This window comes from Akanthomyces muscarius, chromosome 2, assembly GCF_028009165.1.
Source record: "Akanthomyces muscarius strain Ve6 chromosome 2, whole genome shotgun sequence".
In the NCBI taxonomy this organism is placed as follows: domain Eukaryota; kingdom Fungi; phylum Ascomycota; class Sordariomycetes; order Hypocreales; family Cordycipitaceae; genus Akanthomyces; species Akanthomyces muscarius.
The window spans coordinates 490,414-1,021,632 of NC_079242.1; the positions used below are offsets into that span (position 1 = coordinate 490,414).

Below are 531,219 nucleotides of genomic sequence, written 5' to 3' on the forward strand. Positions count from 1 at the left end.
AAAAGATGGACAAGGCACGATAGCGGTGGAGTTGATGGAGATGGACAGGCGACAGACGACAGACAGGGCGACAGGTCCGGAGTGTCTCAAGGCGAGGACCGAGGCGAACAAGAGGAAGAGGAAGAGGAACAGCCCAAAACGGCGGTCCCGCCGGGGGTCCACTCTGGCTAGGTGAGTACTGGGGTCGGCATCTTTGGGGGGGACTCTTTTTACAGGTACCTAGTTACTCGATGCTACCAGGCTCTCTCCTTTTGGGGAAAAATAAATAAAATAAAAGGGTCTCTTATCTTTACCAAGTGTAATGAGGAGAGACATGCCAGCGGAGAATGCCAGTGGCCACACGCCGTCTCAGCGCATGTCCCGTCGGCTCAGGCTCTCTCTCGCTCGAGGGGCATTTACAGTGGCCTACGCTACCACTAAGTTAAATCAAGGACCTGCCCAAAGGAAGGATTCCGCGCCGCGCCCGGCCGCACTACTCCAGGACCTTCCGCAAACGCACCACGCGACCAGAGCGCACCGGCTTGGCCGTCCAACTAGGTAGACAGACATTCCAGTCATCATCATCATACTCTGGTCCACGAATAGTTGCCTGCTTGCACCAGAACGAAACCATCAATCTTTTTTCCCTTTTTCCGTTTTGCTTCCGAACAGCCCCCAAAGCCATCGGTACAGTGGCGTTAGCCACCAAAGCCCTCCCCCCCCCGAACCTCAGACGAGGCGCTTCCCAGTCCCAACGCCATCGCCCCTCTGCTAGCGCAACGCCACCCGGAGAAAATTTTCTGACCTTGCGCTTTCGAGCAGTCGCCGTCGGTTCAACGGCCGTGTTGCAAAGCCAAGGCGATCCCGCCAAGGTTACGATCGCGGGAAATGCCAATGCCAATGCTAATGCTAAAACGCTCGGCGATGGAAAAAGGAGCAGGCGGTTCAAACAAACGACGTTCTGAGCAACGCACAGCCATCACCAAAAATCAACAAGAGCGAATAGAGTCAATGTAACCATGCCGAGTCGCCCCTCCCCGTGTTTTCCCCATAATGGAAACCGGCCTGGTGGGCAGAGCAAAAACTCGGTCACATCACGGGCTGTCACCACACCACCACACCATCCATACCAGTAATCTCGCATCCTGATAAAATGGAGCCCCCGTCCGTGTTGCGACGGTGCCGTGAGATGGGCAAAAGTTCCTTTTGTCGAGGAACCCCTCCCACCCTGGACTAAAATAAGGCTACTTACTATTTTCTGCAACAAAGAGAGGAAAATGAAACAAAAAATGACCGGCCCCATGCAAGTTGGAGAGCCAATGGCGATGCAGCCCCTCAACATCAACTGCTTTCCGGGCCCCGACTATGCCGTATTCTCTCTCATTTTCACGTCGATTGGCGTTGGCTTGTCATTAGCGTTGTGATGATCCCTCCTTCCAGAAGCAAGGGATTGGGGGGGCAAAGGGGGCAGCCGGGCCTACTCAAGCATCATCTCAGCTCTTTATCCACTTGCCTTGCAACAATGCTTGTCATCTTGGCCCAGCCTTTATTAATGGAAACAAGGGTTCTGTGTCGCTACTGGCGCTGCATTATCCAATTCTATGACATGAGACGTCCGTCCACGCGCTCTCTCCCCATGGGGCTCCCGCATCGAGCTCAACGCATTTGTCGCTGCTTTCGCGGCTCAAGAGTGGAAACGTCTCTGGTGCTGTTCCGGCGGTTCACGATGCTGTACAGCATGCCACTTTGCCAGACCGTTTGTTGTTGCCAATTTGACCGCATCAATACAGCCTCGCATCCGCTTGCTTTGAAAGCAGCCACAAAGCAGCCTCGGCAGTGAATTGCATTGCAATTCCCGTACTGGTTATTGGTAGCCTCATCCACGCACTCATTCATCTACGGAAATGGAATGGAATCTACCACCATGCAGCAAGGCCGCCGGCGAGGCGCCATGGTGACGTGGATGGCGGCCACTACCGGCATATGAGCTGCCACAACCCGCCCCAAACCGCACCTGAAGCAGCAGCCAGCCTCTGATCAATAAGCCAGCACGGAGTCTTGATACTCCGTCGCCAAAAGTGCATGCGCATCGGCAAGCGTACTTTTTCATTTGATTAATCCCTCGACGCAAATTGCCGCTGCTCGCCCGCCTCACCGGGCAGCTGCTTGCCCGCTAAAAAACTAACTACTGGGTAGTGTTCTTGCATGACAGACCGAGACATGGGGTCATGCCCCCGGGTTTCCCAGACCCGTCTCTGGCCAAATTGGGCCATTGCGCCGTTGCCTTTGAAGAATGCTGCCCGAAGCGTTTCTCATTCTTTCATCAGGAATGCTTTTCAGCTGTCGGCTCACTTGTCCCCCATTGTCTGCAGACAGTCTGATTATCAACAAACATCACTCGCGCCAAAGGTGACAAAGGCTCTCTGGCCCGTCGTGTTTCCGCGGAATGGACTTGTAAGCTTTTTTTTTAGACTTTGCCCTCTCGGCCGGCAGCCACGGACCCGCCGACATTGGCCGACACGGCAGCGGCGAACCAGCAAGCCCCTGCCGCCCAGACAAGGAACGGCTGGCTCAATGACAAGGAACGGACAGCCTTCTCTCTGCTACAGCCGTCAGCGGTTCCGTCAGCGGAAAGCCAATGACGAGTTTGCAGGGCATCGGTTAGACTGCCTATTTGCGCACTAGGACGCCTGCCTCGGCAAGCCTAGCTACTTACCCTTTATTACCTTTGCTATCCGTTTAGATTTTCTTATCAAAGGTCCGACTCTGCGAATGGGGTGACATGTAATCTGTACAGGGTCCCAATCTGGAAACACCTCCCGCCGTTAGGACCGATGGTGAAAATTTTCTCTCGACAGTTTACTTATTTACTGAGTGACTTGAGTACAAAGTTGGGCCACCCTTATCTACAGTGGGGGAGAGCGCTTCCAGCTCGCTCCCAGTTGAGGCGAACGTGTCAAGGGCCTCCCTTTCCCCGAAAGCATGTCTCCAATCCCTGCGCTAGAATGAATCGCATAACTATGTTTGCGCCTTTGCGCCTCCTCGATGGATGGCACTTTCAGCTTTCGTATCCACCATTCGGGGCCAACTATTCCCAGTGCCACATGCCCGGCGCCGACACTGCCGGCGCCACCAGTCTTGGTGGCAGTCTGTGGCTTTTTTTTCTTGGTTGGTTGCGAAGCCAGCGCGCCACGAGAAGACCCGCCTACACCGTCGCCAGACGTCCCGCGTAACTACTGGGCTACCTGTTGTTGGTGGAGGCGGCGACATTTCAAAGGAGATAATAAAGAGTCCACCGATGCTGTGATGTGAAATTGTATCTGGGGCGCGCCGGCGCAATGCGTCAATTAAATCCGGAGTACTCCAGCGGAGAAAGGATTCGAGTGGCGTCCCGCCGCAAACCAGCCTTCTGGACAATGTAATTGCATGGAAGGTGGGGGTCAGTACTCACTGTTTTATGGTAATGGATAAAGCCTTTTCTTTGGAATTGTGCAGTCCTTGTATCAGTAAAGAGTAAAGCTGCACGCTCTGTATTGGCCGCCTTTTGACAGCGAGATTTGTGTCGGATTACGCCCACCCTGTACTCGAAATTGCCGATTGACAACCATCTTCTGTAATATTCTGAGGACTTGTTGAACCCCGACATATGAGGTAGAAGATCTACGGCTGCGCATAAAAACACAATAGAAATAAAGAGTTTTTAGTCTTGTAATTGATTCACTATGCCCCGTACCAAATGTTGGCTGCTTGTGCGAAATGATCAACCACCCTACGGGGGCTAAGTGGCCGTCTGGTTAGGTCCTGTTGTAAAAGAAGAAACAGATTGCGCGTATGTACATTGAAAAGGCAATTTCAAACTAAACCGAGTGCTATAAACTAGTGACGATCAAGCTATGAGAGAAAATGAGGCTCGGATCCATGCAATGTCCAATCAGTGATAAATCCGGCGGGTATTCACAAGCTTGTCCATCACGCAGATGGGCCTACGCACACACTACCGACTCCTCAATCCTACGCACCGATTAGTCTTGGGCGAGCTTCTTCATGCCTCGGACTTTATGCTCAAATAGCTCCTTGGTGGCCGAATGCTCCGCCGCCAGCCCATTGAAGCCATGCGGCAGCCCCGGGACCAGATGCAGCTCGACCTCGACGCCCGCCTCAAGAAACAGCGACACGTAGCGCACATTCTCCTTGGCGAACAGATCGAGCTGCCCGACATAGATGTATAGCGGCGGCAGGCCAGCCGCATCCGTCAGCCGTCCAGGCGCGGCGTAGACGGGCACCCTGTCCCCGCCCGCTTCAGCGCCCAGGTACGCCGTCCAGCCCGTCACATTGTCCTCTTCGTTCCACAGCGTCAGCGTCCCGAGCGCCACTGCCTCATCGTTCCTGTCGTCGAGCATGGGGTACGCTAGGATCTGGCGCGCGAGCGGCGGCGCGAGGCGGCGGTCCCGCGCCAGCAGCGCGACGCCCGCGGCGAGATTGCCCCCCGCGCTGTCGCCCATGACGCCGATGCGGGCGGCGTCCACGCCCAGCGCGCCGGCGTTGTCGTGTATGTGCCGCAGAGCGGCCCAGCAGTCGTCGAGCGGGGTCGGGTACGGGTGCTCCGGCGCGAGCCGGTAGTCCACGGCGTAGATGGCGACGCCGGAGGCGAGCGCGAGCGCGCGCAGCTCCTCCGCGAAAGGCGCCACGCTCAACGCGATGAAGCCGCCCCCGTGCATGAACAGGACTGCGGGACCAGGCGTGTTTTGCGTTGGCACGGTGTCGGGCTTGCGAGCGATGCGCCAGAGGGGGATGACATGTCCGTCCTGGGCCGTCACGGACAGTATCTTCTGCTCAACGCCGTCAGGGATAGGAGGAGGAGGAGACGTGGCATGATTGGTAAAGACAGCTAGATTCTGCCTCCGAGTTTGAATGTCGTGGACTGCCGGCTTGGGCATATTGGACAGAGTCGACAGAAACGACGCAACAGCCGCAGCAAGTTCGGTATCAAGAGAAAGTACCATTGTGCAGTTGGTTCAGAAAATAAGGTGCGTCTCCTTTGCTAAACGATAAAGATTCACTTGTCAACTACAACGTGATCTTTAATATGCCTTTGCGCCGATCCGCCGGCCAAGGCCCGACGCCGGCATGCGAAGCTTCCATCCTGTGGCTTCGCTTCACGAGAACGGCAGCCCCTTTCTGAAGTTTCGGCAGTCATCTCAACTTACTCAGAGCTCGGCGGAGCGGAAGCTCCCGAGAACGCCACAGCAAAAACGGACTATGCGAGCACATCATATATGCCGGCGCCGTGGGCAAAAACGCGGGGACAGAATGGGCTGGTCCCGTGCATCCCGCGGCAAGCGCCATTGCATCAGAGGCATTGCACCCGGAATGGAGCATTGCTACACCTCGAATTAGGGTTTCCGCGAAACGTCTGAAGATTAGCTCAAGGCGGAGAAAGGCCGTTGCTTGCCTGAAATTGCAATATTATGTCCACATTCACAACCTGGCTATGGGCATGCTATCCTCAGCCGCACCGCGTTGCTCCGAAGATGCTCCAGCATGCTATTGTTGCGCGGGAGCCACGCTCCCAGGTATTGGCGATTGTCCCGTAGGCCCGATCACAGTTTTAGTCCGTTCGTGTACAGAGAAAAACATGGTCTCATAGGCCAGTAGAGCTCGACGTCCGTCGACTTTTGGCAAAGTATATGAAGACCGTCCGGCATTCTTTCAAACCTGAGCCTACCAACTCATCCCACCTTTCCAAGTTGAGCCGAAACTTTATCTGAATATAATCATGGCCATCTCTAGCACGACTTCCCTGCCGGAGCAGGACGTCATCATCGTCGGGGCAGGCTTTGGTGGTTGCTATGCGTTGCACTCCTTGCGCGAACAAGGCTACTCGGCCAAGATTCTGGATGCATGCGCCGACTTTGGTGGTGTCTGGCACATCAACAGGTATCCCGGCGCGCGCGTGGACTCGGAGACGCCCACCTACCAGTTTTCCACTCCCGCCGTTCGTGACGAGTTTGACTTTTCCGAAAAGTATCCGTCGAGCACGGAGATGCGCCGGTACTTCTTGCACATGGCGGACAAGCTCGACTTGCGCAAGGACACCCTCTTCAACCAGCAGGTGATTGACACCAGATATGACGACGAGAAGAAGAAGTGGGTGTTTAAGACGGAGCAGGGCCTGGCGGTGCAGTCGCGCTTCGCCGTCTTCGCGACGGGCTCCAGCAACAAGGCCTTCATACCCGAGTTCAAGAACAAGGCGGCCTTCAAGGGCCAAATCATCCACCCCAAGGCATGGCCCGACAACGCCGACTTTACCGGCAAAAGGGTCGGCATCATCGGGCAAGGCGCCTCCGGCATCCAGATCGTGCAGGAGCTGGCCAAGACGGACTGCGAGCTGACCGTCTTTGTGCGCACGCCGCCGCACTGCCTGCCCATGGGCCAGCGCCGCATCCCTGTCGAGGACTCGGAGCGTGAAAAGAGCTACCTCGACAGCGTCTTCCAGTACGCCAAGTACAGCAGCGCGACCGGCTACCATTGCAACGCCGGGCCTGGCCCGCTCTACAAGGACCACACTCCCGAGCAGAGGCGCGCGCTGTGGGAGACGCTCTGGCAGCGCAAGGGCTTCCTTTTCCTGTCCGGCCTCAACTACGCCGACATGCCTAGCAACGAAGAGGCCAACAGGGCCGCTTTCCGCTTCCTGGCCGAGAAGAACCGCGCGCGCATGACAGACCAGGCCAAAATGGACATCATCGCCCCGCTGGACCTCGACGTCTTCCTCTACACGCTGCGCCCGACCCTCGAGCAGGACTACTACGAGATGATGGACCGCCCAAACGTGCGGCTCGTCAGCCTCAAGTCCTCGCCCATCGCCAAGTTTGCCGAGACTGGCATCGTCACCGACGATGGCAACCAGCAGACGCTGCACGAGCTCGACGTCATCGTCTCCGCGACCGGCTACGACGCCGTGACGGGCGCGCTGCACGACATGAACATCCGCGACCGGCACGGCATGCTGCTGCAGGACAAGTGGCGCGACGGCATCTTCTCCTACCTGGGCATGCTGGTGCCCGGCATGCCCAACGCCTTTGTCCTGTACGGCCCGCAGGCGCCGACGTCGCTGGCCAACGGCCCGCCGTTTCTCGAGCTGCAGGCCGAGTTCCTGGTGCGGCTGCTCGCGCGCGCCGCGGCGGACGGCAGGGCGGAGATTGAGACGACGGACGCGGCGGCACAGGACTGGCGCGTGCGCACGCGCGAGGTCTGGGAGAGGCTGCTCGCGCGGCACTGCCAGAGCTGGTGGGTGGGCGCCAACGTCCCCGGCAAGACGCGCGAGCCGCAGATATGGTTCGGCGGCCTGGAGGCGTGGCGGCGCGCCTGCGACGATGCGCTGAAGGACTGGGCAAACTTTGTGTAGTGCTGCAAGGCCGCCGGCCGTCTGATGTCTGTGGAAGCAGTCCTTGGAGAGCTGAGAATGGGGCCGATACAATCAATGATGTGCTGGAGCTTGAGTGGAAAGACAAACTCATGCCGCACGGTATTGCTAGAACGTGAGATCAGCTAACCATCTATGAAAAATGCTTGATGACGAAGATGCTTGATAAAGAAGAAAAATGCTTTCAGTCCAATTTGAGTATCAAAAACGTGTCAAAAACATGTTGATTCCTTCCCACTCGATCAACGCCCCTGGATCTTGCTACCGCGGATTGCAACAGCCACTGCAGCTTCTGTCAAAATTGAGTCAGAAAAGTTAGAAAGTCGCTCGTCTGAATAGTAGATCTAAGGACAAAAAAAGAATGTACAGCACCCGGTGTTCGCTGGTCGTCACCGACCCAACTACTAATCTGGCGCTCAAGTGGTTGTCGATCGGAGATCAAACGGGATCCAGAATTTTCACTCGGCTATGGCCGTACATGTCGAGATGCTGACGTTATTTTGCTTATGGAGCGCAGGAGATCATGCTGCCCCATGCTGCCCCATGCTGCAACCAATCGCGCCCTGCCCAGATCATGCTCAAGTCGCCGTGGTGATGCATTCTTCAGGCTGCTAACCATGATTCAAAGACATGGGAACAGTCAAACGCTGTGTATGCAGTGTAAAATACAATTAGAAGGAGAGAGTATATAAAATCCTAGTCCATCCCCGTGTTTCTGTTATTCTGTACAAGGAACGCTTCATATGCTGTTTTCCGTTCCCTCGCGCCTTGTCCATGCGTGTATATGTCTGAACAAAAGCAAAAGCAAGCAACAGGCACCGCCAATATGCATACGCGCTTCACTGCACATAGTGAGCTTCCGCTACCAAATTCATGTATGAAAACGCCATTTTCGCCAGTAATTGTCCTTTTTTCATTCCCTTTTCATCCTCTTTCATTATTACATCGCTCTTTTCAGTGTGGTAGCGTGAGAGTCAGGCTGCCACTGCGCTTGCGTCCAGCCATCGTGCTGGCTGTCCTGTCGTGCATGCAGTGCATCCATTCCAAGACCGTCTCGTAGCACAGCACATACTGCCGCAGACTCTGCACTGTGCTGAGACGCTGCTGTCGAAAGTCTTGGACAGTCTTTTGGATCAAGTCCACAGTGTCATCATTCAGCCACTTGGTATCAAGTGGCGCCGACTTTTGCTGCTGATGGGGCAGGTTGGAGACTTGGTTGGCCGCAGAGACCAAATTCATCTGGAAATAGGACTCGGATGTTGACGTGGGCGAAACACCTCCCGCAGAGGCGAGCATGTCCACGTCGCCATCGCTATCCTTGACGGCGACGCCGGTGATATCTGCCTGGCGCTTCCTCTTCAGCATGTCAATGACACTGTCGACGGTGCAGAAAGCGCCCGTGCGACCGCAGCCCGCTGAGCAGTGAACAAGCATGGGCCGGCTGTTCTCATTGGCCTCTGGTTCGTCGTGCCACGCGATGGGCAGTGCGCCACCCATTGCCTTGTGCGATTCAACAATAACGCTGGTCTCGACGGGCATAGCAGCCCGCTGCATCACATTAGCTAACTCCACAAGCGCAAGCAAGTGCGATGGTTTGGCAGGAGTTCCAAAGTCGGGCCAGCCAGGGAAGTGGAGGTGCGTAATCTCGCGCATTGGTGCGAATGGATGAGAAGAGTGCGAGAGCGCAAACTTGCGAATAATGACGTAAGGAGTCTCTTCTGTAGGTGAGAAGCTCGGTGCCGCTTCAAATGCTGTCGTGGTGTTGGCTCGGCGTCGGCCACGTTCCGAGGAGGCCGAAGACGGCGTGCTGTGGGAATCAGATCTATATTTGTCCATATCAAGCGAGGCCTTCTTCTCGGATAGGGGCCGCAGCCTGATGGGTCCAAACTCGCGATCTTCCCAGTACGGGTGACATTTCAATTGCCCGCCCTCCGTTGTTGCCGTCAACATGACAATGACACGAACATCCTGGTCCCAGACAACAGACCAAAAGTCTTCAAAGGTAGCCGGCAAAGGACCCTGCGTGGCAATATATTTCTTATTGCTACGCGCAGCGGAGAGGCGGCTGGCGTTGATGTAGTCGCAGCTACCAGGAGCCTTGTTCTGCAGACGGACTCTGCTGTGCTCAAATGGAAGAATGTCCTTGTATCTGTTCTTGACTCCCTTTTCCACACCACATAGCTGGATATTGTTTGCAGACTGTGCGTTGTTGGGGTTGAACGCAGCATACGCACCCTTCATACGAGACTGTTCCTCTTGCTCAATGTGAAGGAATTTGTCGGACACCTTTTTGCCGTGGTCTTCGGTCGCTGCGGCGTCACGCAGCCATTTTGGCAGCCATGAAGAATCGAGGCCATCGGGCAATCGGACATCAAATTGGCCTACACCATCTGCGAGGTCCATATTCTGGCGAATATTGGAAAAGAATGGGTTAGGTTCCTGCATGCTGGATGGTAGCATGACGCCTCCGATGACAGGTGCAATAGCGTTTCTATCCGAAGTTGCATTCTCCGACCTTGTGGCTGGCTGTTGGGCGGGCTCATTGTCAACGTAGTTGGGAAATGATTGACGGAAAAGACTAAAGCCTCCGCGAAGGATGGCAGTCTTTCCAGAGTAATTCGCAGTGGTGAACTTTTTGATCATGCTTTGGGCTGTAAGAGCATCGCGGTTGTCTGAAGCGTTCGTGTCATAGACAATGATCCACTGCATGTCCCTCCAGCGGTTAAACTTTGTCGAGTTGATGCTGTCCTGGAAGGTCTGTTGAAGCTTTTCGATGCCGAAGGTGGCGCGCTTCAGCAGCGTCGTAGGAATGCAAATGTTGAGGGCATGCTTGATACGGCTGTGTGAGAAATTTTGAACCGAACGAACATCAAGAAGCAGAATACCATCGATATCATTCGTCTCCATAATGTTGACGAGCTGGTCGCCAGACATGAGGGGGCTCTGGAAAGTGTCGAGCTTCATTGGCAGCGTGGAGGCACGTGCCATGTTGCCGAGACTTGGCGATGGCCGGCGTGGTTTAAGTTCGTTAAGTGAGCGTCGGTCGTCGCGGTGATGCTCGGCCGACGATAGGTGATCAAATGGCTGCTGCGGCTGCTGCGGCGTTTCGACCATAGGTAGCGGGGAGGCAACTTGTGCAGGAGCTGCATTCTGGGTTGGCTTCAAAGACGCATCGGAGTTACTCTTCGAGTCCAAGGATACATATGCAGAGTCGTAGAGACTACTTTGGTCGGCGTCGGGCTTCTTCGTCGGACCCATATCAGCACGGATTCTGTTCAAGGCCAGCCGAAACGACGACGGCTCGGCGGCAGGCTCGTGGTTATGGGAATGCCAGCGAGCCGGCCGAGGGCGGGCCATGTGTGTTGACGCAGAAGGTACATGGCTGGTCGTGGGAAGGGCAAAGGAGGGGCCGCGATTGCGGTCTGCCTGCCTTTTGAAAGCTTCAAACTCAGAATTAGGCTCGAGGGGTACCGTCTTGGGCAGAGCAGCGGCGAAGGACTTTATCGACGAGCCGGCAGGACTCCAGTTGTCTTTTCCGGGGCCTGAAGAGTCGGCTCCCTCGGTATTGGAGTCGATGACCAGGCCAAAATAGTTGGGACTGGGGGCGCGTGCCTGTGGTCTGCGGTTTGGAGAACCCCTGGGCGGGTGATTTTGGCCGACGGAATGGGCAGCGCGTGGTGAAGTCATCGGCGTAGTTGATTTCGTCGCGGTCCGTGAGGGTCGTCTCGCTGCATGATGGGGACTGGATGCCCCGGGGGTTCGTGTCGTGTGAGATGTCATGGCGTAATGTACAGACATTGGGACAAGGTTCGGCGGCTGAGGCGAATATTATGATTGAGGGTAGTCAATCAGCTTAGAAATCGGCCGAGCGGGTGGCTTCAAAAGTCCATGGTGCAATCTTGATAAACGAGGGATGAGTGTGGGATTGTCGCAATTGTCGCGTGCGTCGTGCAAAGTCACAATGTAGGTTGTCGGTTTGCAGGGTTCAGCCTGTGACGTAACCGCTCGAGGAGGGAGGCGGTGGCGAGAACTGAAAACGACCAAGGCGGAGCCGCAAGGCAACAGACAACGAGCGACCAACGGCGGATGGCTGCTTTGATTGCGAATAGAAGCAGGTTTAAAAACTTATAGTGACTTTCTTTTCGATGTCAAGTTCGAGACGAGGCGAGACGAGGTCGAAAGGGGTGGAAAACGGGTTCGCTGCGAGGCCCTGTCAAGTGGCGTTTTTTTCTGTGCGGGAGAAGGTGACCAGGGGTTCGCGCCAGGGCCGTTGATCTGGACAGCAACAGATTCCACGGCAGACTGAAGAGCAAGATTTTCTTGAGCAGCACGAGACGTATTATACAATGAAGTAGCGAGCGGCTGGCCGGGAGCTGCAGATGCACGCCGTAGATGCAGGCTAATGCAATGGCTGGCAGATGGCGCGAGGGGAGGGAGAAGAGACGACAAAGGGGAGCGGCGAGAGAAAGAGAAAGATACAATCGATAAGGCGAAACAAAATAAGAAAAGACAAAAATTAGAGTACGCTGCAGTCAAAAGGTAGGACAATACAGCTGGGAGGATGGGAGGTCTAGGTTGTACGCAGCACAAATATCTGTGCGCGTTGTGTGTGCGTGTGGGTGGGCAGACAGGCTGTCGTTAACAAGTGGTAGGTCGCCGCCAGCAACAGTCTGGCCGTTAAGCAAGTAGAGTGGGAACGTAACTAATTGTCTGCCGCCAATGCCACCACCACTAATAAACCAGGTGGATGAGAAGTCTTATCTGGTGGATGATGGCCGGCGCCAGATGACGATGGCCTGGAGACTACAAGGGCCTCGACTGCGACGATGCAGGGTCCTACAATCACTCCACTTCTTTTTATTTTATTTTCATTTTTTTCTATGTTTTCTGAGGGCAGAAAAAACTAAAAGAAATGGTTCGGTGGCTTATTCTAAACTATTAGTCTTGCTTGGAATTGTCCACGAGACGAAAGACGTTTTGGAGGGCCGGAACAGTTGCGGCGTTGGCGGCCGGTGAAGGATCCAGCGTAGTATCAGTCCACTAGCCTGGGCCAAAGTAGCGAACATGTATCTACCTAGTAACAGCTTGACGGGGTCATGGGGACAGGGGGTAGCGGGAAGGGGCAGTCGAAAAGGGCGTCGCAAAGGTGTGGGAGACTGGGGAGGGGGCTGGGGGGCCAACTAAAACAGGGCAGTAAACCCGGCTTCGATCTTGGACAGCCCGGGTCCAGATTCTAGAGGTAAGAAGAAAGAAAGAAAAATCTTGGCTTTTGTGGATAAAGAAACAACAGGCAAGATTTTGGCGCAAGAGAATAACTGGGCCGTTGGCAGAATGGAATGAAGGCGCGGGAGACAGAAACTGTATAACAAAGTATTGACTTTATGCAATGAAACCAGGCGCATTCGGAGTTGAACAAAGCAAAGTATGAACAGTGATTATCAAGTCGTTCTCGAAGACTGCAGTTTCTGCTCTTGGGTATGCTGCCAACTGCACCAAGAGGTTCAGAGCATTGGCAACGTTGTTCGCAGCATTACAACAAGCAACAATGGACGGGTACTCTATCAGTAACCCAGCATCCACAGCTAGGGTGTACTTTGGCGCTACCTACTGCGAGCACCCGGATTCCCATCGAAGCCCGCTCATTAGGTCATTGTAGCGGTGGAGAGGCTGAATGGGGAAACTGATTGACGTGCCGCAGAGCAGATCGAGCCCAGCCAAGGGAGACGGGCTTGAAATAGAAGGGCCCAGAACGAACGGTCGACATGCGCGAGTTGACCGGTGAATAGCAGCATCTTGATATTAGTTCATCTCTTGTATTCATTTATTTTGCCTCCCTTTCTTGATGCTGCCCGGACTCGAGTTTCAGTGTTGCTGCGTTGCAACCTCGCTTCTGCACACATCCACTCAACTGCCCTCGCAACTCGCACACAACGGCATCTAGCCCGTAACTAATACGGATAGTTGACAGGCCATTGCGGCTCTGTCCCTCCTGTGACGTAGCTTCTCTAGCGCACGTACCACGCTTGTGCCTCCAAATCGTATCCCCCCATGTTTGGGCCACGCGCCATCACGTCATAGTGTCCTAGCCGGCCAGGTCCAGAACGTTTGGACCTGACTCGGCCGGATGGCTTTTCTGGCAGCCATACTGAGTAAATTCCTCCAGTCTCATTCTTGCTACTCTCTAGTTAGTTGTCAGCTTGGTCCCGAACTGGTTTTGACTTGACTGCCACTGCATTATGACAACCCTCGATTTCCGAAACGGAATTAGTGGTGAATCTTGCTGCTAGTTAGTACTGGCCTGCCTTGCCGACCGAGCCCTGTCCACTCAGTTCCGTGTAAGAGCTGTCTATCCAATGAATAGCCTCCAAGCAAGTAAACCTCAGCCCAACCTGGCAGGCATCGCACAAGAACCAGTTTTCATCATGCAGACACATAATAATGTCACCATTTGCCACCACACTCCAGAAAAGAACGAAGAAAGAAATTGTTCCTTGCGACAGACGGAGCTCCCCTCCGTGATCCTGCAACAATCCAGAGCTCGCACTCGAGCCGTTCCCCGCGGTCTGGGCCCTTGCCGATGACATGCCACTACGTGTTCCCACCACCCGGTTCACGGACGAAAGCTTCCCGTGGCGGCACGTCTTGATCCTTCGCCTCCGTTGCTATCCTGTTTTTCTTCCCATGAAATGCGTATAGATGCCTGACAATACCAGCCCGATTATGCATGATGGCTCGCATGTCACACATCCCCCAGCAGGGATCACGGCGCAATGCAAAGCAGCCGCAACGCCACGCAGAGCGCCTTTGGACATGGCGTCTCGTCTGCGATAGATGATGGCATCGCGGTGTCTGACAGACCCTTCTCCTGCAGTTCACATTTAAGCGTTTTTGTTTTCCACGAGCAGCTCTGATTTCCGCGTGGCTCTTGCACTCGTACAGCACTCGACATGGCCAATGCAGGCGGCCCGAGTTGCACAGCCTAGATTACTGCGCTATTACGGGCGTTTGGGCGTCGTACCGTCTCTACTTCTGACTTCACGGTCCCGTGGAATATGGCAGGGTGGGGCCATAAGTTCGACGCAACCCAAATGTGTACCTTGAAGCAGTTACTATCGTCTGGCTGTGAAGGCTCCTCGAGGGTTCGCCGTAATGCACAGTGATGATGGAGCGCATGGAAAGGAGCTTCCTAGAACAAGGACCTAGAACGACACATGGCCATGCTTTTCTCATCTCGAATTAAGCCGCATCGCCGCGTTATGTTTCGTTAGCCAATAACACCTCTCTAGTCTGATTTCTGTAAGCTTGTCCGTCGCGAGAAATCAGGTACCTCCATCGCGTGCCCACCCGACATGCTTGGGCACCTTTGGCATGTATACTTGAGATGGCAGTTTAATGCCGTGCTGTATGAGCACATGCTGTATAAGCAGTCAATTATTCAGCATTCCACGTAATTTCGCAGGGGCGCTGAATAGCAGCGTGACCTTGAAGCATGCCGCACTCGAAGCAGAGTATCGGCCTGTCCCTTTTGTCCTCTTCTACCGTATCTGCGGCATCGGCGTAGATCTCTCAAGTCGTGTCACAGACTGGAAACGACTAGCTTTTGTTTCCCAAAGAAAATACTTCAAGGCTATGCTAGCTTCTTGAAGAGTGCCTGTTTTGCCCTAATGTTTAGCCAAGAGATGGCATCGTTGGCATGTCTGTATTTTCTCCACGCAGGGAAGCTCATGAGAGGGCATGGATCTCGGCTCCTTCTCATGGCATGAGCTTCCCTTTTTTATAAAATTTCAACGCTGCTTCTCTTACGTCGAAGCCGCTCTCACAGTGGTGCTCAATGGTCAACGATCGGCTACTTGCTATTGTGCCGTCACGGAAGGGAATGGCAGTGACATAGCCGAGGAACGCCGCGGCGCTCGGGACTCAAATTCCCCGATCTTCAGGCTTTCAGTCTATAAAAGTGCTTATAGCATACACCAATCCGTTTTTCTAGTTTTCTGCTACTGTTACCACTCGTGCCACTCATCAACCATGTCGCTTATGCTCCAGATTGCGTCGTCAACACCAGCCAAGGCGCTCATACATCTCAACGGGCTTTTGCTATCACCCGCATTCTCAGGCTCACTATTGTGTGCATTCATCTTTGCGACAGAGGCAAAGAAGTTGCAGCTACTCAAGGCGCTACGCGTGCCGCCCACGATCGATCTCGAGCTAGTCAAGAGGGGACTGCAGATTCTACTAGGTCTCAGTGTCGTTCGCTATGTCAACTCGACACTGAGCAGCATTGCGCTCAACTCGTGGCGACTGACCAAGCCTGGAAACTGGCAGTGGAACAATGAAATTGCAGTCATCACCGGGGGGTGCAGTGGCATCGGCAAATGCACGGTGGACAGGCTGGTCAAGCGCGGGGTCCGGGTGGCCATTTTCGACATCCAAGAGGCGCCAAAGTCATTCCACAACAATGACCTAATCCGCATATACCAGTGCGACATTACGGATCGCGACTCGGTGGCCCAAGCCGCGGATCGTGTGCGAGAGGACTTTGGACAGCCGTCCATCCTCATCAACAATGCTGGCATCACTAAGCCATTTGCCATCATGGACATGCCAATGGAGGTCATTCGCAAGATTTTCGAGGTCAACTGCTTTGCGCACTGGACCACGGTGCAGGAGTTCCTGCCGCACATGATGCGGCTCAACAAGGGCCATGTCGTGACGGTCGCGAGCCTGGCGGGCCATGCGTCGATTGCCAAGGCGGCCGACTACTGCGCGAGCAAGTCGGCCGCCATTGCGTTCCACGAGGTCCTGGGCGCGGAGCTCCGCAGCTTCTACGGCGCCGACGGCGTCATGACGAGCGTGGTCAACCCCAACTTTGTCCGCACGCCGTTCCTGGACAACGTAGAGGGGCTCAAGGAGATGCAGGATCAGATTCCCATGCTCACGCCGGAGCAGGTCGCGGATCGTATCGCGGGGCAGATTTTCAGCAGGACCGCCGGAGAGGTGAATGTGCCGTCCCATATGGACTATATCACTGGCTTTCGCGGCTGGCCGCACTGGATTCAAATCTTTGCCCGTGATTCGATGGGCAAAGCAGCAGCTAGTATCAAATAGATAACGTTTTGAGCAATTTGAGGCTTCCTGATTCCTATCTTACTTCTGCGGCCGCATTGGCCGTCTAGGCCAGAATGTCAGTGAATGGAGTAAAGCTGAGCCAACTGTAGCGGCGAGCCGGCGGATAGCTAGCTCTTAGTCTACTAATCTAATCCACACCTAGCTTTACAGCAGGCCGCAATGCCGCATAATGGCCAAGTACTCGGCTATCTCGCCTCCTCAGTCAGGAGTATAAGTCTGTGGGTAACCAATTTGGGGGAAGCCTTGCCCCCGCTCCTTCGCCCGGGATCTGCGCCCTATCGCGCGCGGGGTAATTAGTTTTACCCCAGATGTACCCCGAGGCCCGAGGGTCTCAGATTTCTACGTTGGCGATTTGAGCTTGGAGTCGGCCGGACTGTTGGGCCATCATGACTAGGCCGGCCTGCCGCAACTTTAAAAATGTGCCGTTCCCGCGCGGCGGTCCTTTCCCAAGGTAACTTGCAGGGCTTGTTAGCGCTAGTTTTCCGGGGCGGATTCCTCACAAGCCGTGTCAAGATGGTCAACATTTTACTACCGGGCGACTTACACCAAAAGAAAAAGTACAGAGAAAATCGCGACTCAATCATAGTGATACCTTTGGGAATTGTTCTATCATAATGACTAAAAGAATTCGAAACTATTGACATACAGACATTTATTGATTGCATGAACTTGCTGGCGTCTTCATAGCCACTCATTTTATGACCAGATCTGTTTTGACATCACCATATTTTGCTTGCAAAAGCCCTGTCATGTAGTTGTCTCTTGGTGCCCAGACGCCTGTTCCACCTTTTGGCATCTTCTCGTACGCACCCTTGAGATAGCTCGCCTGGAGCGTAAAATGGGGTTGAAGAGTCATCGTTTCGGCGCGCTCCCTCGTCATGTAAGGATAGGCAAATGTGCCGTTGGCTTCCTCGATCTGTTTGATGACACGAATCATGACATACACGGCGCAGTCGCATCCTAGTGTCCAGGATGCGTTCTCAAATCCGACGGTGAAGAAGAGGTTTGGTGTGTCTTGAAGCATGCCAGCTCTCCACAGGAAACGATTTGGCACTGTGATATCCTCTCCATCGTTTGTGAACCTGATGCCGCCTCCAAAAAGAAGGCGCAGCCCGGTTGCCGTAACGATAACGTCTGGGTGCAAGTCCTGGCCGGATTTGAGCTTGATGCTGCGCTCGGTCACGGTGTCGATGGTGTCCGTCACAACGCTGGCTTTTCCGCTTCGCAGGGCCGCGAACAGATCGCCATCCATGGAAGCGCACATGCGTTGCTCCCAGGGGTTGTAGCGAGGGTTGAAATGAGGATTCCAGCTGACGCAGGGCGGTAGGTGCTTCTCGTTTTCGTACCGCACATATCTTCTGACTAGCCTTGGTGCAACACCGCACAGCTGAATCAGCGCATACACTTGGATGATCCAAACCCAGCGATTGATCCAATGAGCCATGCGGCGAGGGAAAAGCTTGAAAAGAAAAACAACCATAAGACCACGATTGGGCAATGGCATGACGTATGTCGGACTGCGTTGCAGCATCGTGACATGCTTAACTTTCTCAGCGACCGAGGGAACAATGGTTATGGCCGTGGCGCCTGACCCAATCACAACCATCTCTTTCCGCTTGTAGTCGTAATCGCTGGGCCAGAATTGAGGATGGATGATTTTCCCCTGAAACTTCTCGATACCAGGTATCATACTTTGTAGTGGTTCTTCGTAATCGTAGTAACCAGTACCAAGGTAAATAAATCGTGTCGTGTAAAAGATGGGATGTTCAGTGTCACCATTAGCGTACACCGTCAACTCCCAGCATTTCTTCTTGGGACTCCAGTTGGCAGCTGTCACTCGGTGCCGGAACCGAATATGTTTGTCGATGCCGTTGTCAGCGGCGGAGCGCTCCATGTATTCCTTGATCTCTGGGCCCATAGCGAGCGTCTCTTGCTTTTCCCAGGGGTTCCATTCGAAGCCAAAAGTAAAAATGTCTGAGTCCGACCGGATACCAGGATATTTGAACAAGTCCCATGTGCCGCCGATGGCATCGCGGCCTTCCAACACGGCGTAGGTCATACCTTTGGGTCCTTCAGACTGGAAGCGGTAGGCCGCATTGATCCCAGCAACACCAGCGCCGATGATGGCCACATCAAAATCTATTTTCTTCATGGTTCCGTCTCTGGCGGAAAGAACGTGGGATTATGTTACAAAACTGGTCGGGGCAGATTTGGAAGAACAGATTATAGGTCTCTGAAGTCGCATGAAAACTTTGGAGTAGCTTGAGCTTGATGCTGAGGCCAAGACGTACTTTTAAAGCGAGGAAATGGAGAGCCGAGGCATGCCAAAAAGTCGAGGTCAACAAGTGGGTGACAAAAAAAGCGGCACTCCAAGTAATGAAAAGAGAGACTTATTAGCTGTAAGTAAGGACTAGTACTATGTTTCCATTTTATTCCCATCCTATAAAACTAAAATTTTCGGACTCCCTGTCTTATATTTTCTTTCCATCTTTCTCTTTCTTCCCGCTGCTCTCTGATAACTAATGGCCACCAGCCTTCCTCAAGCCCCCAACTGTTTGACATCTAGGTAGCACTTATTAACGGAACATCTAAGATTTCTCAAAATGACATTTTACCTCGGCTGGGGAAATCTATTCCCCTCCGGCTATTGTCAAACAAGTCGGCTAGCTGCTCTGTAGAAAGTCGGCTGTTTACTTTTCCAGCTGCAAGGATTCCGGCTCCGTGTCTCTCATGGATCGTTTTGAGCTAGTTGCGTGCACATAGGGCGCGATCGGTAACTACAGATGATCTCAGCCACGCTGCCGTACCAGTCAGCCGTGACAGCGTGTGCAAATCAGCCGATAGCTATGATTTACATCAAGCTACCGTTGTTGATTTAATAAAGAACATGACACATTGTAGGTAGCTCGCGCTGTTTGTGTATATTTTATGGCTGGCCAGCTCAATTAAGCGAGTCATGCGGGCCTGTCTGATATGATCCTCAACCCGATTCAAGAGATGTCTCTTCCAAGGCCTGTTGAAAAACAAGACAAGAATAATGCCCTGCATGCCAAAAAAAAATTTGGCCGGCGAGAGTCCACCCCGCGCTTCGGCCTATTTCACATGTGCGTAGCATTCAGGTGAGACGGAGATGGAGGACAAACCATGTGGTCTAACACCGGCGGAGATCGGCCGCGCGCAAGTGCCCCCGGATCTAAGCCTGTTTTGTGCCGCCGTAGAAGTTGGGCGACACGGAGATGGCTCAAAGATCATGGCTTTCGGAGCCCACTAGAGCTCAATAGCACTGTACCCGGGTATAGCTGAAGCGTAGAAGAATTTCGCAGCCCCGTCAGGCGGCTGTACGGCCAACTATATATGTTGTACTGCTGATCTTTTAAAATGGTGGACTGGGCTGAGAACGCTTCTAAGAAGTTTTGTCAACTTCATCTGTCCTTGTAGCACTGTATCCAGATACAAAGACCATCATTTACAGCATGGCGAGTCTACGCAAGATTCCGCTGCGGTTCATTTTTCTCAACGCCTTGCTCGATTGTGCGTTGATCAAGATTTTCCATTTACGACCGAATATAGGCAGCCTTTCACCATTCTTGGTTTACGTGGGTATCTTCCAGCTGCTTTGGATCACACAGCTCGTTCTTTTTTGTCTCTATGCAATCTGTATTTACCCTTTCTACGTCTCGCCGCTTCGTCATCTGTACTCTCCCAAAGGAGGCAAGCCTCTAATTGGATTTGGGCGAGAGCTACGAAAGAATGGTCCAGGTCCCATGGCCAGAGAATGGTTAGTAATGCTTAACTACCCCATCTACAGTCAAGCAGCTAATGTCTCCTCTTCTGACAAAAACAGGTTTTCAGAGACAGACTCCGATGCATTGATGCGTGTCCTTCTCCCGGGCAATCAGGAGGCCATCATTATTCGCTCGCCTCAAGCCATTTCCGATGTCCTTGTCAAAAACAGCATGAAGTACGAAAAGCCAGAATTTGTGCGTCAATTTCTATCGCATGTCATAGGATGGGCACTGCTCACCACGGAGGGAGACGTCCATAAGAAGCAAAGGCGAAATATGAACCCTGCGTTCTCTTTTCGCCATATTAAGGATCTGTATCCTCTCTTTTGGAGAAAATCCCAGGAAGTCGTCAATGTCATGACAGAAGAATGTCGACAAAACTTTTATGGCAAGGACTACGTGTGCATGGACATATCCGCTTGGGCGGTCCGCAGCGGCTTGGATATCATTGGCCTCGCGGCCAGCGGTATCGACTTTGGTGCAATCCAAAATGCTGGAAGCCCGCTGGCAAATACATACTACAAGCTGAACCCTTCCTCAGAAGACCTCTTACTGATTCTTCTCTGGGCTTTGGTCCCCGATTCCATCATGATGAAGCTTCCTCTATCGCGCATCACATCGGTCTCTGAAGCGTCAAAGCATCTCAAGGAGGTGGCTACCGATCTCATTCGCGCCAAGAAAATAAAGATGGCGAATAAAGAGGATATAGGAGTCGACATCCTCAGTGTCGCATTGCGGGCAGGCTTGTTCTCCGACGACGAACTTGTCGATCAGGCATTGACGTTTCTCTCCGCTGGCCATGAGACTACTGCCTCGGCGCTGACTTGGGCAGTGTACATGCTCTGCAGGTTCCCCAGTACGCAAAGCAGATTAAGAGAAGAGATTCGTGCTGCCATTCCATCGCCAGAAAATGTGGACTCAAGTATATCTAGCGCTGACATTGACAACCTGCCGTATCTCAACGCTGTATGCGACGAGGTTCTTCGCCTGTATGGTCCTGTGCCTGCGACTGTCCGAGTCAACAATTGCGACACGACAATCCAAGGCGAGTTTATACCACGCGACACGATGGTCATTGTTCCTATTTGGGCGATCAATACCGATCCACTACTCTGGGGTCCAGATGCTCATGACTTCAAACCGGAGCGATGGCTAAAACCTCAAGGCGACGGGGCCGTGCCAGCTCAATCAACGAGCAACTATGCTTTTATGACATTCCTTCAGGGACCGCATAAATGCATTGGTAATACGTTTGCAAGATCAGAGATGGCGTGCCTACTGGCTGCCTGGGTTGGGCGGTTTGCCTTTGAGCTTGACGACCCGACGCTGATGGATGAAAGAAACATTGTCATTCCACCGAGCGTTATTGCAAAGCCCGATGGCGGTTTGCAGATGAAGGTTCGAGTGGTCGATGGCTGGTAAAGCTCCAGCCGATGGGAATGGGAAGGGTAATAGGAACAGTTTAGTACACTTCGCAATCAAACCTACAGCATACTTACTTGATATCTCACTGTCCTTTATACTACTCTAATTCTTGTTCATCGCCCAGGCGGAGGTGGCGAGATAAAAAGCCAGCCGTCTTATACAGCTAGGACGATGCGCAGGTCTCCGCCCCGCGCAATCCCAATCACGAGAGGACAAAAGCAGTCGGAAATAAAATCATACATTTTAAAATGCGATAGATATCATTACAATATCCAGAATCATCTAAACCATGTTACTTTCTCGGATGACACCGCCTGTTCGTTTTGAGTATTGTCCCGGCTGCAGACCGGGGGTTGGATTGCCGAAGCCGAGGCATCTCGCCGGCGGACAAAGTTAAAACGGCAGCGCCAGCCAGTCCAACGATTCCTCCCAAAACATTATATTCAAAATAATTAAACATCGTCACACTGTACCTTGTTAGTTTTTTGACAATGGAGGCGCTTGACTTATCTCCTGGCAACGCCACCTTCTTCGCAGCCGTCGTCGTGTGCGGCATCCTCTCGATCCGCATCATCGTCCCACCGAACAACACGCCCCAGGCGAGTGCCTGGAAGAGCGACAGCATTTCCTTTTATGCGGGCAACAATGTCTTCATCTACAGCGCCATCGCCGCCATGTCGGCCCTCAACCTCTACTACGCCGCCCTGGTCTTGAGCCCGCCCGAGACGGTCGCGCGTATCTGCCCCGTCGGCACCACCTCGCGCCTGAACCCGGAGCTCTTTGCATGGAGCCCAACCACCATCATCTCTTTCCTGGCGATTCTCGTCGGCGCGCCGCTTCGTCTGGGTGCCTTCAGCGGTCTGGGTCGCAACTTTACGTTTGGCCTAGCCAAGCCGAGCGGGCTGGTGACAGACGGCATCTACAAGTACATCCAGCACCCCAGCTACACGGGCATCTTTCTGGTGGCCGTCGCCGCCGCGGCCACCTTTTTCCGCCCTGATGGCGCCGCTGCGTGCTTGATACCGACACAGTATGGGCCTCTCATTGATGCGTGGCTGCCGACAGCCTGTGCTGGGCTTACGCTGCTGACGGCCTTGCAAATCTACACACGGGTCTCCCAGGAGGAGGCCATGCTGAAGGAACTCTTTGGCAAGGAGTGGATACAGTGGAACAAGCGTACCGCCAGATTCATCCCGGGCCTTTTATAAGCAAAGATTGTTCGTTGTGCCGCTGTGGGCATTTTTTTCTCGATCGAGTTTAATGTTGGAACTGTTCAGGGCCGGGGTGCTACCAAAATCGGGAGAAAAAGAGACACACGGCTATCCATATACAACTACCATGCTATGGCATCAGAACAGTTCGGTAGGGCGATATAGAACATTGGTAATCTGTTACTCTTCGCGAAACGTCAGTCCGGACAAAACAGGCTCGGCTCAAGTCTCGAAGGCCAGCCGCTATGAGTCATGCCCATGTCCGGTTGAAAGCTGTGTTCTGCCACGAAATGGAAAGCCTTCCTAACTTCCAGATTTGACGGTTGTTCATCCATCCTGTGATTATTTCTTACGGTCCGTCATCAGCACTGTATTGTTCGAGAGGGCGCATCTCTCTGTCCAGACAGGGAGCGCACTCCCCGCCGTGTCTGACGGTCGAGCACATTACGAATCTCAATTCTCAAGGTTCAACATGTTGATATTCGATTTGCTGCAACTTTACCAGGGATGAAGTAATTAATTTATAGAAAATGATATCAAGTTCGCCTTCAACACGTCGTCAACAACATCCCCCGCAAACCCAATGTTGGGTGGAACCCAAGATGCCCGACCTCGGTGTTGCAACGCCGCTCTACGGCCCGCCACCTCAGGGCCTGAAAAGTTCTTAAAGGCTCTTCCGAATGTACTTCTCTCTACCCAAACACAGTGTAAATCAAAACATCAATTTAGTATTCCCTTCAGTCACGAAGGAAAAAGTCGTCGACATGTCTCAGCCCGGCCCCGAAGCAACCGCCGGAGAGCGCCGACAGGCCCGGAAGCCCATCCCCAAGCCCGTCCCGGCCTACCTGCCCACGGCCGGGTCGCCGCTGAAGGTCGACAAGACGGCCTACGAATCCATTCAAAGCGCGGACCGTGAGCTCATTGAAGAGTTTACCATTCCCATCCGCTCCGGCAAAGCATGGGAGGTGCCCGCAGGATGCGTCGTGCGCATCACTACGCCAGAAGGTCCGCAAGTTGGTACGTTGATCCCCCCGGTTGACATCATTTTCTCGCTCCATGTTTGCAGCCTCTACACCCTTTTGTCATACAAGCCTCCAGCTCACGCGACTCACACTGTGCATCAGGCGACCTCAATATCTGGAACCGGCACAACCCGCGCGAGCGCTTCTGGGCCTCGCGCACGCGACAGCTTCACGCCACGCACGTCTCGACGCACGACCGTCTGTGGTCGTGCCTGCCGTACATGCGACCCCTAGCCACCATCATCCACGACAGCCTGGCGTGGTACGGCGAGGACGAGCACGGCGCGCGGGTGCACGACCTGCTGGGCACGCGCTGCGACCCGTACATCAACACGGTGCTGGCCGGCGCGCAGTACGACTTCCACTGCCACTCCAACCTCGTGCGCGCCGTTGCGCCGTTTGGCCTCGCCGAGGCGGACGTGCACGACGTGATTAACATTTTTCAGGTCACGGGGCTGGATGCTCAGGGAAGGTACTTTATGAATCCGTCGCCGGCGCAAAAGGGCGATGCGCTCGAGTTTTTGGCCGAGCAGGATCTCCTCATGGCATTGAGTACGTTGCACCATTTTGTTTTGTTCCTGGTCTTTATTGTATAAAGGCTCTCGTTGACTGCAGTAAGGCTGATTTCAGATAGGTACCTGCCCTGGTGGTGATTTGTCGGCTTGGGGGTTCGGCAGCGATAGTGAACAGGAAATGATCAAATGCTGTCGTCCGCTTCATGTACAGGTCTACAGACTCAAGGATGAAGGGGTTCTTCGCAGAGTCGGCTGGAAACCATCCATCGTCTCAGCATACAAGGGCATGCACGGCGTCTTTTCGCCCACGGGGGAGCCCGGGCAACGCGGATAAATGGTTAGCTTTTAAATCAAATCAGTCACTCAACGCAGTATCAAGGTTTCAATGGATCGCCATGTCGAATATTGGTACAATAAGCTATCCTTACATCATCAAAGCTTTTGCAATCGTGAAGCCCATGACCGCAGTGTCTTGTTTTCCTCGCACGCCGAGACAAAAAAACAGTCGCGCCCATTTATTTCCAAAGCTTGCCGAGTGATACCTCCTTATCATCGTGTTTGTTGAGAATCTTGGCCGTGGCCAGCTCAAAGTCCTCTTGCGTGACGTGTACTCTGCGCTCGCGGAGAGCGTACATGCCGGCCTCGGTACACACACCCTTGAGCTCAGCACCGGAGCAACCGTTCATCTTCTCGGCAATCTTGTTCAGGTTGATACCGCGCGTCAGATTCATCTTACGGCTGTGAATGCGCAAAATATCGGCTCGGGCCTCCACGCTAGGGGGCGGGAACTCGATCTTGCGGTCGATACGGCCGGGTCTTAGTAGAGCAGGGTCGAGAATGTCGAGACGGTTAGTGGCCATGATAATTTTGATGTTCTTTGTCGGCTCGAAACCGTCGAGCTGGTTGAGAAGCTCCAACATTGTTCTTTGGACTTCAGAGTCACCACCAGATGATCCTTCCACACGCGAGGAACCGATGGAATCGATTTCATCCATAAAGATGATGGAAGGCGCATGCTCGCGCGCCATGATGAAGAGCTCACGAACCATGCGGCTACCTTCACCAATGTATTTTTGCACAAGCTCGGAACCGGAGACACGAATAAACTTGCACGCCGTGTGGTGAGCGACAGCTCGCGCCAGTAGTGTCTTGCCGGTACCAGGAGGACCGTAGAGCAGGACACCCTTGGGCTGTGCGATGCCGAGCGACTCAAACAGCTCGGGGTGCTTAAGACCCAGCTCGATAACTTCCTTGATTTCTTTGATTTGTTGGTCGAGACCACCAATCATGTCGTATGTGCTGTCGGGGACCTTTTCGACCATCATGAGGGAGACGAGGGGATCGACTGAAGAAGGCAGCATCTTTTCGAGCTTGTAGCTGTCGGAGAGGAGTGTGACGCGCTTGCCGGCGGTGAGCTTGGATACGTCGACATTGTCAGAAATGTCAACGACTGGGGTGGTTGTGTTAGCAAGTTTGTTTTCATGCGCATATACGGAGAGGTTTAGGGTCTCCCATACCGTATTTGCCTTCAGGGTGAACCTTGACAAGGACCTTCTTAGTGCCCATGACTTTGACAACCTCGCCGACATATGATCCAGGTTGTTGCAGCAGGCCGAGCTCTTCTCTGAGTAAGCGCACGCGCGAGTTGTAGTCATTGCGCTGAGCTTCGAGACGTCGAAGGGCGGCCTGGCCCTTGAGTATCTCGAGCTTCATCGCCTCGATCTTGTTGTGATAGTATTCGTCGAGCGCCATGGTGACGGTGGGCCGTTAGGCTGGCGATGACGAGCGGAAAGCAGCTGCAAGGGTGCCAGTTCAATTCGCGTGTCAGGGCGTTGACGCAGCTGGTGCGAGTAGGCAGAATGGGGCGATCGCGGGTGGCCGACGCTGGAGGTTGGGATGATGAATGTGATGGCGGATGGCTAACGAAGCTTGGTGGCAAGGCTGCAGCTCTCTCGTAAGCCGCACGCCAGAGTTGGCGCAGTGCGTGGCAGCGAGTTGCCTGTCTGCAGGGAAAGCGCTACGGAAAATGAGTTTTGCCGGATCCCGGTAGGTACCTAGGTACCTAGATACCTAAGGTAGGTACTGGTAGGAAGCTGGACCGTGCCTGGCAACTGGGCTTGCTGGAGTGGCGGGCGGCTTCCACAGTGGGATGTTTAGCGGGCGGAGGCGCTGAAGGGCGCTATCAAGGGGAGCTTGGCGGGAGCAACAAAGCGCTGTGGACAGCTGCACAAGTACCTACACTGTTGCCATCGGTATAGGTAGGATGATAATTTTAGGGACAAGTGAGTTGCAGGCGAATCAGCCCAAAAATAATGGCTACCTGAGTGGAATACCGCCAATAAAAAACTGCTATTATTATGAAGGCGAGAGACAATGAACCCGCGCCGCAGCATCATCAGCGCCGTGCCGCTGCTCCCTTGAGCAAGCATCATCGCAGATAGCATCCGGCCGAAAATGAGAGCCTTTGAATCTATGTAACAGGTCGGTTTTTATTTGATTTTTCGATTTGCTCGATTCCTACCCACATTTTTGTCATATTTTGTGCCACAGTAACTCGCAGAAGCACCAGATGACGCCCCGCGCAGGTCGTATTGCGTCTCCGCCAAGCGGCACGAGGCCGTGGCCGACATCACAAGCACTCACCCTGGAGTGACCTACCTATCATGCCTGGCCATAGATAGGCTGAAAATTAATAGCACCAAGACAGATATTGGTTTTGCCCTTGGGCTTTTTTTTTCTCCTCGATATGGCTTTTCTATCTAAAGCAGTCGTCTTTCCTCCGTGTCCTTAGGTAACTTCAGTCACTGCTCCAAGGGGCAACTGCCGCCCTTTTTATAAGGTTCAAAGACACTGACCGCTGCAGCCGAAGCTATCTGCTGCGCTTGAAGCATGTAAACCGCCCTCTAACGTAAACCAAAAGCCTATCATCCATCCTTGCTCCTCCATTGCTCTCGGACACGTTTATTCAGCTTCGTCCGGTTTCTGCATCATCTTTTTTTTTACTTGGCATCTCCTGGCCGCACTGAACGTTACTAAGTAGTGCCGCAGATACTTGCACCGCCTGGTTCGCGTCAATCACCCCTTCGCTGCGTTTTACATGTCAACAATCAGACCCTGTCATCACCAGGCCTCCCCGGTCGACATCACTCCACCTGGCCACTAGTTAGCTCCGTTTGGCGCGCCCGGTGCCCAGCTGCCAGCTTCTCGAGCTCTTACTTTTCTTCTTCAGCCTCGTAATCTTTGGAATCCCCTCCTCATCCACTCAGCTTAAGGCCTTACGAATCCCTACTGTTTGCCCTTCGACGCGGCCTGTTGCCTCGACAAGGCTTTACAGCGTCTGCCGTCATGGAAGACGATCGCGATGCCCGACGCAGGTCCAGCGCGACCTCGCCAACCAGTCGTCGTACCACTGCCACCGCCGAGTCTTCGACTGCCCGCGATGGCGACGGTCTTTCCGAGAGCTTCCAGTCCACCGATACCGTCAGGAGGCGACCCGAGGGTTATTATGGTAAGATTGATACTATACATTCTCCTGCTGTTGCTTCCTGCTAATACCTCTCAGGCACCATAACCAATGCCCCGGAGGCCCGCGCCTCCCTTCAAGACCCCCCGCAGACTCCCCGTCAGTCACAGCCGAGTCGGCCGGCCACGATCGACCGTACCAAGTCGTTTCCGCGTCCGCGAAAGCCGCCCCTGTCGAGACGCCCGTCCTCAACCACTCCCTATCGCGGTGGGGTATTCTCTGCCCACGACGACCCACGCGAGGTGGAAGCCGATGCTGCTGAGCGAGGATACACTGCTAGACGACGACAGCCACCCCCGACCACACTCTCTCGCGTGCAGTCGCAACGCAAGGAGTCCATCATTGACACGGAGCCTCGAGCCTCGGGCACCCGCCCAAGCTCTACCAAGTCCGATGATGAAGACGACGTTGAGGAGACCGACGAGCACGAACACGAAGACCTTCCGCTCGAGGAACATGTGGACTGTGACTCTGAAAGCGACCTCAGCGAAGCCGAGAGCTTTACTCTCAAAGATCGACAGCAGGCCATCAACCAGACCCATCCGTTTGGTATAAGGGTCTGGAAACCCGCTCTTTATAAAAAAGATCGCTCTATTCAGAAGTCCGCCGAAGGTGATATTCACTCTTCCCCAGGAGGCAATGTCAACAAGTGGCTCGTCCTGTTCAACCTCGTCTGGACCATCTGCTTTGGCTGGTGGATGGCCCTCCTTGCCGCACTTGGTGCCATTATGTGCCTTCTCTTTGCTGCGGCTCCCAGTGGTAGAGAATACGGCCGCGTGCTTTGGGGTCTTGCTGGCTACCTCTTTTACCCGTTCGGCAAGTATGTCCGTCTTGAGAAAGACGAACAATATATGCATGAAGATGGAGACGAAGGACGAAGCATTTCTGAGTACGAGCAATGGCAAAATGGCGACTTGGAATATGGTAGACTCTTTTTCGGGCCGGACCGCACTCGTTCCATTATTGGACGTTCTCGAAGCAGCATTGACTCTGGACATGACGAAACTGAAAGCCTGCTCGGCCGCGGAAGACGCCCCGACAATCCTAACCAACCACCAATGAAGCGACGACTGTTTGGCCGAGGCGAGTGGAATATTGGCCGCGTCATATTCTTCCTCTTCTTTTACTTCCTCATCTCGCCATCTCTCATTGTTGTGTCTCTGATTTGCTGGTTCCTCGTCTTTTGGATTCCCATGGGCAAGGTTACCATGCTGCTCTTTGATCACTTGCGCCGTCATCCGCTTGCTCTCTCATTTGAGTCTCACCTGGATTATGCCAGATCCAGTGATGGTCCTGATTCATCTATCCTTCTCTGCACTTACCGCGCCGTAGGTATCAAGTACTGGAAGTACACCATCGATGGAACCAACATCTTCCTCATCAATCTCATGGCCGTCGTCTTTTTCGTCATCTTGGACTGGGCTGTATTGGATCGAATGCTGCACCTGAAATTGTTCATCACTGGGCCGGCTTTCCTATTCATTGCAGGCTTGGTGTCCATTATTCCTCTTGCGTACTTTATCGGTCAGGCCGTCGCCTCCATCTCAGCGCAATCATCCATGGGACTCGGCGCTGCCATCAATGCCTTCTTCGCGACGGTGGTGGAAGTGTTCCTGTACTGCGTCGCCTTGGGTCAAGGCAAAGCTCAACTTGTGGAGGGAAGTATTGTGGGCAGCATTTTCGCTGGTATTCTGTTCCTGCCTGGACTTTCCATGTGTTTTGGCGCTTTGAAGCGCAAAACGCAGCGATTCAACGCCAAGTCGGCTGGTGTCACATCAACCATGTTGCTCTTTGCCGTTGTTGGCGCTTTTGGGCCAACTCTATTCTACCAAATCTACGGCACACATGAACTGCAGTGCCTGGGCTGTGAAGATTTTGATGATGGTGGTCGTTCCGGAGGTCGTTCTGAAGGTCGTGACTGTCGCCGCTGCTATTTTTCGCAGGCGCCAGCTCTTGATGACCGATTTTATCTCGAAGCTGTGCGACCATATTGCTACATGGCCGCCTTTATGCTCTTCTTCTCCTATCTCATCGGCCTCTGGTTTACTCTTCGCACGCACGCCGCCGTCATCTGGAATTATGAAGTGGAGGAAAAGCGTCAGGAGGACCACATGCATGCTTCCTCGGTCTTGAGACCCTCGCAGCCCTCTGCGGCTGAGACAAGCAGTGCAGATATCCGAGACACACATCTGTACAAGCGCATCCTAGGCCAGTCCTTGAAGCAAGTAGGTCTGCCGACGCAAGAATCTGGCCGCCAGCCATCCGTCAATAGTGCCGACGCTGCAGCGAACGGGGCACCCAGCACTCTGCATTTTGTACCTCCAAAGGGCGCGGGCGCCGACGGTCGATCATTAGGCAAGGCCACTGCTGGCCTTGGTCAAGGAGATAACTCGGCTCTCGTTCGTGAAGTTGCAGAGATTGCCGCGACAGCTGCTACTATCGCTTCGCGGGATCGCCATCACAGCCGAAAGACGTCTTTTGTACCATCCTCGACAAAACACACCGCATCTCGCGCCGGTGTCTTTGAAGAAGACGGTGCCGGGCATAGTGCGGCTGGTCATGGAGGCCACGACGCGCCAAACTGGGGTCGTGGAAAGAGTTCGTTCATCCTTTTGTCCGCCACCATTCTCTATGCCATTATTGCTGAGATCCTCGTCGACACTGTCGATGTCGTTTTGGAGAACTTTGCGATTGATCAAAAGTTTCTGGGAGTTACCCTCTTTGCGCTTGTTCCAAACACCACTGAATTTCTGGTAAGCTTCAGGCTCCGCTGACATATTAATGCAAGCCGCTAACATGAACGCAGAATGCCATTTCGTTCGCCATGAACGGCAACATTGCGTTGTCAATGGAGATTGGTTCTGCCTATGCACTTCAAGTTTGCTTACTTCAGATCCCAGCGCTCGTGCTGTACTCTGCACTATATCCCTACAGTGGTCCCGCCGGTGACAACACTGAAGCTTCCATGTACACCTTTTCGCTGTTGTTTCCACAGTGGGACATGGTGACTGTTATCCTCTGCGTCTTCTTGCTCAGCTACGTCTATGGCGAAGGCAAGAGCAACTACTTCAAGGGTAGCATCCTGATCCTCACGTACCTGGTTGTGGTGATTGGATACTACTTTAGCGGATACACGTCGGACGCTATGGGCGCGGAACGATTTGACGTGATGGGTGCGAACGGACAGTATAGTTCGTTCAAGACTATTGGTCGCACAACCAGAGGACGCGCATATTAGAATTTGGGGATGTTACTTTCTTTAGCAGTGTTGTATGTTCCTATTTCCTAGCGCGAGGCGCACTTCTAGCATGTTTAGGTTCCGCAGAGAAATATCGGGCGTAAGTAACGTTTTATTGCAAAATGGATTTACATGACTTTTGCGTTGCGAGTTGTGATAGATATGGCGCACTGTCTCCAGGCATGGCTCGCGTGTGGCTCCGCGATGGTTGCACGCGCACAATTTGCCTGGGTAGGGGCCGTTCGCTTGACTGTCCATCCGTTACTTAATGGAGCAATTGAGAATTGGACACAGAGACATCCGGGAGGAGAGAGAGACGATTGGCCCCATAGAAAATGTAGATTGCGTGCCCAAGCAAGCCCTTCGCCCATTAGCATTCTACTAACTCCGAACATCGCCGCCGACGCTAGGGCGAGAGATCCATCGTCAAAGGGCGCAGAAAGCCCCAACATCGACAAGTATCTCCGTAGACCGCTCCACATCGTGCGACCCCGAACCAGGAAGGGTCTCTCTTTAAAGAATGGCCGCCTTGCTCCTATCTTCATATTCATCACGATACAGTGCTCTCGTTAATTGTTCCAGCCAAGAAGAAAGAATCTTTGCCAGCGGCCAATCACGGTGTGCAGAGTGTGCCTAACAAACACCGTCATTCTACAAGAAGCAGTGCCGACTATCGGAGGAAAGAGCCGACACAACACTACACCAAAAAAGAAGATGAGCCGCTCGTCGATTGAGCTGCGGCCCACGACGCCGTTTGGCGGGGAGACGAGCCGCGGCACATTTCGCACGTCCGCGATGGCACTGGCACGCGCGGGCAAGCCGCCTGGGCAGAGCCAGCAGCAGGAGATGGATGATAGTCGGGCGACGACCCGGCCGCCGTCGCCGACGGAGGAGGAGGAAGGCAGCGGCGCCGAGGAAGACGGCGCGCAGGGACGACACGAGTTTTCGCTGCCGCCGACAGACTCGGGGAAGGATGCGTGGATGTTTTTGCTGTCGAGCTTCATGATGGAGGCGTTTGTATGGGGTGCGTGCTCGCCGATAAACATACGAGGCGGCCAGTTATACTTACAATCGGTGTAATCTAGGATTTCCTTTTGCGTTTGGTGTCTTCCAGAACTACTACTCCACGCATGAGCCATTCGCCGGCTCCTCGCAGATTGCCGTCATCGGCACCTGCGCCATGGTACGTACGCCCGCGCGCCGCGACAAAAACATGCATCCCGTAAAATTCTAACCCTTTTTTTTTTCTCTCCCTCCGCTAGGGCATCATGTATCTGGACCTCCCGCTCATCATTGCGCTGCTGCGGCTGTACCCACGGCAGGCGCGGTACTCGCCCGCGATCGGCATCACGCTCATGTGCGCGGCGCTGGGGCTGAGCTCGCTGTCGCAGACGACGACGCACCTCATCGTGACGCAGGGCATCCTGTACGCCGTGGGCGGCTCCATCGCATACTGCCCGTGCATCCTGTACATGGACGAGTGGTTCGTGCAGCGCAAAGGGCTCGCGTACGGCATCATGTGGTCCGGCACGGGGCTCGGCGGCATCACCATGCCGCTGCTGCTCGAGTTCCTGCTCGGGCGGTACGGCTTCCGCACCACGCTGCGCATCTGGGCCGCCGCCCTCTTCGTCGCCACCCTCCCGCTCGTCTACTTTATGAAGCCGCGCCTGCCGCCTGCCGCCGCCCGCGTCAGCCCGCTCAAGCTCGGCTTCGTCTTCAGCCGGACCTTTGCGCTCTACCAGGTCACCAACATTGTCGAGGCGCTGGGCTATTTCCTGCCCGGCATCTACCTGCCCTCGTACGCGCGCGTGACGCTCGGCGCGGGGCCGTTCCCGTCGGCGCTGACGCTGCTCGTGCTCAATGTCGCGACCGTCGTGGGCTGCGTGGCCATGGGCTGGCTTACGGACCGGCTGCACGTCACGACGTGCATCCTGGTGTCGACGGCGGGCACGGCCGTGGGCACGTTTCTGCTCTGGGGCCTCGGGCAGAACCTGGCTACGCTGTATGCGTTTTGCGCGCTGTACGGCATGTTTGCCGGGGCGTACACGTCGACTTGGCCGGGCATCATGCGCCAGGTGACGACGGCGCCGCCGGAACGAGGCGACGACGGGAGCAGCAGCAGCGGCAGCAGCAGCAGCGGTGGCGGTGGACGGGTGTTTGATCCCATTATGGTGTGCGGGTTCTTGGCCCTGGGACGAGGGATTGGGAATGTGGTGTCGGGTCCGTTGAGCGAAGCTTTGATTGCGAACATGCCGTGGAAGGGCGATGCGGCGGCTGGGTACGGAAGTGGTTACGGAACATTGATTGCGTTTACAGGGACGACGGCTGTTGTGGGAGGAGGTAGCTATTTGTTTAGAAGGGTTGGATGGATGCCAGCGTAGATGCAATGACATTATGCGTTCCCCAGGCATCGAAAAATTCGGAGACCTGCAGGTATTTTGCAGTCCGTCGCAGGGAAAAGAGTATCAACCACAGACATTAGTTATTCCACAAAAACAAAATAAGGGTCAATCTTCTTCACGTCCGAGGCAAGCCTTGGACCGCAATGAAAAAAGTAGAAAAGAAAACGCCTGTCAGACGTCCATCAACACCCACCCTGCCAGCGCGCCCGAAGGCAGACCGCCGACAGGGTCGAGATCATCAAGAAACGAGGCAAGTCGACATGAACCGGCCAAAGCCAGCCAATCACTAACTTGCGCATCTCTCTATACAGCAGAGACTCCGAAAGGAATCAAGCCGCCATCCTTGCGGACAGTTCGAGAGGACCAGAAGAACAAGTATTCACTCTAGGGTGTCGAGGATATGCATTCATCAACCAGGGTGGATTCTGTGGCTCTTTTGGGGAACCAAGAGATGGGTCGATTACTATAGAAATGATTCTCCTTGAATGGAGGTTAGCAAAGAGGAGATTCGAATAAGGCAGCTCGGGAAAGGAAGCCTGTTGGGGGAGGAGGAGGCTGTTGATCCCAAGGTAGGGGTGCACATACTGAAGTATTGTCGACGTGAAGAAGAAAGAAGAAAAGGATAAAACGAAGGCGAGGCGGCAGAGCTTTATACTCGGTGGCAGTGGGGCGGTGATTGTGCTGCCCACCGCCTAAAAGTTTTTTGAAGGCGGCAGAATGATTTTTTTCAGCGGAGCCTCTGCGGCTTGCCGGCGGGTGCTTGCAGGGGCCCTGAGGCTCGAGCGCCCGTGAATTTCACCTTTTTCGCTGGTTGGCTGGGTCCATGACTCTGTGGATCACGAAAATTTGAAGAAACTTCACGAGAATGATATCAGAGGCACTTTTTACATGGATGTGGCTTGGAAATCGAGGAGGCTGGCTCGTCACCGCCCAGTTCTAGATTGCGGTTGCTAGGTGGGATGTGGATGAGCGAGGCTTGACCGACTGCAAAACGCAGGGTCTGCGGAAATTGAAGCAGTGTTTGCAAGCACAAATTCGATTGTTTTTCGATGGAAAAGAGTACAGCGGTCAATAGGCAGCAATTAACAAGATTAGACTGAAACAGAAAATCGCGTGTTAAGCCTTGGCAGTGTCTGATAGGGCAAACACTCGCGTTCTTCACAAACACTGAGTAATGCAGCTGCGCTTCAATGCACAGGACACGATGCATCGTCTTTGCACAAAGACAAAGCTAATGAAATCGCAATATACAGAATCGTCAATACAACAAATACGCAATACGCAATACACACGGACATTAACTCGTGTTTAACATTTCGAAATCTCCGGCCCCGGTGCCGGCCTCGCTCCACTCCCGCTCAGTCAATCACATAAGCGTCGTCGTCGTCGTCGCCGAAAAAGTCTTCCTTTCGCCAGGCACCGAGCGTCTTGATCTCGACCAGGCCGCCGTCGTCGTAGAACGTGCCCGGCGGCGGCGGCGGCCGGCGGTACAGCGAGCGCTTCTTGAGCCAGTCCATCACGAGGGGGTACACGAGGCCCTCGGCCGCCTTGGACCCGCGCTCGCGCACGCCCTGCCGCACCATGGAGCTGCTCACGCCCGCGGCCATGTCGCTCTCCTCCTCGGAGAGGATGTGCACCTTGCCCATCCACGCGACGTCGCCGCCCACCTCGTTGAGGCTGGACACGCCCGGCGCGCCCTCGGCCTCGCCTGCCAGCGCCGCGATGTAGCGCCGCTGCTCCTCGGACGGGCCGTTGTCGTCGCCAGGCCGCAGCATCACGCGCAGCGATGCGTGCGCGAAGAAAGGGTCCAGAGCCCTCCTCATAGGCGTCATCCCGCGCTGCGGTCTGGATGCCAATAGTGCGGCGAGAGTACCCGGCGGCGGTGCCGCAGGTGCCTCTTCGGTGGCCATCTTTTTGTCTCCCTTACCTTCCTGGCTGGCCTCCCCCGTGGCGTCCGTCATGTCTACGTCGTTCTGGTCCGCCGCCCCAGTAGTATCCTTGGCATCGTCTTTTTTATTCTCCTCCTCATCTTTGTAGTACTTGGGGTCTAGAATCCGCACGAGAGTATCGAACCCCGTGATAAACTCCATCGGCGGCATGTTCCACTTGCCGGGCAGCTTGCGGCCACGCTGGTCACATTTTCTAAACGTCATGTGCGGCCGCATGTTGGGGTACCAGCTGGCCGTGCGCAGCGCCTCCGCCTTGCCGTTGAAGAAGGGCTCCGAGGTGAGCGCGATCTCAATGGGGACGCTGTCGTCCTGGTAGCGCAGCTCGCGCTGGAGGTGGTGGGCAAAGGCGTAGATCATGGCCAGGCGGTCCTCGAGCGGCGCCGGCTGCGGCTCCTTGTCGGCGTTGTTGACGGCGAGCAGCAGCACCAGGCGCGTCTCGGGCCGCACAACGGGCGGCGGCCTCATGCCGCCAACGACGCCGGCGATGGCGGCGTAGTGCTCGGCCTCGGCCACGGCCGCGCGCTGCTCCTCGAGCACGTCGTGCACGGCCACCCTAGCCATGTGCGCGTGCGCCCGCGTCGGCGGGTTGAAGCTCGCATCCAGCACCAGCAGCCGCGACTTCATCGCCGGCGGGGCGCCGGCAAAGGTGCCCTCGGGCGGCAGCGGCGGCTTCTCGAGGTGGTTTCCGGACACCATCTTGGGTGCCGGTATGCCCATTGCGGCGTTGCGAGCGGCGATTACAGCAGCTCGTCGCCGAAAAAAAGGCCTATTCATCTGCACGGCGCGAACGTGATCCTTCTCATGTTGCGCGGCCCAGTGGCTCGGCAACGGCGTGCTGGAGTTGATTAGCCGCAGCTGGTCGGACGAGGCCTGAAAGTCCTTGAGCTTCGATTTCAGTCGGCCAAAGGTGTAATCCGTGGGCACCGTTTCGAACGTGAAACCAAAGTGCTCGCGAAATAGACGACGTCTTCTGGTAAGCCTAGGCATGACGTGACAATTGGCTGCGCTCGGTTGGTTGTGTAGAGTCCAAAGTGTAGCGACCCCTCTTTCGAAGCGCCCAGCGGCTCCTGTAACCGACATGACCACGCACTTTTGTCCGCGGCAGAACCTTCTGTCAGCAGAGCAACCTACCCATCCCAATCTTTGCAAAGTCCGCCAGCTGGAAGTTTAGCAGCACAAACAAAGCGGACCAATTGTACTCTGTTAAAAATGCATTAATCCATCAATTTGACTTCTTTATTGCAAGCTACATCACTGTTCAAACTGCACCATTTGGTCGATGATGTTTTGTTGATGACTTCAGGGTAGGTGGGCGCGGTCCAATGACTTACAGCACACACGAGTCAACTATTCTCATTGATTTACCCCTCTTTTTGGTACATTGTGCTATTTTACCAGTCCAAAAACAGGATTATTTCCTCTCTAGTTACAAACAGTTCGAATTTTGGCCCTCGACATTGCCCCCAAAATTGCTGGGGAATCGCTCTGGAAACTGTTCTGCCCACACTACGACGTAGTCCATTTACACTTGTCTGCTACCAGTGATGGGCATATCCCAAGCCAGTCCAACAGCGTGCATCACAGCAAAACAAGTGACGCCCACCTTTACTTTGCCTTGCGACGCACATTTCTTGTGTGCTTCTTCTTTTTCTTTTGGGCTTTGCTCGGGGCTCGCACTGAGCACCCTCCTGTATCTTTCCATGCTTTCAATAGATCCTCTATTTCCTCCTCTGATGCCCTCTCCGATGTCTTCTCTGATACGTCCTCTGATGCATCATTTGACGCAGCCTCGGATCGGCACTCCGGCGTCGATTGTGGCATTGTGCGCCCATATTTAGCGTCCAACTTACGCAGCAACGTGACGAGATCGGGACCTGGCACGACCGATGGCATTAGCATGTCGGCGAGGAGATCAGAGCGGTAGTAACCCGTGATATAACCACCGCAGGACAGAATATGCTTGTTGCGGTCGGGAAGGTAACCAGACAACTTGTTGATGTCGATCAGTATCCACAATAAGACAAAAAAGTATGCGGACTTGGAGATGGGATATCCCTTGCCACTCTCTCTGTCAAAGATAATATACCCTGTGACAGCAGCAACGAAGCCCATTATGTGGTTCACGGGTGCGAGACCCTTCATGTCCAGGCCAGTAGCGATGGCTTGCGCAGCCAAGAATACGAGCTCAAGAGCCGCGATTCGAATGGAGAGCATCTGCCGCACACGGAAAAAAAAGTCAGGCTCGAGAGTTCAAAGAGGAGAGTAGAGGGTGTGTGGGAGCATACCATCTTCTGAGGGTCAATTGGGCCCTTGCTTCTCTGCGGTGTGACGCGCGCGAAATAGTACATTGTGTATATGATGAAAATAACATTCGCTAAGATAGGCAAAACATAAAGGAAGACGTATTCGAGTGCGTCGTAGCCATGGTCAACCAACAGTTCTCGCCAGGCCACGGCTGTAGGCTCTGAGTCCCGACCAGCCAATACGACGGTGTTATTTGACCAGTCCATGATGAGAAAGACGGGGCAGTGGAATAAGTGAGGGACAAAAAATTCAAAATGTTGCTCTCTCGTTGGTATCGACTTGGTGCTGAGGGCAAGAAGGGAAGCAGAGCAGAGCTGAGGGGACTCTGGTCTTTATTTGGGGAGCGGGCGCTTGGCAAGCGAAGGAGGAGAGGAGGACTTTGCAGAAGACAGGGACGAGGGGGCCGAGGGGTACCTGAAAATGCACTCGCAAAGAGAGACTCGGAGACCAGACTCTGGCCAGGCGAGCAAGCGAGACCAGGCGCGGGTTATGGCGGGTGTGATTGACGACTTGCTAACCAGCGTGTGTGGCTCCAGCTGGCTCGCTACTGGCCCGGCGGATGACAACCCCCGCCGCCAACCAAATGCAGGCGCTATCACCATGCACAAAGGATGCTGGGAGGGGGGAGAAGACGAGAAAAGGCCTCACCAGTATCCACGCCTCGGGAATGACAAATATAGTAATTTCCTGAATATTTCTGTGATGGCTGCGATGTACTTCTCCTCCAGCCAGTCCAGCAGCTCAGTCTCTTGCCTTGGATAGAACGCTGATTTTGCCCGTTGTTCATGGTGGACCGATCGTAGCCGGGGAGGGGGCGCGACTGGGGCTCCAAGTAGCACCAAGTGTGCCCACTGACAAACCCTGTGAAAGCCGGACAGCCTCCGAGCTGCCGCCGCCCTCTCATGAAAGTGGACGGATGCCAAAGGCAAGCTTCGGAGCAAGAACACTCCGAGAAGGTTGCATTGTGGCTGGCAGCAGAAGGCGCCGCACTCTTCTATTAGTCTGCTAAGAGAGGGGCCGGTTGCGAGGGGATGCGGGCAAACTGTCCTAAACAACTGCACGTCTACTAGGTGATTAGCCCTGCTTCACCCGCTTGAGTACCACTGCCTATCCAAATCATTCTGAAACACCAAATAATTTCAGCATATGTCCCGGCGACGCGCTTGACTGGCCACTCATCGTAGCGCTATTTGCACAGCCCAAGTTTAGCTGCTCGGGGGCAGGTCGATATAACAAAAAGAAGAATGGCTATTGTATTATCGTATGCAATCTAGGAAACGCTAGTCAATTCTTCACAACAGTTGCTTTCCCGTGCACCAACTCCACAAACATGTCGGCGTCTCGTACCGTCTCCAGCCTGTGCGCAATCATCAAGATTGTGCATCCAGCGAATGATTCCCGCACAACCCGCTGTATTTTGGCATCCGTTTCCAAATCAACGTTGCTGGTCGCTTCATCCATCAAAACGACCTTGCTTCCTGTTTCCTTGCCACGCAACATTGCACGCGCGATTGACAGCAACTGTAGTTGGCCGTGCGAGAGCCCAACTTTGCATAGTTGAGCATCCAGACCGCCTTGCCGGTCGACGAGGGCCCGCAATCCGACCTTGTCCAAAGCATCCGTTATTTCCTCATCCGTAATGGTGCTATTCTTGCCGGAGATGTTCATGCAGAAGGGAAGCAGATTGTTACGAACAGTACCGCCAAGATCTAAATGATCTTGTGATATAGTTATGATACGCGACCGTAATGTATCGCGTGGGATCCTCGATATGTCAATTCCATCAATTTCAATCTTTCCAGAGTATTCCAGGAAGCCCAGGACACTCATGAACAGAGAGCTCTTGCCACTGCCCGACGGGCCTGTGATGCCAACTTTGTTGCCAGGCACCACGCGAAGCGACACGTTTTCTAGCCTGGCAGGTGTGTTGCTTCTATATTTGGCTGTGACATGCTTCAATTCGATTTGACCTCGATGTGGCCAATGTGCCGGAAGATCAATGGGAGGCAACTCAGGTTCGGTTGGCGTATTTTTCATGAACTCTTGCAATCGTGATAAGGCCTTGATTGAGCTGTCCAAATCAGCCCAACTGTCAAAGAAACCTCCAAGAGACCTGCCGAAGGTAATCAGAATCAAATAGGCAAGGCCAATTGCCGGAACAGGAGTGGCAGTTCGGTGTTCGAGACTGAGAGACGTCAAAACATGGCAAACGCCACAGGCCAGCAGATCAACTGCTAGACCCAACCAGCCCTTTAGACAGCTGGCAGTATACACAGTCTTCTGTGAAATATCCAGAAGAGCAAGGCCGACCTTGAAATTCTTCAACTGCAAGCCCATAGCCTTGATATGGCGCAGGCCGCTGGCTGTTTCTGTGAAGTGGTTATAAAGCGGCGTCTCGGCCTCTTTGTGCATAAAAAACACCTGGCGAGAGGTTTGCACAAAGCAGTAGAGAAGAACACCAGCTATGACGCCGATAACAGGAAGGACAGTGAGCATGTAAGTAGTCCCGGATCCTATGATCGCGGTCTGAAGAATAATGTGAAACATCAGATAAAGGAATCGGTATGCCTGCAGAGGAAGGCACTGGATGATTGAGTTCATATCTCCGCTGTATCGGTTCAAAATGAAGCCTGTGTCGGCGGACGAAAAGAATGCCAAAGTCGAATGCATGACCACGTGCGTTAACCCGTTGTGCAGGCTTGTTGAGGAGCGAGGCGTAAGGACGTAAAAGAGTATGCTGAGTGCGGCTACGCAGGTGAGCGTAGCAAAGGCCGAGGCACCCATATATCCTGCAAAATACGCCATGCTTTCTGGAGCAGCGGAAACCCATACACGAATGAAAATATCCGGAATGCTTTCGCTGAACGACACCAGGAAAACGGAGAAAGCCCAAGCTGCGAACGCACTTCTGCCAGTGGAATTGATGAAAAAAGCGTACATCGACAGGTTTAGACCGCGAGTTGGCAAAGGTGTCCCGACGGCAGACAAGCTGGCGGAGTCTCGAAATTCGCGGGACCTTTGGATGGCAGCCCTTTCTTTCTCTTCGGTCTCCAACACCGTTGTTGTCGTTTGATGGCTGAGAGCCTCCACGAGATGGGCCTGGAACCACTCCTCGCGGAAGTCCCTTTCCATAGTGATGCCTCCCTTGCCGTCCAGTAGAAGTAGTTGGTCAACCACCTCCAGACTCTCTGGCAGATATGTTGCGATGACTACTGTGCATCCTGCTTTGCGCAATAGCCCCTTTTCGCCACATAATTGGAAGAGGATAGACACGGCAGACTTTCGATCCAAGGCACTGAAAATATCGTCCAGTACCAAGGTTTTAGCACGACAGTAGAGCGCCCTAGCGAGACTGATTCGGTGGCGTTGCCCTCCGCTCAGGTTCATTCCGTTCGTGCCGGCGACGTAGTTATCTCCTTCTGGAAGCTGCCCCAGGTCATCCAGTAGTAGACAGACACGCAGGATAGTCGAGTACCAGACAGCGTCAAAGGCGAGCTCTCCGACAATGTTTGCCCGAATGGATACATTCCGTATCCAAGGAGACTGATCGGCATATCCAATTACGTTGTCATCAACATAAATAAAGCCATCAGCGACATTAGCGTCTCCAACGAGGCTGTGTAAAAGTGCTGATTTCCCTGAGCCACTTGGGCCGAGTGCCGCGGTGATGCTGCCACGCTCGAGTGCGAAATTGGCTTGCTGGAGTATCTCTGATTCTGAATCACGAGATAGAAGTGTAACATCGATGAACTCGATTGCGGTAGACGAGATCGGCTCGTGTTCGTCACTATCCTTTTCCTCGTCCGAATTCAATAAGGGCCCGACCAGGATACGCTGATCCATATCTTCCTCCAGTTCGAGATAGTTCTGGATACGACCCAGGCATGCAAACATTGCTGTGACTCTAGAAGAGGAAGCCACAAGTGTATAAAGAGGTTTTTGAACAATAGCCACAGCAGCTAAAGTTGGAAAAACTTCAGCTGCGGACAGCTTACCCATAAATGTCCAATAAAAAGCAGTGCCGACAACCAGAACAGGTGTGATGGTGCCAACAAACATCTGCAATGCAAATGTAATCAGTCTGTATGCTTCGTGCTTTCGTGCCGTCGCAATTTCTTCTTCACGTAGTCGCTGGAGGTAGACCGAGATGGTTGGGCCAAGCCCGAGCATCTTGATGACTCTCATCTGTGCCAGAACCTTTGAAGTCTTTGACACTCGATACTCAATTTTCTCGTTCCACAGCACCATGGCAGCAGCTGCGTACCTGCCCATGAGGGTACCGAAGACAATTGAAAAAGAGAGCGGCAGCAAGACCATAAGACAAGCCTTGCCTACGAAAAAGGCGAGACAAGACATCCCCAAAGCAGCTTCAAAAATATTGAAAGGCACTTCAAAAAGACGCATCACTCCAGATGCAACTCCTTCCACATCTTTGCTCATGAGAGTCAAAGCCGCTGCATTGCTAGATTCTGGCTGTGACAGAGAGTGACTCTTATCAAGCACTTCTGCAATCAAGATACCACGAAATTGTGTCATCAAGCGGCTACTCGTATGACGATACGACGCCTGAGAGACAGCAATACAAAAATAAATCAGGAAGAAAGCTTGGAGAATCGAGTCGCGTGTGTAAGCGGCCAATTCGTCCGCCTGCACAGCGAGAAGAAGTCGCTGCAGCACGAACGGTTGCATGAGCGAGAACAGTGCAAGCACGAATCGCGGGAATGCCACCGCGAGGAGTGGCCGCATCAGAACTTTGGAGCATACAACGGCAAGGTTGCGATCCGGGTCATTTTCTGCGCCGAGCCAATGGCCCTTGAACTTGCGAGAAAGTATGTCTGGTGAAAACTCAGGGCCGAGCTCGTCCAGGTCATCCAACCGTATTTGAGTTCGAAAACCAAGCAGGAGTGTGGAATTCAGCCACAGCAAGAGCGCTCTGCCCCAGAATCCACTAGATGATTCTCTGCTGGCTGACTTTCGTATGTGACCGTCAACTAGTGCCGCACCCCTGGGTATTTCGTTGAGGATCAATAGTACAAGTCGGATTGTAAAAGATGTGGCACTCAGAGACCCAACAACATGAGTATCGGAATTTCGATAATAGGCGCGGCTCTTAGTGATGTCTATGACGAGGCCGGCAGCGAGATGTAGGCCAAGAAACACGGATGCTTGGATAGCACGACGATACTCTTGATATAATGCGCCGGCGACGGAGGCAGCAATGATTAAGTCTATTGTGAAAATTGGGAACTCTCGTTTTGCGTTGAAGTCGATAGAGGTGCCTCGGGGCACTATCGACGCGACTTCTAGGAAGATGAGGCTGGTAGCGCAGAGCTTGGCACTGTTGTTAGCATCGATCCCATCAATAGGTCACCGCGCACGTACAAGCTTAAGCCGGAGCAGCCAGCCTCGGAGGAGCCGAACAGGCTGGCTCGGACCAGGTATGAAGAGGGCTGGAGTGAGAAGAAAGACCAAGCATGACGGCAAAAACGTCAGGATAGCTTCTTCACGCTGGAAAATGGCATCAAAGGCTGTCGCCAATGGGCGCCAGAGGAAGCCGCCCGGCAGATTGGCCATCATTGTTGGGCCGTACGCGGAGGGAAGAGCAAAATGGCGGACGGGCAATCGGTAAAGCGCTCAGTCGTTACAAGAATGTCTGGCTCTTGATGCCTATGGCCTACTGCCTGATTTGCATGCCTGGGCTGTATGCCATGGGCTATTGTGCGGCGTCGATGGTCGGTGGTCGGTAACCGCTGTTGCGATGGATGGCCTCAACAGGAAGAGAAGACTGCGGTGGCAGATGGAGATACGGGGGCGGGCTATGTTGTAACTCCATTCTGGAGCCTAGTTATAGAGGCGGGGGGCGTAGCGGAAGCCGCCCATGCCCTTCTGGGAGGTTGCAACTAAATACCTAGGCAGACACTTGGTAAGCTACCCTACCACACCTACCAGTGTAGCAACCTATTGAGTAGTTTGCCTAATGTATCCTGGTTCCACCGCACCATCCTGCCCAGTATTTAGGTAGATCCCACATCTTACTAACACTTGCCTAATAATGGCGAGAATTGGGTAGGTGCAATGCTACCGGCATGTATCTCTGTTTCAGCGCCTGTACGGGGCAGGGGCAGGCCTGTTGGCGTGAAGGATTAAAGGCGGCTGCGAAGTTCTCGACACGATCCCAATACTTTTGTTGGCAACTCCCGATTCACGGGCGCGACCCAGAGGCGCTGAATATGGCAGAGCTATTTCTGGCCAATAATGATTCAAAGTTCGGACACTTATCGAGCGCCTTGACACGCATATATCAGTAGCCTGGCACAAATTGTAGAGTACACAGCCCGCGAGAGCACCAGCAAGAAGCACAGCGAGTACGCTGGATGCCTGGCTGTCTCCATGTATGTGCTCGAGAAGTTTATCCAATCGGCAATCGCAGCTGTAAGTTAGCAAAATGACATACTTTAGCAGGTTCAAGGTCAAGCGTGTTGCTTGTTCAGATTGTTTCAATTGGCACATAGCCAGTAGCTTGGCCTTTGAGCCTTTGTCCACTGACTACGTTACGGAGTAATTTCGCTCGTGTTACTCAAAGTTATTAGCGGGCTTTGACCCGAAACTCGGGGGCCGGCGGTAGCTGGGCCAGAGCCAGGGTGCCTGATTGCCAAAATATTAATGGTTAATGGCTACCCCGTAATCTGTAGTTCGCCTGGATACAGCGCTGTAACAGCATTGGAACGCCATCTCACGCCTAGCGAATCCAGTAAGACAGCCAGCCTCATGAAGGGCGAGCCAGTGTCGTCGAAAATTGCAGCTCGCACCACGAAGGTTGACCTTTGTTTCGCGAGCGAACACTGATGGTAAATATGACAGGGCAGCCTCGGTTCTGTCGCTATCTATTGAGGTACTATGTTGACTCCAGTTATTCTTATATGGTCATTTAAACTTATTCAATTCCCAGTTCGTTTACATCGCTGAGATGTTACTGGTAATTCATCACTCAGTGGGGCGGCAGCAGCCTGTGCGGCTGAGCCTGTACTGCTGCGATTTTACCCCTTGCAGGAGCAGGCCATATTTACCAAACACACTCTGCGCTCTGGCGAAATGTATTGCTTTGTCCGACGAAGCCGTCAACGTCATGTAAATTCCCGAGCAGCCACTGCCACTGATTATGTACAGATACTACGGAGGGCTTTGCAGAACAAGGGATGGAAAGCAGTTAATGATCAACCAATCGTGAGAATCAAGGAGGACACCCGAAACGGATCCCTAAAGGAAGCAGGGTGGCAGGGTGGCAAGCCTGTAATCTATCCCTTCCTGGCACACCTGGGACTTGGCTCACTCGCTTGTCAGGCATCTGGGTGGCAAGACGGCTGCCATTGGTGCCACGTTGCCTCTGCGGGAGGACCCTTCACTAAAATAAAGCAATAAATCATCCTCTGCACCACTACGAACGCCACTAACTCGAGTCAGCTGCCAGTGTATCCGCTCGCACTAACTTGGCAATACTGGTAAGCAGCCCCACGCAACGTAATTGAGCATAAAGTCGGTAAGTATGTATGCTGCCGCTCTTACCAGTAGAACGGACACAGCGTGTCGTTCCACGGCGACGGCAGCAATCAAGCCTGCGCGGTGCGGTTCACGCTGGATTGTCGTCCAGATAAGTTAGCACATTTTGATTCTATCACCGTATGCAGCAAAGAACTGCAGACAAGTCACACGTGTAGCGAGTCTTCACGCGGTATTTAGACATTACATACAGAAAAAGATGACATTATCTATGGTGACGAGAATGAAGAATCACAAATGCTGAGCGCCCACAACGGTTGATGGTAGGGCATGGCCGGCCGCGTCTAGCCAATCTCGTCCTTTCCGCTGTTCCAGTGTGTCGGTATCCGATGTGTATGAATGCGCTCATGACTGTGATGAAGAGTATTTGGCGGCACTGCCATCTTGATTACAGCATCGCTCCTCGTTGATAACTGTAACGAGTTAGTAACGTCGCAATTGGCGTTTAGGTTTCCACGGGCTGCGAACATACCAGGTGCGGCCATGACGTTGACATTGAGCAAAGTGACTGCGCACGCGACAAGAATCGAGAAGGGCGACATGTGTGCGGTCCCAATATGAAGTTCCTTTGTTGATGTTTTGAGACGAAGACCTAATCTTTCCAATGAGGCCGAAAGAAAGAACAGGCACTCGGGCCTCGCCATCACCGAATGGTCGGTGGTACGGGCTTTGGGGCCCAAACTCGATAGTCTGTCACGTGGCTCTACTCGCTCCTGATTATTACTCCATCCCGCTGCACTGGGACCTTTGTGAACGCATGCTTGGCATTGGCATGTAACTAAACCGCGGAGTGCCGTGTCATGTTTTCTCGCCGCTGGCCTATCATTTAGCACCCGTTGCTAAAAAAAAAAAAAAAAAAAAAAAAAAAAAACCTGCTTCGCCTCCTTTCTTCGAGACATGCGGTGAGATGTTGCTCGAGTCTGTTTCGTCGCCGGTCAGGCGCGAGAACATTGATTGACTGCTTGCTTGACAGCTGACTTTGTATTGTCTCCTTTGCTGTATTTTTCCGGGAGTACCTCGGCATGCTTTATTATAGCAGGCTTGGCTTGGACGCCAGAGGTCATGACGCCCGCCACCAGCTGGCCAGTTTTCAGCTCTCGTGGCTCGACCCAATTAGCAAAAAAACCCCGTAAAAATATGCATTGCGCGCCCAATGTTTAGGCGCCTGTCGAGTCCTGTGATATCGGTTCAGGCATTAAACGAACCCGGCTTCTGTAGGAAATGCCGTGCCCCATACCAGCATGGGGACACAGGCGCTACCTTATTCCCGTACTGATCAGGACAGCCCGGCGCGAACGTGTCTCTGCCCATCTTCCATTGAGAGCCTGGAAGCGGATCGGCAGCAGGGAAGTGGTGTCCGACCGTGCATGAGCTTCGAACCTAGGTAGGTGCAGTAGCAGGCCTCAAGGACGCCCGCCACCTCGCAACGGATTTGGAGTCCATTCGACGACTAAGAAAAACAGGGGCGCCAGTCCTGTGCGATAATTCTCCATCCTGTCTACATCAACGAGTGGCTCGTAAATAGAGAAGTGCACTGGCAAGAGCGCAACGCGGCGCAGTATCCATCCGTACCTACATCTACATTCTAGGTATGTACAAAGCAAGTCGGCCAACTGACGCCACATGGTAACATAGCGCTACAAGTGCCGGCACTTTAGTGAGACAGGGGCGGGAACCCGGAACAGAAACTCGGAGTTGAAGTACACTACCAACCGAGTGCAGTGGGTGCATGACGGCACCCTGAATAGCTTCATTTTGTCCTATTCCTCAATATATAAGGATTCGCTTCAAAACATTGCGACGCTTAATGGGCACAATGTAAGCTGTCCATATTACATGTACCGCACTTTTCAGCAAACTTTCCTCCTGCTGCTTCGATCTATCTTTGTTAGTAAATGTCGCTTGTAGCTCTCAGGTCTGCTTGCAACGCAAGTTGAAGAATCTATTGTTACCTGAAATCGTTCAAGCATCGCTATCCTGAGGGTGGCGGTGGGTGGCGTGGTGGGTCGGCGATGAATCAGAATGACAGGCACCTAACCGCAACTCTCAAAACTTACACGGGGCTTCTACCAGTGAGAGCAAGCGAGCCGCGGCGGTTGGTCTGTGTCGTACCTGAGTCGGCGAAGGACTATTCTGAATAGCAACGACTGGAAATTGAGTGGAGATTTTCTCTGACGCCTGGACGCCCACTGGGCTCCGGTCTGGTCTGGTCATACATACAGTGCCTCGAGGTAATTCCGAGCGCTAATGTATGGCGATTTGTTGGCAGTTCGCTCGGAATTACCTTCAACCCACTGTAGGAGCAGTCTCCTAGCTTATTAACTGCCAAACCGTTGGGCAGCCTGGGATCATAATCTTCAGTGCATTGGCGAACCGGGCTGTCGCAGCACAACATTTTAACGTGAGACCTGTAAATAACCTGTGGCCCCTGCACCTGTAGGTCGCTGGCGGCCAGGCTTGGAGTTAGTTCTAGCAGTTAGCAGGTCCCAGGATCGACGTGATCACTCCCGACACACGGCGTCTGTCCCACCGCAGACAAATGTACCATTTCCCGTCCAGCAGCGAAGGTTTTTAACGGTCGGTATTAGCTTCTCAGCAATTATCTACCAATGCACTCGGTATCTCATGATGTTGAGGAAAGCGAGCCTCTTATCCCTCCCGGCCGCATCCAGCGCCAAGGTGATGGGGCCAAGCCGATCGCCGACGTAACAGAGACCATCTTCAGGCGTGTGGTGTAATCAGCTACGTGCTGCTGGTACTTGGCCAATTTCACGCCGGCATCTTCAATACGGCCTTGAAACAGATTGTTGAGGGCAGCATCTGTCGAAATTACAACGACAACGTCGTGGATCCAACAAGAGACCCCCGCTGCAAGACAGAGCGGCCACAAGCAGAGCTCTCGCTGGTCTTCAGCATGGAAACGACGTTTGAGCGGTTCCCGGTCTTTTGCTTAGCATTCCTTACGGCATTGCGGCAGATGTCTACGGTTGGCGACTCGTTGCGTTTCTCTCTATCTTGGGGGTGCACTCTGTACCCGATAGCCGACGTCCTCATTTGTGAGTTGCCGACTGCGGCACTGGCCATGCCACATCTACTGTGCTCAGGCATCTGACATCTTCTAATCAGGCCTGAACTCTGATATCCTATCGCCTCGCTGGATATGGACTGTGCCCATCACCACCATAGTTGGAGGCGGCGCGGCCGATTTCCCCACGATGCTGTATACCATTGTCAGCGACGCCGCTCCCCGATCTAAACGGTAGGTCGCACCCTGATCACTTGGAAAGAAGAACGCATCCGAAGCTATGAAGAATACTAAGGGTCGATTCCATCATTAGAGCCGGGGCCTTTGTGGTATTAACCACTGCACCAGTCCTGGGGCGATTTGCCAGCGCGCCGGCTCTGTACTGGCTCATGAACTATGGAGAGTGGCATTGCGTGCTCTTTGCGATTGCGGCGTGGTTTCCGGCCCTTCTGATTATCATGATGGTCCCTGAGACGCTGCATATCAAGGAAAGTCTGGAGGAGAGCCGGCTCAATGCCCCTGCATCTAGTGCATTCTCTCAGTCGTTTGCCGCTGCTCTGCGTTCAAAACTACAGTCCATGTCGAAAACCGCCGCCGCTTCATTACGGCAGATGTTTTGGGAGGACTCGAAACTTTGTCTTCTGCTCCTCAGCACTCTATCTTTAGAAGTTGGTCGATTCCTCGTCGTCGGAATTCTGCCACAGTACATGACTAAGCGCTACGAGCTGGCGTGGAAGGAGGTATGTTGCCCATCAAAGCGTATTTCCCGCGTGGTGTTCTATCTAACTACAAATTCAGGCAAGTCTATGGCTTGCTATCAAGTCAGTTTTACAGGTGGTAGTGGGTTTGCTGTTCTTGCCCATCGCATCTCAGCACTTGACGAAGGCAGGCATGCCCGCTGTCACGAAAGACGCTTGGGTTGCCCGTATCGGCTTGCTACTCGCCATGGCAGGATATATCATTGCTGGCCTTGCCGACCGATTACTTCTTTTCCTCGTTGGAACTGTCATATCATCCTTTTCTATCGGTGTTGAGCCTGCCATGCGAAGCCTCTTGATTGCCACTGCCCCCAATTCTGGCTCTGGGGCACTCTTCTCGACGCTGCAAGTCATGCTATCACTGGGTATTATCACCGCAGGTCCTATTATTGCGGCATCATTCAGACTAGGGCTTCACATGGATCAAGAATGGCTGGGGATCCCTTTGCTTCTTTCGAGCATCGTTATGCCGCCAACCGCAACTCTTCTATTTGCCCTCAAGTTTAAAGACTCTTCAGGCAGAATAGCCCTAGACAGAGATCCAGACAGCGGGGATAATGAATAGACCTTAACTACGGATAAGAACTGGCATTCCGCGCAATATCTGCAATGACTGTTCCTCGAAATACATGCTCGAATCTACAGTATTTTGCAATTACCAATTGGCGAGCATCGTCCTCAAAATCTCCGGTGAGGTCATTCAATCAATCAATGATGGAGCCCGGATTTGCAGCCACCTCCCCGGAGCAAGTTCAATCTCAAGCGGGGAACCAATTTCCGACACGGCCAGAAAGGGGGCTTGTTCCGTACTGGAGGGCGTGTGAAGGATCATATGTAGCCCCAACTTTGACAGCCCATTCTTGCAGTGAGGGTTGCATTGTACCAGTAGAGTCATGCGCCCCAGTAGTGACAGCCCATATTCCCTGCTAGCCCAGAGGTTGACGCCAATGTGTAATGGTGGCAGTGGCTTTAGCAACTCAGCGCTACTGGTAGTGCCAGACCAGCCAGCCTCGTTTGGGCGGAGACTGTTCGGCTCACGCTGATTGCTTTGTTGGCTGGCCTGACAATTTAGGCGTCGAGATGAAGAGGACGCCTCTTTTTCGGGCAACCTTCTCGACTTGGGGAGCCTCCGCAAGAGTTGGTTTGTTGGGTCATCCCGCGGTTTTCACGCCTCTGCGCCGCAATCCGATGCTATCACGCCACTGCCCAACTGCTTTGAGAACGAGTGCATGTACGAAAGAGTACATACACATATACAGTGGCATGCAGGCCCTTGCGCGGCTTCTCTCGACAGAGAGGCCGCTGCATGAAACCGGGGCGGCTGGGTGTTCTCCTCCTTTAGAGTTCGCGGATGCGAGCCTACCGCCAAAAAGACCGAATGTTACCCGCTTGTGTTCTTGACTTTCCGCTTCTCGGCCACCATCAGCCCGCTAATAACGGTGGGAGAAGACCCCGCAGCTGTTCTCACGCACCCCCTCCCTGCCGTTGAAGAATCCCTGCGAGAGACTGGAGGGCCCCGAGATGTACTTAATTGAGGCGCTCGCACTGTTTACACTGTGTAATGGAGTGGAGATATGTTGCAGGGACTAGGCTTTTAGTGTCGATGCAGCTCGCAAGCTCACTTTGCATGCTGCGCCACGTTGGTCGAGCAAGCAACAAGTTCATTTCGCACTTCCCAAGCACATGTTTTTGGAACGCAGCATGGCTGAGACAGGGCCATGCACACTCTGACGGCCTTTTCGTTCATCCTCTACAAAGGTGATTCATCCCAAGAACGGCATGGGGAAGAGGGACCGATGGCTGCCTTGCTCACCGGGGCTAAGCAAGCCACTTACTCTCCTGAGTTATCTGCGCTGGCCTTCTGGATTACACACCCCCTCCTCTTCCTCGATATTGTGTGCTACTTGGCTGCATGCTTCCCCATAAGATTGGGCAGCGACTCTCTTGGACACTGACCTTCCGACTGAGGACATCTCATGTTCCGAGTTGCTTCATCGGACCCTGCCGACTAGTCTCCGTTGAGTTTTCGGATAGTCAGCCATTCCCCAGCCTTGTCCCTTTCATCTGCCTCTGAGCCTTCCTCCATCCGTTAAAAGGTCTCTTCTTTGTCACGTGTTGCGTCAGGTGTTGATGCAAAACATCTTGATGCTACCTGGCAGTCAAGGCCGACGACATATAGGACATATGCATTAGGGAACAGACGTATAAAAACAGCAAAATTGTACATTATCTAACAGGATCGTCCTACCGTCAAAAGGCATGAGGCAATGCTAAAATCCTCTCGCCCGACTTCCCGATCTTCTCCGCCATAAATAAAAGCAGTCTCTTTTCGCCTTCCTCATCTCGTAAAACAAATTTCTGCGTGACAAGAGGGGGAATCTTTATGCAGCACAACAAAAATAAAATGTTGAACAAATACAATAAGCCAGAGCATTGACGGAGTAGAAGCCAGTAAGCAATACATACATGTTCTCGTTGAGTTTAAAGAGAACGACGCCGGGGAAGCTTGCAAAAAAAAAAAACCCCCCCGACTGCCTCATCTGCGCACTCCTTACTCATAGTGTCGTTGGCCTTCAAACGAGTTGAGAATCTGTTCCGAAGTGCGAACAATCCAGTCAAGCTTGCCTCCTTCGAGGTTCATCAGGAACGGATCTGTTGGAAAGCCATCCTGGATACTTGTAATCAGCGGGTGAAGGCGGTTTACCAGTAGCTGCATCGTCTGAGAGGCGCTTCTGGTAACGTCACGGTGGCCCTGCTTTTCCCAGTCCTATTAAGCAGAATCAGTACACAGTTCCTCGGTCGCTTTGTTCTTTTCTTTGGAGGTGGCTTACATGATTGGGGATGGCCTCGGCGAAAGCATTGACTGCCATTTCGATCCATTCAACTTCTTCCTTCAGTCGTGGATTTGGCTTGAGATCTTTCGAAATCGTTGCAATCACAACCAGTAACATCAGTGGTGGCAAGTTGGCAAATTTCGCCGGCGGGTATCTGCTAAGACTTCGTTTAAAGATGTCGCCTTCTTTACCGCTCTGCACCCACTGAATGATGGCATCCTGGAGGCGCCCTTCACCAATAGCTTGCTCCACGAGCTGAATACGCTGAGCAAGATCATTGTCGGCTTCGATTTCGCTTTTGCTCATCTGATGAGCATACGCACCTGCTAAAGCGTTGACGGGATTAGCCGGACCAATATGATCAGATGGGCCGCTTGAGCCATGCGGGCTTCTGATATGTTGCTGCCCTCGCATATACTGAGGACTACCCATGTATGGCTGCGTGTTGCTCGCAGCCTGGCTGGTTGCAAAGCTCGCTGGGTGGCTACCTGTGCTGATATTGTTGGCGTTGCCGTATCCGTGCGGTGCAACTGTGCTGGGGACATGGTGATTTTGATTGCCTGATATGCCAGGCAACTCATGGACGGGTTGCTGCTTGAGTTTATACAGCTCGGACTGCATTAAAGACTGTGTTGACACCAAGTTTGAGACCATTTCCGTGAGCTGGCTGACCTGAGATCTGAGCTGATCAATCTTGCTCGAATCCGCCATATGCTGGGCCTTCAGCTGCTCGAATTGCTCGTGATGCTGTTGCTGAAGATCGCCACCGACACGTTGAGCTGACTGCGTGGCGACAGAATTCAAAGTCGGGGCAAGGCGCTGTGTCAGAGTGGCAGCCATGTCGCGCTGCACAGCCGTTGATACGGCTGGGCCAACTCGTTCGGCGATAGAATTCGCGAAATCCCCCGATCGCAGAACCTGGTTGAGTGCCTGTGGAATGGCAGATTGCACTTCCTTCTGCACGGCCGAGACAACATTCGGTTGAAGCCTGTTGTTGAGGAGGTCTGTAACGCTCTTGCTTGTCTTTTCACCGATAGCAGGTATGACCAGCTCAGTGAATTGCCTGTGAATCAGAGATTCGAGCACCTTCTGGGTGTTCTCGTTCAGCACCTCGGAGACCATATCAAGGAGCTTCAGCTGATGATGGTTGAAGCTCTCGTCCCTGACGCGAGCGCCTTCGTCAATCTTGCCCTGCAGGTTTCTCAATGAAGATTTCAATGTATCCGATAATTGAGTGGACAGACGAGCCTCCATGCTGGCAATAGCATTCTCCATGGCATCAGGTGAGATGCCATTGACGCTTTTACTGCTGTCAGTCTTGTCAGACTGCCCATCACGGAAAGCTGCAGAAGACCCATACGATGACGATTCGGCTTCCTTAGAGGCGGCGGACTTCTTCTTTCTAGATTTTTTCTCGGGCTTCTCGGGGTGATTCTCTTTGGGAGATTGGGTGATGACATCATTATCTTTGCCTTCATTGCGAGCTTTGGAGGCAGTGTTCGAGTCCAGTGGCCGCTGATTGGTTTCAGTGTGGCTGGGTGGCAACGAGGCGTTTCCATCTTTGGCGGAGCTTCGATTGCCGGACCGCACCTCAGGGGTATGAATATCCGCTGCCTGTGGCGTCTTTAATTTGGAGATCGTGACAACACCCTCAGTAACGGCGTCAATAGCTTGCAGAACCTTATTGTCCTTGGACCATCCCAGCTCATGCTGCTTGATCAGCATGCAGGCCACGCCCTTCGAGTGCATGGCATAGAGTTCAAAGAGGGTAGGCTCTTCGGCATCTTGCACCATAGCAGGGTTGCAGAGGATATCCAGACTTCTCAAAACACCACGATTCGCGAAGGAGTATTCCCGGACTCCAGAGATCACAGCGGTACTATCCGGTTGCGAGATTGAGGAATCCTGGCTGACCAGTCGCTGGATATAGTCAGCCTGAGAAACGCTCTTGAGGTTGTACTTCGGTGCCGACAGATGCGCAAAATAGATTGAATTTCTCGTTGGGTGACCAATAACAATCATACCGCTGGCGGGATGGTACATGACACTGCAAACGGCATCTGATTCCTTGCTGTGGGGTAGATTGAATTCCTGGACGGGTTTTCCAAGGGCTAGATCCCAAAGCTGCAGAGTGTGGTTTTGTTTCATACCAACAATCATGTAGCGAAGGGCACACCTCTTCTGATAGGGACGAAGCTTGTCCAGCAACAGGACTGATGTGGGCCAGGCTTTTTCACCTTCCGGCGTGCTGGCGAGAGTCATCAGTGGCTCTTTGACCTCCATGGAAGTGTGAGCAGGCAGTGCAGAGCGACCGATAGTCCCTTCTTTGGCAGCGGTGAGGTCACGAACATCCCAGAACTTGACCCGACCAGACTTGTCCAAAGATACGACAACACTGTCATCTTGACTAAAGGTGAAATCTTTGCCCGCCTTGCCAGTGTTGATTCTCAAAGAGCATTCGTTGAAGAGCTTCTCGGTGTCAGCCACACGGTCATGCCCAGGCTTAAAGAGATTGTTTTGGAAAATATGCGAGGGCCAAATAAAGTTGATGCATTTGCCACGGCCGACGGCGAAGAATTCGGGGTGGCTCGTCGATGCTCGAGCACGAGTTTTGAGGGCCCCACCGGGAGCATCACCTTCCTGCGTGGAAACAGGAGGAAGAGCAAATCCGTACTGCTCCAGGTGAGCATCATCAATGTGGTCCTTCTCACCCTCTTTGATCTGGACCCAGTACACAGTGCCACTGATGCCTGTACCGAGGATGGCCTCCTTGTGAGGCCCTTCGTAATCGGGAGGTGTGACAGACATAGCAACGTTGAAGATGCGATCCTTGGTGTCCGTAAACACCTTGGCATCCTTTCCGTCGTCCTGTCGGATAACACGAAGACCACCTTGCTTCGACATACCGTAAGTCATGTAGGTTTGCGAAGCAGTGTAAAGATTGCGATCGATCTGATCAAACTCTTTCTTCAGTCGAGCAATGTCCATGATGGATTCATCACGAAATTGCGGTCGGGGATCGGTCGCATCTTCTTGAAGACTGATTGATATCCAGGGCTTCATTGGAAAATTGTAGACTTTGACAGGAGGAATTTCAGGCTCTTCGATGACCACAATTGTGTCTTGGTCGGCACTCTCCCAGCTATCGGCAACAGCTTGGTCCTCCTCAGTCAAAACGCGAACAGGCTGAGCAGTGGTCTCTGACACTTGGATTTCGCGAAGATCATGTTTCAGATCCTTGCTTGCTTCACCATTAGCATGTGCCAACTGCGAGCCAGAAGACTCATCGGGTTTCTCATGGGAAAGCATCTCGATTGCTTGACTGGCGAGGGTTGTGGCGTTGTCGACGCGTGTTTGTTGCTGGTGCTCTGCGCGTGCAAGAGCTTCACGAGCATCCAAATCAGCCTTGCTGGCCAATTCGTTGACTGCTGAAGACACAGGCTCCTTGGCAGTTTGGTGGCTATGCTGCCCCGAGGCTAGATCTGCTGAAGGGGAAACGCGTGCGGGAGGCTGAGAAGACTGTTGAGATTGGTAGGATGCAGCACGGTCAACACGTTGACGCGCTTGGTCTCGGGGACTAGCATGAGGACTTTGTTCGTGGCTACGCGTCGCCGATTGCTCGTGCGGGTGACGGCCAGCTGGCGAGCCCTGGTCCCTTTTGAGAATGTGCAGCGGACCGGCGTTTGCAGCTCCGACCCCTGGCTGGCTGTGTGGAGACGTTTTCGAGAGACTGCCGAGAAGCTGCTGGTATAAAGCTGCAGACATGCCCGTTTGGGCATCCTGTGAAGCATTGAACGAATACGAAGAACCGGCGTTTGAAGTGGGCTGCCTGGCAGCCGTGGAGGAGTCGGGCTGCTGTTGAGCGGGCACGTAGGCGTTGTGTGCCTGCATCTGGGTCGCTTGCTGCTCGTGGTACACATCTTGCAGCTTTTCATTGCCTTTGTGCGATTGTGTCTGACCTGGCCCAGGCTCCATGAGCATAGGCTGATCTGTCTGACTAGGCTTGGGCCGATTGAGCAAATTCAGGAGGTATGATCTCGTATCCGCCGGAGGGGAGCCATTGCCGAACGGATTCAATGGCTGCGCTGCGTCTGGCGGCGGCTGGTCCTGGGATGCTTCGTCATTCTCAGAATTGCCTCTGATTAAGGCGGCGAGCAAACCACTAGGATCGGCGCCTGCTGGTGCAGGCTGATGAAGACGAGCAGGCGCAGAGTTCTGGGGCAAGCTAGGCTGTTTCGGAGGCTGCTGCTGTTTTTCAAACTGCTGCTGAGAGGTTGCACCAGAAGAGCTGCCGCTGAACTTGAGAAGATTGAGCAAGTTGGCGGTGCGGTCAGACGCATTGTTTCCGCCAGAGGGCGGTGTCGGTGCGGCCGGGAGATCCATGGCCGCAGGTGAGGAGGGGAAAATACAAAGGCTACAAGGCAATGCAGCGCAAACAAGTTGCGGAGCTGCGCTCAGCGTAGCGGAAAGAGTTGGGATTCAAGTCGTGCGGGATTCGTGATGTTGAGCAGAGAGGAGGGAGAAAAAGACAGCAGAGGGATAAACTTAGGTAGTTAAACTCTGAAAATTAGAGAGCTGGCCGTTGCGGTGGCGGGTCACTGGAGCTTCTCGTACACCGGCAGTGGCCTAATGGCCGCCACCAGCCTTAGTCATCCGTTGTTACGGCCCAACGCTGCTCTTTTTGCTTCTTTCCAGCAGTGGGAGAACACGGCGAGCTGGCTAGTGCAGCGCTGGCCGCTGTTGCATTGGGCTTGAAACGAATGGTTTGGGCATCTGGTGGCCTGGTTTGAATGCATCATCTAGGTAAGTAGACGTGCTTCAATCTCATCAGTTACGCTCACTCTAGGTCGCATGCTGCAGCAAACAAGCCAGTAGGTACCTCAGGGCACCATTGTTGCCCGACAAGTTCCTAGGTACATGGCAGCACTCGGCATGTCAGGTTCATGTTTTTGGGCACAATCTCTGCTCTGTACACAACTCTACAATTCAAGAAGGGGTCCAATATATTGTTTTTCAGCAATTTATTCCACAACTTCTTTCCGCGCACAGTTGTCTGCAGGGCCAAAGGTGTCGCGATGTGAACACCTCACCTACCTACCTACCTAGGTACCTAGGCACCAAGGTACCTAGGTGCCTGCTAGTACAGTGGCCGACCCGCTGTAACAGCACCACTGTTTTCGCTACAGCGCGCTGAATGCGCTGGCTGGGAGCCCTTTTAGCACCTGTAAGATGACTGTTAGCAGGGACGGGAGAGACCTAAGTTACCCGTAAGCTAGGTAGATGCCTACCTAGGTAGGTACCTAGTTGTAAGCCATCTCGTCGAGCTTGCCACTGTATTCGCCGCCCCACATAAAACCTGTGCAGCTATTCGCACATCTTCTCGCGCGGACTTCAGACAACAGTCTCTCTGACCTCATTATTTCCGACTCCCGTCGCCTTTTGCGAACTCCTACCATAGCGGCTCGAGTCTCCATTCTATATACGTGCTGTTGTCTATTGCAATAGATCCCGAGTCGACCTTCCAGCAGGAAGGCTTTGCGGTTCCGATCGAGCCCTGAAGCACAGCAAGCGACGACTACAGCGACCGCTGCCGAAGCATTGCATCACGACACTAGGCCCTTCGCTGTTTACAGTCGGTCGAAGAACCTACAGTGCGTATACGAAACCGCGTCCATAATTGGTCACGATTCCGTGAGACACTGGCTCGAGCGCAGCCTACCCCTTTGAATCGCCACTCAACCTACCATCTCTGAACAAGCAACAACGTCCCAATGTTCTGTTTGCGCAGGTACGGAATAAATCAGCGAGTGCTACCATATTATGTTGCCCAATTCCCTAATCGGTTCTCGATAGCTGGCTTCCTCTCCTCTTCATCCCGACCAACGCCTCGCCGGCCTTCATCTTTCTATTCTTCATTTGCACATACTTTCTGCACCGCCCTTGTGTGTACTGCAGCATCTTGCTCATTATTCTGTTTCTCACGAGCTGCAACTGGTCCGACCGATGTTTTTTCGACTACAATAGCAACTGGTTTCTACCACGGCCGAGCAACCCGCTCGAGGAGGCCTCTGCATGTACGGGTCTGAACTGCTCTACCGTACGAAACAGTGGCGCGACCATGTACAATGCGACTGTTTTTCGTATTCTCAATTCCACGGCAACTACGCTCGCGAGTGCTACGGTAGCCAAGCCGGAGTGGACGGGTTTGGGCCTGGGGTGGCTCAGGAACCTCCTCGGACAGAGAGAGTGGCAAATTGAGTGCATGGATATATATCTTCGCCTATAATACATATACAACGAGCAACTCTAAAACAATGAAAAAATCTTGAAATTCAGTCCTGATCTATCATAGCTGGCTACGCTATACATCTGCTGGCGAAGGCACACCAGCTAGATTGTGTCAATACTTTTTCAAAAGGAACATTCATTGGTATTGGCATCATGGCTATATCATGGCTATTTACATTATGTCATTCCTGATTCATTTCAAACTGAACGCAAAGGGCTCTCTTCCCCGCTCTATCTCCAAATACTGCATTATAATTCCGTCTTTCCATCAGCGTCAGACAACGGATACACATCCGCAACCTTTAGTTGCACATCCTCCACTTCCCAATCCACCACTTCCCAATCCACCACTTCCACATCCTCTGCTTCTACTCCCACGTTAGCCGCTTTCCCAACGGGCACCTCTGTCTGAGGAAACGTTGCTTCCGTGTGGGCACCTTCAGCTTCTGATGCCAACTGCTTGTCCAGCTGGGACTGTACATCTGCGGTACGCGTCTCTACCACGGTCATAGAGACAGTTTCCGTCACCGTTACGGTTGACGTTGGCATGCCCAGAGCCAACAACGCTTGTGCAGCTTCAAGGGCGGAAGCGCAGGCCGCGTAAGACACCTGCACGGAGTTCAGCAATGGAACAGCGGCGCGCCCAGAGCCAGAATCTCCGACACGCTTCTCAGTGCCAGAGGTTTCTTGTGACACCGCAGTAGATATCGGCAACAACTCTTCACTTTTTCCAGATTCGGCCTTTCCTGTTCTTTCGAACCCGATTCCCATATACTGGAGAAGAAGTACACAGAGAATGAACACAATCAGTTGAACAACGTCGCGAAATCCATATCTGAATAGGTCAGACCAGGGACCGCTCCACGCACTCGTTGTCGGGGGACTTGACTCCGGCTGCGAAGAGACTTTGGGATCGACCGGAATCTCTGTCTCCATTTCTGCTGGGGTAGTGTCGTGACTTTCAGGTTGACCATATATCTCGCGCATCCTCTCCTCGTACAGCTCTCGTTCATCGTCATGGTTGGGAGATGCGTCGAAAGAGTTGTCGGGTTCAGCTCCACCGATGTGAGTTGATGCTGCGATTTCAGCTTCTATAGCCTCACGCTCCTGGGTAGCTGCGATACGCTCGAGCTCATCCACAACTGATGGATCAAGAATTGGTTCTAACTCAACATCGACTCTCTCCATTTCCTTCCAGCAAGCATCCCAGGCGCCGGCCTTCATAAGGCCGTTGCTGGCGTATACCTTTGTCCGAAAAACTTTGCCTTCTCCTAGAGAATCATATCGAATATCAGACTGGCAGGTCGAACACCAATGGCGCTTGTCTGTTGTGGTGGGGTATTCTTCAACATCTTCCTCGTCGCTGACAATTTCATCATCTGTCATTTCCATTTCATTGGCCGGCCCCAAATAGTGTCCGCATTCGAGGATGCGGGCACGACGTCGAAGCGGAAGCTCCATAGCCTCGAGGAGCCGCTCCTCCAAGACTTCAAAGTCGTTTTGGGGATGTGGCAGCAAAACGCCACGGTCAGAAACTGTGTCTCCGACTCGAGCCTGTAGCTGTTTCCATGCATCACGTAGACTCTTGCCAGCGTCGCTGAGCTCGCTTGGCCGGGTATTATCCATCAAGTCACCCCATGGCCACCGCAAGGGCAGTAAGGTAGCATGCAGCAGGACAAGTGGTGGGGTGTTCCTCTTGAATCGTGGTGGTGTCTTTTTGGGGGAGAACTGTGTGGAGACGGCGGGGGATCCCATTCGTGAAACACTTGATCGAGTAGCTCTGCGGTTTGAGCGGCTCGAGCCCGTGACTGACGGTGGCGGGGAGTTCATCTGCATGGCCTTGACGGAAGAGGGTGATCGAAATGGCGGACGGGGTGTCTCTCTGACTGTCGGTACAAATTCTTCATCTGGGTCGTATGGCTGCATATCAGAAATTCTTGATCCACCAGTCGTTCTTCGAGAATCGGGTTGGGGTTGCTTCAGATGGTCTGCCTCGGCATTTGAACCTGTCGAACTCCTCGGGCTGTGGTCGCTAAACACGTCATCATCTTGCCCATGCTGAGAACTGCTTTCGCCGATAGAGACTCGGCCGCCAGTCTGTTCAGAGCCTCCTACCGAATGCCTGTCTTCGGAGGCGCTGGCGTAGGAGTTGCGCGCCGACTTGCTAAAGCCAGACGCCGGCTGAATTGCCGGACGTCTGTCGCTCTCATACGACACATTTGATAGAGTCGACGCTCGTCTGCTCGAAAATTCAATATTCTCCACCTCGACGCCGTTCAGGATCGTGGCATTCGAGCCCTCGGATTCGGCATTGAAGTCGTTTGAACTCGGGACGGCCATGGTGCTGTTTCGTGGCTCTGTGATATCAGATTGGTTATGCTCTTCATGAGTTGCCTCGGGCAAGCAAGAAGCGTCAACGTGTATGTCGAAATTGAGTTCGTCGTCTTTGTGTCGTCGTCTCGACATTGGCCCAGGGGAAGGTTACGGAGGGGGGAACAGTCGGAGTGGTAGGTTTAAGGACTGGATTGACAAGCTGGCGGAGGATCAGGAAAGATTGAACCCTGATGACAGATTAAATGAGCCAGGGAAATGAGACTGGACTCGCCGGCGTAGCGTTGACTCGGTTGTCCTGGCGGTCTTGATGGTGGTGACAGGGTGCCTTTGTTTATCTCTTGTGTTGCCCCGCCAATACAGCGGTGATGAGCCTTGCTCACGAAACGGATGTGCAGCCGGCGAGCCGCCGGCGAGCCGCCAGCGCAGCGGGTCGGGTCGAAAATAATTCTCCTTGTCCTTTTGCGGCCTTTCCGGGCATTTACTTCTCGTGTAGGTTAAACTCTTAAGCGCTGGCTTGCGAATGCGAAGGCCTGTCTTGGTGTTGTCTGAAGATGGTTGGAATGCCGGGGCACCCTTCCAGCAGTGTACCAGCGGAGCCCTCCATCCCGTACCGTTTAGCTGAAGTACTTCCGGATTCTACACAAAAGGCTAGCTACAGCATCAGAGCATGCACTGGTATGACTCTCAAGTCTTTGCATCAGCTACTATGCCCGTACATCGATACACGGATGTTTTCAGTAGACCAGGAGTGCGAGGTAGTCCAGCGTTACTCAGTTAACCTATTTGAAGCAAATGCTCTAGGGTAAGCATCCTAGGATTAGTAAGCGTTCTGAGTATATGCTGTGAATTGTCACCGCCATGTGCGATTGATGCCAATTGGCAAATGGTACGGGTTACCTATACAGTAATCCCATGAGGACGAAACCGTTCGAGAACTACCAGTACATATGTCTTCCTATAAACTGCAGTTCTTGTCCTACTCCACGTAAGTTCGACGCCGCCGTAAAAGCAGACCGTGATGACGATCTTAGCGAAACTTTATTTTCCAGTGGCTTTTTACCCGAAAGCTTGCCCTGACACGCTGGTTGTTAAGAGCCGACCACGTTGATGTCCTAAAATGGCCGAGGCAGAAAAGTATTGGGTATATTCAGACACGGTGATCCCCCGCGAGTATCTGGCAATCTATCACTCCCCGAGGCTTGTGTGATAGTCCGGTAGAAATCATAGTTCTATCCTTAGCTCTGAGTACGCTTCGAGGGCTGGTGATTAGCGCTCGAGGCATTGTGGTTAATTGTCAGTCACGACTCACTACATCGTACGGAGTACCCCGCAACCAGTCACCACGGAACTTCTACTATCTTCGTCTCTGCAATGGGAAGTGGGAACCGCCAGGAGCCTTGATCAGTGTCTCACATTTTCCCACTCTGGAAAGTGTTGGCTGGCGATCGACGCTGTCAATTCAATATTGCCGATCCGGCTCGATAAAATGGCCTGCTACCTTGCTTATCCAATGCAAATGCCAAATCAGAGTACATGGCCCATTGAGAGAGCGAAACACATATATGAATTGGATTTGATCATTAGTCCTTATATAATTTATTTACACGACTAAGCGAATTCAGCAATATCGACTGGTTTCGCTGATGTGTTCCTTGCTTTGTGCTGTTCGTATCCCGTGATTGTATGGCGTTCGTTGTAACATGCATCGCCCGTGTACAGTCCTCGAACTATCTTAGTTGATGGGCACGAGGACCTTCCCATTGCGCAGCCTCGAGGACCCCACGAATTGACATTTGCTATTGTTTACTATAGCTTACAGATCCTCGCAGTAGTCGCTGGTGACGGTAACAGTGACAGTCTTGGTGGGCTGCTTAGCGGTGGTAGCAGTAGCAGTAATGCCCCAGCAAGAGCAAGCAGAGGAGTAGCGGGAGGCGCTGTCGCAGCCAGAGGCGTAGGCGGGAACGGCAGTAGGGACCTCGGTGGCGGCACGGACCTCGTGGTTCTCGCGCTTGAACTTGGCGGGCTCATCGGGGTCAACAGTGACGGTGACCGTGGTGGTGCTGGAGACGACATCAGTACAGACGATATTGACGGCGTTTGCGGCGAACGAGGAGATACTTACGTAGCATCAGGGACAATGGTGGTCTGCATGAAGCTGGAGCAATCAGCCTGGCGGGAAGTGACAGCAAGGAGGCCGTCGCGGGTACCGGTGACCTGACGGGCGCAGTTGTCACCACCGCAGCGGCCGGCAGCAGCAGCGGCGGCGACGAGAGCGGAGAGGACAGCGAAGGACTTCATTTTCAGGACGGTGATGAGACAGGAGTCGGAGGATGAAGCCTGACGGTGATTGGAGATGAAGCTGGATAGGGATGAGAGAAAGCGAGCGAGTTACAATGCAGCCCGAAGAACAGCGGCCGGCTGGCTATATACCAGTACCACTTGCAGTGATGGCCATGCGAACAAACTACTACTAGCATGGTAGGTGCATGAATGGCCTGGCCCGAGTTGCTGGACTGCGTTAATACCAGTAGCTCGGTGGACAGCCGAGCGGGTCGGCCTAGGATCCTCTTGTTGCCCCTGTCCGCTTTATTTCTCGTGGAGTCGTGGCCAAGCTGCCTACGTAGTATTATTCGTGCAGCCCCAGGCGAATCAATGCGTTCGCGTAAACGTTGCCCACCTATCAGAAGTCCAACTTCCCACATGAGGCAGGTGGATGTGCCATTGAGTAAAAGTCTCCAGCTCTCACGGCGCCGGCTTGGTCTGGGGCCTGAATGGGCGGGTCAGTTGCAGAAAGTACCATACTTTTCGAGCCTAGTTGCGCAAGGGTTCATGCCTTGGCTGAGAGTCGGCGCTGCAGGTTTCTTAGGCGGCGTCGGCGAGGTTCTTCTTAGCGTGGGCCGGAGGCTTGGCTAAAGGCTAGGAGACCATATGGCTAGCAGCTTTGGCCAAAAGTTGTACAGGCCAGGGTGCGAGCAATTTGACAGTCCTCGAGGCGAAGAGTATGCCAGTACTTTCAATTGCCCGGAGCCTTCGGCCTCTTGATTATGTACGCAGTAGAGACGACAATGATGGAGTACACAAGGGTTCAGGCAATGTGGGCGAAGGGCTGTGGCTCATGTGCGGGCGGCCGGCCTGGACGCCATGCGCCTCTCCAGGCAAATGCAGAAGCTCCTCCAAAGATACCGTGCATCGCTATTTGCTCGCTATCTGCACGACGTAATGCAAAATCAATTGTTCCACCCGGCCACAACACGGGGCGTCTTCACCGTTCCCATTTTACCCCAGTCACAACCTCCGAGCAAGGCACTTCCAGGTCCCAAAAAGCTGCGCACCGGTTTGGGGTCTCAAAGCTTTCTTCCGTCGGCTCGTTGTCTGGAGAGAGACAATTTTGGGACAGCTAGTTTACACCGTCGTCAAGAAGAGCCATCGATGCTGTGAGATGTGGCGGGGAAATAAACGACGTTACAATGGAAAACTAGGCTTCATCTTCCAACCCCGAGCCACTGCAACTGATCGCTTCAGTGCTACCTTGGGTCCCGAACAGGGCAACCAAAGCAGCGATAGTGAGGGGAAGTCACTAAAGAGGTCTGGGGAGGGGGGATGCTTGTGGAGATGACCCCAGCTCCGGCTTGCCACACTTGCATAGCTTGCTTCTGCATGTCCGACATGATTAATTGGCCATTCGGGTGCCGGAGGTTGTACGAGCCGGCAGATTTTAGTTGTCGAGGAAACAGCTAGCCCTGGCTCAACAAGCGGCCGAAAGAGGAGACCGAACCTGCGCTGAAATCGTGCACTGGCCTCATGAGTCGAGGCTGACTGGTTGACTGGCTGACTATTATAAATGGCTGTGGGACAATCTGCCCTAGCTTTGGGACGAGAGGCGATATAGGCCTGCGCTACCCCGGAGGACCGTAGTGTGGTGCAACAAAGTTCGGAGCTTTCAGTGCCTGCAATCAGCAGGCGGCACATGAATAGTCGGTCGAGGGGAATCGTCGAACACTAATCCTTACGCATGCCGGTTTGTTTTTGTGGTGCGTCCTGTATTTAGGCTGTATAGATACTATTGAACGGACCATCCCGCCCTTGAATTGCTTAATAAAGGACTTGCCCAAGCCGCACATGTGTAGTGCTAATCCCAATAGCGAAGTAAAGCTGTACCCCTGCCGTAACCCATGCACACCGATGGCCAGACTCTGCGGAACGGTTGGGAAAAAAAGTCGCGCGGCATGGATTCTGAAGGCCGCGAAGGCAAAACCTCTACCGTGAGCGGCGCACATTGCCCACAAGGCTTCCCGCTTTATCCCACCTTAGCAAGCAGGCTTACAGCCACACCCGCTCAGCGTCACAGAGAAGCGAGTTAGAACACGTGCCCTCACTGGGAAGAATACACTGTAATCTGTACCTGGCAGCAATTCGCGCCAGTATTGGCGTAGCCCCATCAGTAACTTGCAAACCATGCTGTGGGTGCATCATCGCCACCTGGTGCAAGATAAGGTGAGCACATATTTCCACGTGTGAATTCAGACCGGCTCCAGGCCATTTGGTATTGATAGCACGTGGGAGCAAAAATAACATGTCCCGCCGCGCCCATGTATTTGGGTCTAAGCTTGTGCCCATGCCTTATTACCGAGCCTCTTTCTCCAATATTGAGGCTTGAACGCTTCGGATTCGCCGTCTTTCCGTGCCCAAGACAGCAACTAACAAACGTTGCCGCCGTAATTTGTCGGCCTCGATCTTATCCTAATGCGAATCTACACCGCAACTGTCCCCTCTACCTGATTTTACGTATCACCTCACTGTCAATAGTAGCAGTGCCGCCAAGAAAGAGATTTGTGGCGGTGATTATTGCTTGCGAAGTTTCGCGGAACTGCCCGCCTACTTGTCAGACGAGCCTGCAGGCTGGCGTTACTTTGGTTTTTGAGTAGGTACGGCAACTGAACCAGAAAAAAGTGAAAGAAAGACCCGAATCGCCATGTAAAGCTTCGCCCTCTTGGATTCCTTTCACCCTGAATAACATGGAGATTCGTAGAAGTAGCGCCACGGGTAATAACATTACAGGCGTTTGCTGTCGCCCGCTTCCTTTCCCAGTCAAAGCCAGTAAGTCGCGCTTGAAATGAAAAGCCGCTCGTCTTTATTGCCAAGACGCTCCGGCGCGTCATGCTTAAAAAGGCAATTGTAACCAATGAGCAGTTGGACTTTGGAGCATACCAAAGTGTTTGCACGTGGTACGGAGCGGACGACTGTTCGTTCTAGGGCTTATTTCTGTTGAGCGGAAAGTTTGTATACTTGTCAGAAGCAAAATATGGCATTATAGCACATGATTTAGACAGTATTTGAATTGAAACTGCTCCAGCTGTTGGAACCAACTACGGTATACCGCCAACATGTTGCTGTCTGAACGCAAAAGCATGCCGCACCTGAAGAATTTATAATACAGCGTTGAACTCAGGCGATTCAATTGAATTCTGAAATCTAATGTACCTTGTGAAGAAGGAATTACTGTGTTCCACTTCAGGGATTGTATGAGTTCAAGTGAGCGTAGCTCGACTTGAGACCTTGCCATGTCACGGTATCTCGACATCTTCGAGAGGAATGTGTGAGGGTAACGTGGCAACTAATAGTGCAAATGGCCCAAGAATCTTAGAAAAAGAAGAAGCCGAAAGAAGAATATTCTTAATAGCTAGTTTTGGACGAATCACCAAGTATAAGAGTCCTGCAGGAACATGCACATGACTGGGCTTCGCATCTCCTTCTCTTGAGGGGCATGGTACGAGACAATGTCGGTGTAAAGGATGGGATATGCCGCAGTTTCTTGGAAAACACTGAATTTAAAAAAAAATGGATTACTGCAAAATGCAAAATTGAGAAATGTTAGTGTGTGCGGCGATCCTGGCTCGTAGAGACAACTGGAGATGCAACGGACAGCAGAGTAGCGATCCATGCCACAGCGCTTCCATGTGATTAACAAGTGAAATGAGATAGATACCATTGTATAGCCTTAAAGCTTGCCTATAAGCCTATTGTGCTGCTTTGGAATTACTTGTTTGCCACCGTTGTTCATTTGGGTGTGCCAAGTTTGTAATCATGTCGGCCGAATCTCCACGGCGATGATATGCCAACATGCACAAAGGCGAAAACCAAGCACAATGCTCTATAACTTAACAACTCCATAGACAAAGTCAATTTACTAGCTGTATGTTCGACTGCTCTCTTGCCGGAAAAAAAAAAGCATAGCAGCCGCTGCTACGGAGGAGTTCCGCAGGCGTTTGCATAATTGAAGCAAAAAGGACTGACGGCTGCGGGCGGCGCAAGAGTCCTGCGGCAATGCCGATAGCGTTGATACACAAATTGTATCTACTCATGAAACAAAGTCATACTCACAAGCATGATATATGGCACTTGTCGGCTGACTAGAGCGGCCGCGGGGGGGCGTTCTGACACATACTGCGTCCAACGACGAAATCTGCACATCGAACTGCCCAGAGGGTTTAAAATGATTACTGCAAGATATATCTAATTCCCCGTTAACTTTCAAGATGATCGAGTCTTTGCACGATATCGACTACAATTTCTTTCCATTCACGCATCGCGCCCTGCCCGACATCACCACAAGCGAGGGCCTTCGGCTGTGGTAGCAGAACGACAAACCATGGCCACGACCGCAGAATATCCAAATGCTGCTCCGTTAACGGATGCTCCCACATCAATGTATTCATGGAAGGAGCTACAACAATGGCAGCGCGGCGAGTATCCCATGCACGGATGACGCTGGAGAGCAAGTCGTCACACATGCCACCAGCAATGCGGGCCAGCAGGTTGGCCGAGAGTGGAACGACAAAGAGCACGTCTGCCCAGCGACGCAGCTCAATATGCAGTATACTGGCTCCTCTGGTCCAGCCAGGGCTAGTCCACTCGTCGTCATCTACGTACAAGCCATCGACATTTGGTAAATTGGACAAGGCCGCCAGGCTGGGCTGCTCAGCGGCTTGACCAGCAAGGAAGTGAGTAGCCGACTTTGTGAGCACGAGTCGGATGGACAACCTCTTTCTGGAGGCAAGGGCAAATATGATTTCTGGGAGTTTGATCGTAGCCACAGAACCGCTTGCAGCGAGCAGCAGATGTTGCTTGCCGTCGTCTTGGCTCGCGGCAACGGAGGCGGCGGAAGACGGAGACTGCTGGTGAAGTGCGCTCGCCATGAGGGGTGTGACTGGCCGAATCCCTGTCCGCAATGGTGCTTCTCCGGCGGTTGTACGTGTGTAGTGATTGGTGGCTGAGGTTGTGTGTGTGGATTGCAGTGTGACCAGATGCTTTCTGCATGTGCGTGCACCGAGGCTTGACGCTAATCCGAGCTGCAAGATGATGGTGTGTTGTTAGAACGAGGCAAGAGGAAGAGAATGAGGAGAAAGCAATTAAATCCAGTTGTGTGGGTGGGTGGATTGTAGCCATGTACACAGTGCTTGAGTGGTGAGCAACTTGGACAGGTTGTGGCGGTGGGGCAGAGAGCAAGTCCGCCAGTAGCCAGGCCGCGCGGGTGGAGGAGAATCGTTCGGCCGGCCGTCCGCCGCCAGATCCACGCAAAACGGAATCGAGCGGTCATAAGACCTCGGACCTGGGCGTTACAGAGTCCAAGGCTGACTGGCGATCGATTCCAAGATGAAAGTTGGGACATGACCAGACTCAGCCTACGATGGACATGATACGGAGTCGAATAAATTATCACAGTTGGCGGCCGCACAAACGCCGCAGCGTCATCGCCCAGCGCCTCACCGTACGGACACCAATCCCACCTCCCAACCACTGCTAGCGCTCATCTGCCTTGCAAACGAGACACCACACCACGCACACACACCATTGACAAGCATCCTCCTCACTGGTGGGGGTCGCGGGCTCGGCCTTGATTAGCCCGGCCCAGTCTTTGAGGTCGCAGAGTCCCAGCCCCGTCAGATGTTGTATGTGACGACTAGGGCGGCATGGCGGTATCCAGCGAGCTGCAGAAACCAAATAAACGACTCTTACGGGCACCCGTCTAACATTCCCTGCGAGCCGACCAACGACGCCAGTGTTTCCCGAGCCGTTGCGGAGCTGGAGCCTGGAGGCTAGTTGGCTAGCACTAGGTCGGAGTGGACAGGGGCTTAATATCCTTGTTAAAACAATGTTTGCGCACTTTGCTACCTTGTTGTCATCCGGCCATTGTGCCGGAAAGGGAAGACTGTTGGACGAGGGGGCGTGTGGCGAGGTTCTCCCCACCACCCAACTTGCCGACCATCGCGCTATTGCTTAGAGGGTGGCATCGTGGAAAATGTGATCAAATGAGTATCGAATGACGGGCTAAGATTTGTGGCGCTTATCCCAGGGTTCGAATGGCTCGAGACGGTGTCCAGTCCTTGACGGAGTCGGGCCTGGTCAAGACAGGTTGGCACCGCTCAACGTACAGAGTTATTGACCTCGGGGGAACTTCCGGCGTTGCGCTGTAGCCGAAGACAAATATGGCCGCGATGCACAAAGCAAGCCCTACCGATTCGCCTGGACCTGCTGGATTCAACATCTAACAAATGCGTGTAGCTCAGCCTACCTTGGTTCCTTCTCTATAGAAGGAGGTTTTTCTTTGCCGCGTGTGCATACATACAAAGTACAGAAGCTGCCACTGACATGCTGATGGATGCAGGCTGCTGTACTTACGGCTCGAAAAGGATGGCTTCACTGAGGTAGGTTCATTTGGAGGTGGGGTTGCAATCTGGGAAAAGCTCGCAGCCAAAGGCGGGGAACGCGACAGAGAATCCGTCAGGAGAGCGCTCAGAACGCCGAGCGCTTGGCAACGCAACTGTGGCTGATCACACTGCATCGCCCACAACTAACATGACTGAGCTAACATGACTGCTCTTAGTACTCTGTACTCCGTACTCGATGGGCTAACCTTCCCTGCTTGGCAGTAACTTCGGACATAAATGGATCCCCAAGATGCTGCTGTGAATGGTTTGATAGGGTCGAAGGAGTACTGTACAATGCGTCAATCTGAATTTCAACCATCTGGATCTTGACCAGTCTCGCAGCATTCTAGTACCAGGTTGCGAGACTGCAACCGGCCTAAAATATACCATGGTGGTGATATACCTTCGAGAGAAACCGCTACCTGCGCCAAGTTATTTTTGGAGGGTTGCATCGGTTGGCTGAACTCTTTTTCTCGGGTCCCCTGGTTGGGAGGGGATTACGGAAGGAGGTGGTTCCTCAAAGACAGAAGGCCTTCAAAAGTACCGCACAGTGCGCAGCCTTGTTGAACGCTCGATGGAGACGGGGAGCCAGAAAGGTCAGCAGCCTCAAATTTAACTTTTCGTGGGCTCTAAGTACATCAAGGGCGCCTGCAGCCTTCATGTAGTGGCGGCCATTTGCAGAAAGAATTTTGGAGCGGGGACTGAAGCAGCAAAACCAGGCAAGAGAACATTTCACCAGGATTCGCTTTGCTGTTGTGTCTGATAAATACTTGTAGGCGGAGCCAGACACAGGCGAGACAAGGCCGAACGGAATACTTTGCCCACTTGGCAACAACGCTACGGACTCTGTCACATCATCCGTCTATGGACACTCCCTCCCGCTGCGGAGTCGTCAAGAACCGGGGAGCTCCTTTTGTGGCTAGGGTCAACGCTGTAACCCAGCCGTTGTGGGCCTGCGATGCTCTCCTTCACCATACAGACGCGAGGCACGCCGTGGGCGGTTGGTGGTGGCGCCAGGCTACATAGTACTGCTAGGCTTGCCCGCGACTGGGTACACAGTGCGTGTGCTGGGGTCAAGGTTGTAAGTAATAGCGGTTTTATGGTGCCTTATTACATGCTGCCACCAAAAGCCGTCGAGCGGGTTTTTCGTATTGCGTTGGGACCTGAACAGTGTCCAGAGCTAATCACTTAACATTACCAAACTCCCTCGCTCTTTTTCGACCTGGGCTTCTCGACACCATACAAAAGTGCGTGTGGAGGCCAGCGGTCGTATACGTGATTCGGTGTCAGAGCATCAGCATTCCGGTTGCGAGGCCTCTCGCTAAGCTTTTGTCTCCCAAGTTTTTTCAACGCTGTTGTCATTCAACTTGTTACACGGCCAACCAACCAACCGGTTTTCAGCCAGTATCGTCAGCTGGCCGGGAAATCAAAACCTCATTCAAATCGCAAGCATACACTATCGCAGAGAAGATAAATGAACGCGGCTGTGAAGCCTTGATCGAGGCGTTTCTTTCCGTCGCCCGCGCTGCTGCACTCAAGACGTACGCAGGCAGTCGTTACTAGCTCTCTCCCTCACCTTGGAAAGCCATCTCCGCAATTTTCCGCATACGAACTTTCCGCATACGAACACTTTGGCTGCGATACTACAGCGTTGTGCAGCCAATATGTCGTCGCTTATCCAAGAACATTTGGACCAAATTCAGCTCCTGGAGCAACAAAGGCGTCGGCAAATAAATGAAGAGGCCGAACTTGCACGTCGCTCAATCGAAATTTCGATACAGCGATGCCAGGCGGAACTTGGAATTACAGATCCCTTGATAGCCTCGGCTATTGCCCGGGAAGTCCTCGAAGCTGAGGAAGCGGAGCGGCAGCAGATGGCTTCCGTACGCGTATTGTGGCGCGAGCATCGGCGATTGTTACTGACGGAGGGACAACCTATTCCCGGCCGGCCTGTAGACGCCGCACGGAGGATACAAGACAAAGCACGTGAGCTCTCACACGCACAAGTCACACTCGATCAGGGTCAACAGGAAAGAAGACATAAACTGCGCCGATATATCAACCTCTGCAGAGTTGAATTTACAAGAGTGGATGGAAGACAACGCGCAGACATACTTGCGGCTGGTCTTAAAAGGGAACGTGCTACCAACCCTCGTTTTAATGGAGTCGGCTACCCTGTTCCGTGGGGGGAGAGCTTTATCCGGGTTGGTGAAGCCGATGACTATCTCACCATACACAACCCGGCTTATCCGCGCGGTCCAGTCGCTCGAGACCTTGCTTCAAAGTTTCGAAACATCAAGGCGAAGGGAAGAAATATCGCGATACGTGCTCTCAAACACGCTCATGGCCAGGCATATGCAGGGATGATGGGAGACCGAAAGGAGCTCTCGTGTAGCAGACTTGAGCCTGGCCTCTTCAGACCTGACCCAGCCGTGAAGAGGCAGCCTGTCACGGCGAGAATCATAGAACTTGCCAGTGATTCAGGCCACGGCAGAGGCTACGCACTTGCTGTGCAAGGCCATGGAGACGATGGTCCGTTCTATGGCATCGCGTCTTACAACCATATCTCGGATGTGTCTCCAAACGACTTTTTTGGCGCAGATAATCTTGGAGACAAACCATGTCGTATGGTTGACTTCAATTTTCAGCTCATGTCCGGGAAGCTACCAATGGAAAGCGAAGTTGAAATTGGAACACTCCTCATTGAAATTGCGCGTTTTTCTTTTGGTGCCCGATTATTTCGCTCCGAATGCAGCCCCCTGAATGCGCGGTACATTGATACTATGACAGCCCTGGGACTGAGCAGGTTCCAAGCCATAGAGCCGGCAAGCTACAACTCGAATCTGGCGGCGTCGACGTGGAAGTTCGACCTCTGCGCCTGGAAATCTATGGAGGAACAACTGCGATTTCAAGGCCGATGGTTCGTCTTAAAGAACACCATGCAGGAAGACACGGAGGCCGCAAAGCAGATGCACGATGATCCTGAAGAGCCACTCCCAGACCTGGCAAATGTGCAAGTTGAGCCAACCATCTTTGAAGACCCAGCTGCGTTTGAACCTATGGAACAGCCAGCCCAATCCGCATCTCAACCTCATGTCGGGCCAGTACAATGGCCCCAGGACAGTGAGAGCATGGAATGGTCTTCTGGATCATATCTTACCGGAACCACACCTACCAATGACAGTGGTACCTCATCGGGTCTTGGCTACTCAGATTCGGCTCAGTCTCGCTCGAACCCGTCTACATTTCACGATAATAGTCACACCGGCAGCTCCTCTGGCAGCTCCGTGCCCCGTCCGCTTGAAGCAAGTGGACCTTTCAAAGTAGGAGATGGGCAGGCGTCACCCAGTACTCAGGAAGAGAAGACGCTCGTCTGGCAAGGAGCTGCTGCTATGAAAGCCCTCAGAGACGAAGAAGCCGCACGGGCGATGCCACCACCAGAGTTACCTAGAAGATTGACTCTGCCATTACAGCAGAGTTCCCCATCAAACTCTTCTTCAACTACAGATTACCCAGTCAATGCAAGTGGGAGCATGGAGATTTACTCACAGGCTTCTACTTCATATGACCCAAAAGGCAAACGACCAGCTTCTTCATCTTGGATTGGCCAGCCAGGTCCTAGTACAGAAGCAGCACGGCCAGCACAAATGCCATACGACTATGATGAAGAGCAGTCCGTCTCTGACTCTTGGCCAACTTCTGAAACATGGCCAGACTCTGACCCATGGCCAAATGCTGACCCATGGCTGACTTCTGAACCATGGCCGAACTCGACTGATCCTGGCATGGAAGAGGCATCGGCATCACAGGCCGTAGTGCCATACGACCGCAAGGGCAAACGCCGGGCTTTTGAGCCGTGGCCGAACCCGACTGATGCTGGCATGGACGAGGCATTGCAGGCTGTAGTGCCATACGACCGCAAGGGTAAACGCCGGGCTTTTGAACCGTGGTCCAACCCGACTGATACTGGCATGGAGGAGGCATCGCAGGCTGTAGTGCCATACGACCGCAAGGGAAAACGTCCAGCTTCTGTGTCATGGGATACGCAGCCCAAGCGGCCGTCACCGCTGCATCAAAGCTTGACTTCAGAGGGAACGGTCACCGCCAATATGCAACTTTCAAGCGACTCTGTGGATCATCAAATACTACCACAGTCTTTGAACGCTGCACCGGATGCTGCCTCGCCACAGACATCTAGATTGGACTGGTCTGACCTGAACCAACGGTCCCCCAGCCTACGCTGTGCTGCAAATCAGTCAACAAATACTGAACCTGCGCACTTCTCGCCTGGCCTCAATCACTCTCAGCCGACTCCATATAGTCCTCAGTCACCTGTGACATGGCAAGAAAACCAATCGTCATCCGGAAATGGGGACTCAGCCGTACCCAGCCCCTCTCTCCCACAGAGTCTTTCACCGTCATATTCCGTGGAGGTTGGCACACCAAACGTGTCTCCGTCCTGGGCTCTAAGCGCCGATCAAAGGCGGCTATCAGGGACCAGTACTGGGCCGGCAATTCACAATCTACTGTCAACCCCTCTCGCCGAGGTAGCACAGCCGAATACAGTGCTGACTTCTTCTGATGCTTACAACGGTTGCTATGAAGATGGTGCACGATCCCAAACAGAGACACTTAGTATAGCGTCTGAAGCGTTCGCTGCGATTCCGCAACTGCCAGGCTCCAGAAGAAGGCCTTTGCAGGCGTGGAGCTCGCATGTCAATCATGAAGTGTCACCATCACAGGCTGTTGCCACGTACTCTTCAACTGGTGGAGAGCATGTCTCGGAGATGGCCACAAGTAAACCGCGATCCACAAATTCCTCGGAGCCTCAGCAGCAAATGAGATCAGTACAGGCATCTTTGCCCGTAACTGGATTTGAGTATTCGCAACAGCGTCAACCTACAAATACAAGGCAAACGAGTCTATACGCCCAACCCAATACTGTTTCTCAGCATGCCGTGCGTCAGCAAGTTCCAGAGCACTATAATCTGGCACTCTATAATTACGTGGAATTTGTTGAAGAAAAGCTCTCCGAACAAGTGCGTTCCTCTCAGACCCAGGCCGCGTCGCCAGCTGAACCGGAGAAATCATCATCAATGGGGCAGCAGCCAAGGCAGACCGGAACTCAAGGCGCACCCGTTGACAAGCAAGTTGGCCGGCGCAATACAGCAACTAGGGGTCCTGCTCGAGGGGTTTCCAAGCCGCAGCAGAAAGGCTCGAACGGTGCTCGACAGGCTGCTCTCGGCAGCTACCCGGCAAATGGGACAAAGAGCGCGACGAACACCAAAAAAGCTCCGAAATCTCAGCAGAAGACCACGCGTGTTGAGTCATATTACCTTGGACAGCCAGGGCCAAGCAGCTCAGCGAGGCCACCACCCTCCCAGGATAAAGGTCATGGCCGAAAAAGATCGCCGGCTTCCAAGCCAACGTCAATTTCGCGGGCGAATCCAACTCAGCGAACCACTAGTCTGGACACTCTCTTGAGCAATATTGCTCTGACACCCGAGTCGCACGCCACATCTATCAGGGCTTCTCGCTCAAGTGCTTCATCATCCACACATCCTACGGTCGATGGCCAAACGTCACCCTTTCGAAATGCCCACGAAAGCAGTAATTCCTGGGGAACGACACCGCAGCAGGCCGCTTCCCAGCAGGTTACTCCCCAGCAGGTCACTCCCCAGCAGGTTGCTCCTCAGCAGGTTGCTCCTCAGCAGGTTGCTCCTCAGCAGGTTGCTCCTCAGCAGGTTGCTCCTCAGCCAGCTACCCTCCCACAAACTACATGCCGGCAAGAAAAAGAGATGCAAGACAAATCAAAACAACGTCCATGGCAACTATAAATCTAGCCGAAAAAAAAACGACAAAAAGGGAAAGAAGGTAGCAGGTTCTATCGTGAAAAAAAAATTGCTCATCTCTTTGTATTGCGAGTTCTTACGCTTTTATTTTTGACTGCTTCGTCCATCTCGCGGCCTTTTCATTCATATTTGATACATCGTTAGAGATGTTCCCTAAATCTACTTTTATTTATCGGCACAGTCTTAGCCAGAGCTTATTAGCCACGCTTTCGTAGTATACTTTTCAACCATTGCTTTCTCATTCCGACTTAAGAGGTGCCGTTTGATTGCAAGATGCCAATGCCCTACCGGAGAAGCCAATCAGGCTTGAGCGACTGGATTTGTGACTGTAATAACTATTAGACTCCGGTATTTCCATTTTTTAGGCTGCCTACACTTGCACTCTTTGCGTTTTCTCTTAGCCTGCTCGGCTACAACGTGCAGCAGTTCGGAAGGAGTGACGGCAAACTGCCCGACCTGCCTCCCTGGAAGGCAGAGTGGCCACCCCGGCTCTCCGTAGCGCCAGCAGTACTCCCTAGAGGGTCTACACTATCAGTGCTCAATGTTGCCAGATAAGTCTGGTGACATGATGGCGTCCTCCCCGCAACTCGCCAAGAGCCTTCTGCGAGTAATATCGGCCTGCCTGCGACAACGCCCTTGCTCAATCCTTTTCTTGGCTACCGGTAACCGCAGCCTGTTGGTAGCTTCCATTCCGTCAGACCGGGCGCCAGCACACCGTGCATTTCAGCGGCGGGAGGGGCTCGGTCACCTACAGCGGGCGCACTCCGGAGCGCGCGACAGGGGACAAGAAGGCATGGGCCGCATGGCTGGAGAGGGGGTGGGCGATGCTAGTCCCTCTTGGGCAGGAGAATGGCGGGGAGAAGCTAGAAAACGCCATTATGCATCCATCGTACAAAAGATCCTGAACTAGCGCACTAAATTAGATGCACTGCGACGCTGTGTTGGCCCTAGCACTTTCGCAAGCGGTCTCGTCTCCGGAGGGGGTGCGCTCCTGCTGGTAGCACAAGCAAATTAAATCAGGCTGTGCTTACGAGCAAATCGTCAGCGGATACGCGGAGTAGACGGCAAGACCTCTGCACTGTGAGAGACACAAGACAAGGCAAAGGACCGTTTCTGGCTGCATCTATCTTATCCATTCTACCAGGCCGGATCCCGGTAATAGAGCTTGTCAGGTAGTGCAGGACTGCACTGCGTCCAATAGTCCCGATAGGTGGCTGCTTGCTAATTTGATCATTTGGCCTGGCGCGCGCGGACCATCGACAGCATGGGGTCAATGATAAAAAAGTGATCTTCGCGGGTGTTTGTGGATCCCTTTCTTCTCTCTGTCTTGCCTGACTCCTGCCCCAACAAGAGAATGCATGCTCTTTCCTTGCTGCAAGAGTTGCATTTCAGGCCTCAGACTTCTCGTCGCCCGTTGCTAGTGACGGAGAGAGCGAAGTAAAGCTGAGGCGGCATCAGTTTGGCTCAAATTGCTTGTTCTTATCTCTTCCAATTTCCGCCCATCTCGGCGCGCCCGCCACGGAAGCCACCATGGCGTCTGAAGCCAGGGACCAGGCCTTTTGGCCCCCGATCGCAAGCATATTCGATTTTACTCTGAAGTTCGAGGAGTCTATATTCACAATTGCGCCCTCCGGGATAGCAATCGTTTCCATTGCATGCATGCTCTTTTACTATCTGCGCAAGCACACGCTCGTTCGCAATGGCCTACTCTTATGGCTCAAGCTCGTTAGTGACCCTTGCTCACACCTCCGGTTGTGCCCTCTGCGAATCATGACACGTGCTGACCAAAAGCACCTTTATTACGTAGACATCCGCCTGTGTTTTGATTGCGATTGACATATCAAGCCTGGTGATACGCAGCTCAAGATCCGAATTTCGCACCCCTACATCCGTTCCGGCCGCATCGCTCGATCTCGTCGCATCTCTTGCTCTTGCACTGCTCCTACTAGTTGAGCACCGCCGAGCTCTGCGTGAATCAGCGTTTCTCGGCCTCTACCTAAGCATCACATTCCTCCTCGAATTTGCTAAATGCCGGTCACACTTTCGCCGTCCCGGCCTGGAAACCCTTGGCGGCCTCGCTGCTGCCGCCGCGATTATTAGATTCGTTCTTATCATTCTGGAAGAGATTCCAAAGACGAGCCTCATAATTGAGGATACGCTGCGCCGGGTTACTGGCAAAGAAGCTTCAGCCGGGTTCTGGACGCGATCGCTATTCCTGTGGCTGAATCCTCTCGTTTGGAAAGGCTATCGCGGGACTATTTCGATCGATGATATTAGTGAGCTCGGCGCGGAATTCTCATCCCGGTCCCTGTTCGAAAAGTTCCATCCCCGATGGCTGGCTCGAGACAAACTCGCTACTTTATGTCTCGCGAAAGCCCTGTTGAGCCACTTGTGGATCTACCTGCTCTGGTGTTTCCTCGCACGCTTGGTCTTCACCGGGTGCTCTTTTGCTTTGCCCTTCATTCTGCTGCGTCTGACCGATGTTATCACTGCGGACAGCAGACACTCGACAAATGTCGAAGATTCCCTTATCGGCGCGACAGTCCTTGCCCTGGTTGGCATCGGTCTTAGCCGAGGCGCATTTCAGCAATTGAACAATCGACTGACAACGCGAGTACGGGGTGCTCTTGTCGCTGAGATGTTGGACAAGTGCCACCGTATCTCGCAGTCTGAAGCTAAAAAGTCGGCCGCCATGACCCTGATGAGTACTGATATGGAGAATATTGCCATGGACATAGGTGCACTTTACCGCATCCCAATTTCTATCCTTGAAGTTGGCCTGTCCACATATTTTCTATCGTTCTTCGTTGGCCAGGCTTGCTTTGTTGTTCTCTTCCCTCTGGCTTTTTCGACGCTCTTTGGCTTGTACCTCGGCTCCAAGTCCGGCCCCGCGCTGGCAACATGGAATGGCAAAGTCCAGTCTCGAGTAGCTGAGACTTCCAAAATTCTTTCTCAATTGCGCGTTATAAAGATGCTGGGCCTGGGGCCGACCGCTACCGCTTATTTGCAGCGGCTTCGCGGGATCGATATCGAGTACTCAAAAAAGTACCGAATCTTCACTGCTGTTCTTATGGGCTCAGCCATTCTCACAGCGTTGCTCCCACAACTGTTGATTGTGGCGGTCGGCCTCTTTTGGACGTCATTCGACGGAAGTGCCCCTTCTCATACTTTGCCGGTGGACAGAATTTTCCCGTGCCTGTCCATCGTTGCACTGAGCCAGAATCCATTATCCGATCTGCTGAAGGCCTACGCCAGCTATTCACAACTGTTCGCATGCCTCGGCCGTATTCAAGCTTATCTCTGTCTCCCTGAGAGTAGTGATCCCCGAGCTATTCACCAAGTAGCCGACGAAAGTGATGAAGTCCAATCATCAAGCGAGAAGCTGATTGATCCCCGAGACTATGCCATTCGCTTCTCCAATGCTTCCATTGCACCGGAAGGTGTTGAAGAGCCTGTTCTACGCAAAGCCGATTTCAGCATCCCCAAGTCGACCATTACTGCAACTGTTGGAGCCAGTGGCTCTGGAAAGTCCACCTTACTGCATAGTATTCTGGGGGATGCTAAGCTTTTTGATGGATCCATTTCGGTTGCGGAAAAGGTCATTGGCTTCGCCGATCAAACACCCTGGATCCAGAATATGTCTATTCGCGACAACATCATCGGCAACTTACCGCTAGACCGCGAGCGTTACAGACAGGTCATTCAGGCGTGTATGCTTGAAGAAGATCTCGAGCATCTCCCGGATGGCGATGATTATATGGCAGGCACGAATGGCATGAGCCTGAGCGGCGGTCAAAGGCACCGAATTGTAAGTTGTGTACCAAGGCCAGATGCGCCTTTGGAGCCTCTGCAAGGACAAGAATCTGACCAATGTACGACAATAGGCGGCAGCACGGGCAGCATATTGTGATGCTAGACTTGTTGTTCTAGACGACATTTTCAGCGCTCTAGACAGGAAAACTGCTGTGGCGGTGCTTTCCCGCCTTTGTGGAAATAATGGTTTATTTCGCCAAGCTGGCACAACTGTCGTGGTTTCAACATATCTGCGTACGTCTCACCCTTCAAAATACCTAAAGACCTTGTGCTGATTGTCCTGGTGTTGCAGCGGAATGCCTGGACATTGCTGATCAAGTTCTCGTTGTTGATGGTGAAGGTGGGGTCACTCTGGAATCAAATTCCCACAGCGCCTCTCTTCGCTCGCGGCTTGAAGAACTAGACCCTCAGCTGACGGGCGTGGCTGAAAAGGCCGAATCGGATTCCCAACCTGTGAAGATGAAGAAAGAAATGTCTGATTCCGAGCTTGAGCTGCTCAATTCACGCCGACGACAAGACATGAGTCTTTACAAGCTATTTATCAACTCAATCGGGAAGCGCTTGTTCTGGCCATGGATTCTCGTTGTGATCTGTGTACCTTTGGGTGAAAGCATGACAGGTGAGTAAATGACGCGGCTTCGCTTTTGGCCACATTGTACGTTTACTGATGATACGATACAGGCATATATGTGCGCGTCTGGGTAACAAACGCCCCGAGTGTCGCGCTTTACTACATCGGCTACGTTGGAATTGTAATGGCCGGCACTTTCGCTTCCGTTTGCACATTCATGTATGTTATCCTAAATTGCGACTGCTGTGGTCTTCCTAGCCGAAAATTGACGTCGTAATAGACTACTGTATCGCACTCTTGCTCCACGTTCAGCAGCAGGCTTGCACGAAAAGCTTGCAGACACAGTCATGCGGTCAGTCTCTGTGACGCTGGTAACAAACGGAACTATACTGATACTTGCTCAGCTCTAAAATCTCGTACTTTGCCTCTGCCGACTCCGGCTTCATTCTAAATCGGTAAGATCCTATTTTCCGAAACCTGTCTCTTGGGAGAAAATCGCTAACTTTGGCCGCAGCTTCAGTCAAGACATGAATCTGATCAGCTCAGTTCTACCTTCGTCCTTTTTCTCTTTCGTATACAGTAAGTGATCCATGCTATAATATTTTGAGATCTTTGCATTTGGTAGGTGCTGACTCTTGGCCTCAGTGTTGTTCCACATTTTGATCCAGTTTGGTATCATCCTCGCGGGTGCGACGTACTCGGCAGCGATCTTACCATTTATGTTCATTTTCATCTGGTTCTTGCAGTACTTCTATCTTCGTACTTCCAGGCAGATGCGTCATCTCGATCTCGAGTATAAAACGCCGCTGTATACACACTTCGCCGAAACAGCAAGCGGACTCCGGCACATCCGTGCTTTCGGAAGAGAAGCCGACAATTTCGAGAAAAGCCTTGGGGCTCTCAATATCTCACAGAAGCCTTACTATGCTATGAGCGCTATTCAACGCTGGCTTAGCTTTTACTTGGATATGTTCGCCTGCACCATTGGCACTACTGTCACGGCATTCGCGCTGAAGTTTAGTCAAACTACATCGGCTCCTGCTCTTGGTCTCTCGTTTCTGAACCTGGTTTGGTTCGGCCTGGCTCTCGGGTTCTTCATTTCTGCTTGGGTTGGTCTCGAGACCTCAGTTGGAGCGCTTTCTCGCCTACGCGAGTTTCTGGACCATACACCTGTGGAATCCCAAGTGCCACACAAAGACTTGCCCCCAAACTGGCCAGAGCATGGCGGTTTACAATTCAGAAACGTGACAGCCAGGTATAGGTACGAGTTGTGTCGCCTTCTCCGAATTGTATATCACTAATACCTCGTAGCAACGACGCGCCCCAGGCGCTCAAAGGCGTTTCCTTGGTAGTTACCCCGGGCACTAAAGTTGGTATTACTGGACGAACAGGAAGGTCAGTCAACCAACTACCGGCATAAGGTAGATAAAGCGACTAATTGTTCAACAGTGGCAAAAGTTCCATGCTCTTGACTCTGCTCGGATTCCTCGAGTACAGCGGCACAATTGAGATTGACGGTGTGGACATCTCCACCATCCCGGTGGATGACCTTCGCGCCCACGTCACTACTGTGTCTCAAGAGAATCTGGACTTCGGTGGTTCAGTCCGCAACAGCCTGCTTCCTTTCGAGCTAGACAAAGCAGAGGCAGACCGGGACACCAAGGAAGAAGACGCCGAGATCCAAATAGTGCTGGAGCGACTCAATATTTGGGACGCAATTGTAAGGCAGGGCGGCCTAGAGACGAAAATGGACACAGTTGGGTTGTCGCATGGTCAATTGCAACTATTTTCCATTGCACGGGCAATCCTTCGACAAAGAAAGATCAAAGGAAAGCTGGTGCTCATGGATGAGGCGACGAGCCACGTTGACATGAAGTCAGATGCCGATGCGCAAAAATTTTTCAAAGAGGCGTTCGCGGGGTGTACCATCCTGATGATAGCGCATAGACTTGAGACCATCGAGGACGCGGATCTTTTTATTGACTTGTCTCACGGTGTTGCGGAGATAGTGGAGAAGTAGACTTTTGTGGGCTTTGCATTTTCCTCATAGCATATTTGACGAATTTCCTTGTTACAATATCATAAGCGCGGTGCAAAGCATTGAAGTACCAACTTGAGATGATCACAGTTGGAGGGTGCTTGCTACTTGGTACATCTAGTCGTTGGTACCGAAAGCCAAATCCTTATGCGATTGACTATTTCTCACCCATTTTGCAAATAAGTGATTGTTAGAACTACAGTACTGTTCGGTGGGCTGTCCTCTTTCGCTTGTCGATCACGGTCGCCGTGATGACGACGCTCAGTGGAGCCACGCGTCCCAGCGCGACAAAGCCAGCCAGATGGGAAAGCTAAAAAGGGACTCATGACACGTGAGCATGTTCTAATCTCCAATCCAACTACCTGAGCCATTTCTGCAAGATTTCCCGCAGCTCGATATCGAATTCCGTGACGCAACTGATGACGCAGTGTCTAGCGGTCATAATTTGACCCTGTACATCTGCGCACGACTTGTTAGTCAAATGTATGCAAACCCTGGGCTAACTGGCTTTTGATGCCCTTCGCTCTTGCATATCATCTCAACAGCTCGCCTTTGTTTTACCCAGAATAAACCTTTGTCGTACACTGTTCCTGAGGTCTGAGAGCTGGCGAAGACTTGGCCCCCAGGTGCTACTGCCGCGCCTAAGAACGCATGCACTGTCTACACGATGGCTATCATTACTCGACTAGTTTCTACAGCAGTAGTCCTTCTCGCGGCACTCACTGCTTCTGTTTTGTCGCACCCAGAGCCGCGAGCACCATCCGGCGCCTCTTCCAAATACTTCAGAGAGCCAGGGGGCTCTCTGGCGCGAATGCATTACGACCTCCGTTACTTTAAGGAAGAAGTCGCCTACAATGAACGGTCAACAATACTGCGCAGCCTCATCCGCAGCTATCTCGAAACTATGCAGGCCAAAGGTGTCGAGACGTGGCTTGCACATGGTACGTTGCTCGGCTGGTGGTGGAATGCGCAAGTCATGCCCTGGGATTACGATCTCGATGTGCAAGTCTCCATCGAGACAATGGAATGGCTAGCAGCGAATCTCAACGGCACCGAGTACACACATGCGCCAAACCAAGAAATGGAAATGCCGCCCATCGACGCCTCGCACAATCGCACTTACCTACTCGACATCAACCCGCACTACATAGACTTGACCTCTGGTGGTGGCCACAATATAATCGACGGTCGCTGGATCGATATGGACAGTGGAATGTTTGTGGACATCACTGTTCTTCGAGAGCACCCTTTTCAACAGGGACCTGGCGTGTGGTCGTGCAAGAACGGCCACCAATATACAGCGCAGGATCTATGGCCCTTGCGCGTGACGGAATTTGTAGGAACGCATGCGCGGATCCCGCATAATGTTGAGCAAATCCTGAGTAAAGAATACTCGCTGAGCTCACTCGAAAAGGAAACACACGAGTAGTAAGTGCATATAATTGAGCTCGTGTCTCTTCAGGGTCGCTACTAACGGACAGCGCGGTAGTCATCACTGGAACCACGATTTGAAACAATGGGTAATGGATGACCCTGAGCAGCGCGGTCGCGCAAAGTATGCGGGCGCATTGCACAAAAAGCAACAGCTTGAGAACCAAGGACGCCTCTGAAGCCTACCTTGGACAACGATCCAATGCCAGGCCCCAAAACTGTGTACCAGTGTGGCGAGACACTTTTGTTGCCGTGCTGAACTGAGAATGGCTGTCAGAAATTTCAGAGTTTTTTCTGAATGGCTTTCGTACGGGTAGCATCACTTTAGCATCTATGAGGGATTATTGAATTTGTTTTAGGATGACAACGCGTGTATTAATACTGAGTGCTCATGGCACGCATATGCCGGACTGAGTGCTCATGGCACGCATATGCCGGACTGAGTGCTCATGGCACGCATATGCCGGATGACGCCCGCCGATGCTGTGGTCCCTCGATACCATCCTGTGGATCGCACGAATCCGTGTTCGTATCAGCTCATCCATGCTCTCCATGCATTTAAATTGGGCATAACAGGTACAGCATCGCTGTCTTGGAAGCCGCGACCTGGTAGCGTACGAATTACACTGTGTGCTTTACTGCCCAAGTCCACGAGAGGCGCCATGCTTGGTCGGCCGTGTGCGCATTGGAAAGGCAGCGAGCACTGAGCGAGTCTTCGAATGAGCGAAGTGCATTCTGCTAATGTTAGCTCATCATTGAACATTATTGCGCCTGTATAACCCTGGTCAGCAAGCTTTATTCGAACACTGTGGAAGGAAGTCCTCTCACTTCGGCAAGCTCTTGAATGAAGCAATTCTAATAGGCCAGGCGGGCAACCATAAAAGTTTGACTTTGGTTCTGGTTTTGCAGATTCTAAGCGAGCATTGTCCTCCACACTCCACATGTCTCTGCGCAATAAGTCGAGTAACAGCCGCGGCTCTCCCCTGCAGCGCTCAAAAATGCTTGGCGGCAACGCTGTTACCATAATTCTGGCTAGGGGCTCCTCCTCCTGCCTTCCGGGTTCAACATTCGGCAGTTGATACCTGATGCCCCAGCTTCCCCAAAACGATTGCCGCCTAGCAAACATGTGGACTTCCTTTGGAGATATGTCGAGAAGTAGAGATACATCCAGAGGCTCAGCCACAGGACTTGGATTCCCCTCAATCGGCTCAAAATAACATGCCATTAGCTCCTCAAGTCTGCATCGTTCATCCGCTGCGTGTTGATCGACTGCAAATAAAGCATATTGGATTTGGTTGAAACGCGATCTGATATTGCCGGCAGCGGTCGCAAGAGGCAATTTGATCAAAATAAACTTGCTATCCACCTGGGCAATAATCTCTGCCTTTGTCAAGCATCGTTTCGATATCTGACCGCTGATGGTGGCCGTCGAAGCAGACTGTCGGCTGTTGTCCTTGCAATATTCGAACTCTGTATTGGTCGGCAATCGATGCACGGCAGGTTCCACCGTCTCAAACACAGGGTTCTTCCAAAATTGAATCAGCTTATCGAGCCATTGATCCGTGCCTTCTTCGCGATGCGTCCCTAATATTTCAGATGTTTTCATGGGATCAGTTTGTACAAGATGATCGTCATTGTCTCCGTACTGCTCGTCGCTGTTTTCGACAAAGGGAATCCGTAGAAGTTGGCCACCGGAGCCAATGAGGCGTCGTCCATTGTAATATCGTGGTAGGATGACATTCGCACGATGGCCGACCTTGGCTCGACGCACATCATCGAGCAAACTCGGGGTATTTCCTGAAGCACTCTGCGCCGAAGCGCCGGCTTGATCAGCTTGGATGAAAGATGGCCAGCCATTTGCTTCAAGTGGTGAGGGTCTTTGGCGATTACGCGCCTGTTTTTGTGGGCGCATGTTGTGTTTTTTCAGAAAGGCGTAGCAGACAGCACGTAAAAGGCTGGTAAGAGTTGCCAACGTTGGACTATGTCGCCGGAAGATATCTTCTGCTTCCACCCCGTTGCACTCAAACTTCAAGTAAAACATGGGCCACTTTTCTAAGCCCTTCTTGGGCTTCCATTGTGCAGGAACCTGACCGTTGGCAGGAGCTTCACCCCGTGCGGTGCTCTCGATAAGACCGAAGCTCGAAGATGCGAATATGTCATTCACCTCTTCAAAGAGAATGTTACTCCCTAAAGAGTGTTCCATAGGGTGTACTCCGAGACTGATGAATTGTGACTTTCGAGTTGCGACGGGAATCGTGCTGATACATCCTTCGACAGAAATGTTGCAGTCAGATGCGGCGACCGGTATCCATGAAGCTGCTTCGTTCGAGCCCGACAACCCTGCCTGCATGAAAAGACGAAAAGTTCGTCGATCTAAGGCTACCCCGCCAAAGCTTCTCAACCGCAGCTGGTAGTCCGGTCTTGCTTCGCGCAAAGTTACAGAAACACTTGTCGGCCAGGCCAAAAGTAAAGCAGTCAACTCGTACGTCAGGGCCTGGAATTCCTTTTCGAGGCATGAAGCTGTGGAAAACATAGATACACGATGCTTTACCCGTACAGGCATCGAGCCAAACAGGTCAAAGACAGCAACTCGCGTGCCAGTGCTAAACTCGCAACGCGGAGCAGGAGTAGTGGTCTCTCGAGATATTACGTCCCCATGGCGAATGGCTACCGAGCTATGCCGGCTTTCTTCTCCAGTATTAGATGAGATTATAAGAAGCGATAACGCTGCAAGAGAAGCGAGGAAGTTCCCATGCCGGCCATGATAGCTTGACGAATGAGGAAATCGTGACGTGCCTATTCGCACTAGTGAGCATGACGTCAGGGCTGGTTGTTCGCAAGACATACTGTTCGGTTTTGCTAGGTTTCTGTGTGTTCCAAACTCCTCTGCCGAGATGCCCTCGCCGTCATCTTCCACAATGCAATTTCCGCGAGCATAGTCGAGGGTAATGTTGACTCTGCGGGCGTCAGCGTCCAGAGAATTCCTCACGAGTCCGCTCACAGCCCCATTCAAGGAAACTATAGTTGATGATGATGCGATCTTCTCAATTACATCGCAAGGGAGCCGACGGATAGACATTGCATAAAGAGCAACATGATGGGGGCATTTGATGATGATGCAACAAGAATATGGCAGCACAGAACAGTGACGGAGAGCACCAGCAGTTGCCTTCTTATTGCGGCTCCACTAAATCAATCTAGCACCACTTTCTACTGGGGTAGCTCGAAACATGGCAGGATTCCGATAGCACATATCGGTTTGGCGGGGTTCGCAATATACATTTGCGCTGTAGGTACTATTCGAAGCTTCCATTGAGCCTCTGTGCAGTTTGATTATCTCGGCGAGAGCCAGTCAGAGATACTGTGTTGACGACTGAGCCATACCAGAGTCACGTGATAGATTTCTTCCCTCTTCTTCTCTCCCACACCATCACCGCGCACCGTGGCCCATGACAGCCTAACTACCTACATATCGAGGAGGCCAAAGAAAATCGCATTATCATCAAGGGAGACCAAGAGAATCCACGCGGGGCTCCATCTCGCTCACGGTATTTGCTCGAACTGCGCGCACACAGCCAGGAGAGACAGCTTCACAATGACTACCGAAGATACGATTCAGGGAAATCAGGGTATGTCAACAATTCGTCCTTATCGCAGTAAATATAACTTGCTCACAACTGGCAGAGCGTCAACCGCAGCGACGACGCCCATTTACAACCTGGGTAAAGAAGCTCACCAACTTTAAGCATTCGTCGGACTCCGAAAGAAACAAGCGACACGCCAAACCTCGCAGAGGCGGCAAGCTGAATAACCCATATCCCGAATCCGGAACTGTCAGTCAAAATCATGGCAACCGGCATCGATACAGCGAGAATTCGTTTACGACACACCAAACCGGCGATACTTCGATCGGTGGCCACTCGGGCCGATACTCGGTAGATTTGGCACCACCAACGGCCGGCGGGAGAAGCATGGTTGGGACAGTCTCGACCGACAATGATACCGCGCGGTCGCTTACTGCTCCTAGCCATGGTGCCAGCTCTTTGACAGGCACCAGCCGGACCCTAGGGGGAGGTGTTGAGTCGCGGCGAGGTGGTGACAGCACCTTTTCGAGTCCGGCTCCCTCGGTTCGCTCCTTGACCACGACTTTGACTACAATGCAGTCCATCGGACCCAATAACAACACGCAAGCATCTCAGAATAACGCTAGCGGGTCAAATGGCCAGTCAATACAGTTTAGTCAGCCCTTCGCGACGCAACCTCCAGCATCTGCGATACCAGCACACTTGGCACCACCAAACAACCCAACCACATATACGACGGCGACCGCAAATAATTTACTGACTGACAACGCATCTATCCTGACTCTCGCTTCATCCAGCAAGCGACGCAGGCGTAGATCGATGGACACCGACGCTTCGGTGAGAGCGCTAGCACCATCTTCACTTTGGGGAGGCAGCCGCGAGAGTCTCCCACTTAGCGTCCTTAGCTCAAACGTTGATGGCGGGATTCCAGGAGTGCACCCCAGCGGTGCAAGACTTGGAGCGGAACGCAATAGTATATACTCGACCACAGGGGCCGCTACTACTATGCCGAGCGACCGAAATAGCATATATACAAAACAGGGGGATGGTGCTAGTGTGAGAAGCGGCCGCCTCGGGCATGGTCGACCAGACAGCATTGGCGGAGGAATCGGTATCCCAGGCACTCCTCTGGCCAGTCCTATGGAGGTACCCAATGACGGGTGTGCAAGCTCCAAGGCTGAGTAGCATGTCCACAATAGGCGGCATGGCATGATCGCACCCTCTAGAGATTGATGAACACATGATCGCACACGTGGGAATTGTTGGCGAATTAGTAGAAAGACGGCCATAATATTGAGAAGAAAGACGGAACTTTGGCAAGATACCCGCTACTTTAAGCACCACTGATTAAGTTAACTTGGGAAACATAATTACATGTGTTCTTTTCATATCGCAAGAACCGACTCCTTATTCTCCAATATCAATTAAACTACAACGTAGAGTTTTATACATGTACGGCTTAGACTGTTGTACTACAGGCTTGTTGTATCGAATGTGCACCAGCCACTGCGCCAGAGTTAGCGCCACAGCTAGAGCTACCGCAGCTGTCAGTGTCCCGCCATCGTCATGGCGCGTTTGCAAGCTTTCTTTCCCAAAACTTCAGCAACCAAATCCCATTCGTGCGACAAAATGGCCATCTCGGTAAGCTACCTCGAAATATGCGACGCCCTTCAGCGCAACATGGGGCCCACTGTCTATTCTTGTCCCGCTGGCTGACGCTGCGCAGTGGAAGTCGTTTGACTTCTTCGACGTCTCTCTGGTGGCGCCTCCTGAAGCCGAGGCAACCCAACTATTCGAGGGCAACGATGTTTCGAGCGTTTGCGCCGGCTCGGACAGCCTCTTCATAGGATCCGGTGATGGCTCCGTCAGCATCCTCGGCAAGAACTGGAAGGTGGTGAACAAATTCCAGGCGCATGACGCAGGACAGGTCACGCAGATGCGCCAAGTTGAAGGAACCAGTGTACTCGTCACGGTCGCAGTAAGCCAATCGCTGTACAACGGGAACAACTGTGTGATACTAATGCTTTTTTGAAGGAAGACTTGAGCAACGAGCCGGTTCTCAAAGCTTGGGCTCTTGATAAGCTCGTCAAGAAGACGAACATGCCTACTTGCCTGAGTACGATCACCATCAGCAATGGCAGGCGACAGTTTCCAGTTTGTCCCACGTCCTGCAGCAACCTCCATGCTACCATTACTCATGCCCCAGTATAGATATCTGCCTTTGCTGCGCTCGACGACCTCTCCCAAATTGCGGTCGGCTTCGCAAATGGAGCCGTCACCGTAATTCGCGGCGATCTGATTCACGACCTCGGAACGAAACAGCGAATAGTATATGAATCGGAAGAGCCAGTTACCGGGGTGCAACTTATGGAAGACGAAAAACTTACAACCCTCTTTGTATCAACGACGTCTAGGATACTCAAGCTGGGCTTGTCAAAGAGAGGCCAAGGACTTCCACCGAAGACCGTCGAAGATAGTGGCTGTGCAGTTGGCTGCATGACTCTGGATCCTGTCACTGGCGATATTGTGGTTGCGAGAGATGACGCCATCTACACGTACAATATGGATGGACGAGGCCCTCCAAAGGTGTATGAATCACCAAAGAAGATGATTGCTGTGCATCAGGACTATATGGCACTGGCTTGCCCGCCGGCTTCGAGCTATGAGCCAGATTCTATACGACGCCGATTTACGAATGGAGCAGATGGGTTATTTGACTCTTCCACGTTTGTGCTTCTCGAACCTGATTTGCGCATTATTGCCCATACAGAGACTCTTATTTCGCCAGTCAAGTTCATTTTTGAGGTCTGGGGAGATATTTTTACAGTGACAGAGCAAGGAAAGGTAAGTTACCGTTTCTAACGACTGAGAAGGACATTTTGTTAACGTTTTTTGCTAGGCCTACCGGTACCATGAGAAGCCACTCCAGCAACGACTGGATATGATTTACCAGCGGAACATGTTCCCTCTAGCTTTAGAACTCGCACGCAATTCTGGAATGGACAACAAGGAGCAAAGTGCTATTTACCGTAAATTCGGTGACCATCTTTACCAAAAAGCCGACTACGACGGCTCAATGAACCAATACATTCGAGCAATTGACACGACAGAGCCCTCGCAAGTCATAAGAAAGGTGAGCACTCAACTAGTGCTCCACGGCCGTCACTGACCACCACAGTTTCTCGATACACAACGAATACATAACCTGATCAAGTATCTCGAGGAGCTTCATGACCATAGAAAGGCAACGGCAGATCATACTACGTTGTTGCTGAATTGCTATGCCAAGCTCAAAGATAAAGAGAAGCTGGAGAAGTTTATAGAATCTCCTGGTGACCTCAAATTTGACCTTGACACGGCAATTTCGATGTGCAGACAGGGAGGCTACTACGAACAGGCAGCTTATTTGGCCAAAAAGCACGGTGAAACAGAACTGGTGGTCGATATTTTGATCGAGGATTCCAAGAATTACGCCGGTGCGCTCGAGTACATTTGGCACCAGGATCCAGCCATTGTAAGTTGAGTGCCAATTCCCTTCGGTCGATATGCTCATCATTCAATCAAAGGCGTACCCTTGTTTGCGGAAGTATGCTCGAGTCCTCATTGAGCATTGCCCGCAACAAGCGACCAAACTATTTAGCGACTATTATACTGGCCGATACAGGCCGAAGCGAACGCCCATAGCAGTCGTTGAAAGCGCCGCCCACTCCTCGAACACGTTTACATCTGGCGCTGCCAGTGCCGTGCAAAACCTCTCAAACCTTTTTGCGCTGCCGTATATTAGCCCGGCCTCAGTGACGGGCACACCTGGCAGTGCCATGCCGACTGTGGAGGGCCTTCCACTCGATGAAGACGATTATCCACCTCCTAAATACACGCCACCGGAGCCACGGACTGCCTTCTCGTCATTTATCGACCATGCAGACGAATTCATCGTTTTTCTGGAAGCGTGCCTAGAAGAAAGCAATATTCGGACGTCAGACCAAACAGACTTGTATACAACCTTGTTCGAGATGTACCTGTACAAGGCTGGCGAGAAAAAGGGCCTGCGCCGAGAGGAGTGGGAGGCAAAAGCAAAGAAGCTAATTGAAGGCGAGCATGTGCCCATGGAAAGCTCTAATGTCTTGCTACTATCGCACCTGTCGAATTTCAAGGACGGCACCGTGCTGGTCAAAGAGCAAGCCGGGCTCTTGTCAGATATATTCCGATCATATACATCGGCGCGAGACACCCAAGGAGCGATGAAAGCGCTGCGAAAGTATGGGCCCGACGAGCCACAGCTGTACCCTGCGGCTCTGGCGTACCTGACTTCTGATCCCAAGATTCTGGAAGAAGCGGGACAAGATGAACTTGCAGGCATCTTGGCCAAGATTGACAAGGACGGCTTGATGGCTCCGTTGCAAGTCATTCAAACATTAGTTGGCCAGTCTGCTGGTGGCGGCTTTGCGACAATGGGCATGGTTAAGCCATATCTGCAAGAAACAATTACTCGCGAGCGCAGGCAGATTTCGAGCAACCGCCACAGAATAAAAACGTTGCGTACTGATACCGAAAAGCGACGAGTTGAGATTGAAGAACTCAACTCGAAGCCGGCTATATTCCAGGCGACTCGCTGCACGGAATGTGGCCAAGGCTTGGACTTGCCGACCGTGCACTTTCTATGCAAGCATAGCTTCCACGAACGATGTCTCCGGAGTGGTACGGAGGAGGACGCTGAATGTCCCAAGTGCGCGACTAATAATGATATGATCCGCAAGATTCGACGAGGCCAACAAGAGGAAGTGGATAAACACGAACTCTTCAAATCTGCTTTGGACCGAAGCGAGGACAAGTTTGGGACTATTGCGGAGTGGTACTCGCATGGGGTGATGGATGCGTCTCAAAACGCCGAGCATGTCCCTTAGCAAAGCCACTGGACGACAAGAGTGTCGCAGACATTTTTGTATTCAATTAGCGCGCCGCTGGCAATTAGGCGTATGCTTTCAGGCACGGGCACCATTGCGCGTGCTATTGCTCGTTGCGCGCTCACCAGTCCTTGCTGTGGCACATTACTACCAATGAACAATTATCAGCCTGTCCCGGTTGGGAGCAATGGTACATTATTTTATGCAGTAATCTAATACTATAAAAGATGAACGAACTTTGTCCATACTGCGTCGTAGTAAAAACGCCACCATGTCCAAAAGCCTGGTCTGAGAAAAATGGGACGAGGCGCCAGAATTGCACTACGATTTTATAAATGCAGGTCTTCCGCACACCAAAAAAAAATCGCAAAAACACTTGCTGGGTGTCCCCCGATGTCTTCTAGTTACTAGCATCGCTCCTCGCTAGCTCCAGTACAATGGCGACTGCTAGAGCTGCTCTCGCTGCATTTTGGGTTAAATGCTTGCGGACTCGGGAGTATTTGACAGGTATACTTCTAGATGGAGGCATTGGCATAGCCTGAACACTCGACGTGCGTATCGAGGCGCTCTGTGGGTGTAAACCCCATCATCACCGCCGCTGCCAGCAACACGATCGCGGGCCGCGGCGCTGGCTCTGCTAGCGGCATCCAAGCTGAAAACGGGGCTAATAACTAATTCTTGCCACAGCGCTGCTGATATTCGCAAGCATTGTCACGATATACTGAATGTGTACTATTTAGAGGTACTGTATTGGTAGCGAGCGCCTGGAGCATTTCTTCAGGCAAGTCAACCCAAATTTATGTGTCTGTACAAACCTTACTAGTGCTTGTTCGATAGATCGTAATTGGTCGAAAACTTGGCCCTTTGTATCGTAGCTGCAAGGCGACGGAGACGTTAGCAGCGGGCAAGTATGTAAATCTCGCAGACCAGTAAGTTACTATCCAGGGCCCCGTCTTGGCTCTGCACATCTTTGGGGGGGGAAAGTCTGTTGACCACATAAAAGTGTGAGCACATTTAGATTATTTACTAATGGTGGGCAGCAGTGGCATTTCTTAGATGAACCAGTCCTCCGGTGGCGATGGGCCTAAAAAAGCATCGGGCGCTGGTATCCAGTTCGGCAGCCTGGCCATCACGCAGCTACATCGGCTGCGGCATCTAGAAACCCCCTGCCAAACCCCTCAGCCCCCAAACAGCCCACCCAGCCGCCCAGCATCTCTGCTTCATCACACTCCTCTTTCTAATAACGCCCCCCGAAGCTCCAGATTGCCTCCTCTCTTCGCGGCTAGCCTGCGTGTGCTCAGACAGTCAACAAGCCGTTTCACCCTTTTCCGACAAAGGGATCTGCCCATTGCTGCTTTTGAGTGTGTGACGTCGCCCTGTGCACGTGAATAATGGCAGCCCAACACTTCTATCACGGGGACATTTGGCAAGATGTCCGACTCTATCTCGCCGAAGCACCAACTTCGCACGACAAATCTATCAAGATTACGGCTTCTCTACTAATCATATGTCTGCTTTCTCATCTTCCAACTACCCTCGGCGCTGTCGCAGCGCAAAACAACCGCCAATCCCCGACTCTGTGCCGGTTGAAGCTAGTCAGTGCTCAACCTGTCCGCGCCGAAACCAGTACACTGACTTGCTCGGCGATGTTTGTTTAGTTCTTCGTTGTCATCTTGATGTTCTTCGAAACTCTCAACTTGTTCGCGCGCTATACTCTCCCTTCATTGAGTACCACTTTCTCACCTGCTGTTGCCGCGCTCAACTTCTTTCTCGCTTGCGCTACTTTCTCCGTGATTGACATAAGCGCCAAGCGACCATTTTCACGACTACCAGCCTGCCTCTTCTTACTCTTCGGTACCGTCTCGTCTTTTAGCCAATGCCAAAGCTATTATCAGACCCATTTGCGGTATTTCGCCAGCGCCAGCATGCTCGCAGGCTGTTGCTGCAGGGTGATGCTACTTGTTTTGCAGATGCTGCCTGGACAGCTGGTTCCCAAACTTACGCCTAGGTGGATCTCGCCGTACATCTCCTGGTATGAGGAACTGACGACTCTGCTCCAATCCGCCTTTTTTGCAATGTTCCGAGCTTTTCCAAGCCCCGACTCTGTACAAGAGCTGGAGCTGGAACTCGATCCCCATCCTCTCTCAGAGGTCTTCTCCAAGATATGGCGCGAGACTGACGAGAGGTCCAAAAACCGTTTATTCACCGTCTGCGTGCGGACAGTTTCCTGGCTACTTTTCCTTGGAATACTCCCTCATCTTCTTACTACTGCTGTACTGCTTTCGCAGCCGCTACTGCTCAAACGAATCATTGTCTTTGTGGGAGTGGCGGCTCCAGATTCGGAGACTCGATGGACACTAGTCATGTCCGTTTTTATTATTTGCTTCGGGTCTGCTGTCTCGCGAGCATGCTATCACCATTTGAGCCATCGCATGCATGTCGCACTCCGAGGCGCACTCTTATTACAGATCTTTCAGAAAATACATCGCCTCGGCCAAAACCAAGCCAAATTATCGGCAGCACGCAGCCTCATTGGCGACGATGTCTCAGTCATATGTGCGCATTTACAGTTGGTATACCAGTTTCTCAATGACACGATATATATCGTGTTGGGTTTTATCCTCATGTGGATTCTCGCTGGACGGGCATGTCTAGTCAGTACGTCGATTATGGCCATGTCTGTAATTTTCCGCGTCTTGCTTCAGAGTAGTTTCTTGAAAGCGCAGTCCGATCTTGCAGAGTGTTCTCGCAAGCGTTTGGATGATACTCGAAGCGCACTATCACAGCTACCTCTGATCAAGATGCTTGGTCTCAGATCTGTCGTTGTTGCGGGGCTCTATGCCCTGCGGCGGACCGAAGTACAACGCATCCAGGCTTTCTTCGACAAGCGCAGTCTTTCGCAGCTTGCTGACGTTGCAGTTGACGTTGTGACCCCGACCATTCTCAGCTTGGGATTCTATCTCACAACTGACAGAGTTGCACCAGAGAAGTTATTCCCGTCATTGGCGCTCTCTGTGCATCTTCAGATTGCGCTACACACAAGCTTACGTAAGTATGCGAATGTGAATAAATTGTTTGAAGCTTTGGAAAGGGTCGAGGGATTTCTGCTTCAAGAAGAATTTAGAGATTCTCGCACAATCGCAGATGTAGGAGGCAGCGCCGTCAGCTGTGTCGAGTTGGCCATTTCGCCAGAAGGTCGTGAAGAGCCTGTTCTTCAAAACATTCACTTTCATGTTGAAAAGGGAGCCGTTACGGTTTGTATTGGACCTGGAAGCTCTGGCAAATCAACATTCCTACAAGCCCTGGCTGGTCAAGCCAATATCCTCGAAGGCTCTTTATTCGTCAACAAAGCTGAAGTAGCATACTGCGACCAAGATCCGTATCTGGCGAATGTCTCTATCCGAGATAATATCACTGCTGGACTCGATTTTGACTCGGAGCGATATGATTTAGTACTCAGACTGTGCCTTCTCCACCACGACATAGAGAAACTTGATGAAGGCGACGCATATGCTACAGGGGATAATGGGGTTAATCTAAGTCGCGGACAGCGCCACCGCGTTGTGAGTATTGATCACCTCTCGGACTTGAGATTTTGAATGCTAAAATTTAATATTAGGCCTTAGCACGTGCACTGTATTCGCAAGTAGAGACGGTTGTCATAGATGACTTATTTGGCTCCCTCGACCGAAAAAGTGCTACATCCATCCTTTACCTTCTCTGCGGAAAGGATGATGGATTTCTTCGACGAGAAAAACGTACTGTGTTTTTTTCCACTTATCTGGGTATCCTAGCCATTGCTCCGTCCAGTGGTCGTTGCTAATCTAAGGCTAGTGGACTGTTTCGACATCACTGACCAAGTGCTCATTTTTGATGGTCTTGGCAATGCGATGCTGAGGAACAACACCGAAGTGGACCCGGAATTTCGCAACATGTTGGAAGGCCTGAGCTCACCTCGTGAACTAAACCCTGAGGAGGAAGACCATAAACAGCTTGCTGGCATACTAAGATCTCGACGGATTCGGAAATCGTTCAACGCTACCGTACCTCAGCCGATGATCCGGAGGTACGATCCACTTTCAGGCATACCTGTGTTTGATGGAGAATTTACAAATAGATGGCCAACCAAACTTGTCATCATGAGTATGTTCTTCATAACCATCGGGGAAAACGTTACTGGTAAGGGATCAGTCATATCAGGGCAGGCGAGACACTGAACGAGAACGTTAGAGTACCTTACTCCAATCTGGGTGGACTTTTACCCAAACGACATCAAGTTTCCCCTCGGTTTTGTTCTAGTCAGTCTTATAACTGCTGGCTTTGCTGTCCTGAACTCAAAGTTTGTCATACCGCCGCTGACCACATACAATCCGCTCACCAGCAACAGAATGAAAAGTCGAATTATGATACCAAACAATGCAAAATATCTTGATGAGACTATCAGTCGAAAAATATTTAGGTGCGAATGACTTGAATACCCGTTCCACCTATTACTAATTATTGTTCCGGCGTCCAGTTCGACTCTAGCATATCTCGGGGCCGTTGATCAAGACAATCTCTTACAGCAGTATGTTTGGGCTATTTGCTGTCTCTGCCGGAATAACTCATGCTTCCAAATGCTAAACTTATCTAGAGTGAGTTCATTTGTTAACATGGCTGGAGATCTACCAGCACAGCACTCGTTCCTTTCGTACAGTAAGGCCCTAAGCAAGTGTTTCGTGTCTTGAGATTTGCGAACTAATCGGATGAAGTGATATTTCACGTCCTTTTTCGATCTTTTAGCATTATATCGGGGGTTAGAAGTGGCATCGCTCTGCTGCCCTTACTGGGAATATCCGCCTATTCAATAGTTCATTTCAACCGTCGTTCGAGTCGACAATTACAGCACTTCAGCACCCAGGCCGAAAAGAAGCTTGGGCAAAGATTCCTGGAGACTGTCAATGGAGTCAAGCATACCAGAGCATTTGGTCGTTTGGATCGAGACTTGGCCTCGGCTTTTGAAGTTGTTGATACATCACAAAGATGGTACCATGCAAATCTATGCCGTCAAGGCAGTATGCTATTTATTTGCGATCTACACAACGTAATAAGCCTTACAGCATTGGTATTTCTGGCCACTGAGAAGTCACTGAAGAGTACACGATCTGGTATTGGTCTTTCATTTTGGAGCTCACTCTGCTTCAGCCACGCACTGGAGTGCTTGGCACTCGCATTCTCCCGTGGAGAAATGGCATTGGCAGATGCGCATGATCTGCGAGATGCAATTCAGAATATCCCGATGGAAGATCACCAGTCTGGTATCGATGTGCCTGCTTCGTGGCCAGAGCATGGAGAAGTGATATTCGAGAATGTTACCGCAAGCTATAGGCAGGTTTATATTGCAACGCTTGCAGTTTGGAAATGCGATATTAACATAGCCACAGCACGAAACAGGCGTCAAATCCCGCCCTGCGCGGAGTTTCACTCGCTGTTGGACCAGGTGAGAAATTAGCCATTGCTGGTAGAACTGGCAGGCAAGTACGCTGGAACCTCTGTGAGAAGATTTGTAATACTAATCCAGTTATAGTGGTAAATCGTCTCTTCTATTGGCACTCCTCGGTTTCCTGCACTACGAAGGCACAATCAAGATCGACGGCATTGACATCTCTACCATCAATCGCGATGCGCTACGCTCGAGAGTGATAACTTTAACCTATGACCCGCTACAATTGCCAACCACTGTGCGCAAAAACCTTTTGCCATTTGATTTTCAGTACTCGGCCAGCGGAGATGCAGGTCTCGAGGACGAGACCCTTTGCCGTGTTCTCTCTGACTTGGGCATATGGAAGCCCATCTCGCGGCAAGGGGGGCTTAATGCTTATTTGCCCACTGTCCAGCTCTCTCGGTCTGAAATGCAGCTTTTTGGCATAGCTCGAGCAATTATGCAACGCATGGGCAGAGGAGGGAAGCTGATACTGATGGATGAAGCAACAAGCGCACTGGATGCGGCCACCGATAAGCGTATCCAAGGCGCACTGGCGGCCGCATTTCCGGGATGTACGTTTATGATTATTACCCACCGGCAAATTACCATCAGGGATGCAGAAAAATTCCTCGAGCTACAGGATGGAGCTGTCGCATCATTCATAGATACGCGCCAAGTGCGGGAAGAAGACGTGGACGAAGCGAGGGTCTCGTACAATCAGCTTGCCGAGTCGGCGGGCGGCGGGACACTAGAGTACAAACCGCCTGGGTAATTCTGGTTCGGGGAGTTGAAGGTATAATTACTTACGCACTGAATGCGTTCTAATCACAATAGCTTTCGGTGGTCATATTAGTGCTGATAATTCAAAAATGGTCATGGTTCGAATACCCCAGTTCAACAAGGAATTGACTTTGAAAGGCATTTCCATGATCGATGGCATGTTGCACTGCAACTTCCACGCGTCGTTCTATTGGATTGGCAGAATATAGGCAGCGCTGCGCAGCCCACCCCCCGTGGGCCGGATTTGTGCAGAGTGCAACTCGTGGCTTTCGCAGATGGAGGAGATTGTTTGTTAATGCATTTTGGTTGGTGCGCCCGGGCCGTCAAGAACATTCCTGGCCCGCTGGCCGCACCTCTTTAGGCGGTCATTACGCAATCGTGGGGAGGTGTATTTTATCTCTTTCTCTTGCAACTCCGCAGTGTCGAGCGCCAAAGCTTTGGAAGCAATCGAAGCTCACAAAGGCGATGCATAGCGCACTTTGCCCACCCGGATTGAAGCCTGAGCTTTTGTGCTTCCGCTTCGCCAGCGGACCGTAACCCGCCACCTCTGTTACCGCGATTTTAGCGCCGGCGAAGACTTCTAGCTTCTACATGCTCATCGCGTTAGGGCTTGGCACCAGCACTCCCTGGCTGAGCATAAGAACACCCGAGTAAAATCATTCATCAATTCCATACATTTACTGCGGCGAGAGATTGCCTGACAAACCCTCGAATCCCAGCTCAGCTCTCCAGCCTCCAACTAACTTGGTTATTGGTAAATTCCAGGCTGGGTTGGACCCGCTAACTAGTGTAGGCCCCCCGCAGATGACCATTCAGGCTCTCGACGAGCGACCTGCATCTGCCAACTCACAACTCGCATTGCTCGGGCTACATGACTACGTTTCCCTTCGCGGAGCAGTCTTTCGGCCTCACTGTCAACTTGTCGCGTTGGTGCGATTCTGAACCTGCACACAATCCGGGGTAGGCGCGGACCACTCTACTGTCCGATCAAATGGATACACAGCACGCCTTTGGCGACCTCGGCGCCAAGATCAGCTTCTCACTCGGCCAGGTGCTCACATCGGAGGAGAAGCTGACGAGGTTTTACATTGCCGTGCTGACGGCGGGCGTCGCGTCTACTTTACCGATCGCTTTCTTGAATGAACCTTTGGCAGCGAGTAATCGGTCATCGGCGAGACTCTCTCGACTGAAGCTCGTTAGTACCTTTTGACGCCCAAACTCCGCAACATCGCGGCACCTGCCAGGCTCTCCAATTGCTAACCATTTCGCATCAGTATGGATATGTCCTTCTCATGGTTGTTGAGGCGACCCTGCTTGCCTCATGGTATCTTCTTCCCACATTTTATGCCGCAAAGTCGCCCGCAGCTGCTCTGGTCAAATTTGCGGTGGCTTGCGTCACTGGCCCAGCCATTGACATGGAAGCGAAACGTCCACATTCCTGGCTCCTCTCCTCTATATTCCTCGTACTTGCAGGTTTAGGCGATATAATTGGTCTTAGATTATATCTCCACAGCTCTTCAGCTCACTTTGCCGCTGGTGTCATGTTGTCAGCTGCCTGCTGCAGAGCCTCTCTTCTCTTCATCCAACTAGCCCTACCGCGTCAGATACCGGCTATCATTGCGGAAATGACAAAGCCGTATCACGCATGGCACTGGGAAATGCTTGAATTACTGCAATCCACAATTCTGTATGGATTTCGCAAGATTTCTGATGTCGAGTCCCTCGGGACTCTAACTCCCGAACTTGACCCAGAGCGGCTTGCAAAATTATTCGACGAGCACTGGCAAGCAGCCGATAAAACATCGGAGCAATGTCTCCTTGGCGTTTGCAAAAGAGTTTTCCAGAGCGCAACCTACCCTGGTATCGTCGCGAGAGTTTTTGGATCTTTATTTGTCTACACCCAGCCGTTTCTGCTGGAGCACATCATTCTATTTTTCGAAAAGCCACTTTCTGAGTCCAGAACAAGTCTGGTTCTATCGACAGCTATTGCCTTCGCGGGTAGCTCGATTTCAATTGCGCTATATAATCGTATTAGTGATCGGACACACACAGCGCTGAACGGCATGCTTTCACTCATCGTATTCCAAAAACTTGACCGCCTTGGTCAAAATCAGGCACTGACGTCCGCAACGCCAAGCCTCATCGACGGAGATGTCGCCTCGATATGCGATGGATTCCAAGCGATGTATCGCGCTAACAACGACGCTCTACATATCGTTTTAGGCATAGCCGTGCTATTCAAGTTTGCTGGCTCAGGGTGCTTGGTTGTTGTCATTGGAGTCATGATATCGACTGCTATGGAGGCTCTTGTCCGCAACCGAGTAGCTTCGACATATTCAACATGGACAATGAACAACCAGGAAAAGTCCACGGAGACTTCTGAGATCCTGTCACAGCTGCAGATCATCAAAACACTTGGACTCCAATCCGTGGTGGCGGACAAGCTCCGAAAATTGCAGGCGACAGAATTCGAATTGTGGCTGAAAGCGAGGTACGCAGGCTTTCCACACAGGATAGCCCACTGTTTCGTGGATAACGGGATGCGTGCATTCCTCGTTCTCTATCTTTATCTACTCAACCACGGTGAAGTTAGCGCAAGGCTGATATTCCCGTCGTTAGCCGTTTCATTCGAAGTGAAAAAGGCTTTAGAACACTACGTCAGAGTTCATGGGAATAGGCCGGGCTATTTCGAATCCTTGAAACGGGTACAAGAGTATCTTCTGCAACCTGAAGTAGTCGAGCACCGCATTCTCAGGCCGTCTACGCACAATGCAGTCGAATGCATTGATCTGGCCATTGCTCCGGAAGGGGTTGACGAATCTCTGCTTCAGTCTATCAATTGTTCATTTCCCAAAGGAACTGTCACACTTGCACTTGGACCAAGTTGCTGCGGCAAATCGACATTTTTGCAGGCTCTCGCGGGCAGCGCCAAGATATTACAGGGCTCTATCTGTCTTGATTCCACCACCTTGGCGTACTGTGATCAGGTACCATGGCTACAAAATGCTTCAATTAAGGAAAACATTATTATAGGCTCTCAACTTGACGAAGACCGATACGAAACAGTACTGCGCCTTTGTCTACTTAACCACGATCTCGACAAGCTTGAGCAAGGCGACGAGTATGTAGTAGGCCACAATGGAATGAATCTCAGCGGTGGCCAACGTCACCGAATAGTAAGTATCGCCTTGCTTGGTGTCAGATGTTCACAAGATAATGGTGCTCACTAAGCATCCTTAGGCCTTGGCCCGCGGTGTATATTCGCGAATGGGCACCATTGTACTCGACGACAGCTTCGGGTCTCTTGACCTCAGAAGCGCAATTTCGATTCTCTACAATCTTTGTGGCAGCAACGGTTTCCTGCGGCAGGAGAGACGCACAGTCCTGATCTCCACGTATATGGGTAAGGATGAATGCCGGTCTAATCATACTTAAACTGATGCTTTTTTTTAGAGGAGTGTTTCGATATAGCGGATAATCTGTTGGTATTTGATGGCCACGGTCATGTCACACTCCGACGCAACTCTAGCAACGAAGCCAACCTTCGTCGGTCTTTATCCACCTTTTCCTCGCCCATTGAGCTAAATCTCGAAGAGGAGGATCACAAGCAGCTTGCTGCCATATTGAGATCCAGGCGAATTCGCGATTCCCTCGTTGCAGAATCTAGCAGATCAGAGGCCAGCAACGTTGACCAAGGTTGGAAAACCTTGGCATTTGTGTCCAGTCATGCAGCATCGCTCGCGGCTATTGCATGCGACCCTTGCTGGAACTTGGTTATAGGCGCTACGGAAAATCTTCCAGGTATGCCCGCAGCTTAACGTCAATACTCTCAAATTATTAATTCGGACTGAAGAATACTTGATGGGAGTTTGGCTCCAGCGCGGCCCAGGCCAGATTGTTTTCCCTGTTATATTTTTAGCCTTGACTGTCGCCAGCACATTTGCATTTTTTATGCGATCCACGTACGTGGCTGCACATTCGATCGGTTCTGCTGATTGACTGACGAGCAACAGGCATCTCAGTAACAAAGTGGAGCGCCACGTTGACAGGGCACTGAGTGACTTACTCATCAAAACTGTTCTCAGGTATTTCAGAGCCTAGAAGCCAAGAGGCAATTTCTTCGTACTTAAATTTTCTTCTCTTAGTTCCACCCCGGCTTACATCGGAGCGACTGACACAACACACCTTCTGAACCAGTGCGTCTTGAACTATAGCATCTACTTTACCCGTCTAACTAGGGTAGATTTGATAAAACTGTCAAAGCAGCTGCACGCCATTTGCCGCCCTGCCTGTCTAGTTCTGATTACGGTGGGTTCAGCCAATTGGTATTGACAGTTTGTGGCACTAATGAAATGACAGTTTTCTGCACCCTTTGTATTCGAATAGGTGTCATCGTATCTGGAGTTAGTGGCGGTGCCTGGCTCATTCCAGTCATCGGCACTTTCGCTTTTTTTTCGTTTCGTCAGTATCGAGCTAAAGCCCAACAGATCCACAAGCTGCAAACGAAATCTCAGCGATCTCTAAAGCAGCAGTTCCGTGAGAGCACTGAGGGCTTAAAACATATACGCGCGTTTGGTCTCGTACCTGACAACTATGCGAGAACATTAGCACTACTCAGAGATTCTCAATTGTGCCTTTGCTCTGGCTTGCAGCTTGACAACTGGCTTTCATTGATACTTGAATTGAACAGTACCGTGCTTGTTACGGTGCTGTTGGCATGGGCAACCTCCCAGCAGTCGGCCTCTTCGCTATACGGTATTGCGGTGTCTTTTTGGAGCTTATTATGCCTGAGTCACGCGCTAAGCGCCTTGAGGAGATTTTTCACAAATACGGAAAAGAATTTAAACTCAGCTTCGGAACTGCTGAGAATGCTAGAGAATGTGCCGCGTGAGCATGAGATTGAAGGCACGGGATTGCCTGCGTATTGGCCGGAGCGCGGTGATGTGCAACTCTTTGACGTAACAGCACGCTACGGGTAAGATTATCATATTCAATCCAGCATACCGTTGCTTACTGTCAATGTTAGGTCATCGAATGCGTCGTCACCAGCTCTGAGCAATGTCTCGCTATCTATAAATTCCGGCCAGAAAGTGGCCATTGCTGGTAGGACAGGAAGGCATGTGCAGCGAGTCATAGTCAAAGAACGTATACTGACTGTTGAGTAGCGGCAAGACCTCTCTTTTTCTATCCCTTCTAGGATTGCTGCAATATGACGGCAGAATTACTATTGATGATGTGGATATATCTACCATCAATCGTGATGTTCTAAGGTCACGTATCATCACCTTAACATTCGACCCTTTACAGCTACGTGATACTGTTAGACATAATCTCATGCCTTTCAGATCTCAATATGATGTTCAGGGGACTCCACTCATTGGCGATGACCACGTTCGCAATATACTCGATGGCCTAGGACTCTGGACTAAAATTTCAGACCGCGGCGGTCTTAATGCTATGTTGCACACCGTCAGGCTTTCGAGAGCTGAAATGCAACTATTTGGTATCGCGCGAGCAGGGCTCCAGCACATGTTGACGAGGGGAAGGCTTGTTCTGATGGACGAGGCAACGAGCGCGCTCGACACTGTCACCGACAAGCTTGTTCAGGGAGTAATAAGTCAAGCATTCCCTGGCTGCACCATCTTGATGATTGCCCATCGTCAGGTAACAGTACGAGATGCGGGCAAATTTGTCGAACTCTCCGATGGAGTCGTGACATCAGTCAGGGATGTTTCTCAGAATACTTCGAATCATGGCGACGAGGCGAGGATCTCAAAGGATCAACTAGCCGAATCAGCTGGTGGTGGCACCATTAGACAGACCACGCCAGAGTGAGGTTAGACATTGCCTAACTGGCGTTACTTCTGGAAGGTGTTTGAAATATATGATTCAATTATTATGCAGATTTCTTGAAGTATGCAGATGGCATGTTTTGCACAGGTCCGCTTTGAAGGGTATTTTTCTTTCCTTTTTTTGCTGCTGTTGCTTCCAATGTGTGCAGCACAGGCGCTGGAACCAGGTCTACTGAAGACGATATCAAAAGCAACATGGATGTTCAATAGCGACGCAATTTTATTCCAGCGGAGCTCCTCTCCTGGACCAGTGTTTAAATAGCATTCTTGTCGTGCAATATCAACAAAGCTTTCTCGTTCATCTAAACTTGGAACAGGCGAATCACTGCAGCCTCAACACGATGTCGCACATTGCCATATCGCCTGCCATTCTCTACTGGAAACGAAGACGGCTCCTCCAACATTAGCGCAATCTCCTCTGCTTTTTGGCTTGTGGATCGCTGCATCCTTGGATCCGCCGCTGGAAGCCAAACGCCACAAAACATCCTTCGCAGCGGCCACTGCACTGTCAACCTCCCTGAAGACGACTTGGTAGCGTCGGTGAATGCGCTGGCCACCACTACTGGTACGCCGGAGCCATCGGCCAGCAAGATTGCACGGGGCTATCGCCATGTCAAGGACAAATGGACCGTCGCGGGCCTAACACCACAGGTGTCGGACTTGGTGCCCGCGCTGCGCATTCGAGAATGCCCGGTGCAGATGGAATGCGAGCTTGTCGACAGCCACGGTCTTATGCAGGACGCGCCGACGATGGCAGGCGCACTTATTATTCTTGAGCTCAAGGTGCTACGTGTACATGTGCTGGAGCGCCTCCGCATGCCCGGCCATGTGAATCGAGTCGATCCGGATAGGTGGCGTCCGATGATAATGTCCTTCCAGCAGCTATATGGACTTCGGGACACGAAGATAGCGCCCAGTCAGCTTGCCGAGATTGACGAAGAGCTGTACCGACTGCCTGCTCAGACTCGCTCTACTGCGCCTTAGAGAACAGAAGAGTTCAACGCGGAAGTTTTGCGGTGGAAGGAGACATAAGGTTTTTAGTCAATTGTTCATCGACCATCCGCCACAATGCTACCAGTCGGAACGCCAGCCGTTGTGCCCACCTCCAGAAGAGCAGCATAGTGGTGCAAAAGTTCCTCTTTAAAAATAAGTGAATAATAGTCATTACAATATACTTGTTTGAGATTTAAGGCTTTTTTATTTTAAACGCTGCATGAGAGGGCCTCGGCGTATCTAGCTTTTGTCGTTTACTTCGGTCAACAATGGTCCGAGATCATGGACTAGTAAAACAGGGCATGTTAGCTCCTCTGTCAGCAAGGCTCGATTTGACCTAGCCATAGTTCAGTCAGTGTGAAAGAACGCCTTACTGCCCTGTAAATGTAATCCCACATAGCGCTAGAGTGCTAGAACGCCTAGTTGTGGTCAGCAAATACACCGAAATAAACGAGGCACAACATGTACATAAATCAAGCACTTGGCCAGCATTTGAGCTCACCAACAATCGCGACGGGGAACAATAAAACCTCACATGAACTTCATAAACTACCAAAACCTTTAAACTCACTACAACTATGGGCCTTCCACTAATCTCGATAGCTCTACTCGCGGCGGCAATAGCAAGCGGACTGCCGCAGCGCGATGCACCGCAGCCAAGCTGGCACCAGTATGTGCGGTCGCCATCATCTAACACTGTCAAGCCGGTTCGCATTCTAGGCGACAAGACAAGCGGGAGTGTACAAAACCCGAACGGCTTGATCAACGGCAATGGAGCAACCGTCCTCAGCCGCCCAAATACAAATGACCCAGCCCCGGCTGTGGTTGTTGACTTTGGTCAGAATGTCGTGGGCTTGCTGTCCGTCCACTTTGCAAAGTCTGTGAACGGTTCAGGTGGACTACCAGGTGTTCGGCTTGCATTTTCGGAAACACTTCAGTTTCTCGGCGACAGAAGTGACTTCACACGGTCGGACAACGCTGGCGGGGTACGTACCAACTTACCAACATGGCATTGCTCTGTACGCTTCTGACCGAAATCTGGTGCTGCAGTCTGATAAAATCACCCAAGGCACAGATCAAATCGCAGTGCAAAACAACGCGTACACCTGGCAGGATAAACACGGCTGCCAGAGCGATGGCAAGGTGTGCTCCGACGGACTACACGGATTCCGCTATGTCAAGATTTGGCTGGATGCGCTCGCGTCTGATGCCCCCCACACGTCCTCTTCGGGATCTGTTTCCATTTCCTCCATCGATCTCGAATGGTCCGCCTATCTCGGTACACCTAACACTTTTACTGGCTGGTTCGAATGTTCCGATAAGGATCTGACACAATGGTGGTATGATGGCGTATACACTGTCGACATGGGCACCGACCTGTTCTTGGCCAACGAGACAGAGCCACGCGGGGCGGCGAGCCAAACGCTCGTGGGCAAGCAAGTACTCTTTGACGGAGCCAAGAGAGATCGCGACCCATACGTTGGAGACATGGCGGTTGCTTCCTTGACGTCATATCTCTCGCACAATTTTGCTGAACCCAGCCTTAATGTTCTCGAAGACCTCGCCAAGCACCAGCGAAGTGATGGGTGGATTCCGCCCGCGAGCATGTTAGTATTGTTCTCATGAATGATACCGTAATATTCTTGGGTCTCGCTAATGATTCTCCTTTTACAGAAACGGATATACTCTGCCACTCTTCGACTATCCGCTATGGTGGGCCATTTGCAGCGTGGACCTGGTCATGTATACTGGAAACACTGCCTTTGCGAAAACGTACTGGAATACGCTAAAGAAAGTCCTCGACAATTATTACGCCCAGTACATTGATAAGAGCTCTGGTCTGTTGGTGAAGTCGGCAGGAATGGGCTACGGTGACTACGCCTTTCTGCCACGCTCTGGCCCTATCACCTACTACAATGCTCTCTACGTACGTGCCCTTCGTTATGCGGCGCAGCTTGCGCGTGGTTTCGGTGGAGATTACGCCTCCTCTGCGTCTAGCTGGGAATCCCGCGCGGCGTCGATATCCGCTGCTGTGGCCAAGCACAATTTTGACACCGCCACCGGCGCCTTCTTTGACGGCGGCCCTTGCCCTGGCCAGCCAGCCGGGACCTACTGCAAAGTTCATTCGCAAGACGGAAACTCGCTCGCGATCATGGCGGGTGTAGTCAACACAACCACCTCCCAGCAGGTGCTAGACTACTGGGCCAAGACCACGGCGCACCCGTATGGCAATGCCTTCTACGATAGCAGCGTGCTCAGCCCCGGGGATCACTTCGACGAGCGCGTGTATGCCTTTATCTCTTACTTTGAGCTCGAAGCGCGATTCCTCACGACGGACAGAGCGGATTCCGCGATCGAGGAAATCCGTCGCCTGTACGGCTGGATGTCCGCACACGATCCGCAAATCACGATGTGGGAGGGCATCGGCCCGGGCGGCAGCCCCTACGAGGGCGGGTTCACCTCCATGGCCCACGGTTGGTCGACTGGCATTGTTCCCCTGATGAGCAACCATGTTCTGGGAGTGAAGCCGATGTCGCCAGGTTTTGCCTCCTGGCAGATATGCCCCGCCGTCGGCGCTGGAGGGCTAAAATGGGCCAAGGGCGTCGTGCCTACGCCGCTCGGTGGTATCGAAGTGTCGTGGGCAACGGGTAGCGAGGCAGGCAGTGGGAAGAAGCTGACCATGTACATCAGCGCGCCGAAGAACACCAGTGGTGCGGTCTGCGTCCCTCTGGTAGCCGGCGCTTCTCGTGTCGAAGTCGACGGCAAGGCTGTCCCTGTGAAGAAGGGCGCCAAGTCTGTAGTAGTCAATGTCAAGGGCGGCTTGTCCCATTCAGTCACCGCGGAATAGGGTTGGAGTAGTTATTGAAAAGCGCGGGCAGACATGGAAAGACCCTTGCACAGCCGCGGGGAAAAAGCGACAACACATGCTTAATTCCTTTTTTAATACGAGAGTGCCAAATTCTGTATATTTATACTTCAGTGTCCAACGCGAATTTCCTGTTTCATTGCGTTCGTACTACGCGAACCGCCAGGCTACAAGCAACAGGGTAGCCTAACTACTGTCCGTTACTAACACGAAGGATGATGGCGCGAATATTGTAGGCACTGGCTTACCGCCCGAAAGCGGGGGGAATCCAAGCGAGCTCACAAGTCCTCCGGGCGGAGAACGAGCTAACGAATGAGAAAGCAATGTACGGGGTACAGATCATTCATTGGCATTTTCTGTCACACTACTCAGCCATGCCATGTTGGCCTTTCCCCGTTGGCTGGAGGAAATTCATTACGGGACATGCAACCCACACAGCGATGTTCTATTGTGGACTGAGCGGTCCAATATTTTTTTTGTTGGCTGCACACCTCTTGCCCGCGGCAACCAGTAGACAACAGTCAGGCGGGCCGTACACTGGGTGCATGGCATTGGTGAATGCAGTTGGTTCAGTTGGGTGAGCCCACAAGGTGCATGGAACAGGGAGGTGGTGGTTGGTACGTTGGCAAACACAGATCACGCCCGCTGGAGTTTCATGAAGACTCTTCCGCCCATGTTCCCCGTTGCGGTGCGGTGGAGAAGGGAGTAGAACTAGCCTCACAACCGAAGCTGGTTCGGTCGAGTTGACAAGACCAGGCTGAGCTCGTACATACTCAGTACATACGAGACACCAGAGGGGAGGGGTGCAACAGGCTGGAGCCCCGCTCACCCTCTGCCAGAAGAGTACCATTCAATGCATTCATCGGTTACCTGCAGCCTTCTGGGCACTCAAAGATAAAGTGGGCTCGGGAGGGCGGCTTTGAAATTGGAGTCCGGCCGAGATACCACACTACTGTCTGAGAGGCTTGGCAGGTTTGCTACCAACAGACCTGCAGCTGCACTAATAAAGTGATTGTGGGACGGACGCTTTTCCGCCTATCTGCTCGCCCTGCTGCCGCCACAGCTGGAGGGGGACACATCCGTTAGTTGGCTGGTCAGGCTGTGAAGACTGTCATTTCTCGTCCAACACAGCACGACGCCTTGCTTACCTCTGCACGGTGCGCCGCCGATACTTGAGAAGAGCCGCAATCAGAGAGAATATACCCCGAGCAACTTGAGCTGCCTCTGTATTAGCTCCCATGTTCGACTGCGGCCATGGCTTCGCTCGCGGACGAGGCCGTGTGGGCGCCTCTGGGCTCCCTCTTTGGCTCCGCGATCAGCTTGGAGGACATTGTCGTGAACATGTTGCCCTCTATAGTCGCCCTGTTTTTATCACCCCTCGTGATTTCCGACTACTTCAGGCAGCCGGTTTATGTACGCAATAGCCCCCTGCTGTGGCTCAAACTTGTAAGACTCGACTCCTCTTTCTCCTGCGCCGACCAACCGCAGCTAACACGACTCGCAGGTTGGCGCTGCCTTTCTCATTGCAGTCGAAATGGCCTGTCTCGTTTTTCGTTGCACCTTGATTGGTGCACGTACAGACTCGACATTTGCTGCTGCCTCCCTTGATCTCATGGCCGCCTCTACCGTGGGCGCCGTCTTCTACATTGAGCACCGGCGTGCCATGAGAACATCCACTTTTCTGGGCTTGCATCTGGCCGTAGGCATTTTGATTGATGCCACCAGAAGCCGATCTTACTTTTCGCGACCTGGTTTGGAGATGATTGGCGCACTCGCGGCAGCCGCAGCGAGTATCCGCTTCAGCTTGCTGATCCTGGAGGAGCTGCCCAAGGAAATAGCTGTACCCGATGACAAGGTCGACGAGATAGGAAAAGAGGCTAGAAGCGGTTTTTGGGGCCGAACTTTTTTTATGTGGTTGCATTCGACGATTCTTCTCGGTTTCCGCAACATTCTCACAATCAGCGACTTAGGCAGCATTGGCTCCGAGTTCTCAAGCAGGCTGCTGTACACGCGCTTCAGCGCTCTTTGGAGGAGCCCAAGCAACGTATCGCATTCTTCTCTACCGGTCGCGTGCTTCAAAATGCTACGTTGGCCATTCTTGGCCGTCCTTCTGCCGCGACTCGCTGTGACGGCATGCAACTTTATGCAGCCTCATCTGCTGGAGAGATCCATTGCTATTATTGGAAACCCAAACACTACGGAAGCAGAAGTAAACGAGATGATTGGTGCAGTGGCTGCCGTGTTCATGGGAGTTGCATTGTCGCACGCAATGACAGACCACATGGCCTACCGCTGCGTCACTCGGCTGCGAGGCGCTCTTGTCTCTCATATTCTTGCAAAAACTCACCGACTGCCCGTCTCCGATGCCAAAAAGTCTTCTGCTGTCACGTTGATGAGCACTGAGATCGAGAGCATTGCGATAGGGCTCCCCAAGTGCCTCGATCTGCTCATTGGTCTCGTTGAAGTAGGCTTGGGAGTATACTGCCTTTCTCGCTTTACCGGCCATTCCTCCATTCTGGTTGTGATCATGACTATTCTGTCCTCCATTGTATCATACATCCTCGGCCGCCGGGTCACCCTGGCTTACAAGGATTGGAGTAAGAGCATCGAAACTCGGGTTGCGGAAACCTCGGCCGTATTGTCGCAGCTACAAACGATCAAGACCTTGGGCCTGGGTCCAACTATCGCCAAACACGTCCAGCGTCTCCGAGCTGAGGAAATCAGAGATTCGCGACCGTATCGACTACTAGGAGCCTGTCTTTATACTTGGATCGAGTTTGCGGATTCTATGACACCCGTTCTAGTCATTGCTCTCGGCCTGTTCTGGAATGGTTCGCCTAGACACCTTACTGCCTCGACTGTTTATCCTGTTCTTTCCATTTTGGCGTTGACTACACGACCGTTGATGACTATATTGCATTCTTATTCCATGGTACAGCCTATGATTGCCAGTCTGGCTCGCATCGATGAATTTTTGAGGCTTGAAGAGCACAAAGACCAACGTCGCCGCTTGCGTAGCTCCCCTGTGACGGTAAAGAGCCCTGGCAAGCAATTCAGTGATTCAAAGACCAGTGTGGATGAAGCGACGCCGAATGCAGTGGAGTTTCGCAATGTCTCCATGGGACCACGGGATCTAGAAGATCCGATCTTTAAAGATCTGAGCTTTTGTATTGCACGGGGCTCTACTTCTGTCGTGCTAGGCCCAATGGGCTCTGGAAAATCGTACCTTTTGCGATCCGTCCTCGGTGAGTCCCACATCTCTACCGGCTCTCTCTATGTCGACGACTGCAATATTGCATACTGCGGCCAGGATGTGTGGCTTGAGAATGGCTCTCTCAAAGACAACGTCATTGGGCCTCGGCCTTTTAATTCGCGTCTGTATAGCACAACTCTCCGTGCATGCATGCTCGAGGAGGACGTTGCGCTGCTGCCCGGCGGCGACAACTACAAAGTGGGTAGCCGAGGTGTCCGACTGAGCGGTGGACAGCGCGCCCGAGTGTCCATTGCTAGAGCTGTCTATTCAGAACTTTCTGTTGTAATTTTGGACGATATTTTTAGTTCTCTGGACCGGAAGACTGCGGTCGCGATTCTCGGGCGGCTCCTCGGCGAAAACGGCATTTTCCGGACGCGCGAGACCACAGTGCTGCTCGCTACGTATATGCGTAAGTGTGTTGACTGATCTGAATGAACTGACAATGCTAATTCGGATATTTGTTTTCGCATGCACCAGCCGAGTCATTGGATGTTGCAGATTCCATTATTTTGCTGGATGGCAAAGGCAAGGCGACGTGGGAAAAGAACTCCGAGTGCGGCACCCACCGCGAGGAAATACTCCAGGCTTTGAGCTCCCGCAATAGTCCTACCCCCAGCGTCGCCGGAGACCAGCAAAACGAGACTCTCAGCACACCCGGTAAAGATGAGCAGAGCGGAGTCGCAGAACCCGGGGATGTGCTCTTTTCCCGGCAAAAAGGCGATTGGGGCCTCTATACGCTCATTTGCAACGCTTTTGGCAAGCGTCAATTTGTCGGCTGGTTACTTCTTGTATCTGGTTTGTCCTTTGGCGAGATTGCCCCATGTGAGTAGTGTCCAATCAGCTGTGTGGACAACAGCAGCTGACCTGACGCTTCTCAGCCATCTACTTGCGTTTCTGGATATCACATGCTCCATCAGATATGTTTTACTTTATCGGCTTCGCCATGCTTGGTCTTTTCGCCGTGGTCATGGTGATCTTTTGTTATTGGCAAGTAGCTGGCCCTCTCACTTTTCTGGCCTTGCTAACGACAGCAGTGTTCTCTTCCTCAAACTTAGCCCTCGTGCTTCCTATGTTTTACACAAAAAACTACTAAACACCACTCTGCGGTATGTAACGTGAGCTTCAAGCAATTTCACCTGCTAACAACGAATAATCAGGTCGACCCTTGCCTTTTTCAGCACAACAGATGCCGGATCCATCCTGAATATATACAGCCAAGACATGACGTCTATTAGCCATACCCTGCCCAAAGCAATGTACAGCTTCCTCTATGGTGCGTTGTGACTTCACTTTCTTATATAAGATGGTCCTAACTCGTCCAAAACTAGCCTTCATATATCAAGTATTCCAAATTGGAGCCATTGTTTCTGGATCGACATACATGGTGGCGATCCTAGCACCCACCATAGCAATTGCCTATGCGATCCAGTACGGCTATCTTCGCACCTCGCGCCAGCTGCGGTATCTCGACCTCGAATCCAAAACGCCTCTTTACACGCTCTTCACCGAGAGTGCGGAAGGACTCCTGTACATCCGCGCCTACGGTTGGCAAGAGCACAAGCTCCAGTGCGGCTTTGAACGACTAGATGTGTCGCAAAAGCCCTACTACATGCTCTCTTCCCTCCAGCGCTGGCTCGGTTTGATGTTGGATTTGCTGGCTGCGGTCATTGCCGTCGTCTTGGCAACTCTGGCACTGAAGCTACGCAACACAACCTCCGAGGCGGCGTTTGGCCTGTCTTTTTTCCATGCCATCGAGTTTAGCCGGATTCTTTCGGCCGTTATACACTCTTGGACGCACCTGGAAACCACAGTTGGCGCCATCTCGCGGCTGCGTTCGTTCTTGCGCGAAACGCCGGTTGAGTCTGAAAAGGGCGTGATCCCACCAAAGAACTGGCCGCGCAGCGGCAAGATCCAAATTCAGCGTGTGACAGCCCGACACGGGTAAGAAAAGACTCTCGTACTGAACAATTGCGGCTCTAACATCTATACATCAGGGCTGAGAACAAAGACCCGGGAGCTCTGAAGTGCATTTCCTTGACAATTGAACCTGGACAGAAAATTGGTCTCTGTGGAAGGACCGGAAGGCAAGTCGCCCACCCCCTCCCCAGTTCTACCCAAGCCGTGTCTAACACACTCTGACAGCGGCAAAAGCTCTCTCCTCATGACTCTGCTCGGTTTCCTCAGTTACAGCGGCAACATAAAGATTGACGGGCTCGAAATCTCCGCTGTCCAGCGCGACGAACTCCGCGGGCGCATCACCACCATCTCGCAGGAGCAGCTCGAGCTCGCCGGCAGTATCCGCGCCAATCTGCGTCCCTACGACCTCGATGGCAAAGGCACTGTTTACACGTCCTACCTCGATTCCAAATCCCAAAGTAACGATGGGGACGCCACGCCGCGAAACAATGACGACGAGCTGCAGGCGCTGCTCGAGCGGCTCTGCTTGTGGGAGGCCATCGCAGCGACCTCGGGAGGCCTTGACGGGACTCTTGCTGATGCGAGCCTGTCGCACGGGCAGATGCAGCTGCTCTGTCTGGCGCGTGGGATCCTTCGGCGGCGTACGACTGGCAGCCGGGTGGTGTTGGTGGACGAGGCGACGAGTAGCGTAGACCCGATGACGGACGCTACCGCACGGCTCGTCATGGCCGACGAGTTCGCCGGCTGCACGGTGCTGACGGTCACTCATCGCCCGGAAACACTCGCCGCAGCGGATGTGCGTGTCGAGCTGGCGCAGGGGCGCATTTGTGCTGTCCAGGAGACGGTCGCGGCTACGAGGGAGCGAGAGGAGAGGAAGAAATGTGGTATTGAGGATGCGGGACGACGGCGGGAAGCGTCAATGGCGGCCATTGCGCAGATGGCCAAAGCGGTGAAACGGTAATTGCGTAGGAAGAAAGGCAGCTTAATAATTACCCCAATATTTATTGAACCTCGAGAATGTTCTGCTCTTTTCGCTGTCTTCATCAGTCGTTGTAAGATTTGCATCCTAGGAGATGAGCAGTCAAGATCGCGCAGTCTCCATGTGGGCTCGGGTGCCAGCTGAATACTTGGTAGTTCTTTTTTAGTGTGTAAGGAAAGACCTTTGGACGTACGGCGTTGTTGGCATGCCCCGCGTCGTCTCGAATGTGTTGATTGACAAGGCTTTGACATGGCTTGGTATGGACAGGGCAAATCTTAAGGTATATATAAAAGAATAACGCTCCTGTCCCCATCGATCTCAACTACGTCGGATGTCAACATCCGAACATCTTCCGTAGTATAGTGGTCAGTATGCAAGCTTGTCACGCTTGAGACCCGGGTTCAATTCCCGGCGGGAGAGATCCGCCACCACTCTTCAGAGTGGCTTTTTTTTTCTTCATTTGTTTTTCGGTTGCGATTATACATGAGCTTGATAATGAGCGGAATTAGTTTTCTTACTTTTGTGTTCGCTGTACTTTTTTTTCTAGCTTGAAGCGAATGGCTGTTCGCAGTTATGCACCGCATAGTCTATCTAATCAGTGTGCCAGTCAACAGTATCCGAGTATCGCTGCCACATGCCAGGTGATCCGCCGGGCAGCGCCATTGGCCCCCCGCCAGGTCGCCTGTCAGCCCAGCAGCAGCACCAGCTGCGCGACCGTGCTACCTTCGCCACAGGCTCTCAGGCGGGGCGCTGTGGCTGACCGCTATTGCTCTTGGCCGTCGTCGCCGGCCCAGGCGGCCTGTCTGCCCTTGTCTGCCTACACCAGGCAGTTTTTCTGCATTCACCAGCCTCCCAGCTCTGTCTGTTTCTTGCCCTAGCTTCAATCTTGCTCTTGACTGTGCCTCTGCGGCCACGAGAGCCTCATCCTTTATTTTATTTCATATTTATCATCCCCTTCCGTATACGTGGTGGCGAGCAGCTTTTGACGCGCTGGACATCTGCGCCGCAGCTTCCAGCCACAAACCGAGCTACCGAGTAACCCGGCATCCCGAGCATCACCTGATTGCCTGAGCACGAGCATGCCTGCCTGACCACACTGGCTCATCTGGCGACTCACCTTTATCGAGTCTCTTGTTTCTGGACAGGATAACACATTTGCGACACCTGTCGCTTCACGCTCGAACATCTTAGTCTGATTACCACCAGCACCCGCCTCTCTGCGCTGCAAACACTCGAGCTCCCTCTAGTCAGACCACCGCCACCTTCCTTCTACATACGGCTACCATGAGCCAAGAAGACATCCCTGGCCCCGATGTGGACTTGGGGCTGAAAGATGCCGCCAACGGCTCCTCGAAGAAGTCTGCACTGGCTTCCCAGGCCGCCCACCACCCCTCCGGTAAGGCCGGACACGGCCCAATCGTCAAGTTTCTACGCGGTTTTGTCTTTGCCGTGTACTTTTGGTCATGCTGCCTCGTGTAAGTTCCGAATTATCTGGAAAATCCCCGAAAATCTTGGCGGGGCGAGTACAAATCTGGCTAACATCCTATTGCAGCATTGGCGTCACGCAGCTTATTGGTGCGCCTCTTTATTTTGTCAACAAGGACATGTACTACGCCTACATGGCCATGACCAAACGGTCGTTTGCCCTCGTCATCACTGTTATGACCAGGATCTGGGGGCGAACCATGATTCGCGTCAGCGGCGACGAGTCAGTGGCTGGTCAAATCAAGAAGATGCCAGACGGCACTGTTCAGTTTGACTTTCCCGAGCGCTTGGTCCTGATTGCAAACCATCAGGTATAAACTCCTCCTTAATAAGTGCAGCTCTTCTTACCGTGCCGCTAACTCGTCTCAGATTTATACAGACTGGTTATATCTCTGGTGGGTTGGTTATGCCAACCGCATTGGCATGCACGGTCACATTTACATCATTCTTAAAGACTCTCTTCGTTGGATTCCGATTATGGGCACCGGAATGATGTTCTTTGGTTTCATTTTCATGTCGCGCAAGATGGCAACGGATCGCCCACGCCTCGCGCACCGTCTTCAAAAACTCCGGCAGCTGAAATCTGACCCCAACGGAAACAAATATTACGATCCCATGTGGCTCCTTTTGTTTCCCGAGGGCACCAATCTGTCAGCCAACGGCAGACGCAAATCGTCCACCTGGGCGGCCAAGAACGATCTTCAAGATCCAGAGCACGTCATGCTGCCCCGGAGCACGGGCACATTCTTTTGTCTCAATGAGCTCAAGGGCTCGGTAGAATATGTCTATGACTGCACCGTTGCCTATGAAGGTATCAAGTACGTCCTCCAACAGCCCTTGCCAATCCGCCCAAACAAAAGTTACTGAGCACCCTGCTAATCTGCCCTTGTACACAGACGCGGCGAATATGGTGAAGAGCTCTTCACTCTTAGCGGCACCTATTTTGCTGGTCGCCCTCCCAAGTCTGTCAACTTCCACTGGAGAAGATTTCGTCTCGCTGATATCCCGCTCGATGACCCTAAGGAGTTTGAGGAGTGGTTGCGCAACGAATGGTATAAAAAGGACAAGCTCATGGAGATCTTCATGAAAGAAGGCCGTTTCCCTCCAATGACTGGCTCGGCGACACCATACGTCGAGACTGAGGTCAGAACCAGGTCCCCGTTCGAGATTCTCCAAATTTTTTCCGTTGTTGGTATCGCCGCCCTCATGTGGAACAACGTCCAAAAGCTATACACGGCCGTCAACAAGATGTTTTCTTAGACGCTGTCACTGGAAACCCTGCATATTTCTTCTCTCAGGCTTGTCTCTGGTTTCTCTCCCTTATCATTTCATTTTCCTTCGTGCCGAGTTCGAGCACGCGACCCTGAACCTGAACAAATGGCTAGATCAACTCATGACTCTCATCGCTGTGGCGTGGGATGCCACTACTGTGTCACTCGGCTCACAGTGGTTTTTGAATATTTGCTTTGACGGGTGACATGCTAGGCATCATCTCTGATGACTGGCCATCATCCTGCCATGAACCACATCCACGAAGTGCTTCATCTTGAGTTGGACGCTGAAGCCAGTACTCTGACGAGTGATGGGCATCATAGCTATCTCTGATTTTGAGAGTCATGCCTGATGAATCGTCATTTGATGTAGCTTTGGCTGAAAGTCTCTGCGGTGAAGTGCTCCAGTCTGACTCGGAGGATGAGATGCTGATAGGCTTTTCCTGAATGCCATGCGTGCATTGACGTTTTGACTGGAGGTCCCCAGGTTGATGGCAGGTGCCGCATGGACAGCGTCTCTTTGATCGGTTCGAGCCTACACAGCCGTGTGAAGATAAATATGTGGAAGGGTAATGCCAGTCTGCGCTGTTGCCGGCAAAGCGAGTTGGCATGATGTGTGATGACATGCCATCTGTCAAGGCAGATGAATGGGTTTGCTCTGCCATGGTGGGGAGTTGCGAAGATGAGGGAGTATGTAAGGGTCGACGGCTGCAATGACAGAAAATTATGCTGATGCAGCAATGGTGGTAGTGGCAGGACGATGAGGCAGGGCAATGTGGGTGACAGCAAAGGGTATAGATGTCTGCGCACGTGGGTCTGGGCAGGTCGGGAGCAATCTCAAGGATGTTTGGGAAAGGGTACGGAAGGGGGCCAGATATATGGGCAAAACCATGAAGAAAGGTCAAGAGAAGGGGAAATGAAAGAGGAGGAGGGCGGGAGGGTATTTATGTGTGGGCAAAGGACTTGGTCAGCCTGTTCGCTGGCCAATCAGAGGCTGGGCTGGCCAGCGCATGTCACACTCCTCGACTCGTCATCCCACTCCAGCTTTGGCAAACGATGATTATTTTGTTCTTTTTCACAACAAGTCCATACTTTTGACTAAATCAATATCCTTCACATGTTATTGATGTGCTGAGATACTTGGCATGCTCATGGTGGCAGTCTCTCGCGGCTGACTTACACGGAGTGCTGCATCGGCAGCTTCTGAGGGCCCTCGACCTGCTGAATGTCATGGTTCGAATCCACGAGTCTTTAGCTTTTGTCCTGAGAAGTTTCCGAGGTGAAAACTTGCGGCGTTGCCTCGCTGTGTGGCTGTTGAATTTGTTGTTCCGTAATGGTGATTTGCGATATCAGAGGCATGAAACCGACCACGGGCGGATTCTGGGACTTTGGGCCCTCTGCCACCGAATAATTCATTTTTGAAACCTCGTCCAGTCTATTAGACCTGGTAGGCATCCGAAAAGTGTTTTGGATATCGGTTTACGACTTTTTTCCACGAGATTGTCTGTCCGCCGTGTTAGTGGCGTCGGGGGAGGATCCTGGGCAAGCAAGAGGCCTTAGGACGAGGGTACGCACCTAGAATGGCGGCCAGCGCAGCAGCGCCTCGACAAAAATTAACTCCGAAGGTATTGGACGACATTCATAGATCTTGAAACTGTGACTGTTCTTTTTAAATCACGTTTTACTTGTGATTGCGCTCTGAAATGGCCCTCATGTCTTCGCTGGTCGTACCATATGTCGTTGGATATATGGGCTGAGAGAGGCAGCAGCCGAATATTGCGGGGCAGTTGACCAGCCAGCATGTCCAGGTCGCTTCTTCGAGAACAAGCAGAATAAAAGCCGCTTGCATATTTTTTTATGGCTTATTTTAGTCGCAGGCTATGTATACCTACTACATGGTATGCTACGCAATTGTTCTACTATACAAGCGCGCATTCTGTCCCCTTTGCCTGAGAAGCACAGGAGCAGACAGCCCGTGATGAGGCACGTTGGCACCGGTTCAGCAGACAGCTCAAGTTTGACATGCCCTCTTTCAGCTCTGAAATAGACTGCTTATGCCTATCAGTGTAGTATTATGCGCTGTTACGTCCGCTTATTTTGCGCTTTAACTTGGTGTCCGACTGACGATATGGGCTTTCCTTCCTTGCACTTTGCGCGGCGGCGGTGGAAGTAGGGCGGGGAGAGAAGAGAAAGAGGGGTGTTGCACGCAATGATTACATGATCGTATAGTGTTTGAGCCCGATTGGTGAAATATGTAGAAGAAGACTGCGTTCATTGCAGCTCTTCCCTGTGAAAAGATTGTGGTGTCTTCATTTCATGACCTTGCTCAAGGCTAGCAGAATGGAAGCGGTCTGGTCTGTAACTAGTACTTGCGTCTTTCATGCGTGAATCCAAACTTTGTTACGACGTATTGGAAAAGACTCGAGATTCTTACACTATACAACTAAAATTGAAAGAGAAATTTCTACTCGTTGCAGAGCCGCGTTCGATTGGTTGAAACAGTGCGCACCAGTTACGACTGCTGCACCCTCCCCACAACCCGATTAATCTCATCCAAAACAATGGGATACACATCTCTGCAAGCATCGCGTCCCATCCAGCAGTCAAGATGCCCGTACCCCGGAATGACCCTTCTGCGATACTGCAGCCCGGGACGCGCTCCGCCCGCCGACAGGCCAAACTTTCGGCACAGCCGCTCGTACGTCATCTCCGTGGCCTGCGGCGAGAGGACGTCGCTGTCGCCGCCCGAAAATAGAAACATCGGGATGCCGCGCAGCCGCTCCACGTTCTCATCCGTCGTCAACTCCGCAAACGCCGGCCCGTTGGTTGAGACGTGCCCGCGGCGGCCCATGCGCATGAGCAGATGCACGAGCGTCAGGCTCGACCCGCCAAAGAACTTGTCAATGTGGCGGTGGGTTTCCTCGTTGAGGTTCGCATGGCTCCAGCACCGGCCAAAGAGAAGCGTCGTGCGGTGGCAGCTGGCGCTGGAGCATCGCTCGCCCTCGTCTTCAGGCAGGAGCCTGAACATTTGGTTCAGCAGGCCCTGGCGGAATCCGTCGCTACCGCCTGGCGACGCTTGGCAGCTGAACCACGGCCCGGCGACGGCGCCGTAGAGCTTGTCCAGGGGTATGGCGCATTTGGCTTTTGCCATGTTTGTCGTGCTCCAGACGGGGTTCATGAAGACTTGGCTGCAGGTGATTCCGAGGACCCAGTCTGCGGGTATCGTCCCATCCAGCAAGCCGCACGAAAAGGCGACTGAGCCCATGCAATGAGCTACTGTATATATTTTGTCTGCGCCCCAAATCTCACGAACCTTTTCGAAACCGGCGCGGATATCGAGGCGAGCATCGTACGTTGTCCAGTTGCTATCTCGATCGATGGTATCCAGTCGTCCAACCCGATGCACAATGACGAAGACTCGGTATCCTGCTCTTGTAAAGTAATTCACCGCATTGGTCGCTATCGTTGGTAGAGCAAAAATTTGATGATCGACAGAGGCGCCGGGAATCATGAATAGATTCTCAATCGGTACCAGGATGCCAAAGATGTCTCTGGGAACATGGCGAGGGTCCGGCTCCCACATAAGTAGCTTCGTGACGATACCATCCTCGGCCACGATCTTGTATGTCGCCGTGGGATCCGTCGGGTTCGTGAAACCGCCCAATGGCTTCGCAGCCGCGTATTGCATTGGCACTAGTGGCAAGAAGAATTGTGATGCCATTTGGCGTGTGAAATGCCGCGACAGGCCAAGTACCTGCTTGGATTTTTCCCGTAGGTGTTCTCCCGTAGCCATAATCGTGCTTAGCTGCTTCATGAATTTTCCCAACTTGATTTTCAGCATCCCAGCAGCAATTGTTTGGTCCTCGCTGTCATCGTTGGATACATTGCCCCTCTTCTTGACGATGGTCACATTCAGGGTAGTCATTGTCCGCCACAGTTGCCTGGGTCTGAATGAGACGGCTGAATTGAGAACCTTGAGTCCGTGGAGGTGCAGTTCCCGTCCATTGATACCCGTCATGGGGCAGTCGTATACGAGCTTTCTCGTCCCCGATATCTCCGGGTCCGGCTGAAACAATTCCACGGTACCATTATGAACCATGAACGGCGAGCCCTGGATGGAAGGACATACCAGCGTACCGGAAATTGTACCACTATAGCGAGTTTTGGCGTGTGTCTGGGTGTTTTGCTGAAGCCGGATGCTCGCCAACAGCCGAGCTACCTCTCCACGAGCCCTCGCCATCGAGTATGCACGTTCATACGACGCGCTGTTGCCCAAACTTATCGTTTGGCTGCTGTAAAGACCTCCTTCTAAAAGCTCTGTAAAGCATAGCGTACTGGGAGGTCTTTTAGCGGCTTGTGTACAGGGTTTAATCGGATCCGTGTTGGGCTGGTGCGCAGAGCCTGGCCTGTGAAGATCGATAGTGCCATTTGACTTGGTACAAATGGCGAGCGATTGTCTTTTGGCAAAATCAGCGACAGATCTCTCAGCCAATGCAGCAATGGTGGCGCATGGGTTGACCCCCAACGCAGCAGGGATAGCTGCGCCATCCACAACAATCAAACCAGGATGCGTTTCAGACCCTGGGCCAACGAACACCTCGCCAAGGTGGTTTGTGACGCCATTTTTGCCGCTGTTGTCCCTGGACATTCTCGCGCCGCTTAAAACAAAACGGTTAGCGCCTCTTCTAGTCGCTGAAAGGGTGCTTCCTCCTCGGAGCTGGGTGAGGATTGGAACTTACCCAAGAGGATGAACAGTGACTTGGTGATTGCCCCATAGTCTGCGCAATGGATTGTATACCAACGTGCCGCCGTCTTCTTCGACTACTTTCCTCAGTGGCGCAAGTATCCTTTCGACGTGTTTCTCATTACGACCCGATCCAAGGAACTCAAACATTAGTTTATCATCCTCCAGTCGCGCTTCCGCCTGGCTGCCTGTTTACGTTCAGCAGTTCTCCCTTATTGGAATGGCTAAGAACTTACTGTCGTGGGACATAATCAGAAATACTTGGGCATCTCGGGCAATATTTGCGTTAGAGAATGGATGTAGCAATCTCTGCTTGCATCTCGAAAGAAGGTTTGCCATTCTCTGACGAATCGGAGCTCTTGATGACGAAAACACTGTATGAGTACGAAGCACGGTTTTGACAAATGTTGATAGCACTTGCGGGACGGCTCCGTCTTGTATGACGTAGCCATCCAGTGAGTTGTCAGTCTTGTCGCGCATGTCAATGACGGAGGTGATGGTAGGTCCGACTCGGTTTGTAGACGTCGGGTTCGGGGTTTCCGGGTTTCTAAAGGACTTCGCTCCATGACCGGGATTGTGCCTGAGGCTCATGTCAATAAAACGTAGATTCTTCACATCAGGACAAACGTACCCAAACGCCAACATATCGCCATTGCCGCTCATACCCTGTCCGACGTAATCGCTCATAGAAAGGCCCATGGCTTTGCTCCTGAGCAGGATCTCGGTTGTGCCGATAGAGCCAGCGCCGAGAAATACTGCGTTTTCAGCATGAACCCATGACAGTTCTGAGTATATATCATCTTGAAATCTGGCACGCGGGCTGTCATGTGAAACAAAATAGACAATATAGCCGCCGAGTTCATCCGACGCCTTCTCGACATAACGAACCTCACACTCGCAAAAAATATCAGCACCCCATTTCCACGCATCTGTAAGGTATGTGACCAAAGTCGTCGTCTTTGATCCGTCGTTAATACCCGTAGTATCCTGACCAGTGAGTGTAGAAGGTGACATTTGTAGGCCAACACTGTTGTTACCTGAGCGGAAGCGCGTCGTTTGTGGAACTCTGTAGAACCTGTCATCCATACCAAGTGCATGCGCTTGTTTTTGGAGGCGAGCTGTCTTATCAAGGATCGGCCAGTCTTCCGGATAGGGTTCAGGTTCCAACACGTCCCTGACTTGATCGTAGTCTGTAGTCTCGCCAATGCAATCGTGTTAGTGCCTTCTGTATGAAAGCTGATCAATGTTGAGGAAGTGAAAAGATAACGAGGCAAAAGCACCGGAGAGAAAATACGTGCATTTGGACAAACAGGTCGGGTCTTTCCGAATTTCGAAGGGCCATAGTTCCGAGGACAAGGTCGACTCGTCTGCCTCGAGAAAAACATTGGCATTCATAAGGCTTCCGCCACCAAGACCTGCGGCTCTTGGTTAGATCAAGTCGCAATTGCAGTTTGACATCAATAGATTGCTTACCATTGCAGACGACAGCGCTCTGACCCTTCCCTCTAACTACGTGATACATGCCTGTGGCTTTCCCGCGGGTCGCTTTCTGCCCGTTTTTCGCCTTCTTGCCAGTCTTTCCAGAAACATGCAGTTCCTTTGCAGCCTCTAGAAAACCGGTTGGATATTCTCCCGGCCATTTTTCTTGCCCTCTTTCGAGTACGCAGAGAGACTGGCCGCTTCTGGCCATGCGCGACGCGGCAATTCCACCACCATAGCCGGAACCAATGACAACGCATTCATAAGAAGGTTTAAGTTGCTCCAAAGACTTGGATATTCGCGGAAACGGTGGTAATAGTGGTGTCATGGCTGTCTCATATGGCATTGTGGGACGAACCTCTGCACAGGGCAGACGTTCGTACTTAGCGCGGCTGTCTTTCGGAAACATCTCAGAGCACGCCCGAGGTAGCACAAAAAACCGTATGCACAACTGAAACAAGGCATGTATTGAGCATATATATCTAAATGGGGTTGGTGTTTTGAGTATTTTCTACTGCGTCGCGCGCCACTAACTCAGCTTTCTTAGTTGGACATCAATCAATAGCATCTACCGATCGTCAATACGGGCCATGACGAACCTCTAGAAATTCCAAATAAAGGTTTGGTCATTGATTTTTCGGGGTAGGGCGCTCTATAAGCCACAAAGCGCAAAACTCGCGATGGCGTCCTGCTGCGGGCGTGTATGTTTGCCTCTCTCGTGGCAACAAAGGGCGTGACCCATCGCGAACAGTGGGAACCATCACGCAAGTTGAGCTAAGCGAGAGTCACTGTTATAGCGCTAGGCTTGGTGAAGTGGCAGATCGTTTTTTTATGAATATGCTGGGTTGATATTGTCGTCCTGGTTTTGCTGCTGACGCCGTTCGCCCAAGCTCGCGGTACTCGAGGGTAAGTTCTCAGCAGCACAGTATCTACTCCCAGCACTTCTGCTGGCCCTCGCAATAAGAAATAGAGTTTTATCGCGGGAAAAAAGAGTCTCATACTGCCGGGAAATCAAAATGAAGGGTCTCACTGTGCTGGGGTAAGGCCTTACCAAGGTTGTACAAGCACGACCGCTGCTGCGTATGTTATCGAGCTGCTGTTAACTTACAATGGTCAAAGGCGGCAGGCTGCAGAACGTGACTGGCCGTTTGCGCGTCACACAATCCATTATATTAATTAAAGGCGTATGCGACAATTACGGAGTTGCAGCACAGCGTTGCACAGCAGCTCGATGGGTGTACATACCTGTGGTTCTTGGACAATCGCAGAATGGCGCCCAGCCCGCAACAAACTTACCAAAAGCCCCAGGGATAAAAGATTAAATTTATGCAGAACAGTTTTAGTAATATGCAATAAAAAGTGACGCTCAGTGATTACATTAGGGTACCAGCAAAGTATGCTCTGTTTTTCGGACGCCGATTGCACGCCCGCATGGTGCAAAAACGGCAGCACAAAGGTAAAAGGAGCAAGCAGACTAGTCGATCTAAAGACACTTGAGTCTGTGTGAGAGAGTCTGACAGGGCGCACGGCATTCTACTACCCGTAGCTGTACGGCCAGCGTTTGAACCAAGTCATCTTATTCCCGGCAGCTCCAGCAATCTCTATGTTGGTTTCTTGGTGGTTTGCAGAAAGCTTTTCCCTATCAAATCGATTCGAATCTAGCTTTCTCTTCCTCGCAAGACACATAGCGTACAAAATAGCTGCCAAGATGGGGCTCTGTTGGTGGCTTGCCAACTCTTTCAGGGGTGTCCAAATGCTACACCAAGCCTGCTTAGCAATAGACCTAGTGCGATTTGAATGAAACTAAAACACTTCGACATGCATGAAAGCTTTTGCGCCCGTTGGAGCAATCGACCCATGTAGGTGTGCAAACCTCGGGCTGTTCGTCACGCAAATTCGATGTCTTTGTAATTTATTTTTTAGGACCAGATCCCTCACCGTCTACCTCAAAGAGCTGGCACATATTACCGGTTCAATTTCACTTCTCTTGCCGTGTCTTGGTTGCGTAGTTGGCGTCTGCTTATGAATCTGTAGCTGCAAATTTTAAGATCCTGCAGCTTGATATAATCAACAACTCCAAAAAGTGCACCATCTTTGTCTCCTTTGTTGCCTCCCATATTCGGTCGTTGGTTCATCAATTTCTCGCTCGTGCGCAGCGCCTCGCGATGTAGGCTAGTCGTGGCTGAAACCTAATTAGCCACGGTGTATGTTGGCGTCGGAGACCCGAGATACCGGTCAGGGACAAAAGCACTACACAGCCGCAGGAAAAGTTTGCAAAAACGTGTCCCCCTCCCCAACCACTATGCTGTATGCCCTCTGCGCATACTCGCGGATGCGCTGCGAAAGACTCGGCGCCATGGACTTCGAGGCTCCGTACAAGTTGACAAGCGCCCACGGCACCATGTCATTCGTCAACCCCCATTTCTTAATCTCGAATTGGGCACGCGACGCGCCGGCGGCGACTCTGTCACTCAGCGGCCAAACAGATGTGATTTTGTAGCCGAGGGCCTGAAGCCCTTGTAAGAGCATCTCAACGGTTTTGCGGAGATCGCTGCGCTGATTGTACTTCATAGCCATTGCAAAACAAGTTGAGCAAATTTCGAGACGCGGCAGCTCGGCAGGGTACGACTCAGGGTAAGTCTCATTCAGCTCGTCGAGAAGTCTGAGCCCTTTTGCTGGTGGCTTGTTGGCTCGCAAGTCAATAATGCCCTGCATGCTCTTCATGAGCAGCTTGCGCTTGCTCAACTGCGCCGCCGACATTGGGCGCTTGGCCTGACACAACGCACAATTGCATGTGAACCCCCAGTGTTTGAGGCGACGTTGCATATCATCGTGCGAGTCCAACTCTTGAGGCTGGTGGTAGGGAAACAGGAGCTCGGTTCCCGCCTCCATGTCCGCAGCCGCACGCAAGATTTGCATGTCTCCAATGAATGAGCGACGGCAGTTTCCAACGCAGGAGTGGTTTACATATGATGCCTTGATCCAGATGCCTGCGGTGCCGAAGCCGCCCTTGCCACCGTCTGCGTCTCTTTTATCCTTTAGAAGATTTGACAGCGTCTCTCGACTGGTCCTCGGCGCCCCAAAAACGTTGAGTGACATGATTTTGGCGGCGAGAAAACTATTTCTAGGTCAGTTGCGAAAGATGTGATGCACATCACTTGCATATATGTTGACTTACGAATCAACGACTGGATTACCATCTGCAACGTCTCGGCCGACTGTCTTGTAGTCGCCATGGTGAAGATTCAGAATGGGACGAGAGTATTCCGGATTATGATAGAGATTTTGTATCATTTGCGTGAGAATTTCGGCCTGGGCGCCAGCAAAGCCTCGTTTGCTCTCAAGATCCATCAGAACAGAGTAGCGACCGGAGCTCAAGTCGCAATAACTGTACACAAACGCCTTCTCGCAAAGCAAAAGATCACCCGCGCGAACAGCCTTGGTAGTAAAAAGCCCTCGTCCTCGTCCAGGGGCATCGCGGACCTCGACGGGCACTGAGAATGTGCCGCAGTCAATCTGAGCCGTACTCTGGTTGGCTTGCCTGTACATGCGTGAGAATGAATAGGCGCCGTCGTTCTTTTCACTAGTTCTTGTCTTGACACGCGCCATCTCCGCCTTTGCCTCGCTGTTATCGGGCCAGTTTTCAAGGAAATGCGTGAGTCGCTCCAGACAGCGGTCGAAATAACGGAGCTCATAGAGTGCTCGGATCTCGCGAAAAGTCGACTTCTCCGTTGGGGATATCTGCTCATTCGTCTTGTTCGCATCAATAAGGGCTTGCTCCGGACGGCCGAGCCTGAGGTTGGTCAAAGAGCGGTTGACGAACGCCAGCTGTGCTTCCTCGGGTGTAGCCGCACATCGAACGGCGTCTGAGTATCTACGGGATTGCTAATTAGCCACTGGCGAATGTTGAGGTGCGGGAACTGCTCTCACAAACGCAATGCTTTGGCCCAGCAGGCTTTTTTCACAACTTCGTTGCCTTGCATCCGTACTGCTTCACTGCTCATTTTCGGAGCCGTCGTTTTCCATATGTCTGGTATGCGGCCATCGCATGGCTCCAACCAAACAACATCACCGAGATGATCGACTCTCAATGAATAGGTGCCGTCTGTGGCGCACTTGAAGAAAGGCTCTTTGAGAAGAAGCACACGTCCAACCTGGATGGTCTCCTTGGAAGGATTGGTCGCCTCTGGGGGCTGATGGTACAGCTGCAAAGTCACAGTCGTGCCCTCCAGGTCCTCAACAGCTGCCAGTATTGCATTGATACGGTTGGGCGGTGTCAGAACACGAAGAAAGACCTTGGTAGAACGATGGTGCTCACCGAGGCGCATCTGTGTAATGCGGATCGGTTGCAACTCATCAAGAAAGCGGTCGGAAGGAAGGTATGGTGGCGGCAGTTGTGTCATGGAAATGGTATGCCCAGAGGAATGGGTCTCTTCGAGGCCCCGGTTCATGGCGAGAAACTTTGCGATGATGGACTGCAGCGAAGGATGGTAATGAACCAGCTGGCCGTTTCTCCTTTTGGAGCTCTCATACATCAGCTGTGCATTCCGCAGAGCAGCTGCAATCTGGGTGTCTTGCGACACCTCGCGCGTGTCCATGGCCGGAAAAGAATGAGCAAGATATCAATATGGGCTTCGCACTTAATGGTGACAGAACCGATCCTCTCTCAGTATTCATGAACTATAATGCTCTTGTGAAGTCGAGCTCGAGATTCTGGCAAAAGAGTATTCCAAATCCATGTGGCATGCAAGTTGCCCAAGAGCATGGGAATGGCCAGATGCCCGCCTGCGCCGCGGGGTAGGCAAACGTTCACTCGCAGCTCAGCCGCACTCATGCATTGCTGCCCAACCAAAGAACCAAGCAGTAACATTGATTAAGCGCGCGAGCGACCCCTGATCCGAGACCGTTGGGTGAAAATCGGCAAACGGCGCACGGCAGACCAGCACCTAGGAAGCTAGGACACCTGATCCAGTACATGGTCTTGTCGCCCCGAAGACATCTTTCGGTTGAGTTCGTCAGAGAAATTAAACAAGAGTCGTCGAAGAACTGACTGCTTCTTTTCTAGACATATATGCATGCAAGAACCCAAACCTCTAAAAGTTGTAGTTACCTTGAGGTTGGCAGCCGCCCGGCCGACCGTTGCGAAACGTCACCTCGGAAAGCAGCGCGACAAGAAAAATTAGAATTTTTCACTCCCAAAAATGTCTCAAAGAGGCTCTTGCAGTTGAATGAAATCTGTTCTTCTTCCCAAGCAGGTCAAGGGCGACCCAGATTTCTGAATCTTGACATGAGATGTCCCAAACGTTAGTGTGTCCGGACCTACGATCCGTGATCCACGCCGATTCGCGACAAGAAAATTTTGAGGAAATGACAAGCAGCCAGTATACGATTCTGTATCTTTCAATTTAGCTATAGTTGTCGTCGCCCTTGCATTTTTTGTTGCCTTCACTACAAATCTAGGCGTATGGTTGCTCTCATCGAGTTTAGTAAGGCTAATGACACTACTACTGATCATTTGGTCTGTATCAATGTAGGTGTGGCAGTACTTAAAAGTCGCCTGGGCTTAAAGCATTCCGCGCATCCTCACCTACAAACGTTTCACTAAGCTATACGAACATGACCTTCGCGGAAAAGGCTGCGTCGCCAGTGGGTTACTGCACACCCTCCGTATCGCGCCTGTAATCACGGCTGCGCATAACAAAGCCTCGACAGTTCCTGCTAGATTGCAACAGTGACCCATCTGTTTGCTACTCAATAAAAATATTTTGAGCAGCTAGTCTTTGGCTTCGATGACTGGCGGAAACTATTAATGAAAATGATCCATAGATTGGTCATATATTTCTGTGCGTGGTCTTTTCTCATCATTTATAGTATCAACCAAGTGCTCAAGTCAAGATATACTCGACTAACTATAACTAAGTTACAGGGCAGAGCGGCCACCCTGTTAGCCAGCCAGATGGCGGACAGTAGTGCGAAACTTACGCATCCTGCCCATTAATTCTTTCAGCTGCGGACACCCCTCACTCTTTAATTCATCGCCCGTTAAAACTCCCACATCAAAATGCCAGAATCACAGAAACAGTACAGCCCGGATAATGAGGAGTTCAAGTTCGTCGCCGAGTCGAACAGGAAAACACTGCGTAGCCATGCAATGAGGGCACACTGGCGTCAACGAAAGCAATGGACAGGCGGCCAGAGGGGCGGAGGCAACGGTACACAGCGCCATCTTCGTCCACTGCTGCCACATCGGCGAGCGCGCCGTGATTGCTCCCTGGCGACGCATCACGCTGAAAACGGACAGGATACCAATACCTGTGCTTTGGCATCCTCTAACCAGCTTCCCACGAAAGGGGAGCTGGCTGGAGAAGCTTCTCGGGCGCTCTACAGAATGATTGGCACCGTGGCGTGTGGCCGATTAGATCCATTTGACAGGCTACCAATTACACTGACAGTCGAGCACCAAGAGCTGCTGCACCACTGTATGTTTGTCGAATGCCGAATACACCTTGGTGCTGCATGTCATCCTCACACTGGGCCTAGGGGTTTTCACGTGCACGACAATGATGTTTGGCCATCTGCCTCCTGCCATCGCCAATCCAATGCGAGACGTGTGGCTGCCGCTTGATCTTTCCAACGCCGGCTCTTTCAATGCCTGCATGGCTCACTCAGCCGCTCACCTGGCCCGAATGCGGGGGCATCGCTATTCGAAAAGAGCCCTAGAGTTCAAGATGGAGGCAATTCGAATAATCATGGGGTGGATTGGTGACCATAACATGGCGCTCAGTGATGTCACGTTCGCAGCCGTCTTGAGGCTCTCGACTTATGAAGTAAGCTCCACAGATGGTATCATTCATCTTACAGGAGCTAATAAATCGACAAAAGCGATATTGGGGAACCGAGCTCGATTGGCAAATCCACCACGATGGTCTTTTGCGCATGATTAACGCGCGGGGCGGCCTTGGGACATTTGCTCACAATTGGCGCCTCGCACTGATCACATTTTTGTGAGCCTCTGCGAGCCTGGCAGCCGTCACCAGCACTAATTCAAAAACGTGTTTCACAGAAATACGCTCATGGTGCGTCCATCATGGCTTGATAGCTCCAATCGCATATGGGAGCTTGCTATGCCTCAGTCTCTCTACGCATTGCGACTCATTGTTGGAGAGGAGTCTTCCATGCACCAAATCCGCTGTCTGTGGCTGCTCTCACTGGGGCAAGACATTGAGCACTTTGCCCTCATTTCAATTGAGTCGTGTCGCAATGGTCTTGCAAGTTGCGCTAATCTGCAGGATGCATTGATGCTCCTCATGCTCAAAATGAAGCAATACGACCTCACAAGCCGGCGCGATGCGAAAATTGGCGATTTCGAGTTTCGGCGGTTGGCATGCGTTCTCTTCATTGCCATTCTGTGCCAGGGCTGCACTACTGCTCCTGCCGACGCTTCCGCCCTTAGCCAAGGATCCGGGTGGATATCTTGTCCTTTGGCCCTTATCTTGTTGGATGTGCACCTGTTGGAATACCGTGACACCTGGCTTTCCGATGTTGATGGTCTTTATGTCACTCTTTACAGCGGTTTCTTTGGAGTCGATGATGGCATCCCCAATCGCGACTACGTGCTGACAATGGCATCTGTTCTCGGGTCTATGAGCAGCACGACCCGCCAAAGGATAGAGAGCTCTCTGCTACACATACTCTGCTCGGGCGCAGCTGCGTGAGTAAGTTCCGATTCGGTGACGGAACTATGATCAGGTATAGTCAGGAGTACAGAGCGAACGGAAAAGCTCAGATGCCAGAGCTAGTGATGCGGGATGCGAAGTCCACTAGAGCTACAGGTTATCACCCTAAAATAAGACCTACACACTTGCATGAGAGCTGGACATTATTGACCCATTCTCCGCGCTGGATAATACCCCGAGGCTAAGCATGCCTGTCTATTACTGAGACCGTTCCTACCCTAGATGGAGATTTATCGACTCAGCTCGATCGGGCTTTAAATCGCACATCTTGGCTACACTGTAGATAGAATGCCTAAAACCGCACTGCTTGAGGAACTCAGATGCAGGAAGCCTGCTCTGCCCATGATAGTCTCGCCAAAATGCTAACGCCACTTACAGCCCGATTGTCATCGACTCTGATCCTGCACAACAGGGATCCGCGGAAAGTTGGTGGGATAGTACGGTGGGGTGGTGGACCCAGCTATCCGGAACGGCTAGTATTGTAGCTTCAGCTGGTGTCCTCAGATCTGTCATATCTGACCAGAATCGCTAGAGCTGATTGGGTTGATGGTGTTACCCTTTTCGGCGTGGGGAGAAAAAGCAAAATACTGTCTTCCTTCCCTCTCTCCCCCACTTCTTAAAAATGCACAGAGACTCAAAAGGGCTGCGGTCCACAGCATGCAGCCGTCAGCGGCATAATGGCTTGATTTGTAATGCCGTGACCGTAGCTGCAATCTTGCAGTTGGAAGCGGCCAAGGGATACGAGACCAAACCAGGCTTCGCCGCTTAGTACAACAGCCGGTACAGTGATTTTTCGATCCAGTGCTGACCGAAGTATGGATACAGTGAGGGAAAAGCAAATGCTCCTTTATTTTTAGCACATTTTAGGGTACGACGTGGGGAACACAGTTTTCTTCAGTATCCGTACTTCACATGGAATCAATTGGCTACTAGTTAACTTAGGACCATGGAAGGAGACCGAATCCTCCTCCGCCGAAGAGCACACCCTGGTAATAATGTTACTCATCGTCCGCATCGCGGGGGTCATTGGCTTTCCAAAACTTCTCGTAGTCCTCCCAGCTCTGAGACGGGAACTCGAGCGGAACAGTAATTGGGCCAAAGGGAATGCCTCTCTCGTCAAACTCGTCGAGACGCGCCTTGGTTGCCGGCCTGGACTTGTTGACACTATAGACCGAGATCCTGTGGCAGGAGCTCGTAACATGCAAGCCCCAGTTCCATGCAGTGCGCACGTCGGGAGGCTGAGTGTTGAGCGCATTGTCCCAGCAGCGGCAGACAATCTCCACCCAGCCCTCGACATCGCAGGGAAGCTCAAACTCCCACACGCGCCACGACCACTTGCGCTTTTTGCTCATGTTCTCGAGGGGGACAGTATACCAGTTGAAGCCACCATCGCTGGAGAGCTCCACCCTCTCTGGCCAGCGGCCGCCGCCAGAATACGCCCATCCCTTGCAGCGAATCTTGCCCTTGTGGATGCAGACCTGCTTGGTCCAGGGCGACATAATGGCAGAACTCACTGGCATTTCTTGAATCTGGATTCCGTCCGTCATCTTGAGGTTGTGCTTTCCAACCTGCTGAGGAAAATAGAGATATTCGGCACTCTGGACTGGCGCGCGCGACGGATTCTTGATGGCCTTGATGCGGTAGAGCCACTTGACGCTCCGAGCCCCGATGTAGCCAAAGACAACAATGCGAAGCGGGTAGCCGTGGATGGCCGGCAGCGGCTCGCCGTTCATCTCCCACGCCAGCATAACCTCGTTGGCTTTGACTTTAGACCACGGTACGCTAACGAGATAATTCATTGCGTTGTCGTCCTTGAAGTAAGTGTCGGCGCCGTAGAACTCCAAGTGCTTCGCGCCGTCCACCAGGCCGCCGCAGGCCTTAATAATTTTCTTGAGGCTGATGCCCACATACTCTGCATTCCCAATTGCGCCTTCCGCCCACGGCGCCTGGGGCACTTCATCACCCTGCCCGGGATATTTGAGAATCTGCTCAATTCGGCGAGTGCCGGAGCACTGAATGGTCACAGTTTTCTGCATGCGCGGATACTTGGACTCGTCCATGATGTCATCCAGAGTAAAGCTGCGAGGCTTTGCAACAAGTCCATCCAGCATGAAACTAAAGTCGTCCTTGTCGATGATTGGAATACCACCGTGATTTCGCACAAAGTGCAGGGAATTAGGCGTGATATCTTTGCTGGTGACGAGACGCTTAGGAGGCTCGCCGTTGTAAGGAAACTGCAAGAGGTGCAGCATGTCGGGGTGCTTTTCCTTGAGGACCGTGTTCCAGGAGTCATCCGGGATTTTGGTGAGCTCTCCGCCGACTGCATGGTGCCACATTTTCCAGTGTGTACCTGGGAGGACTGGATTTGTTCCTGGAATCGGACCAAGCTGAAATTCTGGGTTTGGTGGGAACGTCTGAGAAGTCAGGATTTTGTGTGCCGCAGCCTTCTTCTCTGGATAATTCTCCCATTCTACAAAGCTGGGGGGCACCAGAGTTAGAGAAGAGCCACAGAATGAGCCTCAAGATGTTACTCACCCAGTCCAGCCCTTTCGCTCAATGGCAAAGAGTTTGTCACGATTGCCAACTGCCTTGATAGCCTTTTCATCTTTGGTGAGAGGGCCAAAGACCTGAGGGGCGAGCTCTTTGGTCTTGGGCTTGGTCATGTCCAGAACTGGGAGCACAGCTCCGGACAGCCCCTGCTCGATTTTCCACTCATCTGGACGATTTGTGGTCTTCATTTCAGGTGTCTTTGTTTGCACAGGGGCAACAATATTTGTCTTCTTAGGCATTATGATTTATGCGGCGACTTTGCTTCGGGCTGTCTTGCAGCTTCTCAGAGTCGAACGCAAAGATATTTATCTTGAATGGTTCAGACATAGGCTGGTCATGCGGAGCGCCTGCACAACGCACGGCTGGATGCGCATACTTGTTGTCTCATGCATGATAGCTCGAGGTAAGACAAGATATGACTAGAGTTAGGCCGGAATTGGTAATACAAGAATCCAATCAGAATCTAGGAAGCTTTCTTCTCGCATGCTGTGGCTGGTCTAGGCCCCCGCCAATTGTCCCTCCCTTGCATGTCAGAACACTCGACCCGCACGCACCGCTTGCTACCAGTCAGGACGCGTCGTTACTATCATCACAGATTTTATTGGATCGCCTGTGTTGTGCGCTGCATCTCGGAAAGCAAGGTGGTCGCTAGCTCGGTTAAAGGCCAAGGTTTGAAAGGAGAGGGGTGTCTTGCATATCTACACGCCCTCCCACGGCTGGGTAGTGGCGAGGATCTGCTTGTGGAGACGGCTCGAAACGGGCGATTGGCAGAGTCTACGTAAAAGGAAACGGCATCTTATTAAATATGCCAATTAAGACGGCCTTGGACAAGCAATTAATTTTCCTTCATTGTCAGTCCACTGCTTTACACTCTCGGTTATGGTGAGTAGGCGTTATGTTGTGTCTGTTTCCAAAGCTGATTGCCTCTAGGCTTCACAAGACAATATCAGCACACTTGCCAATGGTAATTGCCACAAAAAATGAACGAGAATACATTTTTTTTGGGAAAAAAAGACTGAAACTTTTGTACAGGGCAACCTAGCGACAACCCAGGGTCTGTGCAGCAAATACGCTATGGCAATAGCAATGGTGGCTTAGTTGTTCTGAGTGATACTCAGACCGTCGAAGTACTTGCCCACTTCGCTCGGGAGCGTATCCCCGAAAGGTAAGAAATGCTTCGCTTAAACAAACTGACCTGGAGAGGTTCTGACCCTTGCTTGCAGAAGTGTCCATGCAAAGGCCGCCGGTGCCTTTGGCGAATTCGAAGTGCTCGAGGATTTGTCCGACTTGACAGATGCAAAGTTCCTCTCTGGAATTGGCAAGAAGACTCCCATTTTAACTCGCATCTCAACCGTTGGTGGGGAAAAAGGTTCTAGCGATACTGTTCGCGATGTGCGAGGATGGGCAACCAAGTTTTACACGGAGGAGGGTGTTCAGGACTTCGTCTTCAACGATCTTCCGGTGTTCTTCATCCGAGATCCCATCAAATTTCCGTCGATGAACCGCAGCCATAAGCGACACCCCCGAACCAACGTCCCAGATAATGCCATGTTTTGGGATTTTCACAAGAACAACCCAGAGGGGATCCACGCCCTCATGCACCTTTTTGGACGGCGAGGTATTCCCGAGACGATCAAAAACATCAACGGCTTTAGTGTTCATACGTATACTCTGAACAAGGCAGTAAGTTCCACATCTAGCAGTACTACAGAGCCTATACTGACAGGCCATTAAGGACGGAAGCTATGTATATGTCAAGTGGCACTTCAGGCCTGACGATGGTATCAAAACCATGGATGCAGAAACTGCTGCACACCTCGCTGGAACAGAGCCTGATTATCATATCAAGGGCCTGTTTAACTCCATTGAGAAAGGAGAATACCCCACTTGGACAGTCTGCATTCAGACGATGACGCCAGAAGAAGTTGCCACGGCGCCAATTGATATTTTCGATTGCACGTACACTTGGCCGCACGAAAGGTATCCGCTGCGTCGAGTTGGCCGTTTGACATTGAACAAAAATGTTTGCATTGTTAAATCCCGTCTACTCCAGCGACAACTAACATGACTGTAGCCGGACAATTACTTCCAAGATATTGAGCAGGCATGCTTCTCGCCATCCAACATGGTGCCGGGCGTTGGGCCATCCGCAGACCCCGGTGAGTTTACAGTGGTAAGAGTTTCGACCGCCGAGGTTGTATCCTAACGCTATTGTGTAGTTCTGCAAGCAAGAATGTTTAGCTACCCGGATGCGCATCGCTATCGCGTTGGCCCAAACTACTTCCAGCTCCCTCCCAACCGGCCCAAGAATCCTGTCTACGCCCCATACGTTCGTGATGGCCCTGGCACTATGAATGGGAACTATGGCAGCGACCCGGACTATGTCTTCTCGGAGCTCCGCCCGGTCGCCCAGAGCAAGAGAGTCCAAATGCCGACCCATGAGCTGTGGACGGGCAATGTGACTGCATTTACCACGACTGTTACTGACAAAGATTTCGAACAGGCTCAAAGCCTGTACAAAATTATTTGCAGCGAGCCAAACGGACAAGAGCAACTCCTGGAGAACCTGGAACAGTCGCTGCAAGGCGTCCCAGAAAAGCTTGCTGGCGAAGTTCTCGGCAAGTAGCATTGACTTATCAAACGGTCGTACAGCAATATTAACCGCAAAATAGACTATCTCGGACATGTCCATCAAGACATAAAGAACGCCCTTCAAAAGAGGCTGTCCAAATAGATAGCGATGGAAATAGGTAAGAGACCACCATAGCAGCAAGCTCAACGTGGTTGTGAGAAGCGGCAAACGAAAAACCGTGTTCCAATCTTTCGGTACTTTTCATAAAGTAATACAATTTCCTTCTTAAGAGGACCTTTTAAGCCTAATGGTAAATTTGCGGGCTGTTTACCACATAGACCATGTAGAGGGCGAGGCACTTCCAGAATACGTATAAAGGCGATGACCCCCCCGGCCTCTGTCTGTCCATCTTGTCCTCTCACCTTTCTCCACTCACTACCGCTCATTATGCATATTCGAACTGGAGTGCCCCTCTCTCAGCTCTTACCTGTGAGCTTGCGCCAGTCTGCTCCAAGATATATTCCAGCCAACTTCATCCGCTGTCTCTCAAAAGCGGCACCTCAACCGAATGTAGCTCTCGAGCGACGCAAAGAAGCGATTCGAAGTGCCAAGCCCTTTTCACATTTCCTCACTGATAATTTTGAGAGGCGTCATGACTACTTGCGGATCAGTGTCACGGAGCGCTGCAACCTGCGGTGTTTATATTGTATGCCTGAAGGTATGTACTACCCGCGCTGACGGCGTTCATCAACTGAGTGAAGCGGCAGAGGGCGTGCAGCTGTCACCAGCAGACCACCTGCTCACAACGCCTGAGATTGTCTATCTCTCGACCCTCTTTGTGTCCCAAGGTGTTACCAAAATCCGACTGACTGGAGGGGAACCGACGGTGCGGCGCGACATAGTGCCACTGATGAACAAGCTTGGCTTGCTCCGCAGTAGTGGGCTCCGGGAAATGTGCCTCACGACAAATGGAATATCCCTGCGCCACAAACTAGAGCCGATGCTCGAGGCAGGGCTTACAGGCGTGAATCTGAGCCTCGACACACTGGATGAGTTTCAGTACCAGATCATGACGCGGCGCAAAGGATTCGGAGCGGTGATGAAGAGCATAGACCAAATCCTGGCGATGAACAAAGCAGGCGCTGGTGTGAAGCTCAAAGTCAACTGCGTAGTCATGCGCGGCTTGAACGAGCAAGAGATTACGTCTTTTGTCGAGTTGACAAAGGAGAAAGATTTGGAGGTACGATTCATAGAGTATATGCCGTTTGGTGGAAACAAGTGGAATCGAGGCAAAATGGTCACCTACAAGGAAATGTTGGACCGCATTCGGACCGTGTACCCAGGAATACACGAAGTCAGTGGCCATAGGAACGACACGAGCAGAACCTTTCGGATACCTGGCTTCGCGGGCAAGGTAGGATTCATTACGAGCATGACGGATGACTTCTGCGCCACATGCAACAGGCTGCGAGTCACAAGCGATGGTAATCTCAAGGTTTGCCTTCACGGCAACGCAGAGGTGTCTCTGCGTGACATGATACGACGAGGAAACGACGGCAAGCCGTTGGACGACGCTGCGTTCAGTCGTCTCATCGAGGCCGAGAGGCAGAAATTGCCAAACAGAGATGGAGAACTAAAAGGCCCGATTGCCACTGGGTGGCTGCCACAAGAACTTGAGCTACTACAAGTAATTGGCGCGAGCGTTAAAAACAAGAAGGAGAAGCATGCAAGCCTGGAAGAGCTGGAGAAGTTGGATAATAGGCCGATGATCTTGATTGGTGGATAAGCATTAACCCTTAGGAAAGAAGCCTGCCCATATTGACACATCATAAAACTTTACCTTGCGCATCGCGTTTGCCTCGTAAAGCTATTTGACCGTCTTTTGGCACTTTTTACATCATGAGGAGTGAGAAAAGTGCTGGAGGCACCCCTAGTGTACGTCGAGGACTCGCAGCCCATCGCTGATTGGACCACCACCATAGCCACATTGAGTTAGAGCATGCAATGGTGCGCCTTGCTGTTACTACCCAACCGGATTTTACCTAGCTGGGCAGATTAGTGGCGGCGGCTTCCTCCCCCAAAGTCAAAATGAAGCATCGGGTGGTACGGAAGTCCAGCTGTCGCGAGCTGTAAGTCGGACGAGGCTTGTCACGAAAATGGGGTTGAAGGCCTTGATGCTGATCAGCTATCGGCAGTTTCCCGCACCTTGCGATAGGAACCCCGCTGATTCGGGAGAACAGCCTCGTCGCTGAGTGATTGGGCACGAGTTATGGCTTTCAAAAAGACGGATAGGCAGCTGGGACGTTAGTGCAGGCTGCTGGAGGCATTCTGCAGCGTAGCCGGCAAGCTGAAGTCGGCACTCTAGACCAGATTCAGGTCTTTAAGAGCTGCTTTCCCTGCCCTCTTCGAGAGAATTCACAGCAGATCCTGGCATCTCCTTGGTATCTCTCCCCAGCTTTACTTGCCCATACAGAGCCACCATGCACTTTGCTGTGGGAGTGACTTTGGCAGTGCTTGCTAGCATCGGCACCACTTTTGCCGCTTCCAATGAGCGAGTCCTTGGCGTGTACGTCTTCCACAGACACGGGGACCGCACGGCCAAGTCCTGGGCTCCCGTCAACCTCACCGCGCTCGGTGCGGACGAGGTGCACCGGTCCGGCACCTACTACCGCTCCCGCTACATCTCCGCTAATGCCAGCAACAACATCGAGGGTGTGAGCCCCGACGTTCCTCTGCTCGCGCAGCTATCCGTCAGCGCTCCCGAGGACGCCGTGCTGCACAACTCGGCCGCTGCGTTTGTGCAGGCCCTCTATCCGCCGAACGGGGCCAGCGAGACGCTCGCCAACGGCACCAAGGTCGAGGCGCCGCTCGGAGGCTATCAGTATGTGCCCGTCGACGCCGTGACGGCGGACGTGACTGGCAAAGCAGCCGAGAGCAGCGCATGGCTGCAGGGCAGCAGCAACTGCAACAATGCTATCGTCAGCTCGAATCAGTATTTTGCCTCTGCGGAGTATGCAAGCACCGCCAAAGACTCGGCCGCGTTCTACAAAACTCTGTTGCCTGTCATCAATGACACATTCAACTCCAGTACAGCTATCTTCAGAAACGCATATACTAGTACGCTTGCCACCAAAAGGGCTCACTTTCCTATCTTGCGGCTAATCTGAGAAAATTGTGTAGTCTGGGATTTGATCAATGTTGCCACTATCCACAACTCCTCGATTCCTGCGGACAACCTGTTGACGGACGAAACCTTGTCTCGTAGCTTTGATCTCGCCTCACGTCACGAATGGAATCTGGCGTACAATGCCAGCGATCCTGTGCGCGCCATCTCTGGCGCCGTCCTTGCCGGCCAGATCCTGAACGCGCTACAGTCCATCGTCAATGGTACCGCCGGCAGTCCAAGGTTCAACGTCCAATTCGGCTCGTACGGTGCCTTTATGGCTTTTTTTGGACTTGCACAGCTGCAAAAGGATTATGACAACTTTTACGGCATCACCGACTACGCCTCGTCCATGGCATTCGAGATGTACACCACGAGCACAAGCAGCAAGCCAAACCCCGACGAGATCCAGGTTAGATTTCTATACAGCAACGGTACTGCCTCTGACAGCAATCTGAAACAATTCGCTCTCTTCGGCAAGGACAGCCAGTCCTGGAGCGACTTCCAAGGCGGCATGTCCAAGTTTGCACTTACTAGCACTGATCAGTGGTGTAAACTGTGCGGCGGCACCAGTGGCCAATGTGCCACAACCTCTCCAGACCAAGGTGACGGCAATGCCAAGACATCGTTCAGCCATGGAAATGGGATTTCCAAACCTGTGGCTGGTGTCATTGGTGCGCTTGTCACGCTCGCTGTCATCCTCGGCCTCGAGATGCTGGTCATGGCCGTTGGCGGCATAAGGCTTGTTCGGAAGCGCAAGGCCAATGCTATTGACGAGGGCAGCGATGACGGTAGCGCTGATAAGGCAAACTAAGCCCAGAGCGTCTTGACAATCAGAATGCTAGGCTGGCTGCTTGACCACGATAGTCGAGAAACCAAGAGCATGCAAAGATATTCAAGCACTCGAAAAAGAAAAAAAAAGGAGAGAGGAAAAGGCTACCTTGTAAACAACGTCTTATCTGCTCTTCGCTATTCTTATCATATTTCTATACAATTGTGATGTCAATTCGGCGATGCGCCGGTGTAAGAGTGACGCCTATTAACAGTCATAATGGGTCGACAAACTACTCGTTTGGGTTGGACAATTAAGAGAACCTGGTAAACTCGGAAATTTCCTTCGTATAATTCATCATGTGTTAAGAAAGGCGACACTCTGCCTCTTTGCTATCGCACTGCTATTATCTTCGGGGACGACTTGCACATGGCACAGCCGACCGGCAAGCGTACCCCCAGACGAATGCGGATCTGGGTCAGCGCCAGTTGACCAGGCTGTTGTAGTACATGCAGCTGAGTTAGTATTAGGTAAAAGGAGTCAAATTTGACCACCTTTTTATTGCTGAACTGATGCTCACGCGCAAGTCTCTAGTAAATTTCTGCTGCAAGTAAGCAAAGGCGACAGTATTGAACAAATGTAGTAGTTCACTCTACCTGGTCCATACCAAAGTACACATAGTGTGGGGGTGGACCAGCGCTCCCCCGCAGCCATTTTCGGAGGAGCTTGGCTGCAGCTTCACACTTCCAATTCTCCATCCTGCAAGCTGTTCCTTTGCGTACTCTCCCATTCCGCCACAGTAGCGCTCGAGCTGGTTGCAACCCCGTCTCATAATGTCGGCCGCAGAATTTGACTACGAGTTTATCCTAGAGGATGAGTTTGATGCCATGTACGTGTTCTTGCTCTGCGCGCCGCTGGAGGCGGACCTGTGCAGCTGCCCTTGCCAATGACGACATGCAATCATGATCGATTGAACTGACCAATATGGGTGATAGCTCTCTGGGCAAGAAGCGCTCGGATGATGAGATCCTGAGCGGCAAATATCCTGGTACGTAGGTTTTCTTGCACACTGTAATTATACCCTGCGCTGGTACTGACCAGCCCCAGCCAAGAACCACGCGCGCAAAGTCGCCCATGAGCTCGGCGTCGACAAGGGCATCGTCTACCTGGTTGGTGAGCCCGAGCGTCTCTTTCCCGACTCTGACCAAGGACCCAAATTCCGCCAACAACGATAGTAAGTCCAATCTCCTTCTTTAATCTTTAACGATAGCTGCTCACCCGCCCAGCTTTTACTACCTCTCCGGCGTAGACTATGCGGGCTGCACAGTCACCTACGACATTGCCCACGATAACCTCGTCCTCTGGATTCCCTACACCGAGCCCAAAAAAAGCCACTGGTTCGGTTCGACGCCTTCCACCGCTCAGGCCGCCCGTCTGTATGACGCCGACCAGGTACACTATGCCAGCGACCTCGCCGGCTACATCACCAGCCTCCCGGCCGCGGCGACCGTCTACGCCCTTCATCCGGACCAGCGCCCACCGCAGCTCGTCCAGCACCAGTCCTTCCGCTCACGCTCGTCCGATGGCCCCAAGATTGACACCACGGCCCTCAAGCCGGCCATGAACCGCGCCCGCGAGGTCAAGGACAGCTACGAGATTGCCCTGATCCGCCGCGCCAATGACATCTCCAGCGCGGCGCACCGCCGCGTCGCCCAGGCGCTGCTGCGCATGACCAACGAGAGCCAGCTGCAGGCCGTCTTCGAGGCCGTGTGCACGTCGCGCGACGCGCACAGCCAAGCCTACCCCGTCATTGCCGGCGCCGGCCCCAACGGCGCCACGCTGCACTACGGCGCCAACAACGCGCCGCTCAAGGGCAGCGCCAACATTGTCCTCGATGCCGGGTGCGAGTACCGCTGCTACGCCAGCGATGTCACCCGCACGCTGCCCATATCGGGGTCCTTTTCGCCGCGCGCGGCCGCCATCAGCGACATCGTCACTCGCATGCAAAACGAGTGCATCGCGCTCATGAGGCCCGGCAAGTTCTTTTACGAGATCCACCAGCACGCGGGCCACGTCGCCGTCGACGGCCTCCTCAAGCTCGGCATCCTGCGCGGCACCCGCGAGGAACTCATCGCCGCCGGCACCGTGTCTGCCTTTTTCACGCACGGCCTCGGCCACCACGTCGGCCTTGAGGTGCACGACGTCGTCGGCGACGCGCCGCTCCTCATGTCCGCCGCGTCCGAGACGGTCGGCGGGGTGCTCCGCCGCGGCAAGCGCACCATGATGACGCCGAAGAAGCTCCTCGCCATGAACAGAATCAGCCAGGCGACGGCGGCCGAGAAGCAGCGCACCGTGCTCCGCGCGGGCATGATTCTCACCATCGAGCCTGGCCTGTACTTTAACCGTGAGTATCTCGAGGGCTTCTTCCGCGAAGACCCCGTCCACTCCAAGCTCATCGAGTGGGACGTGGTCGAGAGATACTACCCCGTCGGTGGCAGCCGCACCGAGGACTGCATCCTGGTGACGGAGAGCGGCCACGAGAACCTGACGACGGCGCCCAAGGAGCAGGAGCTGCTGGACGTGATTAATGGACGTCACGGATCCAAGCCTCGCAAGTAAAGCCGGAAATGCTTGTTGTTGTGCTTTATATAAACAATCAATCATCATCAGACGAGACTATATGCAGCATCTAACTATACCCGTCAAGGAAAAACACTTCAATGCATTTTGTATAAGTTCATAGCTGGCTTGACATTCATTCTCTAAACCCTAAAATATACATAGGCTGCGAGCGCCCCAGTCTCTGTCTTCGTCGTTGGATACTCCAAATCCGGACTTTGCTCCCCCAACACGTACACACAGTATGAAACAAGGACGCCAAACGATAACAAATACAGCTTCCTCGAAAGCACAAAATTGACGAATAGGTGGCACGCCCTATTAGACCCTCATACCCCGACTTTTGCATCTGTCCCTGGCAATCCTACAGATACTTCTTGGGCCCAGCCATCTTGCGGCGCTTGTACACAATGTAGACACCCGCCAGGACGACCTGAGTGCCGATGAGGATGAAGATCAGCTTGCCGTGGCCGGGGATGCTGTCGGCCATGCGCTCCGAGAGCTGGCGGTGGTGGTCGGTGAGGGCGCCGCGGAAGCTCGTCTCGTGGGAGCTGATGCGGCGGTCGAGCGTGTCGCGCAGGCTGGCGACGTCGCGCTTGAGGTCCTCGACGGTGCGCTCGAGGCTGTCGACCTTGTCGAGGCGCTTCAGGTCGGCGCGGATGTTCTGCACCATCTCCTGCACCTCCTTGTGGCGCTGCTCGTCGACGGCGTGGTGCGCCGTCACAGACCGGTAGACGGCCGCCAGCTGGTGGTACGTCGACTGCAGGCGGTTGTGCAGGTCGGCAAACTGCTGCGCCGACGTCTGGAACGTGTCGGCGCTCTTGTCGGGGATGCTCTGCTTAAAGGCGTCTTCGGGGTTGTCGAAGCCGCCGGGCGCCGCCTGCTGGTTGTTTTGGTTGTTTTGGTTGTTGTTATTGTTGTTGTTAGTCTGCTGGGTATGGCGGGGGTCGACCGTCTCGCTCATGACAGTCAGCTTGAAAATCTCAAATGAGTCGGGATTCTCGGGCGTGGCGGCGGTGATGCCAAAGGTGTAGCCCTGGGGGAGGGCAATCTTGTCGCTCTCGAAGCACTTGTGGCCGTCAATCTCGACTTTGAAGTGGCCGCCAGCATGGTGCAGCTTGATCTGCGAGGGCCGGCCGAGGTTGCGGTAGCTGACCTGGCAGTGGCCAAAGGCGAGGGCGTCAATATTGGTCTGGTGTGCGTAGTCCTTGGTGCCGTCGTTGAGGAAGCCGCGTAACATGCCGCCGGAGCCGCCGTACTGGTCGATGACGAGGACCAAGCCCTCGAAGCGGCCTACGGTGTAGACACTGTTCTCCTGCACGGTAGCGCGGCCGTCCTTGGCCAGCCAGATGTTGATGTTGCCCGAGGCGCGCTCAGGGCCGTTGGCGCGAAAGTCAATGTCGGCGACCCAGTCGTCGCGCTGGAGCGTGCGCTCGCCCCAGATGGAGGCGCGCTGGTTGCCGATGCCCATCGGCGTCAGGATGACCTTGTTGGAGAGCACATCGGGGCGGTTGGGCTGGCCGTTGACGTGGTAGTGTGGGATGGTGCCGGGGGACTCGTCGTGGCTAAGTCTGCGGTGGTAGGTATCGTAAGCCAGCTGTTCAGAGTATGGAGGGGAGAAACTCAAAAATCCAAGAGCGAGGTGGAATGAGGGGTAGGAAAACTGACTTGGAGTCTATGCCAAAGCTGAGCTCGTTGATGAGATACTGTGCCTGGCCCAGCCCAGCAGCGAGAGCTGCCAGAACCAAGGAAGCTGTGCGCATGATGTTGCGACGCTACTTCTGCTTCACTATCGGGGAGGGTAGAAGTAAGTATAAGGTATATAGCGTCCTCCGTAATCTGGAGTTCGAGTTTGCGGACCCAATGGGCAAGGCTGAGAGTCGCAGAGGGAGAACGTTATCGAAGTCCGACGAGGTTGACGTAGGCGAGAGGACACTTTGCAGGCTGTCGGGCGTCGGGCGACAGGGGTTGGTGGCGTAGCGGGGAAGCACGGTCAATAGGTGCTGCAACAGCTCAAAACAGGGGCGCAACCTGCAGCACAAGGGGATAGAATGGATAGATGCAGCGATTGAGAAAGTGAATCACCAAAAAGTAACCAATTCGTCACTGATGGTAGAAAGTAAACTCACCAAGACACTCCTTAGCACGGAGCTCGTATCGAAGAGTGGCGCGTGTGGATAATCGATAAGCTGCCGAGCGTGTGGAGGTGAGCTGCTGGCCGGCAGCTTGGAGCTGAGGGCAAGGTGAGGCGAGCTAACAAAAAGCGCCCCCAGCTTCTGCTTCAGCTTGGTGATGCTCCCCTGTCCATCTCCAAGCTCCATGCCGCGCATCTCGGCTCGGCATTGCCCACGCTTCATGGTTTCTGCCATGCCACACATGCCCTAACTTCTTTTCTTTCATTCTTTTTTCCCCTCAGCATGTCCGACACGGCGTACCCAACCATCACGCAGTGCGCGTTGGTTGCTGCTGCCTTTAAGATTCTCCTGTTCCCCGCCTAGTACGATACGATGCCGCAACAACCCAGCTCACACGAGCCCCAAGACAGCAATTGCTAACCTTTTTCTTTTCCATGCAGCAAATCCACCGACTTCGAGGTCCACCGCAACTGGCTCGCCATCACAAACAGCCTCCCCGTATCCGAGTGGTACTACGAAGACACGTCGCAATGGACGCTCGACTACCCGCCCTTCTTTGCCTACTTTGAGTGGCTCATGTCGCACGTCGCCCGCCTCGCCGACCCGGCCATGTTGCGCGTCTTCAACCTCGAGTACGACAGCTGGCAGACCGTCTACTTCCAGCGCACCACCGTCATCGTCACCGAGCTGCTGCTCGCCTACGCCCTGCAGCTGTTTGTCGAGTCATCCCCGCGCCCGTCGCGCCGCGCCGCCCACGCCGTCGCCCTCTCCGTCCTCCTGTCGCCCGGCCTGCTCATCATCGACCACATTCACTTCCAGTACAATGGCTTCATGTACGGCATACTCGTGCTGTCGCTCGTGCTGGCCCGCGGTGGCAAGGACTCGCTGCTTGCCAGCGGCCTCGTCTTTGCTGCGCTGCTCTGCTTCAAGCATATTTACGTCTACCTCGCCCCGGCCTACTTTGTCTTCCTGCTGCGCGCCTACTGCCTGTCGCCGAAATCCATATTTGACATTCAATTCGGCAACTGCCTCAGACTGGGTGGTGGCATCGTGGCCATTGTAGCAGCGGCGTTTGGGCCATTTGCTGCGCTAAAGCAGATGCCGCAGATGATGAGCCGACTGTTTCCCTTTGCGCGAGGACTCTGTCATGCGTACTGGGCCCCTAATGTCTGGGCACTATATTCTTTTGCCGACCGCGCTCTCATTGTCCGTGAGTACTCGGTGAGGCACTACACAGCATATATATTTCTTGCTAACGCGTCTAGTTGCCCCGAGGCTGGGTCTCGATATCAAGGCAGAAGCCCTGCAAAGTGTCACCCGTGGTCTCGTCGGCGACACCTCGTTTGCCGTCCTTCCCGAAATCAGCGCCCGTACATGCTTTGCTTTGACGCTGCTCTTCCAAGTGCTCCCGCTTATCAAGCTCTTCATGCAGCCTAAGCCCTCGTGGGAGAACTTTATCGGTGCGACGACGCTTTGCGGCTACGCATCGTTTTTGTTTGGCTACCACGTGCACGAAAAGGCCATTCTGCTCGTCATCATTCCTTTTAGCTTGATCGCGCTGCGAGACAGGCGCCATTTCTCTACCTTTCGGCCGCTCGCTGTCGCAGGTCACGTCTCCCTCTTTCCTCTGTTATTCACGCCCGCCGAGTTCCCCATCAAGACCGTCTACACACTGTTGTGGCTGGTCATTTTCCTTGCGGCCTTTGACAGGCTGGTACCGGCGTCCAACACGCCGCGCTTCTTTCCGCTCGACCGCTTTAATACGCTGTACTTTGCACTATGCATCCCGCTGGTCCTGTACACGTCACTCGTGCACCAGCTCGTCTTCGGACAGCGTCTGGAGTTCCTGCCACTGATGCTGACGAGTGTGTACACAGCAGTGGGTGTGGTGGGCAGCTGGGTGGCATATATGATTGTATACTTTACCACATAATACTCGGTGGTGCCATTTATTTGCAAGTCATAGAATTATCAGCATAATTTAATCCAATTGGTCGTCAGAGACTTCCTCGAATCGCTGGAGTCAGGCTTAGCCGTCATGTTTCGGAAAGCAAAAGTGACACAAGAGTATGAGGTCATGCAATTGATGATGCGGCGCTCGCTGTGCGCAGCTGCAAGTTCAGCATGCAGCTAGTGATACACCGCCCGCATATAGACTGTTGCCTGCATTGTCGCTTTCCCCTCTTTCTTCTCTTTCCAACTTTCCAAAGTCGAGTGTCAGAATCAAGGTATCTCTAAACTATAGCTTGTGAGTACTTGTAGCAGTGGGTTCCGAATGCACTGGCGGCTGATACCAACAGTTGCGCGATGGCGACCTCCGACCCCAAATTCACGACCGTTGCGCCGACGACCCGAACGGTCCCAATGAAGGTGCTATGCCTAGGAATGTCGCGCACGGGAACAGTTTGTGTGTTTTTGAAGATTTGTTTCCATGACTGATATTGCTCAAGTAGAAGACTAATCAAGCACATCGCAGCGCTGCGGGAGTCGCTCCTAACGCTCGGGTATCGGCACTCGTATCACATGGTGGACGCCATTGCTAGCAGTCCTTATCGCGACTGCAGGCTGTGGATCGATTTGCTCAATAAGAAAGAAGCCGGAAAGAAGGTGACGCGCGAAGACCTTGACCAAATCTTGGGCCACTGTCAGGTGAGCAAAGTCGGTGCCGCGTCTGCCTGGTGGGCTTTTTACTGATAGGAGCGACATTTCGCAGGCGGTCACGGATATGCCGGCGGCTTACTTCGCTGAGGAGCTCATTGAGGCTTATCCGGATGCCAAGGTTATTCTAACTACGCGAGACACGGAGAGCTGGTTCGCGTATGTTCGTCCCTCCTCCTACCACAACAGTCTGACTACACCCACCACCGGCCGACCTGCACTTTGAAGCAAAACTTCTTTTGCTGACCAAAATTGAAACAAAGTTCCATGACAACGGCTCTGCGTCCCATGCTGGACGGTCCTCTCGCCGCGTTTGCCGCCACGACGGACCAGCTGCTGCTGATGCCGACGCGGTGGATTCCCGCCTTGCTACAGACGCTGGACCGGGTGCTGTTCCAAAAGGACTTTGCGGCTAACGGACGGCACGCATACGAGGCACACAATGCCCGGGTGCGCTCACTCGTCCCCGCCAGCAAGCTGCTCGAGTATCACGTCCGCGAGGGGTGGGTTCCGCTGTGCGCGTTCCTGGGTCGCGAGGTGCCCGAGGACGGGGCGGCCGGAGGCGGCACGCCGCATCTCAACAGCAGCGAGGAGTTTGCGGCCAACTATCACGGGCTTAACTATCGACTTCTGCTGGGACAGGGGAAAAGGCTGCTGGACATGGCGGCGTATACGGCGCTGGTGGTGGTGGTGGCGGGTGCGGCGGCGAGGAGATGGGGATTCAAGTGGTCTGACTTGGTTTGAGAGAGAGCTGCGTGATGTCGAAATCGGGGAGAGGCGTGTGATATGCGTGCAGTAACTCTTTTGATTATATGTCTTGAGAAATGAAATCATGAATAAATCGCCGCTGTTATCAATGAATGCAGTTGCTATTGCTGGTATCAAGAGCCAGTTATACGGTACGTCGCTTATCCCCCGATATAAAAATACTATATGGTACTCAATATCAAAACGGGTACAAAAGTAGAATACATTTATCCCAACAAATGCAATTCCTCATTTCAGAAAACTGAAAAGCATTACCCTGAAGGGGACGCTAAAAGCCAGCCCTGCCGGGCTCCAGCAGCCAAGTCTGGGGTGGGTGCAAATGCGAGGAGGAAGACGGGCCGCGCATGGCGAGATGTAGACGGTGCATCTTGATAGTAAAAAATCAATCATGTAATCTATTCAATTCTCCATTGACTCATGATCAAATCAAGCACAAACATGCGCATGAAAGGCGCGCGGGTTGATGTGCAAGGAGGTAATATCATGGCGAGGCGGCGACGAGGTAGTGCAACGGGCAGTGAGAGGTGCAACGCAGAACGGGGCTGCCCCCGGCGCAGCCGGGTGGGCCGGGCTTACAAGTACCTTTTCGGTACCTGGCGGGTGGGAGGGTGGCAGGGGAAGCGGACGGTAGGTGGCCTGACACTGCATTGTGTGAACGCAAGGTACGATTTTAAAATTTCAAATTATCAATGGTGACCAGTGAAGCCTCTGGTATTTTTTACTCTTTTTAGTCGGCCATCAGCAGCGAGAAATATGCGTCCTCAGAACCGCACTTCCTCGGAGGTACACTCTCTGAGTACCTGGCAGCTTCGGCCCCCACAAGTTTTAGTGCAAGTTTCCCTTCCTGGCGAGGCAGGCTTTGTCACTCGTCGACCCAATTTAGCGTCGCGCACAAGGCCACAAGTACCTCTGACACTGTATTTGGCGTGCGAGGTACCTCTGCTACCGCCCCGTTTGCTTCTACGCGCCGCCAGCTGGCAGCTGCTGTGCTGTGTTGTGTTGCCAGCTGCCCACCTGGAAAAAATTAAGGTAGCGACAGCTTTATTACCCGTCCGTCCGTCCGTCTGTTGTGCTTCTTCTTTGGCCGCCTCGTCATTATAATTTCCTCCTCTCCATCATCATCATCATCATCATCGCCAGCATCAACAACAACCACCAACCACGACATTGTCAACACCGTCATCCCGTCATATCTTCCCGCCGCGTCGCTTTACATATACTGCTTAGACACTGTCCTCCGCGTCCGTCGTGTAAGTGAGGTCAGCTCGCCTGCTGCGATCGACCCGCACCCCGTGGCGCGGTGGTGTGTCTGCCGTGTCTTTCGTCCTCGAAGACGGAAATCCACTCTCCTCGTCCTGCTTGGCCCCCCCAGACCGACGACAACACCACCACCCAGAAAAAGTCTCCACCTCTCACCTTTTTACTCTTTTTCAGTCCTACATCATTTAAAACACCGCAGCTCGACCAAGGTGTCCCCCGAGGGTCGTTTTACTCCGTCCGATTCTGCTTTGCGTTGTTCCGACTCGAGGTAGACCGCGCGCCTACAGCATCCGACGAGCAGCACCGACAACGCCCTCTCCCGCCCCCTCGGCGCGTCCCAATCTCGAGGCCGCCCCCCCTCCGCACGGCACTTGAGGCTGCGGCCTATCCGCTCCCGCAGGACGCGCTATTTCGCACCGAGCTTCATTTCCATCCACGCAACTTATACCTCGCGACCTACCCAGTGCACACGTATAAGCGCGACTCGGCCGCCGTCGCCGTCTTCGACACAATGGTATGCACTTCGGTAACCACCCTGTCCATGCGACCGCCCGCCTCGTGGACCTGGTACACCACGCGCCCGACACCTCCGCTGACCGGCTTCTCTCCTCTAGGTGCTTTTTAAGCGCAAACCCGTCAAGTTTCTCCCTCCGGCCGAGGTTGAAGACGAAGATGTAGAGGTAGGCCTTCGTCCCATGGCACACAAGCATGTCCCTGCGACGACTGACGGGACGCAGGTCTGGTACATTCCCCAAACGGGTGAAATATTTGCCAACTATGAAGATTATTTAAATCGGTAAGCAACGACAATGGTCCAGCTGTTTTGTCAAATGTCGCTCACGCCGTCTAGCATGGACTTTTACAAACAGGTACAGCGCGCACTCACGGTCCATATAACCGGCCCACCACTAACCTCAGCAGCGACGCTTCAACGATCAAATAACGGGCCATTCAGGCCTAACCTTTTTCGAAGCACATGAAAGCGAGGTGTGTATTCCTCAATCAAGAGAACAAAATTCGTGCCGTTTTCTAATTACTTGATAGCTCGCTGGCGCCCGCGAAGTCGAAGAATCCTTCCCCGAAGCCCTCAAAGGCCCCATTCTACGCAAAGTCCAATTCCAGATCGTTTCGCGACTCGACAATCTTGTCGATACCATTTACGACGAGTTTAAACAAGACTACTACCCCGGTGAAGAGGTCGCTATTACCGGCGAGGGCGGCGAGCGAATCCATGGCCTCGTTCGCGACAAGACAACATTTGGCGAGCGCGTCCTTGCCGACGGCAGCCGCACGAAGCCCTCTACAAGATACCTGGTCGACGCCCACGGCAGCGAGAATGAAGTCATTGTCACCGAGGATAACATCTCACGCGACCGGGGCATCTTCACCAAAGCTATGCTGCGCGCTTTTCTCAAGAAGACGGTCATGCGCGAAGCATGGACTGGCGCCCCTTGGCTCGTCAAGAACGATTACGCCGCACAGTACCACATCGACACCAGGATACCGCCCCATCTGCGCTACGATACCAAGCTGCAAGAGCGCAAGCAGCTCCAAGCCCAGAAGCGCTCATCTGATGTCAACGGCCACACCACATCTCAGCCTGCACGACTGCCCGAGCTAAAGCCCGCGAAAAGCATCAAGCCCAAGCTTGTCGCTGGCAAAGGGCTTAAGTGGCCCGCCGGGATTGTCAATGGCAGTGCAGAACCCAGCATCAAGAGCGAACCTTCTCCTCCGCCTCCTCCGCCGCCGCCGAAATATCCCATCGAAGACTTGCAGCTCGACCCCAACACCGAGATTCACCGACCGGCCCTCAAATTTATGTGCAGCGATGCACCGTCAGACAAGGGCAACGATGATCCGCTACGAGAGTATGTCGAAATGAAATCCGTCGGACCTCTGCTGGAGACTTGGGATACCCTCAACGTGTACTGCGAAATCTTCAAGCTCGACTCCTTTACCTTTGACGACTTTGTCGAGGCCATGTCCATGGCTTCAGAACATACCTTGGTGCAGCTTTTTGACGAAATTCACTGCTCAGTACTCAAGGTTTTGGTGGACTCTGAGCAAGATGGCGGCAAAGTTCGCATCACGCTACCCGAAATCGAGGAGGACGAAAGCGATGAGGAAGAAGAAGATGGCGAGGAAGGAGACGAGGAAGAAGAGGAGGAAGAGGAAGAGGAGGAGCCCGAGCAGAAGCCTGTCAAGCGCGCCACGCGCAGCAGCCTAGCCAAGCAAGAAGCCGAGCGCATAGCTGCCGAAGCTGCCGCCGCCGAGGAGGAGACCATCAAAGCTGAAATCGAATCCAAGACACGCGTTGAGGAGATGATGAAGGAATTTGATTGGGTAGAGCATCTCCGGAAACGAGACTTTCTCAACGGCGGTTGGGAGCGAATCGTCGTTGGCCTGCTACATCAGCTGTCCAAGGGCGAGAAGCATCAGCAGACGTACGAGGATCTGCTCTTGCAAATTATTCCAGCCGACACGGAACCTAGCCAAGAGGCTGCTCGTCAAAACTATGCCGAGCTTGACGTCAACACCAGGGTGCAGATTTTGCAAATTCTCTGCCTGTTGACCATGGAGACCAAGGCTGTGCGAGGCTATATGGAGGACTGCAACGAGACCATGACCAAGTATCGCAAGGACAGAGTCGAATGGCAACGCCAACGCAAGCAAGCAACCGAGGAGCTGCGCCAGCTCAACGAACAGCGCAAGGCTCTACTTCCCGAGAACATGCCCCCGGAGGAGGAGGTCAAGGAGAATGGCGATGTCAGCATGAACGGGGTCGACGACACCATGACGGAAAAGGAAGGCGAAGACGAAGCCGAACCCAGCAACGACGAAAAGCCGCAGAAGAAGCGTCAAGGACGCCAGGTCGTCGATAAGCGTAAAAAGCGCGAGGAGGAGGAGGCAGCCCGCAAAGCTAAGGAAAAGGCGCAAAAAGAAGCCGCCAAGGCGTCCCACCAGTCGAAACAGTTCACCAAGCTGCTCAAGGACATTCAAAAGAAGGAGGAACTTATCAAGAAATGCGAGGAGGAAGTTGTCACCATTGAGAACGATCTTCGCGAAGCTGATTGCCCACGCACACGTGTTCTCGGCAGGGATCGGTTCTGGAATCGATACTACTGGTTTGAGCGCAACGGTATGCCTTACGGTGGGCTGCCCAACAGCTCGACTGCTGAAGCCGGCTACGCGAATGGACGGCTGTGGGTTCAGGGGCCCGACGAGCTGGAGCGCGAAGGTTACATTGACGTACCAACGGATCTCGAAAACGAGTACAAGGCCAAGTTCAACATGACGGTCCGAGAGCGCAAGGACAAAGAAGAGGGCGGCACGAGCATGGAGAGCGCCCACCAATGGGGTTACATTGCCGACACGGAGAGCCTGGACAAGCTGATTCAGTGGCTGGACCCGCGGGGCTTCAACGAGCTGCGGCTGCGAAAGGAGCTGGTCGCGTTCAAGGACAAGATTGCGGAGCACATGAACAAGCGGCAGCAGTACCTGACCAATGCGGCCGAAGAAGAAGCGTGCAGAGAAGAGTCGGCGCCGACGAAGCGCGCCAGCTCACGCATCCGAGAGAAGACGCCGGAGCCACCCAACTATCGATGCCTGCGATGGGAGAATACCATGGCGCTGGAGGATTTGGGCCACTTGCACGCGGATCCGCCGCCTCCGCCTCGACTGCGCAAGCAGACCAAGAAGAGAGAGGCCACGGAGGCGCCACCTCCGCCGTCGACGCGATCGGCCAAGAGGGGCAGACGTCAATGAAAGTGCCGGTGTTGATATTTACTGTTGGGCGGTGCGTGTGTTGTTTTTGCATATTAACGTTACAGTCAAGTATCTTGGCTACCAATGGTTGAATTCAACCAGGTGTTTTGGTGGGTTATAGAAGCGGATTTGGACAATTGTCAAAAGAAATTGAGCGTCGCGGGGGGTTTTGCCAAGAAGGCGCATCTTCTTTCTCTCTTTTATTGGAAATGAAAATTAGAAAGCATGTATTATACACCATTCTGAATAGCAAAAAGGGGGTTGTCAAAGATACCCCAATAGACTGTCAACGTATCAAAACGTTGATTACACGGATGCCTGATCTTTTCTTGTGCTCAGTACCTGGATAGTCGGATGTCACGGGAGCTGCGATGAAACTCGGAGTAAGTGTCGGACCTGCAGCTCCCCCTTTGTTAATCTTACACGCAACTGTCCATATAATCTTGTGCCCGTTCCCGTGACACCTCATCTATACACAGGAGATTGAGCGAGGCAGGCGTGTTTCAGCGCGCCACTGCCGGTTTTTCTTTCTCTTTCTGCGTAGCTCGGCAGCGCTTGCGACGGGTGGCCAAGAACCATTGTGCGATATGCTCTCGAATTGGCCATCGCCAGGCTGTTTTGGGCAAGGATACACGTACGCGGGTGGCCGCGCCGGCGGCGCCGTCTACAGAACCGTCGATCAGGGCTACACCACCATCGCCACCGTTGCCTCATCTGGAGCTACACGGCCCGTGTAGCTATTGTGGAAATACAAAGGGGGAATCATATCGATTGCTAAAAAACAAATCGTGTTCGTTGAAAAGCACGCCGTCATTTTCATCCTACGGCCGCTCCCATCATACCTATTTAAAAAGAGTTGAAATCCGTGGGAGAGCCTTCCCACATGCAAACCCCAAAGTCAGCTCATCTTGAAGAACGCTCCCCCGCTGACCATCAAGAAATAAATCACTCGCCATCCGGCAATGTGCGAATACATCGAGGCTGTCGTGATCCACTCCAACTGCCGACGGCCAACCCAGCACAAGACGATCAAGAGGCTGTACAAGCGATGCGCCCACCGTCCGCAGCCGCTGGCGCGCTGCGCAGAGCCGGTGTTCAATCCTTCCCTCGCCAAGCTGGAGACTACGGAACAGCGCCGCGGGCTCTGTCGGCATTGTCGAGACTCAGGCGTCTCGGTCGGCACCTTGGTGTATGAACACGTGCGTGTCAGGACTACAGGATTAATGTGGACAAGCTTGCTAATGTCAAGAAAACAGCATGATTTCTCGTGGGTCGACGGCGGCCCATGCCCAAGGGTCTCTTGGATGGACTTTCTCAAACGGATTCTGCATGTCTAGAGATCTATCGACAGTGTCCATGTCGTTGCGCCAATGTCCATTTTTAGGAGGCTAGCGTGCTTGTTGATAGACTTACTGGGCGCCATCTTATTATTGCTTCTAGCGCTTACCTATAGATGGCTGTCACTATTACTTGTATTTTATTGGTCTATATTTCTGTTATACCTATGGAAGCAGGATGGAAGTGAAAGAGTTGTGTAGATTGTGACTCCTGTGACCAGGAAGTGCTAGCGAGCTCCGGGCGACACGGTCCTACTGGGTAGCTATATGTGACACACACGTAGTTATAAGCGTGTGTTCGGTGATTGAGCAGGGGTCATGAGCCTTGGCTGCCAAGAGATGTGCGTTACCACTCCAACTGGGCCTCACCTGGCAGAAGTTGGCGATTCAACACCGAGGCCCGGAAGGGTCTGCTTCACCTTTGCGACGGATAATATCGAAAGGGCGGCAATACCATACATCATTAATATACAGGCTCCTGGTCGACTGACTAATACGAGGCAGCATAATTTCACAAGAGCATATATAGACCGGCGGTATAGTCTTTGGCTTCCCGGCTTCTATCCGAGCAACGTGGTCTCGTAAAAGTATATATAGACCTCACGGTATACCACACCATTGCTCTTCAAAACAGATTAGTCCGGTTTTTAGACTGTCGACTCTACTCTTCACCAGAATCTTTCCCCTCGCTCGGCCAGGCTTACTTTCTACTCGCTTAATATGAAGGTCGCTTGGCTTGCTCTGCTGGCCGTGGCTGGGACAACCCTCGCGGGTCCAACCGCCGACCTGCAGGCCCGGACCCCGCCGCAGGCTGGCTCGGCACAGGCCCGCGAGCTTTATAACCTGGTCATGAAGGGAATGCAGAGCTGGGGCCTGGCGGGCGCCGTCCACGCTCCCGGCGGGCACCCCGGTGGCCCGTCGGCCAACCTGCCCGGCGGCCTGCCGGAGCTGAACCGGCCCCATCCCCCAAAGCAGGACGGCGTGCCCGGGACCCCAGGCAACCCCCTCGGGCCTCGCAAGAAGCAGGGGCGCATCTACCCGCGGGGCAAGTCCTGCACGGCGACAAAGAGGAAGCGCGGCATGCAGTGCCCCGCCGGCACGGCCGCGACGGGCCGGACGTCCCGGTACCCGAAGCTGCGCCTCAACGGGCAGGGCGGCGTCATGGTGGCATTTGCGACGCTCGCGCCGCACGCGCACGGCATCCTGGCGGCGGTCAAGGGCTGGGACAACCCCATCGGGGCGGCCGTCGCGTGGTTCGACGGCGCCATGGCGGACCTGCAGGAGGCCATCGGCGGCAAGCGCGTGCCCGAGATTGACGGCAACGAGCTGAAGCTCTGGCTCATCTGCCTCTTCCGGTGGAACAGCCCCGCGAGCCCCGACGCCATCGACCGGGCGTGCCAGCGCCGGCGCGACGCGCCCCTCGAGGAGCGCAAGCAGCAGCAGGCCATCGACGGCCTGAACCAGGTCGCCGAGCTGTGCGAAAAGGTGGAAGAGACGCCGCCCGCGGACGGCGAGCTGAAGACCGAGGTGCTGGCGCTGTGCGACAAGTTTGCCGACACGCTGGAGGGCATGGCCGACGCCAACGCCGCGCTGGTGCTGCTGGGCGAGTGGGCGCGCGCGCGCACGCTCAACAGCCAGGACCTCGACCAGGCGGACCGGGCGGCGGTGGCGGGCTTCATCCGGCAGGGCGCGTTCGGCCCCGCGGCGGCGGCGACGGAGGACGAGGCGGGCGAGCTCGCGTCGCTGTACCTGGCGCACATGTCGACGTACGCCGTCGTCGAGGTCGAGGACGACGGGTCCGAGGTGCTCATCGACCACAGCAGGCCGCCGGCGTGGCTGGAGCTGCTGCAGATGGGCGCGGGCTACGTGCCCGAGGACCGGGCCGCCGTCGACGAGGCGCTGCGGATGCTCGAGGGCACGCCGCACCTGCGCCACGTCGACAAGGAGGGCAGGGAGGAGCCGATGGCGAGGGTCCAGACGTGCTGGGACCACGCGGGCCTGCTGCTCTTCCAGCCGCGGCGGTGGGATCTCGTCGCCGCGGCCGTCACGTACCTCGAGGGCCGGATCCGCGACGCGGGCAGCGACCTCGCGTGCGCGCCGTGCCTGGCGCCCGAGGGCTTCTGGGTGCTGCGTTGCGGATCGGCTGCTCCGTGATCAAAGGATGGCGATTGTCATCCTGAGAGGAGCTTGTTACCTAGTGGGCAGTTGTGGGTGGGACTGACGGGGCGAGCGGCGGCCGGGCATGCTTGCGTTTATGGCAAGGGTACGAGGTTTAAGAGAGGCCAGCATATCGCGAAAAGATTGCCAAGCGTGCGTAGTGGCGAGAGGATAGGAACAAGTTGATGTTCGCATGAGTAGAGGAGACAGTTAGCACGCCAGTCAGTCAGTCTCCTGCAGAAACCCTGGCTAGTCACGTCTAGTGTAAGTCCATCATCACTACGGAGTACATGGACAGATGGCTTTGATCAATGCAGCAAGAGAGTTCCACTACCTTAAAGTAAGCTTAATATCAACTTCCTACTATAATCACACCTATACTCTCTATTTCATGAACCATGTCTTGATCGGGCCGATAGCTTTGCACCACTACGAAGCGAGACCCGACAAGACGAGAGCCGGAGCCCTGTCATGGATGGAGTACCGAGATGGGGATTATTTACGGCAATTGAGTAGAATACGATGTTCTCCTTGAATGACCCTATGCTCTCTACTGGATTTCGGGTGATATATTGGGTTTTCCAGAAAGCAGTGGGGTCCTTTACGGCCAAGAAACCGGCAATTGGCAAGGAACCGCGGGTTCGGCGTCGTAACCGTGGGTCAGATGCGACGGATGAGTATCTAGGACCATTTCGGATTGGGGAGCTGGATGAGATTTTGGCGAGAATTTTTTTTTTATTGGAACGGTTTGTGACAGTCGATTGATGCACCCGCGGTAGTGATGTACTCCATCGACACAACTACAAGTTTCCCCTTGTGCTGTGGTCGAGTCAAATGGTGAGAGCCGCCCACCACGTTACAGCTCAGCGTCAAGGCTTTTTTGTGCCCATGTCAACCAGAGCATTCCCTCCAAAGCTTGGAACCACACAGGTAACCAGTGATTACCACAAAAATACGAGTTGACTCTTTTGTTTGCATGGTCTGGGGCGCAATTCAAGTGACACCAATCCACTTGGTTTGCGACGGCCGGCGCGCGACGATAATGGACCCCCGGAGCCACAGTCTGACTAACAGGGAGAGCCCCAGGTCTGGGCAATGAACTTCCCCATGTCCGTATACTTGGCGTGCGGACGTCAAGGGTCTTGGTGGTACTGAGCAGTACTGAATCGCATTAGGTCGCAATGATGGGACCCGGAAATAGTGCAGGGGAGCAGATAAGTGCACTCAGTAGATGTTGCTTTTGGCGTGATGGGCTGGTTTGTTGCTTTACACATACTGAGGCCTCGACCAGGTATTTGGTACTTTTGTCTTTTTAGTTGTGTATAGTAGTTGTATAGTTTAAGTTGCATAGATTCTGCATAACTTTCAATGAGTGCGCCATGTCAAGTTCAGCAATACTTAGCCGTTTCGCAGACTGACTCTCCAGCACCTTACACGAGACTCAATCTCATGGCCACGGCCTTTAGGACTTATTGAGTGCACCGACGCCTACCCCTTTAGCCGGCGCGACCAATGACTACATGCCTTGCTGAATAAAAGAGACTACACTGGGCCTCTGAAATTGATTAATACGTAATTAATAGTTTTAGCCGAGGGCCATTTGCCTTTTTTACTGCTGATTGTACCCTTGCACGCAGCACTGTTGGACTTATGGTTTGGGACCTGCAAAATGAATAAATAAGCCTGGCCGCGGCATCGGGGTTCGTGGAATCACCATAACCGCGTCGAGCATGGCGTGACTAGCACAGAGAACAGTCGATGTCAAATATGAATGAAGAAGGTCTTTGCTACAATTTGCGTAATTATGGTACTCAGTCTCTTTTTTTCAACAGTAAATTCGACGTTGCGAGTAGCTACAAAGGACGAGCAGTGACGCCTTGTTCGCCCACCGGGTAGCGCCGCTCCTCGACGAAAGCCGTTGGACATTTTAGCATGCATCGGAGAATAAAGCCCGGCAGGCTTAGGCCAGGCAGTCGGGCGCCGACACTTGTACCCAAACCGCAGCTGAATCAAAAAAGGTAGACATGGACCAAGGAGAGCTCACAAGATGAGACATTGACGTATTTCAAAAAGTCACCATTCCATCAAGAAAAAAAGCACGCCTTGCCCCTGCGGCCGTTGATCGGCGGCGTCCGTAGAATCCGAGCCAGGCGTGTGGGGGAGACGCCGATGAGCCCAGCTGACAGCCAACAAGGCTCACTAACTAGAAGCTCGCTGAAAGCTCACTCAACTAGTTAAGCAGCTTCTGCCGAGGCTCGCTCGGCCGTCTGTCCTTGTCGCTCACCTGCGCAGCCGATGACCATTTCCAGGGGTCGCATCTCTCGCTTCCAATTTCCTCATACTGGGTACTGCCTCGCTTCCAACATCCTCTCCTTGAAGACTGCATCTTTCTTTACCAAAATCAAAAGGAGTGCAATTTACCACAGCGCGCACTCACAGTCTTGGTCGCCTCTGTTTCTTCGCCGAATAACGCCGCCGCTTTTGCGCCCCCCTCCAATCCACCACACGCTCTCTCCTCGAACCGACCGGCTTTCCTTCCACGCCCCCCTTCTTCTTCTTCTTCTTCTTCTTCCTCACCTTCAAACCGCACACACACACACACACACACGCAAACGCCCAGCAGCCATGTCCGAACCAGCACCCAGCGCGTCCGTCGCCGTCCTCCCCTCCACCGAACCCAGCGAAAAAGCCGCCGGCGCCGACACCGCTCCCGCTCCTCGACCGACACCGCCACCACCACCACCACCAGCTCGCAAACATGCCGCCAACCTCTCGGCGCTCGCCCGCGCCGACGGCTTCATCGCCCATCTCCAGCGCTGCATGCAGACGCGCGCCGGCGCCGACACGGTCCTCATGTTTGCGTGCTACTCGACGCGCCTCGCTGGCAACGTCCTCGACGCGGCCGGCCGCGCCGCCCTCCGCTCCTCGGCGCGCCAGCTCGTCTCGGCCTTTTTCTCGCTGCCGCCCGCCACCACCGTCATCCTCGACGGCGCCGCCGCCCCGCCCTCGATTGCGCTCGCCCTCGGCCTCGCGCGCCGCCTGCAGGCCTACTCGGGCATGATCTCCGAGATGCGCACCATGGGCCGTCTCTGGGGGCTGCTGGGCCTCTACTCGGCCGTCAAGGGCCTCGCCGCCAAGACATTTGCTTCAAAGAGCCCTGCGGAGAAGAGCGACGCCTTGAGCGACGACTCCGCCGAGAGGGTGTTTGCGGCGCTGGTGGCCTGGGCGCAGGTCCTCTGCCTCGTCGTCTTCCAGGCGTGCGAAAACGCCGCGTACCTCGGCAGCAAGAAGATCCTGCCCATCAAGCCGCTCAACCAGGGCCGCCTGGCGCTCCTGAGCGTGCGCTTCTGGGGCGCGTACGTCGCCATGGAGGTCGTCAAGCACCTGACGGAGCGCGCGCGCAGGCTGTCGGCGTCGGGCGGCGTCGCCAAGACGGCCGAGCAGAGGACGTGGCAGGATGGCTGGCGCAAGGCCTTTTACAGAAACGCCGCCTGGGCGCCGCTCACGATGCACTGGGGCACGCCCGGCGGCCTGCTCCCCGACTTCATGGTCGCGCTGTTTGCGCTGTATCCGGCGACGGGCGGCATGCGGGATCTCTGGCGCAGCACGGCGTAGATGGAGGGGCCGGATGCATATATATAGAGAGAGAGAGAGAGAGAGAGAGAGAGAGAGAGAGAGAGAGAGAGAGAGAGAGAGAGAGATGGAGGTGTGGCGACGTGCAGCTGCAGATGCAGCATGCGGGCATGAGTCGATGTCGAGTCCATGACATTACAAAACTATCGTTTGGTTTTACAGGAAACTTTCAACGATCCATCTTTTATTTTCTTATTGTATTTAGCTAGCCGTGAAAAAAGGCTCATGATCCCCAACGCCTGTCATATGTATTCTATCCACACGCAACCCAAATTGAAACCACACAAAATACTCGCCATCTTTTAGCAATGCGCCCTCCGCGGTTGGCGCAACCTGCCCCCTCACCAGCGCATCCGCATCATCTCCTCCTTTGTCCAGTACCGCGCCATGTTGGGCGCGCCCAGCGTCTCGACCTCCTTGTCGAGATGCTCCCAGAGCACCGCGCCCCACGACTCCATCCTCGCCCGCAGCGCGCCCGCCTCGAGCGCCTCGTCGCCGCGTTGCACGCCCTCGAGGTACGCCTGCAGCCCGTCGAGGCCCTTGTGGATCGTCTTGTGCTGCTGCACCAGCTCGCCCCGGCGCGCGTCGAACTCGGGCATGCGCTTCGACAGCACCGGGAACATGTGCTGCTCCTCGATGCCGTGGTGCGCCGTCAGGTGCTCGCCAAAGTCGAGGCCCGCGCGCACCAGCTGCTTGAGCGTCAACCCGTTCTGGCGCTTGCCGGTCGTGGCGTAGCTCCAGAGGAGGTTCCAGGTGCGTCGAAAGTTTTCATGCTTTTTTTGGGGTGCCTTGTGTTAGTGAGACTGCTCTCGAGTTGAGACGGCTGGAGGAACAGAGGGATGGATGAATAAATACGCACAAAATAGTCCATGCGGACGGCTATTTGATTGAATATTCTAAAATCATGCTCCGACAGCTTCGGCGCCGGTTTGGGCTCCTCCGTCTTTGCGACAGGGTTTGCAGCCTCCGCCGCTGCTGGCGCCGCCGCCGGTTGGTCGGTTGTAGTCGATGCCATGTTTGCTCGCTGTGCGTATAAAAATGTAGTGTGTCTTGTAATTGATTTGCGACTGGCACCGACAGCGGATTCGACCGTATTTAAAGGGCACAAGTGGCGACTTGTCGTGGTTGCTGCTGCTGAGATGAGTCCGCGGAGGCGAGGAGCCGACGACATGCCCGAGATCTCGAAATGCAGAGAGCTGGAAAGAATGTGACTTAGATTGGCGAGCGGAGCCTTTTCTATGCAGCTTTGGGGCAAAATTCGGGGTCGAGCCACGCCGGCTGGCGGTATTGCTAAGCAACTAGCGTGCTTGTCGCCTTGATTATACACCCTTAATAATACGCTGTTGGGTTTGACCTTGCCGCTTCCTCTTTGCACAAAGTCGGTTTGGTGTTCATGTTAGCGTCGATGGAATGTGTGTATTAATTAGCCTTTTTCGCCCTCGAGCCGCCCAACGACCAGATCCGAGACAGCGGCTCAAAAGACACACGGACATCTCCGCGACCTTGCCAACCTTGACTCCCAGAATGAATCACAACCAAGCCTCGTCTGAGACACCGTCGCGCACTCTACCACTCTCACTTAAACCAACTAGCTCACGCACACAGTTGCCCACCCAGACACGTCACCGACGACGACTTCGCCCGCCTCCTCCTTTCCAAGGACATCCGTCATGAGCAGTCTCATTCTGTACTCACAGTGGACGGTAAACGATGAGCGTGTCTGTTTCTTTGCAGCTTCCATATCTAGAAGACCGGCGACGCAATGCGCCGTATTACCCCCTCGCAAGGTCTCTGGAAGCAAAACCATGTCGCACGTGTAGCTTGAGGGTCCAGACAGCGGGCCGACCATGAGATAGTCGCGGCCCGACTTGCGGTCTTTCAGCGTCCAAGCCTGGCGCCGCTCAAACGTCTTCATGCGGAACAAGAGAACATAGCACCTGGCTTCGAGCCCCGAGCTCGTCACTTGCGCATCGAGTGTCTGCGTGCTGAGCTGTGGACCGCTGCTTCGGCCGCCGTGAGCAGTCATAAATGACCGCGGCGCCCAGCGAAACCCCGGACACTCCAGCTTGCCACCGTCTAGAAGCAGAATATTTCTCGGAAACCTCCCAATATTTTGCAGCAGCCGCATCATCCGATCTTGCTGAGCTAAGCCTGTCAGGGCGGACACGTCGGCTCCCAGGAGACTCGCAATGGCCAGCGTCTCGTCTGAGGATCGGTTCGTGGTCCTCCACTGCAGCGAGCGCGCGACGTCACCAATCGAGTATTCCTGAAACGCAGAGAGCTTTGTGAGCCGAAACAGCTCCTTGGCCAGGTCGGCGTGGTGCGAGCGCGTCAAGATGATCGAGCCGGGCGGGATCAGTTCCGCGAGCGGCACCAGCGTCGCGTCAGCAAAGGCTAGGTAGAGCGCCCTGCTCAGCGTCGCTTCCTGGAGCGTCCAGAGACGGCGCATCCAGCCCGACGTCAGGACGCGCAGGACCTTGACGCCGGGCGGCGCCGCGGCGGGGCACCGCTGCAGGCCGTCGTCGAGTACCAAGACGGCCGCTGCTTGGCTGTAGGTGCGGGCCATGAGCTCAATGGCCGTTTTTCGCTCGCGGTCCGTCTTGGGAACGCACAAGCTGTCGATCCAGATTGCGGCGCCGGGCTGTACGGTAGACACGAGAGAGGCGAGTCGGCGCAGCTGGCACGTCGGAAGACCAGTCTCTGTTGTGCTGCCTAGTCCGTCGGCCCAAACGTGTGAAATGGCAACGTAGGGGACATCGGATGCCTTGTGGACCTGTATGCAGGAGGGATCTGCGTCGAGTCCATCCGCAAAAGTCACAACAGGGACTTCTCTCTCAATCAGTAGCTGCAGTACATCTCCGAGCGGCGGTGTCGTGTATACGCAGGGCGGATCCCCCGACGAATTGCACGATGAGGCATGCTTTTGGCTGTATGTGTTTTCATCGACGATGTCCGTCGCACATACTAGCGACGAGCAGGTGTCGTGACACTTGCCATCCTTGACTGGACCGCATTTGCGGACATATTCCAGCGAGGAAACGGTGGCACTGCTGATGAGATACTCGACGACAGAGGGGCACCACCCTTCGGTAATCATCTGCTCTTCTAGACTACTTCTCCACGGCGGTATCCATACTGTCCACGAGAAGCCGGACCAGCCCTGTGACGGCTCCCGAAAGCACATTCTTGCCGTGGCAAGCGCCTCGCCGACCGAGGCAATGAAGCACGCCATGGCTGGTGCATCGTCTCCCAATGGACTGAATATCTGAAAGGTCGATCTCATGTAAATGACCATCGATGAATGGGCATGGGACAGATTGGCGATGACCCGATCGAACCAAGGGGTGAGATCCTCTTCTCGACTCATCCGGACACGCCAAACCCAGTCTAGGAGAACGTCCAACAGACCATCCCTGCTCATGACCAGCCTGCCCGACTCCTCTGCGAGAATGAGCTTGCTCTCAGGGACATGCTGCTCTGTGACCGCCTCCAGCAGACCGAATGTGAGCAGGCTCTGTATGCTCGCCGCCAGCTTCCTCGGCGCCATCTCTTCTTCTTCTTCCCAGTTTGGGAAGGTGTCTTGTGGGCGAATATCAATATACTGAGCCAATGGCACGACATCGTAGCCGTCGTGTGGGAACCCTAGCCACGGCGGATTTGCAAAGAATTGAAACCGCGCCGATGGGCTCGCCTCGCGACTGGACATGGCCGGTTCTTGGGCCAAGAAGCATATGTCGAAATTTTTTTTTCTCTGCGCAGAATATTTAGTGTTGGGTGGCTATCGCTCAGATCCGATTTGTTATGCGTCCGCTGGTGAAGCTTACGGCCGGCCGAGAGGGGCATTGGCGATCGTGTGGGAATAATCGATGATCGTCGTGCAGCCTGCAGCGAGTCCCACGTGACCGATCCTTCAGAGATTGAATGATTCATATGTATGAAAAGACGGAAAATCGGGACGGATATTACAAGTCACATACTATTTGCGGCTGTGGGTGAGGATTAGTTATAGTGTAGGCCTGCGAGAAAAAAGTGAGGCGTAAGTGAAGCCGTCATGCTTTCTGAATAATGGGCGATTTACCCTCTAAAAGAGATAGCCTGGCTTTAATGTCTAGAGTCTAAGAAAATAGAATTTTGGTCTTGGGGTCTATACAAGAAGTGTATTTTATTGTTTTTGTTTTTGATATCCTCTTACCGCGTCTCTTGTTTCAAGCCTCGATCTGCCCCGCGGTCCCTCACCGACTGGGCTCCATGCTCATGTATCACGATGCTAGCACGGTAATCTTGAATTCACATCATGTGTTCATGTATTCTTCCGAAAAAGAAAAAAAAAGCTCCGCGCAAGCAAGGTAGCACGACACACTGGTTCATTTCTTCTTTTCCTTTGTCTGGACCATTTATAGCGCCCATTTAGCGGACGTGGGCCAGCCACGACGAACCAATACTCACTCATACACCATCCAACGCCAACTCCTCACAACTCTCACATCCCTCTCAAGCGTCCAACGGAAATAAAATAGAAATGGGCAAGTGGAATTTCAGTGTCCCCGAGGGCTACTTTGATGACTGCGTCGCGCTCGCGGCCCAGCTTCCCGGCGGCAAGCTCACCACCCGGCCGCTCTTTGCCCTCACGCCGCGCGATTATCCGTCCGACGCCGGCACCACTACCGACACTCGACCCTGGGCGCGCTTCACCTCGCACGTCCACGCCCTCAACCGCGATTCCCCCGAGCATGTCTCGTACAAGATCATGCTCCTGACCCGGCACGGCCAGGGCTTCCACAACCTCAAGAACCAAGAGGTCGGTGACGAGGCCTGGGACGTAAGGAAAGCCGACGCTCACAACTAACACATCCCTCGCTCACATGGCCGCTGTTTTTCTAGAGTCACTTTTCGCTGCTCGACGGCGATGACAACACCACCTGGTTCGACGCCTCCCTCACCCCTCTCGGCATCGCCCAAGCCACCGCTCTCTCCGAGCAGTGGCTCGCGTCCATCACCGCCGACGGCCTGCCCGTCCCGCAGACGCTCTACACGAGCCCCCTCGCGCGCTGCCTGCAGACCTCGCAGCACTGCCTCAAACCCGTCATGGACGCCCACAATCAGCCGTATCGTCCCATGGTCAAGGAGAACCTCCGCGAGCGCTGGACGATACACACGTGCGACAAACGCCGTCCGCGGGCGTGGATCGCGGAGCACTGGCCCGCATACATAATCGAGGACGGCTTTGCGGAGGAAGACATCCTGGGGAGGCAGCCGCGCGAGGAGACAGAGGCGGAGAACCAGACGAGAATCCTCGAGGCGCTGGGGGATGTGTTTGAGCAGGATGGCAGCGAGGTGGTGGCGTGGACGTTTCACTCGCTCGCGATGCAGGCGCTGCTGGGGGCGCTGGGGATGGTGCCGTTCAAGGTGCAGCCCGCGACGACGGTTGCGCTGCTTGTCCGTGGCGAAAAGGAGGCGTAAAGTGGCCAGTGGCCTTTATAGACATATAGACTATGTAGCACGCAAAAGGTATATGACGGCGTGAGGATTCCGCCCATGGTGAAGGAGCTGCAAAGCAGCATGATGATGATATATTCTCACTTCTCAATCTGGGGTATAATACCGTCCCAAAATTACCGGCCATGTACAAAAGAGATCCCCGGCCTATGAAACCCATGTGTCCCTCATATGCTCCTCGGCACCAACGTCATCATCTTGACCACCACCCCTTCCGCCGTCGCCCTGAGCTCCCCCATTCTCAAAAATGCCGCCTCCTCCACCTCGTCGCTCATGTCCCTCAGCCAGTGGTACTCCTCCACGGGCCGCCCATCCCACGCCAGCACCCGCCCTGCCTCGCCGTCCTCCACCGCCGCGCCCGCGCGGACGTCGCGGCCCTCGCCGCCGTGCACCAGCGGCATCGGCAGCCGCCACTCCTTGACCTCGGCCAGCGCGGCGTCCAGCTGCAGGCTCTTGGGCCCAAACGTCTCGAGCATGAGCGTGACGCGCAGGTGCGGGGACAGCACGCCGTAGGCGCCGCCGCGGTCCCAAGAGTCGGTCTTGAAGGGCACGAGGCAGAGGGACTGCGGCAGCGTGGCGGCGTCAAAGATGTAGACGGGCGAAGAGGCGTCGCTGGCGGTGTGGTCGGAAAAGTAGCCGCCTTGCTCGTCGCCACCGTCGACGTCGTCTTCGTCGGAGAAGGTGTCTAGTGATGCGTCGTGATTCGCGTCAGGGACTTGGCCGTGACTCGTCTCGTCCAAGACCGTTGCATCCTCCATCATCCCCTCATCAGGGCTTTCCGCATCGTTGTCTTCTTCCTCCGTAGCCTCTTCGTCCGTCTTCAGCCCCGAGGAAGCATACCCTCCATCCTCAACATCATCTTTCCTCATCCGCCTTTCCCTCTGCGCCTCCGCCTCCCTCTCCTCCTCCTCCAGCCTCCTCCTCTTCCTCCTTCTCCGTCGGCCTGCATCCCTCACGTCCGCCACACACGGTCCCGGCAGGCTCTCCGGCCACGGCGCCGGCGGCACGCTCGTCCACGTCCACCAGTCCATCCGGTTCATCCGGACCACAATCTCCTCCAGCGGCTGCCGCTCCCTCAGCACCCGCACCACATCCGCATTCACCGTCCTCGTCTCCTTGCTGAGAAGATCCGCAACGCACGCCGCGGCGGCGGCCTTGAGCTTGCCCAGCGCCGCCACCCACATGTCCAGAAACCCCGCCTCGAGGCGAAAGTGCTGCATCGTGACCTCGGCGCGCCGCAGCAGCAGCACCTGCCACGCGTGCGGCACCAGCACCCCCGCGGTGAGCACCACGGGCGCCCACTCGCCAGGCTTGTCCTGCGGCGTGCCGTCGGCCAGCACCGCCTGCGTCAGCCGCATCGGCAGGTCCCAAGTCTCGGCGTGCACAGCGCGGCACGTCTGCAGCAGCGCCGCGTCTATGAACGGCGCGCCCGTGCGGTCCGGCCGCCACGCGGGTGACCGGCGGCTGTACGCCCACCGCGCGCTGCACTGCGTCCGCAGCACCAGCGTCCAGATCTTGCGGCGCAGCTCCGCCGGTAGCCGCGTCAGCAGCAGGGAGCCCGACTGCTTCGAGATGGACGACGGGGTGAGGAGCGCGGCGACGGGGAGGCGCTGCTTGCCGGCGGGCATCGTGTCAAAGGTCGAGCTGCGGCGCACGCCCCACGGCCAGAACCAGCGAAAGTGGCCGACGTCCATGTAGGCCGGGGCGGAATCCGAGTCGTAGCCATTGCCGTCGTCGCCGTCGCCGTCGTCGCTGTCGTAGCGCCACGCCAGCGATCCGTTTTGGAAGAATTGCTCCGTCTGCAGGAGCTGCGAGTGCTGGTGGGATCGCACCGGTGGCGGCCGTGTCATGTACATGGCCGCATTTGTGTTTGCATGTAAGATGCGGGTTCAGAGTCGTCGTTCCCGCACGCGCTCCGGATTTCTTCTTCTCTCTCTTTTTTTTTGCCACGGACACTATCGAACCCCGCTTCCGGATCTTTTGATTTCGGCCTCGGTTTTAGCGACGATCCTGTCCTGGCTAAATCGACGAGGTGGCGCAATCGACGACAGCCGAGTTTTTGACGGAACTTGTTTGGCTTGGTAGGTCGGGGCGAGCCTGAACTGTGCTCCACATTGCCCGCTTCGCTGTGCTTACGGTCACGGACCAAAACACCGATTTATCGTCGCATTCAGTGAGGGGGTGTTCTAAAACGGTCTGGTGCGTGCCTCGGGGAGATAGCTTGTTGACTATTCTCGGGGAAATAAGCGGCTTCCGGCGGAGTTGGGAAGGAAATGGTCTTGTATCCCGCAAGGACCAACTCATAAAAAGCAATAATAGACAGACCGCGAGGAAGAATGCAATGCAACGAAGAACACAAAGGAGCATGGGGAGAATAATAGAAGAAAGAATACAAGAAGAACTGCGCTCTAGCCTTGGAGATATTCTTATCCTTTATCGTTAGATTGTGCGTGCCCAGATGTCTTCACTTGTAGCACCCGACATCACCATATTCCGCTCAGCACAAGCACTAGGACGTCATATGGCATGAAATAGTTTGCACTGGCCTTTCTATGTATATACAGGGTATCAAATCACTCCATCGCTCATAGACTCTCTTGCATCCACCATTCGCAATGCCGTGCCATCCATGCCTGCCGCCATGCTTGCCATCCGATGTTCAGTGCTTCGGTCGCGGCTTCAATACCGTCACGCCATTCACACTTCCCCATATGCTGTCCGACACCCTGGGCGGCAACTTCCGTCCTCGTAGCCGCTGGTCTATCAGAAACATGCCCACCACAAACTCCTGTCGTGTGAGATAGCCTTTGTGCTCGCGGTCCACCAGCTCCCACACCTCTGCTAGTTCCTCGCTCGGTAGGCGGGAGCGCTTCCAGATGTCGCGCACGACAACATTGGCGACGCACTCTGACAGCTCCGTTCCGAGACCACTACCGACACTGGCCGAAGGGCTCGCATGAGTTAGCAGCAAACCGCGGTTCGAAGCCCACAGCGCCTCGTATCTCTTGCGCTCCCTCTCGGTTACTTGGTCCCTCCAACGTCTACGAGAACCCTCGTGGTGCGTGTGCTTGGCCCCGCGCAGTCTGTGGCGACGGTTCTTCCGTTGTCGGTCGTGGTCATCCTCAGGCTCACTCTGGGGTTGACGTAGCGTTTGAAGCAAATGTGGTGATCGCTGACGCTTTGGTAAGGGTGGGGGCAGGGAAGAGCCAGTGTTGTGAGGAGTCAACCGCGACGATGCCAATGAGCTCGCCATGATGGCATTGGTCATGGAATTGAGCTGCATTGGGTTGGAAGACGATTGCTTAAGACGTCTTCTCGGAGGCTCATGCGTAGGGGATGGCGGTGCGCTGACAATCGATTCGCGTCGGTTTGGCGGCGGCGGTTGCGGCTTACTGGGTTTCGGGGCACTTGAAGTAGTGCTTGATACAATGGGCAAACCCCACATGCTGTTGGGTGTGACTCTCTCGAGAGGCGTATCCGAATTACCGCGTGGCCTACCACTACCAGACCTTGCAGGTGCCAGTCTCTGACTATTTCGCGGCTTCGGTGGTGTCGGCGGCCGTTTCTCGCCCGATGCACGTTTCTTGGGATCTGCTGAAGGTGGTGACTGAATAGGGCGGAGCACGATGGCCGGTGGTGGCGTCCTGGATCGTAGGGAACCGGCCCTGGTGACCCGCGTGGGTTTTGGTGACAGTACTTCTGTCGTTGATCTGCTGATAACATGTGGCGTAGGAGACTTGTGTCTTGATGTTGCGGGCACTGCATTATTGGGCGGTGATAAATTAGGAGCATGACCATCTTTCGATTCCTTTCGCAGCCCTGACGAGGAAGCTTGTCCAGCACGATTTCGAGGAGCTAATTCACCACTGACATCCAACCTCTGCGAGGAAGCTGTTGATTTAGATTGAGGAATGATTTTGGGTTGTGTGGCTGTATACGACGGGCCGTCGGCCTTGGCAGTCTCTCTCATTCTCGGCGGTGTCACGCGAGGTTTGCTTGCGGCTGCGTGAACAATTGCTTTCGACGCAGCAGTTGGCGTCGTAGGAGCTGAAGCCAGTGTGGCATCCACGGCAGCTGGCGGGGTTGGCGGCCGTCGAGTTGCAGCTGCTGTGGGTTTGTTGTCGACGGTTTGTGGAGGTGTCGGGGGCCGATCGTGTTGTTGACTTTTGGTAGCTCGTTGCTTAGACCCTGATTTCGAAACGGGGGGTGTAGAAGCCACGGTAGTTTGCTTGATGGCAATCGGTGTTGCGCGCTTGCTCTTTCGTACAACAGACTGCTCTGGTGAAGATCTTGGTATTTGCCGTGGAGACGGAGCCTCGTTACCACCAGCATTGTCCGCTTCGAACATGAAAATCAGCGAGTTTGTCGGAGGTATGGGTTGCGAATCAACAGCGTCAAGCTCTTGCAGCGCATTTACACTTTGCATCCGCCGCGGTTTGCGAGAAGTCGACGGCGTTGGACTGCCGTTACGACTGGCCGCCAGCGTTGCCGCAATGAGGCTGGGGCTCTTGGCATCCAGTTTGGCCAGGGTGGCGGCTACGCTAGCAGGAGTCTGTGGCGAGAGCCCAAGAGCCAGATGTGACGATGGCGACGTAGACGAAGCTCGAGCGGCGGCCGTTTTCGGGGTCGTGGTCATGGTGCTTGCAGTCGTCGGTGCCACGCCAAGCTGTTGCAAGCGCGCTGCCACAAGACCCGCGGGGAGCATCGCGTTCGATTCTATATCTGCCAAGGAGGCATGCGCCGCGACGGTGGTTTGGGCCGGACGTTGTTGAGGGTGTGAGGACCGCAAAGACGTGAGGCCCGCGGCAGCGCCGGGACTCTTTGCTCTCTCCACCGATGACGTCGCAGCAAGGAGGGCGCCATTCCCACGGTAGTGTTCGAGGCTGTACTGCTGGTTATGCAGCGGCGGACTGTGGCTGCGGCTACTTTTGTCTGATGCCGCTGTCGTGTTGTGCCGGCTGTTCGAGGACTGCGGCGTGGGCCGCTTCCGAAATGCCAGCGAGGCACCCTGCAAAGCGACAGTGGCGGCGTCGTCTGGCGACCCTGCGGCGTGGGAGCCGACCGCAGGATTCATCACCAGATACTGTCTCGTAGTGACATTAGAGCCTAGATATGAAAGAGAAACGAGGTCGTGGATTCGTGGTTCGGTCGGGGGCGGGTGTGCGTTTCGTTGTTACTAGCGTTGTTTGTTTGATGACGAGAGACGACGAGAAGAATGGGAGTGAACGATGTGGGCTGAAGAGCAATGGCTGATGCAAAAAATGACGAGTGCCGGACGGAAAGATAACGAACGAATAAGGATGTTTCAAATAGAGAAGAAAGAAAAAGGGGAACAGGGCGAGGCGGACGGAGAGATGAGGCTTGGCGAGTGTTGGGTGAAGGAGTACGGAGACTGGGGACTGAAGTACGCCTCACCTCGTGTAACTGGAGATGAAGACAGGCCCCAACCCGACAGGTCCGACGCGCCACAGACGGGCGGGCGCTAGCTGAAACGGCTTTACCAAGTGGGCGACAAAGAAGTGCTCCGCTCTCATCAAGGGGATATTTTAATCTGTACTTTGTTTTGATTGCTTTTAATTACTTGTTTGGTTTCGTTTGTCTTTTCACTTTCTTCCAGCTCTTGTTATGCTTCATTGCCGGCGGGGAGGGCGCAAGAGGTACAACAGATATAGACAAATCTCATGATTGTGCTCTTCGTATTCGTTTGTGGAGGCCCAAGCCTAATTTGTTTGCCTTTTTCGACCTGGCTCCGTTCCCACTTTGCGCGGCTCGTGTCAGGAGCCTAGATCGTGTTAGCCAAATAGCTTCAAGGTGGTTTGTGCCTCGATTTTGATGACAGAGACGGCTCAGAGCTATTGCCTCGTCTGCTCTCTATCTACTTTATAAGCTTCTGCCACCTTGTCGTCGGTCGGTCGGAGAATCTCCTCGCTGTACACCTCGCGCTCCTCGAGGAACTTTTCCAGGTTGAATCCGTGCTGATCCATGGAGTTGACGCTCCAGCCATTGTCTAAATACAAGTCCTGGATTTTGATATTTTAAAGTCGCAGCTCTCGCTGTCCAAATATGGCATATAGGCCATGACGTGGACAGCCTCGTGTGTGTACCCGGCCTCTAGCGCGGCATCTCTGTTGAAAATGGCATTGTCGGGAATCTTCTGCGAGCTCGCTGGAATGTTCCCTAGCTGTATCTGAAGAGTGTAAAGCTCTGTGAGTGCTACAAACAACCCCTGGCGTATAGAATTCATCATCGACCGTCAAAAAGCAACACTTCGTCTGGCTTGAAAATACTGTTAGGCCCACCAGCTAGTGACATGGGCGGCGCCACAAGGATCAGAAGGAGGCCCTTACAAGGACTGTTCTTACTGTAGTTAACACTACTTTACACCCAATGGTGTATAATGTAATTGTTTGGCCAAAAGATGCATGTATTGGCACCAATAGAACGGCTTAACCCAGCTGTTCGCCTCGCCCCGCAGCTGACGTTCTCATGCACTGGGTGCATGATAAGCTGCGCAGGCCAACAAGAAGCCAAAGTCTCCTGTCCCTGCTGCTCAAGCGTCACAGTCTTCGATCCGCAGTATTTCCCGACACTCGTATACAACCATGCCGGCTTTTAAGTACAAAACACGATGGAAATTGCATAAATTCTCCTTCTACCTCCAGAAATTTGACAACTCATTTGGCATTTCTGTCTGCCACGCCGCGTCGTCGAGTTTGACTGGCTCTATGAAGGGATCCAATTAGAACACAGCGACCGCCCTTGGTACTGGGTAGCTTTTGAGTGCAAGTGCAAAGTAACCTTCGACGGGAAACCCAACAGGCAAGCACCCACCATCATGTACGTATCCAGAGAGGCATACAAGGTTGCGCTTCCCCATGGCTCTGTCGGCACGACGGGCAAGTTGCCAACGTGACTTCAGCCGCGTCTCGACCGGACGCTCTTCTACCACGGCAAAGTTAAGAGTCAACATTGGGATTCCACGAGCGAGAGGGGCTTTGCGCACTACAGGGCCAAGGCGCGTCGGCTCACGGCGGCCTTTGACTAGGCGCGTCGCGTAGACCTGCTGCTCGCCTTTTACCATCTTGATCTGCATCCATTCACCTTTGAAATGACGCTGGGGCTCGAGGACCGGCAGGCAAACTGGATCGCCTCGCATATTGCATTTCTAGACAAGTGTGCGACTCAGGGCCGTCATGCCGCCTTCCTCTGTGCCATCGAGACGATTGTCCTTCATGTCACGCGGGAGCAGGCCGCGAACTTTGGTCTCTTTGGCCGGCTTGGCGAGGATGTTTGCCAGCTGGTTGATATTGACACCAGCGAGCGGATACGGCAGTACTACGAGTTTTAGAAGACGACTTGCTCGAACCAGCTCAATATAAAGGCCATCATGTCTCTAGAATGGGGCTCTCTTCTTGCCAAAGGCAAGCTGCGAAGTTCCGTCGACGACTGGCTGGCCAAACTCTACTTTGTTCTGCTGGCTGCGGTCTGGACAACTTCTATTGCTGCCGCGCACGAACATGATACCAGCTTGCAGGGGGTCTGTGTAATATGGGGTCCCCGCGGTGGCAGCATTAACCGTCTCGAACCGAACCGCCACCGGATTGTAGAGGCGCATCCCTGGATTATTGCGACGAGGCAATGGCTGCCGGCTGTGCTGCCTCGGACCAGTTTCCGAGTCTGCTCGAAGCCAAGGTGCCTTTCTTTCGCGAATTAGAAATTCACTGACAAGCAATTCGACAAATCATGGCATCGTCCGCCTAGGTCGCAGATTTTTGTGCCCTCAACATGGGTGGCGCGTAGGTGCAAGCGATGCAAGCGATGGACTGCCCGAGCACGTCCCCATGCACCGTGCCAGCAAGATCGTTCCACAGTTGCCCGACCCCACACGTATGCGCTGGCGAGCTACTTTCTCGCCGGGGAAGAGGCCTCCGAACATTGCCTTCTAAGCAGAATTAGGACTTCTGCCTCACTGTGGACGTTATATGCTCGTGTGCTTCCAACCAGTCTTTTGTGTGTACTAAAGCCGTTTCAACAGTGTCTCTATTAGCAGCATGTACAACACAAACAGCGTTGCTGCAAATCACACAGCGCCAATCGGGTGGCAAGATGGGCCTGACGGCCGTGGAACGTATAACATACTCCAAAGCTGCCTCGGCACCGTCGCTCTACTATGCTGGTCTAGCGTGTGCCCAAACGTGCCAGGACTAGGCAGCGGCCGCTTCGCCAGAGTAAAAGATAAACTTGGCCTTTTTCTCCTGGCACTTCTCCTCCCAGAGGCTGTCCTCTGGGTGGCCGTGGGACAGCTGAACAACGCTTGGAACGATGAGAAAGCCTTCAAGTTACATGATTGCAACGGCTGGGGTCTGCGCGAATGCTTTTTTGTCAATATGGGCGGCCTGTTTATCCGATTTACTTCGTCTGAGCAACCAGGAGGAGCAATGCCGCCGCAGCATCCATTTCCTGTCAACTGCAAGCAATTGCTCTACTTAGCTGACATGGGCTACATTCATCTTCCAACGATTAAGCCGGAAGACATCGAAATGCGAAACAAGTCTGACAGCCTTGCCAGGACTATAACCATCACTCAGGTGTTGTGGTTTACAGTCAGTACTTTGGCCCGGGTCGTCCAGGGACTACACATCACGTCACTAGAACTGACGACGTTGAGCTTGGTTCTTATCATGATTTTTACCGCGGCCGTCTGGTGGCGCAAACCAATGGATATCTCGCATCCAATCATACTGGAATGCGATGTTCCATTATCGACTATTCTAGCGGCTATTGACGATCCCCCGAACATCATGAGTCGAAATAGTGGCTCAACACCGCTCAGCTTCTTCGATCGGCGAGAGTGGTTTGCGAACCGTGCTTGGGCATCTTACTTGAACATCCTGCGCTCCTTATCTCGTAGGTGGCTGCAGTCATCGCCAAAAACAGAAAGCGCTAGCCTAGGACCGTTTCGAAACAGCTTTCCCTCAGTAGAGTTACCCGAAGTGACAATGGGCGCAGAGTTGTTTCTAGGCGTCCTAACCTTGGCCTATAGTTCCGTGTTTTCAGTTGCATGGTGCTCATACTTCCCGACAGAGACGGAAAGAATCATGTGGCGCGTATCAAGTGTCATCTGCGTGGTTTACGGCGTAATGGGCTCCGGGATCGCCCTTTCCGATCGCTACGGAGAGATGGTGCATGAATGGTTCCAAAAATTATGGAGACGAGTGCGAAAGAAAGCTCGAAGCAAACAAAGCGAGCCCAACGCCATCGTTTCTTCTGCAAGTCCTGTATCTAAGAACGGTTGGATCGAAGGTTGGTGGCACCATATCAGTAGCACACCAGGCTGGCTGCGACGAGTGTCCAATATGTCTCAACATAAGGATCTGGACTTGGACATGAAACTGCGTGTCTGGATCCCCACTACAGTACTATGCATGACATATTGCTTCGCACGAGCTTTTATCATTATAGAAGATTTTATAGGCCTCAGGCGCCAGCCATCCAGCACTTATGAAACGGCGAACTGGAGCTCATACTCTGTCCTATTTTAGCTATCAGTTGTAAAATCTTATCAGAACTGATTTGATGTAGAATGGAAGCATAAAACAAGTAATTTTGCTCCCAGCAGTTTTTAAACGCCTTTGTTGCTGAAATGAAGACGGAGTATGTAGATGTGACGGCGGACGGGTACGATGCCAGTTACTAAGCTGTGATTATCAAAATATTTTTAAACTACTACCTTTTCAGTGCAAATCGCTGTAGTTTGGTGAAAGGACGGACGGGGAAGGGGAGCCATCGCGCTGCTTGAACTCATTGTGGCAGTCTAGAAGACAATGGTGGCCGAGGTGCGTCCCCGAAAGCTGAAATATCAGCATGTATTCGCAAGGGTATATCAAGCCGACAGACGAGGAAAGGAAGCCGCCGCTCTGCTCGAACACCTTCTAGCAATCGAGTCGAAAACACCGGCCGTCTCGTACCCTTATCAGGCTCGTCTTCGTCAGATGTAAGGCTAACGAGGTCGACTATACCAGCAAAAAAACAAGAAAACACCACAAAGAATTCGTCAGCGAGCCAAAGCCATGAGAGACGCAGTCTTACCCGATGAACGTGTACCGTCTCCGCATCCTCTATTTTATTGAAAGCTTGAGACTACGTATGAACATAATTGTCTGTCTGGGCCAGCACCAAAGTGTAAATTGAACGATATAGCTTCAGGCAACGCATCAACAAGTGAATACAATTCCAAGATCAGTCCCTTGTCTACCTGCATTTCTTGGTTGTCTTCTGAATCAAATAATCCCTGGCCTTGAAGGACTAGGGAAATTTTGCAATATCAGAGTCCTTTATTAAGCCACGGGCGCTTGATGCCGCCTCAATTCTTCCACCTTGGATATTGTGGCCTCGCCTCGGCCCAGACTGGCAAGGCCGACCAACAAGCCCAAGATGACAAACGGAGCCGACTTGGAGTCTGCCACGATTTCTCCCACAATCAGTGCAAGATTGTCACCATCAGAAACAAGGGTGAAGATGCGACCGATGGCGGCTGCACCGCCGGCAATGGCGCCAAAATCCTTGCCGACAAAAGGAACAACCATGAAAATTATGGGCAGGATTCCAGGCGACGAAAGCACAGGATGCCAGTTTTGACGAGCTCATCGGCAGACAAGCTCGAAAATCAAATCGAATGCATCAGAATTAATAAAACGATTTCTTAAGGGCAAAGTTGGCAATAATAGGGCAAATTTTCATTAGAGGCTCGTTTACATGTTGAACGGGGAGGCATGCAAGCACTCAATAGGCCAGCACCAGCGGCGGGGATCCCTCCAGTGGCAGGGAGCTGTAGGGAATGAACGGGGTTTTTTTTTAGAAAGGAGGCAATACTCCGCGCGAAAAGAAGCAAATAGGACGTCGGTGTTTACCTCTCAGATGGAACGACATATATCGTGAGAGGATTGTCGCAACTGTCGCCCGTGTCTCTTGGTGTTTCGCCATATCCAGCATTTCCCATTCTTAACATTTTCCACTATTGAAAAAATGATTCTCTAGTAAGTTAATAAGAACACAACGTTCTATTGTGACCAATCACCTTTTCAACATTATGGCGTGCTCGCGAGACTTTGCCGTCAAATTATAAAGAATAATGTAGCGCCGAAAGCGCTCCCGGGCGGCACAGGCTAGGTGAGTTACAGGCTCTGTGCCTGGGCCGCTGCGTCCAGCCGCATGCACAGCAATAAACTGCCCATCAGCGCAGGCAAAGTCGCCCACCGCCTCGCCCAATCCGACGCTCGCGATTTCCAAAATTCAGCCCCAGACCCTCTGTAATAAAGTGCGTCACAGGCCTAATAAAAGAGCTCTGCTCCCGTTGGTGCTTGTCTTGTGGCCCCCACACCCACCGCCCGCCGACCGCGCAGCCGAGCAACCGGGGCAAAGAAAAATCCCCAGAGTCTTTTCGTCCGTCTGAATCACTCACCTTTTTTGTCACAACCAACCCGTTTTCTTGCTGATAATGGCTCCAATGGCCATGGCCGGACGCCGCGGAGGTGCCATGACGGTATGGTCCTTTGCTGCATTTAATTCTTGAGTGTTTTGCTCTGTACTAACGCCTCAGACCCTTGTACGCTCTGCTGCCCTACGCTCCGGCTCCGGAGCCGGTGCTTCACTCAGCCTCAGGAGCAGCCGCAACACCACCGTCCGCGCCCTCTCGACCGCGACATCGCTGCCACCCACCTACGAGCGCCTCTTCAACAAGTACACAGAAGTCCGCCGCGTCCTCGACGGCCGGCGCCTCACCCTCGCCGAGAAGATCCTCTACAGCCATCTCCACAATGTCGAGGAGTCGCTCCTCACAAACACCAGCAACGGCCGCAACATCCGCGGCGCGGCCAACCTGCGCCTCAACCCGGACCGCGTCAACATGCAGGACGCCTCGGCCCAGATGGCGCTGCTGCAGTTCATGTCGTGCAACCTCGAGCGGCCCGCCATCCCGGCCAGCATCCACTGCGACCACCTGATTGTCGGCTCCAAGGGCGCCCAGGACGACCTGTCGTCCGGCATCGAGACCAACAAGGAGGTCTTTGACTTTCTCGAGTCGGCCGCGCGCAAGTACGGTATGGACTTTTGGCCCCCCGGCGCAGGCATCATCCACCAGACCGTGCTGGAGAACTATGCCCTGCCCGGTCTCATGATGCTCGGCACCGACAGCCACAGCCCCAACGCCGGCGGTCTGACGACGATTACGATTGGTGTCGGCGGCGCCGATGCCGTGGAAGCGCTTGTCGGTGCGCCCTGGGAGCTCAAGGCGCCCAAGATTCTCGGCGTCGAGCTGATTGGTGAGCTCAGCAACTGGGCCTCGCCCAAGGACATCATCCTGCGTCTCGCCGGCGAGCTCACCGTCCGCGGCGGCACCGGCTACATTGTCGAGTACTTTGGACCCGGCGTCGAGACGCTCAGCTGCACGGGCATGGCAACTTGTTCAAACATGGGAGCCGAGGTTGGCGCGACTACATCCATCTTCCCGTATACCCAGGCCTCTGCACGCTACCTCGCGTCCACCCGCCGCGCCCAGGCCATCGCCAACATCGACGCTCTGCAGGCTTTCCCCGGCGCGGGCACAAGCGCCGACGCGCGGTTCCAGTTCCGCGCCGACGAAGGTGCCGAGTACGACGAGCGCATCACGATTAACCTCTCCGAGCTGGAGCCTCACATCAACGGCCCCTTTACGCCGGACCTGTCCACGCCGCTCTCCAAGTTCAAGGACGTTGTCCGCGAGGAGAACTGGCCGGAATCCCTCTCCGCCGGCCTCATCGGCAGCTGCACCAACTCTTCCTACGAGGACATGACGCGCGTCGAGTCGCTGCTCAAGGAAGCGGCCGCCGCTGGTCTCTCGCCCGCCGCCGACTTCTACATCACCCCCGGCAGCGAGCAGATCCGCGCGACGCTCGAGCGCGACGGCACGCTCGCGGCCTTTGAGGACGCCGGCGGCGTGCTGCTGTCGAACGCGTGCGGGCCGTGCATCGGGCAGTGGCAGCGCCAGGACGGCGTCCAGAAGGGCACGCCCAACGCCATCCTCACCTCGTACAACCGCAACTTCCGCGGCCGCAACGACGGCAACCCCGAGACGATGAACTTTCTCGCCTCGCCGGAAATCGTCACCGCCATGGCCTTTGCCGGCACCACCACCTTCAACCCCGTCACCGACACCCTCAAGACGCCCGACGGCAAGGACTTCAAGTTCTCCCCGCCGCACGGCAAGGAGGGCCCCGAGACGCCCTTCGAGTCGGGCGTCGCCTCCCTCGGCGTGCTCTCCCAGGCCGCCGACCCCAGCGTCGAGGTCGCCATCGCGCCCACCTCGGAGCGCCTCGCCCTTCTCGAGCCCTTTCCCGCCTTTCCCGCCTCCGACCTCTCCGGGCTGCGCGTCCTCGTCAAGGTCACCGGCAAGTGCACGACCGACACCATCTCGGCCGCGGGGCCCTGGCTCAAGTACAAGGGCCACCTGCCCAACATCTCCACCAACACGCTCAACACGGCCATCAACGCGGAGACCGGCGAGGTCAACGCCGCCTACGACTTCCTCGACGGCTCGCGCGACACCATCCCCGCGCTCGCCGCGCGCTGGAAGGACCGCGGCCAGGACTGGCTCGTCGTCGCCGAGCACAACTACGGCGAGGGCTCCGCGCGCGAGCACGCCGCCCTGCAGCCGCGCTACCTCGGCGCCCGCGTTGTCCTCACAAAGTCGTTTGCGCGCATCCACGAGACCAACCTCAAGAAGCAGGGCGTCGTGCCCCTGACGTTTGCCGACGAGGCCGACTACGACAAGATTGCGGCCGGTGACGAGGTCGCCACCGTCGGGCTCTACGAGATGCTGCAGAATGGCGGCCAGGGCGAGGTCAAGCTCAGGGTCACCAAGAAGGACGGCGGCGAGGACGTGCTGATCCCGACGAGGCATGCCGTCAGCAAGGACCAGGCTGGGTTCATCCTCGCGGGCAGTGCGCTGAATCTGCTGTCCAAGGGTGTTTGAAGGGGCGCTCTCTGGCCGGGCTGGTGAGGCGAGGAGAAGCCAAAAAGAAAATGGTTGATTTTGGATCATTTGATTGGAGTCGGCGAGATTTTTCGTTGTTTTTGCTCTTGGAGTTATATTTCCTTAGTTTTTCTTCTTTTATCTTGTCATCCTTGTTGCGATTGTCTGCCAGTGTTGGCGGATGGGCGACGTGGATGAACACAACGAACGTGGTGTAGCTGTAGATTGCGCCAGAGGCATCAAAAGCACAAGAAGGCAGTTAAACTAGTTCCATGTACCATTTTTACATGTCAGATATATACCAAACTTCCTACAATCACTACAACAGCAGCTACGTGACCGTGGTACATCATACTTGTTATTGCGTATACTTTTAGCAGAAAGACATGATAAACTAAGCAACTGTAGTCTGGCTGTGCCGATTTTCATTTCGCCCAGCATAGTGTTGTATATATGCTTTCATCCTAGCGATGCATCGGTTCGTGTATCATATTCACATTTCCAGGTATTGTAAAACGGAAATGGCCCCAACGAACATCGTCAAGGGCAAGACAAGCAAAACAAACAAGAAACATGCCTACAAGACTAGTCGTCCTCCTGCAATACGTCCTGGTAATGCTGCCACGTAATATGTGTTCTGTGTTCCACTTCGCGCGACAGGGCTACGTCCTCGTCTCTCATCTGGCGCGTCCACTTGCAGGCCTTGACCCACGCTGGGTTGTTCAACACTACTGGCGGGAGTCGGTCCTGGGGAACGTCGCCAAAGTCCATGACTCTCTTATATCCAGCCGGCTGCGGATCTTGTCGCATCTTGCGCCCTGCAGAGCCATTATTTTGCGTCTGGCGCTTCATCTTGTCCTCCATCTGCTTGTTATAGAGCCAGCGCAATCGTTTTGCCGGTCTGCCAAACCATTTCTTGCGGTTCGGCCGGCTGCGGATTTCCCGTGCCTTGTCTTTCAGCCATTTTTCTGTTCGCACCACAGGTGCATGTATCGCTGGATTAGCGTGAACAAAGACCCTACTATCGCGAGGGCCCGCGCTCGACGCCGCTGTTGGGCGAGGAACCGAAACACCAAAGGGGGGTTGCCTTTCGCTCTGACGATAGATCATGGCATCGAAAGCATCAGAGTCGAAAGCTTTGGTTTGGCTTCTGGTCGTAGTGCTTCGCCTCACCGCCGGTGTTGGCCGATTCACAATAGCAAACTCGGTTTCTTCGTCGTCGCTCAGCCGGCGTTTATTCCCGAGACGGTTCTTGCGCAGAACAGAAAGCGGGACGTTATCCTCGGACGATTCATTGTCGGCGCTCACTTTATGATTGTTGAGAAAAGTAGTAGTCTGCGTCCTAGTCGAGGAGCAAATATCTTCCGAAATTACCTGAGGCACTAAAGTCGGCACCCGAGAAGACGCTTCTTTGCGTAGAGTAGCTAGCGGGATATTGTCCTCGGACGATTCGTTAGGCACGACAGTTGGCACCCTGAAAGACGCCTCCTTGCGTAGAACAGCTAGCGGAATGTTATCCCCGGACGATTCGCTCTCAGCGCTCGGATGAATACTGCTGACAAGAGGAGTAGCTTGGCGGCTTTTCGGGGAGCGAATGTGTCCCACGGATGTTGCAAGAGGCTTCGAAGGCGGCATATCGAAAGACGCATTTTCCAAAGTTGAGCGTGTTGCGTGAGACTCCGAGGCCGATGTATCAAAAGAGGACCCATTCTCTGCACTTTCATTATCAGTGCCGTCAAAAGGAGCAACCTGTGCCGGGGAGTAGATGTCTTCGGCCGACGTTCCGTGACGCTCCGAGCTTGGCACATCGAACGACGCCTCTGCCAAGGTTAATCGCGATATGGGAGAGTAGGCATCCTCATCACCACTCTCGCCTTCATCGCTGCTCTCGATGAATATGATTTCTCGCCTCACGCCGGTATTTGTCACATGAATACCCGTCCGTGGTCGTTTCGGCGTTGAAAAGCGCTCTGCTTTTGTTTCTAGAGGCGCAATGGCATCCAAATATCCGTCCATGGAACTCTCTGCTTCTGGAGAAACGAGTGGCTCATCATGCGCGGCCGCCCTGACGACGGGCAAGTCAACAGCCGCGTCTTGGTCACTGTCGTCGGAGAGTATAGTCAAGTCCGTATAATCAAAGAGACGGGGTACACTAGCAGCACCAGCATCGCGAGTGTCACCATCATACATCTCATTTGGGTCTTGTGCTGTGTCATCAGCTATGGTAGCATTTGTCACAGTGGAAGAGGGAGCAGGGTCTGATGGAGGCGGGTTGGCTTCGTTTGTTTGCAAACGCAGAAGTGACTCGATCGGTTCATTCTCTGCAGCCGTTTGCATGCCAGCTGCCAGTTCCTGGCCTTTGTCACTTGGGCTCACCGCCGGGGACGCAGTGATTGCATACTCCAGCAGCCTGGTCGCCGACTCGATATTATGCTCAGACACACGTGGCAGGCGGCGCCGAGGGCTTACGTACACGGAAAACTGGTTTCGGGTGCGTTTGGATGTCCACCTCTGCTTCGTAACCTTGTTCACGGCATTTGTGCCAGACATACTGGGTGTGGGAGTCATTATCGGCCCTCTCACTGGTGCGGCTTGGTATGGGGTGTTTAGCCCAGTCGATGGCTGGGCGGCATGTAACCTCAGAGGTAAGATAGTGGCTCTTCAGGAAGATGCCTCGAGGTCGATACGCAGTTTCTTAGGGTCAAACTCCGCCTATCCTCTTGAGCCCCTGTTACGCATGACTGTCAACGCGATGACCTTGAGTCACCCTTTGCGGGGAGTCGCTTCCGCTATTCCGCAGACTGCACATGAGGGTTGTCTAGTAGCAATATAGTCAGCGCGTGTCAAGTCTTGCGTATCGAAAGGCAGTAAACACAGTGAGTAATTCCTCGTCAGATCTTTTCAGTTGTTTTTGCGACTTCAAGCTTGGAACGCAACGGTTCCTGTGTCCCCCGACCGCGACTTCGCAGTCACTTGTCTGCCACGGCCTTTGGCCTAAATCAGTTGAGCGGCAATAACCCAGGCTCCAAATTGTGGTAGTAGGCTTTGTATGTACACAACCCAGGAATAGCAAAAACCGTGGGGGTCCTCGCGGCTGCGTCTGACTGGGTAGGCGTGTGTCTAACTGCAGGTGAATGGCAGTGAGACAGAAACGGGTGACACAGGCCCCAGTTGGCTTCGTTCGGTCAGACCTTTTACCATTGGGCATCATTCGAGTGGTTGGGGGTGCGTGATGAAAGACGTCGTCGCGTGACTTACCGTCGCTTGAAATGGATAGCTTCTTGGGTGGTAGAAGCACCAGCTTCGCTTTACAGCTAGGCCGCGACCTGCTGGTTCAGACAAGACACCCGTCGCGCAAAAAGAAACCGCTTAGAAAGCGAGCTCCGAACACTGGTCTTCAGCGGCTCGTTCGCAAGTAACGTGGAACATATAAAGAGGCATCCGGAGCCTGCTCCAGCATGAGAAAGGTGAGATGGAGCCAACAAGCTGGGGCGCTCGATGGGAATCGTTTTAGACCAATCCATGACCGTGAGGCGGGCGGGACCAAGATGTCTCCAGCTGCCAGTGGAGACCGCCTTCCAGAGTTGGCCGAACCAAGTGCTGGGGTAGTGCATTGAGCAAACTTACAGGCGTGACAGCGGTCGAGAGGGGATTCTACAGTGGATGGAGGTGCTCTGATGAGCCACGGCGGCGCCGCCAGTTGCACTGAGGAGCACTGTAGCTCTGGTGGCTTACGGGACATGCTTTCACGAGGTAGTACAGCTTGCCAAGTACACCACATGAAAATATGCAAGAATAGCAAAGAATTCGCTCTCTATCTAATTTTAAGCAGTGAAAGCTTTCTTCATATTTCTGCAACGCCAGCTGTCTTCAGCACTGCCCTGCGGCTGCCTAGCAGTCTTGCTCTTGCGCCTGGAGAAACGCGAAGCGACCTACACCTCCACGTGCTAGCGCGGGGCATTTGACACCATGTCTTTCTACGACCTGGACCTGGATACATCAGCTTGCTAATGCGCCTCTCGACATAACGCCCTCTTGCCAAGACTCTGGTCCCTAGGTACCGACAGCGCGCAAGGTCTGCAGGCAATGGATTTTCTCAAGTCGGCTGTGGCCTCGGCCATGGCCAAAGGGCCGCCCTTCCCGTACAGCTTTGGTGACAGGGTCGACGTGGACGAGTCCATCTGGACACTGTACAACGGCACCAAGAGGGCAAGTTGCGCCGCGCGTCCGAACACTGCTGCTCAAGACAATTGCTAACTATACTCGCAGGAAGATGGTTCCAACTGCAGCATCTTCTCCTTCGACGTCACCGCTCACAGAGGTCTCCTTCCCCTGGCCAGAAACGCCCTTCGAAAGCTTCGCACCATCCGCCACCCTGGTGTAATCAAAGTTCTTGACACGGTCGAGGTGGGTGCATATGTCGCGAGTATCTCGATATCTTGGCTAATACTGGCATAGACGGAAACATACATTTATATTGCCACCGAGCGAGTCGTTCCGCTGCGATGGCACGTCCGACGCAAATCCCTAAGTCCTGAAACAATAAAATGGGGTCTACACGGCATTGCTGTACGAAACAATGATATCGATTGGCAAAATACAACGTCTAACAGCCCATAGCGCACTCTCAAGTTCATCAACACCGACGCCTCCTCGATCCACGGCAGTGTTAAGGTCGGGTCGATATATACTTCGGAAAGTGGCGAGTGGAAGCTCGGCGGCTTCGACGTCCTCAGCAGCGTCAAGGAGGACGAATCTACAATATATGTCAGTATTTACAGTGTGCTACGTGGTAAGTTATTAACATGAACAGACCTACGGAAGTCTAGTCCCCGACTCTGCTCGATACTCGCCTCCAGAAGTCGTACAAAGCGGATGGGATGTCATCAAGAAGAATCCTCAATCGGCCGTCGACGCATTCAACTTTGGTGTGCTGATATTCGAGGTGTTCAATGGCGATTATAACGGCCGTGACAATGCGGGACAGACTCGCGGCGTTCCTCCCACAATGCACTCTAGCTACAAGCGACTATGTAACGCGAACCCAAAGGCTCGCATATCCGTTGCCGCATTCCTCGACCAAGGAGGCCGTCGCGACGCCTTTTTTGATACGCCGCTCATCAAACTCACAGAGGGAATTGATAATCTAGGTATCAAGTCAGAAGAAGAACGCGAGCAGTTTTTAGAGTACGTACTCTTACCGTCACAGCTATACATGGCGCTGACAGCTGCAAAGCGACTTGGAGCAGGTATCCGACGACTTTCCTGAGGACTTCTTCGTCATGAAGGTCCTCCCGGAGCTCATGAAATCCGTCGAATTCGGTGGTGGTGGGCCTAAGGCCATAGGTGTTGTGCTAAAGATTGCCTCGAAACTGTCGCAGGATGATTTTGAGACAAAGTTGATTCCCTTTATTGTCAGAATGTTTGGCAATCCCGATCGCGCCATCCGAGTTTGTCTACTAGATAGCCTGCCTCTCATCATCGACCAACTGCCGCAAAAGGTTGTCAATGACAAGATCTTTCCCCAAATCGTGAGTTATTTCCAAGCCTCTGCCTTTGAAAATAAATCTGTGGAAATCCTAACAGTTCTTTAGGTCGCTGGCTTCACAGACGCGGCACCGATTGTGCGAGAGCAGACGCTCAAGTCAGTCTTAGTCTTGATCACCAAGCTCTCGGATCGCACAATTAATGGCGAGCTCCTGAAACACCTTGCCAAAACGGCTAATGACGAACAACCCGGTATTCGCACTAATACCACCATTTGCCTTGGTAAGATCGCAAAGTATCTCGGAACAGGGTCAAGGTCCAAAGTCCTTATAGCCGCTTTTACACGATCGATGCGAGACCCGTTTGTTCATGCTCGCAACGCTGCCCTGATGGCCTTGGCAGCCACATCCGAATATTTCACAGAGGAAGATTGCGCAAACCGTATCCTCCCTGCACTCTGCCCACTGCTCATTGACAAGGAAAAAATGGTCCGGGATCAGGCGACCCGCGCTATGGACTCGTACGTTGGCAAGATCAAAAAGGCAGCAGCAAATATGCCGGACACGGCGTTGCCACCGTCGCAGGCTGGTGATGGCCAGGCTGCTCGCATGGGCACGCCCCAACCGAGTGCTGGATCTCAGGGTTGGACTGGCTGGGCTATTTCGTCCTTTACCAACAAGATGTCGACCGCGGCGGGCGATATGCAAACTGCCAATGGCTCAACGCAGGCACCGAGAGCGTCGTCCTCTCCCGCACCGGACGCCCGCAAGCCGACATCGTCAGCATCTATGCTACACAGACAGGCTCTTGCTTCGCCGCCCGCTTCTACGGCAGCACCCTCTCCCACACCGAGCGCCGTAGCGGAAGAGTTTTATGCCGACGGGGCGGACGACGCTGGCGGCTGGGGGGACATGGGCGACATGGACGAGGACGGCGGATGGGGCGCGGCGACCGCCGCCAGCGAGCCATCAACAAGGTCGGCGCCCGCTACAGCGTCGGCGACGCCGTTTGACGAGGGAGAGCCCGACTTTGCAGGATGGCTTGCGGCCCAGTCGCAAAAGAAGTCTGGCTCGAAGCCGCTGCCCAAGGGCTTGGCAAAGGCTGGCCCTGCAAAGAAGGCGCCTGCGAAGAAGCCAGTGGCGGCAAAGAAGATTGACCTCGCGCCAAAAGCGGATGATGGCGATGATGAGGGCTGGGGAGATGGCTGGTAGATACATGCATATATCAGAGCGCAAAATCACAAAGAGAGACGTAGCGTTTCTTCACGGCACGGAGACTAGACCAAAGTATACTCGAATACGTACCCACGCATAGGTCCTGCACAGTCGTAAAAGGCATTAAGCGAGTGAGTCAGTCTCAGCAGCCATACCCAGAGTCTATGAGAAAGAGTTCATCGCTTTGTCAACAGCGTCCCAGATCTTTTCGGGCAAGGCAATGGATTCGTTTGCGTGGACGCTGGGGATCCGTCAAATTAGCCAGCGGAGTATATTCACCTAAGCGTGTTATTATTATTGCTATGATCATTTTTATTGTTCTATATTGTTCTTTGTTGCTCTTATTGTTGTTGCTGTTTCTGGTTTTTCTTATGATTTCTCATTGTTCTTATTATTTTGTTATTATATTTGAAACAGCAACATATTCTTCCTCTTATTTACTATCAAACTTCGGCTTGGCAATTATATAGCAAGCATTGCGGCGACGGACAGGATGGTGACGAGCAGCTGCGTGGTAGCGTACGACGCGCGGGCCAGGCCAGCACTGTCCTTGACAATGATGGGCTTGCCATAGTACGTCGGGTCGAAGGGCCCGTTGGGGGTGCTGGTGTTTGTGTTGCCCTTCCAGCAGTAGCGGTCGAAACACTTGGCGCACTGCCGGGGCACGGTGGCGTTGGTGCGATAGAAGCTGCGGGCGAGGATGGCACAGGCGACGCAGGCGGGCCACTCGGTGTCGCGGGTGGCGTTGAGCTGCGTGGCGACGGCCCAGCCGTTGTCAATGATGGCGGCGCGCTCGCCGTCCTTGACGGTCCAGGTGAATGTCGTCAGGTTGCCGTTGTAGACGTACGGGTGGTTAGGCAGCCAGACGACGAGAGGCGCGACGCTGCCGCTGCCGCTGCCGTGAGTGGTGAGGTTGGTGGCGTTGCAGCCAAAAAAGGTCGGGCGCGCGTTGAAGCCCAGGTTGCGCATGGTGTTCTTGTCCGGAACCGGAGGGAAGGGCGAGATGTCCTGCAATGCGGCCTGCTGGGCACGCTCGTAGCTGGCGACCAGGGCAGAGCCATCGGGCCAGCCGAACTCGGTATCCGAAGACGAGTCGTAGGCAAACACGACGTCAACCGCGCGGTCGGGCAGCAGGTGTGGGTGGAAGGGGATATTTTGGGCGTCCTCGCTGCCGTCGACGAGGTTGAGGCGCGAGTGGTTGGCGTTGCGGTTGGTGGACGGGCGGAAGCCGCGAAAGGGGTTTGGCGACCACTCGGCAATGTCGTAGGAGCTCGAGTCGCTCAGCGCAGAAATGAGCTTCGCGGCCGTCTTGATAGCGAAGTCAGGGACATCGCCGGGTAAGTACTTTTTGTTGTTGTCCTTGAGGTATGAGATGGACTGCGTGTAGACCGACGAGGTGGTACCCATGACGAAGCCCGCATTATCGAAGCCGGTGACGCAGCTGTCCTGATCCGTCACATCTCCATCTTTGAATGATGTGCCGACGTACCGGAGTGGCACCCATCCAGAGAGCGTTGGGTCTGAGGAGCCGAGCTCCCAAGGCGTAAACTCGTAGATTGTAGAGTTGATCGCGGTGATGACAGTCTTTTCCGAGCTGCGTCCGTTTGCCAGAAGCACAGGCATTGGGGCCTTGCCCGTTGAAAAGTCGGAGTCGTTGGCGATTGAGCTCCAAGTATATCCCGGTCCACCATTGCTGGCGTTGACCATTTGGTACGCCAGCATACGGCCCCAGTAGTCGCTGGCTGAGACGTTGAAGCTGGCTTTGGATTTCCCCTCCACTTCGTTGAAAACATCGGTGTAGTATCCACGGACGCTATACTGATCGGGGCCTGTGGAATGAAGAGGTTAGCATCGGGCCGGGGCAGATTGATAAGAAGCAGAGTCGGAGTGAATGCCATGCCTTTGAAGATGCTGTTTTCCAGCTGCCATATGAGCGGCGCGTCGACGGCGCTCTGCACCGAAGTGAAATTATTTACAAACAAGCTGCCGACGAGCCAGTCGCCGCCCGAGAGGCCGGATATATAGGTTGCGCTTTGCAGCAGGCCGCCCAGATTTCCCTTTTCCTCGCTACCGGCTGAGCGATCATCCCAGGCCGCAATTGCGCCGGCGCCTCCAATCATGGCGCGGTAGCCGCCTCCGGAAATGGCGATGCCAATATTCGGAAGTTTTGTTGAGTTGTGAGTGGCATTGCCAAGGTATGCTTCGCTGTCGAAACCAGTAATGACCAAGCGCTTGAGGAGACGGCGCATGTGAGGTATCGTCTCCTTGCGACGCTCGGGAATCCATGCCTTCTCGTCCGGACCAAGGGAGCTACCTGAGCGAATCTTGGGAGGAGGGTCGGGGCATGCCGATGATGATGGGACGTATCCAGAGGGAGCAGCGTTTATGGCGCGGTTGACAATGGCCCCAGCGTCTGGTGTGTCGATTTGGGAGGATGGATCTGAAAGGTCAAGCGGCTCTGCGCGTTCAACTCGTGCTACATTGCCCCATGTCAGCTATAGCCGTGCTAGGATACCCAATACGGTTGTGGGGCGATGAATGCGAACTTGTCGCACGCGGCCAGGAGTCTCAAAATGGGCAGCGTACCAATATGAGGCGAGTTGGCGTTTGCTTGGGACACGCATGCTGACGCGGCGGCAAGCAGCAGCGCTAGGTGCTTCATGACGATAGTATACCGGCCGCACTATTGTAAACGTGTCGAATGGTCAATCATCTGGCACCGCCGGGCTCTGCCGGCTGCGTCCGTGGGGTGTGTGACGTGTTGAAAGCGCTCGCGATCACCGATCAGGCGTTTCCTGACGGCGAACGACTGTCGAGTGATGGAGTCGTCAGAGAGCCGGGCGTTCGCGGTCGCGGGAGTGTTTCAGCGCGGGATGAGAGCGCGCTTTGGCAAAGGAGAGTATATATGCAGCCGAGATGGCTGTCAGGCGAATTGGTGCAGGAGATGGTGAGGGCAGATGCAGATGAACACGGAGAAGAGTAAAGAGGGAGATTTGCCAAATTTAGTCCGGTACAAAGCGTCGCATGACGACGCAGGCCAAGCCTTTTGGCATCATTTGCTACGCAGTTATGGAGGGCTTACAGTGGGTTATAGTGGGTTAAATTTACAGAGAAGCACAACAGTGAACTAATGCGTAGTAACACTGTGGGTAAAATGCAGTTTTAAGGTCGAGTTATGATTAATCATGATTGCTTTATCAAATATCGATCCTCATAATTTATTTTATATCTTTCAGGCTTCTATATGAGGAGATAGTCATGGGTGTCTACATTTCTTCTTCTCTGCCATCCCGGTCCGCCAGTGGCTTGGAACCGACTTGGCGCGCCAGCTTCAGAACACTTTTCTTCTCACCATCCCAATAAATCTAGTGCACGGATGTCTATAATGGTACAAAACCGAGCTGTGCGCCAGCATGGCTCCCAAAGGGACCGCATCTCTCTTTAGGGTTATCGTTGCGGACGTGCATGTCAATGTTAGCAACGCCATAGGCAACACCTGTTGCTTTTGAGCTCGAGCTGAGCCATATTCTACGTAGGTACCAGCATGGCAGCGCTATTGACCACGACAAGAGAAGTAGAATAGCGAGAACAATAAGAACGGCAAAAACGGCAAGAACAATAAAAAGAAGGCATACCGATAAAAGGGGCCAATACACCTGCGTCATGCAACTGATTTCCAGGTGGGGGGCGCCTGTAACGCTCGGTGCACTTTCACTGGTCTACCGCCTGAATGGCGTTGACGAGCGCCTCTTCAGGGCCTCCGTCTACCTTAAATTTAGTAGTGCGGTACCTACGAACCAGTAGGTGGCATTAGTCTACAGAAAGTACTCCAAGTACTCACCATCGCCATATGCTTCATCTTGTCCGCAAACATCAAAGCTTCAACTCTACCGCCCTCGCAGATACCCGATCATTATCAGATCATCCCTCGCTATCGAGGCTGCCTCAGCGCCGTTTTCAGCAATTTCTTCCGCTTCTACTCTCTACTCCACACCAACTACGCCTTTCTTGGTCATCGTCTCTCTCTACCCTTCCACAACCTTCCGACAAGACCTGGTGGGGGATTTTGAGACTTGCATTTCGCGACAGCCTTTCCTCCTTGCGTCATCCCAAGATAAATCCCATCACGTCGCGCATTTACCCCAGATCATCCATGTTTCCTCCTCGAACTTACCAAAACACAGCGCGGCTTATGCACCTCCCTGCGCCGCCGCCTCTTGCATGAATCTTCTGCGTGCCGGGGCCTTTTTTCCTGTATTATTATTCTGGTTTTTTCCCGCTTTGGGCACGCCCAAGTCGATCGAGCCTGGCCTCCGCCTCATTCAGACACCCAGCCTCCGCCCCACGACCTTGCATACTCCAGCATCGCATTTGCATCCGCCTTCATACATATACATAGTCGGCCAGCTCATCATCGCCTTGAGCCTCTGGCGCTGATCCGCCAGCCACCGCATTAAGATACATCCCCGCGTCGCAGCCTCCGACATGCGTCGACCGTCTCTAGACCTCAGCGAGCCCTCGCGCAACATTGAAGAGTCAAACGGCGAGCCCTCCGACGGCCACGCCATGGACCTAGACTTGGATCTTGATTTCGCCATGCCGCCAACCGACCAAGATACCCGCGACCAAGACGCCCGCATCTATTCGCCGCCGCCGCGCATTGCCGACCGTTTCTATCGTCCGTCGCACGCCCGCCGCCGTGACTCCGCCGCCTCTTCTCGACGCAACTCTATGTCTTCGGTCCACTCACGCTGCTCTTCCATCCATGCTGCTTCCGCTCATCCCAATGAGCAGAGCAAACATGTCGCTCAACACCTTCGCCGCGCGTCTTTTCTCGAGGACCGCAGGGCCCGCCTAGCCGATCGGGCTGCTCACGCCGAAAAGGTCCGTCTGAGAGCTGCCCTCGCAAAGGCTGCGCCGCGTGGGCAGGCCTCGGAGGAAAAGGCTCTCGCCGCGCAGCAGGCTCGAGAGCGAAACCTTGCTGAGATTGCTGCCACCTGCGCCGAGGAGGTACGCAAAGCCAAGCAGGTTGCCGAACAGACAAAAGAGAAGCGTGAGCAGGAAGTTGCTCGCATCAAGTCCCAGCTGGAGGAGCGCATGGCCGAGGCCCAGCGCCGCCGAGAAGAGTTGCTATCTAAAAATACGTCCCGCAAGGCCCGCGTCAACAGCGCCTCCAGGAAGCCCAACGATGTCCTGGCCGGGCGTGAGAGTCGTAAACTATCTGATGCGGATGCTGCCCGCAAGATTCAAGGCTGGTGGCGCTCCATTGTCCGCAAGCGAGCTGTTGACGAGTTCCACAAACTCGGCTTAAGCATTGACGGCATCCGAGAGACTGATTTTGACACGGTCGTTGAGTTGCTTGCTCAAGAAAACGTGCTTCACGCTGCCGCTCGCTTGCTGCGTCTTTGCGGGTTGCAAGAAGGCGAGCCCAACTCTGTTGCTGAGATGGCTGCTTGCCGCACCTTCATGAGTGCTTTCCTCATCCTCGGACACCCCAACAAAGTCCTCAGTACAAAAAACGACTCTACCGAGTCAACTGCCGATGTTGAAAACGCCATGACCGCAACTAACCGCCTGCCAGTTGCCGACCTGAATAATCCTCAACTGCAAGACCTCATCGGGAAAGCTAAAGATCTCCTCATCTCGTTTGAGAATATCCTCTCTTGGCTTACGCCCGCCAACCGATACACGGTTCCGCCTTCCATGCGCAATGCTATCCCTGAAGCATACGCTGTCTTTTACAACGCATTCATCGCCTGGAAGTCGCGCGACTCTAATGCCCTGGTCGAAGTCATGGTCATGCAGTTTGTCGAACTCGATGCCATTTATCAGACCGTCAAAGACAGTACCGATGACGCCGCTGCCGCCCTATACCGACAGAGCATTCAGGACAGCCAGCTCATGCTGATTGTCCGAATCAAACGACTTGCCGGTCAGGAAAAGGGGAAAAGGCTGATTTTCGAAGCTGTTGCCGAAGCACGCAAGGCACGCAAAGCCAAAAAGCACACCGCCGGTGATACCAGGCCTCGAGTTGCTGACAACTCGGTTGGCGATGCATCTGCCACTGCCAAAAGCCTTGTATCTCCCGAGTCTCATACACTCACTCCCCCGTCGACACCACTCAGCAGAGGCCAGGGTCAGAGCACAGGCCAGCAGCAGTCCTCTGGGCCCAAGACTGGCTTGATGGGCCTGCTTCCCAACAACCGGGTCGTTGTGCATGAGCTTGCAATCAACAAAGAGTATCAGATACCTACCGAAGACTATGTCGAACAGCAAGCGGCCATGACCAGACCCCTCTACGCACATCTGAGGGCCACTGCCGATGCGGATGACAACGATGTCAACTTCCGCATCTTTCTTACCATGGCAAGCAACATAAGAGATAAGCTGCAGCGGCTCCTCAAGCCTGGAAACTCGATGTATAATCTCATCGGCGAGATTCTTGACCCGGAAATGGCAGAACAGCAGTTCACGCTTGGCAATTTCTCATACGAAAAATTCTTTACTGCCATGGCATCGCTGCTGCCCAAGCTCTGTGCGCCCTTCCGCGATGAAGAAGTCAATACCCTCATACATGGCAAGTTAGCTGACGGCAATGTCATTGACCGCGTCGAGGCCCTGATTGGTTTCATCGATGTAATGCTTTGCGATTATGTCAATTATTTGATGCGTATCGCCGCGCCGCAGCTTATTGAGTCCGCTGCACAGTACGAGGCGAAGCGCTTTGCACAAGAGATTGCAGTAGGTGATGTCCGCCTCGGTGTTGCCGAGAATGCATGGCGTGCAGCTACCAACAAGGTGATGGCTGAGGTGCAGCGTCGCGATCCAGAGGGCATCAACCACCCCAAATCGCGGCCTAGTGCTTCACGTTTCTATGCGCAAATGCTCGTGGATGTTTTCACAACGCTGGCCCTTCCAGTGGCGCCTGATCAGGTCCCTGAAATGCTTCGTCTCGATCTTCCGCGCATCACCAAGGTCTCGACCATGGTTCAGCGCATTATTACTGTTGGTGCTGTGCTGCTACAATGCAAGAACCTACTCAAGCGAGATGTCCGCTCGCAGTGGAAAACAGAGGCCTCCCGTATCCTGGCCGTGCTCGAGAACGAACATGCATCACTCGATACCGCGCTCGAAGGCACCATGGCTGCACTCGAGGCGGGCCGATCCATGCCCACTGCGACGAAGGCGCAGTTGCGACAGCTGGTGCGCCAAGTTCTGGAGGCGTCTCAGCAGATGGCGCGGACAGGTGCCGAGCCAACTCAGCCAGTCCTTCGCCTTCTCCTCACCCGGTTACGCGGCAACATTCTAGCCAGACTCGTTCCTGGCTCCTCTTCAGCGAGCGAAAAGGTCAAGGCAGCAAACATGGCCGGTGAAAAGCTGGCCAGCCTAGGCCTTTCGGAATTTGTTGACCGCGTCAGGCAGATTTCTGATCTCCTCGACAAGGTTGGCTCGGTTGACCGCGCTGCGCACGGCACTTGGTGGGATGCCGTCGCCATCAAAGTGCAACAAGAGACCATCGAGTCTTGACCGACACAATCAGCTCTGTATTTTCTCTCATGATTTCTGAACGCGTTCTGATTCGAAATTATATATCGGGGCGTTTATTGGGACTGTTTTATTCTTATTGTTTATACGGACTGAGTTTTATTAAGTTCTAGAAAGAACACGATTACGGAGGGCATTGGCGGGACAGGGACTAAGATACGATTTTCATGAATATTGGGGTTTTGGGTTTAGGAATTCTCTGGCGTTTCTGCTTTTCTTCGTTAAACAGCTGCATTTATGGTCATATTATATGAGACGACCTTCTTTCTGAGAGGCATCAGACTACGACAATAAGATTGAACAATGCATCACTATTCGAGTACTCAAGCTGCTTGTTCCTAATTTAACGTGCTGTATTCCCCGTGATTTTGAGTGCTTTCATCCACGTTATACTCATGGTGCAATTCCAATGCGGTGGTAAACCGTTGCAGCAAGCTTTCCAGAAGGGGTTCGGTTGTCGAATTCCATCCTGCAAATACAGACGAAGCACATTGCCTGCTGATCACCTGATCTAGCGATCATTGACATGGTAGCATGAAATCGCATCGCGTTATACAGTATCACTACTCTAGGGTAGTGCTAGAATTTGTCACCAGGCGTCGACCGTAAGGTGTTCACTACCCATCACCGCAGCACCTCATTTCGCCTATATAGGGCGCATATATCATGAATATCTCGTTTTGTATTTTTCGTAACTTACGAGAGTCTAAGTACTCGTCTCAATAACCAGTTATACTCGTCGAGCCGGTATCCTTGCACAAGTCCTTGCAGCGTTCAGGTCTGGAGAAAGTGGCGGTGCGTCTGCGCCACATGCACCAGGCACAGCCACGTGAAAGATGGTGCCACGGCCGCGAGCTAGCTCACAGCTCGGCGTGAAGCATAATTTGCATCATCTGAGCCAACACACGACAGGCTGCAAGCCACGAGATGGAGAGCGGTCAATCACGTACTACGGAGCTACCGCATTGATCTGCTCGGACTCGACAACCCAACCCGAACGCCAATCGACTTGCTCAACGCGCCAGAGTCGCCTCTGCGCCCAGGGGCTGCCAACGACCAATTGAGCGTCTCGACTGGCGTCGGTCAAGCACACGGCTCGTCAAGGCAAACAATCTCAACGACAGCCCCAGTCTGCGGCGGCCTCACTTTGTGCAAAGACAACTACTTGTTCACTCTACCGACCTTTGGATCTTGCTGCGTGTATGGTGTGCGTCTACGTCGGCCATGATGGACTGCCCGATCCGGCAAGCTGCGCAGTGTTGGCGGTGGACCAGCTTCAGCAGCGCTGCCGCACGAACCAGTAGTGCTGTTAGTGGGCGCATGGCCCTGAAGAGGACCACTGTCAGCGGTCCAGTGGCCCGACGCTTCCAGGTCCTGACCCGAAGCAAGGCGACGCTGGCCACTGTAGGTGCGAGCTTGGAGTGGCTGCGCCTAATAAAGCCGTCAGGCACACGACCGTTGATGCGAGGGGTACCGCTGCCGGGGCCAACCCGGAGTGCTGTTGCTACGAGGTGCGTTGGTGTTGTTTTCTCTCTCATTCGTCTGGTCTTTTATTCCAGCTGGTGGTGCAATCATGCGGATGCTGGCTGCTTGAGCAGTAGGCAGCCACCTGTTACTGTCAGACCTGTGGTTCAGCCATTGTGCCTACAGCGCCGGGTGCATTGAGGGAACCTGCTGTGCTCCCCGAATGCAGGGCACCTGGTCCCTGAAAGCCCCACCATGCCTCAACCAGCAGTTGCAGTGCAGGCGGACCGGCGCTGGCTGCCCCTCCATCCCATCCCACTGCCCCGCCCTAAAATTCCCCGCCACAACTGGATTCCACGATGGTCGTCTGCTCGCCAAACCTCTTACGTTATATGTGGCACTTGCTCTCGCGCTTCATTCCTGCCACGACATCCTTCTCCTCCATTCATCTCACTTCTACCTTTCTCATATCTCTGAGCCATCCTCGTGTCCTCCAGCTGCTCTTCCCCAGAAGCTTCACTGTCAAGGAGCTCTGTGCTGACCTCTCTGCGCTACCCCGCCTAGACTTCTACACAGCACACCACCACGCTCTTGTTCCGCCGCTTCGCGCGCGCGATACGCCGAAACCATGTCTGACCGCGAGGTTCTTCCTGACAATGTCAAGCCCAACCACTATGCCTTGTCCATCAAGGATATCGAGTTCAAGAACTGGACGTACCAGGGTACTGTAACGTGAGTACAACCGCCGCAGCTGCTCCTACCCCGCCATGCTGTTTGACCCCAGCACAACGGTACCAGGTCGACGACCCACGCTCACACTATGCTAACTCTGTGATTTATCTAGTATCGAGTCCGAAATCTTCAAGCCTACTAGCCAGATTGTCGTCAACACCCTCGAGCTTAAGCTGCTTCGTGCCAAGGTTTCGGTCGACCACACAAAGTCCACCCAGGGTTGGGAGTCTACAAACTTCTCCAACGATGAAAAGGCCCAGCGTACTACCATCACCTTTGACCAGGAGCTTCCTGTTTCGAGCAAGGCCTCTGTCACCATCGAGTTCGAGGGCACCATCAACAACAACATGGCTGGTTTCTACCGCTCCAAGTACAAGCCTGTTGCTGGCACCACCCCCGCTGCCTCTGTTCCCTTCGACGACGAATGGCACTACATGTTCAGCACCCAGTTCGAGTCCTGCGATGCTCGCAGAGCTTTCCCATGCTTTGACGAGCCCAACCTCAAGGCCACCTTTGACTTTGAGATTGAAGTGCCCGTCGACCAGGTTGCTCTCAGCAACATGCCTGTCAAAGAGACCAAGCCGTCCCGAGACGGCTGGCAGGTGGTCTCCTTTGAGACTTCTCCCCGTATGAGCTCCTATCTGCTAGCCTGGGCCGTCGGAGATTTCGAGTATGTCGAAGCCTTCACCGACCGTCGCTACAACGGCAAGCAGCTCCCCGTCCGCGTCTACACTACCCGTGGTCTCAAGGAGCAGGGCCGCTGGGCTCTTGAGCACGCTCCTCAGACGATCGATTTCTTCTCTGAGATCTTCGACATTGACTACCCTCTTCCCAAGTCCGACCTCCTTGCCGTGCACGAGTTCACGCACGGCGCTATGGAGAATTGGGGTCTTGTCACTTACAGAACCACAGTATGTCCGTTCAACGCTGTTGCACGTGTTCAAATAGCTAACATGACCTCAAGCGCGTCCTCTATGACGAAAAGACCTCTTCGCCCCGTCTCAAGAACGACATTGCCTACGTTGTTGCTCACGAGCTGGCTCACCAGTGGTTCGGCAACCTTGTCACTATGGACTGGTGGTATGTTAAGAGAATGGAATAAACCAAAAAATGGCTAGCATACTAACATATTCCAGGGACGAGCTCTGGCTCAACGAAGGTTTTGCTACGTGGGTCGGCTGGTATGCCGTCGACCATATCCACCCCGATTGGGAGGTTTGGGCACAGTTCGTCAATGAGGGTATGGAAACCGCCTTCAAGCTGGACGGTCTTCGCGCCAGCCACCCAATTCATGTTCCCGTCCGTGACGCTCTTGACGTCAACCAGATTTTCGACAGCATCAGCTACCTCAAGGGATGCTCTAGCATTCGCATGCTTGCCAACCACCTTGGCGTCAAGACTTTCCTCAAGGGTGTCTCTAACTACCTCAAGGCCAATGCCTATAAGAACGCCAAGACGTCGGACCTCTGGGCTCACCTCAGCGAGGCCTCGGGCAAGAAAGTGGATCAGCTCATGGGCCCCTGGATCGGTAAGATTGGCCACCCCGTCATTACTGTTTCCGAGCAGCCCGGCCAGCTTTCCGTCAAGCAAGCGCGCTTCCTTTCCAGCGGCGATGTCAAGCCCGACGACGACACCACTACTTGGTGGGTGCCTCTCGGTCTTGAGGGCAAGAAGGGTCAGGCTGGCATCTCCTCTGTCGAGCTGAATGCCAAGGAGGAGACCATCAACGACGTTGACGATGACTTTTATAAGCTCAACACGGGTGCAACCGGCTTCTTCCGCGTCAACTACCCAGAGTCCCGTCTCCAGAAACTCGGTACCCAGCTCGACCGCCTCGACCCTGTTGACAAGATGGCCATTATTGGATCCACCGCTGAACTGGCATTTGCGGGTAACTGCAGCACTTCCAGCCTGCTTACCTTCCTCAGTGCTTTTGGCAACGAGACCCACCCCCTGGTCTGGAGCCAGGTGCTTGATGCAATCAGTGGTATCAAGAGCGTCTTCAATCAAGACGAGGCTATTCGCGCCGGCCTCAACAAGTTTACCATTAAGCTAATTGATAGCCGTATCAAGACGCTCGGCTTCAATCCTTCTGAGGGTGAATCGTACCTCACCATTCAGTCTCGAACTCATCTTCTCACCAGCGCCATATCCAGCCGTCACCCCGAGTAAGTACAAAATCTAGTTGCACTTTTACTTGAGACTAACCTATATTTCAGAACACTCGCCGAGGCCGTGAAGCGATTCAACACCTGGGCTGAGAACCCCGAGGCCAGCACTCTCCATCCCTCGCTCCTCTCGCCTGTTCTTCAAGCTGGTGTAGTTTCCGATACCGCCCGCGCTGTCGAATTCCTTAAGAAGGAGTGGTTTAACACCAAGTCTGTCGACGGCAAGCTTGTCATTTCTCGCGTCCTTGGCTTCGTCCCTGACGCCGAGATTATCAAGAAGGACATTATCCCCTTCAACTTCGACACGTCACCCCGCGACAACAACACGGCTGATATGCACTTCCTTGGCAACATGCTCGCCGAGAACCCTCAGGGCCGCCATTCCCAGTGGCAATACATGAAGGACAACTGGACAACTTGCACCGAAAAGCTCTCTAACCCTATCGTCCTGGACCGTTTCATTCGTTCCACGCTTAGCAGCTTCGTCGAGGACGCCGACGTGACGGACGTTAACGCTTTCTTCCAGGACAAGGATGTCAGCGGCTACAACCGCACCCTGGAGACGGCAAAGGACAAGTCGAGCGCCAGAGCCGCGTACAAGCAGCGCGATGCCGCCGCGATCAAGGAGTGGCTCGCCGCTAATGGATATTGATTACAGTATTCGCACAAAAAGAGCAAGCTATAGAGTGGGGTGTATTTAGCATGAAAGTCGTTAGCTGAATGATGTATAGAAAAATAAGAGCATGATATCCATTACATAACACATTGACTGTATGATGGCACGTGGCAAGCCCTCGGCAAGTAATACTGGCAGACTACTAAGCTTTACGCCGGGCATGTTTGCGCACAACTACATGAGTTGGTATCTGAAGCAAGCAACTCCACCACACCCAACGCATTGCGCGGCTCAGTGAGCCTTAGCTTACAAATGAGAGCCGTTATTTCAGCCTGCTGCACAATGTCTCCGTCACGGCCACACATCTCTGCGCTATACCTGGCACACTTGTTTTTAGGCTCCTGGGGCTCCGTCTTCACCAGGCTGCGTCGGCGAGGGGGCCGTGCATCCAATTATTAATGCAGAGACTGTCTGGGCTGACAGAGGGACCGACATGCGGCGCGCTTCGCCCGCTCGTGCTGTTCGATCTATCGTGAACTGTATTATTCACCCTCGTCTCGTTGTCTGTCCCCCCCCAAGGCGGACTTATTTTTTCTCGCGTACACATCTCAACCGTTCCCGAGCGTCCTCGTTTACTCGGCTGTCAGCTGTCTCATAGACAATTTATAGTCACGATTGACTGGGTCGAAACTCTTTAAAAAAAGGTCTATTAAAAAAAAGAACTTTACAGCACAAGAACAGCCCGTTGCCATGGCCAAGGTGGAAAACGCCATTCCGGCCGATGTGCCCACTCTCGGCGCCCTCCAGCTCAACGCCTTTGACAGCCCCGAATTCCTCGAGATGTTCCCCGAGCCGTACACCATGGCGGCATGGGCCGGCTTCGTCCAGCGCGGCGCGCTGCTCCAGTCCGGAGCGCTGGCCCAGTCTGGCCTGCAGACGCGCGTTGTCTTGGTCCGCGACGAGACTGGCCTCCCGACAGCAGCGTGCTTGCTGCATGTCGCGCAGGACAGAGACGCTGCTGCCGAGATCTACGGCCCGTGGCAGGATAGATGGGGTGCGCCACTGCCGGGCATGAGCACGGACAAGCTGGATGCGTTTTTCGTGCCCATGAAGACGCAGCACAAGGCTGTCTTGGGCGACGCCCCTCAGATCTGTATGTTTGAATGAATCCCCCCCCCCCTTCCTGAGCACGTTTTGAAAGTTCTTTTTCCTTCCTTCTTGTTTTTTCTAAAGCTGTCCTTTTTGCTGACGGACGGTGGGGAATTTCAGTTCTGGAAGTGATCATGACGCACTCGACGGCCCGGCGTCGCGGCCACGGCATGGCGCTGCTGCAGTTTGTGAATGCCATGGCCGACGAGATGGGCCTGCCGCTGTATCTGGATGCGGACGCGGACGCTGTCAGCTTGTATAAGCGCGTGGGCTACGTGCAGCAGCCGGACGAGGTGCGCACGAGCGAGGAGTTCGTGCCGATGTTGCGCGCGCCAGTGAGAGCTTGAGTGAGAAGCGGCTAGACGTTTCTGTCTGAGACGGCCCATGCAGTTGATATTGCGATTAAGAAATTAATCCCGGAACACTGTGTTTAATATATAGCATCGCCTGCGTCTGCGTCTGCATCTCTGACGATACTGTCATGAATCAACCCGCGACCGCAATGTACACGCGACCAATTTAGACGTGGATTTCATGCGCATGGCCAATTTCATGGCATTCCACCACTCACACACTCCTCGTGCTCTTCGTCCAATGCCAATCACTGCCAGACGTAGTACAGCTATGATACACCTCGGAATACTGGTGTGAAGTCTCGCAAGACGCTTACCATGCCGAGTTGAAAAGGATTGTAAAAGACTTCATATTGAGAGCGGCACGGGCATGCCTGTCTGCCGCTACTCCTGGGAGCTCACGGGAAAGAGCCGCGTGTAGCACCGGACAGGAAGAGTCTAGAAAGATGTGTATAGAATTGTGTTCGATAAGTAGCAGCAGAGTATCCGCACCATGTTTTCTTTCCTCTCTTCAGCATGTCAACTCTGCCTGGGCAGGCACCAAACCGGCAACACCTCGCCAGAGAACCATCGCTTCAAAAACCATGCCAAGGAAAACGCTGCGGCCGACAACCAAGAGTAAGTGGTTACATAGCCGAGCGGAAGGAGAAACTTTGAAAAACCACATGTCGCCGTGACCTATGGCGGCCGCTGCTCCTCGGACGTCTCTGATGTCTCTGGTACGTGAAATTGTATCACGGGGTTATAACCCACGAACGTGCACGGAATCGTGGCGCCTGTGCGGCTGGGTGGTTGCAGTAGTTGCCACCCAAGCCTCGACACCGGATCATCTTCCATGGAGAAGCGGCGCTCATCCGTGTGAGTGCCCTGCGTCGTGTTGTCCTGCATGTTCTCCTTACGCAAGGGCAACGCTACTGACAGACGAAGCCGATCGGCAAGCTGATTCCTTTCGAGGACAGCCTCGATTTTCGCGAGGATTGCTTGGTTATTCTCAATTATGATTTCGTTTTTCTCGATGGCAATCAGACCGCTCTCTAAGATAGCTCGATCTCTTTCGCGAGTGATACGATCGAGTGCGCCGCCCTGTTGCTGGATGGTTCTATCCTTGTCGCGGTTCTCTTGAGCCATGAAGCGAATCTCCTCGGCTTGTTGGAGGATTAAGTGATCTTTGCGCTCGTTCTCACCACCCAGTCGGAGAATTATCAGTCGGTTGCGCTGGTTCTCGACACGCATCTGATTGATCAGTTCATTTTCGGGGTCAGGTTCGGGGCTCGGTTGTCTGACGGCTTCGGATTGAGGCAGCCCACCTAGATGAAGCAAGTTCGTCAGCTCAAGTTTGAATTATTCAGATTATGTAGTGGGGTGGCTTTGTAAAAATGAGGAGGATTCTCCCAAGTCCCATACTGCCGGTCGTCTTTCATGGATGGAGGGGGTGGTCAGGTCAAATGCGGAACTTACTGCTTGGACTGTCTGCGGTATTCATATCCTGGCTTGAAGACATAGTTATCTTAGCTTAGCTCGGGATTTTGGATGTTTTCCACCGGATAAAGCTGGAAGTATCCTATCAAGCAATGCCCCTCCCTCTCGGCACCATCCTGCTGGGTTCTTATACTCGACACGGCAACGATACTATGAATCAGGACATACGTTGAGTCAGATCCTACTTCAAAGAAAGTAAGCATGCAGTGGTAACGCCATCCAATATGTCGTCCTATCTTGTCTGTAACACTGCACAATCGTTGTTGAGGTGAGGCGCGTAGGCTCTACCCCAAGCACAGGAAAAGCTCCAGACGCAGCATACATGGACCACGGCGCTCGCTCGCCTCTGAGGACTCATACTGAACTTTCACTTGCTCTTGGAAAGGAAGTCGTACCTGCAAGTCTTGGCTACCGGCGTTCCCTTGCAGCGACAAGAGGACGACAAGCATGCCGTGCTCGCCTTGACCAGTCACACCGTAGGTGTGAATAAGTAGCTATGGGAATACCCCTCCTGCATGGCGGACTTGTATCCATGGTATCTCTATGCTATGATATAGACGGTGAGCTGCCTTGGAAATGTATATGTGCAATTTGTACCACGTAGATTAGCAACACTAAGCTCACAATGCTGCGGGGATGGGAGCGGAATAGGACTGGATGTATTTTGCTAGAGTTGAGCTTGTGGAACGGTACCACAAAGTCTGATGAAAGAAGGAGGGAAATCTCGTGCTTTTTTCGTGGGGGACATCTGCTCTTAAGTAGCTGAAAGTCCGAGCGTGATGCATTATGCAGGTTTGCGTAGCTTAGGGCTTGTCTAACGTCGCTTCCTAGTTCCGCCAGAGAATTATTGAGAAAGCCAAAGAAGACTCAACATGAGAAAAGAAACATCAAATTACACTGGAAATGACTTTTTGGTAGGCATGAGATATACATCAGCCGTGGAGATACGCTTACGAGCTCTGGAAACCCATACGGGATGCTACGGGCCTCAGCGATGGCACATCGCTAGGTACACCCTTCGACCGGCTGCATGGGCAATCCCGTGCAACACAATTTCTTCCGCCTCACTCACCGGATATATAACGATAATGGGCGGCAGTTGGGTGTGACACTGTGTCACATATGCGACGGTATGAGAACAGCACAGCGGTCTGAGGGGTGGCTTCCGCAGGGCCTGTCGACATGATTGCCTCTTTGCTATTATACGTCTCACGATTCGCCGCAAATGGTTACTTAAAAAAACACCACGGCTTTTATACAATCCACTGCTTGGTCGAGTACTCGCGCGCGACGAGCAGCCGATAAACAGAGAATGCCTGAATGGCAAAACGGCTACCTATGCCGATTTCTCTAACTGGCACTGAGACAAATCGCTTATTCACACTCGGCGCTTTTTAATACCCACCTACTTATAACACTTCATTTCTCTCTGAACATGCGAACTTTTTGTCGTACTCTCTAAGTGTACAGCTCCTTTTGGTAATTCTGGTGTAGTGCTTGCCTGAACGGTTGCCTTGCCATCGAGGACCATGGCAGAAAAACAATGGAGAACGGCCGCGGCTTAGCGAAAAAAAGAAAAGAAAAACGACAATGCTGCTAGCTCCGTCAAGCCCTTGTACAAAGCCTTCAAAGGAACAAAAAAGTAAGGGCGCTGTGCAAAAAGTCCATTAGCTGCCAGGACAGGGGTTCGAACCCTGGAATCTCTCGATAGTGGTGAGCTAAGTATAAAAGAAACTTAAAACCACCGCCTTAACCACTCGGCCATCCTGGCATTACGACGCTAGCGTCCGTCCAATTTGATTACAAGAAGATATACGGCTATCTTCGTAGTATCCTTAGCTACCGCGCCGCCATATTGTCGTCTAGGACAGCTCAAAAGACTTGAAATAGCTTCTATAGCTATTTTTATGAATTGACTATGTGTTCTGCTTTTGTCTCACCCCCTTGACGCTGTATTTGTTAGTTTCAGCAAAGCTAGTGTAGATGCTTAACATGACTCGGTGAAGCTGTTGACGGGCCTTACCTGGCCAGTGCTGCCATCCAGTAAATGTTAGCAATCATGGCGAAACAGAGTCCATCTCGTCTTTTTTTCTGATTAGATCCATGGCGTATGTGCTTAGTATGCCGCCTGTGATTTAGTTTGAACATTGCGTTAGCTTCTTTTTGGTTATCGTTACCTGACCTTCTTCACTCGGTGTAATGGCGCTTCTTGCTCGTCGTTAGCGCTCATGATAACAAAACAAACTTTTTAGTCCGTTACCAAAGTAGTTGGAAGCTACTTCAGTGATATTCTTTTTCTTCTTGACTCCTCGTTTGCCAATGGGCATTGTCCCTGGATACTGGTAAGCCACGTGCTACCTGTGTGGCTTGACTACTTTCAAACGTGTTCCATCGCGCACCGTGTCGTTTTCTCGTAATGCCGATGCTTTCATGCATAAATGTGCCCACCAAGTGCATCTATGTTTCATTTTCGGCGTCTCTAATCTCCGGCTGAAAGGATCCATAACCCCAACAGCGATTACCATGGGCGAGCCTTGGCATTCTGCTTCCTGCCTACGGCGTAGTCCCCGGTCCTTTCCTAATTTTCTTCTTTCTCTCTCTTACAGAGACTTTGGTACTTAGTGCGTAGACGTATCTATGAGCATCGTGTGTTACTACGCCGTATTATAGGGTGGGCCATCGACACTGCAGACTGATCTTACAGAGGGAGGGGCGTAACCTCTGCCATCGGAACTTATTAATGTTTCCCAACCCACTTTGAGACTCAATGATCACTGCGCTGATGGCGCCTTGGTCTCCAGGCTGTACCGGAAGTACGGTGCATGCGAAAAGCGGCGGCCACTCGGCCGCCGCTGGATCAGCGTCGCCTGCGCCAGCAAATAGACCGGGCAAGTTGCGCTATACATGATGAAGGGGAAAGGTTGTTGCCTTTGCCATACTATCCTTCGTATTCAGTATTGATTGCCTGTCCATTCCTTGTCTGACGCTGCCGGCGGTTTTGCCTCTCAGTCTGCACGACTGCACCCGGGATGCACCTGTGATCCCCAAGTGCGCCGTGATCAATAGGAATACACCCTGCATTTAATTTTCATCTTGCTGATGCACTGTAGCATTGCCCCTCAGAGCCAGCGCAGCGATACGCAGACCTTTGTGTCCGTGGTGCTCATGGTGTACCTTTGTGCGCTTCGGAATCGCGGCCTTACTGATAGAAGCAGAGCCTTATGTATGGTCCATAATTTCAAAAAAGTTCTGCGTCTTCGTCTTTTCATTGATGCTTTTCTTCCGAGCGGCGATGGGACGTCATGAATGTGATGCCTCTCGCACCGCTACGGCGCCTTTTATGTACGAACAAAGCCACAACCAAGATTTGTAGCGTCTGCAGTCAAGTTTAATTTAAGTAAAGCCCATTATAATTCTAGTCCGTCAAGTGCCTGCCGTGATTGAATTATTGCTCTGCTTTGTCATCGAATAATTAGTCATCGCGACGCTGTAAGCAAACTCACGAATGAAGGTCCGGCTTCCCCCCTTCATACCTCCCTCTAATTTCTCTATGCACTAATCTGGAACCTGCCTCTCTACGATGGAAAACTCAAAGAAATTCCAGCAAACTTTTTACGAGTGGGCTATGGCCATTCAGAATGGCGACTGGCACAGTGCGGAGGCTTTTTTGGCTGCCGACGTCATCGTGAATCGCAGCAGCATGACGGCGCATGCATACGTACAGAAACTCCAAAAAGATAAATTTGAAACTGCGCGCCTCGATTTGTGTATATTTGACGACAGTTCAGCCGACATTGCAGCACGCTATACGTTCCCCAGCTCGCCTGAGCCGCTCAATCAAGGCGAAGAGTGGACCGAGCAGACGCTATTCACCATCGTCGGCGACAGGATCTCCGTTATCGAAACTCTCGCAGACACAAATAATTGTCCGGACCTGGGGTCGGATGAAGAGTTCAAAGTGAGCCTCCGGGCCGGGAAAACTGAGAGTCCCGACCTGCGCAAGTTCTACACTGAGTACATCGACTCCATCAATGCGCTCACTATGCGTGAACATTTCGATGAGTTTTGTCAGGATATGGTAACGCACAACTACCTTAAGTACGGTCGAGACGAGTATAGAGAAATGATAGAGTCTAGTTTCAAGGAAATCTCAGGACTCCATTTCACAATCGAGCGGCTCATTGTCAACGAGAAGGATCAGCAGATAGCGGCGCGTCTAGGCTTCACTGGTGTGCCCACCAAAGAATTCCGAGGCATCGCGCCTACAGGAAATGGTGCCGTGTTCAGTGAGCATGCCTTTTATCAGCTCGAGCAGGGCCGTATCAAGCAAGTTTGGTCGCTGCTGGATCTGGCGTCGTACCGGGCATCCATTGCATCCTGATGGCATCTCGATACTTCAGGAATGACCTCAATACTTGTCATCCGATCGGTTAACTAAAGCTATATTTCTCTGACCTATATTGACATTCGCATCAATCCTTGTGTTGAGCATGATGTAGTGCGCAGTACCCCGTTGCCATTCACGATGATGGAAGTGAGAAAGTGCGATCGCGCGAGGAAGGAATTTACCCCAGTAGTAGGTAGAATATCGTGTATGGAAGACTATATCTTCAACGTATATATACATATTTATATATACAGTTTTCAGGATCATTGTGCACTTGCTTAACTGAGCTGCTTCAGCACAAATTTAGTTCCCATGTTTTGCACGCCAGCATCTCCAGGATAGGCCAGATGTTCCTCCGTAATGGTAGTGCCGTTTCCAGAATCGCGGTCGCATACGGAGTCGCCCTGATGCGAATGTTAGTCGTGGGTTCGTTCGGCCACGATGGCAGCATAATACTTACAACGTTGCAGACATCCAGCGTCTTAGAAACCCAGTTTTGCGGAATACCGTTGCCATCTTCGTATAGGAGACCTGCTGTATCTTTTGTCTTGTCGCCGCCTTGCATGTCCACGTTGCAAGCAAGACCCGGCTCGTGCCTTGTGTCGCCAATAAGGAAAACGCCCTTGACAGCATCAAAGCTGGCGCCCGTGAGCTGGCGCAGAGCATCGACGACGACGGTCGCTCCTTGGGAGTATCCCTCGAGAATGATGCATTCGGATGCGTCCTGACCGAGGATTTTGCCGACCTGGTTGATCAACTGAAGCAAATCATTAGTTTCGCAGGTCTGCAGCGGAACTTTAAACTGACTTACATCCTTGGTTCCCGGTTTGCTGTTTTGATCCCAAGCCGCCTCATAAACGACATTATACTAGGCGATGTCAGTTTCATCTGCTCGTTTTGAAAGAGGCCCGCTACATACAATCTTTCCGCCACTACGCTCAGACATGACGTTCTTGTTCATAGTCAGGAAGCCGACCGATTCGCCCTGAGGCTCAGTGGTGCCGCGTGCGTTGATTATAGCTTTCCACTTCGTTAGCTAAAACCAGATTGTCTCCTGAGCATTGATTGGTCCCTACTGTAAGAAGAACATGGCGAGCTCGTGGCTGGGGGTGCGCCACACGCATCAATTGCGGCTGCCGAAGCAGTCGAGGCCAGGGCAAGCGCAGCGGCGAGAGAAGCAAGCATCTTTGCAAAGAGAACTTGGCAATTACACGAAGAAAGACAGACACAGGAAAGACTACATATATCCACACGAGAACGGGCAATGGCCGTATTTAAGCCGCAAGGCGCAGCCGAGGTTTGGTCCTCGGTTTGCGGGGTATGGCAATGCGCATCACTGCGGCGCGCAGTGTTAGCGCAATTTGCGCTTCTGGAGTGGGTAAATGTTACGGCGGTGGCGTGGTTGAAGCTTCGAATCGGCTTCACTTTTACTGGTCTGTGAGATCATCAGTTGGAGCAGCACGGTATCAAGATCCCATATCTCTGCATTCAAAGTCATCCGGTAGTTGTGCCGCATTTGGAAACTCTCAAAATCGTCACAGAAGTTGTCAAATACGTGAATGCAAATACCATGATGCTCCGCGGAAGGGTGGCGATGCGAGGATCACTGGTTTAGTTGCCTACCGGGCCTACCTGCCCCATTCAGGCCGCTGCACCCCGGAACTTGGACAGCGAAATCGCGGAGAAGAACTAAATTAGTTAGCGGATACTGCTAGCGCAACCACGGAAAGCCACGCAATTATTGGTAGCTAGCTGTCCGACCGTACGAGGCCGAAGCACTCGGGTCGTTGAGCGGCCGGGTTGCCAATCTGACCCTAGTCCCAATATTGGCGTTGTCTACCCGGCGAAAGGAACACAAAGTCCGCATCGCATTTCGGCGGAGCTTTGGGTGATGAACTGGTGCTCCATTCCGAATGGCAATCTCCACAAAGCTGGGCACCTTGTTCGCGGTGTCGCTACCGGGATTTTACTGGTGTTCGGGATGGGATGTGGCGCACGGAAGAAGCAGTTGACAACGGCGGGGAATGCAGGTGACAGCGTTGAGAAACGGGGAATTGTCCCGGGGGCTTTTGTTACCCTGTCTTTTCAACCAATTTCAGGCTCGTGCCTGAATCCTACCTACAAGTAAACTCTTGGCTGGCTTTTCGTCAGTCGCCAATGCTAGCCTCGGCGCTAATAATAGAACGCAACGTAAATTAGTGAACACTGAGCGCGCTATATCACAGCGAGCTACAGATAGGGAAGAGAACTACCAGAGCCCTTTTTCTTTCTCTTGCCCTTTCTGTCTCCCTCTCTCTCTTTTCTTTTTATCTGCGTGTGAGGACAACCAAATACAGTGAACCATTGACTAATTTCCCGAGCGAGGAGCTGAAGTAGCACTGTACTGGTCTTTTGTTGCCTGTACGAGTCAATTAATGGAAACGAGACATTGCTGGAGCTGTCTTTTCCAAGCGGCATCGGGCAAAAGAGGCTACGAGTTGGTGCTTCAAATCTAAAAATGTAGTACGGGGGACAAAACAGCAGAACTAAAGATTGAGACGGTGAACGCAGCTTTCAGCAACATCGACTCCCACCGTTGTTTAATGTTCTATTAATGGCATGGCGCGGCTGCATCTGGGAATCTTACTTGTCAATCACCGCCTTTATTGACCCAGCAAATCCCCTCTCGAAGCTACCGTCTCCCCGGGTAGTTTTGCTCTCTAGAGTCAGTCAGATGCGAATGAACGACGCTGCAAGTCCGTGCAATAGATTTAAGTCACTCAAACAAAGCTTCATTCGTCAAGGTAAATTCTCTTGTCTTGTCGCTACTTTACGAGACTGAGTAGCGATGAATCAACCCCAATGTTTTCTTATGTGATGGAACTCTGCAGTACCAATCCGTAAGCTGTTGGCGAGTCTATATCACGCAACCGGAAGACTGCGCAGCGACTCTCCCATTTTTGCAATTGACGGCGGACTAGTCGTAGCATCATTCGTGCCCCTCCTAGAACGTAGCAAAGAACACAGCAAGTTCATCAACCCATTACTGCTGGCAAGTTCCCTTCCAGGAGTTGCAGGAGCATGATCCGCATTGCTTTTGTTCACTTGTTAGTACGATCTCTTAAGGCTTCAATCTTCTAAAATGTGCTTACCCTATCGTTAGAGCAGGTTTTTCCAACAGGGCAGAATCGTGCCTCCAGATCCGGGGTGCCGGCAGGAGAATCGGCAGCAACAGCGAGGCCGGCGAGGACCATGACGAAAGCGATGGCAGTCTTCATTTTGGCTGGTTTGAGAGAGAAGAGTACTTGGGTAGTTGTGGTTTGATTGTAGTCTTAGTTGAAGGAGGCGATGATCTTTTTTTCTCTTTCGTCGAGGAGGACAAAGGTCCTTAAATACTTTCGCTTCTCACTCGAGTCGATGATGTTCCAATCAGACAAATTGTCGCAAACAAGGCCTACTCACCTTCGACCGCAAATGCCGATCGCAAGACATGCCCAAAAACGTTAGGAGCAGCCCCAGGAAGCAATGCCCAACCTTCCAACGCATCTAGTTTACCGGGGGGTCATATACTACCAACCGTATTATCGCTCTACCCATGTACTCTCGAAATGCCGAAAAGATTCAACAATCCCGATTGCCACAGAAAAGGTAGGCTCGCAAACTGAACTGTTGCTGATGACACATCGTACGTCGGCCTTTGACTGCTCGAGGCCCTGGTCTGATGTGGACAGCCAAAGGTGTCCACGAAGACCGCGTTTCGGATCCTTACCGAAAAGGTCGGATGATGTCGGAACGATTGACCGAAGAGAGTCGGTTCTGTTCATGAAACTCGACATGTGTATATCTACAAAAAAAGTTACGTTTCTGAGGTAAATCAGCGCGAGCATACTCCAGTTAGCTGACTGTGTGAGCACACACGAGGGCCAGATTTACGACTACGTAAGAACATTCCGTCTTTCTTGAATGCGTCCTGGGAATAGACTGCGATAGTAAAGAAGATACATGGCGCGTCGAGGGTATTAGCGCCGTGAACGGTGTTTGTAGAACAGGCAGAGGCCAGCAGAGGCAGCAGCTGGCGCCGCGCAGCATCGACTAATAGACAAAGAGACGAATTCTTCATTGCGGCTGACGAGAGCCGGCCATACTCTTTCCAATGTCAAAGCGTTCCGACCCAGCCAGTAGAACGACCCGCTGCGTTCGTTTTACCGGACTTGTACGGCACTCGGCGATGTGGCGCTGCTTGACAGGGCGGCTTAGACCAAAACTCAAAGTCAGTGCACTCTCTAGGCTGGTCTCCCATGTCTTTGGAATATCAGATGCGGGGCAGAGAATCGAGATGCCTAACTACGGCTTTATAAAGTTGACAGTCGACAGGGATCGGAAGGGTGCTCTCCGAGAATTCCACACACCACCAGCAGGGCCAGCTAGTGATGGCAACAGCAGACATGAGGCTGATAGTGTGTCCGTACTAGCATGAATCGATGTTACTGTATTGAATGGTCGATCCTCTCGGCCAGTACCGCGCCACAATCCTCTTTCGTGCACCTCTGCCTCGGACGATGCACGCCTCGTGACAACCTCAGATGCCACGTCGGACTTGGATCAGCGATTTGGAAGGATGAAGAGGTCGCTCAAAGCATTACCTGTGTAGATCTGCGACTAATAAGAGTTCCTAATCTCGACTTGCTAAAATTTAGTAGATGGGATGTATTATACGTGGAGCTTTGGCAAAGCCAAATTCAGCGCTTGCGCGGGGGGCGGCGAGGGAACGAACAGAGGCGGGTCTTCAGTTTTCGCTCCGCATTCACGATCACTACACAGAAAGCACTACTCCGATTGTCCCAAGTCACGCGATCCGGTGCTAGGCGCGCCTCCAGAATGGCGTGTTCTTCAACTGCCGTCTTACTGTACGCAAATGCAGCGACCGGCAGGACATGATCGTGGCAACATTGCGAACCCGCCCCAAGAGATTATAGAGGCGTAATGGGAACAGTGATCTCGTATCTCAACAGGTATTTTTTGCCGTCTCGGTAATTGAAGACCATTCAATCGCCGTCTGCATGCATGTAGCAGGGCGCAGCCAGGTCGCCGCATGTCACGATGATGCTCGGCCAGCTCGGGTCATCGGGCCGCGAGGCAGGCCTGCCAGTGGTCAAGAAGTTTAAAGCAGCTAACGAATGGTAAGGACTATGGGGAAGTCCCGCTGCGGCAGTTACATCTGTCAGAGATTGAAGGTGTGGAGAGCGCCGTATAATACGCGGCGGGTCTCGAATGCATCTGGAGATCAGTCCACAAACAAGTCCAAGGCACGTAGGGCTTCGTAGAGGACGCAAGTGCGGGCTGCTTTTTAAAGAAAAAATTGCAACGAGGAGGCGCAGCCTGTGTATAGCCTCTTCCAAGAAGCTTCGTCTTGTGCGGACGGGCTTTTCGTGGATGACTTGACGATTGGGAACTGACTGCCGAAAAGAGGCTTGTGCGCTTTTCCTTGGCATCGGCTGTCGGTCAACATTGGCGACAAGTGCAATTCAGAAGCAATCATCTGACCGTGATCCTTGCTTTTCTTTTCAGTTGTAGTCGGAGCGCTTTGAAGACGGTTACGCCTAATTTGCGACAAGATCTGCAGGCGGGTGTTCAGGAGTGCACGACGCTCGGGGTAGAAGTGATACGAGTATGGAGCTACAGCACATGTCATCACCAAGAAAAAGAGCAAGGTATTTACGGTGAAGAAGTAATTTCATATATACAGAACCGCGCTGACGTCTAACCTTTGGTAGACGCCGGACTGCTTTGATATTAAAGACCACACTGATATAAAAGCCACCGCGCCATTATATCCACACACAAAAAAGGCAAGTCATTCACGTAAAATCATTAGGTTAGGGACATCCAAAATCATTAGATAGAGGAGACCCGAGAGATAGTCGTCCTGAAAGGCTGACTCATCGCCACGCAATGCAGGGCGAGACAAAAGCCTACGCCGCGGCCTGTACCGGGGTACCTTGCCGCACGCATTGCTTCTTGTTGCGGGTGGGAGAAGACTGATCCTCTTCTGACTCTTCGAAGCTTCTGTTAACAACTTCAGCAAGAGCAGTTCGTTTCCGCTTGCTGCCGCTGGACTTGGGGGCCTCCACGCCATCTTCTTCCCATGTTTCCATGGCTTCTGGGTCAAAGGAACCCACTAGATCCTCTCCCAAGGCCTTTCCGAGTCGCTCGCGGAGTCCGAGAATCGGCCAGATGGGGACGCGGACGTAGTCAATCTTCAAACCAAGATCTTCTTCGTCAGAGTCTGTGGCAGGAGGCATCCTGTGAGGCCGTCGGAAGCGTTCCAAAAAGGTCGTCGTCATATGGCCCGTATAGACAATGAACTCGGCTCGCTCAGTGTCGTGTGTCATGAGGCGTAGTTTCAGATCGCAAAATGGCCTGGCGTCCACGGCTGGCGAGATTCCTTTACGAAAGATGGCCAAGACACGTGGGTTTGAATAGAAATGCTTCTGTGCCATAGCAAGCATGATGCCCGCAATATGAGAATCTTCGTCGGGATTATTGGGCTCGAAATTCTTGGAACGCAGTTGCTGTAAGCGATACACGGGCTCATTGTACTGTCCGTTCGGACCAGGCATGATGCGAAACATGTTTCTGCGTATAGACGCCAACTGCGCTTTGCCCATGTAGCAAATCATGGGCTGGCCAGTGAGCCTGTGCCTGCGAGGAGTCGAAGACTCTTGTGATGGTGATGCGTGGTGAGAATCTGTTAATTGTGTCGACTGCGAAGAATCAAGGGAGTTTTGGGACGGTAGATAACTGCCGCCAGGATATGTCCACATGATTTGGGCTCTCGCGACCTCGCGGTACACTTTGTCTCCGAAATACAGGTGCAGTTCCGGAACAAGAAACGAGAATTGGAAGCAAGCGGGCCATAGCGTCGACATGACTGTGCGCACCGCGTTGGACACCACCAGCGGATGAGCAATTTTGTGCGACAGAATGTTTGTGAGCGTGTCACTGAGCGTCATGATTGTTTGCGAGGGCTGCATGTGCCCCTTGGAAGGCGGTGAACCAGGCTCGTTCACGGGCATGGGTGTGTCGCAAACCGGAAGCTCGTTGAACTGGATGCCGAGGAGCTGCGCATGCTGATCCGTCCAGCAGAGCGGGCGCACAAACAAAGAAGTGCCAGAGTTGCGTCGCAAGGTATCGAGGACGGAGCCTGGCGCAATTCGATGGGGGCGACGAATTCGCGGCTTTTTCGGTTTGACGGCAGGCCTCCATCGAAGGGTTGGTTGTGGTTGTCGCTCGTCGCGTTGTGGCTGGCTTGGTGCCGGAGAGCTCTGAGGCTCTCTGTCGCAAATCATTTTGATGAGGGAGTGCGCGAGCAGGATCCCCGCGGCACCGGTGACCAAAACGCTGGAGAGGGATTTGAGTTAGCGTCGCGTGTTTTGGAATGAGGATCGATGTGCGAGTTGCTTCGCGACAGGAATGCGCTTACTCGAGGGTGTTCATATATATAGCAGCTGGCAAACGGCCGGGGTTTCTGCCTAGGTACAGTGTCACGGATGGCAGGATTAGACTCCGCAGGGGCCAACTAGCGGCGCAGAATGATGACGAGGTTTTGGATGTCGTGCAGAGTCAGTCTCGATCGCTCCACCTGTTCACTCTGGCACACGAACGAGGCTTGGTGGCGCGCGGTTTGCTGTGAATGCGCCGAGGCGGGACGTTGAGGCGGGACGTTGAGGTAAGGGGCAGCAGGACGACCGAGGAAAAAGAGGAAAAGTAAAAAAGGGCAGCCGCTTGCCCTACACTGTCTCTAGCTGAGATGAGACGGGCGGGTGCGTGAATGCGAATTCGACTGGAGTTGTGCAGCAAGTCACAGGGCGCGTACGAGAAGGGCGCACTTTGTTGGGCCGGGCTTTGGGCCCCCGCGCAGTGCAGGCGCAGTGTACCAGTAGGGTAGGCCCGGCCATGGCCAGCTCGCCCGCCCTAGGCCGGCTTGGGGAAAGACCAGGCTGTCGCGGTGCGCCATGCAGAAAAACCGCCACTGGTCTGTGCGCAGTACGCGCAATTGATGCGAGATCACGTGCCCTAACTAGGCAGCAACTCACCAGCCTCAGCCCCAGCAGCGCCGCCATCTCAGCCACAGTCGTACAGTCAGCAAAATCAGCACAGTACCAGTAACACAGGCCTTGAGGTCCACAGTGCAGAGCAGTTCCTGGCCAACCAACCAACCAGCCAAAGTCTTCCACATCGAGCTTTCGGCGCGCCACGCTAGTCAACTCCAAAGCTTTCATCAACTTTTTTGCCCGCGAATGCTGCGGATACATTCACACGTGCCGGACGTGTGATTCGAGCCAAGCAGCCCAGCACACGTTTCCTTCGTCGAGCCTTTCTCCGCGCAATTCCTCTGTGCCATTGCACTCGGCCTGACGTGCACTCGCAGCCATGGCACACCGATTCATGGTCCCCGATAGCAGCCCACCCAGCAGTGCGCCCTCGACGCCCGAGAAACGGCCTCAGCGCGGCTATGGCATGTCTTATATTGATGGCCAACCTTCAACAACGCCTGCTGGCCCGCCGCCGCCCTCGTCCGCAGCTTCGTTCACGCCAGCCGGAGCTCCTTCCGATTCCTTTCTCGGCAGCTCCATAATGCGCGCTGGTGCTGGACGCACCCTGTTCGATCGAAGTGATACTAGCAATGCTCCCCTTGGGCGCTCCATTCGAGGGCGCGAACGCGGACCGTCTGGTCTGAGTCGGCAGTTCAACTTTGATGAGGATGCTGAAGGCGAGGAGATGGACGCCGAGGGCGAAGACGAGCTTCCTCCCCAGCGCGGCAGCCTCTTCCGCTCATCTCACAAGGATGCATACCAAGACGCCGATGCTGATGGCGATGAAATGGAGGCCGAAATTGAACGATTTCTTGCGCAGGAGATGGAGAGGGAACAGCGGGCCGCGGACGCCAACCCTACGCTGGACGACAATGGATCCGATCAAGGTGACTTGTTCCTTAACATGCGACACGACGATAGACCGTACGGCCAACCCATTATCGGCGAGGGCGACGACTTGATAATGCTGAACACGCCTGCCGCCACAAAGAGAGTTCGAAAAGAAGCTGAAGATATTTTCCGTCGCTCATCCGCCCACTTTGGCACATCCACGAGAAACACAGAGTTTCGGTTCGGCACGATTGCGAGAGATATTTACAAGAGCCAAGATGCTGCCACTTTGACAGAACCAGCCGATCTGATTGTCGACAACGAAGATCTTGTCTGCCGTCTCTACAACGACGGTGTTGGGGCTGAGGAAGATGTGGACAAGATGGACAATTCTCTTGCCAACATTTCCTACCGCCTGACCCAACTCTGGAACGACTACGTAGATACCCTTCCGCAGCCTGATGGAGAAGATTTTGCGTCCATCGGCCCTGGAGCGCAAACCGAACCATTCGAAAAGGCCGCGTACATCGCGCATCTGATCCTTCGCATGCATCACACACGATCCGCCCCCGACTGCGAGCAGGAAAATACTCTTCCACTGCCAGCAGTCCTCTTCAGCTGGATGGATGAGAGTCACAACCTGTTCCCCGACCAGGCTCGCGAAATGAGCCGATATAAACCCAGTCCAGCATGCCACAGCTTGTTCTGGCAAACATTGCGAAACACCCTGCTCCGAGGCAACGTGAGTGGTGCATCCCTTCTGCTGAGGAATGCCGGATGGGAGCATGTGCGCAAGGGAACCCGTGGCGAAAAGGCATATACCGGCAAGGCGCTTGACAATGTCCGACGCTTTGCTGCAGCTACAGCTGAGGCCTTGGAGCAGTGCCCTGCCGCCACTGGCGACTGGGATATCTGGAACAGTGCCTGGACGCTTTTCCGTGTACGCGCCAAGGGTGCACTGGACAGACTCACTCTCTTTGCAGAGGGTCGCGATGTCCAGATGGATGATTTTGACGGCGGCTACGACTCCCAAGCTCAATCAATATCTACCATGGCAAAGGAAGCGTCCAGCCAGCTGCCATGGGATATTTACGAGCATCTGCAAATGGTGTTTGGCATCGTCCTCGGTAATCACGAAGCCATTCTAGAGACTGCTCAGGATTGGTGCGAGGCTACAGTGGGACTCTTTGGGTGGTGGGACGACAACACACAGCGGCGCAAGAATCTACGCATCTCCCAGGGCCGGCTCAACGCGCCCGCAACAAGTCGTTTTGGCGCTTCTGATGAGTACCTGGACCGCCTGTCTGCTGCTTTCCACAAGGTCGTCCAGTCGGATCTGAACCCCAACACAATGAACCCTGTGGAGGTTGCCATTGCATCTGCATTCGAAGGCAACGTCACAGCGGTCATCGGCTGCCTTAGAATATGGTCGTTGCCTGTTTCATGTTCAGTAGCCGAAATCGCCTCGCTCGGCGAGTGGCTACCGCACACGGAAGTGGCGGCTGATTTGCCCGCAGATGGCCTCGACATGGATGACCTGGCTGTCCTCGGAATTGCACAGCCGTCTGATGATGAGAAGCAAGGGATCAAGGACACGACGCTGGTGCTCTACGCTCGTGAACTAGCTGGCGTCGAGCATTTGTCGCCGCAGCGCGATGGCTGGGAGATGGCGATTCAGGTGCTCGGCCGTATGGATCTCCCCGAAAAATCGGAGCAGACTGTCGGCGAGCTTTTGCGGGACTTGCTGGCCACGCTTGACCAAAACTCGAGCTCGACTGTAGACAAAATGTGGAGGATACTCAATGATTTAGGCATGATCAACTTTGCCGAAGAGACGGCCGAGGTATGTGACGAAACTTCATATGCGCGCTTCATTGATGTGGGAGACTGACCAGCAATATAGACGTTTGCGGATATCCTCGCCAAAGAATCGCATCGCTACGGTGAAGCACTGTGGTATTTTGCCCTGTCACACAAAACGGACCGTGTTCGTGAGGTGCTGAACCTCCTCACATCATACTCGCTGGTTCACTCGACAGCTTATCCAGCCGAGAAGGATCTGGATAGCGATCTCAAGAATCTTTTGCGCAGCCGCACAGAGACTCTGGAACGACGCGCGAAGCAGGACCTGGAGGCAGCACAATTGCTTGGCCGAATGCTGAGTGGTTATGCGACGCTTCGCAAGTTCTACGAGCTACGAGACGAATATGCTGCAGAGGACCCATCATCCTCCAAGGCTCTGTCGCTGCGCAAGCAAGCTGCGTTGGCACTAGTAGCAGTCATCTCTAGCTCGGATGACAATATTCGCGGCGGTCTGTATGACGACACTCGAGACGCCGTAGTCAGCGAAGATTTCCTACTGGCTCTTCTAGGGGAAGCTACGGTATTCCTTGGCCAAAAGCCATGTAGCGTCTCACTGGAGCAGATTGATATCCTTCTCAAGGCGATTGAGGACCTGCAGACAGTGGGCTCGCGGGTGTACGACGCCTGCGACGAGTTTTTCAACCTGGTGCTCGCGTCGGGGCAGGGTCTGAAGGGCTCGACACCGGCCGACCTGTTGAAGAAGTCGACCAATGCCCTGGGGGCGAGCAGCTACATGATGACGGGCAGCTCGACGCTGGTGAGCCAGCTGCACAAGTCGGTGGCGGGCGCGAGCAGGATTGACAGGGGATGGGACTGGCGCAAGCAGTGGCAGGCGTCGACGAGGAGCGACGAGGTGCTGCGGAAGCTGCGCCTGGGACTGGCGCAGGATCTGGCGGCGCTGTGGCTCGTGGATGCTGATGGGGCAACGGCGTTTTAAAGATGTTTACAAAGTAAAGCGGCAATGTATTTTCATGGTTCGGGGGCCAGGGACGTGGTGCAAAAATTCCAGGAATGTATTTATTGACAACAGGTCCCAGTGTGTAGGATAGAATCGATGCGGGGGCACTTTATTATATCCAGTTGATCACCGTGTTCGTCTGTCACTGCTAGCTGTTGACTAATCAGCGGAGAGGCGTTGGGAGTTTACATGTGCACCAACTGAACCGATCCATTAGTTGACGGAAATAGGAAGGGCACGCCTTCTGAAGAAAATCAAGGAGAGCTTCCAGATCTGTTTGTAGTATCCTTCCAGCGAGCACTTCAACAGCTGACTCCCTCCCTAACTGTCACGCAGTACGAACATGGTCAAGTCAACAACGCTGTACATTGTTTATATATACCTCCTGGATAGGATAAAAAAGATAAAATAAAAACCGCAATCCACACAGAGACCAAAAACAAAAGAACAAGTTCCAACGCCTTTGCTATTCCCCTCAAAAAAAAGAAAAGAAGGGAGTCAGTATCCCCCACAATCTGCCAAGTCCAGTGCATACGCATGAGCGTTGAATTGGCTTGACCTATACGCTTTCCCTTTTTTTTTCAAACAGTATACACAAATTAAGGGGGCATTCGTCCTTTCAACAAAGGTTTTTACCCCCCAAAGACCAAGTCGCAATAGATGTAAAAAAAAAAAAGCCCTCCCTCGCCGCACTGTGGCAGTACAGCGTAGCAGCTAAAAAAAGAAGAAAATAAACCGAGAATATGTATACGTAGCCCAGTACGCAGGTCCGAGCGATCAAGACGAAAGGGGAAAAATACAACAAAAAGAGAGAGAGAGAGAGGAGCGTAGAGAAGAATGTCGCAAAAAAGGGATTGCTATTTCGTGAGATGCATACTGCGTTGGTGTCATGTCGTGGCGGATCTCAGCAGGTGGCGAATGGCATGGCTGGTTATGTATCGTTGTCGCTTAAAAGACGTCAGAGTCGCCCCATTCGCTTCCCGAAACGATGCGGTTGCCGTCCTCGTCAATCATCACCGGGCCCGTGTAGCCTATGGGCGGCGGTATGCCGCGCATGCGTTTGGGCTGGCCCGGTGCCGCGCCGTGGCCAAACTCGGGCTCTTGCCGCTTGCACCGCGCGGCGCGCAGCTTAGCGTAGTAGGCGTCTGAAGCATCGGGTTCGGGCTCGCTGTTATCGTCGTACGTTTCCCAATTTTCAGACCCTGAAACCGCCGTCGCTGATGATGTGTTTGATATTTGTCGCCGGTTTTCCTCAGACGCGTACCCGTACCCGTACTGCTGCCCAGCTCTAATGGTGGCGTATCGGTCGTCGCTATAGTCGGAGCGCTCTTGTGAGTCCTGAGAGTCGTACCGGCCGCCTCTCGATGTCTGTGGTCTGTCCTCGTACACGTCTTCCGGCTCAATTGCGCGAACTATTTTCGAGCCCAGGCCTGTGCCCTTGTACGGATTGGAGGGTGTCTGCAGTTCCGGCACAGACTTGAGATCACGCATCTTAGGAGGTGGTGCTCTCATCGGCGCGCCGTTGCGCAGCGTCTCGCCACGAGATTCGGGACGCGGTCTTTCAGGCGAGTTGTTGCCGTGCTTCAAGCTAGAAAGCGGTGCGCGAGCGGGGATTCGCGACGGGCTGGTGCGACCGTTACGTGTAGGACTGGCAGTTCTGGCCACAGCAGACTGTGTCGTTGTGGGAGCCTTCCTAGGTCCCGTGGCCGTGGGAGTCTTGGTTATTGTCCGAGGAGGGATGGACTTGGCAATATTGGCCTTGTTTGCAGATTTGGGCATCCTGACGGCAGAAGGTGGTGCACCGGCTGGTGTCTTGGAGCGGGTCGCTGGCGCAGCCTTCTTAGAGCCAGTGTCGTCGCACTCGTCCAGGTATCTCTCACCAAACACGAGAAATGGACGGCCATATTCATCCTCCCACCGTTCAAGAACCTTTGCGACTTCGGCGGCCACCTTGGGAAGCTCCTTGGCTATACGCTTCCTCATCTTCTCCTCGCGCAGAAGCTTGCCAGGATCACGCTTTTCGCCCTTTTGTCCGCGCAGCATGAGTCGCGAGGCATCCTGGCTCGAGGTAGCTAGTTCGTCGCGTTCTTTGATCAGGCTCTTGTGGCGATCAATCAGGGCCAGCGCCGGAGCGCGCTGCTCCTTGAGAGCCTCCAATCTGGCAATCTCGCGCTCATGCGCCTCGAGAAGGGCATCGCTGTAGACATCCGAGAAGGCGGGCGTGAATTCCAGCATTTCATCTTCGGAAAAGTACAGTGCGTCCCACAGCGCTTGTAATTGGACGCGCGAGTCTTCAACAAAGAGGTGCAGATTTTGGCGCTTCATCTCATTCAGTCGAGCAAGCTCGTCCTCAAACTCATTAATTTGGCGTAGGCCGCAACCACGGTTGGCGTTGCCAAAAGCCTTTGTCTCGGCTTCGTCGACGCCAAGCTTGGTCCAAAGCGCCTCAACGGCCGATTTAAGCTCACGCAGCTTCTTCTCACGATTTTTCTTCTCGTCAGCGAGGCGGTCCTTTTTGGACTGAAGGCGCTTGAGGTCTTCCGCGTGGAGCCCCAGTTGCTCTGGCGCTTCACGGTAGTATTTGACAATGGCGCCCTCTTGCTGGGCTTGGGGGGTGCCAAGCTCGGCCCATAGCTGGATGATGTTGTCGCCCAGCGACTGGACGGAGGCGATGCGGCGCGTATATTCGTCGTAGACACGAGTGAATTCGCGGTCTAATCGGTCAACATAGGAAGGAGAAAGGTCAAAGTTGGTTGGAATCGATTGGTTTGGGCCTGTGGGTGGTAGCGCAATCTGGACAAAGGTGGGCTCGAGATGCGACGAGTACGACTCGAGTGCTTGGACGAGCTCTGGAGGACAATTAGCGAGGTGCTCGGTATGCGGATTAGCAGCTCAACGTACTCTTTACTTGCTCAAAGCGCTCCCTATGCAATCGAGCGATTTGGGTATGCTTTTCCTTGAGGGTTTGCAGGCAGTGGTTGAGGGGATATGTTATTGAAATGTCGTCGGTGTCGTAGTCTCGTCGGCTCTTGCTGTCGTCGAGCGACGTTTCCATCTCGCGGATTCTGGTAATGATTGTCTTTGCCTCATCAACCAGTTCCTTCTTTTCGGCATTAACGAGGCGAACCTGGTTGTTGAGGGCCTCGGAGAGAGCCGAGAAGAGCTGTCGCAGAACAACGGGTTAGCAAACAACAGCAGTGTCGATGTCGCGCAGGCAGGATACGCACCTCGGACTCGCGAGCCTGGCGGTCATGAGTCGGGACGCCAATCTCGTCAAACAGGCTGTGCAGCTGTCCAATGCTGCTATTGACCTGCTGGGCCAAGTAGCTGGTGTCCATTGTGGGCAGAAGGTTGTGCGCCTGCACGGCGGGCAGAGGCGACGGAGGGCGTGATGTCAGCGACTGGTGGTGGGCGAAACAAAAGAAAATCGCAGATCCGAAAAGTCGCCGATATGCGAGACTTAATCGTGTTAAGAGGGGAGTAAAACGTGGGTTTCTGTCGGTCGGGAGGTGTTGGGCAGAGGACTGGAATGCTGTTGTTTACAATGATGGGATAGGTGCGATTGCGGGTGCGCAGAGAGCGAGATAAGTTGACAAGAATGGAAGAAGAGAAGAGAAGAGATAGAGTGGTCGTCAGAGCATCATAGCATGCGTCGTAGGTAAGAGAATGAGTAGAAGCCACGCTGGTTCGTCATTCCACGTCGTGATGAAGATGCTGCGCGACGTAGTTCTGCTGTGAGACAGGATCTGGTGAGAGGAAATAAAATGGAGAGTTGATGGCTGTGGTCTGGCCAGTGTAGGACAAGTTGAATGTACACAACCCGCCAACAATAGCGGCAGCGGTACCAGCAAAACACAATGCAGCGCTGTCCAGCGATCGCTACAGGGCTTCGCAGACGCTAGAGGCCACTGTAAAGGCGGATTGCCGTCCATTGTTTAGAGCCTTGGCGGCCGATCAGTCCCGCGTGGTGCGTTGTCACGGCAACGACGCATCGACACAACGCGCCCGCTCCAAGCCTCTTTGCCTCGCTGTCTTTCAGTCCAATCGAATGTCCAACGACACCATCTACCAAACAGAACTAGTGGCAGTTTCAGACTCGCCCTCCCTCTCTCCACTCAAAGGCCCTGAAATAGACTTTGGGCCCGTCAAGTTCCCGTCTTTCCTAGTGGGTGCAGGGGAGTACCGCGTGTGCACACTTTGGTGCGACGCTTGCTTGGAGACGCCTGCCATTGTTGTTGATTGTCGATGGCGTGCATGCAGCTTTCTTTGGGATGCCATTTTTTTTTTTGCATTACACGCGTCTACTTTTCCCTGCTGTTGTGTAGCCTGTAATCCGGCAGCATTGCCGTCGCCACCCTCACTACCCTGGCGGCTGAACTGGACAGCTACGTTGTCGACTCCCGGCAGACGTGTACCTAGCCGAACCACTGAAATGTCGGCGCGCGAATCGCCTTAACTTGGCTGATACTATTGAACGTCGAGTTTCTTGATTTCACCTCAATGCTTGGTCCCTGTAAAATAATTAGATCGCACGAGTACCAGTTGGTTTTCCGAGTCCACATGCCTACACGTAACCTACGGATGCGTGCGGCCTCAGAAACAGAAAGGAATCCCCTGCACACACGACGTACTGCGAAAGTCTACACAGAGGCCTTTACAGGCAGCAATCACAGCTTACATGATGTGTGCTGCATGGCATGGCGTTGCAGACTATTTGCCTTCCGCTCGACGCGGACACTAACACCAAGCAAAAACAGCGGTGACCAAGTCATGGTTGTTATTAAAGAAATGAAAACAATGAAATTGGGATATTAGACGGACAATAATAAGATAATAAACCAGAAAAGTTACAAGCCGCCGACTCTACTTACTCAAGCGCCGCGTTTTTGCCTGGCGTGCTACTCTTGTTCTCGTAATACCCTGTACACGAATGTGCATGGACCGACTAATAGTAAGCACCAGCTCTCGAGCAGGTGTTACCGGTCGCCTTGCTGACATTCAGCAGACGCGTCAGCAACGATAGTTCTTAAAGATAGATGGTCCTTCTGGAACCCACGCCGCGTCCAGCTCGACATTAATTGTTTAAAATCGTCCCTGCATCCAGGGACTGCAGCCAGAGACTGTAACGAAGAAAAAGTTTCATTGTACTCCATGTCCTCAGAAAAGCGCCAAGGGTCCAATTGATGTCATGGATCTTTGTTCTTTGTCCACACACCTCGCCGAAAGCTGTGGACGCAACGCTGAGCACATCACAGAGGGAGACAAAAGACGGAGAGACTTTTGTGTCGCCCTTCCTTCTTCTCCCAGTAAACCCAAATAACAAAATTCTCTCGCGCGCTTTGTGAATGGATTAGTCGCTTTGCTGTCTTTTTTTGAGCTCGACTGTGCTGGACAAGGGCTCGATACAACTTACACGTCGCGGACGAGAACAAAGAGGCAAGTGCCACTCATCGAACAAAAGGCGACGCGTGCAAAGAAACGAGTGCCCTTCTTGCAGTTTCGACAGTCGTCTAAGGAATCAGGAAAGGAAAAAAAGAAAACTAATTAAAAGCCGGCGCGTCGTCCCTACGCTCTCTAATTAAGCAAACTCAACCACACCCCAATCCCGCTATTTACCTAACAGACAAGATGCTTTCCCACAACGAAGAATCAAAGGACGCCGCTGGCAACGGCCAAGAGGCAGGTATCAAATATGAATGTATGGACGACCAAGACGACCAAATTGAGGAATTGATTGTGTTGCCACATCCAGATGAGAGATATGAGTCGATACTGTATCAAAACGAAGAGATTGATGAAGCAATGGCGATACCGCATCCAGATGCCGAAAAGGCGCTACGGCTTATTGCCGAAGAACTGCTCATAGCGGAAGAGTGGAACATGAGGAACGAGCAGATAAGGCTGTTGGGATTAATGAGCCACTTCCTTCTGTGCTTAGGAAACGACACAGAAGTAGAAGAGGTAGAACAGAGGCGCCTACTGTTGACGACTCAACGTTCTCACGCCGAGGAAGCTGTTGCGAATGGCGCCAGCTGGTGGCGACGGCCGGAAGACAACGCGCTCTCGTGGCGGTTCGATTTGGCTTTTTTTTTTTTTGGTGCTCTCACTTTGCTTTCACCTTGGTTTTTCCATCTAGCTATGGCATAACTCTTTTCAGGGAGGATATCTTAGCCACACTACACTCTATGACAGTTATGCGTTCAGGCGTTGAGCAAAAAGAAAATGCAAAGCGGCGATTGTAGTAAACTTTATTGCCCAAGTGACAGCGAGATGTGGTGCACCATGGATCCATGGAAAGAAATGCTCTAGAACTGTCAGTGAACAACAATATGCGGTACTGTGGAAGTATGGTGTAGCAGGACGACATCTATAAATGGCCCTCATCATGGATGGGGATGTTGTCTTCTTTCGAGTTTTATACGGGCCGCGGAAAAAGAAGATCAGGCTGTTTTCCGTCGAGTATTCTGGTCGAGGCGCCCACCTGGACTTTCTCTTGACGCGAAAAGTGCTTCACGTAGCCGCCGCCCGCCCATGATAAATACGCCATTGACGAGGTTCCGCCCTGACTGTGGTGTGTTGGGCGACCCTGAGGGGGCTGTGGGATCGGATGCATCCAAAGTCTACATCACGGGCCGGGGAGAATTATTGAAAGCAAATTTTATAATTCGCATGTATTAGAACGACAGAGTGGTCCAAGACGCACAAAGGATAGCGCCGTCTCGTCGGCCGAGGTCCCTGAAATCAGCGGCCAATTTGAAGGAACTGATTCTATCCTGAGATTAATTAAACCCATCCTGATGTTTTTCTTTTCATAGTTGTTCGTATTTTCGTTTTTAAATTTGGTCCCTGAATTAGCGGCTGGTTTTAGGGCCCAAGGCCACGCATAAAGCACCGCACCTTCCGCCGCCTCTCTCATACTCGTTCTCCCTCTCTTACCATGCATGCCAGCTGTCACTGTTGTCACTGTAGCCGCTATTTTAAATGGTGCATATTAACTTGCTTCTGTTTTTCTCCTTCTTTCTCTTCCTCTTTTTCGTCCAAGCCATCATGTTCTCGTTCCAGGTCTTTCCTGACCGCATCGGTCATAAGCTGCAGTGGCCAAAAAATACGGACTATATTAATTACAAAGTCCGGCCGCCATTGTTCTGGCCAGAGATCATTTTCTGGTTCGCATTCTTCATCGGTTGGCAGTTTGCCATACGCGTAATCCTACATCATTTAGGATTCCAGTGTGTGACAACTGCTGAAGGCGGTCCGAATGCAGTGGAAGTCATCGTGCAGAGCATTATTTCCCGCTTCAGCCTCCTCCCAGCCGCGGTCATCTTTTTACTTTCGGGACAGGGGTTCACCAGGTATAGCATTTTGATTCTCGTCATTTCCTCCATTTTCACTAATAATGTATAGGGTGCAGACAACAAGACAGGAGATGGCGCGCATCCGTGTAGCGTCGCTCGAGATCGCGCATACGCTCATCAAGTTCACCAACCCACCGCTGGATGCCCAGTCTGCTGACGATTTGCCGCTGCTTGTTTAGTATGCCGCAGACGGGCCCCTTCTTTGAACTCGCTAACTGAAATGGAAACAGTGAGTTTCTGTCACTGCTCACTGTGTATCCCGTTACACTCGTGCAAGAATTCCGGGGAAACTTCACCCGCGGTTCAGTACTGTGTAACTGCGAGAGACACGCCAGATTCGTGCGCGATTCGCGCCGCGGCCACACTGGTATCGTCTGGGCTCCTGGAACCGGCCACGACAGCACTGGAACCGGGCCAGGGCCTGGAGGCAAGCAGGTTCGACTAGAGCAATGTTTTGAAATTCTCTCCTTGTTGTGGGAAAAGCACATTACTCGAAAAACGAAAAAGAGGGAAACGACGTCTATTGAGCCACTGCAGATCCTATGCCGTCTGCGGGAACATTTGCATACCATGATTAAGAATCTCTAGATTAATTCTGACCTTGCAAATATAATCCGTGAGTCAATTGCTATGGTATGCCCTTTCTCTGACCATCATTTAGTTAACATTGACAGGTGATCGCCTCGACATGATCGCTTCGGCGTCGCAGGAATGTGCAGTATACGCAGCACCGGACGTCGTGCCAAGATGTATGCTCTGCCTTGCAGTAATTTGCAGCATGATCGTGATTCTCGCTCTTCCCATCCATACGTGCGCGTGGACTGATGGCTCACTGCCAGTTGCCCACCAGGTGGTGCCCATGGCGCTAGTTACAATGACATGCGCGGGCGCAATGATAATTATCAGAGAGATGTGGTCATTCTGGAATCCCGTTGGAAGGGCGATGAATTCATTTTCATGGACGCTGGGCATTGCCGCAGGGATGGATTTAATGGTGAATGATTTCTACGTCCGGGGGAGACCGGACCGTGAGCACGGGTTTGAGCTGGCTGGTGAGGTATAGTTATTTAGCACCATTATTATTATTATTATCAGTATAAATCAGAGTATCCTACAGATCAGCTCTAGATGTAAAACTAAACGATTGTACTATCTTTTTACTATCTTTTACTATGCTTATTAATTTTGCTTTTTCCCCCCTCTTATTATTGCTGTTCTTGTTTTTCTTTTTGTTATATTTAAAACGACACGTGCATGGTACTGACGTGGTAGCGGACATGATGCGAGCCTCGACATGGCTTCAATTTGATACGGTGGCGCCGCCCAGAGTTCATCAAGCGACGCAACAAGTCATCGGGCGTATTCGCACCGGGCTGGCGAACCTGGTGGGTGTGTTGCACGTATTGTAAGTCACATCGGGAAATCAAGTATGATTTTTTTATTTAAATTCGTGTTCAAAAACATGATATTGCTAAAAGCTATGTCGGTCTATAGCTGGATAGATGCCTAGCCCACACTTCCTCCATCTCATGTCAATCTAGCAAATTCGTTAGTGTTCAAATCAGGCAGCGTAGCCAACTATGTTGCACCATCACCAGCCTCTCCCCAACGCAAAGTTGCGCTCATCGATGACCGTGTTTCCCGATCGAAGACCGGGCATTGTACTCTGTTGGCCAATGTCACGAGCGAGGTGATCCCAGAGCTGGAGCTGCTGAATCATTGTAGCCGAGTTCTCGTCAGAGCTCTCGGAAGCATGCCGAGAGTACTACTCTGGTGCCTGACGAGGTCCACGAAGGAATGTCAACGCCGGTGCCGTAGTATGCTCGGCTGGACTGGGTTCGTTGGAAGTCGTCACACGCTTTCGGAAGCTCCAAACGCTCTTTTGAGGCAATAGCCTATTGGCACTGATGGTCGGAATCGAAATGGCTCGAGTTGTTCGGTGGCACAAGTCTCCGAGGCTATCGAAACCGTTTCGCAGACCTTGTTGATACGAGAGCCGCAGACCAAGAACGCCATTGACGCTTTTGGTAAGACGTAACATTTTGTCAAGATTGTTTCCCAAGTATCTTGATATCAGAGGCCGGTTATGCTGAATCCAATGACCAAAAGCAGAAACGGCCAGTTGAGGCCTTGCCGCCGATATACTCGCAACTTTTAGGTTCTCGAATTTTGTGCTGGACCTTGTCGAAGCAAAACCGCGAAGGGGCCGAAACTGCGTTACCTGTTGCCAATCAACTTTTAAGAGAGCAAAGGAATACGCACTGCTTGCGGAGATGGATTGGCAAAATCGTAAAGGTTCCGCAGTGCTCTCGGCGGCTTGCTTGCAGCATCTTTGATAGCTGGTAACAATTGCTTCGATGACATTATGCTTGTCCTTGATGCCCTGAGTCTGGAGGTAGGGTTGCGGCAGCCTAAACCAATATTTCCAGTGTTCCGGTTTCTGCATGGGTTTGTAAGTGGAGGGTAAGTTTGAATGTGCCATCCAACTTACATCAGAGCCGAGCAACTCGAACTGGCAGACGCCCAGAGTATGACCCGTAGAGTCCGTCATGTCTTTTTGCAATGGCGAGGTATTTTCTTGACAGGCAAGGTCAATACACTTGCCAAAGGCGTCCGCAGCGCCGAGTGAGTTGTTGCTCGAAGTCGTTCCAAGAGGGCATTGTTCTTTGGACTCAAATAGAACAGGCCAGGGGATGCTGTGATTCGGCATGATCTGGGTGAAGAAGTCGTAGTATGCTTCCATTTGGCACGGGCAACCCGTGGCGGCACAGTGATAGGCGCGCGTTTCTTCTTTGGGGAGCCACGTCGTCCTGCAAACAAGTAATCCAGGTAGGTGGCCGTTTCTAGCTTGGCAGCAAATTTCGACTGGTTCGACCGACTTGTCCGGGCTGTTACTTGAGGGCCATGTCCACGCTGAAAATATGGCGAGAAATGCGATGGCGAGCTTCCAAAAGCCCGAGCTGTCCTTGTAGACTCGAACCCGTGGCATCCAGAGTTCCATATTCAGCCTCTGGCGGTGACTGAGGTGTTGACTTGGTTTGTAGGCGTGCAGCCGAGAAGATCACAATCGACAGAGAGCGCGAGGTGGTATGAGAAGACAAAAAGCCATCAAGGATAGTCTTTGTGAAAAGGAACGAAGGTGAGCAGAGCTCGGGTGCAGGTTTGTTGATGTGAGCCAAAGAGGTGGAGGCGCAGGATGCAGAGGACGGAACGAAAAGTACAACGCAAAAGTGAGGAAAAATTCCCAAGTGTGCGTTGGCAGAATCACGAAAACGCTCAGTCCTTGTTGTTGGCAGCTGCCGGCCGGCATGTTGCCAGCTGCCAGCTGCCAGCTGCCAGCTGCCAGCTGCCCAGGCAGCGTGGCTGGGCACACCACCCACTTCATCCCGATTTGCATGTGAACAATTGCTAGACCGCCAGTTAATAATCCCTGAGAAAGAGTCGGGATGGGAATCAAGCGTAGAAAAGTGAAATGAAAAGTCATTATATTGCAGCAAACTACGCGGTTTCCTAGCCATCTTGGGGGGAGCATGGTAGCTCCAAAAACAAACGCCGACAAACGCCCAAGATCCATAAGCACCATGGCTTCCACAAAACACCCCCAACGACTCCTTTCTACTTTGGTTATACATGGCATTCCAGCCTATTTCACACATTGGCCATGAGAAGCTAGTTTTCAATCTCCATGGAATCGGCGTCGGCTCCGGCACCGCTGCCCAGATCGAGATCCAGCAGCCTGGCGTACTGGCCGGTTAGTCGCTGCAACTCACGGTATTTTCCTGCAATTTGGTTAGCGTGAGTTTCAAACACAGAATATGCAGCCCTCGCTTACCAAGACTTAGAACCACTCCCTTCAACAACTGCTTTCGATCCCAGCCACACAGCTCATCCGCCTTGCTGAACCAGCCCTTCCCGCCCTCCGCGTCGGCGTCATCGCCTTGGAGAATACCACCAACAAGTGTCTTCAATAATTCTTCGACCTTCCCATGCGCGCCCTCGGCTCCCAGTCGCTTGGCATACATGGCAAGATATAACCGAAACTCGTCGCGAGCCCCTAGCTGCAGTGCACCTGCCAATCGATTCTCGAGATGCGCAATGCTGACAACACTCTCCAAATCTTCTGATTCTTTTCGTTGGATAACCGTTTTGATAATGCGTTGCATAACGTATGCTCGGCCTTTGGCCATGAACTCGTTAGTCGTGTGACGTTCCAGAAATGGGATTATGCCAGAGGAAACATCAACCGCCGGTTCCTCCGGCTCTTGTTCTTCTTGCTTTCTCCTGCTCTTTCTCCTTGTCGACCTCGTCCTCGACTTCGGTCCAACCGCCGTGGACTGCAGAGCGGAAACGGATGAATCGTTCGAGTTCCAGTATTGGGATCCAACAGCCCACCATGACTCACTGAGTCGTTGCCACGTGTACATATCGCGAGCATAGTAGAAGCCATCGCCATTTGACAGAGTTACAACAACGTGCCCCGTCGTGTTAAGATGAGCCGAGGTGACACCTGGACCACCCGTGAAGGTATGGTGTTGGTCGAGTGACGATACTGCAGCATCGAGGATCGGCGCAAGCGACACAGGAGGGTGAGGCGAAGATTGCGTCTTGATGTCCCAAACGTAGGCCATGCCCACCGCTGTAATGCACAATAACCAATGGTCGCGGCACTCAAGAATGACGGGTTGCGATTCTAGGATCATAGGATTCAAAAGTCGACGTCCAGCAGGCGACCAGACATGAATAGAGCCGTCTTCGCACGCAGCCGCCCAAAAATTCTTGTTTCCGGTAACTAGAATGACGGCGCGCGGCAGGAATTCGTGCCAAACAACAGCACCACGTTTCGAAACGATAACTCGGGACGGATCGTTGGGGTTCGCGGCATTCTTGGCCTCGAGAATTGTGATTTCAGCTGTCTTGGTAGTTGCACTTTCAACACCGAGAATTCCCTTCTCAAGGGGTCGTATGATATGCGATCGCACTCGAGGCACTGCAAGCCTGACCGCTGCCACAGACAATGCTGGGTTCAGGACGGCAGGTCGCAAGAATTCTGGCGTCGGTATGACGCCGTTCTCAATGTTAGCTAGCACTGCCGGCTCAACGCCAGCTACCCCGCCGGTCACGATTGCTGTTGGACCGCCGGCTGGCCGCTTTGCAAGAGGCTCTTCCCCCTCCTCAGTCTCGGCCCCAGTACGAATGCGCTTATTTCCCAGTAGCAGGGATGCAATGCCGCCTTCGGGTAGGCCGTTGAACGGCTTGCTGAGGTCGAGTACCGTGAGCGGCGCGTCGTTCTGGGATATTTTCGTTGTCGACGTAGAACCGATCAGCTGCGTCTGTGGTAAAGAAGACTGGCCCGTGCCTGACGAGGAGACCAGCAGAGGAGCAACACGCTTCTTGCCGTCCTTGCCGACCGTCACTCTAGACTTGAGCTCTTTGACTCGCTCTGCAGTTTTGTCTTGCTCGGGCTTCTCCGACGATACGCCATTGGCTGCGGGTTTAGGTGTCGAGTCGCCAGTCTGGGTGCCATTGGTGGCTGCGGAAGCATTGCCTTCGCCAGCAGGCGCATCACCCATTAATGCGCCCATTCGCGACTGCAAATCCCTGGACTCGCCAGCCTTGCTCTGATCCTCTAGCATGAGACCATCGACATCCTCTGCGATTCCCATGCCTTTCCGTGAGGCTCCATATTTCTGCAGCGCTCGATCGTTCTCTTCCGCAGTAGCAACCCAGCCGAGCTCACCGTCCTCAAATCGGGCCACGACAATACTGCCATCCAAGCTGGCCGCAAACAAGGTCTCGCCGTCAGGTGTCCACGCCAAGTCGGAGATGGATTTTCCAGCGAGATCTTGCAAGATGACCACAGGTCGAGAAGTGTTGGTGTTCCAGAGGCTGAGCGTCTTGTCCTGTCCGGCAGCTGCTATCACCGTGACAAGTGAAGGCTGATCACTCTCGGATGCTTCTCCGCCAGGCTTCGAGGTATGAAACAATCGAGGGGAGAAAAGACACACCTCCGTAGGTGCTTCGTGGCCGATCAAGTTGATTTCGCAATCCCAGCGTGTGCGCTCAATGATTGCGACAGAGCTGACAGGTCCATTGACGGCATTGGCAGCCGCAATGTGATTACCGTCGGGTGACCACGAACAGCGTCGGAAATACGTTGTAAGGGGCGAGCTCTTGAAGGGAGAGCTAATCGTAGTTTCGAGGACAAAATTGTTGATCATATCGTGCTGCGTTGAACTGGGCCCGGGGGATGTGAAGCGGAAAATTTTAATAGTTCGATCGTCACTGGCGGTCGCGAAGAACTTGTTGGCGGGATCAAAGCAGATGCCCTTGACATGCGACTGATGCGCAGGCAGAGATTTGAGCTTTTCGAACGTGTAGCCTGACCAGACTACCACTTTGGAGTCGAGGCCGACGGAGACGAGGATGGACGAGTCGTAGGACCAAGCCAGGTCCTGGACGTCATTCTCGTGGCCAATCAGTCGCTTGTATGTTTTCCAGTTCTCGACAGGCGGCGGCTCGTCGGAGCCAAAGGTGGCGGGCGGCGGGCCCTTGTCGAGATGGTAGACGCAGATGAGCTTGTCATCGGCGCCGCTGGCCAGGTACTTGCCATTGGGGCTGAAGCGCACGGAATGGATGGTGCCGAGATGGTGGCTCATGTGGCAGAGCTGTCGCGGCTTGGTGTAGGAGGGATCGCGCGAGTTGTAGATGGCCTCGGTGGACCAGATGCGGACGTGGCCGTCGCCGCCGGCCGTCGCGAGACGCTTGCCATCGGGCGACACATGGCAGCTGTAGACTTCAAAGTCCTTTTGTTCGCCGCTGTGGCTCAGCCATGACGGCTTGATGAGGAGCATGCTGGCAAAGGTGCCCGCATGAGCGTTTGCAGCTTTTTCGATGGCAAAGAAAAGGGCGCGATGGTGATGATTTTGGGGGTGTGGTGGAGGTTGTTTGAGCTTGGCCGCTTGGGGTCTCTCTCGTTGCTCACTGGCGACGCGCGGGCGCGTTGGACATGGCCTTGCACCGTGTCTGCTTTTTTTGGCGGCGCAGAGGCTAATTAGACCCGACGCCAGCAAGGCCAGGCCCATTGTTCCAATTTCGAGGGAGCGGAATAACCTTGATGCGTGCGTGTCCTAATTAGGCAATCAGCTATGGTCAAGATGCGTGGTCAAGATGCCATCACAATGAGAGCAAGTTTCATGAGAGCGAAGCTCGAGTCAACTCTTTGGTTCTTGACTCTGGTATCATATCATGGCCAATTGAGCAATTTTTTCCGCGACCCTCAGCTTAGAATGGCCCCGAGATGCGCTTTCTATGCCAGGGGTCAGTGGCTTCCTGTATTGGCCCTCAAGTAGCACAGCACAGGATCAAGAACCGCTTGGTGGTTTTTTTTTTTTTTTTTTGAGTAAATAATGGAAAATATATTTCATTGTGCGTTTCGTGTGCGCCTAGCTTGAGAATTTATAGATATCATTTCCGCCCGAAACCGACCATGCCTTCATGGTCCACTGCACCAAACGCCGTTGCTGAAGAAAATAGCAGTAAAAAATAATCGCTTCCCATATCAATAATTGCTTTCATGCAAAACTTTTGTTTCCAAGCTTGACAATTCTCCAAAATATGATTTTTGAGGTCCATCTGACAGCCAAGCCATCAGTCATGCGGCTACCGCCGTCGCAATGGCAGCCATGTGATGATGGGTCATGGACTCTTCTGAAGCCGCGAGGGGCTCCAGGTCTTTATAACTCTTCAGCAGCCTATACCTCGTCACGGCCGTCGCATTGGCCCTGATGCGCTCAACAATCTCCTCGTCGGCCTCTTGGATGGTCTTGATCATCCCCGCCAAGCCGTTCCAGTCAACCACGTTCTTCGCAGCGGGGTTCCAGGCGCTGGCGGCAGCGCACACGGTATTCATCTCAAACTCCAGGATTTTGCGGTATTGCCTCGATATTTGATCCCGCACGGCGTCCTGCTGCGACCGAAACTTGGCGTCGTCGCGCCAGCTCCCCGGGACCAGCAGGGAAACTAGCGTCATGTAAAAGTCGATGCGACCGAGGACGTGAGAAATCCCCGCACACATGTAGTCAAGTCCTAAAATGGGATCCAACAAAAGCTAATCACACGAGAGTTTGACTGTTAGCACGTGTACTGTGGAAACTGCATAATATGGGTTGGGTAAAAAGACAAAAAAAAAAAAAAGTACTGTGCTTACCGGCGTCATGGTGCATATCCCGGCCCACGCAACCGCCGACGACGTGTAGACCGGCACCACGGCATCAATCGCCGTCTTCGCGGCATCAATCGTCGCGCGCGCCCGCGACGCATCCTGCTCCGTCCGCGAGCCCCTCCGCTTGGCGAGGCCCGCGCTCGTGACCTCCTGCAGCAGCCGCAGGCGGTCCTCGTCGGAGCGCCCGCGAAAGTTCATGCTCATGCCGCCCGTCTTCATGTGGCTCGGCAGCTCCTGCGAGACGATGGACTCGTACGCCAGGACGAGCCCCGCGGTGGACGGCCCGTCGCGGAGGCCGTCGTATGCCGCGTTCCAGAGGCTGAGGGAGAGGGCGGCGTCGCGGGCCGCCGCCGCCGAGAGGCTGGAGAGGGAGTTGCGCGGCGAGCTCGTCTTGCGCCGCTGCGAGAAGCCGCCGCCGCCACCGTGATGATGGCCGGAGGTGCTGCCGGAGTCGTGGCTGCTGTGGGAGGAGGATCGTGGGGAGATGAGGCTCATGCTACCGGCACGCAGCCGGCCGACAAACTTGCGGATGGGATTTTGTTGAGAATCCGTCGTCATGGTGTGGTGCTCTTCATGAGTGAGAGGGCGGATGTGGTAGATTGGCAAAAATGTAACTTTGCTTTTCGTTTCCTCTTTCCAGTGGGGGGATTGCGTTGCAGTTCTGTAAATGAAGATTGATTAAGTCCCAGCTAATAAGCTGTCGTCGGGACTGGGGGCGGAAATAGTGCCCCCCGAAAGCTGCACGTCAACGGAGATGTGGCGGCAGGCAACTGTCGAAACGGCGAGAAGCCAAACAAAAAAAAACCGGTGGCTTCAAACTTGCTCCAGCGCAATGATGCAATCAAGGCTTTTGCACTTCAGGGTCTTTGGTGGGCGGCGCTGATCTTTTTCCCTGGCATTGGGGAATAGCGATCGTCTAAGTGGGCTTCAGGTCGAGTTTCGGTAAGGATACGGGTGAAGAAGACAACACGACAAAAGTGCGAAACAGTCGGAACTTTTGAGAGAGTTGTCATGAACGCTAATAAACGAGCAAAGACAAAAGTTCAGCGAAAGGATTCGTTTTGTGTTGTGTGGTGGGCGTGTGTGGTGTGAGTCTGTCTGTCTCGTTTTTTTTCCCTGGCGGCGCCGTCTCTGGCCGGCGTGGCTTGCATGATAAATAAAGAGTGTGGTGGTTCCCAACTGAGGCTGACCGCACCCAAGTATTGTTCGGCGACACCCTCGGACACGAGCCAAAAACTAGCGGCACAATTATTACAGTGTTGCGCGTGTTCGTTTTTGGCCCGGTCGAGGCTTGGCAGGCTGGCGGGCTGGCAGTTAGGCGCGTCCAGCGTTCGGCCATGACCAAATACGCTGGGGAGTTAGTTTGTCCGTGGGCGACGCCTCTTACCGTGGGCGGGATAGTGCGTCATGGGCTGCAGTACCGAGCTGAAGGGTCAATAGCCAGAGTGTAACTACACTGATGGCACGGCGAGAGCCTGACACGACCCCCATTCACTCGCCACAACGGTCCGATGCCCCCAAGAAATGATGGACAAAGACGGCAACGTTCCAAAGCTAGGCAATTGCCATTAGTCAAGTGCAGAGCTACATCGGCCCCAACTAGCGGGAGGTTAGAGTATATTCGTGTAGTGTTACTCTTGGGGCGCGCGATTCCAGCGTCTCCGGACTGCCGAGCTCCCCGAGACTGCTTCGCTGCCTAGTCTTATTATTACGCAGCGTAATCGGTACTGTTAACGTAGTAAATAAGTAGACTAGCAGGCAGGTTTCTGCAGTGGCGTACTGGGCCTTGCACAGCGAATGAAGTCTTCCGTCGGTGGCCGTCCGTCAAGATTTCGTCATGCGACGGGCTGTATTTCTTGGTCCGGCCGCACTAGCAGCAGCCTCCGTCCCAGCCTGGCCTCCGCCGCCCCGACCCTCTCCGCTGCGCTCCCACACCCTACTTTATTAGCTAGCTAACTACATCATTTGCCGGGCGTTCGTGGAAATGTCCTCTACCAGTAGTTACGGGGGAGGCGCGGATGCTCATTGGCTGCGTTGAGTGAGCAGTAAGAGACACAAAGGCTGATTGTCGACGGGCTGGTTGGCTGGATTCGAAAGACATTCGGTTCGCGAGTACCGAAAGAAAAAAATTTGAGTGAATAGCGAGCAGCATCTTCTTTTCAATTACCGCTCGCTCCGGCGGCAACAGGGCATGGATCGCCCATCTTCAAGGTCCCTGCTGCCCCCCCTCCCCAGTCCGACAAGACACTCTCGATGCGTGATGAGGCGGTAGACATATCGGTCACGGTCGTTTTTATGCAAGACAGCCTGCGGGTCACTATCTTGCCGGGAGAAAAATGCTGATCGCTCCCATCTGCCCACCGACCGCTTGGTGAAGAAAAAAAAAAAGACAGTACATGTGCATCTGGGCGGGTAATAAAATGCATATTGACTCGTGACAGGTTGTAGAGGAGGGGACAACGTTTACGCCTACACCGCCGTTGTGACTACCTCTGCCCGCTTTTTGATACCTCTTTTAGTATATCTATCCATCTTTTCAGACTGTCGAGTAATAAATGGATGTTGCCATTTTGTTTTGGCCAGTTCCAGGAGCAAGGCCTTTGAAAGGCAGGCACCCACTCAACACTGTTGACTTTTAAAGCTACCCTTATGACCCCGCAGCGCCACTATGCCTGGTTAGCCAAGTTTCTTCCCACTCTTCGTCCAGGTCCAAAGCTGCGTCACAGCAAATCAATCGAGGCACGGCCGTCAGACGCGTCGGACTGTAGCGAAATGGTGGCTCTGGCAGAAGTCTCGTCCCGGGCGGCTGTCTCTGAGGTCTGGTTCGGCAGCCGACTGGTACTGGGCGACACACAGAAGCTGTCCAGCGCGACTCGGAATGTCGCTGCAAACCCCACCATGTACTTACTGGTACGCTTGACAACGGCCGCCCAGACAAAGGGTAGGGGGTCAGGGATCATCTATAATAAACTGATGGACGACCCGAAGGCACATTATGACGAGATGGTTTGTAGATCGTAGCAGATTCCAGCAAGTTTTGCCCTGCTCTCAGTCGATGGGGCTGCGCAGGACTGCCTGGCCAACGATGAGCCCCCCCCCCCCCCCAACAGCAGTGGCACAGGCCGATGACAGCTCGGCAGAAGCTTTTCCAGGGAGCAGCAATGTCAGGAATGGGGTACCCCTCTGGCTTTGGAAGCTCTTGGAAGCTGGACCAACCAGTAAGGTCGAGGTTTGCGAAACTGCTGGCTCCTGCTGGAGCCAAAAGCAAAACAGAGTTCGGCGACGAATAAAAAGCTTAGCTTGCGCACCCTGGCAAACGCAGAGCTTCACTTTTTCATCCCACTTTGCAAAACAGTACCCCGCACCTTGAAATATCATCCAAATTTCAACCAACATCACAATGTCGAACCCCAAGGTCTTTTTCGATGTCTCCGCCGGCGGCCGTACGTTTATTCATTAATTGAAGCTCAATCGCTCATTTGCAAGGCGTTTTGCTAATTTTGCTTACCCAGAGCCCCTCGGCAAGATCATCATGGAGCTCCGCAAGGACGCTGCCCCCAAGACGGCCGAGAACTTCCGCGCTCTCTGCACCGGCGAGAAGGGCTTCGGTTTCCAGGGCTCCGGCTTCCACCGCGTCATTCCCGGCTTCATGTGCCAGGGCGGTGACTTCACGAACCACAACGCAAGTGCCAATGCCGCCGGAAACGCATCGCGAGGAGAGAAACAAAACATGCTAACCGTCAAGAACAGGGCACTGGAGGCAAGTCCATCTACGGCGAGAAGTTCGCCGACGAGAACTTCTCTCTGAAGCACACTGGACCCGGCATCCTGTCCATGGCCAACGCTGGCCCCAACACGTTTGTCTACCCCAAAGGTCGCGCGCTATTTAACTGCCACTAACCCCCGCACTCAGCAACGGCTCTCAGTTCTTCCTCTGCACTGCCGAGACCGGCTGGCTCGATGGAAAGCACGTCGTCTTCGGCAAGGTCGTCGAGGGCATGGATGTTGTCCGTGCGGTCGAGAAGTACGGTAGCGACTCTGGAAAGACGTCCAAGAAGATCGTCATCGACGCCTCTGGCGAGTGCTAGATTGTCCCAGTCAGCAGATGGCCAGGTCGCGATTGACCGCGTATCGCTGCTCGTTTAGAGTCAAAATAAAAAATCAATAATTGGCTGTCATATTATCGTGTTTGCATGAGTGCGACGTTGAGCTACTTTGAAAAATCCAGACGAGATCTGGCTGCCACGCGGGCAGATGAGATGAAGCTACCCGTGCCAGCCACGCCGCCGATAATCCGAGCAGCCATCTTATCACACCATCACAGTGCCACGCATACCAGGCATCCGCTCTGCAACCCGATTCTGCCAATGCCCGAGTAAAAATAAAAATAGTCGAATTGAAGTGACATGTCCAACAACATGACGAGTTCGTGATGCTTCCAATGGCCCCTTGAGATGGTTTGCTCATTGCCCGCAGCATCCTTCTGAGAGCTATGGTCTTGGCACGCGTCACCTGATCCACTTGTCTCCAAGCTGTAGCTTCGAAGCAGGGCAGGGAACGAGGCGGGGGCGTGTGTAGCTGGCAGTTGGTAGGATGGCCTAATTGTTACAAAGTTGGCTTTTCCAGATTAACCCAAATGCGTTGGCATCACCGTTTGCTTCCTGCTCACGACCGCGCTGTTTGCCCCGCGTTCTCCCAATTGATCCATCGACGGCGCGTTGTTGTGGAGGGGGTGAGAATCGACGTCACTTTGCGGCGCTAAGCCAAGCCACGCCTGCGGCCGTGTAAACGGATAACTACAAAGGATTATTCAGTGGTCTTCATCAAAGAAAGAACCGGTGCTGGAAAGCAGTAAAAGAACAAGAGAGTTACTTTTTGCTTACTGAGTAGCGATGGTTTCAGCAGGCTGATACGTTACACATACGAAAGCCGATTAACAAGTTGACCTCCCGGGTAGGTTCTCACATTACGTCTCATTCAAGGGCATCTGACAACACGACGTGATGACTGAAAGACGACACAACCAACTGCTATCTAAAAACAAAAACAGACCAGAAACTCACTGTCCCAAACAAACACCATGCTGATCTAAAAAATTCCAGCCCGTTTCCGTGCGGCAGAAAGCCCAATCCATGTATCCTTAAAAACAATATAGCCTCCCTACACCCTACTCTGAACGCTGAACGGTCAAGAAGAGAAATATAGAACAATTTCACGGTCTTTAGTCGTGCATGCCACCATCCTCGGCTGCTTCACGCTCGGCCGCCTGACGCGCCTCGACGAGCCGCACGTGCGCGCGGTGCAAGCTTTCCAGCGCGCGGCGCAACCCTTCAAGTTCGGCCTTTGCGTTGTCGAGCTCCCGCTCCCTCGCGTAGAGCAGGTCAAGCAGGCCGCTCCAGGTGCCCTCGGCGCGCATCGTCTGGCTCTGCAGCGTGAGCACGTCGGTCCTGGCCGCGTCCAGCTCGGTCTGCAGGCCGTCGAGCTCCATCTGCAGCAGCGCGTCGCCGCCGGCGGCAGCCGGAGAAGAAGAAGAAAAGGCGCGCAGCTTGTTGGCCGTGCGGTGCAGCGCGACAATCGTGCCGCCGGCCGTGGCGAGCTGCCGCTGGAGCTCGCAGTTGCGGCGGTGCGACGCGCCCAGCCGCGTCGAGACCTCGCGCAGCCACGCGCGCTCGGCGTCGGCCACCCGCAGGTGCACCCGCAGACCGTGCTCGCCGCCCCCGGCGCCCTTGAGCTCGAGGGACACGCCCTGGAGCCTGTCCCAGGCGGCCTGGGCCCGCGCGTCGGCGTGGCCGTCGTCGTCGTCGCTGCCCTCGAGCTCGAGGCAGGCGGCGCGCTGCTGCTCGAGCAGGCGGTCGGATTCGTGCGCTCCCAGCTGCTGCGCCACTAATTCACGCAGCCACTTGTGCTGCTTGTCCCAGACTGCCCGGAACTGCGAGTCGTGGTCCTCCTCGTCGTCACTGACCTCGTCGCCACTGACCTCGACGTCGTCGAGGGCCTCGGCATCGGCACCGAGGAGAGCCATGCGAATCAGCCTCGCGAACCGTTCTTGGTCATTAGCGTCAGTAATGACCTGCGAAAAAATGTGAAAAGGGTTCGAGTCCTTTGAATACAGAGAACCCCACTCGCCGCCGTTACTGCGCTTGTCGTTGCTGAGGCTAGCTTTGCGCATTAGGTTCGCGAACCATTTTCGGTCATTCGCGTCAGTGATGGCCGCCAGGTTCAGGAATGGGAACCGGACTTCCCAATCAAAAGAATACGACTCCAAACCGTCAGCGTCGCCGTCCTTCTTGCTGGCACAGTCAGCAGACATTGCTCCATGAGGGGCTGTCATCTGGTCACAAGGATGAACGATAGCGTCTCTGTCCTCGTCCTCGTAGATGCCAGCCATACGCATCACACTCTCGATCAGCTTTCCACCACTGTCGCTAGCAGTCTCCTGCAGAGAGACCGCGCCGTCGTCGTTTTCGTCAGTGATGTCTTTGGCCTTGAGCGTCCCGCCAGGCGGCAAGAGTCCGGCAAGGACAGCCGGTTCGGTCCAGGAAGTGACAATGGGCCTGCCCTTTTTCTCTCCGTTATTCTCATCGTCGTCGTTGCCATCCTCGGAGCTGGCCACGCGCGCCACATTCGAGATCCGTTCGCTTCCAACCGCCGAGTCGACGGCTCCCTGGCGCGCCGCCCGGGCATCGGCCTCTTCCTCGTCAAACAGGGTCTGGAAGGGGCTTTCGGGGTCGCAGACCGGCCGCAGCGCATATCTACGGTGCCCAACGCATTTCTCGCCGCTGCTGGAAGCGACCCCAGACACGACATCGCCAAGTCCCATGCTATCTTCGTTGACGCTTAACTTGGTCAAGACGGTGAGGCTACTAGCCTGATCACTGCCCTGGGCGTCGTGCGGACTGAGACAGTCGAGCACGGCGATCTTGACGAAAGCGTCGACCTCTGCCCACAAGGCGACGCCGAGCTGTTCGAAAAGGTCGCAGACTTTAGGACGAAACAAAAGTCTGATGGCCCTGGGATTAAGCTTCTGAACGGACGAAGTGACACGAGAAACTCCAGCAAACGAGAGAAAGTCGACAAAGTAGACATGACCAAACGTTCTGCCTTGGCCAAAGATAAGCTCGCCGAACGGTGTTAGGAGACGATCAAAGATTTCTCGGTTGTCCTCAACTCTGTTGCTGAGACTGTCTCTACCGTGGTATTTGACAAGCTTGTTAAGATGATGCACGAAGTCGGGGACGGTGAAGTCTTCGATTGTCTCACAATCGCTGTAGTGGTCTCTCTCTGCAGGAAGGTCTGCCAGGCTAGACATGGGAGGCGGGTTAGGCTTTTCGGTCCTCTCACAGCAGATGTCGTGGACTCTCGTGTGCGGACTTTTCAATACAGCATCGTGCTGCTGGTCGACAAAGCCGACGAAGGTGAGCCGCTTGACGAACTCCTCAAAAGCTTTCGAAGCTTCGCGGTCTTGCCGAGCGGATTCTTCGAGCATTCTTACAAGTTCGTCGACTTTGAGACTGGCGAAAAACGCGCGGCCGTCTTCACCCAGGCTCTTGATGGACTCAAAGATGCCAGACTCCTCCAAAAGCTCGAGAAGATCGAGAAGGTCGAGAGAGTCGAATTGCCCGACTTTTACGAGTGATCCTCGCTTGTGGTCAAATTGAGCCCTGCTGCTAGTGTTAGGTGATCGAACCTTCTTAGGAAAGTCGCTGGTGGTGGTCTCGAGGATCTTCTCATTGGAATTTATGGCCTCGTCAGCCTTCGCAGGCTGGTCTGCTGGGCTGGGCGCGGGAGGCTGCTGCTTGAGAAAAGCGAGAATGGGGATCTTGGTTATATCAATAGAAGCGGCTCGATATTCCAAGGCGACGGCGTCGAACTTTTCTAAGATTTCGCCGACTTGGACATCTCTGACAAGTTGGTAGTCGCAGTCGTCCAGCTTATGGTAGGACTGGAGGACGCTGGGCTCCTTCGGGTGCTTAAAAACCTCGATAAAGTCGAGAAACCTGAGATCGCAGAACTGGTTGATTGTTTTATAGATTTTCTGCTCGTAGTCATCGTAGGCGCTGCCTATGAGGGGCCGAAGCTCGTCAAGGATGTCGCAGAGCGTGAGATCCTCGAACTTCTTGAGGTACTTGATATCATTGTCGACCTTCGCAGGCCGGCCTGCTGGGTTAGCCTCGGGAGGCAGGGCTTGGGACTCATAATCTGTAACACCCGTAACGGTACTCGCGGCGGCGGTAATGACGGAAGCCGCCTCGGGGGGGGTCAACTGTAAGTGAAATTCTGATGGGCATGATGATGATGATGATGTAGTTGAGGTGATGGTGCTTGGTGGTTGGTGATGATTTTCGAAGCTTCACTACCGAAGGGCCACCGCAACCATTTTATAATAATCTAGGTCGAGCTTCATCGCCTGCATTGCTCTCTTGTGACGCGCCAGAGAACAATGCAGCGAACCTGGCCGTTGTTTGGAACAGCTGCGAAAAGACGAACTGAAAGCCGTGGAAATGATGAATGAAGCACTCATTCTCCGACGCGTATCTTACAAGACGTGCGTGTGGCCTTTGGCAGAATGTCCTTTCAGAAAGTCCGTCCGTTCTCAACCGTCTTTTACGCATGGCGCACAAAGATCAAGTGCAAAGCGCGCCTGTTAGCAGGACACACACACACACAATGATGCATCTCTCTTTGTCCGACCCTCCCCAGCTCGCAGTCGTCGACGGACAGCAAGGAGCTGAACGTTGGCAGTAAGTAAAAGTCAGCTCTTCCGAACGCCCAGATCGGTCGCCGCTGCCCGCGATCTGCAGTCGTCAAACCCTCGTCTGTCCCGCCAATCAGCTCCGTTGATCATTTCGGCGTGGCGATGCTTGGTAGCCCTGTGTCAGGCTTCGTCGATCGAAGGCGGGCTGCGTGCTCGCTTTGTTCGCGGCGAGCGAACAACTTGGCTGAGCATTCGCTGCAGCTGACAACGCAGGCGGAATATGCAAGCCCAGCCTCGGACGGAGAGTTTGGAGGGGGTGGGCGATCCTGCTGGCGCAGCCTCGTTATCGGCCGCAGCTCGCTCGTTTATTTTAATCGGGAAACCAGCCGAGTAGCACGAGTATTCGGAGCTATATTTACTCCTCGCCATTACGGGATAGGGCCGGACAGCGCGTTTGAGGACCCCAAAAATGCCAAACTGTGAACAAGGCTACGAGGGTTCCAGCGAGAGCGAGGCACACTGTCGCAGTGCCTGGGTGACATCGCTTAGCAGCAACTCCATCACAGACGAGCACGTCAGACTGGCTGTCCTCAGACACAGTATGAGTCGGAGCCTTTTTTCGCGCGCTGTGGTTACTCGCATTCACATTAGGCTTCCGTTCAATAAGCGACCAAGTAGGGCCGAACCAAAAAAAAACAACAACGATGTGGTATTAGCAGTTTGGGTGTTACTCTTTCAGGGCTGATGCCGCGCTGGACACAGGGAGGGGACATTCCGTTAGTCAAAGCCTCTGCTCGGTGTTTCCCCCACACCACCCCCTCGTCTGCCCCAGCTGATGAAGGGACGAGGCTCACAGGCATGCCCCGTACTTCGCCGACCCTCCTCCAGGAGCGAAAAGGATCGGAAGAGGAAGGTAGCGGATGTTGGATGCAGAGCAGCGCTCCATTCAAAGGACCACCCACCAACTAATTGATGGCTTCGGTTGGTAAAGGAATTGTCAAAAGTGTGAGGAGATTGGATTGGCTTTGTGGGCCAATTTCTTTTGGGCCAAATATTGTTTTGCCAGCGCTCCTTGGCTGCAAGCGAATGAAAAGGCTCCTGTTCCGAGATGAAACTGTTCCCTCACTGGATTAAAGAGCTTTCTTTTTGGGCAGGAGGAAAGAGGCGCATACAAAGGGCGCTTCACAATGAGACAATTTTTTTTTTTCGCCAGGAAAGGATATTATTAGAAAACTTCAATTTCCGCGGCAGGAATCCCACTTGCGCGAGACATTGACGTAGGTATTCTTGGATCCAGCCAGCTCGTCGGATCGAGGCCGAACCAGTGCGGGCGCACCGCGGCAAAAGCGGGCAAATGGCCCCATCATTGATGGAGCAGGTTGGCCTTGTAATAAATGGTGTAATATCGCGCCGTCGCAAGCAGCAAGCTCGGCTGGCTGGTTCGGGAACTTCGGTGTGGCCATTGTTACTGGAAATACTTTGACAACTGAAGCCGTCTCCTACCGACTCGCCCTTCTGTTGCGTGGCAGTTTAGTTGCTGCCGTTACTTTTTTGCTTGTTTTCATTAGCTAAAAAACCAGTAACTAGTTAGTGCCATTTCGTCGGTGGACGAAAACTGATCGTATTAGGGGGCCAAGCCACACTGGCGCCAAGGTTTGGTTGGTTGAACCATTCCGCCAGAGCCTGCCTGACTAGGCAAAGTGCCTACTGTTGCCCACTGGCTCAGGTGAGGCGATGGCCAACAAGAGCTCTCTAATCGCCTGCTGGAGATTGAGACGCTATCAATGCTCTGCTCCATATCGTTCTCCATACTAAGCTAGGTGCGCGGGGACCTCCCCAATCCAGCAGGTTCCAGCAAATTGCAAAATTGAGGATGGGGCAGAGTTTTCTTGCTCTTCTCCTCCTCCACAATGCCAGGACGGGGCTGTCAGCTGGTCGGTTGGGGCCCATTGGTAGCATCGTGCTGCTAGTTAGTTCCAGTATGTTGCTCTTGTGCCCTGTTATTGGGCTGCGACGGCTGCAACAGGAAGGCGTTCCAGGCGAGAGCAAATAGTAACGTAAAATGGAACGCGCCGAGACCGAACTGTTCGGCAGTCGAGGCATGATTCTGAAAAGAAAGTTACTGGCAACTATTGCACCCCAATAAGAAAGGTTGAAACTTTGTGACTTGATGTTTTGCTTTTTGCTACCACGGTCCCCTTTTGCCGCCCATGATGGACGCAAGGACGACAAGGACGCCAACGGAGGGGTGAAAGGGAGGGAGGGTGTGTGTGGCGTAACAGGCAGCCAGTAGTCAAGTTGGCCACTCACCCGGCTATCGGGTCGGGGCCTGTCATCTTACGACAGAGTAAAATTCGACAAAGGACGGCACATCGATAAATCATATTACTGAGTACTTGCGCGCGCGCGGTGCAAGGGGTCACCTGAGGGACCGGGAAAAGAAACGCCGGCCGAAAGATCAAGGGCAGATAGAGAAACCGTAGAGTGAGAAAACATGCAGCACACGTACACAAACGCGCGCGCACATTTGTGCTGCATTGGGCTCATCATCAGGGCATCACCGTTGTTTGAAACGCCATGCAAGCAGGCCATCGCACATGACGAGGCCTCTCTGATGCAACGTTTTTCTTGTTGGCAAGGAACTCTTTGCCCTGTTGGTAGTTGAGCTACTGTTGGAAGGTGACTCGCGGCCAAGCGAGACTTTTTGGCGGCTAATGAGATGAAAACGGTGGCTGGATTCGGTCCCCGAGTTGCCTAGGTCGCAGACTTGAAGAGCAACGATCGGCTGTGATCCCCGTTTCACACAGCCAATGGCGGGGAGGGGTGAGAATTTTCGTGAACAGCGTTTGGGCCAGCCACAACAGAGGAAATGAGAGCAAATGAGTCAACGAAGCGTGTGACTGTGACTGTGATGAACACCATGGCAATGCCATCTGTTGGGCATCACTTTGACTTGTCATTACGTGTATCAGGGCAGTGAAGATTGCACATTTGTCGGTGTGCAGTCGGGGCATGTGGTGCGGGTGTGTGATGTGATGGATGTGTTGTCGCGGGACTTTTCGCTGCGGAGGAATGCGTGCAGGCCAGTCATCGGACCCTTCTCGCGTCGTTGTCGTAGTGGTGGTGTCGTGGTTGGTGGTGGTGGTGGTGTCCCGACTGCGCAGACTTGAACTACGCCCTAATCCTGAAGGGGTAAACGAAATTTGCCCATCTGCTTATTACCAGCAGGCCGTATGAAACTCGAGTCATCTTATGAGTGTTTTAGGCCCGGATGTCGCTGGATTACTCGCAAAGCATATCGTGGTAAGAATGCGGGTGATGCAGCGCACAGGGCCATCGGCATGCCTGGCGTCAGCGCAGCGACCACAGCCTAACTTGACTGCGTCGCGTCGGCGTCGCCAGGGTATGCTATCGCCGGCGATGTGGTGAGCGAGCGATCGTAATCACAAGCCATGCTGTTGTTGGCACCTTCCTCGCAAAAGTCGGCGTCGGCGGTCGTGGAGAGGACTGCCACATTCAGGCAGCGAGCCGACCGGCAACAGTTTCCTGCAGAGGCCAACGAATCAGTCACACACCATCAACCGCCTCACAGGACAGTGCCTTTCACCCGGCTACCCAACGAGAATCGAGAGCAGACAGCCTGCCGGGAAAGGCGGGACAGGGATGGCGGTGTTGCCCGCGGAGCATCCCAGAGGCTGGTGATTGGGGCATTTGGCAGGCAGGCAGCAGCATGTAACCCTCCATTCCGCAAGACCGCAACGCCGCCGAGCCTCCTCGGCCAGTGCCTCCGTTACATGCGCGGGACGGATGAGCTAAACGAAGAGCGGTCGGTGGGATGGGCGAACAGTGGCCACTGGCCAGCTTGCCAGCTCAGTCGGGAGGTCTGATGACGGGTGTGTTTGCAGATGGTAACAAGGGACTATGGGGTAAGACTATGTATGGGGAGAGAAAGGTACTTCCCACTTGGGCCCATACTTGGTGCAGACTGCAAGTACCTGCGCGTGGCAACCAAGTACTTTAGTTCTCGCAGCTGCATCGAGCAGCTGATGGTTTCTGGCCGTCTCAGCTCCCTACTTGGGATGAACGGCATTGCATGTGCGTACTTTTGGCTTCCTTACATGAGGAAAAAAAAGTACCTAATATTGTGAATCTCATTATGCCTCCTCGGGAGCAAATAAATAGCGTTGTAACATTGCTTCTCTGTTGCTGTCCCGCCGCGGAGCCACAGGGCGCGGTCTGCTGACGCCACCTTGGAGCTGCCACTGGCCGGGCAAGGTCGGCCTGGCTTACAGGCGGTGCGTACAGCGGCGTACAGGCGGCGTACAGCGGGTGAAGCGGGTTACCTACAGCGCAGCCGACCCTCTGCGCCGGTACAGACCGCCCTCTTTTTTAGGTACCTTCCAGGCCTATCTACGCCGCGTTGGCGCGCTGCGAATTACTTACCTACTGTTCTCGCCTGGCCATCTGCCATGCCAGCTTACCACGGCCGGCTCCTCACGTTAGTCACCCGTCCACCACCATACCAGTAACATTATCCCGCTCCAGCCTGCCGACGTGCATCCCACGCCCAAGTCACGCAACGGCGACAATCCTGAACGGGCAGCGATCGGGCGCCATCCCTCCATCCGCTGCCTGTGGCTGCTGGCGGTGTGCTTTTTTTTTCTTGTTTCCCACCCGCACTGTTCCGGGTGGCTCCAGGCGAGGCCTGCCTCTACTCTGCCTCCGTGCCTCCCTAGAAGCAAGTGGGTGGCCGGCGTCACGCCTGGGTCTCGCCCCAGTGCGGCATCGCCCTTCGGCGGTTGACCGCGAGGCTAGAGCTGGGCTGGGCTGGACGAGGCCGCGAACAGAGAGACATGGACATGCGTATCCGTAGGGCATGAAGCTTTCCTGCCGAGTGTTGCCGGAAAGGCACACGGCCGGGATAATACAATCGCGGCGACAGACCGTAATACTCGCTTACCGAAGACGGTGTCTTGAGCGCTGACAGTATCGACGAGATGAATATTACGCTTGCGCTGCGAGTCTGACGGTCACTGTTTGGGTCACTCGACTAACCAGCCAGCCAGAGAGCAGACTCACCTCTATTCTTGCTTGGCGCCAGCCTGTCAAATAAGCAAGCCCGGGTTGGCTCGGTCATCACTAGCTTACTCGTACACCCACTCCAGCTCACTCGTTCACACGCCTCATCACACACCCCCCGAGCCCGCTGGATCTCACCGTCTCTAGCTCGGCTCACCTAAACGACTTCTGCCAAACGAGCAGGGGTATCGGATACGGGTCCGACGCCACCAACCCAGACTCAGATCTTGTTGTCCGCCTTATAATATCCCCAACGCCGCCCGCATCCTGACCCGGTCCCTGCTTCGCTTCCTCAAGTATCCTCACTTCCACGCCGATTTACCATTGAACTCGCCAGCTTCAGTAACGACATACGAATATCGCGATACACAAACGACAGTACAGAAAGCGTTACATCACCACACCACACAATCACACCGTTGCCCGTCATGGCTACGTTGGCGCCGCCCCTCTCGCCGCGGCAATGCACCGGCTTTTTCGAACTACCACATAAGAAATGGAGACGCCGTAGAGTCACCACGGATCTCATGCAACAAGAAGAACGCGATAGAGTCGCCCGCGAGGCCGAGCTGGAATCCAGAGCCCGCGCTTGCAACTTCCTCTCAACCTTCCTCCACAGCTCTCCCTGGACAGACCAGCTCGACCAAATAACCATCGTTTGGGACTGTGTCCCTTCCATGGAGGAACTTGAGTCCTATGGCGAGCTGGACGAAAAGGAAGGCACCCGCAACTGTCGACGACTCTTCAAGGCTGTCGTCGTCTGGGACCAAGTTGGTCACCTGCTCTGGCAGACACTCAAGGACGCCGCTCAACAGCAACAGCAAGCGTCACCTGCCCCTCTGCCCATGGCCATGGAGCGCACTTCCGCTGATATGACCGATGCTTGGTGGCATGCGCCGCCCGACAACTCGTTTCGACGTGGCTCTCAGGAAACTTCCAACTCCAGCCTCGCCTCGCGCGGCTCTGGCGCCACCAACCCCTTCTCGCTAGAACGTGACTACAGCACCTTCTCCTCTCTTAGCAGCTCACCTTGTGATAAGAGCTACATGGCTTCTGCCTGCCAGACTCGCAAGCGCAGCGACTCCCTTTCGGCCATGATCCCCCGCGCCATCTCGCAAGGCTACGTCTTTGCTGTCAAGAAGACCTTTGGTGCCTTCTCTGAGAAGCAAACTGTGTAAACACGCAGCGAAGCATCTACCGCATTCCACTTTACGACGTTACGATATCATCATCATCCCTATGCCACAATTTCTTTGCTTTCTTTCGTCTATTTCTTTTGTATGGGTTTCGCCGACATCATCTGTCGGCTGCTGGGATTTGCGCGGGGCGCTCATCGGCTGGTAGCATAACGGAGCGGGATTTTGTTTAAAAAGCTTGAAGTGCTCAAGTTGTCATTGAATTTATTTATACCCCGCAAGACAGGGAGGCATTAGGACCGGCGGATGCAGAGCATTTGCGCCAACATTGTATAGCTAATCGACCATGGAGTCCGATGACTCTTTTCTCATCCTTTAATCTCGCTCATGTTGTATCACTGTGACTGTCAAACAATAACAAACAATTCTCTTCAATATTGGCTCGCACATGTAATACTTCGTGATTCAATAAAAGTCGTGTTGCTCTTGAGTAGCACAGCCTGTTAGCAGCGCCGGCTGCCATGGCGCTGCCGGCTAATCCTCGGTCGCTTCGACAAGGTTGGCCCGTGCACCGGTGTTCCTGTGCCACCAATTGTTGTGCTGTTGTGCCTGCGGGTGGGGCACCAGTGCACCAGCTAATCTTCCCCGGCGCGACGAGGCTCACTGGTTTCTTCTTAAATTCGTCGCCTTTCACTGCTTCTTCAACTTTTTGCGCCGCGATTCGTTTGCAGTGCTTCAGCATCACCTCATCGCAGTCGCATACAATTATTTATGCTATTCCCTTTTTTTCTTCATAACTGGGCCGAGTGCGCGAGTATCTCCCTCTTTTGATTCTAGCAAACGCTGGCGTGCCCAGAAGGTGATGCAGAGCTTGGTCGAGCTCACCAACTAGGGACGACGACATGGCGGCCGCCGCTGTTGATGTCGGCTACCTTGCCGGTCACTTGGGTATTGACCAACCCGTCCTCACGACCTTGACGACCGAACCGACCGTGGATCTCGTCGCGATTCTGCTGCAGGCTGTAACAAACAAGGCCCACGAATTTGATGCCCTCTATGCCGACAAGCTACAGACGGACATAGAACTGGAGAACGCAGTTCGAAGTTCCGAATCTAGATCACAGGCTTCCAAGTCTACCGCAGAGCAAGCTCTAAAAGACGTGGAACAGGCAAGGCAGAAGGTCCAGGAAGAGGGTAAGCTTGATGGAAACACCACCCTACAAATGCATCGTCGGCTAATCGTAGCTTTTTTTCCTTGGCAGAGACCAAACGACAAGCTGTGGAAAATGAGCTGCAGCTTCTCAAATCAAAGAGCTCTGACCATGACGCAGATGTCAAGGCGCTAAACGACAAGATTGAAACACTTCAGTCATCAAATCGTGCCAACCTGGCTATCATCGAGGCGAATAGCAAGCGAGACTCCACTCTTTCGGAAGAGCTCACAAAGCAGCATCAACGCAATGTCGAACTCGCGCGCGAAATCACCTCGCTGCAACAATCCGAGCAAAATGCCAAGGGTCAACTCAGCAGTGCCAAGTACCGCGAGGACTCGATCCAGCAGCAGCTTGACCTCTCCCGCGGCAACGTCGAATGGCTGGAGAATGAACTGAAGACCAAGAGCGCCGAGGCCCTAAAGTACCGCAAGGAGAAGGGGGCCCGCATCGCCGAGCTCCAACGCCAGGGTGAAGATGCCCTGTCCCAGGTCGATTCTCTCAAGCGAACCGAAAAGCAGCTTAGAGATCGGCTCTCAGCCTTGCAAACAAAGGTTGACGACACCTTGGTTAGGATTCAAAAGCAAGAAGAGTCCTTCGCTGCCACGGTGGACAGCTACAAGTCCGAGCTGGAGGATCAACGCCGCCTAGTTGACATGTCTGAGCAGCTCAGCCAAAAGCACCAGGACCGTGTTCATGAGCTCGATGCGGAGAAAGAACGTCTAAAAGACAATTATGAGAATGAATTGCGCCGCGTTCGCACTGAGCTAGAGCAAGAGAAACAAGCTGGTGCCGACCTGGAGGAGCGTATTCGCAAGCTCGAGGGTGAGCTTGATGAGGCCCAGGTCCGTTTGGAACATGCACCACCCCCTGGATCTGCCCCTCAGACACCACGCGCAAACGGCGGCGCCCTTGTTCGTGCGGCATCGCCATTTGCGACACCAGGATCCGTTCGAAACAAGACCAGCATTACCGGCACGCAGGCCATTGACCAACTGTTCCACGTTAAAGGTCAGCTCGCTAGTGAACGGCGCCGAAACCAGGAACTGTCGGATGAGCTCGACAGCATACTCGGAGCACTGGAAGCCAAGGCTCCTGAAATTCAAGAGCTTCAATCCGAGTCTGAGATGCTCCGCAATGAGATTGGTCGCATGTCAGAGCTTTCGCAGCAGAGCTTCGAAGAGCGTGACGTTGCCAGAAAGGCTGCTAGAAAGGCAGAGGGCTTGCTGAATACCTCTCAGTCAGAAAACAAGATCCTTCGCACACAACTCCGTGATCTTGGCACGCAGATTCAAATGCTGGTCTTCAATGCTTATGCTCTCGAAAAGGGCGTGGATCAGCTCAGTGACGATGAGATTTTCCGACTGAAGCAACTGGAAAAGGGTGAAGTTACCGAGGAAGCGCTCGCCGACATGTCTGATACGCACCAGTTCATCACCCAGAAGCTGGTCGTCTTCAAGGACATTCAATCTCTCCAAGCCAAGAATGAAGATTTGCTTCGCATTACTCGTGAATTGGCGGAGCAGATTGAGAGCGAAGAGGCGCTGGCTGCCAAACACCAAGCAAAGGACGACCATGATAAGGTTGAGAAGCTTGAACAGGAGCTCGTCCACATGACGGAAGAATCCAAGTCGATAAAGACGACTTTGGAAAGCTACAAGACCGAACGAGACATGTTCCGTCGTCTGCTTCAGCAAAGAACTTCCGGCGGAGATGAAGCATCCATGATGCGCAGCTCCTTAGACGGTCGCCTGCCTCTCGCTAGTATCGAGTCCGGGGAGCAAAACGAGACTCTCAATGAGGCCCTCCGAAAGCTCCAAGCCGAGTACGATAGCTTCCGTGAGGCTCAGGATGGTGTTCGCAAAGACCTTCGCAACCAGATCGATTCACTTTCCGCTGAGCGCAACGTCTTGCAGACTGAACGAATTAAACTGCAGGGTGAGGTTCGCCTGGAGTCTGAGCGTCGCGAAATGCTTCAGGGCAACTACGTGGCTCTACAAACCGAAAATCAAGAACTGCAAAAGCGCAGTCAAGTTCTTTCTGAGACAGCAGCCAAACAGGATATTCGCACCCAGCAGGTGGCAGAAGAGCTGATTGATTCCAAGGGCCTTCTTGACAGCGTACGCAACGAAGCTGCCAATCTCAAGGCCGAGAAGAAGCTGTGGAAGGATATCCAGGATCGCATGAGCAAAGACAATGAAATTCTCATCGAGGAGAAGAACAGACTCGGAAACTTACTCGCAACTCAGCAGTCCCTCGAGAATGAGCGCAATATTTCGGAATCGGAGTCGCGTAGGAAAGCGCAGGCGAAAATCGAGCAACAGGAGCAGGAGCTCAGCGATATTCAGCGCAAGCTTTCCCAAGCCGCTGAAGATGGCAAAAATCTTCAGCAACGAAAGGAATACGAAGCCCGCGAGGCACAAAAGCGTATTGATGAGCTCATGACCAGCCTCGGCCAAATCCGCGAAGAGCATATCAGCGTCAAGACCACAAAGGATCATCTCCAGGCGCGCGTGAACGAGCTCACGGTGGAACTGCGCAACGCAGAGGAGCGTGCTGGTCGTCTGGCGCCTCGCCCAACTCCTAGACCTGCTGCTGCTGAATCATCAGAGTATCAGCAAGAGCTTGAAGCGCAGGTCCAGACGCTTACGAACGATGTTGCAGAACTGCGCCGTGATCTTGCCCTTGCCAACACGCAGCTAGAGAACGCTAAGGCGCAGGCTGAACAGTATCGTGAGCTAAGCCAGAGCAACGAAGATGCCCTTGAAGACCTGCGTGCCTCCCAAGATCAGTATAGAATCGAAATGGAGGCATTGATTGCGGAGAAGGACGCCAAGGTAAAAGAGCTTGGACAACGCGTCGACGACATGTCTAGTGAACTGTCTCGATCCAACACTGAGCTCTCTTCCTTGCGCGACACACAAGGCGAAGTGGCTCGGAAGTACGAGGATGAGAAGGCAATCCTCGAAGAAGAAATTTCGCGCCTCAAGGACGACAGCGCCAGACACCTTGAAGCTGTTCGCTTCCATCAACAAGATCTTCGCGCCCAAGCTGACATTGCAACACGCGCCCAACAGGACTATGAGCAAGAACTGGTTAAGCATGCCGACGCTGCCAAGCTCGTTCAGCAGCTGCGCAACGAGTTCAATGAGCTGAAGAGTGAGTCGGCGACTCTGCGTGCTGAAGCCGATTCCGCCAAGGTCACCCTTGCGCAGAGTGAGTCGTCTTGGGAAGATAGAAGACTCCAGCTTGAGCAGGAGATGGCCGAACTCAAGACCAGACGCGAAGATGTCAATGCGCAGAACAAGCTTCTGCATCAGCAACTGGAAAGCCTAAGCACACAGGTCAATGCCTTGCAGCAAAGTCGTGGACGAAATGGAGATGAGCAGGAGTCTGCTGTCGTGGCTGGTGCAACGGATGCTATGGAGGGCCTCAGAGAACTGAATAGCTATCTCCGCCGTGAAAAGGAGATTCTCGAGGTCCAATACGATCTGAAGACGCAAGAATCAAAGCGTCTGCACCAGCAAGTGGAGTATGTTCAGAGCCAACTCGATGAGACACGCCTGAAGCTTGATCAAGAACGCTCGCAGTCTACCCATAGCGACCGATCCTCCATGACCCACCAGAGCCTGATGGAGAAGCTGAATGAGCTGAACCTCTACCGCGAGAGCAGCATGGCTCTTCGAAGCGAGAACAGTCACCTCAAGGATCAGATTTCTGAACGCAACATCAAGATTCAAGAGTTGGAAACAAAGGTCCAGCCTCTTGAAGCCGAGATCGACAATCTCAATACTCAGAAATCTTTTCTGGAGGATGAGATCAAACAGATCCATGAGGACCGCGATAGATGGCAGAAGCGCACAGAGGGCATCTTGACCAAGTACGGCCGCGTTGACCCTGCAGAGATGGAACAGTTGAAGAACACTATTTCGGATCTACAGACGGAGTGCAGTACCCTCAAGGAAAGCTCGCAGCCGCTGGAAGGCAAGGTGGCTGAGTTGGAGGCTGCTCTCGAAGCTGAGCGGTCTAACTGGCAGACAACGCGCTCCAAGATTGCGGAGCAGTTTAAGGAGCGGTCCAGGAAGATCACTGGGGAGAAGAATGACGCGGTCCAGCGAAATCAGACACTCCAAGAAGAGCTTAGTGCCGCTACCGCGAACTTGGAGGCTGCCAATAAGTCGGCAGAGGACGCCAAGAGCCAGCAAACCGCTTTGGAGAAGCAACTCGAAGAATCCTACCAACAGTTGGAGCAATTGCGGCAGCAATCGCAAGCTGATGGTAGTCAGGGAGGGACTGCATCAGTTGAAATTGGTGGCGATGCTTCTGCCTCTGCAGACGTGGTGGCGAAGCTCGAGCAAAGCCTTGCCGATGTTCAAAAGGAGCTGGACTCGGTCAACGCCCAGAAACTCAGCTCTGAGCAGCAATTGGACGCCCTTCGTTCTGAACTGCAGACTGCTGTCACGCAGAGAGACGGGGCCCTGAAGAAGCTGGAAGAGGCTGGCGAAGGCAATGAAGGTTCTGTGCAGCCTGTGCCTGCTGTTGCGGGCTTGTCGGATGAGGAGAGAAAGACGCTGCAAGCTAAGATCACAGCTGCAGAGGCTAAGGCTTCCGAGGCTCAAGCCAAGGCTGCTGATATTGAAGGCAAAATGCAGCAAACTATCCGAGAACGATCCGATAGGATGAAGGATGCTCTCAACAACAAGCTCAAGGAGGCTCGTGCCAAGATGGATGCAGAGTTCAAGAAGAAGGACGAAGACCTCCAACTTCGCCTCGAACAAGAAAAGCTCATTTGGCAGGCTGAGCATAGCAAGCCAGCTGGCGATGCCAGCGCTCGTGCAGAGCCACCTGCGACCCCCGCCAAGGCCGAGGCTTCTTCTGTGCCAGCTACCCCTGGTGCCAACGGCAGCGCCTCAGACCTTTCGCAGCTCGACGATGCAGGCATTCGCCAATTCCTGTCAACCAATGCCACGGCTAAGAACATCATTGCCTCAAACATCAGAAAGCGCGTCGACAATGAGAACGCAAAGCTGAAGGCGGATTTCGAGGGCAAGATGAAAACCGAGGTCGACGGGAAGATTGCAGCCGCGCGTGAGCAAGCTCAGCTCATGGAGTCGAAGAAATCGACCTTACGCATCAACATGGCTGACAACAAGCTCCGCGCTGCAAATGCTAAGCTCGGTGTAGTTGAGGCGGCAGCGAGCGCAACCCCCCAGAAGCCCGTAGTTGAAGTTTGGGAGATTGCCAAGACCACGCAGCCTCCCCCGCCACCGGCGGCCACAGCCGCAGCTCCGAAGAACACGCCGACGGCAGCCAACGTTGCGACGCCAACGAAGCACACCCCAGCGAAGCTTGCACAGCCAGCAAAGCCGCCAGTGACGCCAGCAACACCCACCGGAGATGCGCCAGCTCCTGCTGGCAACCCCTTCGCAACTTCTACCAACAGCAATGCAGCTGCTCCGACGGCAGCTAACCCGTTTGCTGTGAAGACGGAAGCAGACAAAGCAGCTCCTGCGGCAGCCCCCGCGGTCGCAGCTGGAGCCGCAGCTGGTACAGCAGCTCCAAGTGGTATCCCACAGCCGCAGCAGAACCAGCCTCCTCAACGGTCTGGAATTCCCATGCCGCGTGGTGGTGGCCGCGGAGGACGCGGAGGTACATATGTGCATCCTGGCCAGCGTAATGCCAGCGGTAACCAAGAGGGTGGCGCTCCCGCAGCAGCAGGGCGTGGCGGACGCGGTGGTGCACGCGGTGGGCGTGGCAACATGAATCCAGGCGCTGCGGACTTCCAGCCCGGAACGAAGCGACCAAGGGGGGATTCTGAAGCCGGGGCCGGTGCTAAGAGAGCTAGAGGCGGCGGTCCCCATTAGAAGATAGAAGAGAGTACGCCTCTCAACTGGGGGAGCCGGACGGAGAAGGTTATAGACGAGTGGAATAACGGATGTAGCCTGGAATCTGTATTATGATGATATCTGTTAATGGGGGGAAATTGCTTGGTTGCTTTCAAGCCTGGACGGCGCGGCATATATGTACAATCTGTTCTCGAGAAACGAGATGTGAATTTGACACTTTAATTTTTCTTTGTTTTTCAACGCTATTTCCCAGGAGCCTGCTAGCCGTGACAAGCGATGGATCTCGGCTGATGAAGCAATATCACTGATACGAGACAGATGAAGGATCTGACGAACGCGCATCTTGGTGAGTCAATTCTTGACGAACACGTAGCGCTCTGTAAAAATAAGACTCTGAATCTGAATTCGAATGTTTAATTCAAAAGCAGAGACTGAGATAAATGATATATGTGACAGTTGAGATAGCACATATTGTTAGGGTGTCTGTCGGTGGATCGGTGCAGGTGGCAGCGATCGCGCCGACAGCCCAGAAAAATTTAGTGGCCCGCCTACATGGAACTTTTTTTTTTACAGCTCTCAAGCTCAAGACAACAAAAAAGTCAACAGATACAGATTCGACACGCGACGGGTGCATACTGTACGAATCATACGAAGCATTGACTCTGAACCCAAATTTCGAAGCGCAACTACATGGCTCCGCCGAACAAAAAGCGCAAGCAACAGTCGGCCGTCGGGCCCAATGCGAAGCGCAGCAAAGGCAAAGGCGGCAAGGCCAGCGTCCCCCGCCAGCGTGTCGAGGATGCTGGCTCGCTGGCGTGGCAGACTTTTGGTGAAGAATTCGGCGTCCTGGAAGTCATTGATGGCGTCGACGTCGTAAAGGAAGGTGACCGTGTGTCCTTTGTCGTCGCAGACACAGCGGCGGGCAAGGCTGCGGTGGCCAAGGACCAAGAGGACGACGGCGACGACGGCGAGGAATTCGAAGGCTTCGCTGACGACGATGCTGATAACGATGTAAATACCGAGATCAACGAGGCAAGCACGACAGATGCCACCGCGAAAACACAAGATGCAAAAAAGAAGTCGGAGAAGAAGACGAAAAAGAAGATGGCGGTGCCAAATGCGCAAGACCACAAGCTGGAAGCACAGACTGGCAAGAAGCAAAAAAAGAGCGCACAGTCAAATTCCTTTGGCGCGCTGATGAACGCGAATGACGACGATGACAACGACCTGAACCTGGAGAACTGGGTTGCGCTGAACCTCTCACCAGCGACCGTCTCGGCCATTGGCAAGCTGGGCTTTGCCAACCCGACCGAGATCCAGGACCAGTCCATCCCGCACATCATGGCCGGCGCCGACGTCATCGGCAAGGCGCAGACCGGCTCCGGCAAGACGCTGGCCTTTGGTATCCCGATTGTCGAGCGCTGGCTGGAGCTGTACCGGGGCGACGACGCGACGCAGGAGGAGAACGGCGAGCAGCGGCAAGCCAAGCGCAAGGGCCCCACGGCGGTCGTCCTGAGTCCCACGCGTGAGCTGGCCAAGCAGATTGGCGACCACATCAAGGCCCTGTGCGATGGGCTACCTACGGCGCCGTACGTGTGCGTGGTGACGGGCGGGCTGAGCATACAGAAACAGCAGCGGCAGCTGGAAAAGGCCGATATTGTGATTGGCACGCCGGGCCGTCTGTGGGAGGTGCTAGACGGCGACATGAAGCTGCAGAATGAGTTTAAGCGCATCCGCTTCCTGGTCGTGGACGAGGCCGATAGGCTGTTCAAGGTTGGCCAGTTCAAGGAGGCAGAGCTCATCATTGGTGCGCTGGATGGCCGGGACCCAGAGGCTGACTCGGAAGACTCGGAAGACGAGGAGGATGTTGATGATGATGAGGATGACGAAGATGGCGATGGCCCGCGGTCTACTAGGCAGACACTCGTCTTTTCGGCGACGTTTGACAAGGACCTACAGACCAAGCTGGCAGGCAAGAAGCGCCCATCTGCGCAAGGGACAGACGAGGAGAAGATGGCATATCTGATGAAGTGTCTGAAGTTCCGAGGCCAGCCCCAATTCATCGATGTCAACCCTGCTAGCCAAATGGCCACGGGCCTCCGAGAGGGTCTCATCGAATGCGGTGCTATGGAAAAGGTACATTCCCCGCGCCGACAACATCTTTCACAACCATATTCAATGCTAATCAATATATAAAGGATCTATATCTCTACTCGGTTCTGTTTCTGAACCCCGGCCGACGAACCCTCGTCTTCACAAACTCCATCTCTGCCGTCCGGCGCGTCGCCCCCTTCCTGCAGAACCTCAACATGGCCGCCCAGCCTATCCACTCACAGATGGCCCAGAAGGCGCGCATGCGCTCCCTCGAGCGCTTCACCGCCACCAAGGGCTCCATCCTGGTCGCCACCGACGTCGCCGCCCGCGGCCTTGACATCAAGGAAGTCGACCTCGTCGTGCACTACCACGTGCCGCGCAGCGCCGACACGTACGTGCACCGCTCCGGCCGCACGGCGCGCGGCTCCCGCTCCGGCGTCAGTGTCCTCCTCTGCGCGCCCGACGAGGTGCTGCCCACACGGCGCCTCGCCGGCAAGGTACACGCCCGACGCAGCAGCAGCAGCGGAAGCAAGCGCGAGCACTTCATCGAGACGCTGCCCATGGACAAGCAGATTGTCGCGCGGCTCAAGCCCCGCGCCGACCTGTCCAAGAAGCTCGCCGACGCGGTGCTGGCCAAGGAAAAGGCCCACAGCGAGGACGCGTGGCTGCGTGACGCCGCCGACGAGCTCGGCGTCGACTACGACGAGGACGAGTTTGACGCGACCGCCAGCGCCGGCTTCCGCGGCGGGCGCGGCGGCGGGCGCAAGCGCAAGGACAAAGAGGCCGCCGCGCTGAGCAAGGCCGAGATGGGCGCGCTGCGCGCCCAGCTGCGCGAGGACCTGAGCAGGCGCGTGAACCTGGGCGTCAGCGAGCGCTACATTGCGGGCGGGCGCGTCGACATGGCCAAGCTGCTGAGGGAGAAGGAAAAGGCGACGAGTGTGGGCGGCTTGTTCCTGGGCGGGGATGACTCGATGGGACTGGGCTTTGGCATGAGACTGTAGATAGACATGATACCAAGGAATGGAAAAGAAAAATATGCATATATGTTAATAGACGACTGTGCCATTCTCCTTCTATTTAGAAGAGGTTTGGAAGCGCTATAGTTCCTGTTCAATCTTGCTATGGTGATCAGTGGTTGAAAGCAAAGGCAACGGACCCCAGTCGCCATCGTAGAGCCTATCCAGAGTGCGATTGTACGCGTCCCACCGGACCTCCGAGTCCGTGTCCATAATGTGCGAAGCCGTGCTGTGCTGCGACTCGCCTCGGTCGGCCGTCCGGGCTCTCTTGGGCGCCAGGGAGGGCGACTCATGCTCCAAGTCATCCGCGCCAAGACTGTCAGAAAGCAATCTCCGCGCTGGCGACGATGGTGGCTGCATGGTGGTGAGGGACGCTTGCTCGGATGTCTGCGTATCGTGGGTGTCGTCGTCCTCTTGTGGCGGAGGAGGGTCGGGATAAAGCGCTTGTACCATTCTGTCGTAAGCGAAGTCATTGCCGGTGCAAAACTCTCCAAAGTACGATGCGATGGAATGGCCTGCAGAAGACACGGTCAGTGTCGGACATAGTTTTTGTTATAGTTTCGCTCTCTGCCAGAAGAGTTATGCATACCCTTACGCCACCAATGCTGCGCATCCTCTGTGCACGGCCATACGTCCAGCGGCTTGAACGCGTCGACAAAATGACAGAGCTCTTGGTATGAAGAGTGCCGGGCATAGGGGAAACGAATCACTCGCGGCAGACCTGGAGCCTGCGGCGTAGTGGCCCCAGAACTGAAGTCATCCTTGCGTGCTAGCATGCCTCCCAACTTGTGGATACTTGTTGTGAGGCGTTCTCCAAACATTTCCATTGCCAGACTGAGCGGCATGTCGCGTCCCGAGGTGATGTTATGAGCCAGGGATTTGAAAAACCCTTCCTTGTCCTCGCCAATGTCTTTGAGTCTAAACACAACGGATGAGCGATTGCATACTTTGTTCAAATTTGTAGTCACGGGAATGCAAATACAAAAGAACTTACAGTTCCTGAAGCGCGCGGACATCTTGCTTGGACAAGGATCCAAGCTCAGCATCGCGCTGAAAATCGTTGCCGCCTCCGCCTACTCCGGCCTCGGCAATATCTGTCCCATCTACGAGACGCGCAACAATCGGCTGTATCTTAACAACGTTTGGTTGGCTCGCGACAGAGCAGAGGTGGCCCTTTTCGCAGCTGTGGAAGCGCACACTCTCGTCCGCTGTCAAGCAGCCCGGATGCCATGCATTCCCGCACATGTATCCTATCAGCGACGCGAAGCGGTGGTCACCAGTCTTGCTTGACAATGAAGTATATATCCCCATTTTATACTCGTCGACGTGTATCTACCAGAATCAGTATAAATGACAAGAAGCAATCGAGGTTAGTGGACCAACCTGAGACTTTAACGCTTTGGAAAGAGCCAGCCAAACCTCCTCGTAGCCATATGTCCAGGTTTGGAAATAAAACACCGTGTCAGGTGGATATAACGCCACTTTTTGCAGTAGTTCTGCGATGCCCTCTCGCTTGGTTTGAAAGGGGACATCTTCTGTGAAGGATGTGTCGAGGTAGATTTTGTGCAGTCTGCGGATGCCCGACGTATATTCGATCAAGGCTGGATGCCTGGCAATCGAATTGACGAACCACGGCTCGCTTCGTATGTCGCCAGTATACAGGACTGCCGTGCCATTACGCTCGATTACTGCCGTGGTCAGACGCTTGACACAAAACACCAGTGTCAGTCGCTGGCATAAACTCACAGAACATGACAGCCCCAGGGCAGTGATTTGCATCGAACAGAGTAACCTGTATCTCCAATTTCGGTGCCAGCTCCAGTGTTGTTGGCGTCTCTAATGGGATCGGTTTCTGGTACGACAGTAAGCCACCCCTCAGGTCCACGTTCCCAGCCAAGGCTGCTCACCAGCAAGCTGCTCAGATGCTTGTACGTCTGCTGCCTCGCTTCCAACAACCCCTTTGCATAATTGATGCGACATGGGTATCGCTCTAGTCGCAGTAGTATCTCTCGAGTGGCGGCCGAGCAATAGACGCTTTGGCGCGTTAGCTTTCCGGTGCACGGTGAAGCCAAACGGCGATGATTCCTTACAAGGGCGACCGCAGCGCATCCAGCCCAGCGAGATGATCACTGTGAATGTGGCTGAGAAAGCATGCTAGCGGCGGTGATTGGCCTTCGACCCGACGAAAAAAGTCAACTTGAGTAGAATGGTCAATGAATGCTTGTAGAGGCAATCTACGGTGCGTGAACAGGCTTACTGCGAATTTCCGGAAATTCGGATGCTATGCCGCCAAAAGTGGACATTGTCTAGGTTGCTACATGTCAGTCATCGGTGTGAAGAATTTCGCAACATTTCCATATCTTTAAAAATGATGCTGTTCCTCCTTTGCGCGTTTGATGATGCCAATGTAGAAGCTGGGCTTGAAAGCGACGCTGCTACGTAGCTAGGAAGCCCCCACTTGTTGATAAACAGACACTTCAGTAACTTTAAAACAACATGCCATGTATTTAATATCAAAACAAGTAAAATTTCATCTGCAGGGCTAATCAATGCACATATGCACGTTTTATACACTTTCAATATTTCCATCCCCCAATAGCGGCGCGCATCCCACTCCGCTAGTCAAAGTGAATGCGCCAGAGCTCACGATCACAGCCAGACTGGAAGTCACTGCGGGTGTGCATCATCAAGATGTTATCGCTGACGACCATGTCGCCCTTTTCCCAGGCGTGATACAGGGCAACGCGGCGGTCATGCAGAGTCTCGTCAATGGCTTCGCACAGCTTTGCGCTCTCTGCCGCAGAAAGGCCCTCGATCGCGATGTTGGTGGCGTCGAATTTCGTCTTGGTCTCGGGCCAAGGCTCGTGGTATCGCAAGCATGGCTTGCCTGTCACCGGGTGTGAAGTGACCAGTGGGATTCCCGTCATGGTGGTCTGGTCAAACGACGAGGTCGAGACTGACCAGGTCTTGGTCTTGAGGTCCTCAATATCGACCCACGACGGCAGGTATCGGAAGAATGTCGTGGAAGAGGAGAACACCGTAAAGCCCGTGTCCTTTGGAGAGGCCGACGCGCCAACGAAGAATTGAAACTTTGGAGGCACCGAGATGAGAGCTTCCTCACCCTGCTCGTTGATCTGCTTGACAGTCTTGAAGAGTCCGTCAAAATGGAATGGCATCCACTCGGCCGACAAGACGTTGTTCAAGCCGGCCGTGTTGGCGCCCTGGTCCTTGACCTCAAGGATGAGGCCAAATTTCCAGGGGAGAGGCGTGCCGAATTCATGCGCCTTCTCCACGTACTGGTCGCGATCGATGGTCTGCGCAAAACCTCGCATGATGATTGGAGAGTTGTGCTCCGCGAGTGCTCGGACCTTCTTGGCATCGACGTCGCGCATAGAAAGTGCCTTCTTCCCGCCCTTTGGCGTGATCAACCATCCCGACGGGTAGATGGGCTTGCAGTCAATGCCGCCCTTGCCGTCGGCCCATGAAAAAAGATCAGACTTTTCGCGGAAATAGCTTGGTCTGCCGTTTTCGTACACCAGTTCAAGCTTGTCGTCCTTTTCCAATTGAGAGCGCGGTGCAGTCTGGACTGTTCCGTCCATCATGATTGCGGCACTGCAGTGCCATGGCGTGGTGAACATGGTCGTCGTTGGCAAAAGGCTAATAGACAACTTGGTGGCACCCGTAGAGGGGTGAATAGATAGACGGACGTAGTCGCTATATCGCTTGCGAACCGCGCTTGCAAAGGCCTATAGACATTAGCATTGGTCTAGACTTTCAAGCCATGTTATTACTTACGTCACCACGCGCCATCATTTCACGCGCAATGGCCTCGATGCCGCGTTTGAATTTAGTCTTGGATCGGTTTTCGCCAATGGGATAGACATGCTCCAGATCGGTCTCCAGAAACTTGATGTAGCCTCTATATGTGAGGCATACGTCTTCGCTCTGGCTAACCTCTTTCCAGTTCCAGTCGGGACGGCTAAATGTGTTGAGCAGTGCGCGACGAAAGTTTGTTGCGTTGGAGACATATGTAATTTCGTCAAGCTCATCAGGAACATCGATCGAGACCAGATCGCGCAACCGAGAGAACGCGATGTTCGTGTACTCCTGGTCAACGGCGAGTTTGCGCAGCGATTCTCCGTACGACCAGACGTCTTTGTCCGCGACACCTAGTAGATCTGAGAGCAGTGTTAGAATCGGATATTGCAGTGCGCCTGATAGCAGGTCCAGTATGCGTACCATTATATACCAGACCGTCCGAGATGATTGTGAGTTTCGCGCCAGGAGCATACACTCGCTCAATAGAAGCGCAAAGGCCATTGAGGTGGGAAAGTGCCAGGTCTTCAGCCCTATCAGGCAGCTTTCCAAGCACCTTGGAAATAGAATTCGGAGACTTGAACGGAAATGCTGGGAGGCACATGGGGATCACATCTCCAGCCTTGACATGGCTGTAGATGAGCGCGAGGAACTTGAGCGCGCCTTCGTCGGCTTTTGTAGTTGCGTTTGAGGGTTTGCGCAGGCGATAACGGTCGATGATCTGGAGAACTTTGGCTGCAATTTCGAGAGACGCAATGTCAACCTCCGCGTTCATGGGCGAGGCGGAGGAGAAGACGGGAAGCTTGGCCGCCAGCAGCGAAGCTTCAGGTTCGTCCATGGCCATCTTGGGTGGCGTTTGAGGAGGAGAGTTGGGGGCGAGAATACCCGAGTCTGTCGGAGTGTTTGTTACTGCCATTGGGAAAGGATATCTTTAAGGCTGGAAAAAAGATTGAAACGGTTTCACTGCTTGATCAACAACAGCACTGGATAACAAACTCGGCCAGGGCTACTTCAGGCCAAGCTGGTATATATAGATTACAATGTCACGAAACTACCGGTGAATTTTTTTTTCACCGTTGCCAATACTACTAAAGATGCAACACGTATCCGTAGGGCAGCGCAGAGTCAGCTGGCGCCTCGTAGACCACTCCATAGTTCGAAAGAGGCAGGCCAAGGAATCATGGCGGGATGGCCGCAGGGGAGGCCTTGAGGGTATTGTCCCCACGCAGACGCACCGCAAAGCCCCCGGGGCTGACGAATCTGGATATATGCCCTTGGCTACTGATGAAGAATCGCAGGGTGACCGATAAAATTGCGAGTTTCCACTCCGTGGAGCGTGGGATTGGGACTGGGGCCGCGACAACTAAGACCAGAGGCTATGCTAAAACAATTTAGTCCGCAATTGCCACAAAAACCGACTCGCGCTGATGGCGAGAGAATAGAATGTATTGCTCAGCAAGGTGGACAGATGAAGAAAACAACATGTTTTGCATTAGAAACCGTGAGCTATAGCCCGAGAGCTATTTTTTCCCTGTCATCAAAAATCGCACGAGTCCGATGGAGATTCGTTCGAGAGCCTCGCGTCGTCGCAAAGCTGCGAGTCAAGCAAGGGTGGTGGCATACATTTGTTAGTTCGTTCCTGCGCATTGTGACAGCCTGACGGGCGGCACGGGCAGGATTTTACCACCCTCCTTGGTAGAGCATCTAGCGCGTGATGCCTGTCAGCAAACACCCGTATTCCTGCCGAAAGCAGTCATGCCGCTACGCCGTAATTTTCCCAAGTGTCTTGCCTCTACAGTCTACGCCTCATTCTGCAACTTCCGTGAGGCGCTAGAGCATTAGCATGCTGGAAAACGCCCTTGTTTGATGGTGAAAGACCAGCTTCGAGGACAGATCTCCCGGCATGTCCGCCAAAGATGGAGCTGCCGCAGAATCACAAATCCACGGTCCTGATAATATCATGTCCCGAATCATGGCGGGTAAAGGTCCGTTGTGGTGATACCTCATCTACTCCGCCGGCAGTTGGGAAGCTCGGTGAGGGTCGTGTCGCCGGCGTCTGCAAGAGGCCCCAAACAGAAGGTATCAAGGTGACTTGCTCCGTGTAATAGCGCGCCGCCAGTCAGGGGAATGATCTGGGCAGGCCCCATCCAAGAGTGGCCTTGGAAGGCGATGCACCGGAGAGATTGCGTGTGTAAGCTTCTTTTCTTCGTCCCGCTACGGGGCAGTAATGTAGCCACCAATAGCGGGCCATCCTTATTTTCTGGTGCCATGCTGTTGCAGATCCAGGATTTGCGAGTCCACTCCTACTGACTTGCCTGGTGTGTCCAGGATTGGTGGGATGGCCGCAAGCTGTGTCAAGAGAGCCAAGCTTTTTTTTTCTGAACTAAAAGTCTAGAAATTGCCCAAAACTTAGCATGATGTGGGACACTAGCTCTCAAATTACGACGTTGCTAAGCTGTTTAGGATACAAAGGCCGCGTCGCGGAAGTCGACGGAATTGTTCCATGACAGCTGTTCATGACTCTGCAGCAGACTTGGGATGAACATTTATACTTAGTCGTGCCAGGCAAGTTCACAAACAACAGTCACACCAAAAAGAATATTCACAATGCCCTCTATCATCGAAGAAAGCTCTCCTACCGTTGTTGACGTTGCAATCTGCGGCGGTATGTTGTCCCTTGAGTTTTTCCAAGTCATTCCTCTAACATGCGGAATAGGCGGACCAACTGGTCTCGCAACAGCACTGCTGTTGAAGCGACTAGGCGTTTCGGTCTGTGTTGTCGGTATGTGATGAGAGCCTGTACAAAGAAAATGAAATATGACTAACATACTTTAGACGCCAAGCCGGCAAGTCTTGAGCTAGGCCGCGCCGACGCCTTGAATGCAAGAACGCAACAGTACCTCGAGGTTGCTGATCTTCTGAGCGAGTTGCTGCCCCAAGGAATCTCATGCAACAGTAAGTACCAAAGCCGCAACTCCAAGTTAAAAAAAAAAGCTGACCATCAAATAGCCAGCTCTACATTTGGCGATGGGGAATTCAAGTCCAGACAGAACCAGTGGTGGGTGAGCCTCGAGCACACCTTGCACAGGAACTTCCTCATGCTTGGCCAGCCCATCATTGAAAGGATGCTAGCCGAGAAGCTGGGCGACGACGTCCACTACAACGAGCAGGTCGCTTCCATCAGCGAAGATGACGACGGCGTGATCGTCGTGACGAGCAGCGGGCGCACAATCCGCAGCAAATACGCTCTTGGCGCTGACGGCGCCCGATCCATGGTGCGCAAGGCCATTGGTGCCACATTTAGCGGCACCAAGCCCGAGATGCTCTGGGCGGTTCTGGACACGTTCATTGAGACCGACTTCCCGCGATGCTCTGAGATTATCACATTTCAGCTGAATGGGCAGTCCCGCGTGTCGTGGATCCCGCGCGAGCGTGGCCTGTGCCGCTTCTACGTGCTGCTCGAGGGCGAAGTGTCCCGCGAGCTGGCGCAGCAGTCCATCAAAGATCATATGGCACCCCACAAGGTTGAGTTTACCAAAACCGAGTGGTACAGCACATTTGACGGTAAGTTGCCAACTCGAGAGCCTCGCCTTGTTTGGCTGACTAACTAGGCGGTGCAGTCAAGGAGCGAATTGCATCTACTTTCCTGTCCAAGGATGGCGCTGGCCGCATCTTCCTAGGAGGCGATGCCGCGCACGTTCACTCGGTCAATGGTGGCCAAGGTCTGAACACTGGCATTGCTGACGCCTTCAGTCTTGCCTGGCGGCTCGCCATGGTCATCAACCAGCCCAGCATGGACAAAGAGGCCGCTCGCAAGCTGCTCCTGAGCTATGACACGGAGCGTCGAAGCACTGCCCAGGGCGTCATTGATGTGGCCGCCGCGCTGGTCCGCGACACTGTCCGCGAGGCGAAGACCTACGTTGGTACAATTGAGAAGAATGCTGGATACATCACCGGCATGGGCGTCTCGTATGAAGCCTGCGGCTCGCCTCTTGTGGAAGAGTCGACGCATGGTATATGGAAAGCAGGCTTCCGATGCCCTGACATGGTGATTAAGCCCCTCATCGCCAAGACCGAGAGACGATTGTACTCGGAAGCGAGCTATGGAAACTACCTGTTATTGTCCGTTGGCGAGACCCAATCTAGTAATGATCTGGGCCCCGCGGTCGCCAAGTACTCCATTCTTCCAGAGGGCGCGACAGCTCCAGAAAGCAACGCTGAGAGCACATATACTGCCGAATGGGTGACGAAAGATGATGTTTTCCACGTCGTTGTTCGGCCGGACATGTATATTGCGTTTGTGAGCGAGAGTCTTGAGGCTTGCGAGTCGCATATTAACAAGGTATTCCGTGCATAGACTTTGGGGGGCAACGACAGCGGGTCTGGCGTATCTGCATTTCTATGTACTTCTATATATATATATAAAAGGGGCCTTTCTATGCATCTAGAGTCTATTGCGACCGTATCTCTGATGAGTGATTTTGTGCCGATCGGTGTTATCCTAGTCAGTCTTGTTGGGGGCAACGACCGAGTCGCGCAAATCCAGCATCACCCTGCAGGTCAAAGAGAGTCAGTCTACCGTCGCAGTGGTGTCGAGTCCTGGCGAGAGTCGTGCGATAAACGTACCATGATACGGAATATGTCGGATATCCACTTAAACTCTTGCACATGGCCCGACTTGCCACATTGTCTGGCGCGACATCGGCAGAGCTCAGACCGCCAGGGCCAAACCAGTCCACCTTTTCACGAAGAATTTTGGAGCTGATTTTTCTGGCCAGGCCTCTGTTTCGATAAGGCTCCTGCTCGCGGGTTTTAGTACATCTTGACTACAAGATAGAGAGAGAAATCGCAAGAGTAGAGAACGCACCTCACAGTGCACCGAGATCAGCGATCCAACGGTGTCTGTATAAATGCACCAGTTAGCTTCAGCCCGTGGCGGACTGGACAGAACTTGCCTAGGAAAGCCCAAGAAATTGGCGTCCCGTCCCCAAGCTTGATAAAGAGACTAGGCATCTGTATAAGATACTCTCTGCAAAAGATGTGCATGTAATTAGCAATCGAACATGAGCGGGAGGGTAGCGATTCTGTGACACGACATACACTGGCCGTGGGATGTCGGTGCGCGATGCCACGACTTGGCAGTCCTCCAGGGTCCCGGATCCCCAGGCCATGCCTTCCGGGAGAGACTCATCCAGCCGGGGTACCTTGCTCACGTCGAAAATCCACTTGTCGTATAAGCCCGTTGGTCGCGGCGAGATGCGCCCCGTCTTTTCCCACAGGCCCCGGATGCGCGAGTGCAAGCTGCCCAAAACAACGGACGGCGGCAGTTCAATCTTCAAATCCTCCTCCATTGCCTGGCGTAGCTGTATTAGCTTCTGTAAAATGAGCTCCAGTTGTCTCTCCGTCTCTGCCACGGCGCTGCTCGGGGGCTCGTCTTGGTAGTTTTGGAGTGTCGAATACAGATACATGGACGTGCTCTGCGCGACCGTGGTGTTGATGTAGGCCACGGTGAATGAGCTGGGCTGAGACAGCGACTCGGCTCCGTCGCCAATGGGTGCGCCATCTGACGCCAACAATATTTGAGGAAACTTGGCCGTGGAGGTTGCCTTGCGACGTAGGTACTGCACCTTTCGCAGCAGGGTTAGCGACGTGGGCAGATGCGCCAAGAGAAGCCTTTCGAGGCCTTCCGGCGGTGTGATGAACGCCTCTGAACCGCTCGACATGACTTTGTGGAGGGTTGTTAACAGCAGTTGGGAGAGTAAGTGCAGAGACAAAAGATGTCACTGTCAAACTAGGCAGTTGGACGGTGACTCTAGTGACGTGCCAAAGCCCCGCTCGATCTCCGACCCGGACGAGTTGACGGCGCACCACACGACCCACCGCCTGTGAGTCGAGACAGTGAGAATATATGCCCGGAAAGGTTATCGAAAAAAAGCAATTACATCGACTCAGAAGAAAGGTGGCTTTCGATGTGTCTCGGTTGGTTCTCACGGCGTGGCGAGACAGTCACTTTGCGGAGCAGCCGTGATCACATTGGACGAACCATGTACGCATACACCAATAATATGGAGCTACTGAGCCAGATGTGAGATTGACAAGCCGTGTGCATTAAGTATTAGAATTAAGGATAAGTCGCCGCGTTATGCATCATGAATCATACAAGGAGAGATCGACCGCCAAGAGTTTCCCGGCTCACTGAGTAAATAGAAAAGCACGCCGATTCATGCGCATGAGGGTATCAAGAAAAATCAAAGAGGCAAGAAGGCAGTAGCAGAGCATTTCACTGCTCCAGAATCGCAAAGTCCCAGCCGGCACGGGCATTGTGCGACGACTTGAGATCAGCCTTGAGCCAGCAGCGGTGCTCGCTCCCGGGATCGTCGGCGATGATGCCCCATCCGCACGCCGTGCAGCCGGGAAAGTCGGCGCACTGGAAGATGCAGTCCTGCATGGTGGTGGTCCAAACGCTGCCCAGATCGCGAGCCTGATCGACCCCGCTAAAGTCGATGCCGCAGAGGCGCGTGAATGTCTTTTCGCTGCTGGGCTCGAGGTACCGCGTGTTGTTCGCCGCTGGGCAGGGCATTAGACTCGTCGATGCGGCGCTCGGCGCAGTCGACGTGGCGGTGGATGTGCTTGTAGTGGATGATGTCGGCGAGGTGGTGCTACATAATACGTCAGAGTTGTAAAGAAAAAAAAGAGCAAAGTTTCCGCAGGGTTATCCCATACCTCGTTACGCTCGCAACTTTGTTGTCTGCCGCCGTGTCGTGGCGGCTGCTGCGCATCCCGAACACAACACCCACAGGGACCGCAACGGCGACGATGACAATCACCACAATAATTGCCCATAGTAAGATGCAAAACCTGCGCCGCGAGATACCAAATTTTGTTGGCGCAGCAGGGAGTGGCGCCGGTGGCGCGACATAGTCGTAGCGACCGTCGTAGGTTTCCTCTGGCCGCGCGACGGGCTCACCCTGCGACGAGCCTGGTGGCGTGGCTTCTCTGTAAAACGTGGAAGGCTCTGATGTGCGGCTGGAGAGGCGCCTCCCAATTCTCCCCGTCTTGCCAGAGTGAATACTAAAGTTGCTAAGAAACGTGCGCGGAGACTGGGTTTCCGTCGTCTCGGCAATGGGCGGCGGCGGCGGCGGCCTCATGGCAAAGCCTCGCGACGAAATGCCTTCTGCGACGCGCGAGGCATTCGTGCTGCTCGAGTACCGATGCGACATTTCCGGATTGTGTTGCCCTCAGCGCCGTAGGTACAGCTGAGCTTACAGCCCTGTTTGGGTGCTGCTAGGAAAAATAAAATCGGTGAGCTTCCGACGGCAATCTCCTATAGCTGTGTACTGTATTTAACAGGTTCGTGGTAATCGAGGAGTCGGAAGCTAGCACGCCATGTGTCAGGCTAGGGGATCCCAAACCGAGACCGCGCGACCGTTTTTTTTTTTACTTTCCTTCCTAGCGAGGGTGACAATGGAAGGCGAGAAGAAGAGACACGGAAGAAGGGATCGCCACGTGCGACAGCCCCCTTTCGCGAGATTTGACAGTTACACTAGACCGGACTGGCTAGTTTACAATCTCTTCAGACGAGCCTACCGAAGATAAACAAAGGGCAGTGGCGGGCTTTTTTTTAAGAGGGGCGCCACGTTGAATGAAATTGCGCTGACCGGGGTATTCGCTGCTGTCACCTGTGCAGCCGGGGGGGTCAATTGGCCCAGAAGCCGAGACTATTTCCTTTTTAGTTCCTTGGCTCATTTGCCGAGACAAGTTTTTTTTTTTTGGCGAGATGAGACAAGCGGACAGGGACATTGTGTTTCGAGATGCACCAGTAGAGAAGCCGACATGCAGAACCCCCTATACGTGCAGGATATCACTACATAGGGACAGCAGGGCCGTGTTGTTGTTGCTGCCACACTGCCTCTTAATAGATACAAGGCACCTATAATAGCAGCCAGGGTCGCGCGCAGATCATCGCAGGCTTGTTGGCTCGTATTCATGGCCGTGGGCTCGACTAGCCTTGTGGGTTCCCTCTGCCCACTTCCATTGTTTTAGTTTGTGCTGATCGATACGGAGTAGTTAGAGTCTGAGAAGTGCCGAGAAAGAAGTTGAGCAGACTCCGGACAAAAAAAAGAGTTGAAGCGAGGTTGGATATACAAGAAGAGTGCAAGCTCAAAATGAAGTCCAAGAAGAGGAACAAAAAGACGAAAAGCGGCTTCGTGAAAACAAGATGGCGAATCATGGGACGGGTGGCACAGAGAGCAAACTTGTGTAAGCCACCGGAATGAATGGGGAATATTGAGCGGTGCGCTGCCCGATCATGCCCTGAACAAACTTCAACTCGAAAGAGTCTTTTCGACGATGACGCTCTGGCAAAGATGATCTGATAAGAAGCTTCAGTCGGTGTCATGGCCAGAGTTCCCGAATAGGTCGCCAAGTGCGAGGAGGTGGACCCGAAACGGACAGACAAAAGAGAGAGGCTTTGCTTCGGAGGCCCGGGCCTAGCTCCGTTCGTCTCCGCACGACTTTGAGCCTGGGGACGGCCTCGGGAGTATAACTCTGTCAGCCTTCCCGAGGTGCAAACCACCGTCGTTCAAATCAAAGTGTGTACACGCATCTCACTCCCGCCAAGATCTCTCCGTGGCCTTTTTTTCTTGCCCTATTTGACAAAGATTACCCCAAAAACATGGCCGAGTACAGATATCTGGCCAAGCCAGACCCGGAATGGATTGATGTAAGAGACGACTCACAAAACGTAAAGCAATGTCTGATTTGCTCACATACAATTTTTTTTCATGTAGTTCCCCAACAACCTGCCTCCCGGGACCAAGGTCTACGGCATGACCAGGGACCGCGAGCCCATCACGCCGCAAGACGGGCTCGAGATCTCCGAGCTCGACGTTGCCGCGCGCGATGCGCATCCCGTCCGCCTCCGCAGCTACCGCAAGATGAAATCCACAGACGCCAAGCTGCCGCTGTTTCTGTACATGCACGGCGGCGGCTACGTGACGGGCGGGCTGGAGACTGACGACACGACGTGCCGCGCCATCGCCGACAGGCTCGACATTCACGTCGTGAGCGTCGAGTACCGACTCGCGCCGGAGCACAAGTTTCCGGTTGGGTTTCAAGACTGCTTCGACGTGGTTCGATGGGTACGTTTTTTCGTTTCTTCCCCTTCTCACATGGTCGAAGGAACTTGATGCTCACCACCTCTTTGTAGGTTGCCTCGGAACAAGGACAGGACAAGCTGAAGGTGGACCTGCGCAAGGGCTTCGTGCTCGGCGGCACATCCGCCGGCGCCAACTTTACCTCTGGCATCTCGCATTATGCGCGCGACGAGGGGCTGACGCCTGAAATCACGGGCGTCGTGTTCCTCGCCGGGAGCTACTGCCATCCAGACGCGCGGCCCGCCAAGTACCTCGACCGCATCCTGAGCATTGACGAAATCAACGACGCACCTGGCCTGACGCGCAAGTCGATTGACTATTTTGCTGGTAAGCCGCGCACCAAAGAAGGGAAGTTTTTATTTATTTATAAACTTACAAAAAACTGTAGCAAAATACGGCGCTCCACCGACCGACAAGCGGCTGTCGTCGCTGCTGTTCGACTCGCACGCCGACATTGCCAGGAAAGCCTACTTTTCCGTCTGCGGCTGGGATCCCCGCCGAGACGAGTCGCTGCTGCTCGAGCAGCTCCTCAGGGAGGAAGGGCTGGGCACCAAGCTGGACGTGTACCCGGGCTTGCCGCACGGGTTCTGGACGACGTGTCCTGATCTGCCAGAGTCGAAGCGCTGGCTGGAGAAGCTCCTGCAAGGGCTTGCGTGGATGTTTGGTGACGACGATGACGAAGCGTAGCCACTTACACGGGTGCCAGATGGCGCGGACCAAGTGTACTTGGACGGGCTGACTTGATGATTCTAATGATTTCTTTATATTCAAAATGCTACATGCGATGTGCTTACATGCTCATAATTTATAGTTCCACAAAGCCGTCATCTTCCTCCTTGTTTTCCTCGTTTTCCTTCTTCTCCTCGTGCCACTCCTTCAGCCAGGCCTTGACAAACTCCACCTGCTGCTGCTGGTTGTCGACGACCTGCTTCGGGGGCAGACCCTCCTCGTCCAGGTTCGGGCGGGGTCCAAACTCGTCCCAGTGGTGCACGCCCCAGTCAATCATGAGATACGGCTCCGACGTGGTGGACGCGCGATCCGGCTGGCCGTCGGCGTGCGGGGTCGCGGCCCGCCAGGGGTCCTGCTTGCCGTCGATGATGGCGAGGCGCGGGTAGCTAAAGTTGAAGCCGCCGTGCTTGTTGATAATGTCCACGTTGGGGGGCGTGGTGATGTTGAAGAAGCGGCGGCAGTTGGTGGTGGTGTACTCGAGGGTGACGGCGCGCGAGAGGAGCGGCAGACGGTCCTTGGGAACGTGCTCGCCATTTTGAAAGTAGCCCCATCTATTAAACATGTTAGAGAATTTGTTTTCCTTGCAATCTTTTTGATGCCTGTGTTTGACGGCTTACTCTGTACAAGTCTGCCACAGCCAAGGACGGTACATGTTGTTGGAGATGACGGGCTCGTCGGGAACGTGGCGTTGCGAGTAGCACTCTGCGTTTGTAAGACCCTTGCAGCTCGAAGTCTTGGCCTTTTTATTCATGTTCCGGGTGTAGCCCGCCCAGTTGAGGAACTGGGCCGAGCGCTGCTTGAGATGGCGGCCGTGGCCGCCGAGCTTGGTAAAGTGCTTCGCCTTGGCCTCGAGGTGCGTCGTGCTGGCAAACAGCCGCGCGGTGGACGTAATGGTCGCGCAGTAAAAGGCGACGGCGTCGGCGTCGTCCTCGGTCGCCCAGTTGGTCGACTGCAGGCCGCTGAGCGGGCCGGAGATGATGTGGCCAAACTCGTCGTCCTGCAGGCCGTCGAGATGGAACATCTTCTTGAGGTCGTCCACCTCGTCCCGCTGGCCGCTGAAGAGGATCGTGTCGACAATATCGATCAGGGCCTGCTGGGCATCGGAGCAGCCCGCGGGGGCAAAGTTGCGGAACGCCTCGTGGTACTGCCAGAAGCTCTCGACGGCGGCGGTGACGCCCGACGAGGAGATGGCGCCCCAGTACACGTCCGGGTAGAGCTTGCGCAGCATGGCGACGAAGCCGCCGGCGTAGGAGCCGCCGTAGATGATCCAGGGCGTGCCCGGCGCGGTCAGGTTGCGGCGCTCGAGGCCGGGAAAGGAGATGTGCTGGGCAAAGTAGGCCGTGTCGGCGAGGGCCTGGTCGGTGGTGAGGAAGCGCATGTTGTCGACGGAGGTGTCGGGGACGGGCCAGCTGGTGCCGTAGTAGCGGTGCTCCATGACGAGGCCGACGCCGCCGGTGGCCGCGGTGAGGAGCGGGACGATGCCATGGTCGAGGTAGGGAAGACGGCCGACGCTGTCAAACTCGCCCGAGTGCAGGACAATGACGGGCCCGCCGGGGCGGTAGTTGGAGGTGTCGAGCCAGTAGCGCAGCGGGTAGGTATCGTCCGAGTGCGGCGCGTACTTGGTCTCGTTGTGGAAGTGGTCGACGGGGACGGAAAAGTTGTAAGCCTTGATGCGAGGGCTGATGTCGGGCGGCGGCGTGTCGTCGTCGGCGGCGGCTCTGAGATAGGCCGGCGTGGCGTGGAAAGCGGCGGCGGCGGTGCCGGCCAGACACGCGACGGGGAGGAGCTGCAGCGAGACTCTCATCCTGAGCTACACGGTGCGTCGTCGTCTCGCGATGGATTGGGGGACGGCGCGCTCTTCAGGTTGGCAACAGACACGGGAAGAAGCAAACAGCCCGAGACGGGGTTGCAAGACCGGCGGAGCAGCTAGATTTATGCATCGTGAGTGCTGAGCCCGCCGCCTATGGAGCTGGGCAGCTTATCGGCTCTGCTGCGGAAGCTCAGGTGGTCCCAGCGGGTGGGCGTCAGCGGGGGCTAGCGGGGGTGGACCGCTGAAACGCCACTGAAGCGGGGGAGGGCTGCCGGCTTTTAGCGGGCTTTACAGCGCACGTCACCCTGTTTGTTGACGAACTGCAGCGGCTCTACAGCGGCCTTGCCGCCATAGATAGGTACCTCCTACTATACAAGAGACCTTCACTTCCTCCCCTCTGTCACGTCCTCGAGCTCGAATTGCCCTTTCACCGTCTCTCAATTTTATACCACAACGGCGTGTTCATGGCTGATGTAATGGATGCCGTATTGATGCACGGCATCCATTACATGTCTCGGGGCTCTGGCATCCCACATCCTCCGGCTACCAGGCCCTGTCCAGGGACCCGTACCCGACTTGTCGTCACTAGCAATCGCACGCCACCAACACACCTTGAGAGGCATTAGGTAATGGCGAAGGAGCAACATCGGGAAACAGGGCTATGATTTCTTCGTCCGGCATACCGGTAGTCTCATTTATGGGAGCTTCCTGATAGACCTTGAACATAGTGTGGGAGCGACGCCTCGTTGTCCGGGACCTTCACTGCAGCTGTAGCGTCACTGCCCTGTCAGGAGAAGCAATCAACTATATCGCGCTGCACCTAGGACAAAATTCGCCAATTTGCTATGACTAGCTTGAATGAACCGCAGATTTTGTATGAATAGACAGAATTCCTGCGGGCCAAGCTATGGCGCAGCTTAGCAAGCTGCATCAAGACCGCAGTGTAGGTACCTGGGTAGGTAGTTGGCTCAGGCGCTATCTTTGCTCCGCTGTCACTGGAACTCATCACTGATCTCAAATATGACGTGCCAGCCAATTCCCCCACGTTTCCCAGCTTGACTATCAGCTCGAAATCCCAGTGTAATACATCACCATCTACAATCCAACAGCAACCCGATTCTACCATCCTAATAACACACACAATGACACTCGTAAAATTAGCACCACACAATAAAACCCTCAAAGGGCACAAGCTGCTTCTCACAGACCCTCGTGCTCTCCCCAAAGACGCCCTCGATCGCCTCCACGCCAGCTTCCCAGACCTGCACGTCCAGTCCTTTGACGCAGACGTGACGGACCCCTGGGACAATGTCACGCTGGCTCTGGGATCTAGTTCTAGATTACCCTCTCGCGAGAAAGCCAGGAAGCTCGAGTTCTTTCAGTTGACGTCGGCCGGTGCGGACGGCCTCGTCGGCAAGCCCATCTTTGACGACACCAAGATATCATTCTGCACCGCGAGTGGTGTGCACGGGTATGAGTTTCCCCTTTCCAAACCAGCTAGGTTCGCTTGCGGCTGACCGGATGCCATCTTGTACTAGACCTCAAATATCTGAATGGGTCGTGGGCACCTTTCTCGCCTTTCAGCATCAACGTGAGCTCTCGTCACTCCCACCACCTATACCAAAGTAGCCATGTACTGACCTCTACAGTACCTGAATATCTCCAGAACCAGCAGCAAGGCAGATGGAAATCCTCCAAAACGCCCACAGACGACTCTGTTGGCCAGCGAGTGTAGGTCCCGCGTCGCCCTCACTCCCACTGTCCGCTCACTAACACAGCCGCCCCCAGAGGCATACTCGGCTACGGCAGCGTCGGCCGTCAAGTCGCCCGCGTCTGCAGGGCCATGGGCATGAGCGTCCACGCCTACACGCTGCACCCGCGACGCACGCCCTCGTCTCGCCGCGACGACTCGTACGCGCCGCCGGGCCTCGGCGACCCCAGCGGCGAGCTCCCCGACCGGTGGTTCTCTGGCGGCTCGACCGCCGAGCTGCACGCCTTTCTCGGCTCCGGGCTCGACCTGCTCGTCGTCGCCATGCCGCTGACGCCCAAGACGCGGGGTCTCCTGTCGAGGCGCGAGTTCGAGGTGCTGCGGGACAGAAAGACGTTTGTGTCCAACATCGGCCGCGGGCCTATTGTCGATACGGGGGATCTGATGGATGCGCTGGAGCATGGCGTCATTCGCGGCGCGGCGCTGGACGTCACGGATCCGGAGCCGCTGCCGGACAATCACCCGCTGTGGCATGCCAAGAACATCATCATCACGCCGCATGTGAGTGGTGGCTCGTCAAAGTACATGGAGCGGGTATTCGAGGTCCTCATGGCCAACTTGACGCGGTTCAGCAACGGGGAACGATTGATGAATTTGATCAATAGAAAGGAAGGATACTAAATTGACTAAACTAAAACATGACGAAAACGAATTCATTGTCCTGCTGCTCTCTGCTTACCGCTCTTCTTCTGCAGATTGTGCAGTAAATCCTTCAAGCCGCGAATCTCAACGTCGTTGTAGGTATCATCCAGCAGCTCCACGACACCCTGCGCCGTGATTTCCGGATCCCAAGCATCCGCCTTCACCAGTGCATCCGGATCCGCACCACCAACTTCTAGAAACAGCCGCACCACCTCCACCCATCGCTTGGTACCATCCTCGTCCACGTCGTAGAGCTTGATCCACCGACGCCGGCGCGCATCCCGCAAGTGGCGCAGCACCGCCAGCCACGGCGTCAAGTCGGCCCTCGTCACAAAGTCCAGGTAGTGGTGGTTGGCTCCCGGGTTGATGCGGCACGCGCTCTCGAGCAGGTCCCTAACCAGGCCCGGGTCGGACAGCGGGTATATGGTGCGCTTGCGCGAGCACAGGTGCTCGGTGGCGTAGGCCAGCAGCGGCACCGCGTCCTCGACCTGCAGCCGCCGCATCTCGTCCGAGATGTCGCCCGTCTCGTCGCGCCGGCGCCGCGCCGCCAGCTCCTCGGCGACGTACGCCCGCAGGCCAAACTTGACGGCCAGGCCCAGAAAGGGCTGCCAGATGGGCGGCGCCTTCATGCGCACCTCGAAGCTGCCGTAGGCGTTGCGCGCCCAGTGGTCGTACGGGTCGTGCGGCTTGGCCTCCCACCACCAGGAGATGGTGTCCTTGAGCTCGTTCACAAAGGCACGCTGCAGGCGCTCCGGGTCGTTGGCGACGTGGCGCGCGTGCGTCAGCGCGAGGGTGATGCCGGGCCACCAGTCGTCCAGCATGCGATGGTGCTCGATAAAGACGAGAGGACGCTTCATTTGAAGAACATAGGACCGCAGGAGCCGGAGGTTGGGATCAAAGTCGGGGGAAAGCTGCTGTATGAGCTTGTCGTGAATGCCTGGGCATGAGACAAGCCAGTCGCGCACAGTGCGGTGAATATAGACGACTCTGCTTCGGGCCTTGTCTCGCATAGTATGTCCATGCTTCGGGGGTTTGCTGCGAGAAAGTCGCAGATTGCCCTCGCGCTTGCGGATATGGAAATCCAGCAAGCCAGAAAATCGCTGCTTGATGGCGTTGATGGTCGCTTCGCCACGCTGTTTGATGTAGTCGTCTGTAGCTTCTTCCACAGGGACTTTATCGAGAATCATCTGATTGTCGGCTTTTGCCAGAGAAAATGCAAGCTCCCAGACCGTCAAGTTGTTGGCATCGTCGTTGCGCACAAAGTCGGCAACTTCCTCTCGAGCCCTCATCAGGCTGTACATGGAAGCAGACTGCTCAAGCTCCTCTGCCGTCTGGTCCTGGAAGAGCAGCTTTTCGAAAAGCTCATCCAAGTCTCCAGGTAGAGTAACCAGTAGATCAGTAAGCCCTTCCACCCCATCATCTCTGGCAAACCTCTCCAAGATTTTTTCGACAGCCAGTCGAACCCACAGGAAGACGCCGTCTGCGCGATCAATAAGTGCATCCACAAACTTGGTACCCTCGGTTGCGTCGTGCTGCAAAAGGGCACGCATATCGCTGCTCTGGACCAGGTTCTCAGAGACGTATTGCTGCATGTCTCCATACGTCAGCTCTTGAAGCTTGAGGTTCGGCACCGCAAACTCAAAGGCATCCTGGAACACGGCCCACGGGCGGGACGACAGGCACAGCTTCACATTCTCTGACCCGTCCCCGGTAGCCAAGTTCTTGAACAGACTGATAATCATGGTGTGATCACCCTCAAACTCGTCCATGCCGTCGATAAAGAGACAAATCTTCATCTTGTCCGACGCCGCCTTGATAAACGACAGAAACGCCGGCAGCAGCTCCTCGACGGTCCACTCGAGCCGCAGCCGGATGCGCTCCTTTGTCGGCATCGTCCGCAGCTTGGCCCAGAGCGTCGGGAACGAAGCCGCAATGTAGTCTGGGTGCGCAGACAGGAACTGGTGCAGCAGCGAGCGCAGCAGGCCCGTCTGGGAGCGCTGCTCGCGCGACCCGCTGGTCCAGAAGAAGAAGCCGGCGACGAGGCAGGGCTGGTCGGCGCTCCACGCCTGCAGGCACGTAGTGGTCTCTTTGTGCTGAAACAGGTACCGGATAAAGGTCGACTTGCCCGAGCCGGGCTTGCCCGTGATCCAGTAGAGCGGGCCCGACTCGGTCGTCGACAGCCAGCGCTTCAGGCTGTGCTTCATGATCCGGCCGCCGCCGCTCGGCTGCTGCTGCTGCTGGTCGGCGGCAAAGACCCAGTCAAAGGTCGAAGCGTACGCCTCCGTGACCTCGTCCTCGCGGTCGTGCATGCTCTTGTATGCGAGCCCCTCGAGGATAAAGTCCTGCAGGATGTCGGGCGACACCTGCCGCGGCTGGTTCGCGGGGTGGATGTTCTTGCGCAGGCCTTGCGTCAGCTTCTTGAGTTCGGCTTGCGGCTCCTTGGCCTTGCGCTCCACGTCCAACGTGTGCTCGCCGTTGTGGTACTCATCGCCCGGGGGAGCGTGAGGCGATAGACGGACAGAGAGTTGTCGCTCGAGCTGGCGAAGATCCTCGGCGGGACTATTGCCGCCATGTTAGCAACAAAGTCGGGAACTGTAGAGTCACAAAAGGCTGCTTGTCAAATGGGCATGAGGATTGGTGTCATGACTCACAAGGAAGCTGCTTCGAGATCACGGGCACGCTGTATCAAGGCGTCGAGTCGCTCGGCAAGCACAACTAGATCAATGAGATTCCACGCTGCCATTTCGCCTGTCGACTTCTCCAGTCGATCAAGTCGCAGCACAACATCTTGTCCAATCTTGACACACGAGCGCAAAATGGCGCTGGTGACCCCAGCGTCTTTCACGTCGTTCAATGCCGCCGCGGCGACCAAGTCCGCGCGAAGACGCTTGCCGCATCCGGTCGCGGACGGATCAGACGCAAGCGCCAGAGTCGCCGCGTTGTCGTCGCCGTCGTCTGCGTCACTCTGCTGCTCCGACCAGGCGGCTGCAAAGACAGCCGTCACAGATGTGAGCAACGCGAGGACAGACGCGGAAGCAGCAGCATCAGCCGCCGCAACGGGCGCGTCTGGGCTGGGGGGTCTGGATGAGGCAGCGGCCATTTTATAGCATGTAATGGAAGCGCGCGCCTGGTGATTTTTTCCTTCTATTTTGATTTCTACAGTTTTTTTTTTCTAACTGGCTATATAACATGGGACAGGAGAGACCTTGTCCGGGAAGAGTATCTGCGCGCGCGTGGTTGCGTACAGGAGCACTGGCAGCAGTACGTTCCTGGGTAACGACGTGGCACAACAGAAGGCGTTGATGATGAAAGAAGGAGAGAATGCGGGGGAAACAAGGGGGCCAGAGAGAAACTGTAGAAAGGAACATCTTCCGCGTATGCAATTAGCGGGTTCTCTGTCAGCATTAGATCAGGCTGTCGCCGACTCACCGTTGAGTGGGTGGTGGCGTCTTTGAGCGCCAGACAACTTTGGGACGGCTGCTTGTACTGGGAGAGCCGCCTATCAATCGGACGGCGACGCCTGAATGTGACTGCTCGCTTTTTGCCCAGAACCTTGAAAGTCAAATCGTCACTTCAGCACATCAAGGCTACAAGAAAAGGTATTGCGAGGGCGTGCTCTAGCAGTCACTGTTGCTCCTGTTCCCGTTGTCCTGTTAGTCCTATGATAGGCCATTATGTACCTAGGAAGCCACATAGCCAAAGGCACACCGAGGCCATCTTCGCGCCGCGCGCGTGACGAATTTTGAAATCAAAAGCTGATTTTCAAAGTTGCAGATCCAGGGAAGCTGCAGAGGTCTCTGTATGACGAGGTTACCTTTTATTGTTCGTAATGAGAACGATTCTCGACCATTTCTTTGCTGTACGTCGTCACGAAGAACTGTATGCAACATGATGGCTGAAATATATAAGCAATAAAAGGCTACTGGACGCTGAGATACCTGCCGCTTATACAGTACTATGCAGAGAGATATAAGCACATGCCGATTTTATTTTGACTACTTTTGGTGTTCATCAAGATGCGCACCTCTCCCTGCATCATCAGTTCATCCACAGTCCGTCACCACATCGGTACGCTCAATCGCTGGACACCTGGCTCTGACCGCTTGTCGGTGTGGTAAAGATAGTTCAAGTCCAAGTAGCTTCTGGGTAGCTACTCGCCGTCTTGCAAACTGCTAGTCGCACCGCTCTGCTCCTGTCCTGTGCTGCCCTCGCTGTCTGCCTTGCGCCAACGGTTCAGCTGCCCCCTTTATCCTTGCCAAACACAACTACCGAGAAAAGTTACAAGAGAGAAAGACGTTATAGAGCTACGCCTCTCCAGTCAAGTAGTCGTTTTAGCCAACCACAGGCCGCCGCCTTGCCAGACCCATCGTGGGTCAGGTAGCTGACGGTTGTGCAAGGTCCTCCTGGGACTAGCAAGACAACCACGACCGCCTCGACCGCGGACGGGATTATAACTGAAAATATCCCCCACCAAGCCCATGTTTGTGACTGGTCAAAGAAACTATGAGCTCGGGCATATTATCGTGGCAGTGCACGTTTAACTTGGGGCCGCCCGCACGCCGCCTCGGCGTTCCAGATAGTTTCAGACGCATTCGAGGGGGCACTCTTCATTTAAGATTTGAAAGATAAAAGGGAACCGCAAAGCTCGTATTGAGTTGTGGGGCTGTTGATATGGTGTAAATGATTGCCTCTATTGCCTCGGTTACCCGGTTTGCTTTTGTGGTATCGGTGGCCTCTGCCGCCTCTGCTGGCTGGCCTGCTGGCCCTTCTACGGTTGACACCGCTAGTTCTGCTATAGTAGAGCCTCTATAGGGCCAAACTCGCCATTGCGCACGATATCAATCAAGTCTCGTGTCGAGTAGCATCCGAGTACCATGCATTATGATTATATAGCTAGATCTGGTAGCCGCAACTAGACTCTGCTGCCAACTTTAATAACACCGCTTCTAAATACTAGTAATACAAGAATTAAGACTAATGTTACAGAAAACTTTCAGATTTGCTTCTTATAATCGTGACTGGCGGACGGCATTGTAGAAGTGTGGGCGAACCAGCGCCCAGCGCCAGCGCCGCGCAATGATGATTGCGGCGCATCCAGCCGTGAGGAAAATCAAAGCAGGAGCAATGACGTCCCTGAAATGATCAGCAATATAATTAAGCACACGGCCGTCAGAGCCATGCCACGATCGACCTGCGGCGTGGTGGACAAAACTATGAAGGTACAAGTCCTTCAGGACCGCCATGGATTTGATTTCGGCAGCTTGGTTATACAACCAGGCGTATTCGTTCATCACGGAAGTAATCATCATGGGACCTGTAGACCAGAAAACAACCATATAAGGAAGCATGAAGCGTCCTGAAAGGGAAGTTGCTCTCTTTTTCGCTTCGTGCAGTGCCCACAGCAAGAACTCGGAATCCTTTTCTGCCATGAAAAAGTGGTTACTGATGCCCCTATCTTCGCCTGTAGGGGACAGTATCGCCTGGTAGCCCAAGCTCTGCAGGCAGGATATCGTTTCGGCCGATGTGTCGCGCGAAGGGTACGCGTCCAGGTCGGCGTAGACGCCGCCTTCGTGGTGCACAACCATCAGTCGAGCGACATCGGCGCGTTGAATATCGTACTTGTAAGATTGGTAGGTGGAAAGGAACCACGGATATGAAGTCTTGACCAGGTTGACAATGTCGGCTTCTGTCCAAAGCTTGACGGTGTAGTTTGTGGTTTCGAATCTCCATTCCCAGCTGCCCGAGGACGCCGTGAGCGGGTAGGTGGATAGGTCGTTGTTCTTCCATATTTGATGAATTATGTTTGGTATCCGAGGTATTGTGGTGTTGCTCGGCGTGTCGCAGTGGTCGACGGTATCGGCGGCGTCTTTCAATCTTTCAGGCGAAGTGGCGATGATATTTGGAGACAGAATGTGGTGCAGGAGCAGGAGAAGGAAAACTGTACCAGCAAAGCTAGCCAGCACGGAGGCACGCGAGGTTCGCTTGCAGGAAATCATTGCCATGACGAAAGCTTCTCCGTTTTTGCTAGATAGTTTGCCAAGTGAAATGGAAGGAGGCTTGACAATGCCAGATGGTAGGCACCAAGGAAGTAAGGCTGAAGGAAGGGCAGTGGTGTAAATGTCAACCGGAATAATAATCGGTCAGAGGAAGTTAAAAAAAAAAATGAGATGAACTATAGTGATTAATGGAAGTTGGGAACCAAGAAGGAGCAACTTGCTACACGATGTGGCGTGCGGAAACCTCACGCGGAGTATATAGTCACACTCCGGCTGGGAAACAGGGTGCTACCAGCACGTCCATCATGTAGCCTATAGTCTCACACATCCCATCTGCCTTGTCCCCTTCAATGGCATAACACGTTGTTAACAGGCTAAAACTGACCCTCATGACCCCAAAAAGGACCCTCCAAGTCCAACACCACCAGTAGTGCCAATAGAGGGAGAGCTCAACCCTGTCCGCTTCTTTCGTATAGCTCCACCACAAGCCAGAATCGTCTTGGTGCAACGGCAGGTCAACCGCTGCGCCGCATCGCCCAGCAAGCGGGCTGGGCGCGAGTAGGGCTGTAGATGCGAACCGGGCGAGCCTGACGACACTGGTTACTAGACGGTTTCTCTAAAAAGCAGCGTCATCGTGTTTTAGGTTGGAGGACGGGGACTGCTTGCCAGCATCGGCAGCTAATGATAGCTACGGCACGGCATGGGGCGTTTATACCGAAGCTTGTTGCGCCCGCAGCAGCCAGTCAGGACTCGCGCACCGGGAGCAAATGCAAGCTGCTCGGACAGAGGATTCAACAGAGCCACGATGGGATTACGTTGCCCTGCCTCCGCTCGCCAACGTAGTTGGGCGTCGGGTTCGCCCACGAATGCGAGCGCTAGCAGGGGACCATCGTCTGGACGGCGTAGCGCCTTGTCCCTTTTCGGTGCGACCCCTTGATACGCCAAGAGGAGGAGGGTCAATAAGCTAAGACACCGTAGGGCTGGCGCCACGCTTGTGGGGGGCTTTCTCCTTGCTTGATCCGTTTTGATTTTCTTCAACAAATCTGTCGTCTGGCAAGAGATTGCAAGGGGGCCCTTATCACGTCATCTACCTGCTCAAAACCTCTTCTCTTTGGAATAACCCCGCGCGGTTCCGGGTGCCCGTGGCTGGCGAGATGTCTCGCGTCAAGCGCCAACTCGCCTGTCGCATGGGCGCTGCCAATTTTCAATCATGATTATTTATAAGATTGAACCCATCGTCTTCTGCTGTCAAATCAATCTCCCAAAAAGCTCTGCAAGTTTGTTTACCTCGAATGTCCAAAGTGCAGAAAGAACTAGAAAATCAGGATTAAACTACCTTTCCCGGGCGTCGGCCAAGCCACGGGCGAATGTTAATTCATGAGTCGACGTCGACGGACCTTCCAAACGGAAGTTGCCGTACCCAGCAGATCTGCGACGCGCGCGCCGCGTTCGTGGTGCAGGAAAGAAGCGAGCCTGCGCCGCAGGAGCTGGCCCGGACGGCGGCACAGATCGTCGAACCTTCTCATTGACTCGGACAGCACAAAGGGCATCGCCTCGGCGGTTTTTGGAGCCGTGCAACTTATAGACGAAAGACTGGCCAACTATATAGCATTGCCGTCTCCTTGCAGATGCAAAAGCGCACCCACTCTGCCAAGCCGACCAAAGGAGTTGTCTTGCGTGGCCTGCGGAGCATTCAGCCCAGGCTAGCCAGCCTTGCTGCTCTCTGATCGTGAGTTTTTGGCCCCGTCTGCGAGTCGCGTGCATAGACGAATGAGTCGAACTTTTTGCCCTTCTCAACTTTCTCTTCTTTTTTGGGGGAAATCGGTTCTCGACACAAACAGAACTCCCCGTCAATACTGGTAGAATGCAGGCTTAAAGCCCCCAACAATAACCAATGAAATCGCACATGTGCTGCTGCGGGCCTTGCGCGGACTCTCCATGGGGTTTTTTGTGAATACTGTCTGGCGTTTGCTAGAATGTTGGGACAGACTTTCACAGAAACAAGGTTCAGGACATGAGCGCCGCCAACTTCCACCATTGGAATGCACACCAGCAACTGATCGTATAGGGGGGAAAAGATGGGCGGGAGGCAAATGTACAAGCTGCAAGCTAAAGACGTCGCGTCGTTTTCGAGAATTAGTTGAAGCCAACTACGTATTTGTTATAGGGTATCCTATTCATTCACAGAAGGCGACGATTTAGTCGTATATTCTGACCTTTGGCACGACGGCAATGTGACGGAACGAAATCCAGTACAGAACATACGATCGTGAAAAGAGGTTGGATATCTGCTAACAACGTAATCGAAAGTCTGTATGCTTGCATTAGGCCGATACTACATGAATCTCACGGTTTAGCCAACTTTCAGAAAAAACTCGTCGCGGCTTTCATGTCAGTCGTAGGTTGTCGTGTCTAGGGTAATGTACTCCTTACGGCGTAATGTCCATCACATCAAGAATGGCAAATCATTTACCCAAGCCTCGGTTTGATTTCGTCTCTCTACTTTTTAAATTAGAAGATTGTTACGATAAAGCCCCTCTAAGTAAAAATTCCGACAACGATAAGCCTTCTCGAGTAGTGTCGATACGACAGTCAAAATGCAGTGCACTTCTTACCCCAGCGCCAAGTTAACCTAGCTATATACATTTATTAAATAGTCACCCGGGTTTAATACGTGTTCTATATCGCAGCTTTTTTATAATCACGAGCATTGATACAAATCAATTCATATCATGTCATGATGTGTGAGGCAACACAGTCTACGGCGACCCGCCTGACGAGGATCTCGTTGATATGCATCCACGACCGAATCCCGCGCTAGATGGCGCGGCAGAAACGTAGCTATGTGTAGAGTGGGAAATGTACTTGATTGAAAGTCAAGAGGAATCAAGGCCATGGCTAAGAATAAACCTTTCGTGTTCATCCTGCCTAGGTCATTGATATCTAAACACAGTGGAAGTTGGTGGCACTTCGGCCCAAACTTTACAGAAAAAGTGGCTATCGTGGTATATAGGTATGTAGGAACATGGTGGAATATAGTATATGTTTGGCCCTAGGTGCCCTGGGGCATAAATCCGAGCCAGTCAGACTCTGGGTCCGGCAGCCTCGCCGTCTCGCCGTCTGTTGTGTTTTGCAGCTGTGATTGGCCACTCAGCGCCCGCACCGCAGGTTCAGATATTTTGGGATAGTTGAAAAAGTCAAAGATGTCTATGTTGTCCAGCTCGCTCAGCGAGGTGATTTGGGTCGAGGTAGGCTCGATGCCAGTCTGTCGGGTAGATGCCGTCAGAGTTACGAGACCATGTGCGCTCCTGCCACCGACATGTTAGTTTTGTATGCATCGTTGATCTGGAGCAGGAATACTTACTGTCGCATGGCATTGAAACTCATGTGGCCTTGTCTGCCACGTTGAACAGCACGAGCGAGGACCTTGGCATAGTTGTCGGCCACCTCCCAGTACTGCCCGACGTGCCCCAGAATTTCAATGAAGAATTCGATGCGAGGGTCAACTGGGCAGCCAATTGTCGCGGCGTGGACGAGGAGCAGGCGAGCTGCGACCCAAAGAGAAAAGATGAATGGCGGACCAAGGTGATCTAAGCCACTGGCTTCGTACACGTCTTGTGCAATGTCACCCAAGCTCTGCACAGCTGACAGGCAGCGCTGCATGGCGTAGTGCGAGGGTACAAATAGATGGGATCGCACCGTCGGATAGGCTGCCGAAGAGTGAAGGCGCACAACGGCGGTGACGTAGGCGCTGTGCAGCATGAACCAGTTGGCAACTCGGCTGGCGGGATCCGAGTGGCACAGGGCGGAAATCTTGCTATAGTCGCCAGGCAGCCCTCGCAGCCAGGAATCGAGCGAAGCATCCAACGATCGATACGTGTTTCGCCAAGCCGCCATTTCGGAAGAAGATGTGATATCCAACGGTGTCTTGAGAAAGTCATGAACCTTGCTCAAGATTCGAAGAATCTCGCAGTGATATGAGAAACTGCCCAAATTGTCGGGCTTATTCACAACAAGACCAGCGGCGCCGTGCTGATCGGGACTCGAGCCCCAAGAACGTGTTTCAACGGGAATATCGCGAGAGAAGAGATCGTAAGAACACGGCAACACCCGCTTCATCTTGTTGTCGTCTAGCATGAAATCGAATGTCGTTGTAGCAATTGTCGCGTATCGATCGAGGAGATAGACCATCCACGCAAGCCGCCTGCGGCCCTCGTCTTCAATCCAGGACTGCGGCCTATCGATGGCAATACGCCTGATGGAGCCCGTCATGGGGGCGTCGTCGCTGGTCTCGACGGAAAGATAGACGCTGCTCTCCTCACAGAGACTGAGCTGTCGAGCATTCTGCGCCAGCAAAGACAGCAAATTCCACCCACGCGGCCCGTTGGAAGTGCCAAGCTCGTCCAGGCAAACAATAACGAGGGCACGCAGAGCCTCCACACTGACATGCTCCATGGCGTACATTTGCACGATCTGTCGAGAGGTTTCGTGGTAGTGAGCGCGCATCTCGGGGGAGAATCGAGGATCTTTCAGAAATCGTAGCGTCGTTGCCACAATGGCATGCAGTAGAACGCGGTCGGCTTCGCTCAGCGACGTCGAACCGAAAAAGATGGAAAACGTTGTTTTGCGGTCGAGGATGGGAGACCAAGTGTTGCAGTGCTTGAAGTACAAATCGACCAGCGTGTATACAATATCCTGAGGCGGCAAGTCTGTACCAGCAGACAGTGCTGATGGCCCTCGGCGGAGCCTTTGGGGAAGAAGGGTGGCATTGGTGTAGTCGACATTCATGCCCTGGACCGACATTCGCCCCTGACGTTGGTCGCCTTCATCCCAACCTTGGCCGGGAAGCGCGGACGGCGGTCCGCCAGCTACTGATGGCGTGCTCCGAGGAGCGCCGCTGGCAGGGCTGCTCCTATTTCTTTCCTTCGCGTACGGATCAATGTGAGACTGCGCGTGAGTGCTGATGGCAGGGGAGAGCGTCTGTGGAGGTGCTGCGTGGCCGTCGGCGATGTGCTCCTCCACCCGGCGACCCAGGGTGTGCAACAGCGCATCGATCCTGTTGACTTTGGCTTCGAGCTCGAGGCTGAAACCTATACGGCTGCCAGGCTTCTGCCTTTCAAGATAGACGCAGGCACGATTGTGGCGGGCGCACCAGGAGCATGCAGGCTCCGCCCGGTCACATTTGACCTTTCGAGCTTTGCACAGCTCGCATCTGCAGATTTCTTGGGTTAATCACACCATATACAAAGCATGCCCCTGATGCATGAGGCTAGAAAGCCTCATGCGACAAGAATGAAGATAGTTACTCACGAGGTCTTTTGATATCTGCCGCGCTTACGCTTCTTGGACCCGCCCGCAGAGGAGGTCGAGGCATTGTCTCTGGCCTCATCACCACTGGAGCCATCATGCTGGCTGACGGCGACCGATACTTCCTCCTCCTCGGTCATCGGGGAGCGAGTTATAGTGGATTATATTGGGAAGGGCAAAACGGTATGTGTGTCAAGTGAGCCTTGTCGGCCCGGGGCTGCGGGACAGGGGAAAACAGACGCAGCAAGCGGACAGACAAAAAGCAATACAGATGCACAGATTCGATATCCAAAGGGCTTATCCGGTCGTGGAGAGCCTCCACACCTTGGCTCGAGGCCGGCCCGCCAGAGATGGGTCTTTGCTATAGAAAGCAAAGAAGGAGATGATTGGAGGGCGGATATGGGAAAAGCTATCGGGCGCCGTGGGCGATAACGCAATGTGAGCTCCAAGCTCGGGATGAGAGAGAGCGAGAAGGGTGGAATCAGACAAGCGGGAACAAGACAATGGCAGATGGAACGTGAGGTGGATAGGATCTATCGCGAGTTGTAAGTTCAGATTGTTCCCCGCAAAGATTGAAGCAGATGAGAAGAGGAGACGCTCACATAGTATTTGATAAAAAGCAGGCTCGTAGAATGATTGATGGTGCTTCTGTGATACTCGCCACAGCAGCCTGGTACGTACCTGTCGCTGGTAGAGAGAGCTTCGCACGGCCTGCCACAGCAAGAGATCTGGTTCTCGGGCTCGCAGTTTGGACACCGAGGACTGGGTCCGCATTTAAACCAGGTTCGGCATTGAGTTTGCGAGGTCCACGTCCGCTTTTTTTTCCCTCTCTTTTAGTCGTGACCGTTCTCTAGAAGCTTTTTTTTTCTGCGCGGCGTCCCAATTGTGTGGAACCACCCATGTCTATGCTGCTGCTGCTGCCGCTGCAGGCTGGAATTTGAACAAGGGCCCTGACTAGCCGGACGGGAGGAGCTTTGAGCAGCTGGTGGCTGGTGGCTGGGAGAGGGGAGAGAATATGGGATGGACGATCAGCCAAACAGCGTCGAAAATGGTGTGTGGGAAGCGAGAAGGATTTTGGCCTGGTCGGTTTAAAAGTGAGGGGGCGCACTCCATGAGGAGCCTTTCGCCCGCTGGGAGGCGCTGAAACTGGCGTCGCGGGAGCTGCTTTTGGGGGTTGGCCACGGAATTTCAGTGGGTGCACCCGTTTTCAGAGCCCGCCACACTGGGAGCTGTACAGGGCATTTCAGCGCATACCGCGCCAGACGACCCCGCTGTAGCAGCACCGAAGCCCGCCGAGCAGCCTCGAGTGTGATTTGTCTCCTTCTCGCATTTGTGAACCAGGTAACCTCTGTCCGTCTCCACGATTAGTATCAACAGCTTCCCCAGGCTGCAATGACGCCACTTGTTTCTCTACTTCAGGCCATAGATCAGCCACATTTTCCCCGGCTTCCCAACTGCCAATCGTGTTGGTACCTAGGTACGGAGTACATGGCTGTGTTTCACAGCAGCTGCCGGGCCCCTCGGACGTCCTGGCCGCTGCGCACAGTAAGGCTCAACGCCCCGACGACACCCTCCAGGGCCGAAAAAGGTGTCTGTCCCCGAGCCGTGGTGTAACGAATGTGCTGGACTGGCTTGCTGGGTAAGGGAGAACTGTGCCAAATGCGCGCGTGATGCGCCAGCTGCTACTTTGAGCCGAAGCTAATGCAAGCTACAAACGGGCTGGCCCATGGAGGCATACCCGGGCGACCTTGGATACGGTGCTGCTTCACTTCATTCACGACTAACTGATTTTGATGCACGCGGATCTAGTGCACGAGTCATAAAGATGCTTGTTTGCAAAATGTTCAGATTTTGCTGTATTCATGAGTAAAATAGTGTCATCCCATCATTCCATGGCTCTTTTTGAGCCGCTTCGAAAAAAAGCCGTTGCTAGTATGTTTCAAACCAAAAGTATCAAAAGAAGAAGTAGAAAAGAAAAAGAAGAAAGGTTAAGAAAAGCGAAAACGCCATAGTCATACATGAGCACCATCATCAAACATGCAGTTAGGGATAGTTGGCCCAGCCCTTGCTCATCTCAACAGCCTTCTCCCAGCGGGCGAAGCGCTTGCTGGCGTCTTCGGTGGTGATCTGGGGGCTAAAGGTTGTGCGGCCCTCGGTGTTGACATTTTTCAGGTCGTCGAGGCTGTTCCAGACGCCGACGGCCAGACCGGCGGCAATGGCAGCGCCGAGAGCAGTCGTCTCGCGCATGGCAGGGCGGATGACGGGCATGCCAATGAAATCGGATTGTGTCTGTTTGATGATTTGTTAGCGAATGGTGTGATGTCATTGCGGATTTCCGATCCAGCACTAACCTGCATGATGAGATCCGAGTTGCACATGCCACCGTCAACGGCCAGCTCAGTCAGAGCCTGGCCACTGTCCTTCTCCATCGAGTCGAGGATGGCCTTGGTCTGGAAGCAGGTAGCCTCGAGGGTGGCACGGGCAATGTGGCCGCGCTTCGTGTAGGCCGTGATGCCGAAGATGGTACCGCGGGCATCGTCGATCCAGTAGGGCGCAAACAGACCGCTAAAGGCGGTGACAAAGGTGCAGCCACCGTTGTCCTCGACAGTCTCGGCGAGAGCGCTCAGCTTGGACGACGACTCGATGAAGCCGAGGTTGTCGACGAGGAACTTGATGCTGGAACCGGCGACGGCGATGCTGCCCTCGAGGGCGTACATGGTCTTGCCTGGGCCAAAGTCAAAAGCGACAGTGGACAGGAGGCCGTGGGTGGAGAAGATGGGCTTGGGGCCGACGTTGTAGAGGAGGAAGCAGCCGGTGCCGTAGGTGTTCTTGGCCAGGCCGGGGGTGATGCCCTTTTGGCCGACAAGGGCAGCAGACTGGTCGCCCAGGCAGCCGGTAATCTTGATGCCCTTGAGGGCCGTGTTGGCGAGGGTGCCAAAGGCCTCGGGGTCGGAAGAGCGGACAATCTTTGGGAGCTGAATCTTGTTGCGATCAATGCGGAACCAGTCGAGGAGCTCGTCGTCGTACTCGAGCTTCTCGAGGTTCATGAACATGGTGCGCGAGGCGTTGGAGGGGTCCGAGACGTGGACGTTCTTCTTGGGGCCGCCGTTGAGCTTGTAGGCGAGCCAGGCGTCGACGGTGCCGAAGGCGAGATCGCCACTGTCGTACGCCTTCTTGACGTCGGGGACGTTCTCGAGCAGCCAGAGCAGCTTGCCGACGGAGGAATAGGTGGACAGGGGCAGGCCGCAGCGGCGGGTCAGCTCCCCGGAGCCGAGGCGGTTCTTGAGGCGGCGGACGAGCTCCTGGGAGCGGGTATCGGTCCAGACGATGCCATTGTGAAGCGCCTTGCCCGTGTTCTTGTCCCAGACGATGGTGGTCTCGCGCTGGTTGGTGATGCCGACAGCAGCGATCTGGCTGCGGGAGTGGCCCTGCTCCTCGAAGGCGGCGACGGCGCCGTCGATGCACTGCTCGACGGAGCTCACCAGCTCTTCAGGGTCATGCTCGTGCCAGCTACAAGGAGGGAAGAATTAGCTTTTTGGCACTTGATACATTTTCTTATCGAGAACCGGCGCGCCACTGATTGCGAGCGCATGCGACAGCGACTGTACGCGCGACGCGGGTTGGCGGGGTCTTGGAGGGGTTGCAGCGGCTTACCCAGGCTGGGGGTAGATTTGCTTGAATTCAATCTGGTGGAGGGCGACGACCTCGCCATTGGTGTTGAAGATGAGAAAGCGGGTACTCGTGGTGCCCTGGTCGATGGCACCGACGAATACATTGTCCCCTGAAGGAGTCATGGCGTTGATGAGTCTGTTGTGAGTTTGGGAGATGAGGTTGGCGAGCATAAAGTCTGGCGGGGAAGCTCTTTGGTCGAAGCAGCACGATTTTGTGGCAGAGTGTGATGAAGTAAGCAGCAGTGGAGGAAGCGAGCTTTTGCAGAGGGAAGCCCTTCCAAGGGTAATTTGATTGCAGAGAAGAAGAAGACGAGACGAGAGAGAGGTGGGAGTAGAAGGCAAGAAGCAAGAAGACGGGAGCAAAATTCAGCTCCACGAGACGGGGATCGTAAAAATACTTGTACTCTCGTGCAATTGACATGTGGAGGGCCTGACGCAACTGGGCTCCCCCAGACCCCATTTTCTGGTGGCGCCGACGCTCCCCAGGCTTGCCAGCCAGAGAGCCCACGGGGAAGCAGTTTTTGGAGACGCCGGCACCAAGCCAAGCCACGTCCGAGCCTAGAAGCGGTGTCCCATGCAGGCAGGCTTTGGGTCGGTCCTCTGATGTACCGTGCGTGTCTTGCGGAATTGGATTGATCTTCGCGCAATGGCACGCAGCCGCAAGCACGCTATTGTTTGTTGGCGCAAGGCTGGACGCAGAAAGCTACCCCGCATCAGGCACAGCTGAGCCTGTTGTGCATACATGCAGCAGCACATGTCTGTCTTTCTGTTCACGAGCCATCGCTACAAGCAAGGACAAGAACTTCGGCTGACACAATTCCTGTACCTGACATTACTGCATCGCAGAATGAGCTCCGTGGCCCGGCGTAGTTTGCATGCTCTGCTGCTGCTCAACCCGACCCGACGGCCCCAAGATTTCCTCATGCCTGTGGGGAAGAGGAGCCTCACAACGTCACGAGATGAGAAATAAATCTCCAGGCCGGGACGCTCGCTAAATTACTCATGACGGGGAAGCTAAGTATGGAGAAGCTTGACTTGGCTGAGGCGGCAGTTTGGGGGGTGCATGCACAACCTGGGGGTGTCAGTTGCGACGATGGCTACATGGATATGGTAGTTGCACATACAGAGCAGCAGAGCAGAGCATCATGTACACAACACAGTGGCTGCTGCAGCCATGGGCCGTTCCGAATTGTCAGGTAGCGCCACTGCTCGGTCAGCGTTTGGCTGCTTGGAGCGGCTGGCCGGCGCCACAAAATTGGCAATTTTTTAGAAACCCGGCCCTTGCAGCGCGGCCAACGTCTTGTCGCAAAGCCATGGCGAAATTTGGAGAATGGAAACATGCAAATGGAGACGTTTTGCGGTCCCCGTGTCAGAAGCTCGGTGTTCAACACCGAGAAGCCAAGCCATGCAAGCCAACCCGGCCTTCTAGATAGTTTCTGTGGAGCGACCCAATCGGACACTAGCACGCTAGACGAACGCCATATTCGGGGCAAAGGGCCGAATGCCTGCTGCGCGGTTGGCAGCCTTGTCTGAGGCTTGCAGGGGACAAGGGACTAACGTTATATTCTGCCGGTGCGTGCGTCTGCAGGCGGGCAGGCAGGCAGGCAGGCAGGCAGGCAGCCACTCGACTACTGAATGCTACCAGTACGCTCAGCAGTTATTACAGAGTACCGACCTACCTACAAGTAAAAGCCGAAAAGAATAAAAAAAAAAATTAAAAAAAAAATTAGTGGCTGGCCTTGGCCATGTCGCCGCCACGAGGGTTTTCTGGGCCCGAAGCGGGCTTTTTACGCTCTGGTCAAACGCCGTTTTTTGCCTCTTCTCCATATCCGTACCAATACTGGTACATTCCTGGGCACTTGCCTCCCATGACCTTGCCTGGTTCGTTCGGTGGAGGCGTTCCCTGACTACTGGCACTGGTATGAACGATGGTTGCGCGCGGAATTTGCTATTATTATCCGCGAGAGCCATCACCTCCCAGCGTACCCGTAAAATATCCAGTCTATCCGTGACATCTCCCATGGTTTCGGTACTTGCGGACGGGTTTGTGGGCACGAGGGCAAGACAAAAACGGGCACTTGCCGGACGGAAACAATGGAAATGGCACAACAAGACAATTTGGAGGAATTGTGATCAAGGTGTAAAATTCCCTACCTACGTGCCTACCTTGGCCCTTGCTGCATGACGCGCGCAGTCCATGGCGCTGTGCCAGTACGAATGGTCCGAGCCTTGGCTTACAAGCAAGTGTCCTTTCTTTCAGCAGGTGGCAGGTAAAACGGCTGCCTGGCACACTGCTAGACGATCCTTTTTTTCCAGCGCATTTCAGACCACACGCCCTCGGACAGCCCGGTCTCTGGTGCAATTGTCATGCAGCGGGGGTGGCGTGTCAGATCAGCAAAAAGAGGCGGGCGTGGCGTACAAATCTTGGCTCTAACAAGAGCAAATGGCCTTGTGTTACGTGAGCAGAGGTCTGAAATGACACAAAGATGGGAATAAAAAAATTGCAAACCAAGATTGAAGAAACGATTACAGGGAAATTGACGAGGCCCCCACTGCGAAACCCGTTGCATGCTCGTCATGAGCTACCTGCAGGACCGTTTTCTGGATTCCAGGGAACACTGTCGGTCGTCTGCGCCGTCTGCCAGTAGTTACAGTGAGAGTTACAGTGAGAGTGAGAGTGCGTTGGTATACCCAGTACGCCTGCCTGCGCCACAGCCAAGGAACGCCTTGCTGAGCCACACCTACCGATGGCGAGTTCCGCCCAAGCCGGCTTTTGTTTCAGTCAAAGTCGCCCACCCGGTCTTGACGATTCCGGCGCGACCGCAATAAAGTTAACCAATGCTTTTCTTCTCTGTCCCCCCCTCATCCCGGAACATTAGCCACCTCTCACCACTACTCAGTGCTCGGCCGGAACAAGTCCAGTGGCTTTTTTTTTCTTGTGCCACGCTGCTGCCATGCATTGCTGCAGACGCCGCCACCGCCGCTGCAGCCTCCTCCTCTGGTATTAGTCGTTCCCCCTCCCCTTCGGTGCCACCCCCCCGAAGTGACCCTGTTCCGCTTTGGCTCTTTCATCCGTTTTTCAATCAAGTCTTATTTTTCGTTCCCTGCCCCCCCGGGGCTGCGCTGGTTCGTTCGCTTCGCACAGTCTAGACACGCCCCCCTCTTTCCCTTGGACATGGGTGTTCCTCTTACTTTGGCTCTTGCACCCATGCTCCCCCAGACTTGCCGAATCTTCACAGAAGCCCGGACCACGCTCGACAACGGGCGGCAGCGACCAGTAAATAGTACCATGGAATCGCAGTTTTAATTTAGCAAGTCGTTCATCGCCTCCGCCTTTTCTGCTCCGTATGGCTCCTCCTCTCTAGCCCACCGGAAGCCCACCACACACACATGGCCGCGCTCTCCGCATCCTCGCCCGTCCTCTAGTTGAATATTTTACAAAGTCCTCGCACCCCCCCCTTCCTTGCCCACTGTGGCTTGTTTTTCCTTCGTCTCATCATCAACCTGCTCGCGCCATCATATTTTTCGAGCCTTGGAAAACCTACGAAAATATCCTCACCCATTGCCGCCCCTACATGATACCCTAGTCCCACTCGCGGCCGAGAACACCGGAGAGGCGCAACGCTGCAAGTCTGCTCGCACGCCCGCGCCTAGACCTTGTCAGGACACTCGCCAACATATTCCTTGCTCGACGCCATCCCCGGATCCATTCCCAGCTGCTATACCTGTTCATCACGCCGGGGCCTCGTCTTCTGTCCGCGGGGTCAAGTAGTCGCAACGGCTAGGCCCGCCATACCAGTCTCGCCTCACACCACAAAAGAGCATAATAGTCGCCTCTTCCCCGTGGAGTTGCATCAGAGATTTTCTCGACTGCATCCCCAGATTCCTTCTTCTTCTTCCCTATCTTGTATCAATGTCCCTTCCTGTCTCTCAGGACTCTGTGTCTGCGTCGTCAATCGACAAAATTACCTCCTACCACGAGAGCAAGATGGTTCCTCCAAGCACTCCCGAAACTATTCCTCCCCAGCTGCCTCCTCCCGAGGAAAAGGTGCTGGCTTGGACAAAAGTCCGCTCCCTCTGGCAAGATGCCTTTTCCGAATTCCTCGGCACCATGATTCTCATCATCTTTGGTGATGGTGTCGTTGCCCAGGTCGTTTTGAGTAAAGAAACAAAGGGAAACTACCAAAGTATTTCATGGGGCTGGGGGTGAGTCTCTTGGCAACGCACTCCCGCGACAAGGCCGTCTACTGACAATCTTTAGCATCGGTGTCATGTTTGGTGTCTACGTTGGCGGCAAATCTGGCGGACATATCAACCCGGCAGTTACACTGGCCAACTGTGTCTTCCGTGGCCACCCCTGGCGCAAATTCCCCGTCTACGCCCTTGCCCAGCTTCTCGGTGCCATGGCCGGCGCTGCCATCATTTATGGCAATTACAAGTCGGCCATTGACAACTTCGAAGGCGGTCCCGGCATCCGAACCGTCAGCGGCCCGAATGCTACGGCCGGTGTCTTTTGCACATATCCCGCCGCCTTCATGACCCGTACCGGCATGTTCTTCTCCGAATTCCTCGCCAGCTCTGTTCTTCAGTTTGTCATTTTCGCCCTCGTTGACGACGACAACATTGGCGCTGGCAAGATGCTGCCATTGGCTCTCTTCTTCCTCATCTTTGGCATCGGTGCTTGCTTGGGTTGGGAGACTGGTTATGCCATCAGCTTGGCCCGCGATTTTGGCCCTCGTCTTATTACCTACTTTGTTGGCTACGGTACCGAAGTCTTTTCTGCCGGTGGCTACTATTTCTGGATTCCCATCGTTGCCCCCTTCCTGGGCACCCTGTTTGGCGGTTTCCTTTACGACGTTTTTATTTATACCGGCCCGAGCCCCGTCAACTCGCCCTGGTTTGGCCTCAAGAGGCTAACTCAGCCCCGCCGCGATGTCTGGTCCAACACGTACCGAAAGTCGCTCGAGGGCAAAGTTTGAGATGAAGAGCCTAGTTATTATACTGTATTAAATTGAATTTATCCTATCCTGATGCTTGCTGTCCCTTGCTGTGACGTATTTTCTTATATTCCTATATTCCTTGGAATTCTTGATTTTGATAGTAACTAACGTTAACAGCCATTAGCCTTTTTTCCGCCAACTAACGTAGTGCTTGGCCTATTAGCGCGGCTGCGTGGCTTGGGCTAAAAGCCTTGTTTTTTCTCCTCTTCTTCCGTTGTTGGAGTAAAACAACCATTTACTTGCGCTACTGCTGACTTTTACGTACAGCTAGAGCCTTTTCTCTTGCAATTCCTTTCTGTGCAGAGTCTGGAACATGCGCTGATTCAAGGAGGTCGTGGGCTGAAGCGGAGCCCGTAACGCATGATCGTAATGACTAGTTAGCTGGACAAGCTTTTTTTCTTCCATTTAGCCTCGCTTTCCCTTGCCTCTGCACCATGAAGGGCACTGTTCGTTGTTCGGATGTGTGCCTCTTTCTGGGCTAGTCAAGACGCTGCGCAGGCATGCCAGGCTGCACACGCCCAGCCAGCCCCTCCTCTCGCCCCAGCCTGGATGACAATGGGCTTACTCTGGTCGCTGGCGAGCGTTACACGTGATGGAGCAGTTTTTTCCTTCCTTTGCGCATTAATCGTAAACTTTTCTCAGTTGCTTGCATTTTCCGTGTTTCCTTTTAGGAGCCCGTGGCAATGGGTTGGCCAATGACGATGCTTCTGACGACACGACATAGTGCTTGGTAGACTAGCAGTGAATGAAAAGCCACCTCGTGATCAGGAATCGTAGAGGGCACTTCTCTCTAACATTTACCCGGGTTTCTGGCTCGCGCGCGCTCTCACACCTAGTTACCAGTTCGTTTTAGCAGACTACCACGCCACCCCGCCAAGGTTTACGCTGGCATGGCGCGAGCTATTTAGCCAATGCAAATGCAAGCCATTAGGGGCGGGGGTTCAACGTTAGCGGGTGCCAAGGGGGGCGTGTGCATCCATCGACATTAAGCTATTGCTTGGCTGCTGTGGCTTCCTGCGTCTCTCTTGAGGGGCGGCCGCGCGGTGGTTGGCTTGCTTACACGGGGTCACTGCTTCTCAAAAAGGCACCTTGACTGCAATCCTCAATGCAATTCGACAATACAAAGGCGGAGGAGCGATGCCAGGAACAGACCGTTGTTGAAGGCTTTGCCCGCATTCGAGTTGCAGTCGTCACATGTTGGCTCAGCATGCCTGGTCGTAGAGGTCACAGTCGTGCTATAGATCCACAGCAGGCTGTCACTGCATCGTCGTTTATTCTTTTTCTTCCTTTTCGACTCCAACAGTTTGCCCCATTTTGCAGAGGAGAAGCACCGCTGTGGGCTTCAGCTAGGGCCGCTCATGAACGGCGGGGGGTGCTGAGCCACGCGAGGGCGGGTAACCATTAGCTGGACGACTATCAATCTGACGGACTTGGACAGTTTACACCGCAACTCGCAAAGGAAACCAAATTCGATTTTCAAAGGTGGTAATCTGACATGGGGGAGAACTAGTACGGGGACAGGCTGGTATATCGAGCTCGGATGGCACAGACGGATCGCAGACGGGATGCTACCTCGTAGACATTGTTCCGTGTGCTCTTCTGCGGGGGAGGGTCGCGGCGCGGCGTACAATACGCTCCACGCGCTTTCAACGGGCGGCATGGCAATTGCTCGCGTGGAAAATATAAAGAACTAAAAAAGAAGGCGAATACATGAAACCTTAATTGGACATAATAACACGACGGCAATTGAAAGCAATATTGAAACGGGCGCGTGACCAGCAAAAGGCTCCGTTGTGGCGAGGCGCTCCGAGTCGGTGCTCCGGGCCTGGCCTCCGGAGGTCTCGGGGGCCCAACACCGGACTTTTCGGCGGTCTTTCTTCTAGCATACGCCGAAGCTTTATCCTTTCGATGCATTTTCTAGGCGGGAATGGCTTGCAGGGATATTTATTGGAGATGTTGGTTTTATTGGAGAAGGAAAAAGGGTCTCTCTCCCGTTTCGGGTCGACGCACCCGAGCAAGTACCGAGATGAGGCTCCAACGGCAGAAGTGGAGAACTGGAGCCACGTCTCGGGGTGCAAAGACCGACGTGGACCCGAGGAGCCTCTCGGGGTGAGAATCCCGAGATGCATGAGAGACGCAGAAATCAGACAAAGTTGTTTGAGGCTCGGATACGGCTAAAGATGGAGAACACACGACGTACAACCGCCTCAGAAGCGCCCACCCAATACTCAATTGGTGGAAAAGTTCCATCTTTTTGGTCACTGCCTGTGACTTGCGAGAGCTTTTTTCCCTTCCGGACGCCGTCTTGGTATTCTCCGCCGTCTCCTCTTTTCCGCCAGTGTGTTCCCTTTTTCCTGCGTGTCTGGGCATGATGTCACAGTCGCAAAGTCGGCCAGCCCTCGGCTTTTCCCCTACTCCCAGATGCTCTTCTCTTTTTTTCCCCCTTCCTCGCCCCATCTCTCTCACCTGACTTTGACTGAATTCACCTTTGCGGTTTCGGTGCCATATTTTTTTTTTTCGTCTCCTCTTATTTTCACTTTCCTTTCCTTATCCTGCTGCATAGGAACCGTAACCCAGTCGCCATTACACGTGGGGACAAGAAACAGCTGTCAACACAGCCGCCCTCTCTACTCTTTCGCTGCTGTTCGCCATACAGTTCCCGATAGTTTCGGTGTGGGGTCTCAAGCTTCACAATCTCTACGGACCTCGCGACTCACTGCTATCTTTGCCATTCGCGGCTATCCCGACTCTGCCCTTCTTTATTAACAAGATACCGCGCTGTTCTTGTTCTTGGTTCCCTTCATCCATCTTTGATACCCGCAAGCCACATTCAACGCCCTGCAACCGAATCTACTTTGCTCCCGACTCTAGAGCAGTTCCGAAACTATACTCGGATACTTGACACCCCAGCAGATCCATATTATTAGCATCCAAAAGCAGCCGGTACCCGGATCGCGTCTGCCGAAGCTTGTGACTGCATAACTCTGCAATACCGACCTGGGTTACTCCTTTTCCCTCCTCCCATACATCGGGATTTATTGTTTGAGAGGAAATAAGCCTGCGATAGCTTTCACTCAGACTCGACTGAGCTTGGCTTTACTCACCCGAGAAGCCTCATCCATAGCTCCACCCCACAACCGCCACCTCTCACACAATGTCTCGAGCTTTCTCGAGTCTGCGCAAGCCTTTAATAGGCTTCGCGGCCGTGGCCACCGCCGGCTCCGTCGTCTACGCCTCCCGCCGACAGAACAAGCACTCCTTTGACACGCCACTCGTCTCGCTGCAGCGCGACGCCAACGGTCGCATCGTGCCGCCCACCTTTCCCAAGACCAAGAGCCGCGCCGACAACCTCGCGGAGCTCCGCCGCCACGCCCAGCAGGACGGCAAGGAGGAGTATGATCTGCTCATCATCGGCGGCGGCGCCACCGGCACCGGCATCGCCCTCGACGCCGTGACCCGCGGCCTCAAGGTCGCGCTGGTCGAGCGCGACGACTTCTCGGCCGGCACCAGCTCCAAGAGCACCAAGCTCGTGCACGGCGGCGTGCGCTACCTGGAAAAGGCCGTCTGGAACCTCGACTACGCGCAGCTGCAGCTCGTCATGGAGGCCCTCCACGAGCGCCGCACGTTCCTCGACATTGCCCCTCACCTGTCGCACTCGCTGCCCATCCTGCTGCCCCTCGAGCACTGGTGGCAGGCGCCGTACATGTGGATGGGCACCAAGACGTACGACCTGCTCGCCGGCGACCAGGGGCTCGAGAGCTCCTACTACATGAGCCGCGCCAAGGCCCTCGCCCAGCTGCCCATGCTGAACCCGGACAAGCTGGTCGGCGCGCTCGTCTACTACGACGGCCAGCACAACGACTCGCGCATGAACGTCGCCCTCGCCATGACGGCGTCCCTCTACGGCGCCACCATGCTCAACCACGTCGAGGTCACCGGTTTGCAAAAGGACGCCAACGGCAAGATCTGCGGCGCCACGGTCCGCGACGTTCTGGCCCAGGCCGACCCCGACGCGGGCCTCGACGGCGAGCCCTTCACTGTCCGCGCCAAGGGCGTCATCAACGCGACTGGTCCGTTTGCCGATGCGATTGAGCGCATGGACGACCCCTCGCGCAAGGCCATGATTGCTCCCGCTTCCGGTGCGCACATTATTCTCCCTGGCAACCTGTGCCCCAACGGCATGGGCATGCTGGACGCGGCCACCTCGGACGGCCGCGTCGTCTTTGTTCTTCCCTGGCAAAACTACACCCTCGCCGGCACCACCGACAACGCCTGCGACATTGAGCGCCAGCCCGTGGCCCGCGAGCAGGATGTCGACTTCATCCTCGGCGAGGTCAGCAAGCTCCTCAAGCCCGAATCCGTACTCACCCGCGCCGACGTCCTCGCCACCTGGTCCGGCATCCGCCCGCTCGTCAAGGACCCCAACGCCAAGAACACCGAGTCCCTGGTCCGCAGCCATCTCGTCACCGTGTCGCCCTCGAAGCTGCTGACCTGCGCCGGCGGCAAGTGGACCACCTACCGCCAGATGGCCGAGGACGCCGTCGACGAGGCCATCAAGACGTTTGACCTGAAGCCCCGCGCCGAGACTCTCGCCGGCATCTCCGGCGCCGCCGACTTCCCGGCCATCAAGAGCACCGGCGCCTGCGTCACCCGCAAGGTCGTCCTCGCCGGCTCGCACGGCTACTCGACGCGCCTGCCCTCGGAGCTCATCGAGAGCCAGTCCGTCGACGCCGATGTCGCGCACCACCTGGCCACCAACTACGGCGACCGCGCCTGGGAGCTGCTCTCGACGACGCCCGCGGGCGCCGCCCGCCTGCTGCCCTCGCACCCCTTCACCGACGCCGAGGTGCGCTACGGCGTCCGCGCCGAGGCCGCGTGCACCGCGGCCGACCTGATTGCGCGCCGCACGCGCCTCGCCTTCCTCGACGTCGACAGCGCCCTCCTCGCCCTGCCCCGGGTGATTGAGATCATGGCCCAGGAGCTCAGCTGGAGCGCCGCCCGGCAGACGAGGGAGTGGAGCGAGACGGTCAAGTTCCTCGAGTCCATGGGCCTGTCGCACGACCAGCTGCGCGTCAGCCGCGAGGACGTGGTCCGCGGCGAGGACAAGGCGCTGACGCCCAAGCAAAAGGCGCTGGCGATGGGTGGCAAGCTCAACTTTGGCGTCGGCCAGAGAGAAACGAGCGGACAGTAGAGGGTTTTTTTTGGGGGGGGGGGATGATGGGCGTGCAGTGTGCCAGCAAGATGGGGTTGCATTGCATGACATGACTTGTGCAGCTGCGCCGCGTCCCTGGAGAGAGGGAAAACATTCAAGCCTCTTTCGTATTGTGTTTTAATATCGTGTCTGGGTCGGGCGTTTTCTGTTGTGCAACTGCTCTTTTTACCTGTTCCATTTTGGGTCACAACCATTTTCTTTTTACATTAGTCGTGACGATTTGAGCTCGGCGGCTCGACGCTCACAATAGACGCTTTTACTATTACCATCATCATAGCCATCGCATAAATACAAGACATTAAAACTCAACAACTTCGTCCCTTCCTGGCTTGTACATGTATACATTAAAACTCAACAACTTTGTCCCTTCCTGGCTCGTACATATATACATTAAAACTCAACAGCTTCCTCGCCCTCTGGATAGTGCATATACATTACGCTCGGCAGCGTCTCCCCCCCCCCTGAGTTGTGCATACATGGCGGCCTGAAACCATGCAGCCACGTAGCTTGGCTTGGCTATTCCGGTCATAGGTCAGCGGTTCACCAATGAACTGCTGAACTGCTTCAAGAGCTGCATCCGCCGTCACCTTTTTCGGGACCCGACCGGCTGGTGTAACCCCGTACCGTTCCTTTGCAGAGACGTCAGCGGGCGGGTGACGGGATTACATGGCCGTTTGCCTCCCTTGCATCAGCCACGCTCGCTTCAAGGCGGCCCATCTACTTTGGCATCCCCGCTTGGGATGTTCGTCCCGTCCCTCCCCGTGCCTGATGGATGCCTGGTGGAGGGGAGAGAGATGGGCAAAGGGCGAGGCTCAAGGACGCGCGCGTGACGGCATATCCAAGCATCCAGATTCGTCATATGTCAAAAGTTCGTGGCACCCTGGAACTGCGGCCCCAAGGAGCGGCCCGCAGTGGTCATCCCATCCGAAGTGATAGGTGCTGGGCATGGCCACTTGGCGGCCGTTGGCTGGGCCAGCCGGGGTACGGAGGGGGACCCAGGGTTGGTGGTGGAAAAGCCAAAAGCTCCGTAATCACGTTGTTACGTCGAGGATCGAGTCAATGATCATGATCCCGTAGCTGGCGGAAAGGCGCTAACTGGTTAGTATTATGTGACAGTTATGCAGCGACGCCTGACAGCCCAAGGCCCAAAGGGCCATGAAGGCTCGCCGGGCCAATCGGGACAGCGCCGGAAGAAATAGTCGTTTACTCAGGCCCTCCTGGTGAGGCGAAGCTTACTGGCTGAGAGCAGCCCACGAAGATTCTAGCTTGTCATGTTGTGTATTTTTCTGTCCCGAGGCGGGCGCATGTTGGGCATCGGTTGTTAGAGTGCGTGCGTGCGTGCATTTCTGCCATGGAGGCCGAGGTGGCCCGTCAGCTGGATTTTCTCGGTATCCCTTGTGCAACCTAAGGAGTACAATTTGTATATATTTAATTGTGACCGGAGCACTATTTCAGAATTTTCTTACATTTCCCCCTTTTCTGTCTATTTTTTCTCACACAAGTACCAAGCCGTTTGTTTGCCCTTTTGGCGGTCTGTCGATACCGCCCCAGATCCATCCCGCCTTCTTCAGCGCTCCTCCCAGCCGGATACAGTGGGTAATCCAGTGGAGCTACAGTGGGCAGCAGGCCTGTATGTTAGGGATCAGAGCAAGCGGAAAGAGCCCCCGAAGCAACGAGACCCAGCCAAAAAGGCCTCTGCGCTCTGAATAGCCTGGATCGTCTTATTCACCGACACTTGGCTAACAGGTCGTCTGCTGAAATAGGTGCGTTTCGGTTAGAGGAGCGAGAAGGTGGAAGCGGGACCCGCCATTTCCCGCCTGATCTAAACCCAGCTGGCCGCTGTTGGCAGTCCCTTTCCAGCACCCTTTGTGGGCGACATTCAGCTGCCCTTGCTCTTTTCAGCGGTCTCGATCACCCTGAAAGCCCCCCAACCCCCAGCCTCCTCCAATCCCAGGCCGTCGACCAGGTGCGCAGCGGCTTCACGGACTGCGACGTACGACGGCCTCCTGTCACAGATTCCGACATAAGCTGCCGGCGTCGTCTTCTTCTTCTCCAACAAGCAAACCATCCTGTATCACCAGCTGCGAGCACACTTTCTCATCCACTCCGCCCTCGGGCTCGCCCACCATGGAGCAGACGGTCACCATTGTCAACAACTCGGGCAAGATTATCAGCACTGTAAGCGCGCGCCATCCTTCCCGTCTCGCTCTCTTCTTAGATCCCCCGCACCTCTCTGCCATTTCGTTAGCCCCGCCACACCGTACAGCTCATTTCAGATCAGGCCCTTCGCGATCGACATGCCAGAATAGTAGCTAACGTGCGATTTTTCTCGCATCTTTCTCTGTAGGGAAAGCAATTATTCTCGATATTCAAAGAAGCGAAGGCTCATTACAGCGAAAAGAAGGAGAGTGTCAAAGCTGAACGCGCACTCCTCCGCTCAAACACATTCGACGAGACCAGAAGTAGCCAGCGCGCGGCTTCGGTCCGAGACGACGATGTCGACTTTCGCCCTCGCACGCTGAGCCGTGCTCATACCATGTACTATGCGGAAGACGACCAGTATACCCTACAAGACCAGCCCAGACGTCGTTCTTATGATACTGCCAGCGTAGCAAGCTCCCGTCGCAGTCACCGCTCAAAGGTTTCTCACTCTCAGGTCTCTCGCCACCATGGCGGCAGCTTCAGAGAGCGCAGCACGCGTGCACCCTCTGAGGTTTCGGAGGCGCTCTCAGAGTTGACGGAAGACAACCTGAAAACACACAGCGAGGCGGCCAGGACCCGAACGTCCAGACCTCCGACGACCTTGTCCAGATATCGCAGCCCCTACGCCGAGACGGTCCCAATGGGTCAGTCAAATATGGATCTCACCGTAGTGGAGCGCAGCGCCTACTACCCTGGCGAGGAAAGCGTCTACTACCCTGCCAATACGAGGCAGACGGCCATGATTCCCAGATCGAGATCGGAATCACAGCTTGGGCCCCTCGTCCCGCAGTATGGGGCCCTCATCCCGCAACCCAAGAAGAAGAAAATCGATATGAACCTGGCCTATGGCAATATCCCACCCGACCTGGCCGAGAGGACCGACCTCGCCGATACAGACCAAGGTGAAGCGACTGCGCTGGTCCGTAGGGTGGAGGGGTTACTTGATGAAGCAAATTGCCTTCAACACTCCGCCAAGGCAATGATCAAGCATCTCCAAGAGAAGCCCGAGGCTGCTGCAGCTGTTGCTCTGACTCTGAGTGAGCTGTCTGCCGTTGCGTCCAAAATGTCCCCTGCCATTCTTGGACTGTTGAAAGGCGGATCGCCTGCCGTCTTTGCTCTCTTGGCCTCGCCCCAGTTTCTCATTGCCTCTGGCCTCGCCGCTGGCGTGACTGTGGTCATGTTTGGCGGCTGGAAGATTGTCAAGAAAGTGCAGCAAGAACGCGCCCTGCAAGCTGCGGCCCTTGCGCGTCAGCAGCTTCCCCCGGCGCCCGATGCTCCCATGGACAGACCTCCACTGCAGCGTGCGCATACATATGCCGACAGCTACGACGAGGCTCTCGTACTGGATGACGATCTCAGCACCATCGAGTCCTGGCGGCGAGGCATCGAGCCGCTCGGCGACGGAGAGAGCGCCGACCTTGAGCTCATCACCCCCGAGGCCGACCGTGCCACTCGCGCCGACGAGCGCGAGCGCTACGAGGACCAGCGCGACTTTGACGACGCCCGCTCGCATCGCAGCAGCCGCACACACCGCACCAGCAAGACGAGCAAGACGAGCAAGACGAGCAAGACACACAAGACACACAAGACGCATCACTCGTCGAGTAAGCGGGGCGACGACGATGACCGCAAGAGCAGCAAGGGCTCGTCCCGGGACGGGTCCTCGAGCAAAAGCAAGTCGCGCTCGGACGTCAAGCTTCTGGAAGACGGCCGCAGCAGCCGCCACCGCAGCCGCGACGACCTCGACTTGCCCGTCCGTTCCAAGGCGCAGCGTCAAGAGAGCGATCTCTTCAAGAGCTTGTTCAAGAGAAAGAACAAGGATGCCAGCCGTAGCCAGCTGGTCGTTGCGTAAAGTTATTTCTGGAGTGTATATGATAATGATGTGCTTTGTTTTGGTTCTCCCGACCCCATTTTGGTTTCCCATCTCTTCCCATTCATGATGCCCATTGACGACAATGATGGCTCGACAACAACAACAACAACAACAACACGATAATGACCACCTCTTACCAGCCGATTGATGCTTTTAGTTTTTCTCCCTGGATGCATAAAGACCAACGTTACTTGTTTAGCATCCCCCATTCTATCTCTTTCAAACTGCGGTCGCGGGTTTCGTACTATGCATTCTTATTTCCGCGGCTTGATACATACTGTACATTCTTTTTCTCTATAGCATGAACGTATATAGAACCTATAAACAAGGATTTTCTTCTCGGCTTCTTTTCCTCGTGCTGGCCGCGTTGCTATCCGGGTTAGTTTTGTGGTGTACTGATTTATTTCTTTTCCAGGTTGGGGTGGTGGACTGATTGTATCCTCAATTTTCTTGTAGGAGCAGTCATCCTCCCGCAATGCTACACATTAGTACAGTGCGACGTCACCTTTCCTGGCCGGAGCTTGTGGTCTGGTAGCCTTTTTCCCTCTCCGACAGACGATGGAGGTCTTGGTACCGAGGACTCAATAAAGACCGGCTAAATCATTCAAAAACGCCCGATGTCCCTTATTCTGGCCCGAGAGTGTCTTGTTCCTCTCTTTCCAAGCATTGTGACGCCGACAAACGGACTTGTGTTATATACAAGCTGTAGCAGCTTGTTGCCAGGCAATGGATGCCTACTTAGTGCCTGTAGTGAGATGAAAAACAACAACTTCATCTTTCCTCTTTCACTTGAATCGTTTCAGCTTCCATGCTTGATTAGCTGTAGGCATAGTATGATTTTGTATGGATGTGCATGCTGTTTTGTTCCCCGATAATGCCCTGGCACTGATCGCCGGAGATGGGGACACGGAGCTAGCCGTGGCAGGGGCAAGATCTACGGCGAGGTTTAGCGGGCGATTCTTGGCTGGAGGAGACGATTTTATTTCATTGACGTCTTGACGGTATCTTGTCTGTTTTGCTCTCACTTTCGTCTTGCGCGTTTTGCCTCTTGTGGGGCTTTTATTTTTCCTTTTTTTGTATTTTTTTTTTCTATTCAGACTAGACCAACGGTCATCGGCCTTGGCCCTCATGTACTGCTTCTAGACCGCTAGAAGCGCACTGCAAGGCGCATAGGTACTTATTTAGCGGGACTCGCTGCTGGCATGCAGGCGCTCCGTCAATCTATGACAGGTGCCTGCAGCAACCCGACTGGGGGGCAACGGCAGCTGGGACAAGGGAGAGCCTGGACTCCGATGAGCGAGATGGATGACGAGCCAGACAGTTAAAAGCTTTGACGTGCCCTTGGACGTTGTCGTTTCAATTCCCATTTTCATCTCTACGAATGAGCCGCAACATCGTGTACAATTGTTTGTTTTTAGTGTCACGATCAAGCCACTACTGTAGGTACCGAACCTGCGGCACGCGACACCTGCATTGGCGATTGATTGGGCCTCCCTCACTGATCAACCCCCCCTCAGCCCTCCTTTCCCACTTCGCCCCCGCTGGCCGGGCCTTCTTGTCCCTTGCGACAGCTCCGCCTTCAGGAGAGCTTCACTTTTCCTCTTGCTCTCTGCATATGCTCCAGACCTTGCTGCTGACCGGCCGATCCAGCAACATAAAGGTTTCATTCCCCTAATTCCGTCTTCTTATCCGTTTCTTCATCTTTTTTTGCGTGTCTTATTTCCATTTGAGCCTTGCCCGAATTAGCTCTCGACGCTTGGATCGCGATTCCACTCCTTTTTTTTTTTGGCCATATTTTTTCCCCTGCTTTTATTAGCCGGCCGACTGCAACCGCACTTGAAGAGCTTCTCTTTTTCTTCTTCTATTGGCCGCTCACTTTATACTTCCAATACCGCTACGACTATTCGACACATACTTCCAACCAATTTTTCCCTCGAGCGATCGAATTGCCAGCTTGGACAAACAAGCCGCACTACGGCCGACAGCTGCTACGCAAGAGTCGCACCGACACGGCGACTCGCACACCTTCACTGCTGGAGCCATCACGTCATTAACCTCCCGCAACAAATATTGGGACTTTTCCGACCTGATAACTCCCGACTACATCAGTTCTGCTGCGTTGTCAAGGAGTCGCCAACATGGTATTCCTAGCTGAAAGTGGTGCTGCCGCTGCCAAGCCGGGATCGATCCCCAAGCACGTTTCCCTCATCACGGTACGCATTACTGTTTCATGACGCTTGACAGATATGCAAAACTAACTTGGCGAACAGCTGACGTTTCAAAACTCTGCGCTGATCCTCGTATGTAGAGATGACCTCTCTTTACACCACTGCTTCGCCCACTAACAGGTACCTCTAGATCATGCATTACTCTCGAATCATGCCCACTTCTGACGACCATCGATACTTTACCTCGACAGCCGTTTTAATACACGAAGTCATCAAATTCGCCATTTCGCTCACCGTTGCGATATACGAAGCTTCCAAGACGCTTGCGCCGAGCACGCCTGCCACCGTCCTGTTTGAGCAAATCTACAATGGAGTCTTCTCTGGTGACGGCTGGAAGCTGGCTTTACCGGCCGTCTTTTATACACTGCAAAATATGCTGCAATATGTTGCCGTCGGCAATCTAGACCCTGTCCATTTCCAGGTCCTGTACCAGCTTAAAGTACGTCATCTCGTGGGGAGCATATTCGAAATGCAGTGCTAACAGCGACAGATTCTCACCACGGCCGTCTTCAGCGTCTGCCTTTTGAACCGCTATCTCGGCGTCACGCGCTGGATTTCTCTCATCATTCTTACAGTTGGCGTCTCTGTCGTCTCGCTTCCTTCCGCTGGCGAATCCCTCGAGTCGCTCTTCCTCCACGGTGTCGCCGACCACTTCTTTCCTCGCTCGCAACACGAGCTTGGCTTCCAGGCCAACACCGAGAACAGCGAACCACCCGCGCACCTCAGCCGCCGCTCCGCTAGCTACCAAGGAATCAACAGCGACCAATCCCCGTCAGAGCCAATCATGAACTATTCGGTCGGCCTTACGGCGGTTCTCATCGCCGCAACCGTGTCTGGCTTTGCGGGCGTTTACTTTGAAAAGATTCTCAAGGAGTCTCCCTGCCACAATAGCGTTTGGATCCGCAACCTGCAGCTGGGCGTTTACTCGATTCTCGCTGCCTTTTTCGGCGGCGTTGTCTGGCAAGATGGAGCTGGAATCATGGAGCACGGCTTCTTTGAGGGCTACAACTGGGTTGTGTGGTGCACAATTGTGCTGCAGGCCGCAGGAGGTGTGATTGCCAGCATCGTCATTAGAGATGCCGATAACATCGTCAAGAACTTTGCCACGGGCATCAGCATCGTGGTCAGCTTCTTTGTCAGTGTCTGGCTGTTCAACTTTCCAGTTACGTTTACGTTTCTCGTCGGCACGTCTTTGGTTCTGGCCGCTGTCTGGCTGTACAGTGCTCCCGAGCGCGGCCGTTCCCGCCCTGCTCCTTTACGCATCGCCAGCTTTGAAAAGCCTGCCATTGAGAGAACACTTACCCCAGGTTCGACGCCGCGGACTGTTGATCCTAGGCGGCTCAACATGGACCCCTTCGAGGCCAAGGGCCTGTCGTCGAGCCGTCCGAGCAGCCCGGCACCGACACCGCGCCAGGTCAGCCGTACCAACCTGGCAAAGCAGCTATAGAGATGGCGCATGAGACTATATAAATTTGTTTTTGAGAAGAAAAGTAATTTCATCTGTGCGGCGTGGTTGTGCTACGCCGACAGTGTATAATGCTGTTCGTCAATAGACGGAACACGTTGGTGATGGAGGCATTGGGGGTCTGGGTTCTTTGTTTTTTCTTATGGAAAGGGTTTTAAAAGCAGCACACGTCGCGAATTGATACCATGAGGAGAGCATTTTATAGAGTATAGAAAATGGGCAAAACGATTAATATTTTCTAACTTTTTTTTCTCAGCTCCTCAGGTATTGCACAGATCTTTGTGCTGCCCAATCTCGTGGTGCCTGCTTGTGGGTGGGTGGTAGCGCCACCAAACTCCGGGCCGCTCCCGCGAAGCAGTGGCACTTGGGCTGGCCGCTGCTGGGAAGACGCCAGCTTCCTGTCTGGCCCACCTCCCAGCCACCTCTTTAGCCCCCCTGAGCTGGCAGCATCTCAGGGTCAACTCCAAGTGACAATAAGTTTTGTTAGCAGCAGCAGTATTCAGACCGGAACAACCCCACGGCCAATGTTACAAACTTAATCGAAGCTTGTAGATAGTCCGGCTCCTGAGACATGATTGCACTGGAAGGAAATTTAAACTCCTGCAGCGAGGTCTGGTGCTGCTGTGGTCGATCTACTTTCTGCTCAGCTATCAGGTTTTATCAGGACCTGGAGAGGCCACAGAGTGCGCGGTCGCGGCCCTCACCTATTCCCCGTTGCGACGAGTAATTCTTCTCTCAACATCTTCAGATACATCAGTTGAGCCTCACCCGGCAATTTCCAACTGCTAAACTACAAAATTCACATCCAAGTTGCTTTAGAACCTCCGCGAAACGTATTCGCTTGATCTACGCACACGTCCTAGCCGCATCCTCTCTTATATGCTATATCCGCGGCTGCCTGTGTTGCAATACTACGACTTATACGCCACCGCACCATGATTTACGCCTAAATCGGCACAATTCATAATCACAAAGTTGCTAAAGCAGCAACGGCTACGACTCCAATGGCCGCCGTGCCGTCCGCCACCAGCGGCGCCAACCGTGGGCGCGCCCGCGGCATCAAGAGAGAGCGCGAGTCGCTCAACTCACTCCCATCTGACAATGAGGTGACGTCCGAAACCAACCAAAACACCTCGCGCGGGCCAGCCACGGATCATTCACTCGAGTCTGCCACCGACACGCCTGGCATGGCTCCGCCGCTCTCCTACCGCCACGGGCGGTCCGATGCTCGTAAGTTTCTGTCACTTTGCGCTTTCACAACCCCCTCCTCCCCTTTCCCCTTCCCATTCCCACTCATACCCCAGGCAAACGGCTCGCACGTGAGCAGCCAAACATTCACTGCATAGGATCTTGCTTCTAACACTTTTTTCTTGAACTTGACAGCTACACCAAGCGAGCGTGCTGAGGATACCGAACCTCTGTTTCGCGAGGTGCGAGCCATTCCCAGAATGACGCCGCCTAGCAACAATCCCCAAGAAGAGGGCAGCTTCTTTCAAGAGTCCTTTAAAGATATCGCAAAGAGACTCAAAGCTTTCAACGACGCTCTCGGTGAGCTCCAGCAGCTTGGTGTCTCTCACGATGTCCAGCTTCCCGAGCTCGTGCTTGTTGGAGACCAGAGTGCGGGCAAGTCCAGTCTCATGTCCGGTCTTGCTCAGCTAGACCTTCCACGCAGCGAGGGAACTTGCACTCGATGCCCGCTTCATATTCGCGTTTCCATGAACCCCGAGTGGTCGTGCAGAGTCTGGCTGCGCAAACAGTATACGTATGCGCCTCCCTCGGGCCGCAACATTGAGGAGTCGGACGTCACGGATGCCGACCCCTTCTATCCGTGGAAGAGGCAGCCGACTGTCGATATCGTTGAATTCAAGACTATGCACGACAATACGGAGATTGAGGAAGTCCTTCGCTGGGCACAAATCGCCATTCTCAACGACAACAAGAACCCTGCCCTGTATGTTCCGGGATCTGGTTCCATCGCTTGCAACACGCCCATCGCCCAAGAGGCAGACCGGACTTTGGCAAAATTCTCGCCCAACATTGTTGCATTGGAGATCAAGGGTCCTCATCTCCCCAATCTTTCCTTCTACGACATGCCTGGCATCTTCCAGAACCCGGCCGATGCAAAGGACGATTATCTCGTGTCAGTCGTCACCAACTTATCAAAAGCCTACATCCTGCATCCGTCAGCCATCATCATGTGCTCCATGCCCATGAACTCGGATGCGGAGAATTCATCCACCTTTGGCTTGACTAGAAAGCTTGGTGCCTCGGATAGAACCATTGGCGTTCTCACCAAGGCTGACTTGCTAGCTCCCGCGGGAAATTTCGAACAGTGGTTGTCCATCATGAAAGGGGAAGCGCATAAAACCGGACTTGGATACTTCGTAACATCGCGTCCTCAAGGCAAGACGCTGGAAGAACTCGGCAAATGGGAGAGCGCCATGTTCATTGAGCACGGTGTAGACACATGGCCAAGCGAATTTCGTCAATTCAGCAACCGCTGCGGCGTGGAAAAGCTCAAAACTTTCTTGTCGGAGAAATTGGCCGAGGCATTCGCCAGCAGGTACGTAGTGACTGCAGGTGTTCTATTCTGCGCATGCTAACCTGGATTCAGTCTCCCTACTATCAAAAGAAAGGTTGCCAGTCGCCTCCATCAGCTTAGCAAGGATCTCGCGGCCCTTCCGGAGCTTCCAGACAATATCGAGCTCGAGGTGGAGAGCAGTTTGATGCAGTTTTCTGAAAGCTGCCGCCAGGGTATCGATGAGATGATGAGGCTCGGCGGCGCTCTGCCCAGAGCCTTCGGTGCTTGCCTCCTCCACGTTAAACCGAGATTTATCTTGAAAGACAAAAGCGACAACCCTGTAGTGGAGATATCTGATGACGAATCGGATGCACCACCACCGAGGGTATCGACTCCGAAGAGGCGCCAGGTTGCCGGTCAAATCACGCCATCGTCCAAGCGTGCTCGGTTTGATAACACCAACGGCCTCACCAACGGCCACGCTTCGAACCTCAAGCGAGAAGAAACGGCAAGCCCGTCTTCTGTAACAGGAGCAGCGCCTCGGGCTAGACGGACTAGGCTCCAGCCACCCTTTGCAGAGTACAGCTCGCTGGGAAGCGGCCCCCGTACCCTGGCACAAGTTAGAGCCGAAATCCGAGGCAAAATGCAAGCTGGTACTCCCGACGTCATCCCGCCTGATGTCTATCAAGATATGGCCATGCAGTCCATTAAGGTCTGGGAGAAGCCAATGAAGACTTTTTTGTCAGCTACAATGGAACAGCTTCATGAGAAGCTCATCACGAAGCTGAATATATCGCTTGAACGTCTGCGAAAACGATTGATTTACAGGGAAACTGCCGAGTACCTGAGACAATTCCTTTTGCAACAGTTGAAGCAGACAGAGGACTTGGCTGCCATTTTGCTCAAGCAAGAAACTCAACGGATAATCACGTTTCAGGACGATCATTTTATATGGAACAGAACACAGGAAGCACAAGAGCTGAAGTGGTTTCGACACAACATGCGGTACCAGGCTCGCTTCCCAGAGCTTGCGCCTCGAACCGGTACCTGGGCCAACATGAGTCCGGAGCAGAGAATACAAGAAAGCAAGGAGCAGGAAAAGGAAAGCGCCAAGCTCAGTCCAGATGCCTTTGTCAGCGAGATTATGGTTATTGCATATATTAGAGGTTACTACCGCCTCGCTGCGAACCGGTTTATGGACAAGATGGCGCAGCTGACGCTCGGCGGTATGCTTCCCGAAATCCGCTTGCGTCTGGAATTTGAGCTGCGGAGTCGGCTGGGCATCCACGGCACCAACCCCAGCATCGCCTACCAGCGGCTGATGGAGGAGGACACGGCTACAGCGGCCCGGCGCGAGACGCTCAAGGCCGAGCGAGAAAAGTTTGTCCGCGCCTTGGAGACCATCCAGGCCCTAGAGAGCAACCCGGGCCTCGACGAGAGCATGTACGACACGAGCAGCGCGTCCATGTCCTTTCTGCGACGAGACAGAGATGTTGTGATGGAAGACTCGCAAACGACAAGCGAGCTCGCTAGCGGCGAAGCCTAGAAATCCCGTGCCTCTTCGACTTTAGCTTTTGATGTACGGACGCCAACTAAAAAGGAACGATAGTTGTTTGCTTGATTGAGAGCAGGTGATTTTGAGGAAAGATATCCCGCCGAAATATGGTGTTTGTTTGATCCTGATGGATTTCTTTGAGATTTTATGTTTTGAGAATATGGATGGCGTTGAGGAAAGCCCGCTGCAGAAAGGACAGCCTGCTGTCTGTATACTAGGATGAATAGCCCACACTTGTTATAGACGACTTATTTGCATGAAGATGAAGAATTCTTTCCCCGAGTACATGATCTTTGGCGCGTCCTAGTAGTTAACAGTCATTATTAATACGATCCGCTGATGTCTCCTCATCCCCAACTTTGTGGAGCCGAGTCGGCCGCCCAAACTCAATACGGGGGCGCCGCAAGCCCCGGAGTACGCACGTAACATCATTCGATGACCAAAGCGGCTCGCCGGGACGGTGGGTGGCTGCCCGCTCCGATGGTCGCTATCCATTGGAAAATAGCTCAAAAACCGGGTTGGTGGGAACGTTGCATGTCTCGAGTTTCCCCAGAATTTGGAAATCTGGCCAGTCTTCATCTACACTCTGATTTGTAGTCGGGATTCTGGTCTTTGAACAATACATAAAGAACCACACAGCAAAAAAAAAAAAAAAAAAAAAAGGCAAAACAATGTCGCAAAAAGTCTGGAAGAGAAACTTTGCCGCCGGCCACGGCCTCGAAAAGGTCCTCGCCGCAACCAAGACCCCGGCGCCGGAGGTGGCCATTCCGTACCCCCCGGCCACTGTACGTTTTTCCTTCTCCTCCCACCATCAACAACCCCAACCCATCCCTCCCCCCGTCTCATCTCACCTGTCGCTGACACGCCCGCCCAGTTCGACGAGCTCGCCGCCAGCGACCACGGCGGCAAGGGCTTCACCCTGAGCTCCTTCACCGCCGACGACGCCTGGGAGCTGGGCCACCTGATCCACGCGCGCCTGCTGTGCTTTGCGCCCGCGCGGCCCGCGCTCGTCAACATCTCGACGGCCGCCGGGCCGACGCTCTACCAGAGCGTCACCGGCGCGGGGACGCTGCCGGACCACGACGTGTGGGTGCGGCGCAAGCGCGCCGCGGTGCTGCGCTTCGGCGTGAGCTCGTACATGGTCGGCCGCAAGCACGGCAACGGCGACGAGGCGCTGTTTGCGGCCAAGAACGGGCTGGGGCCCGAGGCGGCGGGCGAGTACGCGATTCACGGCGGGGGCGTGCCGATCCGCGTGGCGGGCGTCGAGGGCATCGTCGCGGTGGTGGTGGTGAGCGGGCTGAAGCAGGAGGAGGACCACGGGGTGGTGGCGGATGTGATTCGCGCCAACTGGGAGTAAACCTTTTGGAAAAGCACTAGATCACTAACAAGTAAAAGCTCGAACAAACAAGTTACCCATCATGGTTGCGAGTGTTGAGATGCAGGAATGAGAAAAAAAATGACTTTTTATTAAATGTATCTATCGACGTAGATGACAGGTATACAACTATACATATTACATGCTTTATAAATTTAGTCTCTGGCAAGCAGAGCAGGCTAGAATGGTGCTCTTCCTTGCGTTTCAAGGAGGAGTAGAAGGGTAAAATGGGACAGAATAAAAGAAAAAAGTAGAGAGCGTGTGGCGTCAACCCCCCGCTTACCAGCGCTTGCGGACCTGAGAAGGGCGGATGATGATGCTCACGGGCTGGTTGCCGCCGGGTTGAGTAGTAGCAGCAGCGCCGCTGGAGGCGGGGGCCGTGCCCATGGCGCTCATTGTCGCGTTCTGGCTCGGGATGGAGCTGACTGTGACGAGGACGGTGTTGAAAGCAGTGGCCGTGCTGGTCGTGTTGGACGGGCAGGGGCTGGTGGGGTTGAGCGCGGGCGACTTGCGAGGGCAGGGCTCGCCGCTGTCCTTTTTCTTGCAGATGGACTCGCCCGTCATGATGTTGATGATGATGATCTCGACGTCGTTGCCGCTGCCGCCGACGGTGCGCGTCATGGTGCGGTACTCGGTCTGGCTCTTCCAGACGGTCGAGGGCGCGGCCGTGACGGTGACGGCGGGCATCGTCTGGGTGCCATTGATGGGCCGGATGCTGATGGTGACGGGCTCCTTGGACGCCTTGGGGGAGCTGCTGGCAGTCTTGGAGGCGGTCTCGGGCTCCTCGGGACGAGACGGGCTCTCGGCAGGAACAGGACGGACGGTAATGGTCACGGGGGCCTTGCTGGGGGCCGAAGTGCTGTCGCCCTGGGTGACGGTGACGGTTTCAGGCTCCTGGGGCTGCTGCTGAGGAGCAGTGACGGTCTTGGTCACGACGACTCTGTTGGGCTGCTCGGGCTGGTTGGGTCGAATCGAGATGGTCACAGGCTCCTTGGGACCCTGGCCTGGCTGAGACTGAGAGGGCTGAGACTGCGATTGCTCTGGCTTGGGGCGAATGGTAATGGTAACCGGCTCCTTGGGACCCTGACCTGGTTGAGACTGGGCTGGCTGAGACTGGGCTGGCTGCGATTGAGGCTGGTCCGGCTTAGGGCGGATGGTAATGGTAACAGGCTCCTTAGACTCTTGAGCTGATTGAGACTGAGCTGGTTGAGACTGAGCTGGCTGCGATTGAGGTTGGTCCGGCTTAGGGCGAATGGTAATGGTGACAGGTTCCTTGGAAGGCTGAGGCTGGACAGTGACGCTTTTGGTAACAGTAGATTGCTGCTGCGAAGACGGTGTCTGGGTGACAGTGACAGTGACGGGCTCGGCAGGGGCACTCTGAGTGATCGTGACGGTAACGGGAGCAGTGGCGGCGGGTTGCGTAACTGTAACAGTCGTGCCCTCGCCGGGTTTGGGGCAGGGACAACAGTCGTCAGCGCGAGCGCGAAGAGGCGAAAGGCTGAATCGGGCAGAAGCCAGAGGAACTGCGGCAAGCAGGGCCCAAGGGATGATTGTAGAATGCATTGTGTAAAGGCGGACGAATCTGAAAGGGGGGAGATGGCTATCTTGCAAAAGGCTGTGATGAGAGGTGCCTGTGATGAGGTCAAGAGTGAGAAAGTGTGGCTTGAGTGATGATAGAACTGATGATGGTAAGTGGACGTGAAGGTATCTTATATCCATCCTTCTTGCTCCTGCTCTGCCTAGCGGGCCATGATTGAGGGCAAATTTCTTCAATAAACCAGCGGCCGAGAATGCAATTGCAATATCAAGGAGAGTTGTCTTGAAGACGCCCGTCAACAGTCCCCTTAACCATGGTAAAGCTTAGCCGCCGAACCTTTTACATCCTGAATGTGTCAGACAAACAAAATAATGGGAGCGAGCTACTGTTAGAATCTGCCGTCTTTGTGGCAATATAGTGGGAGCCCCTCGAGATAGTCTCAGCTTGTATTGGTGCTAGTGAGTGGGAGGGAGATGTCCCCAGCTAGAAAAGCATCGGCAGGGATGGCTGGCCGAGGAGTACGCATCGCGGGCGAGGGATTGGCTAAAGCACAATGGAGAAAAAAATTGGAAAAAGGATCGTAGCGGGATATTTCACAGAGAGTTTCACCTCCGTAGCCGCAATCCAGAGAATGTCCGGTGCCAAGTTAGCTGCCGATGGGATGTTGAGGCGTCCAACGGCGAGCAACAGGCCGGCGCGCCCAACACGGAAGCTTAGCTTAGCTCATCCCGGACATCATGTTTTTCCGGCCCCGACGCTCACCCTGCCGATTGCGCCCGTCGCTTGCCCGTCATCACTGCAAGCAATACTTGTGAAACATTCGAGTCCTTCCAAACGCAAAATTAATCGACGGCGCTACCCTTTCCATCGAACGGCCACCTAGCATGAAGTAGCACCTCGCTGCCCCGACCGGTCGTTCGAACATCCGCCGCGACCTCGTCGCCGGCTTCCGCGCCCATCCAGTCACTATGGGTGCCTGCCAATCATGCCTCGGGCAACGGGACAAGGACACATACGACGAGGTATGCGCCCGCACGAATACGGGCAACATAAGCGCGCACTGAGCTGACGATGGGATATATAGCACGAGGAAGAGAGATTATTATACGAAAATGACGTTACCATGCAGTACGGCAGCTTCGCCGAGGGTCACGACACCATTGAGGCCCAACGGGAAAATGAGGCGTTGCAGCAAGTAGTTGCGAAGGCATCGAGGTAAGAATACGCGAATCACTGCGAAAAGCCCGAGATAGTCTTTGAGTTTGAATAGAGACTAGCGGCGACTCTGGCTAGAGACTAGCGGTAGCTCTGGAAACCCGTTGCTTGTCACAATGGCTAACTTGATGGTCAGCAACATGGTTGATATCTTCGAGATTGCGCCGCAACAGCCAAACGCAGGATCCTCAGCCGGATTCGGTTACGCTGGACAAGGAGCCCGGGTCGCGCGCTACCAACACCTTGTATCAAAACTATCATCAGAAGATGTCGATCCGTCTGCTGGCATCAAAATCGATTGGTTCACCGAGGACGATGCGCCAGACTCGCAAAACGAACGCCCGATGAGCCTCAAGACGTTAGACGGCGACGGTGCGCTTGTCGGAACCTTTGCAGATGCTGCAGCGGCGATGGACCAATAATCGACTGCTGTGCAATTGCGACTATATATTTCTTGTACAATACTTCACGCCTTCCGCCATATCACAACTGGCGCGACGAAACGACTCTCGAACTTTTTCTTTTTCTTTTCTTTTTTTCATATTGTATACCACTTGAATTAACATATTTTTACAAAGCATCAAACCGGCCAAGCTCGCGGCACATAGCAGCCATAGATTCATCTGACGCAATGTCACCCTACGTGTGTAGTAGGCTTTCATCTCTCTGAATGGACACTGATCGACGCATTGTGTCTCAGTTTTGAAAACAAATACCAAGAGATCTCGGTGCATATTATAGCTGTTTAATAAATAAGATTAACAAGCTTTGTTCCTACGTTGAAACGGCGGGCGCGATCATTAACGCGACACGTTCAGAGCTTCAAGCACATATCATGTACAAGGCTGCAGACAGTCGCAGGTACCAAGGTATATAAACGATTGATTCGGCATTTCTTCACCGCAACATCATTGCCAACCCCAACTGCCGACACGTGCGCAAGGACGTCAGCGGAGCCTGTTAGTCTAACTACCAGGATAGCTCAGTTTTCTCCATTCACTAGCCCTGTTTTCTACCAAGCGGCGACGGCTCGCACCGCTCATTAGTCGCACAAGTGGGAGGGGCCGCTCTATGGTTCGGACAAGGGGCGGACGGAGCGTCCCGCGCATCAACCAATCCATAGGACACCATAACCCCCAGGACCAAAGTGTCGGGATTGCGCCAGACCTGCTACCAGATTGTCGGGACGGACGCATGTAGAGTCGAAGACCTGGATCAGCGACCGAGATGAGAAGCGCTCCCGCATCTAGCACAAAGGCTTGGCGCGTCAGTCTCCCACATGGCCCCCGTTCCACCGTTTCCACGCCATCCCGTCAGCGGGGCGCCCTTGTCCACCAAGTCAACGCAATGGTGGCCGGCCTCCATCTTGGGCAGTCATGCCACTGTCGGCCTGGCGAAGCTCGTCCAAGGAAGTCGGTAAAGGGCCTTCTCAACCATGCGAACTGGCGGGCAGGACAGCAGGGCGCGTCCTGGGCTAATCACGGGGTGTCCGGCGGACGCACTGGGCTCGATTGGCGGGTTGACGCGGCGACAATTATTCGTGAGCGAAAAAAGTGCCATGGACGGCGACCGTGGGCTCTTGTTCCGCATCCGGCGTTTTGTTATATAGGCGAGAACCGGCGCCCTACAGCCCATACGTATGCCCAGCTGCTAGCATGGTGGTGGTATTACGCGACCCTCTCGGGCAGGACAAGCGAGCAAAATTCAGGCCGGAGGGGCTCGCTTCCCCATTCCAAAGCTCGAGGCCGACGCCGAGAGAGTCCCTCGGGGCTGTCGAGCCCTATAAGAATCGCCTTTGGCTTCTAATTGACGCAGTGCGGCAGCATTTCGGCAACGACTTGCTGCTCTTCAGGCGGCTCAACTCGTATATGCGGGCCTGCAACTAATCTAACGACAATCAGTATGCCCCAGGTCAAGCTTTTTAGCAGTCTGGTGCGCATGTACAGCCACTGCCTCTCCTAAATTACGATTCCCAGCGCTTGTCTTCGGCACACACACAGCGGACACTGCGCTGGCCGGCCCTATTTTCTGGTCAAGGTGTGAATTATGCAGTCTGTGATTGATGCTCATGCTACTGATATGAAGTTACCATGGAATACAAAGGAAGCTCGTCGTTTATCCATCTCCCGAATAACAAAATGTCTCGCGGTTCCCGGCAGATGACTGGTTCATTTCGCCGACAACCGGCAACGAAGCTGACCTACTGGCAAAGCGCGCTCCGTCCCGCCATGCCACACATATTTTATTAGGTCGATCAATTTGGTCGGCTGGTGAGGGTCGCCACAATTTTGTAAATTTTTGCTTTACACAACTCGCGTGTGTCGCGTCACTTTTGTGAGAAATTTTGTCAGCCACCATGATCGCTGGTGTCAATATGCAGCCACGAAGCATGAAATCGTTTGTGCGGCAGGGGTTCTGCGCTTCATACCTGGCCGAGTGAGGAGGTTCTCTGATAATGCTCCTCTCTCATGCGGTAAATTTGGTCCGCCACTTCTCGCATTTCTCCACACGTCCGCTCAATCGTGGCCCTACGGTTGCCCTCGCGCTGCCAGCGCTCGACGTCGCGGGCCATCTTGTCGTAGCGTCGCTGCTTCTTCTCAATGTCGTGGCACAGCTTGCAGATATCCGGTTCCCGTTTCGTGTCATACACTAGCTTGAGGCCGCACGTCTCGCCCATGCGGTATTCCTTGTTGCATTGTTGACGAAAGTGGCCCCAGCGCCAGTAGCCGCAGCTCCAGAGCGTCATCTCAAAGTAGCACATGGTCTGGTAGGTATCGGCCGAAAGCGCAACGAAGAAAGACCGAGGCGAAGAGAGGCACAAGAGGAGGGGGACAGGTGACTACTAAAAGCCGGCGACTGGTCTAGCATGTCAGCCAGTCAACTTACCACCCGAACCCACTCAGCGATCCTTGAGTCGGACGAGCACTTTTTTTCGGTCCGCCTTCAGGCAACTCTTGGGAGAGAACAACAGATGCAATGCACTCACTGGTTGACAGGGAAAACAGTAAACACCAGGCTCTGGCCCAGAGTGTGGCTCGGTGCGGCACACGGAACAATTGCTTTGGTCGAATTCGATAGAGTTTTACAGTGCAGCGAAACTTGAAGATACCGAACGACTGGTGGACAAACGAACAAGCTTGGGTATCCAAGCCAACTTATACTCGATCGAATAAACGGCCGCCTCTGTAGGCCCTCGCTCGTCCGCGTCTGGCTTGCATCGACTTAAGGCCCAACCCGCAGTGGGACTTCCGAGACCAACAATCACCGTTTCCTTTACTGGCCAACAATCGTCATCGCTTGGGTATAGATTCTGCAAAAATAGAAAAGAAAACTAGAAGAGGCTTGTATACTTGCATTGGGTATCCGTACTTTCTGCCCCATATCTTGCCCTCTGTCAACATCTTGCCCTGATGTACACACCCCCTCCCCCACTGAAGAACAACACGCACATGCGGCCACCTACACGACACGTTCCTGGGTAATGCTGCGGGTGTATAGTGTTAGCCAAGATGGTGTGAAGGTCTCTGGCCCAAGACCCTGCAGCAGCGTCCTTAGCCGGTCGTGCTAAAATGCTGAGTGTGGTGCGGATTGGGCACACATCCACACGGGGGCCGGCGCCCCTCTCGTCTTTTACAAAGACTTTCGAGGTCACGGCCAAGAGTCGAATGCAATGTTGCCAATTTGGACCCAGATCCAGACGAGATGCAAATTCACCATTCCACAAGTTCCGACGATAGGCCTGCATGTCGGCAGCATAAGAGCGTGCATGGCGATGCCGTCCAAGTACATCAATGCAAGGTTGCGCTGCAGGTGAACCCAGAATAAATTCTTGTCAAAACACACACCATCCCGCCCCCATAAGATCCCCCCAAAAGCAGGGCGTGTTCCTTGCGAGAACATAGAAGACGTGGCAGCGGGTCGTGGGTACGCCTTTGCACAGATCCGGATGCACACCACCCAGGCTGGTATTGTATGCACAATGCAGCTCAGCGAAGCAGCCATGTTGTTACCAGGGCTTGCTAGTTAGTGGCGCTCCCACCCCTCTCGCTAGCCATCCTCACTCTTCCACGGCAGCGCCGCCCAACTTCACAATGATGCAACGCGGATGGGCAAGCAGGCGGCCAGATCTGCGGCCCAGTGGGTCGTCGTGGTTCGTCTTGGGGGACAGAAGGGAGGAGGTGAGGGGGCTGTTGTGTTTTTTTTATCCGCTGATGACGGGCATGTCCAGAATGGCATTCTCGGTGAGAGCCGGGGCGGCGGTTAGACTCTTGGCCCCCGAGCTGGTGGATATTATATGAAGGTGGCCTGAGACAGCACCGAACTTTGAGAAAGCGCCGAGCCCATCCCATCCCTCGCACCGCGGGCACCACCACACACGCGCGCACATAGTCTTGCACGCACTAATAACACACTCATAGAGTCGCGCCCGCACTCTAACACATCAAAAGGCGCCATTTGTTTGTTCTTTTTCCGTTTGTGTCAACATTTGGCTCATCCGAGTGGCAGTGCGGTTACAGTGACACGGGGAGGGCAGGGAATCGAGGCAAGGGTAGCGCCAGCTTTCTGACAAGACTCGAAATCCGCTGCAGTATCCATTGGTCCAGAAGGTTCAGGTGCCTCGGCAGTAAGTGGGAGTGTTGCGCCCCCAATTTACGCCTCGAGCTTTTACAGTTTTTCTTACGGAACGCGGATTACGAGAACCGTTGTGCGCGGCACGCTCTTCGTTGGCTGCCTGACTCGTGCCGTGGTTTTATTACAGCTTTAAAAACGGGAGCTCGACGTATTTTTTAAGACAGATTCGATCGGTCTGGGCTTGTACAGTGCATTATCTAAGTGCGAGTCTCATGGCACGCCGGACAAGCAACCGTGGAACGCGACACAGCGGGTGTGGCAGGCCGAAGCCTAGCAGCGGCCAGCAGTGAGCCGACATGCATTGGGACACAATTTACAAGACACACGGCGAATGTGCATGGCTGCTGCCTCACATGAAGACCGCGGAGGCACGGAAATGAGGAGCCCTTGCCCACCTTGTGTCCTCAGCCATGAACTCAAACAGGAGGACTCGCCCCCCGCCGCCTGCGCATCATATTAGGAAGGATTGAGTTCCGGGAAAGTGAGGCGGGCGACGTGGCACAAGACGTGGAAGGATTGTCGCGAGCTCTGATCAACTGTCATGAAAGCAACAGCCATAGGCCGCGGTCTCACTGAACCCATCCCCGGAAAGCCACCAAAGGTCGAGGCTGTTTGGTTGTGCACCCTTCTGTGGTTGCCTTTTTTTGTCCCTGGGTCGCGAACCCAAGATTGCTGGAGCAACGCACACATTTCCGGATGCAGCTGCTTTACTCAGTGGCTCTGCAGTCATCCTTGTGTCTGCGGGACACCCTCCAAAAACAAAAAAAGTGACTTTTAAGTACCCCTCAGCCACACCCGATTCCTGTCAGACGGAAAGTCTAGTTCAGTTGACGCCGTTGCACAGAATGCATGGCTAGTGAATCAGAAAACGAAGGCGTGACTACAGCTCTCGGCGGCATGTATCAAGATGTTCTAGTTGCACAGCATGAGGCAGGCTCTGGAAGGGGGTGCGTCTATTCGTGGCCAGGCTGTGCTGGCATTCTTCCACTTTTCTCTCTGTCGGGTTCGATAACTGTCCCTCACTGCTGAATCTGACACCGGGGGTTCTCTGTGTACACCGTCACTGGTCTCCAACTAATCTAAACAGCCAAAGCAAGACAAGTTCGGCAACGGCTGAAGACATCCTCTGGCGGGGAAAGCATCCGCTTGGCCCGACAACTCGTCCCACACCTTCTAGCCTCCCGTTTGCCCATTTGAAGAACATTGTCACGCATACACCAGGTCTCCACTGCGAATTTTGTCTTCGGTTTTTGACTGAGCTGCAGTAGTCTGCTTTGGCAGATGTGCGGGTTGCCTTTCGTCTCCAAACCCGGAACTGGGCGTCTGGTAGCCTATGGCCGCTTCAATCACCGTGATCATTTGATTTTACTAAACTACATCGACATACTTGGCATCTTTGCCTTTTCCACAGGCTTCAATGGAACTAAAACCAACGCTCGTCGCTAGTTGGTGCGAAAGTTTCAAGCTAAGATACCCTGATCGTGGCAAAGAGTAACGGTCGCGGCAACGGTCCGAGGCCCGCAGCTTCTGAGTACAGTGACTTCAGGAGCTCCCCCACGCTTGTGGATAAAAGGAATGAAAAGTGTGATGCCCAGGATCAAGATTCCACTCATTTGGGGCTGGGCTTGGCGCTACATCTCTGAATCATGAATAAACAACAAAGAAAAGCCAGGGTGCATGGGTCGCGCTGCACTTTACCTTCCGTTGTTAGCCAAGGGCCGACGAGCTGCTGGAAATCTCCGGCAGTCAACCCTGTTGCAGTGTGAATCCTTTGAGCCACAGTTGCTGCAGTGCTGTCTTTAGCTGCAACGGCGCAAGCAGAAGTGATGTATGTCGATATGCACGATCGGCGAGAAAATACCATGTCAGACATTTCATGAATCGCAACATTTGATATTAAAGGCCGCAGGTCTTCATGCCGGCTTTTCGAGTCAGGGCACCAGCATGCCACTGCCGATACATATCGGACGGTAAAGCAACGCAGCGGGCCGCCACAAGATTCGCCACCAAACAAATCACGGGTGTTTTTTTGTCCGCTGCTGCTTGGGGGCGGAACATGGGTACTATTGCTGCAGTTATACCCAATTGGCGACGATGCAATAGTGACATTCCCAATATTTCTGAGCGATGCCGGTAAGTCGACTTCCGTACCAGGGTACTTTAGTGGTGAGACAGCCATTTGCCCCAACGCTGGGTGTTCCTTCTTCAGCATGGCCATGCCAAAGAGGCTGGTAGGTTACCTGCGGATCAGAGCACCGTTGGCAGTGAGGTGTCGATGATATCACTGGCCCGGCAATAACCTGGAACTGTGACAAGGCAGGGGATGGTCGCATGGTGAGTGGCCGAGAGGAGGGGGCGTGTGGTTTGGTTTAGTTTGATGAATTTCTCGACGGGTCGTGTAAATGGGCCTCGTGTGAGCGGTGGCCCCGGGGCTAAGAGCGCATCTCATTTTGGTGAAAAGGCCAAGACAAGGCTCCAGGCTAGTAGCAAAACGCGCGAGGCTGGAAAACTTTTTTCTTCTTAGTCTTGTTGTTGTTTGTTATTGTAAGTTGCGGTCAAGAACCGTACGACTCGGCTTTGTTGAAGCCCAAGGTTACGCCGGATGAGGAGGACCGAGAGATGGACTACGGCTACGTGGGGAATCTCGTCGTTGGCATGTTGGATCAGACGCTATTTTTTTTTATTTTTTTTTTGCTGGCCTTGCTGCCATCTCCCGGGAAGGTCTTCTGGGACGGGCCGCCATGCAAGCACTCCCATTATGGTGTGGGCATGTAACTCTGTGAGATAGGCTGCATGAGATTGTAACAGGCCACGGCGAAAAGGAGTCATCACCGAGGATATTTCGGCCCAGAGTTTAAAGAAGCTTTTTAGAATGCAGTTCATAATTTGGTGGTTAGAGGGCTGCATTATGGCGCTTGGCTTGTTTGCTGAACGTGATTGCGATCTGATGCATATGTATGTAGTGTAGGCCACGGGGATATGGACAGTCAGGAGTCTGTGGAGACAATTACGACGAAGGTGCTTTTCATGTACACAGGCCTCCTACTATTTCTTTCATTTCACGTTTGTTCTTCGGGCTCTCCTTTGTGTCGCCGAGACTAAACACAGTCTCATGGCACAGGCTAATCTAGATGCGCTTGCGGGGGATCGGTTTACCAACGGACTTAACTCTGGCCAAGACACGTATGTCTGTCTACCAGTACTGCTGGTGCGAGCTCAAAATAAATAGAATAGTGAAACCACCTAGAAAATACCAAGTCGTTTCGCTCGTGACTTTTTGTTTACATTGCTCGCCAGCGCTGCAAACCTCCGACTTCGACTTGCGAGTTGATATAGGGTAGGTCGATTTCGTGCTGAAATCCCCGGGCCGATCTCTCTCCTCTGATCGGGTTGCATCCCATTGGCGCCTAGCGTCATACGCTGGCGGCCCGCCCTCTGGCCGTCTGTACGTTAGTTACCGGTACAGTATGCTCGTGGTGGTGGAAAGGCTCTGCTCCCCGCACGATGCCAGATTTTCATGCTCACATTCCTCTATCTCACTTCCTTGTAGCTGCAGGGCCCTTTAAACTGTTGCCTGATTCAATCTCCACAGTGACTTGCGTATTTGCCGTGCGGCGCAGCAAAGACGCAGGCACCGCCGTTTGGCCGACTGCCTGACTAGCCGAACCGTTAGCTGGCCAGCACAGCATAGAGCCGCTTCCGTGTTGGGCCTGCCGCTGCGAGCTGCCAGCTGCGAACAAACGGACAGACGTCGTCTTGGCCGTTTGCTCATCCCATGTTGTCTTCCATTTCATCCCTCTGACCTCGATGACCCCTTTCATCATCGCGGCCTCACTTGACCAGCCTGTCAAGACGATCGCCGCCAGCATTTCCAAGGGCAGGCCAGACACACCCGTTTCAGCATCTCACCCACCACCACCTCGAGCGAGCGACCCATCCCATCCTCGGACGTGCGTGCGTCTTGCATCACTCTGCTCTAGCCCTGCGCCGTGAAACCTGGGGCCGACTCAGCGTCATCTTGCTTGGTTGCGCACTGCCGACTTCTTTCCTCTTTGCGCATCTGCAAAATTCCTACAGCTGCATACAAATCGGAAAATTCGCGCCTACGTGATCTTTTTTTATTTTATACTACACTCATCGACTCAACGTCGCTCTGCGGGCGTACAACTGTTTGTGGCGGCCGCAGTCCCACCCCTGGTATGGCCGCCCAGACGGTTGCGTAAACCTGGGACAATTCGCGACCTCAAATGACGACCGCCTTATCGTGGTCATTCAATCGACTCGCTTCGGCCTAATCAGGAAGAAAACAACATCCTGGTTATCCCGAACGAGAACAGTAGAGCAACAACAAGATTGCGAAATTGCTTCCTCGACAAGTCAGGATCCAAAGCGCCAGACCACCGACTGCAACGGCTGCTGCTCATGTCCCTGACCTCTATTTGTTTTCTGGCTACTTCTTCCCTCCTCCATCTATTCGCACTGCGGCTTACATTGCACAGACTCGGTTTTCAGGGCTCAATCATAGACAAAAGCAAGTTCCACCCGGTCGCTGCATCGGGCCTCACCAGCATATCGGCGCCCGTGAATACCGCAACTAGTCGGCAGCTTGCAGCCCTCCATTGCTATGGATTCCGACACTCTACCACCGCCGCCACCGTCTTCTCCTCTTGCGCCCGCTTCTAGCGATGGACAGCTCATGATACAGACCCGCAGTCCGGCTGTTTCTAATTGCCGTCATGCTCACGCCCCCAAGGCCACGTCTGGACCGCTGCCAGACCATACGCCTCACGATGATGTCGTTGCGACAGGGACTGGGACGCCGACATCACCACGTACTTGTCGCTCTTCTGATGCCCAACCTCCCATGGCAACCCACGGAGGCTACCAAGACGCCTCGCGTAACGCATTTGGCCCCCGCGCCTTGACTTACACCCTAGTGTCGCTATCACGGGACTTGGGTCCTTCGATTCATGACCTTTCGTTCCAGACACTACCGGCTGAGATAATGCTCCATATCCTAGGTTATCTTGACGTGCCTGACCTGCTGCCTACTTCTCGAGTGAGTACTGAACAAGCTTCTCTGCGGTGCCCAAGAATCTCCAGCAGCCCAATGCACTTTTTTCCCATTTCAGCCGACACCATGCTCGCCATCCACTACCCACACCTACACCATGAATGTATGCATACACACGTTGCTGACTCGACCACCCGGCTGCAGGCATGTCACTACCTGCGCTCTCTCTGCGCGGACCCGGTCCTCCACCAATACCGCCTCAGGCGCACTCGGCTCACCCTCCCTCCTTTACTAGCCATGCACAACCGGCTTTCCCTGGAAGATCTCATTACCCGCTCCATCTTCCTGACACACACGTCAGTCGTGTCTCGAAAACTTACTCGTTCCCTAGTCTCCATCCGCCTGTCCCGTCGCCTAGCCGCTCGCCCCTCCCCCGAGGCCCTAGTTCAGCGTGCAGTGTTGCCTCCGGAATGCGTCCCCGGCATGGCGACTGTACACGTTGTCCCTGGTCTGGTGGCCAAGCGCAGGGCTATCGAAAGGGAAAGGGTCAAGGATGGTCTCAGGCGGTGGATTGCTGCCAAGTGGCGCGGGGAAGTACATGAGCGTGAGGAGAGGGCTCGCCACCGGGATGAAGTACGTGGCGTGGGCCGGGTCTGGCGACTTACTCGATTTTGGGAGCAGGTCGGCCGTGGAGAGCAACGTCTAGCGATGCATTAGGCAGCAATGATTCGTGGTTGTCTCCTTTGATATGCTTGTTTTCTTTGATGTTGTTTCCTTTGAACAACTGCCATCTACATCTGGGCTTGGAAAGCGGATTGTTTACTTGTTACTGGAGTCCGGAACGTGTTGCTTTTCAATGGGAGTATGAACATGCGGTGCTATGTCTCATCTATTGATGACTTGTAGCGGGTTTGCGTAAAGCATCTATTATATACACAGAGAACAGGAATGCCCCTAATCTGTACAATACAGCATCCCGCCTTGTTGCTGCGTGTTGCCCGAATGCAAATTTCAAAATATAACTCCATAATGTGTGCCGTAAAACAAACCACTATCTACCTGGCCAAGCATCTGTGCCAACAATAACCAGGTAAAAATTACCAAAGGCAGAATGGATAATGCAAAACGCCCGCTTACCTGCGGAACCTAAAGCCGTCCCAGTCATCGTCCTCGTCGTCCTCGTCGTCCTCGTCGTCATCTTCATCTTTGTCGTCCTCTGCCTTGTCCTTGTTGCCTCCATTTTCCAAAGCGGGACTCTTGCCGTCTTCATCTGGCACCTGACTCTGCAGCCTTGCAGGACCGTTGTTCTCCTGCCCGATGCTGGAGGCGCGCTGCCGCAGTTCCTCGCGCTTTTCCTTGAGACGCCTCACACGCGCCTCGAGCTCCTGCATGTCGCTCATCTCGTCCTCGCGCGCGCGCGCCGCGTCCTCGCGCTCACCCTCGATGTCAAGATCAGCGCGGCTCTTGCGCGAACCGGAGCCACCACCGCCGCCTTGGCCATTGGTCCCCGTGGCGGCGGCCGCCGCGGCTTCCTCGGCGTTCATGGCGGGTGCAGAGATGACGGCGTCGTCTGCGTACGGGGCCGCGGTGGCCGCCATCTCGGCCTCGAACGCCGCCCACTCGTCCTCGTCGACGTGCGCGCCGGAGAGCTTCTCCGTGGCGATGATGCTCCCGTTGGTGGTGGTGGTTGCGGCGGCGCCCGACGGGGTAGCGCTGGTGTGGGCGGCCATGGCGGCAGAGAGGCCCGCGAGGGTCGCGAGGCCTGGCGTTGTCGACGACGAGGACGAGTCGCGATGGGCGGCGGGCGTGGCCGGCCGGGAGGGTATCTGCAGCTCGACGCCACGGGACGGCGTCGAGGACATGCGTCGCGCCAGCGTCGGCGGTGTGCGGTTGGCGGCATCGCGCCGGGCAGGGGTATTCGCTGCAGCGGCGATGTCTGCGGAATCCTTGTCCTTGTCTGTGCCACTGCCTCGGCGGTGGTTGGCCGCCGAGACATCGATGGAAATGTCGCCGCGGCTGCGTTTTCTTCGAATTGCCTCGTCCAGATCCATGGCGTCGACGTCTTCGTAGTCGTCGTCGCTGATTTTTCGTTTGTGTGCTTGCGTCCGCGACTCGGTGCCGTCGCTGGCTTTGGGTGTCTGTCCTTCATCCATGGCGTCCTCCTGCTCCTCCTCGGGCCCTTCGACGGCCGTCGTGTCGTGCCCTTGTGAGACTTGAGCCTTTTCCGCCATCGGCTCTGTGGCCTCTGACGGAGCTGGCCCTGCATTGGCAGTCGTGGTGGCGGCGACTGCCCGACGCTGATGGCCTGTACTCCTGGTGTGCGACTCCCATTGCGTTTCAGCTCGTATTTGCTCGCGGCACAGGGTGCACAGCAGCTTGCCTGCGTCAGAGTATGCAGCGTGAGGGTGCTCGATGCGACGGGACTGTCGCTGCTGGCGGAGCAGCGCTCGCACGTCGGCCATTCTGAATCGTGACTTGGTTGGAGGAGACGAGAAGAAGTGACGAGGAGCACACAGTCGTGGAGCTTCGTCTGTACTTCCACTAATGCATGGATTGGTGCACCCAAGTATACGAAGCATTTGCGGCGCCAACCCGTTGGGTTCCTCACACCACAAAGTAAAAAATTATAAAGATCAATGGTTGGACTGAATGTGAAATATTTTCAGATTTTCTTTTTCCCAAGAGGTCAAGTGCCGAAAATTAAAGAGGTTGGATTACCGTAAACTTGCAAGGATGGAGGGTTCTTACCGCCGCAATTTACCCGGCATGTTGCACACGCCGTCTCCAGGTTCTCAAGATCCCGAGAGCCCACTCCCCCCATATCTCAACCCTGGTCCAAACTACGACGAGCTTCTGCAGGCAGCGTCAGATGGCGATGCGAATCGTCTCTTCACCACCATCATAACGGAAATCATGGAGGAACAAGAGGCCGTCTCTCTGTCGTCGACATTTCCGAACCCGCCGCCGTTTTGGAAAGACTTCACCACTGACAAGATAGCTCGCTATGAGCAGCTGCGCAAGGAGCACGACGAGGACGACAGCGATAAAACGACGGAAAATGAAGGGTACAAGCCGCAGGCTAGAATCAACAATCTCCCAGAGGAGTTGATTCATCTGCAGCCGCCTGCGGAGCCTACAGATGGCCGATGGCGCGTATTTGGTGACCAGTACATGGTATGAAGACGAGAATCGCCCGGTTCTCTTCGTCGCATTGTTTACTAACTGCGCATCTTCACCGGAATAGCTCAACGATCAGCTACCGACCCTCGAAGAACAGGGCATTACGAATCTCCCAGCCTCCGGCCAGTCGAGCGCCAAAGACGCCAAACACTACGATCGCGCCTTTGAGCTTAAGCGTCTATCCAAGTCGCTGCTGCTCAACTTTCTCGAGCTGACCGGCGCGCTGTCGCGCAGCCCCTCGCACGCCGAGGCTAAAGTGCAGGATCTGCGCACGCTCTTCATCAACATGCACCACATTCTCAACGAGTACCGCCCGCACCAGGCTCGCGAGTCGGCGATTGAGATGATGCAGGATCACCTGGACCGCACACGCACCGAGACTCTCGCCATACGAACGCAGGTCGATAAGGCGAAACGTTTGTTGGAGGGCCTGGGTAGCCTGGGCATCGGCGAGAGCACATCTGCAGCAGCAGCAGGTACAGCTGGTGCTAGTGCTGCTCCTGGTGCAACGCAAGCCGCGGAGCAGCAGCAGACCACCGAAGCCGCAAACAGTTCAAAGGTCGACTGGGAGCAAGAGAGACGCATTTGGGCCTCTGTGGACGACCTGTTCTCCTGAGTGTGATTGAGGGGACAGTAATTGAAACCACACGAGACAAAATGTCGCCTCTTTGCTACGGTACGACCGAGCGCAGCAAATCCTACCTCGCTGCAATGGCAGCACAAGACTGGTACTACAGTGATGATGCCTACTTGCGCGAATTACGGACGCATTTGACCGGCCCAAATTGCGATCGTGTCACTGAGATTATCAGGTGACTGCGCAGGTACCACAACCGCGGCTGGGCCGCGGACGCGAGGGTCCTGACACACCAATACGCGAAGAGTGGCATATGGAACAGTGCTACCATGATTAGGAATATATTTATCGCCCTTATGAGGCCCACAGGAGGCCCGAGGGTTGGTGGCTGCAAAGCCTCAGTAGCATATCTGAATAATATCTCGCTACCTGACCCAACCTTGACCGATTCGATATGTAATTCTCTCGCTGGAAAGCAGCTTTCAGTATGACGAGCCTGCGCGCTGTCGAAGGCCAGCTCCATACTTCCACAACAGCAGCGTCAGTGGAACGCTGATGACCAAATAACCCAGAGACAGGATTGTGTTTGACCATCCGTATCCGAGCACACGATACATTGATGGTGCGAAAAGCGGGAAGAGAAAGGCTGCGAGGCTCCTGGGAAACTGTGTTGCACCCATGGCGCTGCTCACATGGTCTCCGTATGAGTCGATAAGGTAGGCGCTGACTGATGAGGTGATTAGCGGATCTGCTTGCTAAGACCATTTTATTTTGCGACGGCGCATCGCAGCGGAAGAAAACATACTAGGAATACCACTGAGCTGCTGCCCGAACAGCATGATGAAGACACCGACGTCGACAACTGCCCAGTGCAGCTTGTACTGGGCAGCCCAGCCATACATGAGCATGCCGCCGCCTCCGAGGACCAAAAATGGAATCATGTACGGCAGACGAGACTCGGGCACGTGAGCGCCTCGCTTCTGACGTCGCCGGTAGACGTGATCTATTATGTAGCCCCCGAGCTGGGAGCCCGCAATCTCGGCCGCGGAGACGACGAGGTAGTGCAGGCCGCTAATCTCGACCGACTGGCCGTACTGCCGCATCCACAGCTCCGAAAAGGTCGACAGCACAATGTAGAGGATGCCGTAGTCGACGGCGCTCTTGACCGACACCACCTGGATGATGGGGTGGAAAAGCAGCAGGCGGACCGGACGACTGACGGCGCGCCAGACGAGCGCCAGCGGGGACCGCGTGCCGTCGAGGCGCTCGCCGAGGGTGTAGTACCGCGGGTTGCCCGTCTCCGCGCGCAGCTGCCGCGCGCGCCGGCGCAGGATCAGGGGCCCGTAGGTCTCGGGGAAGCAGAAGAAGGAGGCAAAGATCATGGCGGCCTGGAAGATGGACGTGGACCAGAACATCCAGCGCCAGTCGGACCGCATGGCGATGAAGCCGCCGATGATGGGACCTGCGCAGTTCCTTCCATTAGCATAATATTGAAAGAAGGCGGGTCGATTGCTTGAAAGGAAAAGTAAAAGGAAGAATGGCTCTTGTATCGCAACATACCAACAGCGGCACCGAGCAGCGGAATCAGCAGATAGATGCCCAGCGAGCGGCCCCTCTGCTCCGGCCGCCACACGTCGCCCAGCACGCCCGCGCCGAGGGCGTAGATGGCGCTCGCGCCAAAGCCCGCGAGGAAGCGCGCCGCGATCAGCGTCTCCTTTGTGCGCGCGAACCCGCACAGCACGTTCCACACGAGGAACCACACGCTGGACCCGTGCAGGACGACCTGCCGGCCGTACACCTCGGACAGCGGGCCGATGACGAGCGGGCCGAGCGCCGTCGCGAGCAGGTAGATGGACATGGACATGGCGGCTTCCGTGGGGCTCATGTGGAACTCGCGCGCGATGGTGGGCAGCGCGGGCGCCATGATGGTCGACACCATGATGCGGTTGAAGCCCGTCGCCGAGAGCACGTCCGTCACCATCCACTTCTTGCCGGCGCGCCAGTCGAGCGGGTTGGTGGCATCGTGGTGGTCGGCGGAAAAGGCAACGAGGTAGGGGTCCGAGGAGGAGGAGGAAGAGTCTTTGGCGTGGTGCTCGATGGCGGCGGCGAGTTGGTGAGCTTGTTCCTCGTCACGCGCGCTGCTAGACATGGCGACGGCCTCGATTCGATCAGAATCGGACGTTGCCATTTTTGCGGTAACGAGACTCAACCAAGGTAGATAGAGCAGCTTTCAGTACAAATCGATTGGATTGAAAGAAAAAAGAATGAGTAGTTATGAGGGAAAGAAAAACGACAATTGGAGTTTCGTTTATAAATCCAGACCGGCAAGCAGAATAAGGCTGCGAACGCCATCGGTGTGATTGGATGCATTCGTACAAGGTGGACGACAGCCAGGATCTGATAAGAGTTATCTGATCCTGATTTCTCACCTGGCCGAGCGCCGAGCGCTGTGAATCCTGCTGGCGTTTGAGTGAAAGTCCGACGCTAGAAGGGCGGGCGTCATACGGCTTCCGGAATTACGAAGCGTGACCGAATGTGATCTGCAGCCTCCAGCGGCAACATTACAAACATTCACGGCGTTAACGGAAGCCTCATTGAGTCATCACAAAAGGGTCCATTCACACACGGTTTTTAGATGCAAGCATGTAATTAATCAAATCTTTTTTTTTTGAAACCCTAATAACCCATTTCCATCTACCAAACATCCCCTCCTTAGCGCCAAACATCATAGCAAATTCATCCAGTGAGACTAAATGGCAACCTAGCTATGGTATTTTTGGTATCGAGATCCCACAGCAGCAAATTAATAATACACAAAGATCAGCATTTATGCAAATTCTGCACAAACTCCACCAAAGAAAAAAAAAACAGCCAACATGGGGCATATTATCCCAGATACAGAAAAGACGGCCTACCTACGGCTGCTTCGGCCCGCCTTCCTTCTCCAGCAGCACGCTTAGGTACTGGAGGTCGTCGCGGGCCTTGGGCTCCCGCTCATAGATGGACTTGATAATCTCCCACTCGCGGCGGGACATCTGGTGTGCCTGGGGGAGCAGAAACTGAACGGTGGGGACCTTGACAAAGGCGCCCAGAACCTCGTGGGCGATTTGCTGGCCGGACTGCTGCGCCTGCATCTTTTGCGCCTCCGTCATCTGGGCGAAAGGCGGCGGTGGGCTGGTCAGGTTCGAGGCGTTGGGTGGCGTGGGTGCCGGGGGCGGAGCGCGACCATGGGCAAGGTGCGACGGAATCGGCGTGGCTACCTGCCCGGGCGTGTGGCCGTTGGAGGGAGAGGCGGCGAAGCCTCCCCTTGGCGTGGCAGGAGAGAACCCAGGGCCGGGTATCGAGTTGCTTCGCTGTGCGTAGCCTTCCGTGTTCAGCGCGCTGGCTACTGTAGGGGTGGAAGGTGAAGCGGCCGATTCATTTTTTGGCTGAATGGTCTCGAGATTCTCGTTGCGGTACACAAAGACTGCCAATAGCATCGGTTCGGTTCGTGTCTTGGGGATGAAGTTGTCAACCAAGTTCAACATGAACTCTGGGTGGTTATTCTCCCCAGGAGGAACAGGCACGAGATATGTATCGCGAACGTTGCCTGCGGCCTTGTTGCCGACGACACCATAGCGTTTCTTGCTAATGAAGTAGTCAACCAGGGCGTTAAATTCAGGCTGCGCCTCTTCTGATGTTGGCGTCAGCCCAACCACGACAATGTCGGTCAGGTTGCTGTAACGAAGACTGCAAAGATATTCAATAGCACTCTGCTCGGTGATACGGCCGGCCACGGTCATGCGCTTTGGGATGAGCTTAGACCAGTGTCCCAAGTTGGAAAAGTTCGCACCACCGACATGCTTTCCGGTAGCCTGGAAGTCGGCGATGGAGCTCATAGCTATAGACCCCCTCCAGACGATGTCGGGGTCCGCTGAATCTTCGGTAGGCGAATAAGGTGGCGAGTCATTCTCGTCTTCCAGCATCCGGTCGACATCGGGGTCGAAGCCTGGGCCGGATGTGTTGAGGGCAGGCCCCGAAGGTCGGCGACGCTGCGCTTGAGTTGGTGATTTGACTTGAGAAAAGACTTCGGAGATGTCAAATTTGGACTGGCTGGGCGAACGTTGATGCTCATGTTGCTTTGGCGACTGCGCCATGTCGTAGTCAGTGCTAATCGACTCCCGCTTGATGGTTTGGCTTGTATCTGCATTGGCACCGCGCCGAGCGCCTCCTCCGCGGGGTATCGGGAGTTCGTTGGTGTTCGCCAAACTCTCATCCTCCACAATTTCGTCACCTTTGTGCGTTCTACGAACACGAGGTCCCGTCTCCGCCGTGTACAGAATAGACTGCTTCTCTGCCTTGGCCTTCATTTCTGCAGTTTGTTTCTGCAATTCTGAAGAAGCGAGCTGCTCCGACGTCATGACGGCCAGCCCCGCTGGAGAATGAGCGTTTTGTACCAAGCCATCGACGAGCTCTGAGTTATTCTTCAGGTTAAACGCCAGCGATTTTATCTGCTGATTGTACTCCTTCTGGCCCTTGCTGGCTGGGTGAGTGTCGAAAACGCCTCGCTCGATCTGGAGAGCATATGTCTCTGACATACTTTCTGCGGATTCGTCTTTGGGGATTTTCACAGTACCATTCTTCTCCATCGAGGACAAGACGTGTAAAATTGACTTCTTCAGGGCCTTGGCTGGACCAACTCTGGTGGTTGGCAGTTCGGAGATAGCAACGGCCATGTCGGCCGGCGGTGTATATTGAACACCGCTGGCGGTTGACTCGTTTGCCGAGACGCGTCGCAGCTTGGAACTCTATACTTTGGTTAGTAGCAGTTCAGATAAATTCAGATTCGTAAACGACGTACCTTGGGGTCGCTGTCCTGAGAGTCATCCCGCGACTTGCGTTTGCCCGGCCGACCGGCAGATTCACGTCGGTCCTTGGCTGACGCATCCGGCGCTGGTGATGCCTTGGCCTTGCCGCGGCCCTCTTTCTCAATATCGTCCTTGGGATCACTTCCACGCTTCGCCTTGGGCTTTCTACCACCCCTCTTCTTTCTGCTTGCCACCTCTTCCTCGTGAGCCTTGCGCCGAGCAATCCACGGCTGCTCTCCTTTGGCAATGCCATCCAGCAACTCTTTGTGATCTTGCGGCCGGCACTGCTCGCACCAATAATATTCTGGGATCTCATCCTCGTATGAGCTCACGCCGACGCAGACATTGTGCTGCCACGCGTAGCACGTCTCGCAAGAGATCCAGGCCTCGCCCGAATCCTCGTCTTGTTCTGTAGCACCACAGACGCATCGAATAATCTCCTCGGGCTCTTGCGACTGCTCTTCCTCGTCCTGCGCCTTCCTTGACTTCTTTGTTTGGCGTCGTTTCGGGACAGCGGGCTGCTCGAGTTCGTCAAAGGACTTTGTGTGCTGGCCCTTGGTCGCGCGCACAGAGCGCCTCGGTTCGGTTTCGCCTGTCGCATGAAGGTTAGCTTGAGCTGTAACAGGGCCTGCAGCTGGTGCATAATGTCGCGCGACACCAGTGCCGCGTGCCAACCATCGTGGCGCGCAGCCTCGCGCAGAGGCATTGGGAAGTGGAATGATTTATGGCTTACCAGACATGGCGGTTCGGCAACGCAGCGCTTTGTGCAGTGCGATGATTTTCTACTGTTTGCTATGCGCCGAGCGGCTGGGGCCAACAGGCATGAAGCGTTTTACGTAGTAGGCAGGACTTTAAGCAGAACTAAACACAAGTTTCCCCACGCCACAAAGTGTAACAGGTCGTGTCTATCTTGGGTCTTGCAGAAGAAGGAAAATGGATCGCGTAGCCTGGCGCAGAAACACCCGAGGTCGCGTTTTTGATGAGGGCGCAGCTACTTGCAGTTGCAAATTTCCCCTTGGATTTTTCTGGTGGGCTTGGCTGGGAGAGCTTGGCCCCTGTCCGAGTAGTGATTAAACTTGCAGATGATCACGTAGCGTCCCTGAGCCCACGCTGTGGAAAGAGAGGAGAGCAAAGAAAAGAAAAGGGTATTGTGAGAAAGGAGTAGAAGAAGATGGGAAAACGAATATTGAAGACGCCGTGATACTCAACCAGCAGGTAGAGGGAATGGTGGTGAAGGTGGCGAGGAGGGGGGGGAAACAGCTGCCTGTCTTTTGGGGGGGATATGAAATCGAGCAGGCAAATGTCAACAGCCAGGTGGAGGCTCCAGCGAATTACAAGCGTCGAAACTTTCTGGTTTGGCAGCTGGCAGCTGGCAGCCCAGCCAAACAGAGAGAGTGACGCGAGGGACTGGCGCGGCAGGGTGGCGTTGCTAGAAAGTTCTTACTGCCTAACGGATCAGGCTAGATTTTGGCCAGGTGGTGGTCGCCGTTTGCTGCGTTTGCCAGCTGCCAGCTGCCAGCTGCCAGCACCTGCCACGAGCCCCATCGCTGACTAACTATGGCAAATCGTCGGCTAGTTAGTCCGCGCACCGCCCAAGCTAGCTCTCCAGCCAGCAGCCCTCACAACGAGCTACGCGGCGGCCGTGCCTGGAGCTTGTTACCAGCGTCCCATCATCCTGAGCTTCGAGACCCTCCCGATTGACCCTCCGCAACACACAGAGCCGCCATCATCACCATTGGCATTGCTTCGGCCATACTATCACCTTTCGATTACGATCAGACACCCCTATCCGTAGTCTTCGCGCCCCCGCGACGCTGTCATCATGTCTCGTCGCTACGATTCAAGAGTATGTCGCTCCGCCCTTGCAGCTGCATCAAAGCTCCCCAGCCTAATTAGCATTCTCCAGACAACCATCTTCTCGCCTGAGGGCCGACTCTACCAGGTTGAATATGCGCTTGAGGCCATTTCCCATGCCGGTACCGCCATCGGTATCCTCGCCAAGGACGGCATCGTCCTTGCTGCCGAGCGCAAGGTCACATCCAAGCTCCTCGAGCAAGACACCTCTGCAGAAAAGCTCTACGTCCTCAACGAGTACGTTTTGATAAAACCACAACCCCAGCCTCGCCAAATCGTTCATGCACTAACAGCCGCTCGCAGTAACATGATCTGCGCCGTCGCTGGCATGACGGCCGATGCCAACATCCTCATTAACTACGCCCGCCAAGCCGCTCAGCGATACCTCCTTACCTACAACGAAGACATTCCATGCGAACAGCTTGTGCGCCGTCTTTGCGATCTCAAGCAGGGCTACACCCAACACGGTGGTCTCCGACCCTTCGGCGTCTCCTTCATCTACGCCGGCTGGGACCCCCGTAGAGAATTCCAACTGTACCTCAGCAACCCTTCAGGGAACTACGGTGGCTGGAAAGCCACCAGTGCTGGTGCCAACAATGCTAGTGCCCAGAGTCTGCTGAAGCAAGATTATAAGGAAGACTGCACGCTACAGGAGGCTTGCGCTATGGCCGTCAAGGTCCTGAGCAAGACTATGGACTCCACAAAGCTGAGCAGCGAAAAGAGTAGGCCATCCAGAGCTTTGCAAATATCGATTTCATGCTAATCTATTTTTAGTTGAATTTGCCACGGTAGGCAAGACCGAGGACGGCAAGGTGTACCACAGGTTATGGAGCGCGGATGAGATCACTGCTCTGCTAAAGGAGCACGATCTAGCCAAGAACGAGGAGGCTGAGGAGAAATAAATGCACGGGCAAGGGATGGGTTGATAGATATGAAGGAACGAATCCTTCCTTGAACTATGTATAATAAATGACATACATGTCTTGAAATGCGTATCGTGGTGCTAAACTAGCTCCGGCTATTGGCCCTCAATTGGCCCATTTCATAGCCAGCGTCCTCGGATCCTGCCTCCTCATCACGGATGCGTTGCCACGCTTGATTGTCAGTGCCAGGCGCTGGGTATGGCTGCGCGCAAAGAGGGCTGGTCAGTGGAGGCCAGTGCCTGCGGTAGCTCCAGTACGCAACACTAAAGCCAAGGATTGACCCGACACAGACATCATACACGTCGTGGCGATAGTCCTCGCAACGAGAAATGGCAATGAGAGCCGCTCCGATAAGCGGCGTCAGACAGAAGAGCGCACGACTCAGATCGCGTCCGCCTGTGGCAGTCCTGAAGATCTGAAACTGGCCAGCAAAATACAGGCTCACAAAACCGAGGCCCGAAAAAGAAAAGGATGAATGTCCAGAAGGAAATGATCGCCAACCATCTTGTAGCTTGTGTCCATCAGCAGTGGTGCAAACGTCAATAGTGACTAGCGTGTGAGGCTTGATTCCAGCCTTGGGGTGGCATCGATCCAAGAGGTCAGGTCGCGGCCGACCGACTGCATTCTTGATGACGTCTGTCAGGAAAAGAGTCAATGCTACTGAAATCACAAAAGAGAGATAGGTGACTTCGTGCTTTGCGGCAGGCGACCGCATGATGAAGTTGTACACGATAAGCACCCCAAGTGGGATGAAGAAGGCGTATACAATGTTCATAACTACGGCCCGTTAGAATAGCGCTGGTGGCAGGGTCGGGAATGTTTCCTACCAACGGGTACGCGCTCATGTTCTGCGTGCGGAAACGAGATTTGAAGGTCATCAACACTAAACATGCGATGAAATGGCGTCACGAAAATGACCAGCTGGCAGGGGTGAGTAAGTGTCGCGTGCTTGGAGAGATACAGCAGTGGCAAGCTTACGCATAGATAGCCGAGAATGAGTAGAAGGAACCCAACATATTCAGGAGCATGGGATGTCTTTGGGTCAATTTCTGTCAGTGTCCGCCTTGCATAATGCCGTGACTCGGGCAGCTTACCATCCACAGCCTAGCGAAGGGCGTCGACGGGATTCCAACGGGACTGGACGTGCCTCGCGAAGGCATTCTTCCGGATTGATTCAGGACGTATTGGTATCTGGAGATATTGGATTCGCCTTGTACACCATTCGAACTCGCCCTCTGTTGCTGAGCCGACTCCTCCGAATGGTGTTTTGAGCAAGACGTGTCAGGACAAAGCTAGGGGTGCCGAGTTCAGATACATACGTCGTCGCGAAGCCAGTGGCGCACCCCACAGACCTTGGCGAGCAATACAAGGGCGGTTTGCGCTCAGACTAAATGTTTGCGTAGAATATATTTGAAAAAAAAAATTGTTTTATTTCCACCATTCCTTGCGTAGGAGAAATTAGCCACAATTCATGCAAGCACTGGCTGGCATCTGCATGGCCATCGCCGCCGAGTGACGTGCCAGCCGCCGGAGCTCCACTGGGAACCCGCCCAGCCAAAGCTTGCATTTCGTTTTCTAGCTTGCCGACTCTTTTCTGCAACGCAATTTTCGCATCTGTGAAACAGCAACGGGAGCGCCAAACGCATGGGCGCATAACGCAGGGAGGGAAACAATTCAGGGATCGCTTGCAATGCTTAAATCAACATACGTGCCGTCGGCGGCGGCGGCAGCAAGCAACGCGCCTCTGCCGCCTGGTTGGACAGAACACACGGCACCGACTGGACATACCTATTACTACCATGCCGAGACGAAAGAGTCGACATACAAGCGTCCGGGAGTCACTTCTGTTCCCGACCCGATACCGCAACAGCAGCCCTATGCGCCGTACAGTGGTATGCCGTCGCTCGCCGACCCCAAGGTTGCCAATGCCTATCTCGCCCAACACAACCGTGGGCCACAACAGCAACAGCAGCGGCAAGACCATGGCAAAGGTGCAGCGCGGCCTCGCCCACAACCGATAGATAAGCCCCGGAGGAAGATGCCAATCCCTGGCCACGAGCCTTGGATCCTCGTGTACACCAAGTACTCACGGCGCTTCGTCTACAACTCTGCAAAGAACATGAGCTACTGGCGCATTCCCGAGAAGCTGATGCCGGCCATCCTCGAAATGGACAAGAAGCGCATACAAGAGAAGGCCGCGGGTAACAAAGATGCAGCTGAATCCAAAGGCGGCGATGCTGGCGATAGCTCAGAGTACGAGGAAGTCGAAGGGACGGACGACGAGGGCGACCGGGACGACGCCGGCTCGGTGCACCCTAACAAACGGCAACGGACTGATGACGATGACGATGCCGACGACCAAGAAGATGAAGAAGAGGAGGAGCAAGATGCTGGCCCTCTCGAGTTCACAGAGGACGACATCGCGATGCAACTACAAATGATGGGCGACGACTACGGGCTAGAGCCAGGCGAATATGACGACGGCAATACACAAGACTGGCCAGAAGGCGCCGAAGGGCTGGAATTTTCGCAAGAGGACGCCGAGTTACTCTTTACCGATCTACTCGACGACTTTCGCATCAACCCATACAGCTCTTGGGAGAAGCTACTCGAGGACGGCAAAATTATAGAAGACCCGCGGTACACGGCGCTGAGCACGACCAAGGCGCGCAAAGAGTGCCACGACAAGTGGTCACGCGAACGGATAGCCCAGCTCAAGGCGCAGCGTGCCACGCAGGAGAAGCAGGACCCGCGCGTGGCCTACAATGCTTTGCTGCAAGAAAAGGCCACGCCGAAACTATACTGGCCGGAATTCAAAAGGAAATTTAAGAAAGAAGACGCCATGCGTGACATGAAGCTGCCGGAAAAGGACAAGGAGAAGATTTATCGCGAGCACATCAACCGTCTGAAGATGTCGTCCTCGTCGCTCAAGTCGGATCTCACCGCGCTGCTCAGGGCACAGCCCATCACGCAGCTCAACAACAGGTCGTCTGTCAAGAATGGGCTGCCGAGTGCCGTCCTGGCCGACGTGCGGTACATTTCCCTGCCGCCGAGCGTGCGCGACCCCTTGGTCGAGGCGTTTGTGCAGAGCCTCCCGCCGCCGCCCCACGGAGAGGGCGAGGCGGCGGCGGCCGAAGAGGACGAGGAGCGCAAGAAGGCGCGCGACGCGAGAGAGAAGCGCGAGCAGGCGCTCCAGGAGCACAACCGCATGGTGGACGAGCAGCGCAGGAGGCGCGAGCGCGATGTGGCGGCGAGCAAGGCCCGGCTTCGAGAGGGCGAGATGGAGCTCGACATGGCGATGCGTGTGAACAAGAGGGGCCTGCAGGGCCAGCTGGCGGATATGAAGATGGACGAGGCCCAGCCGCCGCCCGCACCAGAGTAGTTGGGAGAGATATGATACCACGTACTGCGGATGGATAATTTGAACCATGTATGACTATGCGATTGGGCGTGTGACTTGAGATTACGAAACCAGCGAGTGGCCCTCCAGCAAACCCACTTGATGCTAGACTCTTGCGGTCCTAGCACAAGACAGGCGCTGCTGTCTCTGTTGTGCGTGCGTGCAGCAGCTTTTACTGCAAAGCAGACACGGCTGCCTCTCTACCCGTGAGTAGTCACCAGAGAATGGCGCCATAGAAAGATGGGGAAGAGATCTAAAAGTTGTGGTGAAGGCCGCGTTCACATGTTTGGTACAGGGTGGCATAGTTGGGCATGGGTGGAGAGGTGATTCTCAGTCCCCTCTCCGCCGCTCACTCAACCACAGAACATTGCACACAGGAATTCACAGCCATAGTTACACCGGGACATTGTATCCAATGCATTGTTTTTTTTTTTCATTTCGATTTATTCATGTATCTATACGAGTACTCCTTAGACGTCTGTCATGTACTCCATATGTGCAGCTAACAACAATGCGCCGTTTCTTATCCTCAGAAAAAGGTTACTGCGACTCCTACGCCATTTTCTCCTCCTGAACCTCCCGAATAAGAAAGAAATATAGCCGACTCGTGGTACCGTGAAAAAAGGTCAAAAAAAAAGGCTTGAAAAAATGAATCAAATGCTCTCCACAAGTATAAATGCAATGTTATGCTAGGAGTGGGAATCGTCAATAGGTAGAGAAAATGGGCCAAGTGGAAAAAAAGTGCCAGATTGGGAGCAGTATTTTGAGGTCGAATCTGGCGTTGTTTCTCAGCTCCCCAACGTAGCTATGTGCGGCTGACCCCTGCTGTCAAAAGCTCGTTCTGGAATTTTATATAAATGCGAAAATGCAAATATGCGGTGATGTATTTAAGAATAATGGTTGAATAAAAAGGTCTCGTATTTTTAGTCGTCATCGTACTCTCGTCTCCGTCAGCTGATTAGTTGTCTAGTCCATATATGTGCCGTACATGAACCAGTCGTCGTCCATCCAGTTGACGAGCTCGTTGTACAGGGCAGGCTCAGATTCAATCGGCATCGGCATCGGCGGCGGCTGCGGGAAGCTGTTGGTAAGCCCCAGTGCCTGCAGGTGGGGGTTGCCAATCTGCGGATCGACATGAATAGGCGTCGTCAGTCTTGCTACCAGCATCTGCAGGTCGTGCAGTGTTTCGGTACACGATTTGTCGTTTGGGTCACTCTTCAATCGTTCAGAGCCATGGAGAATGTCGAGCGCAAATTGGATGTCCGCGCTGCGGCTAGCAGTCTGTTCGGGAGCGGCGCTTTGCTGCGGGTACACAAGGCTCTCCAAAATGAGACACACGGATGCGCTGAAACAATAGTGCAGCATGGCGTGGAGCGGTTTCGGGTGGCGGTTAATCGTCATAAATTGGCGGGCAAGCTTGATGTTATTGCGCGCCGCCTCAATGCACATTCTGAGGTGGGCCAGCTGTATGTTGTATTCCTTTGAGCTACCTTGGGGCATGAGGCGCTCCGCAACCGACTTTTTGACCGCGATGAAGAACAGTGGACGCGTTGCGACAATGATGAGCTGGTTATATCGCATATGTAGCATGACGCAGGCTGGATCATTGCTCAACCCGTCGGGCGATAGCTGCAGACGTAGGGGGAGGGTGCTTTTCCACTGCTCCAGCATCCACATGACTTTCCCAGGGCTCTGCGAAGAGTCGCCGGAGCCATTCACAGAGTCCCAGGGAGCTATACGATAGGTGTTGCAAACGACATAACCGGAGATGCGTGAGAGTTCGACGTGGGCGCGCAAACCGGCTGCGGGAGGCATGCCACTAAAGGAAATCAATTAGCCAATTCTGGATCGCAACTCTTTCAAGTGGCAACTTACGCGGCGTCGGACGGAAGTGGGATGCGAATGGCGTCGTCGGCAATGACCGGCGGTCGACCCATCAGGCAGCTAAGCCATCTATCCAAGATATAGACAGTCCAGAAAATGCGTTTGCCCCTCTCATCTACCCAGCCACGGTGCGCCCCAAGCATAATACATAGATGGGATGCAGCAGCGATGTGCATGTAGGCCGAGTCCCGCTTGCAGACCTCGACAAGATGATAAGCCATGAGAGCGAATGCAGAAACGTCGTGAATAGAACAGCGTCCGATGTCGAGTGGGTTCCGCAACAGCAAGGAGGCTCGCGCAAAGAATGAGTCGCTGAATTTGACGTCCTCTGACTCGTTGATTGGCGGCCAGGGACCAGTGCTGTGGGCTGCGACAGCAAAGACAGCATGCGGGAAAGCCAAAGATCGATACGCGTCGAGATTGAATGACGCTTGATTTGGAGGAGCCACCGGTGGTTGTGGCGGCTGGCTAAGATCGCCAAACCAATATATACCACCGCTAGGCCACGAGTCGTTGCCGTCCTGCAGGACGTATCTAACTTCGGCAAGCATTGAGACCATGGAAGTTGGCGGTGGGAGCAAGAGCGGATTCACGTCCTTTTCGTCGAGTGGTCGAGAATCGTCTGTGTGGCATTTGCCCAGGGTAGATAAGAAGGCGCTTCCATCGTGGGGAGCGGGCTGTTGATGGTGCGCAAGCGGCAGTACGGCACCGATGAGCTCCTTGAGGTGATCCAAGAAGGTGGCGCCGCTGGTCTCGCCATGAAAACGAGCGGTTCCGTCGGCGTCATGCAGGAGTCGGCCGGTCGTCTGGTCGTCATCTATAGGCTCGGATTTGATAATGGTGCTCTGGCCGGAGACGCTAGGAGCAAATTGATTGCTGGTCGAGAAGGGGCTGGTGACTGGCGAGATGGCCGAGGGAGGGCTGCCGGCAGCGTGCTGCAGCAGTTCCTGTCGTTGGGCGGGGTCGGGAAGGGCATCCTGCAACGCCTTTTCGTAAAGGTCAACCTTCTTTTTGAGGTCGTCGAGTTCCGATTTGGAGACGGACACTTTTTCTATAGGCGCAGGGTATACACACTCGCGATTGGCCGAGGCGCACGAGGCGCAAGGCCTATCGCCGGAGCACTTGATACGGCGGACATTGCAGCTGTTGCATCTGCAGACGGGGGAAACCACTTATTAGGGCACTGACGACGGAGGCAAGTTTCAGTTGAGAGAGGGTCGACTCACGCTTTGGCAACACGTTTGCGCTGCTCGGGAGCTACTTTGTGGCGGCGGGGGTTGACCGGCAGCCTCTGAGAGGGCCGTCGTTCACCGTCGATCTGCATAGATGGACAGGGACGGAAAAGATGCAGAAGCCAAGATAGAGGCCCAAAAGGTCACTTTGGTGCAGAAAACAAGAACACTGATTGATGGTGGCACAGACTGGCAGAGCAGCGACGCTCAAGGCGGAAGGCGACGGCGGGGTCCAAGAAGAGAGACTGAGATAGTATCGCTAAATTCTTACCAGGGTGCAGGCGGAATGTACATGCTGTCAAGGGATGGAGGGGAGAAAACTGTCCATCATGAGCCAACCTGCAGCAAGGTTGGCGTGGACAAGAGTGAACGAACGGGCTGCCGGGTCCGAGGACGGCCGAGCAGATGGGATAGAAATAAGGCAAAGCGGACGGAAGGTGTGGCGTGCGGCGTGCAATCAACAGGCAGACGGACGAATGGCAATGCAGAAAGAGAGCGAGGCGTCGCGTCCTATGACGGATTTGAGCGATAGGGCTGGGGAATCTGCAAGCGAACAGACGGCGTTCGCAAGAGGCTTGCGAATGGCAGGTCGACGTTGACGTTGACAAGAGGAAGCCGGGACGGGGACGGTCTTGGACTCTTGGGGAAACGAACGGACGGGGGTGGAGACGGCAGCAGCGTTGGCTAGACTTGGGCTGAGACAAGGCGCCAGGTGCCTGGAGGGGAATGGCGACTGGTTGGAGGACAAGAGGGTTGGAGGAGAATCTGATTGGGAGTTGGGAGGGATGCAAGAATGGCCTTGATGAGGGAAGGACGGATGTGGGATGGGATGCAGCATGGGGAGGAGGCCGTTACGCGGAGAAAAGAATGGCGACTCTTTTTTTTTTTGGAGAGGCAAAGAGGAGCCAATTGACAAAGTACCTGTACCGACCTAGGATGCTAGCCAACCAAGCAACTAGTTAATCAAGGGCCCGCCGCATGGATGGGGGATGTGCTAACTTAGTTGGTGGGCTGGGATGGAGGTGCTGATACGTGATACGGCGATACCAGCACGGCTGGCCGGGGAGGGGATTGGATGTTTTGTAAGCAAAGGGTCTAGAGCAGCCAGTCAGACGGACGACGTTGGGGCAACTTGGGGGCAATTATTAGTTTGAGTGACTCGCGATCCAAGAGTTATATAGCAGCTAGCTATTTCCTCTGAAGCACAGCAATTGCGCCTACCAATCCATTCTTAAGACCATTGTCTCTTATTGGTACCTAGGTAGGTACTCGCTGCAACCGCTGCCCGGCCCCGAACTCTGCGCCCTCCGGCCAGGCCACGGTCAGCCTCCTCCGCTCCCCATATCACCACATCACCATAGACGGTTGACTGTTGACTCGTCGAGTGACAGACTGGCTGGGCCACAGCGGGACCGAGGCGCTGCTGCTTTGGGCTTAGAGGGCTGTCCCTGCGCCGTTCTACTGGCTGAGGCCCTGGAGGCTGGCACTGGCGTTCGCTGCACCGCTCCCACTCTTCTGCCGGCGCGGCATGGCTGGTGCCCGCCACAGCCAGCCAGCCAGCCCACTGGTGACGCCTCGACGCACTGCAAGTCACTGTAATCCTTTGCGAGGTGGAAACTGATGCCCATCTCCAACTCGTACATTATCAGATTGCGCGCCAAAAAAAAAAAAAAATAACCCACTCAAACCTGCCGTAACCGACAATTATCCCTAGTTCTGGACCTAGTTCGTAGCGGAGCTCAGAATCAGCAACCCGACTCATGTCACAGAGCCAGCCTCGCTTTTGCCATCCAGGGCCTGGCTAGGTAGGCCACCCCACGCCTCCAATTTGGCGGGGCCCCAGCACATTAAAAATATCATCCGCGCCACTCATTAGTTTATAAGGTAACTAACAGAAACTTGGAGAAAGCAGTTTGGCAGCTGGCAGTTGGCCGTGGCCGTCAACAGTCAGCAGTCAACAGTCAACAGTCAAGCAACAGTCAAGCGAAGCAAGCCCTGTACGAGCACACAAGCACATCATCAGTACGGATAGCTACCAGCAAGACGCCTCCGCATCCACTCTCCTCCTCCACACAACCACTTCGCTGCTCCAGCTCACCAACTCACCAATCACGCCAATCCATCCATGCCAACAACCTGGCCAAGTGCATAGCTTTTAGCGCTGTGTGACTCACAAACACCATCGACAGCCCTGCAGATACTAGTACACCAGTACACCACACACGCGCTCGCCGCGTCGTCCTTGCCATGCCGCGTCACAGGGCTACGACATAGTCCACGCACCAGTCTACGTTTTTGGCCAATCTTGCTCGACTCTTGTTCGCCGGATCCCGCCAATTCAGCCCTTTGTCTATCCCCACGACTGATCTTGATCCTTGATTGCCGGTCTGAGATGACCCAGCTCGCCCTACAAGGCGCCGCCCGGCCTGGTGTGGCTCTCTCTCCCTCGAGCCACGCGGCCACAATGTTGACGTCCTCGCCTTGATACTGGCAACTTTAAACTCTCTCGAAACGGCTCACGACGGTGCACAGCGTGCAATAACGGCATGATCGGCAACCGAGACTACGCCAGTCTTTGCAGCTTCCTCTTTCCGCTGCCATCTGCCGCACAGCCACAACGATAGCACTGTACTCGACATCTTTATTGCGGATTCCGGCACGATTTCAATATTCGCAGTGACAAAAGATCCCCAAAGCCTCCATAACGGTGGCCATGAAGCCTGCTCGTTTGCCAACCATCAGTTATGCTGTCCGTTTCTCGGAGCTTAGCTCAGGCAGCACAGCCCCCGAGGCGGGCTCCACCTCAGCTTTGCCCACTCTACGCAGTAGAAAGCTGCTAGACCCTTGCCAGAAACAGCAGCTGCTTAAAGTCTAGGCCACATGAGCCATGTCGATCCAGCATGGGTCTTTTGCGTCAACGAGCGAGCATGGGCGAGATGGAAACACCATCGATTGCTTCGTCACCGCCACCAATCGGACATCCGCGGAAAGTCCCTGGCACCGAGCACCGAGCCCCGAACTACGAGCCTTTGATCCACGCAAGGGGATGCCGGATTCAAGCCCGAGCTTCGCTTTTCGCACAAACTTGCGCCATCATTCATCGACTCAAAATGCCATTGTGAAACAGAAAATAGGCTCAAGCCTCAGCTTCAGATTTTGCACGGAATCGTGTCTTGAATCTATCGACCTCAACATATCATATGCATATACCCTTCTATGACCTTCGTAGCGTAAAACACGGGCAACGAGACAGAGAAATATCGACCCTCAAACCAAAGAAACATCGGATGCGGCTCATTCGCACGCATCGTCGCTAATAATATGAGCAATTACTTTTCCACACTTTGCGCTTCCGTCAAAGCAGAGCAGCCTTTTTACGCTCTGCGCTACTCACGCCGCTGACTTAAAACTCGACCTTACTGTTCCGACCCAAAAATGGACTGCACAATTTCACCCGATCTTGTCGCAAGAACCGACAGAAGAGTATCGCTCAACTACATCGGCCTCGTTAGCATTCGTGCCCGGTACGAAAGCGCACATCTCCGACTTACTCCGTGGGTTCCCTCGCAGCATCCCTGCAGCCAAATGCCAGCATCGGCAGCTACCGACCCAGCGTTGTACTTGACGCGATAATCACGGCCGACGGATAGCTTGCGCTCACCCTGCTCTGTATCGACATTCCACCCAGTGACGCCCTTGTTGAACATGGTAGTTCCAGGTACGGCTTTAGGCAGCATATCCCAAGTGCCCTTGAGCATATCAATGTGCGCATTGCGCTGGTAGCCAGTCGCCGCAATAATAAGATCAGCGGACAGGATTTCTTCGTCTGCCGAGTTGACAATCCCATCGGCCAGGCTGTGAATCTTGACCTCTAGGCCATCGCCCTTGGACTCAATGTTGCTGATCTGGCGGCAGCCCATGATTCTATGCGGCCAGACACGCTCATCTGGGCCAAGTACACGCTTCTGCGAATACATACGCTCAAAGAGTTCTTCAATAAGCTCCAGACGGACAACGCCGTAGTTTGTGGCGCGAGCGTCAACAAGGAACTCGCTTCTATCCTTGGCAGACTTGGGGAAAAGTGAGTCAATGTATTCAGGGTTGAAAATGGAATTCACGCTAGACATGTATCAGCACAATAGTCGTCAAACTGACGCGATCGAAACGGTACTTACAAAGGCGAGTCATCGCTGGGCTTCAGGAATTCCTGGCGCATAATAAGCTGCGTACTCGAATTGGGGTATAGATTCTGAATGTTGTGGAAAATTTCAGCGGCACTCTGACCAGCACCGACAACAATGACTTTATAGGCAGCATTCTTGTCCGTGAGAATCTTGGGCACCATGTAAGCATACTGCGAAGAATGCAAAATGCGAGGGTGCTTGACGGGGAAGCTCTTGGGGAAGCTGGGCTTGCCACCGGTGGCGAGCAACACATTGCGTCCTCTGAAGGTCTGGATCTGTCCATTCGCGTTGCTTCGTGCCTCCACCGTGAACTGCTTGACAGTATCGGCCTTCTTCAGGGCTGGTGTTACCGATACAACCTCATGGTCATACTGAACAAGATGCTCAAAATGGGATGAGCACCACCTCATATAGTCTTCGTATTCGATGCGAGCTGGCAGGAATGTGCCGAGATTCGTAAAGTCAACCAGACGGTCGTGCTCGTGAAGATAGTTGAGGAAAGTAAAATGCGAGCGGGGATCACGGAGGGTCGCCAGGTCCTTGACGAAAGAAATCTGCATCTTGGCCCCAGGAAGAAGCATACCGGCGTGCCAAGCAAAACGGGTCTGCTTTTCTAGGAAAAGGACTTTGGGGGCAGAGCCATCCGGTCGAAGCTTCTTGCCCGCGGCGAGAGAGTCGTGGAGCGCAATGGCAACGGAGAGACTGGCGGGACCAAAGCCGACGCAGATGAGATCATATTCGGCGTCGAGAGGGGCCGCGACCAGATGAGATGAGCGCTGAATAGGCTTGACGTGCGAATCGACGCCATTCTGAACGGCAAACGATTCGGGCGTCGTCGCCCCGCCGTCGGTTAGCACCGCTACAAGCTCAGGAGCAGCAGCGCCATTGGTGCCATTCTGGGGCGAGCTGGTGGCGCTCTCGTCCGATGAGGTTTCTCTATGGGGGGACATGGTGGTTTACTGATTTCGAGGTCGACAATTGCTGAAAAAAAAAAACACTGTCTTGAAAAGGGTTAGCGATGTTCCATTGCCCAGAGTGCCAAGCCAGCAAAGAAAGAATGAGAGAGTCTTACACAGGAAGAGGAATAAAAAAAGGTGTGTCTAGGACCGAAGCACCTTGACTGCGGCAGGTGGTGCTAGCAAGGTGGGAGAGATGTAGGAGGGGTCCAGAGCCGCTTGCACGGAGGGGCAAGCCTCTACATATATATTTTCGGATCTCTTACACTGACGCCACTGATTGGCAATGGGAATGCCGGTCGGGCAGAATGGGCGCAACAACATGTCATACTCCCAGCAGTGTCTGCCGATTTCAGCCGTAACCGGGATCCTCCCATGGACCTGATGGAGCTGGTTTAGTCCATCTTTCTAGCTACGGCGCGTACGCATCTAGGTGAGAATCATGAGTGCCGGTTGACAGGGCAGAAAACTACAAGTAGCGGCCCCGTTGTTCGGCATTCAGCACCCCCACGCGGCCACGTTTAAACATCACTGCATTGAGCTAAATTCTCCGCTGTGATTTTGCAGGTAGGGTCGCATTGGACCAGTAAGTTCTGCACCTGTCAGGGCGGTGCTTTGTCTTTTGCTCTCTACGACCAGACCCTAGACGCAGTTGTCAAGGTTGTTCAATGGATCCCGCATGCCTGCGCGCTGTTCGGACATAGTCTCATCGCTCCGCCAGAGCTCGGAGAACGGCGTCTCATCACGGGCACAGGCAAGCAAGCGGAGCACATGGATGCTCGAATGCAGTGTAACATCCACATGTGCTGCTTGGCGGAATTTGCCTGGGCCGTTCAGCTGCCCGAATGGGAGAGGACAGGGGGGTGGAACTGACGCTTCGGTTGGCTTGTTTTGGATCTGGGTAATACGGTCATTCCCCGCCACTGACCTAATGATCTCCCCAGGTTGCGTCTTTTTGCACCGCCGGAAGGCGCTCGAGCTCGCCCTCTCGGCGTATTCACACCTGGACAAGCTCAGGGACTCAGAGGCAGGCCTGAAGAGCCAGGAAGTTTTCGAACGGAGCACGGAAAAAGGCTAATTTTCGGTGCCGAAAGCCAAGCAGCTAGGGCTCTGCTTCTGGCGGGAGGGGCGCGAAAGCACTTATATTGTCTTCCCAGCGCCATGTGGGGGGTGAGCGAATTTTTATCTGATGATCAGATAAAAAAAGGATCTGATAAGATCCAGACCTGGCCACACAGGCTGCCCACCGCCGCCATTCAGTCGCTGCACGGCCCCCTGTCCGCCTCGTCGTGAAAATTTTTCTTCAGCGCATTCGCTGCTTCTTGGCCTTGGTTTTTTTTCCAAGATGGGAGAGCAAGCCTTTATACTCCACAACCGAACTTGATTTGCACCCACTGCTCTCAATTGCCGGGCTGTTGTAATGGCCCACTCGCACCTTTTGTTTCTCCTCCTCGGTATGCACACCAGAAGCAAGTCATCTGCCCGAGGGTGGTCGCCCATCCAGGGCTGGACACTGGAAAACTGGCCGAGCGAGGAACAACACTATCGCTGGGAACTTTTTCTGTCAAGAGGCATTTTGAGCCGCCACCCTCGGCCGCGTCCCTGTGAGGGGGGTGGACTAGTCGTGCAGCAAGCAACAGCAAGCTACGTAAATCCGCTGGCCGGGGCTGTGGAACCTTTATCTTGGATTGGCTCGTTGCGAGCTTCTCCCTGCATGACCCCTCTCTTGCGATGGCGCGCCGCCTGCTTGCCTGCATGCTTAGTGACGGGGATGTGCGCTCACTAAAAATATCAAGGCCGTCCGCCTGCCTGGAGCATATCCAGCTGATGGAGTACTGCGTTATAACTAGTGGACAGACTTCCAATAGCCAGCGGAGTCTGTGCAGGACCGTATTGTCCCACTGACCTGTTTGGCCGAGCAGCATTGATATGCCGCCAAGTCACTTGTCAGAGAGAGAGCGAGAGGGAGAGCTGTTGATAGTGGTGGTCGCAAAGCGTTTAGGCTGGCTCCTCCGATAGCTCCGCATTAGCTGTACAAATGGCGCCGTGCATGCAACGGCACGGAGCCACTCTTACCTTTAGCCCGGTCGCATCGTCTCGTCATGGACAAGACCGCCGCTGTGCGCCGTACCTGCGGGCGTAGCTGCCGGGAAAGGCTTACAAACTGCAGCGGTTTCATCGCATCTACCTGCCCGTCAGCCAGGCTGAGCCTTCCTTCTCCCCCCTTTCTCGCACCGCGCACATCTTGTGAAGACGCACTGGCATGGAAGGAACGCCGCCAATCTAACTTGCACCGTCCCTCGATCTGCATCTCAGACAGCTCATGTGGCGGATCCTGCCCAGCCACGCTCGTGAACTCGCATCTTACACTAAACCAACTTAGAAGCTCCACGCGAGAGACAGAGGTGCCACTGTGCCGCCCGTCACTTCCACTCCGCATACTTCTTCAGCCCAACTATTATTAACCGGGCACGCTTTGCCTGCAACAACCATAACGGCCGGTCGCATATGACTACCCTTGCTGCAGGCCTACGTCAAGCATTCATTCCCCTTGCGGCGAGAAGCAGCGCCATCTTCGAATCACGACACAGCGCTGAATAATTCCTTCGCTCTAACAGGCCGCCATCGATCCAAGGGCCCACACAAAATGCGACCAGCAGCCGTCGAACAGCTTGTCTTGCATTTGTGATCACGCAATGATATTTGTTTTACCAAGCTCCTAATTGGTTCATCACTTTTAGCTGCATCTTGCTGGAGCCCGCACGATTGCCCGAATACAGACGGAAAGGTCCAGAGGTAACCCTGCGATCCCGTCTCTACCAGGGTAGATGTGCCGAACGAGCCTGCGTGGTCCGTACGGCTGATGATAGCATGATTTGTTCGCTTACCCTCGTCGTAAAGACCATCCAACCTTGACGTGGCTTTTTCGTGGAATTTCACGGTTTTCCGCGGTCCCTATTCCTGGCATGCGCCGGCTGCGCGTTGTGACAAGTCACCCGGGCAGAAACTACTTTCTTTCCCAGACTCCACATGAAAGCAGCTGCTTTTAAACAAGCAATCAGGCTTTGAGCTTGCGCAAGTCGAGACATCATTCATTGACCGCCGACTACCACACCAGAACGAAATAGCGTGCCGCAACCATGGACAGCACCGCAGGCCTATCGGTCCTCAACCCATCGCCCAAAAGGGCATCTGGACCAACACTACTACACAATCTTGTACGGCCTGCCAGCGAGGACATTGCGCTGGAGCACCTCTGCGGAGGTGAAATCACCAAGCTCTCCTACAATTCACTCCACGAAGCTTCTGATGCATTGGCATCTCAAATCTCTCTGTCGTGCGACTCTGTCCAAGGCCAGCTGATCGTACCTGTTCTTCTACAGCAGTCTCCAGATCTATATATCACGCTGCTAGCTATTCTCAAAGCGGGAGGTGCATTCTGTCCTTTAAACTTAGACGCTCCTGCAGAAAGAGTTCAGTTCATATTGAAAGATGTCGGTGCCAAGGTTGTCATTACTAGTCCAGAGCTGTCCTCTAGGATACCCACAGATACAGGAGCCGCCATTCTTCACGCCTCCGACAACTATGAAGTCGCTGGCCAGCATCAACAGGCCACCACACGGCAGCCCACGCCGGACAGCTACGCCTATGTAATGTACACGTCGGGGTCGACCGGCACGCCCAAAGGTGTCTCGATATCCCATTCTGCTGTCACGCAAGCGCTTCTCGCCCACGACCCTCACATCCCGCGCTTTTCAAGATTCTTTCAATTTGCAGCGCCAACCTTCGACGTCTCCGTCTTTGAGATCTTCTTCCCTCTTTTCCGCGGCCAGAATCTCATCAGCGCTAGCCGGCAAGAAACACTGAACGACCTTCCCGCTGTACTGCGGCATATGAACGTCGATGCTTGCGAGCTTACGCCGACAGTGGCAGCAAGTCTCCTCCGAAAGAGAGAAAATGCGCCCCAACTCAAGCTCTTGCTGACAATTGGAGAGATGCTGAACCCGCTGGTGGTGAGAGAGTTTGGCAGCTCTGGGGACAGAAACAGCATTCTGTGGGCAATGTATGGCCCGACGGAGGCAACGATTCACTGGTAAGCTGAAAAGGTCCTCGATAAGAAAATACTTGGTAGCTGTGCTAACGCGGTTTCAACAGTACATTACAAGGAGACTTTCAATCAGACTCATCTACCGGAAACATCGGAACTCCGCTGGAAACTGTATCCTGTTTCGTCATCAAGCCAGTGACCGACGGATCTGACCCAGCCGAATTCGAAGTACTCCCCATGGGACACATTGGCGAACTCGCGGTTGGTGGACACCAGCTTGCGTCCGGGTACCACAACGATGCGCTAAAAACGAACAATGCGTTTATCAACTCACCATACGGGCGTGTATATCGCACCGGCGACAAAGCCAAACTTAATGAGGATGGGACCCTCGAATGCTCGGGGCGTATATCTGATGGGCAGGTCAAGCTGCGGGGGCAGCGTATTGAGCTGGGAGAAATTGAGCATGCGGCCCTAAAGACGAGAGGATGCCACGGTGCCACTGCAAGGGTGATTGGCGCAATTTTGGTCCTCTTCTGTGCCGTGGATGAATGTGTCTCGGAAGGCGATATTCTTGACAACTGCAGTCAGTGGCTGCCGCAATTCATGGTACCTGGCGAAGTGGTACTTTCAGAGGAGCTGCCGAGACTACCCAGCGGCAAAGTCAACGCAAAAGAACTTCAGAGGCGATTTGAGCAAGCAAAAAGCCAAATAGCAGAATCCGACGACCTCGAAAAGACTACAGAGCCTGAGCTACTGCAGGTTCTACAGGATTATTTTGGGTCGCAACTGAGTCTTCAGACCGAGCTGACCCGGGCTGGACTAGACTCCCTCACATCGATCGGGCTTTCTTCTAGTTTGCGACATGTTGGGTACAATATACAGGCTGCGTCGCTGCTGAGGCTGAAGAACATCAAGCACCTCATTTCCTCGATATCAAGATGTGATGAGATCGAGGAAAATGGCAAGAAAATTCGGCCGACGGTCAGCTGCCTTAAGAGACTGGCCGAGATCAAGTCTGAAGAACTCGAGGCCGAAATCTCATATCGCAAAATTCAGGACGTCCTCCCTTGCTCCAATTTGCAAATTGCCATGCTCTCTGAAACAATGCGCAACCCTGAGGCGTATTGGAATACTGTGGTTCTTCAACTGTCTACGACAGCGGCTGCTGATGAGGTACGGCGGGCCATCCGCGAAGTTGTTCGGCAGAATGAGATTCTTAGAACTGGGTTTCTGCAACATGAGTCCGAATTTTATTCTATTATCTTTGATGGTATAAACTCAAATTGCATCACGACATCGAGCGGAAGCGGCCTGGCAACGGCAAATAAATCCAGTGCAAGTTTACTACACCCATTGCAGATTCACATCACCACAATTGCCGAGGAAAATATGCACAGCCTCCAAATATACATCCATCACGCCATCTACGACGGCTGGTCTCTGGACCTTCTGAAGTCTGATTTGGCAAGAGCCATCGACAACAAGAAGCTGCTACCGACACGGGCCCAATTTCGAGACGTGCTCGCCTTTTCCTTGTCAGAGGAATGTGAACAATTCGACGAAAAAGCCAGAGTATTCTGGGCTGACTACCTTTTTGGATGGAACAAGCCCCCCTTTCCTCGACTTATTCCTCGGACATTATCTTCCAAGAAAATCCAGTCAAGAACATACAGACATTCGCACCCGAGCTTGTCTAATCGCGCATATGCCGGGAGCGCCCAAGTACCATTTCAGGCGGCGCTTGCACTGGTCTGGAGTGGTATCCTGGGGTTGCAGGACGTCGTAATAGGCTCTGTAACTTCTGGTCGCACGATTCCGGTAAAAGGCGTCGAAGGGATCATGGGACCGTGCATCAGCTCATTGCCGCTTCGTGTCAATATGGAGCGTATGGCTACTATCGATGATCTTGTTAATAGCATATCATCGAGCAATCGACAGATGATGGAGCATTCGACGCTGTCGCAGCTTGCCGTCAAGAAAGCTGTGAACATGTATGGCGCTGAACATTTATATGACGTACTGCTTGTCTACCAAGAGTCTCTTGAGCAGCGAAAACAGACAAGCAGCGTCATCAGGGAGATTGCGCATATTGATAGACTGGAAACCAAGTTAGTGCTCGAAGTGCAGCCAGTCCAGGGCGCTGTCATACTCCAAGCGACCTTTCACGATGACTATTTTCCGTCAGATCTGGTGGAGAAAATGCTGAGACAAGTTGGACTACTATCCTCAGCTATCATTGAGAGCCCACATTCGCCATTAGAGTCTACGCGATCATTGAAAGCAGACATCTCTGCTTACAATATGGGGCTGGAAAAGATGAACCGCAACTCACGACTGGATAACCTTGCTGTCGTCGTGGAACAAGCAGCGACTGAGCATGGTGACCGCCTAGCAGTTTCTTTTGCTACGAAAATATCAGCTGCCTCCTTCAAAACAGCAACAATCACATACAAAGACCTCAATCGCAACGCGAATCGCATCGCACACTTTCTATTGAGTCAGAAGGTGCACTCCGGTGAGGTCATACCTATCATCATGAACAAATCTATACGCCTCTACACGGCCATCCTGGGTATCATAAAAGCTGGGTGCGGCTACTTGCCGTTGCTACCTTCGACACCAAATGTAAGAATATCGGAGATTCTTAGCCAGTCAAAGTCCCGCCTCTGCCTTGCTGATGAGGATTCTCTGAGAGATGTTCCACTTTCAACCGCTGTCCGAACAATCCTCATCGATGAAGAGTCAATGGAAGACTACTCCGCTGCTGACCCATCGGTTCACATCAAAGACAGCAACGCGGCCTACGTCATCTACACATCCGGAACAACGGGCACCCCAAAAGGCGTCACTGTCAGCCACAAGAATATTGCTAGCAACGTCACCTACCTTGGAATTGAGTATCCAGACGCTAAGAAGGGAACGTCAAAGTTCTTGCAAGCCTGCTCGCAGGCATTTGATGTCTCGGTCTTTGAGATATTTTTCGCATGGCATAAGGGTATGTGTCTGTGTGCTGCGACAAATGATGTACTATTTGCGGACATTGAGGAGACCATCCGCAAATTCGAAATAACCCACCTCAGTCTGACACCCACAATTGCATCGCTTATTGATCCATCCAACGTTCCCAGCATCGAATTCTTGGTGACTGCTGGAGAGCCCATGACTAATGCTGTCAATGAACGATGGAATAAGTTTCTGTGGCAAGGCTATGGCCCGTCGGAAACGACGAATATCTGCTCCGTCAAGAAGATGTCACCATATGACTACATTGAACATCTTGGACTTGTCTTCGGCAACACTTCCGTTGCTGTTCTGGAGCCAAAGGGTTTCTCAACGCTTCCCATTGGCTGGGCTGGTGAATTTTGTTTTGGCGGCGATCAAGTTGCGACGGGCTATCTCAACATGCCGCGCCTGACTGCGGAAAAGTTCTTCCAGCACTCAGCTTATGGCAGACTTTATCGCTCAGGAGACTTTGGCCGTATGCTTCCAGATGGATCCCTGGTGATTCTGGGCCGCATTGATGACCAAGTCAAGTTGCGAGGGCAGCGCATCGAAGCTATAGAGATAAATGGCATTGTGTCGAGGATATCTTCCGCAACTGCAGCCGTCACACTTGTGCTGAAACGGAAAGACTCCATGGGTGAATGGCTGGTGACATTCTACGTCAAGGACAAGGCCGTCGAAGAATTCTGCATCTTGGATGCAGACACAGCCACAAAAGATGAAGTCTTTGCAGAGCTGCATACCAAGCTGTCCTCGTACATGGTGCCCTCCTACTTGATCCCCGTTTCGCGCATTCCTCTTACTCCCAGTGGAAAGGTCGACAAACGAGCAATCAACGCTGCCTTTGCGCTGCTATCGAAAGACTACCTGAAGACAGTTGCCCATAATACGTTCACGGAGGATGATGAAGACTGGAATGACGTGGAGCACTCCATTGCCTCGCTGATGGCCAGCTCTCTCAAAGTGTCCCGCGACGATATTGGCAGGTGGACGCCACTCGCGATTCTTGGGCTGGACTCACTCTCAGCAATTCAAGTTTCTCAAAGTCTGACGAAGGAACTCAGCACAACGGTGTCTATTTCGTCCATTTTACAGCATCCGACCGTCGCACAGCTTGCCAGAAAGCTGCAATCTAACCGAGGAAGTGGCAATGTCACCCCTGCAAGTGAGTATTTTGATGCCAAATTCCTGGAATCCGTCAAATCTATGCTTGCAAAGGAAAGCAAAGACGTTGTCGAGATTCTACCATGCTCTCCACTGCAAGAAGCCATGGTGTCTCGGGGAAAGTCAAATTATTACAACAAGTCGCTTCTGCGCCTTCATGTCGATCCCTACGAGATGAGAGGCTACTGGCAGCACATGTGCGAGCGCCACAGCATTCTGCGAACGTGTTTTGTGTCTACGAATAGCTCGACTTACCCCATCGCGCAAGTGTCACTCGCTGAATGGGAGCTTCCATGCCATGAGTTTACAGTGACGCAGCCATCCCTCGAGGGCGCTATCCAGGAGCATCTCGGCCTGGTACCAGAGCCACTAGATACAAGTACCCCTCCTCTATCGTTGGCTTTGATAAGGTACGGAGAAATCAACTTCCTCTCTTTCATTTGCCACCACGCGCTGTACGACGGAGTAGCGATGGAGTGCCTCTGGCGTGAGGTAGAAGCTCTTGCTCGCGGCGAGCAGCTGCGGCCGCCTGTTGCTCAAGGTCCATTCATCACCGAGATTTTGAAACTGCCCGGTACTGGAAAGATATTCTGGAAGCAGCAGCTTTCAAATTTCCAGCCATCGCTCCTGTTCCGCAAGCCCAGCGGAAAGGCTGTCCAGCAAGTCACACATACACTCACTGTTGAAAGATCGCTACACAAGACCCAGCACCAGATAAAGTCGCTTGGTATTTCTCTTCTCTCTCTCTGTCAGGCTACTATGGCGAGATTGCTGGCGATTTTGAGCCAGAAGAGCGATGTTTGCTTTGGCAACGTTATGAATGGGCGAACAATCGGTGTCGAAGGAATCGAAAGGCTGGTGGCGCCTTGCTTCAACACTGTGCCTATTCGTCAGGATTTGCCAGCTTCGCTGTCCAATATTGATCTCGCAAAGAACTTGCTGGCTCTGAACACGCGTATGCTCGAGCACCAGTTCACCCCTTTGCGCCAGGTTCAGAAGATTGCGGCGACTGAGACAAGGCATCTTTTTGACGCTCTGCTGCTCGTCCAACAGCCGCTGCAAGAAATGGATGTCAATGTGTGGACGCTAGAAGAAGACGCTGGAGTCATGGACCTTCCATTAGTCTGTGAAGTCACTCCTTGCCCAAATCTCAATACGCTGGTGCTCGACGTGCATTACGACATGTCTGCGGTACCTAATATCTTGGCCGCAGGGGTCGCTGAACTGTTCAAGCACATACTCTTACAAATTCTCGAATCTCCCCATGCAGTGTTGGACAACCGCCATATCCCCGAGTCGCTGCTTGATCAAGTTCGTCTCCGGCAGCTGTACTTCTTCGAAAATAATGAAGACGAGTATGAGAAAGATGGCAGCGACTCCACCTGGTCCGAAGAAGAGCTTGCTGTTCGAGGTGTTTTGGCTGAACTATCTCAAGCCCCCGCTCAGCGCATCGACCGGACTACCAGTTTGTTCAAGCTCGGTCTTGACAGTATTAGTGCTGTTCAAGTAGCGGCGTTCCTTCGCCAGAAAGATTACTCCATTTCTGCATCAGACATTATTGAGTGTCAGAACTGCTTGAAGATCGCCAAACGGATATTTGACAACGGCTATCAACCAAAGAAGGAGCTGAAGCTGTACGACTTTGCCGCATTTGATACCGATGTGCGTCCTTTGCTGAGCATCACCGAGGACGGGTACGAATTACTCCCCTGCACGCCCATGCAGTCCGCTATGCTCTCCGCTTACGTTTCCTCTGATGGAGTGCATTATCTCAATGAAATAACCCTTGAGATGAACGATAAAATCACTGCTGCATTAGTGGTCGAAAAGTGGACGCAGCTGGTCGCTGCCCATTCGATGCTCAGGACTGGCTTTGTTCCAGTTCGTCATACCGACTGCGCCTACGCCATGATTCAATATGGAAGCGTGAGGAGCGAACAATTCGTATATATTGAGAATGACGAGTTTAGCCCAAGATGCTGGAAGAAGAATGCAACAAAGGGTATACAAGCAGCCTTGCACTTGCCGCCGTGGAGGCTGGCGGTTGCGATGATGGATGGTGTGGTTCGGGTTCATCTGGTCATGCACCACGCGCTCTATGATGCAACTTCACTTCAAGAACTGTTGTCCAATTTTGGAAGACTTTTGAATAGTCAAGAAATCCCGTCCGTGCAGGATGTCCGTGTTGGTCTTTCTAGAGTGTTGCAGCGCAGCGCAGAAGAGCAGGAAGAAGCTTCTGCATTTTGGCGACAACTGGGAGATCAGGCAACAATTAACCGCTTCCCGCTTCTTACACCACTCAGAGAAACGAACAGAGTTATACTCATTGAAGAACTTCCCTCCGCACTTACAAGTTCCGATCTGCACCAACTGACGAAGAGCTTGGGGATCTCTGTGCAGACAGCGATCTTGGCGTCGTGGACTAGGCTCTTGTCAGGCTACAGCGGAGAGGAAGCAGTCGTCTTTGGAGTCACATTCTCAGGCAGGACGTGTGAAGCCACCCTCAGTACACCTGTACCGTGCCTGACAACTGTACCGGTCGTTGCTCAGAATGTCGGGTCAAACAAAGATCTTTTGGATGAAATGATGCGATCGATCTCCAGTATTCACCAACATCAGTTTCTTCCACTGAGCCGCATTCAGAAGGAAATGGGTCACCCTGCAACGCCACTCTTTGACACACTTGTTGCATATCAGAAGATTGAGGGTGAGACTGGCGAGCGACCCTGGGTGCAGAAACAAGACGATGCAGCTGCCGAGTTTCCGGTGTCGCTCGAAGTCGAACCCGCCAGTGACGGCAGTATTTGCCTTCGACTCACTTGTTTCAGTGACATTATACCTTCCGAGCAAGCCAGAATGCTGTTGCGTCAATTTGACGCCACCATAGAAGATCTGCTCCTAAACCCAGACGGCCACCAGTACAATCTACACAGACACCATCCGCAGATTTTCGCAATATCCGCACCTTTGGAACCTACTATGAATGCGCCTGTCGAGCTTTTACATCAATTTGTGGAACTCCAGGCGAAGCTCAACCCAAATAAGATCGCACTGGAGCATGTCAGCGGATTCCGTGGCAAAAAACCAATCCGCGATCGATGGACATTCGCTCAAATCGATTCCATTGGTAACCAGGTGGCAAATATGCTGTCAAGCCGAACTGAAGCTGGAAGTATCATTGCAGTTCACTTTGACAAATGCCCTGAAGCGTATTTTGCGATCCTGGGCATCTTGAAGTCAGGCTCTGCATTTGTCGCCCTTGACTTTAACGCCCCGAATGCTCGGAAGGAGTTTATCCTACAAGACTCGCAAGCCCCCTGTCTACTCACCAGCCATGGTAGTGTCATTGACTTTGCAGCGCCTTGCCCTGTCATTGTAATTGACGATGCCCTTCTCGCAGACTACCCAGAAGTTTCATGTGAGATCAATGGGGCTCTCTCTCCTAGCAGTACTTGCTATTGTTTATATACATCAGGAACTACGGGCACTCCAAAAGGCTGCGAGATTACTCATGAAAACACAGTCCAGTGCATGATGGCGTTTCAAGACCTCTTTCGGGGCCACTGGACAGACGATTCACGATGGCTCCAGTTTGCGGCGCTGCATTTCGATGTGTCGGTGCTTGAACAGTATTGGAGCTGGTCCGTTGGAATGACAGTCGTTGCCGCGAAGAAGGATTTAATCCTAGACGACCTCATCGGCTTCATTAATAATGCCGACATTACACACATTGACTTGACACCGAGTCTGGCCAGACTCACTCACCCCGACACAGTTCCCGGTCTTTGTCGCGGCGTCTTCATCACTGGCGGAGAACAGTTGAAACAAGAAATTTTGGATGCGTGGGGGTCCAAAGCCGTCATTTATAACGCCTACGGCCCGACGGAAGCTACGATTGGTGTTACTACCTACCAACGCGTGCCGCAAAATGGCCGACCTAGTAATATCGGCAGACAATTCCGAAATGTAGGGTCGTATGTCTTCCACAAAGATACGGAGATTCCCGTGTTTCGAGGCGCCGTGGGAGAGCTTTGCGTCAGCGGCAAGCTTGTCGGCAAGGGCTACCTTAACAGGCCGGAGCTGACAGACACAAAGTTTCCGACCCTGGAAGCCTTTGGTGAAAGAGTCTATCGGACCGGGGACTTGGTTCGCATCATGCACGACGGATGCTTCGAGTTTCTTGGTCGGGCCGATGATCAAGTGAAACTGCGCGGCCAGAGATTGGAATTGGGTGAGATTGATCATGTCATCCGGTCTATCAATAACATCCACGATGTGACTACACTCGTCATAAAGCACAAATCAAGTGGAAAAGATGTGCTTGTCTCTTTTATCGTGGAGAGTCAAACGAACGACGCGCCGCTAGCTGTTGTTGAAGACGGCAGTGGTGCCAGCACCGATGCGAGGAATATTTGTCGAGACAAGCTCCCTGGATACATGGTTCCGACCTATTTCTTGAAGCTGCCATTCATTCCTCTTTCCCCGAACAACAAGGCAGAAGCAAAACAACTCAGGAAACTCTTCTTGGAGCTTTCGCAAGAAGAATTGGTCAAATTCGGCTCCGCCACAGTGCAGCGCAACCTGTCCAAGGACAGCTTAAGCTATCAGAAGCTCATCTCCTCGCTGGCACAATTCTGTAAAGTGGATGACACGGCAGTTGAAGATTCTGTAAGTATCTTTGATCTCGGTGTCGATTCAATCACGGCCCTGTCACTCTCCGCCTTTTTGGTCGAAAGAGGGATGTCTGCTGCCTCACCAGCACTCATCCTTCGCAACCCTATTGTGGCAGACCTCGCCATCGCGCTGTCCACAAACTCCTTCCACGACGCATCAGCAGAGCTGAGGCGAACCAAACAGCAAGCCCAAGCTTTTGAGCACAAATACAGAGCGCGTGTCTGCAGAGACTTGTCCACCTTACCGGCGTCCATTGAGTATATTTACCCATGCTCTCCGCTACAGCAGGGAATGCTGGCAAGAGCCGCAGTTGAAGATGACGAGGGTGCGTATTTCAATACTTTCAAGTTTTACTTGAAGCCCGATACTTCTGTGTCATTGTTGAAATTCGCATTCAACTCGCTGTTTGAGCAGGAATCTATCCTTCGGACAACGTTTTTGCATACCCCTGATGGGTATGTCCAAGTTGCGTGCAAGGGAGCCAGCCTACCATGGGAAGACCGTCGTCTTGGTGGAGATGAGGAAGTTGACGATGTTGTTGACTCGCTGCGACAGACATGGATAACGGACAACATTGTTCGTTTGCATACACCCGTCAAAGTTGCCTTCGTCACTGGTGCGAGGGTTAAAATGGTTGTGCTGCACATTTTCCATGGCTTGTACGATGGCACAAGCTTCGATCTGATGATGCACCGGCTTGTCAATCTCTACCATAGTTCCAAAGTCAAAGCAGGCCCATCTTTCGCAGACGCCCTCATTCACGGACCACTGAGAAATCACGAACACATCAAACAGGCGTGGATGGAGCACCTGGATGGCTGGTCTGACGCCTCAATATCTCTGTCTCAAGAAAACAAAACCGTTGTCCCGATAACTAATGTTCGAGTCCTTGGCCTTTCGAAAACCGAGCGGATTGGATCATCCAAAAATGTCACCATGCAGTCTTTACTGCTTGCTGCTTGGGCGGCCACCCTTCAAAAATATAGCCGCGGCAATACCACTACGGGGGTCATCATTTCCGGAAGATCGATCGCCCTGCCTGGCATAGAGCAAACCGTCGGGCCAATGTTCAACACGCTCCCGTTCTTTGCCAAATTCTCGTCGGCGTCGACTTGGCAGTCCCTTCTTCAGCGATGCCAGGACTTTAACGGAATGGTTCTCGAGGATCCTCATGTCCCGTTGCAGCAGCTGCAAAAGTGGTCGTCCAACAGCAAACCATTATTCGAAAGCCTCTTTGCCTACCAAATAGAAGACAAGACGACACCAAAAGATGACATGCCATGGGATATCGAGGATGGCGGTTTGCATCCCGACTATCCCTTGGCCTTGGAAGTCACAAAACGATGCGACGATACTATTCAGGTACTTGTGGTCGCGAAGGGTGGCTTGACAAGTGAATCAGAGTTGGAGGGTATACTGGATATATTTGAAGACATGCTCGCAAGCATTGAAGAGGATGCATCTATACCTGTTCAAGTGGAAATTGCCCAGCTCGATGCCTCGGGAGCGGAGCAGGCGAGAACGATGAGTGAGGATGCACAAGAGGGTTGGGGCCTGAATGCGGAGATTCTGCAGCGAGAAATTGGAGCTCTATCCAGTGTATCTGATGCTGACATTGCGCCCTCTACCACCTGGCTTGAGCTCGGCCTGGATAGCATCGACGCGGTCCAGCTCTCTGCTCGTCTTAAGAGACAGAATATGGTGATCAGCCCATCAGCAATTATGAAAGGACGCTCGATGGCATCTCTGGCGAGCTCGCTATCACAATTGACAAACGTCCATGAGTTAGATGAGATCAGCAATCTACAAGGTGCAAAATCCAAGCTCCGCCAATACGTCGAGGCGACTGGCCTTGACAAGGCACAACTTGACGATGTCCTTCCAACAACGCCGCTTCAAGACGCCATGGTATCTGGCATGTTGGATTCCGACTTTACGTGGTATTTCAATCATGAAGTACTCGAAGTAGCTCCCGGTGTTGACGTCTTCAAGCTTCAGGCCGCCTGGTCCAAACTCTTTGACGCATCCCCCATCCTGCGAACGGGCTTCGTGGAGCTTACCGATCCCCAAGCGCCGGCTGTCTACGCGCAGGTAGTCTACAAGACTTTTCCGGACATATCAACTGTGGCTCTAACGTCTGTGGACGAGCTTCAGATTATTCAAGAACAAAACAAATCCCGCGCCAGTCAAGATGCGGCCAAGAAAAACCTAGCGAGAGTTGTACGCGCCAGCGTTGGGGACAAGACATTCTTTGTGTTCTCCATTTCGCACGCTCTGTACGATGGATGGTCTCTGGGCCTGCTTCATCAAGATTTGAGAACGATTTACCATGGCAAAGCAGTCTCCAGACCATCGCCCGACCAATTCTTGTTCAAGTCGGTCAGTTCCCTCACCTCTGAGGCGGAGGGCTTCTGGGTCAATTATCTTGAAGGCGTGCGGCCGACAATTGTACCCCGATCAGAGCCTGATTCTTCCGATGGTTCCACATTGAAGGCGATTTCCTCCGTCGGATTCGGTGATATTAGTCGTTTCTGTCGAAAACAAAAGATTAGTCTTCAAGCGCTCTGCCAAGCCTGCTGGGCGATTATCCTCGCACGCAGAACGCGCTCGCTCGACGTTGTCTTTGGCTCCATCCTCTCGGGGCGCGACTTTGACGGCGCCGAAGATCTCTTGTTTCCCACGATGAATACCATCGCAGTCCGATGTATTTTGCACGGATCCGTCGGCGCATTCCTGCAGTACATGGAGGACAACCTCGGCGAGCTGCGGTCGTACCAAATGTTTCCACTCCGCAAGGCCATGAGAGCAGCCAAGATGGCTGGAAAAGACCTTTTCAATTCCTTGTTCCTGTTGCAAAGGTTTGACGAGGGAAGTAAACAGGAATCTCTCTTCCAGTCCGTTCAAGGATCGTCGGGCGTGGACTATCCGGTCTGTGTGGAAGCGGCGGCGAGTGGAGATGCTTTGGAGTGGACGGTGGCTTGTCAGGGCCAATCCGACGACGGCCAGTTTTCAGGAGATATCCTCGTGGAGCTGGATGCTGTTCTCGGCTACATCTTGAAAAATACAGATGAAGATGTTGTCGTCTTTTCGCAGGCAGGCACCCAAATCTGCGGATCAGCGCCTATTACTTTGATGGAGGATGACGATAAAGGCCCCCAAATCAACGAGACTACCTCTTACGAGTGGAATGACACGTCTACGACAATCAGAGAGGTCTTGAGTCAAGTCTCCAACATTCCAGAAGAATCCATCGATGTTTTGAGCACGCTCTATCATCTGGGTCTTGACTCCATTACAGCCATCAAAGTATCGACTCTATTGAAACTGAGGGGTGTATTCCTGCGGCCGACGGAACTGGTGCGCGCCACGAATATCGCGCATATGGCTGAGCAAGCAAGCACATTCAGTATCTCTGAAACATTCGAGACGGAATTATCTTGGACAGCGCCGAAGCACGTCAGTGTTGACGTCATTTTGAGTGAAGCTGGTATCTCTAGAGCCCAGGTCGCGCATGTCCTGCCCGCGTTGCCTATGCAGGTGTACATGATGAGTACATGGCAAAACACCAATGGCAAAATGTTCTGCCCAGAATTCACGTACCAGCTTTCTGGACCCCACACCGTCGCAGACGTTTATGATGCGTGGGCGCAAGTGGTGGCGCAGCTATCAATGCTGCGCACATGTCTCTTTGCTACTGGAGAGCAGGACCTGCCGTTTATTCAAGTCTTGCTCAAACCTGATGTCCCTTATGCTGGGATACAGCCATTTGTGCGTCTCGAGGTAGATCACAATCTTGAGTCGTCGGGGACAGTGTTGCGGCTACGCATCCACCATGCGCTTTACGATGGAGTGAGTCTACCTGCCGTCATGGATGCCCTTGTTGGTCACGTAAAAGGAACGCCGGCGGTAAGCGACACAGTTGGAATTCGGCAATGGACGCGCATGGTTATTACCAGACACGAAAGCAAGCATCACTTAGTGCGAAAGGCCTTCTGGACCAAATACCTCGAAGGATGTAGCAACTCTGCCACGGAGACTGACACCACCGGACCAAGAACGTCGCTGCTCAAAGAAGCCGCCGTCTCCAACACCACAACTCTGGGTGCGCTCGCCGCTACCCATGGCATCAGTATGCAGTCCCTTATCCTCGCTGCGTATGCGCTTTCCATTCCCCACGCACCATCCTCAGACATTGTGCTCGGCCTCTACCTCGCCAACCGCACCGAGGATCGCATCCCGACGACCCTACCCACACTCAACTTGGTCCCGCTTCGCATCATGGCTCGCGACGGAGATGACGTCTTGCAGGTCGCGCGGTGCATACACAGCGACATGCAGCGCATATCGACCGAGGAGCACGCGCAGGTCGGTCTGTGGGAGGTTGCGCAGTGGACGGGCGTTAAGGTGGACAGATTTGTCAACTTTTTGACGCTGCCGACTGTCGAAGACGACAGGGCAGATATTTCTTTGCGGCTTTTGCCGAGTGAATCCGTCGAACATGACGATAAAACTGCAAATTGCAATGTTGCTGATGCGTCGATTGCAAAAAATGCAATTCGTCATCTTTATCCAGTAAGTTGCCTTTTCTTCTTCTTCTTTTCGACTATAGTGTTGGAGCTACGACTGACAAGTTTTGCAGGACTCTGTGGATGTTGAAGTCGCTGTACGCAATGGCCAGCTTGACGTTGGTGTTTTTGGACCGCAGACACTCATCACGGAACAAGGTGCGCAGGAGTTGGTGCATAACATTGCGCAGAGGTTGAATGCTATCCAAGCGTTGCATTTAGCATGAGCATTCTAGCGATGATGGTTTTGCTTTTCCCTCATTTTTTTAGATTTCGTTTTTTTTTTCATTTTTGCTTCTTTATGCGCAAGTTGTCCATCATTTTTTTAGCATTACATATATACATTTTGACCTCACATCTGTAATGTCATTCTAGAATGTACTCCTCATCCTGACAGTGACATTTCCGGAAACAGAATACTATTCGCCAGCCGCACGATACCACTCGCTTTCCCAAACTCCTCCTCCTCCTCCTCCTCCTCATCACCGCCGACCCTCGATGGCCGCGTCACCACATCCCACGCCACCAGCCCCATGGCCCGCAGCGCATCCACGCCGCCCACGCGCTCCATGAGCGCCTCGGCCGCCGCCACGTCCTGACGCTCCGTCGGGCGGTTCCTGGCGTCAAAGTCCGGGCCGGGCTGCCCGCGCCGAAACGCCTTGCGCTGACGGGCCAGGTACAGCGCGCTCGTCTGCGTCAGCGGCGCGGCGGGGATGTACACCAGCATGCGCAGGCTCCTGTCCGGCAGCGGCGGTGGTGCGACGCTGCTGCTGCTGCTGCTGCCGTCGCTCGGTGAGATGTGGTAGGGCAGGTCCGGGTGCCAGAGGATGTAGTCGCCGGCCTGCAGCGTCGGCAGGGTGATCATGCTCCTCCGCAGCGCGAGGTGCGGATGCCACCGCTCCGTGACGCGCTGCGCGTGGCCCGGCACCGCGCCGTGCATCACCGTGTCCGGGTCCCTCGCGAGGCGCCAGTTGCTCGGTGCCATGTGCCGCTCCCACGCCTCCTCCCGCTCCTCTGCCGTCATGGTCGCGTCCATGTCTCCCGGCAGGCTGCGGAGCGGCGCGAAGAACGGCCGCAGGAGGTAGTACGCCGTCGCGGCGCGCGGCGACGGCAGCAGCCGGATCATGCCCGGCTCGACGACGGACAGCGCCAGCACGCCCTGGAACATGCGCAGCACCGAGCACGCGCCGTGGCCGTTGTACAGGTCCGTCGTGGCGGCGGCGCGGCGCGCGGCACCCCGCCAGGGGTCGTGCCGCTCCCAGCCGCCGGCGAAAATGGACGCGTAGATGCCGCCGCCGCCGCTGTAGCCGTCGGGCTCCCAGCGCTCGAGGGAGCCGTTGTCGACCTGGGCGGTGATGCCGGCCGAGGACTGCAGCGCCGTGATCCAGTCCTCGGGCGACGGGGGCTGCTGCTGCTGCTGCTCTCGTGACGACGCGTCCCTGCTGCCGTTTGGTGGAGGATGCTGCTCGCTTTCAGGGTGCTGTGCTGCATCGTCGGTGCTCCTGCTGCCGCTGCCGCCGCCATATACGCGGATGCGATCCGCATACGCAATCGGATGCTGCGTGGAAATCTCCCCCTCATCCTCCCCCTCGTCCCACAACCCCATCATGAAGCTCTGCGCCTTGCGCACGTTCGGGTGCGCCCGCATGGCCACCTGCGCCGGCGACCAGAACAGATTGCGACACGCCGGGTCAATCGCCTCGGCCGACTCGCAGCCCTGCTCCCGCACGTACCGCGCCGTGTCCTCCATCGCCGCCTCGGCCTCCCCCCTCGGCACCACCTTGCGCACCACGCCCACGCCGTACCGCTGCACGTCGCGGCGGAACCGCGCCGCCGTCTGCGACGCGTCGCCGCCCGCCAGCACGTCGCCAAACTCAATCGACGGGACGAGGTGCGCGCCCAGCCCGTCAATGTGCTCGGCGTCGCGGCGCAGCGCGGCGAGGAGCCGCCCCCAGCTCGCCTCGAGGGCGTCCTCGTGGCCGGCGAGGATGGCGCGCTTGATCCGGGCGAAGCGCGGGGGCAGCGGCACGGGCTCGGACCCGCCCCAGAAGGAGGTCGCATCGTGGGCTTGGCTGCCGCGCGCAGGTGCAGTTGTGGGAGGCGCACGCGGCGCTTTGCCGGCGGGCGACTGCGTCACCCCCCCGCGGCGGCGATGCGGTTCGTGAGGATGGACGCCTCGAGAGGATGGCCGTGGAGGCTGAGGCGCCATGGTGAAGATGTCCCGTTCCGTCCTTCTTATACTGGGCCCGGTGTCTCATGTGTGTTGCGCGCATCTGATAGCTTTGGTGGTCTTCTGTCCGATCCGTCGTCTCCGCGGCGTCGCTCTCCCGCGGGGATAGAGAGCGGCCGTCTCACCAATGTCAGGATTTCGGCGTGCTGTCTGACGTCTGCCGTCAGGATTGATTGCAGAATTGTAGTTGCAGAAGCTACCAAAAGCAAGAAAAAGATGCCAGTTTTCAAATGCCTAATAGCGTAGTATTTTCACACCTGCATGAGCTTACGGAGTTGGATGCAAGGGGCCGTGCCGGCTTCCCCGAACATGCACTAGCGCCAATGGTCCGGTGTGGTGTAAGTGAAGAATCGCAGTGAATTCACAATGCGCAGGATCACAAAATGTACAGACTTTTTTCTTATTTCTTTCGAATATGCTAGCTAAATCGAATAGAATTCATGTTCAAGTGACACACTGCAATGACTGGTATATACATGTACTCGTACTCGCGGGCCAGGCGGCTGGACACGCTCATCGGCCGATGCGAGGCTAATTTTTTTGTTTTCATAATTTTCATCTTTTTCCATATCCTCCAAAAAAAGCAATACCCAAGTAAGACGAAAATGTGCTACTAGGGAAACTCAGAGCCGAATGGTACAAAACAGCATTTACAGGCGAGACTTGTTGGCGTCGGGCTTCCAGCCGTCCTCCATAGCAATCATCTCAGCAGCGCGCTCGCCAATGGCAAGGACAGTAAGCATGGGGTTGATGGAGGGCATCTCGGGGAAGACACCAGCATCGGCGATGCGGAGCTTCTTGATGCCGCGGACCTTGAGCTCGGGGTCGACGACGGCAAACTCATCCTTGGCAATGTCACCCATCTTGGTGGTGCCGGCCGGGTGGTAGACGGTGTGGGCAGCGCGGCGGGCGTACTCGCTAATGTCCTCGTCGGTCTGGACCTTGGGGCCGGGGGCGACCTCCTTCTTGAGCCAGTTCTTGAAGGGGGCCTCCTCGGCAATCTTGCGGGCGGCCTTGATGCCGTCGACGAGGATGGAGGCGTCGTAGCCCTCGGGGTCGGTGAAGTAGCGGAAGTCGAGGGCGGGCTTGACGTTGGGGTCGGCCGAGGTGAGGTAGACGCGGCCACGAGAGCGAGCGCGGGGAATGTTGGGGGTCATGCAGAAAGCATAGCCGTCAGGGATGAGGGGGTAGCCCAGACGTTCCGTGTTGAGGGTAAAGGGGATCTGGTAGCAGTGCATCATGATGTCGGCTGCGTCGCCGTCGTTGCCAGCGGCGTTGGTGGGGTCGCGGCGGATGAAGACGCCGGCGTCCGAGTCCATGGTGGTCTGGTTTTGAGGGACAGGCTTGCTGAGCTCCCACATGATGATGGTCTCGGGGTGGTCGATGAGGTTCTCGCCGACGCCGGGGAGGTCCTTGACGACGCGGATGCCCAGAGACTGGAGCTGGGCGCGGGGGCCGAGGCCAGAGTGCAGCATCAGCTTGGGGGTGTCGACGGCACCGCCGGAGAGGATAATCTCCTTGCGAGGACGCAGAGTCATCTTCTGGCCAGACTTGAGAGCAATGTCGACGCCGGTGGCAACGTCATTCTCGACGTGGACCTTGGAGACCCAGGTCTCGGTGAGGACGGTGAGGTTGGGGCGGCGCTCATCGCCACGGAGGATGGGGTGGATGTAGGCGACCGAGGCGCTGCTGCGCTTGCCGTCGTCAGGGTTGTAGGAGATGTTGAAGAAGCCGGCGCCGTCCACGAGCTGGCCCTTTTCACGAATCTCCGAGTTGAAGTTGTCAAGGACGGGAATGTCGAGGGCGGTGGAGCAGGCGCTGACCCAGTCCTTGCAGAGCTGGTTGCGGTGGCGGGCGTGGACGGGCTGGAAGGTGTTGCGGAGGTTGTCAATGTGGCGGGTGACGTTTTCAAAGGTCCAGCCGGTGCAGCCCTGGGCGACCCAGCGGTCGAGGTCGTGGCGGAAGGGGCGGAAGGAGATGAGGGTGTTGTGGGAGGAGCAGCCGCCGAGGACCTTGGCGCGCGAGTGGCGGATGTGGGAGTTGCCGTTGGGCTGCTCGGTGGTGGGATAGTCGTAGTCGAGGTCGCCGCCGAGGAGGGAGAGCCACTCGCGCAGGTTGAGGACCTGGGAGAGGTTGAAGTCGGAGGGGCCGGCCTCGATGAGGAGGACCTTGCGCTCGGGGAGGTAGCTGGAGAGGCGCGAGGCGAGGACGCAGCCAGCGGTGCCGCCGCCGACGATGATGTAGTCAAAGTTGGTGGCGGCGGAAGCGGGAAGGGCCTGGGTCGTCATGTTGGGCGATTGCTATTGGAAAATACGAAGACTATGTGTGCAAGAGATGTATCGTGAGCCTGTCACAGTGTGGCAGAGTCTGCAGTGGTAATAAGGCAAGCGAAACACGGGCTTGAGTGGAGCAGCGGCAAAGCTTGACCGGAACCGGAGCGGGTATGCAGGTTTCGGCTTCACGGAGCGAGCAAGACGGAAGCTGCAGTAGGCGATTGAACGTCACTTGTAGCTACGGGATGCAACAGCTAAGGTAGAAGCTGTGGTGATGTGTGGTGGGAATAAAGGATGCAGGTTGGGAAGAAGGATGGAGAGGAGGGTTTGGGGAAACGGGCTTTTGGAGAATTGGAGGGAAGGGACCAGTAGATAAGATATTGGCCGCCATCTTACGCAGAAAGGAAGATGATACAATAATAATAAGCCCTTTGGTTGGGTGGTCCCGCGCTACTACTCATGGCTCCGGCCGGCCTGAAGCTACTGCGCCGCCGCACCACCCGCACCACACACACCTCGCCCAAAGAAAAATGATGGCAGCGACATTGGCCGGGGCGGAGCATCGGAATTGATGATTGCGATCACGCGAGTTGGCTGCGCAGCGGGGTGGATCCTGCAGAGGGCACGGATAGTGGTTGGCTGGCAAGTTTGCATCTTGAAGCAGCAGCGGCCGTCTCACCGACATTGGCGCGGCGGTGGTGTGCAAAGTGGTGATGGGGACAAGGTATTACGTAGGAGCAGGGCGTTGAGGTTTAGTTTGGCTCGGCAGCGTAGGCACTGTGAGATTGTATGGGGGATGTATGTAGCAGCACTGTGCAAATTCTGCGGCCAGATGCACGGTGTAGATTTTGCGCGATGGGCGGGGTTGGACAGGTCGTACCGGCCCCGCAGCCTTGCTGGGGAGGCTTGCAGCTGGCAGGTTGGGGAGGAGAGCGCCCTGCATTTGCATTTGCATTTGCATTTGCATGGTCTGGCTGGGGGCGTCGGCAATTTCTTAGCAATGTTTTTGAAAATTCCCCATCCATCAAAGTGAGCGTAAATTTTTTCTAACCTGGTTCAATACGACGCTGTTGCTGCATGCATGTACGCAGGCCCATGTCGCAGCGGTGGGGTGCATCAGTGCCCACAGCAGCTTTGCAAGCTCTGCCTGCCAACTGGTCCAGTACCAGTAGTCTCGCTGTAGCCGCGCTGTGGCCGGGGTTCTTTGCGCTGCTGCAGCCTGCAAGTGAGGCACTGAGGCTGCGGCCACATTCCTTCAGCGCACGCAAACAGCGCCGTGGCAGCCGCTTTACAGCGCCCGCTGGGGCTGGCGGAGCTGCCGACAGCCAGTCTGCGGGTCGCTGATGTCATTTTGCCCTTTTTTTTTCTCTGTTCGTCTTTTGCTGCCGCCCACCAACAAGCTTGTCCGCCAACCCCCGCCAGTTTTTTTTTTTTTCACCCTAGCTTTTTTTCCTCTCTCTGAGCTGCAGCAAGGGCCTTTGCACCAAGTGGACTGCAGTTTGCTAGTCAGTGACCGTTTCGGGAAATGGGGGGCTCGTTCGGAGGGGCGCCGAGGCGGGGAGCCCTTGGTTGTAAGTACTGAAGAGGCATCGACAGTGATGAGACAAAAAATACCGCCGGCTTCTGATCTGGTCATGACCTGTTCTGCAGCCTGTGGCGCCATTTACCGACTTGCATTGCATGGATAGAAAGAAAAAAAAATGTTCTCGGCGCCATTGTGGCTGGCAAGCTGGCTTACGGGCTGATGGCGCCTGGCCAATGCCGAACCGACCCCGGCCTGCGCTCAATCAGTAGTCGACGTACTTTGATACGGCAGCAGCTAGATAACGGACAGCCATCGCCCGGGGTAGAAACCACATGATCGGACCGTATGCCGTGTTGAGAACAGCTGCCGTGCAGACGCCGCGCATCATTAAACTACGTCTGCTGGGCACGTAGGGTAGGCCTCCAATACCCGTGGCACCGTAGGGTTTTCAAGGGCAACGACTCGAGCATGTTTGATGCTCGTTGGGCTAGCGATGCTTCTGTATTAGTAGATGTACACAACATGGCTCCCAGTTAAGCTTCCTCACTTATTCAAGTCGGTCTTTAAACGTTCTGTCGTGATTTACGAGTTACACGCCGCTGCACCCTTCACTAGCCCATAATACAATGGCATTGCCCCTCCTCACCGCAATGCCTCTTCGAATAGGACAAGACAGAAGCGTAACAATGAGTTGGCCTATTAAGCCCTTCAGCAAACGCATCTCCGGACATGACCGATTTCTCTCCCGTACTTTGCTGCATGCCGCAAGTAAGAAATGCCCGTTCCCTGCCAGCCTCACTTGTCCAGTGGATGCAGTGGGCTGCGGGGGCGACTCTATCCACTGTAGCTTGGTTGCCTTGCCACTGTAACCACTGTAACAACTGTAACCACTGTAACTACCGATCCGTCCTGAACCTCCACTTGGAGCTGCCAACTCGTCCGGCCGGCTTGCGCCTCTTTCTGTAGCTCCATCATCACCGACTCCCCAAGCTATCTCAGCTGCCATTGCTCAAACGACCTGACCTGCCCTACTCAGCGATAGCTCTCGTGCCAACCGCCGTCGTCACTCTACCTGCATAGCTTCTACCTACCGACATTTGTCCATCTGGGCAGCGAGCTTTGATTGTCACCTTCACCTCTTGCAACACCACAAACGAAGCCATCACCACCATCACCACCACCGCCACCATGACCTTTGCGAAAGAGATTCATACCTTCCACTCCGGCCAGCCCCAGTCCAAGACCTCCTCCTCCGCCAACACCTTCCAGTCCATCGACCCCAGCACCGCCTCGCCGCTCGCCACCATCTACACCTCGACGCGCCAGCAAATCGACGACGCCGTCGCCTCGGCCCAGGCTGCCTTCCCGGCCTGGTCGCAGACGCCCGCCCCCAAGCGCGCCGCCATCCTGCTCCGCGCCACCGCCATCCTGCGCGAGCGCAACGATGCCCTCGCCCTGACTGAGACGCTCGACACGGGCAAGGCCTGGTCCGAGACGTCGACCGTTGACGTCGTCACCGGCGCCGACGTCCTCGAGTACTACGCCCACATGGTCGCCGGCAGCCAGCCCGGCCAGCACACGCGCCTCCGCAGCGACGCCTACGTTCTCACCACCCATGAGCCGCTCGGCGTCTGCGCCGGCATAGGTGCCTGGAACTACCCCATTCAGATCGCCCTCTGGAAGTCGGCGCCCTGCCTGGCGGCCGGCAACTGCATGGTCTACAAGCCCAGCGAGGTCACCCCGCTGCACGCCAACACCCTCGCCCAGATCTACATGGAGGCCGGCGTGCCCCCGGGCGTCTTCAACGTCGTCTACGGCGACGGCCCCAGCGCCGGCGTGCCCCTCGTCTCCCACCCGGGCGTCGCCAAGGTCTCCTTCACCGGCCAGGTCAGCACCGGCAGCAAGGTCGCCGCCTCGGCCGCCAAGGACATGAAGGGCATCACCATGGAGCTCGGCGGCAAGAGCCCCGTCGTCGTGCTCCCCGACGCCGACCCCGAGGACGCCGCCGACGTCGCCATGGCCGCCAACTTCTTCTCCACCGGCCAGGTCTGCACCAACGGCACCCGCGTCTTCGTCCCCGACACCCTGCTGCCCGCCGTCGAAAAGGCCCTCGTCAAGCGCTGCCGCGAGGGCATCCGCATGGGCATGCCCCGCGACGAGGCCACCAACTTTGGCCCCGTCGTCTCCGCTCCGCACATGGAAAAGGTCAAGGCCTACATCCAGCACGGCAAGGACGTCGACCGCGCCCAGGTCCTCTACGACGGCGCCGCCGAGGCCCAGAACAAGAAGCCCACGCCCAACGGCTACTGGGTGCCGCCCGTCATCTTCACCAACTGCACCGACAACATGCGTGTCGCCCGCGAGGAAATTTTCGGACCCGTCATGTGCATCCTCCCCTACGCGGCCCGCGGCCGCACCCAGGAGCAGTGGCTCCCCGAGGTCGTCCGTCGCGCCAACGACACCCCGATGGGCCTTGCCGCCGGCGTCGTCTCCCTCGACGTCGGCCTTGCTCAAGACGTCGTCCGCCAGCTGCATGCCGGCATCACCTGGATCAACACCTGGGGCGAGTCGCCTGCCGAGATGCCCGTCGGCGGCTGGAAGATGAGTGGCGTCGGTCTGGAGAATGGCGAGGAGGGCATCCGCGCCTACATGCGCACCAAGAGCACGCTGGTGCAGCTTGGCAAGGGTGCCTGCGCAGGCCTGTTTGCGAAGCTGTAATTTTACGATTGTTTTACTTTGGTAGCCTGGTTTTGTCTTGTTTTGTCGGGTACATATAAAAGCGATTTTGCATTGAATGAGAACGAGAAATGTATACTATAACCTCGACTTTTTGACACGTGACGGAACCTGTATTTGAAGCACTTTTCTCATGCTGCCTCAGTTGGCGTATGGTTACATGAGAAACGATTTGAATGGATAAATTATAAAGCTATTCCATATCCCCAAGTTTCTCAAACGTGACCCGTGCCGATGAAAGCGTCTCCGCCGTGCGCCTTCCCCGCGCATTTTTCACTAACCTGCAGCCACACACACCAGCCATGCCGCACCTCGCCCACGTCTCCGTCGTCGTCCGCGACTACGACGAGGCCTTGGCTTTCTACATTGACAAGCTCGGCTTCACCCTCGTCGAGGACCGGCCGGTGCCCGAGCAGAACAAGCGCTGGGTCACGGTCGCCCCGCCCGACGCACCCCCCGGCGCCACGACCGTCCTCCTCGCGCGCGCCTCCTCGCCGGACCAGCTCGCCGCCGTCGGGCGGCAGACCGGCGACGACCGCGTGTTCCTGTTCCTCGCGACGGATGACTTCCAGCGCGACCACGACAGGCTGACGGCCGCGGGGGTCGAGTGGGCGCGGCCCGTTGCGGTCAACGACTACGGCACGGTGGCGGTCTTCAAGGACCTGTACGGAAACTTGTGGGATCTGATAGAGTACGCCAAGGCATAAGGTGCCCAGACAGGATGATGGAAAAGTCTGTGGAAGCCTTTATAAGGGAGTTATGCTCGGTCTCTGAGCATCCGACAGACGAAAGACGGGTTTGGTCGAGTGGTTTCGGCAAAAGACGACGACATGTGACCGGCAGCAAAGCACGAGATGCAGCACGCATATGTACGAAAATCTTTCTGTGCAAGACTCGAGTTCGAATTTCCGCCTTTGGTGTAGTCCGCTGGCCTGTTTCTCAGCCTTCTTTACGGTTCTATGGGATTCCAATGTTTGACTTTGTGGCTGTTGGTTGTGGTTGGTAAACCTTGGGTGTACGCCATGATGGAGCGCCGCCGACGACATCGGTTTCTCGAGTGTGCAGCAAAACGAAGAAATAACTTCCTTCAATGAAGAAAACGCTACGGTAGTCTCGGAGTCAGGGCGAGCACAACCAAGTGACGACGAAAGTGTCACATCAAGGGCGGACACACCGAGAAGAAGCAAAGAACGACAACACCTAGAGAAGAAAGCGAAGGACGACGACACCTAGAGAAGAAACGAAGGACGACGATATGGGACGAGCTAAGAACAAATAGGAAATATGCGTCTGTAAGTTTTGCTTCCACTTTTGATTTTCCTGGGGGTTTTCTTTTTGTACAATTTTGCAGAAGATCTAGCTTAGCTGTGTTAAGAGACTAAAATGTACTATAGACGTGTTAAGAAAACGGGTAGAATCTTTTCCACGATAGAAAATGTGTTTTTAGCGTGTGTACTTATAATACCAAATGGTAGGTATATTTATGCTATTCACTGCCTATTTTGTATGTAGGTAACGTCTATTAGACTAATTAATGTATTGCGTATCTCAGCGCATTCGTCTTCAAACCTTTTAAAAAGGTACAGGGACGTTGCGCTCAAGATAACCGCGCCAAGTCGGCTGAGTGCGCTTCAGCGTCGTGTTGGACGTGAGCTGCAGGTCCTCAATGGCGCTCGCCCACTTGACCAGCTCGTCCTCGCGCCACGCCGTCTGCAGAATCGCCAGGCCAAACGGCATGCCCGAGTCGGAGCTCACGCCGACGGGGATCGTCACGGCCGGGTAGCCCGCCTGCGCGGCCTGCTGGTAGCTCTGCCCGACCGCGGGCGGCACGAGGAGACCGTTGAGGCGCGTGCCGTTGTGGCGCAGCGCGTCGTCGATGCCCTTGCGCGCCGTTGACTGGCAGTAGTTAAGAGCTTGAAAGTAGGTCTCGTTCTGGACACCCTTGGTCGCCTGCGAGGCGAGGAAGACGTCCTGGCCAGAGTACCACGCCGGGTGGCCGAGGGGCCATGGGCGGCCGCCCTCGGCGCCGTCATTGTCGATGTTGTACTGGATGATGTCGTCGACGGTGCGCACGTTGGTGTTGGTGAGCTCCTCGAGATACTTGTTCATGTTGTTGTAAAAGTCAACTTTGACGTACGTCAGCTCCGACTCGTTGGCGCGGCCGCGAGCCGTGTTGCCCCAGTCCCAGTCCCAGCCGTTGGGGCTGACAATGGTCTCAAAGTCGGTGATTTCCGTGCCGTTGATGATGGTGGCACCCGCGGCGCGCATCATGTCCAGCAGCCGCGTGAGCGCGGCGAGCTGCTCGTCGTCGGCGAAGCGCCAGTAGCTCATCCACGGCAGGCCGAAGCGCGCGCACTTGAGCGCCGACTTCTTGGCCAGCAGCGAGGCGTAGCCACCCTCGGGCGCCTGCTTGATGCCCTCGGCGAGCGTGTAGTTGTCGCGCGGGTCGGCGCCGTGGATGGCGTCAAAGACGTACACGGCGTCGCGCACGGTGCGGCCAAAGGAGCCGACCGAGTCCTGGTGCTCCGTCTCGGGAATGACGCCCGCGCGCGAGGTGCGGCCCACGGTGGGCTTGAACCCAACAAGGGCATTGCGAGAAGCTGGGTTAATGACTATATGGTGGAAATTAGCATGAGTCGTAGCAATGGGAGTAGGACACGGCGATGGACATACCACTACCGTCGGTCTCGGTGCCGAGCGAAAAGGCAACAACGTTGGCGGCGACACCAACAGCGCTTCCAGAGCTGCTGCCACCGGGGTTCACGGTCAAGTTGTATGAGCTGCGGCACTGTCCGCCGCGACCGGAGAAGCCCTCTGAGTAGTTGCTGCTACGCATATCGGCCCACTCGCTGAGCGTGGCCTTGCCAAAGAGCACGGCGCCGGCGTCGCGGAGCTTGGCTACGACGTGCGCGTCGCGGGGCACGATGCTGCCAAGAAGGGCGAAGCTTCCGGCTGTCGTCTCCATGTTGTCCTTGGTGCCGATGTTGTCCTTGACGGTAAAGGGAATGCCGTGCAGGGGACCGCGGACCTTGCCGCTTTGACGCTCTGCATCGCGCTCGGCGGCAATGGCAAAAACGTCGGGGTTGACTTGCAAGACGGAGCTTGGTGGCGACCGTGTTAGCCCGAGGCAAAGAAAAAAAACGAGTCGTATGGGAAATGCCTTACTTGATGTACTCTTCAGTCTGGAACGTCCTGGTAAGGTAGCATCCTACCAGCTTCAACGACGTCAGGTTGCCCTTTTCCATGGCCTCCTGCATCTGGTCGATGGTGGCCTCCTCCAGCTTGAAGCCGTGGCAGTCGGCCATGGGAAACAGCTCCGTCGTGAGGGCATTCTCCTGGAGCGGAACCAGCTGCGGCGTGAACTGCGTGTCGAACGCGCCAACGGCCGTAAGGAGCGCAGCAGCCGACAGGATCGCTGCACGCATGATGGCGGGTGGCTGATGGGATGGGTAAGGGAAAGATGTCACTGGTTGCCGATCACCCTCGTGCGATTGTCTGTGGCAGCCAATCTGATTGTATAGTGCGAGTGGCAGCGAAAAGCGCGACCCGGGTTCTACATATATCGCATTTACACTTTCCGCGGGCATGATCCGCCATTGGGTGGCTCAAGGACAACAGGGTGAGCTCAAGTCATTTGCCTCATCAAAAAACTGTCAGCGCTTCCCCCTTGCACATAGTTCACTAGTTAGTTGGACCAGCGATCCCTGCCACACGTGTCAAAGTCCCCGACGACGTGGTAGGTGCGTTCGGAGGAACCGGCTTCCATTTTTCTTCCACGACTTCTTTCCGCGGCTCGACTGTACGTTTCAATACCTTGGCACATTTGGCCGACATTACTGGTAATAAATCGCGCTCCAGGCACCCAGGATTTGCAACTGACAAGTCTAGTATTGGGTATCCAGTTTAAGGTGGCTTAAGCTTCTTCCTCCACTACGAAAACGGCCGCTAAATGACTCGCTTCTTTCATTACAGGCAACTTATTAGCGGGCTTTTTGGTGGAGAGTGAAGACTCGCTGTGGAATCCGCCAGCTGGAGAAGTGCAGGCATCTTTGCCGCGCCCAATGTGCAAATTAGTTACCAGGGACAGGGCGAGGATTTCAGTTCGCAGGTTTGCCTACGAGCCATGGCAAGATCGTCTGGAGACGACTCGGAAAGTTAACCGATAGGGTTCATTAAAGAATTATACAGAATCTAGAATACAACCGCCTCGCTGGCTCAGTGGCCGCGGGCTTGTCCCTCTTTAATGTCAAAGTCTACCTTGACATAAATGCCATCGGTTGATTTGGTGCTGTGGAAATCATCCGTACTGAGATAGTGACCGGCACTCACCGCCGCCTGGTAGTTGGGGTTGAATATCTCTTCTCGGCTGCCGAGCTGCTGGCTCCGCCGCCGCAACGTGCCAAGCTTAGTCGCGCCCGAGTCGGTGGTCCTGTTCTGCATCCGATTTCCAGTAGATCCAGAAGCGTCGCTGACATCCTTTTTGCCCAGCACAAACTTGTCGAAGATGGGCTTGACACCTGGAACAGAGAGCGCGATTAAAGTCGCACCAATCTCGGCGACCTCAACTCCGAGCATTGGGTTGTACTCCCATGACTATGTAGTGTTAGTGTGTGATGGTGCTGTAGTTACCCGTACTCGACTCACCATGTCGGCTTCCCACTGTCCACGGATAACCAAAACTAGTCGCGCGATGGAAATGGCAATCACACTATGCTTGCGTTAGTTGGGAAGATGAGCAGTTGTGTGATGCACTCACAGAATACCAGGCAGCAAAATAGACCCAAGCTGAATCTTCTTCTTGCGGCTCATCTCCAAGGTCCAAAGCATTGCAATAGGAATACCAAAGATGAGTAGATCGCACAGCAACGACACCGAAGAGTTAACACTGTAGACCAGCCCCCATTGCAAACATTGGAATTGGTGGAATTCGGGCTGAAAGTCGTATGGCCAATATCCTGTCACCGGTTTGCAGTGGAAAATCAACAGTAAGATTTGCGGTATGAAGCCTGCAACCAAGATTCCAAAAACGATTTGTATCGTGATTCTGAATTTCCGATGCAGATTGCAGAGTCGGTAGTAGAATGCCAACCCAGAAACACGGCACAGAAGAAGCGCAATCGTGTAGATGATGTGGGCGATAAAGTCGAGCAGCTGCGTCAACAGCATGGTGTCGTTGTCGAGAATGTTTTCAATATACGCAAAGTGGCGACCCGATCCCAATCGTATCAGATGAATGCAAAGAGCGACAAATGTGATGAAGCAAGTCTGTTGAACAATTTTATCAGCAAACTTGGCCGTGCGACTACCCTTTCGGGGGGGGGAGTACCAGAGATCCCAAGGCCAGACCATCGTCAACACCGACACGCTTGACGACGAATGCTCGCGAGACCAGACGGCAGATAACCACACAGCTTGTTAGTACCGCCACAATGACAATAGCAACGATGGCGGGCTGGTCCTTGGATTCGTTGAGAAACGCTTCGGTGACGCCCTCTGGCACCTTGCCGCTTGCAATGGCCGCGGCCACCTTGGAATCAGACATGATGTTGAAGTAGATGGACCAAGATCAATCCAAAAAAGAGAAAAAAAAAACACAGGGCTAGTTGAAGCAAGCATCATCTACATATCACAAACTAAATCGAGACGAAAGCAACTCGTTTGCGTTGTCCTCTACTAACTAGCTAGTGGCTATCTTCAGCTCCTGAGCCCCGATTGCCCTGAGTCGTGAACCTTGCAACGCTCGCAACGTGTGTGTGGGTAATTTTCTTCTTCTTCTACTCTTCCCTGCCACACCTGCCACCCAGAATATGTCCCATCTGAAGTGTTTCAACGACGGAGTGGAAAACGGGCCACCGCCACCACCATCACCGGCAACTGAGGCGCATCCACACGGGCGGGACAGAGGAGGTCCAGTTCATGCCCGCCTTGCAAATCACCTCAGCTCACGCAGAAACAAGGCATGCGCCTCGCAGAGCTCCGCCAAAGTGCCGAAGCAGGGCTCTTGCATAACGTATAGGTTTGATATGAGACAATCTGGTGCAACCTGTCAAACCTGCTCGCATGGTACCCGATGCCTCTCGGATGTGTGGCATGACCATGTCGCAAACTTGACAGAATCTGCAACGGGGCTGTTCCATGACTTGCGCCGAGAACTGCCTATTTCGGAGCGCAAGCGAAGATGAGACCCAGTTTGGCACTGCCGTGAAATTGAATAAGCCACGCCACCCGCCCGCCAATGTGGGATGCGCGGTGCCTGGCAGACTGTCGATCTTGAAGGTTAAATTTTCATTCTAGCAGGGATTCTAGTTATCCTTCTGGATTCTAGAAATTGAATGGCGGGAGATCCGCTGGATTTCGAGGTTGGAGAAATGGAACCCTCCGTCGGCTACTGAAAATCGCCAACATTGCCTAGTGCGGCGAGACAGTAACCGGGCGCACAGGTCGCAACGAAACCCCCATCATCATGCTCTTTCCGACTAGCGATGAGGTTTTCTATGCCCTATCGCAAAGCTACATTTACTTGGGCCACTCGCGTGATGTATCAAAGGAAACAGTTTCATGCAGAAAGGTGTGTCGCAAGCGGAGCCGGCGCAGCAGTTGAGACAGGCGTGACCCTTATAACCCACCTGCTATACAGATCATGCACAATGTGACACCGGAAGTAGATGAATATCAGGGTATTACTTTAAGAAGTCGTCCAGGCCCGTCCCACTCCGACCTTATATGCCTTCTTATCACCGGGCAGCGCCAGCCACTCATTCAAGGTGAGCCCGTACTCGACCTCGCCAAGCTGCGTCCCCGGCAGTGGCTCCTCAAACTCGACAAAAAACGTCCGGAGATAGCGCAGCCCGCAGCTCGCCATGGTCGCGCGAGACGCCTCGTTGACCGCCATGGTGTCGGCCCGCACCCTTTGCAGCCCGAGATCCACGAACCCGTGCCGTAGTACTTCCAGGGCGCCTTCCTTGGCCAGACCTTGCCGCCAGAACCGGGGCAGCAACCGGTAGCCCAGGTTGCCGGCCGTCGGGTCCAGCGCGCCGCCATCGTCCCTGATGACAGGTGATAGTGCCCACCACCCGACGAATTCGCCGCTGTCCGCCGTGAACCCAGACCAGAGACCGAGGCCAGGCACGAGCGTGCCTGCGGTCAATCTTTCGGCATGGTCTTGGGCGGCTTCTTGCTCGGTGAGTCTCTGCCGTAGATGAATCGAAGGACTTCGGGATGTGAGTTGAGCTCTTTGAAGTGTTTGAGGTGCTCCTCGCTCAGCGGCTGGAGATGTAGTCTAGTTGTACGCAGGGGCTTTTGTGCCATGTTGTATGATATGTCTAGGGTCTGATAGAAGGCTCATCTAGTGACTGACAAATTATACGCATCCCACGCAGGTTGGTGTGCACATTGCACACCGGATGAGTCATTTAGAACTGTAGCCTTGAATAATCTTTAAGAATGGCTGAAATGGATAACTGATAGAGCATCTCATTATGTAGCTAATACACAAACTGATCTGCTTGTCACGTACTAAGAACTAGGCACCTAAATTTGTGCTTTGTTGTCACGCTGTATGAGTGAACAGCTATTATGAACAGATGGCTGCAATTGCTCCACTAACGGATGCTGGCAATGATTGGGCCACAGAGCTGTTAGCGCACTAACAGACTACTATGTCTACTGGTCGCAATCACGCCTAATGTAAGGGTCGCTCCCAATTCCAAGATAGGAGGAAGTCTTCACAAATATGATCTATCCAATTACTATCAAGCATATTCAGCTTTTGTTTGCGGAAATATATTTCCAAGTCAACGCGCGACGCCTCGTTGACCCTTCTGGTTTCGGCGTGCACCCTCGGCGCGTGTGGTCCAGGAGTGTAAACTTTTTATAATTCATTCCGCTATCTCTCGGGTCTCACATCGCAAGTAGTTGTACAACTTGTAATAAACATAGATTGAAAATTGCTAAGGAACATGGCCGGTTACTAGGGAGAGCATCACATTGGGGGCGCAAATGAGTGACAAAAAGGTGCTGCTCTAGTAATTAGAAGTAGTGGCTTATTACTACTTTTAGGGTTTTCTTTCTCTAATCATTATTTTCTACTTCTTTTCTTCTTTTTCTTCTTGCTGTCTTTGTCTTTCTAGATCTGCTTATTTCCTTTATTTCTCTCGTCTTATGTAGCTAGTAACAACCAGGGGTTCTTTTTTTTTCTTGCAACTCCCTTGCCGGTAGTCTAGTGAATCCAGTGAAAGAATCGTTGCCTGCTGGAGCACAACAAGGATTAAAAATCAGGTTTAAATATCAAATTTTCACTCTGCCAGTTGCCTTTAAATCGGTCACCTTTTGTCCTTCAATCTTTATAGCTTTACACACATGGCCTTCTATGGGAATGTGAGCAGGGTCATCTTCGAAGACATGGGGCTAATAGCCTGGACTCAGTACGAAGGTTTCTGAGTGAACCTACTCGGCTCTGATTAATATCCACTATGATATTACTGCACTACATATGAATAGTGAAAGTCGTCTTCGTTCTCCCTAGGACTTGCCACATGACCCGCTGCCTGCTCCTCGTCCAAACTGTTCAAGAGCGTCTTTTGAACAGCCTTTCCACCAGATGTAATCCTCTCAAATGCTACAAGAGCTTTATCGGTGAGCGGTTCGGCAGTTGCGTCGCTCTTGAATGCTTTGGCCGTCTGAAGGAGCTCTTGAACTTGTTTTAAACGAAAGTGTTTGTCTTTCCCAGTCGTCAATTCAACGTCAAAGCTCTCAGTCGGCTTACCATTGTCAACGATGCAGAGACCGGTCGCTGACTCCAGCTCCTGTTTCCAGTCATTTCCTGCCGTTGTCGCGTCAAGTTGAGTCAGAATGCTGAGGAACGTCGCGTTTGACTTCTGGGCTGCCATGTATGCTGCCGCAAGAGGCGGCGGTCGTCGGTCGGCTCTTTGGAGCGCGTCTGCAGCTCTTGCCTCAAGCTCGGCAATCTTTTGCATCAAGTCAACAGACATGTATCCTAGTTTGCCGACCTTGTAAGCCTTTGCCATTCTAGACGCGTATTTGTAGATTCGGTATATGCGGCGAGCCCACGCTGCAACGTGGAAGATTGGTGCGAACGGAGTTGGGATGAGACCCAAGACATAGAAGCCAATGTCAACAACGGCATACGTAATGTCTTCTACCAGATCCATGCCCCGATCATCCAGCTTTTCAATAGTTGCAATCATCTCAACCGTCTTGGAAACCTCCTCGGGTGTTGACAAGACCGAATCTTCCTTCGAGACGGTCTCTATCGATTCCTTGATGTTTTCTGTCGCAATAGCGATTGTTCCCTCCTCACTGGCTTTATTGAGAGCCAATGACATGGTTTCGTCTGCAGTGCGCTTCATCCTATCGGTCGCTTCCTGTGAGGATGTGAAATGGATCTTCAGGATGATGATTTCCAATCGCAGTGCTTCCAGCTCACTTTGTAAAGCCAAGTCGCATGATTCCAAAGTCACTGCACAAGCTAAATCATCAACTATAGTAGGTACACTTGTCAGAAGTGCTACCTTACTGCGTTTGACTCGAAGCTCGTTCGTCGTTTTGTTCACGAGCTCCTGAGCCAAGGTGGCGTCTATCATCGCGCTCATTGCTTGGACATTGGCCCCGGCAATACCCTTCATGATATTTTCTTTGCGCAGATCAATTCTCCTCTCATATTCCATGAGAGACTTTTTCTCAGCCCATTGCATGGAGACAAACGCTGCACCTCTAGTTCTGAACTCCAAAGCCCGAGCTGCGCGCAAGGCCTGCACTTCAGGATACCTGTGAGAATCCAGAAACATTGCCAAATGCTTAACTAAGCTTGAACTCATGTTAGCATTGCGCTGCGCTTGTCGCGCCGCAAATCCGCAAGCTGCCGCATCATCATTCCGGCGAATCCAATCCGTGGTGTTGTTGACAGCTTCAGATATGAGCGTGATCCGCCTCAGAATGGCCGAAACGGAGATACCAAAAAGCGAGTTCTGATGCATGGTGGATGAGCTTTTCTTCATGAATTTGATTGCTTCTTCTTCCGCTGCTTTTGCCGATGAGAATGAAGCCTGGTAGTCGCTCCATGGAGCTTCTTTCCAGCCATCATGATTCGCTGGAAATCCAGCTAGCTGGAATTGCTGCGTCGAAGCAGAGAATGAAGACATATCGGGGTTGTAATCGTTGTTCATCGTGTGCTTCTGGTCCTGTGTAGCCGTGTTCTCCCCATTCGGCAAAAAGTCCCAGCTGGTCACCTGATCCCAGCGAATATCTCCAAATACCGCAACTTCTTTTGATCGGGGCCCCGTATTGAGGGTTGGAAGGGTCGATCGCAATTCGATGAAGTTTGGTGTTGCTCGAATATGGTAAATGTATCCAGGCTGATTCCCTAGGAAAGATGATTCGACGTCGGGGTCCGTAGTTGTCCGCAGATAAAAGTAGTCCCTTTGGCAGTCCGCCAGAAGATCGCATTCAGTATTGACGGTATAGTCATACAAACTGGGATAAGACATATTTTTGGCCGCGGAGAGAAATCCCCCCTGGGCCTTTACTTCTTCGGGGCTCATCCTGTCGCCGCGAAGAACATCCGTTATCGGGGACGGTACAGCTATTCGAGCAGCGTCGCCACCACGCAAGATGACCAACAGCGGTAGAAGAGCATGCCAAGCGTATGCCATTCCGAATTGTTGAATGCCTTTTTTTTGTTTTGTTTGGATAAATAATTTTTGGACCCAGTACATGTGTATCTGGCAATGCAAATGAATGATACTGATGATGATAGGGGAAACAGGTTTGCTTCAAATTATATTCTCCCATTAATTTAGAAGACCGACTTGAGTCTTTTCATCTTCGCCTTTTCGGTTACCCTCGGAGTGTTGAGGAGGCGGCAAACGTGGTTAGCGTTACAGTGTTTACCGCTCAATTGCACCATTCTTCCCGGGTGCCCCGCAAAGATGGCGACTTTGACATGATTATCCCCAACGTTATTTTTAAGCTCAGCATCAGTACATATTTTGGCCCACCGACAATTATATGGCCTTCGCGAAGGAGCAGACCCACTGACAAAGAGGCGGGCCGAACCACGAAACATCTACATCCACGAATAAGCCGCCCATTCTCGAACCAGCTGATTCACTCTGACCCAGTCGCGAATGAAGTATCGGTGTAAAGCTCCAGTATAATTGAATCGTTTGGATCTCTCCCTGTTACTATTTTCTTTCAACAACATGGACTTCGGTGTATAGGATGCTGCAGCGGCTGCCGTTGGTCCATTTCCGAATCATGTACGAAATCGGTTACAAGCCTACGCTTCAGGCCTACGGCGACGTCAGCGAGATATCATTTGATCCTAACAGAACAAACGTTGTGCGGTTCTTATTGAAGACTCCGGAAGCTAGGCTGCTTATCTGCATGGGTGCGAATAATACATATATAATATAATAGTGGCAATATGGGCCCCCTTACAGTATTATTACAACGTCAGAGGGTCTATATTGCATCACCCCGTTTGACAGCCAGTCATATCAGCCAGTCATATTATATTATACTACCAAGGAGCTAATATCAGCGCTCCTAGTGGTCCAAAAAGTCGGTCTGAATCTGGTGCTCGGCATCGGCAGCCTGAGTCAAAGGCAGATCTACGCTAAGCTCGCGATAAAGTGAGCTCGTCTTCTCGTGGAGCCGTGAAGATTAGAAATGGGTAGTTGTCTGAATAAGCCTTGAGTGAGAGACACATGACTTCACTTTCCAGGGTCGTTGGGCTGGGCCCCGGCCTTTTGTGATCACTCCTCATGATAGGCTTGCACCGTGGCGCATCAAAAACGGAAGCAGGGACAACAACACACGAATTGCGAGGGAGCCAGCAGAAAATAAATATAACTTGTGTTCCTGAAATGTATTGGACTGCACAAGTGCAGCCTGTCAATTGAAATGTGATTTGGGTTTCTGTAAGAGATTATGAATAGAGTTGTGCAGATGCAGCTTGTCAATTGAGGTTGAGAGTCATAGCGCCGTGGATAGCCTGCGCAATGTGCCAGTTGGCCCGCGTTTTAGGATGAAACATTTTCATATAGGCAACCGAATAATCAGTAATTGTCACAGATCCGTCCGAATTCTTCACTACCGAGCTACCACCTTGGCCTCCTGCATTTGTAAGGTCGTTGATCGTTAGGGTGCCGTTGGCAATGTCCTTTGCAGCGGAGCAAAGCATGGGTCCGAGGGGCTCGTCGGGGTCCTCGCTATCGCTGCACGTTGAACTCTGCACGGAGATGGACCAACCGCCCGGCGCGTTTTTGTTTTTCGCTGGTGGCATAGAAAAGCCAACTTCATTCGGAACGTCGTCCCAGCCATTGGGATAGAAGAAGGCGACCGTGTTCTGACCAGCCTCCGTATCGAGCGTTTCTTTGACGCCCGGCTCACAGAAACGGTGCCCCGTGTAAATCCTGCTACCGGTATCAATGTCGACGAATTTAACCCTTAGAGAGGGATCGAATTGAGTGTAACGGCGGATGGCGAACTCAACCTGCTGATTCAGGCTTCTGGAGAAGTCGTTCAGCTGGAGCCGCAGCTCTTTTGTCAAGTATCGACCGCTCCAGATGAGCAAGTTGGAAAAATAGGAGGCATCGCAGGTGCTTTCAGAAGCGTCAAAGAATTCCGGATACCCAGTCCAGTAGACCATGAGGCGGCCATGGCCGTCTTTCTTTTTGAAGATATCATCCAGGATGTCGTGAACAAGGCCTTCCACCTTGCCGTCGGTGTTCAATTTTATTTTGGTGTGCGCGATGTCCGTGTCACATTGTTCTTTGTAAGACCCTCTAGGATATCCCATGAGACAATGGCTGACAATGTCCGCGAACCCAAAGTCATTGCCTGTAAAAGAGACCGTGGCAATATCTGAAGTCATAGGTATCCAGTCCTGAAGCTGCGAAGCGCCTTCTCCTTTGTGGAACTGATCAGCAGTCTCTCCACTACATGCGAAATTCTGCCATTGGGGTCTCCCTTGATGCACTGCTCGAACTAGGTAGTCCAAGATCGCGGGGTAGCTGCCGGTTCCACGGTAGCATCCTTTCGTATCGTCCCATGGAGTGCCAGCGCCAATACCCGCAGCGTACGAATCGCCAAACGACACCCAACCCTCTCTGATGGGATAAGGCTTGTTTGTAACATTTATCTTGTCGTTGCTGTCAAGATAACTAGCAATCGCAGTCCACCAGGGGTAAACAGTAGCTTCGAGCGTGTCCTCCGCATAGATGATGCGGTTGTACTGGTTGCTGATCCCAGGCGTCACCACTTCAACAGACCCAACGGTGACAAGATGTGAGATGAAGACATTGGCGGAGTTGTAAACATTGACAAGGCGCTGCTGGCAATTCTTCTTCCCCACACAGTCCTGACTGTAGTTTTGGAACCAAGAGTAAAGGCCCGTGCCGTCAATGTAGACGCCGTCGGAATTTTGAACAATAAGAGCCCAAGCGACGTTGCAGTTTGTAGTTGCACTACCGCATGTATCAAAAGAAGGCTCCCCAATCCAGTTGTCCACGGCAAACGGAGCTGGGGCCTGCAAGAACGAAGTTCCTTGAAAGTCTGCAACGGCGCGGACCGTTAATCGGAGGAGAAATGTGGCACAGGATTATTCGACTTACAAGGGGACTCTGTTTGAATAATACTCATATACACGTTAGAGGCGCCGACAATGTTATACTGGTACATGACGCTGTGCTCCGACGCGGTGCCACGCCACCATGTCGGCCCATCGCCCCAAATTAGAATGCCTGGAAGAGAAAATTAAAATCAAGCCTCAGATCAAAATGAAAAACAGCTGACCTCTGCCAAAGTAAACATTGATTTGGTTTGAATCGTCACTCGCAGGGTCGTCGAGATCATGATCTACCTTGGTCAGCAATTTTTCAGAGCAGAAAAGTAATGTATGGAAAGCGACTTACCGGCTACCCACGCCCACATGTTCTCAAAATATCTATCAGAACAACGGTCAGCTTCGTCAGGTTCCCATCATCTTTGAAGGGAGATATACCCGCTACCCTTCTCCGTTTTCAAAAGCATGATGGCACCTGCAATGCATTTACTGTTCACGTTGCCAGAGAGCTTGGGACAATCCGCCTTGCGCAGATCGGTACCAGTGGCGCCACCCACTCGGAAATGACAATCTGTGTGCACAATTAGCAAAGTAGATTCGCCGACATGTTCAATGCGAGGCGCCATTTACCCCACATGCCTACATCACCCTGCTTAGTCGATTGGAGATTCCATTGCACTAAGGCTAAGCCGGGCAACGATCCTCGGGATGTAAACAACAAGTTCTCCATCTGTACCAAGCCATTTTTCTCTCCTTGGCCGACTGTGAGCATGGGCCTGGGATGCTTAGCGTCGGAGAATTTGTCGCCTACAGCCATAAATTGAGACCAGACCTCGCCTCGGATGCGAGTATTGGACGGGATCTACCTCAAAGTGTTAGCGCAGAAGCCCATTGTGACTTAACACAGCTGAGCACAGTACAAGTAAGGGGCTTGAAATTATGTAGACGCCGGCTGTTTCCCAGTTAGCTCAAAACGGATGAGAGGTAACAATGGACGATTACCTGGAATATAGAGCAAAAGATTGTTCTCCGCGGCATATTGGAACAGGGATTGAAGAGCGACCGTGTCATCTGTTTTGCCATCGCCTAAAAGGACTACAGTTAGCCGCGAAAGTAGACAACGCAACTGCAGCCTAGCCTGTACCTGCAGCATGAAGTCTTGCATTGACGACCTGGTCTTTGCTGCGATTGTAAAAAACAGGCTTTCTGGTTCCTGAGATTAGCCTGAGTTGAGACCGAAAAAGCAGCGGAGAACATACCCGGTACTGAACCAATTGCCATTGCTATCCAAGAGGCTTGCTGGCCGATTTTCAGCGGGCATTGATTCTCCGTGGGCAACGCCTCCTTGCTTAAAATCATTGCCGAATTGCCAGTAATCAATTTTCCAGTCGTCGACATTTTTTGAGATTGAAGCCCCATTTGGAAATCCGATGAATGTGGCGGATTTGTAAATCTGGGAGTGACTTAATGTGATAATAGTTGAACCTTGCTCCTTCCCCTGTGTTAAGGTAAAGGGGTATGTTTTGATGGCAGTATTGCAGTTTATAATGGCGGAATCGACGACGGAAAGCGAGCCAACAGGAGATTTCGAATCAGAGCCGGCCGCAGTGAGGTCAATACCGACTTTACAACCTTCTAGGCGAAGATGCGACCACGACTGTCTAATAGTTAGCACATAACCTAAAATGCGAGTATAAGAGATAATATGCTCACCCAGACCCAGTTCCATATTAGACCGATACATTTTTGGGAACCGATAATATTGATTCGGGACGCCGAATACTGCTGACTTCCAGCCAGGATACCGTATTCGCCGTTGCTAATCGTAATGTCTCCCATCCAACCTCCACTGCCATTTTCCGCAACTATACAAATTAGCGTTCGTGACTTTCTGGAAGCTAGTTGCAAGTCTTGATGCGTACAAATGCCAATTTGAGTCGTCGAGGAAGCATTCGACATCATCACGCTGGTTTCTTCGATGGTGGTCGCTTGCGCCACTTGCCAATGAATACCTACCATGCCCTTCTGCCTGGTCAAGCGGACATCGATTTGCAGTCCCCGAATACTCCGATAGAAATTGCTCTGAGGGGGCGCGGAGTTAAAAAGCGGCATCACTTATCCATGCGGGTTCGACATACTGTGTTGAGATACCATTCAGAATGGCCATCGGGAAGGTAGACATCTGTCGTGAAGACACCAAGCCCAATAAAGTTCCTAGCCGATTGAATCGTAGCAATTGTGCCTTTTACGCTGCCGACAATCTGCGTGTTGTAATACAGCACAATTGAGCGGTCAACACGATAGACACCTAGTATATGGTTAGCGGTATGTTCTACAGGACAGCATGCGTTCCAAACTCACCACTGGGAAAATAAACTATTGCTCCGCTGACAGATGACTCAGGACAGCCTTTGCCACAGCGGTTACCATCGGATATTGCCTTCTGTATGGCGTCCGTGTCATCAGTGACTCCATCCCCGACAGCGCCGTAGTCTTTGACGTTACGCCAGACCTGGCTCACGATCAGTAAAAAGATTATGTAATTTGAGAAACAGTTTTTATAGATACCTTGTAGCTGTCTTTAGAATGGAATGGCTGCTGAGAGAGGCTGTGATCTTGATCTGCCATCCAGTCACTACCATCCCAGCGATCGGCCCTTCTCAGGGAAGCGGATCCAGCTGAGCTTCCCACGGGAGGGCGCAGATCTTGGATTCGAATCTTGGCCTCGTTTTGGTATCGCTGCAAGGTACCATTCTTGCGGAGGTCCTGCGTATCGACGTCATTGGTGAGCTTCAAAGCTTTGAGGAGCTCAGATGTGAGCCGCGGCGGAGATGGTGGGCTTCCAGTGTCCCTTCGACTCTGGGCTGCAGTGGGATTCCTTTCATTGCCCTGTCGAGGATTAGCAACGCGCCAAAGGTTGTACTCGCCCTGTTGCTTGATTGCTTCGTCGACAAGATCTCTTGCTTGGGAAAGATCGTGGGAACTGGCATTTGCCAGCGAAATGACTTTGGGGAGTACGGGAGGTAAGACAGAGTCAGCTCCTGTTTCTTTCAACGAAGAAATAAATTTCGCGTGAACCTTTGCCATGTCCTCTCCTGTTGGTATGTAAAATTCAACATCGAGCATAGAAAGAGGCTCCGCGGCGGGCTTCGCTAGGCTTTGGCAGCAAAGCGAAGCCACCATGTAAGAGCAAAGCAGCTGTCGTGAAATAAACATGCCGATTTTCCGATTCAGAGGAAAAAAGGTTTGAAAAAGTCTAGGATGCCTCATCAAACAGTTGAAGTGCTGAACTAGATCGCTTATACAGCAATCCCCGCCTGTCTTTCCCTCTCCCTCTCCCTCTTCCTGTTTCACCAGCGCTGTCATATAGCAGGCATACAGTATACGCGACTTCTTTTTTTTTGTTTTTTGTTTTTATGCAAAGATCAAGCTATTAATCCCTGCTATACTATCAATCTGCATAAAATAGAAAGCTAATGCAGCGAGACTTGCACGGAGCGCCAGCCCGGCGTTCTACCCACTTGTCTAAACCACTCGGGATTCTGAGCAGTATTACTCATTGGGGAATGGCAAGAAATATTCAATTCTTAGAAGCAGTCATCTTGTATCCAGAATATTCAGGTTTCATTCCCAGAAACCCATACCCAAGCCAATAATTGAGGCGTAAGAATTGCCTCGATGCATACTCTTCACTCCACAACTCAAACCTGCGGACCCAGTCCGGTTCGTTCAAAAAAGGCCAAAAAATTCGGAAGATCATGCATCTTCCACGATATTCCCAAGTATCATGACAGAAAAACATGGTACGAATCTGAACCCAAAGAATGCGACGGGCGAGCGTGTCGGCAGCACGTGGAGAGAGGGCGTTGGAGGCAGCGTAGACAAGGCGGAGCCAAAGTGGTGTAGAACACAAACTGAAATAAAGTTGTGCATCCTGAACTGCACTCACAATCATATGGTCCAGCTGCTGTGCTTCCTCTGAACCAAAACGTCGGACTTCAGAGGGCCCATTGGGCAGCCGCGGGGGGCCAAACCTCATGTAAATGCCTTGCCAGGAATTGGGCCGCTCTGGCGGACCCCTTATGGGTGCCACAGCCATAAATTGCCCGACGGACCATTCGCCACTCACTATGTAAATCTCTCTGCACATTCCCTGCGCATGATGACGTACTGTAGGCGTGCCCCAGTAGCTTCCGTCGGGGACATGGACGAGGATACCGTTCCCGTCTTCCTCAAATTCAAACGTGACAAGTCTGGGCCATTTGGAGGCGGGAAGCGCTCGGCTTGGGATAAAAAAACGCTCCAGATTCTCAAACCTGGTCTGGTGGCGCGTGTCTGTTCGTGAGGTGCAGGAGACGAAGAGCGAGTGGACAGCATGGAACTGAAACAGGCGGTGGACCGCAGCAATGGCAGACAGAGTAGTGACCGTGTACCATAAAAGAGCCATGGTTAGAGAGTGACACGTAGAGTTTCCATGCGTTGCTTTGACAGATGGGCTGTTGGCGGAGGACTTTGCTATCAAGAGCTGCGCTTGGGTGCGTGCCAGAGGACAGATGCGCAGCCTTGCCCGTTGACGTAAGCAAGTTAGACTGCACGTCGCAAAAATAATGAAACAGATCCAACTGACGTATAATTTAGGATAATGCAAGGTGGATTTTGTATAGGGACTAAGCAGTGACCAAGTTTTGTCTCCTTTTTTTATATGTGCGGTTTAAGGATCTGGGTGGCATTGCTTACTAGGATAACACATTTAAAACCTCAAACACTGCCTCTGTTGGGCACAATACCCTCGCCGTTAGCCGGCACAAGAAAATGACAGACAGATAAAATCATGAAATGAAAATAAGAAATAGTGAGTGCAGCAAAAAGAGCACAGGTGAAAACAAGGAAACACATTAATAACACAAAGGAAGTTGCTTCGTTAAAATTGAGTCGCCTGCGTCTGCTCCGCCGTGGCCAGGCTGTCCGATTCACCAGCTGCGTTCAACAATACAGTAAGTACAGGGTATTTTATTGGTAGCGATTGCCCCACGTGCCCGCTCTTTCGGGAGGATCAAGCCGTACTCTCGTACAAGCAAACAAGTAATACTCTCTCGCAGCGGCAGCTGTGGCTGCATAGGCCACTCTAATCCAGGTCTTTTTCTACACCTTGCCGTAGAGGCGTAAGAGAGAGCGCATCTAATTACACTGCTGCGGTGACTGGCCGTGTTGTGCGGGCGTCCTTACGCAGCCGGCATTTTATTGCCAACTGGGGTCGCTGCTGCGGCGAGTAGCTGCATTGCATTGCATGACAGCCTTACATTGGCTGAATTATATTGCGCGCTCGTGCCGCTTCGGCACTATCCGACAGTAGTTTATGTGAAAGTGCAGTAACTTTTCTGCTCGGAAAGAAAATGAAGCGAGCATCACCCTTCTCTATTCAGCTGCGCGTAGGCATCATAAGCATTTACAAAACGAGACTGTGGTAAGACCGCGTGGAGATGGAATTACCTAGCCGGAGTTGTACACGTCTATTATAACTGTCTGCAAATAGCACAAATATTTCAAGCGTCGAAATTGCGACCGTTGCCCAGCGAGCGCGTGTATGCACACATGCATTTGAACTCTCCACTCACCCAAAGCGGATGGAGTGTCATTGAGCGCCGGGCCGATAACAAGCCTTCTAACGAATATTGCTTTTAAATAAATATGTATAGCTCTATGTGCCAAGCCGGAAGCTCGGCCACGGAATTCGGTCGCCTTGACGCGTTCGCATCCTTCTAAGTTCGTAAGGACATGCAGGTCGCTATCCATGCAGGCCTCGAGATTAAACGAAAAAATGCAATAACACCTCATGGTCTGGAAAAATCGACGCTCTTGAAATTGATCACGTTTTTGAGTCTAGGTCAATGGCCGGGTGCAACTCTGTGAGCCATGCTTCCGGCAGCAGAGCGATAAACATCCGTCGGGTTGCATACTGCACCAATTTGGGAACGAGTAAGCCTCTACAAATCATGCAGTAATAATAGCTACTGTTCATTCATATTGTCTTTTTAGCTAGATATCGATATTTATTCGGAGAGCTCCGGTTTGGGATAAAGCGGCGCGAGCTCGGAAGGTTGTGCGCCGGCCAATACAGATAAATACTACGCCGGAAACGATGTATTCGCCGGTTATCGATCAACCATTTTCATTTTCTTAGACAATAGGAATCAAGTATGCTTTTCCAAACAATCTCCGGCTTTGCCGTTTTCTCTCTCGCCTCCGCCAGCGCAATCTTCCCTCGAGCAGCCTGCGGTGAAGGAGCGCAAAAGCTTTGCTACGGCGTCAACGGCGGCCAGTCTCAGGGCCTTGACCCAGAAGATGTCCAGTACGTCGCCAAGTATCTTCGATACTTGAATGACCAAAATTCGGGCAAGGACAAATTCTGGACCATGCCAAAGGCCATTGACTGTGCAGAGTGGTCACTCCCTGTGCCCAACGCCGGCACGGTACTCGCACTCGCCAAGCACATCAACAACCGCGAGCTCTCCTCCATTCTTTATGAAGACCTCGCCGCCGCCATTGATGGGGGCAAGGACGCATCGGACAAGGGCAAGAATGAGCTGCTTGGGTGCGGTAAGAATGGCGGCCAAATGGGCGTCACGGCAAACACCAGCAACCCTCTCTACAACACGGCCGACTACAAGAGCAGCGGAGCAAAGCCAAACGGTATCATCATCAAGCTGGTCAAAGCCCCTCCTAGCTGAAAAATCCACCAGGGCAAGGAAATGATGCAGATGTATACAAAAAGTAGTTGTTGAAACTTGATTTAAAGGGGGCATTTATTTTTATGTTCCATGTCAAAGCTGTCCAGTACAAGAATCTCAACGAGCATTAAATCACTCAACTTCAACTTCTACAAACTTGATGCAAATTGTGAACTGTACTATGTGTTTCTTTCGCCCTGAAAATGCGTTTGCACATTGGTGAACGCGACGACTCAGCACCTCCCTGTCTAAACTTGTCGAGTTCGGCTGGGGCGCGCACGGGTATTGTGGAATTGTGGAATGGGCTCGCAAAGAACATGCTTGAGACTGTGGCGTGACTTTCAACCCGAAGATTTACTACGGTGATTGGAACCGCGTACAACCCCATGTCGGAGAACTCCAAATTGTCGAGATACTACACGAGGAAAGCTACGTCCCGAAATTTGAAGAATAGAAGAGCTTAGCAACGCTAGACTTAGCAAAGTGGCGGTAGTCCCAAACGCCGCGGCTTGCCTCCGCCGTAAATACAACGTATTTTCAAGTTCAATGGGTATTAAAATAGAATGCTAAAGTATTTTCTCTTGTCCCATAGAAAAAAGGGTACTTCTCTTTGTCCTTATTGGGAGGTCTCAATCAGCTGGTTATCGGCTACGCCGAGGAAAAGAATGAAATAGAAGAAAGTGCATATATTAGGCAGGATTGCAATAAAGGATCTAAATGTAAAATGATAACTAGGAAATATTTTGTGTGTTGTAAAGAATGTAAATCGTCGACGGATGCCAACCGTTATTTTAGTTGGTTGTCGGCGTGGAAGCAGCCGAGCCATTGCTGGTGGCGGTCTTCTCAGTCACAGCCTCCTCCTTCTTTGGCTTGGCTGCCTTTTTACCCCCAAAAAGGTTGCCCAGACCGAAACCGCCCTTGCGGACTCTAAACATGTAGTAGACGAAAATGGCCATGAAAATGTTGAAGATGATGTACACCCACATGAGGCCAAAGTTGCGCCAACGCTCGCTCCAGTATATGCGGGAGCCAGCGAGGAACTGGTCGGCCACCTGGTACGAGCAGTATCTGCAGTCCGACGTGGCATCGGGGTTCTGCAGCGTGCCGGGGGCCTGGCCTGCCAGGGGGGCGAGATAGGCGCCGCAGGTTTGGCCATCGCGGGGGTCAAAGACTTGCGTCTCCTTCTCGGCGCATTCGACCTGGCGGCCGTGCAGCATGGTCGCGACGATGCCGGCAATCCAGTAGGTAAAGGGACTGACGCGATACATGAAAATCCAGAAGCCGGGCAGCGCATTCGGAGGCTGCAAGACACCGTTGAACAGAATGCTCATTAGCACCAGGACCGTGACGATGCTGGAGGCGGTCTGCGCATCGGGCATGGCGGCAATGGTCATGTGCGCAAACGAAGAAGCGTATAGGAACAGCTGAATAACGAAGAGGAGGACCAGGCCCTGGCGATCGGACGTCTGAATGCCGACAACTGGGTAGTAGAAGCACGCCCAGATCAGAATAGCAGCCACAATCTGGTAAGGAATCTCGACGACAATGTTGGCAAGAACAAAGGCAATCCAAGAATAAGCCTTGCTAGGTCTCTCGCGGACCTCGTACAGGGATCGCTGGGTGATGAACAGAGGCTGAATCTGCTGGACAAGAGTAGGGAAGATATTGGTAATCATGAAGACGGAGAACATCACAATCTGCATTCCACCGAGACTCGTCTTGGCGTTGAAGAATGTGAAACCGATGAAGAGACCTGCCGCAACGCTGAGAGCAATTTTGGCGATGATGTAGCTAGGCATGCGCCAGTACTGCTGGAAGACTCGGAATGTGACCTCACGAATCTGGACAGTCAATGGCATGGCGAATTCGGTTCGCTGAGTAGTATCAGAAGAAGATTCCGAGGGCCGATGCTCCGCGTGGATACGATCCAGTTCCTTTTGAGTGGCAACACTCTCCTGGCTCTCGTTCCAGACCGACTGCCAATCTTTGCCCTTGTCGTTGTATCCATTGTTGACGACCTCGAGCATGTACTCGGCAGGATTCTCCTGATCGTCACACTTGCGGGCACCATTGCCCTCAAAGTAATCCAGGAGGGTGCGCGAATTGTCACCAATCTGACCAAAGTAGACAGTCTTGCCGCCCTTGGCCAGGAACAAGAGACGATCGAATTCCTGGAAGAGAATGGCAGAAGGCTGGTGGACGGTGCAGAGAATAGCCTGGCCCGAATCAGCCAGCTTGCGGAGGAACGAGCAGATGGACCAGGAAGATTGCGAGTCGAGACCACTCGTGGGCTCGTCGAGGAAGAGGAGCAGCTTGGGCTTGGCGGCGAGTTCGACACCAATAGTCAGAAGCTTGCGCTGTTCGACGTTGAGACCTTCACCAGGCACACCGACGACAGCGTTGGCAAACTCTTCCATGTTGAGCATCTTGATGACTTCTTCGACAAAGTCGTACTTCTCTTTCTTGCTGACGGTCTTGGGCTGACGGAGCATCGCGCTGAATCGGAGACTTTCGCGGACGGTTGCGGTTTCGAGATGAAGATCTATCATCTGGTTAGCAAATCGATATATGCAGTAAAGAAGATGAAATTCTTGCCTTGCTGCTGGACGTAGCCAGTGTTACGCTGGAAACTGGCGTCAAGAGGTTTGCCGCTGACGAGCATGTCGCCAGTAATCACACCCATGGTGGTTCGCTGAGCCAACACATCCAAAAGCGTGGTTTTGCCAGCACCCGAGACACCCATGAGAGCAGTCAGAGTACCAGGCTTAACCCATCCGGAAACGTGGTCAAGCAGTCTTCTTTCGCCGCCCTTGTATGGAATGTCATATACCACATCGCGCCAAGTGAAGACGTCGGTTTGAGGGGGCAGTGGAACATCGTCGGCGTTTTCTGCCTTGTCCTTTTCCGTTTCCGCGGGCTTCTTGCCTCCCTTGAGGAGATAGTCGGGGACATGGCCACGCTGGAAGACGAGCGCCTCGGCAGTGCTGGTAGTGGACGAGTTGATCTCGGTGACGATAAAGTACATAATCATAAAGGCAAACAGGAAAGCAAAGAGAATTCCGAGGTTGCGCCAGACGTGAGAGTAGTAGTACTGGTAGCTTGCCTCCATGAAAGCATCGCCGCTCACCGTTTCAGAGCCCTTGACTGCTCCAGTGACGGCGCAAATGAAGGAAGTGCCGACGCGGGGCTGGAATGGGGGCACGAAAGAACCAGGGCCGCATGGGAAATCACGGCCATGGAACTCATTGGCAACCAGAATCTCGAAAGCGTAGAAGATTGGATTAATCCATCGAAGCCAGGCAAACCAGGGATGCATGGACGGCTGCGGAATGACGAAACCAGTATAAATGACGAGAATCAGCACCATGACACCAGACAGACCCATGGCCTGTGAGACTGTCCTGGTCGAGGCTGCCAGAGTTCTAAACACTGCACTCATAACAAACGTGGTCATGAACGTAATGAGGAAGAAGAGGAAGAACTGGGCAGGCTCGCGTCGGAGACCGGTCATGAAGTAGAGGATAATGTTGAAGACGACAGCAGTGACAAACTTGATGGGTATGTCGGACAATATACCGGCCATGGCCTCGGTCGCTGGATGATAAAAGGCATACGAGGCCTGCTTCTCGACAATGGGGCGCTGGGAGTAGAGGCTGTTGATTTCGGAAATGGCAGTGAGGGCGTTCATGAGGATAGCGATAAAGAGGACCGAGCCACGCGCAAAGAAACCGTCCGTGGTGGCGGGGTTGCCGTAGAATGCGCTGCCGACGATGAGAGCGATAAAGACGTGACTGGCGACCTGCGCAGACTGGGCCGAGATGTCGCCCCAGATGCGCTGGTAGGCGCGCTTCGTGTTGGCCTTGATCTGCATCCAGGTGCTGATGAGGTAGGGCGACTTGGGGCGGACGTGGCGGGCCTGCATGGCGTTCTTGCGCTCGCGCAGCTGCGCGACGCTCGTCTCCTGGTTGGTGCCGCTAAACTCCTGGTCGTGGGCGTCAATCTCGGCGAGGAGCGCGCGGTAGTCGGCCGACTGCAGCCAGGCCCTCTCAAAGTCCTCGGGCGTGCGGGGCACCTTGTTGTCGAAGCCGTCGCGCGTCTGGCGCTCGCCCGGGTTGGTGATGGACGTGAGGAAGTCGCCGGTTGTCTGGCGCGGGGGGCAGTACCAGCCCATCTCCTCAAAGTAGCGCTTGGCCTGGCTGGCCGGGCCGAAGTAGATCTGGCGGCCCTCGTAGAGCACCGTCGTCTTGTCAAAGAGGTCGTAGATGGCCTGGCTGGCCTGGTAGATGGCGACGGCGCACACGCCGTCGCCAATCTCCGTCACCATGCGCAGGCTCTGCACAAACTTAAAGGCCGTGGCCGAGTCGAGGCCGCGCGTGCTGTTGTCCCACGCGCTGATGGGCGAGCCGGCGAGCAGCATCTCGGCGATGCTGACGCGCTTGCGCTCGCCGCCCGACACGCCGCGGACAAAGTCGTCGCCGACTTTGGTGTTGTACGTGTGGCTCAGGCCAAAGGCCGCCATGACGACCTTGACCATGTACTTGGCGTACTCGGCGCGGGACATGCCCTGGACGCGCTTCTGGGGCGTGCGGACGCTGGCGGCAAACTCGAGCGTCTGCCCGACGGTGAGATGGGGGAAGTGCTTGTCGACCTCCTGGTTGTACGACGTCTCGCCCTTGAACTCGGCCCGCATCTGCTTCTGCGGGATGCCGTTGTAGTGGATCTGGGTGTTGTCGCCGAGCTTGAGCCCGTAGAGCTCGCCGCAGATGGACTTGAGCATGGTGCTGCAGCCGGAGCCCGGCCGTCCGAGCACGACGAGCAGCTCGCCGGGCTTGAGGATGCCGTTGAAGCCGTGGAGGATCTGCTTGTGCTCCTTCTTGCCGAAGCTGAAGAACTCGCCGAGGCGCAGCGGCGCCATGAGCAGCGAGCCGACCGTCTTCTGGATCTGGATGGCGTCGCCCGAGCCGAAGACGTTGAGATCACGCCACGACACGCCCGTGTTGGGGCCCGCGCGGTCCTCCTTGCGCACCTGGCTGACAAAGTGGCGCACCCACTTGCCGAGATCGAAGCTGTCGCTCTGGGGATCGAGCTTGGGGTCGTCGTCGTCGAGGCCACCGGCGCCGTGGGAGGGCACCTGCTGCAGGCTGGCGACGCTGGAGCGGCGGCGGCTGATGTGGCTGGCGATGCGCATAATCTCTTCGCGGTCGTTGTCGGCAATCATGGCGTTGGTGTTGCGCCGGCTGAGCGGCGCGACAAGGTCGTCCCGCTCATCCTCGTCCGTGTCGTCGAGCTGCACCGGCTTCTCTACATCCTGACGAGCGTCAATCTGGCCGGCGGACGGGCCTGGCAGATGCTGCTGCTGCTGCTGCTGCTGGGGCTGGTACTCGAGCGCCGGAGCCAGCTCGACGGGGCTGCTGTTGTTGTTGGTTTCGTTGGTTGCCATCTTAAAGGCCCTGGGGAAAGGCTGGCAAGAGCGTGTTGAAAGGAAACCCTTCGTCTACTGGGCACGCGCACACGAGGATGTGAGGCCGTATGCTGCTGTGCGTTTCTTGTTGTGTACCAAAGGGGTGTTAGTGGGAACGAAAGACATCTACGAGATGCGGTGGGACGGGCAGGGTATTTCAATCAGTCAACTACGGGTGCATTGGGCCGGGAGGGGTCCGACAAGTCCGGAAGGCGTCTTTTGCGAATTGCTACGCAATGTTTGGTTGCGCCGAACATGCCTGGCACATTGGGCCACCCTCCATGACAAGTAGAGTTGGTCAAGCTTGGGTAGCTTTGGCCGTGGATCAGGCCATGGGCTTGGCCTGTCCGTCTGCGGATTTTACGCCCACTTACAAGGCCGGGCACAGCCTTGAGCCCATAAAAAAAACAGACCAGACAAGACCACACTGCCCACGGCCCTTCGGGACGGAACTCTGGTACACCCCGTAGGGTTATGCGGAGCGGGCTCATCGCAGAGGTGACGCTGCTAGCTAGTCTAGTCTGGCGAGGTCTAACTAGCTAGCTATTTGGTTGCCCAGGCTGCTTCCGGCTAGTGTCTCACGCCAATTCTACTGCTGCTTCTGGTGATGATCGCGCATCTTCCTGGAGACGGAAAAGGCGGCCATGACATGTAGGTCGCATCAATTGATTTGCACCGGTGCCTTGCAGCTTTTACCGCCCTGTGCTGCTGTGCATGGCCAACCAGCCTGAGGTGGACTGGATCTGAAGCTTGCAATTGAGGTTGCATTGTTATGAGCCCATATCTAGATGAACCACATGAGAACAGAGGGCACCCCTGCCCAGCAAGGTCCGGGATGCGGGCCTTTGGAATGTAAACAGTCCCCTATAAGATGAAGAGTAAGTGGCACAGACGCACAATACGAGACGGATAGAGCAAGCTCTTGTCTACAATCTTTTTTGTCTTGGAACTGCGTACTGTCCAACGGCTGGCTGACGCCAAACTCTAAAAAAAAGAAGTCCGCCATCAAAACAAACTTTTTCATGCTCTCCCCAGAGCTTCTCCGCCGGGCTTCACTGCAACCCGACACCCTCTTCTTGTCTTGTCCGTGTCAGCGGGAGAATCCGTACTATCTAGGTCCGCGGGGCAAAGAAAGAATTGGAAATGACGTGAGTGTGCATCGCCACCTTTTGGCAACGGCCTTTGTTTTCGTTTTTTTTTGTCTTGGTCCTGGATCTGAAGCGTTATCTTTGTTTTAATTCTCCGCGTACTCGGAAGTCTCGGGTCCCATCGATTTCTTGGCCGCCACCACTGACTGGTGATGCAATGGCACAGGGAGGAAATGTGCCAGGCCAATGACAAGGTGGAGAGTTGACTAAAAGCGCCACCAAGTTGACGGTCCAGCCAATTGCTCGTCAGTTTTATGCAGTGTTTTTGTAAGCTTTTTTTTTTCTCTTGCATTTTTACTGTCAAGCCCTGGCCGCATACAATGACAGATGCCGAGACGACTCGGACGCACACACACACACACCCCTACAAAAAAGTCCATGGAACTATTCGCTTTAGCTCTCAGCCTCTCCCCTTAAAACTCGCAACTAGCTCCCCTTACGGCAAAAGAAGCGCGAGGGTTAACAGTAAAACGCATGAGACACTATCGTTCAATAGCGTGATGCCTGACAGACCCTGCGGTGCCTGCCACCATCCCCGGCCGCGCGACGGTGGACAGGCATCCGTCATCACCAGCCGCCGGGCCTTGGAAATCTCGTCTGCATCGTGCGTCATCTGCCGCCTCCTGGCCAGAGGCACCGCGGCGTTTCGTGGATCGCACGGAGGTGGCAGCGGCGGCGGCGAGGCTGCTGCTGTCGGGACGGTGACGGAGCCCGACGACGGGTGGCTCCGTATCGACTTTAATCGGGCCACTGTCCGTCCGAGTCTCGAAATCCATATTTTCTCGTCCGGCACAACCCTCTCTTTATTCAGTCCCAGCAGTGAGTATTTTTCCCTTTTCTTAAAAAAAAAAAACGTCTTCTCGGTGGAGATTGGACGGGAGATTTCCCAGCACCGATACCCCGTCAAAAACTCCTACTCCCTATTTACTACCCGGAAACTCCGAACCCGGACAACTTGCCTAAAAAAAGAAATCTAGATCTCCCATCTTGATTTCAAACCGCTACTGCCTTTAATATGAATTAATTAACCAACATTACCTTCTTCTTCTCCGCACCCGTCTTCTAGAAACGGGCTGGCCGAACACACTCCTCCCAGACCTCCCACTGGCCCGGTGCCTCATCCCCGCTAGCACCGCCTCGGCGGAAAGTTATGCATGGGCGCGGAACAAGCTGCTGCGTTGCCAAAGCTTGCATAAAAGCTGCCGGAAAGTCCGCGATGATTTGCTCCGCGGCGGCGGTAGCAGCCGACCCCGACGCCTCCTCGATATTGGCAGGGAGCCGGTAGCTGGCGACACCATCCATCTGCACGAGGCTGACCGCGACTATGACGACGCGCAGATGCCGTATGCGGCTCTCAGCCACTGCTGGGGCCGGAGCGCCTTTCTCCAGACTCGTCTGGCCAACGTCGCCCAGCACAGATCCCCCGGCGGCATCGCGCTGGCGTCGCTGCCCCGGACGTTCCGCGAGGCTGTCGACGCGACCCGCTGGCTCGGGCTGCGGTATCTCTGGATCGACAGCCTGTGCATCGTGCAGGACGATCCGCGCGACTGGGAGACCGAGTCGGCGCGCATGGCCGCCGTCTACCAGGGCGCCTACCTCGTGCTGTGCGCGTCCCGCGCGGCCGGCGCCCACGAAGGGCTGTACTCGGACGCCGCGGGCTCGTCTCTATACACGCTGCACGTGGAGACGGTTGAGATTCCGGCGCAGCAGTCCAGAGAGGTAGAGGCTGTGGCGAAAGTAGCATTCCGTCGTGCATATGCACACATGCCCTCGCCCATGCAGCGACAGCTCCAAGCCGCGCCCGCATTTCCCACGCTGTCCCGCGGATGGATCTACCAGGAACGCCTCCTCGCGTCACGCGTGCTGCACTACGGCCCGCACGAGCTGCACTGGGAGTGCATGGCCGAGTCCGTCTGCCAATGCCGCGACGCAGATGACACCGCACCGCTCACCGTCTCGACAAAGCCACACTTTAGCCGCGAGCACTGGCAGTCGCTCGTCCATGACGATCCGCACCAGCTGAGCGTCTCCTGGCACCGTCTCGTCGAAGCCTACACGGCGCTGCACCTCTCCTTTGACAAAGACGTTTTCCCCGCGCTGTCCGGCATCGCCAAGACGTTTCAGAGCGTCACGCGGACCGCCTACCTTGCCGGTCTGTGGCAGAGTTCCCTCATTCTCGATCTTGCATGGCACGCGCACACCTCCTCCGCCTCTCCAAGCACTTTCTTGGAACATGATGACATGCCTCCACCGACATATCGCGCGCCAAGCTGGTCGTGGGCGGCAGTCAGGAGACCTGTCAAGTTCGTTGAGACGCATCGCGGTGTGGATCCATTTTGCCGCGTCGTCAAGGCCGAGGTGCAGCGCGCCGGCAGCGACCAGACGGGCGAGCTCACGGCCGGGCACCTCATCCTGGCCGGCTACGCACTCAGCACGCCGGCCAGCTTTCGGCCGCCGCCGGAGGGTTTGCCTGAAAAGTACAGCGCCTGGAATCTGCTGCAGCTGGCTGTGCTGCAGACGCATGTGGCCAACATATGGGCCGACTACGACTGCCACCTCCACGCCGACTTGCCGCCTACTGTGCTGTGCTTTTTGCTTGGCGAGTGCGTACCGTCTGGCGCTCTACTTATGCTCATTTTGAAGCCAACATCTACCGATGATGCGGCGGAAAACTACGTATATGGACGCATTGGTATAGTTCAAGTTTCGAAGCCGCCATCTAGTAAAAGCTCGCTTGAATATTGGCGACAGGTATTTCAACCGGAGCAGCTCGTAGTCAAAATTACATAATTGGCCTGTAGAGCGTTGATTTTTACTTGTTTGAATCGTAGACGTCCTATATATATGGCTACTTGTATGCTTCATACACTGCGTCATGTGGTATCTATAATTTAAGAAAGGTATCCGTTCTCCTTAACCCACGCCGCGACATCTTCGCCATCACGCTCGATCCAAGCGATTCTGGCGCGGATGATATCCTTCATCTGGTTGAGAGTCTGGTCAAAGGCGCTCGTGTCCTTGTCGGCAAAGAAGGCCTCGATCTTGGCTAGCTGCTCAGCCTTGGTGGCACCACCGGTAGTAACGCCAACAAGACCACCGAGCAGCGATGGGTTGTCACCAATATTCTTCAGGATTAGGTCCCAGTTGCTGGTGAGATACTCAAAGATGGCCTCGATTCCTCGAGGGTGGGCGCGGAAGCCTCCAAGAGCTGATGTGCAGTCCTGGTTCCTGATATCAGGGCCAAAGACCATAGCCAAGCCACGCTTGATGACCTCGGGATCCTCGACACGGCCGAAACATCTCAGAATCGTATTGCGCTCGTTGCTGTTGCTGGAGGTTCGGTAGACCTCAACCAGCTGGTCGAACTCCTTTGCACCTCCGTGCTTCAAATTCAAAGTGAAGACAGAAGCACGCAGGTTGGGGTGGATAGCCGTCTTGTCCCCGGTGACGTACTTGGCGAACATATCCTGGGCAGCTTGGATGATCTTCTCGTCGCCGCTGCCTCCGGCAGAAGCGAACATCAGAGTCTTGAACTGCTCTTCGTTGTGGGTATCAGTCTCCTTGAACTCCCAGCCCAGGGCATGCGCCTTGGGGCTGACGAGTCCTCTGCGGAACTTCTTCAGACCATCACGAACGACCTTGTCCTCGAAGAGCCAGGCACCTTCAATGCCTGACAGTCGGCCCAGAATCTCGCTCCAGACAACATACTCGGTCTCAGAGTCAAAGCCCTTGAGCAAGTTCAGAATGCCGCTGGACTTTTGGTAGCCGGCAATGGCCAGCGAGGCGGCGTCGGCAATCATGCCAGCTCTGTCCTCAACAGTAAGAAGGCCTGCCTTGGCCGCCTCACCCAGCTTGCGTAGTCGCTCGGGCGAATAAGCTGTGCGGTACAGGCTGGTGTGGTTGGCATTCAGCTTGAAGAAATCATCCGCAGGAATATCGAACTGGGTCGTTCTCCCAGTGAGAGTTGCGGCATTCTCAACACCATCCTTGGTACGGAGACCCAGGAAGACGGGGTAGAGGACCTTGTCCTCCTCGGGTTTGACGTCGCCTGTGCGGAGGAATCGGTTCTGGGTTACCTCAGCTGTAGAGCCGTTCTCGGTGACGGTGACGACAGGATATCCCATCTCTTTGGTCCAAACACCCATGACCTCGGAAACAGGTTTGCCGCTAGCAGCAGCCAGCGAGGCCCAGAGGTCACCAGTCTCGGTGTTGCCGTACGCGTGCTTCTTCAGGTACTGGCGAACACCCTCGAGAAACTTGTCCTCGCCAAGGTAGGTGGAAATCATGCGAAGAACAGCAGAACCCTTGGAGTAGGAAATGGAGTCGAAAATCTGCGCAATCTCATCAGCGCACTTGACAGGGACCTCGACCGGGTGGCTGCTGCGAAGAGAATCAAGTCCCAGAGCGGACTGCAGGTTGTCGACGACATACTCCTCCCAGACCTTCCACTCGGGGAAGAAGGCATTGGAAGAGTACCAGGAGACCCAGGTGGCGAAGCCCTCATTGAGCCAGAGACCATCCCACCAGTCCATGGTGACGAGGTTACCGAACCACTGATGGGCGAGCTCGTGCTGAACAACTTCGGCAACTCGGATCTTGGTGTTGACGCTGGTCTCCTTCTCGTCAAGCAAAAGGTCAACGACGCGGTAGGTAACGAGGCCCCAGTTCTCCATGGCACCGGCGGAGAAGTCGGGAATGGCGACCTGGTCCATCTTGGGAAGAGGGAAGTCGATGCCAAAGGTCTTTTCGTAGAAAGGCAGGGTCTTGGCAGCGAGGTCGAGGGAGAAGCGGCCGTGCTCAATGTCCTCGCTAGGGGGGGCGTAGACACGAATGGGGATGCGGTGAGCGGTTGTCTCAATGTAGTTGAGCTCACCGACGACAAATGCGAGCAGGTAGGTGGACATGAGAGGGGATGTGTTGAAGTGAACAGCCTTCTTGGCGCCGACCTCGGTCTCGTTCTTGACGTCCATGTTGCTGAGACAGGTCAGGTGCTTGTCGGCGATGAGATGGACGGTGAATTTGGCCTTCAGGGAAGGCTCGTCGAAGCAAGGAAAGGCTCTGCGGGCATCTGTGGGCTCCATTTGGGTGACGGCGAGAACACCCTCGGAGCCATCCTTGTTCTTGAAAGTAGAGCGGTAGAAACCTGCCATCTTGTCGTTGAGGATACCGGTGAACTTGATCTCGAGCTGGGCCTTGGAGCCCTTGGCGAGGGTGCCCTGGAAGTCAAACTTGGTGACTTGCTTCTTCTCGTCGGTGGTGACGGTGGCGTTGTCGCTGTTGCACTGCGTTGGCAAGTGTCTTCTTCACAGGGCTACTTAGGGCAGTGTCGACTTACCTGACAAGCTGGCCATTGGCGGTAATCTTGCTAGAGTGGATGGTGATCTCGAGGGTGTGAAGGGAGATGGAGCTCGAGTCCTCGGCAACATCGAGGTCGACAGTGACAGTACCATCATACTTGAAGTTGGTGAAGTCGGGCTCGAGGGTCAGGTCGTAGTGCGTAGGGACGACATTGGCGGGGAGGAGCTCGCGACCCTTGGTCGGGTCCTCCTTGACGCCGCCGTGGACGAGGCCGGACTGAGTTCTGCACATGTTGTTTCGGCGGAAAGAGCAGTGTTGAGTCTGGCTGGTGTGTAGATGTTGAGATTTCGAGCCAGCCTGGAGGGAGCGAGCTATCGAAAGGGCAGACGAGGGACGCTGACGGGATAATATACTGGACAGCTGTCAGCAGGAACTTCTGGAATTCAGGCCAGGCGGTGGGGTGACGAGAGCCTATGTGGAAGGTGGCGGTGGATGTGTGTAAATGCTAGTGGGATGGCGGGGTTGCACGACCACGCCCTGAAGAAACAGAGGGCTGGGATGTGGTATGTGGAGGGGCAGATGCAGACGTAGACAGTGAGTGGATCGCCATTTTCTTGCTGGATGCATGAGCCTGGTACCAGGCTGGTGCCCAATCGGTGCTACCTCTTGACGACAGCACCAGACATGCACTGCCGTGACTGCCCACCTCAATTGGCTGTATGTAATGGGATCCAGCACCTCGACAGACTGCAAGGCTAGCATCCTACCTAGGTGCCGGCAGTGACTCAGTAAGCCACTAGCTTCATGCAGCTAGCACATCCGTACCTCAATAAGGGACGCGCTGAATAGGTAGGTACCTAGTGCTAGGAAAGGGACTGGCACACGGCGTAGAAATGAAAGGGTCTCCGGTGGCTTGCACACTTACGCCGACGACTGCTGCCTCCCAGCGCTGAGGCTGTAGAAGCGTCCTGATGCCGTTGGCACCCGCTGAGCCGCAGCTCTGACAACGGCTCCTGTCCTGTAGACCCTGTGCAGCGACGACGGCCACGACAGCGACGACGACGCACTCTGCGCCGCCAATCGTATCGACTGCATCCAATTGCTTGCCACGGAAGCCATGGCGAATTGTTGCAGCTAGGCCAATCGGAGGGAATTCGTGTACGGGACGTCGCAAACGAACCCAAAAGGAGGCGCAGAGCCTGCGTCGCGGCTCAGGGCCGCTGCCAGCAAATGAGGCACGTGACGCTCCCTCGTTCACTTGCCTGCGCGTTGCCGACACAAGTGGGACGTGCAACTAAACCACTGATGGGGTCACCTTTAGTCCGGGTACGATCTCCGCATCGCAAAACTCTTCGGGTCACGGCATTCTTCTTGTCCGGATGGGACCGAATTAAGGCGTGATCGTGCGTTTTGACTGTGAACGGAGTAGACTTCATCATGTAGCCCACCAAGCCGAATGCCTCATTCGCAGCACGAATTCCATGGCCAATTTCAGCTTCCAGAAAACTTTTCTAATATACACTCCAACATTATCCTAGAAAATTATATCACCACCATTCCACATATTTTGATACGCAAAATCAACAGGCAACGCATCAACGGCATTCGTACTGTGCTCCGAATCGAACTCGGGCGTGGTCAACACGCCGTCCGTCGTGTGAATGGACGCGTCATTGGAAATGTACTGTCCCAGAGAGTCCAAGTCTCGCCATGAAAATCCATTCAGCGCATCCAGTCCAATGCCCCCTTGCAAGCCGCTGTCAAACCCTTCTTGGGGTCCGGGCAGTGACTGCTCAGGCGGGATGTTTGGCGCGGGCTGAGCTGCTTGGCTGTTGTCATGCTTCTGGCCCCTTTTGCTTGATCGCTTCCTCCACAGCAAGCGCAGCGATCTCGCGTATCGGTGACCAATGCTCTGCGTGCTGCTGGATGTCTTTTGCAGCTGCGCAATAGTTCCAAGGATTGCGCGCCTCACGCCAGTAATGCCTTCGTTGCTAATCGCGCCAGCGCTCCAGGCCTACTACTGTTAGCTTACGGCGTAGCGAGGAGGTTATACAAACATGCCTTGAAGAGGAAAACAGCTGCGTAAATTACAAACAGCGAATACTTGAGCGGCATGTATTTCAAGCCTGCCACTGGGTCGATGAAGCTGTTCAGGATGCTGAGAAGGGAATTCGCAGCGTCGATCGACTCGTAGATGAAGCGGGCGTCCGGCGCCGCGGCCAGGTCTGCAAACAACGGGCCCGTGGTGTGGCTTTTATTGGCTTTGCGTGTCTTTGCCGCGGCTCTGTTCATGGTTGCCTGGAACGCGAATGCATTGATGTATAGCCGTAAAAAGTCGTACGACAGGATCAGGGATGCTTTGACGTGAGGTGTAACTGCACAAGGAGTGTTAAAAGTCATTTCAGGAGTAAGAGGGTACAGACTCACAACTAAAGCTTCCCCATGTCATCTTCCACTTCCTCAAGACAGCGGCAAAGTCGTCCTACTTAAATCAGCTAGAGTTGAAGTTAATTGTAGAATTAATGTACTCACAATATACCGCACATATTCACCACCAACATACAACTGTTCGCGGTGGCTCGTCGACGAGTATAAAATATCATGAGCATTGCTGAACAATTGGGTCAGTTCCAACTGCGCCTGGAACAGCAGGCCCATATTATCCGGTCCCAGCTGCTGTGATTGCAGCGAAGGAAAGTCGACAGCGCGCAGATTCGATGCAGGCCCAGGTCCACGGGACCAAAATCCCTTCCCAAGACGGATAGACACTTGGCGATCACTCATGTAGCAAGCTTGCAGTGAAGGTCAGCTTAAATCCCACCAGTGTTGGCGACAATGGACTTACCAGCCCAGGCAATCTTTTTGCGGCTAAAGCTCTCTGACGGACTCTCTGGAGGGTCCTGCAACCCCGTCTGCTCCATCCTCTGCAGGTAGCCAAGTCGAATAGCAACGCCGACCAGCATCCAGGCGCCATAGTCTTCTTTTCCGCAGCCAATGGATGATATCTCATGTGGCGGTTGAGGTGCCCACTCGGCAAGGATTAGCAGCGCCTCCACGGCTCCGACAGTGGTGACGCCACCATAGATAAGCGGCGACAGGAGACTTTCCATGTGCCGCGAGCAGGCTTCGTGAGCCCTTTGCCACGAGGGCTCCTCTTTTGATGCGACTGTGAGGACTGCCGTGAGTACATGGGGCTCCTTCTCAATCCATTCTGAAATGTGGCCGTCAAAGATGGACTTGTACACTATTGGGAAGAATGGATGGAAATTCTCGTGATAACTGAATAGACAGATGTCAGTTGCCAGTCAACCGCGGGAGCTCCTAGCAGACTTACTGTTGTATCAAAGCCGCAGCATCGGCAAAGCCCAACGCGCCATCGGATATGGGCGGATATCGAAGATTGGTGTCGCGAGGAGCTTGCCTCGAATTCGCTGTCCGCGCCGGCATTGATTCTTTGTCATGATTTCCTGGCTCCAAGTCGGCCACCTGTGCAAGCAGATCCAGCGCATCGGAGGGGTTAAGAAGGTCTGCAGAGGCGAGGTGGCCCTCGAGGGCGACAGAGCTGCGGCGCGACGCCGACTGCGAGGCGTCGGTCCGAGATGCTGAGCCGTCGCCGGTCCAAGATGGATCCTGGTGCTGCGCAGCACCACCATGCGGCCATGCATCCATGCCATGGCCATCGCGGGCCGACGTCTGGCGCACAGGCGTTTGCAGCGGCCCGGCTGCGATGGCGGTGCCGCTTCCACCACCGGCAGCGCTGGCTCCTGCTTCACCGAGGTTCTTTTTCTTGCGCACGCGGCGGCCGCCACGGCGCGAGGTGGCGAGTACACACTCGCGCTTCTCTTCAATGCATCGCTGGCAGGGCGGAGTACCAGGTGAGCCCGTAGAGTCCCTACATTGTTTGCAATAAGAACATGGTCGATGGTAGGCATGTCCGGGCTGTGAGACTAGACAGGCGCTGGCTGTTGCGCGGTAGCTTCAGTGAGAAAGAAGCGCGTCCGCACGCAGACAGCACTAATGCGGCGAGATGAGCAGGGTGGCTTACAGATCACATCTTGTCTTTCTCGACCGGCAAGATATACATGCGCGAGACACACGCTTCCCTTTGCTGGGGTGGGTCATGTCGGTTACTGTTTGACTCTGGTTATCGCGAGATGGCCGAGATGGCTACCTATAAAATGGGGTTTGGAGGAGGCAAGTTCTGTGGGGGGCAAAAGCCGACCAGAGACTTTTGGGGCGATGGGAGGGAGCTAGGTAGAGCCTAGAGAGCAGTCTGCTGGGGAAAAGTACGGGGGCCGTTGCTACCTAGCTGCGCCGGTAGGCCAGGTGTGCCCATCAGGCCATGTGCCAGCTGTGTGGCGCTCGCCGTCTAACTCAGTACAGTAGGTGCAGCGCTGAGCTGTACCCGGAAGCAACAGAAGCCGGGGCGGGGAGCTGCGGCAAATGCCATCACCAAGCCATCACATCACCAGGACCAGCGCAGGCACGGTATTGTTGTCTGTACGACATTATTCATTTCGTATTCACGTCATTTCTGTAACTTCAAGCCAATTTCTCTAGTACGTGTACTCCGAAAGGCAGTCTAACCCTCTATTTCAAGCCGCCTCCAAGCACGATATCCTGGCCAGTTAAGTAGCCCGTCTTTGCGAACCTAGCGAAAGAGAGAGAGAATGTTAGCACGAGAATCACATCACAGTAGAGACGATATTGTCACTTACATCGATACAACACTGGCCACCTCTTCCGGAATCCCAAGCCGATGAATAGGCACACTCGCTGCAATGCCTAGGCCGGGGTCCTGCTCCTTGAGCGCGTCGATGTCTGTGCCCTTGGTCCAGGTGCTGCCTCCAAAATTAGTTCGTATTCAATGCAACCCAGTCATTAAATAATTCTTTATTCTTACCGCGATTTCGGCGTGGGAATCATGCCTGTCGCCCCAATCATGGCCGGCGACACCTGCCGTCGAATTAGCACCAATTCACAAGACCTGCTCTGCCGCATTGCTACTCACAATGTTGACTGTGATCCCCTCTGCAGCCAGCACGGTGGCCAGGTTCTTTCCCATGGAGCAGAGCGCGCCCTTGGACGCGGCGTAGTGGCAGCCGTTGATGCCGCCGCCGTGGCTCGCAATGCTGCCCACTAGAATGACGCGCCCCCAGCCCTGCTGCCGCATGCCCTGGAGCGCCGCCTTGGTGACGACAAACTGGCTGCGCGCATTCACCTCCATGATGTCGTCCCAGTCCATCTCCTCAATATCTTGGATGTCGCGGATGCGCCTCCCTAGGCCGGCATTGGCCACCAGGATCGAGACAGCCTTGTGCTTGGCCGCGACGTCGGGCAGCGCCAACAAGCTCGACACAAGACCTCTCGTAGCGTCGCGCGAGGTCAAGTCTGCGGAAATAGTCGCAAAGAGCTGCGTTGGATACTGCGCCTTGAGCTCCGACGCCAGCGCCTCTGCTTTATCCTACATGATGTCAGCCGTCCACCAATCTCATAATCAGCAATGACTGTCACGAACTTTACTAGACGAGTAATGCAGGGCAACATCGCAGCCGTCCGCTGCCAGACCCTTGGCACAGCCTGAGCCTATCCCGCCACTATTACGGCCGTTAACAGGGGGGGTCTACCGAGGTGACTGCGCCAGGGGTCTCACCTCGCTCCTGTGACTAGGGCAAGCCGGCCCTGAACACGATTGTCGACTTCATTGAGAGATATGGTCGGCATATTTGCAACACGAGCAGTCTAAGCCAGTCTTGCCTTGTGGAAAAACCAAGCGGAATCGAGGGCATCCGTCGTTTGGTCAATATGCACACCGTTGGGGATCCCCCGCCGGGCTCCCCACCCAGGCTATGCTTGCCAATAGCCGCCGCAACGAGGCAATAAATGAAACGGGACTAGGCCCGCTACTTTCGTGCGGCCTGCAAATTAAACGCATGGTTTGTTTTGGTTTCGTGTAATCATAATCTATATTCTATCTATATTTGTATTATTTGAAATCGCTATACAGTAGCAGAATGCCGCACGCTGGAAATCACCGAGTTGGTGACGTCAGACAACTCAACGTCGGCGTCGACAGTAATGACATCCGTCTCGGAAGCCAGTGGCTCCTCCAGACTGTCCAATTGGCTCTTGAGCATGCTATCCTTCATAAAGTGGCCGTTTCTCGCCTTGATCCTCGCCAGGAGCACTTCAGGGCTGACCTTGAGGTAGATGAAGCGCAGGAAGACACCCTGTCGCTCGTCGGGTAAGATCCGAATCACATCTCGGTAAGTATGTTTCAGGGCACTGCATGAGACGACAACGCCTCGGTGTCCTGCCTGCAGCTCCTTGTCGGCGAGCTCTCGAAGGCCGACGAGCCAGTCCCACCTATCGTCATCAGAAAGCGGGATGCCGCTGCTCATCTTGTCGATGGAGCTTTGGGGGTGATGCTAGATGTCGCAGCTGCACGTCAGCCTCCACCAACGACAGAGTGTTTTCCTCTTGGAAGCGGACAATGGAGTTATCTTACACTGTCACCTTCAATGTACTGAAACCCAAACTCGTTTGCTAATGCTTGCGCGATGGAGCTCTTGCCTGAGGCTGCAGGGCCGCATACGACCAGCACGGCAGGCTGCAGGGGGGGGGCAGGGCTGGCCGTCATTTCGGCGGGCGGAAAGCGTGCCGGTGCGAATAGGGGGTGGTAGTGATCAATGGCGGAAAACAAAACAGCCTTCTGGAAGCCGTCTAATAATATTTATTGCCAAAACATGGGTGACTGAACCCGGGAACAAGCTTGGCGCCGGCTACTGGATCGCCTCGTCCTCAAGTACCCAAAAATGGCGCTCGGCGTTTGAGTGGCAACGGCCCTTCGGCTTCTGATCTCATTCCCCCGCAGAACCGTCACCCCACGGAGGCGGGAAGGCCAAGATGGACGCTGCAGAATGATTGATCTAGGGGCGCCAACCATGATGATATAGTCTATCTTGCGGGTATCACCTGGGGTTTCGGTTGATTCTATTCTGGCTTTTCTTGCGAAGTTGGGCAAGTTCTTGTCGGCCGCGGAGAAATTTGCAGAGCCTGGCTTGACCTTGACACCTGCTGGTCAGTGCATCGTATGAGAATATGCAGTCACGCCCTAGTTATGCATATTTGTTGGAGCTGTTAGTCTGCTAGAGATGCCTCCTTCAGCCTGGAAGAGTAGCTGCAGGCCTCAGAGCCGGGGACGTGCGTGCTGCGTGATGCTGAGTCGAGTCACTGTTGGTGGTGGCCTGGTGGGTGAGTGGGTGGTGCGCGGGTACCGAGTCGGCAATTGACCGAGCACGCGCACCGCAGGCTGCCGAAATCTGCCGACCAGAAAACGACGATAGCCGGTAGCATCATCGCACTCTCATTGCGGCATGATCAAACCGTTACGTCGATATACCAGTAGTCCCGAATCTCCGAAAATACTCAGATGACAGCCAAGATTGACGTTATGCCACCTGGTTTTTGTTGGGGGTTTACGGGCAGCATGGTCGGTGGGGGAGCATTTGCATCTGCAGGAACCGCTATAACTGCAGCCTCACTGGGGTCACCAGGGCGATCAACAGGCTGGTTCGGGCCTTTTCACAGCATGGCAGCGCATGGCAAGGCATGGCAAGGCATGGCAGCCCCCTGTAGCCGGCTGCTTTTAGCGGCGCAGCTAGCCTAAACCTTGCCGTCGATGGCGCTAAGTCGGGGCGTGGAGGAGGTGGGGGACGGCGCTGTTAGCGTGACGGCTGCCCAGCTCCTAGTGTTGCTAGCAAAGCTCGACTTGGCACCAATGCGACTGAGGCGACGCAACGCTCGAGCTTTGCCATGCTATAAAGAATGTTGCCCTCGTCAGTTGGGCAACGGACATTTCCTCCTACTCCTACATGCCATCTGCATCTATCCTGCATCCACCGTCGTCTCGTTCTCGCCGAAAACAAACGATGGATGCTTACGACGTCAAAAACGACGTCTCCCACCACGAGATGCGTCCCTCACGCCGCCAGTCCCGCGACGACGCCAGCAGCTCCGCGCCGCCCACCACCACCAAGCACGACGATGTCGCCGCCGCCGTCGTCGCCGGCACCGTGCCCGTCCGCCTCACCGAGGAGGACAGCCGCCGCATCTGCCGCAAGACGGACCGCACCATCCTCGCCATCCTCGTCTGGGTCTACTTTCTCCAGATCCTCGACAAGTCCGTCTTGGGCTACGGCGCCACCTACGGCCTCAAGGAGGACACGGGCCTGACGGGCAATCAGTACTCCCTCGTCGGCTCCATGGCCGCCATTGCCCAGCTTGCTTGGCAGCCCTTTTCCTCCTTCCTCATCGTCAAGGTGCCGCATCGCATCCTCATGCCCGCCCTGTGCCTGGGGTGGGGCATTGCTCAGGCCTGCATGGCGGCGAGCAAGAATTTTGGAGATCTTTTAGCCACACGCTTCTTCCTCGGCCTTTTCGAGGCAGGCTGCTTGCCGCTGTTCAGCATCATTACGAGCCAGTGGTATCGCCGCGCTGAACAGCCCATCCGAATTGCCGCCTGGTATAGCACCAACGGTGCCGCCACCATCATCGCCGCCGCGCTGTCTTATGGACTGGGACACATCAAGTCTGATATTCTCAAAGAGTGGCAAATGTGAGACAGACTCGATTGACAGCTTGAGCCTTTGACTAACGCTTCAACTAGCATCTTTCTATTTGTTGGCCTCATTACCATTATTTCCGCTCCCATCATTTATTGGAAGCTCGACAACGATATCCCCTCTGCTCGCTTCCTCACAGACGAGGAAAAGGCTCAGGCCATCGAACGACTACGCGCGAATCAAACAGGTACAGGCAACCGCGAGTTCAAATGGAAGCACCTCAGTGAGGCGCTCTTGGAGCCCAAGTCGTACATCTGGATAGCCATGGCCATGCTGCTCAACATTGGCGCCAGTGTAGCCAACACCTTTGGTCCGCTCATCATCAACGGCCTGCACTTTGACAAATACACTTCCAGTCTGCTGAACATGCCATTCGGCGCTTTGCAGCTAATTGTCATTCTTCTCGCGAGTTATTTGGCGCAAAAGGCCAAGCTCAAGGCCGCGATTCTCGCGCTCTTTGTGTTGCCTGTCGTCGCTGGCCTGGCTGTGCTGTACTCGGTCAAGCGCGATGATTCCGCCCAGGCCGCGCTGCTCGTCGGCTACTACCTGCTCGCCTTTCTCTTTGGCGGCAACCCGCTCATCGTCACCTGGATCGTCGGTAACACGGCCGGCACGACCAAGAAGTCGGTCGTCATGAGCCTCTACAACGCCGCCAGCTCCGCCGGCAACATTGTCGGCCCCATCCTCTTCAACAGCGCCGACGCGCCCGAGTACAAGCCCGGCCTGCGCGCCTGCCTGGGTATCTTTGTCGCCCTCGTCGCCGTCATATTCATCCAGTGGGCCAACCTCGTCATGCTCAACAAGCTGCAGGAGAAGAAGCGCGTCCGCAACGGCAAGGAGGCCAAGGTCGTCGACCACTCCATGCAGCAGCACTACCACGACATCCACTCCGACAACGAGAACGCAGGTGGTGAAGCAGGGACTTCGGATCAGCGTCTTGGGCAAAATGCCTTTAAAGATCTCACTGACAGAGAAAATGACGAATTTGTGTATATTTATTAGCGATATGATTTCGAGCGTTGCATTCTTGTTTACCGCAACTCTTTACCTTAATAGCAAACTGAAGTTACTCTCTACCATATGCTTTCTTCTTACTGTTGTTGAATTGTATGCTGTTGACTTCGGCGAAGTAGTTAAATTTTATGAACGTCATTGTTGTTGCTATTGTTACCAGCTTGAGCTGGGAAAGCGAGTTAAACCCCTATCTCGACTCATTCCTCTCCAACCAGGACAGTGGCAGTCTCGTCTTTCCCCGGCCACCTACTCTAGCTGCAGAAAAGCTTCATGCTTTACCGAAGAGCCAGCCATGCCGCCCGTCGGCAGCACAAAGGCAAAACCAACTTGCGACTGGACCGCCCGGCTGCACGCACCGTCGACCGCCTCACCCAAGGGCCTCGTAAAGACGAGCTCCAGCGCGGCCGTCTTGAGCTTCTGCGTCGGATCAGCCGTCGACACGGCCAGCTTCATGGCCTCACTGGGCTCGGCCCTGCTGCCTGTGAGCAGATAGACGCCTGGCTGGTCCGACGTCACCTTGACCGTGCCCCTATCTGCCCATCCGATAGCCGCGAGGTCGGCTGTGATGGAGCGGTCACCTCCCGGCCAGAACACAACACTCAGCACGCCTTGTCCCGCTGCGCCAGAGATGCCGGTGCCGTCAAGGGGAATCCACGATGGCTTTTCGGCTTCCTGGGCCAGCCTGCGCTGGCTAGTCGCAGGGAGTATGGCATATGTCGCTTTCGGCGCGTCAATAGTCATGTAAGCGGAGAAGATGGGCACCGTCGCCAGCCCGGCTGTAGAGGTCGAAATGGCAGACCAGTTTCCTGTCCGCTCGCCTTCGGAGAGGGTGAGATCAAAGGGCTTGTCGTAGGCGATGTACCCGTTGCCGCCGTAAAATAGCGTAGAGCCGACTGCTTTGGTGTCGTTGCCGAGTTTGATCTGGCTACCGTCGACAAACGCGCCGCCGTCTGCTTTGGCGCGGTTCTCCAGCACAGTAATTGTCGGTGAATTGCTAGTGATATTCTTGGTCTGGATGTCCATGACGCTCACGAGCACCGCGTCGCCGAGATAGAACCAGGCCTTTTTGTAGGCAATGTGCCCGTCAAAGGGGTCCACGTAGTCCTCGACGGCCGCGCCGACGTGGCCGTCGCTCACGACGCCCACAAAGTCCTTTTTGCCACGGTACTGCACCGCGGCCGACGTCGGCGCGGGCTTTTTACGCACCACGGTGGTGCCAGGGATGAGGTTCCAGTCCCAGGACGCCCATATGTCCTTATACTCGGTGCCATCGATATATGTGAAGAGCGTGCCCTGGCCGAGGTGGTAGCCGAGGGGATTGGCGCCGTTGACGAGCTCAGAGTTGGTTGAGCGTGTGGAGAGCATCTTGTTTCCGATGATGAAGGACTCTCTGCGGTGCACCTATTGAGTATACGAAGTCAGTCGGTGATGCTTCGGCGGGCTAGGGATAGCTTGGCAATGTACCATGTAATCGCTGGCCCAGAATCCCTTGTTTCCAATAAGATGCTCTGTGCCGTTGGACTCAAGCCTTTTACTTGTGCTGTTCACATTATATGGGCCGCCAAAGTCCGCAACAGCTCGCGCCAGTTTGGTGACGTTGAAGTTGATGTCGGCGCTGGCTTGCAAATCTTGGGTTGGATAGCTGACGAAACGGCCAATGACATTCTATGTATTCAGTTAGGCCAAGAATCGTTACGTTTTTGCATGTCAACATTGTATACGTACAAAGTCCCAGTGCTGCTGTCGCGTCTTTTGATCTGTGAAGATCATCCACTCATCACCTCTGATGTACGTCGACATGGCTTCTCTGGTGGCGTCGTCGGCCGCGAAGCGCGTTCCGACAGCCTCGCCTTCGAGCTGGATAAATATATTGAGCTGTCGCACTCGGGTTAGCCAAGAATCTCTTTTTAGGGAAGTCTAGAAGGCTGCGTCGCATACCAAATCTTTACCGTAATTGCCATTGTAAAGGATGCCATTGTGCTGAAGGAACGAGCCGTCTCTGTGAATGCCGTCTTGCATCGCTTCGTCGGAGAACTATACATACGAATTAGATTTTTAATCAACATGGGGAGAGATTTACCCACTGTCATGACACTAAATGCTCTCTTCATGGCATTTTCGACAATGGTGATATTTTCGGTAAACAGGCCCAAGCTAACAGCACTCTGTAGAACAAGAACGATCTAATAACCGATGAGCGGGTGCTGCTTCTGTCGTCTTGTCCAATTCAGGTACTCACATTAGCGGCAGTGAGATTACCACCAGTGCCGTACGATAGGTCAATGTTGTCGTACGTTCGCCTCGTCAAGCGAATGCACCCTTCTTGCTGCTCCTCTGAAAGATTTCCATCTCGGGCAAGCAGACAGGCTGTAGAACTCAGCTGTGGTATCAGAATCGCCTGGTCGTACCAATTCTAACCCCGAGCGAGGCAAATTAACGTCTTATCTGCTACCACTGAAGACTGTTTGAGACTTACAGTATTCCAAAGCCCCGGTGTGCCACAAGGACAGCCCAATGTACTGTTCAAAGTCAGTGTTGCGGTCTCATAGCCCGACGCAGCTCAAAACTCACGCATTGCCGCCATCGCCAATGCATGCTGCAGGCTTGTAGTCGGTTTTGAACCAATAGTCTAGACCCATGGATATCGCATCCCACGCCTTGGTGCTATTCGTCCACTTTTGGTCCGCAATCAAGCTGTTACCACCCCATGCTGCCGCCAGTGTGATTATGCGGTTCCAATGGTCTTGAATTGGCCAATTGGCACGTCCTGATCGACTTGTTAGCTTCTCCTCCTTTTCCCCCAGATGGCGCAATACATACGCGCCGGGCATCCCGAGAGATAATTGACGTCCGCCCATGTACCATCTGGCCTTTGTGTATCAATCCATTTTTGAATGCTGCCAAACCATGAGGGATCGGAAAATTCGGCTAGATCAGCGACCCGTCGCCTCGACAGGGTCGTCATGTCCTCAGCATCATGCGCGTCCGCCGAGACGGTGCGCGCCAAGGTACAGAGAGCCCACGTAACGACGTAGAGTCTCATCCTAGGCTGTTGAAGTCGTTTGGTTCGCTTGGCATATGTGAACAAATGTTCTGCGCAAGATTGAAGCTGCGAAAACATGGTACGAGTTGGGCGTGTCCAGGCTAATATTGGGGCGGCTGGATGATGCCCACTGAGATTGGCGTTGTGCTATTGGTGGAGAATTACCCCGGAATCGGCGTCGGCCAGCTACCCCGGACCTGAGCTGTTAACCACATGGTAAGTAGCATAAGTGCATAGCACGGCAATTGATAGCCGGGGAAGCAACTGATGGAACTCGTGGCGTCTAGCTACAACGTTACCTGCGTATTGCGCGTTTGCAAGCGTCAAGGTAGTTGAGGTTAACATTCAGATCTGCTTGTGGACAAAGGTAGGTGCTTTGCCAACACCAAGAAGCACCCTTCACTCGCTTCGACCTGCCTATTTCCAAGAAAAAATGGAACAAGATAATCACGAAATGTTTTTTTCTCTTCGCGCTATAATGGAATACTTGGGTAGAAATGCCACCTGATTCCAAACTGTTGGCATTTGCTTTTAGCTGGTGTACGCACAAGAACCCAAATCACGCTTGACAGGCTCTTTCTCGATGGAAATATCGAAGTCGAAAATATCCATGGGAACACCCAGGGTTGTGCACACATTAGGGATATCAACAATTCCGGCGATGCAGCCACGCACTGGAGCACACGACAGCAGGAGATAAATCTGCTCGCCCGAGTACCCTGTGGATCAAGTTAGCCAGCTGACCCATGCCTGCTATAAGAGAAGAAGCTACAACTTACCAAACTGCTTGAGGTATGCAATAGATCGAAGGCAAGCCTGTCTATAGGCAATCGTGGCGTCCATGTAATGCTGCTTGCCTTGCTCATCGACGGAAAACCCTTCAAAGGTCAGGTAGCGCGAAGGCCCGTAGTGAGGCGCCACCTCGCCGGGAAGAAAGACGGGATGGGGAACAGCCCTCGACTTGACGCCATTCTTGATGAGATCAAACTTGATGGTAATGACGCCCGCCATCTCAATGGCGCCGCAGAAGCTAATCTCGCCATCGCCTTGGCTAAAGTGCAAATCGCCGACGGAGAACTTGGCACCGGGGACGTGGACAGGCAGGTACGTCTTGGAGCCGCGCGAAATGTTGCAAATGTCCACGTTGCCGCCGTGCTCCGGTCGTCCAGGCACCGTCCTGGCGCCTTCCTTTGCGATGCGCGCCTTGAGCTCGCCGTCCGCCGTCGTGGCGTGGACGCTCTTCTCCAGGGGCAGGTGCGCGAGCGTCTTGCCCGGGTGCGTCGAGGTGCCCGCCTCGACGAGGCTGCCCTCGCGCCGGTTCCACTCGGCGAGCACCTCCTTGGAGGGCGCGCAGCCGAGGATGCCCGGGTGGATCAGGCCCGGGAAGCGCACGCCGGGGATGTGGCGGCTGGAGCAGTAGATGCCGTCAAAGTCCCAGATGGCCTTGGCGGCCTTGGGGTAGTGCTCCTCGAGGAAGCCGCCGCCGTTGGTCTTGTCAAAGACGCCGGTGAAGCCCCACGGGGAGTGGTCAAAGGGCTGGATGTCGGTGATGTTGACGACGAGCAGGTCGCCGGGCTCGGCGCCCTTGACGTCGAACGGCCCAGTCAGGTAGTGAATCTTGGAGAGGTCAATGTCGCGCACGTCATTGGCGCTGTCGTTGTTGCCGATCTGGCCGCCGGTCCAGTCCAGGCATTCAATCTTGACAGTCTCCCCAGGCTCAACTGCGCCGACGCTAGGGACTACGGAGAATTGACGCATGAGCTTCAAATGGGTTTATCAGTGTTTATCAGACACGCGCGACTTACTATCTGGGTGCCAGCGGTTGTGAAGGTACGGCTGCTGATCAGCAGGCACGTCAAAGGAGACAGACTGCGCAGTGCGAATCTTGCCAGGCATGTTTAATATGTTTGAGTTCAAAATTTGATCTAAAATTTTCGATTTCTTGGATTGGTCCTGGAAAATTGATGAGACGAAATTTAGGTTCGACCGGTTCAGCTACGCGCTGACTTATATAGGAAGCGCCTCGTGCGGGGAAGGCTGTGCAGCTATCGCAGCGTAACCTCAATATACAGACTTCTTACCCCGCATGTCGAGGGCCAAGACCTGCATCATTGATAGCAGCAAAAGATGGACACTCGGCATTCGGAGTGTTAAGATTGCGGTAGCGAAGGCTGAGATTGGGAGCGGCTTGGCGCCGATGTATACAGTTTGTGATAAGAAGCTGCTGCACTGCGCAACGTTATCTATCCCCTTGCGATCAGCGCAGCCTCCGCGCATAATAATGGAATCATGTGCTCTTATCCTCTGCAAATAATCGCAACACATAATCGTAGATTCACCGTTGGAACTACGATGTTAGCCAGCATTTAGCAGCTTGGGCTGGCACACATTTAGTGGCTGTTGCTTGGTGTATAACGCGGGGAACCCTGTCCGCCGTCGAGGCGACTACGTCCCCAAGACTCGGGCAAGAGGATATGAGTGCGACCGCCTGATCGGCCAATAACTGCCCTATTCTCAGGACTCGGGGAAAATAACGAACTGCCGATCGGCCAATGAAGGCATCCTCTCATGACTCGGACAAGAGGAAGGAAAAGCGACTGCCAATAATGCAGACTGCCAATCCCAATGAGCTGCTTTCTATTATGAATACCATAGACCCGGACAAGAGTGGCCAGTGAACTGGCGGCTGGTTACAAGTAGGTGGCGAAAAGGGGCGCCGCTTAATTGGAAGCTGTGCCCTCATATATGAATTCTTTGACTTATTCTTATTCTCTTTTGTTACTATCTTCTGATTTTCTCATTTTTCTTATTTCTCGTACTTTTAGTGGTCTTCTTATTACCCCAACTCCTCTAATTCCTTCTATTTTCCGTATCTTGTTGTTTTTCTTGCCCTTACTATTTTCTTTTTTTTTCCGGTTCTCGCGTGTTGCGTGCCAAGCCCCCATCTCGTGTAAATTTAGTGGTAGTCATCCCATCATCTGATGTACCAAGAGTTCGACGAGTTTCTCGCCAGGTAATTACGCGGCTGTAAACCGTCCAGTTCACTCCTCTATTGCCCCGCCAAGCACTCTCTCGTGATGTGTACTCCGCAGCTAATTACCTACCCCAAGGATATAGAGTAACCTGAGACGATATATGCAATCCAAAAATCCTTCTGTAAATGAATGCTGCCACGTGTGGAGCGTTATAGGTTGGCGTCGTGGCGTCTTGACTAGCTGCGCAGTAGCGCGACAGCACGCCAGCACAGCAATTGTGGCGATTTACACCAGGGACCAATGTTGATCGCGACGACAAAAGATTGGGCACAAATGAGCAGCTCTGCTTCAAGACAGCTACGAAGGGGATAGAGTTCAATTCTCCCTTTAAAACTATAGAAACGTGTACGCCGCTGCAGGCGACTGCGCCAGACAGCCTCCTCCACTAGGCCGTCGCATCATGAAACTGGCCCAGTGTCACGCCTCCGTCTCCAATCAGCCCCTGCACGTTTTATCACCACAACCCCCGCCGGCGACAGACGATAGAACACTCAGTATGCGCTTCTCTTCTTCAGTAGGAGCTTGTCAGGTGGACTGACCCATGCCTCATTCATGACAAATGGTCCGCCAAGATGGCGCGTCTGGGACCGTCCGGAGCGCTGGCGCCGCCGCAGGCTGCGCTGGCCTGTCTCAGCTCTTTTTTGCTCCGGGCAATGGATGTAGCAGGATGAGGATTTCATCCTCGAGGAAACAAAAATAGTGTCAGGCCAAACGGCCTGGCCTGTTTCCTCTGTTTCCAGACCACAGTCTCTCGTTTTCTATTCTGCAAATCTTTTGTTTTTTGAAGTAGTCCTTCTTTTAATTACAGCATCCATTGCCCATTGATTTTTCGTTTCTTATTTCCGGGAGAGCTGCTGTGCAGTTCCTGAACTAGACGAGTAATTGGTTCCGCAATAATATACCAATTAATACAGTTTGCGGATACTTGGGCATCAGGCATTGAGTTTTGAGGGAAGAAAGAAAAAATATCCTCGCGCAGTCTCTCGACGAGAATACCCCTTCGCCCATATGCTGGCCGCCGACAGCCTCAACTCGACCATGATCTCCCGCGTCCCTCTCCTAGCGAGTTACCTGCTGGCGAGGACCGCGTCCGCGAGCCTCGCCCTTGCCGACACCATTCTTGTCCGCGCTGAAGATGTCCTCTCGACGCCATACTCGGCCCTCGTCTCCGCCGAGGCGCTGACCGCCAAGTCGCTTTTGCGTCGCCAGCAGCAGGCCGACGCCGGCAACAGGACCGACGGCATCCAGCTGCAGCCCGACGGCGCGCTCAACCTCACGGCGTGGGACCAGGACACCAACAACGCCTGCATCAGCACCCTGCGCTCCATCACGCGCGCCAGCAACCCCTCGGGCAACTGCATTTGCTACAACCTGCCGTCGCTCGACGCCAAGAGCGGCGTCTTCGAGGCCGAGCTACGCCTCTATAAGGTCTCAGATCCGCGCGGCAGCTGGACCGGCATCAAGCCGTCCGACGTCAAGGTCAGCGTGTCGTATAATGGCGCGAGCGCGAGCCCGGTTAAGGCGGATGCCATGACGGGCAAGGGCATGCAGGGCGGCATGTCGTCAGTGATGAGACGCTCCAGCCTGGAGGGCCGCGAGGACCACAATCCGGAGCTGCTGCAGGCCTACATGCTTGTAGGCCAGATTGACGAGAAGCAGATGTCGGAGCAAATGTCCATGCAAGTATACGAATTGTTTTCCGCCGACCTCTAGCTGATGTGAATCTAGGGCTGCTCTTCAATCGCTTGTCATGCCGACACTCACTCTCGCTGCCACCAACACCAGCGGCATCCGCGTGGCCACCAATGTCAGCCTCAACGAAGCGATTTTTCTGAACGGAGTCTTTTCGCACCAGGTTGTTCAGTCCGACTTTTCCGCCGCGCAAGCAGCCGTCGATGACGCCCTCGCCGCCCTGCACAATGGCACGGCTGCCTTCATCCTTCCTGGCACCCAGCTCATGATCTTCCCCGTCGGTCTGATCGTCACCTCCATATGGTTGGCCATTGGACTGGCCGCGTACGGCATGGGAACGTTTGAGCGCATTCAGTACGCGGACATGTATAGGCAGCGCATGGGGCTTGACACTGGTCGCGGACGTGGAGGCAAGACGATTTAAATCGAGTTCTGTGGCTTCACAAAGCTGGTCTTTGAGCTACTCCACTTCAACGGGTAGATTTTTTTTTTTACATCTAATTTACTTTTTCTGATATTCCGTTGTTGGCGTTAGATTGTAAACTTGGAAGCGTGGAGACGATACACTGGTTCTAGCCGTATTTCGGCACGTTTAATAAGAGACTATTCAATCTGGGTATAACTGAGTGTATTACTCTAGGAGGACAACGCCAAAGACTCATTTCGTGCATCATTTCGTACGCATATCATACTAACTATATCTCGCTTCCGTAATACAAAGGAGACGAGAAGAAAAGGGATGAGAAAAAAGGGAGGAAAGAAGAAGATGAGACTCCTGCCAAGCCCAAGTATGGAGCCGAGTTACCTCAAGAAGAAAGTCCTCGCAGATGACAAGACACCTTCAACAAGAAAAAAAAAAATCCGATTCGCCGACATAATGAAATGCAAAGATGGAGAAAAAGTCGCACACATTCATGCAGAGACGCTCAAGCGGCGCTCGCCTCTCAGGCGATTTTTGGCCCACATGATGGACTCGATGAACATCATGTATGCGCCAGTAATGATCCAAAATGAGATAATGATGCCAAGGCCACCAACGAGACGCGCGTCGACAATGCGGCTGACAATAGCCTCGCGCATGGCATTGTTCATCATGAGCCAGCCGTAGAGGGGCACCAGCTGCTGGGCGTCCTGCGACAGCGTGCGCGAGGACGGCTCCGGGTCGGCATGGGCCATCTCCTCGCCGCGCTCGGCAATAGTGTCCGCCATGCGCCAGGCGACCTTGTTGTTGATCTTTTCCCAGGTGCACTCGCAGGCCGCGACGCGGGCCGCCTCGCCCATGCGGGCGCGGAGCGCCTTGTCCGACGCCAGCTTGGTGGCTTTGGCGACGAAGCCCTCAATGTCGTTGGGTGGGACGAGGAAGCCGGTGTCGCTGTGAGCGATGATGTCCGAGGGCCCGCCCTCGTCACGGGCGACGACAGGAACGCCGCTGGCCATGGACTCGAGGACTACGAGACCAAACGTCTCGGTGACGGAGCAGTGCAGGAAGATATCGGCGCTGGCATAGTACGCGGCGAGCTCCTCGCCGACCTTGAAGCCGGTGAAGAGCACCTTGCCCTCTTCGCGGAGGGGGCCAAACAGCTCCTGGACCTCCTTCTCGACGTCTGGGTTTCGGTTGCCGCCAACAATGACCATCTTGTAGGGCAGGCCGCGCGCGTCCATCTCCTTGGCGGCCTTGGCCAAAAAGTCGAAGCCCTTTTCGCCGGCGATGCGGCAGATGGTGACAAAGATGGTCTCGCCGTTGGGGGCCAGCTCCTTGCGGAGCTGCTCGCTGCGGCGGATCGGGTTGAAGAGGTCGGCGTTGACGCCGCGGGTAAGAAGCTCGAGCTTGTCGGCTTGGACCTTTTGCTTGACAAGGTAGCGTTTGACGAAGCGCGAGGGGTAAAAGATGGTCTTGATGGAGGCGTGGCGGAAGAGGTAGCTCTGGACGGCGTCAAAGGCGAAGACGGCGGCGTGGCTCAGCGGGGCCGGGAAGAGAATGTCGCAGTAGCCAGCCAGGTCGGTCTGGAAGTTGCAGAGCACGGGGATCTGGCGCGCTGCGGGCTGCTGTCGCAGCTGCAGCATGACCTGGAAGCCGAGGCTGGCAGGCGACGCGAGGTAGATGATGTCGGGCAGGGCGTCGGGGCCAAAGGTGCGGGCGAAGAGGGTCGAGTTGCGGACGGGGTAGACGACGGAGAGCTCCGGGTTGAAGGGCAGCGGGTAGCCGGTGAGGCGCACCTCGGGCTGCTTGTCGGCCGGCGAGAGGCACGGCGAGGGCGGCGGCGAAAAGATGTTGTGGTTGGTGTGGTTGTGCGGCGCGACGACGGCCACCTGCGCGCCGTGCTGCCGCAGGTGCGTCACGAGCATCAACGTCGTCCGGCTCACGCCGTTGACGGGCCCAAAGGACTCGGTGCACAGCAGGATGCGCTTGCCGCGCAGCTGGCTCGGGAACTGCGACAGATCATGCTCGGGGTACCGGTTGGTAGAAGAAGCCATGGCGAAGGACAAAGAGCCAAGTAGCCGACTCGGCGGGTTGTGCGAATGGTAGATGAAGAAGATGGGCGGTAGGACGTGACGGCGTGTAAGCGCGCTGGGACTGTGACGATGGCCTCGTGTAAATTGTACTGTAGATGTAGTAGAGTATACTGGAAGCAATTTGCCAAACGAATTCAATGAGTAGAGGAAAGAGTAGTACAGAGAGGGGAAATTTGGATGCAGCAGACGTCAGACAAAATGCTTGTCTGGGATAACCGGTCAACACATGACTAGGCTTGCATTTATTGGACGGTCAGAGACACGATACAGTGACTCCATGTACATGAAGGTGTACCCCCCCGCCACAGGAAAGCCCATCGTGCATCGGAGAGGGCAGAATGGCTGCACGTGTGGCTGCGAGACGCGGATGTTGCCCAAAAAAAGCGTCTAGTTTTCCTCGAGGAAAAAGCGTAACGATAAAAGACTTTGTTGGGGCAAAGGCCGTCAACGGAGCAACTCACGCAGGCAAAGGCGACGGCCGAAAAGGGCAGGAAAGCCAAAATGGTGACTGCCAGCCCTGTCATGTGTCCTGTACCCCTGCTTCAGGCCCATGATTGGTTTTTTGTATCAATGGCGAGTGGAGGAACGGCCACGGGCATCGCGGCGGTTGGCCTGAGTGGGCAGAGAGCAGGAGGGGTGGTGGGCAAAAGGGACTCTGGCCCTGCGGCGGGGGAGGGGTCGCGATTCTGTAGCTTATGCCGATGAATGTACTGAATCGTAATAGCGTTAGTTGGATGGCTGAGGTGCCTTTTGCTTTCCGTCGAAGGACAAACCGTGAATATCGCCGCTCGTACAAGTCCGTTCACATCGGTGCAAGTGATGCAATCGCAACAGTTTGCGCTAGGCTTCAATGCATACCTATTCTTTGTATTTTCCCAAAATATTTCTGTACACTATATCTACATTACTCAAGTACTTTGCCAAAGGCGCTCTTTTCTAGAACTGCATCTCTGCTGTCTCGTCTCATCGCCACTTGCCACAATCGGGTTGCCTGCATCGCGATTCACCAATCACAGGCCGGATCACACCCACACTTCTCCATCGCGGCCAATGACAGGTTGCAGCGCCATCACCCCAGCACACATCAGCAAAGTGACGCCCCAAAAAGCATGGTCTGCGCCCGCCGAATAGGCATGGCAGCTCACGGCCCCGTGGGCACGCTGGTTGGCCGAAACATGGTCGAAACATGCAAGCCGATGCCATCCAAATGCTTGATTATTGACGTAGGAAAAGTGCGCTCGTGACAACAGCAGAGGGATGCATCAGTATTATTTATTTTCTGTCGTGATGCTTTCGGCTCACCGCTTCTCAATTACTCTGACTAGCGCAACATTCTTGTTTTCGCTCATGTTTGGATCCTCTTGCGCGGCCATGGTGATGTCTAGACCGGGATGGTGCCGGGTATAGAAGGGGTAATGAAGGAGTGTAGAAGGAGTAGCTGGCGATTGCCGAATATAGGCTGTACTATGGGTACTATACAGCTACACGCAGGAAACCCCCAACTATGCGAATCATGATGCAGGGTCTGATCGACACTCGAGGAACCTGCTTGGTTTTTGTGGTTGTCGCTGCGCTCACACGACACCAGATGCCGCAAGCCACAGCAGCAAACCCGTCAGCCGGGCTTCCTCACACTGTAAATCACTGAACAGTGTGCCAGACTAGTTAGTATTTGTGAGCCGAGGGCAGCTAGATGTGGTACGCGACGCGACTGGTGCAGAGCCCCAGATGCCACGCTACCTGCCAACTTAGTGGAGAAACTCATTATCTGAATACTCAAAAATAGCGTTGTAACTAGTTATTGGCTGCGCCAAACGGTTGTTGAGAGCAGCGCACATGCAGCCCATGAGTGGCAGAGAAGCTGCTGTTCAAGTCTGGCGCTGATGGGAGACTTGACAGGGAAACTCAACTCTGTCGTCGTGCACCTCGCCTTCTAGGTTTCTAAGAAAAGCTCGCGAAATTGGGTATATTGGGCGATGCATTCCTTCTCTCCATTGTGTCGAATATTTCCTTCCATCCTGTTTTCCGTGGCATCCTTTGTTCCGCTTTCCCACTAATAAAAGATTCCCGGAGCATCCGTGGCCGGACCACTCATCTGTAACTAAGCTTATTGTCGAAAACCACTCTGCCCTTGCAGCGCAAATAAATGCATAAATTGCTCGTGTGATAACAAAAGACGACGACAACTTGTCTGGAGCGGTGGAGAAGTGGCAATGGTCCCCGTTTCGCAGCAGCAAAGGAGAATGGTGAACCAGTCGGCCAGCAACTCCATCATTCGGGATTGCCTCTCAGCCAATAACTCGACACCGTCTTGGTTTAGCGGCCAAAAGGCCCATCACTTTTCCTGTCCGTTATTCCCTTGCGGGACAGAAACTAGTTGTTCTTTGTGGGTTGTGCGACTTGTCATACGAGCGTGTCGCGTGCCAAGCATGGAGCCAAGAACGAATCCCCAGCAGACGCTGGTTTCTGGGCGTGCATTAGGAATTGCTTGGCCATGTGTGGCTTGAGCTAAGAGCGGTCGTTTTTCTTACTTCCCCGAGGGCCGCCAAGCCTGCATTGCATATTGCGCAATTCCCGGTTTCCATATCTTTCCGCGGCGGCAAGTTTTGCTTGGTGGTCATCTCACGGCGCACCGGGTATAACTGGCCATTTTCCTTTGCAATTTGACCAGTTTGCGCCCGGCGCCATGTTCGGGTCTGGACCTGCGTGCAGTGTGCCTGAAATCGGCACAAAGTTGCCGTTGCGGCTCGATCGACAGGAGCAGAGAGAAGCTGGCCGAGTCCGCGTAAGATGCTGTCGTCACGGACGGGCAGAAATGGGCCGTGGGCTTGCCGAGCGACGCCACAGAAAGATTAAGCCTTCGGCGCCGACACGGTCAAGAGTGGCTTGTCAGGGGCAGCAACTGGATAGTGTACTCAGTAGTTGCTTGTAGATAGATAAGGGGGGCAAGGGGGTGGAATTGAAGCGGGAATGAGGGAATGAGGGAGTCGTGTGTAAGTTATCTCGTGCATTGAGTAAACTCTTGGCAGGTTTGCGCCGTGACGCACATTGTGCCACTGGCCAAGGGTGAAGCAGGTGAACCATCTAGTTGCAAACAGGTTACAGGGGTTCTGCAGCGGTCTGTTGGTGAGGGTTTGGAAGACAAAGGAAGCCGCTGTATTCTCGTCGAGTCCACTGCGAGACGGCGCCAAGTCCTAGCGCTGTGTTTCGCTGCAGAGCCGCTTGGAATTGGAATCAGCCACAGTCCATTTATAATTTGGAGGATGCCTGCCGGACAAGACAGCAAAGTCCGAGTAGATGCTGCGTAACTAGACACAAGTGAGTAAAAAGTAACTGCAGTAGCAGGAATGCAAGTCCAGGGAATTGACTGCATCGGTTGCATTGGTGGCGCAACAGGCGGCACTCGACAACCAAGGGCGGCTTCACAGGGGAGACCTCGCTGTAATGATACCTAACGTTGCAGTGGCACAGACCTGCTTGTATGTACAGCGGTGTGCTCGCCTGTAATACAGCACTCTTCAGCTTTCTCCAGCGCTCCCGTCTGCATCGCCCCTCCCACGCAAGCCCGGAACCCACCTGAATCGCCCGGCCACCTACAGCGCCAAGCGGTTTGCCCACGTTCGTCTCCTGCTCTCTTGACAGGCGTTTCTGTGCCGAGAGCCAGAGCGCCCCTACTAGCTCGTCACTTGGCTTCGTTTTAGTCTTATTTGTTTCTATCTCTTCATTCTCATCATGCATTTCCGGCACTAAGAGCCGTTGGGGGGTGTGCGTGTTGAAAGCAAGCACACGCGCCCCAGCAATCTGTCCGTACTCCCCCGTAATGCAGTTACCGTACCTCTGTGGCCGTGGACGATCGAGCAGGTCCCTTTTAACCACCCGCTTCTCCGCGTCTCTTTTTTGTTTCTTATCTGTACCCGTCTACTCCTGTCACTCTTCTTTACCTCGTGTCTTTCTTTTTCCAACGGCATTCTTTTGCCTCTTTGTTCATTGAGCCTGCAACACCTACAACATCTACAGCGCCGTCACAGCACTAGGCCAGCACAAGGTAGGCCACCTCTGGCCCCCACGACCCCTCGCCTCGACTAACACACCAACAGCCGCCCGTCGTCATGTCCTCCTCACCCATCATCGACACCGTCAAGGCACTGAGCCTCAACAGCTCAACAAACGCCTCTGGTGCCTCCCAAAATCCAGAGTTCACCATTCGCAACATATGCTGCGTTGGTGCCGGCTATGTCGGTACGTCAACACCATGAGCATCGATCCGCTCGGAATCCCATCGAGCTCGTCCTGCAAACAAGCAGCACCGAATCTAAAACATCCTCACAGGCGGCCCTACCGCGGCGGTCCTCGCCTTCCAAAACCCTCACATCAAGGTCACCGTTGTCGATCGTGACCAGACCCGAATTCGCCGCTGGAACTCGAGACACCCTCCCATCTACGAGCCTGGTCTGCATGACATTGTCCGCATTGCCCGTGATGGCAGCCGCGAGACCTTCTTCTCCAACGAGGCCACCAACGATGCCGACACCTTCAACTCGGACTTTGGCGAGCTCCGCGTGGCTCCCCGCCAGAGCAACCTATTCTTCACGACAGACGTGGCTGGCAGCATTGCCGACGCCGATATTGTCCTCATCTCAGTCAACACGCCCACCAAAGAGCGAGGCATCGGTGCTGGTAGCGCCACTGACATGACAGCCTTTGAGGCAGTCACTGCTGTTGTCGCTCAAAACGCCCGCGAGGGCGCCATTATCGTCGAGAAGAGCACCGTGCCTTGCCGCACAGCCCAGCTCGTCGCCGAGACTGTACGTTCTGAATCTATGTGGCTTTCAATGCATGTCAAGGCCTATCCACACTAACACAGCTCTTACTAGATTGCCATGCACCGCCCTGGCGCTCACTTTGAGATTCTCTCCAACCCCGAATTCCTCGCTGCCGGTACCGCCGTCAACGATCTCCTCTATCCCGACCGTATTCTCATCGGTTCCGCTCCCACCCCGACCGGCAAGCTCGCCGCCGAGGCCCTCGTCAACGTCTACGCTGCCTGGGTTCCCCGCGAGCGCATCCTGACTACCAACGTCTGGTCATCTGAGCTCGCCAAGCTCGTCGCCAACTCCATGCTAGCCCAGCGCATTTCCAGTATCAACTCCATTTCTGCCCTCTGTGAGCAGACTGGCGCCGACGTCGACGAGGTCGCCCGCGCCGTCGGTGTCGACCCCCGTATCGGTAACAAGTTCCTTGTCGCTGGTATCGGTTTCGGTGGCAGCTGTTTCAAGAAGGATGTTCTCAACCTCGTCTACCTTGCCGACACCATGGGTCTGCCTGAGGTCGGCGAGTATTGGCGCCAGGTTGTCAAGATGAACGAGTACGCTCGCGACCGCTTCACCAACCGCGTCATCAAGTGCCTCAACAACACTCTGGTCGGCAAGAAGGTTTGCATTCTCGGCTACGCCTTCAAGAAGAACACCTCCGACACCCGTGAAGCTCCCGCCCTGGAGATGATCAGGACCTTGCTGGAAGAGCGTCCCCGCGAGATTGCAGTGTTCGACCCGTGCTGCAACCCGCTAGTCATCAAGAATGAGATTCGCTCTCTCCTCGGACCTCTGGCCGAGGGCAACAACATTTCCGTCTACGGCAACGCCTATGACGCCTGCGACGATGCCACTGCCGTCGTCATTGCCACCGAATTTGACGAGTTCCGCAACCAGCCCCTGCCTAAGCCTGCCGCTCCCTCGGCTGAGGCTGTGCCTAAGACGATTGGCGGCAAGCCCAACCCCAAAGCCGATCCCCGTCCCTTCCAGACCACCATTCCTTCGCAGAATGATCTCTTGGCCCTCCACAAGCATCTCGCTCAACGCGAAGACGGGCAGGGGCACGATCCTCTCAATCGCTTCAACACGGAGCCCTCGTGCGATGGCGCCTGCCCCGACTGCCAGCAAGAGCAGGAGAGCAAGGTGACTGGGCACGCCACTGGTATGGGCAGCACCGGAGAGTACAAGTCCAAGGAGCGTCTCAACTGGGAGCGGATTGCCGACTCGATGACAATTCCGCGCTGGGTCTTTGATGGTCGTGGTGTCATTGACTCGCGCGAGATGGTGAAGCTGGGCGTTCGCGTCGAGAGCGTTGGCCGTCAGCACCGCTTTTAATGAATAGTGAGATGGTGGCGACAGTTTTCCTTTGTCTTGTCCTCTTTTTTCTAGATGCATTAAGCGGTATAGACGTAATTTTGTTATTCCTGGGTCCTGTGGAATGACATTCATGTTGCATACGTAATGGGAGTTTGAACGGCACAATGGGTCTGCCAATTTCTGCGGATCAGATGAGTTTTCCCATGAATATACATCCAGCAGTTTTTATTCGAGATTGCACATGTCCTTTACTTGAGTTAATGGCATCGTACCACGAGCAAAGACATCATTTGGTTCTTTATGCAAAGTAGAATTACAACATTATATAATGCAACGACACCAAGTAGAATGACGGTCAAGCGTATCAGCTTCTTGATTCTCCAACCACAGCACTTGTCTCACTCATCCATGGCTGCCTCTTCCTCTCCCCCTGCTCTCCCCCATTAAACCTTGGCCAGCTCCTCGTTCCCCAGCGGCGTCTGGCCGACCTCGCGCCTCGGCGGGATCGACAGGCCCATGAGCACCCAGCCCGCGAGGACAAGGTACTCGGGCAGCAGCGCCATGAGCGCAAACGCGACGGCCGACCCCGTCAGCGGGTTCCACGTGCTGCGCGCGTCAGCCTGCTCGGCGACCTCGAGCAGGCCGTACGCGGTGCGCACCGCCAGGGGCGGCGCCGCGGCGAGCGTGGCCACCAGCACCCGCCGGCTGCTGGGCAGCAACCGGCCGCACGTGAGGAGAAAGGCCTGCATGGCGGTCAGGAGGACGAGCTCGAGGGCGAAGACGACGTAGCCGGCGAGGGTCAGGGCGCGGCTGGTGGACGCGGAGACGGAGGCGGTGCCGCCGCCGGCGGCCAGGAGCAGGATGGCGGCGAGAAAGGTGAGGCGCAGACCCTTGGCGAGCTTGTCGTAGGAGGGCTTGGAGGCGTGGTTATCTTGCATGCTGTTTTTTTTTTCCCGGTCAGCATTTCTTTCTGCCGCGAAAAAGAAGATTGTGTCGCCCTCTGCTTCTTTATTTTGGAAGTGTGCTGGGCTGGAACTTACACTAGTCGAGTCAGGCCCAGGTCGGCCACGATGAGCGGCACGACGCCGACGTTGAGGAGGATGAGGGCGGCGATCCAGAGACCCGTGTTGCCGGGCTTCTTTTCGGCGAGGATGGTGACGATGCCGCCAGCAAGACGGACTAGGTCTGCGTTAGTCTTTCTTTTTTTCTTTTCTTTTTTCCTTCGAGATAGTCTCTTTGGTTGTTGTTGTTGTTGAGTGGGTGGGTTTTGGTCTGGACATGGGCAACATACACAAAGCAAAGGTAATCAAAGGCCACCAGGCCATGCGTGGGCGGATCCGGGCGTTGCGCGAAAAAAGATAGATGACGATGGGCACCATGGGCGCGTAGAAGACGACCTGGGCGATGCCCACCGAAGTGTGCGCGTTGGGCATGGTGGGCAGCGTGTGGCGAAGCTTGAGTCTATGTTGCTGTCGTGTGTGTGTCTGTGTCTGTGTGTGTGTTGAAAGAATCGTTGCCTTCCAACGAGGGACGAGATGGTCGGACTATATATCCTGGAGAGAGCAGCACCTCGCTGCATTTCACCCAAAGCGGTTAAACGCGACGAGAAGTTCGGCTCCATCCGAGCTCACATCCTCTCTTCCATCAACGCCTTTCGGTCAACCAGTGGGCAGGGCGACCGCAAGGCTGCGCATCATTGTGTCTCGCGAATCGCTTCGCCCAGTTCCTTCGTGGCATAACGCCCGATCGGGACTAGCACACTCACCCCAGCTGAACGGGATTACCATGCCGGTGATCCACGCTGGCGCTGATGCGCTAACCAGCTTTGACTGTGCGTCGTCTTCCTCGCGAGCTTCGCCTCGTGGCTTCTGCAGATGGCAAGGAGGGTAATGCTGCTCGTTCCACGGGAAACGTATGAGCCCTATGTGCGCGTGTCATTCAGTCAGCCTCATGAGGCGGACAAGCAGAAACCAGGACACGCCAAGGAGGATAAAGGCAGGCAGGCAGGCATCTCGCTGGGCAAATACGCTAGCAATCTGGTTCCCACTTTGTCGTGGCATAACGCCCAAAAGGGAAATTGCTCAGGGCACGTCGGGCGATGACGCAGGCTCATGAGTTCTGTCAAAAAATCTGCCGGGCCGGGCTGACACCTAACCGGCGGCAAGGTGCCTTGCTCTTCCAGAAAGGAGGAAATTGGTTCGCGCTGCAAAGATCATCTCAACACTACTGTCCATGCACCACTGGAAGAGTACTAGCCCGTCTGATCATCGTCCACATGCTGGTAAAGGATTCATGCGAGCCATACGAATGGCAGCCACTTTATTCTGCAACGCAACTTTACATTGGCTTCCGGGCCTTGTTAGGGCAGGGGAGCAATTGCGCCTGCAGTGATTCTTGCTATATAGCTCCGCCGGGCTGATATGAGCAGCTACTATGCTGCATCGGTGACTATACCGCGAACCCATCGCCGGCCCGGCTCCGGCTCCGGCTGTGGCGGAGCTCGTCGGAGGCCCCACGCCGTGACAGACCAGTTTCCTCGTCCCCGCGGCGCCCAGCCCATCATCGTCATGATTCTTAGACCAAGTATCAGCGAAGGAAGGGTATATCGAAAACCTATCCTTTGTCAAGAGTTTCGTAGTGGTTGGCGTGATTCATGTCCTCCATGCTGTTTCTACCGCACCCGCCTGCTTCCACTTGTCCATCGCACAGAGACTCCTCTTTTTTCCGCGTCGCAGACGGCGTTTCAGATGGACAATCCCCGCCTCCCCCCCCGAGATCCTGCCAACGGCCAATTGAAGGGGACTTGAGAATCATCAATTTCGCCGATTAATCGAGTTGGTGCTGGGTGTTTTGGATTTCATGTCACATCTGCCGTTGGAGTAGCGCATCGATTGTCGCCACCCACTCTTCATGTCACTCGTACCCTCTTGGCTTCATCTCGTACGCAGATGGATCGGCTCTCGATGTATAATGCCTGCTTGGAAAAAGAAATATTCTAATCTTACCAAATTGCTTCAACAAGCGGCATACCTCACTTTTCACTCGAAATTTAACCAATAGTGGCGTCACGCATGAATCGGCCGCCGCTCATCATGTTATGCACAGTCCGCATGACATTGTAAGTTCTCTCTGCGTCCAGAAGCGCGCATGGAAAATCATCCAGAGAACTCGATGGCGTCTCTGTCTTAGTAATATATAAAGAGCAAAGACCGTCAAGACCAGCCCCTCGCTATCTTTGGTCGAAGGTCTGTGTGTTCGGCCCTGTTTGAGCCAGCCGTTTCACGTTGCTACCTGTCAGACCAGCGTTGCCTCTACCCTTGCTTTCCGGGCGCGCAAACCACCGCACCCTGCTTCTCGAACCTGTCCGCTCGCTCCCGCGTTGCAAAGCCGCACATCCCCTTTCTCCCCGGTTGTGCGCCATTGCGAATGGGCTGTCGAGATCTTCCTCACCTACACGCCCACTAAATCCACCCTCGCGTCGCCTCACTCTTTTCGTGCTCGACGGAATCCCATCTTCAAAACCCCAACACGCAGTACGAACAAGAAGAAGAAGAAGAGCACAATGAAACCGTCGGAGGCAGGAATACTCCTGCTTTCCAATTGCGCATTCATAGGCGGTGTTCTTGGGGAAGCGCTCCCGCCGGACAGCATCCCGCTCCAGTGCGCCACGATATGCGGTCCCATGGTCGAGCTCTCAGCGATATGCAGCAGCGGAAACGGCAAAGACAAATCTCTACTCAGCAATCGAAGGAATGCAATACACGAAAATCGAAAGGCCGCTGTGGAACGAAGAGCAAAAACGGCGACACGGCAGCCAGGTGATCGAGACAACTTGGCGGAAAGGGACTTTACAGTGATTGTGCCCGCGCCAACGTCTTTCCCATCGTCATTGCTTGTGCAGGAAGGAACCATTGATCCGCCCCGAGAATCTGCATTTACACACACAAGACCTACGCGAATATTTCCTACAGAGATACTTCCCACGCAGGTACAGCCGCCGCCGCCGCCGCCGCCGCCATCACATCCAGCTTCATCGACGCCGCCACCGCCACCACCACCCGCTGCCACTCCGTCTCCGAGTCAGCAGCAGTCTTCATCGAGCCAGCCGACACAGCCTAGCGACGACGATGACGACGACGGCCCGACGGAGTCTGCGAGGGAGACTGCCACATCGTCAAGCACCACCACCACCTCTCGCGCGCCGCAGAGCTCCATGGATGCCATGAACAACGGCGACAGCAGCGAGGGCGGGGGCGCCAGCACCAACAACGGCACAGCGCCCGACAAGGACCAGGGCAGATGGACCATGAGCAACGGCGAGAGGGACTGCGTGTGCGACAACAAGAGCTTCAACGTACCGAGCGTGGCTGCGCTCTGCTCGAGCTGCATCGCCGAGGCCGAGGATCTACAAAATGGTAAGTGGGAATGTAAAATGCGCCATTGCTGGTGTTCAAACTCGTGTCCCTTTTGTTCTGCCTCTTCTCAGGAACCGCCTCTCTTCTTCTTGCAGTTGACTTTTTTCTGCTTGCCGTTTCTGGCGAGAGTTTCCTCGGCTCCGCCCCAATCTTGTTTTTTGTCATGGAGTTCGTATGCGGATCTAAACTTGCAAAGGCTAACCAAGTTTTTTTCTCTTTTGCAGACATGGATGTTATCATGACCACCTGCAAGTTTTCTTCGGAGCAGTACAGCCCGGATAAGGACAAGGTTGTCAACAATATCCAGGTGCAGGCGACGCCGCCCAAGGCCGTCTGGGGCCAGAATGCCGGCGTCGCCAGCGGCGGAGCGGCGACGCTAAGGCCGATCCGGGGCTTCCAGGTCGGCGTCGGGACGGCTTTGAGTTTGCTTCAGCGGTGGATTCTGTAAAGAAGTAAAGTTGAGTTTGGATCTTTTATTTCCCTGGCACCTGGGACAGCGCGTGCAGCGAATGTTTCCACCTTGGCTTCTTGGCTTTTTCTGCAGCCGGACAGCCGGGGCAGACATCCAGGCTTCGGTAGCCAAGAGGTCCATCTCTCTTGACAAACGTCGGGGAGCCTGGATGGTTGTGGGTAGCCAAAGAATTCCGAGCTAAAGTTTCCTCGACAGGCGGAAATCATGGCGTTCAATATTTTCCCCATAACACAGGGTTGGCAAAACTAGAGCTGTATCCCGGTCTAGTGACGGGTTGGCACAAGAGACTTTCGCCTACCAGTGTCCTAAAAGCAGCATTCCAGCGTTGAAGAGTCTCAACACCGGCGCGACTCCGGACGGATGCACGAAAGGGGAACCCAGTTGCAAGACTTTTTTAGCGGACCAAGCGGGTGTTCACATTGCCACTGCACAGATGCATAACCGCAGGGAGCGGGCTTTCAAGGCAAAACACAGGAGCAGTGTATCACGGCGAGGCTGCAATTTGGCGCCGCCCTGGCGTTCTGAGTGCGGAATCTAGGGTAGCAGTTGTCTGTCGAAGCGACAAATCTCAGCAAGGTTTAGAGGCATTGAATTGCCAAGTTTCTTGTTTTTCTTTTCTTTGAACATGTACAATATATAATCATATCAGCGCAAATTGGTGTTTCGATTGCATTTGTCGACGTGTGCCAAGTTGTTATTGAACAGTCGCAGAACACCACGCTCTAGCAAATTGGTTTCAGCGACAGATGTAAATCTCAACACTGGGAACGACTGGATGACAGCAGTGAACCGATGCACCAAAACTAGATACCCTTCTTTACGACTGCAGCCATTTCCATGCCCATTTCATGAGCGTCGCTGCAGTTTATTCTCCTTCGGCGTGCGACAAGCCGCCTCGCCGATTATTTCACGTCGCCTCTTCCCGGCTTTTTCATAGCCTCGCGATCGGCACTAGGCGGCCGTAGTTAGATTAACTGTGGGTGGGTTCAAGAATCCAGTGGGTAAGCAATTATCGCCGTCTGCCCATGTCCAATCTTAATGAAGGGTTGAGACTGTCTGGTGCCTGAGCATTCAGGGAGAGCCCAGGACAAATCAACATTATTGAACTTACCCCCAGCATGGGATAATCACTTCCTCCGTGCCTACCAGAACATGCTGCGACAGAAAACCCCAACTGAGGCGTAGGGAGCGCCATACTTGCAACGACGGACTCCGCTAGATTGGTCCGCTCCGCCAGCACAGGCTAGGCTTCGGCGATAATGGTGATAGTCCCAGCGTACGTCCGTCACGTCAGGACGCAAGCCACGACGAGAGAAAAAAATATAATAGTTCGCATCAATTCTCATCAATTGGACAACCAGTAGCCTGTAAACCTCAATACGAGCTTCATCCGCCTCATTCACACTACTACAATGCATCTCATCCTCACCGGCGCCACCGGCCTCGTCGGGTCTTCCGTTCTGGAGGCCATGATCAAGGCCAAGGACGTGACCAAAATCTCCGTCCTCAGCCGCCGGCCCATTCCTCTGGCCGAGGACGCCAAGAGCCCCAAGGTCAACGTCATCATCCACCGCGACTTTGAGCAGTACGACGCCGGCCTCCTGCGCCAGCTCAGCGACGCCCAGGGCTGCGTTTGGGCGCTCGGCATCAGCCAGACCAAGGTCGACAGGGATGCGTACGTCAAAATCACCCAAGACTACGCCCTGGCCGCGGCCGCGTCCTTTACGACCCTCGGCCGGCCGCAGCAGCCCTTTCGCTTCGTCTACGTCTCGGGCGAGGGCGCCACGCACACGCCCGGCCGCTTCTCCGCCATCTTTGCCCGCGTAAAGGGCGAGACGGAGCAGCGGCTCGCGGACCTCGCCGGCGCGTCGCAGGGCGCGCTGCAGGCCGACTCGGTCCGTCCGGGCTTCGTGGACGCGGCACAGCACGAGGCCATCAGGCCGTACGTGCCGGACCCGGGCCTGCTCGCCCGCGCGGCCTCGACCGTCCTGGGCCCCGTGGTGAGGGCGGCCATGCCCGGCAGCCACTCGCCGACGCCGATGCTGGGCAGCTTCCTGACGCAAATGGCCCTGGGGACCAAGGACGACGCTGGTCTGCAGGCCAGCGGTGCCTTTCGCCTGGGACCCTCCTGGATCGTGCCCAATGTTGCGATTCGCAAGTCGATGGGCTTGAACGCCTGAGAGAAGTGCTAGAGTGAAATAAGCTACGAAAAAGAAAACATCCGCGAAGAATTTGAGATGAGCAACTCTTTTTCTTCCCCTTCTTTCGGCCGCATTCCAAAAAAAAAATACATGGCAGTATGCTCGTTCGCCGAACGTGCGCCTACCAGACGCGGAATCTCACGCGTTGTGGTGTTGAGACATTAGCCTACTGGTGGAACAAAACAGGAGAGCGCGAGCTATCAACCATAGCTGCTGTGTGCAGTGTCTCCGAATACTGGGGTTCTGGGACGAACCAAGGGTAATTAATGCTATTGTCAAAATGTAATACATAATAATCATAAATGTGAACACGCGTTTGACAGTGTCTTGAGACCCTAGCTGTGAAGTATGTCTTCGTACTGGTGACATGTCCAAGTTACACTTTTTCGCCCAAGCAAAACACTCAGTCCTTGCAAGTCACGCAAGTTGATATATGCAGCCAGATTCGACGAAACAATTACAAAGTGAACATGCGCAGCCTGTGCCTCCTGCATCTAATAAACAACGTGGACGTAGATGGGAACTGGGCGCCCTCCAAGCATACCGTGCAGAAAGCCGGCCTCGGTCCAGCTTGAGAATGGGCGATCAGGGTCCAGCGGCGAATGTGTGGGTGGAGAGCGGTAGATCAGCATCCCAACTGAGCACTTGGCGACTCACATTGGACCTGGCTTTTGAGACAAAAGCTCCGAAGAACTGGGACCTTGTCGCACTGGAAATCTAAGACATGCGCAATACACGGTCTACAACACGCGTGTTGGAGACCAAGTCCAAGGTCCTTCTACCATTTGGTACTCTACACTTCCGGCTCTGGCTGTCACGCGATACTGTCTTCTAGGCTTTTCTTCACCAAGTCCAAAGTTTGACTTTTGCGCAGTCTCTTTTCGTATAAGCGCCCGCATAGTTTCGGAAAAGCAAAGTCCTCAAGGAAATAACGCAGGCGAGAGTCAATAAACTTTTCAAGCGGGAATAACGAGGAGTTGTCCCTCATCAGCGGCTTTCGCCTGCCAAAACAAACTTGTCCTCCACGGGGAGACCCGTGCTGGGCTTGCGATGTTTTCAAGCAAGTGTCTCGTCCGAAAATGGCCATCGGCTTGGCGCGGTGAGTCTTTTTGCGGCATGTGGCCTCGAGAAACACCGGCCCTAGCTCCGCGCGCCTTTTGGGATGAAGAGGTCTCACCAGCCTTGTTTTCCGTCTCATAACAACAGAGCTCTTGAAGACATTGTAATTCTACTCCGTGCTCAAAATGTATCGTGAATCCAATGATGAAGTTGCCTCGCTCTCTTTCAATGGCCTCATTACCAATTTCTGCTTTCGAAATGATGCTCACGAAATTAACTTTGATGCTTCCTCTGCAGTAGACGTTTTCGGCACAGATCAGGGCCACTTCCACTCCGTAGGGCAATCGGCCCACACTCGTCAACCTGGCCGAAGCAAGCTCGTGGGTACAGTTTTAAGAGCAAAACTAATATCCTGATTAGGCAAATGGCCATGTATTTGTCGGCTTTTGTTCGGACCCCATCCGTCTAGTCTTTGGCCGGTGGATCAGTATTATCGTGACGGCCAACTGCACTACTGACCCCGTCCATTCCGTCGGTAGAAGCAGTGCATTCCACATTTACACCGGCATCCAGAGTAAATGGATTTTTTTTAGCGCATGCTTGGTGCTGATTCGCAGGCCGTTCGAGGCCTAATGCGCTGGTTCACGCCCGTAGCTTGGTTGATTACGGTGGGTAGCGATGTGGGAAGCTCATCACAACGGGTATGGCTTACACTTGGGCGGAGAGGTATTCCGAGGCTTATTCATATAACCTCTCGCTGTATACCTACCCCCATTCAACTGTGTTTTTCTCTAGTTTTCGGTCCCTCGTCTTTATACTGGGAAACGCGGAGGTCTAGGCTCGTAGGTCCATCACTCGTTAACGGCCCTTGAATCTTGCCTCAGTCTCTCTTTGCTTATATTAATTCACACACGTTTTGCTCCGTTGCCACGATGGGCAACAGCGGCAATCGCAATGTTCTGGCCAGTCTGGGACGAGTCGCTGTCCTCGGACTGCCGCTTCTGAGCACTGCTGAAGCCGGACATCATGACCAGATTGTCACCGTCACACAATACAAGTACTATGACTGGAGCTACTGCATCAACAAGTGCGGTCCGCAGACCATGGGACCTGCCCCGGTCCTGCCTACTAGCAGTCCTGGCGAGCCACCTGGGAAGCCTGGGCAGCCGGGTCAGGTTCAGCCTCCAGTGCCCACCATTACACTCCCAAAGTGTGTTGCGAAGCCAACGGCTGTCACTACTGTCAAGGAGGGCCCTGAAGGTTACGCTACCACTGTTATCAACTACCAGCCAGACTGCAACCCTCATATTACTCTCACTTCAACAGTTGTCGCAACTGAGACTGTCACCGTCAAGACCGTCCAGCCCACCTGCAAGTCATGCCGCACGACAGTCGTCGTCTTGGAGCCCTCTAAGGCTCCTACTGCTCCCGGCTCTAACAGCGGAGGAAACTATGGCGGTAGCAACGGCGGTTTATCTGGCGCCTCCAGCCATGGAGGCAATGAAGGGGGTAACAATGGCGACCCAGCCAGCGGCGAGCATGGCAACATGAACAATATTGGAAATAGCGCTGGAAACAACGCTGGAGACCACAATGGCAACGACAACAGCAACGACAATGGCAAAAACGGTGGCAATACTGGCTTCACAGAGGGCGGTAGCATAAACAACGGAGGAACCAACAGTGGCGGCAACGACAACGGTGGCAGCAACGACAACGGTGGTGGCAATGACAACAGTGGCGGCAACGACAACAGTGGCGGCAACGACAACAGTGGCGGCAACAACATTAACACCAATAGCGCCAGCAGCGGTAACAGCAATGCTGGCACTGGTAATCCTCCTAACCAGGCCAATCCTGATGCCGCCGCCGCCGCCGAAGATTCCTCGCCTGACCAGGATAATACCGCTATCGCTGGTGGTAGCCCTCCCAACCAGGGCGAGCCTGATGCCGCCGCCGCCGCTGAAGATTCCTCACCTGATCAGGATAATACCGCTATCGCTGGTGGTAGCCCTCCCAACCAGGGCGAGCCTGATGCCGCCGCCGCCGCTGAAGATTCCTCACCTGATCAGGATAATACCGCTGTCGCTGGTGGTAGCCCTCCCGACCAAGGTAGCCCTGATGCCGCCGCCGTTGATGGAAACCCCTCATCTGGCCAGGGCGACGCTGCCACCAGCAACGGTGTAAACGCTCCCAACCAAGGCAGCCCTGATACCGCCGCCGTTGATGGAAACCCCTCATCTGGCCAGGGCGACGCTGCCACCAGCAACGGTGTAAACGCTCCCAACCAAGGCAGCCCTGATACCGCCGCCGTTGATGGAAATCCCTCATCTGGCCAGGGCGATGCTGCCACCAGCAACGGCGTAAACGCTCCCAACCAAGGCAGCCCTGATACCGCCGCCGTTGATGGAAACCCCTCATCTGGCCAGGGAGATGCTGCCGGCGGCAACGGTGACAATCCTCCCAATCAGGGCAGTCCCGATGTCACCGCCGCTGGTGGAAGCCCCTCATCTGGACAGGGTGATGCTGCCGGCGGCAACGGTGATAGCCCTCCTAACGGCGGCAACGGTGGTAGCCCTGCCGACCAAGGCAGCCCTGATGCCGCCGCCGCTAGTGTAAGTCCCTCATCTGGACAGGGTGATGCTGCCGGCGGCAACGGTGATAGCCCTCCTAACGGCGGCAACGGTGGTAGCCCTGCCGACCAAGGCAGCCCTGATGCCGCCGCCGCTAGTGTAAGTCCCTCATCTGGACAGGGTGATGCTGCCGGCGGCAACGGTGATAGCCCTCCTAACGGCGGCAACGGTGGTAGCCCTGCCGATCAAGGCAGCCCTGATACCGCCGCCGCTGGTGTGAATCCCTCATCTGGCCAAGGTGATGCTGCCGGCGGCAACGGTGACAATCCTCCCAATCAGGGCAGTCCCGATGTCGCCGCCGCTGCTGGAAGCCCCTCATCTGGACAGGGTGATGGTTCCGGCGGTTCTCCCTCGTCGCCTTCGGCAAACCCCGCGCAGGGCGGTGGTGATGGCAGCGACGGCACATCATCCATGTCTCCGCCTCCGAGCAGCGGTAGCGGAGGAGACAACTCACCTGCGTTCGGAGAAGCTGCCCCAGCCGGCGCCGATGCCAGTCCCGGTAGTTCATCCACTCCAGCCGCCGCAGGCGATAGCGGCACCGGCTCTGGCCCATCTCCGTCCGCGAGCACGATCGTGGCCGTCGATGCCATTGCGCAAACGGCGCCGCCCAGTAGTCCGTCCACCGGCGGCAGCAGCGCGCCTACCAGCAGTCCGACCAGCAGCGCGTCCAGCTCCGCCGCTCCAACCGCGAGCAGTGGTGCTGGTGGCGGCTCTGGCGGCGGTGATTCTGGCGCTGGCGGCGGCTCTGGCGGTGGTGATTCTGGTGCTGGAGGCGGTTCCGGCGGTGGCGACTCTGGTGCTGGCGGTGGCTCTGGCGGTGGCGACTCTGGTGCTGGCGGTGGTGACTCTGGCGCTGGCGGTGGCTCTGGCGGTGGTGATTCTGGCGCTGGAGGCGGTTCCGGCGGTGGCGACTCTGGTGCTGGCGGCGGCTCTGGCGGTGGCGACTCTGGTGCTGGAGGCGGTTCCGGCGGTGGCGACTCTGGTGCTGGCGGTGGTGATTCGGGCGCTGGCGGCGGCTCTGGCGCTGGTGACTCTGGCGCTGGCGGTGGCTCTGGCGGTGGTGATTCTGGCGCTGGCGGCGGCTCTGGCGGTGGTGATTCGGGCGCTGGCGGTGGCTCTGGCGGCGGTGATTCTGGCGCTGGAGGCGGTTCCGGCGGTGGCGACTCTGGTGCTGGCGGTGGTGATTCGGGCGCTGGCGGCGGCTCTGGCGCTGGTGACTCTGGCGCTGGCGGTGGCTCTGGCGGTGGTGATTCTGGCGCTGGCGGTGGCTCTGGCGGCGGTGATTCTGGCGCTGGAGGCGGTTCCGGCGGTGGCGACTCTGGTGCTGGCGGTGGTGATTCGGGCGCCGGCGGCGGCTCTGGCGCTGGTGACTCTGGCGCTGGCGGTGGCTCTGGCGGTGGTGATTCTGGCGCTGGCGGCGGCTCTGGCGGTGGTGATTCGGGCGCCGGCGGTGGCTCTGGCGGCGGTGATTCTGGCGCTGGAGGCGGTTCCGGCGGTGGCGACTCTGGTGCTGGCGGCGGCTCTGGCGGTGGCGACTCTGGTGCTGGAGGCGGTTCCGGCGGTGGCGACTCTAGTGCTGGTGGTGGTGATTCTGGCGCTGGCGGCGGCTCTGGCGGTGGTGATTCCGGTGCTGGAGGCGGTTCCGGCGGTGGCGACTCTGGTGCTGGCGGCGGCTCTGGCGGTGGCGACTCTGGTGCTGGCGGCGGCTCTGGCGGTGGTGATTCCGGTGCTGGAGGCGGTTCCGGCGCTGGGGACTCTGGTGCTGGCGGTGGTGATTCGGGCTCAGGGTCCGGTGGTGGTGACTCTGGCTCTGGTGGCGGTTCCGGCGGCGGAGACTCTGGTTCTGGCTCGGGCGGCGGAGACTCTGGCTCAGGGTCCGGTGGTGCTGACTCTGGCTCTGGTGGCGGTTCCGGCGGCGGAAACTCCGGTTCTGGCTCCGGTGGTGGTGATTCTGGCTCGGGCTCCGGTGGTGGTGATTCTGGCTCGGGCTCGGGCGGTGGCGATTCTGGCTCGGGCTCGGGCGGTGGTGATTCTGGCTCGGGCTCGGGCGGTGGTGATTCTGGCTCAGGCTCCGGTGGTGGTGATTCTGGCTCAGGCTCCGGTGGTGGTGATTCTGGCTCCGGTAGCGGCAGCGGTTAGAAAGTGGGTGTTCATGTCTAATGGATCAGCAGCGTTCGGAGTATTGTTATATAAAAGGCTGACCGCGACGTCGAGCCGGTCTTCGCGCGGCAGTAGAGTAGCGTCGCGAGGGAATCAAGGCAAAGTTGCCTGGTGTATATGATATTTCTATTTCTATTAATTGTTATTGATGGTTTAATTCTTCTCTTTCTACATAGTCAATGAAGAAGCCCTTTGGGACGTCTTCTTCCCGGATCACTTGACCATACTAAACGCAAAACCATATGTAGCACTCGTCTTTGCGATAATCTGATAATTAGCCTAGCGAGTCCAGGCGTATGTTCGTGGTTAAATAATACATCGCGTCGTCATGGTCCAAAGGCCTCGCTCACCACCTCGCCTTCGTCAGGCGACACGGCCAGCTCGAGCAGTTCATGCGCGGCCTCGACAATCTCGCTGTCGATGCCTGCTTCCATGATGAGGTCCTCTTCCGCAAAGGTAAGGCGTCCGAGCGCCAAGAGCTGCCGTTGGCTGCCGCCGTGAAAGACGGATAGCTTGCGGCTCATGTCTGCCGCGTCGGCAGTGTGCAGATCTGTGACGAGGGCGTGGATAAGCAGCACGCATTGCGAGATGATGCGACTCAGCTCAATTGTGGCACTGGCGTCGCTGATTTTGCGGCTACTGTGGTAATAAGCGACATAGCCATGATCCTCCGCTGGTGTTGGGGGATCGGGAAGCAATGCCGATGATATGGGCTGGTCGTAGAGCTCGTCTATGGATGTGCTCAAGCAAGTCATGAGCCGTGGGAGGGCGTTGTCGTGGATAGCGAGCTGCAAGGCGCCGAATGGATAGCGAGCAAAAGCAATGAGGGTACGAAGGGCCGTCGCCCGTGTGGTCTTTTTCTGAACCTGGGTATGTGGCGATCGCGGACCCTCTATCAGTCTAGCAGAAACACGCTCAATAATGATACGAGCAACAAGCTGCGGGTCTTTATCTTCTGTGATGGGACCTATTGACTCTGGTAGCGATGAGGTAGACAACAGGTCCAGCATGTTGACAATGTCATGGAATCGCTGCTTGGGTGAAAGCAAAATGAGCACCATGTCCAGAGACATGAGCTTCCAGAAGGAAGGAAGGCCATGCTCCAATCCATGCTGTACGTCGTCGTGCGATGTCGCGCACGCAAGAGCGCACATGTGCAAAAGCGACATGGCTTCGACGGTATCAATGTGCTCTTCGTAGTATTTATATTCTTGCTGGTTTGGAAAGTTTCCGTCGGGTAAGCGCGACTGCAGGGCGTCGGCAACAAGACAGATTGTCGACTGCGCAATGGGCACAAGGCTCCGAGCAACAAAGGGAGCAACAGAGGTGACGTGGAGTTGAAAGGTGAATGATAGAAGCGGCATCAGGTATTTGATGGGCTCCCAGTATTGCTCCTCGAAGCAGCGACTCCACAGCAAGATAATGGTTTCCGCAAAATCGACTTGTAACTGCATGGAGCGATCCGGGTTGCCCATGAGCGGCAGTCGTTCGAATATTTTGGAGGCAAGAGACGCCGATGTGGTGTCGGAAGGAAATGTGAAGCGAGAGAGGATATCAAACGTAGGTGGTTGCTGATGAAAGCTTCCGTGGTCCAGAATGAGCTGTAAAAACTGTATCACATGGTTAGCGCTCAAGGAGTCGGGGGAATCACATGGAATAAACAAACTTCATATGGTGCAGCAGGAGGAAGAACCGCAACGTGGTGCTGGAAAGGTTGCGACAGTTCCAGCTTGTCCTCACCCATGACAATATCCGCGGTGTCAATCTCGAGAGCCGCCACTGGGCTGTCCATGACTGGCCGCTTTCGCTTGCCCTTGGTTGGCGTGCGCTCTCCCACATTGGCCGCAACGGAGCCGGCCGACCGTCCCTTTCCGCGTCCCTTGCTAGGGCTGATGGCGACATCCATCTCGTCAAACCCGTCCGCGATGCCCCAGCTTCTGCCGCCCGCCTTTTTCGGGGTCGTGGCCAGGTTGCCCGCCGGGCCGGCGGCGGCATCTTTCCGTCTGGCGCGGTCGCTGACCTCCTTCATGTCCTGCTGGAGAAACTGCAGCTCCGTGTTGGCCGACCGCTCGGCTGTGATCGCCGCCTCGACAGCGCGGCTGTGCTTCTCGAGCTGCTCGGCGTTGGCCCTTTTCAGGCTCGAGACCTGTACGTCAAACTCGCGCTGGGCCTTGACCGAGTTGGCGCGTATAATGGACGCCTCTCCCCGTGCTGCATTCAGGTCGTACTCTAGAGCGCGGATCCGGATCTGCAGCGCAGATAGCACGTCTCCAGGCTGCGTCTGCGTCAGCAGCGGCGCTTGACCGACGGCCGCACTGGCCTGGGACGGGTTGAATCGCTGAGAAGCGGCGGCGAGACTGGTTCGCAGGGGGGGTTGCGCCACGGACGCGTTTGGGCGGCCGTTTTGCGCGAGAGTCGGGTTCCATTGAGGATTCGGGACTGGTGGTATGGGTCGTCGAGGTGGGTTGGCGGGCAGCTGTGCAGGTGCCTTCGGGTAGCCAGGCCGTCGGCTGACGGGAACACCAGCATCGTTCACGACCTGGGCTGTATCCAAATCATCGTCTTCCTCCCAACCGTAGTCTGACTGTTGTGCTCGTGCGTCTATGGAGGACCTCGGTTGATCTTGGGTCAGCTGTGCCTGAGCCTGTGTGAACTGGATTGCCTGGTTTTCAATCTCGCGGAGATCGTTCTCCTGAAGATCATCGAGACCGTCGTCGGAAAATTCATCCAGATCCATTTTGGAGGAATGCAGGCCAGCGAGAGTTCCCCATCTAGGCCACCGCTCGCGAGAGAGATGTTGGGCGGCTGCAAATATGCGACGTCCTTGGGAGGGCTACCGCGTTAACCGCGTCATAGTAGGGAAGAGTGGGAGAGTGTGTCTTTGGACGCGTCGCGATGTCACGTGTGGCCATTTGCGCCGTGTTCGGAGGGTGTGAATTCAAAAGCGGTCGGCTGTACATTACCACATAAAAAAAGTGATTATGAAAAACGGTAGTCGTATATTTTTCTATTGCAATAAGACATAAATACATAGTCTTGTACTCGTTTCGTCTTGTACAGTAGGCGCACATTGGTAGAGTCCAACATTTGCCGTGAGGTTGTCATGGATAGCGTGGGTATACTAGGCTAGCTTCGGCAGTCAGTCATAATGCCGCAGTCGGAATTTTCGCAAGCGGTGATAGACAAGTCCGTAAGGATTAGACTCATTGGCGGTGAGGTAATACCTCTCAGTAATTGGTGTGTGTAACGCTTTATTACAAAGTTCCTGCTCTGATTATACGTCCTCAGCTTCCTGCTCCCAACGCCTGCGGCAGCGGCCGGCCAGGTCCGTCCGACTTCGCTCAAAAACTCCTCTATGCAGTCTCCAAAACACTTTTCCCGTGATACATGACGACGCAAAGTAAATGCAATTTCCTTTTTGGTGTGGGCGGTCACATTTGGTAGCAAATTTACTCGTCAGAAAGATTGTAGATCTTCTGGACCTTAGCCAGCATGTTCTCAAAGTCAATCTTCAGATCGGTAAGCAGGCCGTCGTTGAAGCCAAAGACCCAGCCGTGGACAATAGGGTAGTGGTTCTTCTTGTAGGACTGCTGAACGGCGGCCGTCTTGATGACGTTGCGGCACTGCTCGACGACGTTGAGCTCGACGAGGCGGTTGTAGCGCTTCTCCTCGTCGGTAATGGCGTCGAGCTCGTCCTCGTGCAGACGGTAGACGTCGCGAATGTTTCGCAGCCAAGGGTTGAGGAGGCCAAGATCCTTGGGGGTCATGGCAGCCTTGACACCACCGCAGCCATAGTGACCGCAGACGACGATGTGCTTGACGCCAAGGTGACGGACGGCATAGTTAATGACGCTCATGACATTGAGGTCGGTGTTGACAACTAGGTTGGCAATGTTGCGGTGGACAAACGTCTCGCCGGGCTCCAGACCAGTAATCTGCTCGGCGGGGATACGGGAGTCACTGCATCCGATCCAAAGGTAGTTGGGGGACTGGCCGGCGCTGAGGCTAACGAAGTAGCCCGGGTCCTGCTCCTTCTTCTGGGTAGCCCACTTGCGGTTGTTCTCGAAGATGCGGTCATGGGACTGTTTGAGGTACTCCTCGACGTCCTTGGGGGTAGAGCCAGCCATTATTTTGGGTTTTGATGTCGCGGGAGGGTGAGAGTGGTCGGGGCCGTTGCAGCAGGAGCTTGCGAAACGTGTGGCGGCAGCAAATCGTTGAGGAAGAGCGACGGTCTGACGAGGCGCAATTGAGGCTTGCCTGGTCAAGGTCGAGCGCAAAGGTCGAGCAAAGGTGCGAAGCGGCAGCATCAAGTGTGAGGAGGGGAAGGCGAGGGGTGGTGGGAGAGCGGGATATATACGCTGGGGTCCTGCAACGGGGTCGGGAGTAATCGCAAGTTTGTAAGAGCAAGTCGAGATAGTGTTACTTGGGATTGATCTGAGCGAATGACGTTGGCGGCCGTAAGTTGAGAGGTGGGTGTGAGTGGGTTGCGGAGCTAGATGGTGCAGTAGCGGCGACGACGAAAGAGTGTGCGACTGGTTGAGTTGTTGGGCTGATGGGTGGTTTTAGCGGCGCGTGAGGGTAACTGCTGTATGTAAGAGGTGAGAAACGGTCAGACAAAGCAGGGTCAGCGTCTTACGATGCCGAGGATTGGTTTGCAGAGGTGTGTAATTGGTAGGGGATTGCGGTGAGATGAGGTGTTTGCTGGTGTTTGTTAGGAGAACTCGAAGCTGGGCAGCCTCAGGCCTCGTTGGGAGGGTCACAGGTGAAGCTACAGGGGGTTACAGCGCATCGTGTGCTGGCGGCGCAGTTTACAGCAGGCTGTACCTTAAGGTACCTAGGTAGTACCTACCTACCTACCTATAACGCAGCTTGTGTACCTACCTAGGTGCTGAGGAAAGCCATCCTGTGCAGCACGTATGGCGACATGTGCCAAGCAGAAGCACCAACTGTGCCACGTCCTATTGTTGCACTGCATAACAAAGATGTATTAGAAATGAGGGGAATCCATGCAGCTGCGGCCGTGATGGATTCGTCTACTAGCCCCGGCCGAATCTTGTTGAGCAGAAAAAAAGCCACATGCGCCTTTGCCAGCAAGAGTAAATTTATCTCCACAGTCTGGTGGTAGCCTGTAGCCTGTAGCCTGTAGGTGAGTTATTAGTCGTGCGGAGAGCGCGAAACCCTGCCCCAGGCTGAAGGAGGGGGAAAGGCACGGGACAGAACGTGCGCAGATGAAGAAGATGGGAGCAGAAAAATTAAAGGGAGTCGTTGTCGCTTTGCAGAAAGGCCTCGCTTTTTTTTACCTCTTTTTTATTGGTTTGTTGTCCTTCGCGTTGGGTCTTGTATATCACAAGCTTTCTGCTCCTCGCACCTTCACAGGCTGCAGCTCATGCATCTGGTCTGCAGCACCAGCCACCGCCAGCCCCAGCTTGGACTGCCAAGGCCTGTTCCTCGGTTCGTCCATCTCCACCATTTGGAGCCCAAGCTAGAGCCTCACACCGCAGCTTGTCCGCTACAGTTGTTCCAGTCCAACCATTTCCAGCGCTGGCACCCCCTGAAAACAGCCTCGATGCCCAGCCCGCACCAGCCACAATGCACTGCTACCTCGACAGCTCGACACCTCTGCTGCACCTCTGCACCTCTGCAACTCGCCAAAAGGCTAAACCGGTGCTTCCGCCGCAAAAAGTCGTCCCGATTGCTCCGCCATCCCGTCCGCCGCCGCCGCCGCCTCTCCCCCCCCCCAGAAAAGTAACCTTACCTTGGCTTGAGCTAACTTCTTCAGAGGTCCAAGACAAAAACTGGAAACCAAGGTTAAACTAACCCAGAGAGAGGAGAAAAAATCCCTGGTCAGCACCTCAACACCATTTCTCGACGTCACAACTTCTCTCCCGTCCACCAAACCGCGTCGACATTTTTCCTCCTCGACGACCTCCTTTGCTCTCCCCCCCCCCCTTGTCGCCGCCACGGAGCTCTGTTGCCACTTGTTGCCGCTGCCGCCGAAAGCACAAGCTGCTATTGATTTGAGAGCTTTGTACTGAACCTCGTCATCGTTGTGGCCGCCTTGATTTTCTCCGCCGTCCCCGTCTCTCCCGGTCGCCAAACAAAACCAGCAACGACAACAGCAGCAGCTTGGCCGCATATCCCTACGCGCGAGGTGTCCGGAAAACACTAAGTCGACAAAGTCTACGCGCATATACACACGCAGCAGCCATGTCTAGACCAAAGCGCGGCGTTCGCTTCTCCCACAAGTCCGGCAACGGCAGCGGCTCAGAGGGCCGCCGGTCCAGCTTCAGCGACGTCAGCGAGGATGGCTCTCCCACGCGCAGCAAGGCGCATCTGACTCTCGAGACTGTCGACGAGGTATGCTTCCGCCCCTTGATGCATCGCCACTGCGCGCATGTCATCATTTGCCCACCGCGCAAGCTCTTGCCTGAAACTAATCACAACAAACTTTCTAGAAACCGCCCACCGCCGAAGAAAAGAGAGCCGAGTACGAAAAGAAAGTGGCCAACTTTTGGACGCGGACGCTGTGGACCTTTGTCATGATTGGCGTCTTCTTTGGCGCCCTCTTCATGGGCCACATCTACATGATCACAATCATCACCGCCATCCAGATCATCTCCTTCAAGGAGGTCATTGCCATTGCCAACGTCCCCAGCCGCGCCCGCTCCCTGCGATCGACCAAGAGCCTTAACTGGTACTGGCTCGCCACCACAATGTACTTTTTGTACGGCGAGAGCGTCATCTACTACTTTAAGCACATTGTCCTCGTTGACAAGGTCCTGCTCCCTCTCGCTACCCACCACCGCTTCATCAGCTTCATTCTCTACGTCTTTGGTGAGATGCCTCCTCTTCGCAATTGCGCCTCCACCTCCTCATCACCCGCTCACAAGCTAACCAACCTAACCTTGCATTAGGATTCGTCTTCTTTGTCGCATCCCTCAAGGCCGGCAACTACAAGTTCCAGTTCACCAACTTTGCCTGGACGCACATGGCCCTCTACCTAATCGTTGTCCAGGCCCACTTCGTCATGAACAACATCTTCGAGGGCATGATCTGGTTCTTCCTCCCCGCCTCCCTCGTCATCACAAACGACATCTTTGCCTACATCTGCGGCATCGCCTTTGGCCGCACCCAGCTCATCAAGCTCTCGCCCAAGAAGACGGTCGAGGGCTTCGTCGGCGCCTGGGTCATGACGGTCCTCTTCGGCATCTTCCTCACCAACCTCATGAAGCGCTCCAAGTTCTTCATCTGCCCCGTCAACGACCTCGGCGCCAACATCTTCACCGGCCTGCAGTGCACCCCCAACCCCGTCTTCCTGCCCGCCACCTACGAGATCCCCCAGTTCTTCTTCCTGCCCCAGCACCGCACAATCACCCTCACCTTTGCCCCCATCCAGCTCCACACCTTTGTCCTCGCCTCGTTCGCCTCCCTCATCGCCCCCTTTGGCGGCTTCTTCGCCTCGGGCCTCAAGCGCAGCTTCAAGATCAAGGACTTTGGCGACTCCATCCCCGGCCACGGCGGCATGACCGACCGCATGGACTGCCAGTTCATCATGGGCTTCTTCGCCTACATGTACTTTCACACCTTCATCGCCGTCTACAAGGTCGACCTCGGCACCGTGCTCGAGACGGCTATTACCAGACTCGGCCCCGACGACCAGGTCGAGCTTGTCAAGAGCATGTGCCGATACCTCGGAAACCAGGGCATTGTCCCCGAAGCTGTATGTACCACATGATGAGCCTCGTTTTCAAGATACCCCTCGGCTAACCCTGCAATAGCTTGCGGCATGTATTGACCACGCCATAGCGGCCAGCTAATGAGCGGATGTGATGAATGATCGATTTCGTTTTAGTTACTTTTTCTTTCCCTCTCTCTCTCGAACAAGACCCTCTTCTTCTTCACGAATATCCCCTTGTCATGTATTCTCCCTCATAGGCGCACAACACATCTATGCATTTCTACAAGTTGGTGGATGAAACGAAAAAAAAACACCCCCGGCTCATCTCATATTGTACGAGCTCAACACTCGATACCACCGAGACTGGGGAAACTGCGATATATGAAGACTCTTTAAAAAACCTTTTTTTTTTTTACTTTTTTCTTCCTTTTTTCTCCCTCTTACTAAAAAAGAACTGATAAAACGTGCTAAATAAAGCAAAGCATGACACGATCCCTAGACCAAAAGCCAACAACATCCTCCACATGCAGGGCTTCTCTCTCCATGTGTATCTTCTCTAATTATAGGCGAGATTTGAACCCGCGAGTCGCTGACCATGTCCAGGTCAGTCTAGCTCGTCCAAGTAAATGCTTTGTGAATGCGTTCGTCTATTCATGATTCATACCATTGTGGCTGGCGCCGTTCGTCTCGGTCTTGTCCACCGCTCCGTTGTAGTGCCCATTCGTCATCGTCACCGTCTTGTTGTGCACGCGTCGCGTCCAGCCGCCCTCGGCCTCGAATATGGCAGCGACGGGCGCCGCGACGGCGAGGAGCTGCGCGTCCTTGAAGCGCGGCGCCACCAGCGACAGGCCGATGGGCATGCCGTGAGCGCCCTGAAACCCGGGCATGTTGAGCACCGGCACGTGCAGCGCCGACCAGACCTTGCAGAAGAGGTAGCTGCCCGTCGTAGAGCCGATGGGCGCCTCGTCGGGCGTGCTCGGCGTCAGCACCGCGTCGTAGCCCGCCAGCACCGCGTCCATCTTGGGCCGCAGCGCCGCGATGCCGTCCACCGCCTCGAGGTAAGCCCGGTGCGAGTAGCCCCCAGACGTCTGGGCGTACCCGACCAGCAGCGCCCCGAGGTGGGCGCGGTTGGCGCGGTACTCGGGCAGGAACGCCGTGCCGCCCTCGACGGCAAGCACCACGTCGTACCACGCGGGCAGTTGGTCAAACTCGGCAGGCAGCTCGACGTCCTCGACGGTGGCGCCGCGGGCGCGCAGCAGCGCTACAGCGTCGTCCACGGCGGCGCGCGTGCCGGGGCCCGCGTGCGGCCACATCATGGTGCGGAACAGTGCGAGGCGCAGGCCGTCGACCGAGTCGAGAGACGAGAGGCGCGCCGACGCCGGCAGGGACGAGTCGTCGTGCAGGCCAAAGGCGTCGGCCAGCAGCACAAGATCGTCTATGCCGCGCGTGAAAAAGCCCAATGTGTCGTAGGTGACGGAGAAGAACTTGAGTCCCTCTCGCGAGATTCGGCCCCAGGTTGGCTTGAAGCCGTACGTGCCGTTGAAGCTCGCCGGCCGGATCACAGAGCCTCCCGTTTGCGTGCCCAGCGCCACGGGTACCTGGAAGTCGCCCACCGAGGCACCCGAGCCGGACGACGAGCCGCCGGGCGTTCGCGACAGGTCGTGCGGGTTGCGCGTCGCCGGGCCCTCCCCGGTCGCGGCGAACTCGGTGGTGGTCGTTTTCCCGAGCAGCAAGGCGCCGGCGGCACGAAGGAGGGTAATGGGAGCAGCATCTACTTTGGGGAAATTGCCTTTGTAGGCACTTGAGTTGAATTGCGTTGGCATATCTATGTAGGTGAAACTGTTAGCCAGAGTGTCGTCGTTGCTGCAGCACGCCGATCTCGGAACGCAATATCAAATCACCTACCTTTGGTGTAAATCACGTCCTTGACACCAATGGGCATTCCATGAAGCGGGCCACGCTGCTCCAGCGGCACGGCGTCGAGAGCGCGAGCCTGCTCCAGGACGTAGTCGCGATCCAGGTAAGCCCAGGCCCGGACCTGCGAGTCGCGCTCGGCAATACGATCCAGTAGCGCACGCACATATTGCTCAACAGTCAAATCGCCGGTGCGAATATAGCCCAAGACCTCTGCTGCCGTGAGGAGATGGGCATCCTCGGCGACGGACGGTGCCTGTGCGGCGCCCATGGTGGCACGGCGCGGGCCTGGAGGCGTAGTCTTGTAAACGGGAAAATACGGCACTCGCCTGATGTGAGTGGGGATATGTGAAGCAAAACGGCGAACCCCACGATATGCAAGTGATCCAAGGGCCGGCACCGTGAAGGTAATAATATAGGACAGCCCTGCTATAGCGGTCCCCTTTTACACTGGAAGCAGTCTGTAGTTTGCAACACCGAGGGCTCCGTATCAGGAAATAAAGAGCGGGAAGCGAGAGAGAGAGAGAGAGAAAGTGGCGACCAAACCTAAAAAACCGGCGCCCAGAAACGTCCGTGGTCGTTAGCTTATATGTTCCCGCGGACGGCTTTCTCCACTGCGCGTGCGCTAGAAGAGACCCTCTCTCTGCCGACAGACACGAGCTGAATGGAGATGATCTGGTGATGTGTTTGTGCGACCTTGGGCTCCTGAAAGAGTGGCGGAGAAGGAAGAGTGTAGAGAAGAAAAAAGGGTGTAGGCCAAGAGATGGCGAAACGGCGGAGGGGTGTGGTGACACGGGGGGGAGGGAGGGAGAAGAGACTAGCTCGTTCGATTCCGGGGGAAGCGGGACATGTATCGTTTTGTCCTACAGGTAAATTAAAACCCTCATGGATAGCCTGTCTAACTTTGAAGATGCTAGTGGCAAGGACGGCGTCGTTCCAGAGGTAGCCTGTCCGGCCGCTCCTCCACGATAGTGTTGGTCAAAGTGGACGGGCTGAAAGCCGGGTAAACAAACGAGGGCGGGAACGGCTGATTCGTTGCCGTTTTGGTATGTAAGCGGGTAAAATGGTCCGTCTCTTCTGCTTTGGAAGCAAGTGGTTGGTTGCTATTCCTATCTCGAAAAATGTCTTTGATGTATACCAAGGGTTTCGTCGGTTCGAATGGTTCGCTTCCCTGCGGCGGCGTGTTTCTTGGGCCCCTGGTCTCCAGGTGTCAGTCAAGGTCAGCCCAGCGATCTTATTCGGCGCATCATATAAGGAGGGTTTCGGATGCGCGTACGAGGAAAGACGACGACAGACCCCTATACGGTCCCGACAGGTTGGATTGCGAGTTTACATGGGTGGGCAGGGTGGGCTTTGGGCGCCCGCGGCAGATTCAGAGAAACGACGACCAGCCAAGGCGACGTCAGAGCACCGTACGATGGCAGGGAAGATGAAAATAGACCAGGGGGGGACGTGGACACAAACCTGGAATACGTCTAACCTTTTTGACCAAGCCGGTCCTACTGGTACACACAGGTATAAAAAGCCTTGCTAGTTCGGGGCTTCTTGAGAAGTTGTCTCATAAACGGGTCCGGCTTGTCTCTTTTCCTTTGGCCAGGAAAGTGTAGTTTGTGCAAACCCTGGATGGTGTGTGTGTGTGTGGCAGTCGAGCCTTTTTTTTTTTTCTTCCCTCGCTCTTTCTCTCTTCGCCGCCGACGCAGGCTGCGGCTCTTGTGATTCGCTTGCACCGACTGACCGGGTTTCTGGACATCCCGCGAGCCCTGCTGCAGGGGGGGCCCCGACGGGTGTCCAATCAGATGCGGTCAGACTTCCGCTCCAGGTTGCGCAAGCTGGCTATAAAGAGGAGTATGCACCAGATGAGCTAAAACTGCCGGTCAGAAGGGTTCTGTCATTGGAGTGGCCAGGGGATGGGAGGGGAAGAGGCTTGGGGGGGCTTTGAGAGGGGGCTCGGTTGGGCACTTTGGTATCCGGGTATCTGGAAAAGCTCCAGCGTCATCGCCCACCGCCAGGCTATGTGGGCTAATTAGGGCCGTCTGGTGTACACACTCTGTTCGGCATGCAAGTGGCAGGCAGTGATGCTGTCGAAACCCGCGTCCAGTTCAGCTGCATGTAGGCGTCCGTTGATACAAAGCTTACACAGAAGAAAGTCTATAGAGCAAGGCCAGTCAGCCCAGTCGTGCTTCCATGGCACCATTCGAGCGCTGGAGGATGCCGGATGCATGGACACGTGTACGAGCCTTGGGCCAAATTTTCTCCTCTGCCGGTCTGACAGAGGAAGAAGCGGGAAGAGACAAAAAGGGCATGCATAATCGCGAAAAAAGGCGATTGAGCCTATATCGGCTACGCAAGACGGCCGCAGGCCCCCAAGCATGACTCCTTATTCGCGCTGATGCACGAGTGAATCGTCAACAGAAGGGTGTACTCACAAAGAGAGACGTAGACTGCGCGCCCAAGAAACACATGAGCTGCGCCAAACGCAAAACATGCAGAGGCTCCATCCCAGGAAATCGGAAATAGGGCATAGACTGGTTTCAGTCAAAGGGGGGTGTAAGCCTCCGCTTTCAATTGCTGGCGCAAGAGGTACGGGGTACTCTGTACGAAACGGCCGAATGAAAAATGACGAAATTTTATTAAATTTTCAAAGAAGAAAAGGGAGAGGACGATGATTGTCCCCGTGTTGACATGGCAAAAAGCAAATATGCATGACAAGTGCGCCAACCAGCGCCGTCTTGGCCAGCCACGGATGGCAGGGATTGGTTTTAGCTGGTCGCTGCTGAAGACGTCGCCCGCCGTTTGGTACTGTACGTTTCACTAAACCTAGTTACGGGAGGAGCGTCCAAGAGGAAAAGCACGCAAAAGCGGTGTGGTGCATGAGAGCTGCCGCCAAGAAGCAAGCCTCCCGGGAATCTGGTTGGACCACCAAGATGGACAGCCTTGATCTAGAGTAGGGCTTCTTTTGTTTCTTTTCCCTCGTTCATTCTCTCTCCCTGTCTTTCTTTCTTCAAGGGAAAAAAAAAGGCGCGACTAGCGGGCGCATATTGTGATGGTCAAATGAGCCACCCGGGCCCTTGCAGGGTATCTGCGAGCTCCGCGCCACGTTTGTTCGGAGTAGGGCGCTCCGAATAACTGCGGGCGTAATATTTGATTACTATCTCATCGACGAACAAGCATACAAGATGCGAAAAAAAAAAAGAGGTCAGGATCATCGTACAAAGGGGAAGAGCACACACACACACACACGCACACCCTTGTAATGAGCAAAGTGGCGCGACTCTGGAACAGTGCATTTTGTAGCTTGGCCAGTTTAGACCAAAAGTCGGCGTAAATTGTCCGCCAATGCATGGCGTCAGGTGTATAAGTGAGTCGGGAAGAAAGACAGCCCTTGCTCGCCATCGAAATCGCTCCGGTGATTCTGTTTGCTTTGAATACGCAAGCAATACATCATCTCGCCATGATTTAGACCACTACCAACGACTTATAAAGACGCGCATCCTGGCCGCGGCCCCCCTCTTTACCTTGCGGGCATGCAACTGCCGACGATGAAAGCGGGCTTGTGCATGATTTCAATCATGGGCTCGCAAGTATGTCGACTCATCCTGGCGGGCCATGTCAGCTGGGCGGTCATGAGGGCCACGAATGGCTGGCATTTTTTCACCGAAGCGGGTTTGTTGTGCCGACTCGACAGAGTAAGGCGCGCAGATGGGCAACGAGCAGTGTGTCATGTTGCGTAGGGCAGAAACACAATGGTGCGCCCGCCACAAATGATCCGCTGCGGCAACATTGCAGGAGCTCTCAGCCTTGATATTTTGTGCATCTTTGAGGCTTTTCCCAACCCGCCCAAAATGAATCTGCTCATCGCACTTATGATGCACGGCCAGGCCAGTGGGCGGTGGTGTAACACGGCGGCCCGGTTGTCTTGAAAGGCCCCGATTCTCGGGTTCGCATCGCACAAACTGACATATATTGGGGCTACACCGAGCACTGTAGCTTTGGTGAGGCGGAGAAGGTCGTGCGATCAGTATATTGAGATTTCAGCACATCGCTGCACTCTTAGTATCAGCCTTTCTGCCTCCCGCGTCATGTTGTGTAACCTAATCCAGCCCGACGACGGCCAAGAGCCCAACCGTTGGAAATAGAGTATAGCAGCAGGTACAGCTACATGGGCAATCATGCATCACATCGCCATGTGATGCAGATGATTGTTGCCCAACGAAGGGATATACGGCAAGTTGCTGAAACTAGTCATCCTGCGACAGCCTCGGCGAAAGTCTTCCTATTGGTAGCCTAGCAACGTTATCGTGCTGCAGCTTTGTCAGCCTCCACAAGCTCCCTGTTTGATTCCGGTGTTTTCTTTTCTGCGATATACTTTCTCGACACAGGATATCGAATTTGAAGCATTTCATCTAATGATGCGGAGTAGAGCCGCGATTTGTTGTACCGTGCACTCGGTGCTTTTCCCGACAGCTGCCGCTGCACCTTGGCCCGTGTAAGTGCCGCTTGCCAGCCACGTCTTCACACTCGACACCTCAACGATGCAATATCCATCTGCTTATTAAAGATGGTCCTGTTAATATCATTCTTCTCAATTGCACAGCGGAAATTCGTGGGCCGGTGCCGCTTTCCAGGCACTTCGCTTCAGCCCGATGGCGGCTATGTTCTGGTGTCAAGTCAACCCCACAGTGCGCCGAGTGCAGTAGCCGCTGGCAGGCAGCGAACTTTCACCAAACATCAACGGGATATTCGCTTCACCATGCTTCAAAAAATCACAAAAGTATATGCAGACCATGTCATGCCCATCGAATGCGATATCTACACCGTCGCGGAGCCAGTGCCGGGCGCGCCTGTCGCTCTCTTCTTCCACGCCGGCGCATTGACGGGCTGGGGCCGCGACTGCGTGCCGCCATGGCTGGTACAGGTATGTCGGAAGAGGGCTGCGATGCGCAAGAAGAAGACGGCCAAAACCAGTTGACTCTGTCGTCTCTGTATTTACTTGAAGCTAAACAGAATAACGCAAACAGGCTTGCTGCAAGCAGAAATGGCCGCTCATCAGCGCCAGCTACCGCCTCATGCCTCAGACGGGCACCGCCGGCCTGGCGGAGGACGTCACGGCCGCGTACGACTTTGCGCAGAGTTGGGACTGCAGCAGTGACAAGAAGCGGCGGGTCATTGTCGTCGGCGCCAGTGCAGGTGCGCAAACTTCTCCATCATCTAGCAAGACGGGGCGTTGCCAACTAACCTCGCCCCCGGCGCACAGGATTCTTTCTGGCCTCGTTTCTCGGCCGCACCGCCAACCCGCCGCCGCTGGCTCTCTTTTCCATTGCCGGCATCAACTCCTTCACGCACCCCTTCTACCGCTCCTCCGTTCTCGTGACGCCCGAGGTCACGCCCGACTCCGCCGTCGAGCCCGCCCTCGCCGGGCCGCTGGTCGTCGGCCGGTCCATCCCCAACGGCCACGACGACGCCAGCATCTTCCGCGTCGATGCGCTTCAGAGCGACGCCGCCCGCGATCCTGCCTGGACGCCGCCCGCGGTGCCGGACACGCGCACGCCGCAGGAGAAGCAGATGTGGGACGCCCGCGCCCTGCTGTACCGGTACTTGATCTACCACAACCGCTGGCCGGACATGACGGCGGCGCTCGACGGCGGACGGGAGTGGCACGCGTGGACGGCGGCGCGCAGGGCGCAGTGGCCGCCGACCGTCATCTTCCACGGAAGTGCCGACTCGGCTGTGCCGCTGGAAGTCAGCGAGCAGCTGCGCGAGGTCATGGGCGCCGACAAGGTGTCGGTGTTTGTGGCAGAGGGTCAGGATCATCTGTTTGAGCGCGCCATGTTTCTGGAGGACGAGAGGCCCGGCATGAATGCGGTACGGGACGCTGTGGCAAAGTTGGTCGAGGTAGTGAAGCAGGCAAATGAGAGAAAGTAAACGCGCAGTGTTTCATCACTCTTAGAGTAGACTTTGGATCTATCTTCTGTCAAATAGAGGCATTTTTCCTGTTAGATTCGGGAGTGGCAGTGGCGTCTAGCTCGTCCAGCTCGTCTAGCTTTCAAGCACAACTGCATGGACAAAACGATTGCCAGCTTGGTCAGCGAAGAATACAGTATCTGCGCATTATTGACTGGGCCATTTTTTCAGAAACTTTCATAACTCTGCCGCATCTGATTGGCTCCATCAGTTGCACATCCTGTTAGTAAATACTCTCGAAAGTCTGCCAAAACTTTGCCGCATCTGATAGACTCCGTCAGTTGCACGTCCTGTTAGTAAATACACTCTCGAAAGTCTTCCAAACATTTCCGCCCTATTCCCAGAACCGCATTTTCCGGCACTAACAACTCAGCCAACCAGCCCAACCACTCAACACTCACGCAGAACTTTTTCGAAGCCAGTCGCCAGTGTCCCACATAATAGGCCCTTTCCGGCGCCGGTGGGCAATTACAGAACGCTGATGTAAGGAACGTCTAAGCAATAAGCGAGCCTGTTTACTGGACAAAGCACTTTGCGCAGATCCCCCTCCCCCGCCCCTACTGGCCCGGCCTGTTGCGGACGGTCACTAATAATTATGCAAGCACCGCCAAACCTATTATTTAGCAAAGTCCTTTTCAAATTTGCAATCGCCCTCAATTAGCCCTGGATATAATTAGAAGAGAATGGCACCGTCTTGACTAAAAAGACCGAAATCGTTCGTCACTCGTCCCTACACCACCAACGTCACTCCAAAGAATTCGCAACCTTTCCATCACGCATAGCCCTTCGTCTATATAACGACCGTCTCTGTTCGCAAGCCTACAGAATTCTCATGTTTCGAATCACACTCAACAACATCTTGACAGCAACTATATTTGCACTCCTCTCCAGTCTCGTCTACATTTACACAGCCGAACCGGCAACTTCAATCATCACGTCTGCAAAGCTCTCTGCAGCCAAGCGGCTCTTGACAAACCGTCACTTTTCCACCACCGCCATTCACAACAAAAGATCCGCCGCCATGACCGCGACGTCTTCTGCTGTTCCCCGCACCATCAGCAAGGCCTTTTTGGCCGTCGAGCAGTCCGAGGGCCAGGGTGCCCGCGTCCGCCGCTCCATCGGCACGCCCGCCCTGCGCAACTTTACGCCCTTTTTGATGCTCGATCACTTTTCCATCAAGCCCGGCGCTGGTTTCCCCGATCAGTACGTTTTTTTTTCTTCTTTCTATCTTTTTGCTCTTGATTTTTTTTTTCTTCATCATCGCTAACATCACCACGCAGCCCCCATCGCGGCCAAGAGACCATCACCTACCTCCTCGAAGGCGCTGTCGACCATGAGGACTTTACCGGCGCGCGCGGCACCATCAACGCCGGCGACCTGCAGTTCATGCGCGCCGGCGAGGGCGTCGTGCACGCCGAGATGCCGCGGCAGAACCCCGACGGCAGCGCCAACGTCGGCCTGCAGCTCTGGGTCGACCTGCCCCAGGACCTCAAGTACTCGGAGCCGCGGTACAAGGACCTCCGCGCGGCCGAGATTCCCCACGTCGAGGCCGCCGACGGCAAGGCCACCATCAAGGTCATCTCCGGCCAGAGCCACGGCGTCGAGTCGGTCCAGGACGTCGCCTACACGCCCGTCTGGATCCTCGACGTGACGCTCCGTCCGGGCGCCCAGGTCGTGCAGCCGCTTCCGCAAGGGTGGAACGCCTTTGCCTACGTCCTCGAGGGCGACGTCGTCTTTGGCAAGGACGGCGAGGGAAACCGCCTTCCCGTCGCGCAGTACCACAATGCCGTATTCAACAAGGAGGGCGACGCCGTCTATGTCGAAAACGACGCGGATGCGACCCGCGACGCCCGCCTCGTCATCGTCGCCGGCACCCCGCTCGACCAGGAGATTGTCCAGTACGGGCCCTTTGTCCTAAACTCCAAGGAGGAGGTCGTCCAGGCCCTCATGGACTACCAGTCGCACTCGAATGGATTCGAACGCGCAGAGGGGTGGCAGTCGGAGATTGGCAAGAGCATGAGGCATTGAATGCGGTATGCCTTGCATTCTCAACGGGGAAAGTAGTAACTCTATAATTGAGAGGTTGGTTTGATTTTTGGTGTTTACAATAGAGAATGAGTATCAGTGTACTCGTAGCCAAGACATTGACCATTACAGCAATTGTTGCTTTTTGTACTTAGCCATCTTGAATTTCATTTTTGACGAAGAATCGCTTCCATTAGATCCCGTGACCAGTAGCTATGTAGCAAAAAGCTGAGTGTTAACCGTCTTGCGCCTGTGCAAGGTTTACGATACAATGTGTGTGTGTGTGTGTGTATACAGTGCACTTAGGCAAAAGGTGAGTAGAGACTCATCTTAAACCATAGAAGCCTGAGGTCGAGCACGTCAGGTACAAAGTGTGATCTGGAGTCTAGATGGATATTCAGAAGATTGTCGAGGCACGGGCAAGAAATCGAACAGAGCAGTAATCGTAAAAACCAAATATTATCTATTAATGCCTGGGTCGCTAGACGAGTCAAGCGACCAAGCCGGGCAAACGATCAGGTTTATTTCCTTTAAAACACTTGCGGCGTAAGAACCAGACATTAAAAATCCCTTTGTCCATTCCCGTCGTTACCATTAGAACAAGAACAAGATCAGTAAACCATATCGACCCTCATGGAGCCTGCCTAGCACCTCGTGAATAGTCGAGAGCCGAGTACCACGTGCTGTCTAGATTTGCCCAAGTAGGTTCTTCCAGCTCAAATGCGACACCCAGATGACCGATCCTATCGAGATGCATGAGGTGGGGTATTATGTGACAAACATGTGCATCATGAAGAAGAAAAAATTGAAAAAAAGACTCAGGTCCTTTACAGGAGGAGAGCGGCAATACCAGCGGCGGCAGCAACGACACCAGCAGGGGCGGTAGCCTGGGCAGCAAAGTTCTTGGAGCTGCTAGAGGAGCTGGAAGCAGCGCCGCTATCCTCGGTGGAAGATGAGTCGCCGTTTCCGTTGCCAGAGCCCTCGGAAGAGCTAGGAGCCGCGGTAGTCTCAGAGCCGGAGCCGGAGCCAGTGGAGGTGGCATCGCCAGAGCCCTCAGTGGAGGTGGCACCAGAGCCGTCGCCAGACTCGGAGCCAGTGGTAGACTCGGAGCCAGCACCAGTGCCGGTGGAAGTGGCACCGTCAGAGCCAGTGGAGGTGGCACCAGAGCCATTGCCAGACTCGGAGCCAGTAGACTCGGAACCAGAGCCAGAGCCAGTGGAGGAGCCGGAGCCGTTACCACCAGCACCGCCAACGCCAGAGCCAGAGGTACCAGTAGCCTCGGAGCCAGAGCTAGAGCCAGTAGAAGAGGCACCGTCACCACCGTTGCCGCCGCTACCAGAGCCAGTGCTAGTGGCAGATCCAGATCCAGATCCAGAGGAAGAACCGGAGCCAGAGCCGCCGTCACCACCATTGCCATTGCCATTGCCACCAGCACCACCAGCGCCACCGGGGTTGATGGTGACACCAGCGCTCTTGCAAGCGGCGATACCGTAGGCGACAACCTGGGCGGCATCCTCACTGGGGCAGATGGCACCAGAGCAGTCACGGAGACCGTAGCCGAAGTTGACGTTGTCGCAGAGGCACTTGAGGTCGTTGGGGGTGCAGCCGAGCTCCTGAGCCTTGGAGGCAGCCATCATGTTGTTGGCGCAAGTTTGCTGACACGTCATGTTAGTTGTGAAGCTAATGTGGTCGAAGGTAACGTCTACTTACACCGCACTGAGCCAGGCTAGAGAGATCCTGGGCAACGGCGACGGCGGCCAGAGCGCTGATAGCAACGAAGGTCTTCATTGTGATGGAGGTTAGGTTAAAAACACGGGCTCTGTGTCGGAGATGATTGTTAGCGGATGCTCAGACGTGGTGCGAGTGTCTGCGTAGGGTAGGATTGAAAATTTCAAAGAACGCCCGAGCACCGAGACAGAAAGGCCTCGGAACGACTTCCAACCATTGGGGCAATTGTCGTTCCAAGAACCTCGAGTGTTGCGAATGGGCGTCATCTCGGAGGGTGGTGAACATGAACCACGAGGTGCGGCCATTCGTACGTTGCTGAGATGCATACGATGGAAGAGGTGTGCGGTGTAAGACTGGAGGGAGGAGGCAAGACATACTGTTTGGAAGAAGTGTTTTAAGTCGACGAGACAAAGCACAGGGCTGAGAGGTGTTGCAGGGAAATCTTGAAAGGAACACTTGAGGGAGATGGACCGGTGGCAGTTGAAGCGTGAGGAGGAAGAGAAGAGAAGAAGGGATCTCGAGAATGGGGGGAAGGCAGGCAATTAGTAGTGCAGCGAGAGCGTGTCTGGGAAACGGCAAACGGCAACCGGGGCGGGACCAATGGACCAAGAGAACGAACTCTTAATTGTGGATAACTGATGAGCGTCTGCCAGCTGGTGGGCGTGGGCAGGCGGCAGCTGGCAGTTGGCAGAGGACAGCCAGCAAACGGAGGCATGATGCCCTGGATTGGCTTTGCTTGCTGTCTCGCCGCTCTCCAAGCTCCAAGGTTACTAGCGCAAGACGGCTGCGCGCGATGCAAGGTATGGGAGTAGCGTGTGCAGGTACCTCGCGTTACAAGCGGGTACGTGCAGCGATACTTTGCTGTTTGCCGGAGGAGAGGGGGAGGGCCTGTTGGGGGCTGGCTTGGCTGGCCCAGTGGTCGGCGACTGCGCTGGGCTGGGGTAGCACTGGCAAGGTACCTCTAATCACGGCCGAGCTGGGGCCTGTAGCGTAACCTGCTCCTGGCTGGAGGAGGCCGACCAGAACGCGCTAAAATCGGCCCAGCACTAGCCACACAGGCGGACAGGGGTGCCTCATCACGGCTCAAGGTAAAGGGAGGTGGAGACGAGCTCCGTCATTGCTCTCTCGGTCTCTCGCCATTTTTCCGCTCCATCTTGCAGCCAACAGCGGGGATTGCGTGGATTGCCTCTGGGAACAAGGCAGTTCAGCCCAGCAAGGCCCAGCAAGGCCCTGTATTTCCCACCACGGCTAATCTGGTGAGGCGCAGGCATCATCAACCGTATCGGAAGGAAGTGTGTGACGGCAGACTCGCTTTCGTCATGATGTAACAATTACAACAAAGTGCATACTGGTACTGGTACTGCAAGGCGAGCAGCCAGCCACACCCCTTGGCAGGTACAGCTATCATTGATCTTTATTTATTCTCGTCATTTATTTGTTTATTTATTTATTGTCTCTAGCACGGTCCTATGTAATAAATTTTGATTCAGCCCGCGCTAGGCTCCAGGAACCAACCTGAGTAGTGCGCTGTAAACAACGCCCAAAGCCCATCTCTCGCCTCTGTTTGGCTGGGTTCCTCCTCGCTGCGCTCTAGCGGGCTTTAGCGGCCTCCCTCACTGTAAGATGCCCACCAACTCTGCTGTAGGGCGCCCGCCAGTGGAGCCGACTACCTGAAGCGAAATGAAGAGGAACATAACATCGCACCACCCAAGCAACCAAGCCGGTCAGCCGAACCACCTGTGCGGATTCAGCAGCGTCAGTTGACCACTCGATTGAAGTGGCTTTCACTTTTTAAATTACATTGTCCTGATTTTCTTCTTCTGCGCTCTTCTGTCGTGCAGCTGTCCACTGTCTCGAATGTAACAGCGAGCTTACTTGCCAACTTGTTAGCGCCCCCAGTTTCTGGATTTGAAGTTGTAGACAGGTGAAAATGAACTCTGACACGCCGCTTTGCCGGCTACGGCAATCCCAGGCATGGGGATCCAAAGGCAATTCGCGCTCTCTTTACCAACGATGCTGCGCCGGACAAGCGAGATTTCCCCCAGTGCTACACCACGGCACGCCTTGTCTCAGACCCCGCGAGCCTAGCCGTGCTTAGATGCCAGCCACAGAATCTCCCTCCCTTAAGAACGGCCATTTGGGATCGGATCCCCTGAATTCCTTTTCCTTTTTAGCATCAAAAAAGGCGCCTCTGCATCCAGATGGCGTCACACGGCCCAAACGGTATGTATCATCCGCGTGTAGTAAGCATTGTGACGTCTGGTTTCGTTCTCAGATCTAGTGTCTTGTAACACAATGACCCAATGACGATGTCAACGCTAAGTAATAAACTCGGTCATCGTCTCTTGTCTTGCGTCTTTGTGTCTCGTCTCGTCGCGTCGCACAACTGAAGAGACTTCTTTTCACATTGTTTGGCTCATTGTCGTAGGTCAAACCATGCAACAAAGCCGTTGTGCTAGCAGGGTCACTGCTAGAAGCTATCTTGAAGCTGAATGATTTGTCAACCTCGTCCAATGTAAAAATCTAGAGCGCATTCAAAGGAACGCCTGAGATTCCCACTTTAAATAGCTTCCGCTGCATTGTATCGACAGATTGCAGGAGCATCTGTGCATATTGGTCTTGGCGGAATCTGGTCATCAAAGAGCAGCACGGGCATGGTAGGGCTACCTAATAAGAAGCAGTCCTTTACATATTTCGCGTCTTGACATTTACATGCTCCATCCGTAGAACAAACTCTCTCAAACCCCGTGCTACGCCAAGCCCGAGAGTCGAGCCTGGCGCAAATCTCATGCCCAATAGCTATTCAGAGTCCGTGTGGAAAGATATCGTGCTGGTAGCACAACGCTACCACGCGCCCCGCAGGTATGTTTCGATAGAAATTAGATCAAAACACGGTGTGTGATGTGTGATGCGCTGATGATTTACGATGATTTCTTATAACGATCGGCAGCGCCAGCGGGACTCACTCGCCTCAACCAGATTTCCGTTTCCCTCGCTCATGTAGTTTCGTGGTTCATCCTCTTGCTAGTATTCTGAATTACCATCATCTTTTTCTCCGGGCGCAAAGAAGGGGCCCAATCGACTCACAGCAGCCCAGAAAAAAGAAAAGATCGAATAGGTAGGGTTAGTTTGCATTGCTCCCTTGAAACGCGTAGGCTATTTACAGCTTGGGCCGCGCTGAGGGGCACGGGTCAAACTCTAAATTCCCGCCGAAAGAACGCAATCTTGATTGGACAAAGTGGTAAGAAAGCAGCCACTGCCATTGGTAAGAATTCACATGCTCAATATGATACTCAAACACCGCATCCACGATGGGCGGAATCAAGTCAGAACCCAGGCTGAGGTTGAGAGGGTGTTGGTGTGGCGCAGGCCTTACCTGCATTTCAGCGGCCTCCAGGCGCCGTACCCTACTGAAAAGAGGCCGCTAGAGGGCTTTCAGCAGCTCGCTGCCCCGAGACGGAGACGCCGTCGCTCGCCACCACAACGGGCCTGCGCCACAGAGAGCAAGCTGCTGGACTACGGAAGCTTCATGGCTCCCTCCATCTCGCCATCATCATCACGCCAACCTATTCCGACCACGGCCAGCACCAAGCTTTCCCCGATAACTCCATCAATGTCTCCATCGGTAGCCATCAAGTAAGGTTCTTCAAGTACACGTTTGCATTCTGACGGCCCAATCCACGTAGCACAGTAATGCCAACCCAAATATCCAGAACCGAGCTCTCCTGATGCCGCTTCGCCCTGATTTCGCTGAGAGCAGTGACTTTCCCAACAGTCCAATTGCCGAGCGCCAACACGTTTCAGCGGTTCAGAGTGGAAGACACCCGCTTACAGGTCTCGTCCGATGGGTTGGTTGATACTGCACGATACTGGTAGATAGCTGGGGCTTGGCGAGCGGACTCGGTGGCAACAGCATCCCAGATTGCCAGCGAGCTGGGCCGGCATCCGCTTCATGGTTGGGCGTCGGAATTACTTTCCCAGCGCCAGGATGCCCCTCCACGTCGCTCCCCTGCTCAGCTGGGCTCCTCCGGTGCCGATCCACACTGCATCATCTATCACACACACAGCTGCCAGGTTGAGTCGACTGGCCCGCCTCCCAAGCAACCAAGCCGGGTTTTGCTGAGTTCGGTTCGATTGCCTCTGGGCCTGGCTGGCTTCCACCCACATCGCACCCCTGGACAGAGCTCGCGCCACACGAATCCTCGACGTCACTGTGCTTGACACGGTCCAATCTACGCCAGAAAGCACGGCAATGGCTCCCCGATAAAGCTGATCAAATGCGACGTTGCTGTCATGAGCTTTAAAATACAAGAATGGCCTGGCAACAGCTTGCGCGGAAAGGGAACTCATCATGCTGTGTCGTCTGGATTAACAGGGTCTGGAGCTCGAAATTCACTCGTCTGTTCTAACTTCACCGGGACCTCCATCATCTCGTTACTAACTTTTTGTCTTTGATCCCCATGCAAATCTCGACGCGGCCACAGCGCCACAGAAATCTCGTCCAGCCCTCAACTGGTCCACAGCGGTAATGCAGCTCAAGTGGTCCACAGCGACGATCCACTGGTGGATAGCCAACTAGCACAACAGAGGCATTGGCCTGGTCAATTGTCAAGACCTCAGTCAAGCGGGTTTGGGTCAATGAATTGCCTGCCAACGGCCACCAAATCTGCTTGTCTTGTCTTGGACGGTCTCATTTGACAAAGTTTGAGCTGCATCGCTGTCGATAGCTGCGCAACGTTAAGCTCGCAGCCAGACACCAGATTACCGCACCCCGGCGCCGTCCGATCTCCAGCCACGCTCACCGTTCTAGTCGCGGTCAATGGCCAGTCTTGTCGACCGCCAGAAGCGGGCAGGCACAGGGTATCCGTACAGGATGCAAGCCACTTTTATTAGGCCCAAGGCGGCTTTCCGCACCAGCTCCGAAAATCACCAATCTAGGCCTGTTAGCTTTGCTAGCTCGAGCTAGCTGAGCTTTTTGGGATGCTCTTCTGGTGCTGGTCCCCATGTCTCGGCTTGACTGGCAAGGTTTCCCTCGCCCCAGATGTCTGGCTTTTCAAGCCCAAGGGCGGGTCCACGGTGCGCTGTAGTCTGTGGAGGGCGATTAATTTGGGCGTCGTTGAGTGAGACTAGGAGTACACGGAGGTACAAGTTCGATACAGCCGTGTACTCGAGACCTTTGTCGCCCAGGTAAGCTAGTCCATGTTCTGCTCTACACGACGCTCGATGCCTGGGTTGGTTGGCAAAATCTACATCGCAAGGCCCAATTCCGCCCAGGGCTACATCAGAGAGGAAGTAATGACTTTTTACGTTGGCGGGCCGTTACTTGGCCTACCGGGCAACCATTATTTTCAAAACAACCGAGGCCCGATTAGACGCGCATCTGTCGGCCAGCGACAATACAACCGCAAGAGCCTTGGAGCCGTCATCAGTGTCTTCAGCATCAACAGTCCGTCAATCAATCATGCCTATCAGTGTCTTGGAAGCTCGGCCCTAATCGGAATCGCCCGATGGACTGCTTGTTTTGCCTGAAGACCGTTTCACACCATTACATCATTCTACAAGAGACAATATACGAACGATGTAAACGTCAAACAGCGCGCAGGCTGGAGCTGAGTAAGTTAGCATTACTGCTTCGGCAGCAATTCTAAAATAGCATTTCTGCTGTTCTTTCCCCGACGGATCTGTGTTTTTCTTTTCTGAATCTTTTTTTTGCTGAGTCCATTGACCGCTGGCGAAGTGAGCTCCAAAATTTACACTTTCATGTTGCCAGCAGGCGGGCCTGTTTAGCATTTTGATTGGCCACGAAACAACAATGAAGCTTCTCAAAAGCTAGCCGTAGACATTTGCAGACGAAAACGATATCTGGCTCGGCGTCATTATCCCCACATCCGGTTTAGGCTGTGAATCGTGCCGAAGAAGAATGCAATCGTGCATTTGGCGTTTCTTACCTTCCCTCGCCTCCGCCATTGCAGGGACCGAAAAGGTCTACAAGTGAGCCCTCGAAAGAAAAAAAGACAGAATCCGGGCAGAGAAAAAGTCAATTGTCTGTGACGCAACAGTTCCATGCAGAATTGTCCATTGCATCGATGCCAAGATCTTTTTATGGATAATATTTACGCACGCACTCTGTACAGAGACATGAACACACACCGCATTACAACGTGCATTTGGCACCCAAGCAAAAGCAAAGGCATCCTATGCACCACTCACCACACAGGGTGGAAGTTGGTACATGCAGCCGCAGCCTGCATTAGTCTCCCAAGCTGCATATGAAAACCCCGTTTGGTGTCATTTTTGACGTAAACGTCACAACAAGGATGAAGATCTAGCACAAATCCCAGCCTCGAGCTTTTTCTCCCTGCCAACGCCGCAATGTAACCCAGCCACGCTCCTTTACCACGTAGTCAAGTGGCGTAGGTAGTCGCTTGGATCTGTCGGCACACGGGTACGGGTTGTCGTTGTATCGTCCGATCGACAGACTTGACTGTGAGGCTGCTCAGGTCGTGGGCACGGGGCTCAACTACTCGTCAAGAGTGTGGCACTAGCTACGTAATCGATGCCACTTCCAAGACATGGCAAAGTCAGCAGCCTGACGAGACCTCTGCGAGACAACTGGATCTACCCAGTGGTGGCATCATAGACAACAAAAACCTGGATCGTCCTCGATCAATCGGCAAGTGGCTCTTCCTGGCGGTCCGCTCATCTCACCAACCTCCCTCTCTTCACCGCTCGTCGCACAGACATGCCATTTCAAAGAAACCACTCGATTGCGATCACATCGTAAGAAAACCGATTTTAATGATACGTTCGTAATTAACATTGACCAACTAAGTAAAAGAGCACGCACACTCGAAAGCAAGATAGTACATATCTCGGAGGGTGAGGCGGAAAATAAACACCAAGATATCGTAACCATCCTTGCAAAAAACAAAAGAAAAATGCATCAACAAACCAACCAAACCAATGAAAACCCACAATCGAAACTGCCCAATTATTCAACATGAAATCCTATTTCCCCTTTTCTCTTCATGCTTTGTGAATGATATAAAACAAAATACTTCCCGCATGCCTATTCGTCTGCTTCCAATCCGGTTGAAATTACAGTCATACACTCGTGTCTAATATGCTTGCAAGAGCTTGATGCATTTAACCGCTGCACATGACGCACGACTCGGGGTTCTCGATGCTGCAAGCAACGACGGCCTCGGAGTAAATGTCACGTTCGCGGTCCTGGTTGCTAGCGCCATCTTCGTCCTGGTTGCTGGCGCGCTTGCCCTCGACAAGCTCCTCATCAACCTGCTCCGAGGGCTCGGTGGCCAGGACTTTGGGGCTATCGCCATCCTCGATATCAGCCTTCATGGTGTTGGGCTTCTGAGGCGAGGCCAAGGGGGCTCTGGTGAGGACGGGAGGGGGAGTGGTGCTGGGGGTAGGAATGCCGTTGGAGCTGACAGAGTTGCCAGCTTCCTTGGGGGTGACAGTGGCTCTGGCCATAGGGGAGGCAGAGGACATGTAGCTGGTGCCGGCAGGAGGGGCACGCTTCTTGGGGAGACGCTCACGGGCGGTGGCAGCATCCACCACTTTCAGAGCCTCCTGGTCAACAGTGAACTGAATAGGAGCGGCGGCAGCCTGCGTACGCAGGTAGTACATGCCCGTCTTGAGACCAAGCTTCCAGCCGGCAAAGTGCATGCTGGTAATCTTGCCCATGGTAGGGTCACGCATGTGGATGTTGAGAGACTGGGACTGATCAATGAAGGCACCGCGGTCAGCAGCCATCTGGACGACTTGGCGCTGGGAAATCTCCCAAACAGTCTTGTACAGAGCCTTGATATCGGCAGGAATGTTGGGAATGTTCTGAATGGAACCGTTCTCGGCAATGATGCGGTTCTTCATGCCATCAGACCAGAGGCCCATGTCGACAAGATCCTTGAGCAGCCAAGGGTTGACAACCTGGAACTCACCAGCCAGGACACGGCGCTGGTAGATGTTGGAGGTGTAGGGCTCGAAGCATTCGTTGTTGCCAAGAATCTGCGAGGTACTAGCAGTCGGCATGGGGGCACACAGGAGAGAGTTGCGAACACCATGCTGCTTGATCTGCTCACGGAGCTCATCCCACTCCCAGAGGTCAGAAGGCTTGACGTTCCACATGTCGAACTGAAGGATGCCCTCGGAGATGGGGGAGCCCTTGTACGACTCGTAGGTACCCTCCTCCTTGGCAATCTCCATGGAGGCAGTGAGGGCGGCGTGGTAGATGGTCTCAAAGATCTGCTTGTTGAGCTCACGAGCCTCAGGAGACTCGAAAGGCATGCGCAGAGCAAGGAAAGCATCAGCAAGACCCTGAACACCAACACCAATGGGACGGTGACGCATGTTGCTGTTGCGAGCCTCGGGGATGGGGTAGTGGTTGACATCGATGATGCGGTTCAGATTGCGGACGACAACCATGGTCACCTCGTGCAGCTTCTTGAAGTCATAGACACCATTGGTATAGTCAACGTAGGCGGGCAGGGCCAGGGAAGCCAGGTTGCAGACGGCAGTCTCGTCGGGAGCACAGTACTCAATAATTTCTGTGCAGAGGTTGGAGCTGCGAATGGTACCAAGGTTCTTCTGGTTGCTCTTGCGGTTGCAGGCGTCCTTGTAGAGCATGAAGGGGTTGCCGGTCTCGGTCTGGGCCTCCAGGATCGAGTACCAGAGCTTTTGGGCCTTCATGGTCTTGCGACCCTTGCCCTCACGCTCATACTTCTCGTAGAGAGCCTCAAACTCGTCACCGTAGCAGTCGGCCAGACCAGGGCACTCGTTAGGGCACATGAGAGTCCATTCACCGTTCTTCTCGACACGCTTCATGAATAGGTCAGGGATCCAGAGCGCGAGGAAAAGGTCACGGGCGCGGACCTCCTCCTTGCCGTGGTTCTTGCGGAGGTCAAGGAACTCGAAGACGTCAGCGTGCCAGGGCTCAAGGTAGATGGCAAACGCACCGGGGCGCTTGTTGCCACCCTGATCGACGTATCTGGCAGTGTTGTTGAAGACGCGGAGCATGGGGATGACACCGTTGGAAGTACCGTTGGTACCAGCAATGTAGGAGCCAGTAGCACGAATACGGTGGACGTTCAGACCGATACCACCAGCCATCTTGGAGATCATGGCGCAGGACTTGAGGGTGTCGTAGATACCCTCAATGGAGTCATCCTTCATGTCGACCAGGAAGCAGGAAGAAAGCTGGGCCTGAGGGGTACCAGCGTTGAAGAGAGTAGGGGACGCGTGCGTGAAGAATTTGCTCGACATGAGGTTGTAGGTCTGGACAACACGCTCAATGTTGTCTCCCCAGATACCGACAGCGACACGCATAATCATGTGCTGCGGGCGCTCAACAATCTTACCGTTGAGCTTGAGAAGGTAGGAACGCTCCAGGGTCTTGAAGCCGAAGTATTGGTAGTTGAAATCGCGGTCGTAGACGATGGCAGAGTCGAGCTCCTCCTTGTGTCTCATGACGCACTCGTATGTCGACTTAGCAATCATGGGCGACGCGGTGTTGTTCTTGGGGTTGATGTAGTGATACAGATCGCTGATGACAGAAGACCATTGCTTCTTGGTCTGCTTGTGAAGGTTGGAGACGGCGATGCGGGCCGCCAGGATGGCATAGTCAGGGTGAGTGACGGTCATGTATGCGGCGGTCTCGGCAGCCTATCGAAGAATCAGATTAGCTATGCGACCGAGCGGCGGCGTTGTGAATCAATTGGGTACTTACGAGATCGTCAAGCTGAATAGTGGTCACGCCACCATAGACACCAGAGATGACTTTCTGGGTGATGGCGACGGGGTCGACATGGTCGGTGTCGAGGCCGTAACACAGTCTCGAGACACGAGCAGTGATCTTGTCGAACTGAACACGCTCCTGGCGTCCATCTGCAGTAGACATTAACGGCTGCATCTCAAGAGTGGAAGGATGCATCGCGACTTACCTCTCTTCTTCACGTACATGGCGGCGACGTGATGGCGTCGGCGAGGCGACGACTGTGGGCTGGAAAAGACGAAGCGAAGGAGGAGTTGGTTACTCTCAAAGGCTGCAGGTATCAACCAGGATACAGACAGCTGTCGTGAGGTAACAAGAAAAAGCCGTTGCGAGTCGAGGCCTTGGTATGTGTGCAGATGCAGATGCTGAAGATGGGAAGAGCGAAGAAGACGCGTAGAGAGGGACGGTGCAACGGGCTTCTTATGCTCGGTCGCGTGTTTTTGCTACGCGACGCCAAAAAGTTAGCGCGACAACAATGACAAAGCCCAGGAATCCATTAAACTGGCTGAGGCTGTGGGCCTGGGGCCAGGGTTGGGGACAATGTTCACGCTGGCCAGGGCGCCGCTGAGGCTCGATATCGACGGTTAAAAAATTTGCTTAAATCCAAGGACAGTATCCCATTGTCCCTAGCTTTCTAATGAATATAATATCGCCGTTTTGGTGCGCTTTTGGCAGCTTGTATGCCCAACCATCAGCTCGACGCAACCACTTAAAGTGGCATGCCAGACGCGTTTCGCACTGTGGCGCGGGGTCACGTGAACTAGTCGATGCACTTAAAGGCGACCGGCGACCGAAGGTATTCGAAGGGCCAAGGGCCACTAGGGTGCTTGTACCTGGCTAATCTGAACGTGGATGAAGTGTTTGGTTCCCAGAGATAAATTAACTGGAGACAATTTCTGCCAATTGGCGGGAGGTTCAATGGTGTCTCTCGCCAACGACACTATCTTGAGATGTGTGTGTGGCGCGCAATACACTTGATTATAAACCAATACCTAAAGTCTGGCGATTTATAAGCCAGGCAAGGTCAATCGGCCGCTGGCTACAGTGTTCAAGACCAACACGCTGGTCAATCAATTTGTTTCCGTATTTTTTCCTTCCGCCGTCTCTGGTTTTGGCCGTTTGAACGGTTGCCTACTGTGGCTGTAACCGTGACCGCGTTTCGCACTGTGACGCGCAATCACGTGCAGCTTCCGCCTAATTAATTAGACATGGCGTGAACAGAGAGGCTGGCTGCTCTCATCCCGTCAAGGATCCGCAAAACAAGGGCGGTGTACAATGCCCCCGCCACTTAACGCGGATCGGCCGTGAATTTCGGCTTTACCACAGAGTACTCGCTTCACGCAGGCGGGCAAGGAATGCGTTCGTCTTGTAACAGCTCGCCAAGCAACCTCTCTTCGCCAATCAGACACGGCCGCCGGCGTGCTATGGCCTGGGACCTGGCCGATGTGTGACGTTGTGATTTCGGCTCGAAACTCGGTCACAGTCGGATTCCGATGACATTAGATTGCAGGGCGACCCTACCCCTCTCCACGTCTTCGACAGCATGGCCTTCATGAATTTCAGATCTGGTTTGTCCCCATGCGCGGTCGATCAGGCCGTGAAGGGTGAAGCTATATAGCTTTGCGGCTAGCTCTCGGGGACTTATTATGATATCAGCAGTAGCAGCATATAGTCGGTGAGCCAGGCTAAGTATATATGCCCGTAGATGACTGCGCGCGTCCAGTCCTGCGTCGATTCGCAGTTACCTTTCAAAATGGGAGAGAGCAAACCCGCACCGGCTCCCTGCTTCTCGACTGGGCAGGGCATCATCTGCGCCGGGCTCCCCCGCTCTGGAACCCTCTCTCTCGCCACCGCGCTGGATATACTCGGCATCGGTCCCATCCAGCACGGGCTGCGCGACACCAGCACCCGGGAGGCCTATGCCTGGAGTCACGCAGCGTGGTGCTCGTTTCCGTGCCTGCGCAGCAGACTCGCCTCGCGCGATAGCAAGCTCCCCTTCTATCTGCCCCCGTACGATGCCCTGCTGCCGTGGACGCGCGCCGACTGGGATCGGCTCGTCGGGCGCTACCGCTGCACCACCGATGTGGGAAGCATGTTCAGCGAGCAGCTCATCGGCGCTTACCCGGACGCCAAGGTCATCCTCGTGGAGCGGCCTGTCGACCGATGGGCGCGCAGCTATGGCCGTGTGCTCATTGACAAGACATACTGCGGCATTGGCGGCTTCATCAAGTGCAGGCTAGGGCCGTGGGCGGACTGCACGACAACGACGGCCTATTTTGACGTGTCCATGGGCTGGTTGGGTACCTTTTCGAGGCGTGAAGCACACCATTTGTTGCCTGTCCGCCACCGCGAGCACTACGAAATGGTAAGGAGGGACGTGCCAGCAGAGCAGCTGCTTGAATTTGATTTAAAGGACGGGTGGGGACCGCTGTGCAAGTTCCTACAGCTTCCTGTGCCAGATGTCCCATTTCCGCATGTCAATGAGGAAACAGAATTTTTGAGCATGCTTCGCGGCCTCGATAGTATGATACTGTCGAGACTGGCCCAGAAATTGGTCTGGAGTTTACTTGCTGTTAGTGCCGCTGCTTTCCTCAGCCGACCGTCCACGAGGCGGCTTGTGCTCCACGCGCTGAGACGTACTTTCGCTATCTAAATTACCATTATTATAAACTATGATTTTCTACCATACTCGTGTTCCTAGTTTTATTTCTATCTTTATTTTTACATTCATGCCTCTATGGCTTCGCAAGCGATTCGCTCTTCCAAGCTACCAGTTGAGCACTACAAGACAGCCCAGAACGCCTGACCCACCGCCATCGCTAAACTAGGCTTCCAAGAGCGAATCTCACCAGGCGAAACTGAGCCACTGCAACAACTCTGAACATCTCACTCGACCAAGAAGTGGTGACTCAGAGCCGGTGTATGACTCTGCCAATCGTCCACCGCATCAATATAAAAATATTCGATGCTTTGTCGGCCAAGGTTAGTGGAAACCTCATCATCAACTTAACATCATCGCAATTGTCAAAAATTGACAGTAGCCAATCTAGACCTCGTTTGATTCAACAAGCACTATTGCGCTCATTTCCATCACAGCGGTTTCGATTTTCAGCAGCACACAGCATGGAAACCCGAGAAGCTACGGCTGAGCCCTCAGCACCGTATTACGACCCCAGATATGTCGATGTATGAGTACCCGCTTGCGTGGCGAGGCGACAACAAAACGACTGACCTTGGCTAGATTGGCATCAACCTCGCAGATCGCGTATATCGCGGCCGCTATCGTGGCAACCAGAAGCACCCCGACGACTTGGAAGCTGTTGTAAACAGAGCCAAGGCTGTAGGATGCACAAAATTACTGGTGACTGGCTCGGACTGGCACAGCATTAAGGATGCGGTCGACCTCGCCAAGGAGTATCGTAAGTTTGACCCAGCACATTTGACAACCGCCGATTTACCTACTCACACGCTATTTCACTCTACAGCTGGAACAGTCTACTACACCGCAGGTATTCATCCCTGCAGCAGCAGCATTTTCGGCGCTGGCAAGTCGACCGCCCACAGCGAGGAGCACACAGCCCCCTGCGACCCAGACCCCTCGGCGCCTATCCCTGACAGCGCTGTTGATCCCAAAAAGTCCGCCGAAAACATTGCCCGCCTCAAGAAGATCTTTGCCGAGGCCAAGGCGTCGGGTGCCGGACACATGGTTGCCTTTGGCGAGTTTGGACTCGACTACGACCGGCTGCACTTTTGCAACAAGACGGTGCAGCTGCACAGCTTTGCGGAGCAGCTCAAGGTGGCCGCGGCCATGGAGCCCCAGCTGCCGCTCTTCCTGCACTCGCGCGCCGCCGCGGCCGACTTTGCGCGCCTCATGAAGGACGCCTTTGGCCCGCGCCTCGAGCGGCTGCGGCGCGGCGGCGTCGTGCACAGCTTCACCGGCTCGCTCGAGGAGATGCGCGAGCTGCTCGACCTCGGCCTGTACGTGGGCATCAACGGGTGCAGCTTCAAGACGGAGGAGAACTGCGCCGTCGTCAGGGAGCTGCCCCTCGACCGCATCATGCTCGAGACGGACGGACCTTGGTGCGAGGTGCGCCCCAGCCACGCCGGCTGGAAGTACCTGATTGAAAAGAAGCCGTCGCCGCCGCCTGACGAACCGGCCAACGCGCCGGATGCCGATGCGATGGTGGCCAACGGCACCGAGAAGAGGAACAAGCCCCAGAAGCAGCCCAACCACGGCAAGAAGAAGAACCAAAAGACGGAGGCGGAGGTGCCCTCGACCTTTAAGGCGACCAAGACCTGGCAGGAAGGCTGCATGGTCAAGGGTCGCAACGAGCCCTGCACGATTGAGCGCATTGCCAAGATTGTGGCGGGGATCCAGGGCGTTTCTGTCGAGGAGGTCTGCGAGGCGGCCTGGCGGAACACGAACAAGGTATTTGACCTCGGCGAGAGTGCATAGGCAAATGGACATGAAGTTGGAAAAGGAAAAGTACGCGCATTGTGGCTAGAAACATAGAAATAGAGATAGACAAGCCTGCCGTATCCTGGGGGTATCATTATCATTATTCCAAAGATGACATCTAAACAACGCCAAACTATATATATATATATATCATAAAACAGGGCATTCAGAAACAAAGTTCTCGCGAGGCTGGTCATATCCCCGAGCCCTTGTTTCCTTTTATGCGGCCGTGGCGCACAACGCCCACAGTGACGCCGTCTTCGCCCGTCATCCAGCCGGGCATGCGCTCGCCGTCGACGATGCCGGCTTCCACCAGCTGCCGAATGCCGGCAAACACGTGCGCGCCCTGAAACGTTATTCGCACATTGGGCGTCCATCGTCCATCGGTGCGCGCACCAGCACCCGCGGCCTCGTCGCCTTCCTCACCCAGCATGACGTCCAGGTTCCTTCGTGGCCCCCTCCTGCCCGTCGTCGGCGCCGCGTCGTTGTCGTCCGAGCCCTGCACGTCTACGCCATTGACAGACGGGTAGGGGTCCTGGAGCACGACGTCGAGCCGCTCCACGCCCTTGCCGTCTGTGACAATGGCCGAGTCGCCAAAGCGGCCCTTGGCCACGAGCTTGGCCCGCTTTGCCTCGCGGCGCTGCTGCGTCAACGGTGAAGCTCGCTTTCGGCTGTGCTCCGACGCTGACAGCGGAGCGGACGGCAGCACCGAGTCGAGAGGCGACTTCTTATTCTTTTCGTTGGCGTAGATGCTCCAGCCACCGCCGGCGGCGTTGCCACGCCCGGGGCCCTTGCGGTCCAGCAGTGCGTCCAAGTTCCTGCTGGTAAGGCCTGTGTTCTTGAGGGTGAAGCGCTGCCGGGGTCTGGAGAGCGCCTTTGGCACGCCCCTGACAATCAGGCTCTGGAGGCTGCGCGATTCGCCGTGGGCGGACGCACCGGCCGATTGCGACTTGGAAATGTACAGGTTCGGCGAGCCATCGGGGAAGGCGAGGTAGACGGTGCGGGAAGAAGTGTAATTTGTCGCGGATCCGTTGCTGCCGGCCGAGGACAGCGCGAGCTGGCTGTTGTAAGGCGAGTCAATGGCGAAGACGCGCAGCATCAGGACGGGATAGTCGCTTGGGCGGTAGAAGTGGTAGTGGGCCTTGACGTCCGGGAGGACCTGGTCCTGGAGGTTCTGGAGAAAGGTCGAGGGGTGGAAGCGGGGGATCTGCAGGCTCGCCTCGTCGACCTTGAGAGTCTCGTCGTCGGCGGCGTCGTGCGCCGGAGGGGTGAGGGGGAGGATCTTGTAGGCGGTCCACTTCTGCGAGGCCGGGTGCTCGTCGAGGTAGGCAAAGTCAACCATGGCGAGCTGGTAGAGGGTCAGGCCGTGGCGCCAGTCGCCCTCGAGGACGCGGCTGACGACGTCGCGCTTGGAGCCCCTCTGCTCGTGCATGTCGGCGTAGAGCTGCTGCAGCTCGGCGACGGTGCGGCAGGGCGGGTAAAGGTCGTCGGGGTCGGCGGCGGCCTCGTCGTCGGGCGACCGGCGGCGGTCGAGGTAGGGCAGGGCGTTGGCGACGGTGCCCTCGTCGAGCCAGTCGAGCGCCAGCGCAATGAGCGACTCTCGCGACAGCCGGTTCAGGCTCTTGATGACGACGAGGTTGGAGGGGTCGACGCGCAGCGACGACGGCAGCCGCGCCGTGGTGGGGATGGAGAGTCGGGACATGGCGGCGGTGAGGAGGGTGCCATAACCCCAAGAATAGAGATGGAGGGACTGAAGAGCCTAGATGCTGCGGTGGTGGAAGAAAACCAGTCTTAATTTGGCTTTGGTACGATGGTGGTTGTGATGTTGTTCGATGAGCTGTTGAAGCTGCCCCACGGAGTTGCAGAGGCTGGCTACTGGTACCAGTAGCAGCTGGAATACGCGTCGCGCGTCGACATCAGGCAAGGCTGGCTGGACCCCGCTACTGAGTGTTTTCCAGTGGATGTGCTAGTGGACGTTGGCACTCTAGGGTAGGCAGGTATCTACCGAAAATGCCACCGTTCAATGTGACCTGCTTCTGATAATACGCACTCTACTCCGTACAGAGCATGAAATGACTCTCAAGATAATTTGAATAGTACTTTGAGACATTTTGGTCGGTTTCATATTTTCCAACTCATTTAAACAATGATCTTGTGGATGGTTGACTGAGTATAGGGCAAATAAAGCTGCATTTTGTTAGACTCCGCACTTGGTTGCAGCAACGGTCAGGTGGCGTGGCCGATCTGTGGCCAGCTCTGCGCCTCTCATTGTCAACTGCATAGTCTTCCGTTTACGTGGAGGAATTGCGTTGCGGGCTTGGCGGGAGGCTTTGCCAGCCCGGGTTACCTCCGCCTAAACGAGGCTGCCCATCAGGCTGCGCGATGGCGAGCTCGACAACCCCCTCTTCGCCAAGAAGCGTGCTTGCCTTTGCCATCTTCCGATGCCTCCACCATTCTTTAATCTACCATGGCTATTCTGGAAACGTTCATGACTTCGCTGCCAGGCTGCTCTTGGGGCGGCGCCGTGTCTCTGACTTTGACCGTGGCGGTAGCCTTGTCAGTCGGTGCAAGGCTACAGAAGTACTGGCGCCTCCGACACTTTGACGGGCCGCTTCTTGCCGGCTTCTCACGCCTTTGGCTTCTCCGGACAGTGTGGAGTGGCAAGGCCCATCTCGAATTTTGGGACGTGGTTTGCAAATACGGTATGAACATAGTCTGGCCGTTCTGGCCATTTCCCCAGGAGATATACACGAGACCTATAGCCTCTGATTGTACTGGTCCAAAGGTTCCATTGCGCGTGTCGGACCAAACGATTTGGTTACGAGCGATCCTGAGCTTGTAAAGCACATGTACAATGTCCGATCCGACTACAGGCGTTCGAGCTGGTATGATGGTATGAGATTTGATCCGACCAAGGATAACTTACTATCCTTGCGAAATGAGGACGCGCACAAGGACCTGAGAGCGAAAATGGCGGCCGGGGTGAGCTTTGTCTTCTGAATCGGGCAGCATGTACTGTAGAGGCCAGCTTGGCTGTTGCTAACCTGTTCCAAGTACTCCGGCCGTGAAGTTGACGGGCTAGAGCTCAAAGTTGACAAAAACATTAACCGGTTTATGGACCTGCTTGCCAAGTACGCCGACAACGACAAGATCCTAGACTTGGGACGTAAGGTTCAGTATTTCACATTGGATGTCATTTCGGACATTGCTTTTGACAAGCCGTTTGGCTTCCTCGAGACGGACTCTGATGTCTACAGATACATCGAAGCCACTGAAACTGCTCTTCCCATGGTCATGATAACGACTGTCGTTCCGGGATTAGTCAAACTGCTAGCCTCGCGGCTTCTGAAAAGGGCTCTGCCCTCTGAGACAGATGCATTTGGGTTTGGAAGAGTAATACGGTATGCCTAGCAGGATGAACCTAGCCTTCCATCGAGCAGCATGTAATTCCCGGCTCACATATTGTTGCCAGGATTGCGAAAGGTGTAGCGGCAGAGCGCTTTGGTAAACACCGCAAGGTTCAGAACGACATGCTCGGCTCATTTGTAGCGCACGGATTGAGTCAATCAGAGACAGAGTCCGAGATCCTTCTTCAAATGTACACACCCGCTGCTCTATGCGTTCTCTGGCCTGATAGCTAACCCGTCTGTAAGTGTTGCTGGTTCCGACACCACAGCTACCGCCATCCGTTCCACGCTACTTTACGTTGCTACGAACCCGCAAGTTCTCGCCAGAATGCGTCAAGAGTTTGAGGATGCTCATCTCCCGAGCTTCATCATTACTGACGAGACAGCACGTTCCATGCCCTATCTGCAGGCGGTCATCAAAGAGGGACTGCGCATCTTCCCGCCCGCCGGCGGCCTCATGGCCAAGGAGGCCCCACAAGGAGGCCACCACTGGAAAGGAGTCTTTATCCCTGGCGGTACGCGCGTTGGATCATGCGTTTGGGGCATATTTAGACGACAGGATATCTGGGGCAACGATGCCAATGAATTTCGTCCAGAACGTTGGTTGGACAGCGCACCAGACAAGCTCCAGCGAATGGAGGGAACGCTCGAGCTGATATTCAGCTATGGGCGCTGGAAGTGTCTCGGTCGCCCGATTGCGGTCATGGAGTTGAATAAAATATTCGTACAGGTAAGTGTCCTGTTATAAAACATGGATCGCGCGGTGGTGCAACCATTCTGACGTGATGGAACAGATTCTGCGGCAGTTTGAGGTTTCGATATGCGACCCGACAAATCCTTGGAAAGTGTACAACTGTGGCATATTTTCGCAAAGCGACTTTTACGTGAGGTTCAGAAGACGATGGTAAACGTATCAAACTAGTCATGTTGCCAAGGGCTTTTTATTAGACTGGGCGGCCAAGATGTTTTCTGTTCTTGTTAAGCTACTTGAAAAATGATGAAAATGAGCGGAAGGGAAAACCGAAAGGAGTCAAAATAAGTAAGCAAGATTGATAAAATGGAATTAGAATAGTGCAAATAACTTAAAAGATGCACAAGTCACTGCTTCTACCTGAAAGGCGCCTTTTTGTCGTCACCCACTTGCCTTGTAGGGCTGCCAAGAGGCGCTGGAAATCCCACGTGTTGCCGCTAAAATTAAGCTAGCAGCCGCCGTAGATTGTGTCTCAGGTAACTACGGAGGTAATAGCCCGCTGCTTTTCCCCCTCAAGTGCAGACAGGCCGATTGCCAAGCTGGCCACTATCAAATCGACAGGGGCATCTCCTATTCGCCGGTGACTCAATTGAATAAATCCAATACTGGTAGAAACCGTGCCTGGGTTTGCTGACTGGCGTCGATGAGGCTCGAGAATACCGCGCCACCATCTACATTGACAGATAGCGTTGGGATTCAACTCCACCACGCAGAGTGAATCCTGCGCTTCTCTTGTCAGAACCCTCATGGCGTCTTTGCTTTCTTGTTATTCTTTACTCCTGGCAGCCGGCAGCAACCCGTCTGCGGCATTCAACCTGTTGCCTGGTTTTAGTCTTCGAACATTTCCGTCTCCGCGAACTCGGTGCGCTAGCAGGCAAGCTCTCTAGTCTTCTCCGCAGCAGCTGCCACCTACCCTCTAAGGAAGCCACTCCGGCTCTTCGCAATATTAGAAGCCGGCAGATATCCATTGGTTTAGTTGCCGGGATGGGGAAGATGCTATGTCTACGCCAGCTCGGTTAAAGTTCCCGCCTTGAAAATATGCTCAACTGCCACACGGCATAGTGCAGCCCTTAACAGAAGTATAGGCCTTTGTGAAAGTTTCCGAGACAGGGGCCGTCAGCAGGGCCTTATTTAGCAGTTGCCCAAAGTACGCCGTGCTGATTAAGATCACAGACGGATATGTTCCGAGATTAGGTATGGTCTGCTCCTGCGGCGTCGACCAGCGCTCACTTTTCTAAACTAGGAGCGTCCCGGGTTGGACGGATCTTCATGGCTGCAGATCACTAGCTGCAGCCCACCATCTTAGCAGCCCCTACTTTTGACCAACAAGGCAGGACCTTGGCTCTCACCTCTGTTATTCCCATGCATACCCCATAGCTGAAATAGCTTTCATGTTATTGCTAATTCGCTTGATACTTTCGCGTACGATGGAGGGAAAAGGTGACGTTCGACGCAACTTCACAATTAACCCCCTTGGGCATGGATAACAAGATTCCACGGCAAAAGCGGAATTTGATGATCAGCCCCTGATTGCATGCCATGATTGTCTTCACAAGGGACGTGAGCCTGCCATGGTAAGTTAGCCGCCTTTATCACTTTGCTAGGCTGGCCCGTTGAACAGGGAGCGAAACTGAGAATGGCAGTCAATACTGCGACGGAAAGCGACCATCCGACGGCCTCGCATGGATATCCTCCTGTCGAGCGCCTGGCGTAGTCTGTATTAGGCAGGTAATGCAACAGCGTTTGAGCATAAGCACAACTCTAACACAACCATCAATATACCCGAAGCCTTTATTTAATAAGATCTACAGTGGTCTAGAAGCCACGATTTATATGAAACGATGTGAGAGGCTCGATTCGGTCTTCGGCTTGCCAGTCTCGAAACCGAGACTGAAAACCCATCGTCGCCATTGTTGGCCTCCACATCGGCATTACCATCTTGTGGCGATTCTCAAAACAATGGTCTGTGCAGCCCGAAATAAGCGTCTTTACGCTTGCTCAGCACTTAAAAACGGTTGCGTGGAGGTCCCCGCGTCCAACCAGCCCGGATCTTGGTAGTGCTGACTAGGACAAGGACAACTCTGCCAAGACGGCCTTGGCGATTTCGGGCAAGTCACATCGGACATAATGTCGTTTGCGCGACTGAGAATGGCTTTTCTCCCGTCTCTTGGCAGCGATCGGCAACATAGTCTTCAGTAGTCTTCAGGGCGAAGCAAGCGACTGCCAAATATGGAAGCTACTTGGAGCCCATGCTGTGAATAGCGTCGTTTCCCCCCTGTGATGCCGGCCAACTGGCAACGGTGTATAGTCGCTCTGTCATCTATAAAAGCTTCAGTTGCGCCGCTTCTTGAACAATGTTTTAACCATCAAGGTGCGCATCATCAACAGCTTCTCATACTCTTTCATCAAGGCCTCAACCACCCCTCACAGTCACAATGAAGTTCTTCACCCTCGCCGCTGCTCTTGCCTCCGTGGCTGTTGCTGCCCCCTCTGCTGCCCCCTCCCCCCTTGATGTCAAGATTGAGTCTGCTGGCAACTCTGGCGAGGTCAAGGCCACCATCACCAACACTGGCAAGGACAACCTCAAGATCTTCAAGCATGGCACCATCTTTGACAATGCTCACACCGAAAAGGCCTCCATCGCGGCTAATGGTAAGCTCAAGCCCGGCGCAGGATACCAAAGACATAGGAAAAAGCCAACTAACATGCGTTCAACAGGCAGCAACGTCGAGTTCCAGGGTCTGCGCCTTCGCCTCAGCACTGAGAACCTGACCGACGACGACTTCCAAAAGATTGACGCCGGCCAGTCCGTCGAGGTCACCTTCCACCTCGCCGAGACGCACGATCTCTCCGCCGGCGGCAAGTACTCCGTCTCTTCCACCGGCGTCTTGTCGTACGCCGACGAGGCCGACAACAAGCTGATTGGCTCCGTCCCGTACGCCTCCAACGCCATCGAGGCCGAGGTCGACGGCGCCGTCGCCCAGGCCGTTCACAGCGCCATCCAGGCTCGCTACGAGAAGCGCACCCACGTCCAGAGCGACTGCACCGGCGACCGCAAGACGGGCACCATCAACGCGCTCAAGAACTGCGTGTCCCTGTCCAACGCGGCCGCGCAGGCCGCCAAGTCCGGCTCTGCCAGCAAGGTCGAGGAGTACTTCAAGTCGTCCTCGTCGAACACCCGCAACACCATTGTCAACGTCTTCACCAAGACGGCGCGGGAGTGCGGCTCGACCAACGGCGGCGCCTCGCGCTACTACTGCACCGACCAGTTTGGCGGCTGCGGCGGCCGCGTCCTCGCCTACACCCAGCCCTCGCGCAGCCTCATGGTCTACTGCGACCTCTACTGGAACGATCTGCCCAACCTGACCAGCGGCTGCCACCGCCAGGACCAGTCCACCACCACCCTCCACGAGATGACCCATCTCAGCGAGGTCGCCGGCACCCGGGACAACGGCTACGGCTACGACAACATCCGCAAGCTGTCCACCCAGCAGAGCCTGACCAACGCCGACAGCTACGCCATGTTTGCCAACGCTATCTACGCCCGCTGCTAAGCAAGACGGATGGCGCAATAATGGCCAGTCTTTTCAGAATGAGACATGATGTGCGGGAGAGCACCGTTATATACTAGCGGGGAAAGGTTGAAGTGTAAAAAGACAGAAAATGATGGTCGTGGCCGATGGGCCGGGACATCTAGTACATATCAATGAAACATCATACGAAGTATATGAACTTTAACTTGCTAGCTTAAATGTTTCTTTTGCCGTGATTCAGAAAGTGACACAGGAGATGTGCAGCTTTGCTCTCTTATCTTGCCGCTTGCAACTGCCGTCGCTGCATTGTGACTACAAGATGCGGTATCATAGGCCAGCTGATGATGGGACATATTGGACATACTAGTAAGCAGGCCGATCATTCGATGATCTCCAGAGGGCCCTACTTGAAAATTTAAGACAAAAGTCATGCATACGAAGAGCTGGCAGCATTTCGTTGGAGGAATCCGCGATCGTTCAGGGGTCGTAAAGGTTGCGTATGGAAGCCAGCGATGGCGCAATTGGCGCCATCGCGCCATCGCAGTAGAAAGGCTCAAGGATAGGGGTGCCGTGGGACCCCGTCTCAACTCTCTCCACCGCAGCTTGCATATCAAGGCCATGCATAGTTTTCACAAGAGATCTGTTCTGGTGCGTTTTATCCATGTCTTGCCCTAGTTCGTGGGTTGCGCTGCCTTGGCAGGCTGGTGTAAGAGAGCCCGGTCCTTATTGCAGCAACACGAACCAGAGCAGGCGACTTCGGCGAAGTGACTTGCAGCTCCACTGCTAAAAGGACGAGATACACGATGGATCCATCTCGTAACAGAGCCTTAGCCACCACAGCTCTAGGTGGGAAGCCGAATCACGGTCACTACTATCTCAGGGCCAATGGCGGATGAGCCTCGAGGGCGGCGTAAAAGCTCAATGAGGTGTGGAACGCTCGGAGATGAAGTGCTGAAAAAATTGCACGTAATCTCAAGTTAGCGTAGAAACTACAAATGCAAGTAGTTTACTGAAATTCTGGTTCGTCAAGGCCGTAGACTGGCGGCCCTTCGTTCATTTACCATGACCCCAGAGTGACGAGTACTGCCCAAAGCTGAAGCCAAATCTTATGCGTGTAATTTGCTTTTCATTAGTGGAATTTTGAGAATGCGTCGGCTTTGATAGTCGTGTATGAGACATTACGCGCAAAGCTTGTGAATTGAGTTAGAGGGCTTGAAGTTCTTCCAAGTCACACCGTAGATCGTCACGCAGTGCAACCTGTAACCTATCAACTGCATGCACGGACCGCTACCCCAACATTCAAAGTGCTTTTCAAATGGTAAGACAGTTGATATTAGATTCATAAGATAATAGGGCAAGTATCGTCCGCAGCTGACACGCTCAACGCCGGCAAAGTGAGGTACTGACGGGGCCTAAACCGGGCTGCTATTAGCCCGAGATCATGTGAGGATGAGGTGTAGTACACATTTACCAGATTGAGAAGGGGGTGTTAGTATGCACTGATTTTTGGAGCTGAGCGTGCAATTAGAGCCCGTTCGTAACCCGGAGCAAGCTTGTTACCGAAACGGCTGGTTCGTCAACTGCAACATTTCGAGGTGCCCACTCGCCAAGCTTGCGAAACAATTGACAATGGGCATTTGGTTTATGATACACCCAAAAAGTCTCGGGAGAGAAAGACCAATACTCTCGAGCCCTGTGCTTAGCCACATTTTCTGTCTACCTGGTTGGAACCAGTTTAGATACACCCTAGATGAACGCAAGTTTCTGGATATATCATTATTCAGATGTAGTCCACGTGTCGTACGCCTGAATACCACGCTTGAGGATGAATATATGAATCTTGGAAGGCCGAGTGTTGAGGATTGGACACTTTTGAGCGAGAAGTAGCTACGAGTGGTTGCGTCGCAGTTCCAAAGACCTTCATGTAGTACATAGCTGCACGGTCGCGCAAGGGCATAACTACCAAAAAAATACCGATGGCCATTGATATAAATGTAAAGGAAAGATTGGGAGAAATGAGGAAAATTCACATACCAGGAAAAAAACACCAATTTTCCGATTTATCAGAGTGGCGTCTATTTTCATCACCCAAAGTCAGGAAATCGAAAGATTGTACGCGTCTAAGCAGCTTACTGGGGGCCTTTAGGCTCTGTGTTTGGGTTTGTAATCCTCGTAGAATTCTTACTGAGCAGTCGCTGAGCCAAAAAGGCGGCTTCCAAGGCAGCTAAACGTATGCGTCGCTGGCGGAATCCGCTGGCGCGCGCGGCTGCTTACAATTAAGCTTCACCCATCGGTGCTCGCTGTTCGCGACGGATTCGGGCGTTGGTAAAGGTAGGCCGAACTTACTCTAAACTTGTCCTTGGAGGTTTAACATAAATACGCAAGCCGGAGGAACTCTTAATTCTTTCAGTAAACTGTTTCTCTACACATAGCCGCATCTCATATTTGCATCTTCTTTGAGCCTCTCATCGCACCAAAATATACAGTAATATACGGAGTTCCGCCATGCCGAATCCAAAGCCAATTCTCATCTCGGGCGGTGGCCTCTCATCTCTTCTCCTCGGCCAATCCCTGCTCCGCTCCAAGGTCCCTTTTCAGATTTTCGAACGAGATGCATCCTTCATCTTCCGCGCACAAGGCTACAGACTACGCCTCTCAGCCGAGGGCCTCGACGCCGTGGAATCGGTGCTCAGCCCCGAAATGTGGGATCTCTTCTGGGACAAGAGCGGCAAGACGGGCGGCATGGGATTCGCCTCGCTCAACGCCATCACCGGCGAGACGATAGAGGAGAACCTGACTGTCGGCAGCAGCGGCCTGTCGTCGCGCGGCGGCAAGGTGGTCGGCATGGCGCGCGGCGACATGCGCCAGCTATTCGCAAAGGGCCTCGAGGACCACATCCGGTGGAGCAAAAAGGTGACGGGCTACGAGCTGACGGACGACGGCGTCCGCGCCGTCTTCCAGGACGGCTCCAAGTCGGACGAGGGCGCCATGCTGATTGCCGGAGACGGCATCTACTCCAAGATTGCGCAGCAGGTGTCGGGCGGGAAGCTCAAGACGTACGACACCGGCGCGCGGGGCATCCACGGGCAGGCGCCCACGACGGCCTTCAAGGGTCTCGGCGAGGGCGTCTTTGCGATTCGCGGGCCCGACGGCGTGAGCATCATCACCAACGTCCGGCCCGGCGAGATGGACGACGCCAGCCTCGAGTTTGGCTGGACCATGTCGGGCCGCCCGGGGACCATCAACGCGCCCAACGACGACTACAGCATCGTCGGCGGCGAGGCCGCGGCCCTGGCCAAGGACCTCGTCAAGGACTGGCACCCGCGCTTCAAGCCGCTCGTGGAGCAGATGCGCGCAGAAGAGGCCGCGTTTTGGAAGATTACCTGCTCCACGCCGTCTGGCGTGCCGGAGTGGCCCAACGCGCCGCGGGTAACGGTCATTGGCGACGCCGCGCACAGCATGACGCCGGCAGGCGGGCTCGGTGCCAACACGGCGCTGCGAGACTCGGCTCTGCTGGGCCGCCTGATTGGCGAGGCCAAGGGCTTCAAGGAGGGGCTCACGGCGGCGTATGAAAAGGAAATGCGTGTATACGGCAGCGAGGCGGTGGGACAGAGCTACGGTTTGGCGAGCAAACAGTTTGGCATTCACATTGACGAGGACAAGACAAAGCTGGCTTGGTAGGTTTAGACGGCTCTAGGCACGTACCATGAATATTCGCATATACTTAGACAGTACGCTGCAGTAATAGCAACTCCTCTTTAAAATTTATTATACATTTTTGCTTATTTACAATTGAAGTTGTAAATATATTGAAATGTCAAATTCGGTACTGCTCTTTGGCGCAGGCCATCATCCTTGCATGACAGGGTGCTCACTTTCGGCTAGCTCGTGGCTCCCTAGACATGCAGTTCGCCTGTTGCAGTTTGCAGGGGGGAAGCAAGTGGAATAATTAGGTTCCAGACGGCAGGGTCAGGTCGTCGGAGATTTACATCCAAGTCCCTGCAAGCATGCCCGTGTCTTTCAATAGTTGATGCAGCGTGGCGGCAACGTGCAGCGAGAGCTGCGCCGGATGGCTAGAGTTGGAAGTGCCGATGAATCACGTCATGATGGCGTTGAGACTGGACGGCAGCCATCGCATCAAACAACACTGGCGCTGGTTTTTAGGTGTGGCTAATAAAAGGTTAGCAGACACGGTAGACTAACAGTCGATGTCTGCCACGGCCCACGATCGTCTCGCTGTGGCCTGTTGAGGCCTAGATTGCCGGCAGGGCGGAACAGCGAGGCTGGCGGTTTCCGGTGCTGTGTAGCGGCACGTGCTCGGAGTTGCAGCGCCGTGCATCACCGTGCAGTGCAGCACGGTGAAGTGCCGTGCAGGTGATTGGATTGATTACACATCTGCTCTGCTTTGTTCTGGCTGGGATTGCCTGAAGAAGCATATTGCCAGCCGAAGTGGATCCCTGCAGCTGCAGCTGAGTGGCAGAACAAGAAGCCTCTGTGGGGGCCGAGATAAGGACTTGGAATCGAGGTTTGCAGCTCTGATTGGTCCAGATCTCTTCATGCACGCCGCCATTGGTGCAATTTAAGCTCAGCCCCGCAGCCACGCCTCAGCCTCTTGTGCGAGACAGGCTGCTGATTGCTAAGCATCCAGACAGACAGCCTGTTCCGTGGTCGCTGGTAGGGCGCGGGGCACACCAGCTGGCTCAACAGCCTGTCTCAGTCTCTCTGCACGAGTCTGGGGGCTTTTTCGGGGGACCTGGGTCTGGCCACAGTGTCTCGGTCCGTCGAAAATTATCCTAAATACTGAATACCTACCTATGTGTTCGTTACGTTGCTTGGTTAGGTATACCCGCTGTAAGACCCACTGAAAGGCAGGCAAATCAAGGCGGCCCTCCCACTCAACCACTGTTTGCGGTCTCAAGGCTCGCTGTGACCCCCCAGGGGCCCCCATAGTGCCCCCCAGTGGCTCCCCAACTCCCCTAGAAGCCCTCGGCTATGCTTTTCTGGCTGCCAGCGCCCGCAAACTCGGAACTGTGGACTGTACGCTCCGTGACCCAGACGTTATCGGAGCCCCTCGGCGAGCGAAAAAGTCCGCAAAAGACTCATTTGACCAGCTAATCCACCACCACCGCCCCGCGATTTCTCTCTCCGCAAACAACCACGAACCCTTTTCCTTCATCACCACACACGACGAACCAGTCTGATCATTTGGCGACACTGCTCCGACGGAATTACCATCATCGAATCTTGCACCTTGGCGACGAGCCCGATTTGCGACCGACATCTTTGCCACCAAAGCCCCGCAACCATCGTCACTGCACTGTCTTTCTGCGGACTGGATTATTCGACAGCGTGATTGATTCTATCCATCCCCGAAATCGACAAGCATTAGCAAAATTGCCGGAAACTACCAGCGGCACAGGACTCGAGAAAGACGACGAAAATGTCCAACTACAACGGCCGACACGGTCCCAACGTGTCCAACTACCTCCGGGACCTCAACACCATCTCTCCCCAAGAAGGCTCTGTCGACGAAAACTTCAACATGGAGGGCGACCTTGCTCTCTTCACAAACACCGAGTTCTTCGATTTTGAGACGGGCCAAAACACCGATTTCCAGGCGCAACCCGTCAAGGAAACAACCCGTGCTACACCCGCCTCGTCTGATGATGTGAGCGCTGCTCCCTCTGTCCTGGGTGACATGCCCAACTTGGACTTCATCTCCAGTATGTGTTTTTCATTTTCTCTACATCTTGTTATCATTTGACTTCCCAAGCCCCATCTATCCCCATTCCCTGCGCTTTGTGCGAACCTGGTCACTGCACGTCTACCGGGCCAATCCGGGGCTGTCCCGCTACCACAGTTAGCGCGGCAGCGACCAAGGTTGGACTCGCAGGCCAGCGTTCAGCTTCACCCCTCCACGCCCACATCAGCTTATTACCAGGCTTGCATCTGTACCTCTGGCACAATATCCCCGCCTCCTTGCAAATTGCGACATGGCAGACTTGACGCGCCGTTATTGGAACAGCCAGCTGTCTGAACCAGCCTGTCATGGTGCTCGCTTGCACTGGAAGTGGGGCCAATGGACAGGTAGCCGGGGGCTTACAAATGGCGGGACCGATGGTGCAATATCTCGTGATGCCGGGGCCCCTCAGTCAACACAGCTAATCTGTGTTTGGCCGCACGGCCTCGGGGTTTGGAACGCAGATCGACTGCCTTCTTGATAAGGTCGTCATCTTGCTATGGTCCCTTTCCTTTTGTCTCCGGGCCTTCCAGCCATTCACTGCACCTTCACTTTGCATTCTTCTTTCTCTGCTTTCTTTATACTTGCTGTTGCGGTGCTTGCTTATACGGCAGCGCAATGCTATGCACCTCTAATAGCCGTTGACTAACACGGCCGCCCGCCATAGATGACTTTGCTTTCAACGAGTTCAACAACACATATGCGCCCCAGATGAACACCTTTGCCGAAGCCAACCACAATTTCCAGCCTCTGCAGCCCAACCATGGCGCGCAAATGCCTCAGCACGGTCCCCAGTACCACGCCGCTGCCGCTGCCGCCGCCGCGCGTTCCGGCGAGGCCAAGCACAAGGGCGAGCCCATTGCGCCCCAGACGCAGGCCCTGAACTTTGAGGAGGCCTCGCGCGTCGCCGCCGAGGAGGACAAGCGCCGCCGCAACACTGCCGCCAGCGCCCGCTTCCGCATCAAGAAGAAGCAGCGCGAGCAGGCCCTCGAGAAGTCGGCCAAGGACATGCAGAACAAGGTGTCGGACCTCGAGAACAAGGTTTCGCAGCTCGAGACGGAGAACAAGTGGCTCAAGAATCTGCTCGTCGAGAAGAACGAGGGCAACGAGGACATTTCGGCCCTGTGGAAGGAGTTCACCAAGCAGGCCGGCAGCAAGCTCTCCAAGGCCAGCGAGTCAAGTAGCGCCGCCGCCGTCAACGCCGAGCGGTAGTTCTGCGTACCCGTGGAGTGGGCTTGCAATGTCTCTGCTTCAACAGGCAAGACACGGGCTCACTACAGGAAGCACGACAAAAAGTTTAGAAAGCTTTTGACACCTTTTACTACAAGGATCTAAAGCTGGCGTTTTCTCTTGGTGGCATACCATCGATGGCATCCATCTTGGCTATCTTTTTTTTTTTTTTCTGTTTCGTTTTATATATATGGGAAAGCTTTTTTGTGTGATTCCTTCTTTGTCCCGACAACGTCGGCGCACGAAGATTCGGGACAAAGGGGACGGGATGGGACGGGGTCATGGGGGTAAAGCATGGGGTGGACTGAGCAGCGGGCGGTTCTGACCTTTGGACAGACTGTGGGACAGCCACGACGATGGGGATCTGGTTGGCAGTTTTTTTCTCTAACATGTTTAGATGAATATGTGTTAATGATGATTTTCCGCTATTATTATTTTATATATACATGATGTATGCATGGTGTATCTGCACCTGTGTTGGGACATGGATATACATCATCCTTCTGTACTTGTGCTGGGACCTGGACATGCGTAATGTATGCATGATGTATCTGTACTTGTACTGAGCCTCGCTGGAAGAAGCGATGAAGGACAGACGAAGAAGCTAAAGACGAGTGGATGAATTGTAAAACAATGTTCAACGCTATTCTAGTATACAATGTATCGTGACAATGGCTTTCCTGCCCAGCAGCTTGATCCTGCAAACAACTTGGAAGACTCTTTTCGCCGAGTAGGTGCATATCCGCCGCATCCGCCTCGCGTGTGGTGTGTGTGCGTACGTGTGTGCATGTATGCATGTCTACTGCGCGCCGCCCTCCTGCTCCTCATTCTGCTTCTTGAGCGCGTCCAGGCGCTGCTTGTTGCGCCTGCCCACCATGCGTACCGTCGTCTCGCGCTCCGCGTCCGTCATCTCCTTCCAGTTGGTGATGCGGGCGACGGTGCCGTCGACGTTGACGACGAGCGGGCCCAGCTCGGCGAGCCGGACCGTCGACCCCTCGCCGCTGACGTCGAGCGTGACGGGCGTTCCCTCACCGGGCGCGGGCAAGCCCTGCTGCTGTTTCTGGCTGCCGGCGGCGGACGTGTCCGTCTCGCCGTCTTTGGATGACAAGTACTGCGTGATGCCGGACATGGAAAAGGGGCGCCGGGGAGCGAGGCTGTGGCGGTGGAGGAGTGTCGGTGTTGGACGGCGCGGGTGATGACGCAGGGAGTGCCGGGCAAACGCTACCAAGGCGGTGCGGGGCATTGGGGAAACGCGATTGCTGGGCTGCCGATTGAAGATGGATTGCGATGCGGTGCGTGTACTGTGCTGCGTTGCTCGTGGCTGTGATGTTCTACAGGATTGTGGCTGCGATGGAGCGAGTTTTTGCATGGCTTGGCGATTTTGGCTCCGAGTGGGTTAGGTGTCTCGATGCGCTCTCGGCAGCCAGGGTCCGAGACAGGACTTGGGACATCATCAGAACAACCGATCACATCTGCGTCTTTTCGTCATACTGTGCAGACCGAAATATATACAGTCATAATGTTGCCTCCGCGGCCAATTGAAACGGTGACGTATTTCGGAGCATATTCCCCTTCATTAGGCGGTGCGATTCTCATACCAGTAGTAGCTCAGCAGCTGTCATTCATCCGAAGGCGTCGGTGAGACTTGCATGACGGGCTTTGTGGAGCACTGGGGATGGACTGCAGGATTTCTGCAGGATTTCTGCAGAAAATTCTGAGTAGGTCATTCTGTGCAACAGTGTCCTAATTCCTCCTTGCTAGGCAAAGGTTGTATCGGCACGCGATGCTTGTGCTGCTTGTGCTTGTTTCTTTCAGCCATTTGCGTCATGGGGCGCAAGGACACAACAAACGTCGGATGGAGCTCCCTGTTTGAAGCCCTCGGTGTACCATTTCTGTTTACAAACCATGTCGTAGTTTAATGCCTCAAGAAACAACAGCGTGATCAATTTCCGAATTGGCCCGGATTGACATCTAGAACTTATTATAGTCCTTGGCCTCCCGTAATGATGGTGAGAGAAATACGGTCCGGAGTCGCCGTGGCATCGAGGCTGCACCCCAAGCTACAGGGACCGGGCCGCGGATTGGCAGTGACCACTTTAATGCAGCTAGGCAACTAGGCCAGGGTGGTTTTGCAGGGAAGATGCGACCAATTTCTTCACCGATTCACCGTCCTGTTTCCGTGTTTGGGACTGGATGCGTTTTTATCGGTCTATTCGCGGCCGTGAGTCTAGGTCGAGGAAGATTGTGCATCGGGAAGCACTGATGGTAGCTGTGCGGCGCTGGCTCTTGGGTCTGGATGCGGCGCGTCCTCCATTCTGACCCCCATTTCGTCGTCTTGGTCGGCCCCTCTCTCGTCTCGATGCTGGTCGATCCTGGCTGTCCAACACAACCCCGGCATTGGCGCGTGCCGGATTCCCGACGCTTTGTGTGCGGTGCAGTGTGAGATTGTGCCATGGTAATTGAATGGCTGGATTCGAGGTGCGTGCGTGTGCAAGAGGATGGCGGAGCGCTGCGCCATGGAGCGAGGCATGGCGGAGACGAGGGGCATCACTGGTCGGCGGCTGGCAGCTGTCAGTTGGCAACAGTTTACGTTTGCTTTGGAGGGGCTCGCAGCTGGCGCTCGTCGGCCCTGGCTGGCAGGCCGCCAGTCGCCCAGAAAAATAAAATGGACGGCCCGGCCAGTTTAGAAGTCGGACCCTCATCAGCGCTGTTATTTTTTCCTGACTCGACTCTTCTCTCCCTCGCACCAACGTCTTTGTTGTTGATTCTCTTCTTTGCTTCTTCGTCGTTGCTTACGAGGCCATTTCGACCATCTCGTATTTCCTGCACGTCTAGTCTCGGTCAACAGTTGACCTGTAGCGTCTCGCCATCGTACCCCAACACACGTCGCATCACCAACACAGCTTCAAACACGCATAAACACCTTCGCCATGTTCAGCGGTCGCAAGTTTTCCTTCAACCGCCATACGGGCGCTCCCAAGCCCATGGCCAGACGCTTCTCCAACGCTGAGCCTGGCTCAAACGGTACGTTGTCTTGTCAAACAAGCAGTTTGTCCCCGCGCGTCCCGGAAGCCCGACGTCGCTGCCCAGCCCACAAGCTCCCTCGCCTCACCTAGCTGCTGAGCTGTGTGCTGCTAGCTCAGAGACAAGCTACCCCGCCAAAATCTCACAGAGCTCTGCAACGCCGGCGGGCAAGAGCCGAGACGAGCCACCCATAGATCCCAATATATTTTTTGTGCATGTAGAGAAACGTTGATTTATATGCTAATCTTCTCACGAAAAGAGGTCCAGTCCAAAGTCCATCGTCAGTTCCGTAATGCCCACGAAGGCCACATGCCCCATGCCGGCCTCGACGCCAGCCGTGCCTCCACCGGTGTTGTCTGGTGCACTGAGCGCGCCTGCGAGTATGGCTTCACGGAACACCCCGAAGAATGGGCCAACCTTGGTCAGGGTGCCCCAGAAGTCGAAGACGACATTGCCGGCTGTTTCCCTCGACCCAACACGATTGACATTTCCATGGCTGCCCGCGAGTACGGCCCCACCGCCGGCATCAAGCCCCTCCGCGAGGCCGTCGCCAACCTCTACAACGAGGCGCACCGCAAAGGCAAGGATAGCCAGTATACCTGGGAGAACGTTGCCATTGTCCCCGGTGGCCGCGCCGGTCTGATCCGTATCGCCGCCGTTCTCGGCACCTCGTATCTGTCCTTTTTCTTGCCCGACTACACGGCCTACAATGAAATGCTGAGCCTGTTCAAGAACGTATGTCAAGTGTTGCCCGGCAATTCTTTACCATGAAGAGTTGCACTGACATGCATAGTTTGCTGCCATTCCTGTTCCCCTCTCCGAAGAGGATGGCTACCATATCCATCCTGACAAGATTGCCGAGGAAATCTCCCGCGGTACCTCTGTCATCCTCACCTCGAACCCTCGAAACCCTACCGGCCGTGTCGTTGCCAACCCCGAACTTGCCGAGATTCAGGATATTTGCCGTGGCCGCGCCACTTTTATTAGCGACGAGTTCTACTCTGGTTACAACTACACTAGCAACTGCGACGGCACTACCATTTCTGCCGCCGAGAACGTCGAGGATGTCGACGAGGACGACGTCCTGATCATTGACGGTCTTACCAAGCGATTCAGACTCCCCGGTTGGAGAATTGCCTGGATTATTGGTCCCAAGGGTATGTGCAGCTTGCCGTTTTGACCGAGGATACCTGCTAACAGACGATAGAATACATTAGCGCGTTGGTATCCCCCATATCTGTCTTGAAAATAAATGATTCTGACTCTGTGTAGTATTGGCTCTTGCGGTAGCTATCTTGATGGTGGTGCCAACCACGCTTTCCAGGAGGCTGCCGTGCAGTTCCTTGAGCCCAAGCTTGTCCAGGAGGAAATGATTCACCTGCAGCGCCACTTCCGCGACAAGCGCGACTTTGTCGTCAAGCGCCTCCGCGAGATGGGATTCGTCATCAAATACGTTCCCGACTCTACCTTCTACCTGTAGGTGCCTCACGGGCTCCAAAAACTCTACCGATACTAACGAGCGCAGCTGGCTGAATCTGGAGGGTCTTCCCGACGCCATCTCCGACGGCCTCAACTTCTTCCAAGCCTGCTTGGAAGAAAAGGTTATTGTCGTGCCCGGCATCTTCTTCGATCTGAACCCCTCGCGCCGTCGTGACCTGTTCGACTCGCCGTGCCACCACTTTGTGCGCTTCTCGTACGGTCCCAGAATGGACGTACTGACCAAGGGCCTCGACCGCATCGAAACAGTCGTCAACAAGTACGTTCTGCATCCCTAATATTACCACCACCTCGGCGAACGCTAACAACAGTTTGTAGGTTCAAGAAGCAGGCCACCTCGTCTTAGACACGGTGGTGGCAGGGCTGATACTTGGAGTGGACCGCCCCTTATGAGTCTTTGGCAAATGAGTGCATGTTCTGAGTACGAATGATTGGTATTTTTACTGTGTCAGATTTAGGCTATATGAAGCTGGAATTGATTCCTCATAAATTTCGCCTCGTCACCCACCCCTAGCTTTGGCGCAGCCGAAAGTGTAAAAACTCGGCTAGCCGCCCGAACCCCACGAAGCCATCAGCTGCGATCTAGCCTGGCGAGGCGGAAATGTGGCAGACTGCAGGGTCTGTCTAAGCCCATCAGTTCGTGCTAAGAACAAGCCCAGATTCCATTTGTCTCATCACCCACTTCTGGCCGGTAAGGCACACTATGACACTAGAATCGGTCGCAAAGACTCGCTACGTTAGTGCATAGCCGTGTGGCTGTGCAAGACTGCGGCGGGTCGTCACAGCTTGTGGCGGGTGACCCTGAAAGACCGGGCGACCAAGTGGCATAACAAAAAAAAATCATCAAACAGAAGTTCTGCCAGATGGCGGAGACGGCAAATGCTGTAAGACTCTGCTGACCTTTGTGTACCGTGGGGCGGGCGCGTAGTAAATGGCTGTGACTGACAAGGTGAAGAAAGCCCAAAGTCACACCCAAGTGAGACTGGAAGGCGCCTGGTGAATGAGTGCCTTGTTCACGGCCATATAAGAGCACCCCTTTCCTTTGTACAATGGAAATTTCATCAAACACAACAAGAACAAAAGGATCAATTCTTGACCATCTCAGCACATCTTTGCTCAACCTATAAATACTTTGCCGAATCTCCCCTCGACAGACATTCCCTCCACCACCACTTCCTCAACCAACCACCCTCCATCAACATCACCTCTATAAACCTCAATTATATAATCAACCTCATGAGCGAGAAATTCAGATCTCTTTACCAGTCGGTAAAGAGAAATCGTACGCAGCAAGATTCAGACGATACCGATCACGAAATCAACAACGCCGAAGCCTCTCCTCCCACGGACGCTCCGCCGGCTTACACGCCTACGGCCCCCGCGGCTTCGTCCAGTCGCGCCAGCGCCGGCGCCACTACCGCCCTGGGGGACGATGACCGTTTTGCCTTTCTCTGTGACTTTGACACGGTCTTTCTCATCGACGACTCCGCATCCATGCGCCTTGATGCGAGCCCCACGGCCCGAGGCTCACGCTGGGACGAAGTCGCCGACGTGCTCCGCGCGGTGGCGCCCATCTGCGCCGCCCGCGACGACGACGGTCTCGACGTTTACTTTCTCAACCACCGATCGCCCAGCAGCCGCGTCGCGCCGCCCGGCAAAGCCCCTGGCGGGTACTACAACATCCGCGACGCCGCCGCGGTGACGCGCATGTTTGGCGCCACCCGGCCCGACGGCTACACGCCGACGGGCAAGCGTCTCGAGGAGATACTCGATGCCTACCTGAAGCGCCTGGAGGCGGCGCCCAGTCCCAAGAGCGTCAAGTCGATGAACGTCATCGTCATCACCGACGGCGACCCCACGGACGACCCCGCCGGCGTGCTCATCGAGGCGGCGCGCCACCTGAACCAGCTGAACGCCGGGGCGTCGCAGCTCGGCGTGCAGTTCTTCCAGGTCGGCCGGGACGCAAGGGCCAAGGAGGCCCTGCAGGAGCTGGACGACGGACTGTCGAAGCACTCGGGCAGGGACATTGTCGACGCGGTGACGTGGGACAATACGTCGCGCGGGGGACCTGGCTTGACTGCCGGGGGCGTCTTGAAGGTGGTGCTTGGCGCCGTCTCGAGACGACTGGACTGGAAGCCCATGGGTGGCGGGCGATAGATGGTCAATTATAGATTTTTTTTTTGGGAGTTTTTAATACTAATCGCAAGGTAATTGTTAGTTATATTCACTTTTGTTTTCTCTGCCTCGCCCGCATTCCTGATTGGTAAAGCTGATTTCTCGTGTGCTTGTACATTCCCCCGGACACAACAACTGGCGCATCTAGCGGGGTGGTGAGTTTGTTGGTAGGAGTAGAGCGACATGCCCAGCCTCAAAGTGAGATTTTCATTTTGTGTGACGGGAAAATGCGTCACCTGGTGTAAATCGAGAACGAGGGCGACAGCCGGCGCCGTGGCTCACACTGACAAGCCTCACTTACACGTCACACACATCCTGGGCAACCTCTCGCATTGCGTCGAGCAGCTTAACGCTTTGATTGGATACAGAAAAGCATTTACTTCAAGTAGCACGAATCCAAGTCTGCCTTGTTAAGCTTGCTCCCTTGCGTATTTTGGTACTCGTATTAAAAACCTGTGCTTATAAATTCATCTGTGCCCAGTTTCCGGCATCCTGACTATTTTTTGGAAAAAAGAAAAAGAATCCTCGTTTGGCAGCGAAACCCCAGCTCTGTCCCCAATCAACTCCAAAGAAACAGACCTTTTTTTTACCATAAAAATAGTTGCAATAATCCATTGTTCCCCTTTCTGCCACAAAAAGGACATTGCGCTTCTCAGTGCCCCAAGGCTGTTTGTGTGTGTGTGCGTGTGCGTGTGCTTGTTTGTAAAACCATAAACAAGATCCTGAGGGAAGCAAATGTGAAAAGCAACCGTCATTCTTTTTTGAACATGGCAACTCCGCAAATTGCAAGTTTAGAAAAAAAATAAAGCTCCTCATCCGCATTCCCCCTCCCCTTTAATGCATGCAAAAGACATCAGCCAGAGACACCGAGTGCGCCGAGATGTTTGTGCCCGTATCATTCCGGCATGTAATCACCGGCGTGGTGACGAGCGCGACACGCCAGTGCTTGGCCTGCAGCTCAAACGGGTCCATGCGCGGCCAGATGGGCAGCATCGACTGGCTCGAGAAGCGGCTGCCAATCTCGGGGAAGCGAAAGTCAAAGGTGAGGCGCGACGTGAGGATGCGCGCCGACAGCGCCCACGCGTGCTCGGCGACCTGTGCCATGTCGCGGCCGGCGTCGGCCGGGTTGGCGAGCCGGTTGAGCAGCGGCTGCAGGTTGGCGAGGAGCGTGCTGGTGATGTCGTCGACCTTGGCGCGGTGAAACGACGACGCCGAGAGGTCGTGCTCCCGCGCGAGGATGGCGTCGATGATGCCCGCCTGCCGGTCGAGAAGGGGCTGGCGGAAGGCGGATGGTTGACCTATATCATTTGGAAAAAGTACGTTAGCGAAATTGAGGGACGGGTAAGCCAACTCGGAGACACAAGAAGAACGGGGAACAACAATCAGACTCACCCAGCATCCTCTCCATGTCCCGCTCCAGCTCCATGAGCGAATAGGTCGACTCGTCGTCGGCGCCACTCCACGCGGCGGGCGTCCAGACGCGGTTCACAATGTAGTCAATCATGACGCGGGTGACGAGGCAGGCCTTGGAGTTCTCGTTGCGCAGGTGGTACTCGAGGTACGACGCGGCCTCGGCGCTCGACAGCGGGTGGTAGGTGGCCAGCAGGATGGGCCAGAGCGTCGTTGAGCTCATCTTCATCGACGACGCGTGGTCCGGCTGGCTGGCGTGGCGCTCGACAAACGCCCGGATCACGGCGTAAAAGTCCATGATGCCCTCGTGCCACGCCGCCACGGACCGCTCATTCATGTGCACCAGCGGCGCAATGTACGATGAGGCCGAGGGGGGTGCGGGTGCGACGGGGATCACGCTGCTGCTGCTGCTGCTGCTGCTGCCGAAGGCGCTTACCATGGCATTGACGTTGCTGTGGTGGTTATTGTGGTGGTTATGGTTGTGGTTATTGCTCAGACTCACGCCGCCGCCGGTGGTGTCGGAGCCAGCAGACGGAGGAGCTTCCTTCAGACGGCCATAGCGGCCACGCGAAGCAGCAGTCGGGGTGCGAGGATAATAGTCACGCGGGTTACTGTTGCCATGGTTGTTTGGGGGAGCAGCAGCGGTGGCGGTACCATTGGTGAACGAGGCGGGCGCATGACGACCACCGCCGACGCCGTTGTTGCTATTGCCATTGCCATTGCCATGATCGCCGGCCGAAGGGTTCCAGGGATAAAACTCGGCGGCACTGGGGCTGAAGCGAGAGTTGTTTTGATTCTGGGCCGTCTTGCGCCCGGCGGATGAGCCGCCGCGACTAAAGGAAGACACGGCAAAGCTACCGACACCACCAACCCCTCCTCCACCGCTCATGGATGGGCCACACGAGTTGACTGCAGGTTGCGATAGCGGCGGCGGAGGCTGATCCCAGGGCGCAGACGCTGAAGCTGGGTTGCCTCCTCTGCGAGCAGCATACGGCGCGGCCGAAGGTGGACGCGCAGGGCCGCTGGCACCACGCAGACTGCCAATGGGCAGCTGCGCCGAGGGTCGCGCGTAAAAGTCAGGCGAGGTCATGCCGTTATTGTCCAGGTCGTTGTTGGAACGGCCATAGTCCTGCCGCATGTCTGCAGAGATATTGCTGCTGCTGGCGACGCGGCTGATGTTTTGCCGAAGAGAGATGAGCGCACCTTGTGCGACGGGAAATCCATCGGCCGAGTCTCGAAGTGTCTCGATTGCACGAGAGAGGGACTGCTCGTCGGGATGCTTCATGACCCAAAGGGAACGTCGCCCGTTGACTTGCTCTTCCAGATGCTTATTTGTCTCCTTGAGGGCCTGTAAAAACCTGTCAGTATACCGGTATTCTTGTACAAAGGCTCGACCAGAGCATGTAATTACCTTGATCAGCTCGGCCGTTTCCTCGTTGCTCTGACGAGCGTGGCTGCCATTCGATCTCTGCTCGTCCATCTGGGCTTTATTGTCCGTCTCCTCCTTGAGCTGCGCTTGCAGCGTTTGAATCGTGTTGCACTGGTCGTCGATCCGCGCCTTTGCAATATTCGCCTCGATGCTCATGCGCGCGACCGCCTTGTCCGTATCCTCTTGGTCGAGCGTCAAGTTCATGACGGCATTCACCAGGTCGCTCGTCTCGCGGCTGATGATTTGCCCAACCTCCTGCAGCTGCAGGACAATCTCGGAGGATTCGGCCGACGCAACGCCCGGCATGCGACGCAGCGACTGCTGAATCTTGACGAGGATCTGCTGCATTGCGCGCGACTTTTCGAAAGCAGCCTAAGGAAAAGAGTCAGCAATATATTCGGCCCTGGCAAAGAAAAAGTTTTTGCAGGGTGGCTTACATGGTTTTTGGACATTTGCTTTATTTTCTCAGCGCGTGGCTGGCCGGCGAGCGGCGTTGAGAAGCTCACGGAGAGCATGCTGTCCACAGAGTCTCGTTTCTCAGCGTCGGGGACGATTTGCGAGGCGGGTTTCAAGACAGCCCCGTCGACTCCTAATTCGTAGTCTGAGCCGATGGTGGATGATTCGGCCACGCTCATAGTGTCGCTAACTCGGAAGGACAGTGAACAGAAGCGGCTCGGGTGCTTGCGTGGTTGTATTACACGGACAGGGTGCGGCAAACACCCGCTCTCATCTTCTTCAGCGTGGGGGGTTCTCGGAAGATATATCGGCTCCGGAACAGGGCTGGGCAAATAATAGGTGAAAGAATAAGCTGATGAAGATGCAGACAAGGAGGTGGTTGCGATGGCCACAAATCTGCGCAGCGATGAGGCTGGGCTGCGAGGAAATGCGTGATAAATGGGCAAAACAAGTCATGCATGTGATGAGAAGCGAAGGGAGGCATCATCCAATAGAAACGAATACTGCACGGGCGGAGTGAATGCAGGTAGTGGCCAGGTGAGAGGGAAACGAAGGAGAATGTGAACACCAAGATTCCGAAAAGGGCAGAGGGCAAACGCGCCTAGCACTTTGCTCGCCAGCTGTCACTTCCACAGTAACCAGCTCGCAAACGACAAAATATGCGGTTCTTGAAAGATTGGAAGCGATTAGGTGCACGAGGTAACCTTGCGGATGCATTCACATTCACTTAAGCGGTATCAGGACAAGCAAGGCACACGATATCATGCAGGTTTGGGGTAGATACGGGATGATAGGCATATTCATTTGTTTTATGGGTACAATGCATGAAGCATCCGATTTATCAAATTAATTTTACCAGGGAATGCCTATTGCGGCTCCTGAGGGGGCAGGAGCTTGAATTGGCGGTCCTAGGGTATATAAATCAGTACGGGAGACTAGGGCGAGGCAAGTGCAAAACCTGTGTGCTCGAGCTGACTTAAGAGCCGAGTCCAGAAGGTGGAAGTGGTGTCTTTTCAAATTGTCCCGAATGTCATTGGTAGTAGTGCCAGCAGTACAGAACGAATAGCTGCTGCGCTTGGTTGGGGCGAGGAGGGAGGCCAGCCGCTGGCTCTCAGTTTGTCGGATCCTGTAGTAAAAAAGAATGTCGAAGAGCTCGTAATTAGCATTCAAAAAGCCCTGGTGCGAGAGAACAAACTGCTGTAGACTGCGTCTACAACAGGAGACGCGTCGATCATGCGCCCACCAAAGTATCTGCCGTTGAGGCCGCGTATAGCGTTCTCACCACCCTGAACCTTGTCGAACTTGAGGTATATGTCGCCTTTGGAATTGGGGTCAACGGAGATGTGCACAACGTGGCCGTACTTTCGCTCGGCTTCTTGGCGCACGTCATCTTCAAGGTCTTTGACCCAGTTTTCACCTTCCTCCCTGTTGTGTCGGTTAGTCACGTTCAAACTTGACATGTGTTGAGAAACTGCATACTCATTGGGATCAAACATGTTGTGAAGGACAACACAGCGGCTCGCAGTGTTGACGTTCATTGGGAGTGGCTTCTTCTCGGTTCTAGGCTTCAGCACCGGCCGCTCATCAGAGCTCTTGGTTGACTCGTCCGTTCTAGCAAGCTTTCGCATCAAAGCATCGCGACTATAATTGTTAAAATTCACACCACCGACATCGGTGTCGTCGAGGGCGCTAGCGCCGCCCGTCTTTTCGTTGTCTCGAGCGCCGGCTCGATCGAAGTTCGAATTCTGTCCTCCGCGGCCACCGGATCCTGAAAAGGAAGAGCCCTGTTGCTTGGAAGAATTCTGTCCCGAAAACCGTTGAAGCATGTTTGCTGTGCTTTCGGGGGTAAACTTATCATTTCCGAGGCCGACTCGGATAGGACGTCCGGCCAAGTCAAAGCCATTCATCTTCTCCAAGGCCTCACGAGCCTGTCCTGCATCGAGGAACCTGTGAAACTGTCAGTAACTTTTTTTTTATCAAAGCAGCACGTAAAACTTACTGTACAAAGCCATAGCCACGGCTGCGGTTGGCATCGTCCTTCTGAAGCTGAACAAATTCGAGTTCGCCAAAGGGCTCAAAAACAGCTTGTAGGTCTTCCTCGTTGACATTGAAGTGAATGTTGCCGACATATAGGCGATGGAAAGGGACGTGGTTGGGGTGTGAGCCACCCGGTTCCGTGGTACGAGCCTGCCTATTCTTCTCTGCCTCCGTTACTTGAACGATAACAGGAATACCTAGTAGTTTCTGTCCAGTAAGCTGAAGGGCGGCGGTTACCGAGTCTTCGTCTTTGAACTCGACATAGCCGACTCTGTGATGCGTTAGTACACTTGGTAGTTGAGTGCTGAGAATCGCTAACTTACCCTTTTGATCGCCCGCTAATGCGATCTTTGACGATCTGCGCTTCCGTGACAGGACCAACTTTTTCAAAGAACTCCTTCAACTCACGAGTTCGCAGTCGGGCTGCAAGTTGTTGCACAAATACTGTCCTTCTGTCCCTCTCATCTTCATTCAAGGGGGCTGGGCCGTCTGCTTTGTCACGTGCGTCGTCGTCACGGCCTCGGCCGTGGTGGCGATCGCGGCGATCTCTGTCACGATCATCCCGACGGTTGTGACGACGCGGCGAGCGCGAGCGTGAGCGGCCGCCTCGACCGCTGCGGTAGTAGTCACCGTCTCGATTGCGTCGTGCGCGGCGGTCGTCATCACGGCTGCGGCTGCGTCGGCGGCTGCGGTGGCTGCCTGTGTCACTCCGGGGCGTACCGTCATCAGGAGTTCCTCGTCGACTTTTGCTGAGCGGGCTGGCATCGCGGCGGTCTCTCCGGCGACGATCATGGTCGCGGTCGCGATCACGGTCGCGGTCAGAGTCTCTGCGGTCTGGTCGCTCGTTTCTGGAAGTCTCTTCAGCAGATGGTTTAGGCTCCTCTGCGCTCTTCGCAGTAGCGTCGAGCAAGGCTTCAACGTCTAAACTGGCCATTTTGGGTAGTTGACAATCAGTTAATAATGAGCCCAGAACAGTTTTACAGTATCACGATCTCGGGGATTTGAGACTGATTCAGCAACCAAGATGTCACTGTGAAGATGGTCGGGCGACAACAGCGACGAAATTTGGGTTGGGTCCGGTCACGTGAACACGCGGCAGTGTCTCTCGCCTTGCCCGCCAAAATTCAGGCAGCCACAGAAAAGGCGGGGCGGGGCGGGAGGCTTTGCCGGCGGACACAGGTATCTGTTGTGTCAAATAAATGGAATATAAAAATTAGAAGTGTATTAAAATAGGTTACAATGATTATAAGTAAAATATCCATCATTCGCATCTTGAAGCGCTCTTATAGTCATTTTCAAAGGTTTTCATTTCTGCCCAGCAGCTACACCTTTCACTCCGCACGCTTCCATGCCTCTCCGTAATGCATTCAAAGTCAATTCGTTTACTTGGTTTTGATGGGAGCCGTCAACTCGGTTCCGAAAATGGTATCCCAGAACTTGCTGGTGACACCGAAACCAAGCTCATAGTCGAGGAAGTGATGCTGAAGGTGGTACTTCTTGAGCTGCTTGTACCACAGCGGGAGGTTCTCGTGGTGAAGGAAGTAGTGCGTGAGGTCGTAGCAAATGTAGCCAAAGATACCGCCGCAAAAGACAGCAGTAGCAGCATGCCAGCTGTAGGAAAATACAGCATGTGACAGGTGCCAGAAAGGGGTCGCGAGGACGACGAGAAGAGTTGGCGGCATGACAAGTCGGTACTTGTCCATGGGTAGGTAGTGGTGGATGCCATGGAGCAGGAAGTGAAGGGTAAGGAATACGCGGTTGTCGGGGAGGTAGCTGTTGCAATGTTAGCGGCACATTCAAGAACGGGATTGTGACTGTAGTACATACCCATCAAGATGAAAGAGGAAACGGTGCAGGACGTATTCGATAAAGGTCCAGAGGAAGCATCCAAACCCCCAGTATGCTGCGACATTCAGGACCGGGAGGCCCTCAGCTGCCTGATAGAGTCCAAAAGCAACAAAAGGCAGCCAAAGAGTCGGAATTACCCACCAGGGGGTCTTGGTGAGAGGCTCTAGGAAGTTTCCAAACAGGGGGGCTGAAGCGCCACCTTTGTAGTGACGCGGACGATGGACCTGATCGAGATAGAAGTCCTTGCTGAAGCCGCCGTTCCAGACTTGGAGAAAGAGGGGCTTGCTGAGATCCAAGAACTTGTGCTTCTTGTAGTCCATGTTAGGATCGGTGTCCTTGCTGAGATCCTCCTCGCAAGACATGCCGGTGCGAGGATGGACATATTCCTTCTTTTCGGCAGTGGCGGATCCGTTGGCACAGCCGTTAGCGGCGCCCTTTTCGGTGACGAAGCCGACAAGGGAATCGTCCAAGACTTCGTAGGCAGCCTCGGAGTGTTCGTGGGATGTGGGATCCTTCAGGATGTCGGTAATGTCCTTGCCCGCGTACTCGACGACGAGGCTACCGCCACCGGGGTGATCGTCGACGAAGTCGGTCACATCGTAGACTTTGTTGCCGATTGTTACATAGCAGGAGTCGGCGGAGCTATGCGACTCGACCTCGGCTCGCGAAAAGGTAGGCAGCGTTCTGGAAGGCATTGTGCAGAGATCGGGGTATTCGGCAATGCTATGGGGCGGGTCGGGTTATTTGGAAAGGGAATCGCGACAGTGCCAGGAGTGCGCTTCAGAGTCGCTATCGGGCCAGCGAGGCAATCAAAACAGCGTAGTATGTGCTTCTTTGAGATGTCGACCATGCAAAAGTAAACAAATTCGTGGGCGCGTGGATGTAATATATGGGAAAGAAGAAGAGTTTTAGGATCGGGAGTGGCGGATGGGTAAAATTAAGATGGGAATCGTGCTCGAGGGCCCCTTAACTAATCGCGGCGCGGCCAGCGGATGCCGAAGTGTGCTAGTGGCGTTACTTTTTTCTTCTTTGCCTGCCAGACAACCAAGAGTCACGCCAGTCGCGACGGACCCCACCCCGCCTTTTCTAGGCCAACGGACCGCCACAGCGCATTTTTCACTGGCCTGTCCGCTGAGGAGGCGCTGTAGGGTAGGTACTTGAGAGAGTGCACCTCGGCGCATTTGCACCTGCAATCTCGTCATGGGTCACGCTAAGATAGCCTCAGGTAGCCTACGGTCGGGCTGTGGTCGGGTGTTTGTGGTCCCAATCGCCCCGAGCTTCCGGAAGCGGTACCAGCACGGAAAATGGACGCGTGGCTCAGGGCCAAAGCAAATTATTAAAAAATAAGAAATGATGATATAGGCATTGGGCAGGTGGTATGAAGCCTCGTCCGTTTCTATCATGTGATTTACACAGGGAAGAATTGCGTTCAGCAAAGAGCACTGTTGCGCCGCACAATGAGAGGTGGCGAGAGGCACATCAGTACGTTCATGGGTATGGCATCGGCGAACTTGCCGTCCAGTTGTGACAAGGTAGAACCCCCAGCCCGTCTCAGCATCCAAATGCTACATGCAATTCTCATTTTCATTTCTCTGCGAATAACAGCGACTAGCATTAGCACCAGTAGCCGTCTCTCACCCGCATACCATACCATTGCGTTCTAGGTACCTCATTCGGGAGGGAGTCCGATTGTGACATTGTATAAGTTTCAAAAGAAAATTGCTAGGGAAAGAACAAGTATGTCAGGGAAAAGAAATCACATCAACAGTCATCAAATATTTGACAATCTAATACATTAGATACTCTTCTACTAGTAACGAGGCCCTTGGCCAGGGTACTGGCTCCACGATCCAGGAGGACCTTGGCCTGGAGGAGGCTGCTGTCCGTACGGCGGGTACTGTTGCTGCTGGGGGCCACCATATCCAGGAGGACCGCCAGGGCCAGGACCGTACCCAGGGCCGCCGTAACCAGGACCGCCGTAGCCTTGGGGAGCAGGCGGCGCCGGACCACCCCATTGGCCTCCAGGAGGACCTTGAGGAGGACCGCCGCCATATCCGGGGCTACCGCCATAGCCGCCCTGCTGAGAAGGCGGCGGTCCCTGGCTGTATCCAGAGTAGTACTGGCCCGGGTTGGGAGGTGGTTGGTTGTATCCTCCAGGAGGTCCGGATGTTGGCTGGCTGTAGTTGTATCCGTCGGACGGAGGGGGGCGACTCGTCGAAGGCGCAGGGGAGTGTGACATGTAGTTTTCGCTCGCATTTCCATCGCTTCCCTGAATCGAAGCCAAGTCTCGGGTCTGGATTTGCGACCAAAGCGAGCCAGCAACCTTTCCGTGACCAGCGTGCGCTGAATCTAAGCCGCCTCCGCAAGAGTGCATGTCACGCTTTCCATTGCCGCCTTGCTGATTCAGAAGATGGTTCTTTCCACTCTTGACAGATTCGGAGGACAAGAGACGCTCGAGTTCATGGCGACGAGGATGCTCGTCAGCCCACTTTCGGACAGTCTTGAACATGTCTCGCTGAATCTCAACGCTTTCATCACGAAGGGAAGGATGATGCAAGGCACGAAGAATATCATTCGTGACTTCATCGGTGGGAACATCAATGTTTTCCCAAGCGAAGAGAATGCGACTAAATTTGTTAATAATGCGAAATAGGGGATTCTTCCCTTGAGAATGGCGAGACACTTACGGAACAGCGTACTGTAGACAGGTCGCGGCGACACGACCAGCACAAGAGTTGAGGACATTCGTGAAATGATCCTTCGACAGCATGGAGTGAGTAGGGTCCGAGCAATGGGGGTTCTCCCAGGGCTCCAGCTGAGACTTGGAGCTTGCCGAAATGATACCCGAGGAGCCGTCTTTCAGGACCTTGGATACTTGGTTGATAATAGGACGGATAAAGGGGGCCAGAAGGCCCAGGACAAAGGCAGTAAGAGTTTCGCTAATGTGCTCGAGCAACTTCTCAAGACCAGGGATCTTGGCAATTCCGCGGCTGATTGTCTTGACAATTCTGTCTCTGAACTGCAGAATCGGGTAAATCTGTCGAGCAGTCTTGACAGGGTCAAAGTCGGGACTCATACCCGGGACAATGTTGGTATTCCCTTCGCCTCTGGATCGATCCATACCTCGGTCCATAGATCGGTTTTGCTGCTCCTGTGCCTCGGACATGGCCTGGAGCTCTCTAGCTTGGGCAGCAAATCCATCTCCCTCGCCAGGGAGCTTCGAGACCAAGGAGATAAAGTCAGTGGGTGCAGAAACACCGAGGAAGCCGCGATCACTCGAGCCACCACCGCCGCTTCTGGCAGCTTCGGCGTTCTTCAGAGCGATGTCGACCTCGTCGACCTCAGACTGGGTGAAGTGATCATTGGCCTCTCCAATGACGGAGTGAAGAAAGTCAACACCACCAAACGTTCCCGTGACGATAGGATAGATTCTCTTGCCGCGAACGTTGATCTCGGACTGGTTACCACAGTGAGGAAAGACATTGTGGTAGCCCAATTCTCGGAGAGAAAGCTCGCAATAGTTGCTATGGGCACTGTAGTCCTCTAGACAGTGCAAAGCCTGGCCCAGGCACCTGAGAGCTTCGCAAAGGTTCTCCTCCTTTCCTTTGCCCTTGTCGCCATTGGTGTAGATGCGGCCAAAGTGAATGCAGCGTGCGATGCTAAATCGCAGATAGCCAGCGCTGGTCGCCCAGTCGCCTTTTTCGTTCTTGATGTAGTTTTTCATACCAGTATCCATATCGATCTCGGTTTCGACAGGTCGAACAGGTCCTCTCAGTCTCGGATCGAAAGTGCGAGCATCAACGCCTTCGGCGTAGCCAAGGGGGTTGTCAATATGCTCTTCCGGTCGGTAGCAGCCAAGGCGCTCTTCGGTAACTTCGAATTCATCGGTGGCATAACCGTGAGCCATGAAAGAGAGAACCCAAACCTAGCAAAAAATGTTAGACTTGTATCGTACATAGTGCCAGAGTGTACTAAATATACAAGAATACGAATGGTGGCGCCGTTGACGCCCTTCAGACTGCCAACGTCGACGGCCTGAGAGTAATCACGGAGCCAGTTGCCAAAGTAGACACGCTTCACGTTCATGGAGCTCCATTTCTTACCCTGCAGAAACGCAAGGCTCGTAAGCATGTCCTCGATATCTGCTGTCGGTTAGCTTCTCTCGTCGCGGCGCGCGAGCGCGGGGCTAAACAGACCTCCATGTCGCCAGTTGAAGCCTTCCACCTAGGCCAAGGTCAGTGTACTGCACTTCAATTATTTTGAGCTTTATACTAACCTGTGCAATGGAAGGGATATTTCCAGCACCAAATGCCGCGACTTTGCTAGGCAGGTAGGCCAGGCAAACGGCGGCCACCAGCAGGATAAATGTACCCCGCGAAAACATGAATGACGGCATGGCGGGGTTGTAGGGTAAACCGAGCAGTGCTGTGTTGAGATGAGCCAAGAGCTCCTTGAAGTAGCTATGTCAAAATTGGATTGGGAAAAGAGTATGTGTTGCACCGGGGGGTTTAACCAAGTAGGTGTTGTGTCGACGGCCTCCAGCGATAAAAAGGATGAGTGGTAGTGGGTAGTGGGATTGGAAGATGGCCGTCTGGAGAGGCAAGATGGGAGGAAAAGGCTTGTGAGGGAGCCCGTGCACGGCGGCCCCAGCTGACGCCACTACCTCGGGAGGCCTTCAGTGGTGGCAGGGCTGTTCCCACTCACCAAGAAGAAAAGTAACTCCATTCTGCAAGCTGCCAGCTCAATTCGTATCACTACTGTTATGGCGGCTATTTTTCTATTTCTTTCATCATTCTCCTGCAATTACGTTATACGCTGCGGCCGCTCAAGCTGGGAACCAAGGACAGAATAGAATGCCAACTTTTAGAAGCTTATATTTATAAAATAAGATATCTGTATAAGATGCCAAGTCTGTTATTGAACGCAATTGCGTCGTCCAATCCAATGTAGTGATATGTGATGCTTTTTTAAGATGCAAAAATGTTAGATGTCTCCCCCAAGCGGCGTTTTTAACATCTCCAGTCCAATCCTTCGTACTTGTTCCTTTACCGCTTGCCGCGTCGCGGATCCAAAGCTTCTTTGCGTCTGATTTCACGAACCTCCTTTGTGCCAATCGGTCCGAGACCGCCCTCAGAACGGCGCTCCCAGCCACCGAGCCGGACGACCTGGCAGGTAGCATTGTCGCCGTCGTCCGAGACCTCAGTGGCGTAGTCGACAACGGCGCGAGCGCCCTGCTCAGGGGTCCTCGCCTCCTTGACAATGTCGACAATCTCCTGGTCGGAGAGGGTGCCGCAGACGCCGTCGGACATGAGGACTAGAAAGGAGTACTGCGCGGGGCCAAGCTCGACGCGCGTGATTTCAGGCTCGGCAGAGACACCGATGCGCTTGCTGCGAATGTCACCAAAAGCGCGGCTGTTGGCGAGCCCGGCGATGCGCTCCTCGCCGAAGCTGTCGCCAGATACCATGGAGCCGGCGGGCGCGTAGCGGCGCAAGCGGCGGCTCTCTGTCGGCGTACTTGGGTGGTGGTCCGAGGTGAGCGGCTGCGGAAGGCCAGTGGCGGTGTCGCATAGGAGCACGCGGGTGTCGCCGACATGGGCGACGAGGAGCGTCGACTGCGCAGCCGGGTGCCAGAAAGGCGCTGGTGTGGGCGTGGAGATGAGCGCAATTGAGGCTGTCGAGCCGCCCTTGAAGCGCGTGGCGCCGCCAATGCCGTGACCCGAGGGCGTGGTGTGCGGCGCGCCGAGGATCTCGTCGTTGTTGACGGGCGAGTCGGATACGCGCAGGTCGTCCGGGTCTGCCTTGCGCGCTTGCGCAGAGACAAAGTCGAGGTCGGCACGGAGGAAGGCGTAGGTGAGGGCGGACTCGAAAGACACCACTGAGTTGTGGGAGACGTCGTCGGACAGGTCAAAGTGGTCGGGGTTGAAGCGACGAAAGTAGCCGCCGATGGTGTCGGCATACTCGGAAACAAGGTCGCGCTCAAGCTTGACGGCTTTCGGGTAGTCTTGCAGCTTGGCAGGCACGGCGTCCTCGCTTTGTAGTGGTTTCCCATGTTTAGGAGCTTGGCGCATCGAGGCCGTGTCGGGGTCCTCAACCTTGTCCTCGACTTCCTCTACTTTTTTGAGGTGTACAGATTGCAACGCCTTTTCCTTAGTAAGGTCACCGTCCGTCTCGCGGCCAGGTTTGTGTTTGCGCAGGCTGCTCTTCAGCCCGAATGCGCTCGACACCTCTTCGATGTACCCGTGGAGTTCGTCGCGCAGGAAAGCTGAGCACTGTGTTCCACCGTGGCCGTCAAAGACGCCAAAGTAGAATATTTGGGGGTCGCCGGATTGGCTCTCCGCGGGCGTGGCCTCCCCGGGTTTTTGCTTGATGCTCATGGGGCCGCGCTTCGCAAAGGCAGGAATATCGACAATGCCAGCCTGGTCGGTATCTTCGTTGTACGGCCGGCTGCCTCTCGAGCTCGCGGATCCGAAATGGTGCTTTGCTCGCCGCAGCGGGATTCGCACCACGGTGAGGTCGCGCCCAGACAAATTAGGAATGGCGACGGCGGGACCGGCACCCGGGCTCGGGGTGTGAGGCGTCGAGGCATCACGGGGCAGTTTATGGCCGCCTGTTATTCGTTTCGCGTCAGGATGCATGGAAGAGGAGGGAAGGTGCGTGACAAAGTAGGTGTGGAAGCCTCGCCGCTTTGATTCAGGCTTTTGAGTGGCAGGCTCGCGCGGCCCAGCTATCGAGATACGGTGGGAGGAGCGGCATGGCGAGTTCTGTTGTTGCAGCGAAGAAGATATTGTCCAAGGTGAGCCGTCGACTGTCTCTGGATCTCTACTGGATTTAGGAGATGCGGCGCGCAGCTCTGAGAAGGTTCGCACAGTCCGTGGCCGAGCCGCCAGGGCCGGAACCAGGCTGGCGCACTCTGCGCAAAGATAGGCGGCTCTGCTGGGAAGGCGGCATGCGCTATGCGCCATTGAAGCCATCGTTGTCGGATTCGAAAGTAGGTGCGATTATTGCAGAGTGCCAACCAGCATGTCGAGTCGAATTGATCGCGCAGCGAAGATCTCTGTCTTGTCTCACCCTGTCAGTTGTTGAGTCGGCCTAGCGGGGCGACTGTCAATTGTTGGCACTCACAGTTCGACGAGGTGCAGCACAAAGCAGACGTAATGCTGAGTCCCAAGTCGCTGTTCCCACGATTCACAGAACTTGAGACGGCCGCAGATGGCCCTCCAAGACCACGGCGTGAGGGGGTAGTGGAGCTTTAAGAAAGCCAAGTGCAAGTTTACCAAGTTTGAACTGGAGACGAAAGATTAGATCTGTTGAGTGCTAAGGTACCTGTAGTGGCCGACGCAAAGCGTGGGGGTGCGACGGCTCCGCTGGGACAGTAATCCCAAGCCCGCAGTGACGCAGCGCAGCCAGTGCCAATCACTGTTGCCACTGTAGCCGCCCCTGCGCGCCCTGAAGAGGCTGCAGTACAGTGTGCCTTGCCCCCCTTCCAGGGCTCCTCTCGTCAGGGTTAGTTGATCACTCTGGACCACCTAAATGTCCGCAACTTCCCCTGTGGCCAGCCGGCCGAGCACACCTTGTTAGGCATCTACGGTGCATCGCCACTACATCTGCAAAATCTTGGCTTTCTTCCTGTCCCCTTCCAGGCAAATCAAGGATACATCCCCGCTGCCGAGTTGCAATAATACGAAGCCAACGCCTTTTGTACAGCAATTCCATGTACGAATGCCCTAGACCAAAGGATGGGAGAGCCTGCCGCTGCCTCTGCAGACAGCGAGGGCTCTGACAGCACAACGGCGGATGGACGCAGGGTCGTGAATGTGGCCGTCGACGGCGACATTGTGCTCGACGTGACCTTTGAGACGTCGCTGGAGACTCTCAAAAAGCATCGCAAAGCAGAAGCCGCGGCGCTGCGCAAAACCCGGACGCCGAACCAGCCTGCCCCTGCCAGCGGCAGCACGCGTGTGCGGGTTGCGTACCGGCTGAGTCTCGAGGTGCTGAAACGCAACTCAAAGTACTTTGCCAATCTGCTTTCCAACCCGCAGTTTCGTGAGGCAGATACCATTGCCAGTGCCCATGTGAAGCTCCGCTCGATGAGAATCCAGCCCAAAGAGGCGAGCGTGCAAGACCTTCCGTGGGTGGCTGTCGCCGACGATGACGATGCTACCAAGGCTGCGGGCCGCGAGGCCGCATTTGAGGATATGATGCGTATACTTCACAGGAAGCCGGCCAAGGCAAGCCGAGCAACCATGGCGTATGCCACCACCATTGCCATCATCGCAGACCGCTTTGACTGCGTCGCGGTTGTTGCGCGGGCCCTCAATACAGATCTCAAGTTCAAATGGCCGTTGACAAGTACAAAGCCGCTGGTGGATGACGCAGGCCGACCAACTGAGGTCGAGCAAGTCTTGCGACAGAAGATCTTGGTCTCGTGGCTGCTGGGACAGCCGATGAGGCTGCAACAGTCGTCGCGCGAAATCATCATGCGCGGGTCCAGTCTTTGGAGCGTGTATCACGAGCCAGACAACGCATCAACAGCTGCGTGGTGGAATCTCCCGGATGGTATAGAAGGTAAGACTGCATTTACCTCCAGATACCGATTCGCTGCGTACTAACTCTGGCAGATGAACTCCAACACCGTCGAGAGTGCATACTCAACACTCTTGCCTCTATCCAGAAGCATTTTCTCGATCTATACTCGTCTCGGGAACGACAGTGCAAGCTAGGCTATGATTCCAGCGCAGCCTGTGACTCGTTTCAGCTGGGGCAAATGATCAAGTTTCTCGTCTCGAAGAATTTGTTATACCTGGTAGACTACAGCGCATCATCCATCAATGCAGTGCCAGATGCCTCATCTGTCAACATTGACGAGCTTCTGGGCACACTGAGGCAGTGTCCCAACTACCAAATTGACAAGAATCACACAAACTGCGGCCCACGAGTGCGTATAGGACCAATTCTGGACTATATTCAGTCGATGCTCTCCGCAAGTGTCGTGTCATTGTCGCATGCCGACTGGAAGAATCGACGCGAGACGGCATCCTGGGTGCCAGACCAGGGCTCAGACACGGCCAACGGCGACGAAGAGAAGAACGCATTCTTATTCACCCGATCCGTAGCTAACGACCAGCGTCTGCGGTATGAGGGCGCGCTCTACGTTGATAAGATGGCCAAGCAGCTATTTACATCTCAGGCGTGGAACTGGACTCCGGAGGCGTGAGGGCACCATTAGGTGGGCAGGGCAATTTATTTTCATATATAAGAAACCGCATTGATTTCTCAGTCGTGAAACAGCACGCACACATTCTGCGTGTTATTAGATTGGCGAATTTAAAAGGGAAGCATGCAGCTCCATGCAGGTCATTACTCGCACCAAACTACAGCGGCCCACCTCTTGACAGGTGAACTACTGTCAAGCTGCTAGTGTTGTTTCTACTGACTCTTACTGTTTTTCGTGCTGCTTCATTTTGTTGAGCGTGTTGTTTATTTATTTACAAAACATGACAGCACCCGGTGGTTTTTTTTTTACTGATGTACATCCCAAGCACCCGGGGTTCTAACGGCGGCCGAGACGGAGCGAGCGAGTTGCATATTCCTGCATCAAACTGGGGTCGCGGAAGCCAGGTCACGTACAAGGGGCGAACGGAGGTGCCTGCAGGACCGAAGAAAAAAAAGCGCAAACCAGTCGGTCGTCGTTTAAAGTTTGCTGAGTTTGCGGTAATGGCAGCTTCGTCTCTTACTTTTTGAAACTGAGTTTTTTGCCCTCCTTCCTCTCCTACATGAATTAGAGCATCTACCTGTACTAAAGGGGTACCTCGTGATGCACGCGAGTCCAGCTGTGGCAGCAGGTAGCCTCAGGTAGCCCCGCTGTCACGCGGTGTGGCGGGTGGTTCGCGCCACCACTGAGCAGCCACTAATACGCTGGAGCATCGCTGCAGACGCACGCTTGCAATGCCCTGAAGGGCCCTGTGGATTGGCAAGAAACGCTGTAAATAGGTAGGCGGTTCCACGACAGACGGGGCAGGCGCTGACAGTCCCAGTGACCTGGTCTTTGCTGAGCGCAGCACCAAAAACGCGGGTCACTAACGCTCTTACCCTCGCCCGCATCCGTCGCGCCAGAGCAGAACCAGACCGCGTAACCACTTGGCCGGCGAGAGTTAAGAGTCGGGCATCACAGGCAGCCTCTTTCTCTTTTACTTCTTCATTCTATCCCATCGAGCACAACGAAATATTCCTCGCTTCATACTCGCTCGACACGCTCCTCCAGATTTTTCGTTTCTTCAGTCGCTGCATGACCACCCCGCGAAGCGCTCTGCTTTCTCGTGCTTTATTCTCGGTCTTGTCCGGAACGGCCTCTCGACGACGGGTAATTGCCAGGCCCCCGATACGCTTCTGTCTGCGAGGGAAGACGGCTGCTTACTGTCGAACCCAACTTAAAAAATTCAGCCGCTGAATTTCCGCATGTCGCAACCAGGTCCGGGTGCCAGCAGCGGCGAGGCGGTGCCGTCGTCCTCGGCGTCGTCGAGACGCGACGGAAACGACTTCACAGTCCCGGCGACGCCGCCCATCGCCAACGCACATGCCGAAGCCGGCGCCACATCCTCAACCCTCCACGCCTCCGGCATCATGGACGGCATCTCCGGTGCCTCGCAAAAGGCATGGGCTTCCTCCTCGACTTTCGAACCCTCCATAACAACGGCCGCGGGCTCGGCGCCGCATGATTCGTCCCAAACCACACCCGACTCGCAAGAATCCGTCACCATGAATTCCGGTGACACAAGGCCGGCTGGTGACCTGCTGGCCATTGGAGCCGCCGGCTCTCAAGAAGCCAAGAGCCAGGCTGGACAACAACTGCTGCAGCTTTCGGCCATTGCTGCCGCGCAACAACGTCTTGACCAAGAGGACGCCGCGGTTGGCTCGCGGAAACGCACGGCCAACGGCGAGGTCAAGATGCGAAGCAGGAGTAATAGTCCAATCAAGGGTCATGGCAGAAGTATCAGTGCCGTCAGCATGAACTCGGCAGGCAGCCATATTGGAGACGTACGCATCCCCATCGTTAATCTTACTGCCCGCCTCTTCTCTAACACGCCTTATAGATGTCGGCGGATCTCAAGACACGGTTGGCGTATGCCATGATGAAGGTCAACCACGGCTGGCAGTCGCGCTCCCTCGACGAAGTCGAATCTCTCGCTTCGCAAGCCGCATCGCCAGTCTCAAGCAACTCTACGCTCCATCGTCGCCTATCCTCCTCCACCAGCCCCCGACCACCGCCAACATCCGCAGCGCAAGTCCGCTTTGCGCCTGATCCTGTAGAACCTCGCCGGAAATCTCACTCGCCCCCGGGACGGTCCGGCAAGCCAACTCTGGCTCCTCCAGCGCCCATCCAGCCCTCGTTGTCCAAACAATCCATCAATGGCCGTCGAAATCCTGTACCAAGGCATACACCTACACTTCTCACACACTCGCATTCCGCCTCCGCCGCACACAGCTACTCACCACGACAGCATCCGGACGCGGGTGCCATGTCCTCATCACAACCATCACGTCCGTCTGAAGGCATAGCCTACTCGCCGCATCAAAACGTTCGAGAACAAGACGCTATCGAGACGCTCCTGTTCATGAGCAGTCCAAACAACTCTTCAAACCTTAAGCATGCCTTTTCCCCGTCCGTCTCGCCTGCACCGCAACAAGGGCTTCTGCACGAGGCTATGCACCGTAACACACCGTCAAGTAGCTTCCGAAAGGGCCTGCCTGGTCAGCGCCCACCCATCCCCCAACGGAGGGTCGGCTTCGACCAGTCGCCAGTCATGGGGCCGCCGCCGGGTTCGCCCATGGAGCTGGACTCACCGCAGCAGCCATACCGGTCGCCCAACGCCTGGACGCCAAAGCGGCGGGCCAACGGGGTCAGCGGCCATTTGCGTGGCGCGCTGTCGCTGCCTAGCGGCCTTGGCCTCGGCAACGGTCGCGCGAGACAGGCGCTGCGCGACGAGGATATCGAGCGTATGCTGGACCAGACACCCGACGACAGCTCAGACGATGAGGACATCAAGCTACCGCCCAGAACAAATGGCGTGGCTGGTGCGGTTGGCATATAAGGGAGCTGAAAATACATACATTTTTTGGATGATTATACCCACGACTTTCATTTTTGGCCTGTCATTGCAAGGAAGATTCATATACATGTGTATAAATAATCGTTTGGACTAAAATTGCGTTGGACATAGAAAGAGTAACATTTCACAGGAATGTTTGGTCTATTCGACTTATCATTATTGGGCAGCGTCATTACATTGAAGTATTACTCGCACTTGGTTTCTTTGCGCATTATTTTTACTTTGAGGATGCTTGAGGGACACTCTCTTTCGAGCTTTTAAACTCCAAACCCTCGCTAGAATGAGTAATGAAAATTACACTCTCTCTAATGCATCGACATTCTGCCAACCGTAAATAAAATGAGATGTTGCTCACTCCCAACGCAGCCCCTCCCCTGTGATCATCTGGCTTCCCCCTTTGCAATCTCCCCTACCAATGATCTGCCCCTGCTCGTCTCCGACGCCCATTCGTCCGGGCCAAAGAGGTCAAACATGCCCACCTTGTGCAGAACCGGCACCGCCGCGCGAATCGCCGCCTCGAGCGTATCCTGCGCACCTGCGTCGCCCGCCGCCGCCGCCGCGTCGTAGGCGCGGATATTGACGAGCAGCGCGCCCACCGTCCCCGTCGGTATCGTTTCGCCGCTGGGCAGCTTGACGACGGGAAAGGAGCCGGCCGACGTGCCCAGCGTCTTGTTGTTGATGGCCTGGAGGCTCTCTTGGGTGGTGGGTTCGCGGGACATGATGGGGCTGGAGGTGTGGAAAGAGGCGGTATGCCTGGGCAGGCGGCAGAGTTGCACAGTGCGGAGGAAGAGCGGATTCATTTTGTTTTTGATGAGATGTGATTGTGAATAATGATGAGAGTGAGGGGTTCACATTCCGTCGTTTGGGTCTTTATATATTCGTCGTTGAAAAGCAATGCTGTTAGTCTTACACAGGCTCCACGGACTTTCCGTGGGAGAGGACCCTTGTCCTCGCGACTTCAACCAAAACCCGAGCCAAAACACTCATGATCGCCGCACTTTCTTTATTCATTTGTAAGAGGAGCAAGTTTATTGGAAATTTGATTTAATTCATGTAAGCGCAAAAGTCAACTTGACGCATGCTTGTCTATGTGACATTTAAATGATGGCGTGCACTCCCGCATGCTCTCCCGCGTTCCGCCGCGTGGTGCATCAGCACGCTGACTTGAGTACACCACGCCTGGGTATTTCCTTGCCATATTAATCGAGGCGCTCCACCGTGGCAGTATAACTATCGCTGCTGTACTCGGCGTTCTGTTCCAACCCGGACTTTTTTGGGGTTGTTCGTGCTGACTAGTACTGTTGTGCCTCCTTGTCTCGTTGTCACTCGCTCCCCATTAAGCCTCTCACCGTTGTTGGGCCGAAGTAATCTTGGCCATGTGTCGAGGATTTTCCCCCTACGTCTCCCGACGTTGAGCACCACTCCGTCGTTGGCATCATTAATGCCTCGGATGCGTTCTTGGCCTGCTGAAACAGCCACTTAAAAACAGCGACGCGGGCAGTACTCTTTAATTTTCCATACAGGGTCTATCGCCAGTACCTTTTTGCACTTTGGAGATATTAGACGCTTCCCCTCCACGTGGTTGGATGCTTCGCCATCAGGGATGACGCATGGGTCTGCCACGCGTCACCAGGCTTGGTGCCGATAGACGACCCAGTGGTGCTCAACTCCTCCCGCAAGCTAGATACTGCTATTTGGCTTGCTGCTTTCGGAACCCTTTCAACGGATGAGGAAGCTGGTGCTGATGAACGCTTTGGTAGAGGCACGTCGTGGAGTGTCACGTCGTCATACGCCTCACGGTGTGTATGCATTGTGCTGTTAGACTCGAGTCGATGCATGTTCGCGCCGTAGCTGCGTTGTGTTAGCTTCCGGTTATCCTCTCGGATTCAAAGTGTTCACTGCCGTCACGTACGATGAGTTTGTACTCTGAGAAGAACCAAACGCTTTTGGCGCCATTCGGACGAGTATCAGGCGCATGGTCGGCAGACAAGTGCAAATGAAGCCAACTTCAAGCTCAATGGTGGACCACCAGACAATATCCCATTGGTCCCAGGTTGGATTCGATGTTGTGGCGTAGTCTTTCACAGAGGCTAGACGCAGAAAGGATACCACAGTCACGCTGCCCGCAGAGTAGACGTTAGAAAAAGTCGACGGCCACACGAGATAAAACAAAGACCAGGAGCAAACTCACATGACGCCGGTAAATAGCATGATGGCAGCGCCCAGCTTTTTCTTCCAGTGAAGTTGCAACTTATAGAGCTGGCTCAGAGGGATAGCCAGGAGCCAGATATCCGAGGCCACGCTCACAGCACTGTTTGCCCAGGCTCCCGCGTTGACATTGATGCAATGGCCTTCGAGAGACGGGTCGTTGATGTAGTTGTACTTGTTCCACTGATAGCTGATTGGTAGGCACTGGAAGATGAGTGCAATCCCAAACGCTGCTGCCGCCATGATGTGAAACGCGATTGTCCCCCACAAGAGAATCCGGACCCTGTGGCCGGAAAAGATGTTGAGATAGAAGAATGTCAAGGTCAGCTTCACGAGCAGCATTAACAGAATGTAAATGACTTGAATCGCGTAAAAGGAACGGCCAAAGGCGACAAGGTCTGCGCTGCTCAGTCCCCACAGATCCGTGCCCAGCCCGTGGGCCGTGAGGCCAAATATGGTGAGGGCGACGCTCGGTAAGCCCAGAAGGATGGCGAGAACTATGGTCCAGTCTTCGGTATTCAGACGCTTGCTGATGCTGAAGAATTGCTTGTACACTAGGCGCGCCGTGACAATTGGGAGGGTAACGCAAGTGATGGCGACAATCATGACGTTGAATTTCATTCGGCGATCTCGAACCGGCGCTGCGCACGTTATCTCGGTCGCATTTCTGGTGACTATGAATTCGGGTTAAATGGTGAAAAGTAACGGGCGGCCTCGGGCCCTTGGTAGTTGTTCTCCCGAGCTTCTCACATATGGCTTCTTGCATAGTGCACGAGGCGAGGACACAGTGGTCGACGGCGCTCTTGTCTGGGCCACAGATGCATGTTTGGTTCGATAGTGAGCAGAACTGCTCGACACAGGGCGTCTTTTTCTCGTCATGTTAGTGGCTCGGGGGCTTCAAGACGACAGGAACAGATGAATCGAGCCGTACCGCGCAATGGGGAAGTTCCGATACGAAGTCGCTGGTGCCAATGCTGCTATCCCTGGGAGCAATTGACGACAGCAGTAGGGGCGCCGGCGTGGCGAGAGCAGCAGCGCCAGCAAGCGCCACCATCTCGACTGCTACCATGATAATGATATCCGAGAAAAGGAAGTAGGAATCATGGTTCAAAACCAGATGAAAAGAAGTTCGGACGGTGCGGGAGGGTGGTGAAGGCGCCAGGCCTCTAGTTTTGGAGGATCCGGAGCCGTGTCAACTAGGGAGGGGGGGGAGTGAAACCACATGGGTAGGGAAATTGTAGCGTAACGGTCCGCTGGAAAATATACCCGGAGCTGTCAAGAATCTGCCGGAGACGCTTGGAGTGATGATCTACAAGGACCCTTGGCTAGTCTCTTGGTAGCGTAGCCATGCCCGGCAACTGGTAACTTATGGCATAACTAATTAACTGTGACTGGCAAAGCGAGAGGAGACAGACTCCGCCGAGAAAACAAGAGGAATGGGGGGCTGGGGACGGGATTTGCCGCACGTACCTCCTACCCCATGCTGGCTGCCAACGACTGGTCGATCAACCCCCAGGTTATAGTCTCCAAAGCATGTTTGGGACGACGCGCTAAAATGAGCAGCCCGAACTATATCATATGCCGATTGCCGATTTACTGAGCGTTGGGGGATAAGACTGAGCGAGCTAGGAACCTAGAATAGCCAGTGCGGCATCGCTTTGGGTCCTTCTTGTCGCCTCTCGCAGTCTGTCAAAGGCACTTTGTTGTCAAGCCCTCCGCCCTTCAACTGGTGCAGGATCGTCCGTGCGATGGGACGCTACGGGGACGGCTTTCAGACAAGGGCGGCTTGGGCGGCAGTGTGAAGCACATATGTGTGCCTCACCGTAGCCCCCTTTTGGTGTGAGTTACCGGAGGCCTGATCCGCCCAGGCTAACAACGTAACTAGTTGCGAGACTTTTGGGGGAGAACCAAGACACATTCATTACGGGTACATGTGCCCGGGAAAACGTGGAATCTATTCGCTAAAGACAGTGTTGCGCATTGTGTCGAGCTTGTCGTCGTCAGGGATCGCACACGGCGCATCCCATGGCAGTTCTTGGTACATACGGCCGAGTGCGTCCATTTTTTTTGGGTTTTGGCTTCTTGTGTCAGTGTCATGCCACTCTGGCAGCCTTCCCCAGACACGATCACATTACCCCTCACAAATGATACATCGAACTTTAACGGGCCTTTGCTCATTTTGCTGCGAGAACCGCTTCACTCTCCTAATTTCCTTCTCACGATGGTCACAAATGATCATCGTTGTTGCGCTGTCACATTTGTACTTTTACCCACCTCTTGACTCTCAGCTGCAGCATCTGTGTAGTGTCTTTCTACTGGTACCAGAAGCGAAGAAGAATGGATCAAGCCACAAGTTATCAGACTTTCATTCGAGTGAGTCAAACTAACCTCTGAGGGGTAACACAAGCGACACGCACTGGCTGAACTTGGTGGTTTTGAGACTTGAGCTGTCGGGCAAGCCTTCAATGTAGCTCACCAATCGTTGAGGGCGTGGTTATGCGTGGTTTCATTTCCATCTCAGAGTGCCTCCTCCGGTCTGCCAGTAGAGCTAATAAATTGCGCCCCCAAAATTCCGACCCGAAGACTGGTCGATTCATTTATTTTCGCGGTCCTACCTTGTATAAAGAGCTGCTTGACGCTTTCTGTCAGGGATCAGTCGCTTAACGTAACCAGGGCTCCCTTGCAAGCGTCCCGACCCTGCTATTCGGTAGTTCTTTGCAGGATGCGTTCGGCTCGTGCTTGTTCAGCAAGTAGAATCCATACCAAATTCCCGGTCTGTCTTCTTCCATAAAGGAACAGATTGAAAAGGGCCCATGCAAGTAGAGAGATGTAGACGGCAGTGTAACGGCTTCCAGAAAAGCCTCGTCGATGCTGCGAGGTATGCGACCATGCTAACCTAACTCACAGTCAGGAGTTGGTGAGTATGACGGTGAGAGATCAATCATGCTACGCGCCTGAAAGACCCTATCCGTATCTTCGCATCAGGTTTTTTGGAAAGCGCCGATTGATGTTTGCAAGATTTCTTCCAAATAAGCATACTAGGGAGCTCCCAAGGCGGTACTGCAAGAAGACCTCTTCTGGTCCGTGTAACGAGCCTGCCTGAGGGCTAGTTGTAAGCTATAGTTGGACTCCTGGTTAATGCTCGCATTGAGATTAATGCCTAGTCTTTGCCAGTTGGCGTAGCGGTACAGGAGAATGTTACAATCCGACGATGCCTACAGGGTAGGTACCGCAGCAAAGTCTACCACGGTCTATTCCGAGCCACTGGCATTTACACACGCGCAAGGGGGATAGAATTAGCCTCGGAATTTACGATTGAGCTTTACATTTAACGAAGTCATGAGCAAGCTACTTTTTTATGCCCTAGGTCTAAAACTTGGCCACGCCATCGTGTACAACTGCGTTACCCGCGGACTTGTAAAAAGTACGCTGAGCTTTGGATCCATCTGCTTAACATATTTTTCGCTCTTCGTCAACACTGATTTTATGCATTGTATAAATAACGCATCGAGTATGATAAAACATTGGCTGGGCTGTGGAGTCTGTATTGCGTAGTCATCGTACTGTCTTCACCTACAAGGATGCGGTTTATCTTTGACACAGGCCCAGACGCGCTGTAAATTGGACTCTGGGGGCTTCGGGCCGTTCAAGGGGCAGTATGGCGATCTCACATCCGTAATTTTAAAGAGCAAGAGCAGATAAAAATTCGACCGGCGTGTCAGCTCAGAAACAGCCAAGGCGACGTTGGCATGCAAATAGAGTACGCCCGAGTCGAAGAGGGCAGCTGGGCTCAGCAGAAAATCACAAACTGCTCGGGGCCAACACAGGTACGATGCGACATGTGCACGCCATTTTCCGGTATGTATCGATGAGCAATATCTCCGGGGACCTGGAATATAGGCATGGTGATTAGACAGATGTCATAGTCTATTCGCTTAAACATGCGCTATTCGTCGGTCGCGGCGCGCCTCCCTGATTGTTCCCAGCCCTTGTGACGTGTGCGGGCGCGGGCGAAAGATGTGATGGTGTCTAGGTGTGAGACATGGCCGCCAAGGAAACAAGGAGCGAGCCGCTATTTGCTACCTATTATCGAAACTGTGTTACTCGAAGCACCCTTTTGTAGCACTCGTTGAGCAAAAATGGACTTGGTTTGTTGGAAGCAGATCAAACTCGCGGTGCGGCTCTGCCGACTGGATGCAACATAGTCGAGTTGTACGGGCACAATGCTAGGAACCAATCGTGCCAAGCGGGCCGGGAATGCCTGATTTAAATCCAGGGCAAACATATTGAGAAGCAAATACAGGCACATCGCGTCTCGCAAGCTTGGTGCCTGAATGACCCAATGTATGTCTCAAAGTGAGGTGGTCGGCTCAGGCCCTATCCCCAGTTTAACAACAAGGAGTGCATTTGCTTCTTTAAAGGAGCAGGAGGCCCTCCCCCGTACTTGAACATTGGGTTTCCTTTGCCGCCAACAGAGGCTCTTCCTTTATTTCTGTTTCCATTATTTTTTGTCATCAATCATGTTTCTCAAGCTGGCATTGGGAGCCACCCTTCTCGGATGGGGGTCGCTGGCCGACATCTGCATCGAGAAGACAGCAACTCTCCCTTCAGGATGGATGAAGATTAGCGACACAGTCGATCCAAACGAGCAGTACTCGTTTTCGATTGCACTCAAGCAGCCACAGATGAAGGGACTCCAAAAGTTCCTCACGTCGGTCCAGGAAGACTTGCTGTCCCTGACTGACGTCACCAAGATGCGTACTCCGACAGCCAAGTCCGTGAGCAAAGTGCAGGCCTGGCTGCGCAGCCACGGCATCAAGGACGTCGACACCAAGGGCGACTGGGTCAATGTTCGCGCGACGGTTGGCCAGACTGATGCGCTCATCGGCTCTGTGCTGGCGCACTACATCTACGACGGCGATGACAAGCCCGTCCTGCGCACCACCCAGTACTCTATTCCCGACGCCCTCGAGGACGACATCGACTTTATCCATCCCGTGTCCAACTTTATGAAGCCCGTTCGCTCCATGTCCAAGATCAAATGGCTCAACGAGACGGACCTGGCGAAGCGCGACCCGCCGTGCACGTCCATCATCACGCCCAAATGCGTTCGAGACGCGTACAACTTTCACTACGAGACGCCCGACGGCAAGTCGAACGTCACCATGGGCGTGGCCGGCTTCCTAGAGGAGTACGCCAACTACCAGGACTCGGACCAGTTCCTGTTGCAGCACGCGCCCGAGATTGCGGCCAAGCACTACAACTACACCGTGAAGCTCATCAACGGCGGCGAGAACCCGCAGGAGCTGTCCAAATCGGGCGCCGAGGCGGCGCTGGATGTTGACTACGCCCTGAGCCTCGCGTACCCGGCCAACCTCGTCTTTTACTCAACCGCCGGCCGGAGCGAGCTCATTGGCGAGGACGGCACCAAGGACTCGAGCAAGACCTCTACCAACGAGCCGTTCCTCGAGATGTTCCAGTACTTTCTGGACAAGCCCGACGGCGAGATCCCGAGCGTGCTGTCCATCTCGTACTCGGACGACGAAGTCTCTGTCCCGCGCCCCTACGCCGAAAAGGTGTGCAGCATGATTGGCATGCTCGCGGGCCGCGGCATGACTGTCCTCTTTGGCTCTGGCGACGGCGGCGCGCAGGGCGGGCGCAACTCCAACTGCCGCACACGCGACGGCTCCAACAAAAAGATTGCCATGACGACGTTTCCCTCGACGTGCCCGTGGGTGCTCGCCGTCGGCGCCGTCACCAACGCCAAGAACCCGCCCGAGGCGGCATCCTTTAGCACCGGCGGCTTCTCACAGTACTTTGAGCAGCCCGACTGGCAAAAGGAGGTGGTTGGCGAATACATCAAATCCATCGACGGCCATCTGGACGGCTACTACGAGCCTGGGAACCGCGCCATCCCCGACATCTCGGCCGTGGGAACCAACGTGCTAGTCCTTACCAACGGGCGGCCTGGCGTGTTGCAGGGCACCAGCGCCAGCACGCCCATGATTGCGGCCATGCTGGCCATGGTCAACGACGCGCGCGCCCGCGCTAATAAGAAGCCGCTTGGCTGGGCCAACAAGCTGCTGTACAGCGAAAAGGTGCGCAGCGTGCTGCTCGACGTGACCGAGGGCGAGAGCCGCTCGTGCAACTATGATGGCGAACAGCCAGGCGGATGGCCGGCCAAGCCAGGCTGGGATGCCGTCACCGGCCTGGGGGTGCCCAAGGACTTTAACGAGCTGCTTGACGCGCTGGTGCATGCGGATGATTAGAATGGTCCGCCAGACGCGTGTTGCAGACGCCGTGTATCAGGATAGGTAGAAGCCTGTGGAGGACGCGGTATAGATACCATAGTGTTTGGGCATAAAGAGCCCAACATGGGCATGGATAGATTGTTCTCTAGAGCATTGAGTAATAGATAAATTGCCATGACACTAGACTAGGGGCACGGCTGAGTAGGCCCGTAGACGTTGGATGAAATGTAAACAACTTGACCATGATTTACGATTGGCGAACCTTGCAGTCCCCCCACGGGAGTGCCAAAAAAGACGCCAGTAGCTAGGCTACTAGTTATTATGAAAAGAGAGAAATTGAAGAAAAATAGGGAAGATGGGGTCAATGAGATAAATAAGAGAAATAAGATGAATAAGAGAAATAAGAAGGAAAAGGGCAGTAGAAGTGATGAGAGAAATAGAGGATAGCAGTAAAAGCAATAAACCGGTAGATAGGTACCTAGGTAGGTAGGCAGGGTAATAATAATAATAAGCCCGCTGCTTCAACTCGAGCGACTTGTTTTCATATCCCCGCTGTGCCACCCCGCTGGGACCGCTGGAGCCGTATGAAGAAACCGGCCAAAGCCCGCTAGCAGCCGCTAAGCAGCCCGTCTGCAGCGGGCCCGTTCAGCGAGTCGAGGCGCAATCAGTAGCGGCCGAATGCCTAAGGTAGGTACCTAGGTAGGTAGATAGCGCTAGTCCGCCACGGGTAGAGAGAAAACAAGCTGGGGACCGGCCAGCCACCCACTCGCGACATCAACATCCTGTGAGAGCGCGTCACAGCTGTCAAACGCCTAGCAGCGCTGCAAACGATTGAAGCCGCTGTAGCTCTGGCCTTTAGCGACATTTTTGGATACTTGGTTCTGCATTTTCTCTTCATCGATTTCTTGATTTCTTCTTCTTCTTAGCATTGTCACACGTCCGTACACGTCCCTCGACCGTTTCAACGCCTACACCCGCGATCGATAAGGAAGCTTCGTGACACAGAGATACCGCCTTGCCTTCGAGGAACTAGATTAATTGCCTTGAAGAAGATAACCGACATACGGCACGATACGATGGACCAATTT

General features: G+C 54.2%; 172 protein-coding genes across 175 annotated transcripts; 90 read left to right on the forward strand and 82 right to left on the reverse strand.

Annotated features, from left to right (window-relative positions):
- Positions 1-4,001: 4,001 nt before the first annotated feature.
- Positions 4,002-4,982, reverse strand: LMH87_003264 (uncharacterized protein; the record flags this gene model as incomplete). Its single annotated transcript, XM_056203993.1, has 1 exon — positions 4,002-4,982. The coding sequence occupies one exon, from the start codon at positions 4,980-4,982 to the stop codon at positions 4,002-4,004; it is 981 nt and encodes a 326-aa protein (XP_056048050.1).
- Positions 4,983-5,755: 773 nt separating this feature from the next.
- LMH87_003265 (uncharacterized protein) lies at positions 5,756-7,384 on the forward strand (the record flags this gene model as incomplete). Its single annotated transcript, XM_056204004.1, has 1 exon — positions 5,756-7,384. One exon carries the CDS (start codon positions 5,756-5,758, stop codon positions 7,382-7,384), a length of 1,629 nt encoding a protein of 542 aa, XP_056048051.1.
- Positions 7,385-8,356: 972 nt separating this feature from the next.
- LMH87_003266 (uncharacterized protein) lies at positions 8,357-11,089 on the reverse strand (the record flags this gene model as incomplete). The annotated part of the gene is made up of 1 exon (XM_056204016.1): positions 8,357-11,089. One exon carries the CDS (start codon positions 11,087-11,089, stop codon positions 8,357-8,359), a length of 2,733 nt encoding a protein of 910 aa, XP_056048052.1.
- A 4,338-nt stretch (positions 11,090-15,427) lies between these two features.
- Positions 15,428-16,507, forward strand: LMH87_003267 (uncharacterized protein; the record flags this gene model as incomplete). Its single annotated transcript, XM_056204027.1, has 1 exon — positions 15,428-16,507. The coding sequence occupies one exon, from the start codon at positions 15,428-15,430 to the stop codon at positions 16,505-16,507; it is 1,080 nt and encodes a 359-aa protein (XP_056048053.1).
- Positions 16,508-17,219: 712 nt separating this feature from the next.
- LMH87_003268 (uncharacterized protein) lies at positions 17,220-18,680 on the reverse strand (the record flags this gene model as incomplete). The annotated part of the gene is made up of 1 exon (XM_056204038.1): positions 17,220-18,680. One exon carries the CDS (start codon positions 18,678-18,680, stop codon positions 17,220-17,222), a length of 1,461 nt encoding a protein of 486 aa, XP_056048054.1.
- Positions 18,681-20,001: 1,321 nt separating this feature from the next.
- LMH87_003269 (uncharacterized protein) lies at positions 20,002-21,735 on the forward strand (the record flags this gene model as incomplete). Its single annotated transcript, XM_056204050.1, has 2 exons — positions 20,002-20,306; positions 20,373-21,735. The coding sequence occupies 2 exons, from the start codon at positions 20,002-20,004 to the stop codon at positions 21,733-21,735; spliced, it is 1,668 nt and encodes a 555-aa protein (XP_056048055.1).
- A 494-nt stretch (positions 21,736-22,229) lies between these two features.
- On the forward strand, positions 22,230-22,946 carry LMH87_003270 (uncharacterized protein; the record flags this gene model as incomplete). Its single annotated transcript, XM_056204063.1, has 1 exon — positions 22,230-22,946. The coding sequence occupies one exon, from the start codon at positions 22,230-22,232 to the stop codon at positions 22,944-22,946; it is 717 nt and encodes a 238-aa protein (XP_056048056.1).
- A 683-nt stretch (positions 22,947-23,629) lies between these two features.
- On the forward strand, positions 23,630-24,820 carry LMH87_003271 (uncharacterized protein; the record flags this gene model as incomplete). The annotated part of the gene is made up of 3 exons (XM_056204074.1): positions 23,630-23,966; positions 24,074-24,523; positions 24,606-24,820. 3 exons carry the CDS (start codon positions 23,630-23,632, stop codon positions 24,818-24,820), a joined length of 1,002 nt encoding a protein of 333 aa, XP_056048057.1.
- A 181-nt stretch (positions 24,821-25,001) lies between these two features.
- On the reverse strand, positions 25,002-26,238 carry LMH87_003272 (uncharacterized protein; the record flags this gene model as incomplete). Its single annotated transcript, XM_056204085.1, has 2 exons — positions 25,002-25,936; positions 26,004-26,238. 2 exons carry the CDS (start codon positions 26,236-26,238, stop codon positions 25,002-25,004), a joined length of 1,170 nt encoding a protein of 389 aa, XP_056048058.1.
- A 274-nt stretch (positions 26,239-26,512) lies between these two features.
- Positions 26,513-27,723, forward strand: LMH87_003273 (uncharacterized protein; the record flags this gene model as incomplete). Its single annotated transcript, XM_056204097.1, has 4 exons — positions 26,513-26,532; positions 27,194-27,277; positions 27,350-27,377; positions 27,535-27,723. The coding sequence occupies 4 exons, from the start codon at positions 26,513-26,515 to the stop codon at positions 27,721-27,723; spliced, it is 321 nt and encodes a 106-aa protein (XP_056048059.1).
- Positions 27,724-27,831: 108 nt separating this feature from the next.
- Positions 27,832-31,247, forward strand: LMH87_003274 (uncharacterized protein; the record flags this gene model as incomplete). The annotated part of the gene is made up of 3 exons (XM_056204108.1): positions 27,832-27,994; positions 28,049-30,762; positions 30,816-31,247. The coding sequence occupies 3 exons, from the start codon at positions 27,832-27,834 to the stop codon at positions 31,245-31,247; spliced, it is 3,309 nt and encodes a 1,102-aa protein (XP_056048060.1).
- A 714-nt stretch (positions 31,248-31,961) lies between these two features.
- Positions 31,962-33,628, forward strand: LMH87_003275 (uncharacterized protein; the record flags this gene model as incomplete). Its single annotated transcript, XM_056204120.1, has 3 exons — positions 31,962-32,271; positions 32,333-32,430; positions 32,510-33,628. 3 exons carry the CDS (start codon positions 31,962-31,964, stop codon positions 33,626-33,628), a joined length of 1,527 nt encoding a protein of 508 aa, XP_056048061.1.
- Positions 33,629-35,007: 1,379 nt separating this feature from the next.
- Positions 35,008-36,585, reverse strand: LMH87_003276 (uncharacterized protein; the record flags this gene model as incomplete). Its single annotated transcript, XM_056204131.1, has 1 exon — positions 35,008-36,585. The coding sequence occupies one exon, from the start codon at positions 36,583-36,585 to the stop codon at positions 35,008-35,010; it is 1,578 nt and encodes a 525-aa protein (XP_056048062.1).
- A 618-nt stretch (positions 36,586-37,203) lies between these two features.
- Positions 37,204-38,108, reverse strand: LMH87_003277 (uncharacterized protein; the record flags this gene model as incomplete). Its single annotated transcript, XM_056204143.1, has 2 exons — positions 37,204-37,812; positions 37,884-38,108. 2 exons carry the CDS (start codon positions 38,106-38,108, stop codon positions 37,204-37,206), a joined length of 834 nt encoding a protein of 277 aa, XP_056048063.1.
- Positions 38,109-39,186: 1,078 nt separating this feature from the next.
- On the reverse strand, positions 39,187-43,479 carry LMH87_003278 (uncharacterized protein; the record flags this gene model as incomplete). The annotated part of the gene is made up of 2 exons (XM_056204157.1): positions 39,187-43,233; positions 43,285-43,479. The coding sequence occupies 2 exons, from the start codon at positions 43,477-43,479 to the stop codon at positions 39,187-39,189; spliced, it is 4,242 nt and encodes a 1,413-aa protein (XP_056048064.1).
- Positions 43,480-46,700: 3,221 nt separating this feature from the next.
- LMH87_003279 (uncharacterized protein) lies at positions 46,701-47,117 on the forward strand (the record flags this gene model as incomplete). Its single annotated transcript, XM_056204171.1, has 4 exons — positions 46,701-46,843; positions 46,923-46,935; positions 46,985-47,048; positions 47,104-47,117. The coding sequence occupies 4 exons, from the start codon at positions 46,701-46,703 to the stop codon at positions 47,115-47,117; spliced, it is 234 nt and encodes a 77-aa protein (XP_056048065.1).
- Positions 47,118-48,373: 1,256 nt separating this feature from the next.
- Positions 48,374-49,807, forward strand: LMH87_003280 (uncharacterized protein; the record flags this gene model as incomplete). Its single annotated transcript, XM_056204182.1, has 4 exons — positions 48,374-48,515; positions 48,586-48,718; positions 48,798-49,224; positions 49,283-49,807. The coding sequence occupies 4 exons, from the start codon at positions 48,374-48,376 to the stop codon at positions 49,805-49,807; spliced, it is 1,227 nt and encodes a 408-aa protein (XP_056048066.1).
- Positions 49,808-51,793: 1,986 nt separating this feature from the next.
- Positions 51,794-52,193, reverse strand: LMH87_003281 (uncharacterized protein; the record flags this gene model as incomplete). The annotated part of the gene is made up of 2 exons (XM_056204193.1): positions 51,794-52,009; positions 52,074-52,193. The coding sequence occupies 2 exons, from the start codon at positions 52,191-52,193 to the stop codon at positions 51,794-51,796; spliced, it is 336 nt and encodes a 111-aa protein (XP_056048067.1).
- Positions 52,194-52,308: 115 nt separating this feature from the next.
- LMH87_003282 (uncharacterized protein) lies at positions 52,309-56,459 on the reverse strand (the record flags this gene model as incomplete). The annotated part of the gene is made up of 3 exons (XM_056204204.1): positions 52,309-52,340; positions 52,400-53,385; positions 53,437-56,459. 3 exons carry the CDS (start codon positions 56,457-56,459, stop codon positions 52,309-52,311), a joined length of 4,041 nt encoding a protein of 1,346 aa, XP_056048068.1.
- A 1,388-nt stretch (positions 56,460-57,847) lies between these two features.
- Positions 57,848-58,362, forward strand: LMH87_003283 (uncharacterized protein; the record flags this gene model as incomplete). Its single annotated transcript, XM_056204215.1, has 2 exons — positions 57,848-57,864; positions 57,930-58,362. 2 exons carry the CDS (start codon positions 57,848-57,850, stop codon positions 58,360-58,362), a joined length of 450 nt encoding a protein of 149 aa, XP_056048069.1.
- A 251-nt stretch (positions 58,363-58,613) lies between these two features.
- Positions 58,614-60,830, reverse strand: LMH87_003284 (uncharacterized protein; the record flags this gene model as incomplete). Its single annotated transcript, XM_056204227.1, has 1 exon — positions 58,614-60,830. The coding sequence occupies one exon, from the start codon at positions 60,828-60,830 to the stop codon at positions 58,614-58,616; it is 2,217 nt and encodes a 738-aa protein (XP_056048070.1).
- Positions 60,831-61,933: 1,103 nt separating this feature from the next.
- LMH87_003285 (uncharacterized protein) lies at positions 61,934-62,996 on the reverse strand (the record flags this gene model as incomplete). Its single annotated transcript, XM_056204238.1, has 5 exons — positions 61,934-61,948; positions 62,008-62,049; positions 62,112-62,136; positions 62,516-62,758; positions 62,821-62,996. 5 exons carry the CDS (start codon positions 62,994-62,996, stop codon positions 61,934-61,936), a joined length of 501 nt encoding a protein of 166 aa, XP_056048071.1.
- A 4,226-nt stretch (positions 62,997-67,222) lies between these two features.
- LMH87_003286 (uncharacterized protein) lies at positions 67,223-67,894 on the reverse strand (the record flags this gene model as incomplete). The annotated part of the gene is made up of 1 exon (XM_056204249.1): positions 67,223-67,894. One exon carries the CDS (start codon positions 67,892-67,894, stop codon positions 67,223-67,225), a length of 672 nt encoding a protein of 223 aa, XP_056048072.1.
- A 1,290-nt stretch (positions 67,895-69,184) lies between these two features.
- LMH87_003287 (uncharacterized protein) lies at positions 69,185-69,631 on the forward strand (the record flags this gene model as incomplete). Its single annotated transcript, XM_056204260.1, has 3 exons — positions 69,185-69,202; positions 69,261-69,403; positions 69,583-69,631. 3 exons carry the CDS (start codon positions 69,185-69,187, stop codon positions 69,629-69,631), a joined length of 210 nt encoding a protein of 69 aa, XP_056048073.1.
- Positions 69,632-72,033: 2,402 nt separating this feature from the next.
- Positions 72,034-73,988, forward strand: LMH87_003288 (uncharacterized protein; the record flags this gene model as incomplete). The annotated part of the gene is made up of 2 exons (XM_056204271.1): positions 72,034-73,613; positions 73,787-73,988. The coding sequence occupies 2 exons, from the start codon at positions 72,034-72,036 to the stop codon at positions 73,986-73,988; spliced, it is 1,782 nt and encodes a 593-aa protein (XP_056048074.1).
- A 1,570-nt stretch (positions 73,989-75,558) lies between these two features.
- On the reverse strand, positions 75,559-75,980 carry LMH87_003289 (uncharacterized protein; the record flags this gene model as incomplete). Its single annotated transcript, XM_056204283.1, has 3 exons — positions 75,559-75,584; positions 75,639-75,772; positions 75,919-75,980. 3 exons carry the CDS (start codon positions 75,978-75,980, stop codon positions 75,559-75,561), a joined length of 222 nt encoding a protein of 73 aa, XP_056048075.1.
- An 808-nt stretch (positions 75,981-76,788) lies between these two features.
- On the forward strand, positions 76,789-81,662 carry LMH87_003290 (uncharacterized protein; the record flags this gene model as incomplete). The annotated part of the gene is made up of 11 exons (XM_056204294.1): positions 76,789-76,983; positions 77,066-79,066; positions 79,143-79,305; positions 79,364-79,690; positions 79,753-79,861; positions 79,923-79,994; positions 80,047-80,097; positions 80,157-80,221; positions 80,288-80,903; positions 80,954-81,037; positions 81,092-81,662. The coding sequence occupies 11 exons, from the start codon at positions 76,789-76,791 to the stop codon at positions 81,660-81,662; spliced, it is 4,254 nt and encodes a 1,417-aa protein (XP_056048076.1).
- Positions 81,663-82,347: 685 nt separating this feature from the next.
- On the forward strand, positions 82,348-83,290 carry LMH87_003291 (uncharacterized protein; the record flags this gene model as incomplete). The annotated part of the gene is made up of 2 exons (XM_056204305.1): positions 82,348-83,108; positions 83,170-83,290. 2 exons carry the CDS (start codon positions 82,348-82,350, stop codon positions 83,288-83,290), a joined length of 882 nt encoding a protein of 293 aa, XP_056048077.1.
- A 583-nt stretch (positions 83,291-83,873) lies between these two features.
- LMH87_003292 (uncharacterized protein) lies at positions 83,874-86,190 on the reverse strand (the record flags this gene model as incomplete). The annotated part of the gene is made up of 4 exons (XM_056204316.1): positions 83,874-83,882; positions 83,940-83,966; positions 84,133-85,907; positions 85,959-86,190. The coding sequence occupies 4 exons, from the start codon at positions 86,188-86,190 to the stop codon at positions 83,874-83,876; spliced, it is 2,043 nt and encodes a 680-aa protein (XP_056048078.1).
- Positions 86,191-86,706: 516 nt separating this feature from the next.
- Positions 86,707-87,192, forward strand: LMH87_003293 (uncharacterized protein; the record flags this gene model as incomplete). The annotated part of the gene is made up of 3 exons (XM_056204327.1): positions 86,707-86,740; positions 86,796-87,085; positions 87,139-87,192. 3 exons carry the CDS (start codon positions 86,707-86,709, stop codon positions 87,190-87,192), a joined length of 378 nt encoding a protein of 125 aa, XP_056048079.1.
- A 1,132-nt stretch (positions 87,193-88,324) lies between these two features.
- On the forward strand, positions 88,325-91,599 carry LMH87_003294 (uncharacterized protein; the record flags this gene model as incomplete). The annotated part of the gene is made up of 7 exons (XM_056204340.1): positions 88,325-88,336; positions 88,422-88,673; positions 88,730-88,849; positions 88,907-89,539; positions 89,595-89,828; positions 89,874-90,209; positions 90,262-91,599. 7 exons carry the CDS (start codon positions 88,325-88,327, stop codon positions 91,597-91,599), a joined length of 2,925 nt encoding a protein of 974 aa, XP_056048080.1.
- A 1,391-nt stretch (positions 91,600-92,990) lies between these two features.
- LMH87_003295 (uncharacterized protein) lies at positions 92,991-97,835 on the forward strand (the record flags this gene model as incomplete). The annotated part of the gene is made up of 13 exons (XM_056204353.1): positions 92,991-93,194; positions 93,258-94,647; positions 94,744-95,162; positions 95,219-95,384; positions 95,434-95,778; positions 95,830-95,938; positions 95,987-96,058; positions 96,116-96,166; positions 96,233-96,294; positions 96,351-96,624; positions 96,784-96,966; positions 97,023-97,112; positions 97,166-97,835. 13 exons carry the CDS (start codon positions 92,991-92,993, stop codon positions 97,833-97,835), a joined length of 4,035 nt encoding a protein of 1,344 aa, XP_056048081.1.
- A 999-nt stretch (positions 97,836-98,834) lies between these two features.
- Positions 98,835-104,679, forward strand: LMH87_003296 (uncharacterized protein; the record flags this gene model as incomplete). The annotated part of the gene is made up of 16 exons (XM_056204364.1): positions 98,835-99,038; positions 99,118-100,334; positions 100,463-100,500; positions 100,910-101,019; positions 101,084-101,246; positions 101,297-101,644; positions 101,697-101,805; positions 101,857-101,928; positions 101,989-102,039; positions 102,087-102,151; positions 102,203-102,246; positions 102,534-102,598; positions 102,660-102,818; positions 102,870-102,959; positions 103,009-103,674; positions 104,013-104,679. The coding sequence occupies 16 exons, from the start codon at positions 98,835-98,837 to the stop codon at positions 104,677-104,679; spliced, it is 4,068 nt and encodes a 1,355-aa protein (XP_056048082.1).
- Positions 104,680-105,266: 587 nt separating this feature from the next.
- Positions 105,267-107,536, forward strand: LMH87_003297 (uncharacterized protein; the record flags this gene model as incomplete). Its single annotated transcript, XM_056204378.1, has 3 exons — positions 105,267-105,674; positions 105,739-106,295; positions 106,363-107,536. The coding sequence occupies 3 exons, from the start codon at positions 105,267-105,269 to the stop codon at positions 107,534-107,536; spliced, it is 2,139 nt and encodes a 712-aa protein (XP_056048083.1).
- Positions 107,537-108,808: 1,272 nt separating this feature from the next.
- LMH87_003298 (uncharacterized protein) lies at positions 108,809-113,685 on the forward strand (the record flags this gene model as incomplete). The annotated part of the gene is made up of 9 exons (XM_056204389.1): positions 108,809-109,000; positions 109,059-111,216; positions 111,285-111,629; positions 111,686-111,794; positions 111,842-111,913; positions 111,965-112,080; positions 112,136-112,748; positions 112,802-112,891; positions 112,950-113,685. 9 exons carry the CDS (start codon positions 108,809-108,811, stop codon positions 113,683-113,685), a joined length of 4,431 nt encoding a protein of 1,476 aa, XP_056048084.1.
- A 1,302-nt stretch (positions 113,686-114,987) lies between these two features.
- Positions 114,988-116,448, forward strand: LMH87_003299 (uncharacterized protein; the record flags this gene model as incomplete). The annotated part of the gene is made up of 4 exons (XM_056204401.1): positions 114,988-115,178; positions 115,256-115,499; positions 115,558-116,006; positions 116,085-116,448. 4 exons carry the CDS (start codon positions 114,988-114,990, stop codon positions 116,446-116,448), a joined length of 1,248 nt encoding a protein of 415 aa, XP_056048085.1.
- Positions 116,449-118,971: 2,523 nt separating this feature from the next.
- On the reverse strand, positions 118,972-122,217 carry LMH87_003300 (uncharacterized protein; the record flags this gene model as incomplete). Its single annotated transcript, XM_056204412.1, has 4 exons — positions 118,972-121,117; positions 121,199-121,391; positions 121,440-121,783; positions 121,835-122,217. 4 exons carry the CDS (start codon positions 122,215-122,217, stop codon positions 118,972-118,974), a joined length of 3,066 nt encoding a protein of 1,021 aa, XP_056048086.1.
- Positions 122,218-124,932: 2,715 nt separating this feature from the next.
- Positions 124,933-127,280, reverse strand: LMH87_003301 (uncharacterized protein; the record flags this gene model as incomplete). The annotated part of the gene is made up of 3 exons (XM_056204423.1): positions 124,933-125,800; positions 125,861-126,556; positions 126,613-127,280. 3 exons carry the CDS (start codon positions 127,278-127,280, stop codon positions 124,933-124,935), a joined length of 2,232 nt encoding a protein of 743 aa, XP_056048087.1.
- Positions 127,281-128,743: 1,463 nt separating this feature from the next.
- On the forward strand, positions 128,744-130,397 carry LMH87_003302 (uncharacterized protein; the record flags this gene model as incomplete). Its single annotated transcript, XM_056204435.1, has 5 exons — positions 128,744-128,894; positions 129,033-129,161; positions 129,223-129,509; positions 129,565-129,686; positions 129,746-130,397. The coding sequence occupies 5 exons, from the start codon at positions 128,744-128,746 to the stop codon at positions 130,395-130,397; spliced, it is 1,341 nt and encodes a 446-aa protein (XP_056048088.1).
- A 1,019-nt stretch (positions 130,398-131,416) lies between these two features.
- LMH87_003303 (uncharacterized protein) lies at positions 131,417-133,156 on the reverse strand (the record flags this gene model as incomplete). The annotated part of the gene is made up of 2 exons (XM_056204446.1): positions 131,417-132,896; positions 132,954-133,156. The coding sequence occupies 2 exons, from the start codon at positions 133,154-133,156 to the stop codon at positions 131,417-131,419; spliced, it is 1,683 nt and encodes a 560-aa protein (XP_056048089.1).
- A 691-nt stretch (positions 133,157-133,847) lies between these two features.
- LMH87_003304 (uncharacterized protein) lies at positions 133,848-135,702 on the forward strand (the record flags this gene model as incomplete). The annotated part of the gene is made up of 8 exons (XM_056204458.1): positions 133,848-133,850; positions 133,899-133,932; positions 134,001-134,133; positions 134,192-134,651; positions 134,704-134,991; positions 135,043-135,127; positions 135,188-135,586; positions 135,641-135,702. 8 exons carry the CDS (start codon positions 133,848-133,850, stop codon positions 135,700-135,702), a joined length of 1,464 nt encoding a protein of 487 aa, XP_056048090.1.
- Positions 135,703-135,921: 219 nt separating this feature from the next.
- On the forward strand, positions 135,922-137,326 carry LMH87_003305 (uncharacterized protein; the record flags this gene model as incomplete). Its single annotated transcript, XM_056204469.1, has 2 exons — positions 135,922-136,258; positions 136,308-137,326. 2 exons carry the CDS (start codon positions 135,922-135,924, stop codon positions 137,324-137,326), a joined length of 1,356 nt encoding a protein of 451 aa, XP_056048091.1.
- A 694-nt stretch (positions 137,327-138,020) lies between these two features.
- Positions 138,021-139,517, forward strand: LMH87_003306 (uncharacterized protein; the record flags this gene model as incomplete). Its single annotated transcript, XM_056204480.1, has 2 exons — positions 138,021-138,657; positions 138,721-139,517. 2 exons carry the CDS (start codon positions 138,021-138,023, stop codon positions 139,515-139,517), a joined length of 1,434 nt encoding a protein of 477 aa, XP_056048092.1.
- A 791-nt stretch (positions 139,518-140,308) lies between these two features.
- LMH87_003307 (uncharacterized protein) lies at positions 140,309-142,094 on the forward strand (the record flags this gene model as incomplete). The annotated part of the gene is made up of 4 exons (XM_056204491.1): positions 140,309-140,364; positions 140,471-140,523; positions 140,583-140,709; positions 140,762-142,094. 4 exons carry the CDS (start codon positions 140,309-140,311, stop codon positions 142,092-142,094), a joined length of 1,569 nt encoding a protein of 522 aa, XP_056048093.1.
- A 364-nt stretch (positions 142,095-142,458) lies between these two features.
- LMH87_003308 (uncharacterized protein) lies at positions 142,459-143,857 on the reverse strand (the record flags this gene model as incomplete). Its single annotated transcript, XM_056204502.1, has 2 exons — positions 142,459-143,665; positions 143,763-143,857. The coding sequence occupies 2 exons, from the start codon at positions 143,855-143,857 to the stop codon at positions 142,459-142,461; spliced, it is 1,302 nt and encodes a 433-aa protein (XP_056048094.1).
- Positions 143,858-144,511: 654 nt separating this feature from the next.
- Positions 144,512-147,631, forward strand: LMH87_003309 (uncharacterized protein; the record flags this gene model as incomplete). Its single annotated transcript, XM_056204514.1, has 8 exons — positions 144,512-144,591; positions 144,670-145,439; positions 145,495-146,098; positions 146,451-146,477; positions 146,530-146,636; positions 146,706-146,878; positions 146,943-147,046; positions 147,151-147,631. The coding sequence occupies 8 exons, from the start codon at positions 144,512-144,514 to the stop codon at positions 147,629-147,631; spliced, it is 2,346 nt and encodes a 781-aa protein (XP_056048095.1).
- A 1,795-nt stretch (positions 147,632-149,426) lies between these two features.
- On the forward strand, positions 149,427-152,680 carry LMH87_003310 (uncharacterized protein; the record flags this gene model as incomplete). The annotated part of the gene is made up of 6 exons (XM_056204526.1): positions 149,427-149,429; positions 149,530-149,595; positions 149,653-149,711; positions 149,766-149,784; positions 149,837-149,902; positions 149,960-152,680. 6 exons carry the CDS (start codon positions 149,427-149,429, stop codon positions 152,678-152,680), a joined length of 2,934 nt encoding a protein of 977 aa, XP_056048096.1.
- Positions 152,681-153,642: 962 nt separating this feature from the next.
- Positions 153,643-154,017, forward strand: LMH87_003311 (uncharacterized protein; the record flags this gene model as incomplete). Its single annotated transcript, XM_056204537.1, has 2 exons — positions 153,643-153,879; positions 153,937-154,017. 2 exons carry the CDS (start codon positions 153,643-153,645, stop codon positions 154,015-154,017), a joined length of 318 nt encoding a protein of 105 aa, XP_056048097.1.
- Positions 154,018-154,737: 720 nt separating this feature from the next.
- LMH87_003312 (uncharacterized protein) lies at positions 154,738-156,171 on the forward strand (the record flags this gene model as incomplete). Its single annotated transcript, XM_056204548.1, has 1 exon — positions 154,738-156,171. The coding sequence occupies one exon, from the start codon at positions 154,738-154,740 to the stop codon at positions 156,169-156,171; it is 1,434 nt and encodes a 477-aa protein (XP_056048098.1).
- A 2,628-nt stretch (positions 156,172-158,799) lies between these two features.
- On the forward strand, positions 158,800-159,789 carry LMH87_003313 (uncharacterized protein; the record flags this gene model as incomplete). The annotated part of the gene is made up of 1 exon (XM_056204561.1): positions 158,800-159,789. One exon carries the CDS (start codon positions 158,800-158,802, stop codon positions 159,787-159,789), a length of 990 nt encoding a protein of 329 aa, XP_056048099.1.
- A 359-nt stretch (positions 159,790-160,148) lies between these two features.
- LMH87_003314 (uncharacterized protein) lies at positions 160,149-160,822 on the reverse strand (the record flags this gene model as incomplete). Its single annotated transcript, XM_056204571.1, has 2 exons — positions 160,149-160,580; positions 160,667-160,822. 2 exons carry the CDS (start codon positions 160,820-160,822, stop codon positions 160,149-160,151), a joined length of 588 nt encoding a protein of 195 aa, XP_056048100.1.
- Positions 160,823-161,395: 573 nt separating this feature from the next.
- On the reverse strand, positions 161,396-163,513 carry LMH87_003315 (uncharacterized protein; the record flags this gene model as incomplete). Of its 3 annotated transcripts, none has more annotated exons than XM_056204583.1 (1): positions 161,396-163,513. In XM_056204583.1, one exon carries the CDS (start codon positions 163,511-163,513, stop codon positions 161,396-161,398), a length of 2,118 nt encoding a protein of 705 aa, XP_056048103.1. The 3 variants fall into 3 exon arrangements, with proteins under 3 accessions (XP_056048103.1, XP_056048102.1, XP_056048101.1); XM_056204585.1 differs by having other exon boundaries at positions 161,396-163,102; XM_056204584.1 differs by having other exon boundaries at positions 161,396-161,833.
- Positions 163,514-164,326: 813 nt separating this feature from the next.
- Positions 164,327-165,267, forward strand: LMH87_003316 (uncharacterized protein; the record flags this gene model as incomplete). Its single annotated transcript, XM_056204596.1, has 2 exons — positions 164,327-164,626; positions 164,689-165,267. 2 exons carry the CDS (start codon positions 164,327-164,329, stop codon positions 165,265-165,267), a joined length of 879 nt encoding a protein of 292 aa, XP_056048104.1.
- Positions 165,268-165,470: 203 nt separating this feature from the next.
- LMH87_003317 (uncharacterized protein) lies at positions 165,471-167,159 on the reverse strand (the record flags this gene model as incomplete). The annotated part of the gene is made up of 2 exons (XM_056204607.1): positions 165,471-166,121; positions 166,260-167,159. 2 exons carry the CDS (start codon positions 167,157-167,159, stop codon positions 165,471-165,473), a joined length of 1,551 nt encoding a protein of 516 aa, XP_056048105.1.
- Positions 167,160-167,962: 803 nt separating this feature from the next.
- LMH87_003318 (uncharacterized protein) lies at positions 167,963-168,586 on the reverse strand (the record flags this gene model as incomplete). Its single annotated transcript, XM_056204620.1, has 1 exon — positions 167,963-168,586. One exon carries the CDS (start codon positions 168,584-168,586, stop codon positions 167,963-167,965), a length of 624 nt encoding a protein of 207 aa, XP_056048106.1.
- A 3,825-nt stretch (positions 168,587-172,411) lies between these two features.
- LMH87_003319 (uncharacterized protein) lies at positions 172,412-172,651 on the forward strand (the record flags this gene model as incomplete). Its single annotated transcript, XM_056204632.1, has 1 exon — positions 172,412-172,651. The coding sequence occupies one exon, from the start codon at positions 172,412-172,414 to the stop codon at positions 172,649-172,651; it is 240 nt and encodes a 79-aa protein (XP_056048107.1).
- Positions 172,652-173,741: 1,090 nt separating this feature from the next.
- LMH87_003320 (uncharacterized protein) lies at positions 173,742-174,088 on the forward strand (the record flags this gene model as incomplete). Its single annotated transcript, XM_056204643.1, has 2 exons — positions 173,742-173,906; positions 173,972-174,088. 2 exons carry the CDS (start codon positions 173,742-173,744, stop codon positions 174,086-174,088), a joined length of 282 nt encoding a protein of 93 aa, XP_056048108.1.
- Positions 174,089-176,815: 2,727 nt separating this feature from the next.
- On the forward strand, positions 176,816-179,311 carry LMH87_003321 (uncharacterized protein; the record flags this gene model as incomplete). The annotated part of the gene is made up of 2 exons (XM_056204654.1): positions 176,816-176,845; positions 176,903-179,311. The coding sequence occupies 2 exons, from the start codon at positions 176,816-176,818 to the stop codon at positions 179,309-179,311; spliced, it is 2,439 nt and encodes an 812-aa protein (XP_056048109.1).
- Positions 179,312-179,896: 585 nt separating this feature from the next.
- Positions 179,897-181,861, reverse strand: LMH87_003322 (uncharacterized protein; the record flags this gene model as incomplete). The annotated part of the gene is made up of 2 exons (XM_056204665.1): positions 179,897-181,721; positions 181,785-181,861. The coding sequence occupies 2 exons, from the start codon at positions 181,859-181,861 to the stop codon at positions 179,897-179,899; spliced, it is 1,902 nt and encodes a 633-aa protein (XP_056048110.1).
- Positions 181,862-183,397: 1,536 nt separating this feature from the next.
- On the forward strand, positions 183,398-186,009 carry LMH87_003323 (uncharacterized protein; the record flags this gene model as incomplete). The annotated part of the gene is made up of 7 exons (XM_056204676.1): positions 183,398-183,520; positions 183,581-183,718; positions 183,770-183,880; positions 183,932-184,078; positions 184,125-184,498; positions 184,548-184,842; positions 184,906-186,009. The coding sequence occupies 7 exons, from the start codon at positions 183,398-183,400 to the stop codon at positions 186,007-186,009; spliced, it is 2,292 nt and encodes a 763-aa protein (XP_056048111.1).
- Positions 186,010-186,474: 465 nt separating this feature from the next.
- Positions 186,475-188,674, reverse strand: LMH87_003324 (uncharacterized protein; the record flags this gene model as incomplete). Its single annotated transcript, XM_056204687.1, has 3 exons — positions 186,475-187,841; positions 187,913-188,488; positions 188,599-188,674. The coding sequence occupies 3 exons, from the start codon at positions 188,672-188,674 to the stop codon at positions 186,475-186,477; spliced, it is 2,019 nt and encodes a 672-aa protein (XP_056048112.1).
- Positions 188,675-190,497: 1,823 nt separating this feature from the next.
- Positions 190,498-193,539, forward strand: LMH87_003325 (uncharacterized protein; the record flags this gene model as incomplete). Its single annotated transcript, XM_056204698.1, has 2 exons — positions 190,498-192,753; positions 192,829-193,539. 2 exons carry the CDS (start codon positions 190,498-190,500, stop codon positions 193,537-193,539), a joined length of 2,967 nt encoding a protein of 988 aa, XP_056048113.1.
- A 1,338-nt stretch (positions 193,540-194,877) lies between these two features.
- Positions 194,878-198,573, forward strand: LMH87_003326 (uncharacterized protein; the record flags this gene model as incomplete). The annotated part of the gene is made up of 6 exons (XM_056204710.1): positions 194,878-195,068; positions 195,586-195,753; positions 195,866-196,664; positions 196,718-196,833; positions 196,890-197,921; positions 197,973-198,573. The coding sequence occupies 6 exons, from the start codon at positions 194,878-194,880 to the stop codon at positions 198,571-198,573; spliced, it is 2,907 nt and encodes a 968-aa protein (XP_056048114.1).
- Positions 198,574-199,287: 714 nt separating this feature from the next.
- Positions 199,288-200,033, forward strand: LMH87_003327 (uncharacterized protein; the record flags this gene model as incomplete). Its single annotated transcript, XM_056204721.1, has 2 exons — positions 199,288-199,690; positions 199,807-200,033. 2 exons carry the CDS (start codon positions 199,288-199,290, stop codon positions 200,031-200,033), a joined length of 630 nt encoding a protein of 209 aa, XP_056048115.1.
- Positions 200,034-200,717: 684 nt separating this feature from the next.
- On the reverse strand, positions 200,718-201,967 carry LMH87_003328 (uncharacterized protein; the record flags this gene model as incomplete). The annotated part of the gene is made up of 4 exons (XM_056204732.1): positions 200,718-201,346; positions 201,498-201,529; positions 201,687-201,754; positions 201,914-201,967. 4 exons carry the CDS (start codon positions 201,965-201,967, stop codon positions 200,718-200,720), a joined length of 783 nt encoding a protein of 260 aa, XP_056048116.1.
- A 3,131-nt stretch (positions 201,968-205,098) lies between these two features.
- On the forward strand, positions 205,099-205,899 carry LMH87_003329 (uncharacterized protein; the record flags this gene model as incomplete). Its single annotated transcript, XM_056204746.1, has 1 exon — positions 205,099-205,899. The coding sequence occupies one exon, from the start codon at positions 205,099-205,101 to the stop codon at positions 205,897-205,899; it is 801 nt and encodes a 266-aa protein (XP_056048117.1).
- Positions 205,900-206,183: 284 nt separating this feature from the next.
- LMH87_003330 (uncharacterized protein) lies at positions 206,184-207,090 on the reverse strand (the record flags this gene model as incomplete). The annotated part of the gene is made up of 5 exons (XM_056204757.1): positions 206,184-206,309; positions 206,366-206,662; positions 206,717-206,773; positions 206,825-206,925; positions 206,982-207,090. The coding sequence occupies 5 exons, from the start codon at positions 207,088-207,090 to the stop codon at positions 206,184-206,186; spliced, it is 690 nt and encodes a 229-aa protein (XP_056048118.1).
- Positions 207,091-210,984: 3,894 nt separating this feature from the next.
- Positions 210,985-211,675, forward strand: LMH87_003331 (uncharacterized protein; the record flags this gene model as incomplete). The annotated part of the gene is made up of 3 exons (XM_056204771.1): positions 210,985-211,064; positions 211,459-211,595; positions 211,659-211,675. The coding sequence occupies 3 exons, from the start codon at positions 210,985-210,987 to the stop codon at positions 211,673-211,675; spliced, it is 234 nt and encodes a 77-aa protein (XP_056048119.1).
- A 181-nt stretch (positions 211,676-211,856) lies between these two features.
- Positions 211,857-213,381, reverse strand: LMH87_003332 (uncharacterized protein; the record flags this gene model as incomplete). The annotated part of the gene is made up of 2 exons (XM_056204782.1): positions 211,857-213,285; positions 213,368-213,381. 2 exons carry the CDS (start codon positions 213,379-213,381, stop codon positions 211,857-211,859), a joined length of 1,443 nt encoding a protein of 480 aa, XP_056048120.1.
- A 936-nt stretch (positions 213,382-214,317) lies between these two features.
- Positions 214,318-217,611, forward strand: LMH87_003333 (uncharacterized protein; the record flags this gene model as incomplete). The annotated part of the gene is made up of 2 exons (XM_056204794.1): positions 214,318-216,654; positions 216,715-217,611. 2 exons carry the CDS (start codon positions 214,318-214,320, stop codon positions 217,609-217,611), a joined length of 3,234 nt encoding a protein of 1,077 aa, XP_056048121.1.
- Positions 217,612-218,580: 969 nt separating this feature from the next.
- On the reverse strand, positions 218,581-220,970 carry LMH87_003334 (uncharacterized protein; the record flags this gene model as incomplete). Its single annotated transcript, XM_056204805.1, has 3 exons — positions 218,581-220,481; positions 220,534-220,795; positions 220,860-220,970. 3 exons carry the CDS (start codon positions 220,968-220,970, stop codon positions 218,581-218,583), a joined length of 2,274 nt encoding a protein of 757 aa, XP_056048122.1.
- A 3,709-nt stretch (positions 220,971-224,679) lies between these two features.
- Positions 224,680-226,050, forward strand: LMH87_003335 (uncharacterized protein; the record flags this gene model as incomplete). The annotated part of the gene is made up of 5 exons (XM_056204817.1): positions 224,680-224,984; positions 225,037-225,165; positions 225,218-225,422; positions 225,576-225,603; positions 225,662-226,050. 5 exons carry the CDS (start codon positions 224,680-224,682, stop codon positions 226,048-226,050), a joined length of 1,056 nt encoding a protein of 351 aa, XP_056048123.1.
- Positions 226,051-226,752: 702 nt separating this feature from the next.
- On the reverse strand, positions 226,753-227,730 carry LMH87_003336 (uncharacterized protein; the record flags this gene model as incomplete). The annotated part of the gene is made up of 2 exons (XM_056204828.1): positions 226,753-227,427; positions 227,479-227,730. The coding sequence occupies 2 exons, from the start codon at positions 227,728-227,730 to the stop codon at positions 226,753-226,755; spliced, it is 927 nt and encodes a 308-aa protein (XP_056048124.1).
- A 926-nt stretch (positions 227,731-228,656) lies between these two features.
- Positions 228,657-231,838, reverse strand: LMH87_003337 (uncharacterized protein; the record flags this gene model as incomplete). Its single annotated transcript, XM_056204842.1, has 2 exons — positions 228,657-228,766; positions 228,820-231,838. The coding sequence occupies 2 exons, from the start codon at positions 231,836-231,838 to the stop codon at positions 228,657-228,659; spliced, it is 3,129 nt and encodes a 1,042-aa protein (XP_056048125.1).
- An 800-nt stretch (positions 231,839-232,638) lies between these two features.
- On the reverse strand, positions 232,639-233,766 carry LMH87_003338 (uncharacterized protein; the record flags this gene model as incomplete). The annotated part of the gene is made up of 2 exons (XM_056204853.1): positions 232,639-233,094; positions 233,194-233,766. The coding sequence occupies 2 exons, from the start codon at positions 233,764-233,766 to the stop codon at positions 232,639-232,641; spliced, it is 1,029 nt and encodes a 342-aa protein (XP_056048126.1).
- Positions 233,767-236,608: 2,842 nt separating this feature from the next.
- On the forward strand, positions 236,609-237,296 carry LMH87_003339 (uncharacterized protein; the record flags this gene model as incomplete). Its single annotated transcript, XM_056191906.1, has 4 exons — positions 236,609-236,651; positions 236,721-236,890; positions 236,959-237,065; positions 237,122-237,296. 4 exons carry the CDS (start codon positions 236,609-236,611, stop codon positions 237,294-237,296), a joined length of 495 nt encoding a protein of 164 aa, XP_056048127.1.
- Positions 237,297-238,429: 1,133 nt separating this feature from the next.
- LMH87_003340 (uncharacterized protein) lies at positions 238,430-240,694 on the reverse strand (the record flags this gene model as incomplete). The annotated part of the gene is made up of 1 exon (XM_056191917.1): positions 238,430-240,694. One exon carries the CDS (start codon positions 240,692-240,694, stop codon positions 238,430-238,432), a length of 2,265 nt encoding a protein of 754 aa, XP_056048128.1.
- Positions 240,695-240,834: 140 nt separating this feature from the next.
- Positions 240,835-241,729, reverse strand: LMH87_003341 (uncharacterized protein; the record flags this gene model as incomplete). Its single annotated transcript, XM_056191928.1, has 3 exons — positions 240,835-240,846; positions 240,896-241,407; positions 241,696-241,729. 3 exons carry the CDS (start codon positions 241,727-241,729, stop codon positions 240,835-240,837), a joined length of 558 nt encoding a protein of 185 aa, XP_056048129.1.
- Positions 241,730-242,372: 643 nt separating this feature from the next.
- On the forward strand, positions 242,373-242,820 carry LMH87_003342 (uncharacterized protein; the record flags this gene model as incomplete). Its single annotated transcript, XM_056191939.1, has 3 exons — positions 242,373-242,502; positions 242,643-242,679; positions 242,760-242,820. The coding sequence occupies 3 exons, from the start codon at positions 242,373-242,375 to the stop codon at positions 242,818-242,820; spliced, it is 228 nt and encodes a 75-aa protein (XP_056048130.1).
- Positions 242,821-247,410: 4,590 nt separating this feature from the next.
- On the forward strand, positions 247,411-248,160 carry LMH87_003343 (uncharacterized protein; the record flags this gene model as incomplete). Its single annotated transcript, XM_056191951.1, has 2 exons — positions 247,411-247,752; positions 247,804-248,160. 2 exons carry the CDS (start codon positions 247,411-247,413, stop codon positions 248,158-248,160), a joined length of 699 nt encoding a protein of 232 aa, XP_056048131.1.
- Positions 248,161-249,020: 860 nt separating this feature from the next.
- Positions 249,021-255,193, forward strand: LMH87_003344 (uncharacterized protein; the record flags this gene model as incomplete). The annotated part of the gene is made up of 2 exons (XM_056191963.1): positions 249,021-249,312; positions 249,381-255,193. The coding sequence occupies 2 exons, from the start codon at positions 249,021-249,023 to the stop codon at positions 255,191-255,193; spliced, it is 6,105 nt and encodes a 2,034-aa protein (XP_056048132.1).
- A 672-nt stretch (positions 255,194-255,865) lies between these two features.
- Positions 255,866-258,270, forward strand: LMH87_003345 (uncharacterized protein; the record flags this gene model as incomplete). Its single annotated transcript, XM_056191975.1, has 2 exons — positions 255,866-257,311; positions 257,374-258,270. The coding sequence occupies 2 exons, from the start codon at positions 255,866-255,868 to the stop codon at positions 258,268-258,270; spliced, it is 2,343 nt and encodes a 780-aa protein (XP_056048133.1).
- Positions 258,271-258,366: 96 nt separating this feature from the next.
- LMH87_003346 (uncharacterized protein) lies at positions 258,367-260,588 on the reverse strand (the record flags this gene model as incomplete). 2 transcript variants are annotated; one of them, XM_056191988.1, is made up of 8 exons in its annotated part: positions 258,367-258,800; positions 258,875-259,203; positions 259,280-259,617; positions 259,669-259,973; positions 260,032-260,137; positions 260,193-260,319; positions 260,376-260,481; positions 260,543-260,588. In XM_056191988.1, 8 exons carry the CDS (start codon positions 260,586-260,588, stop codon positions 258,367-258,369), a joined length of 1,791 nt encoding a protein of 596 aa, XP_056048135.1. The 2 variants fall into 2 exon arrangements, with proteins under 2 accessions (XP_056048135.1, XP_056048134.1); XM_056191987.1 differs by lacking the exon at positions 260,032-260,137 and having other exon boundaries at positions 259,669-259,989.
- A 315-nt stretch (positions 260,589-260,903) lies between these two features.
- Positions 260,904-263,017, reverse strand: LMH87_003347 (uncharacterized protein; the record flags this gene model as incomplete). Its single annotated transcript, XM_056191999.1, has 3 exons — positions 260,904-262,031; positions 262,081-262,463; positions 262,525-263,017. 3 exons carry the CDS (start codon positions 263,015-263,017, stop codon positions 260,904-260,906), a joined length of 2,004 nt encoding a protein of 667 aa, XP_056048136.1.
- A 1,691-nt stretch (positions 263,018-264,708) lies between these two features.
- On the forward strand, positions 264,709-266,458 carry LMH87_003348 (uncharacterized protein; the record flags this gene model as incomplete). Its single annotated transcript, XM_056192010.1, has 5 exons — positions 264,709-264,766; positions 264,818-264,883; positions 264,937-265,056; positions 265,111-265,665; positions 265,722-266,458. The coding sequence occupies 5 exons, from the start codon at positions 264,709-264,711 to the stop codon at positions 266,456-266,458; spliced, it is 1,536 nt and encodes a 511-aa protein (XP_056048137.1).
- Positions 266,459-266,602: 144 nt separating this feature from the next.
- Positions 266,603-267,824, reverse strand: LMH87_003349 (uncharacterized protein; the record flags this gene model as incomplete). The annotated part of the gene is made up of 5 exons (XM_056192022.1): positions 266,603-266,654; positions 266,728-266,900; positions 266,969-267,003; positions 267,057-267,130; positions 267,202-267,824. 5 exons carry the CDS (start codon positions 267,822-267,824, stop codon positions 266,603-266,605), a joined length of 957 nt encoding a protein of 318 aa, XP_056048138.1.
- A 557-nt stretch (positions 267,825-268,381) lies between these two features.
- On the reverse strand, positions 268,382-269,321 carry LMH87_003350 (uncharacterized protein; the record flags this gene model as incomplete). Its single annotated transcript, XM_056192033.1, has 2 exons — positions 268,382-268,760; positions 268,825-269,321. 2 exons carry the CDS (start codon positions 269,319-269,321, stop codon positions 268,382-268,384), a joined length of 876 nt encoding a protein of 291 aa, XP_056048139.1.
- A 1,454-nt stretch (positions 269,322-270,775) lies between these two features.
- On the forward strand, positions 270,776-271,943 carry LMH87_003351 (uncharacterized protein; the record flags this gene model as incomplete). The annotated part of the gene is made up of 4 exons (XM_056192044.1): positions 270,776-270,823; positions 270,891-271,241; positions 271,310-271,583; positions 271,645-271,943. 4 exons carry the CDS (start codon positions 270,776-270,778, stop codon positions 271,941-271,943), a joined length of 972 nt encoding a protein of 323 aa, XP_056048140.1.
- A 118-nt stretch (positions 271,944-272,061) lies between these two features.
- On the reverse strand, positions 272,062-273,789 carry LMH87_003352 (uncharacterized protein; the record flags this gene model as incomplete). The annotated part of the gene is made up of 2 exons (XM_056192055.1): positions 272,062-272,536; positions 272,603-273,789. 2 exons carry the CDS (start codon positions 273,787-273,789, stop codon positions 272,062-272,064), a joined length of 1,662 nt encoding a protein of 553 aa, XP_056048141.1.
- Positions 273,790-274,937: 1,148 nt separating this feature from the next.
- Positions 274,938-276,184, forward strand: LMH87_003353 (uncharacterized protein; the record flags this gene model as incomplete). Its single annotated transcript, XM_056192066.1, has 4 exons — positions 274,938-275,266; positions 275,334-275,386; positions 275,445-275,526; positions 275,584-276,184. 4 exons carry the CDS (start codon positions 274,938-274,940, stop codon positions 276,182-276,184), a joined length of 1,065 nt encoding a protein of 354 aa, XP_056048142.1.
- Positions 276,185-276,216: 32 nt separating this feature from the next.
- On the reverse strand, positions 276,217-279,305 carry LMH87_003354 (uncharacterized protein; the record flags this gene model as incomplete). Its single annotated transcript, XM_056192077.1, has 2 exons — positions 276,217-278,764; positions 278,857-279,305. The coding sequence occupies 2 exons, from the start codon at positions 279,303-279,305 to the stop codon at positions 276,217-276,219; spliced, it is 2,997 nt and encodes a 998-aa protein (XP_056048143.1).
- Positions 279,306-281,211: 1,906 nt separating this feature from the next.
- On the reverse strand, positions 281,212-282,207 carry LMH87_003355 (uncharacterized protein; the record flags this gene model as incomplete). Its single annotated transcript, XM_056192088.1, has 1 exon — positions 281,212-282,207. The coding sequence occupies one exon, from the start codon at positions 282,205-282,207 to the stop codon at positions 281,212-281,214; it is 996 nt and encodes a 331-aa protein (XP_056048144.1).
- A 3,046-nt stretch (positions 282,208-285,253) lies between these two features.
- LMH87_003356 (uncharacterized protein) lies at positions 285,254-287,648 on the reverse strand (the record flags this gene model as incomplete). Its single annotated transcript, XM_056192100.1, has 3 exons — positions 285,254-285,509; positions 285,566-287,413; positions 287,512-287,648. 3 exons carry the CDS (start codon positions 287,646-287,648, stop codon positions 285,254-285,256), a joined length of 2,241 nt encoding a protein of 746 aa, XP_056048145.1.
- A 157-nt stretch (positions 287,649-287,805) lies between these two features.
- LMH87_003357 (uncharacterized protein) lies at positions 287,806-288,282 on the reverse strand (the record flags this gene model as incomplete). The annotated part of the gene is made up of 2 exons (XM_056192111.1): positions 287,806-288,041; positions 288,111-288,282. 2 exons carry the CDS (start codon positions 288,280-288,282, stop codon positions 287,806-287,808), a joined length of 408 nt encoding a protein of 135 aa, XP_056048146.1.
- Positions 288,283-289,551: 1,269 nt separating this feature from the next.
- On the reverse strand, positions 289,552-291,350 carry LMH87_003358 (uncharacterized protein; the record flags this gene model as incomplete). Its single annotated transcript, XM_056192123.1, has 3 exons — positions 289,552-289,797; positions 289,860-291,018; positions 291,163-291,350. 3 exons carry the CDS (start codon positions 291,348-291,350, stop codon positions 289,552-289,554), a joined length of 1,593 nt encoding a protein of 530 aa, XP_056048147.1.
- A 3,742-nt stretch (positions 291,351-295,092) lies between these two features.
- LMH87_003359 (uncharacterized protein) lies at positions 295,093-296,158 on the forward strand (the record flags this gene model as incomplete). The annotated part of the gene is made up of 2 exons (XM_056192135.1): positions 295,093-295,385; positions 295,441-296,158. The coding sequence occupies 2 exons, from the start codon at positions 295,093-295,095 to the stop codon at positions 296,156-296,158; spliced, it is 1,011 nt and encodes a 336-aa protein (XP_056048148.1).
- Positions 296,159-299,333: 3,175 nt separating this feature from the next.
- On the forward strand, positions 299,334-301,370 carry LMH87_003360 (uncharacterized protein; the record flags this gene model as incomplete). The annotated part of the gene is made up of 1 exon (XM_056192146.1): positions 299,334-301,370. The coding sequence occupies one exon, from the start codon at positions 299,334-299,336 to the stop codon at positions 301,368-301,370; it is 2,037 nt and encodes a 678-aa protein (XP_056048149.1).
- A 2,148-nt stretch (positions 301,371-303,518) lies between these two features.
- On the forward strand, positions 303,519-305,445 carry LMH87_003361 (uncharacterized protein; the record flags this gene model as incomplete). Its single annotated transcript, XM_056192159.1, has 2 exons — positions 303,519-303,569; positions 303,739-305,445. 2 exons carry the CDS (start codon positions 303,519-303,521, stop codon positions 305,443-305,445), a joined length of 1,758 nt encoding a protein of 585 aa, XP_056048150.1.
- Positions 305,446-307,604: 2,159 nt separating this feature from the next.
- On the forward strand, positions 307,605-309,141 carry LMH87_003362 (uncharacterized protein; the record flags this gene model as incomplete). The annotated part of the gene is made up of 4 exons (XM_056192170.1): positions 307,605-307,679; positions 307,737-307,766; positions 307,825-308,133; positions 308,185-309,141. The coding sequence occupies 4 exons, from the start codon at positions 307,605-307,607 to the stop codon at positions 309,139-309,141; spliced, it is 1,371 nt and encodes a 456-aa protein (XP_056048151.1).
- A 1,022-nt stretch (positions 309,142-310,163) lies between these two features.
- LMH87_003363 (uncharacterized protein) lies at positions 310,164-313,226 on the forward strand (the record flags this gene model as incomplete). The annotated part of the gene is made up of 3 exons (XM_056192181.1): positions 310,164-310,389; positions 310,543-311,722; positions 311,774-313,226. The coding sequence occupies 3 exons, from the start codon at positions 310,164-310,166 to the stop codon at positions 313,224-313,226; spliced, it is 2,859 nt and encodes a 952-aa protein (XP_056048152.1).
- A 680-nt stretch (positions 313,227-313,906) lies between these two features.
- On the forward strand, positions 313,907-314,592 carry LMH87_003364 (uncharacterized protein; the record flags this gene model as incomplete). Its single annotated transcript, XM_056192192.1, has 2 exons — positions 313,907-314,020; positions 314,110-314,592. 2 exons carry the CDS (start codon positions 313,907-313,909, stop codon positions 314,590-314,592), a joined length of 597 nt encoding a protein of 198 aa, XP_056048153.1.
- Positions 314,593-314,889: 297 nt separating this feature from the next.
- On the reverse strand, positions 314,890-316,173 carry LMH87_003365 (uncharacterized protein; the record flags this gene model as incomplete). The annotated part of the gene is made up of 1 exon (XM_056192203.1): positions 314,890-316,173. One exon carries the CDS (start codon positions 316,171-316,173, stop codon positions 314,890-314,892), a length of 1,284 nt encoding a protein of 427 aa, XP_056048154.1.
- Positions 316,174-317,115: 942 nt separating this feature from the next.
- On the forward strand, positions 317,116-317,784 carry LMH87_003366 (uncharacterized protein; the record flags this gene model as incomplete). Its single annotated transcript, XM_056192214.1, has 3 exons — positions 317,116-317,169; positions 317,232-317,362; positions 317,499-317,784. 3 exons carry the CDS (start codon positions 317,116-317,118, stop codon positions 317,782-317,784), a joined length of 471 nt encoding a protein of 156 aa, XP_056048155.1.
- A 1,904-nt stretch (positions 317,785-319,688) lies between these two features.
- On the reverse strand, positions 319,689-320,123 carry LMH87_003367 (uncharacterized protein; the record flags this gene model as incomplete). Its single annotated transcript, XM_056192226.1, has 2 exons — positions 319,689-319,691; positions 319,791-320,123. 2 exons carry the CDS (start codon positions 320,121-320,123, stop codon positions 319,689-319,691), a joined length of 336 nt encoding a protein of 111 aa, XP_056048156.1.
- Positions 320,124-326,999: 6,876 nt separating this feature from the next.
- Positions 327,000-327,725, forward strand: LMH87_003368 (uncharacterized protein; the record flags this gene model as incomplete). Its single annotated transcript, XM_056192238.1, has 2 exons — positions 327,000-327,053; positions 327,213-327,725. The coding sequence occupies 2 exons, from the start codon at positions 327,000-327,002 to the stop codon at positions 327,723-327,725; spliced, it is 567 nt and encodes a 188-aa protein (XP_056048157.1).
- Positions 327,726-328,141: 416 nt separating this feature from the next.
- Positions 328,142-329,587, reverse strand: LMH87_003369 (uncharacterized protein; the record flags this gene model as incomplete). The annotated part of the gene is made up of 1 exon (XM_056192250.1): positions 328,142-329,587. One exon carries the CDS (start codon positions 329,585-329,587, stop codon positions 328,142-328,144), a length of 1,446 nt encoding a protein of 481 aa, XP_056048158.1.
- A 154-nt stretch (positions 329,588-329,741) lies between these two features.
- On the forward strand, positions 329,742-330,804 carry LMH87_003370 (uncharacterized protein; the record flags this gene model as incomplete). Its single annotated transcript, XM_056192262.1, has 2 exons — positions 329,742-330,182; positions 330,253-330,804. 2 exons carry the CDS (start codon positions 329,742-329,744, stop codon positions 330,802-330,804), a joined length of 993 nt encoding a protein of 330 aa, XP_056048159.1.
- A 443-nt stretch (positions 330,805-331,247) lies between these two features.
- Positions 331,248-331,868, reverse strand: LMH87_003371 (uncharacterized protein; the record flags this gene model as incomplete). Its single annotated transcript, XM_056192276.1, has 2 exons — positions 331,248-331,492; positions 331,571-331,868. 2 exons carry the CDS (start codon positions 331,866-331,868, stop codon positions 331,248-331,250), a joined length of 543 nt encoding a protein of 180 aa, XP_056048160.1.
- Positions 331,869-332,143: 275 nt separating this feature from the next.
- Positions 332,144-332,953, reverse strand: LMH87_003372 (uncharacterized protein; the record flags this gene model as incomplete). The annotated part of the gene is made up of 3 exons (XM_056192287.1): positions 332,144-332,153; positions 332,197-332,227; positions 332,326-332,953. 3 exons carry the CDS (start codon positions 332,951-332,953, stop codon positions 332,144-332,146), a joined length of 669 nt encoding a protein of 222 aa, XP_056048161.1.
- Positions 332,954-333,680: 727 nt separating this feature from the next.
- Positions 333,681-336,352, reverse strand: LMH87_003373 (uncharacterized protein; the record flags this gene model as incomplete). The annotated part of the gene is made up of 3 exons (XM_056192298.1): positions 333,681-335,552; positions 335,606-336,204; positions 336,346-336,352. 3 exons carry the CDS (start codon positions 336,350-336,352, stop codon positions 333,681-333,683), a joined length of 2,478 nt encoding a protein of 825 aa, XP_056048162.1.
- A 1,082-nt stretch (positions 336,353-337,434) lies between these two features.
- On the forward strand, positions 337,435-338,368 carry LMH87_003374 (uncharacterized protein; the record flags this gene model as incomplete). Its single annotated transcript, XM_056192309.1, has 4 exons — positions 337,435-337,458; positions 337,519-337,703; positions 337,770-338,188; positions 338,241-338,368. The coding sequence occupies 4 exons, from the start codon at positions 337,435-337,437 to the stop codon at positions 338,366-338,368; spliced, it is 756 nt and encodes a 251-aa protein (XP_056048163.1).
- Positions 338,369-338,474: 106 nt separating this feature from the next.
- Positions 338,475-339,549, reverse strand: LMH87_003375 (uncharacterized protein; the record flags this gene model as incomplete). The annotated part of the gene is made up of 4 exons (XM_056192320.1): positions 338,475-339,166; positions 339,217-339,310; positions 339,368-339,424; positions 339,484-339,549. 4 exons carry the CDS (start codon positions 339,547-339,549, stop codon positions 338,475-338,477), a joined length of 909 nt encoding a protein of 302 aa, XP_056048164.1.
- Positions 339,550-340,079: 530 nt separating this feature from the next.
- Positions 340,080-341,771, forward strand: LMH87_003376 (uncharacterized protein; the record flags this gene model as incomplete). Its single annotated transcript, XM_056192331.1, has 1 exon — positions 340,080-341,771. The coding sequence occupies one exon, from the start codon at positions 340,080-340,082 to the stop codon at positions 341,769-341,771; it is 1,692 nt and encodes a 563-aa protein (XP_056048165.1).
- Positions 341,772-342,755: 984 nt separating this feature from the next.
- Positions 342,756-344,997, reverse strand: LMH87_003377 (uncharacterized protein; the record flags this gene model as incomplete). Its single annotated transcript, XM_056192342.1, has 3 exons — positions 342,756-343,608; positions 343,665-344,825; positions 344,900-344,997. 3 exons carry the CDS (start codon positions 344,995-344,997, stop codon positions 342,756-342,758), a joined length of 2,112 nt encoding a protein of 703 aa, XP_056048166.1.
- Positions 344,998-348,321: 3,324 nt separating this feature from the next.
- On the reverse strand, positions 348,322-350,039 carry LMH87_003378 (uncharacterized protein; the record flags this gene model as incomplete). The annotated part of the gene is made up of 3 exons (XM_056192354.1): positions 348,322-348,399; positions 348,457-349,024; positions 349,081-350,039. The coding sequence occupies 3 exons, from the start codon at positions 350,037-350,039 to the stop codon at positions 348,322-348,324; spliced, it is 1,605 nt and encodes a 534-aa protein (XP_056048167.1).
- Positions 350,040-353,185: 3,146 nt separating this feature from the next.
- On the forward strand, positions 353,186-367,729 carry LMH87_003379 (uncharacterized protein; the record flags this gene model as incomplete). The annotated part of the gene is made up of 7 exons (XM_056192366.1): positions 353,186-354,138; positions 354,201-361,681; positions 361,787-363,596; positions 363,654-366,705; positions 366,749-366,786; positions 366,993-367,509; positions 367,577-367,729. 7 exons carry the CDS (start codon positions 353,186-353,188, stop codon positions 367,727-367,729), a joined length of 14,004 nt encoding a protein of 4,667 aa, XP_056048168.1.
- Positions 367,730-367,887: 158 nt separating this feature from the next.
- On the reverse strand, positions 367,888-369,711 carry LMH87_003380 (uncharacterized protein; the record flags this gene model as incomplete). The annotated part of the gene is made up of 1 exon (XM_056192377.1): positions 367,888-369,711. The coding sequence occupies one exon, from the start codon at positions 369,709-369,711 to the stop codon at positions 367,888-367,890; it is 1,824 nt and encodes a 607-aa protein (XP_056048169.1).
- A 671-nt stretch (positions 369,712-370,382) lies between these two features.
- On the reverse strand, positions 370,383-372,020 carry LMH87_003381 (uncharacterized protein; the record flags this gene model as incomplete). Its single annotated transcript, XM_056192389.1, has 1 exon — positions 370,383-372,020. The coding sequence occupies one exon, from the start codon at positions 372,018-372,020 to the stop codon at positions 370,383-370,385; it is 1,638 nt and encodes a 545-aa protein (XP_056048170.1).
- Positions 372,021-374,718: 2,698 nt separating this feature from the next.
- On the forward strand, positions 374,719-376,248 carry LMH87_003382 (uncharacterized protein; the record flags this gene model as incomplete). Its single annotated transcript, XM_056192401.1, has 1 exon — positions 374,719-376,248. The coding sequence occupies one exon, from the start codon at positions 374,719-374,721 to the stop codon at positions 376,246-376,248; it is 1,530 nt and encodes a 509-aa protein (XP_056048171.1).
- A 320-nt stretch (positions 376,249-376,568) lies between these two features.
- Positions 376,569-376,973, forward strand: LMH87_003383 (uncharacterized protein; the record flags this gene model as incomplete). Its single annotated transcript, XM_056192413.1, has 1 exon — positions 376,569-376,973. The coding sequence occupies one exon, from the start codon at positions 376,569-376,571 to the stop codon at positions 376,971-376,973; it is 405 nt and encodes a 134-aa protein (XP_056048172.1).
- Positions 376,974-377,838: 865 nt separating this feature from the next.
- Positions 377,839-379,853, reverse strand: LMH87_003384 (uncharacterized protein; the record flags this gene model as incomplete). The annotated part of the gene is made up of 3 exons (XM_056192424.1): positions 377,839-378,878; positions 378,940-379,367; positions 379,432-379,853. The coding sequence occupies 3 exons, from the start codon at positions 379,851-379,853 to the stop codon at positions 377,839-377,841; spliced, it is 1,890 nt and encodes a 629-aa protein (XP_056048173.1).
- A 628-nt stretch (positions 379,854-380,481) lies between these two features.
- On the reverse strand, positions 380,482-381,808 carry LMH87_003385 (uncharacterized protein; the record flags this gene model as incomplete). Its single annotated transcript, XM_056192435.1, has 4 exons — positions 380,482-380,859; positions 380,911-380,974; positions 381,023-381,531; positions 381,593-381,808. 4 exons carry the CDS (start codon positions 381,806-381,808, stop codon positions 380,482-380,484), a joined length of 1,167 nt encoding a protein of 388 aa, XP_056048174.1.
- Positions 381,809-382,951: 1,143 nt separating this feature from the next.
- LMH87_003386 (uncharacterized protein) lies at positions 382,952-383,678 on the reverse strand (the record flags this gene model as incomplete). The annotated part of the gene is made up of 2 exons (XM_056192446.1): positions 382,952-383,403; positions 383,624-383,678. The coding sequence occupies 2 exons, from the start codon at positions 383,676-383,678 to the stop codon at positions 382,952-382,954; spliced, it is 507 nt and encodes a 168-aa protein (XP_056048175.1).
- A 1,065-nt stretch (positions 383,679-384,743) lies between these two features.
- LMH87_003387 (uncharacterized protein) lies at positions 384,744-386,825 on the reverse strand (the record flags this gene model as incomplete). The annotated part of the gene is made up of 1 exon (XM_056192458.1): positions 384,744-386,825. The coding sequence occupies one exon, from the start codon at positions 386,823-386,825 to the stop codon at positions 384,744-384,746; it is 2,082 nt and encodes a 693-aa protein (XP_056048176.1).
- A 1,418-nt stretch (positions 386,826-388,243) lies between these two features.
- LMH87_003388 (uncharacterized protein) lies at positions 388,244-392,977 on the reverse strand (the record flags this gene model as incomplete). The annotated part of the gene is made up of 15 exons (XM_056192470.1): positions 388,244-389,841; positions 389,901-390,029; positions 390,082-390,144; positions 390,201-390,232; positions 390,290-390,422; positions 390,482-390,713; positions 390,772-390,803; positions 390,854-390,937; positions 390,996-391,057; positions 391,111-391,508; positions 391,565-391,716; positions 391,774-391,933; positions 391,990-392,159; positions 392,213-392,363; positions 392,420-392,977. The coding sequence occupies 15 exons, from the start codon at positions 392,975-392,977 to the stop codon at positions 388,244-388,246; spliced, it is 3,954 nt and encodes a 1,317-aa protein (XP_056048177.1).
- Positions 392,978-395,739: 2,762 nt separating this feature from the next.
- LMH87_003389 (uncharacterized protein) lies at positions 395,740-396,579 on the forward strand (the record flags this gene model as incomplete). The annotated part of the gene is made up of 3 exons (XM_056192484.1): positions 395,740-395,827; positions 395,888-395,951; positions 396,048-396,579. 3 exons carry the CDS (start codon positions 395,740-395,742, stop codon positions 396,577-396,579), a joined length of 684 nt encoding a protein of 227 aa, XP_056048178.1.
- Positions 396,580-397,370: 791 nt separating this feature from the next.
- Positions 397,371-402,019, reverse strand: LMH87_003390 (uncharacterized protein; the record flags this gene model as incomplete). Its single annotated transcript, XM_056192496.1, has 2 exons — positions 397,371-399,121; positions 399,175-402,019. 2 exons carry the CDS (start codon positions 402,017-402,019, stop codon positions 397,371-397,373), a joined length of 4,596 nt encoding a protein of 1,531 aa, XP_056048179.1.
- Positions 402,020-403,442: 1,423 nt separating this feature from the next.
- On the forward strand, positions 403,443-405,978 carry LMH87_003391 (uncharacterized protein; the record flags this gene model as incomplete). Its single annotated transcript, XM_056192507.1, has 3 exons — positions 403,443-403,455; positions 403,516-404,007; positions 404,255-405,978. 3 exons carry the CDS (start codon positions 403,443-403,445, stop codon positions 405,976-405,978), a joined length of 2,229 nt encoding a protein of 742 aa, XP_056048180.1.
- A 101-nt stretch (positions 405,979-406,079) lies between these two features.
- LMH87_003392 (uncharacterized protein) lies at positions 406,080-409,605 on the reverse strand (the record flags this gene model as incomplete). The annotated part of the gene is made up of 3 exons (XM_056192518.1): positions 406,080-408,462; positions 408,524-408,898; positions 409,412-409,605. 3 exons carry the CDS (start codon positions 409,603-409,605, stop codon positions 406,080-406,082), a joined length of 2,952 nt encoding a protein of 983 aa, XP_056048181.1.
- Positions 409,606-410,020: 415 nt separating this feature from the next.
- LMH87_003393 (uncharacterized protein) lies at positions 410,021-412,608 on the reverse strand (the record flags this gene model as incomplete). Its single annotated transcript, XM_056192531.1, has 7 exons — positions 410,021-410,500; positions 410,548-410,861; positions 410,914-410,968; positions 411,019-411,278; positions 411,332-411,765; positions 411,821-412,378; positions 412,532-412,608. The coding sequence occupies 7 exons, from the start codon at positions 412,606-412,608 to the stop codon at positions 410,021-410,023; spliced, it is 2,178 nt and encodes a 725-aa protein (XP_056048182.1).
- A 468-nt stretch (positions 412,609-413,076) lies between these two features.
- Positions 413,077-414,210, reverse strand: LMH87_003394 (uncharacterized protein; the record flags this gene model as incomplete). Its single annotated transcript, XM_056192542.1, has 6 exons — positions 413,077-413,137; positions 413,205-413,327; positions 413,390-413,442; positions 413,498-413,950; positions 414,005-414,083; positions 414,140-414,210. The coding sequence occupies 6 exons, from the start codon at positions 414,208-414,210 to the stop codon at positions 413,077-413,079; spliced, it is 840 nt and encodes a 279-aa protein (XP_056048183.1).
- Positions 414,211-414,485: 275 nt separating this feature from the next.
- On the reverse strand, positions 414,486-415,126 carry LMH87_003395 (uncharacterized protein; the record flags this gene model as incomplete). The annotated part of the gene is made up of 2 exons (XM_056192553.1): positions 414,486-414,914; positions 414,995-415,126. The coding sequence occupies 2 exons, from the start codon at positions 415,124-415,126 to the stop codon at positions 414,486-414,488; spliced, it is 561 nt and encodes a 186-aa protein (XP_056048184.1).
- A 1,291-nt stretch (positions 415,127-416,417) lies between these two features.
- Positions 416,418-418,112, forward strand: LMH87_003396 (uncharacterized protein; the record flags this gene model as incomplete). Its single annotated transcript, XM_056192567.1, has 2 exons — positions 416,418-417,103; positions 417,155-418,112. 2 exons carry the CDS (start codon positions 416,418-416,420, stop codon positions 418,110-418,112), a joined length of 1,644 nt encoding a protein of 547 aa, XP_056048185.1.
- Positions 418,113-418,370: 258 nt separating this feature from the next.
- LMH87_003397 (uncharacterized protein) lies at positions 418,371-421,167 on the reverse strand (the record flags this gene model as incomplete). Its single annotated transcript, XM_056192578.1, has 9 exons — positions 418,371-419,525; positions 419,589-419,789; positions 419,850-419,999; positions 420,063-420,158; positions 420,209-420,307; positions 420,364-420,537; positions 420,601-420,643; positions 420,696-420,891; positions 420,945-421,167. The coding sequence occupies 9 exons, from the start codon at positions 421,165-421,167 to the stop codon at positions 418,371-418,373; spliced, it is 2,337 nt and encodes a 778-aa protein (XP_056048186.1).
- Positions 421,168-421,698: 531 nt separating this feature from the next.
- Positions 421,699-423,063, reverse strand: LMH87_003398 (uncharacterized protein; the record flags this gene model as incomplete). The annotated part of the gene is made up of 3 exons (XM_056192589.1): positions 421,699-421,886; positions 421,947-422,906; positions 422,973-423,063. The coding sequence occupies 3 exons, from the start codon at positions 423,061-423,063 to the stop codon at positions 421,699-421,701; spliced, it is 1,239 nt and encodes a 412-aa protein (XP_056048187.1).
- Positions 423,064-425,210: 2,147 nt separating this feature from the next.
- On the forward strand, positions 425,211-426,318 carry LMH87_003399 (uncharacterized protein; the record flags this gene model as incomplete). Its single annotated transcript, XM_056192601.1, has 2 exons — positions 425,211-425,881; positions 425,931-426,318. The coding sequence occupies 2 exons, from the start codon at positions 425,211-425,213 to the stop codon at positions 426,316-426,318; spliced, it is 1,059 nt and encodes a 352-aa protein (XP_056048188.1).
- A 488-nt stretch (positions 426,319-426,806) lies between these two features.
- Positions 426,807-428,369, reverse strand: LMH87_003400 (uncharacterized protein; the record flags this gene model as incomplete). The annotated part of the gene is made up of 1 exon (XM_056192611.1): positions 426,807-428,369. One exon carries the CDS (start codon positions 428,367-428,369, stop codon positions 426,807-426,809), a length of 1,563 nt encoding a protein of 520 aa, XP_056048189.1.
- A 3,483-nt stretch (positions 428,370-431,852) lies between these two features.
- LMH87_003401 (uncharacterized protein) lies at positions 431,853-434,554 on the forward strand (the record flags this gene model as incomplete). Its single annotated transcript, XM_056192625.1, has 5 exons — positions 431,853-431,887; positions 432,426-432,453; positions 432,506-432,647; positions 432,738-433,213; positions 433,283-434,554. The coding sequence occupies 5 exons, from the start codon at positions 431,853-431,855 to the stop codon at positions 434,552-434,554; spliced, it is 1,953 nt and encodes a 650-aa protein (XP_056048190.1).
- Positions 434,555-434,979: 425 nt separating this feature from the next.
- On the reverse strand, positions 434,980-435,969 carry LMH87_003402 (uncharacterized protein; the record flags this gene model as incomplete). Its single annotated transcript, XM_056192640.1, has 3 exons — positions 434,980-435,475; positions 435,577-435,715; positions 435,828-435,969. The coding sequence occupies 3 exons, from the start codon at positions 435,967-435,969 to the stop codon at positions 434,980-434,982; spliced, it is 777 nt and encodes a 258-aa protein (XP_056048191.1).
- A 2,780-nt stretch (positions 435,970-438,749) lies between these two features.
- Positions 438,750-439,399, forward strand: LMH87_003403 (uncharacterized protein; the record flags this gene model as incomplete). The annotated part of the gene is made up of 2 exons (XM_056192651.1): positions 438,750-438,951; positions 439,176-439,399. 2 exons carry the CDS (start codon positions 438,750-438,752, stop codon positions 439,397-439,399), a joined length of 426 nt encoding a protein of 141 aa, XP_056048192.1.
- Positions 439,400-440,835: 1,436 nt separating this feature from the next.
- LMH87_003404 (uncharacterized protein) lies at positions 440,836-441,603 on the forward strand (the record flags this gene model as incomplete). The annotated part of the gene is made up of 1 exon (XM_056192662.1): positions 440,836-441,603. One exon carries the CDS (start codon positions 440,836-440,838, stop codon positions 441,601-441,603), a length of 768 nt encoding a protein of 255 aa, XP_056048193.1.
- A 2,012-nt stretch (positions 441,604-443,615) lies between these two features.
- Positions 443,616-447,455, forward strand: LMH87_003405 (uncharacterized protein; the record flags this gene model as incomplete). The annotated part of the gene is made up of 1 exon (XM_056192673.1): positions 443,616-447,455. One exon carries the CDS (start codon positions 443,616-443,618, stop codon positions 447,453-447,455), a length of 3,840 nt encoding a protein of 1,279 aa, XP_056048194.1.
- Positions 447,456-447,802: 347 nt separating this feature from the next.
- LMH87_003406 (uncharacterized protein) lies at positions 447,803-450,213 on the reverse strand (the record flags this gene model as incomplete). The annotated part of the gene is made up of 2 exons (XM_056192684.1): positions 447,803-449,086; positions 449,143-450,213. The coding sequence occupies 2 exons, from the start codon at positions 450,211-450,213 to the stop codon at positions 447,803-447,805; spliced, it is 2,355 nt and encodes a 784-aa protein (XP_056048195.1).
- Positions 450,214-450,925: 712 nt separating this feature from the next.
- On the reverse strand, positions 450,926-451,603 carry LMH87_003407 (uncharacterized protein; the record flags this gene model as incomplete). Its single annotated transcript, XM_056192695.1, has 1 exon — positions 450,926-451,603. One exon carries the CDS (start codon positions 451,601-451,603, stop codon positions 450,926-450,928), a length of 678 nt encoding a protein of 225 aa, XP_056048196.1.
- A 2,080-nt stretch (positions 451,604-453,683) lies between these two features.
- Positions 453,684-455,293, forward strand: LMH87_003408 (uncharacterized protein; the record flags this gene model as incomplete). Its single annotated transcript, XM_056192706.1, has 4 exons — positions 453,684-453,833; positions 453,932-454,310; positions 454,391-455,196; positions 455,255-455,293. The coding sequence occupies 4 exons, from the start codon at positions 453,684-453,686 to the stop codon at positions 455,291-455,293; spliced, it is 1,374 nt and encodes a 457-aa protein (XP_056048197.1).
- Positions 455,294-455,714: 421 nt separating this feature from the next.
- On the reverse strand, positions 455,715-457,339 carry LMH87_003409 (uncharacterized protein; the record flags this gene model as incomplete). The annotated part of the gene is made up of 3 exons (XM_056192718.1): positions 455,715-455,743; positions 455,819-456,979; positions 457,060-457,339. The coding sequence occupies 3 exons, from the start codon at positions 457,337-457,339 to the stop codon at positions 455,715-455,717; spliced, it is 1,470 nt and encodes a 489-aa protein (XP_056048198.1).
- A 2,776-nt stretch (positions 457,340-460,115) lies between these two features.
- Positions 460,116-460,410, reverse strand: LMH87_003410 (uncharacterized protein; the record flags this gene model as incomplete). The annotated part of the gene is made up of 2 exons (XM_056192729.1): positions 460,116-460,194; positions 460,280-460,410. 2 exons carry the CDS (start codon positions 460,408-460,410, stop codon positions 460,116-460,118), a joined length of 210 nt encoding a protein of 69 aa, XP_056048199.1.
- Positions 460,411-461,818: 1,408 nt separating this feature from the next.
- Positions 461,819-462,990, forward strand: LMH87_003411 (uncharacterized protein; the record flags this gene model as incomplete). The annotated part of the gene is made up of 3 exons (XM_056192740.1): positions 461,819-461,983; positions 462,087-462,255; positions 462,323-462,990. The coding sequence occupies 3 exons, from the start codon at positions 461,819-461,821 to the stop codon at positions 462,988-462,990; spliced, it is 1,002 nt and encodes a 333-aa protein (XP_056048200.1).
- Positions 462,991-463,861: 871 nt separating this feature from the next.
- On the forward strand, positions 463,862-465,057 carry LMH87_003412 (uncharacterized protein; the record flags this gene model as incomplete). The annotated part of the gene is made up of 2 exons (XM_056192755.1): positions 463,862-464,232; positions 464,310-465,057. The coding sequence occupies 2 exons, from the start codon at positions 463,862-463,864 to the stop codon at positions 465,055-465,057; spliced, it is 1,119 nt and encodes a 372-aa protein (XP_056048201.1).
- An 824-nt stretch (positions 465,058-465,881) lies between these two features.
- Positions 465,882-467,497, reverse strand: LMH87_003413 (uncharacterized protein; the record flags this gene model as incomplete). Its single annotated transcript, XM_056192766.1, has 5 exons — positions 465,882-466,709; positions 466,765-466,819; positions 466,869-466,873; positions 467,160-467,202; positions 467,490-467,497. 5 exons carry the CDS (start codon positions 467,495-467,497, stop codon positions 465,882-465,884), a joined length of 939 nt encoding a protein of 312 aa, XP_056048202.1.
- A 2,596-nt stretch (positions 467,498-470,093) lies between these two features.
- On the forward strand, positions 470,094-470,639 carry LMH87_003414 (uncharacterized protein; the record flags this gene model as incomplete). Its single annotated transcript, XM_056192778.1, has 3 exons — positions 470,094-470,136; positions 470,225-470,418; positions 470,496-470,639. 3 exons carry the CDS (start codon positions 470,094-470,096, stop codon positions 470,637-470,639), a joined length of 381 nt encoding a protein of 126 aa, XP_056048203.1.
- A 3,289-nt stretch (positions 470,640-473,928) lies between these two features.
- LMH87_003415 (uncharacterized protein) lies at positions 473,929-476,757 on the reverse strand (the record flags this gene model as incomplete). The annotated part of the gene is made up of 3 exons (XM_056192789.1): positions 473,929-476,460; positions 476,525-476,682; positions 476,739-476,757. 3 exons carry the CDS (start codon positions 476,755-476,757, stop codon positions 473,929-473,931), a joined length of 2,709 nt encoding a protein of 902 aa, XP_056048204.1.
- Positions 476,758-478,322: 1,565 nt separating this feature from the next.
- On the forward strand, positions 478,323-479,222 carry LMH87_003416 (uncharacterized protein; the record flags this gene model as incomplete). Its single annotated transcript, XM_056192801.1, has 1 exon — positions 478,323-479,222. One exon carries the CDS (start codon positions 478,323-478,325, stop codon positions 479,220-479,222), a length of 900 nt encoding a protein of 299 aa, XP_056048205.1.
- A 312-nt stretch (positions 479,223-479,534) lies between these two features.
- Positions 479,535-481,025, forward strand: LMH87_003417 (uncharacterized protein; the record flags this gene model as incomplete). The annotated part of the gene is made up of 4 exons (XM_056192812.1): positions 479,535-479,551; positions 479,620-479,755; positions 479,811-479,988; positions 480,055-481,025. 4 exons carry the CDS (start codon positions 479,535-479,537, stop codon positions 481,023-481,025), a joined length of 1,302 nt encoding a protein of 433 aa, XP_056048206.1.
- Positions 481,026-481,221: 196 nt separating this feature from the next.
- LMH87_003418 (uncharacterized protein) lies at positions 481,222-482,730 on the reverse strand (the record flags this gene model as incomplete). Its single annotated transcript, XM_056192823.1, has 1 exon — positions 481,222-482,730. One exon carries the CDS (start codon positions 482,728-482,730, stop codon positions 481,222-481,224), a length of 1,509 nt encoding a protein of 502 aa, XP_056048207.1.
- A 765-nt stretch (positions 482,731-483,495) lies between these two features.
- On the forward strand, positions 483,496-485,343 carry LMH87_003419 (uncharacterized protein; the record flags this gene model as incomplete). Its single annotated transcript, XM_056192835.1, has 6 exons — positions 483,496-483,730; positions 483,814-484,010; positions 484,083-484,429; positions 484,501-484,626; positions 484,682-485,165; positions 485,230-485,343. 6 exons carry the CDS (start codon positions 483,496-483,498, stop codon positions 485,341-485,343), a joined length of 1,503 nt encoding a protein of 500 aa, XP_056048208.1.
- Positions 485,344-487,621: 2,278 nt separating this feature from the next.
- On the forward strand, positions 487,622-488,740 carry LMH87_003420 (uncharacterized protein; the record flags this gene model as incomplete). The annotated part of the gene is made up of 2 exons (XM_056192846.1): positions 487,622-487,838; positions 487,905-488,740. The coding sequence occupies 2 exons, from the start codon at positions 487,622-487,624 to the stop codon at positions 488,738-488,740; spliced, it is 1,053 nt and encodes a 350-aa protein (XP_056048209.1).
- A 2,484-nt stretch (positions 488,741-491,224) lies between these two features.
- LMH87_003421 (uncharacterized protein) lies at positions 491,225-492,400 on the forward strand (the record flags this gene model as incomplete). Its single annotated transcript, XM_056192857.1, has 1 exon — positions 491,225-492,400. The coding sequence occupies one exon, from the start codon at positions 491,225-491,227 to the stop codon at positions 492,398-492,400; it is 1,176 nt and encodes a 391-aa protein (XP_056048210.1).
- Positions 492,401-494,159: 1,759 nt separating this feature from the next.
- Positions 494,160-495,671, forward strand: LMH87_003422 (uncharacterized protein; the record flags this gene model as incomplete). Its single annotated transcript, XM_056192868.1, has 2 exons — positions 494,160-494,442; positions 495,127-495,671. The coding sequence occupies 2 exons, from the start codon at positions 494,160-494,162 to the stop codon at positions 495,669-495,671; spliced, it is 828 nt and encodes a 275-aa protein (XP_056048211.1).
- Positions 495,672-496,488: 817 nt separating this feature from the next.
- LMH87_003423 (uncharacterized protein) lies at positions 496,489-497,058 on the reverse strand (the record flags this gene model as incomplete). The annotated part of the gene is made up of 1 exon (XM_056192879.1): positions 496,489-497,058. The coding sequence occupies one exon, from the start codon at positions 497,056-497,058 to the stop codon at positions 496,489-496,491; it is 570 nt and encodes a 189-aa protein (XP_056048212.1).
- A 1,561-nt stretch (positions 497,059-498,619) lies between these two features.
- LMH87_003424 (uncharacterized protein) lies at positions 498,620-500,556 on the forward strand (the record flags this gene model as incomplete). Its single annotated transcript, XM_056192890.1, has 7 exons — positions 498,620-498,713; positions 498,973-499,448; positions 499,507-499,870; positions 499,921-499,933; positions 499,986-500,189; positions 500,239-500,469; positions 500,529-500,556. The coding sequence occupies 7 exons, from the start codon at positions 498,620-498,622 to the stop codon at positions 500,554-500,556; spliced, it is 1,410 nt and encodes a 469-aa protein (XP_056048213.1).
- Positions 500,557-501,446: 890 nt separating this feature from the next.
- LMH87_003425 (uncharacterized protein) lies at positions 501,447-502,367 on the forward strand (the record flags this gene model as incomplete). The annotated part of the gene is made up of 1 exon (XM_056192901.1): positions 501,447-502,367. One exon carries the CDS (start codon positions 501,447-501,449, stop codon positions 502,365-502,367), a length of 921 nt encoding a protein of 306 aa, XP_056048214.1.
- Positions 502,368-503,219: 852 nt separating this feature from the next.
- LMH87_003426 (uncharacterized protein) lies at positions 503,220-505,859 on the reverse strand (the record flags this gene model as incomplete). Its single annotated transcript, XM_056192913.1, has 4 exons — positions 503,220-503,683; positions 503,778-505,143; positions 505,207-505,596; positions 505,662-505,859. The coding sequence occupies 4 exons, from the start codon at positions 505,857-505,859 to the stop codon at positions 503,220-503,222; spliced, it is 2,418 nt and encodes an 805-aa protein (XP_056048215.1).
- A 687-nt stretch (positions 505,860-506,546) lies between these two features.
- LMH87_003427 (uncharacterized protein) lies at positions 506,547-508,651 on the reverse strand (the record flags this gene model as incomplete). The annotated part of the gene is made up of 8 exons (XM_056192927.1): positions 506,547-506,588; positions 506,639-506,655; positions 506,741-506,806; positions 506,876-507,105; positions 507,160-507,627; positions 507,680-507,988; positions 508,041-508,140; positions 508,438-508,651. 8 exons carry the CDS (start codon positions 508,649-508,651, stop codon positions 506,547-506,549), a joined length of 1,446 nt encoding a protein of 481 aa, XP_056048216.1.
- Positions 508,652-509,099: 448 nt separating this feature from the next.
- On the reverse strand, positions 509,100-510,260 carry LMH87_003428 (uncharacterized protein; the record flags this gene model as incomplete). The annotated part of the gene is made up of 2 exons (XM_056192939.1): positions 509,100-509,490; positions 509,545-510,260. The coding sequence occupies 2 exons, from the start codon at positions 510,258-510,260 to the stop codon at positions 509,100-509,102; spliced, it is 1,107 nt and encodes a 368-aa protein (XP_056048217.1).
- Positions 510,261-511,375: 1,115 nt separating this feature from the next.
- Positions 511,376-517,147, reverse strand: LMH87_003429 (uncharacterized protein; the record flags this gene model as incomplete). Its single annotated transcript, XM_056192951.1, has 9 exons — positions 511,376-512,192; positions 512,253-513,490; positions 513,547-513,707; positions 513,762-513,789; positions 513,842-514,025; positions 514,615-516,498; positions 516,582-516,623; positions 516,688-516,812; positions 517,136-517,147. 9 exons carry the CDS (start codon positions 517,145-517,147, stop codon positions 511,376-511,378), a joined length of 4,491 nt encoding a protein of 1,496 aa, XP_056048218.1.
- Positions 517,148-517,301: 154 nt separating this feature from the next.
- Positions 517,302-518,893, forward strand: LMH87_003430 (uncharacterized protein; the record flags this gene model as incomplete). The annotated part of the gene is made up of 4 exons (XM_056192963.1): positions 517,302-518,130; positions 518,184-518,697; positions 518,753-518,791; positions 518,854-518,893. 4 exons carry the CDS (start codon positions 517,302-517,304, stop codon positions 518,891-518,893), a joined length of 1,422 nt encoding a protein of 473 aa, XP_056048219.1.
- Positions 518,894-519,850: 957 nt separating this feature from the next.
- LMH87_003431 (uncharacterized protein) lies at positions 519,851-521,654 on the forward strand (the record flags this gene model as incomplete). The annotated part of the gene is made up of 3 exons (XM_056192973.1): positions 519,851-519,925; positions 520,006-520,599; positions 520,656-521,654. 3 exons carry the CDS (start codon positions 519,851-519,853, stop codon positions 521,652-521,654), a joined length of 1,668 nt encoding a protein of 555 aa, XP_056048220.1.
- Positions 521,655-522,052: 398 nt separating this feature from the next.
- Positions 522,053-522,391, reverse strand: LMH87_003432 (uncharacterized protein; the record flags this gene model as incomplete). The annotated part of the gene is made up of 1 exon (XM_056192984.1): positions 522,053-522,391. The coding sequence occupies one exon, from the start codon at positions 522,389-522,391 to the stop codon at positions 522,053-522,055; it is 339 nt and encodes a 112-aa protein (XP_056048221.1).
- Positions 522,392-523,231: 840 nt separating this feature from the next.
- On the reverse strand, positions 523,232-524,949 carry LMH87_003433 (uncharacterized protein; the record flags this gene model as incomplete). Its single annotated transcript, XM_056192995.1, has 5 exons — positions 523,232-523,523; positions 523,585-523,791; positions 523,864-524,554; positions 524,631-524,745; positions 524,812-524,949. The coding sequence occupies 5 exons, from the start codon at positions 524,947-524,949 to the stop codon at positions 523,232-523,234; spliced, it is 1,443 nt and encodes a 480-aa protein (XP_056048222.1).
- Positions 524,950-525,227: 278 nt separating this feature from the next.
- On the forward strand, positions 525,228-526,351 carry LMH87_003434 (uncharacterized protein; the record flags this gene model as incomplete). Its single annotated transcript, XM_056193008.1, has 5 exons — positions 525,228-525,241; positions 525,576-525,717; positions 525,766-525,807; positions 526,186-526,253; positions 526,321-526,351. The coding sequence occupies 5 exons, from the start codon at positions 525,228-525,230 to the stop codon at positions 526,349-526,351; spliced, it is 297 nt and encodes a 98-aa protein (XP_056048223.1).
- A 2,049-nt stretch (positions 526,352-528,400) lies between these two features.
- Positions 528,401-530,149, forward strand: LMH87_003435 (uncharacterized protein; the record flags this gene model as incomplete). The annotated part of the gene is made up of 1 exon (XM_056193019.1): positions 528,401-530,149. The coding sequence occupies one exon, from the start codon at positions 528,401-528,403 to the stop codon at positions 530,147-530,149; it is 1,749 nt and encodes a 582-aa protein (XP_056048224.1).
- Positions 530,150-531,219: the final 1,070 nt, after the last annotated feature.